Raw genomic sequence first — 576,451 nt, 5'->3', positions numbered from 1 at the left:
GTCATTCTACAAGGAAGTAAAAGCAAAAGTCAGTCTGAATGAAGGGAGATCCCAGGTTTTTATGGCAAGAGAAGCATGACATCTGAGGAGAGGGCTGTCTGCAGAATGGCAACAAGGATGAAGGGGGGGACGGACCAGAAACCAAGTCTGATGAGGAAAGATTGAAAGAACTGGGTATGTTTAGCCTTGAAAAGGCTGAGGCAGTGGAGGCTGGTTGCTCTGCTATCAGTGGGGTGGTGAATCCACTCTGAGTGTCAATCAGAACTCTAAAGGAGCTATCCAAGCTGCTCTGCACTGACACAAGAGCCACCAGCCTCCACTGGATTGAGGGGATGGGGGATAGGACAGCATTCTTCAAGTACCTAAAGGATTGTCACACAGAAGAGGGACACAACCTGTTCTCTATCATGTTCAGGCCATGAAATAGTAGGCTTAAGTTATGGGAAGGGAAATTTTGGATGAACATCAGGACAAACATTCTTAATGGTCAAAGCAGTTAACTGGACCAACTGCCTAGGGAGGTGGTTGGCAGTCCTTCCAGACTTCTAGCCAGCCTAAAAGGTTTTCTGGGAGGGTGGCTCCCAAAAAATAGAGGGGCAGTTTATCTGGCCCACAGGCCTTTTTAAGACAAAACTATGCACTTCTTATTTAACCCTTATTTTTTTCAGCCATACTGCAAGTTATATACATTCAATTTTTTCACTAAGAACCTTCAGCATTTGTTACACTTCTTGCCACCAATGAACAAAAAAGTAAAAAAAAAAAAGAGAGGGGAATCAAGAATATCAAGAATAAGCTACAACAGGAGTATTCCTATTATAGAATCATAGAGTTGGAAGGGGCCATTTAGGCCATCGTCCAACCCCCTGCTAACTCCAGGAATCTAGTTTAAAGCTAGATGGCTGCCCAGTCTTTGCTTGAATACCCCTAGTGATGAGAGCCCACCATCTCCCAAGGCACTTGGCTCCATGGCCTGACTGGTTTGACCATTTTCTGATTTTCAACTGAAATCTGCTTCCCTGTAACTTAAGCTCATTATTTCATGTCTCACAGCCTTGAATGACAGAGAACAGATTGCAGCTGTCTTCTGTGTGACAATCCTTTGTGTGCTTGAAAAGTTCAATCATATACCCCCCCAACCCCCGGTCTTTTTAAGGCTAAACATTCTTTTTTTCTTCAGTCTTTCCTCATAGGATTTCCATGGTCTCCTCCCCTTCCTGCCTTTTTGCCCTCTCTGCATTCCATTTCCAAGAGCAGAGACATAGCCACTGTGGCAAAAACTGCACCAGCTACAAGAGGGTAGGGGGAGAGGGCAGGGAGTGTGGTTTCTGGGAACTGAGGTGGGAGCCCTCAGTTCAAACAATCCTATAGCCCTCTAGACAGTACCTAGTGGCCATAGGATTGTGCCCTTAATTTCTAATCCCTTAATCATAGAATCATAGAATAGCAGAGTTGGAAGGGGCATACAGGCCATTGAGTCCAACCCCCTGCTCAATGCAGGAATCCACCCTAAAGCATCCCCTACAGATGCTTGTCCAGCAGCCTCTTGAAGGCCTCGAGTGTGGGAGAGCCCACAACCTCCCTAGGTAACTGATTCCATTGTCGTACTGCTCTAACAGTCAGGAAGTTTTTTCTGATGTCCAGCTGGAATCTGGCTTCCTTTAACTTGAGCCCGTTATTCCGTGTCCTGCACTCTGGGAGGATCAAGAAGAGATCCTGGCCCTCCTCTGTGTGACAACCTTTTAAGTATTTGAAGAGTGCTATCATGTCTCCCCTCAATCTTCTCTTCTCCAGGCTAAACATGCCCAGTTCTTTCAGTCTCTCTTCATAGGGCTTTGTTTCCAGACTCCTGATCATCCTGGTTGCCCTCCTCTGAACACGCTCCAGCTTGTCTGCATCCTTCTTGAATTGTGGAGCCCAGAACTGGACGCAACACTCTAGATGAAGCCTAACCAGGGCCAAATAGAGAGGAACCAGTACCTCATGTGATTTAATGCAACCCAAAATAGCATTTGCCTTTCTTGCAGCCATATTGCACTGTTGGCTTATATTCAGCTTGTGATCTACAACAATTCCAAGATCCTTCTCTGTAGTATTGCTGAGCCAAGTATCCCCCATCTTGTAACTGTGCATTTGGTTTCTATTTCCTAGATGTAGAACTTGGTATTTATCCCTATTAAATTTCATTCTGTTGTTTTCAGCCAAGCACTCCAGCCTATCAATATCACAGTGTATTAGCTATCCTACCCAATTTTGTGTCATCTGCAAATCTGATAAGCGTTCCCTGCACCTCCTCGTCCAAATCTATATAAATAAAAATGTAAATGTTCGTTTGAAACAGACGTTATATCTCCGAAAGTTCTTCACCGATTGCTTTGAAATTTTGACACAACGTTGCATTCGAATACGCGAGCGTTGTTATGTAACTATGTTCTATACGGGGTCAAAGGTTTGTCTTAAAATCGAAGAAATAGGCCTCCTCAAAACCAGTCCTGCTGATCATTGTGACATCGCCAACCAGTAGGCCAATCCGCTGCCTCTGCCTCCTCTCACATTTGCATATTCTCTCAGAATTGGCTGAGTGAATATAGATGTCACACCTGTGACAGTTACACGTTCTGAAGAAAGGTAACTGCCAGGACTTTCCACTAACCTCCTCACCGTAAAAACATCCTTTTTAAAAAACCTAACAATCTGCTTTACTTCATCCAAATAATGCCTCGCAGAAGATCACACTTAGGTCGTCGTACTCGCAGAGCGGAAGCACTGCAACGAGAAATTGCAAATCAGACTGAGGAAGAACGGGCATCAGCAAACAAGAAAAAAAAGAAAAAGAATGCCTCAAATACGTGCCAAGGAACCAGCCAAGCAACATTCAGCCAGACTTGAGGATGCACGGTTGCGAGCACGGCAATCGCGTTCTACAGCTTCAGATCTGCTTTGTTCTCAACAGAATGAACGCGACAGGCTGAGAGTGGCTGAAAGACGTCAACGAGAAACAGCACATCAGCGTCAAACACGACTCTGTGGTAAACAATCACACGATTACAATCGCCTTGCATTCCGGTACAACCCAGCTGATGATTATAGTTTGAGGCGGCATGTTCTCATCGGCACTGTGACTGAAGTGTGTCCTTATTGCAAGGCTCTTAAATTTAATGGAGAAACAAAAGGAATGTGTTGCGCTGCTGGAAAAATTAAACTGCCTCAACTTGGAGAACCACCAGAGCCATTACAAACTTTGCTTGCCGGATATACCGCAGAATCAAAGCATTTCCTATCTAACATCAGGAAATACAACTCATGCTTCCAAATGACGTCGTTCGGTGCAGAAATCATCACAGCTCCATTTATGCCAACTTTCAAAGTCAAACAACAAATTTATCATAAAGCCGGCTCCTTCCTTCCGTTTCAAGATAGTCAACATGAATTCCTACAAATGTATTTCATTGGTGATGGCAATGATGAATTGAATGCACGCTGCGGAATTTATACCGGCATAAAAAGGTCCATCATTTCAAAACTGCAACAGCTACTTCACGAAAAAAACAATTTAGTACATTTGTTCAAAACAGCAATTGACATGATGCCATCTGATACACACAAGATTGTTATTCATGCTGACAAAACGCCTGCTGGAGAACATGTGCGAAGATTCAATGCTCCAACTATAGACGAAGTGGCAATTGTTATAGTCGGAGATCAATCTTGACAGGACCTTTCAAAGGTGAAGATGTCCTCATTCCTCGTATTCCTATGATTCCAACAGATATGCCATTTCAATTTAAGAGATTGCAATTCCCCATTTGATTGGCGTTTGCAATCACCATCAACAAAGCTCAGGGCCAATCTTTAGAATTGTGCGGTTTAGATCTAGATACAGATTGCTTCTCACATGGACAATTATATGTTGCGTGTTCTAGAGTCGGCAAACCAGACAATCTCTATATCTACACAGACAATGAAACAACTAAAAATATTGTATATCCACAAGCATTGTGAAATTAAACATATTAGAAACATCCGCTTTGTCTTTTCTTTCTTTTCAATTTAACCAGACTGAGCCACAGCAATGCGTGGCAGGGTACAGCTAGTCATTAATAAAAATGTTGAAGAGCACTGGGCCCAGGACTGAGCCCTGCGGTACCCCACTCGTTGCCTCTCCCAGTTTGAGAAGTTTCCATTGATAACAAAGGTTCCATTGATAACAATGGTTCCATTCCTTTGTTGCCCCTCTCTGAACCCATTCCAATTTATCTGAATTCTTCTTAAAGTGTGGCATCTAGAAATGAACACAGTATTCAAGGTGAGGCCTGACTTGTGCAGAGTGGAGTGGAATTATCGTCTCAACTATAAGATTGCATTTGCCTTTTTTGCAACCCCATCACAGTGTTTACTCACATTCAGCTTGCAATTGATTACACCAAGACCTTTTTTACACCTACTCTTGCCAAGCGAGATCTGTGCATTTTATTTCTTTTTCCTACATGAATAACTTTGCCCTCATCTCTGTTAAACTTCATTCTGTTATTTAATGCCTAGTCTTCTAACATACCAAGAACATTTTGAATTTTGTTTGTCTAAGTCAAAAAGGTACAGATGCTATTATTTGGGGGCAGTGCCGTGGTGGAATCTGCTTACATATTCCTAATAGTACATGTAATTGATGGCATACCTAAGATGAAGGAATATTTTGACTTATGCGAACAGTTGTGTATATTTTTAAGAAAAGGTATGTTGCTCATCATTAAAAAGTCACTTCTTTAAAACACCTATTGGTTCATTGATGGACTGGATACTTGGATTCAGTTACAGTTATACATTCAGCCCCCATCCATCTCTACCATTCAATGATTTTACCTTGTGCATTTATCATGTCACACCTAGATCTGAATCAGAGCTGGACACAGTATGAGTACTCTGCTTGGATCAGTTCACCCATCTGTGGCACCATCATTACACAGCAGTCTCCCCCTGCCCAATTTGATGAACACTAACATACTGGGTATTAATATTCAGGTAAGAAAATTTGTGATTATCAAGAGGTCTTTTGGACATGGAAACAACTCTCTTTTCTTGGTCATCGGGATAAGGAATCCATACGAGTGAGTTCAAATACACATACATATATACACTCTGGTACAAGCTGAGCTGGTCGTCACTAGGTCTGAACATATTATTATTAGCTTGGAGGCCCCACAGAGGCATTTAAGCTGCATCACGTTCAGCACACAGCTTGTATTATACCCAAAAATGGCTTGGTGAGGCTGAAGAAGTTGGCTGCAATTCCCAGGAGAACATTTCTCTTTGCTTAAAAGAGAAATGTGGTGAATTGAATAGGCAATTCAGAACAAAGATCATCATGATTATATTAGAATTATAAACTGCCTGCAAATGAAAGAGTTTTTGAAGAGGGAAAAGGAAACTGGGGAAATATTAAAAATCCACAACCAACAGACAATGTGGGATAGTGGATTGAATTTGGACTACAAACACCTGAGCAGCCTGAAATATGTAGCTTCACATCTAACTTGTATACTTCAAACAAGAATATAAGCTGACACCAGAAACATGGGGAAATGTGCATTCACTTTCTCTGACATGTAAATTTCTGAATAAAGCCATGTTTTATCTTTACCTTCTGAAGTCTATCTGTATTGTGTGCCTTTCACAAGGGGAGAGGCCTATGATGTGAGCCACAGCAGCCCAGGACTTTAGAATGTCCTTCAAACAAGAAGCCTGTAGGTTATCAAATAATAAATCATCATGTGAACCTGCTCCAAATTATGAAATCTAACATGAACAAAGAATTTCCTGGTGCTGGAAGGTCAGTGTAGAACTGAGCAGATGAAATAAAGCGAGGTCTTGGGAAGAGATTGGTGACGGTTAAGAATGATTCCTACTCTATGAATGGTGGAGACACTGTATATGATATATATTACACTGTCTGAAACCTGAGTGTCATTGCTGGTTGTTATTGTTGGTGCTTTGAAATGCAAGCAGGCAGTGGAAACTCAGACAGCCTTCCAGAAACAATTTCAGGAGCTTCATGACATAGATGTGCAATTTCCAAGGGGCAGGGAAATACCCTCTGCTCCCCATGGCAGCTGCCTTTAGACCAATCAGAGTGCCACCTGACCAAATATCATCCATTAATTATAGAGGGAGAGTTGGTAACTCAAGAGGGGGAAACTGGGTGCCAGGGAACAGGAGCAGCACATAATACAGCTAGTGACAATGTGGGTGCTTGCACGTGTAAGATCTTCACTTTACCTTCCCATCTCTCTTACTCAAGAGTTTAATTTGAGTCAGGACTCATTTCTAGAATCAGTTTTCTCTCCAGGGTTCCTTTCTAAGAGTAATTGGAGTGCTTCTGATCATGCACAATCAGAGTACATCGCATATTGGAAACCACACTTCCTAGACAGATTCAAGGCACAGCATCTTCCAGTGTAGAAATTAAACTCTGTTCTTGTTCACTGTAGCTTTGGTAGTATGAGCTGTTGAAGAAGGCAGCAATAGGAACGGGGTGAAGCCAGATTAGTATTCTCTTGGTATGGAGGACAGAGAAAGTAAGGATAAATGCTGAATGCTTTAAAAAAATAAATCAATCAAAATTCTTTTAGCAAGCAAACCAAATTCTGCACCAAGAAAAATCATTCTATTAAATGAGTAAATTATGTAGTTTTTCTTAACTATCCATTAGTTATTCACCTTCTGTGAGCTATGAGAGATTCAAGGGACTATGAAGACTAAAGCCAAAAACTTTTACCAATAGATCAGCTCAGCTATTCTCTACCTTCTGATATTTTACAAGGATGATGGGAGTTATAGTCCAGAGGTTCCCTCCCCCTGCTTTAACTGGTGACACCAGGGAATGAAATTGGGACTTTGTATATGTGAAACATGATCTGCACCCATTAGTGAACATATTGTGAACCACTTAAGAGATTTCTGCTTAGAGACTTTAGGATACTAAGTGGTATAAAAATAGTATGTATAAATAAAAAAGGAACACTTTTGGGAAAATTGTTAAGACTTGAGAAATCTTTATTCAGATCCAAGGATGGACTTGGGCTAACTCATCAATAAAATAAGAATAGGGACCCATCCTCCAGGATTACAAGGATAAACAAAATAAAGGTTAAGAGTTTGAGAACAATGCACTATGGAACAAACATGTAGGGCTGCCCTCACTAACCTGTAGTCAAACACAACTGGAGGGCACCAGCTTGGGCTGGAAGAACACATTGCTCATAGATCTATAACAAAGCAATTCTTGACTTTAAAAAAAAAAAACAATCAGAAAATGTTTGAGAAGTAGAAGTCTCTGCAGGACAATTGTGATAAATAGCAGGACTCTCTCCAAGTGGCTAAAGGTGTAACCCAGAATCATTAAAATCAATGGGTATTTTACCAATGGCTTCAATGAGATGAGACTGAATCCTTACTTTGGACGTGCACCTGTTATTCCAGATTGCCCTTTGAGCTTTTGAAACCCAGATCTCATGATGCCAGATGGGAATTTTGTTGACCGATGCTCTGAGAAAGATTAAGTTTCTGGCAGTACCCGCTGCTTCTGCATTAATGGAACATTTCATTGCTCTTTTGGTTACCCAATGGAGGACCAGATTCTTAGGCCTTTGCCAGCTGCTTGTAGAACAGATCCAAAGAGATCCAAGCCCCCCACCCCACCCCCTAACAGTAGTGCAACAAAGCCTAGGTCAGGTCTAGTCAAAAGATCCATGAAAAAATCAGGGCAAGAATATCTTAAGGCTTACAAACAGAGAACTACCTATTTAAAATATCTCCCCCCCCCCCCGTACCTGTTTTCCCCCCAACAACCTTGTTTTGGAAACATTGTGACAAAAAGTAGATTTTCTAAGATTCTCCCCAAAATTGTATTTATATTCCAGCATTGTGCAAAAGGCAATTCCCTTTCTGACTGGAGTGAATGTGGCTCATTGGGAAGGACACAACTTGCAATTCCTGGATCTGGTATTCCATAATCCTTGCCATATAAATGCATAATCTGGTAAACACAGGACTCTGCACCTTGAAAATGCAAGTTTCATTTAAAATGTTTAAAAGGAACACCTGAAGGTTGCACCAACAGGCTTAAAATTGCATAGACATTGCCTAGGGGAATCTCAGAAGCCAGAGGGGTAGATGACCAGGTATTCTATGGTCAGGACTTCAGTGTTCTGCACAGCCCCATGACCCTCCAGCCAGCTAGCAGAATTTATATAAAAATAAGCAAATTTACTAAGCACATATTTATGCAGGTTACACCTGCTTTTCTAGGCACAAGTGTACAGAAGATAGCTGCAGATTTTTTATATTTGTAGTCCAGTTATATGCAGCCTTGGGCATTTCCTCAACCAAATATACACAGCAGTGTCATACATGCTATGAGCTAGTTGGCACCACAACTATTCCTCTCTTGATCTGCCTAGTCTTTTTCTGATGCTACAGATACATTTCTAAGTGTAAACAATTGTTATATTGCTCTTTGTTCAAGAGATCGAAGGATAACTTGCATGGAAGGTTCAAGGTAGCCTCCCAAGCAGGCATTAAATAGCCCAAGGTATGCTATTCTTTAGCAATAAAATACAAACATGGACCCTGAGGATATATTTTATACATTTCTTAGATCATCCTAAATCCATCTTCATTAACACAAAGCATTCAGATTTTATCCTCTTACTGAAAATATAACATATCCCTGTGCATCTGTGATGCCTTTGGTTTTAAAATGGAGCATTCTGGTTTAATATCAGTTCACTGTAGAGACAGGTATCACATAATGCTTCCTACTCTTTTCTAAGGAAAAGTAATTACTGTATCCTAGTAGGAATTAACACAAGCCATGTTACCTGCTGCCAGTTAGCTTGATATCTAATCCTCTCTTAATTTGCCGAGTCCTTTTTTGATAGCACAGATATATTTTTGGAGTAAACGGGGAAATGAGGCATTTTACTAATTAACCTAAAAAGTCACACTATTAAAAAGCAGTTAGGTATTAAATACATAGTGTGCAGGAAAGGTATTCCTTTCCATCATAACCTAATCAAGAAAATAAACCCAAGTACATTATAGCCCATTTCCAATCATATCTAGTGAGGATTCAGTCCCAAAGAACTTCGTTGAACTAAGTTCCATGCAAGGGGACATAGGATTACAAACCTGCATGACCAATATGGGAAATACAAAAACTCAGAATAACTTGAATTATATCAACACACTGGGAAACGTATTTGACCAAAACAGATTTCCCAAATTCACCCTGGTGTTGACTGTTGACAATAGTATAATAATTGGAATGACAAGGGTGTGTTTGTGTTTTAAATACAAGATCTAGGCACATTTGTCAACAATGAAACGGAAATCTATGGATTTGAAATAGCTCGACATCTGGAAGCATCTGACATCAGGTACATAAATTCAGTCAACTCAGCATCTTCTGCATGCTTCAAAGAAATGTGTCCCAATGTTATGTAGCCCAATCTAGCATGATTGTCAGAGTTAAAGATTGGCATGAAGTATGGACACAAATGTATGCTATGCCCTTGAACCATGATTCTCAAAGTAAAACCTTGCTGAAGTGCAGCGTAATTGTTCTCCCGTGTATAGGAAGTGAAATACTGCCCCTTGGTGCCAAAAGCTTTTGTGAGGACATTCTTCTGTGTATGTGTAATGTCTATTGCAACCCTCACCCTCCTTCCAAGAGATTACTTTCAGTGAAAGAGGCTCCAGATTCATTTGGCTTATTTTTTATTCAAGTTACAAAACAGAAGCAGTTGGTAAAGTCCACTCAAGGCAGGGATGGAAAAACAAGGCTGTTATAAAACTGGGAGCCGCTATAAGAGCAAAAGCAGTCCATGAAGAGAGAGAAGAGTTAAGACACTCTTGGAGTGGCCTGGCCAGCCATCAGCAAAGAAAAAAGGGGGAAAGGGAAAATAGGTTTCTGCCCAAAGCAGCAGCAGGTGCCGAGGCTAAGGGATCTGGCAAAGGACCAGAAGCCACCTGCTCCCAGTCTTGTTGTGCCACTGACAAACAGCCTGGATGATTCCCCACCCCAAACTCCCTCCCCCTTCTTTTTGTTTGCTTCTTTCATTTACAGGGCAGGGGATAGGCTGCCTTTGCAGACTGCTTAATGGCTCCTCAGCTGTGGCAGACGCCAACAAACGTGGGCAGGTTCAAACGGATGGACTGGATGCACTTAGCCTGGTAGCAGGGGAAGAAGAAGAAGATGATAATAATAATAAAAGAGCATGAGAGCCCTTGCGTTTTGCAGCCATTATGCTTTCCAGCACCAGCCAGCAAGGCTGAAATACCTGCAGCCTTTCTCGGCTGCCTGAAATAGCTCTTGGTCCCTATCTGTTTTGCTCACCCCTAGGATTAACCCTATACTAACCAGAGGCATTGGCTGCAACGAAGTGGAAGGCTTGCTGGTTCTAAGCCATGGCACCCATACAACAAGCTTTTCTCCCCTGGCACAGGTTGAATATTAAAGGAATGTCTCAGTGGCATTCTGGATCTTACTGACTAGGAAGTTAGTGGAGGTGGATCCACAGAACATTTGACACTGGTTCAAATACAGTCACAGAGGCAGGGACTGTTCTACTGCATGGCCAAAGGAATACAGTCCAGGAAATCACTGCCTTGTGACATATCAGGAACAATCCCTTATGAAGGCGAGGATATACTATCTTACTGCCCCCACTTAATCCCCCTCAGAGTTAAAACTCCAAGGGCCCCAGCCACAATGGCTCAGCTTATCAAAAAGAATGGATCAGGCAGGGCGTTCCTCTTAGGAAAGCGCAATTCCCAGTCAGGAAGAGGGAAGCAGGCTTCCTCTGCTTAGAGCCAGATGTAGCTCAAAAGGTACTCCTAAGAGGGTCAAATGACCAGACCAACCTTTATTGAACTTACATGTAAACACTGAACAACAAGAAACTGAGGAACACTTCCCAAGCCTGCCACACTGAACCAGATAGGGAGAGATGCTGTCAGCAGCACCACTGCTCAGCTTGGTGCTCAAGTGAACATCACGACAAAGCCCACACCCTAAAAGAGGGCTTCTCTGTCCCAACTGTGTTTGCTGGTGTCATAATCCTCAGAGGCATGGTGAGAAGTTGCTATAGAAAGGGCCTGCAGTCTAGGTGGCTATTGACAGTCCAAGGAGCTGCCCACACATGCCTGACAGGATCTGGAAGAGGTCATTGGTTCCTGGCTCTCTGTAAACCTGAGCTGTTTCCTCCTGGGTTCTGCCACCTCCTTGGCTGTCACTGCGGAGGAAGGGGGATGCCCCTGGGGTCGGTGACTTGGCCTTCTTGCAGGTTCTTGACCAGCTGCGCCAGCCAACGCTTGGTGGTTGTGTCGTCTTTCAGAACCTGGGCAAAGGTGGTGTCTTTCAGCTGGTCAGGAAGGCACTGCCTGAGGGCTTCCCGTGCCCTACATCAGGAGACAAGAAAGAGGGGGGCCAACAAATAAACTCACATGGACAAGAGGGGAGCAAGCCCCCCTCCTGAATACATAAGGCTACAACGATTGCCCTTCAAGTCAAAGGCTGAACCAGACACACTTACAGGAGATCACCACCCCACACCCTCTGTATCAACAGTGGAGGTTTGCCAATCCAGCCCATGAGGACTCCTGAGAAGCAATGCCCCCTTACTTTTCATCTCCCCCTCAGCTCAGTCAGTGACACACTTTGTCTCTACATTAGTGTCAATTCATGCTCCTGAGCTGTGTAAAACAAAGGGATGAGACTCACTAAACAGTGCTATGGTAACTCATAGCTTAAAGAATCAGATGTCACTTGAACATGCTACATTCTCCAGAATCTCTGTAAGGCGGCCTGAAGAACCCAGCTGGACTCTAATCTATGATGGCTTAATTTACCCATCATGGTTTATCATGTTGTCTGGTGGGAGGTCTTTTTTATTAACCTACAATGGCCTATTTGGGCAAAATAACCCATTCTGATAATCCAAGGCCTGCAGAGTGAGTTATTTAACCCATCATAGGTTATTGTGTTGTATGGCAGTCACCCTGGGTTATTCTGGCTGGTTACAGAGTTGTGCAGGAAGAACAGTCAAAACAGCTCCCACTCTGCTCTTCACTGGCTTACTGCTTAGGAACGTGTTAAAGCGACCAACACTGTAAAGGAGGTAGGTATGAGGTTTGGTCCCAATCCTGCAAATTCCAGTTGTTATAGGCATCTCCTGCTTTTTGGTGCGCCTAGGATTTTTGCCGCTTTAACAGTTAGCACTGGGTTTTCCTAGTGCATCGGGTGCCTCCTTAGTAGACCAGGCAGGGTATGAGGTTTGGCCCTGATCCTGTAAACCCGCAAGGTTTTCTAGGTATCTCCCCCTTTGGGAGCTTTTGAGATTTTTGCTCATCTCGAATAAATGTTTGATGGTGGGTCGGGTGCATCCTGACTAGTAGAGTGTTTGTGGAGTTTTGTCCTGATGTTGCAGAACCCCAAGGTTTTCTAACCACTTTCCCCTTTCTGGTGCACTTGGGATTTTTCCCTCCTTGGTGAGTTATTATGCAGGGGTTTGATGGTGAATCAGGTGCCTCCTGACTGAGGGAAGCTGCATATGAAGTTTTGTCCCAATCTTGCAAACTTTCAGTGCTTCAGAGGTGAAACAGCGCCACTGCTCGCGCAGGAGGATTGCAACAGGATAAGGGGCAGAGGGGCGAATCAAATTACTCACAGTAGCTTATTAGTCCACTTGTGTGGCGGGGGATAGTTGGCTAATAATAATAATAATAATAATAATAATAATAATAATAATAATAATAATAATATATTTATTACCTGCCTCTCCCTCTGGATCAAGGCAGGGAACATCAAATATAAAAATACTAAAAAATATAAAACTGATTTAAAAAATAAATTACTTTGAGTAGCTTATCAACCTGTCATGGGCTACCGTGATGTCCAAACGCAGCCAATGTGATGGGAGAACCACCATCATATCCTGTTTGATATTTGTTTTGGAGCTATAAAAGGAGTTGGACTTCCGTCCTGGCACTGCAACATGCCACTATTTCTAGTTCCACAGGGCAACACCAATTTCCCACATCCCTACCAAGGGACCCCAAAAAACTTCTAAGATGTCTACCTTGGATTATCAGAAAGGCGAAGGTAACAACGGACCACATGTTTCAGTAGCCTGGCAGAAGGCTCCTTGGAAAGTTGCAGGACCATTTTACCCTAGGTTAAAAACAAGAACAGAGGTTGGAACAAGGAAATTTGTTGAAGCCTAAGCAGTTGTAAATACATTTGGTCACATTCATCCCTCATTAACCTTTATTTAGACTGCAAACCTCTTAGGACAGCAAGCTGGCTTTTATTTATTTTATTCCACAAAGTGCCACATACACTGACTGCACTATAGACATAGAGTAAATTCAAGAGATTTGCCACTTCCTAGACATACCAGTGACAAAGTTGTGAGTTGCTTCCACGATTTGGTGGCAAGAACAAAAGCAGAAGCAACCTTCTCAGACTGCTGCTCTTGCCATAGTCTTCTAACCCAATATGGGAAACAGAAAAAGTGTCCTAGCAATTGGGCCCCCAGTTTAGAATCTGGAAGAGTGCAATCTATTAGTCTCCCAGCACACTAGCTCTCCTTTTTGTAAACAAAGATCAAGAACATTGCCTTGCCTCCCCAGGGGTTGGGCGAAAAGATTGCAAGACACAAAGGGATTATAATTATTTTTATAAAGCAAGCAAGCCCTACACCACAAGTCACTGTGCCAAAACCCAATACTTAATTATTCAGCACATGATTCTAAAGGGAGCCAAGGCTACCTGAACTGCCCACAATTCTAGCGTTAAAAACAAAGCCAGTAAATAGCAATTATTGTCTTCTCACCGTAACCCCTTTTATATTGCAAAGGCTTTATTAAATAGCACTTATGAGCACAAGGAAAAAATGATATAATCTAACTGGACACTGAAACAATGCAATACCTATTAGTGAAAAATTGCAGCTAGCAATCCAAAGCAGCTGAAATATGCTTGTGCCACCAAGAACTGCATACACAGCCGGGGCTGCCTTTGAAGATTTCCGAGCGCAGCATATCTAACAGCTGAAGAAGTTAGCAATTTTAAACCAAACGGCAGTTTGCCTTGCTGGCACTGGGAGTTGCTGCATGAAAAACTTCAAAAGAAAGCACGAGTAGTATGTATACAGTGTTATTTGCATATGCTTCTAATTTTCTTGAATTTTTGCCCTTCTCTAATGATGTGCAGTCATGCAAGCTTTATTCATGATTTCTGATCTGCTCCTCAGGCCTTGGAAACCCACCGCCTCCCCAAAAAGGGGAGTACTTTTCACACAACAACGCTTTTGGCACAATACTGTGACACTGTGGTGTTGCTTTACAATCCTCTGGCACACACTTGTTCCTTGAGATTAGGAGCTAAATGAACCTGACCTTTATTGTACAATTAGATGTTTCTACTACAATGATCCAAATCTACACTCACTACATCTTGCTCTAAAGACCATTTAGTTCCCTCTCAATCTATGTTGAGCTACCAAGTCCTTTGCAAACTGAGAAGCCTACCAATATCATTGCAACATGAGAAAATCGTTCGTAAGTCTGGCAGATGTAAGCCAGTCCCGTATCATCCAATAAGATCTTCTGTAGAATAAAAGTAGCAACCTGAAAGAAAGAAGAGGATATGGTTGAGTAATCGCACAAATGTACAGGGTTGGGATGGGTCTCTACCTCCTGATCACATTACCAAAACTCAGGGTAAAGCCAGATGGCTAAAGGAATTGGTAAGAGAACATTTAAACCTATGGGGTTTCATTGGGTATGTTCAGAGGACGAGCCCCACCTTCTGGAGGAATCCCCCCATTATCTCTATTGGCAGGGTGAGAATGGCAGGGTGGCAGGCAACTCAGCTGATACTGGGAGGAGTAGCTATTCCTTCCAGCATCGGCTAACTCCTTTCACATGGGGTGTGCTGCCCCCATCAGGACAGTGCACACTAAACGAGACTAGGGACTCGAGTACCTTTCTCTGTGCGGAGGCAGGAAACACCTTGCTTCTCCAAGCACATAAAAATGTTGTCCAGCCCATGGGGAGGAACTCCCTCCCCCCCCAACACACAAACACCGTAAGATGGTTCTGCACCCTGATTTACACCTTTGAGAAACAGCTCTAGCCACCATGAAACCAAATAAAACCTCATACAACACAGCGACAAGAACAACAAGGGGCACGGCAATTATCTGCCAATGTTAGCAGAGGCACCTCCATTTTCTAGAGGAAGCTGTAAAGTAGCCATCATACACCAGGCGAAATGTCATGTACCGAGGGCGTTTTCAAGGGTGTCTTCTTGTAACTGTCTTATCTAATTAAAACAATGGCTTCTCGGCTCCAGGCAGAAAGATAGTTTACTGTAACTTACTGTTACAAAGGGATTGTTTAGCACAAGATAAGAAGACTCTAGTGTTACGTTCTGATTGGTTAATATTGCTATGGGGCACTGCCCCTTTCAGGCTTGAATAGCTGTGCTGAATTTCCAATTCTCTGTCTGACTGTTGTTTTCAAAACTCTCAGATCTTGATTATAATCAATAAAGCGCTTTTGAACCCTCTGTCGCTGAAAGTGTGGAGTCGTGCTTGGGGGCTGAATTGGATCTCGTCCCTAAGAGCAAAAGAACTTGTCTAACACCTTGCTTCGAGATAAGGTGGGGCTCGTCCTCTGAACATACCCAAGGAAACCCCATAGGTTTAAATGTTCTCTTACCAATTCCTTTAGCCATCTGGCTTAATTAGCCAAGTCGACAAGAGGAGGAAACCAGTTTCAATTGTGCAGACAAAATTAATAACCTAAAAAAGGCTGACAAATGTCTAAAGTACATCTAGGCTAAACTGACCTAGGGGTGAGTCTTGGAAGATGTCCAGGATCTGCAGGTTTCTCGTAAAACTTATAATGGGACTTCACACAAAAAATAATTGTTACTTTTTCAAACTGGAATTATTTTTAATGTTGTGTTTTTAATATTGTATTTTAAATGTGAGTGTGCGCGTGTGTGTTAACTGCTTAGAGATATTATATTCAGGGGTATATAAATATCACAAATAAATACAGAAATTAATAAATAAATTGGTGCTGGGAGAATAATTTGATTTAAGAATTGTACAGCGCTCAGGTGCTGTGGCAAAAAATGAACATAAAAGCACTCTGGATGAGAAATGGTATAAAAGGAAATGGGCATCCATTATCTTGTTTTTCTTTCAAAGCAGTGTTTTGAAAGGAGGCAGTGAATCATGACAATTTGAAGCAGGTACATCTGCAATCACTCCCTTGAGAGAAACAGCCAACTAACTGTGGAGAACAGGTCTGCTGCATGCACGAACATGATGCACTGGAAAGAAAGAGAAAGCAGCCAAGAAGCTAGAACGCTTCATTATACTAAAAGCAATACCGTTTTGGAAAGTTCACTGCCAGACTCCATGATGCGTAAGCACAAAGGGATAATTTCCGTTGTCAGTAAGAAGTTGATTACTTCTTGCTCATCTGTCTTCACTAGGGCCCCTTTAAAAACACAAGCAAAAACAACCAAGAATAGTTTCATCTAACTTGGCAAAGACCTTACAAAGTAGAAGAATCAACCAGAGCTAACAGAAAAGCAGTAAATGAGAACTTTATAATAAAAAGGGTGATACAAAAACAATGCAATTATGCTCAAATATATTTTTTCAAGTCAGTGCAAATAAATGGGCCTGGCCTTGTCTGGGTAGAAGGTAGAATTACCGTATTTCTTCGATTCTAAGACGCCATCAATTGTAAGACGCACACTAATTTCAGTACCACCAACAGAAAAAAAGCTTTGATTCTAAGAAATAATAAACAACCTGAGATTCTAAGACGCACCCCGTTTTTAGAGATGTTTATATGGAGAAAAAAGTGCGTCTTAGAATCGAAGAAATACGGTAATATAGATGAATGGTAATCTTCCCACTAAAGTTTTGTTCAATAAATCAACCTTTCTGTACAGAAGAGTCTGGAAAAGAAATGGAAGTGATCAGGAGAGTGGAGGGGTGAGCTAACAAGAATCCAGGAGCAAATATAAATGGATTGTATTTACAGAAACAGAAGCCTTTTATTTATTTATTTATTTATTTATTTATTAATTACATTTTTATACCGCCCAATAGCCGAAGCTCTCTGGGCGGTTCACAAAAATTAAAATCCTTTTAATCCTTTCCTCCTCTCTACATGATTTCTTGCCTTTGCTAATTAACTATATGTATATTCCAAGCTATGGAATGTAAGATACTCAGCTTTTTAACCCGTTAGTTTACTAGTTACTCTATAATTTTTTTTAATATTCAGCATTTTCTTCAATCAACTTTGAAAAGACATTCTGATGAATAATTACATCAAATTGCTCAAAAGACAGGAAACAACATAAAAAGAGCAGCGTGCCCTAAGTTATATGGGATCTGTAAAGGCTTTGATGGCTTGTGTCAATGAATTAGGCCTGGAAATTAGCTAAGAACCAGAGCAGCCGATTCTGCCTTGGTTGGATATGTTCCTCTTCCCGATACTTATAAAAGGAAATCGGCAGCATTTTGCACTAGTCTTCAACGGCAATCCAACAGAAAGTACATTATAATAATCAGTTCTTGATGTTACAAATGCTTGGATAGTTGCATGATCAAGCACTATGGAAGACTTCAGGGGGCATACTAAGTATACTTTTAAAATTACATTTTATCGCATACCGCTTGTGCCCATTATAAGCATGTTTAAGTTGCATACTGAACTTGTAAGGCTCACATAATAAATAATCCTTCATTGCAACTCTTTAAGTGCACCAGGATTCCCAACTCTTATCACTTCCGTTTTGCTCTTATTAATTTGAAAAAATAAACCGTTGGACAAGTTGGAAGAAAGAACATGAAGCTTAGCAATGGAACAGAAATTTGTGACTAGCCGCAATCACTCCTGATGATATATTTAATTCCTGGTTAATTTGTTACTTCTGTCATACATCATTCCCAGAAGCCCTGCAGCTAAAACAATATAGGACCATAACTTGGAAGTTCTTTCTAGCACTGACAGTGTTATGTAATTTCATATACATTTGCAATGTTAAAATTCCCTCTTTCACAACATATGGTCTAAGTTGCAGAGAGCTTGTACCAGATCAAGACAGTGCCATTTTCTGAGCTATTAATTGGTGAACCCAAACCATTCCCCATTTCTCAAAAGTGAGACCTTACCATTCCCAGCGTTAGAGTGGATGCTTACCAATTACTCCAAGACTTGTGAGTCGCAAGTATTCAAAGGGACGAGTCTTGCTGACAGTGTGCAAGAATGGATATAAGAAGAGAGGGATGTGAGCAGCAAGGAAGGCTGACCTAGAGAAAGAGGAAAAAAGCACTGGGCAAACAAACAAACACTGAAGAGGCACAATCTTCTAATTAACAGCCTAGAGCTGTTACTGTCTATGCAGACATTAACAACCAATACATTGAGACAGTAAGTATCTATGATACCTTCAGAGTAATATAGGGGGAATATCACAAAGTATCAGCCATAGACTAAGCACGTAGCAGTGCATTTACTCACAATTATAAGCCCTTCTTCAACTGTCTCTCCAATTCTTCCCCACCCCACCCTTACACACACACTGTTTTGTTACCTACTCTTCTCTCATCCACTCCTGGTCAAAGTTTAGACTGCATGCTCCTTGGGGCAGGGATGTCTCTTTTGTTTATTGTAATTGGTAAAGTGTTGTAAACACTGATCAGTAATCAAGGGTTATGCGAGGATTGTTTAACCCTCAAATAGGTCATGATGGCTGGGTTTGAATAACATGCCAAAAAACCGAATTGCACCAATTGGGGGTTACATACTGAAAACAGCACATGCTGCAACTCATCATGTGTTAAATAACCCGTGATGAGGCAGCCATGTCCTGCAAACGAGGTTGATATGCTAGTAATGCCATTGTTTTATCAAAGAAGCCAACTACAGGGCTACAAAGCATGGGTAAGGAAATGCTGGCCCACGAAAACTTCAGTTCCAGCCTGTGGCCTCCAATCCTCAACTGCATGCAACAGTGAAGCTTTAAGTCCTCCTGCTCCCAGCCTAGTTAACACAGGGGGGATGCAATCTATGTCCACTGCGGTTGCATGCCTCCCTTGGCACAGCAATTAGGCTTGAAAAAAAGCCTCCAACTGACTCCAATAAGAGACTTTTTTTCAAGCCTAATTGCTACGTTAGGGCAGGGTGGAGCATGTGTGTGTGTCTGTGAGTGAGTGAGAGAGAGAATGAATAGGTGAGAGGGGCAGCCCCCCACCCACTTTTTGCTTTAGCCCCCATCTACCACTAACATGCAGCTCCCCCAGGAGGTCGGCAATGTGACCCTTGGACTCAAAAAGATTCCCCACACATGCTAAAGAGCAGCAGGCTACAACCCCAATCCTCCTCAGCCAACGGCCATGCTGGCCAGAGATGAGGGATTTGTAAATCAGCATACACGGAGGGCAACAGGTTGTAGAAGGCTGCTGTAGAGTATCGTTCAGGAAATAGTCCACAAAGAATTATTTTGTGGAGGTTAGGAAACTCAATTCTGTTCTTTCCTCTTCCAGCAATCTACATTGTTATGAGACCTCACCTCTAGAAAGAGCAATTATATAATTTATTTTCATAGCGCCGCCTCACCATTTCTGGCATCGAGGCGCTTTACAATAACATATAAAACAATTCCATTAAAACCCTCAACCCACATTAAGCCAATTCCATTAAAACCCTCACCCTCAAGCCATGAAAAGCCCTCAACCCCAATTTAAACCACCCCCTCCCCAGACTCTTGTGAAAATAAAAACGCCTTACAAAGGCATTTGAAGCAATTGAGAGTGAGAGCCTGTCTAATCTCCAGTGGCAGATTATTCCATAACCAGGGGCCAGCCACTGAAAAGGCCCTGGCGCATTCCAATTTGTAGTGGGGGACCATCAGGGCACCCTGCTCCTGAGAGCAAGTCTGCCAATGGTGAGACACATGAGAAAGGCGAGTGCTCAGGTATCCAGGACCCAAGCAATGCAGGGCTTTATACATGATCAACAAGACCGTGTAGCGCACCCTAGCAGCCACCGGCAGCCAATGGACGAGGCTCGCTTGGCACCAACGCTGCTATCTTTCCGGTGCCAGGTTAAGACTTTCTTCTTTGCCCAGGCATATGGTGGCACATCTTAATCACCCACGAGTTTAGTTTTTTAACGGTTTTTAATGCTTTATGTGTGTATGTTCTGTGTTTTAGAATTTTAAATTTTGTATACTCATTTTAATCTTAATTTTAGAATTTCTGTAAACTGCCCAGAGAGCCCTGGCTATGGGAGCAGTATATAAGTGCAATAAATAAATAAAATAAATAATAAATGGAGCTCTTGAAGCACCAAAGTGATAGAAGACCACTTTGGGAGCGCCTTGACCAACCTGGCTGCTGCATTTTGTACAGCCTATAGGCGTTGGATTTGCTTCAAGGGAAGCCCTGTATACAACAGGTTGCAATAGTCCAGTCTGGAAAGAACCAGGGCCTGGACTGCAGTGGTAAGATCAGCCTCTGACAGAAAGGGGCGAACTTGGCGGAGCACACGTAGTTGATGAAAGCAACTCCGAACCACGGCCCCCACCTGTGATGACATAGTTAGGGACTGGTCAAGAATAACACCCAGGTCCTGCGCCTCAGTCACAATCCTTGGTCGGATTCCTGAAATAGGCAGATCTACGAGCTCCTGCCTCAAATCTGCCAGCCGCTGACCTCGGCCAATCATCATCAGCTCAGCCTTCTCTGGGTTAAGCTTTAGTTTACTCCTAGACATCCAGTTACAGATCTCAGCCAGGCGCCAGGACAGAGTAGCAACTGCCTCGCCGAGGTCAGACCCCACGGAGATGTAAAGCCGGGTATCATCAGCATACATATGGTACCTCAGCCCATGGGCTCTAATTAACTCTGCCAGTGGCCTCACATATACATTGAACATGAAAGGTGAGAGGATGGAACCCTGTGGAAGTCCACAGGGGAGGGCTGTGGGGGTAGATGTACAGGTGCCCATGGTAACCACCTGAGCCCTTCCATCCAAGTAGGACTGGAACCAGGCAAGAGCCAGGCCCTCCAGTCCCACCTGGGTCTTCAACCGTCTAATCAACAATTCATGATCCACTGTGTCGAAGGCCACTGAAAGGTCCAATAACAGCAGGATGGACAGATTACCTTTGTCCATCGCTAAAAGATCGTCAAAGACTGCGGCAAGGGCAGTCGCTGTGCTGTGACCTGGTCTAAAACCCGATTGAAAAGGATCTAGAAAATTGGAGTCATGAAAAAACTCTTGAACCTAATCCAATACCACTTTCTCTACCACCTTACCAAGAAAAGGAAGGTTAGAGACCGGTCGGTATAAGAAAACTAGCTTTCCTCCTGGCATTTCAAATGATCATTAAAACTGGCAGCTTGACTGCCTTGTTTAACAAGTCAGCCAAAAACCCTAAAACATATCCTAGGCAGTAATCACTAATTAGATTGGTCCTGCAGACAAGCCCAGTGGAAGTTTTTCCCTTGAAAAACAGCACAGGTGTATTCTAAACTATGCTTAAAGCTCAGCTGGGGAGGATCTACAGTATTGCTTTATAACAGTATTGACAACTTTTGGGGCTTATGACACATTCCATATATCATTTTCAAAATGCTTTCAAAGTGTTATATCCTGCTTGGTGTAAATCAGGCCCCAAATTTCTATGTGGCTTGCCTTGCAGGTCAAGCATCTGCCGATTAAGAAGTCAAAAGCCCCACTGGGTGCATGAAACTAGTTTATTTGTATTATTACATTTATTTTTCCTCTTATAATGAATCCAAAGTGGCTTACATAATCCTCCTTTTCTCCATTTTATTCTCACAATAATCCTGTGAGTTCGGTTAGGCTGAAAGTCAGTGACTGGCCCAAAGTCACCCAGTGAGCTTCACGGCCAAGGTCCAGAACCTGGACCTCCTGAGTCTCAGCCCAGCACTCTAACCACTACACCACACCAGCTCTCTAGCTGGGTAGTTATCTGTATTGTGGCCAGTACCTTTTGAAGTGGAGTCCAGATTAGGAGACAGATATATTTTCAGACAATGTGGATGCTGAAGTATACCTGTCAGATATGGACAGGGATTGGATCAACTCTCTGCATGGAGGCTATTGAACATGTAGTTCTGATGCATATTCTTGATCTGTTATTTGTACAGATAACAACATGCAAATGCTTGCAGGTAAGAGGCTTGATGGCACTCCCTTTTCTCCTATCTGGTTATAAATCCCTCTAGAAAATTAAGCTATGCTTTTCAAGAGAAATATACAGAGCATAAAAACCTGGTTTCCGGATGTGATGCAACACACTGCAGAAGTGCCAGAGCATTGCAGACTCTGTTGGACTGATGAGCTGTCAAAGTTGGCGGATTTATAGATGGGTAGATATTTACAATCTCCTACAGAAAAGAGAAAATAGGAAATGTTTGCGTGATAATTGTTCCACACTTCAGCAGTCCAATTCTCAAGAGTTGTCAAATCCTCCTACTAATTACTTATGACAGATTCATGTCTCACTTTGATAGAATTTCTGCCCACATGCTAACTGCACAGAGCCAGCCAAGCTGAAGGAATGGAATAGATGAACTAACAATACAGATTCCTCAAACATTTACTACAACCCTAATTTTTAAACTGCGAGATGTGCCTGATTGAATGGCCCAAGTTCTTCATTTCCACCTTCAAGTGCTGCTGGTAAACATACTTTTATTGGGCCGGAACAGAAAACATCAAAACTCTGAAGCTGCAAACCTATGCACCCTTATCTGGGAGTAAGTCCAATTGACTTCAATGGGATTTATTTCTGAGTAGGCATATATAGGATTGAGCTGTGAGTAATTCAGAAAGGTACTAAATAAATTGTTCACCAGACAGTCTGGCAGGTTATTTCAGTCAGAAGAGACATTCTTCCTACCTGCAAGAGAGCTGCGATTGTGCCAAAGGAGTGCCAAAGCATTGGGGCAAGATCAGGGACAGACTCCCGCTTTTTACTCAACTCCAGCAGTGCATTCTCACGAGTCTCAGGGCTGGAAAGTTCATTGATCCACTGATAAATCTTCTCCCGATCAACCTGAGCCAGTGCCGTTGGCACAGGCTTTGAAATGAGAGAGGACATTAATTTAAATAAAGATCTTTGGTCGCAGTCAAACAAAAAGAACAAAACCTATGAGTAATTAATATTATTTCATATAAAACTTCACAGGCAAGCAGTAGACACTTCCAAGTAAACACGGATGGGGTGAAGTCTCACTTACTTTAACAGAACTTGTTTCTAGTATTATTAGTATTAGTATTATTACATTTCTATATCACCCAATAGCCAAAGTTCTCCAGGTGGTTTACAAAAGATTAAAATCTTTGAAATATAATATAAAACTTAGTATTAAAAATATACATACAAAAGCAATTAAAAACAATCAACAATATTTATCCAGGGTAAATATGCATGGGCTTACAATCCTAATGTAGACACAGTGGCAGCATCGAGGGGGAATATGTCATAGGAGGTAAACACAAAGCTTCCAACAGGGCTTAATTCAGCTGCCCGTGATAGGTCTGAGTGCATAGTTACAGCAAACACATAAGGACAAACACCATACCACCACCGTTGATGCATGGTAAAAAAAAATCTATTGCCATTTGACTTGATGATACTCTGGGGAAGCATCCAAACCAGCCTGTTCCCAGACCTGAAGTAAATTTGGTCATCTGTACAGGCTCACTACCAGTGTCCAGTGATAGTTCTTGTATCTTGCTTGGGCAACCAACTCTTGCTTTATCACCTGATAGGATAGCCTCTGTCTGCTAGATGGGAGCTAACTTTTGCTTCACTCGAAGATTAACAAGATCTTAGTTAATGAGGGGTAGATGGCAGCAGTCCAAAATAGGAGAAACTGAGGGAATCCCGGGCAGTTGGGAGTCAGATTAAAGCAAACCTCTTTTACATTGTAAAAGAGCCCCAGCCAGCATGGCTAATTCTCATGGATAAGGGAAGTTGAAATCCAAAACATATGGAGGGTACCAGGCTAGAAAAAAGCTGCTTTAGGGGAATGAAAAATGACCACTGAAGAATCTACTCTAATCGCCACATTCAATGGTGAGCAGCAGTCCAGAGCCTTTGCGTACTACTCCACGGCTGATTTGCAGTGAAAGAAATCCTCAGTGCTCAATTCCTAGCTAGCCAACATACCTCCTATTTTGGGGGTCTGCTTTAGAGTTGTTTGGAGACTTTGGCCCAATAATAAACAAATCATGTGGTTTATTTATATGATTTTTTTAAAAAAAAAAACACTTATGTTTACAGTGGCTTATACACACAACACACTCATTAGCTGGCTCCCAGTCAAAAACTCAGGAACAGAAGCTCACAATCTCAGGAACAGAGAAAACAGACAGAAGAAAGACCAAAAATATCTCAAGGTACAACTATGGCAATACACCAGGAAGAATAGTGTCTGAAAATCTACGTCACTTTAGGGCCAACATCTGGGAAGGGGTGGGCTAAGGTAAGATAAGGGAAATAGCAGAAGTCATGGCCCTTTTCCCCATCACTTTTAGAAATACAGATCGTGTTTAAAAAAAGGTTAAGGAATTTTCCCAGGGTAACTGCTACTCTTATTCACAGTGTTGCCTTTGTAAGCTAGACATTTCTAGTTACAAACTGTCACCTACTGTTTCACTTGGCCTTAAAACATGAGAAGGTACTTTGCTAAGCAAATTGCCTTTATAGCTACTTTCAAGAGGTCTCTTTTCATAATTATCTTTCTGGGTAAATGGAAAGTTTATTTTTAGTCATTTTTCCAGTGGTAAAAGCTGTGCTGTATCAAAACACTTACTCTATCCATTAAATATCTACAGTTCAAGAACTTCCAAGTCGGAATTTAATAAAAATAAATGCATTACTGTCTAAACCTGAAAAAAATAAGTTGTCCACAATCTGAAGTAGCAGATACACTTAGTCAAGCTTTGAGTAAAACACAAACAAGAAAATGCCTAAGCATGAGGTCAAACAGGAGTATTCATGATCAGTGGAGCTAGCACATATTCCTTTTTATATCCCTAACCTTCCATCCAATATGAAGTAATAGAAGCACATAAGATAGTTACATTGTGTGTTTTCTTGTCCCCATGCTATAACTGCCCATGAGCAAGGGAAATGAAACATATGACAAAGTTACATCATACTTAGGGGATCATGTGGAACTTGACATAAGGGTGCCATTTTCAGCAGCAGCCCCAAGTACTTTGTCCCATCTAGTTTCACTCAAAGTTTGATGGAATATTTACTATTGGAGATGTTTAGCGGCAAAAAAATGGGTTTGTTTTACAACTGACAGTTCAATCCAGATCAGCTGTCTGGAGAGAGTTATGATAGGGGAGAAGTGCCCCTCTGCCAACAGAGAGGAACTCTGTCGGGGGGGGGGGGTCTGTTTGCAAGCATAGATCTACCACTGGTGGTAGGTCCCAAACAGGAGTGTTGTGGGGATAGCGTTGGAGTCTACATTTCCTCAAAAGGCTTTCAGATTGGAGTAGCTGTAGCCAATTCCCCTTCCCCTCATTGGTTTCAGGGGTTTCCAAAAATTGAACGTCTGCCAGGCTAAAACACTCAGCAAACCTGCCTCTTCATCCTCCATCCTGGCTGGCGTGAACTGGCAGGGTTTTAGAAGTGGCAGATGATCCTCCGCTTCATTCCTCCCCAAACCCACTTAGGATTGCTCTACCCATCAGAGAAGACAAAGTATGTTAGCCTATTAAGATGAATACAGTTATTTACAAATCTCTACTTAGCGGATTCTGAAGTATTATTATTAAAGATATTTTTAGGCTGCCTTTTAGGGCCAAGTCCTCACAAGGTGGCTTTTAGTGCAGAAAACCACAATATACAATTCAAATCCTGCTTAGCGAGTGCTCAAAGTCAACTATCCTGGAAGAAAGCAGATAGGGATGGGGGAGTTGCATTGGATCCCCCCCTACCCTATTCCTGTGTCCATTTTTTGTGCAAGAGTCATATGGAAGTTTCTCAAACACTTTTTAGTCATCACACAAGGAATATAAAGCATTTAAAAGCAGCAAAAACTTTTCAATGCTGACATATACTTTCAGTTAAAAGGCTCCTGTTTGATAAGTAAAGATTTTATATCACTGAAGAATGTAGTACTGTCTCATATCATGTACTTTTAACTCCCAGTGCAGCTTCTGTGTTGGGAAAACTCATACTAGTTTTTCTGCTAGTAAATATTCCTCAAAACCCCTGAATATAATTCCCATTAACTTGTTATTTTGAGAGCAATGTATCTAGGGAGTGTATCATTGGATAGATACTCATAGAAATTCCTCCTTTTCTGCCTAAGCCAGGGGTGGGCAGACTTTACTCCTGGTTTTATTCCCAAATTTCAGCCACCTAATTTAGAGGGGCGGGATCTACACCTGGGTTTATGCTCAAGTTCCAGCCACCTACTTTAGAGTGGGAGCTTTTTGTTATTGTTGTTAAAGAAGCAGGTGCCAGAAACCCTAGCTGATGTACTGGAAATCATTTAAGAATACCAGTAGATCTCAGGCTGCTTTCAAGCCACCTTGACTCAAATTATTGCACCTTCCATCTCCAGAGTCTCCTTTAATCCTTATTCCTCAACACTGAAAATCATACATGGTTTCCTTTTAATCCCTAGATTTCCTATCCCTACTTGTCTCTTATCAACTCACCCATAAACTTTAGGACCATAAGCACTTGTAGCCTAAAAAGCTAGTAATAGCTAAAACAACAGTGGCTCATATCCTTGCTTAATTTCAGCCCTGAAAATTAGATGATATAACCAAAGACGGTTAAATTGAAGTAATAAGAAGGATTGGGCTCCTACTGGTGGCTAGAAGGGGTACCTTTCACTGAAACCCTTATGAAGATGCCACAAGGGGGTGCCTGAATCCCAGGCCATTTATTCTTTTACTACTACTACTTCTATCTAAATTCTTTATAGCTCCATTTGATAACATATTACATATAGCGCTTATGGCCTCCACTGCTAATTAAGTTACAATTTGTTAACAAATATCAGCATGAAAGTTTTACAGTCTCAATGACATTTTAAGGCTGCAATCTTACGCATTCTGGAAATAAAGTCTCATTCAATTCAGTGGGACTTACTTTCACGTAAGCCCGTTTAGGGATGAGCTTCAGAAAAAGGGTTTAAGGAGAAAATCCCTACCATATGGCGGTACATTAACGCAAACATGAAATCCTGGAAGAAGGCACGAACTTGTTAAAACGGCTCCTTGAGAGGCGCTTGGATGAGAGTGAACAAGGCTGCTCACGTCATCACATGGGCTGGACTCAAGTTTATTTGCATAAATCTACATATGCAAATTTAAGACACATATACACACACCAGGCACCAATTCTCAAGCTTTTATCTAAACCACCAGTTTCCCGAGCCGCGTTTTGAAGTATTAGCATCAAGCAACGGGCAATTACGAACCCGCATAGATTAGCATATGCAAAATGCACCCAAGCGACGCCAGGTCCACACAAGCGCATTCGAAGCGAGCCGCCCACCCTGGCGCGCACGGCCTCCCCACACCGCAGGCATGCGGCAGCCTCCGGGTGGGGGAAGGGAGGCGTGCGCGTCAAGGGACGAGCGTTTCCTACGGAGGACAATTTGGCGGGAAAAGAGCACCGCTCCGTTCTCTGACCCCCCTCCCCTAATCTCGTCGACCAATGAGATGAGAGACGGAGCCTTCCATGCTCTTCAGCCGCCCCCCCGCCCCCAGTCGGGAAGTGCCAAGCGGCCTCAGGCCCAGCCTGGCCTTACCGCGGCCGTCGCCAAACTGTGCATGGTCGGAACTTCTTTGCGAAAGCTCAGGAGGCCGCTTCTACTTCAGCCGCCGCCATCATGGATCCAAGCAGAGGCCACCGCCTCTTTCTCCTACTGGCCCTGCCGCTGTCGCTGCTCCTGCCACTGCCGTGACCTCTGACCTCTCTCTGGGCATCAGCGGTAGGCCCGAAGAGACTGGGTAGGCGCATGCGCCGTGAAGAGTTCAAAGCAAGTAGTAAAAAAAAGAGCGCTCCCAAACTGCGCGTGCGCGGAGGTGAGAGTGACGTCACTTTGCCTCGCGCGCTAACTAGTCTCGAGCAAAGTTGCTTCCTTCGTTGTATGTCTACGAAGGGAAAAGCGAGCCAGCCGTCGCTCTGATGACGTAGAGATCTTCCTCTTCTTCCCTTCCCTCGCGCGGTAGTTTTTTTTCCAATGTTTTCCCCCACCCCCGACGTGCGTGTTTGCGTCAGACGGACGGTCGCGCGGCCGATCTGGTTCCCGCCATCTGCCCTTTTCACTAAGTGAAGGGGAGGCCGGGCTGGGTTTTGGTCAAGGCCAGGCCAGGCCGGCGGGTCGTGGGACTAAAGGGCAGACTCTACCCACGAACACAGAGCGAGGGAGAAGGCGGCGGCAACAGCAGCAGCACTGAAACTACGCCAGGCCCAGACCGGTCTGTGGGGAAGGTAGCGGTAAAAAGGAAAGCCGCCGCCATCATTATCCGTGAGTAGCTCTTGGGACTAGATTGGAGGGAGGGAGGGACTGATTTTTGTGTGAGAGAGCGAGGGAGCTCCTCTTCGTACACACATGGGGACGGATGGGCTGAGGAGACGGTGTTAAGAGCGGTGGCTGAGTAGCCGCTGGGAAAGTAGAGGTGGGGCTCCGTGGTGTTTAGGGGGCGCGACGCTCCCCCACGTCCTTGACCTCAGCCTGGTCCCTTCGTCCTCCCGACTCCCTCAGACTCTGTGCGGCTGCTCCAAATGTGCACCTGAACCTCAGCGCGCCCAGGTCCTTTTCTCCAACCGCAGCCCGTTTCCCGCGGGTTAATCTCCCTCCCTCCCAGTCGCATCCCAGATTCCTCAAAGCCTTAGCAACCGCCAGAGTTGCCAACTTACCGCTCTTGCTCTTACACCTTCTTGAGCAGTAGCCTGGCATGGAGAGGGAGCTGTGGGAAAAGCTGCTTCTGCCGGTTGATTCCTCTCTAGGCTGCTCCAAAATATACAGGACCAGTATAAAAGCTAGTAATTCCGCCAGCTAATGCCTTCCTTTCTACTAGTCGTTTTGGCTCTTAAAAGTATGGGGGTTTCTTTGGGAAGAGATTATGCCCATCTCTTCTTTCATATATATGCTAGTATCCTAAGCACAGTTACTATGGTGAGCACAGTGGGGCTTCTGAGTAAACGTGTGGGATCTGTTGTTGGACTCTCTGGTTTTAACTGTTGCCAGTTAGAGGTTTGCAACTAGCAAGCACTTCCTGCATTAGATTTTTGTATCAAGTCAATGTACTAGGTGCTGTACAGTTTGTAGTGGTTTCACAATAAAACATTAACAAATACAACAGAATTGGGAAGAGGTTTTGGTGAAGAAATAGTAAGGATATTAGGGCTTCTCCATCCCCTTCATTTCAGATGGTATTCCTCTCTCTCCCTTTGAACTCATGCCTTTGCAGTGGTAATGCATATTAAAAGTCCACCCTGCAGAGTTAACTGTCCTTTGAGGGACATTGTTTGCCATTTCTTGTATTCCTTAAACTGTGGACTGGAATGCTGTTCTGTTTAAAATACACGTAATTTATTGCATAGGAGATGTAGTGAACTGGGGTGGGGGGGTCTGGTTTCTTTGTCCAGTGGTTTGTATAGGATCTTAAGAGTGAAAGCTGATTGCAAAAAAGCATTTAATTGCAATATGTCCAGATCTGTCCTTTCATCCAGAGTCCTGCACTCTTAGGGCCAAATCCTGTGCAGAATTGGGCACACCTATACCATTGAAACTGGTGAGTGTAATCTAACTCTATATAAGATTGGTGAGTGTAAGTTAATAAAGGCTCGCTAGCATTGAAGCTCTAGGTATAGAAAATATTCGTAGGCTATGAAATTCCAAAATGTTTGCAAAAAATATTTTGGCATGCTTAACCAATACAAATGTTTGGGAATCATGCTAGCAGGCCTCCATGAAATAGCTAGCATTTCACGAAACACCCCCATAGATAAGTTTTTCATTGCCTTCTGGAAAAATAGGATAGACTTGGAATGCTTTTTAACAACTCTTCAAATGTAGACACTAGAACAATGTTATTGGTTCCAGACTCTTCAAATGTTTTCTGGATGATGCTGAAGGTAGGCACTTCTTGGATGTAATTTCATTAACTTCAGATTAAATAAGCAATTGTGATCTGTGGTTGAGTATTGCCCGGTAATGCCCTATAATGGCCTTATTAAATAGCAATCATATTCTAGGTTTGTTAGTGTTTAATACTTTGGACTTCTTAAAGTATTAAGAGAAATGCCTCTTAAATTTAAATGTTTAGACACTTTCCCACCACTCTGCTTTGCTAATATAAGTGAACTTTGCTCTTAGTAGCGCAAATATAAATTATATTGCCCTATCATAAGAACCTTTAGTGCAACACCAAAAGTGTTACCTGGCATGGCAGGTTTTCCAGGTAATCCTGTTGTGCCAGCTAACACTATTTGAGTCGCACTAGAGGTCCCTTATGCTGGCGGATGGCTGGTTGGTCACTTTGTGAACAGAGTGCTGGACTAGATGGACCTTTGGTTTGGTCCAGCATGGCACTTCTAATGTTCTTATGTCCCTTATGCGAGCAGAACATAATTCGTGTTATCAATGGTGTCCAATTGGACACTGCCCTATGTGTTCATATTTAATAGTCCAATTCTGTGCATGCCAGCTCAGAAGTAAATCCCAGTAAATTCAATGAGATTTTAGTAAGTCTTTAGTAAGTCTTTATGGCAAATATGGGCAACCTGTGTCCCTCTAAATGTTGGACTACAATGCCTGTCCTCCCTGAACATTTGTCATGCTTGCTAGGGCTGATGATGGCAGTTGCCATCCAAGATTTGGAGAGCCACAAGTTGCTCACCCTTGATATATAGGGCTGCAACTTTAATCTCATTTTTAAAAATAGTTCTTTCTACCCTCTCTGTAGTCATATGTGTAGTCAGCCTGGATGCTCGTAGTCTTGGCTTTATATTTGATTCCTCGCTCTCCTTTATTCCTCATATTGAGGCAGTAGCTAAATCCTGTCGTTTCTTCCTGTATAATATTGCCAGGATTCGACCATTTTTGTCTGTCTCTTCTGCCAAGACTCTTGTTCACGCACTGGTTATCTCTCGGTTGGACTACTGCAACCTTCTTCTCTCTGGCCTTCCTTCGTCTCACATCAGTCCGCTGGTCTCTGTCCACTACTCTGCCGCCAAGATCATCTTCTTGGCCCACCGCTCTGACCATGTCACTCCACTTCTGAAATCTCTTCATTGGCTTCCAATTCACTCCAGAATCCAATATAAACTTCTCCTGTTGACCTTCAAAGCTTTTCACGGTCTAGCTCCTGCCTATCTCTCCTCTCTCATCTCACACTATTGCCCAGCTCGTGCTCTCTGCTCCTCTGATGCCATGCTTCTCGCCTGCCCAAGGGCCTCTACTTCCCTTACTCGGCTTCATCCTTTTTCTTCTGCTGCCCCTTACGCCTGGAACGCTCTTCCAGAACACTTGAGAACTACCAACTCAATCACAGCTTTTAGAACTCAGCTAAAAACTTTTCTTTTCCCTATAGCTTTTAAATATTGAGTTTGTTCTGACCCTATACTGTCAGCTTCACCCTACCCAGTGCCTGTTTACACTTCCCTGTGCCTGTTTGCATTCTCTTTCCCTCCTTATTGTTTACTACAACTTTATTAGATTGTAAGCCTATGCGGCAAGGCCTTGCTATTTACTGTGTAATCTGTACAGCACCATGTACATTGATGGTGCTATATAAATAAATAAATAATAATAATAATAATAATAATATATTTACCTAAACAGTTACCGCAATTTCACATTTCACTTCATGTGTGTGATGAAGTAGGCTCTTGCCTACTTAGTTAAAGTGCCAGAAAACTCCTGGTTGTTTTTCCACCCATCATGAGACTCTTGCTAGAAATAGTTTTCCTTCCCTGGCGTTATTTTATTTATGTAGATTTGCAGTCCGTCCTAGTTTAAACACCATAGTAAAGTAACATAATAGAATAAAATTTCATTAAACATTAGTAATCTAAGATACAGCTAGCATCTCTGTTATATAGATAACACCAGTTTTAGAAGTTATTTTAATTGATTTTGGTTCAAGTGTGTGCAATTAGGAGTTCAGAAGTGTATTGTTTGGTATCTGGGTATTACAGTACTTGGGTTAAGTGAACTGGCTATCACGTGTGGTAAGTAGATGGCTTCCCTTGTGTTATGTAGTCTTGAATTTAAGATTAATGGCAACATACAATGCTGGGATGGGAGAGAAGGAATGAATAACTTCATGGATTTTATCAAAATGAATTTCTATTTAGAAAACAAACTTAATTCAAGTAGGATTTTGTTTGGATTTTGAGTAAGTAATTTTAAAATTGTAGGAGTTCGGAGCACAGGAGGAAGGGAGAAACCATTATGTCAACAGTGTCCAGTTTGCTGGTAGACAGAAACAGTTGGCTACAACCCATTGAGAAGTTTTAAAGCAACCTTGGCATTTATAAATGTACTTGTTATTGGTTTTAAATGGTTGCTTTGTGTTGAAGCTTATGCTTATTGCATAGCTCCTAACTTAATACATTTCTTTTTTAAAACAGACGTGTTTAAAAGCAAACGTTTTCATGAACAATTTGTATGAAAACATGACTCCACTGAAACTACGGGGGTCTATTCGCATGCGCAGCATTCAAACTGGAACTACAAAATGGAAAGAAGGGTCATTTGAAATTGTGGATAAGGATAGCAAAATGACTCTGGTGGTTCGCTACAATGTTGGAGGAATTCCAAAGATATTTCAGGTACTTCAGAATTGAAAGGCTTTTTTGTTTTTGTATGAATTATGTCTCTGAAGAATTGTCCTGGCTGGCACTTGAGCTTTCCTCAGAGATGCATTCTTATTTCACCTTTACAGAACACTGTTCTACTACACTGTACTCTGAACTATTCAGGTGTGTACTGTTCAATGGACTTGTACAGCAAAGAAGAAATTATGAAAAGATTTAGACCTTAGTAGAAAATAAAAGTTGCATATGTTAAGTATTGGGGTGTTTCTCTGAGTGAGAGCATGGATGATAGATGTTTAATCATAGTCTCTAAATGAATTTCTCCTAGTTGTAGTGTTGAAAATACTTATAGAATCATAGAACAGTAGAGTTGGAAGACGCCTATAAGCCCATCGAGTCCAACCCCCTGCTCAGTGCAGGAATCCACCTTAAAGCACCCCTGACAGACGGTTGTCCATCTGTAGGTTCATTGTAAGATCCCCATGCCTCCGTACAAACTGTTCCTATGATATGCTGCTTCTTATTAAACATGGCAATTTTGTATCCAAGACTATAGTCCTATGCACATCTACCTGAGAGTAAACCCCATTAGACACAGTGACATTTATTTGTGAGTAAACATGCATAGGATTGTGCTGCTCAGCTCTTTGTCTGCTGGTGCACAGCATTTCCTATACTTGTATACAACAACTGCTGTCCTGTCCAGTCCAGAAAGAAATCTAACTATTTTTGTGTTCTGCTTTCTTTGGGAAGTGATACTACAGGCTAACAGAGGATATATTGTGGTTTGGAAGTATTTCATAGATGGAAACTAAAAAAAATCTTTGGTAATCCTTTATTATAATCACTATCCTTAATTGTGTGCTCACTTTGCACAAATGCAGCAAGAATACAGAAACATGAGACTAGGTAATTAATTTTTTAAAAGGCTAAGTAGAAATTGAAGTTTTGGGGTGGAATAGCATATCTTGACTGAAGAATGGAAACGTAATCTAATGTTGCCATGTTATTATGACAAATGTGGGTTTTCTTCAGTTTGCTGGTTCATCCACTTCAGCATAAGCACTTCCCACTGTGATGAGACTACATAATGTCACAGTGTGGTTAGAGCTTATATTTGGACGTGCATTGGACTCATATGAACAGACATAGTCTGCATCAATGGGGAAAATAATAAATTTTTTACCCGCCTCTCCCTCTGGATCAAGGCGGGGTACAACACATGCAAAACACCATTAAATACTTATAATTGATTAAAACATATAAAACTAATACATTATTAAAAAGCAGCACATTAAAAGGCATCTTAAAATTCAACTTTTTAAATTGAATAAATGCTTTTTAAATTATTGTGAGGAAAAAAAGCTCCTTGAACATGTAACTCTTCCTTAAACTAGCCATTATGATGTCCTTTATTTTCTTTCCAGCTAAACCATAATATTAAAAATGTGCTTGTGCGACCAAGTAAAGGGAAATTGTGTTGCTTGATGATAACACTAAAGGATACTAGTTTCTTGACTGTGGATAAAATACCCTCCAAAGATGCAAATGAAATGAAGTTATATCTAGAGGCCATTCAAAACAGGGCTCATGCAGGTTAGTACAAAATAGAGTTAATTTTAATTATAGGTTGTGGGAAGAGGGAATACTTTGAGCGGACCCCAGTACTTGTTTAAAAAATAAGCAGTTTTTGTTTTAAAAAAACAACCACATTTTATGTTTGTGTTTTCAATAAGTGATTCTACTCTTACAGGAGGGGGAAAATCAAATCACAGTAAATATATAAATTTAACAATGTAAAATGAATTTGATGGTATGTTTTTGTTTTAGCCGCGAAATCCTCCCAAGGTTCTGGTAGCTTTGGAGGTGTTCTGGGCAATAGAACCACGCAGAAAGATTCTAACAGGCAATTCCCATACATTGAAAACCAGGTATTTTAATCAGTTTTCTCTACTTCCATTTTTAAAAATCTCCACTTCTCTATCTTTTCTGTGTACAATAAACATTATGGTAGAGTAATTACGAACATTACTATCATGTGTACTTAAATTATTTGAAATAGCAGGAAGGAATAGTGCTACATTATCTGAGCCCCTCATATTGAGTTGGAGGACAGCATATGCCTTATAAATTAGCTGAGAGGGATATGTTTGATCCCTGAGCCCATTACTAATTTTAAACGAGCTAGTGGACAATTCCAAACGTAAATATTTAAGTGCACGTATTTATGCTTATACTTGTGTGTCCCCCACCCTTCCCCAGATGGCAGTAATGGAATGGAGCAGAAGAGAAACCTCTTTTCCTTCTCCCAGCATCCACAGAGAGGTAGCAGCACAGGAAAAATCCTCCTTGCTCACCTTGGCAGCAGTAACATTCGCCTTGGAATATTTGGATTTACTGAGCCATTTGAGCGGTCAAATTGGATTCTAATGGGATCAATATGGTGATATGGTCACAAAGCCAATCTTAACAACCCTAAGGCCTGTCAATAGCTTTTGATCCCAGGCTCCTTTTGCCATCATGCTTCAGAATCCTGGGCATGCTTTTTCTTAGAAACTTTATTTCAGGTAATATGGCCCATAGAGATGAAACAGGAGCTAATCAAGGGGAAAGTGGGCCCAAATTAATGGGAACTTTGGAGAGTTGTGAAAAGCCTGATGAGAAGAAGTAGGCCAAGCTTCCTGGAATCATTGCACTGTTTAGGGTGTGTGTGTCATTCTCCAAGGTGTTATGTGGAAGGCATCCCACAATGGTAAACTCCCCCTGTTGCCCAGGAAAAGCAGGGAAATTCTCCAAGACGTGGACATTCCTCTGAAACACCACACTGAGAGATTGTCTGATACAGCCCTAAAGAAGGCACATGAAGCTTCGGCCTTAGCTCTAAGAGCCTTAGCAGTATCATCTTATTTTGCAAGAGCATCTATCTTGTGGTTAGAAGACATAATAAATAACAAAGACTTAGATCAGACCACTTTATATAGAGGACTAATTAAGCTCTCTAAGTCTTTTGCCTTCTTGACTGATGCCACACAAGATGTGCTGCAGTTCACGGCCCACACCATAGAAGCCAGCAATGTACCTCGCTGTTCCATTTGGCTCAAGCGCAGGAATGTAGATCTTCCATCTAGGGAGAACCTTGCCACTGTCCCCTTCATGGGGGACACACTTTCTGGGGAAAGGGTCTTAAAAGATGTGCTCATAGGAACCAAAGATAATAAGTTATGCCATCATCCTCTTGAAGGGAAGATAAAGAGTCACCTGTCAGGCCTTATGCATCCTTACACACATTCAGGAGCGTTAATCAATCTTCCTTTCGATCCAAAGGCTATGAGATCCCAATGCCAACATGGTCCAGATTCACTTCTGGTCCAGAAATGCCAACTCCTCTAATTCTTCCATTAAACCCTCTTCTACCTTCCAGCCCTCTAAGTCCAGACGACAACAGTTCTGATGCCAGGGAACACATTTTAGGGGACTGCTCAAGCACTTCTTCCCAGCGTGGAAGCGATTGACATCAGATTGCTGGGTTCTATACTCCATTCTCTGTCATTATCACAGAGTTCTAGGATAAAACCCCTCCCCAGTTCATCCCATCACCAACTTCATGATCCACTGCCAAGAAACACATCATGTCCACCACAATACAGCACCTTCTTCAAATACAAGCAATAGAACCAGTATCTCTTCAAGAAAAACACAGCAGCATTTATTCCATCTTCTTTATGGTCCTCAAAAAAAGGACAAAAAGTAGAGAGCAATATTAGACCTCAAACACCTGAACAAATTTGTCAGGTACAGGCAGGTTTTTTTTGGAGACACTTCAAACCATGAGAAGCACTTCGCAAAACAGAATATTTGACATCAATTGACCTCACTAAGGTAGATGTACCTGCAATCCCCATCTTGCCTTCTCACAGAAAATTCCTGCACTTTGCATACCAGAATCATCATTTTCAATGCAAAGCAATGCCATTTAGGTTAACCTTGACACCTTATGTATTCATCAGAATCATGATGTTCCTGGTAGCCGACCTCTGGCTAAAAGGTGTGCATATCCACACATGGGCAACCTCATCTGATCATCTCCAGTCACAAAGCTTCACAGGACCTGAAAATAATGGTCAAATGCCTAGAATGCCATTGATTTGTAATAGAAAGAAAAGCCACCTGACACCCTCTCAGATCCTTTCACATCTAAGAGTGCTAATCAACACCACCAAGGTCTTCATATTCCTCTTCCTGGAAAGAGTCACCAAACTCCAAGTCCAAGTGAGGGCAGTGCAACAACAAAAAAACAACTTAATGGATGCAGCATATCAACTAAGTTTGATCTAACATTTCTTGCATTTTTCACTTTTTAAAGTCTAGTTCTTAAAACACATATGGTAATTCTGCTATTCTTTCTGTAGTATATCTACAGTATGCACACTCATGAGAAGGTTCTTCTGATAATGGCTATATATTTCCAGACACTTGGTGGTTCTGTGGGGAGTACACAAGTCCTCCAGCAATCTTAAAACAGGCAGTTGAGATCCTGTGCATGTAATAACTCCATTGAGGCCTGTGATCATAGCAGCTTGAAATATGGCTTCTGGATAGGTCCCACATAGGAACACAGATGCTTCATACAGATACTTCCCTGTTTAGGGTGGGGAGGCATCCAAGAATGGGGTTAGGTCTTCCTACTTTCCAGGAATGGCAAGCCTTCATGCAGGCCCTGTGGATAGGTCCTCCCTGCCTCGAGCACATAAGTAGAACTTCTGGAGAGATGTTATTCTGGAGCAAGGGGAGGAAGTTAGCAGGACAACCAGACTAGCTGGCACAGTTTGCCCAACAGCTTCGTGCCAAAATCAGGCATCACTTTTCCTCATTTGCAATGTTGTGGCTGGCCACCCCTTACTCTACATCTCATTCTAGCCAGATGAAGCTAACAAAAAACCCTACAACAGATTTTCTAGTACAGCTTTCAACTGCCTCCAGGAGTAGATAGTTTCCTCATCAGCCAAATTGCACAAGCAGTTCTTGTCAAACTCACATATGAGCTGCTCAGGAAGTAAGAGGTCAGGACCAGACAATCCAGGAAAAGAGACAGGCAGAAGTCTCTCTCAGATTCCTCTTCTCACCTTCTCCCAGATCTAGGAGAAAATTAGAACAAGCTAAGCAGTACAGTGCTTCAACCTGTGCCAGAACAACCCACCCCCTCTTCAAATGAGTCTGCAGGGGGAATCTGAACCCAGAGCTGCTGCATCAGGAAAAGCACGCAGCTATACTACCCTGCCACATATCCTTCCAACAATATGAGAGTGATTGTTCGCTCATCAGGTGTGGAGATCTTATAGGTTCTGACAGGGAACAGGGAAAATGGTCTGACCGGGTTTCAATGCAGGACATGACTTACACCTGATTTTTCAATGACGAGGATGTTCTTTCCTAGTTATCTAAAGCTCTGACATCTCTAAGTCTGCAGCCAAATGTACCAGTGCCAATTTGGCTGACTTCCAGAGATGCCTTGATGTTTCCAGAACCAGAACCAATTTTTAGAGAAGTGCCTTCCCTCCTGCTTTTGACACGCTCATTAAATCTGAACGGGCTACTCATTTGCAAGGTAATACAGCCATTAGTATTGTCCAGTGTAACTATTCTCCGCCCCAGCAGTTCATGGAAAATTTAAGGTGACCCAAATGGACACTCTGGGACAGCTCTCCTCTCTGGGACAGAGATGCCTAAAGATGGGGATGATCCCTGAAGAGACCCAGGAGAGAGGCAGACTGACACCTGTCTCAAAAAGGGCCGTTTGGCAGCTGCCCTGCCCTTAAGTCTGTCTCCTCATTCTTTGCCTGTGACCATATCCTGTGGGTAAAGACCTTAGCAACAATAAAGACTTGGATAACTTCACCCTCTACAGGGATTGGTAAAAAATTTCAAGTTCTTTGCCTTCCTGGATGACACTACCCAGGAATGCCATGTTTTTCTCAGCCAGATAGATTGCAACCACCACAAAAGCTCACATATTGCTATGGCTGAAGCACTGTAGCGTGGAAGTCCCTTCAAGGGGTAGTTTGGCAACAGTTTCCTTTAAAGGAGCATACCTCTTTGGCAAAGAGATCCTCAGAAATATTCTAATTGAAACCCAGAAAAAGGTCATGCCCACCTCCAATGAAAAGAAGACCAGAGAGTCTTGTAATGGGGGCTACCCCTTCCATTCCAAGAGTTGCTTTTGTTCCAGAGGATATATAAATCCAAAACCATGGCCTCAAGATGATATGGTACCAACAGTCTTCTAAGAGGGTCATATAACTAGCCTTCGAGTATTCAGAAGCAGTGATTAATACCTTGGTCTCTTCCTGAAAGCCATCTATCTTGCATATCTATGAAATGTCTTGAAAGGTATCTATACCCAATGGTATAGATACATGCATCTGGACTACAGCATGCTTGCCCCTGGGTTTCAAGTCCAACAGGCATCGGCAGTTTTATTGTTCTATCCAAGCTGAGGTGACTTCACCCACACATTAAGCGATTCCTGAGTGGGGTATCCTTACAAAGTTGATACATAGTTCATTGCTTTGGATCCTGGAACCTGCACATTTTCTTAATGACAACAACTAACCTTCAGTTCAAGCCACTAAAATCTGTACTGCTCCTCTTTCTTTCCACAAAAGTTCTGTTTTTCATGGTGATCACATCAGTGAGAAGGATTTTGGAACTTAACAGCTTTCTATCAGAGAGGACCTATGCATTTTTCAAAGGGACACAAGACACCTTATGACAAGATCCCTCTTTAATTCCCAAGGTGAACTCACTGTTTTCTAGAGCTCAGGAACTGGTCCTTCCCTCCTTTTTCCTCTAACCTATCAAAGAGGGCATAAGCTGGACATTTGCAAGGACCTGATATTTATCTCAAACACACAGCAAAATCCCTTTTCATCTTTCATCCTATGGCCATGGGATAAAAAGTATCTAAACCCACTCTTGCCAAAGACCTAAAGCCTGTATTTTTACAGCTCATGAGGTCCAGTACCTCCCCAAGCCATCCCATGCAACAGCTCACTCAACCGGAGTTACAGCCACTTTAGGGGCATTAGCACTAAGCTCCTCTTTGCAGAAATCTGAAGAACTGCGACATTGTCCAATACTTAACTAGAGACTACAAGATAATACCTGTTCCTCTGCAAAACAGCCTTCAGCATTGTGGGTATTACAAAAAGTAGTCTCCTCTCATCTAGGCTCAGCCTATTTTCTGTCCACCCTAGTGTGATGGAGGCATACAAACCATGCCCTAACTTTAGCCTGTGTCAGAAGTATGTAGTATGTGCATAGACAGTTTCAGTCTCCAATCCCATTCTGCCACACTCTCCATGTGGGGAAAAAGTCCCATTCTTCATCTTGAATTATGCTTTTCAGTTCTGCTACCTCTGCTGGGTTCCTTGATTGGTCTTCTGTCTTAGGCTTAGTCATGGACAGCACTAGAAGAGGTGCTATGGTTCACACATAGACAAAGATCTTTGTCATGTGATCCCTACCTTTTCTGGACAGTAGGGAGATTCAACCCATTCTTAGATGCCTCTGTCACACCAAATCAGAAGGAACCTACATGGTAAGTGACCAGGGTTTCAATCTACATGCATCCTTTGCTAGATTGCCCATCTGGCTCTGGCTCTCTAGAATGGGTTTGTGATTTGCAGTATTATATGTTGCCTTGACTTCAACATTCCCTCTTTGATTTCATAGATTCCTTCCAAAAGAGAAAATAAAGATGAAACTCCACTTCGTAAGGTGCTGAGTAGCCCAGTATCAAGTAAGAATTCTCCAGCAACTGGAATGTCTGGCAATAGGGTCAACAGTTCGATGAGTATTGCTGCTTCAACATCTCACAGAACAGAAAACCGGTATGAAAACAAACTTTTAAGGTGCTGCAGTCTTCAGTGTTCTTACATTAAAATATGAATGGCTTTGGAAAATATATTGCTTTTCCAGCTCATTATAATTTATTTTTATGTGTGAATAAACTCTCTGGAAAATGTCCTGTAGCTGAAAATCCGTGAAGAATGTTTAACCTTTGTAGTATGGCTTTTAAAAGTCAGAGTCTTTGAGACTGCCTGAAAATGTCTTAAATATGAGGGAATTGGGCTCCTCCAGTTTCCTTGTGAATTCAAGGAATGTTTTTTTTCCCTCTTCTTGAAACAGTGAAAGGAGGAAAAGGACATCACCAACTTCAGAAATGAATGAAGATTATCCTAAAGAGAATGATTCATCAAGGTATGGTTTTGATAGTTCTTTAATTTTTTTTCTAGTTTGTTTCTTCCTCCCACTTCTAATGTGAAGTTTGTTCCTATTTTCCTAAATCGAAATAATATGGTGATCTTGTAAAAACCCAGTGTTAATACACTTGAAAAATGTAAAGATTCAGGACTGTATAGAACATTGTCTGTATGTAAACTATGTGTATGTTTCAGTATGCTAGTTGTTAAAGTTGATCTGTAGTGTTGCTCTTTGTGGTGATAATTGAATGAGTGACTTTAATCTGATGGACTTGTATTAAAGCATAAGGCAAGCTTTTTAAACAAGGGTATACTATGCCTTTTAAAAAGTGTTGTATAGTATATCTGAAAGTTTTAGGGAACCTATAGGGAGTAGCAAATATAAACCTAGACAATAGCGTACAATGTTGTTTTATATATAACTTCAAATAAATTATCTGTTATTTATCTGCAGCAATAACAAAGCTTTGACTGATCCAGCACGGAAATACTTACATAGCAGCAGGGAAAAGCAGCTGAATTTGAAACAGATTGAGGAGAACAGATCATCAGGTAAGCAACATTGTACTTTTTGACAATCCAGCCCAGTGACTAATTCATCAAACTAAAATAATTATTTAATTGATAATATAAACATTTACCTTTTTTCTTTGTATAATGCAGAGGTGGACATCTGGAGGGGCACAGATTACCCACCCGTGTTATAATCTAATGATCTTGGTACTAGCGTAAGAAATATTAGTAGGACAAAAATTAATATACGAACCATATTTTCAGAGATTAGCTCAAACTGAGAAAGGCAAAATAAGAATTTTATCTCGGAAATTGTTTAAGTGAGAGATTAGGAGGAGGAGCTTCATATCCAGATATAAATGCCTCTGTGAGTGGATTTTTTTTTTGCTTCTCAGCTGGGTTTTCTTCATGAGTCCACCTCAGTGGCAACAAATATGGGGGATAGCTCTCACTGGTGTAACCAACAGACATTCCAATTTTTGGATTTGGGTTGAAGCATTTAGTGGCAAAAATTTACACATTCTGTGTGTACAAGGGTATTTCGTCTCCTTTGAAATGTCAAATATTAGCCAATGTCCTACTGCTGACCTGTTAAGACAGTTTTTACAAAGGTTTATTTCTGTTTCCTTCAAGGGGTTTCACCTTTACAATCTTCCTCATTTTATGGTAGCAGATCCTCTTCAAAGGATTATTCAGCTGGTAATTCTAATCTGGACAGGTAGGTACAGAATGCGTTAAAAAAAGCTCCCCCCCCCCCAACATTTGGTCATCAGAACATTGTGTTCATCAGATTGTGTGTATGTGTTTATCCATGAAAACTTCTTACATCACTATTAAAATAGTGCTTATCAAACTATCCTCCATTTCTAATCTTTCTATGCATAGGGTGGGGGTGAACAAATTTGCCATCTAGGGTATTTTGTACATAGTAAGGGTCTAAACTGAATTATGATGATGATGATGATAATAATATTTTGTCATAATATGCTGATTTGAGTACCTCAAAATAACTTAAGGAAGCCATGTCATATACTATATAAAAGGGTAAATTCATACATGCCAGGTACCCCTTGACTATAATTCCTAGCTGGCCTTGTAACCAAGCCCAAAATGTTGACCTTCAGTTTCCTGTCCCTGCGTCTCCCAGCAGCAGTGTCCAAGGAAGCAACTACTCCACTCTTTCCTGGAGGAAATGTTGATGTGATGCATCCCAGCTTTGATTGCTGTTGTACAGTGCCTCTCCACAGCAAGGAAGCCCCCCACCCATTAGTGCTTTGGGGCAGGAAAGGATGTGGAGGTCCACTTTGGCCCTGCGTAGCATAGGTGCTCCAGGCATCTTTGCCACACAGTAGCCAATCAACCCCTAGCTTTCCTCCCAAGTTTGTAGTTGGGGAGGAGAGGGCGGGGATCATCAGGATGATCCCCACCCACTTCTGCAGCTTCATACTTGGAAAGGAGATTTGTCATTCACATCGTTTGCCCAAGGATAGTAGCTGGCTTGCCATGGTCAGCTAAATTGTTGGAGCCTGGTCTGGGGAATGTTCCTGTCTCACCATCACCATAATAGTCAAGACTCTTGAGTGAAATTACAGTAACATAAATCTTCTTGGCTATGTAGTGTGCCGTAGTACCTAATGATCATATTGATTTATATTTTCAATGCTTCATACAAAAAGAAGTAATCCACCACCACTATGCAAAGATAAAGTAATCCTTAATAGCTTTTTTTTAGATAAATGTGTACAAAACAAAACGTAATGGCTGTTGGTGATGATGCATAAACTTCATGTTGCTGTGGCCAGGAAAAAGTTACAGCGACAAAGCAGCTACTGGTTTTTGCGAAGATTGGCCTTGGCTGAATTGCCTAGTATCTGCCACAGTCTTGTGCTTGTTGAGTATCCAAAGTACTGGTCGAATTTTATTTGTACTCATTGTCCTTATGGCAGGAGATATTTCAGCACTGTGAGCAATGCTAGAAGTATGGACATTTTAAAAGCATGGCATTTATTGCACAATACTGTATTCCAAAGTTGTAATGTTCACATGGGAAATAAGAGAATTTATAGTGGCTTAAAAACCATGCAGATGAAAATAGTTACATTGATTTCTGTTTACTTACAGTTTTATCTTCCATTGTTAAAAATTTCTATTACTGAACGCTAGAAGTGTTTGTGTTGGGTTATTTTTGAATGAAAGCTGTGACTAATAATCTAAGGCTGGGCTTGGGAACCTGTGGCCCTCCAGACATTCCAATTCCCATCAGCTAGCCTGGCCAGGAGATCAGATATGGATCCTTTCTTGCTCTGTAGGAGTGACGATCTGTGTGTGTGTGTGTGTGTGTGTGAGAGAGAGAGAGAGAGAGAGAGAGAGAGAGAGAGAGAGAGAGAGAGAGTGCATGGGAGAGGTTTTAGGAGTTAGGTTTTAGGAGTTTGGGCACCCTATAATAACTTCCTTTGATTCATCCCTATTTCATTTGAAACAAAAACTTGTCATCTTTATTCATGTAATATATGGTAGCTGTGACTGTTTCTGTGTCATTGGTGGCAGTGGTTGACTTCATTATATTTGAAAAATATATTGTTTACCATTTCACCTTATAGATCTAATGTGGTGAATCAGAATCCTTCTGCAAAAAGAAGCTTGGGGTTTCTTTCTCAGCCAGCCCCTCTCTCTGCTAAAAAAATGAGATCTAATCAGGATTACATGGGATGGAACAAGCCACGAGTCCCCCTTTCCAATCACCCACAACAGCAATTGCAAGGGTAATCTTTTATTTCTTCAGTATAGCTCAGTTAAGATTGATTATATAGAAACAAACCCAACTCAGCATTTTTGGCAACCAATTATTTTTCCAGAATGTTATCTCCATTACTTCATTTTCCCAACTTGTTTTTGCCCTTCCTTTTTGTTCTTTACATAAAACTTATAATCTCTCTGAACAAGGGTGGTCACTTAAATGTTCTATAAATAACATGCTACTCATTCAAAAATCAGTATTTAACACTAACAGTTTGTTGTTAGGACAATGAGCAGGGAGGAACTGTTAACTTACATTCTAAGATCATGTGCTGTTAGGATTGCAAATGTTGTTTCATCTTACTGAGACTTTTTTGTTTTCCTTTTCATCTCTTGGTCTGAAAATAATTTTTTTTGTATCAAGGTTTCCTCATATTTAGAATTGTCAGGCAGGATTCTGGGAAAAATGCATTGTTAGCAAAGATCCCCAGTGTGTAGTAAATCCATTAGCTTGGGCCTTTTCTCTTCTTTCCATGTACAGTTTCAAAAGCTGTTCACAAATTAGTTAAACATTTTGTTTAATTTGAAGAGAATTAGTAACATTTTAAAAAGTTAACTTGTTTAGTTTGAACAGCAGCCAATTTTTTCTTCAGGCAGCTTCTGTGGTCATGCTTTTAAAGCTTCCAGATATAACTCCTTAACAAGCTGGGCAAAGCAATCCCCCAAAGGCTGTTTTCTCTCTTTCTAGATTTCTCCCACCCGTTAGTCCTGTAGCTGGCATACTCTCTCCCAGTGCATAGGCACAGGAGGGATTTGGACCTGATTGATCCAGACCCTCCACCCACCCATCCCAACACTCCATCATCAGGGCACAAGTGGCAGTGGTGCAACAAAGGTGGACTTTTCCACAGCCATTGGCAGGAGGGTTTTGAGGGCAGACGCCCCTCTTTGCCCATGGAGAGGAAGATCAGCACAAGTCCACCTAGGGACCATACATTTGCACGCTAAATGTTTTCAGTGTAAAACAGCATTGCAGATGGGTTTGGGTTTTTTAACAAAAGGTCTGATTGAAATCTTTTTTTACTCTCTTGTCCAATATGCCATTATTCAGGAAAGCCTATAGAAAACTTTCCAAGCAGGCAGACTTGTATTCCTAATCATTAGGGAGAAGGAGTGCATGCATATGTGCATGCACAGAGTATAGTTAGGATAACAAATTGCAGCTGTGTTGGAAATGTTCCAATTTGGCTAATGTTGTCTTGTTCTTCACAGATTTACAAACTTAGGAAATACCTGTTACATGAACGCTATTTTACAATCTCTGTTTTCAATTCAGTCATTTGCTAATGATCTTTTGAAACAAAATATCCCATGGAAAAAAGTTCCACTCAATGCACTTATCAGGTGAGCATCAACTTCATTAGTAAAATAAAATGGTCTCCTGGCTACAACTTTAAATGAAACATCCAGATTGAGTACGCTGTTTATAATTGATAGCTGAAATATCTGAATGTTCAGAGTCCTTGTTCCTTTCTATAAAATGTCTTGGTAATTTTAAGCATAAATGAACATGTCAGATTTTAAAATCTTACAGACCAGAACAAAGTCCTCCCAATAAATCAGGTATATAACAGCTATTGTATATTGAACACTAATTTAAGACAAGATGATCTGGTAAAAGTGCAAGGCTTATGAAATTTTCTGTATAGAGAAACTCTAGTTTCAAGCTCTTTATCTCAACACTTTCCCTTGAAAACCACTAAACGTGGGATGACAAATTCAGCTAATTGATATAAATTTGTTTTGTTTTATCATGGTCATGAAATACTGACAATACTGGCAAGTTATGTGTTTTTACTTGATTGAAGGTTGGAAAACTGGGAAGAGGGTGTTTGGGACATTGAGCAATATTTGTTGGGAACAGAGTCTAGGGAAGGATAGTTAGCTATGACGAATGTATGACTTGCTGCCAGCTAGAAGCGCTACAACCTTTTCCTGGCTTTGAGCATTTTGCCAATTGATTACTTGGGCTAAATCCAGTATTACATAAGCAGACTTCTGCTCACACAACAGAAGTTTCCCTTCCCCTTCACCCTCCAGCCCTATGCACATACCCCATTCTGCTCAACTTTCTGAAGCAGACAGGAGGCTGCAGCACGGAGGGGAAACTTGGTTTGTCAATAGTATCCTTTCTGCTGTTGGAAGGACACGATAGGATATTACTAATTCTTCTCAAGATACTTGCTTACTGGCAGCTGAATCTTAAATTAGCTTTATTTAGGGCACGAGTGCACTAGTTATCAATGCCATATTGATTTCTGTGACCCTATTTACCTTATATAAACTTTTTTTAAAAAATGATGCAAGTCTCATATATTCTCATTATATGCATACATTTTCTAATGCTGCTGCTTTTATTAATGCTACATTTCCGCATTTATTGAGGTTCTGAAATGTTCTCTTTCTTTGTAGTGGTATAGTGAGTAAATTTATATATGACATTGCAAAGGGCTTTGCAAGCACTATAAATGGGTGTTTAGAAAAACCAACTAGCCATAAGCATTTTGACTATATGGAGAGGAGTATACCAAAGTTTGTCCCATTCGAACACAACAGACTTGTATGCTAAACAACCCAGGGATACCCTTCCCTGGGTTCTTCTTCATTATGTCTCTGGTTTATTGAAGGAGAAACAGTCCAGAGATGTAACCCAAGTAGTGGGCAAGCAGTCCCAAGCAACCCATCGTTAACAGTGGGTTGTTTAATTGTGTGAACTAGGTAATTGTATAGTACATTCCTACAAAACTCATGCAGTATGTCTTGCTAATAAACATAATTATGTGAGTTAAATTTTAAATACATGTAAAATAGTGGGTGGGAGTATGAATTACTTGCTTTTGAGGGTATTGTGCTGTTGAAACCATGCCAAGTTAATGGAAGAAAACTTTTTTTGGGAATAGCCAATGGGATGGGACTTCACAGATATTTTTAGCATTAAACAATGCTAATTTGCTTTTTAACATTTAAATGTCACCCCATTAATTTTTCTAGACGCTTTACCCATCTGCTTGCTAAAAAAGATGTTTGTAGCCCTGAAGTAAAGAAAGACCTACTCAAAAAGGTGAAAAATGCCATTTCGGCTACTGCAGAGAGATTCTCTGGTTATATGCAAAATGTAAGTGTCATATTTTCAAGCTGGTGTTCTTGCAGCCGGGTTTAAGCATTTTAAAGAATGCTGTAACAAACTATAGTACTATCTTTGCAAAAAGCAGTTGCATAAAAGAGCTTAAAGCAGTCCTGGGCTGTTTAGGAAACTGGTAGTTGATGACATGCGCTGAACAATTTGTTTGTTTATTTATTTATTTATTTATTTATTACATTTATATAGCGCTCCATAGCCTAAGCTCTCTGGGCGGTTTACTTTTGACAAACGGAGACAGATACATTACAAAAAGAGCAGGGCGTCTGAGAGAGCAAAGTCTTTCTGGCAATCACTACTTGATCCTTATTTTGTTGATCCTTTGGCATATGTTTTGATATTCACAGAAGATATTAGAAATATAAAGGTGAAAATATCCTAAATATCTCAAATATACTCTTCTCTTAATCTGGAATACAAGAACCTCATAGTATGAATGAGAATTTAAGTTTTATTGAAACTGTTTTAAAACTTCAACTGCTCTTTAAAACTTCACCAGTTGGGATATTTGTAATTCAAGTGGTATTGTTAGCCTGGCTTCTGGTAGGAATTTAATGTGTGGGAATCAACTTTAATTTACTGAATCCACACTATGTGGTTAGTTTATATAAGGTGCGTTTATATAAATTTGTGAGTGGGACCGTAACGTTGCTATTCTAATGAAGGTACCCATTATTTCAGGATGCCCATGAATTCTTGAGTCAGTGCTTGGATCAGTTGAAGGAGGACATGGAGAAACTGAACAAAACCTGGAAGAGTGAGCCAATTTCTGGTGAAGACAATTCATTAGGACGCCTAGCTGATGACTTATCGGCCACCAGAGTTTATACATGTCCAGTTATTACAAATTTAGAATTTGAAGTTCAGCATTCTATCATATGTAAAATGTAAGTATTTAAACAGCTCTTTCTCTCAGCATTCTCCGGTTTATTCCTTTCCTCCTTTCCCCTGTTATCTCTGCTCCTTCTCACTAAGTTTGGCAATAATAGCACACAAGGCCTTCATTCTCCCAGCAATTCACAAGTGAGAGAATTTGATGCAGATGGACACAATACAGTGAGTAGTGTGCTACCACAGCTAGGAAGTGGTGCCAACTTCTCTATGCAACTTCACCAACGCAGATGAGCATTATCCCATTCCTACCTTTTACTGGCCATATGTCAGAAATGGCAAACAGTGGGTATTTTTTAATTTCTCCAAGGGGCTGCAGATAGTCAAGGAAGAAGCTGTAATTAGCCCATGTGCCTTATCTTGCGCAGACCTAATTGTAAGAATTTTTGAACTGGGAGGAATCCCAATTGTGTCAGTCCACTTACAGAATGACTTTTGATGTAGCAGATGCCTCTGCTAACAGAAGACAAAGGTGGGCAATGGTTGCCAATTCATCCTTCACACTGCAGCCCTCTGCACTCCTACACAGCATGGAAGGTAACATGTGGGCTGAAGGAGGAACTGATGAATATCACTTGCCTTCCTCTTCTCTTAGTGGAAGTGTCTACCAGATCAAAAGCTGTTCTGCGAGCTTAATGATACCATTAGATTCTACCTGTGTCCAGAAATGTCTCCACTAGGAATGCCACTAGAATTTCTGGTTCTTCTGACACCTTACTTGGCCTTGCTAAATCAACATGTACAATTCTGATTCATGGTTGTTACTACTAAAAAATTGCAAATCATACATGTTTTAGAGGTTAATTCCCTAAGCTGAATAAAAAGATATATACAAGAACTTCTCTTTTGAATGCAGGTGTGGTGAAACAGTCACCAAACGGGAACAGTTTAATGACCTTTCCATTGACTTGCCACGAAGAAGAAAACTTCTTCCATCGCGATCAATCCAAGATTCCTTGGATCTCTTTTTCAGGGTATGTCATAACTTTTAGTTTATTTCTTATTAACATTTTTTTCATTTTTTTTTATAATGAAAAGTTTCTGAGCATTGCACTAGTTATGAACTTCTTTTTTCATATGAAGTCATATGGTTGGATGCAAATAACAAATGTATTTAAAAGCTATATAGTTATGAGAAATTGGAGTAAGTCTTGTGTAGGAGTCATTGTTTAATTAGGTGATGTGCTGACACAAGTTGGACAAGCCTCAAAAATCTGCCCTAGCTGGAATTGCTGTTTCTGCAGCAATGCTCTGTTCCATATAATTATGCATTGATATTTGGCGGGGTGTGGTGATGGGTCAAAATGGGTGTCTGAATCTATGCTTAGTCACTGAGGGACCTAGAACAGGGAAGGTTGTCCATCAGGAATGCTAGAAAAGTCTCTCTGGGCCTTGTTATAGAATTGTGGTTACGGGTGGGCAAGCACCCCTTCCACAAATATTGTGGCAGTTAGAAGAGTTTCCTTTCTTTCTTTGAGGAGTAGCATGAAGAATACATGCCAAGGAGAAAGAGCTGCATTCTTATATGCCACTCCTGTTTGTCCTCACACATGTCAAGGTTGTCTTACTGTATGGCTATGCCGATTATTTGAACCTTGTGTTATGAGTTTGAAAGTGTGTGTTCATTCAATTTTTTATCACACTGGTTTTCAAGGTTCAGGGCAATTAATGTACCATCAAGTGACCAGCATCAAAATTCTAACCAATGTCATGTAACATCAGTATTTAGTCACAATAGAAAACTTAAGCTGCAATACTATTCATACTTACCTTGGAGTAAAGCCCATTTAAACAAGAGGAACCTCTGAGTAAGCATGCATAGGATTGCACTGTACATTGAATGATTGCTGGAACAAAGTATTTCTTACCATAGTTCTATGTTGTCATGCTTAGGCATCTCACCTGATAGCAGTTCCCATAAAACTGGGGTCATCAGAGTAGCCACTATAATGGATGTGAAGAATATGACTTTTTTTTATTAAGTGCATTTTCCTTTGCTTTTGTATCTTCCACTTGTATGGTGTTTTTTATCCTTTGAAACATACTGGGTTGTATTTAATGGTGTCCATCCACCAGTGGAATGGACACCACTGGTGGAGTGGCTTCTCATCCAGTGTGCACCCACCACTGTGATTTGGAGGGTTGGTGACTCTAGAGCAGATTTGTGGGGAGGAGAGGAAGGGAAGTCTTATTGCACAAGCAGAAGTCTGTTCACGTGACATTGGATGTAACCCTTTCTGCAATACGAAATCTCTTCTCTGTGTGTGAGAGAAACCTACTTTTAAAACATGTTTTGGTAGATGACAAGCCTTGTACTATATACATTGTTTATATTGTGTCTCTTAGGCAGAGGAGATAGAATATTCTTGTGAGAAGTGTAATGGAAAATCTGCTCTCGTTACACACAAATTCAGTCGGTTTCCCAGGTAGGTATGGGATTGTATGAATATACTAGTAACTTCATGGCATATAGGGGATGACTGACATGAATTGCAGCAAAAAATAGTTTAATATTGAGCTTTAAATGACATCTGTCTTTAGATATAAAACAACGTAATGTCATTCCTAGAGAGTGCAAGCACTCAGCAAACGGTCTGGAGAATGCTCATAGTCTGCCTGTTGGTCTGAAGAGACTTCAGCAAAATTCTCATTCTAGAGAAAAACATAACAAAAAATAAAAACATGGTATACTTCAATGCTACATGGAAAATTACGGGTTGAATCTAGAATTTGCCTCCTGCAGGCATAAGGGCTCCCTCTGTTCATGGGAGGCTTCTGGTCCAACTGAGGAATCCTACTAGCAGGATGGAGGAGGAGGGGCAGTAATCCTTCCCGGTGGAGCGTAGGGAGATCCTCTACAACAGTTGGGGAGGTGGCACTGGGGGCTGCTGAGGGAGGAGGTATCAAGGAAAGTCAGCTTCTCCCCCTGCCTCTACCCATGGGAGCAATCTGTGTGGAACTCTGTTCAGGAAATGTTCCTGTTGACATAAAAGAAACTACATCCAACCATATATAGTTACTAAGGGTGTTTAGCCCTTCTAGACCATATAGGTTTTATTAGCTATTAATAACTGGAAGGGGGACAGTACAGGATCTGTAGCTTGCTTTGGGAGTAGTATTTCTTAACTGGAGGTAGAGAGCACCTCTTTGTATCTATGTAGAAATGTATTTACCAAGTTTCCAATTGTATCTTGAAGGGTCTTGATTCTTCATCTGAAACGGTACAGCTTCAATGTGGCACTCTCCCTCAATCACAAAGTTGGACAGCAAGTGGTTATACCAAGATTTTTAACCCTGCAGTCTCACTGTACAGAAAGCACACGGCCTCCGCTTAATCTGGGGTGGAGCGCACAATCAGCAATGTATGTTATTCCTTTTATTGCAGTAATAATATTCATAGGGAAAATAAATTAATGTACTATTTAAATGTAGATTGCAAAGTTATCTAAAATGAATACCCATTGATAAGTTTATCCTGTCAGATGTCCTGAAAACTAAACTAGATTACCCTTACCTACATGCCTATGAGTATCTTCAAAATACTCCGTGATAGATGGTTTTCTTTAGGAAAAGATTTATTTCCCTTTCATATTGTTTTTTAGCAAACATAATCTTAATAGCTTTGACTAACTTGTGCTATTCTGCAGGTTGAGAATAGGCAATGGAGGGTAGTGGGGGATCCTCCAGGGATGAACTTAACTATGAAGTGAAGAACTTAGAAAAAGGAGTTAGAAATTGCAGCACTTTCCTACTGAGTGCTACAGCAAAACATGTACAGGTTTAAAATGTTTTACATGTTGTAATACCATTGTTAGTCTAATTCAGAGACTTTTTGTCATCGTTTCTTTGGCTATAAACAAGTGTTTTGGATACTCATCAAATGGATCATATGTAGAAGGCCTTTGAGCACCTAGCAATAAACACCTGTGTTGTTGTTGTTGTTTTATTAGCTCGCGGCCATTGAAAGTATCCCAAATGGTGAATTCCTGTTCCGTAAGCACTTCCACACCATGTCGGTGAGTAAAGCTTTTACATAGTTTTGAGAGAAGTGAAAACCTGCAGTAAATAAGTCTCCAAAATTGGTCTGGTTCTATCTTTTGTTGTTGTTCTCATCTTAATTTTATTCTTGTACTAAATTCTTCTACATCCTAACTTTTAAGATAACATTAAGCCAGTGTGGGGATTAATGAGCAGATTGAAGCATTTTGGCCAGTTCTTTACAATTCTGGATTTAGTAATCATATTTTTTCCTTGGTCAAATCAGATTCAAAGAAGTCACATTTTAGTTCAGTAACCTTTTATTAGGGCAGGTGTTTCAAGCTAAGCCTTGTTTCAAATGAAACGGTCCAAGTCTGACGAACTAGTAATGAGATGTGTGCCCCCTCTTTGCCCCTCCTGTTGAATGCCCAGCTTCAGTGAAGCTTAGGATGCAATCCTATGCATGCTTAGAAAAAAGTCCTACAATTCCCACATGCTTAATATGTCTTAATCCACCGTTTCTTATGACACTTAAAATTCAAATTGTGGTTTAAGGGCTGTTTTCAAATCAAGAGAAGATCTTAAAAGATAATTACGGTGCTTGGAAAGCATAATTCAGTTCTACAGTTAAGGCACCATCAAAGAAAAGGCTATTTCTCTGGTAGCCTTCTGCTGAATTTCAGACAATAGGAGAACCTAGGAAAGGGCTTTGCAGCCATGTGGGTTCATGCAGGTGAAGGCAGTGCTTCTGATACCCAGGGTACTAGACCATTTAGAGCTTTGAAGGCCAAAGCCAGCTCCTTGAATTCAGCAAGGAATTATATGGGCAGCCAGTGAAAGTCTTTTTGCTAATATGTTCAGAGTGACTAGACCCAGTTAACAGACTGGCTACTACTAGTTATTGTTTCTGGACTGTCTTCAAAGGCAGCTATAGCCCCACTTATGTAACTCATTGCAATAATCCAGCATGGCCGCTCTGGGAAGTAGGATGCTCGGCTAGATAAGCCTTGAGTCCAGAGCTGGACAACGTGTGAGCCACAGGCTGCATGCAACCTCTGGTCCTTCCCCAAAGTTTTGCAAATATTTTAACTCCCCAAAACCCTGCAGTATCCATAGCAGCTACAGAAAACTCAGACATATTAAGCTTGTTTGCAAGTTAAATTTGGCCCATTGGCACTCTGTGGCTGGAGGAATGAAAATGGTCCCTGAACCTCCTGAAAATTGCCCATCCCTGCTTAATCTGATCCAGTAGGACTCTTTTATGATGGTCTTACGTTACTAAGGATTGTTTATTGTGCACAGGTCACACACTTGGAAGTAGTAGAGTTTTTAATTACATTTATACTGACATATTCTTCACTGCTAGAATTCTGGAGGATGTGGCATTTGTGTATGCAAATTATATGTTTAAAAATAATAAATTTGGAAACGTGTCATATTTTATAGGAGTTTCACTGAAATGGCAGAAGTTTTACCTGCATAAAATGTAACTAAACTAGTTCAAAGCTGCTGAATTACTTATCAAAATTTTTTTTTTAACCCAGTGTCTGACCCAGAATCAACCCAGAGAACTAGAATGGAAAATGTCAATGAACCAGAACGAAATCTAAGTTTGTAATGGTCCTAAAAATATTAATTTGTGCCTTGTGCACTGCATTCTAAAATATGCATTAAGAAATTGTTTTTATTAACTTCCCAAAGGGCCAGTGTCAAGTAGATTATAGTATTTCTCTATGAATTTAAATTATGTTGTCCTCCATAGTTTTTTATGACTTGGGATGGTCTGCCCCTGGAACGCTCACCCCCACTTGGTTGCATGGTCTGCTCCAGTGAGGTGGGCTGCATGAGCCCCTGCCAAGCGCTTGGGAGGCGCAATTTCCAGACTCTTCAGAAATCATGCCCCAATTGGAGCGGGGGAGGGGAGGGAGGGAGAACACTTTCTGGAACCTCCAGAAAGTTTGCAGTTCCCGTGGCCACGCTAATGGTATCTGCCCGGGAAAATTGTGCACTTTCCAGAGCCTCCAGAAAGTGTGCTTTCTTAGGGTGCACCGACACCCAAGCGCATGCAGTCGCTCATGAGCACTCAGACGTACGTATGCCCGGGCGTGTCTGGCTGAATCTGTGAGGGCTGGACGCGAGGGGGTCCATCACCCTTACAGACACAGATGGAAACTCGCACCATACCTAGTCCTCCTGATGTTGTTTATTGCTATGGAAGGTTTCTTCAAGGGTAAAAAATAAAGGTTCTTGTTTACATTTCAGAAAGTACTCATTCAAGTTTAAAGGACCTATTCTAAACTCTGTGGATTCAGACAGTGAAGATGAACCACTGAAACGTCCTGTTGCAAACAGCCAAAAACAGTGTGATTTCCAAACGAGGGAACAACAGCGAGAGGAGCTCGAGAAAGTAAGGATAGTGATTTTGCAGAGGAAAAAGCATACATGCTCTGTTACGCAAATTCCCTGTCCTGCGAAGCTGATCACTGAAGAGACAGGAAGAGAAGAAATAATCTGTACATGCACAGCTTCTAATCAGTAGCCAGTATAAGCCCAATTGAGAGTAAAAAGCATTGTAAAAACGGGCTAACAGCTTTCCAGTAATCTTATTACTAGTACCTTCTAAGCTCTTTTAAACTGCCCAAAACTTACTAACACCCAACGCACGGAGAGGTATGATACAGAAACCATGCATTGGGAAGTTTTATTTCTGTAGTAATATTTCACTGAACATATGACAGAGGTCTGGACGAGCTCTGACAACTTCATAGGATTTGATCAGCCCATGAATTTCTGGTGCTCCCCCATCACATAATCCCCCAATCTTTTTTTTTTTTTTGCAACTTTCATATTACCCCTTCTAGTTTGATAGTTTGATTTTTATGTTTATTCTAGTTCAAGGGTGGGCAGCCTGCGGCCCACCATGGGCCACAGGCTACCACCCTCAAAATCCTAGCAGAATTGGGGTCCCAACACCCGCTTCCCAGCAGAATCACTGGGATTTCAGCAGCGGCCAATGACAGTGGGGGAGGGGTGCTGCTCCTGCAGTGTTTTGGGAGGAGACCAATGTGTCTTCCCACCAAGCCCCAGAAATTGCCTAATGCTGCTCTAGCTGGTTCAGACGCTAGAACATTTCTACACAGAGCTGGCAACATTGCTGGGGATGCACCAATGTGGAGGAAGACAATCTGATCAGGGCCATTCCTAGTAATATACACTTCTCAGCAACCAGTGAGACATCCCTTTTTTTATCTTGAGCTGCTGTGTGTGAAGAAATTTTCAAAAATGTGAACTGGCTCATAGACTGGTACAAATGCAAGAATAGTTCCTAAAAACCATAACTTGGTTAGGACCTGCACTGAAAACATGAGAGGTAGCTTGTACCAAGTGTACACAGCAGTGAGTTGGGTGGTAAGAAATGGAGAGCTGTTCTGGAGACCTAATTGTGTGTCTTCGGTCCTCAAAACCTAACACCTATAGATCTGGTGGTCACAGGCAAATTTGGAACTCAAAGTAGTGGTGCATTGGGTTTGTGTATTTGGAGTGCTTAGCTTACTTTCCCTCCGCAATAGTAACCTGAAGTGGGGAATGTGTTTAATCACGCATACCTAACACATTCTGCCTTTTTATTCACCTGCAGCCTTCAAAGAAAAGTAAAACAGAGAGTGATAAGGCTTCAGAGTCACCAAATGCTGGATTTGATGGCATGAGTGAGGATGAGCTTCTAGCAGCTGTTCTGGAAATTAGTAAGAGGGAAGCATCACTGTCATTGAGCCATGATGAAGACAAGCCCACAAATAGTCCAGATACTGGCTTTGGAGATGATGAGCTGCAGGAGTTGCCAGAAAATATGGAATCTATGGATGTGGAGAAACCCAAAGCAGCTACAGAGTCAGGTGAGAGTAGGAAGATTAACTTTTATAGAAGCTTGGAAATGAGGAAGAAGGTTGGGGAACTAAAACTGCTTGAAACTATCTTTCATTGACTTAATGTTTTTGCATTGTTAAAAGGTCTTGTGTAATTTTAAATATACAATGGAGTCCATGTTGTTGATAATTCTTTCACCTGTAAGGTAGCAGCGCACAATTTTTTTATGAAGATCAGTGTGAAGCAGTGTCAGCTTATGATTGCAGTGAAAAAGAAAAGAAAAAAGAACACAAGTTGGAAAATGAAGCAAAAAATTAACTTTGCTTTCTGTTATATCTAGGAAAAGAAATGCAATTTTTAAAATGGGAATATAAAGTTGTCAAGATGAGAAAGGCAAAAATTTAGGGTGACTTTGCTTCTTACTTTTCCTCTGTGCAACATGTTTCAGGAACATGGCTGCAAATAATCCTTGTTCAGTGTGGATTTTGATGTTTCATAAGTGTACAGTAGACACATTAGACCTTATTTTAGACATTTTTTTTAAAAAAAACCCTATTTTTCTCTGAAACAGCATTCGTCCTAAAATATTCCCAAGCCAGTAGATGTCACTCTGCTCCTGAGATTTGAGTGGCATAAAAAGGACTTCAATGGTGGTCATCAAGAGGACTGCCTCCCACAAATCCTCCCAGAATCCAAATTAAAACGTACATGTGGTGTTTTTGTTTCCATAGGTTTTGCCAACTTCACTGAGATAACTAAAGATTTTGATGAGAATAAGGAAAACAAAACTCCGGAAGGCACTCAGGGGGAGGTCGATTGGCTGCAACAGTATGACATGGAACGAGAAAGAGAAGAACAGGAGCTACAGCAGGCTTTGGCTCAGAGCCTCCAAGAACAAGTAAGAGCCAAAGCATTAGAAATAAAACAGTTAGCTAGGGGTGCCTTCTCTGGTGCTAAAAAAAACCCATAACACTCATATTCAGTGTCTCTGATGGGGAGAAAGAGATGAAGGTCCCCTTTTTAGCTCAGTAAATAACATAGGACTACATGCTAACCTCAAGTTTAGAAGTTCTTATTTTTATGAACAAAGGTTTTTATGGAGAGATATTTAAGCAAAAACACAAATGCATCTTATGCTGGGTTCTCACGATACTCTAAGCCATGATAGTTTATTTTCTGGTGGAACCTATGGTGGAGTCAGTCAGCTTACGCAGAGAGTAACATGCATTTGGTCACATTATGGGAATTTTTGTTCAGGACTATTGTGGTTCACATTGTTTCAGGACTTTTCAAAAGAAAAAACTGCAGAGAGAGCACTCAGTGGTACTAGGGAGTTGCTGTGCTGCATACCAAACTCAAGCAACTTGAACAAACTTAATGAAGGCTTGTTCTTCAGAGAATTTGGGCTGTTATTAGTCATACACCTGCTTGTGCAGGAAATTACGTTTGTTGTAGAAACTTGGATAGTGACAGGAGCAGGGAGCCTATTATAAGAACAGGAAGTGTCTCAGTAAACTAAGTTTGGTTCTCTACTCCAGCAGGAGGCGCGAGAACAAAAAGAAGATGATGACCTTAAACGAGCCACTGAATTGAGTCTACAAGGTGAGCACTTGAAAGGAGTTTTGTTCTATGCCTTGTTCGTTGCATAGTGTGCTCTAGTATTTTGTTATAAAACCAAATTCTGATGATAATCTCTGAAAATGGAGCAGGCACAGTTCATCTCTTGTTCAAAAGTAAGGATGTGTAAAACCCCAATGAAATTGTATTGCTAGTCTTATTAAAACATTTTTGGCTTCCCTTGAAATTCCTCAGATGTTTCCTTAGAGAAACCCCCTAATTCTCTTTCGTGGTCTCTGTGCATCACACATATATAGGCTCTGCGCCTGCGCTGAGCCAACCATCGGAACTTCTAAAGCTGAGAACGTTAATTTAGGCGGGAACCCCTCCCCCACCATTGAGTGCGCATGTGCAGTAGGTTCCCGCCTATCTCCTCAGTTTTTCTTCGACCGCCTTGCTGGCAACACGCTTCGGACTTCGCTCCTATACTTATCTAGTTAATCCTCTTTGAGAACGTTCGTTATACTTTTTTCTTCCTCTTCTTCTTTATCCTTCAAAGTTCCGCTATTCTTTCCTAAAAATAATAATAATAATAATTTTTTACTATTATTTTAAATTTTCTTCCTCTCCCTTGGACCTCTTTCTGCTTCTATCGCGGCGTATGGCACTAAGAGCTCCCTTTCGGAAGTGCGTGAAGTGCCGCAGCAAACTTCCACCGGCAGACGGCCATTCACTCTGCCTTCTATGCCTGGGTGAGGCCCATGGAGTGGATTCCTGCGCCCATTGCATGAGTTTCTCTAAGCAAACTCGAAAAAATCGGTCTGACCGCCTTAAAGCAGTCCTCTGGAAAAACGCGTTACTTGCAGTCGACCAACCGAGACCTATGTCGACGGAACGCTCAATGGGCACGCCCTCACAGAGGCAGGAGATACCAGCTCCTCGGCCAACGGACACAGAAAAACTGCCCCAAAAGCCGAAGACTAAACATCAACAACCTCTTGACAAAGCGAAGGCAAAAAAGAGGAAATCAGATGCTTCGGAACATGAAGCAAAAAAGGCAAAATGATCGGGGGTCGCTCACACATCCCCAACGCCTTCTACCTCGCCACCGCGTCCGCGTCCACCCCCTTCGACACGCTCGATGTCGGGGGCTGATTATAGAGAGGCACAATCGACTCGCGAAAACAGTGTTCCTCGATACCAAAGGGAACCAACTCCAGCCCATAGCCATCGCTCATCTAACCACGATGATCGGCCCCATACATCGAGAGGGAGTCGACAAAACACGGCATCACTTTCGGAGGGAGAAATTCAAGATTCGTCGCCCCCTGGCCCGATAATTGTCATAGACCTACCACAGCAGTCATCGCCTAGGCAACGAGCCTATGGCTCCAACTTGTCGATAGTGTCGAATGCGCCTGGACGTAGTCCTTATGATTCGGAGCACAGATCCCCTATAAGAGATAGGAGTTGGGTCCGCTCCTCAGCATGGTCGATACCGTCAAATCAACAATGCCTTCATGACTTCGACCAAGACTCGCAAGCATCGAGAGCAGACCGATCCTGTTTCTGAACCCCGCGTCGACATGCCACAGCTACCATCTCGGGACTGCAAGACCAACCGCCGCCAGTCCCACGACGTGGTATTTCACTCACTGCCAGGCCAACGGCCATTGCATCAGTGACACCGTCATTCGATGATCGTCCACTACCGCCACCACCAACATCTCGCCCAAACAACAACCTCTCAGATTCAGGGTCAGACAACGATTACCTGTCAGATGCTACATCGATGTCATCACCACGACCTTCGATCCCGTCTCCCGGAGAGGCAGTAGAAACACCAGAAGGTTCGTCCCCGTCGCAGGACACCTTTCACTTCAATGACCAGATCCTTAGAATGGCACAGTCCTTAGGGATCCAAACTCATCAACCTGTGGAGAGAATTGAAGATCCAGTTTTTGACGCGATCTATACTGAGGCAACAGCTCCAGTATCAATTCCGTTCCTACCCACGCTACTGCAAACGGCCAAATTATCCTGGAAATCTCCAGCTACTATGGCCCCCACATCGAAAAAACTTGAATCCCTTTATAAAGTACAGGATAAAGATGTAGGTTTTCTCTTTATCCATCCAAAACCCAACTCCATTATTGTGGAATCGTCACAGGGAAGATCCCAGAGAGCTCATGTCTCCCCTTCAGATAAGGAAGGCAGACGCCTGGATTTAATGGGCCGGAGGATTTATTCCTCAGCGGCATTGGGATTCAAGGTTGCCAACTACCAAGCGACTATGGCACGCTACCAACTCTTTCTCTGGGAGAAGATTGCTTCCCTATGCGACTACCTCCCAGAGGAAAAAAGGGAACTAGCCCATGTCTTTCAAGATGAAGCCATTCGCCTATCGAAACTACAAATAAGCACAACCAGACACCAAGTCGACTGCGACGCAAAGGCGCAAAGGCCATGGTCGCAGCAATCGCCTTACGGCGACACGCTTGGTTGCGCTCAGCCTCAATAACACCCGAAGCGAGATCTCGCATCGAGGACCTGCCGTTTGACGGTGAAGGACTGTTCAACGCAAATACAGACGACACGATGGACTCCATACAGAAGGCAAAGCAAACTGCAAAGAAGATGGGCATGACACAGTTTCAACCCCAACCCTTCAAAACCAGATATTGGAACAGATCCTTTCCACAAAATAAACAGTACTCAGACCGTTTTCACCGTACAACTCAGCAACATCGCCAAAAGAAACAACAATACCCCCGCTTCAAACAATCTCACGGGAAGACGGACACTGCCTCAAAGCAGAGGCTTTGACTCAGAATTTCACACCACTCCAACCAACTCATCATACGACTTCGACCACCGACTCCAACCCTTTGCCAAAAAATGGGAAGATTTTTTGATGTCTTGAGGACATCAGATGCCTGGGTCCTCAAGATCATCCGAGAAGGATACAAAATAGAATTCGAGACACTCCCTCACGTCGGTACCGTAAGAGTAACAAAGCCATCTCAACCCCTGGCAAAGGAAATTGCCACCCTTTTACAGAAGAAGGCAATCACAGAAGTCTATCCAGATGTAAAGAACAGTTTCCTGTCAAGGTATTTTACGGTACCGAAGGCAGACGGAGGTCTCCGCCCCATTCTAGATCTAAGAAATCTCAACCGCACAATCAGAGTCAGAAAATTCCGTATGACCACTCTTCCTACCATCCTTCCACTCCTGCATCGTCACATGTGGTTCGCGTCAATAGACCTAAAGGATGCATATTTTCATATTGCAATCCATCCAACACACCGACGCTTCCTAAGATTCCTCGTCGGGACACAAATGTTCCAATTCCAGGTTCTCCCATTTGGCTTAGCAACGGCCCCAAGAGTTTTTACAAAATGTGTCGCCATCGTCTGCGCTTTTCTAAGGAAGAAGGGTATAGAAATCTACCCTTATCTGGACGATTGGTTAATAACAGCCCATACCCGCTTAGCGCTCCAAAACGCATTAAGAGAGGTAATCCAAACAGTGACAACACTCGGGTTATACATCAACCTCGAGAAATCACAACTCACTCCAACGCAGAAAATAAAATTCATCGGCGCAGTCATCAACTCCAAAACCACCAAAGCTTATCTACCCAGCGACAGAATAGACAAAATAATAGCCCTGGCACACCGAGTATCCAAACCCAACCAAACGACGGCCTTCTATGTTCAACGCCTATTAGGACATATGGCAGCGACTGTATCAGTGGTACGGTGGGCAAGACTGCATATGAGAACTTTGCAACACTGGTTCATCAAGTCTTTCCCAAACATTGTAGACACCAGAAACCTCCATGTCAACATTCCACTAAAGATAAGGACATCCCTCTTATGGTGGCAGAACAGAGGCAATCTCGATCAAGGGATGCCCTTTGCACAGACCTCACCATCCTACACTCTGACAACCGATGCGTCGACACTCGGGTGGGGCGCGCACTGTGCACATCTTCAAACTCAGGGGAAGTGGACCCTTGCAGAACGCAAGATGCATATAAACTTACTAGAAATGATTGCAGTCCAAAAGGCGCTTCTCACATTTCAGGACCTTCTGACAGGTCACCACATACAACTTCTGACAGACAACATGTCAGTCCTATGGCACCTGAACAAGGAAGGGGGAACACACTCGTCATCCCTAATCCACAAAATTCTACAGATCCTCAAATGGTGTATACCGAGGAAAATATCGATAACAGCCATACACATACCGGGACAAGAAAACATCCTCGCCGACGCACTAAGCAGAAAAATAACGACGTCCCACGAGTGGGAGATGGACCAGTCCGTCCTGATCCAACTCTTCCAAAAATGGGGACGACCAGAAATAGACCTATTGCTCCAGAGGAGGCGTAGGGAACAACTCAAAGGGGGATGCATTTCAAATCAAATGGGGCAAACTCCCCTTCTATGCATTTCCCCCAATCCCCTTGATAACTCGTACTCTTCACAAGATAACAGTCGACAAAGCCAAGGGAATACTGATCACACCGTGGTGGCCCAGGCAAGCCTGGTTTGCCCCCCTCCTCAACTTATCGAACAATCAATTCTTCCAACTACCAGTGACAATGCCACTCCTAACTCGACACCAAGGGAAAACACGACACCCAGACCTTCAGTCTCTAAGACTAACGGCATGGAACATCCAATAGTGAATCGACAACTGCCACAGGAGATAACTTCGATCATTGAAGCAGCCAGAAAACCGTCCACTCGAAAGGCTTATGCAGCCAAATGGAACAGTTTCCTCCGCTTCACTACCGAGAATCACTTAGACCCGCATGAGAATTCTATCCATGGAATTCTCATCTTTTTGAATACGCTCTTCCAAAAGGGTCTCTGACTAACATCATTAAAAGTCTATCTGGCCGCAATTTCCGCCAACCACTCCACAATCGATGGATACTCGGCCTTCTCACATCCATCGGTCCGACAATTCCTAAGGGGAGTCAACAATCTAGCTCCACCGCTAAAGGACTTCACCCCACAATGGAGCCTATCGGTAGTCTTGAAGGCCCTTCTCGACGCTCCGTTCGAACCTTTAGCAACAGTAGACTTAAGACTACTCACTTTGAAAGTGGCCTTTCTAGTCGCTATCACAACTGCACGGAGAACTAGCGAACTTACAGCCCTCCGCATCGATCCACCTTTCCTCATATTTCACAACGACAAAGTAGTCCTTCGTACGGACCCATCGTTTCGCCCAAAGATAATCTCTGAATTCCACATCAATCAGGACATAGTCCTGTCAACCTTTTTTCCATTCCCCACTTCACCACTAGAAAGGACGCTACATACCCTCGACGTTTGACGAGCTCTAGCTTTCTATAAAGAGAGAACAGCTCCATACCGAAAGACTAAACAGCTTTTCGTATGCTATGGAGGTCCCAACAAAGGACTTCCAGTATCTATTCAAAGATTTGCCACCTGGGTTGTCCAGGCCATAAAATTAGCATACGAATTGCCAACACCTTCAACTATTGCAACCAATAAAGGCTCACTCCACTAGGGGAATGTCAACATCGACAGCCTTTACTAGAGGAGTCTCGATCCCAGAGATCTGCAGAGCAGCGACATGGTCAAAGCCAGCCACATTTATAACACACTACAGGCTGGATACCAGAGCCAGGAGAGACTCTAACTTTGGCAGAGCCGTCCTGTCAGCGATCCTTCAATAACGATAGCTGACACTGACCCACCTCCTGTAAGTCAGCTTGCTAATCTCCCATATATGTGTGATGCACAGAGACCACGAAAGAGAAAGACAGGTTGCCTACCTGTAACCGTAGTTCTCTGAGTGGTCATCTGTGCATTCACACAACCCCCCCACCATCCCCTCTTCGGTGTCGACTATCCTCGGCATCGATAGAGATACTATCTCCTAGAATCTGGGACCAGCAATTCGGTCTCGGAAACTGAGGAGATAGGCGGGAACCTACTGCACATGCGCACTCGATGGTGGGTGAGGGGTTCCCGCCTAAATTAACGTTCTCAGCTTTAGAAGTTCCGACGGTTGGCTCAGTGAATGCACAGATGACCACTCAGAGAACTACGGTTACAGGTAGGCAACCTGTCTATTCACTTCCAGTTTAATTTCCTACAACATTTCTGTAGTAGCTCCAATTAATCTATCTCGCTGACAGATCAGCCTCTTTCAGCATAAAAAGGGCCTGTTTGAGTCCTCCCCACCCCCAAGCAACCTCAAAACCTGCCCAGGAGAGTTGGGGGAACCAGTAGAGCAGATTTTGGTGGGGCATGGGAGACTGCAGGGGGAGGAAAAGAGGAAAATGTCTCATTGTGTGAGGAGAATGTCACTAGTACCAGAAGTGCCGTTTTCTTAATGTCTTCTATAATGTTTATTATGAAATCTTGTGAAAATTCTGAAGTTTAAGCCTCTGCAAAGTTTACTATTTCTGGCTTCTTGAAGAAAAATTGTGTGTACCTTGCTCAGTCAAGCAAACAGTGTAAGCTGTCATAAAGAGCACTTCTTTCCATGAGTAAACAATGAAGAGACCAGATGCTGCCAGCACTCTGGTTGTCTGCCACTTTTTAACTGGAGCAGCAGCATTTGAGAGCTGCCCCTGTAGCAATTCAACAATGCCTTGGAAGGAAAATGTTGTCCTAAATATATAAGTTGAAAGTACAGATAATGTTTACTGTGGCTCTGGATATATAATAGAAACTTTCCCTTGGCACCTGTTACATTCCTTAACAAAAGGGAGTTGAATATTTTGGATTTACAGTGGCAGAAATATTGACCACTCGACTATATAAAGTTTTGTCATCTTTGCTTCATGCTTATGATCAAAGGTTTTATGCAGTGTCATTTTCATGCTGTTTAGAGTTTAACAGCTCCCTTCTGGACAGTCTTGGCTCTGATGAAGACTCTGGGAATGAGGATTTTCTAGATATGGAATATTCAGAAGCAGAAGCTGAGGAACTGAAGAGAAATGCTGAGGTGATGATTTGGGATATTCTTGCTCCTGTTATTGCTAGATGTGTAAATGCTTAATGGGAACATTCCTGTTAGTACAGTTTGTGCGGTATGGTACATTTGGTCATCTTTCCCTCGATTGCTGCCAAGTGGCGAGTGACAGCGTTAAAGCCATGGAGACTGGTTCAAACCCCTGCCTCAGGGCCGGCCCACTATTTGCTGTTGCTGCCTGAAGCACAACAGCAAATAGTGTGCATGCATGCACACACACTTACACACACACACACACACACACACACACACACACACACACACACACACAGAGTATACAAGCTTGAATAAGTCATTTTCATACCTGAGGCAGAAAATCCAACAAGTACTTCTCCCTCAGAGTATGAGTCTTGGTCTGGCATAAATCCTCCTCACACACAAGATAAAGGTTAACAGCAATAGTGATCTTCTGCAGGGGAAGCGAATGGAGTGATAGGGAAAGAGCTGCTTGATTTACTGGCTAAAATGTCATTCAGCAGACTGTTTATGTTGCAAGTAATATGGGGCTCTTTGGCATGAAGCAATTGTACAAGCACCTGCTAGTATGTTGAAGACCTATTCTGTGTGTGTTTTGCATGATTTGGAAAGGTTGCATTCTGCCTAGATATGTAAAAAAAATTGGAAATTTTGAAACATGGGGGGGGGGTGTGTTTTCCCCCCAGCTCACCCCCAAAACCGAAAATTTAGGGGGAAACTGAAAAATAAACACTTTTTTAGTGCTCTATACAGATCTAAAGTTACGTTGTTGCTTTAGGACAGCCTTCACCAACTTGGTGCCCTCCAGATATTTTGGACTTCAGCTCCCATTAGCCTCAGGCACAGAAATGCTGGGCACTGTAATCCAAAATAACTGGAGGGCACCAGGTTGGGGAGGGCTGCTTTAGGAACATTAAGCAGTCTTTATGTTGCTAAAATGTTATGTATAATCTGGTTTGTTCACAAAATTATCATATTTAAAAACTTTTAAAAGTAAATTCAGTGAATTTGTAATGATTGTCTAAGTAAACTATTTTTAAATTTAATCTACCAAACATGATAATTTTATGAATAAACCAATGTCCTTTTTGGTGTCTGAGTAGAGGGAACATGAACACGTTGTTCCTGAAACTTCTGAATCTTCGTAGAAGTTAGAAGAAGCAGGGAAGATATGGAGGCAGATGAAAAGTAGCATACAGCATCTGTTCCTAGTTATAAGGAAGTTTAAGGCAATTCCTAAACCTGTTCCTGTTTGTGGGGTGTAGCTTAGGGAAATCTGATCAGCTGCATGTCTACGCCATAGGAACCAGGCCACTGAGTTTCTTTTTGTAGGGTTTATTCTTGTGACAGAAGTTAACAGGTTTTATAGCACCATTCCCTACTGGTGAGGTCTAATTAAGAATAAAAAAACACATGGCAGTGAATTCTATAAAGCCAAGTCTTAAAGAAATGTAGGTGGGATAACCTTCAGGCCGTTCTGTTGTATGTGGTCACAGTGGCAGGATAACCTACAGTGTTTTTTTCATGTGTGGGTTTTAGATTAGAACTACATTAATTGATGGTTACAGCATTTAACCTGAACAAGCCCAGAAACATAGGATTCGTGGAACAAAACCCAAACTGTAAAGAATATACATTTTTTTCATATTATGATATAGTGACTGTAATCATGTTGGGAAACTGAGTGTTTCTTGGAGCATCAATAAATGTCTATTAGTAAAGGTATATTAGATCAATAATTTTAATATGGAAGAAGTAACTATGCTGGGAATCTTACAGAGAAGAGTAAAAAAAAAAATCCTCCATGGCTTCATTATTTCCAGACATTTTACATCTCTAGTCTTTATATCAAAGTGTTCTTATTACATAGTTTTTAGAAATCCTTTTTGGTGAGTAAAGGCTTGGTAACAATATATAATCACCCTGTCTTAAATTCTAAAATAAAATATTTCATAATCGAAAGCTGTTCAATATTTCCAATTTTTTAGGAAAAAATGTCCCCCCAAATTTTTGTTTTTCCTCCCAGGCCTTCACATCTCTAATTCCACCATCCCAGAACAACAATTAGGCCTTAAAACCCCTTCAACTCGGCCCAATGGAATCTTTAAAAGCCTAATTGTTGGGAGGAGAGGACACTGCTGGCTGGATAGAGAAGTCCCATAGACTGGAGATTCCTCATCCCTGGGCAACACATATCAAAGTCTGAATTTCCATCCTGAGCCTTAAGAAACTCAGGATGACACATTGACAGTATGCCAGTTCCTAGGATTTTGACAAATGGAATAAAAAGGGCTGGTGCTAGATAGGAGGGTCTTTGAAGAAAATGTTTTAATAAAGAAAGCGTAGCATAAATGGCAAACCAATGCATTAGTGTGTTTTTAGTACACCCCATTTAGGAAATGTATTTTTAACACAATGGAAATTAATATGGGTTTTGCTTTTTCACTTGCCCACTGACAGAATTGTAAAGTAGTCAGAAAGAAAAATGTGCATAAATCCTGTAAACTAAGAAGAAAACTTCACAATTTTATTAATCTGGCATCCACAGGTGACAATGGATATAGGCATAATCTGCAGTTTAGCAGTGGGGATTTTATTGGTCACACATTGGTAAATCATTTAACTTATATTTAATCAGTTACTTTTGTAAGAGCAGATCTTTGTAAAGAAGCTGGATTTCAAAGGATTCCCCCTCCCCCCCCCCCGCCCCCAGGTGTTTGTCATAATATGGCTAGCTTTACCATAAATCCCTAAGCGACCGACCGACCTGCCTAAACGAAGAAAAAACATTCAGAAACAAACCAAAGCTAATAATGCAATTCTCCCCCAGATAGGAGAGCTTCCGAATTCCTATCGTCTCATTAGTGTGGTCAGCCATATTGGAGACACATCTTCCTCAGGTAAGGCAAAGATAATCTTTCTAATAGCTGTACTCTGTATAGAAAAGGCACCTCTCTTGGGGCTTTCTTGGCAATCAAAAACCCTGGGGAAGGGGGGGAATAGTAATACTGCTAGATTTTATTTTATTTTTTTATTTTATGCTGTAGTTTTCTACTGCATTTTATCATGTTGTATTTTATGGTTTTAATTGTTCTGAACTGCCCAGACAGCTCCAGCTATTGGGCGGGATTAAAATGTAATAAATAAATAAATTAAAAATTTCATTTTGTGTGCTTGAAAAATGTAATTTCTTAACTAGAGGATACAGTATAGCAACTTTCCAGTAAGGGATTCCCTAGACAGTATCCGGGGGCAGGGGCATAGGACAGGGCTCTGACCTCATAGCCAGTAAACTACGCTCCCTCCCCCTTGGAGCTGGCACAGAGAGAACTGCGCCAACTACCTCTCCGGGCTCGTCAGTGAGGAGATGGGGAAAGGGGGCAATTCTGGGGGTGGGAAGGGCAGGAGACCCAGGAAGCTGTCTTACACAGCTTCCTATACTTGTCCCAGCCTCCTTCCCTCCTACTCCAAGCTGCTGTGGCTAGATGAGTGAAATCACCTGTTTAGCATAAATGAAGGGCCTCCTTTCTCCAGCCACACTGAATTAGGATACTTGGCAGCCTCCAACTTCACAGGCTGCCAACTAGCACCTTAGGATTACACCCTAAACTTTGCATCTGGAAAGACTATTAAAGGGTTGTAGTAGCATGTAAGAGAAATCAGATTCTTTAACTGAATTTTATTTAAAAATTTAAACTGATCATGTTAAAAATAGCAAAATAGACTTGTTTGCACAGATGATATCATTTCTTAGGTCTTCCAATTTGTATATATTTGGTTTAAAAGTAATAAACTGGCTTGAAAATACTTTTGGTTCTTAATGTAGTCTGGAAATTACAATCTGTTTCTCAGTGTATCCCCCCCTTTCTCTTTATTCCATCATTTTTAAGGTCACTATATTAGTGATGTATACGATATTCGCAAGCAGGCATGGTTCACATATAATGACTTGGAAGTATCCAGAACTCAAGAGGTGTCTGTACAGAGTGACAGAGACCGGAGCGGCTACATCTTCTTTTATATGCACAAGTAAATATTCTTCATGTGTTCTCCCTTGTGGAGCCCGATGCTTTTATTTGCATTTTCTATCAATTTTATTTCCATTCCTCTTAAATTTATTTCCATCCTAAGGGTGGGGAACATCAGCCCTGGGGGCCAAATGCAACCCTCCTGGGATCCCACTCCGGCCCTCTGGGGTTTCCCAGATGACTGCAGCCCCTTTTCCTGACTACTGTTTATTTGGTTGGTTTCCCAGCTTTCCTGCAGATTTTTCCCCATTCTAAAAGGCTAAAATGCCCCTCCTTAGTTAGTAAGAGATTGATTGATTGATTGATTGATTGACAACATTTATATACCACTCAAATATCTAACACAGATTCCAGAGCAGTGAACATAGATATAAATAGTAAAAGAAGGAAGTTTTAAAAAGCAAATTAAAATTATTCAATTTAAAAACAAAGGAGCCAAAAAAAAATGGTGGCTAATCAGCTGGGGAAGGCTTTTTGAAACAGATGGTTTCAGGAGGCGCCAGAAGTAGCCTAGTGCTGGCACCTGTCTGACCTCCAGGGGCAGAGAGTTCCACAGAGAAGGGGCCACTACACTAAAGCCACAGGTCCACATGGAACCACCAGGAGTATGCCCTCCGCCGACCTCAGTGATCAGGCAGGTTGCTAAGAGAGAAGGTGCTCTTTTAGGTATCCTGGTCTCAAGTTTGTTTAGGTCTTTGTACGCTAGTACCAAAACCTTAAACCTGGCCTGGTAGCCAATAGGTAGCCAGTGCTATTCCCTCAGCAAAGGAGTTATATGCTGAAAAGAGGCGGCTCCTGACAACAGCCGAGCTGCTGCGTTCTGCACCAGCACTAGCTTCCAGAACAGTCTTAAGGACAGCCCCAAATAGAGCGCATTGCAGTAATCCAGACTTGAGGTTACGAATGCTTTAAGCTACAATATGTTTGTATTTATTTATTTTTGTCCCCACTTCTTTGCTCTCTGCCTTCCCTACTTTCAGCTTTGCACATCAATGGAATGTAGTCTCCTAGGGCAGCCTTCCCCAACCTGGTGCCTTCTGGATGTTCTGAACTACAACTCCTAGATTTCCTGGCCATTTGCCATGCTGGCTGGGGCTCATGGGAGCTAAAGTACAAAACATCTGGAGATGGTTGAATTCAGCCCTTGGGCTGGAAAAAAAATCTTCCCCAGCTCTAAAAGCTTTTAGTTGTCTACAATGTGTTCCTTTTTTCCTAATTCTTAGCTCTTACATCAGTGGTTCCCAAAGTGGACGGTACTGCCCCTTTGGGGGCTGTGGGATTGCATAGGGGGGCATTAAGAGGCAAGGGAGCAGCAGGGGGGTGCTAAGAGGCAAAGGGGCGGCGGGGGGGGGGGCGCTCAAGGTGGTCTTTTCTGAGAAGCGCCTCTCCAGAAGGTCTTAAAACCCAGGGAAATTTTTATGAGAGAAGGTAGTTTGGTCCCAAGCCATATAGGGGAAGAATCCACACATGTATTAATACCGTTTAAGAAGAGTCCTTTTAACGGTGAATTGAAATGTTTCAAAAGCACCAAAACACTAATGAAGAGACATACCCTGCTTGGTGTGCCCCACTATGCTGCACTATGGAGAGTGGTTCAGAAGCTCCTGGTTGCATTTCCAACATATTTGGTGGAATGTGGTTTTAGTGTAGTCTGCCTACTTCTCTCCAAGTAAAAAAATCGACTCCTGATTACTAAACGTGGTGATTTAAGACTCATGTTAAGTGACTTTAAACCAGACATTGGAAAATTGGTATCACTTCATAAAGTCCATCCATCACATTAAGAATTTAAAGAATAGTGAGGTACTCTACCCTAGTTACTAAATGTGATATCTAATATTCTTGCTAAATGGCTATCAAACTTTGAAAAGATGATATCACTGGATCAAGTTTAATTGAATAAACTAAAAAAAAATGTAATTGGATTTTGAATAAATATTTAAATTAATTGTTACTGTTTTGAATTTTATTGTTATTATCTTCCTTAGTCGGTCGTTGAAAACCGCTATTCTGAATAATGATTTTTATAGGGTAGGGGGCATTGGGCATGAGTTTGTGGAACCAAGGGGGCGGTTATCTGAAAAAGTTTGGGAACCACTGTCTTACATGGACCTGAATTGCTTAAGAGATACAAGATTGCCAGGCTGTACTTCGTAGAATATCTGCAACTGAGGAAATTCCCTTGAATGCCATTGCTTGTCTTGTGTATTCCACACCTTTGCTGCCCCATATATGCACTCCTTGATTGCTGATATGAATGTCTCTCATGTTTCCTAGGGAGATATTCGATGAATTGCTAGAAACAGAAAAAAATATGCAGCTGCCTTCCTCGGAAGTGGGAAAGCCTGTTCGGCAGCCCCTGTGAAGAATATGTCTCTTCCTGAGCACAAAGGATTTTGAACTTTTGCCTGACTTGCAGGAGCCACAAACCCCCAAGAACTCAGGGCATAATTGAGACAAATCCCTTGGAATAGGAGGAATGGATCATTCTACACCTTCCTTTGGACTTCAGCCATGCAGTTAACCTTCTTCTACCCAGAGTTCTCTTCCTTTTTTTTTTAGTTTGTTTTATTTTCTGTTACGATGTTCAAGAAATAATTTTGCCAGAAATGGAGTTAATCAGGCTAAAGGTTTTAACAGCTCCTTCAGAACTTCATCCAAAGGATATTATGAGAGGAGACTGCAAGTTCACCCATTTGCCTATCACATTTGCCTACATATTGGGTGGCTTTCTTCCTCTTTCCAGCACAACAGCAAAATAAGCAATAGCCTGTAACCTGGCATATATTGTATCCATAATATTCACTGGAAAGTGCTGATGATTGGCTAAAGGGAGTAACCTGGGATGGCTGAAACAAATGGACTTGGACACTCACAATTTGTAATGCAGGATCATAAAGATGCAGGAAACAAACTGTTGGTGCTCTGAAACACGTTGCATACATCATCTTCACACAGTTCACTTTCATCTTTGTTTAATAATGAGATATATATATATATATTTTAACTTTAAAAGTTTTTATTCTTTTTGACTGCATTCTTTTCTAAGTACTGCCTTTTGCAGCACAATTTTATTTCTCTGAGTGTGTGTGTGTGTGTGTGTGTGAGTGTATATATATATATTTGCTGTGTTTCACTAAAGACTGTCCTGGTTGGGCTGTGAGAGAGGCAGCTAATAGTAGACGTTCACATCCTGGCATTGGGCAGAGGCCCTTTTCAAGCAGTGCCCCAACCAATGCTAATTAGTAAAAGAAGCGCAGACAGCAGTTCTGTCTCGTGTTTCCTGTGTTTGTGTCAGCCTTCTGACATGAAAAACTGCACGTGCTATAGCAAGGTTGGGGGTGTATTGGGCAAGAGTCATGTGCTGACAGCTTTATTCTAGTTGTGTGAAAAGTGCAGTGAAACGTTGAAAAAAATCAGAAAATTCAAACATGATTATTTGATGTTTGCAAGACATTTCAGGGCAGAAATGTTAGGGTTTAGTTATTTAAAGGGTATTTAGATAACATAAAACTCATTTTATAAGTAATTTTGGCAAAAATGAAAAACACTATCAGATTAATTTGTGCCAGTTTTTTTTTTTTTTTTTAGTGCTGGAAGTTGGTTCCTGTTCTCTCACTTATACTTTTGTGGCAATGAAATTGCAAATAACTGATGTGCTTCTTGGTTTGCTCCTAACTCAGACCTCTCATTTGAAAAGGTGTAAAGAGGCATTGGGACCGTTATGTTTCCCCCCTCTGTTTGCAGCAGCAGGGGGTGGGGGTGGTTATTACCATAGAATTTCCTAAAAAAAATAAAATCCTTGGACTAGTAGACACAAAGCATTGAAAATGAGTACAAAAGCAGGTATTACCTGTTGCAGTAGGATTTCCCTGCAGGGTTCATAGAATTACATGCTGTGTAAGGCAACTCTAGATGACACTTGCTATGTGTAGGATAGTAAAGATGATAACTTGAATTGCCATTCTGGCTGATATATCAAACAAGATAAGGTTCTTCAAAACTATACTCCTCAAACATAGTATGCTAAGTTATTCTGCCACTGTAAGTTTGTACTGTTGACAGTCAAAGTATAAAGGATATTTTTTTCCAGTGAAGAAGAGAGCCTTGATTCTGGTGTAAAGCTAGACATCTGTTGACAGTTCTGAGACAGTGCTCTCCATCTTTCTCCTACCACACTGGGTTACTTCCAGATACTCATACACTCCTTCAAGAAGACAGGAGGGGAAGCATTTTCTCCAATTCCCCCCATCGCCACCCCCGAGTTCCCTGTGCCTTCTGTAAGGCTGCTCTGGAGAGTTGAGGGAGCCTCAAAAGCATTGGAAGTAGCACTGGGGGCTTCAGGAGGAAGGCTGTCAGCTAAAATACCTTCATCCTCCAGTGAGCGCATCTGCTGTATCTTGATCCCTTCTATGAATTGAAGGGTCCGAATCCAACCTATTGGGTTGTATCCAATGGTGTCATTCTAGTGGGAGGGAACCACTGGTGGAATGGATTCCTCCCCTTGCAGCTCCCAAATCTGTTCTGGAGGGTTGGGGGATCCTCTGGAGCAGATTTGAGGTGTCCCAAGACAGTGGGGGAGAAGAGGATAAGGAGGTCCTGTTAAACAAGTGGATTTCCACTCATGTGAACATTGGATACAACCCACTGTAAGTAAGCAGTTATGATGTCTACAGCTCCATGCTATATATACGTGCGGCAAGGACAAAGTTGCTAGTGTATGTACAGTCAAAATATTAGGCTTTGATAACCTAATAAGAAAATGCAGAATGCCCAGGTATAGTTTTACTCCAGCCTTACATTTGCAAAGCTGCTTTGTTTTGCTGAGCAGAGAATGCAATTTGAAATAATATATATTCCTTCTATTGGAGGCATGGCTCTTACTTTGCAAGAACGGGTGTCTGTCAAATAATGATTATATCAAGCAACAAGTCAAGGACTTCTATGTCATCCTTCTAAATAGGATTTTTTCCCACTTAAGTAAAACATGCTGGCAAGGAAGGGACACCTGATGCTCTCTTCCTGGGTATGGATGTTATTTTTTTGCATCTTGGCTTGTATTTCATCATCTGCTCAAAATCTGTAGAAATACAGTTTGGTGTACGAGGATGATTGTATGCTACACTAAATTGATCCCCCTCCCATTTCTATATTGCTTTAAACATGTTGTAATGCCGAAGCTGTGCAAGAGATTACCTTTGTGCAGTGTTTTCCTAGCCATTTAGGATTTCATTTAAAACTAAATATTAAAGTATGTGGGTGATGTGGTTTTTTTTAGCAAGTCTTATAGATCCTCTTGAGAAATCATACAGAAACCTTGAAAATCTCTTGAGAGCTGCAGCTGCTGGTATTTCGAATTCTGTTGTCTGTTAGAATTGGATTTTGTGAGGTTTTGATTTAGAGCAGCCACATGGTATGAAACCTTCTTAGACACCATCTTGAGTATACTATTCCTGATTTCAAAAAGAATAAAGCAACTAAACATGAGTTCAGCCAATAGAAGTTATAGTTTGGTCCATATGTACTTTAGCATATTTTGAATCCGCTTTTCTCCATCGTATTTCTGCTGTATCTATTTTTGAGACAGAAAAATAGCCATATGTGTGTTTGCACTAAGTAACTAAACTCTCCATAACCCCCGCCCCCAAAGAAAAACAAATCTTGTATAAACATGGATTGAGAAAGTAGCTCAGGTAGTTTGCTGAAGAAAACTTCAGAAATAACCAAGCATCTGTTCTTTAATACAAGTTTTCCTTATAAAAAGCTTGGGGTTTATTTATTCATGAGCTTGTAAAGAAAAAAAAAACACTAATTGAATATCTAAGCATGTAATTATAGGGTTTTCAGCACTATTGTTCCACTCAGAGTTACATCTCGGCTTCCGTTTGTTCTCACAGTTGGAATGTGTTTACTTAGCGTTTTATAAGATGGAGGCATAAAACTCAAATCTGTGGAAAGATAGTTGAAGAGGATACAAAGGATTCTGGTGATTTCTCTATACTGGGCTTTTTTTTCTAATGGGAAGTCATCAGCATTAGGGGACAGTATGGTACTCCTTGTTTCATACATAGTTCTAGAGATGCTAGAAGGGTGACACTGCAACCAATCCATGGGTATATTAATTATCTACAATTAAAATAACATTTCACTTGAAATTAATGCACATTTTCAGATGCTTTGAGGAGCTGAGAGGTTCTGGACAAGTGTGCTTTTAAATAGATCTTAACACAGGGAATGAACTGCCTAAGAATGAAAATGGAAGAGGGAGATGTTTACCCTATGCTGTCTGCTTCCAGGGTTAGCCCCTACTTATTTAATCCTGTTTCTTTAATGAGCAAGTCTGAGGAGGGGAGTGAGGTGAGGTGAGAGTTTCTTGGCATGTGCATTGTGGAGGATGCCTTGATTTTTATGTTTGGAGTCACTTTGTGTCCCTTGACACTTAATGTGGAGCAGCACTTTTCTGTGTTCTAGCAGACTTGTTCCTATGTATTCTTTACAATTCTGCCTTTTTTCTTCTTTAAATGATGTGTAGATCGATTTCAGAGAAATTAAACACGCTTTATTAATGCTGATTCGGATTTTTCTTTCTTGAAAGATGCAAGTGACTTGTAACTGAGCCTGCTATTTTCACAGCAGGTTTTATTTCTGTACAGCAGTTGATGCCAAAAAGTTATTGCCTTCTTATTTTTCTGATTCTTAGAAATACATTTCATAATTTTGGAGACACTTGAGTGTTTGGAGTACACTTGCTGGAAATGTACATTATGGAGTGGGATGTGTTTCAAAACTTCATTTTCTGATTTCAGGCCACAAAATGTAAAGTTGTAGCGTAAATGCTCTTGCATTCTTCTTCAGGGAAATGAGAGGCTATTTCTGCCAGTATACAGTGGACACAAACTATTCTTTACAAATTTTATCTCATTGGGATGCACCAGCCTGATGACTAGAGGTTCCAGTTCTGCTTTTGTCTTATGCATGGTTATGGTAACTTGCTCCCTATATATGAGGTTAGCTCTTCACTTTGCGTGAGAATCTGTGTATCTGCCTTGTAAAATACATATGGTAAGTCATGTGAGTTAAATTTAATTAATGGTGGAATCCTGAGGTCTCTGGGAGGGTGTCTCAAGGGCCAAAGGATACTCCCCCTCTCCCTCCATAAACAGACATCCCTTGTTAAGGTTTCCTCTTGGCTACTCTGACAGCACTATGGGCAAAAAAGAGACACATCAGATCCAAAGCTGCCTCATTCCCCAGGCATGATCCTGGAGCTGGCATAGCTATTTTCCCTGCCATTGTAATCAGTGAGAGGAAGACCAAAAAAAAGGCAGATAAGAAAAATAATTTAAAAGGTAAGAAGTATAAACCCGCACCCCACTTTCTGCACTGCCTCTAAGGAAACTTCCAATTCTTCAATTAGCTGTTTTAAAGGACTGCCATTAGTAGCCAGTTTAGTTCTATGTATTGTAAAAGCTTGAGAGGTGGAGCAAACTAGTGGGTCGGGTATGTATGGTAAGCAATTTAAAATTTGAACGATTGTATGGAAATGTAGCTGTTTAACTCAGATAGTTAATCATTTTCCAGTTTTGCAAGGAAGGGCTTTCCCAAAGGGCTGGTAAAACAAAGCTGCAGAAACCTTTAACACTGCGTGTGCCTGATGCAGACTAGTGTCAGTGCAGATGTATTTGGGAGCGGGCTGTGGGGAGACTGAACATGAAAGAGATCTTGGAGTTGTGATGGACAGCTCGATGAAAATGTCAACCCAGTGTGCAGCAGCTGTAAAGAAGGCAAACTCCATGTTAAGCATTATAACAAAAGGAATGGAGAATAAAACTGCTAGTATCATATTGCCATTATACAAATCTATGATGCGACCGCACTTAGAATATTGTGTACAGTTCTGGTCACCACACCTAAAAAAGGATATTGTAGAGCTGGAAAAAGTGCAGAAAAGGGCAACTAAAATGCCTAAGGGGTTGGTGCATCTCCCCTGTGAGGGAAGATTACAACAACTGGGAATGTTGAGCTTGGGGAAAAAGGGCTAAGGGGAGACATGATAGAGGTGTACAAAATTATTCATGGTGTGGGGAATATGGATAGGGAGACATTTTTCCCCTTTCAAAATACTAGAACTTGGGGTCATCCCATGAAGTTGATTGGTGGGAGATCCAGGACAAAAAGGAAGTACTTCTTCACACAGCGCATAGTGAAATTATGGAACCCACTACCACAAGATGTAGTGATGGCCACCAATTTGGATGGCTTTAAAAGGGGGTTAGATAAATTCCTAGGGGAGAAGACTATTAATGGCTACTAGCCCTGATGGTTGTGTGCTATCTCCAGTATTTGAGGCAGAAGCCTGTGTGTACCAGTTGCTGGGGAATGTGTGTGTGGGGGGGGGTGCTGTTGCACCATGTCCGGCTGTGTTGGTCCCTGGTTGACAGCTGGTTGGCCACTGTGTGAACAGAGTGCTGGACTAGATGGACCCATGGTTTGATCCAGCATGTCACTTATGTTCTTATGAGACATGCACACATACCTTGCGAAAGTGCCAAATTTTGCACAAAACATCAAATTCAGAGGAGCTGAGATAAAGGGCAGATGGTATGATCAGCTTCAAGACAGCCTGGCACTGGCCAACCAGAATAGCGCTTTGTGCTTTATTAGAAACTCTCTCTGTATATTAACTTTGTTAGGAGTTATATGTGACATATAGAAAGATAGCAGCAAAGGAATATACTTGACCAGAGGATAAATATATTAAAGTGTTTCTTTATATTGAGTTTGAAGAAAGTAACAACAGAAACATAGTCTGTCCTTTCCTTAATACAGACAACCCACAGAGAAGAGCAGTTAACTGCCAATTTACAACTGCTATAGAACTGAGCAGAAAACCCCCTCCCACTTTATACAGTTAGAATGTTGGTCTAACTTGAATCAGATTATTCATAACGCAATATTTCTAACATGGTTCTCATAGGTAGAGAAAAATAAGACTAGGGTGGGTGGGTAGAGGAAGCTTTAAAGACCGCTCTTTTCTGTTAACTTAGAATAAGATCATCTATAGGGTGTATAAACAAACTCCCTTTCATCCCGGCAAAAAATGCTCGACCACTCTTCTGATACACTCTTGTAATCAAGCTTTGATGTGTTTTTAATTAAAGATTGGCATCCACCTAATTGCAGAAGTAAGTTTACGTTTAGAAGAGTCCTTTTTTCTTCTTGAGAGCCTGTTGCTTCCATGGAGCCAGTGCAGCAAAGTTCTGGCGGGACATTCCAAGGGTGGCATGAAAATCTTCTTCTGACAAGTAGGCCTGTGGGAAGAAAGATGGGCTGGGTTGAGAGCTAGGGCCATAAGCAGAACAGTGAAAACCTTTCTGTCCAGGTTCCCTGAAATATTAGGGGAAAAGCCTAAACAACTGAAATGATGAAGATGAACATACGTTCTGAAACTTGAATGTGCCAGTTTTTGTATCTTTAAAATTGTGTACCTCAGCTTTTGGTCAGTGTCTGCCATAGCAGACGGTAGTATTGGGAAGGGACTGAATGGATCTATAGGAGTCATGGCTTCTCTAAACCTCATCGATGCTTCAGCATATTAGCAAGGTTTTATTCCCACACCCTTGAGGACTAAAGGTTTGTTTGTTTTTACCATTGATTTAGCGTATGTCACCCTGTTCTATACCTGGAATTGTCTGGATTTTGTGGCACAAGATTAACTGTGTGGGGTTCCGTACACAGCCTCAGTTCCCAGTCAGAGGCTCCTACTAAAGAATTCTAGGTTTGTTGAGATGAAACAGTTGTTAACTTTAGCTACTTCGTAGAACCTCACATAGGAGGAAGAGGAATTCTTGAGTTCCAATCATCTAATAGAGTTCTTCACTGCTGAATGTCAATGAGAAACTTGAATGGAGTGGATTCTTGCCTTAATCTCACTTTCTGGGAGACATTGGAAGCAAATACTGCTACTTTAGTACAATTTCCCATATCCCTTGGAAATGCTAATCTATTTCAAGCCCACCTTTTCAGGCATTGCTAACAATTGCTTTACTTGATGTTTGCAAACTTTTGTGCACAGGTCTAGTATCTTTCCTTATAAGTTTGAATTCATCCGGTTTCATTTCTATTCTATACATAGCAGCATTTAACCTCACACAAAATTGGCAAGAGTGACTTTCCTAAGGCAATCTAGTAAACTTAGTAGTGTATTTGGTTTATCTTGGGTTTTCTACATACCAAGTGCTACTGAAAGGACAGAAGTTCCCTGTAAACAGGAAAACTGAATAACCTCTCACCTCCTTCTTGCTGGGATTTACACCCTTGGGTAGCTCCTCCGCAGGGACATTCAACAATTTCTCCAGGGGGTGTATACAGAACGACATGCTGCCCATGGTTGTGTTGGCACTGAAAATCTCTTCTGCATTAATAATTTCCTGAAAGAGAAAAGGGAAGGGTATAGCTCTCAAAGCTGTTCTAAGGATAAACTGTATAGTGTAGGGATGGGTAATAGGCGCCCCACCATGTGGTCCCACCTAGTCCCTCTGACCACCACCAAAACCCCAGCGTTTCTGCAGAGAAACGGCACTTGGGGTTTGTGTTATTATTATTATTATTATTTATTTATTTATATAGCACCATCGATGTACATGGTGCTGTACAGATTACACAGTAAATAGCAAGACCCTGCCGCATAGGCTTACAATCTAATAAAGTTGTAGTAAACAATAAGGAGGGAAAGAGAATGCAAACAGGCACAGGGAAGTGTAAACAGGCACCGGGTAGGGTGAAGCTAACAGTATAGAGTCAGAACAAACTCAATATTTAAAAGCTATAGGGAAAAGAAAAGTTTTTAGCTGAGTTTTAAAAGCTGTGATTGAGTTTGTAGTTCTCAAGTGTTCTGGAAGAGCGTTCCAGGCGTAAGGGGCAGCAGAAGAAAAAGGACGAAGCCGAGTAAGGGAAGTAGAGGCCCTTGGGCAGGCGAGAAGCATGGCATCAGAGGAGCGGAGAGCACGAGCGGGGCAATAGTGTGAGATGAGAGAGGAGAGATAGGCAGGAGCTAGACCGTGAAAAGCTTTGAAGGTCAACAGGAGAAGTTTATATTGGATTCTGGAGTGAATTGGAAGCCAATGAAGATATTTCAGAAGTGGAGTGACATGGTCAGAGCGGCGGGCCAAGAAGATGATCTTGGTGGCAGAGACCAGCGGACTGATGTGAGACGAAGGAAGGCCAGAGAGAAGAAGGTTGCAGTAGTCCAACCGAGAGATAACCAGTGCGTGAACGAGAGTCTTGGCAGAAGAGACAGACAAAAATGTAGAGAAGCACCCTGCTTCTCTACAGAACGGGGCTCCCAACAGCCTGCTCAACAGCTGTCTGGTCTGCAGGGAGCCAGATTTATCTGGGATTCCAATAGCTTCATCTGGCAGTGATGTCTGGTGGCCAAGCATGGTGCAGCGACCAAACCCACTGAAGTTGCCCACCCCTGTTATAGTAGCTATTATAACCAGGTTGCAGGCTGGTAAATTGGCATCGTGGACTGAATAGTTTTAAATCAATAAACACATTTCAGGAGTGTAGATAGGTAGCTCTGTCCCTCTGGGTGGTGCATGCAATGTAAGTGCCAAATTATCTGGGACAGAACTGTGGGTTTGAGGGGATTTGAGACATCATTTGTAGATAGCTAAGGAGTAGGGGATTTGTGTTTCTCTTCAAGGAAGAGGCAGTATTTTCCCAAATGTCCCAGGTGAAAATATTACAGCTTTCTATAATGCATTAAATTGTTAAGTCATAAGAACATAAGCAGTGCCCTGCTGGATCAGACCAAGGGTCCATCTAGTCCAGCACTCTGTTCACACAGTGGCCAACCAGCCGTTGGCCAGGGACCAACAAAGCAGGACATGGTGCAACAGCAGCAGCACCCCATTCATGTTCCCCAGCAACTGGTGCACACAGGCTTACTGCCTCCAATACTGGAGATAGCACACAACCATCAGGGATAGTAGCCATTGATAGCCTTCACCTCCAGGAATTCATCCACCCCCCTTTTAAAGCCATCCAAATTGGTGGCCATCTTGTGGGAGTGAGTTCCATAATTTAACTATGTACTGTGTGAAGAAGTACTCCCTCTTGTTTGTCCTGGATCTCCCACCAATCAGCTTCATGGGATGATCCCGGGTTCTAGTATTTTGAGAGAGGGAGAAAAATGTCTCCCTTTCCACATTCTCCATACCATGCATAATTTTGTACACCTCTGTCATGTCCCCCCCCTTAGCTTCCTTTTTTCCCAAGCTAAACAATCCTTACATACCTTACATTCCTTTCATGGATAGTTGAGGGTGAAAGCCTACCCAGCAGTTACTACCGTAAAGGAACTAGACTTTACTGTTACAGATTTTCTACCTACCTAATGAACCTTAGAACCTATATGATGTTGAAATATGGTAAAGCATACAATTTTCCTTCTCCATTATCCTCTACATGCCACTTCAGCAATACTTACAGAAGTGATATGGCTGAGGCTGTTGTCATCTGCAAGTTCAGCTTTCAGCTCTTCGTATGATTTTTTGTCCTGTGTGAAGACAGACCAAAAGGAGTACCATGCTACCCCAAACTGATGCCAAAGCATTGATTTTACTGTAGGTACTCAAAACTTTCTGAGGACTGAAGAATTAGAGTGGGTTCCATGCAACCCTTAAAGCAGTTTGCTACACTGTCAAATTATGAACAGGTTCAACTGAGTTTAGTACTCCTTTGACTCTTTGGACCTAGTGATATATGTGAACAGACAAACTAGCCTTAACTGTAAACAATTCTGTTCAAGTTGAAAGTTCATGAAGCTTAATTTTGATAAAACCATATAGCAGGCTCTCCAGATGTTGTTAGACTGCAACTTCCATCATCCTTCACTATTGTCTATGTTGGCTGGGGCTGCCGGGAGTTGTAGTCCAACATCATCTGGAAAGCCACACATTCCCCCCCCCCGCCCCCAGCTCTATAGCAAGAAAGTTGAATCAGATGGAGCGTAATGTTTTCTACACATTTGTCTCCAAGTGGATTTCCTCCGTATCAGCATGGGAATAGCTAACCCCTGTTTTGCATGGTGTGGTGTTCACAGCTGCCTTTTGCTTGTCCTGAGACAAAGCACCACTATATTGCTTACTGTCCACTTGAGAGGATCCCACGCTAGGAACCAGCCAGTAAACGTTGGAGGTTCACAGCCTTGTTTCACAATCACAATGGGGGTTTCGAGGTCACGGCCACCTGGGTGAGTCCGCAGGTACTCCTGGGCAGTGACAGCTGCTGCCTTCTTCTCAGCCTCATTTGCATCTTGGCCAATCCAGAAGAAAACCTACAGAAGAAACAACTCTTTATTAATGGAAGCCAGGCTGCTGTTCATGTAACCAGTCATGGAATTTAGAATCATAATGCTGAAAAGGAGTTCATGTGCTATTAAAGTTTCTATGACAGATACATACCTACATTCCCAGAACCCTTGTGAGAGGAGTCTCAATAATTGTTTTCTTTGCTTCCTGTAGTAGTAGAGGCATTTAAAATAACTTTCCTAGTACCCAGCAAGTGCAGTATCCCAAGGCTTCTCCTGGTCTTTTCCCCATTCCTGCCTTTCCCTTCTACCAGCAATAATTAGATCTTGTGAAGAAATGCTAACCAAGAATCCTCTGTTTAAAGCTCCAACACCCAACATAACACATTTGGTAGCCTGTAATGTGCTGCAGTGCTCCTGCTATTTTTGCTATGACAAATAAACACAGCTATCTTTCTAGAAATGAGTCTCCAACAGAGCAGATTCTGAGCTCAAATCCTGGTGTGGTGCTATCGCTTTAGAAAAGATGCCCAAAGCCCTTGCTCTGTGTCAACGTTCTCATGGTATGGTTCAATTTCCATTGCATAGATTTCCCACTGAATCTGCTGACTAGGAGACAGTGGGCTACTTTGACTACAAGGCCCATGCACAACTACCACCCAGTTTGGCTATAAGGCCCTACAGTTATAATTGATTTAATATTGAAGCCAAGACTGTGCTATGTCTCCTTCAAATTGGATTGCACATTCCTGAATGTGCCTGAGAAAGCTTTGTAAGTTTGAAATGTTGGAGAACATAAACTGTTCTTTTGAATGGTTGCTGGAAATGGAACAACTATTTTTTTTCCTTCTGCGGCTTAAATAGTTGGTTAGAGGATGTTTTATCTCATGAGAAGCTCTATAGGTGTAACATGCTGTTTTAAAACATCTCTGTGTTTCATCTACAAGGTAGGTTTATGCAGGATTGTCTATTAGCTGATTTATGCAACTTGCAATAGGTTGGTACACGAGTAAGGGAGTAGTGGGTCACAACCCAAAAGTAGGTCGCAAGATCAGTCCAAATGTGACATGGCAAAGCTGTTGCCGCCATATTGGGCAATTGTGAAAGTGAGTCCCATGTTGCAAGTTGGGAGTCCAAGGTGGGTCTCGGGTCTGGACCAGTTGAAGACCACTGATATAGATAATAAATGAATGTGATTGCTCGTTTGACTAATTTGTTGGTATCCACAGAGTTGGGAGTAGTTGTCAGCATCAAGTCATCGTCAACTCTCTTTGAAAGACGCACACGTGTCGTTCCCTTTCCATGTGCAATGGAAGTTGTAGATAATCTGAGAAGACAATCTGTGCTCTATGAGCTACATGTGGACAATCGACACGAGAATTCTCTTCCAAATCTACGCTAGTATGGTCTTAGCATAATTCTTTTTCTTTCTTTCATGTTAACAACTGGGAAAGAAAAGAAAGTGGGAGGAAGAAATCCAGAATGGACAGAAGACAAAGACAGAGTATGAGAGCCAGTGTGGTGTAGTGGCTAAGGTGTTGGACTGGGAGTCGGGAGATCCAGGTTCTAGTCCCCACTCGGCCATGGAAGCTCACTGGGTGACTTTGGGCCAGTCACAGACTCTCAGCCCAACCTACCTCACAGAGTTGTTGTTGTGTGGATAGAAATGGAGAGGAGGAGGATTATGTATGCCACCTTGGGTTCCTTGGAGGAAAAAAGTTGGGATATAAATGTAATAAATCATCATCATCTTCTGAAGACTTTGCACAAGAATATCACATAGCCGTCCATGTCCAAATATAGTGTCAGTAATTATATCAGATGGGGAGTGGGTGTGCAAACAAATCAGCAATTAAGATTTTTCAGTGTGCAGAATCAATCATGGAAGTAAAGTTCAGTATCTTTTTTTCAAAGGGGGCAGAACATTCATCTGGTAATGTACTTGGGTAGTGGGACAGGAGCAAATGCTTTCTTCTTTCTACTACTCCATCCTTCTGGCTCAGACTCACCTGGTCCCAGGCATCCAGCAAGTACACATCATCATCTTCCAAGTCATCTTGAGTGAAATTTGTGATCTCTGTGGCAAGGAAAGTCCCTGTCTTATTGGAACACTCGAAGAGCCGAGGTGTGATGGACATGTTTTCTTCTTGTAATCTGCATAGAAAGGAGGAAAGGCAGAGCAGGTTCTGCTAAAGCAACTCCAGGCTCAACAACCCCATTGTGTACAAATGCCATGGAGGGGAACCATGAGGGGCTCACTTCCTTACCAAGCCAAATCAGAATGGGGTCCATTTGGAGGGGAGAAGCAGCGGGGTGTGGGTGGGTGTTTGTGTGTGCTTAACTCTCCCATCTGCTACTTTCTCCCAAGAACTCCTTGCCACTTGTCCACTACGAATGATCCCCTCACCAAAGGGCATGGGCATCAATGCAAGTTTTCTTCTAAGCTTAATCACCATGCAAAGGGTGGGGTTGGGGACATTGTAGCATGTGGGGAGGGTGGGCTGGAAAGCCCACCCACCCACCCACCCTGCCTGGCAATTAAGTTTTTAAAAGCCTATTGGCACCAAAGGGGGGAAAAATCCCCAAGTTTAATTGCCATGCCAGTGCGTTAATGTGTCCTAGTGGCCTTGGACACCCACCATTGTCCCCCAGCTTGGACTGCAGATGACAGCGGCCTGCTCTGCTCTGCCCAGCCTTTAACACTGGGGAGAGTGAAGCTTGGTGTGAATGTGCTCAGAGGCTGCTTCCATTGACCCTGAACATGGAGGAGTGCTTAACCCAGGGGATCGCCCTCATTCCTCAGAACCCAGTGTGGTTAAGGATATGGTGTAAGATGAGCAAGTCTCCTTAGGGCACACTTTGTATTACTCCCCCCACCCGTGAGCGTGGAGCTCCTCCTCCTCCTCCTCATTCCATGAAGACATTACCTTTTGCTGTTGGCGTATTGAGACTTCCCGCCCAGCGCAACCCAGAATTCCATCGGCTCCTGGCCCTCGGCAATCACTGCTTTCTCAGTCTTGGAGATCAGGTCAGACACATTCTTGGCCATTTCCCTCTCATCCCCGCTGCATCCCTGTGGGAAAGAACCAGGGCAGGGCAGGTTATGCAAAGAGGCTTCAGAGGGCATCTCCAGCTGTTAGCATAGCAGCTCTGAGGTCCTACCTCTTCCCTGCCCACTTCCTCCTACCTCGAGACTGATGGCGGTCTCCAGCTGCTGTTCCTTCCTCTTAGCAGGAATTAGAGCCAGAAAATTGTGGCACTGAGAAAACCCCTGCTGCCACAGCTGCCTTTATTCTCATCCCTGTCCTCTCAATTGACTAAATCCCACTGTTTCATGCAAAGCAGCCATGGGAATTCCAATGCCCAGAGCCTGCAAGTGCCCTAGCCCCAGTCCACTACTCGTAGGTGTGATACCTACCTTCCCATACCAAAGGTAGCAGCAGCTCTGAGTCTTGAGAACAAAGACATCGTTCGAGTTGAGGGAGGAGGCCCGGGGAGGCACCTCAAAGGCCTTGGTATTGTACTCATTGGTCCCATGAACTTGGAAAAGGCGGGTGGCGGGCGCCGGAGCTGTGTTGCCCGCCCGGGAGGTACCACCCTGGGGAAGGAGGAAAGAAAGGACTCAGAAACCTATGAGAGCCTCAGCTTCAACCCAGGCTCTGGGAGTTTGGAAAGCAGGAGGAGGATAAACCATGAAGAACAGAGGTGCACATTTTCAGAATTTAGTTGATGAAGGGTGTGTAACCCCGAGACCAGGGTTACATTGTGGCCCTCCAGGTCTTAAAGCCTATGGCGACCATTGAGAACAGTGACCCCCCCCCACCTCCTATTTTAGAGCCTTTCTGGGGCAGGTGGGGGATACAAATGACCTGTATTGTACCTGCATTTCCCCACCCACAGCAGGACTTGAAAGGAAGCTGGATAATTTAGATTAGGAACATGATGGAAGGCTTACACACACACCTATCTTCAGCACTATTACTCTGATCAAAATCAGAGCCCCACCACCACCACCACAGCTGCTTTAAAGTGCTGTTTATAAAAAGAGCTTTGGGAGATCCATTTATGGGCCTCCTGCGTTACACCTGTTTTTGGCCCTCAGCATACAGGCTGAAGGCGGCAAAGCAAGGCAAAGTGATCACCACCCAGTCTGTCTCTCTCCCACTTACCGCATATACCACCATGTGCCCTTTGAAAATGGCCATGAGATGGGCAGGCTCCTTGCCCATGGTCACCCGCACCTGAACGGGCTCATCATTAAACTGTTGATCTAGAATGACAGCCTGGTAAGCCGAGGCAGTGATCTCATCCTTGCTGGCGTTGCGGCCCTGGGAAGCAGGAAGAGGACAAGCTGGAGTATTCATTGGAAAGGTGATTTTCTATCCAGGCCTCTAGGAAACATTGCAACTCTTGACTGTGCTATGGATTCTGGAATGCAGCATCCAACAGCAATACCTAGTGCAGCCCTCCTCAGCCTGGTGCCCTCCAGCTGTTTGGGTGCCCATGGTGGTTGGGGCATGCTGGGATTTGTAGTCCAACACAGGGTTGATTAGTGACATCTTCATGAGCCTGAAACCTTAAGCTCCCTTTACCATTTTTTTTTTTTGGTACAAGAATAAGTTTCCAGTCCTCAGATTGTCTAAAGTGTGTAAGTCATTTCTATGCCTCTTTAACAATACGTGGCAGGGTTGTATGTGAGCAGCTTGTTTCTCACCTGTCTCCTCTGCTCATACATCATTTTCCTTTGTCCACTCCTCTCCCTGCGCTCACCTGCCATATGTAGATGATGTAGTGAATCTTATTGTAGACTTGGTACGTGTAGAGGATGAGATAGCAGTCACCACTGTAGAAATGGCCAAGCCAGCGACCCTCCACTGGCACCATTTCCAAATCCTCAATACGCCACACCTGTCAATGCAAGAAGAATAGGAGCAATAGGATGGCAGGAGGCAGTTCTGTGGTAGAGCCAGGAATGAAGCCATGGGGCCTTTTGATCAGCAGGGAGAAGGACATACTCAGAGTTTCCTGGTCCCTCTGAGCTTAGTCTGTTGCAATGCAGAGTATTTTGGGGGTGGCTTGGTCTTGACTAGGCAATAAGAACCACAATTGCTTTACAAAAGGTATCTATAATGCAGCGATGGGAAATGGATCAACACAGTGGCCTGCATCTTTGGACTTTCCTTGGGGCCTTAGCTATGGGAATTGTCATGATGAGTGCTTGCACTTTGGAATTTACCACTACACCATTGGCTGTAAACATTTAAATTATGTGTCGTGGGGGAGGGGTTATAACCAATAATATGGTGCTGGGCAAAGTTAGATGGCTCAGCACTCACAGCCCCTATATGTGGCCAATCATGAGTGTGCAATAAATGGCTCATTTAAAGGAGGCCTTTGTGTCACTCAAATCATGCAACTAGTCCCAAAGCCAGCTGAGAATGGGTTGGCAGGCCCGGTTATTACCTTCACTTCTCCAGAGCCATCATCCACCATCTTGTGCTGAGCAGCCATCTCCGGCCTGGCATGCAGAGTGGTGGCATCGAACTTCACCTGCTCCACTTTGGCTGTTGGAAGGATGACAGGGAGGTAAGTCGGTAGGCTTGGAGTGAAACAGCATGCCTGTGTCTGAGACCAAGCTGTTGCGTCAGGAGTGGGCAGGGACAAGATAAGAGGGTCGATGGAATGGATCAAATGTGCACATGTTACTCCTACAGGAAGGGGACTTAGCCATGAATGGTTCCCATAGCTGAAAAGAGAGGGTGGGCACTTATATGCTTGCAAAACCCAGCAGTGTTCCTTTCTAGAGCTATGTTTGTTCATATGCAACACAAATACCTCTGCAATTCATAAGGGGAAGGGGGACTTTTGCTTTACATAAGAACCTAAGAAGAGCCCTGCTGGATCAGACCAAGGGTCCATCTAGTCCAGCACTCTGTTCACACAGTGGCCACCCAGCCATCGGCCAGGGATGAACAAGCAGGACATGGTGCAACAGCATCCTCCCACCCATGTTCCCCAGCAACTGGTGCACACAGGCTTATTGCCTTGAATACTGGAGATAGCACACAACCATCAGGGCTAGTAGCCATTGATAGCCTTTGCCTCCAGGAATTTATCCAACCCCCTTTTGAAGCCATTCCAGATTGGTGGCCATCACTACATCTTTGCAGAGGATGCTGCAGAAACCCAGGGGGTAGAAGGTGACCCACAAAAACAGTTTCCTCCAACCAACATTCTAGGCCGCCACAATGCTGTGTGTGCAAACCAGAGCGATTTTGGGAGAGCTACTGCTCCTCCACCTCCTAAGATAATAATACTTTTTTTTTTTAAAAAAAAGGCTATGCAGAGGACACCATAGACAAAAATCTTCTTCCCAAAACTGGACAGAGACAATCCACAATAACGTTCTTTGCTGGCTATTCCACTGTGAGGCCCATACCTGTCCGAAGCAACCTTTAGCTATCTTCTCCCCGATGCAGGCAGGCTCTAGCACTTACCTACTTTTCCAATTGAGTTGGTCTTGCCGAGGCCGGTAGTTTGGTTGGCGAGAGTCCACTTCTGAAAGAGCTGCCTGAAGATGGCCGATTCAGAGCCGTCATTCTCAGTCTCCACATTGGTGCTGGGTGGGTAGTTCTTTGCCTTGATGAAACCCTGAGGTGGGAAAGAGGACATGACCACAATAGGATAACCATAAGCAAATCTGTTCATCCGTTGGTTTTTATCTGGAACCATGAACATGAGCAGTGCTCATGTTCATGGTTCCACATAGCCATGCTCCTCTCCAGGATATTCCATTCTCCCTCCCACTCTGGTTTCTCTTCAAAATGACATACAACATTCTTCGGCCACTGAGAACACTCAGTCCTCATTTAGATTTTTTGGAGGGGGGGGGCATACCCTCTCACATTTTTTAAAGTTTGGTTATACTTCAGCAAACCTTCAGGATTCCTGATGTATCTATTTGATTTTCTGCTCCCTTCATAAATATTGTCGTAACTAAACATGTTTCCCCTGTTCTGCCTACCAAGAGCACACAGCCCTTTACAAAAACAGCGCTTTACCTATCTTCTGACTTAAGATATAAAACTAAGTCTGGGAAATTCTGCATTTGAGAGGAACACCATGCTTATCCATGCTGCAAGTCCTTCGTGGAGTAAGCTTAGCTTGCTGTACGTGCTACAGTGGAAATAAAGGTACCTGTAGGCTTATAAAGAGTTAATCTGCTTCTCTAGGATGTCCCAGGTTTGTTGAATGTGTTACAGGAGACCAATCAAATCAAAATCCTTAGTATTTTAAAAAATAACATTGTAAAACAACAACAACACCCTGCCCCCTGTGTGTGTCTGTGTCTAGTGCTAGTCTTTGACGTGTTCCCACCTGAAGCAAAATGTTAAAAACCATGTCAAAATGACTCCTTCCCCATCCTAATTTTGGGCTGGAGTTCATATTTTAAACAAATAACCAGAGGAAGATTTCTTTTCTGCATTTTGCCACCAGATGCAGCTATTTCCCTTTGCTTCGTTGTAAGGACGAGCCTGCGATTAGGAGCAGAGGGTGGTGGAGTCCAGTCCCCCCCCGCCCCCAATAGCACCTATCATTGTTTCTGTTTCATATATGTGATCGCTTGTTTCAAAATCAAGAATGACAACATGCAAGGTTTAGTGACATTCATGTTAGTCAAGGTCTGGAATCCTGGAGCCAAAAGAGCTGAGATCCCTTTTAAAATGCACGAGATGACAGGAAGTGGGGATACTCTCCCAGTTATCTCCAAGGAGCCCTAATATCTCACAAGATACTTTTGCTGCATATGACGCCAGATGTAACATATGACTCTGCCTTATATTGAGTAAGACCATTGGTTCAGCTAACTCAGTATTGTCAACAGTGACTGGCAGCAGCTTTCCAGGGTTTCAGGCAGGAGGTTTTCTAGACCTACCTGAAGATGTTGGGAATTGAACCTGGGACCTTGTGCATGCAAAAGTGGATGCTCTACCACTGAGCTATCGCCCTTCCTATTGATGGGACCCAGCTTTGCTCCCATCCCAAAGACACCCTCAGCCCTGCCCTGCCCTCACTCACCAAGGCCCGTGACATGGATTGCTGCCTCTCGACTTTGCTGGAGAACCTGCCCTTCCACACAAAGATCTTTATGCCGCCCTGGTCCAAGATGTAGCAGTCCTGGCAGGAGGCAAAGTGGGATCCAGGTAAGAAAGCAGCAGGGTGGGGGCAGGATGGCCTTCTCTCACTGGCAGCACTGCCACCAGGCTTTCTCTTAGAGACACCACCCTTTCTGCTTCTCATTTTGGGGTTGGAGTGGCAATGGGGAGGCAGAAGGGATGCAATGGTGTTAGCTGAGCTTCAGAATGATGCCTCATCTCTTCTCCTCCCACCTCCCTCCCGCAGCAAGCTTAAGCCAAATCTACTCCTGCTGGGCTTGTCCTGGTGTGACCAGTTCAGTCATGGAAGCCACTTGCCTCATGCTTCAGGAGGTCCTGGGTAAGGGGTTGGATGGCAACTTCCTGGATGAGTAGGTTCCCTTGCGCATCGGAGACGCTGGGTGGGGAGGGGAGAGACAGAGCAAGATGGCGTCACAGAACTAGCTGCTACACATGAACTATCTTAGAAAGCCTCTATGTATCACACTGTTTTTAAAGGAGGACAGGAGAGCAGGGAAAGAAAGAGAAGGAGAGGTTTTTTTAATCTTCGTGGTTGCAGAGAAATATTTGAAAATAGGGCAGTGTCTGCTGAAACTTTGGAAACAGAGGAACCCATCTGGGGTCTCCCTGTGCAGGGCTCCTGCAGCTCTAACTTTTGTGATTAAGAGGGCATTTCACCAGGTGCTGCATGCATTCAAATGACACCTGCTGAATTTCCCTTTTCTATACAAGTTAAAGATATAGGAGCCCTGTCCTCCTTTCCATATGGTCACCCTATGTCATCAAAAGGGTTTCCTACTGTCAGCAGCCCGTCCATACTGGCATGGGGCCTTTAAGAAAGTTTTATCTGAGCTTAGTTAAGAAGCTCTAATATGAGCAAAGGAGGTTACTCAGTAGCTTCAGGGTACATGGGAAAGGTGAGGCTTGACATTATAATACAAACTAAAGTTTCATAAAAACTGACGCCTCAAGACAGGCAGAATATTAAATAGATCTCATGCAGATGACCAGTTGTAAAATCATTTCCCTCTCCTGACAGACAGGAAATACCCCCGGGGGTGTAGAGCAAAGGAATTAAACGGCTGAATAGGTTTCACAATGCTGCATTGTTAAGAAACCCTTCCACTGGAGTTGCACTCATTCACCTCTTTATATTTTAGTGCTGGCTCTGGAATTAAAATGCTCACACTTTTTGTTTGCAGTCAGGAACTGCAATTCCTAATTCTTAAGAGCTTTTATGCAGCTTTAGTGTTACACTCAAGCAAGTCATGACATCAAAGCCTTTGGTTAAAAAGTATAAAAACGCAAGACTTCTGAGCAGCAAGCGTACCAGTTTTTGGATTGCTCCCTTCTGTGGCTGACGGACTTATAACATCTCTGGAGATCTCACCACTGGATATTAGGGCTCTCTTGGGACCCTCAGATTCCACTGCAGGAGTTCCAACCCCTCTCAATCCCTTCTTCCTCCCCGCTCTCTACGCTCACCCAACCCTTTCTTTTTGCTTCTCAAGTCCATTAGGGACCCTGATTTTCCTGATCCCCACCTCCTCAACCTTTCATCCCAACAAATTTTTTATTATTTATTTATTTTATTATATTTATATACCGCCCCACAGCCAAAGCTCTCTGGGCGGTTTACAACAATTAAAAATAGTAAACATTAAAAGTATACAAAAATTAAAAAAAACATAAAAACAGTGTAAAAACAACAGTTTTTATTTTTAAAACTGTTTTTGTTTTTTTTATAAAAACAAACCCTTCGTACTGCAAACTGAACAGTCAGCATTTCCCACGGCCTTGTTTTAGCCCCAGAGCCAGCCTCTACAGGAACCCAGCTAATTTTCCTACAATCCAAGCTCCACCAAGTCTTACATGGTGGATTGATCTGCCTATGTGCAATGCAATTGCTCTACCAGACATTTCCCCCAACCAGATAAATGCATATTTATATTTATATGCTTGTAGTTAGTCAAAATGTTTCCTATTGCTTGAAGACGCTTGTTTGCAGGTGGATCGCTTTGGGTTGCCCTCGTTGCCAAAGTCACTCTATTGCCAGTGTTATAAAAATCCTTTTGACAAATGTGTGTTTCTCTAGAATGGGCACAAGTTTGCAAACATGTCTAGTAGCAGGAGCCCATTCGCTCCCCACACTTCCCAGTTACTGCTTGCCTAACGGGTGTGTATGCACTGTTCCTGCAGCTGTGTCCTCCACTCTCCACACAAGCTCCTTGCCTAGACTGATCTCAGGTGCCACTGCATGCCAACTGTTACTCACTGGTAGAGCTTCAGAGAGGATTTCTGCTTCTGGTCCACCACGGCATCCGGGATGGCCGGCTGGATGCTCTTCTTTTCCCCCAGTATATAGGTCAGGACCTTCATGAGCCCAGGAGAGGAGTCTTCACTATCACCTTCCACCACACCCACCTGTGCTCGGCCCCCACGCTCCCGGTCACGGATGTCCTTGGCCAGATTCATCCCCTGCGAGGAGCACAAGCCAGTGTCAGAAGGATGTAGGAGGGAGTCTGGACAGCATTGGACCAAAGGGAGAGAACAATGGCTGTGGGACAGTCTGTGTGTGTGTATATATGTGGGAGGGAGAGAGGAGGGCTGGTGCACACTATCAGGGAGGGAAAAGAAGCCACCCTAACTTATTTCCTCGGTCACACCTGGTGAGGGTGTGCAGTGCGGCTGGGTTACAAACCACCTTTGAACACTGGAACAAGCCATGGGTTGTGGTGTGGTTTGTAAACCTACCTTTGCCGGGTTCAGACGACATAACAAACCACACCCAGCAAGTGTAATGTAGCACCCATCCAGCACGCGTTTGCCAGGGGAATAAGCTATAATGACTTATTCTCCTGCACCCTTCCCCACCCCCTGCAATCACGTGAATCTGGTCAGAGAGGGCTGTCCCAGAACGTTTTGCTGCCTTCAACCTCCTCACCACCACTTCATTAATCAAGCTTGCGTAAGAACCAAGGCAAGCCAAATTATTTTGGCACATAAGGCAGATAAGTACCGCTCTGCCTTCCTGAGAATAGAAATAGAACAACAATATTAAATTAAATAGTTAACTATTTGCTGCCCTTTCACCCCAAATCAACCATCTGAAGCAACCCCCTCACTCTGATTAATGGCAAGACTGTCCCTGCATGTAAAATTTGGCATCCCTCATTCACTTGTCAGTCCCCTCCTAGGCCTCATACCAAGTTCAAGACTCTGAGGCCATAAAAAAATTGAACCTTCTGCATTTGCTTTTCATCCCTGCTTCAGAAGGGAGGCAACTGTGGCATAAAGTATATTATGTGAATGAATTTGGAGGAGAAGGGGCAGGTTTCAGTATGGAGACCCCCTGAAAAGTGGGAATGATGGGAGTGCTCTTGTGTGTGTGTGCGTGTATGTGTATAGAAATAAAACGAAGATGTAACTACCACCTGGAGCTGAGGATGAGAGGGGCACTAGCCTGCCAGGTAATCCAGCTGTTTTAACAGGACCCTTCCACCTAAAACCAGATCTGAGTTAGGCTAATTGTGGTAGTAAGGGAAAGGTACTCTGCACATGCTCAAATGCACTCTTGCCCTTCACACTTTCTACAACTTACCTTTAGCACAGAAGAAGATTTGTGGACAAAAGTCCTGAGGAATCTTAAAACAAGATTTGGATGTGATATGGCAGGGATAAATTGTGAAGGGAAGAGGCAACTTCCAACAGGTGAACCAAGTTTACACCACTGCAGAAACCCCCATATTACTTTGTTGTTTTTTCCAAACTCAAATACAGATCTAAAACAATAATTCATTTCAGCATCTTGCAATGCATTACACCCTCCATTCATTGGATGTACTGAAATGAATGACTCCCAGTGACCAGATGAATACATTGAATTTATGAATGGCCACAGGACTGCATTAAACCATGAGTTGCTTGCACAGTGAACCTAATACATTTAATGTAGTCTCAAGGTTATTCAGGAGGCCATTCAGTGTCATTCAATTTTAGTAAGTCCTATTGCTGGGTTATTAAGTGCCTAAATTTGTTCCTGATCCCCCCTCCCAATCTCTATATATCCCCAATTTCATAAAATATGATTCACTTGGATATTTTTTAGATTTGAAATATCACATTCCCACCCACCTCATCATAGAAAGCCCATGTATCAAAATCCTCCTTCCTTCGTCCCTCTCATGTCCACCCAGCTTCCTCATTTCCAGTATCCACACAGCATCCTTCATACCTTCAGCCGTTCCATGCGGTTGCTGGAAGGACCATTCCACTGGATGATGAGTTTCCCCAGATCCAGCAGGAACACATCGCCCAGGTTGAAACTGCTCCAGCTCATCTCCACCTATGCAAGGAAAGCAGCACAGCTGGGAAAAGGCTTTCAGAGTTTCTTTACAGACAGCACAGTTAAGAGCCTCTTGGGTGGTGCTCGGGCACTTCACCAAGGATAGAAGCACAGCATATAAATAATATATACATAATAAAAGTACCTATTGCACTGCTGCAACAGGAGGGTCAAACCTATTGCCGCATCTGCAAACTTGTGTAATGCGTACAAGATCCGAATGCGCTGTTGTGGTTTGTATTCTGGCCCCAGTACTGGGATGGCTTTATGGATTGCCCATCAGTGGTAAATGAATCTCAAAGAGCTCAGTCTCTCATCCCAGCTGTTTTCACAAGGAGCTAAGGCTCCCATTCCCCTCCCGCTTTTGACCTACCTCTCCAGCCACGACGTTCTTCTTGCCCTTGACGTGCAGCAGGCGTTGCACATTGTACGTATTGGTCTCCACCTGCTTCATGCCTGAGGCAACTCCACCCTTCTTGTAGCTGCAGGAAAAGTGCAGGGTCAGGATCTGGCCTCAATAGTCATGACTTCTGCAGAGGAAAAGGTTTACCTCCCCCCCAGCATGCCTTGCTGGAGAAAACGTGGGGAGGGTGGGGAGCCAGAGCATGGCAGCAGGGGGGTAGGAAGAAAAGGTCCTGCTGCATTCCCCACACACAGGGGCCATATCTCAGTGGTAAGAGCGACTGCTTTACATGGAGAAGGTGTCAAGTTTGATCCCTGGTACTGCCACGTAGGGCTGGAAATAACACTGCCAGAGAGCCACTGCCAGTCAGTGTCAACAGTACTGAGTTAGATGGACCAAGGGATCTAGATGGATACTTGGTATAAGGTAGTATCTTATGTTCTCCAGACCCATGATGTTTACACATTTATTTTGGCAACTACACCCTTTCCAGACCCCTAAATGGACAGACTATCTCTATCCTATGCAGCAGCCTCCAGATGTGTTCAAGTACATGTCCCATCACATCCAGCTAGTGCAGTCAATGGTCTTGCTGGTTGGGGATGATGGAAGTTGTAGTCAAACACACCTGGAGGCTGCTATATAGTGTCAACTTTATGCATCCAAAGCAAAAAGGAGTGCCTCCTTCCCCCCACCCCCGTGTGTTCTGAATGAGGTGAGATTGAGGCAGGAAGGGACTCTGGTATCGCTTGCAGGAGCCTGCTCCTGCAAGTGCTGGTCAAGTCTAGCAGTTCCTTCCTGCCCCATCTGCATTCAGAGGGGGGCTGGAAAGGACTCGGTCAGCACTTGACGGAGCCTGCAGGGAATCCCCAGCTTATCTCTGATTTATGATTTGTGCTTGGGGAGGGCAGGAGGTGGGACCTGCAGTGGGTGCTCAACCCTCCAAGGGCCAGATTAGGCTCACTGGCAGAGGTTGCCCTCCCTTGCTTTAAGCAAATAAATCACAATGGATCCAGGGTCTGCCTTCCATGGGCAAAAGAACTCTGCTCATGGAAAAGTGCATCCGCACAGTTTTGGGGGATTCCCCCTATAGCTTACCCCATTGTGCAGGTTCCCAGACCTTTTGTGCAATGTTTTCCAGGATCTGGAAATGCTGCCATGGGCAGAAGGGGTGAGAAAGTCTAGTTCCGCCAGCACAATTGAACACACCTAAATCTGGACCCAGCCCAAGGTGTTGAGCCAGAGACAGCCAAAACCTGCTCAACTTCACTCCCTATCTCCATCAATGAACCTGCTCTAACCTCCCCCTCTAGATCAAGATGGCTCTACCTCTAGGCCCCACCCACATAACAGGATTTATTTATTTTTGATTTCAACAGTTGGCAAACCTGAATTGTTTATAGAAAACACATGGATGGCAGTTGTGTGTTTCTAAATACACAGTGAACATGCACTGCAGAGACCCTGCCAATCGGGACTCTTCAGCATGTGTCTCAGAGTGTTTTACGGCACAGATTGCCAGGTAAGAAGAATGTAACGCATCTCCATGCAGAAAAAAAAAGCCACAACCAGCCTGGCCAGCCATCAGAGGGCGACAAAGAGTCTGACGTACATGACACCGTTTTTGAAGTAGCTCCGGAAGGCCTCGCTCTCGTAGTTCTGGACCTCGCGGTGCTGTACTGCTACTCCACCCAGGTGCTCATCCATCTGGGTAGTGTAGATGGCGGCTGTACCCTGCTCATCCAGAGATGATGAGTTGCCCAGCCAGAAGTGGATATCATAGGTGTAGGTGTTGCCAGTCTTATGTGTCTGAGTGGGAAAAAGAAGCTAATTTTAATTTTATTTATTGCATTTATATCCTGCCTTTTCCCCAAGGAACCCAAGGCAGCATACATAATGCTTCTCCCCTCCATTCTATCTTCACAACAACAACCCTATGAGGTAGGTTGGGCTGAGAGTCTGTGACTGGCCCAAAGTCACCCAGTGGGTTTCCATAGCCGAGTGGGGACTAGAACCCGGATCTCCTGACTCCCAGTCCAACACTTTAGCCACTACACCACACTGGCCCTAATATGCTCACCAGAACCCCAGAGATCTCTCTGTGTCATTCTTTGCTCAGGAAGTGCCACAATGCCAGACCTTTTGATTCACAAACCTAGCTAGCCAGCCTTGCTCACAATCATCCATAACGACCTACCGGAAAAGTACATTGACGGAAAGCTCTACGCGAACACACACAAGGAAGTAAGATCATCATCCTAATAGTCCCCCAGTCCCTAGTCCACGGTGAATTAAATGCAATGGGTAAGTTAGCTAAGTCATATTGCACTCCAAAGCACAACAAAAACATTAAGAAAATGTATGGTGCCACAGTTTAAGGCCAAAAAGTAAACAGAAGTGGTTTGTTGTTATTCTGCTCCCTTGGTAAACCTGCAACATTTATCCCGCTTATATCCCTTATATCATGCAGAGGAGCAAAGCTCTTATATGGAGTTCTACTTTGATCTAATCAGCTTCTTTATCTTGTCATCCATCCATTTCTTATTATCCTGATATCCAAACTGCTTGTCAATATTCATCAATGTTTCAGAATGCATACAATGCAGTAAGACAGGGGCACACAGTGGACAGAGAGAAAGAGAAAGGGAGGGAGAGGGAAGTACAGAGAAGAAGAGGTGGGAATGGCTAGGGTGTGAAGAATTTATTATTTACTGTTAGATCTCTATCCTACCTTTTGGCCAATTACAGCCTTCAAGGCAGCTTCCAACAAGCAGAAATGCAAAAATTGTAATTAAAAAAACATGAAAAACAACAATGTCTGTGTAATCTAAAAGCACTTTTGAATGGTGACAAGTTTTAAAAGCAGATCAGGCACAAAATAAAAAGACAAGTTAGTGTGTGTGTGTGTGTGTGTATATATATATTTCTCATACATTGGGTTGGATTCAAACTTGGTCAAACTTACAGGAAAGCCACTGTAATAAACGTTAGCCAGCACTAACTTGTTACCAGGACTAACTTAGGTCCAGTTGAATTCAGTGTATCTACTGTAAGTTTGACTAAGAGGTTCATCAGACAAACGTTTTATCACATGCTCGCTACTGACCCCTTACAGATATTTGCGGGTCTTTTAGATTATGTCATCCGCCTCCCACTCCCTCCACTCATTTTTCCATCACAAAGTAGACCACTTTTAATCTGACTTTTTTTTATTTTTTTAAAGGAATGCTGTGTGCAGGAAAAGTAGCGTGAAACGGCCCCAGAATGGGCCATGTGATCATTGTTTACTTCTTCTTTCCCCTCAGGGCAGAAGAGGAAGTAATGAGGGACAAATGTGCTGGGGAGGAGAAGCGACGGTAAGGAAACGCAATTTCCCTCTGTGTGATGACGCTCTAGGTCTGGATCCAACCAATTATCTTGTTGCTATCTCTATGACAATCTTGTCAGAAAAGTCAGTTTCTGGGATTGAGGTGATCTTATGAGCTCATGGCAGAAATGAACTTTGAACGGTTGAATTCACAGAACAGTATCTTGTCTACTCTCGTATATCAGCTCTCAACAGATTTAACCCAATTAGAACAGAACTATGATCTGGTCATTTTATTGCATTATCAGCTAATGTGTGCCAATATTAAATCCATGAAATTGTTAATTTAAATAATTATCATTTATTTTGTTTATCCTAATTGCTGGTGGCAACATATTAGGTGGAGAAATAAATCCTTCTCAACTTCTGCCGAACAAAATAAATGTTACTCAGAGAATAGCCTATAGTCACAAAGTGTGGTTTTAATATTGAAGCTATGGAGGCCTGGCTTTGGGTGCTTCCAGATGTGGTGCAATTACCCTGCCTCGTTTACAGAATGTTGCAGAAGGATGTGTGGTTTCCAGGTGACATTGTCAGCCCTGTTCTGACAACACATCAAGCCATGATGGTTAAAATTTTTGAGCTAACCATGTTGGCTTAGCATGTCATGTGAGAGGAATTTTTCCTAACCAAGTTATGATGCAGGAATAGTAGAGAGTTAGTTGAAACTTCCATGGAAGACGGTTGCCAGGTCTGCATCGTACATTATAGGTTCACTTGCATACTTTTGCCCCATGCCATGCACAAACTTGCAGGGAATCAGCCTACCTCTCCTATGATCTCATTCCATTCCATAAACCACTGCCCATATTTGACATGGGACAAGACAAACCTCTCCTGCTCCTTTCTTGGGCTGAAACGCTTTGTTCTTTCCAACTGTCCTGTCCCACCTAACTTAATGATACAAAGCCTCCTCTACCATTCTTAATGCCTTTTACCGAGAGAATGATGTAAGCATCCCCTTCATAGAAGTTCCCATATGTTTTGGGTGGCACAGGCACCATCTCCATGCTCTGGAAAAGAAAGGGAGAAACAAATTAGCTGACGGCATGCAAAGGTTCTCTCAGTCACACACCCTTGCATTGTGAGAGTTCTTCCAGCATTTCTTTCCATTTTTTTCCAGATTTGCTCTACCTGTCTTCTCTCAAGAGCAGGGGTGTCAAACCTCTCTCAGCCTGAGAGTTGAATTCAGTGTCAGGGAATACTCAGGGGCCCCTTTCCAGTGGTGGATGGAGCAAAAATATTGAATATGCACACTTAACAAAAAAATGCAAATAGGATCTGCTGGGTGGACAGTCCTGAGCATTATTTATTTATTTAATTTATTTATTGCATTTCTATACCGCCCAATAGCCGATGCATGCATGAGGCAATACACCCACTCTCTCCTGCATGTGCACTAAACCCCATGGGTTGTTTAAACCATGGGCTGTCATTACATGTGAACCAGGTCTATGTCTGTTTGCCTGCCTCTGCCACTCTCACTCTCTTTCACACACACACACACACACACACACACACACACACACACACACATACTCACCTCTATTCTCCATATCTGAAGTCCAGGTGTGGTTTTGTTCAGAGTCTTGGTGACTTTGGCATTAAGTTCTGGCATGGTGCTCAGCCCTTGGTGGGGAGATCTGACATGGGAAATGGGAAATCAACTATGTCACAACCAATATCTGAAAACCTTGTAGGAGAGATCTAGGCTTCTTCCCCCAACCTATCCTGCCACCAATTTCCATTATTTTACTGTTAAGAAAGACGATTTATTGTACTATTTGCATTCAGTTCGGATCATATTCCCAAATCTGGGCCAAAGGGAAGTATTACAGTGCTTCATGATGCCACGCTCTGCAACTTTGCTACTAGATAGCTTAGATTGAAGGTCTCCTTAAAAAAAGTTAGAGCAGCAATAACTAGCAGCTAATTTTTAGAGAGATTTTCTTAACCATCCTGCCAATGAACGGAGTTCCTGTGATGCCTGCAGTAGAGCCTGATTTGTCTTCCAAAGAGTTTTGGTTGAATCAAACAAACACAGCTCTTGGGTCACCAAAAACATTGTTTGGGTTCACTTCAATAAAAAGCAAAGCCTGATAATAAGTTTTCAGAGCTGGAGGAAGATCAGCCTCACTGAATGAGCAGTGAGGTTATGTATACAGAGAAAGAGAGAGTGTGCATGAGGCCCTGGTGTCATCTGTGCAGTCAGCAATGGATTGCATCAATGCAGAGCAGAAGAGGACATAGGAATTCATAGAATCATAGAATAGCAGAGTTGGAAGGGACCTACAAGGCCATCGAGTCCAACCCCCTGCTCAATGCAGGAATCCACCCTAAAGCATTCCTGACAGATGGTTGTCCAGTTGCCTCTTGAATGCCTCTAGTGTGGGAGAGCCCACAACCTCCCTAGGTAACTGATTCCATTGTCGTACTGCTCTAACAGTCAGGAAGTTTTTGATGCAATTGATTGCATCTGCCTCCTATCTATGGTGCTAAAGAGAGAGAGAGAGCTTATAGGCATGTCTATAGGTATGCTGGGATCTTGGAGGAATGGCCACTGGACATCATACTGGGCACAGAGTTCAGCTTCCCAGTAATCTCATATTTTGGTTGAGCGCACACACGCACGGGTGCTTTCTAAATCTTGAGACTGCAGAGATATACATGCAACATGGTCAATGTGCGGTGAAGTTTTAGAAACCAGAAGTAGCTAAAAAAAGTTTCCAGAGTTTATTGGGTGAGGCTTCAATGTAAGCTCCTTGCTCTTCCTCGAAACTTGCAGAAGTAGAATCCATAATAGTAAAAACAACAGAATGAATTAGACAAAGTAAGAGAAACTGTTTGCGCAATTTTAGCTTTCATCGTTGCAGAATGCATGTTACCTTGGCCCTGAACTTTTCATATTTTGGGGGAAGTGCTGTGTACATGCAGCCTTGCTTCTAGAATCAAATAGGAGGCTGGAACAGGGTTTCTTGGGAAAGCAAGTGCCACAGTGTATTCCGATGTTTAAGCCTACAACTCTCATCATCTCTCACCCTTGGCTATAGGGCTAATGGGAGCTGTAGGCCAAAACAATTGGAGAGCCACAAGTTGCCCAGCCCTAGCTCCCTACCCTTTCATTTCCCCTCCCGCTCATACTCCCATTGATTGATTTCACTTCCAGGTAATGGGTTTTTAATGTTGGAGCTTTAGCCCCTCTAAAACCAATCAACACGATTTACTCAGTTAGCAGGGAGGGGCTACAGCTCAATGGGAGCACACAGAGTAGGGTGTCCACTTATGAACTGCAAGAAAAGAGGAAATTCATCACCAAAACAGAGGATGACAACGTGACTACAATTTGCATATGCTAATGTATATGTATAGATGCACATTTAGAAATCATTATATAATTTAAACAAGAATACAGGACATATAGTGTGAAACGCGGTGACCTGTGCGTGCCTGCCTGTTCAGTCTGCTGGCCAGATGATCACTGTGGATGGCAACAGCCCTTATGGTAGGGTGACCAACTGTCAGGATTTCCCCAGATTTGTCCTGGTTTTTGTTCTTTCCATAGTGTCAGGGGGGATTTTCTATCATTTTCAATAATGTCCTGGAATGACACACCTTCCCCTTTAAGGCTGCCATTAGCATGGCAGGAGGGAATGACATGCTTTCTTGAGGCACATCATTCCCCCACCCTGAGCTCCAATTGAGGTCTTAAAGGGGAAAGTGGGTCATTCGTGGACATTATAGAAAAGGCCCGAATTGGAGTGGATGGTGGTGGTGCAGAATGAAATCCTTTCCCTTCCTCCACTCCAATCGGGTTCTTTAAGGTGGCGGGGGAATAACGTATTTTCTGCAGGACTCAGAAAGCTGCTTCCCCACACACACACTAGGTGTCCTCTTTTTTGGTTTCCCAAATATGGTCACCCTACCTTATGGTACTTTACCTTTAAACCAGAATTGGACAGGACAGCCCTTCAAATAGAGGGCACCTTCAAATTATTATTATTATTTATTTATATAGCACCATCAGTGTACATGGTGCTGTACAGAGTAAAACAGTAAATAGCAAGACCCTGCCGCATAGGCTTACAAACAGAGGAAAGTTCTCTTGCAGCCCTCCAAATAGAGGATTCTTCAACCCTAAGTTGAAGAGTCACAGAGCATCATCACATGGAGGAACATCGTGTTTGCTTACCCTCGCTTCTCCGCCCATGCGTTTGTCCCTCATTACTTCCTCCTTTGAAAGAGGAAGTAAACAACGTGCACGTGGCCCATTCAGTGGGCTGTTTTCATCACACCACTTCTCCTGCACACAGCAGGAGATAGCGGCAAATGGAAAAGAAAATTCTAACAGCTTGTTCTGTCTTTAAAAAGAAGTTGGACCACTGGGGTGTTTTTTTGTTGCGCAAAGAAGGCTAGAAGGGGCAGGAGGCGCTCGGGAAGCAGACAATGTTGTGAGAGGGACCCGGGAAAATCTGTGAGTGCCCAGTAACAAGTGTGCAATAAATGCTCGTCTGATGGAGCTCACAGATTGTAGAGCTGGAAAAGACCTTTAGAGGCACTGCCAGTCTGAGTATAAGTACTGGGCCAAATGAGCCAGTAGCATGACATAGTTGAAAGGGAGTTTCGTATATTTTATTTATTTATTTATTTATTTATTTATTTATTACATTTTTATACCGCCCAATAGCTGAAGCTCTCTGGGCAGTTCACAAAAATTAAAACCACAATAAAACAACCAACAGGTTAAAAGCACAATTACAAAATACAGTATAAAAAGCGCAACCAGGATAAAACCACACAGCAAAATTGATATAAGATTAAAATACAGAGTTAAAACAGTAAAATTTAAATTTAAGTTAAAATTAAGTTAAAATACTAGGAGAATAAAAAGGTCTTCAGCTGGCGACGAAAGCAGTACAGTGTAGGCGCCAGGCGGACCTCTCTGGGGAGCTCATTCCACAACCGGGGTGCCACAGCGGAGAAAGCCCTCCTTCTAGTAGCCACCTGCCTCACTTCCTTTGATTTATTTATTTATTTATTTATTTATACATTTGTATCCTGCTCTATATCATTGGGATCTCAGGGCGGCATACAGATAAAATCAAGCAGTTAAAACAATAAATAATATACACAGCTGAAAATGTATTAAACCATTAACTAGCTAAAAGCAGTAGAAAATTTAAAAGAAATTAAAAACAATTATACCTATGCACAACTTTAGCCCTCAAAGCCAAAACCAAGCTAGCGTTAGTGCCAGTCGGGCCTCCAAGGGGACAGCATTCTACAATCAGGGTGTCACAACAGAGAAAGCGCTCTCACTCTCTCTCGCTCATGTGCCTTGTTAGCTTGTGGTGGGGAGGCAGAGGAAAAAATGGAAACTAAATCTGCATGAAGTGCAACACTCCTCAGTAAGCTTGGCCACTAGATGTTTCTAAGCTGAGGCTGCAGAGCCAAGCGGTTGGTGGGCCTGCACAGTTGGTGCACAGCGGGCTATGGGGGCAATGCTGCGGCACCCCTGCTGTGGAATGAGCTCCCTAAGGAGGTTCGCCCGGCACCTACACTAGACGCCAGGTGAAGACCTTTTTATTCTCTCAGCATTTTAACAGTCTATAAATTTAATTGTAACTTGGCTGTTTTAAATTTGTGTTTTAAATTTGTATTTCTGCACTGCTGCTGGTTGTGCTTTTATATTGTATTTTATATTATTTTTTTAGACTGTTTGTTTTATACTTTGAATGGTTATAATTTTGGTGAACTGCCCAGAGAGCTTCAGCTATTGGGTGGTGTAAAAATGCAATAAATAAATAAATAAATAAATAAATAAATAAATTTGCCTTCTTTTAACCAGAGCACAGCCTCAGAGTGGGTCTTCCTTGAAGACCATGGACAGCTTCACTTGGTTGCTCACGAATCGGATACCTTCTGCAATCAGGATCCCCTGTTCCCATACACCCCTTTTGTCAGCTCTGCAGTAAGGGAAGCTTCTCCTTCCCAAGTATGCCTTTACTGTTTGTGCTAAGCCAGCAACTTTCACTGAACAAGTAAGGTCAAGAGTTGTGTAGGCAGAGCCAGCCTGGTAGATTCTGCTCCCCTCGGCTTATGGAAACCCGCTGTGTGCATCCAAACAGTGTGAGAAGACACCTTAAACCACAGCTTTTACCACGGTAGTTAAGCCAGAAAGTCGGGCCATGTTCAGAAGACACCTTAAACCATGGCTTTAATCACGGTGAATAAAGCTTTTTGCCTTAGACACCATGGTTAAAGCTATGGTTTAAGGAGTTGTCTGAACACAGCCCAACTTTCTGGTTTCACCACTGTGGTTAAAGCCGTGGTTTAAGTTGTCTTCTGAACGAGGCCATTGAAAGATAGGTAAATTCGAGATGGAAACACAAGCAGCTTTTGCAGCTCAGGAGAAATCTTCAGTTGGGGGGCGGGTCCCAGACCTTGCTTTCCCTGTGAAGGTCCAGAACCACTCCTCATCCTTCACATTCTGAAATAATTTCCACACCATGTGTGGGGGGAAGAGTAATTGGAGGGAGGAAGGAGGCTATTTGTTATCACCTACGGCAAGACATCCCTCTGCTATTTAACCCAAGGCTAAAGCAAGGGCAAGCATGGGTCACACCATGCAAGGTTACCCCTCCCTGCCTCCATCAGGCAGGCAGAGTTAGCCAGCATCAGGAGCAGGCTCGAGATCCCCAGACCCAAATGCTTACCTTAGTGTTGGTGTCTGCTTGGTGGGCGCACGGCACCTTGGAGACGGACTGCACCTGAACAGAGTAAGCACCGGGGTGACCTTTGTTCCCTCCTTCCCTCGGCATAGAACACCGGCACCACCTGTCTTTGCCATATAAGGGCAGAAGTGTCTAGGCAGGGAAGAGCAGCATAGTGAGCCAAGGTCCTTCCAGCCAGTACACTGACACATTACCCTTGTAATGCATGTCACTCACTCTCTCTCTGCACCTGAACTGTGACCTTGGGCAGGGAGAAACTGGCACACAGTCATAGTGCCTGTTACCTGTCTTATGGGGAAGGTCTCCTGTACCGCCTGTGTGGCCCACCAAACAACTATTGCAGCCCATCAACCAGGGCAATCCCCCCAAATGTTGCACCCCCAGAAGTGTGTGGTTTATTGAGTGCCATACATGGCTAGTGGTTTGCATCCAACTTCCTAGGTCACCTTCTTATTTCATCTTCTTCCATCTTGGCCTTTATCTTAACTAAGTTTATTTTAATCTTGGTTTTATTATTGTTAGCTGCCCTGAGCGTCATTTTGTCTGGTGGAAAGGTGGGGTATAAATCAATAAAATAGCTAATTCCCTACTTATCTGACTGAAAACAGGAGGTCAGATTTTTAATGATTCCACAAAAGCTCAAGACCCAATTTAACTTGTTGGAAGTGTAACTCAGCTAAAACTTCTGTTATGGCAATGTCCGGTAGTTGCCCCTTTTGGGAGGAGGTTGGTATATGGATAAATTTTGTATTGGACTATTCCTTACTATTTAGTGATGTACGTGCTCTTTTAAACTGTCTCCGTTTCCTGGAAGTCAGAGCCCTTCTGACAGCTAAAAGACTGATATTACAACATTGGAAGGATAAATGCTCACCTCCTATAATTCAATGGATTGAAGACTTTACATTTGAATGGGTGGAGTATAGATACCACCTGTGAATGGATACTTGTTTAGATATTTGGTCTGCTTTTGTTGAAGTTTATATAGTACTTAGGAACATGTATTTCCATGTTTACACATATATTACACACACATTTCATATGTATGCATTGAAATGGGTATATTCAAAGCTATGATGCCACATTTCTATCTTTCTTTTGTTTTTTGTTGAAAGGTTGAAAATGATCTGTGGCCTTTGGCACTAATCTAGGGCTGGCCCTACACAGAGTGAGGGAATTGACTCAGGTGGCAAATGCTATAGGAGGTGGCAGCAAGGTATCGGATGAGAGAGAGCTGTGTGCCATACAGCCAGCCCTGCTCACCCTGCCACCATCACGTGCTGTGGATGACGCTTTCTCATCGCCAGTGTTGAAGAAAGATTCAACTATCAATACAATCAGCTTTTTTGGACATGGAATGGGACAAGTACCATCTTGTCCTTCACCTCAGGTTTCAAACTGTCCTGGGCTGGTCCTGTAGTGTTTTATGTACCCCATTAGAAAAGGAATGGGGAAAGATATCAATTCCTTTCTAAAACCTCACATAGGGAAACATTGTCAGGATAAAGCAGCAACTTTTCATGCCATGCTGGTGGTCAATGAATTCAGGCTGAATGTTGAGGGAAGCAACCTCATTCTTCTTCCAATATTGTCATTCCTGGAATGTTTCTGGTCTGCTGCCACAATTCTCCCAAGATGCGACTGGAGTTAATTTCAACTGTAAAAGGAAGGGGGCATTATTGGGGAAGGCCTTCCCCAACAACATGCAGGTTAGCTAATACCCATAATTATCATTCTTCAGTGCCTCTGCTTGTGCCACATTGGGATTGCATAGGTTGACTTATGAAGGATTGATGGATAAATGGTGTGTGTGAGTGAAAGAGCGAGAGAGAAATACTAGAAGTAGGCCTTGTGACTCCTTCAACCTCTAAATTCTATACAGAACCCCATGGTACAACTCTTGCTGGACTGGTCCACTTCACACTCCAAGTGGGAGATTTTCCCTTAGAAAATTATCCTATGGGGGCAGAGGGGGAGCTCATGCAATATTTTTCAATTTGTGAAGCGGTGTGTGTATGTGTGAGGCATTCAACTATGCAATTTGCTGAATCATGTGATTCTGCATACGTGTAGATCAGCTCTGATATAGAACTTAGTCACACATATGGGGAGTAGCATCTTCCCTTGCTGTCTCCCCTAGCTTTTGGTTCCCATACCCCCAATCATCCTACAGTTCTAACCATATGCTTAACGACCCTCTGTGACATGCATTAAGGGCCAAAGGCCTTCTATTACTCTACTTCTCTATTTATGATTGTGGATAAAGGCTCAGTTTATCTTATCTCCACTGTTGAGCTAGCAGAAATAAACTGCTGTCAAATACAATTCATTGCTCCCACTCACTCCTGTTGCCCATTGACACTGTGCTAACAGGGAGGGACTTGACTCTAAGCAGGAAATAATGATGCAAGCAGAAAACATAGTAAACAGGGAGGCAGTGTCCTCCCCCTCCTCAGCAAAGCTACAGAGTGGCACTGATGTTACAGGCAAAGGGTGCTTCCAATTGGAGGGCATCTAGCACTACTAATGGATATTAGTAGTGCTAGATACCCTTCTCAATGGATATTTTGTGATAAGGAAAAATTTGGGAGAAGCATTGGGAAAACACAGGAAGGTTACAAGATGAAGGCATTTTCATCTAGGCCAGATCTGTATCATATTGCTGTGATCCCATCATGGTGACACTATTTTCCTCTTGGACATTTATACCTCACAGTCCAGACAATGACATCTGTTGCAGCCTTTTGGATAATACATAAGAAAAAGTGGGAAACAATGCTGGAAAAGCAGAATACAGAATATGTAATGTGCCCCAACATTTATCAGTACACTTTAATACCAATAAAAAGCACTAGCCGTAGCTCTAGCCCCAGACTCTCTGCAAAATTCTGTGAATGAGGTTGTGTGACTGCATGAAAAACAGCTTCATCTGGAAGCACCCCAAGCCTCTGAACCCGAATAGGCCTTCCAAAGGAATACCCGCCTGCACAATGCCCCTCCCAGTACAATGGTAACACACAATACTAAACAATAGAGAAACACAACAGCTGGAGCACAGAATTTCCTCAATCATGTGCTCTCCAATCCATACAAATTTCCAGAGGATAGCTGTGTTTGTCTATTGCAGCCTTCCCTAACCTGATGCCCTCCAGATGTTTTGGACTTCAATTCCCATCAACCCCAGCTAGCATGGCTATTGGTCAGGAATTCTGGGCATTGTAGTGCAAAACATTTGGAGGGCACCAAGTCAGGGAAGGCTGGCTCTGTTGCAGCAAAACCAACAAAGAAACTTGTGGCAAGTTCAACACCATCAATTCATTCTGGCATCAATGTGAGTTATCTCCCCAATGTGATAGATACCATCTTCTGTCAGCAATGCCCTAGTGCATTCTACATAGGGCAAACAGTCCACTCTCTGCAAAAAAAGGATAAATGGATACAAATCTGACATCAGAAAAGGCCGTATTCAAAACCAGTGTCAAAACACTTCAGCATCTCAACCCGCTCTGTCCCTGATCTCAAACGGACAGTTGTGGAGTAAAGACATTTTAAAGGAAGATTAGAGAGAAAGACTGCTGGGTTAGAATTTATCAACAGGTATAATTTAATCACCAGAGGCTTGAATCAGGATAAAGGATTATCATCACATTACACTACTTGTTAATTGGCTTACCAGGATATTTGTGTTATCAGTTACAACCAGACTGTGTGAACGACCACTGTTAAGAATGTGGCTGTCACTTTTTGCATTTCATTCTCTTCTGACCTCATTGTTCACAGCAATTCCCCTCCACACACACCCTACCAAAAGTACTGTATATAAACCTGAAACTCTCCACAATACTTCATATGCATCTGACAAAGTGGGCTATAGTCCAAGAAAGCTTATGCCAGAATAAATGTTAGTCTTTAAGGTGCAGCAAGAATCTGGCTGTGTTTGGACAACACTGGTCAGTGGGGGGGGGAGCAGTCAACCCATGGTTGGGGTTTTTGCAGGTACTCCCCACACGACATGGTGCAGTTGAGGCTCGCATTGAGTGGATTCAGTGTCAACCCAGCATTTCATTGACACAGCCTCCACCCTTCTCCCTGCCCTCCCTCAGTCTTCCTCATGTTATCCCAGCAGCCTCTGTGAGTTATGCTGGCTGTAGCAGAGCAGTTTTGGTCACTCTTGCCGCGCAACTCTGTAGCCAGGTGAAAAAATCCACTCAAAGGGTCGCAAACTCCACTGGCTCAGTTTGGACAACACAAACTGAGCCACTAGTCAACTCTGCAGATGGTTGTGTTTCTCCAGTGGTGTTTTTTTTTAATGAAAAACTCAACCATGGGGTGATTTTTGCCCGACAGACAACACAAATACTAACCGTTGACAGCTCAACTAACAGTTGATGACTAAAACCGCTGGTGGCTATTGTGTCATCCAAACTGAGCTTCTGTTGTTTTTGCTACAATCTGTAACCACCATGATGTCTACAAAGGCCATTATTACAGGTGTGGTGGACAGTGCAAAACACAGGCGAGTAGGTGACTGCACACAGGAGAGGGTCAGGATCCCATGAAGGCTTCCCCAACCTAGTCTCTTCAGATGTGCTAGTCTACAACTCCCAGCATCCCCAAGCAACCATTGGGAAAGGCTGCTGAAATGGTTATGTAGAAGAGGAAATTATGGCAGGTGCAGCTTCTCATGCAGAGGTGAGAAAGTTTGCAGCTGTTGATATCCCTCCTTTTCCTCACAACTCTTAAAGGTACAGGAGCCCTGTCCTTTTATTTTATTTTATCTTGCAACTGGCCATCCTACAAGAAAATAAGAAAAATCTGAAAATGAAACACTTAAACAACTTCTTCCTCAAAACAGGAGACATGAAGTATACCCCAAACCAGCTATGGTGCTCTCTTGCTAGCTAGAAACTGGTACACTGCTCATGACATCCTGATTACTGAAAGTGGCCATTTCAACATCTAGCAGCAAGCCTGGCGTCAGGGTTAGGCATCTCTGGGCATCTATTGAGGCCCCACACCCAAGCAGGGGGCCTCCCTGCCAATGCCAAGACCCTCCTAGCCCTGCTGCTCCTCCTCTGTATTGTTCTTCCTGGTTCACCTGCCTTCTTGGACCATGAAAGCAGTGGCCACAGCGAGGAGATAAAGCAGCTTTCTTCACTTGTCTCATGCTATCCCACTGGGCAGTGGTACAAATGAAGCAGAGGTCAAGCGAACAGGCAGCAATGACGGAATTGAGGAGAAGGTGAACCCACTCAGGGAGGGGGTTCTACTAAGGGCATCATGCTCACCCCACCCACCCTGCCACTTCCCAAACCTGGAACTGGCACTGTTAGTAGGCCAAACCTGGAGCATGGAAGTTTTACCTCAAAATAAGAGGGCAGAAGAAAGTCAGCCATAGCTCAGGCAGAACACTGGGAGTTCTGGTTTGAATAAGTGGACCAAACAAACCAGTGATTATGATTTCCCATAGCTATTGCTTTACTAATTAGCAGCCCCGCAGAGCTATTCTGAAGATTGAGGACATGGGTGCCAGAGAGGGCATTTAACTCTTTCTGTAATGTAAATTGCCCCACCCCTATGCTGCTATTAGCATGCCTTTTGACCCTTCCTGCAGAGTTAACAGCTGCTGAGGGGAGGAGCACATTTCCATCAAGGAAAGGGCATGAAAGGAAACACCCTTTCCCAGAGCACAAAGTCCTAATCTTCAAAGCCACCCTCTGGGCCTGTTAATTAGCAAACCAAGCACAGCAGCATGTAGAGCAGAATCTTCTGAAAGAACCACATTGAGAAGAACGTGCTCTGCTAATAACTTCCAGACTTGATTACTACAATGCATTTTACATAGGGCTGCCTTTGAAGACTTTCTCGGAAACTTCGGGTTCGTTTAAAATACAGCTGGTACTAGCAGCCCGCTGCCTTGCTGCTAATCGAGGCAGACCATAAGGAAAATATCAAGCCAATTTTGAAACAGCATGACAAGCTACTGGCCCGCTTCCAAGCATAATTCAAATTGCTGGTGCTTATCTTTAAAAACCTACAACTTGAGATTCAGTTACCTGAAGGAACGCCTACTCCCAAGCGTACCTGCCCAGCTATTAAGATTAAAGGGTCCACTTACATTGGGTGACCATATGGAAAGGAAGACAGGGCTCTTGTATCTTTAACAGTTGAATAGAAAAGGGAATTTCAGTAGATGTCATTTGTATGCATGCAGCACCTGGTAAAATTCCCTCTTCATCACAACAGTTAAAGCAGCAGGAGCCCTGCCCTCTTGATCAGATATTGTATGCTATTTTGGGCTGCATTAATAGAAGTATAGCTTCCAAATAACATGAGGTACTAGTTCCCCACTATTCAGCATTGGTTAGGCCTCATCTTGAGTATTGCGTCCGGTTCTGGGCACCACAATTCAAGAAGAATGCAGACAAGCTGGAGCCTTCAGAGGTGAGCAATGAGGATGATCAGGGGTCTGGAAACCAAGCCCTATGAAGAGAGACTGAAAGAACTGGGCACGTTTAGCCTGGATAAGAGAAGATTGAGGGGAGACATGATAGCACTCTTCAAATACTTGAAAGGTTGTCACACAGAGGAGGGCCAGGATCTCTTCTCGATCATCCCAGAGTGCAGGACACTCTGGAAGGGGCCTTGTAGGTCCCTTCCAACTCTGCTATTCTATGATTCTATGAATGCCTATGTCCTCTTCTGCTCTGCATTGATGCAATCCATTGCTGACTGCACAGATGACACCAGTCTATGATTCATATGGCCCAGTAGGGACGACTTTGATATTATCCTGGAATAAATGGCTGGTATAGACATGGCCTTACTGACTGTAGTCACTGTTGGATAATAGGAACAACTCCACATACTTTCAGACGATAGGGAATGGGGAATGTGTTGCATCAACAGCCACTTGTCTTGTTCATCCCTTTTGTTAATTGATCAATTCCTTCTACCTGCTCCCTCTCTTTTTTCCTTCTTCCTCTTGCCTCTGAAACAAGCGCCATGCAGCCTCTCCAGGAAGGAAGCCTGTTAACCATACCTTATGCCCTTGCTTACTTAAAAAATTCCACACCCAGCTTTAGAGGATGCTTGTAGTTAAACACTGTTAGTTTTCTCTGATGATGTGTATAAAAACACTAATAAAATAAGCTGATTTGAACTTCTTCTAACCTGTGTTTATTGCATCCAATACTAAATGTTGTGTTGCTACACTTTCTCTGCATAAAGCAACTCTGCTGTAAGTCACACCCGATCACCACAACTGTTCATGCACTAAAGCAGCTTTAGTAATGCCAATTACAAAATGCTTGAACTTTTCCTATTTAGGTATCTTCTAGCTCTACCTAGTAAAGCCAAGGCTTAAACCTGAGATATTCTGCATGTATAGCATGTGCTCTACCACTGAGCCCTTCCTCACAGAAAATCAGGCAATCCAGTAGACCAGAGATGGGGTGTTCTTGGACTACAACTCCCATCATTCTCCACCCTTGGTTATGCTGGCAGGGTGGATGGGAGTTGCAGTCCGGCCATCTGTTGCTGGGATCAATCCCTGGGAATACCATGATGGCAGAAAAGGTGGGGCCTGTGAAAAATAGCCTGATCCACACACTCTCTCACCGGCCTCTGAGTCAATGACACTAATAGGATTCTCTTGCTTCTCATGATCCTCTAAGGTCCAGTTAATGTGAACATATTTCTCATGTAATAATAATAAAATTAAAGTAATAAAAACAAAAACAATATAGCTGTGTTTCTCATATAATCATCATGCAGTAGCTCAAGATTATGAAACAGCTAATCACAAATAGTATTTTCATGTGGATGCAAAAATATCTATCATTGAAGACCAGCCTATCAGCCTGCTAATGTATCGGTTTTTGAGATCTTCAGCTGCAAATTGGCCCTTTTATTATTGTTATCAGACTGTAGCACAATACATTCCAAAAATCAGTTGTACTTGGTGGAATAAAAATGTTGTGTTATTTACTGCATGTTAATTTCATCTTTTTGCATTATGTTAATTTTATTTATTTATTTATTACACTTATATACCGCTCCCATAGCCAGGGCTCTCTGGGTGGTTTACAGAAAAACAAATAGCAAACAAATGTGTCTTGTACTTTCTTTGTTCTGCTCATGCTTTTTAGAGTATATCCTGGCCTTAGATTATGGTACCAACCTTTACTGAATAAAGCTCTTTAGCATGTCTAGCTGCATGCTAGACATTGGGGGGCAGAATCATCCAGTGGAGACTCACTGGGAGGGTAATGAAGAAATCCTAATCCCAAAGGCTACCACCAGCCCCAAATGATTTGCTGCACTGCATCGATCCTCCCAGAGTGCAGGACACGGAATAACGGGCTCAAGTTAAAGGAAGCGAGATTCCGGCTGGACATCAGGAAAAACTTCCTGGCTGTTAGAGCAGTGCGACGGTGGAATCAGTTACCTACGAAGGTTGGGGCTCTCCCACACTAGAGGCCTTCAAGAGGCAGCTGGACAACCATCTGTCAGGGATGCTTTAGGGTGGATTCCTGCATTGAGCAGGGGGTTGGACTGGATGGCCTTGTAGGCCCCTTCCAACTCTGCTATTCTATGATTCTATGATTCTATGAACATAGCAGAAAATGCTGGAGCACCACTTTCCAGTTATGTGCTGCTACACGGTTGCACTGGAAAATATTGAAACCAAGAGGGCTGCTTCTGCTTGGGTCGTTCCTGAAGCTTGGCCTGCCAACCACCTCCTTTTCCTGGCAGTCTGGCCTCCTAGTAAACACTTTCACAGCAATGGGATTTAGCGTAATGCTCAGCTGTTGGCTTCTGCCTCCCATTCAATAATCTTTTAAATTCACACTATTTCTCTAGAGCCCTATACAAATGCATATGCTGCACTCTCCATTTTTCCTGTGCATTGTCTTTGGTAAATTGCTGTCCCTATTGGAGGGGGGATGCTTTAAAACAGAGGTGGGGGACCTTTGGCCCTTCAGGCATTGTTGGACTCCAACTCACGCCAGACCCAGCCTGGCCAATAGTCAGGAATGATAGGAATTGTAGTCCCAACTTCTGCAGGGCGCCAGATTCCTCACAGCTGCTTTTTTAAAAATACTGTTAAGTGCACTTGCTTCTCTACTGCCCCACCCCATAACTGCCTATTCGGATAGCAAATGAAGCCAAATTTGTTTTGAGCTGCAGCTCTTCTGTAAAAAGTATGTCCAGAATAAACTTTTATTTATTTATTTAAAAACACACAACCATCGACCACTCAAGGGCCAAAAAACGTTGTTGTTTTAAAAAGAAAAAAAAAGTTCAGTTTTCTGATATGTTCACTTTTATAATTCAGTGCCGGCCAGGCTGCTGCAAGATAAATTTAATGTACAGCAACAAAAGAGCCTTTTGCAAAGAATAATGGTGGGACAGGGCAGTGATAGTTGGTAGTCAGCGCAGGGATGCCGCGAGTACACAAGAGTGCCCTTATCTGCAAAATCAGCCTCTCCATCTGCTGACGTCTGCATCCCAAGCTGCTAGAGATGCAGCTACAGTGGCCAGTACTCCACCGTCCTCACTTTCTGACAGTGCAGCTAACAACCCCCCATCAGTGTAAAGGCAACCCGGTCTTGGAACTTACCTGGTGCAGCAGACGCCAAATGTTTTAATACCCCCAAATCATTTATTCCTTTCTGTAGTTTGTTGCTGGCTGCTGTTGCTATGCCCTAGGTCCCAGTAAGAGCAGCAAAACAGTCCTGAGGGAGGGAGGGGACAGAGCTAGCTGCCTGGGCTTGAATTATCCTTGCTCCGTTAGATAGTCAGCTATGTTTCCCACTCAACACCCCACCACCACCCCCAGTTTTGGCCTCTAATGAGCTGAATTCCAGCAAACATTCTATAAAAGGCGGTGGAGTGGTGACTAGGGAAGGCAGAAGCTCATTAATGGCCAGGGGTGGGTGGGGGAGAGAGACAAGACAACAAAGGATGCAAGCATAACCACGAGGAACGGAGCCAGCCCAGAGACTGAGGAACAAACAAACAAGATGAAGAAGATGGGCCTTTTTGCAGCCCCAGGCTGGAACTAACAGGCCAGGTTCAAAAACACAATGGAAGAAGAGGTGGAGCTGAGCAGCCAGGCGGAGCCATCCGCTCCAGAATGAGGCCGACTTGGTTCCTAATCTCGTCCCTTCAGTGCAGGGACCATAGGGAGCACAATGTTGTCCTCTAGGTGTTGTTGGACTGCAGCCCATCATCGACACTTGCCAGCGGCTATACCAGCTAGGGTTGATGGGAGTTGCAGTCTAACAACATCTGGAAGGACACTCAGTGTTCCCCATCGCTACTTCGGAGGGATGGTGGGGTGGAGAACATGTGTCCCCTCCAGATGTTGCTGGATTGCAACTCCCATCAAAGCAAGGATGCCTTCTCCCCAATCACTGACATGGGAAGAGGTGAAATTCTGCCCTGTCAAGATGCCTACGGTGTGTGTGAATGACAGCTAGCCCTATGTCAAGTTCATCTTCATGATGTGCAGCACCCACCCACAGGCAAGCACACAAGGAAGGATCAACAATTGCTTTAGTAAGTTACTGGTCACTTACCTCAAGGAAAGTTGGGAGATCTTTCATATGGAAGCCTCTGAACCATTTCGACATGGTCAAGGTAAGGCCATGTTGCCTTTTGCAATAGCAATGGAATGGTTTTTAAGCTCGACATGGCAATAACGTGAATTTCAGCTTTCAGAGAACTTTTGTTATTAAAAACCATAATGAAACATGAATTAGAATTATAAATTTGATATAGTGTGTGTGCGCGCACGAGAGGGAGGTGTTTTGTTTTGTTTACTTTGTGTATACAAAGGTAATAGCATGGTAGAAAGCCACTAGGGCATTTGGAGTCCACCTGTATAGGAAAAGAAGGGGCAAGGAGACATGAAGGACGGACACTGGTCTGTGACGGACTGAAGGGCACAGAAATTGCCCTGTGTGCAAACTAACATGGAAAGATTCAGCATTTTGTGCTCCCCCTGTGCAATTCAGTTCCGCTCAGCATCCTTGGGCTTTTTCTACATAAAATCAGACCTTTTCTGTGTTTGCCAAGACACATGGGCTTTGAACCTCTCCTCTCCCCCATCTGGTGGGGCAAATGGACTTGCATCTTTTAACTAATTTTATGTATTATATTTTATTTAATGTTGTTCTCTGCCTCGATCCAGAGGGAGAGGCAGGTAATAAATAAATTTATCATCATCATCATCATCATCCAGGGGATAGGAGAATACCTTCCCACTGCCAAGGTCACTGGCTGCTCTGGCTCCTCATCCTCTTTTGCATCATTACTACAGCTTGCTTGCTTGACAGCCAGAGAACCAGTGAGTAAGCAGGCAGTGGCACCTCCTCAACTTCACCACCATCACCATTGTCTGGGCTGGAGAGAGAGGCAGGTGAGCAAGCAGGTTGCAATAATGAAGAGGAGGAGCAGGTCCAGGGAGCTCTTGCCAGTGGGCCCCTGCTGTGGTGTGGGTCAGCAGCAGGTGCTCAACCATTCCCACCCTTGAGTAAGGGTGTCAAGTCTCTTTCAACCCAAAGGCCAGATTCAATTATAGAACCACTCTCAGGGGAGGGGGTGTATTCCAGTGATGGGCGGAGCTGAAGGCAAAAGGGGCAGGGCCTAAAATATCAGCAAACTGTGCCTTAAAGCTCTTCCTGCCAGTAACTGAGCCTTAAGGGAGGCATTTCAACCTTTAAAAACTACCAAAGCCTGGAAGCCACCAAATGATTGGAGATTGAGGGTGGGGGGGGGGCAGATTGGGGCAAAGGCACAAGCTAAGGCCAGGCAAGAAATGGACTTATATACACAATTCAGGGCTCTGAAAAAGGAGTGTTGCCCCTGGGTTCTTGAAAAGGCACTCCTTGCAGTCCGTTTTGGTGGTCCATTTCCATGTACGTTTACTCAGAAGCAAATGCTGCCAAGTTCCATGATGCTTACTCCCAGGTAAGTGTGAACAGGATTGCAACCTACGAGTTAAAGCAATCCCATGCATGTCTACTTAGAAGCAAGCTCCATTTGGTTCAATGGGTCTTGCTCCCAAGTAAGGATGTAGAGAATTGCAGCCTAAGCCAAGGGCACACGAAGCTTAGGAATTCAGAAGACTGTAGCTTGGTGGTAGGGCACCTACTTTGCATCTAGAAAGTTCCAGGTTCAATCAATGGCATCTCCAGTTGAAAGACTCATGTAGCCGTTCTGGGAAAGTCTTCTGGCCTAAGACCCAGGACCCATCAGAGCAGGCAATACTGGGTTAGATGGACAATTCTCTGATCTGGCATAAAGCTAGTTTCATGTGATCCTATCCCAGGAAGCACATCCCAAACATCCTTGTCTTTCTTGTGTCTTCGAGCACAAAGTGATCAGTGGAGAGATTTAGTAAGTGGATGACACCCCCACCCCACCCACCCCAGCAATTGGATGAAGAGTAACCACGCTCTGGTTACAGCAGCAGAGAGTTAAGAACATAAGAGCAGCCTTGCTGGATCAGACTAAAAGGGTCCATCTAGTCCAGCACTCTGTTCACACAGGAATCCACAAGCAGGACAAGATGTCTGGGAGGCGGCTTTCCTGGTTAATTGCCAGTTCACGGACGGGAATCTGGAAAAGGGACATCTCTTCCCCTCTAAGCGATACAGAACAGATCACAAGCTCTATTTATAAAGGATTGGTTTCTGATGGTGCAGACTTCTTAGTTGCACAAAACTGTTTTCCGTTACCTTGCTGGATGGGAGTCCAGCTAGCTCAAAGGTGTAAATTTTGGAGAAGGTCTTGGAGGCAACACTCCAGTAGTGGATGAAGGTAAATGCAAAGTGGGTGGGGCCAAAATGCACCAAATACTAGCATATTTAAAGTGAAAGCTCTTACTGCCAGTTATTAAGCCTTAAGAGAAGCCTTTCTTTCAGAAGGGAGAATAACTTAAGGGGAAAGGGCCTGGGGAAAGGGACGTGGCCCTCTGGGGAATCCCAGAGGACCAGATTTAGATCTCAGGCAGACTGGATCTGAGGTTCAACCCCCCCCCCAATCTAGCCCAATGAAGCAGCAGGTATCCTTGCTACATGCCTTTAGCATCTGATATCCAAGAGGTAGATTGCCTTTAAACATGGAAGCTTAATTTAGTTGTCATGACCAGTACTCTCAGATAGACCTATTTCTCCATGAATTTCCCCCATCTTTTTCAAATGGAAATGGGGAACCTGTGGCCTTCCAGATATTATTGGACAACAACTCCCATCAGCCCCAGCCAGAATGACCAATGAGCAGGGATGACAGAAGCTGTAGTTCCATATCTGGAGGGCCGCAGGTCTCCCACCTCTGGTTTAAAAAGCCACCTTAAAGCCATCGTGCAAAGGTGAGCAGAGCTATGTAACCCCAGTGCTTGAATAATCCCACTCCAAGAAAAGTTGGACGAATCAAAGAAATTGCCTTACCTGTTTTGAATTTCTTCTTATTGTCCACACTATCAACACAGCAGCAACTGATTATGCTTTATGCTACACAAAAAGGCAGAGACTGTTCTTATGGGTTTGTAATTTTTTTCTTTAAAGATTATTTTACAGTTTGAATCACACGAGAAGGCACTTTTGATCTGTAATTTCTTACTCTCTTGTTCATTGTTAAAAGATCAGCTTGTAGTCAACAGATATACAATGAGAGTCAGTGGGGAGCAACTCCTTCTCCATACACAACTGCTTGGGGGAGACTAGGCTTTAAGGACTAGAAGCTTGCGATGTGAGAACCTAAAGTGGCACCTTCCTCTGCCACCCCAGAAAACACGGGAGGGCATCGTAAGCAACCAGACTTGGCTGCACTGACTAGTTGGAAACTTGGGAGCTCTTTGGAGCATCCAAGTTGGCACAGAGAGGGCATCAACTTTTACTTTCCTTATAAAGTGCTGAGTTTTCCCAATACTGTGTTAGAAAATTCAGGCTTGCATACTGGCACTGAATCTCTGCCCTTCCTCCTCCACTAAGATAAGAAATGAACAGAGGGTGGGAAAAGGCAATTTGATGGAAGAAGGAAGAAATGGGGACAAACTTGCTCCGAGGAAAACTACTCTCGGAAGTTTGCTTGTGACCTCTCAGCAAATATCACTCCTGGGGAAGAGAGCCAAACTCCCCACCCCCATGTGAACAGAAAATGGTGGAGAAGAGATGTATGGATAGAAGCAGAGAGAGGAAGGAAAAGAACAGATGAGAAGGAATCTCTTCCCTCCCAGGGAGCAGCTTTAGATATTCCTTATCTGATGCAGACGTGTGTGGGGCAGAACCCCACAAATTACATGTGGGGACAAGAGTTTGGAAGGATCTCATGTTAAACCTTGGCAAATGACAAGCTATTAACATCGAGGCTGTTGAATATGACATGGGAACGCTTTGTTCCTTTGCCACAGGGGATGTGTTGTATAATCTGAGGGTAGGGGAAGCAGCAAGCATTCGGAGAAGGGGAGTGTGTTCTCCCAGCAGAGGTGTCAACTCATGGGCAAAATCACTCCCCACCACATTTCGTTTTATACCAGAAATAATGACAAACCCACCAGCCACACAAAAATAATTACCATCTCCCAGGAACAATGTTAAAAAATACAGCTATAAAAATCCCCGGATGGTTTTCCCCTGCCGCCCTCCGTTGGTTCCCCCCCCTTTCTTTCCGTTTTCCCTAAAATATATACACGTTATACATATTTATATCATTGAAAATGTGCCCAGTTAGAATTCTTCTTTCTGCATCCTGTAAAAAATAAATCTCCCTGAGTGGGGCGGTGGCATGGGGGCAACTCCCCACACAGAGGGGAGTTTGTCTGAAATGGGAGCAATTTGCCTGTTGGGGTTGATGGATCAGAAGTGGCTTATGGCCTCTGTAAAAAGAGCTCTCCGTACTGCCAGAATGGAACAACTGCCGAATGGTCTGTGCAGAGAACCAGCAGTTTTTCTTACAGCACAATATAAGAGGTGGGGGGTGAGAAGGAAAACCTGGTAGAGTTAGTTGTGTTTAAGATGGTACGAACTTAAACAAACTTAGCTACTCCATTGTAGAATAGTGGGTAGGTGTATTTTCAAGATAGCACAAGGCCCATGTTACAACTGATCAAGGTAGAAAGAGACGGTGTGTGTTTACTCAGAGGTAAGTCCCACTGTTCAATGGAGCTTACTGCCAGGTAAATGCACATCACGGGATTGCAGCCTTAATTCCTCCCCACCCCGGAAGGGTTGCCATGTTAGCCCTGGTGCTAAGGGTCCGCAAGACTCTTCATTTTTAATTTAACTTAACATTGATCTAGGTTAAATTAAAAGGTATTACAGAGTGGCCAGGCATCTATTCCTGCTCTATTTCATTTTTACATGGTTTTACCCTTACTTTCACTTCATTTCTACATTAATCTGAACATTTACAAATAAAAATCCTTTAAAAATGCATGTTTAAATGTGCAGTTTGATACATTTGAACTAATAAGAACTGTGTCATTTGGAGATCTCAAAAATCCAGTGGATAGCTAAGTTTTAATTTACATATTAGCCCAAAATCAGGTTATTTCATATACAAATGTGCAAATACTGAATTCCTCAAGCATCCCTAGCAGTGACTATGGATTTATGGGGTTTTCCATATAGTGCTTGCAGTAAATGCCATAAGTATGCAAACAAGCAGACAGAAAGAAAAAAGAGGGGTTGAAAAATTACACAAAAATCAAAACAAAATCTCTTTTCTTTCTCAATTGTCTTTCCTTTCTCTCACTCTTTCTCCCCTGAACATGGGAGGCTTGAAATTTGAATGGGGAGGGATTCAGGAGGGGGACGTTAGGGCAACATTGTTTTTTTATTCCATCAAAAACAAAATCTTTAAAAACGCAGCATTTAAGAATTATTACTATTTAAAAAAGGATTGTTTTTGTCCAGTGCATGAGTGATCTGCAGTTCTCCTCATTGCAGGATGACACGAGATTTCCTGAATTTTAAAAGCCAAAGCATTATACATTCCTAAAGGATAGATCCAGCACTAGCTGTTAAGTCAGGGGTGGGCAACTTGTGGCCCACAGAATGTTTATGGCCTACAGCTCCCCTCAACCATTGGATTTGCTGGTTAGGCCTGATGGGAATTGTAGGCCAAAACATCTGAAGGGCTGCAAGATGTCCACCCCTGCGTTAAGAGAATACAACCCCATGTTCAAAAGATTTCTAAGCATCCTGCATCATTCCTCAAAAGAGACAGTGTACTGTACTAAATGGACCTTCCATGGTCGGGTCCAGTCTGGCAGCAAAGAGGTACTTAAACTATTCCTGATCCATTGCAGTAGCAGTTTAGTAAGAATTAAGTGTAATGGCATACTGGGTTGCAAAGGATACAATTGCGCCTTGGTAGCATGGTTCAATGAGGTGCTTTGCTCCATAGTATCAACAAGCCACTAAACAAGCCTCCGTTGAGAGCCACGGCCTGCTCCATCCCTAAAGAATTCCATCCTGACATGGGATAAGGCTCTAAAGAACTGCGGCAGCATGTCCTTTCTTTAACAAATAGCCAAGGACAAGAAGTAAAAGGCACAAGGATTTCTTGTATCCAATCCCTCCCCCACCCACCCCCAAAAACATTTAAGGCAAATTCAAGGTGGCACTGGAGAAAACCCCAAGGCAAATCCGTATCTTGCAGAAGTGGACGGGGCAGAGGACCAAGATGATTTCACTCTGGCTCAAGATTCTCTCCTGTTCAAACAGGTTTTCGAAAGGCGCAGGGGTGGGAAGAAACATGGTTAATGGGACAGAAGGGCCAGCTTGATTGGAGCTAAAAACCACCATCGGGAGCCTGATGTGGCTGGGCTGTTGTCAAAGCAGCGGAAACAGAGGCCCCGTCCAACAGCACCCACCACGCACCAGTCCATTCTCTCTTTCCCTCAGTCCTCACAGGTCCGTCACTTCTAAAAGGCACAATTTCCCCCCATGCCTCATTAGTCCGGGAAGGTTACAGAATTCCAACTATAACCCCAAGCTCTGGATCCAAACAAGGCAGGGAGGCGGTGGGGTTTGAAGGCACTACAGCATAAAAGGAAAAAAAAAAGGAGGGGGGGGGGAGAACCACAGTGGCGAAGGAAGTGCCTCCCGCCTCCCCTTTCTCTCCCTGCCTAGCAGCACCCACAATTTCTGGCCACACTCACTGGGAGGGCAGCATTAGGGCAGAGATGAAGGAAAGGCCTCAGAGAAGCCAGAGGCTAGAATAGGGCTACTGCGGAATACAGAGAAGCCACAAGGAGGACAACTTGAATGTGTCATACTTGGGTCCTGTCGGACAGTATCACCACGTTCAGTTATTTAAAAATTAGAACAATTTTTTTTATTGTGCTAGAGATGATAACCTCCCTCTTTAGTACCAATCATCCAACTTTCCTCTCAGACATCTTCAAGTCTGCTGTGAATACTACCACCCCGGCTTCATCTCATCTCAGTCCCACCCCTAAACTAGGGTTTGACATCGGGAAAAGTCTTCCCTAGCTCCAACCAATCACAAAACCAGCTTGGGGTTTTCCTTCCCCCCCACTGATAGGGGAAGGGCTGAGACGGAGTTCTGGGTGGGATCTGAGGCGGTTCTAACCATGGTATTGGTCACTCCCTCACCTTTCAAGGATCCAACAGGCCACTATTGGCAAGATTGACAGAGCTGATTTTTTCTCTGCAAGAAAGAGGAGTGAAACATCTGTTGGCCCTCTGTCATCTTGCCACCTGTTCAGACAGAAAACTGAGTAAAACCAGGGATTCCCTCCGAATTAGGAAAGTGAGAATTCCCCCCCCCCCCAAAAGGGAATATTTCAAGGGAAGAAGAAACAAATCCAACTCAGTATCTATCCCAAGAAGGAACTTGCAAGTAAACTGTCCAATTTAGGAAAGATACAGGCCTCTAAAAGTTCTATCCCCTTTTTGTATCTCTCCAAATCTTTTCAACAACAACCCTCACCCACCCAGTCCCCACTTGAGTTCTGTCCATTCTCTTATGTCTCCAACTTCTCTTGGCTACTTTCCGCTGGGGATCTCCCCAGTCAGTCAGTGACCATCACCAGAAATACAGCAGGGGCAACAATACTGCCCCCTCCCCATTCCCAAGAAATCTAGGACCTTGTAAAGGAGCAGAGGGAGAACTCAAAGCGGTGGCGAAATGCATTGGGTACCTGGGGCTGGTCCTTGTGGGGCACCCCAACCTGTTGATAGGGAATAAGGCAGGGTTCTGACTTCCCCCCCTTGGTTAGAGTGGAAAGGACCACCGTTTTGGTCCCACAGTATAAAGGGGAAAAGTGGGGGAGAAAGGCTGAGGCCCAAAATATAAGGGGGACAAACCGTTAAAACACAGCATTGAGGAAGTTTCCTCTCTGGGGTTCAAGGTCACGTTCGGGCACCGGGGTCTGTCCTGGTGCCCCATGGGAACAAGTGCTGCCCGCTGCCCCACGCAGGGTTTCCTGTGCACTGCACTGCTCGTTGAGGCTGCCAGTGGCTAGGCTGAGGGGGGAGCAGCAGGCTGTCCTGCTCAACAGAAGGAAGCAGCTGAGATGGGCATACACCCCTCCTTCCCCTGCCCAAAGCCCCCCCTGCAGTCACTAGCTGCTAGTCCGGTGCTGCCTTAGCACTGTATACACGTCGTCCACTTTGCTGAGTCTCTCAAAGAAGGGCAAGAGGTCGAGAAGCTCCGTGTCGGCCATGTTGTCAAACCACGAAGCCACAGGCACCTGGCAGGGGGCGAAAGGAGGGAAGAGGTTAGGGAGCTGTTGGTAGTTAAAATATCGGCAGCTCTGACAGAGAATTACTAACAAGAGGTGGCAAGAGGGAAAGGAATTTATTTATTTATTACATTTATATCCCGCTTTTTCCCCTCACACAAGGAACACAAGGCAGCTTACATGGTCCTCCTCTTCTCCATTTTATCCTCATAACAAATCTGCGAGGTAGGTCAGACTGAGGGTCAGTGCCTGGCCCGAAGTTGCCCATGAATACTAGGAACTTGGGTCTCCCAAATCCCAGCCCAACACTCTAACCACTACATCACACTGGCTCTCACTGCATAAAAGGCCACAGATTCTCTCCTTTGGGGAGATGCGGCTTAGGGCCGCCTTCGACATAAACAGCCACTCTTCCCCGAGGTGGGTACATTTCCCAGTCTAAAAAGTTTTTGCATATAGGCACTGGGTGAAAGTTCTCTCTGCAAACCTAAAGCTGGGAACTTGTTGCCCTCCTGATGTTGACAGACTACAACTCCCATCATCCCTGACCACTGGCCATGTTGGCTGAAGCTGATGGGAGTGGGAATCCAGCAACTTCTGGAAGGCTGCAGGTTCACCACCCCTGCTGTTCCATTCTGGAGGAATCCCAACACTAATTCTGTGACAGTGGCAGATGGGACAATTTCAAACATGGATCTGCCCCAAAAACCCAAAAAGGAGGGGAGGGGATTCTTAAGCTCATCTACCCTGTTGCCCCCAGCCCAGGTAATTTTCTCCTCAGTTGAGCTCCTATACCAGCTCCTATTTGCTGGGGAAAACATGTTTCTGGAAAGCATGTAGTACTCCAAGATGCTCAAGGTGAGGTGACTTAAGGAACTCTCCCCTTATCCACCCACCCCTTCCGGTTTACACCATCCCACCTGGGTTCCTTTCTGTGCCAAGTAGAAAACTGTCCCCATTTATCTCGCCCTGCAATCATGCCTTTTCATCCTTCTTCGCCAGGGCGAGTTTTGTGCAGCAAGGTGGAGAAAGTGACCCCCTCAAACAAACAAACAAGCAAGCAAGCAAAAAGCACCACCCACTCTCTACCTCACAAAAACGCAATCAGCAAGCTGCTGGCTGTCCAGCTGCTACCTACAGCATTATCAGGGTGGAAGACATAAGAAGCAGGCGAATTGTCCACAATGATGATACGCGTCAGGTCGCGGCCCAGGCGGCTGAGGTCCTTGACGTAGTTCCCACGGTGGAAGACGCACGACTCGCGGAAGAGGCGGGCGCGGAAGGCGCCCCACTTATCCAGCAGGTCAGCCACGGGATCTGCATACTGGGGGCGGTGGGAAGAAAGAGGTGAACTAAATGGGAAGGGGGAGACTGCTGAGGCATTTCTTGAGGCATTTCCTTCATCTCCCTTCCTCCCCGAGTGTGATATTCAATTTCAGTTTCTCCCTTCCCAGCACATAAGGGTGCTTCTTCCCAGAATTCCTGGACTCTTTCCCTTGCTCTGGTAGGAGACCTTGGATTGGGTTCAAGATAGACTTCATGTCCTTTCCCCGAGTAGACAGGCGGTGTGGGGGGTATGTTTAGTAATAGAGCAGAGACAGATCTGGCTTTCCCCCCGAAATGCTTTATTTCAACTAACTCAACAGACTCACCAGGGTGTCCCCATCTGATGACATAATCTAGTTCTGCTCCTGACCAGGAGGTCTACACTTTCTCCTACAGCTTATGGTAGGGAAGAGAGGGGCACTGGGAGGCAGGATATCTGGCTTATACTTTGAGCTCAGAGTGGAGCAGATGGTTAATTGGATTAGAAACATTGGTGTGCACACGCGTTGGGATACAGGTTCTCCCATTACATAACATGGCTTCCATATTCTTCCCAATTCTTCAGTTTCATAAGAACATAAGAAGAAACATGCTGGATCAGACCAAAGTCCATCTAGTCCTGTTCGCACAGTGGCCAATCAGCTGCCTGTGGGAAGCCCATAGTGGAACATGAGTGCAATAGCATCCTTCCAGTCGTGTTCTCCAGAAACTGGTATACAGACTGCTTCTGAGACTGGAGATATATAACCATCGGGACTAGAAGCCACTGATAGCCTTAATTTATCCAACCCCCTTTTAAAGCCATCCAAATTGGTGACCATTGCTACATCTTGTAGTAGTGAATAAATAGTTAACTTTGTACTGTGTGAAGTTAATTCCTCTTAACTGTCCTGAATCTCCCAACATTTAACTTCATGGGAAGACCCTGGATTTTCCCAAATGGGAGCCCGCTATCTTGATCACTACTCAATGAGGAGGTGGGATCATGAGGGAGAGGAGGAGGAGGAGGAGGAGGAGGGGGATCTCACCTTTGCCAGACTAGCAGTGAAGAGCACACACTCAAAGAGTTCACCCATCCTCCGGAGAAACTCGTCCACATGGGGTCGCTTCAGTACGTACACCTGGGAAAGGAGAATATGGGTTTGCGGTCATGAAGCACACAGATCTGCTGACTAGTCCACATCCTATCTCTTTGGCCACCAAAGAGCTTGACCCCATGGTACCATGTTGTGCAGTTCCTCTCTTAAGCAGGGTTAGGTGGAGAATCAGAAAGCTCCTCACTGAGGGTGATAAGAGAGGCTGGGTGGTAGAACAATGTGCCCAATGAACATAGGGATATAGGAAGATGGCTTATACCAGGTCAGATCATTCCCAGAGGTGTGGAGCCTGCAGCCCATGGCTACATTTCATGTGCTTTGACTGGCAGCAGTTCTCCAGGGGCTCAGAGAGAAGTCTCTCTCATCCCCTGCTTGGTACCTACCTGATCCTTTTCACTGGAGATGCCAGGACTTGCACCTGGGACCTGGTGCATGCATTGCAGTAAAAGAAACCAGAATACAATCAGAAAAGTCAATCTCTGACAAATCAGGTCATGCTGATAGATATATGTAATTTTCAGAATTTAGTGCAGTGGCAGACTTGGTAAAAGCCTGCACAGAATTAAGATGAAGTATTGTGGCGTAAGGAGGAGGAATATATGTGCATAGGCAGATCAGAAATGATGGAGGGGGCAGGTAGCCAATCAAAGGACCTTATGCCTTCTGAACATTTAGGAGCTACTGCTTCTGCTCTACAGTATTCTCTCTAATAATGAGGTCTAGAAACTTGTTGTGTTTTTAAGCAGGAGTCTAGAGAGATTCTCATCTAAAAATGCTCAAGAAAGGCAGTGAGGCAACTAGGTAATTTTAGGCCCTAGACCTAATGGTTTCATGTGGTGTTTTAGATGGATACGTGTATTACTCAGAGGACGGCAACAAGAGAGAGAGGGCCTGTTCTGTGGTGACCCCCAATTGTGGAACAATCTCCCTGATGAGGCCTACCTGGCGCCGACATTGTTATCTTTTCGGTGCCTGGTCAAGACTTTTCTCTTCTCCCAGGCATTTAGCAATACGTAATTAGCCTGGGTTTGGTTTTGTATGTTTTTGTGATTTTAAATTTTTGTACATTGTTTTTAAGTGTTTTTATCCTATGTAAACCATCCAGAAAGCCTCGGCTATGGGGCGGTATACAAATAATAATAATAATAATAATAATAATAATAATAATAATAATAATGATGATGATGATGATGATGATGATGATGTGAAGTAACATTTCTCTTCCCCCACCTCTGCTCCATAACCACCATTCCATGCTTTACAACTGCTTCTACATTCCTGATACACTGCAGCCCTTCTTGACAAAACACCCACCGTATTTGCCAATCCTGATACTCCCCCCCCCGTTTTTTAAACAATACTTTGGCCATGTGCAGTGTCACATTTTAAATTCACTGAAATCATAGTTCTGTGCTAAGCGCATTTACTCGGGAATAAGTACCATTTTGTTATAGAAAAGGGGAATATATGTTTGAAAGCAAAGATAATAAAATGGGCACCTGTAACCATGTACATGCCCAGTCAGCCATACCAACTATAAAATGTTTTGGAAGATAAGAAGAAAGACACAATGCTGCAGCATTGGCATCAGTGGAGCCCAGATGGTGACAGTGGGCCTGTTTGCTCTGTCCTATCCCCTGCCACTCTGGGGGGGTGTCATTTGGGCCCCCGGGGTCTAGCCCTAGCTGTACCACTTTAGACAGGTAGGTTCTGCACTGCAAAGCAGGGCCACAATCATACTAAATTCTCATTATCTTGGCTATAAGTGTGACAAAAATCAGAAGCTCTCCAGAGCCACAGTAGGATGGACACCAATTTGAAAAGGAGGATACAAGACAGATTTTTAAACTAGTTTTCTATGTTTGATAACAGACTGGCAACTGGAGCAAGCTATCCAGAGGGGTCAGGGTGATCAAGAACTAATACAGGCTTGGAGGAACATCTGTGAGGGACAGTTTATGATTAGTGAGCCCAGCCTCTACACAAGAGCCTAGGTTAGATTGGCCCAAGAGGCCCTTGCTAGCCTTGGGAGTCCAACCAGCATCTCATGCATCCCAAGAGAGGCTCCTTGGAGACTTGTCTTTTCATATGGCATCCCGATTCCACCCAGCACATGGTGGCAGACTCATGGGCAAGGCGTCCTTAGCACAAAGGATCAGGAAGAAGTTCCTTTGGTAGGGGCCACAGCTCAGTGGCAGAGCACCTGCTCTGCAAGCAGAAGGTCCCAGGATTGATCCCCGGCATCTCCAAGCAGGGCTAGGAAAGCCCCTGCCTGAAATCCCAGAGACAACCCTGGGCTAGATGGACCCTGGGTCTAAAGCAGCTTCCAACACTTCTACAGCTCAAATTGTAGCACCCAGTGTCCAATCAGAGATGCTGCAAACTCCAAGGTGTGAAACGGTGCAGCTGAGCTTGGTCATCCAAGAAACATCCAAAGTGCATGAGAACTTGTGCCTGGTAGCGATGCTCCTCTTCAGTAGCTGGCACTCACAAGCTTTCCTATCTGTCCCGATTGATGCGGCCGGCTGTCTCCAAGGCCAAGTAATCGAGAACAGGCTGATTGCAGTACCCACAGCCTATCCTGGATTACTTGAACCAAGCCACAGCCTTCACAAGTGCAATGGACATAGAAGAACAGAAAGCAGTGTGGAAGTTCAAGACCACCTCCCACCCCAACCAACCCCTGGCTGGGATGGGCAGAATTGTTCCCTCCATCTCCAGAGTGCTGCATCCTGGGTCTACTCTGGCCATTCAACCTCAGACTGCACCGCTAATACTGCAGGTTGGACCCTCTTCTCCCATTAAGCACTGCCACCACCAGCACTGCCGCAAAAAAGGCTCCCTACCTGGTGCATGACGCCGTCAATCTCCACCGGGATGATGAAGTCTGCATTGTTCACTGGCTGGGGAGGGAGGAAGAGACGCAGAGAGTCAGTAAGTTAGATCTGCTTAACAGGCTTCTCCCCACCTCTGCCTGCTACCATAACCTATTCTCATATTTGGTTACTTTTTGGTTACTTTGGCAACACCTTCATTAGGATTCTGGAATAGGGATCTGAAGGCCTGGGAATAACCCAGAAAAAATGGAGTGGGGTGGGAGAGAATTGGAAAAATGTGTGTGTGTGTGTGTATCTGTTTTGTTCCTGGGATTTTTGAAAAAAATGGGGTTTCTCCCCAAAATGTTTCCAGTTTTTTCCCTGGTTCCTCCGCACCCATCAACCATCCCCAGCCTTTGCATTTCTATTCTGGAACAAGGCCAGCATCAGACTCCTGCCCCATCCTCAAGCAAGCCACTCTCCTCCAGCACTCCTCACTCTCTCCACTACGGCCACCTTCCTCCTCTTTGGCAACTGGCACCAGCATACTCTCAGCAGTTTGAAGTGTTGCTGGATCCTCTCTCACAGAGCTGCACATTGAGCCTTTTACCTGCTGCTCTAAAAGGCCGACGGCAACTGGTCAGCCGCAGCAGCTGAGATGGAGCGCAAAGTCTGTATGGCTCTTTCCGCACAAAGCACAACCAGGGCTCTTAGGTTTTCCAGGAAACAGGGGGAGAAGGCTAGTGTAATGCCACAGAAAGGGCAAAGGCCAAAAAACCCCACAAAAAAACCCCACCCCAGAAATTCCCCGATTTTGCAACACAGACAGCCAAATCCCACAACTAAGGAAAAGAAAATTGTGCAACCTGATTAGATCATGGAAATAAAGGCAGCTAGATATAAAATGCGCCTAAAATGTTATGCAATGCAGGCTGAGCAAGCTGCATGGCCTTCTCATGGAATGGCAAAATCTGCACCCAGCTCCAGGCCAGGAGGGAAAGAACAGCAGATTAGATAGGGGATGGGTTGGAGATTCATCTCTGAATTCCATCCCCAAATTTGAGAGGCATGTGGGGGTAAGTTATTAATGGGGGTGGAGCTGGAAGTGAGAAGTTTTGGATTCTGCCTCTAATTAATTAAAGAACTTCATTTCTGTGTCACCCCATAAGAACATGAGAAAAGCCAGGCTGGATCAGACCAAGGGACATTGAGTCCAGCACTCTGTTCACATAGCAGCCAACCAGCTGTTGACGGGAAATCCACAAGCAGGACATGAGTGCAACAGCACCCTTGCGTCCATGTTCCCGAACAACTGTTCTGATACTGGAGGGAGCATATAGCTATCAGGACTAGTAGCCATCGATAGCCTTCTCCCCCAGGAATTTGTCCAGTTCCCTTTTATAGCCATCTAAATTGATGGCCATCACTACATAACCCGGGTTCTCTGGGCATCACACACTTCTGTCTGGGAAAAGAGGGATAAAATAGGAATTTCTCCTAACTCTCAGATTGTCCATGATTGAATTCAGCAATATATTCAATAAGTACAAGAATAGCCATTTTCTCAAGAAAATGTACACTAAGATTAGCCTAGCAACAGTGGAGACTGAAAATGACCCCCATCCCACCCCATTTGTCTGAAATGGTTAGGACATCACAGCTTACCATCCCTAGTTACTGTGGAAACACTTGCAGCTTACTTCATTGGGTTCTGTCTCTCTGTGTGTGCTTTTTTTGATGGCTCTGTGTTGCCCATCAGTTGCCCAAATCCTGGCAGACTCTTAAGATGAGCAGATTGAAAACTTTTACATGAGAGGAAGTGGGGGGTCTACTTCTCCAGCTACTGAGTAGGACCCTCTTTGTGTGCAACTGTCTCTCCCATATTTCCTGCTCAATCCACAGTCTCCTTTGGCGGGCCACAAAAATCTTGCCTTGGGACACAAAAAATGTCTCTTGCAGGCCACAAAAATCTTGCCTTGAGATAGCAGGCCTTTTGAGAAGGAGTAGATGGTTGCTGCACTAACCTGGGTGGGAGATTGGAGGGGAGGCACTGAGGGGGCACTCTCTCTTTCCCATGCCCCATCTCTAGGGACTATGGGAGGAGGAGTGGGGTGGAGAGCAGAAGGCAAAGAACAGCATCCAGGGAATAGCGTAGGGGCAGGGAACCTGTGGCCCTCCAGATGTTCTTGAATGGCAACTCCCAGCAACCCCAGCCATCAATGGTCAGGAATGATGGGAGCTGAAGTCCAACAACATCTGGAGAGACCCAGGTTGGGGAAGGTTGAAATAGTGGAAAGGCAGTATATACATTCTCTTATAAATATGTTTTATATAAATATATATGTAGGTTGGATCCAAATTTAGTCACTCTTAGAGTAGACCCATTAAAATCAATGGGCCAAGTCAGTCCTGACCAGCTTAATTCCATGGCGTTACTCCAAGTATAACTAAATCTGGATCCAATATATACATACACACAGCTCCCTTTACCTGCCTCAGGTGGGCTCTGGACTTTTGCAGATTCTCATGCCAGCCACTTTATATAGACTAGCTAGCATGAGAATCAGAAAGGTCCAGCGCTCACCTGAGGCAGGTAGTGGGAGCGCTGTGTGTGTGTGTGTTTGGGAAGGACTGACCTTAAAGGAGCTATGTACCAATGTCTCATCCAGGTCGATGACCACACAGATTTTGCTGGCATCTGGAGGCTTGATTTCTGGTAACAGGCATTTGATGGTACCCTGGAGAGAGACACACACATGCATGCAGGATAAAGCATAGAGAGGGCAGGGCAAAGAGACAGGTTGTGAGGGGGAAAGGAAAGGCAGAATCTAGCCTGAAAGACAGTGGGCTGTGGGGTCAAAACATGGGGACATTTCTGCTCTAAACATCCAGGCATTTGAGACAACTGGCTATCGCCCTGAGTGCTCTGGGGAACTGGATACTCTCTTTGTTGAGCCTGTACTGACTCCAAAGTTTCAAGCCAGCCTTAGGAGATGCTGTAGCTGGCTTCAAGGCTTCAATCTCAAGTGCTTTATGGAGCAATAATTAGGAAGGAAGATCACGCCACGCTGGAGGGATTGGGGACTGGAGGATCGTTTTCTTATTCCAAGTTCCCCACTTTGCAAAACTGCATCTGCATGTTCTGCTTTGGGGAGGGGGAGCAGCTGGGTTGGGGTGGATCACACCGGAACACGGGGTGGAGTGGAGGAAGCAAAACCTGCTCCAAAATCAAACCCAGGCATTTGCATTTACACGGCTGGGCACCAGATGTCACTAGCGACAAGGATCAAGAAGCTCTAAAATCCATTCAACTTTCACTACTGGTTGAAAAGAAGCCCTGGGGGGATTAAAGGCTATACAGATCTTCCTGACCTGGCCAGCAACCTAACCTCAGCAGCAACCCCAGGGAATTTGCCACCTTCGTTTCACAACAGGAAGGAAAAAGCAGAACCATCCATTATTGCAGAAGGTGTTGTCTTCCGCCAGCCCAGCGTCCCTAGGCATTAAGCTACAAACCTTGGGAAATGGTAGGAGGAGGGAAAGGCCCAAATATAGCCCTGCAAGTTGGCTTGGCAGATTTTGGGGTGGGGTGGGGAGAATGAGATACAGGACAGAAAAATGGTTTAAATCCATGGCTTCAGATGAAATCGCCTTTCCCTGGTTCTAACCACCTTCACAGAAATTCAGGTAAGATGATGATGAATTTTTATTGCATTTCTATACCACCCCATAGCTAAAGCTTTCTGGCTGGTTTACAAAGATTAAAAACATGAAAATACAGCATACAAAGTTTAAAAATCCTTTACATAAAACAATATACACAAAGACACCATATCTAAAAACAACTTTGAACAGTATACTCACTCCATCCCACAGTGTGCCTTCCAATACAGGACAAAACTCAGGCACTTTAGTGGAGAATTGCCACCTCGCAACCTGAAGACTGGAGACAGACCTTTACCTTTTCCATTGAAGCAGGAGACAAGGCAGCCACATCTCTTCTTGTCCATCCCCCCCCAGTCCTCTCATCTTCCCCCTTCCTTACCTGTGGCACACCTGAGGGCCTGCTGGGCACAGCAGGTGAGGGAAGGGGGCACATGACAGGACCAGTGGGTGAGTAGATACAGACGGGATGGGCTTTGCCTCCCTTGTCTCCTGCCACCAAGGGATATTTGAACCTCACTCCGATGTTCAGGCTGCAAGGTGGAAGCCCCACCAGCACAGAATGCAGGCCCCCCCTTGCTGGAAGCCCAAGAAGGCCATGAACGTGCTCTTAAAAGGTAACTCAGACATATTCAGTCATCTGGAACATGCACTCCAAGCCTCTCCAGCTCCTTGCGAGGTGTGCACAGGCTTCATGCCACATGACTGAGCCCATTAAGGTTTGTAAGAGCTCTCCCCTCGGCAGCCTGGTGTGAACAATTTTGGCACTGACAGAGATTTGCATCCCATCAAGGGGCTCAGGAATGTGGCTGAAATAAAAAAAATGTCATGAGAACAATTGGATGGAGAGAAACAACACAGGGAGAGGGAGAGGGAGAGAGAAAGAAAGAAAGAAACCCCCCCTGCCATCACTAGAGCCCTCAGCGACTTCAGTTGGGTCCAAATCAGTCAGGCATTTGGGCCTACCTTGGTCACCGAACCGTTTTCCTCCACCAGCAGTGGGGCGTTGTTGTTGACGGGGATAGGCTCCGAGTTGTCATGGCAAAGGCAGCAAAAGAGGGACTGGAAGATACTGCGGTTCCTGGGCTTCTTGGAAGGTGATGGGTTTTGAGCACCTGCAAGGAGGGTTGTCGGGTGTGGGAGGGACAGAGAACAGAGGCAAGTGGAAATGAAAAGGAAGAACTCACCTGCTAAATCCTCTTTACCCACCACTTCAATTGCAGAGAGGAATTTTTTTTTGCAGCCCTGTCTCCCACACAGGTGAGATGGGCCACCGTTGCTGCCATGTACTTCCTTGACTCTCCCCTCTGCAAGGTCCAGAGGTGTCCCTTTCCTTGTTCCTTTGCAAGGTTTGGAGGTGCCCATTGCTTCATCGTCGTTTGAAACTTAATATGGCAAAGACTGAATTGCTTGTTTTTCCTCCTAAACCTTCTCCTCATCTCTCATTCTCTCTTACTGTCAATGATGTTACACTTACTCCAGTCAAGGAAGCTCGTAGTCTTGGCTTTATATTTGATTCCTCGCTCTCCTTTATTCCTCATATTGAGGCAGTAGCTAAATCCTGCCGTTTTTTCCTGTATAATATTGCCAGGATTCGATCATTTTTGTCTGTCTCTTCTGCCAAGACGCTTGTTCATGCACTGGTTATTTCTCGGCTGGACTACTGCAACCTACTTCTCTCTGGCCTTCCTTCTTCTCACATCAGTCCGTTGGTTTCTGTCCACCACTCTGCCGCTAAGATCATCTTCTTGGCTCGCTGCTCTGACCATGTTACTCCACTTCTGAAATCTCTTCATTGGCTTCCAATTCACTTCAGAATCCAATATAAACTTCTCCTGTTGACCTACAAAGCTTTTCACTGTCTAGCTCCTTCCTATCTCTCCTCTCTCATCTCACACTATTGCCCCACTCGTGTTCTTCACTCCTCTGATGCCATGTTTCTCACCTGCCCAAGGGTCTCTCCTTCCCTTGCTCGGCTTTGTCCATTTTCTTCTGCTGCCCCTTATGCCTGGAACGCTCTTCCAGAACATTTGAGAACTACAAGTTCAACCTCAGCTTTTAAAGCTCAGCTAAAAACTTTTCTTTTTCCTAAAGCTTTTAAAACCTGATTTTGTTCTGACTTTAATACTGTTAGTTTTACCCTACCCAGTGCCTGTTTACCCTACCCTGTGCCTGTTTGCATTCTCTTCCCCTCCTTATTGTTTTATTATGATTTTATTAGAATGTAAGCCTATGCGGCAGGGTCTCGCTATTTACTGTTTTACTCTGTACAGCACCATGTACATTGATGGTGCTATATAAATAATAATAATAATAATAATAATAATAATAATAATAGAAAGGGATGCAGCAAGCCACCACCTTGCAAAGGCCCCAGCGTCTCATCAGGCGGCACCTAAAACGAGAGCCGTGTGGCCCAAGGTACAGCTGCTTTCCTTTCCTCTTCACATAGGCATGGTTTTAAAGGTGTACATCTGCAGCACTTACATGTACACGCCAAAGCACAATTTGTGCATGAAACGAATGGGTTTTCCACCCGCATGTATGAGAGGGAGACATGGAGCCCTATTGGTTGCGGCTCTCTGTGATAGAGGCACACAGTCAAGAACAGGAAAAGCAGGAAAAGAAAAACAACAACAACAACAACATAAGCATAATGAATAAGTTAACACATCTACACCTGGGGTGTCAAATAGGGTGACCATGTGGAAAGGAGGACTGGGCTCCTGTATCTTTAAGGGTATTTCAGCAGGTGTCATTTGTATGCATGCAGCACCTGGTGAAATTCCCTCTTCATCACAACAGTTAAAGCTGCAGGAGCCCTGCCCTCTTTGTATCTGGTCACTCTAGTATTGCTCCTGCAGCTTTAATGGTTATGATGAAGAGGGAATTTCACCAGGTGCTGCATGCATACAAATGACACCTGTTGAAATTCCCTTTTCTAAGCAACTGTGAAAGATACAGGAGCCCCAACCTCCTTTCCATATGGTCACCCTAGAGCCAAATTCAATTTTGAAGAAGCTCTTGTGGGCTGCATTCCAGCAGTGGGTGTGGCCAAAGACAAAGGGGCAGGGCCAAAATACCAGCCAATTTTAACATAACTCTTACTAAGTAACTAAGCCTAAGGAGAGGCATTTCCACCTTTTAGAATGGGAGGAAAAAGCAAATGGCGAGAGGAAATGGTCATGTCCAGGAGAAGGAGGTAGGGTCATCTGGCGGACCATGGAGAAATGGATCAAGACCCTAGATGGGTTAGATTTGGGCCCACGGAGTCAAGGTTCAACACCCCTGCTATACATCAATAGCTTTCTACCTAATGTTATGGATGTAACTTCAGGCTTCAGCATGTATGCATAATCATTCATTGTTTTTAACTGTGCTGTTTCTTTAACATTGTGCATAAACCACAATGGAAAAAATGGGTGGGGAGGACTGTTTTAAAAATATGTGTGCTGCTACAAGGGAGAAAGAAGGAACCCCGGGGACATCAGCCACAGGTCACCGAAAGCATTCCACAGCAGCGTCATCCAAGCACCTAACTCGGAAAGCTCCCAGGTAGGGCTTTTCCCTGATCTGTTGCCCAGTGGTATACTGCCTTCAGACAAGGAGGCTCCACTTGGCTATCACGGTTAATAGCTGTTGATAGACCCACTCCCTCCCACAGGGGAGAATGGTGAAACAAGGAGATACCAAACATCATTCAACAGCTCTGGCTAGACTGAGGTGGAGAGAGTGAGATTGGGTAGGCCATAGATGAAAAGGCCAGGGATGCGCTTTTCAGGGGTGGAGCCAGTAGAAGGCAGAAGTTCCCAGTACAGTGGACTCTCTCGCTCTGTGTGTGTCTGTGTGTGTGTGATTGGAGGTGGGGCCAGGAGGAGGAGTGAGATAGAATGCTAAGGAACACTGTGAGAGCACGATTGGTGGAAAGAAGACAGTGGTGTATGTGGGAGTGGGACGGAGAGACAAATGGGACAATAGAAGACCCTCTGGGTGTGATAGCTGGGTGGGGGAGAGACAAGGCTAAAAGGCTCTGATCCTAGCTGGCAAAACGAGTCTTCAGGTTTCAAAATACTTGCAAATATTTCCAATGTTCTGGTCTTCCTCAGAACAGAGCCAATGCTCTGCCTTTTATTTAAAAACAACAACAACCATCCCCTCTTCCTATGCATCCTCTCCTATTTCTAGACATATGAGAATTATAAGACACCTCCACCCCATCTTTCTTCTGTCACACACATGCTCCAGGCACTAGGAGAACTGGAAGCTTTTTTCTTTTCTTTAATCATGGACCATCTCCAAGGCTCCAGATTAACTTCACTTTCCCATCTAATCCTTTTGCTGTGAGCAGCTCCTGCACCCTAATCCGGCCCCAGATAATGAGATTCTCGCTACTCTCAGATGCCCTGGATTATAGACGCCAAGGCACTCGGAGGGAGGGGCTGTGAACGAGCAGCGGGGGAAGCCAGACAGACAAAAGGAGGGGGGAATTGGCAGCCCCGCCGCCCCCAGCACCTCTGGTCTAGAGTCACAAACCGCCCCTGTGCAAAACCCAGCTCTGCTGATGACTTTTAAGTCCACTGTTATTCCCGGCTCAGTTCCCTCCTGCTAATCCCAGACAATAAACCCATCTCGGGGGAGCAGCTGGATTTTGCTTCCATGAGATACCCACAAACCACACCTGGAGAGACGCATTACTGTTTCAAGGATAGATGGACAGGACTCAAACCTGAGCAGTGGGAACTAAATTTTCTCCTTGCTCAGCTCCCCCTTTGCCTATCCCACTCTCTGAGCCATGCTGTTTTACAGTGCAATCCTTCACATGTCTACTCAGAAGCAAGTCCCATTGGTCTCAATGAGATTTACTCTCAGGTGTGCATAGGGTGCAGCCTTATTTTCTCCAAGAGCTGTGAAAGCTGGGGGGGGGGGGGACACACAGAGAAAAAAAACAATAGAGGGTGAGGGGACAGCAAAGTTTTTGGGGAAAGACATATTTCCCCCCCATTTTTTTTCCAGGGAGTATTTGGATTTTTGGGGGTGGGGGAACAGTTTGTTTTCCCAGCCCCCCTCCAAGCTTTTACATCTCTATTCTCTGCCTGCCACCACTCCACCCCTACTTACTTACAGCAGCCAATCCCATTCTGAAGGCAACTACAGGGGTTCACATAACAGCATATAGCATCCGAACCACCTTGGTAGGTAAGGCCAAAATCTCATAGCAGCCAACGAAGTAACTTTGGGAGCTCCCAAGTAGGTCTTTCCCAGGTCGTTTGTCCCTGTCATCTGGTGCTCAAGGGTATATTGCCTTCAGACACAGAGATTCCACTTCCTTATCATGGTTAATAGCTGTAGAGGGACCCATTCTCAACGAATTTCTCTAATCTTTTAAAACAAAGCCACCTAAGCTAGTAGCTTTCGCCACATCCTATGGGAATGAATTCCATGAGTTAATTGTGTTTGCTTGATTGTACGCTTATTTATTTGAACTTCACCTTTGACTGGCACAATTGGATGCGAAACACTGGCTCCAACCAGGGCCTTATTCCCATGGGGAAAGGCAGCACTGGTATCTGGTGGGGTGGTTGAACCTGGATAGGCAACCATGATAAAATCAAGGAGTTTCAAGGAGGGATGGGAGGACCAGGGAAGCTTCGGTTCACAGGGATTCTCTAAACTCCCCTCTGTAGCTTGATTCATCTTGCTCGCGTTCTTGTTTCTGACCTGTTTTTCTTCTCTTTTAAATGGGGAAAATTTGCACTTCCATGCACATTTTTCAAAAGTGCGCACTTTCCCCCACTGACTAAAGCATGAAAATGTGTATTTATTTTTGAAAAATGCACATTTTAAAATTCACATTTTTTCAAAATAGGCATTTTTCAAAGGTGATTGCAAGTTTGGGAATTTGTGCACTCCCCCCTCCCCCCCCCCAAATTACATTCTTGTTCCTGTTCAGGACTGGGACCAGGGCTAATTCAAATGATTTGCAAACTGAAATTAAATTATCTACTTCCCCAGTTACAAATAGATGGATCAGCCAGCTACATGGAAACCACAAAGAGGTTCCTTTACACATCTTTACATTGAATTACTACTTCAATAGATATGCAACCACAGTGAGCTGAGCAGAACAAAGCAGACACTCGCTAAAGATTTAATCAGTAACTACAAAGAAGAAGTTAAAAATGGGTGTGAATGCACATACCACTTCAAACTGCAAAGGGAGAGGCTCACATGACTGAGTGTTTCCCTATTTAAAGGGGGGGTTTGAAATCTTTTCTCAAAGACAACTAGATATCAAGGCAAAGGGCTCCAGTCTAGCCTTTTCCCAAACATGCCAATATTCCCTGAGCTAAAACATTTGCTTTTGGTTGGGTTGAGCATTTAGCAATGTCAGCTTCAACCTGCAGTCCGAAAAGGTACACCTCAGTCACGTGTTTACTACCTCAGTGAAGGTCAAACTCTCTGCAGAATTGGCTTGCCACTTATATCCTATAAAGCACTGGGGTGGTTATGTACACAGCAGCCTTGTAAATTAGTCCACAAAAGTTACTAGCCTGTATATATTTTTACTTGCCCGCTGGGAGATGGCAAAAGAAGAATGGAGAGCTTCATTTCTATACTGGGGATAGAAGAAGGAGCTTGCCTGGTCTGGCAGCCCACTTGGATTCTACGCTGGGAGTGGAATAGAGCACTCCATCCATCCTCAGCCAGTCCATTCACTCGCCTGCATGAAATTCTTGATTGCCTGTGGTGACCAGGCGAGTGCTTAAATACAAGACTGGTATAGAGTGTAACATGGATAGGCAGAAGGAAGAAGCAGAATCCCCCCCCCCTCCATCCACACTCTCCTTCCCTCCTGACACCAAGTTTGGGTTACTTTTGAGCAACTTTTCATCATTTCAATCACTCTGAGGCTCCTTAACAAGAAGTAACCCCTGCCAGGAGAAAAATCACTTTTTAAAAAGCGATTTACTGTGAAAAACTAGAGGAAGATTCATCTCCCCCTCTCCACCCCTACTGCACTTTAAATGCCCCCGCCCCTGTAGCAAGCTGCCACTGGGAAATGGCAGGACCCACATTGGGTTTTATTGCCCCCATATCTACTTATGCCCTGAAAACTAGCATTAAGGTGCCGACACAGTTCAGACATCACAACCAACTGTGCTAATCATAGTTAAGAAGCCACACTGTGCTTTGAGCTTCATCAAGCAATCGAGGGCTTAGAGCTGCTTGTCGGCTTTCATTTCCCATCTGCTCAGCACTGTAAGTTCACTCCTGCTTTGGGAGTATGGTCTGGAGTGTGAATCCAGACAGGAAGAGCAAACCACAGTTAGCAGAAACCGTGGTTTGCAAACCAGCTCCAAACCATAATATGATATTCTGGTTTGATGGCCCCTTGCAAATCATAGACTGTTAAGCTGGTGTAGAGTCAGATGCAACTCCAAACCATGATCTTACTTTATGTCTCAACACAGCTGATGCCTTTACAGGGGATCAGTAGGCTGCATTGCCCACTAGGAGCTAAAGTCCTGCCCCCCCCCCCGCCAAATTTGCCTGCAAAACCTGGCAGCACATCAACTTAAAAATAAATAAATGTGATTTTGCTCAATCCCACCATGCCTTGCTCCAAAGCAAAATCACCACCTTTTTTGTCACTGCTGCTGCACTGCCAAATTTGGCAATTCAGTGGCAGGAGTGTGCAGAAGCCACAAAAATGGGCAAGGGGGGGGGCTGCAAGTGGTCCATGGGCCATGTGTTTCCCACTCCTGCTTTACATGAAAAAGACGGGTAAAATAGAAAAATAACAGTGGTAGGAGGAACAGCATCAATCTGTTCTAGTTGCATAAAGTTAATACCAGCTTCCTGCCGTGAGAGTTCTGCATCATGTCAGTTTCCACGTTTGTCTTTGAAAGGTGTTACACAAGTTGCCTTTCAGGACAAATGTCAAAAGACTGAGTGGCGGTATTGGACATGCTGACCCAAAGGTGACAGGTTGTCCCAATGCCAGCGTATTTGCAATCTCAAGAACTGTTTGCTTTTGTCCACCCAGTCACCATCATGGAATTTGGCCTGTTGCATTAAGTACACCATGTTCTTCGATTGGCAGGTGTACATTGTAAATGCACATGGGGGAAATATCCCGCTTCATGTTTAATCCTCATTTCTTACACACACAGAGAGAGAGTTTTTGGTTTGTTTTTTGACTGTCAAGGGTAATAGGAGGAAAACAACATAATCTCATCTGAAATATAATAATAATAATAATAGCAAATAAAAATAAATATGTGAACCAAGGTTTGCAAACCAAGAGGGTGAGAAATGCAGTTTCAGCTAACCACCTATTCAGCCTTAAAACAAAAATACTGAGGCCCAGGGTGCTTAACATGAATACAAAACACCAACTAAACATTTGCTGGGGGCCAAGCATGAATACTGAACAGTGCTGAAGCCCAAATGCAAGGCAATGCATTAGCCACTTGCCAAACACTGCAAAATAGTCACCAAGCCCAAGATCAGCACCTCTGATACCCCATCCTGGATGGTCCTGAAACAAAATCCCAATGGCACATTAGTGATGCAGGAAGAAAAACTGAAATAGACACCTGATAATTCAAAGAATCTCCTGTGAATACTGAACCCCACATCTGATTTCCCCACCCCACCCTACCTCAAACCGATCAAACTTGGAACAGGACGATGTGCATGTACTGAGCATACACTGAGTCTACCTAGGCTGGATAACAAAAGGACTTGAAAGCATCAAATTCGCCATAGAGATGCTACAATAACTAGGGGGCTAGAATGGAGGAGGTGGTGTACCATTCATGGGAGCTTCTATTACGCGCTTCCTTTCTCACTTGAAAATCAGAATGCCAATGCTCTTTGCAGTAAGGGTGCAGAACCTCTTTCAGCCAGAGGGATGAATTCCATTTTGGAGGAGATGGGGGGGGGGCTGCATTCCAGAGGTGAGCAGGGCTGAAGACAAAAGGTGTGGGGTCAAAATACCAGCATATTGTAGCTTAAAGTTCTTACTGCCAGTAACTAAGTGATAAGAGAACCATTTCAACCTTTCTGAACAGGGAAACACTGCACAATCATCAGCAAACCCACAAATGATCTGGGGTTGAAGAAAAGAAGGAGTGGATATCTGGGGAACTTCAGAGGACCAGACTGACGCCTCAGATTTGGCCCCCGGGGTGGAGGCTCTGCACCCCTGCTTTATAGCTTAGCATCATCACAGCACAACATTTTCCTATTTAATGTCCCCAAGAAACCATTCCACCAATAAACTATCCATTGATGTCCATTTCACCAATAAAGCTTCAGCCTTCCCCAAAAAGTGACGTTTCAACTCCTATGGATTGCAGAGCTTTTCTGAGCCCTGCATGAGAAGATCAAGAACCACTCTGAAGTTTCGTCACTCCTCCGGCCAAGAAGCCATTCAAACATTTGAATCAATAACCAAACTCAGTTCAGCATTAAAAAGAGAGAGAGGTGCCAGGAGCAAGAAATCAAAACTGAGGCTCCACCACAGATTTCTTCTCAGAAGAATTACACTGGCAAATTATGTCACCACAGTGAAATATGCAAATCTAAGACAAGTGTTCATTGAGCACAGAATGCAAAGTAGGCGACCACAAAGATTCCCTAGAACACAAAGGCTTATACTTGCTCACCAGCCAGAGTGGGTTTAAAAAAAGGAGGGGGGAAGGAGTCTGTCTTTACAACTTATGCTTTACTTTACAACCGTCCTGCCCATCTTCCTACCCACCAAGCTGAGCAAAGCCCTACCCCATGGCCGGTGGTGCACCTCCTGTACCCCTCGGTCAAGCCTTCTGATTCGCTGCACTTCCTTGGCACCTGGCAAAGCCACTTGCTTGGTGGGCAGATAGGCATTGCATAAGAAGTGTCCTGCTGGATTCGAAAACCCACCTAGTCCATCAATGGTCCATCTGGTCCAGGATCCTGATTTCTACTGTGGTTAGTCAGATGCTTCTGACTCCCTGCACGGAACTCCCTGCTGTTTTTTCTGATTGGTGATAACAGTGGGGATTCCTCCAGGGGAATCTTGGAGGCTCAGTCCCGTCACCTGGAGGAAACCAGGGAGACTTCCCGGGCCAGATTAGGCTCACGAGCTGGAGGTTTCTCTCCCATGTTATAACTGATGGGGTGATGCAGCAAGTCCACACAAGCACTCAGTTGGTCACCAGGCAGTTCCAAGTCTTTTTGCAGGATCCCGTTCGAGTGCAATATTAACATTACGATAGCCATGCCTTTAAAAAAAATGACACGGTCATACCAAGGGTCATGTGATCTGGCACTTTGATGGGAGAAGATATGCCTGCCAAATCTCCTCCTACAATGTAATGTCTAAAGGCAGTCCAAGGCCAAACAGAGAAGAGTCCATCCTCAACAACCCCCTTCCCCAAGCCAGCAAAATATACGCTATTTTCCCTGCCTATACATCTTGCAACATTGACTGTGCATGGATGTGAGCAGCATGAAGACATTTCAAGCTTCACATTCTTATACATGCAAGGAAAGGTTCAGATCCCTGTGTATGGTCAGGGTCTGCACCTTAAATCTGTTATTCAGGAATACAAGGAGATGCATGATACATTACTGACATGCCTGCACTAGGTCTAGTCTGATGCTTTCCTAACAAATGATCCAACTAACAACATGAAATGTGGGTATTCACATGCAGGCGTGCTTATGAAGTAACATGACTCACCAACCCTGTTCAGACAACATGCTAAGCCATGGTGGTTAAGCATTTTGAGCTAAACATTATGGATTACTGTGTCATGTGAACCATTCCTAATCATGGTGGCTACGTAATGATGACTTAAACACACTCACTCACTATTTACTGCATAAGGGTTAGCAGCCTAACCAAGGCTTAGCGTGTTGCCTAAAGATGACCACAATATTCTTCCTCTTCCCGCCCCCCAAAAGGGGGTAGGATCATATGAATCAGGCTGTGACATGGATAGGCCTACATATGGAAGACATGTGTCACACATTACCTGGGTACAGAGGGGAGGGGAGAAGCACATACCCACTTCCCCACCATTTGTATCAAGTGAGATCATTGTCAGATCTCACTGAAGGGAGTGTCTCTTTCATAGTGAGAGCCAGTGTGGCATACTAGTTAGAATGTTGGACTGGGACTATCTGGGTTCTAGTCCCCACTCAGCCATGAAGTTCTCTGGGTGACTTTGTGCCAGGCACTGGTTCTCAGCTTAACCTCCCTCACAGGGATGTTATGAGAATAAAATGGAGAGGAGGAAGGCCATATAAGCCATCGTGGGCTCACTGCAAGAGGGAAAAGGTGGGATAGAAATGTAATATATATAAAATAAAAATAATGAGAAGCAGCTTATTCTAAAACAACCAACCAAACAATCAACTTTCATGAGACCCCAAATCAGTTGCTTGAGGTGGCCACCTTACACTGCCTAATGGTAGGGCCGGCCCTGATGTTTCCCCTACAAAGTGGCATCACCCAAAGAGCCCCCTTGGTCTTTCACCCTCCTCTCCATCCCTGTCCTCCCCTTGACCCTCAGCGTTAATCTATATTGCAGGCCCCCAGAGTCCCTTTACATGGTGGCAGCTTTGAGACCTCACAAGATTTCCCAGGCTAGGAAAGGCATGTGGTCTTCATTCTCATGGGAATATTCCTGTATTCTACGCAAAAGAAGAAACTAGATTTGTGGGCCACAGACCTTCCAGGGTCAAGAACGGCTCTGGCTCCCCAGCCTCCCAACCAATCTAACTGCAGCCCCTATTCTGTCATGGAATGCCAGGAATTCATGCCCCACAGCCAGGATTCCTAGGAAGGCAGAGGGTGGTAGAGAAGCAGTGTGTGTGTGTGTGTGTGTGTGTGTGTGTGTGTGTGTTGTTCCTTGAATGTATAGGGGTTCCCTCCTGTTTGTTACTTATCAAATTTGGAAACGAAAAGAGACACTGACACCCACAACATTCTGGATTACAAGATTATCGTCCACATCCAGCTTGATCTCTTCCTGTCCTTTTTTCGCCAGTGAAAATAACCAGAGGTCGTTACACTAGGCGATACACAGTACCCCCTGTGATGTTTTGGAAACACAAAGGTTGGATTGCTGAGGGATGAGGTGCAGAGGTGCACTGCAAGTCTTGTGGGAATGTGGAGGTTGCAAATGTCCCATGGGACAATCTGTGTACTCCCTTGCTGCTCTACTCACATCTAACAATAGTGTGACTTTGTATTTTAAAGACGGCATTTCAAATATTCAAAAGACTTCATATAAATTCTTTCAGTGACCCTTATAACCTTCACACCAGGAATACAGAACCAAAAGAGCATCCAGGCCTTCATGGGCCATGTGATGTCATTGCGGGCATAACCATACACGCACAATGGCATTTGCTCCCTGGATCCTCCACCCAGGACTTCCCAGTTAGGGAATCCCTGTGTGGAGCAAAGCTGAGCTGATGAGTTCCCTTCACTCCTCTGGCAGAAGGGTCCCATCCAGCTGTACCCGGGATTTGCCTGCCCTGTCTCCTTCTTCTATAGGGAAAAGAGGCAGAGCACATATAGCTAAACTGGGCTGGGTCCCCTTCACTCCTCAGCCACTGGGGCTTCCCTGACTTAGATAACAGCTCATGGGGACTCAAACAAGGATCTAAAATGCTGACTTGCCTGGGAGAATATTTCCTACATGCTGGCTGGGGGTGATGGGAGTTGTAGTACAACACAGCTGGAGCCCACGGGGTTGGGAAAAGTTGTCTTAGAGGGACGATTGTGTGATCTAGGGCTAAGCTATACATTACACGTAACTGCTAGCTACTTCTTTCCTTCTTTGTGTGTGTGCGTGTTTTTGTTCCTTACTCTAAACTTTAAAGTAAGGACAGGGAGTTTAATCCGGATTGTGACCCTAATATGTTAGCTAACAGCATATAACTGTGCTGCTAAGAAAAGCTGCAATCACTGTTTAAATAACAATTACGGACTGTATAGCAGCTATACATCCCTTCATTTTTATTCAAACAACGATTAAAGCAGACTTCCCCAACCTGACACATTCCAGATGTGTTGGATTGAAACTCCTGTAAATCCCAGCCACTATGGTCCAAAACATCTGCAGAGCACCAGGTTGGGGAAGGTTGGCCTAATGATTTTTTTTTTTTTTTTTTTGGCCAATTGGCAAACAGGGAAATGCAAAAGATGAGAACATAAACCCTTCAACCTGCGGTAAGCAAAAAGGACAGTTATAAGATTTGAGCTTAGATAGATAAAATGTCACCCTCAACATTATCATGCAGAAACAGATGGAGCAAGTTGGCATTTCTAGTTATTCCGTATTGGGCCTTGGACAAAAATGGGGGGTGGGGAGGCAGGAAGAGAGGGGGCGTTTGTTTCCCCCTGAAAAGGCACACATGAACTGCACTGCACTTGGTCACTAGGCAGAAAACATCTCCTGCAAGTTAGGCTGAGACAAGGAAACTAGTTTCACTGGTTACTCAATTAAGGGTCCAAAACACTAACTTGCCTAAGGCATTATTTCCTACATGCTGGTTGAGGATGATGGGACGTAAGAACATAAGAAGAGCCATGCTGGATCAGACCAAGGGTTCATCTAGTTCAGCACTCTGGTCACACGGTGGCCAACCAGCTATTGACCATGAATCACAAGTAGGACATGAGTGCAAGAGCACCTTCCCGTCCATGTTCCCCAGCAACTGGTGTACATAGGCTTAGCATCTCTGCTACTGGAGATAGCACATAGCCATAAGGACTAGTATCCATTATAAGAGTTGTAGTGCACCACAGCTGGAAGCCACCAGGTTGGGGAAATCTATTTTAGAGGGAGAATTGTGTGACCTAGGATTAAACTACACGGCACATATAGCTGCTAGCTACATTTTCCTTCCTTCCTCTAAACTTTCAAGTAAGCATAGGGAGCCCAATCTGGATTGGGACCCTATTATGTGGTGTAGGGGGGTTTAACTTGTCGCCCTCACTATCCAGATCAAAGGCCCTGCACCTGTAATTTTCATTGCCATAAAGAGAACTATTTGTAGCCAGTAGCTACATCTTCAAAGAAACATGCAGTTTGGGTTTCAGTGGTTAAGGCAGGCACACGCTCCCTAGGTCTGGCAGCTGTAGAGCAATCAGCTCTGAAGGTAACTGAAGACCATTCATTGTTCTCACCCTAGTTTCTTGCCCTTTTAAGAATACTCCTAACAGGCACCCTCAAGTCTGAAAAAAAAGAATCCACCACAATCAAACCAGACCTGCCGCACAATCCTAAGCATGATTATTCAGGAGCAAGCCCCATTGAACATCTTTTGTAAACTACCCAGAGAGCTTCAGCTATGGGGCGGTATAGAAATGCAATCAATCAATCAATCAATCAATCAATCAAGGCCTTACTCCTCAGGTAAGTACGCACACTGGATTGTAGGCTTAAGCAGTTTTAAGTTTTGTTCCACTCAGTATAGGAAGTTCAGAGTACACTGAATTCTTCCCACCAAATCAGTGGGTCTGTGTTTGACTTGGACTGGATTGCACTCACCATATATATCAGGGGTGGGCAAAAGGTAAGATTGGGATCAACAGGTAGGCCTCTGGGTGATTTGAAGTGGATCAGCAAGGACCCACTTCAACAGCTATAACAAAATGACACACCCACTCAAACTATACTGCTGAACTAAAGAAAGGAGGTGGGGCTGCCCAGCCTTAATATACATAGGCCCTATACAGAAGACACCTTAAACCATGGCTTTAACCATGGTGAACAAAGCAAAAAAGCCTTATTCACTGTGGTTAAAGCCATGGTTTAAGGTGTCTTCTGAATGGGCCCATATTTACCAAAAAAAAAAAAAAAAAAATCTAGTGGTTTTTTAAAAAAAATGAATTGCCCAACCATGAAAGACAATGGCAGTATCTGGATACTCCTCTAGTTCATAGCCTATGTGGGATTTTTGTGGAAGCAAGCAGGGGTGGAAACCTTTCCTACATTATGGTTTTAAGATGCAGAAATGACTGCAGGGGGTGGAAGAGGAGGGACCCACACATGACTTGAACATAAGGACTTTCTGATAAGTTAATATTTATAGTGAGTTGCTTTGGTTACTGTGGGAAAGTGGCATACGAATAAACTAAAATTTAACTTACTTATGTGGTTGTGATCTTTACAACATCTCTATTAGGTAAGTCAGTATTACCCCCTCCCCCACTCCCATATTGCAGATGGGAAGACTGAGGTAGGGAGAAAGAGAAAAAGAGAGAGACAGAGAGGCACCACCCTAGTGGGTTCATGGCAGAGGTGAAATTTGAACTGTGGAATTCCTGATTCATAGCTCAGTCCAAAGTACTGGAGTCCAGAGGTCTACCACAATTCATTCTCTAAGCAGAAGATCACTAGAAGCTGGATCTGCGGGGAGGGGGAGATTACAAAAAGTAATCCAGGGGACTGACAGAACAGTTGATCAGTGAGCTGCTGAAGCAACATGACTTCTTCAGCCTGCTGAAAAGCAGGTTAAAAGAGGTGACTTGATAAGAACGATTCAGCACCTTCTGAAATGGAGGAGAAGAGAGAGAACTGGGCATTGATATATTTTTTCTTAAAATACCTCTCTGGTCAAGCAAGAGGAAACAGAATAGGAATTGAGTGGGAATTTTAAAACATGGGCACTTCCCCTTTGCAATCCACAAAGTCCTTCATAAATGCAAAACAAAATCTTTGGGATGGGCTGCTGCAGACTGGGGCAACCTTCAAGAAGAGTCTCTTTGGCCTGATGAGGCTCCAGTCCCATTCACAAAACGCCGTTGGCTGTCCTGGGAGAGGTCACAATCAGGTTTGGTCCTAGCCTCTCTCCTAATCTCACTACTACAGACTTGGCTCAGCCCTATCGGAAACCGGAGTCGCCTTGGCAGTTCCAGAGTCAAAGACAAGAGACTGCAATCAGGGAGTTTTTGTTAGGTCCTATGTTGTTGTGACATTTAGAAGCAGAGCCAATCCTTCCAAATAGGTAAGAGTCCCTAAAATAAAAGGGCTTTTGGCAAACTCAAGGTAAATTAATACACACACACAACCGCCTGTCACCAGCGATGTTTGCTTTGGAAGCAGTTCTTCCTTTTCGAGCCCGTCGCCTATGAAGTGTTCTCTAGGCCAGGGTAGGCAACCTGCCGGCCTCCCAGTTTTCCGACTACAATTCCCAGCAGCCTCAGTCAGTTTGGCCAACGGGCAGGGATTTTGAGAGTTGTGGTCCAAAATATCTGGAGGGTATCTGCTTTTGACCAGCCTTCTCCAACCTGATGCCCTCCAGATGTTTTGGATTTCAACTCCCAGGCCATTGATCATGCTGGCTGGGGCTGATGGGAGTTGAACTCCAAAACATCTGGGGGGCACCAGTCTCAAGAAGGCTGCTCTGCACTCTTCCGTCCAATAACATGGAAACCTGAATTGTCCATCTAGTCCAATATTGCCAACTCTGACTGGCAGCAGTACTCCAGCAAAGATGTGGGTCTTCCTCATGAACCACTACCCAGGATCCTTTGAGCTGGATACTCCAGGGGTTAAACCTGGGACCTTCTGTATGCAAAGCAGGTGCTCTACTATTGCCCTGCAGTCCCTCCCCTCTCTATTTTTCATTTCCACTCCAGTCTTTTCAGGAAAGGGTCAAAGCTCAGTGATGGAACATGTCTTGGATTTGGATGCAAACGCATCCAGGTCATCTCCTGGCATCCCCAGGTAGGGCTGGGAAAGACCCAGAACTGGCTGTACCATTAGACAGAGTGAAGCAATGGCCTCAGGCAGCAGATTTTGGCAGTCATGAAAAGGCTGAAAATGGTTATTTAATTTATTTGATTATTATTGGAGTTTAACTGCCAGGGATGGGAAAAGGCACTTGTGGGATGTTCTGCCTCAGGTGCCAAAACAATTTGTTTGGGCATGGATACTAGGCACTGTGACTTGGGGTGGGGGAGGCACTATTGTCTGTTCCACCTCAGGCAGCAAAAGGACTTGGCCCAGCCCTGGAAAAACCCTTGCGTGAAACCCTAGAAAGCAGCTGCCAGTCAGTGTCAACAATACTGAGTTAAATGGACCAAAGGCCTGGTTCAGAGTAAATCAGCTTCCTAGCTCTAGTAGCACATGGAGAGTGAGGACTCTCCCAACACTTCTAAACCCCACATGTTCTAGCATGGCCTAGCACAATTTGTGGCTCTCCAAGCCAAACGCTGCCCACCACCCACATATAGGGACTCAAGAAGCCTCCAGTCCAGGTTGCCTGCTCAGAACTTACCATAAGAACATAAGAGCCATGCTGGATCAAAACAGGGTTCCTCCTTTTGAATAGGGGATTGGACTCGATGGCCTTATAGGCCCCTTCCAACTCTACTATTCTATGCTTCTAGGGTTCCAGCTAGTCCAGCACTCTGTTGACACAGTGGCCAATCAGCTGTTGACTAGGGACCCACAAGCAGGACATGGTGCAACAGCACCCTCCCACCCATGTTCCCCAGCAACTGGTCTATATAGGCTTACTGTCTCTGCTACTGGAGGTAGCACATAGCCATCAGGACTAGTAGCCATTGATAGTCTTCTCCTCCAGGAATTTATCCAACCCCCTTTTGAAGCCATCCAAATTGGTGGCCATCACTACATCTTCTGGTGGTAAATTCCATAGCTTAACTATGCGCTGTGTGAAGAATTCCTTCCTTTTATCTGTCCTGAATCTCCCACCAATCCTAGTTTCCCCCACCCTAGTGCCTTCCAGAGGTTTTGGATTTGACTTCCATCAGCTCCAGCCAGCATGGTCAATGGTCAGCAGTCCTGGGAGTAGTCCAAAACATCTGAAAGGCACCAGGTTGGGGAAGGGTGGTCCACACTGACTGGTAGCTGCTTTAAAGGGTTTCAGAAAGGACTGTGTTGCAGACCTACCTGTAGATGCAGAGAACTGGTGGGATGGGATGCATTTGCTTTGACGGTTCTCAGGCAGCGCATGCCTTCCCAGCCACTCCTGCTGAGACATAACTCTCTGCTCTTGTTACCCTTAAGCTCCCACCCGGATTAGTGCTAAAAGGAAGAGAGGTTTCTTCCCATGGCCATCCTAAAACCCATCACAACCAAGACAGGCTTGGTCTGACCCATCAAGCCAAACACACAGCTCTAGCCATTTATTGTCACTGGCCAGGTACACAATTACACTAACCTCCACTAATTTGTGGGGGAAGAGATTCAGGCAGACAAACATAAACAGAATGAGCTACCACACATGATTGTAGGGGCAGCATTTGGCTTGAGGAGTTGCACCTTGTTGGAGATGTCCCTTAGGACATTTCCCAGCTCAGATGTTTGAGTGGCCTACCACAATTACACAAACATGCACAGCCTTAGAAGCTGCCTTATACTGAGAAAAGACCAGTGGTCCATCTAGCCCAGGATTGTTTACACTGGATGGTAGTGGCTCTGTCTCACCTATGTTCAGCCAGAAGGAATGCCAGCTTCCCCTGTACCAGCGTCTTTAAAGACCTGACATGCAGAAATCAAGTGGTGGAGATCAGGCCGGGAAAAGCATACCTGCTCAATTTCTCTATGTCAGGCTGCCGTTAAAAGAAAAAGGAAGAGAGCCAGTTAAAAAGATGGCTAAAGTCAGATGAGTCCACATTTGACACGGCAGTGTGGTGGTGGTGGTAGGGGGAGAGAGAGCAGCATTCCTTGCCTCTTGGCCATTAAAGCATCTGACCTGTGAAATGTCCTGATTTCTTAGGGAAAGCCCTCAAATGTCCTAACCCAGCAAGTAAGCTCCTTCCCTACAGAGCCAATATCTCCAGGAAGCAGTGGGAGAAAATCTAGGCCAGCTAGCAAATCCATAACCCCCCTCCCCTTTGGCCGTCTCCCTTACCCTACACTCTAGAACAATGTTTACAGCTCTCTCAGCACCAAGAGGGGGCACAAGCAATTGCAACTTGACACAGCCACCTCAGCGCAGCTCCTTCACTGTCACACTACAGCAGGGATGGGGAATCTCTGCCCATTGGCTGGTTGTGGCCCTCAAGGGCCCCCTGTCTGCTGCGCAAGCTGTTATCTCTCATCCCAGATCAGAGGGTGTTTAAAGGGAATCAACCTTTAAATATCCTGCAAAGAATCTGTAGTGACTCCAGAGTGTGCACACCTATCTCACCTAGAAAGAAAGGAAAAGGTGGTGCGGGGTGTACACCAAGGAGCAGGAAAACACTGCTTTTACTCCCAAGTCAGGAAGTCTCTGGTTTCCAGCAAGTGAAGAGATCAACCCCAAGTCTCCAGATAGCTGTTTCGTCAGTCAACACATCCAGCCTATGTACCCTATCCAACAGATCTGGCTATGTATCCAAGAGCTCTATACAGATGTTTGTTTACTGACACCTGGCACAATTCTAAGTGCAACACGGACTCCTTCGTAGTTCTTCTGTCCCCAGTAACAAAGCAAATCCCCCATTGCAGCAAACAGCCAATCCACCCACCCTCGCAAAAAAAATCACAGATGCAAACGGCAATTTCAATTTAAAACAAAACAAAACTCTTTCTCAGAAGAGCATCGCCTGACCAGGAGAGAGATATGCACTCAGGATATGGGGAAGGGAGGGTTCATAAAGGACACAGCTTGCATCTCCCTAATAAAACCTGTTGCTGGACTCCCTCAGTCTCCCCCGATAAAAGCACAGGCAGAGAACATGGGATAAGGGCTGTGAAGCTGCACTACCCAGAATATGCATAGAAGGCAGGAGCTTCTTCCTCCACTCTGCCACCCCCGCAAGGAAATAAAGAATCCAATGAGTTACGGTGCCAAGCGAGACTGCTGGGCAGCCTCCAGCCATGGGGTGGGGTTGAATTATTTTGAAAGCATGCACTGATTTTTCAGCAATACACACAGACAACACAGACACGCGTGCAAAGCGATGCACCGGCGCCTCAGCGTCCCGGGGGCAGAGCTGAGCTTGACACGGGTTGGAAAGTGCGTGTGTATTTGCCCAACCACGCACAGGGCGTGTCGCACGCATGTAGATGCGAGTGCCACCGGGGTGCGCAAAAGGAATGGCTGCAGCTCGCCATAGGGGAGAGGGGCATTGATTTGATGCAGAAAATCAACACACGTGCTAGAAGATCGGGTAAACCGCTTTTCTTTTGCTGTCCCCCCCCCCTCTTTTTTTTGCCCCAGGAATTCGAAGCCGGAGAGAAAGCTTTGTGCGTTTGGGAAGGGTACGCACGCGCCCTAAACGCCCCTCTGCCACCCACCCAGCCCTATAGATGCGCTAAGGGAGATCCAACGCTACCTGGATCGGCGATCAAGATCTGTCAAGCGGAAGCGATCCTGCCTTTTTGGAACGAGTGGATCCGAGGGGCCCCTACCGCCTTGAGTGAACGGTGGATCTGAAGGTGCGGGGGGGGGGAGTAAGACGATTCCCTCCCCCTCCCCCGCATTTGACCTCGGGAGGGCTGGCGGATGCGGGCCCCAAAGGCATCTCTGCCCGGCGGCGGCGGTGTATTGGGGGGGGGGGGTAGGCGCGGATCGTTACCTTTCTCCTGCAGGGGAGTATTCACCTCTTCCTTGCTAACCTGGGTGATGATGGACCCGCTGTCCATGAGACCAGAGGTGCGGAGCGCTCTTCTCCCTCCTCCTCCAATTGTATCTCCGCCGCTTTTGGGAGGGGGAATTTTTTCCCCCTTTCCAGGAGTTAACAGGTTTTTTGTTGATGTTTAAAAATAATAATAAAAAAAGAAACGAAAAGAAAACGGAAGGGGGGAAATAAAAGGGTGGGGGAGGGGCGGGGGGAGACGGGGAAAGGGAAAAAAAAAACAAAACAAAAAAGGGGGGAAAAGAAAAAGGCAGTGGCGAAGGAAACTTTGTTACAACATGGAGTTCCCTCTTCACGATTTCTGATACAAACATGGAGCCCAGGCGCGGTTTCAAGCTACCCCTTAAAAGGGCAACGGCTTCGGGCGGCCTGGGATAGCCAGCAGCGGCGGCGTCTTCCTGCGCTATCCAGCGTTACTCGCCACCATCCTTGAGGGAGGAGTTTTTCTCTCTCTCCCCCCACCGCCCCCCGTTTCTTACCTCGGGTCATTTGGAGGGAAACGAACCGGATGGGGAAACGGCGTGAGGAAGCTTGATTTGTGCTTGAGATCTGCCGGGATTAGACCCCAACCCCACCTCCCAAAATAAAAAGCTTTAGAGATTCATCTAGTCGCTGTCTTGCACGACACGCGACGTTCGTCGGCTCCAGAACAGCAGAGAGTAGTGGGTTTCTCCAGGGACCTTCGCCCCCCCCTTGCTGAAAGAGGCATTCCGTTGCCTACCCCTTGAGACAGGGCCGTTTTAAACAGAGGCTGCTCCAAGCCAGGGCTGGTGTCAGGGGTAGCCATCGCTGGGCACCTGCCCAGGGCCACCCTCCTACAGGAGGCCCCACTGCCCGTTCACCTGCGCTCTGGAATCATGCAAATAGGGATCAGAGTGAGGAGATAGAGAACCTTCTGCACATGCCTTATCTCCCAGCTCTGGTCTGGGCGGTGATACAAGCAGAGACCAGAGGCAGAGGGCAAGAGAACAAGCAGCAGGGAAGAACAGAAGAAGGGGCATATTGACCAAGCCCCCTCTGCTCCCCCCTCAAACATGCAGCAAATCATGGCTCCATGTAAACCAAGGGAGGCAAACCATAACTGAGGGAGGAACAGATGAGAACCCCCCTCCCCACCCCGCTCCACGAGCTGAATGACATTATTATTATTATTATTATTATTATTATTATTATTATTATTATTATTATTATTATTATTATTACATTTCTATCTCATCCTTTTCCTCTTGCAAGGAACCAAAGGTGGCTTACATGGTCCTCCTCCTCCTCTCCATTTTATCCTCGTAACAATCCTGGGAGGTCAGTTGGGCTGAGAGTCAGTGGCTCTTTTTACACCTAAGGATTATCCAAGGAAAATGGAGGGATCGTCCCTGCCTGCTCCCGGGATCCCCTGTGTGTCATTTGAATGCACAGGGATGATCCGAGGGGGGAAGGCATGTGTAGAAATGGCCAATGAGTGGCCCAAAGTGACTCTGAGTGGGAACTAGAGCCCAGATCTCCCAAGTCCCAATCCAACATTCTAGCCGCTCCACCATAATGCTTCTCAGGGGGACCTGACACAAGTTATTCTCTCTGGGGGCACTGGGAGCATCTGCCATTGGAGAAGACTCCCGCACGGCAAGGAGTCTTCCCGCACCTGCCCTGTGCCTTCTCCCATTGGGGAGGGGATGCAGAGTAGGCAAAGGTGTTGAACTAAAATCCAACAGCCAGTCCAGTTGGCTTCTGTGCAAAGATCAGCAGTTGTACACCAATCTGTCCTTTACCTCCAGCAGCAAAATGCCTGGGCCAGCTGTGTGGTTCTGGCTTGAGTGAACTGTTCATCTAGTAATTTCTTGCCTCACCTGCTACTTCACATGTTACATTTGTAGGTACCAACAGTATATACCCCCAAAGTAGAGTGGCTATATCCAACAAGCACATGTGTGCATACATGCTGTGCCTCATAGAGGTGCACTCTTCGGGAAGCCACTGAGTTTGCAACTTCGTATTCAGCAAAAAAAATAAAAAAATGTTTCCGGTTTATTGGACTCTACAATGCATTTTTAATAAGGGTTTGTCTAACTTGCATAATTGTTGGAGATGTAATGCACCTAATGCTTCTTTAATTCATATGTTTTGGCAATGCCCAGTAGTTGCCCTCTTTTGGGAGGAGGTTATAATAAGGATAAACTTTGTACTGAAACAATCTTTAATAGGGAACGATGTGCATGTCCTCCTAAACTACCTACTGGGTTCTTGGAAGTTAACACAGGGTCAGCACAAATGGACTTTGAGAGCCCTTATGACAGCTAAAAGACTTATACTATCATGCTGGAAGGATAATTGCTCACCCTACATAGTTCAATGAACTGAGGACTTAAGAATTTTCTCAACATTTGAATGGGTGTTATATAGACCCCACTTACAAGTGGCTAAGTACATGGATATTATTTGGTCTGCTTTCCTTGAAACCTATGTGTAACTCCCCCACTTTTTTTTTAATGAGTGGTATATCTGATGAAAACAACAACAATATTCCTATGTATGTAATATCCCTTTGTTTTTGTTTTTCACAATTTATTTTTGTTCTGTTAAATTCACCTTGGCCCTTTTCAGAAGACATCTTAAACCATGTCTTTAACTGTCGTGAATTAGGCATTTTGCTTTATTCACCATGGTTAAAGCCATGGTTTATGGTGTGTTCTGAACAGGGCCAATAAAAAAGATAAAAGAGTGTTGTTTTTAAAGGACCTTGTGCCATTGCGTTGTTCTTTCATTTACTGAAAAATAAATAAAAGCAACAGAAAAATAAATAAAAATATTCCGTTCTAGCACACTTGGCTATACCAGCACTAGTTTTGTCATGCAGTATTAGCTGATGAAGATGTAGGTTAAAAGAAAGAGTGTTTCCCCCACCCCACTCCACCTCTGATTTGAACATCAGGTCTAGCTGTTTCCTAAGGGTTGCCTTCATTTCCACTTGTGGCACTGTGGCAGGGCTTCAACAAGAAAGCAAAAGTTTCTTTCAAAGGACTGAGCCAAATACAAATACCTCTTACATTTCTCATTCAAAGGAGAACAAATTTCATTGACATGGAGAGTGCCTCGAGGGCTTCTCTTTGAAGTAGGCTTGATACATATGAAGACCTAAGAATGTTGAAACCACATTTAAAAAATTAAACAGCTTAAAAATTAAACAACTTAATTTCTGGGTTTCAAGGTATTTGTTTGTAGAAGCAGGGGGGGCTTTCTAAACAATCATTCCCTTTAATACCAAGTTCAGATGGTTGAGTGCCTATCCATTTGGAAGTAGAACAGGTCAAACCAAAAATAAGGGAGTTCTATATACGTATTGAGGAGAGTCCCTAGTTACACATAAACATAGATGTTTGTAAATTAAAAGAAAAAGAATTTGTCAAAAACACCCAAAACAGCCCTACAAAAGCCTGTGAACATTTAGGCTGTATAGACTGTTGAGATGATAGGAGAGAGAGAGTGACCTGGTTCACATATTGTTTAATCCAAGAATTGCAGGTTAAACAAACCAAAGTTAACCGAAAAATAAATCATGCGTTAACTCTGGCTTGTTTAACCCATAAATAACCCAGAGTTTATGGATTGGAACTTCATGAAACAAAAAACACTTCATAAAAGTGGAAACGGCCTGCACGTTCTGCTTGTTCCCACAATTCCTGGGTTAAACAACTCAGAAATTGCCACCATGACATATGAACCAAGTCAGAGAGAGAATGGAAAACTGGAGATAGCAGCTTATAATAATTATGGTGAGTGGAGGAAATTAGGTTGGGGAGGAACTCCTCTTCCTTCACTATACAACCTGGCTGAAGGGGATAGGAATACACTATAAGTTTTTGTTGAAGGCCCAAATTCTCATTACATCATGCAACAAATTTAGGGGGTGAGGGAATGAAGATACAAGCATTTCTGTTTCAGGGACAGAAGTACAAAATCACGAAGCACAGGCTCACTCCTGCTGTTGCTCTTGCTTGTCAAATATCTGACACTGCTCCAGCAGAGACAGAATACTGGGTGAATGATCAATGATTATTTATTTTCTTTTGGACTGCTTGAGTATCTGACAGTGCAGGAAGAAAAAGGGGGCAGTGCACAGAAAAATGACCATCCCAGTGATCCTGTGGTGAAGTGGTTGTGTGCATCAATTCCGGGATCCAACTTTTAGTATGCTAGAAGCCACACTAAATATGGGTTAGCAGTAGTATGTCAAAAGCAGCAAGGTTGATAGAAGCAGGTTGCATTGTATGAACAGTATCCCAGCTAGCAGCAGGCTGTATATCCCCTGTAGCTGTCATGCACTCAGATGTCCATGAGAACGGGACCTGAGAACAGCACCCAGCCTTTCACATGCTTGTTACTCAGGACAACACTTCAAGCATCTGATGAAATGGACTGTGGTCCACAAATGCCATAACAAATTTGTTAGTCTTAAAATGCCGGAAAACCCTGTTGTTTTGGCTGCAACAGACTTAACACAGCTAACCCCCTAGAAATTATCATTCCTGTGCCTCCAACACATTGAACTAGTTCTGAGGAGTCCTTGGTCTGATCCAGTACTGTTTTTTTCATGGTCCTGGTCCTAATTGTTAAAATGACAAATTCCCAGGAATTTGATGGCATTTGACAGACTCTTTAATGCATCATCTGAATTGTTAATGGTTCTCAGTTATGTTTAATGGGGTGGTGGTATGTTAGTGGATAATTATTTTTAATTTTTTTAAAAAAAATTAGGTTTACATTTTGTTGTAAGTCACCTTGAGTGATTTTTGAGAAAGGTGTCTTAAGAAATCATCATCATCATGTTGGGGTTGTAGTGGACAGCTCGATGAGTATGTCAACCCAATGTGCAGCTGCTGTGAAAAAAGCAAACTCCATGTTAGGCATAATTATGAAAGGAACTAGGAATAAAACTGCCAGTATCATACTGCCTTTATACAAATCTGTGGTGTGAACACACTTAGAATACCATGTACAATTCTGGTCACCACACCTAAAAAAGGATATTATAGAGCTGGAAAAACTACAGAAAAACTACAGAAAAGGGAGCTTCGGCTATTGGGTGGTATAAAAATGCAATAAATAATAATAATAATAATAATAATAATAATAATAATAATAATAACAACAACAACAACTAAAATGATCAAGGGGTTGAAGCATCTCCCCTATGGGGGAAGGTTACAACAATGGGATTGTTGAGTTTGGGGGGGAAAAGGCTAAGGGGAGACATGATAGAGGTGTACAAAACTATGCATGGTGTGGAGAATATGGATAGGGAGACATTTTTCCCCCTCTCTCAAAATACTAGAACCTGGGGTCATCCCGTGAAGCTGATTGGAGGGAGATCCAGAACAAATAAAAGGAAGTACTTCTTCACACAGCACATAGTTAAATTATGGAACTCACTATCACAAGATGTAGTGATGGCCACCAATTTGGATGGCTTTAAAAGGGGATTGGATAAATTCCTGGTGGAGAAGACTATTAATGGCTGCTAGCCCTGATGGTTGTATGCTAACTCCAGTATTCAAGGCAGAAAAAAGGAGGCTAAGGGGAGAAATGATAGGGATGTGCAAAATTATGCATGGTGTGGATAATATTCATAATACTTGAAACTCAATGGGGTTGGATAAATTCCTGGAGGAGAAGGCTATCAATGGCTACTAGTCCTAATGGCTAAGTGCAACCTCCAGCATCGGAGGCAGTAAGACTATATACACCAGTTGCTGGGGTACATGGGCAGAAAGGTGCTCTTGCACTCATGTTTTGCTTGTGGGTTCCTGGTCAACAGCTGGTTGGCCACTGTGTGTGAACAGGATGCTGGACTAGATGGACCCTTGGTCTGATTCAATATGGCTCTTCTTATGTTCTTAATAATAATTGTAGAGACCCCGTATGGCATAGCGTAGCATTAAGAGTGTTCGACTGGGACTTGGGAGATCCACATTCCACATTCCAGTCCCCACTCAGACATGAAGTGTCTGTTCAGACAATATGCTAAGCCATTAGGCTGCTAACCCTTTTGCAGCAAATGGTTAGTGAGTGTGTTCAAACTGTCGTTATGAAGCCACCATGCTTAGGAATGGTTCACATGGCATACTAAGTCATGGTTCACATGGCACGCTATGCCTTAATGTTTAACTCAAAATGCTTAACCACCGTGGGTTAGCATGTTGTCTGAACAGGGTCTGTGTGACTTTGGGCCAGTCTCACAGGGTTGTTGTGAGGATAAAATGGAGAGGAGATGGATCATGTAAATCACCCTGGGTTCCTTACAAGAGGAAAAAAAAGCCGGGATATTATTATTATTGTTGTCGTTATTATTATTATCCCGCCTTTTGCCCAATACTGGGCCTCAGGGCAGTAATAATAATAATAATGATGATGATGATAATGATGATAATGATGATAATAGAGAAGGAGGGGGGATTTAGTCACACTACCGTTAAACGTCACTAAATGCATTCGTGCCTGCGTGTCATTGAGAATGGGGAGAGTAGTGGGTGGGGAAAACAACTTTGCTGGTTCACTCTTCAAATGTATTCTTACATGTGTGTACGCAGGAGAAACGCCTTTTGCCAAGCTCGCTTCCAGCCGGTCCCTTGCTCAACAGAGCCATCGCCCTTTTAAGGGAGAAGAAATTCTTCGCATAAACAAGCTTTTGGGCCTGGAAGCTGAGTGCCCCATACTCGGTTGATTTCGGAGCGGTGGGGGTGGGGAAGCAGAGATGGGGGGGATTCACTGGGTGCCAGGCGGTTAGGGAATATTAGCCTTCCCGTCGCAGCGAGGCTCGGCAATGCATATTGGGGAGGGGGGCAACTCCGGGGCGCAGTTCACAGGGAACCATTAGAAGTTGCTGGGGGGCGGGGGGCAGGGAAGACTTGAAACGGGCAAGGGAGCGTCTTTCAAGAGCGATCCCCAGCCAGGGACGAAACTAATATTTTGGGTGGGGAGGAGCAGCAGCGACAGGGGCGGCGCAGTTGGGATGACCCTGGGCGCGAGAGCAAACTTCCCATCCAGACGATCCCTGTTAAACACGTGAAAGCCTGGCTGGCGCCAATTCCGTACGCCACCGCTTCTTTCTTTCTCGGAAAGGCGCTGCTACGCTTCCCAACCCCACAAAACGATGCTTCGGACCGACGTGATGAGATAGCAAACACCTTTTTCTATCTTAAGAAGCTTTGACGTGTCGGAGTTAGTAAGAAATAGAAACGGGGGTATTTATTTATTTGTATAAGTACTACAGGCGTAACGTCCTTTTATAGAGACACGTCGGAATCTTAACCAAGTTCTCTGTGGTGCCTCAGTAGCGCCGCTGCTGGTGAGGGGGGGGGGGGGTACAGCAAGGCCAGGGCCCCTCTAGGGAGTCATTCTTTTTTTCTGCTTGGCTCGGGGTCGACTTCCTCAGCTCCACGTAAGAGTTGTTTCCACTGTAAGGGATCGAATACAAATTCCTTTCCTTCCCGAGCGCATGGCACGAAGTTCCAGGTGTTTTTGTTTTTTAAATATCTCCCCTCCACTTAAGGGTGATAACGTTTTGAGTTCCTAGTTTCCCTGGCTCATAGGGGGAACTATTAAAAGGCGAGAGACTTATGGGTTGTATCTAGTGTTAGGCTTAGTTAGGGACTTAGATGAACATTGGGCCTGTTCAGAAGACACCTTAAACCCTGCTGGTTAAGGCTTTTGGTTAAGCAGCAGGGTTCAAGGTGTCTTGCATGATGCGTTTTGCTAAACCCTGCTCACTCATTAACCACAGTTGGACCATCTGCAGCAGGGTTAGGGGCTCTAACCCTGGCTTAAAGTGTTGTGCGTGACAGCACAGCTCGTGGTTAGTGCTAACCTCAGAAAACCACAGTTTCACTAACCACAGAGCCTGAAGTGTCGTCTGAACAGGCCTATTATGTGTGTGTGAATTGCATCCTCTAACCTAGGCTGCAACCTTGTGCACACTTGCCTGGGAATAAGTTCCATTGAACTCAATGGGTCTTACTAATGACTAAAAGTGGTCATTTGTAGGATTACACTGTTAGTGGAAGAATGTGCTATTATTATTTTGAACACGATCAAGCAAGGCCTCCCACACTCAGTCCATGGATATCATGAGTTAAGATCCACGTGCTCTTTCTTGCTCCTTGGGACCCAGGGTGGAGGAACCAGGCCCTTGGGTGTGACATAATTATGGCTGTTGTAGATATCCCCGGGAGCTTTGCCACTTTTAATTGCACAGCTGCTTAATTCCAGTGCTGCTCTTCCCAAACCGTTTGCATAATTGCTCCTTGTAGCAGGCAGTTCCGCAGCCTTAACAGTATACCGTGCACATTTTAAGGAGCCATTTTCTTTTATGTATGTTGCTCTCTAAAATCCCACAATTTATTCATGCTGAAAGGGGGGGGGTAAATCAGAGCCAGATCAGCCATTATAGAGAGGATAGCCGTGCCTCTTTCAGAGGACACTCTCATTTGTTGTTGTTTATTTAGCACAATCCAGGTTAAGGGATTTACAATCTAAAAATAGACACGACTTTTCCTCCCCCTCCTCCCCACGATAACCCCTTGAAAATGCTCCAGCCAGGGTCGAGAAACCCTGCTGAATGGGCTGTGTTGTGCTGGTGATTCCCCCAAATCTGGCAGAGGCATCTTCTGTCTGGTTAGGCAAGTCCTGGATCCAACTCAAGTGAAACAACATTGGAAGGGAAACAGAGAAAGATGTTGCGATTGTTTCAGGTATACATACTTTGGTTTAGTAACGCTGGGGTATTAGGACTAGACACGTGTTACCCAGTAGCATCTGTCTCTGGGTAGTCATGAAAAATACAGGAAATATCTACAAAATGTCTCTTAAAATATGCTGCTTTTTAAAATGAACTTGAATACTCCAGGTGTAAGCATTTGAATCTAGTTGAGAATCTTGCCCCACTACCACCACCAGCAGCTCCAAGTGAAAGATGCCCCTAGTTATTTCCGTAGCATTTGGCTTACAGCTACAAAACAAAAATGCCCCTCATAATCACTTGCAAATGCTCTCTTACATTCTCTTTTTCAGGCCTCTGGCATCCTCTTCAAAGTCTGATCATACTCAAAAGATCACATGTGGAGTGATAGTAACTGGCAAATTCCAGTGAAACAAGCCTCTTCCGTGTTCTCATGGCTTGGATAAAGTCTGGGTGGGGAATGTGTGGCACTCCAGATGTTGGTGGACTGCAACTCCCATCAGCCCTAGCCAGCATAACCAATCATGAGGGTTAATGGGAGTTGCAGTCCAGCAACACCTGGGTGTGTGTGTCAGGTTCCCCATCCCTGGGATAAATGACATGTGAACTGCAGCCTTTACAGAAGAGCGCCATGCGTTCATTCTGCAGGTTTGAATCCATGTGGAATACATTAGAGTTCCATGGAATTCACAGCTATATCCTGTTAAGGAAGGTCCTGGAATACCTTTGCCCAATCTGCTCATGCAGACTAGAACTGCTAGAATGTTAAGGTTCCTTGTGAGACTGAAAACAAACAAACAAAGGCAGCTGTGAAGGCAATGAGCAAAAATCCATATAGCTTGATACCTTTATTAGGCCAATCAAAACTCACAATAAATGTGCAAGCTTCTGAGATCTCCAGATCTCTTCATCAAGCAAGATGCTACAAAAAGCAGATGGGTGGTGGATAAGAGGGAGGAAAGGCTGATTGGGTGTTGCAGTCAGGATGCCTGCAAAGTCAGAGTCTTAAGGTGATATGGAGGAGGAGGGTTTGCAGATATTCAGATTGGGCCAGAAGATGTGAAGGTTTCAGTGCCCCCAGGAAAGTAGTAGATAATTGTTGATTCTCAGTCCTAGAGGGATTGACTTGCTGCAGGGGTAAAAGTAACCCAAACCTAAAAGCGATGGGGGTAGGTTGCAGCTCACACATTCAGTGTACGTGGGAATAAATTTGTTGGTCTTTAAAGTGCCAAAAGTCTACAACAGACTAACATGGCTGCCCCTCTGGAAATTGTTGGATTCAGTATAGGTACTTCTTGAGAACTCAAGGGGTAGTATCCAATGTTAGTCCTAGTCATGGCTAAGTTATGTCTCATTCATATCAATGTGTCAACTCTAAGCAGGATGAACATTGGATACTGCCCCATGGTGAACATCCATGTGTGAAAACCAACCTTGACCCAGAGTTCAGAATCACAGATATTGATATAATTTGAACAATTTTTTTTCTGTAGAATTATCTTGTAGGGGAGAGACCATAGCTCGGTGCTAGAGCATCTGCTTTGCATGCAGAAGGTCCCAGGTTCAATCCAGAGGCAGCTCTATATTTGGGGCAAATGGGGTGGTGACCTCCTGCCTGTCACTGCAGCACTTCTGGCAGGGAGATTGCTCCACAATCAGTACATTTGCTCCACTGCTTCTAAGTGCAATATGTGTTTTATCCCAGGGGTCCCCAACCCCCGGGCCACAGACCAGTCCCGGTCTGTGGCCTGCTAGGAACTGGGCCATGCAGGTGAGCTGCTTTCACCCACCCACCCCTACCTCAGTGTACCTGGGCACAGGGTGCCATCTCGCCTGCCCAGCCGAAGCGAAGCTGGGACGCTGGGGTGGGGGTGGGCGGTTTCGGAACGGCACGCCCAGCCGGAAGCCACTCTGGGAGAGCCACCCAGCCGAAGCGAAGCCAGGACACTGGAGTGGGGGGCAGGTGTGGCTTCCCCAAACCATCCCCTCAACCCCTCCCCCTGGTCCATGGAAAAATTATCTCCCACGAAACCAGTCCCTGGTGCCAAAAAGGTTGGGGACTGCTGTTTTATCCTGTACTTCTCTGGCAGTCTCTGCAGAATAGTGATCATCTGCCCTGTCCTCCTCTACCCAACTCTAAGGGGCACCAGCCACCACTGGATAAATTTCTATCATCTCTAGTTAAAAAGGATCAGGATGCAGGTGAAGCATCTCTGCTGGAGGCCTGGAGAACTGCTGCCACTCAGAGTAGAATCATAGAATCATAGAATAGCAGAGTTGGAAGGGGCCTACAAGGCCATCGAGTCCAACCCCCTGCTCAATGCAGGAATCCATCCTAAAGCATCCCTGATTGATGGTTGTCCAGCTGCCTCTTGAATGCCTCTAGTGTGGGAGAGCCCACAACCTCCCTAAGTAACTGGTTCCATTGTGGTACTGCTCTAACAGTCAGGAAGTTTTTCCTGACGTCCAGCTGGAATCTGGCTACCTTTAACTTGAGCCCGTTATTCCATGTCCTGCACTCCGGGAGGATCGAGAAGAGATCCTGGCCCTCCTCTGTGTGACAACCTTTTAAGTATTTGAAGAGTGCTATCATGTCTCCCCTCAATCTTCCCTTCTCCAGGCTAAACATGCCCAGTTCTTTCAGTCTCTCTTCATAGGGCTTTGTTTCCAGACTCCTGATCATCCTGGTTGCCCTCCTCTGAACACGCTCCAGCTTGTCTACGTCCTTCTTGAAGTGTGGTGCCCAGAACTGGATGCAATACTCTAGATGAGGCTTAACCAGGGCCAAATAGAGAGGAACCAGTACCTCACGTGATTTGGAAGCTATACTTCTATTAATGCAGCCCAAAATAGCATTTGCCTTTCTTGCAGCCATTTCGCACTGTTGGCTCATATTCAGCTTGCGATCTACAACAATTACAAGATCCAGTAGGCAAGGGACCAGCAACTGGTGCCCTCCAGATGTTTTGGCCTACCACTCTCAGAAGTCTCAGCAAGCATGGCCAATGGTCAGGGATTATGCGAGTTGTAGACAAGGTGTAGACAACACTAAGGAGAAATACTTGGTACAAGAGCTTCCTTTGTTCCTGTTAAGAGCTGGCGTTTCCCTGCTCTAGCGAATGTGTTTTCATGTTTCATGACTCCCCAAATAATAATAAATCTGTACCAGACACAGCAGGGGTGGGGAATGTCTGGCCCTCCAGACTTTGGTGGACACAAGTTGATCCCATCAGCCCTAGTTAGCATAGCTAATTGTGAGGGATTATGGGAGTTGCAGTCCAACAACAACTGGAGGGCCATTCATTCCCCATCCCAGAGATACATGGTTGGATCCAGATGTGCAGTGCACTCCTATGCACATTTACTAGGAAATAAGTGTCGCTGTGTCCTCTGTCTAGTAAACGTGTTTAGAGTTGCAGCTGGAGTTAGCCACACTTGGGTCCCACTGAAATGAATGTGAAACGTTAGTTGAGACTATCCTAAATCCCGTACGTTTAATTGGGAACAAAGTGTGTCTAACTTAGTCTGGATGCAATGCATAATCTTCTATTGTTATGGTTTAACTTCTCTAGGCATTCATTTAACACAATAATAAAAGTCAGTTTTAAAAACTCTGTACATTTTAGCTGCTAAACAATATACTGTCAGCTGAAGACATTTTGTAATTGCACACAAATCATGGAATTTTTCTCTCTTCCTTCTGGTCATTCTGTCTGATGAAGCTCCAGCAGAGAGCAGAACAATTGTTTAGAGGACCTCATAACATGACCTGACACTTCGTACCTTTAAATTTTGTTCCATTTCTATTTCTCCCATTTCTTCATGAGGTCAGCTGGATCATCTTGCATAATTTCCTCGTTCTTCTATATAGAGTGACAATGCGTCCTGACTTGTTGCAAGCAGCAGATTCCATCAACCAATTCTTTCTTCCCTTTCCAAGGTTACTAAATTTTTTTGGGAATAGATTGATCCCATGTCCTTACAGTTCCTGGCCTTTATTCCTCTCTTTGTCTGGGTCTTGACTTTTCTTACAATGTCTGTATTAATGCCTGCCTGTTTCAGTTTGAATTAGAAGTGTTGTATTGGTGCTGAATGCTTTGAAAAAGCTCAAATACATTAGATAATTGGCAGAACTTTTCTATGTCTGGAAAAATCAAGGTTAGATTATTTCTCCATTCAGTTGAACCATGTGGTAAAGCTTTTTGGGGTGGGGTGGGGTTGATGTTATTACATTTAGCTGTAACTGTGGGGATCACTTATTTTCCATGCTTTCCCTTGGGGGGGAAAACAGTGCATATAGCATCAGAGAGAAAGCTACACCGAACCTTTCTCCCTGATATGCTAGCTTCTTTACATATAGACCTTGTTCAGATGACACACTAAGCCATGATGTTAAGCATTTTGAGCTAAACATTAGGCTTAGCGTGTAGTGTGAACCATTCCTAACCATGGTGATAATGATGGTTTAAACACACTCACTATTTGCTGCAAAGGGGTTAGTGGCCTATCCATGGTTTAGTGTGTCACTGAACAGGCCTACAGAGAGCATGCTTCTTGGGGGGGACATTTAACAATAGGATCGTGCACCTGCTTTACTAGCCCATAGCTGTCTTCTCAAAATATACCAGATTCGTCTAGTTCAGCGTTCTCCAACCTGGCACCCTCCAGGTGTTTTGGACTGTAACTCCCAGCACCTTCAGCCATTTGGGATATATCTGCTGTTGCCACGTCACCTTACACACCACTTGGTATTTTCTTCCATTCTTTGCCTTGCTGTCTTTCCAGCCTCCTGCCATGGAAGGTTAAAAGGACACTCTAAACCTCAGGATGGGTTTCCTGAATAGCTTTAGTAAGAAAAGGGAAGAGGCTAGAGCAGCCTTTGTCAACCTTGTGCACTCTCAGATGTGTTAGACTACACGATTCATCATCCCCAGTCAATATGGTCAATGGTTGGGGAAGGCTGGGCTAGTATTTTGTGATAAGCATATTGAATCTGAGAACCCTCAAATTCTGTGTTATCCAGTAAAAATTGGTGGGGGAGGGGAGATGTTATTCCAGCTTGTGTACATTTTGAGTCTCCTCCCCTTTCCTAGAATTTCAAAATATTTATGTTCAGGCTTTGATATCTCCCTGGTACCTTTTTAACTTGCAGAGAGGCTTCACAGAGGCATGGGGCACGCCCCAAGTTCCTGTAACCACAATTTCCTTCTGCTCTCCTTGTCTCAGAGCTGTTTAGTGAGATTAAACCTGTGCCCATTTGACCAAGTATGGCAGACAGAAGGTTTGGTGCTGAGAGTGGAAAGCTTAGTCCCTGAATGAGACTTCGTTGAAGACACTAATTGGGATAGGAGCATCTCCAGGGGCTGCTAATTCACTTAGACTTGAGCTGGAGTAGTTGAGGGGAGGGCCAAGAGGGATTCACATGTTTCACTTAAGAATTAGCATCATCCTATGCCAGGAAAGGCTAGCAAAGTGGCCAGAGAGAGAAGATCATGGCAGGGCCAAAGTAGACGTGATGTACAAGGGGTGGGCTACAACTCCCATCCCCCTGGCCATTGGCCACATGGATCATGGGAGTTCAACAACATCTGGAGGGTCACAGGTTACTCACTCCCTTGTGAGTGCAACTAATACGCACATCACTTGTTAAGTAAGGGTGCAATCCTATGCATGTATAGACAGAAAAAGTCCTACAATTTGAAGGAACGCCTCCTCCTTATGTACCTGCCCAGACCTTAAGATCATCTACAGGGGCCCTCCTCCATGAGCCCCTGCAAAGGAAGTGAGGCAGGTGGCTACTAGGAGGAGGGCTTTCTCCGCTGTGGCACCCTGGTTGTGGAATGAGCTCCCCAGAGAGGTCCGCCTGGCGCCTACACTGTACTCTTTTCGTCGCCAGCTGAAGACCTTTTTATTCTCTTAGTATTTTAACACTTAATTTTAACTTAAATTTAAATTTTACTGTTCTAACTCTGTATTTTAATCTTATATCAATTTTGCTGCGTGGTTTTATCCTGGTTGTGCTTTTTATACTGTATTTTGTATTTGTGCTTTTAACCTGTTGGTTGTTTTATTATGGTTTTCATTTTTGTGAACCGCCCAGAGAGCTTCAGCTATTGGGCGGTATAAAAATGTAATAAATAAAATAAATACAATTCCCAGCCTTCCGCAGCCAGTACAGCTGGCTGGGGAAGGCTGGGAATTGTAGGGCTTTTTTTCTGTTTAAACATGCATAGGTTTGTATCCTAAATAGCAGGGTGGAGGAAGCCTGATCTGCTGAGGGATTTGGGGGATGCAGTTGGTGGGGCTTCTCTTGAAATGCAAATTATTAGTATTGTTTTAAAGTATTAATTTATTGATTGTTGAAAATGCAGGCTTTGTGTCACAGTGAATGGGATGCTGCATTTGGCAGGAGACGCTTTCCCTGGTTGAAATCCCTGCTCATTTATGACATTTTGATTGCCTTAAGGAAGTCAGTCTCTACCTACCTGTTGTGAAGATGAATAAACTGTAAGGCACTTTGTACACTGGAAATACCCACAGAACCTTTAAACAGCAATGTGGACTAGTAACTTGGTTTTAAATAAAGGGTGCTCCCTGTGAATGTTTGTTTTCAGCAATCCTATTGGCATACAACTCAGTGTTTATGTTTCTGGCTCCAGCAAAGCATTCTAATATTTTTTTTCCCTTTTACAAAAAACTCTTTCTTTGTAAGACACGTCCCACTTATATTGAGATAACCATATTTATTTCCAGTACCTAATTCAGCCTTCCTCAACTTGCAGCCCTTCAGATGTGTTGGACTACAACTCCCATCAGCCCATCCAGCATGGTCCACCAGGTTGGCTGGAGATAATGGGAACTGTAGTCCAACACATCTGGACAGCGCACGTTGGGGAAGGCTGACTTAATGAAAGTGGAAAAAGTGAGGCTGTTAAACTGAATTTAGAACAAGATTAAATCAGTTCACAGGGGCAGAGATAAAAGCTGAGGCAGAGGCTGACAGAGAGGTTCCCTGCGTGCACGTGAGGAGGCTCTGTAGATCAGCCATCTGGTGATGGACAATTATCTTCAGCAGGAAGCAAAAGGGTGAAGATCTCACCAGAAATAAACCAGCACAATCAGCTTTTGTGCCTCTGTTATTCAAAACTAGCAGATGAAAGTTCTTTCCAGCACAGGTCTTAAACTCTGCCACCTGATCATGTCTGGACATACAGCTGTTGGTAGAGCAAGTGTGTTGAACTTCAGGCCAAACCTGGCCTGCACAGGGTCTCAACTCGGCCCTCCGGGGTGGTCCAGATGGCCACATCCTCTTCACTTGGCCACAACCCCCCAATGCTGATAATTTGTTTCCTGGCTTTTGTGTGTTTTTTCCCTCTCTAAAAGGTTGGAATGGCTCTGTTAAGGTTTAGTTATGGGGGTTTAAGTTAAAATAGACTGGTATTTTGGGTCCTGCTCCCTTTTTGTATTCAGCCCTGCCCTCCAGTGGAGTGCAGCCTCCCCTCCCCCGAACTTGAATTCAGCCCTCGGGCTGAAAGAGGGTTTACATCCTTGTTATACCGGGACAGAATGTTTATTCATCAAGGCCAGAACCATCCATGATGATGGACTGCAGCTCTTCAGAGTCTGAAGATTCTTAGGAGGATACCAGAGGTTGACCATGGAACCTTCTGCATGCAAAGTATGTGCTCCACCACTGAATGAATAGGTTCCAATGCTGAAGTCCATCCGTGGCCAGTGGGAGGCAATATCCTGGCACTGCTGCCTCTTGGCAGGTCCAGAGAGGCAGCCGCTTCTGTTCTTGGTAGAGGAGCCATGCGGTGATTCAGTGGCCTCCAACGTATTGGGGAATGGGGGATGTTCCGTCACTGCAGTCCGTAATTGAATCGAGTGTGGGGCCCACGGCCCAGGAAGGTCATTCCGTGTGAGATGAGGCACGTCCAGATCTGAAATGGGGATATAGCCAGAAAAAAACAACCAGAAACAAATGAGGGGTCTTCACAACTACAGCTCCTGCACTTTCCCGCAATAACAACCCCTCTAATTATTCTACCCTCACTCCTGTGCTCCCATCTGCCCCAGGCTAGATCTACAGCAAGCAGGATATGGCACTTTGGAAATAGTTTGAAAACTGTTAATGGAGTGTGTCATGAGCCCCAACAGTTGTCAGTACCGTTATAAGCCGTTATAAAGCAGTCGTGCAGATCCTGCCAATGTTTCCCTCCCCCACAGTTCTTTTGTACCTGCCACATCTTTTCCTACCTTCTAGCACTGCCTTCCCACATCCTGGGACCCCTGCTCCAGATGAGTGGGGCTACAACTCCCATCTGCCCCAACTGGCATGGCTGTTGGTTGGGGATGATGGAAGTTGTAGTCCAAAGCATCTGCAGGCTACCAGGTTTCCTACCTCTGCTGTGTCAGGAATGATGGTAGAGGGGCATTGCTGTGCTTTATAGATATCAGCCCTCTCAAAATGCTGGTCCACCTTCGGTTATCGTCAGGGAAAAGGGAATCAAGAGATGATCCATGGGGGTTTGAGCTGATGCTCCTCGTGGCATGCTGGCAATGCCAGGCCAATATTTGGGAGAATCATAATTATCCTCTTTGGGGACATTGTTGTTGTTGTTTTAAAAGCCAAAGTATCAGACCGATATGGAATCAGACCGAGATAAACTATTGGCCCTGGAATTGTCAACCCTAATTTGGGATGCGTCTCCACAGACCCATCAGTGATCTTCATATTTATTTATTTATTTATTTATTTATTACATTTCTGTACCACCCAATAGGTGAAGCTTCTCATACCAGGTAGAAGACGAAGGCTGCATAGGCAACTATAACAAATGGTATGACAATGTAGTACACCAAATGTTGCAGGCCGATTAGAGTTGTCACCACAAAGTAGATGTTGATTGCACAGACCAATCCAGTGATTAGGATCATGATGATCTTCCCAAGGCTAAGAAGATCAGAGAAGAAGGTTAAGGGGGGGGAGGGAGGAAAGGGTCATGACTATCAAGATTGAAACACCCCCTTCCAACACCCAACAACTGCTTAAATCCACCGCTGCCCCAATCGCACAAAACGTGGACAGCAAAAGCTCCAGGTTAGAAAACAAGAAGAAGGTGGCTCCCTTGTTCTGCATACATCCTTGCAGTGATTCCCCACAGGCACCTTTCTTTCCTTTAGGCCTAACTTCCTGCCCCTTCTGATTTTTATTTTTTAAAAATAATATATTTTTTTAAAAAAATAAACAATAAAAACACAGTATTTGTGTTTTTAGATTGTTGGTTGTTTTACTATTTTCTTCATAGTTTAAATTTTTGTGAACCGCCCAGAGAGCTTTGGCTATTGGGTGGTATAAAAATGTAATAAATAAATAAATAAATAAAGCTGGCATGCTGCGAACTGAAGCGCCAGCCTCCAGCACCATATTTATTTCTAAGAAGGCTCTGGGCCCCATATGGGCATTCTGTTCTTTGTGGGGGCAAGCATGAGATATTCGGCATTTGGTCCTCAGGATTTTGGCCATGCCTCAGATTGTTTTCTGTGAAAATGGGTCAACACCCATTTTCAGCAGAAAACGGTGGATTCAAAAGAGTGTTCTTGTGCTCTGCAACTCCGAGACCAGGACTTCTGCCTAGGACTTAGGTCAGCGGTTCTCAACCTGTGGGTCGGGACCCCTTTGGGGGTCGAATGACCCTTTCACAGGGGTCGCCTAAGACCATCGGAAAACACATATTTCCGATGGTCTTAGGAAACTGTATTGACTGATCTATGTCATGTATCATCTTTTGTATTATTAAAGCTATTGTTATGTATTATTTTCATTAGCAAACCATCCCATGACAATGGATCATGTAGAGAAGAACGAAAATAATTTTATGGTTGGGGGTCACCACAACATGAGGAACTGTATTAAAGGGTCGCGGCATTAGGAAGGTTGAGAACCACTAACTTAGGTTCTTGGGTGTGTAACTTTTCTTTTAGCCTCACCAGTTTGCTTTCTGGGAAATTGGTGTTTTGTGGTTGGCCATGCATAAAATGGCAGCCATTTTAGGAATAGGTGAACCTCCTTCATGGCAGCCATTTTTTGGAAGCACTCACAGGATTGTCTCAAAATTCCAAATGTGTCAACTGACCTAAAAAGGTTGAGAACCCTTGCCTAGACTCACTTTTGATGTCAGAGGCAAGATGGGAGAAAAGTGACTCCAGGGTTCAAAGTTACTCCCCAACTCACACTTTCCTTCTGCTCTTTAAATTGACACCTGCACACACCCGCTTTATAGGTGACTGGGGGAACAGTCTGGTGAAGTGCTTAAGAGTGTCGTTCAAATCTCACCATCAGCCATGAAGCTCACTGAGTGAACGAGGCAATCACCATCTCTCAGCCTAACCTACGTTACAGGATTGTTGAGAGGATAAAAGTTGGGGCAGGGAGGAGCACCGTGCAGTGGAGGCTGGTGGCTGCAATGTCAGTGGGATGGCGAATCCACTCTGGGTTTCAGTCAAAACCAGTTAGAACTCTAAAGGAGCTATCTAAGGTGCGAAGCAAAGTGAGATGGTGACATTGGAGCCACCAGCCTCCACCGGCACCATGTATGCCACCTTGAGCGCCTTGGAAGACATACAAATAGAATAAATGAATAATAAAACAAAATAAACAGGGTACTCCCAGGTGACACTGCTCAGCTCCCTGTGGACTGTGCTACTCTAAATGAAACCCACACAGAAGTAAAGGTCTACTGCTGATGGACTAACACATGCTCATGAGAGGACTGAGAGATTCAAAGGGAATCATTCTAATTATCAGCATTGTAATATCTTATTTATAAAGTGCCTAATATACACTATGCTAGATATCTTACAAATAATTTTTAAAGCCTCTGCACATATGATCACAGTCCCCCCTTTTTTAGTGACAGGAAGAGAAGTCTGGAGGGGAAGTGGGAACAGATTATAGGCACAGCTACATGTTGTGTTCCCAGCACTTGCTGTGTAAGCACAAAATTGGAGAAATTGAACTTTCGTTGACTGTGTTCAGATGTAACAATAAGCCAGAATAGACAAGAATTCTGGCTTATCATTCACAAAGAGTTTTGATTCTGAAAGCTGCCTGATTGCCTCCACCTGGTGGCTTCTACAAGTGAAAGTGGCTAAAGAAGGGATGGAGTACCTGTGGCCTTGCATATGAGTTGGATCCCAAGTCCCATCAGCCCAAGCCAGCATCACTAATTGTCAAGGATGATGGGGTTTATTGTCTAGCAACATCTGCAGGACCAACAGTTCCCCACCCCTTGGCTCAACTAATGAGGAAGCAAAAGCTTCCTGTTACGTCAAGATCTGGACTCCTGGTTTGTTGTTCTAACAAACCAGAATCTGAGGCTGGTTTCCTGTTCTTGGTTTGTTAGAGGACCGATAAGCCAGGCTGCAGACTCTGCCACAATGGCTGCTGCTTCCTTGTAAAATTCTGGTGAATTCAGTCACTCTTGTTGGCAGAAGGAGCCAAGAAGGGGTGACCGAACAGCACACACCTATTCAAATGTCTTGTGTAGTTTTAGTACATTTATCCTAACCTTTTATGTACACATTGTGTGAAAGATAAGCCACAATTCTTAGCAAATCTGGCTTGTCATTACATCTGAACATGGTTAAGAAAAATGAAGTTCTTGATCCTTATATACCCAAATAGGTAGAATGCATGAGGGGAGAATGTACTTAAAGCACCACAAGACTTTTGAGAAGGGTTTCCAGCAATCAGAAAGTAGTGATTCTGTGGATCACAGAGATCCTCACTGCTCTTTAAAGGATCTAATCTTTTCCCCTTGTCTGTACAGATTCTAGTCCACATCTATGTTCCCCTCCATCCCTGCCCTCAAAAAAAAGTAAGCTAATCCTTGCAAATTCCCTTTCTTTCCAAATATTGTAATCGCAATGGGTAACACCTTCCTTTCTTTTGAGAACAGAATCACCCTTCCGTTTCAGTAGAATTTGGACATTTCCTGAGCAGCTCTTGTTTATCAGGAAACCCAAAGGGGAAGTTGAGACGAAGGCAAAAAGGGTCGAGCCAGGCTGGGATGGAAGATGAGCATTAGGGCATCAGTGGGGAATGTGTCGCCCTCCAGATGTTGTTGGGACTGCAACTCCCATCACCCCTCATTAATGGCTAGGGCTGATGGGAATTGTAGTCCAGTAATATTTGGCGGCCCACATGTATCCTATCTTTGGATTATTTATTTATTTATTTAAAACATTTGTATCCCACCCTATATCATTAAGATCTCAGGGTGGCATACAGATAAAAGCATACGGTAGAAAACAATACATATACATAGCTAAAAACAAATTAAACCATGAACCAAGTTAAAACAATATATAATTTAAAAGCAGTAAAAACAATTAAAACAGTAAAAACAATGTGCCATCTTGGTGAATTTAACAATTAAAGGCTTTGTTAAAAAGCCATGTTTTTACTTGGCGTCAAAATGAAATCAGTGTTGGTGCCAGTCGGGCCTCCAAGGGGAGGGCATTCCACAGTCGGGGTGCCACAACAGAGAAAGCCCTCCCCCTTGTTCCATCGTAGCGTATATATTGTGCTGATGGGATGCGGAGAAGGGCTCCTCCAACAGATCTCAAGTCTCGGGCAGGCATATATAAGGAGAGGCGCTTCCTCAAGTATCGAGGTCCCAAGCCGTTTAGGGCTTTAAACATCATTACCAACACCTTGAATTCTGACCGGATGTGTATAGGCAGCCAGTGCAATTCCTTTAAGACTGGGGTTCTGTGGTCTCTGTAAGATGTACCCGCCAGCAGTCTAGCTGCTGCATTTTGCACTAGCTGCAACTTCCGCGTCGTCTTCAAGGGCAGCCCCACGTAGAGTACATTGCAGTAGTCTAATCGGGAAGTTACCAGTGCGTGCACTACTGTGGCTAGGTTGTCCCTGTCCAGGAAAGGCTGTAGCTGGTGGATCAGCTGAAGCTGGCCCCAAGTACTCCGTGCCATGGATTAGGGTAAGTAGGGTGTGTGTGGCAGGTTCAGCAAAATCAATCTAAAAGCAGGGGGAGTATTACAGGGGCCCAGAATCTTTCAAATCAAAGGGTGCAATGGAAGCTTTATCTCCCCACGCCATTCCCTTGCTACGGAAATGTCCCCTCATAAAAACAGGCACTCTGTGGAGTCTCTGTCTAGACAGAGCTACTTACATTCCATTGACAAAATCGTTCATGAGAGGCTGCATGCTGGTGAAGGTGAGAACAGGTATGACAGCAAAAGGTAGCTAGAAACAGGAGGGAAAAACAGCTTGGGTATTAAAAATTTTAAAATTTTAAAATTTTAAAATTTTAATTTTTTTAAAAAAATTAACACTCATCCCCTTCTCCTTTATCATCTCTCCTCCTCTCCCAGAAGCTTCCAAAATATTTTCATTCAAACATTATTTACTAAGGGTGCAATCCTATGCATATTTAGACAGGAAAAAGTCCCACTACTGCCAGTACTCCCCAGCCAGTATGGCTGGCTTGGGAATTATGGGAGTAGTCGGACTTCTTTCTGATTAAACATGTGTAGGATTGTGCCGTAAGGGATATTTGTGAAGAAATCATTGCCCATTAACAGATTCCCGCTCCTTTCCAATCCATGGGATCCCAAAGGTCTCTTGCTTGCCCCACCACACCTCTGCATCCACAGGTGCTACTTTAGCAGGCCAGTAGGACCTGACAAGATCATAGAGTTGGAGGGGATCGTAAATCAGGAATGGGGAACCTCTGGCCTGTGGGCTGAATTTGCCCCACCAAGCCACCTCATATGGCCTGCAGAGGCCTTGGCGGAGGCCCCTCCCCATGCCCAAAGCCCACCCCTTCTGAGAAGGAAGAGCAACTGTGCTGCAGCCTCAAGGAGCCATCCTTGAGGCTGCGGCTCAGTCAGCTTTGCTCATTCCTACCCTTCCCTGATTAGGGAAGGTAAGAGAGGAGCAGAGCTGGCAGCAGACTCCGCTGGGGACCAGCTCCTCCAGGCACCTGCTGAGTCCCATTCTCTGTGCACACACAGAGAGGCACCTCCAGTGAGGTTAGGGGTGGAGGAAGATGTCCATTGAGGGAGAATCCGTGGTCCTCCCTAGGCTGCTTCTTCTACTGTCAAACTGCTCTTACCACCAAGACGTTTCTTTTATTGTTCAACCGAGATCTACTCTCCTGTAATATAAGCCCATTAGTTCTAGTCCTGCCCTTGGAGCAGCAGAAAACAAGCCTGTGCCCTCTTTTATGTCCCAGCCCTTCAGGTTTTTGAAGAGCCTTTCTGGAATCCCTCTCCATTATGGTTGATAGTTTCAAGATAGGTTTTTAGTGAAATATATACAGGAGTTTCAATACATTTATTGAAAACAAATGAGCAATGTCCAGGGGCGGATCTACACAGCGTACTGAAGGCGTTTGCGTGCGCCTGCAGTGCGCCCCGAAAGCGATTGTGTAGATCCTGCCCTGGAAGAGGCGGAGGAAAAGGCGGAGGAGGAGGCGGCTGGGGAATCCGGCCTGGGGAATCCGCCTCCTCCTCCGCCTCTTCCAGGGCAGGATCTACACAATCACTTTCGGGGCGCACTGCAGGCACATGCAAGCGCCTTCAGTACGCTGTGTAGATCTGCCCCAGGTTTCATTTCCTATGGGCGAGGTGACAGTCCCATCTGGCCCTCTGTTCAGTAGGATTAGAAGGAAGTCCCGCCCTGTTTCAAGTCCCCTGGAGGGGAGGATTGGCAGGAAGAGGCCATGTGCCTGGGGTCTTGGTGACCTCCAGTTGTTTTGGATGACAAGTCTCCCATGTCTCAGCCAACATGGTTAATGGTCAGAGCTGGAGCTCAGTGGTAGAGCACCTGTTTTGCATGCAGAAGGTGCCAGGTTTGATTCCGGCATCTCCAGGTAGGACTAAGAAAGAATCCTGCCTGAAGCCCAGGAGAGTTGCTGCCAGTCAGGGCTGGCAACACTGGGCTACATGGATCAAAGGTCTGACAGCTTCCTATGTTCGTATTCTGGGAGTTCTTGTCCGAAATATCGGAAAGATTGCCTAGCCCTGCCCTATGACATATGGAGTGGGGTGGGGATCCACATGGGTCTCTCCAGTTGGTTATGTCTCCTAGAACCAGCTGTGTCCTGCATATAAAGACGGGTGTGTGGGTGTAGGGAATCTCACCAGGATACTCTGCAGCACGTTGAGAAGGTCATTGAGGCCTGTCAAATCTTCCACGTTCCTGAAAGCAGCAACAAAGACAGTGGGGAGGATAGCGAAGGCCCGAGTGAAGACTACTCGGGCAAAGCGGGACCAGCGTAGCTTCAAGAAGCCCTGGGTGGAGACAAGAAAGCAGACACTAGCTTTCCATCAAAGCATAAGGAGTAATTTTTATCAAGGCACCCATCCTGTCTGAAAATCCTACTTGTCACATTGCCCCGCCCTCTGTCAGCCCTCATGTTTGAAGAGGCGCAGAAGGCAGAAGAAGTACAGGGACAGCCTATCAGCATGATCCCAAATGGTCTAGAACAGCGGTTCTCAACCTGTGGGTCGGGACCCCTTTGGGGGTCGAACGACCCTTTCACAGGGGTCGCCTAAGACCATCGGAAAACACATATTTCCGATGGTCTTAGGAAACTGTATTGACTGAACTATGTCATGTATCATCTTTTGTATTATTAAAGCTATTGTTATGTATTATTTTCATTAGCAAACCATCCCATGACAATGGATCATGTAGAGAAGAACGAAAATAATTTTATGGTTGGGGGTCACCACAACATGAGGAACTGTATTAAAGGGTCGCGGCATTAGGAAGGTTGAGAACCACTGGTCTAGAATGAAGCTGCCACCTAGTGGTTAGTGTAACTCACTGCAAAAGGGTGAAAGGGTGAGGATAACAAAAGGATTGGCTGAGGAGGGGAGACTGGGAAGAACCCAAAAGGCCATCGGTTTTGAGTGAAAGAAACCGGACAATGGCACAAGGAACAGCTTCACGCCCACTTCTGCTACAATAAATTTGTTAGACTTTAAAGGTGCTTTAAGAGTCTTTTGTTGTTTTCTCCATCCTTCAAAGAAAAGGTCTGGCAACCAGAAGGATTTGTGTCCAGACCAAGACAAGCTTATGCTAAAATCCTCAGCCTTTCCAGACCTGGAACTCCCCTTTAACCAAAACATACATTTCTTATACTTTTAAAATCATACATCAGTATGCTGGCACTGCTGCTGTTGCCACAACCCATCTTAGATCAAGTTGTAACCCAGCAGTGCGGCCTTCCCCAACACAGTGCCCTCCAGATGTGTTGGACTACAAATATCATCATCTTCAAGCAGTAGCCCATGCTGGACGGGCATGGTGGGAGTTGTAGTCCAACACATCTGCAGGACACCAGGTTGGTGAAAGTTGCAGGAGACAATCAACGCTATCACTCGGAGACCACTGATGATGTTGATGTGAATGTGGAGTCCTGGTTCTTGAAGGAATCAATGGTATCAAGTGGAGGGACCATCGCCTCCACCCCTGTTCCCATCCCAAGTGGGGAAGATGGCCTCCTTTTGAGCAAAAGCATCTACCCTCCCCAACACCCATGCCCCCTGTCCCCAGAAGGGAACCCTACCTTTCATAACAGCCCTTCCCCAATCAGGCACCCTCCAGTTACGTTGGACTAAAATACCCATCATTGTCAGACATCAGGCCATTGGCCATGCTGTGTGGAGATGATGGGAGCTGTAGTCCAGCACTTCTGCCAGCCTGGGGAAGGTTGGCCTATAAGCCTTGGAGTTATTAGTACGTTGAAATAATCCCCAACTAATCTGTGCTTGCTACTCTGCAAGCATCGTGAATTCTTTTAAAGCAGGGATGGGCAAAAGGTAGATCTCCAGATATTTGGGTGTTCAACTCCCAGAAGCCCCTGCCAGCATGGACAATGGTGAGGAATGCTGGGAGCTGAAGTCCAGAACATCTCAACATATTTCTTTATTTGTTGGTTACATTTTTATACCACCTACTAGCTGAAAATCTCTGGACGGTTCACAACAATTAAAACCATAAAATACAATGTTGTAAAATGCCACATACTACAGTATAAAATAAAAACCAAAATGAAATCTACCGGCAGTGCAAAAATTTAAATGACAGTAACAGACGTAACTTTCTGCCCACCCTTGTTTTAAAGCAACAAGTCTGATGTCCATTTCTTTGAGTGAATTTTTGGGCGTGCCCACTTCTAAACCTGAGACAGGGTATGCATTTCCCCCACTTCCGTTCTCTATCATACCTATGGTGCCATTGTTATTTTGTGCTGACCCCGTGCAGCATGTGGAAGAAATCTAATTGTCGTATGATAGACCAGACAAGTCACCCTGGACTGCAATCAGAGTGATTCTTGTAAGAAGACCACATAGAATGGTTTTACTCCCAGATAATATGTATTATATTAGTTATGTAGGGTGACCATATTTTGGAAACCAAAAAGGACAATATGGCTGCCCTCAAGGGTGTGTGGGCACCCCAACATGCCCACCTAAAACTAATAGTGATAGCCTTTGTGTCAGAAAATGAGTCTGATTAAATGTCATGCATATTCATTGAATCTTGGTCTCTCCTCCTTTTTCTCAGTACTTTTTATGGGAATGAGTGCTTTATGTCTTGACACTGGAGGACTAGCGGAGACATAAATAATTTTCTTTGTTACTAATGTTGGTGGTTTCTTCTGTTGTTTTTTAAAATTGTTTTTTGCCTGTTCTTCATAAACTGGCAGAACCAAAGAGGTTCCTTACAGTTCAGGTGTTCCTAACAGTTCAGGAGCTTGGAGCTCCATTTGTTACGCAAAAACTGTTAAAGATACAGTTTAGGGTGGATTCCTGCACTGAGTGAGGGGTTGGACTTGATGGCCTTACAGGCCCCTTTCAACTCTACTATTCTATGATTCTATGACCCATTGCCTTTTTCAAGATGGACAGCACCATTTAGACTTCATAATAAGAGTCCTAGCCCTACGGACGGTGAGACACGGGGTGGGGGGAGTTTTCCAAGACCAGTACTATGAACGCTGCTATCTTTCCAACACCAGGTCAAGACCTTCCTCTTTGCCCAGGCATATAGCTCCGACTATTGGGCGGTATAAAAATGCAATAAATAAATAAATACAAGGAAGTCAAAAGCCCCCCCCCACACACACACATTCAAGGAAGGGGTAGGGGGTTGTGACTTGGGGAGGGCTGCCCCAGGGGGGCTTTGTGACATCACAGACCACCTGTCCAGTCATGCAAAGTATAAAATGGGGCTGGGAGATCACCTCGGGCTCACTTCGGCTGGGGAGTTCAGAGGCAGCTGCGGCCAGAAGGCAAGTCTGACTTGCTAGTCCGACTTGCTAAGCAGGGCGAGGGGAAACTCCTGGCCCACTCACCCCCCACAACGAAGCCAGCTAACAACATTCCATCAGGGGGCGAGACTGTGGGAGAGGTAGGCCCCAAGGGAGGAGGATCCAGCCGACCTTCCCCTTCTTCCCCCTTCCCCTTCGATGGAAAGAGGGGAAGTAGGTGGTGGTGGTTAATAAATAAATAAAACATAAACGGATATAATAAATCTCCTTGAAGCCTCCGATTTATTACAGTGAACAAAGTAGTGTTCACTGTGTTTAAGAATGAAGAGTACATATACAGCATTCCACCATGTTTTAAGGCCGTAATTGGGGGTGGGTCACTCTAGCATCCTATGAAGAGTACATACAGCATTCCACCATGTTTTAAGGCCGCAATGGGGTGTGTGTGTCATTCTAGCATCCTATGAAGAGTACACACAGCATTCCACCATGTTTTAAGGCCGTAATTGGGGTGTGTGTGTGTCATTCTAGCATCCTATGAAGAGTACATACAGCATTCCACCATGTTTTAAGGCCAAAATTGGGGGTGGGGGTCTTACACTAAGGTGAAGCTGTATAGCCAACTAGACGGTAGTTACATACATACTCCATTCAACCAATCAATCATACACATCCAACTAGCACAGTCACACACACACACACACACACACACACACAGAATTATACAGTTATGATCAAGGTTATAAAGCACCTTGTTTTGATCCAGCATTGTTCTTGTCAAGAATCACTAGATGGCAGCATTACGATAGTGGAAAGAATATCATACAACCTGTTTTTCCACATTAGTTTGGGTTTTGCCTTCAGCCTTCTATGGCTGGAATAGCAAAATCCTTCAGGCTAACAAAGTTCAGTAAAACATTAACAAAAGCCAAACTTAAGGAAAATATATACACCTCCAACCAATATTGTTTCATACAAATAATAAAAATGTTGTAACCATCTAGCAATAACACATATATCAATGTATAAAAAACCTGAATATACAGAACCTAAAAACTTGTAACGTAATAGGCCAAACACATTTCGTCATCAGTCTCCATGCTGGCTGGAGAATGTTAGGAATTGTAGGATTTTTCCCCTGTCTAAACATGAATAGGATTGTGTCTTAAATCTCTGTTTTGTAGGGCTGAATATATCCATCATATATATATATATATATATATATATATATATATATATATATATATATGGGTGACCATATGAAAAGGAGGACAGGGCTCCTGTATCTTTAACAGTAATGTAGAAAAGGGAATTTCAGCAGGTGTCAATTGAAGAGGGTGAAATTCCCTCTTCATCACAACAGTTAAAGCTACACTAGCTATAGCAGAGTGGCCAGATACAAAAGACGGCAGGGCTTCTGCAGCTTTAACTGTTGTGATGAAGAAGGAATTTCACCCTCTTCAATTGACACCTGCTGAAATTCCCTTTTCTATATTACTGTTAAAGATACAGGAGCCCTGTCCTCCTTTTCAGATGGTCACTATATATATATATATATGGTCATCCTAGGTAACCTGTGGCCTTGAAATCGTTTTAGAAAAGCAGAGGAGAAAGAGAGTTTATGCTTTCCCCCATCTAAATTGTTCGCTGCTGCTCACTTTTTTTGATGACCAGATTATTGCGTAACTATATGTTTTAATTTTGTATACACTTATATATGTGTCATTGCTATATTGTTACAATATTTGTATTTATTTGTTCTAAACGGCAATTGTTTGGAGGACTTTTGTTGCTGGGACATATTGCTAAGGACTAGTTTTGCTCTATTGTTTATTGCATTTTTTTTTAAACCAATCACTTTATTTTAAGGCAATTTCTAGAAACATGGCTTTTCAATGATCAATCTGGGTCAAAGCCATAAATGATTAGCAATGGTTCAAAACTTCTCTGGCCTTTTTCAATCTGGTACCATTCAGATATTTTACACTGTAATTTCCAGCATTCCTGACCATTAGCCATCCTGGCTGGAGGTGATGGGAGCTGAAGTCCAAAATATCTGAAGGGCCCCAGATTGGGGAAGACTGGCCTATACCTTCAGTGAAGCCCTGTCAAGACTAACCCAAGAGGATCTGGGTCTTGCTTTTGCCTGAGGACTGGAGGTCTGGACATCTCCTATGCTGATGGTGTAATTAGGTTGCCAAGAGCTGTTATAGTTCAATAATCATCTCGTGGTGTCGTTGGTAGCCTTGTGGGCAGATCGATGTGGTTGCAGCTGCAAGGCCAAAAGCTATTGTACTAAGATGTATTTGTAGTGATTGTAGTGAAATATAAAATTGGATTGTATCTTCTTTTCCCTTTTGTGTACTGGATTTCTGTTTCCAAACATGGCCTGATTAACCCTACATTGACCTATGTCAGTGATTATAGCTTACACCTTTTTTTTTAAGGTAAAGATTTTCAGGAATCCAAAATCTACCAAATATCTATAGCTGCGCATAGTACACTGTACTCCCAAACTACAGCCAAAATAGACATTTATTTTAAAACAACAACAACTAGACATTTTGCTATATACCAGATTCACAAAGCATAAAATGTTAATCAGGGGTAGAAAACCTAGTGGCCTCCAGATGTTTTGGACTGCAATTCCCATAGTTCCTGACCATGGCTATACTGGGTGGGACTGTTGGGAGCTGTAGTCCAAAACATCTGGAGGGCACCGGGATATTTATCCCCAGCTTTAAATCTTTGGCATAAAGATTTGAGATAACAAAATTAAATTAACTATTTTTTTTCTTTTTGAGTGACACACAACACAATCATGTCTTCAGACATGTCTGCCATATTCTCTAAGAATGATGATTAACTAATAGGGAAATCTGTCCTGTCCTTTGACCCCCCCCACCCCACCCAACACACAGCACATGTACACAGAGCCTCATGCAGTTTCTCACCTCCATAACAAATTGTCCTGCATATGTTCCCGTCATGGTTGAACTTTGACCAGCTGCAAGGATTCCAATGGCCCAAATGTAGAGAGCAATGGGCCCAAAGTAGCACCCCAGGATTATCCCCTGAGCAGCAAGAGACAGAGATAAATGGTTACACGGGTAGCTAAGCAAGGATATACTCACCCAAGCTGCCCACAATATCAACAACAGCCAGAGGAGGCCCTGGTGCTTACTTAGGAACATAGGAAGCTGCCTTATACTGAGTCAGAACCTTGGAGTGTCATCATATGAGCGTTTTATAGCATGCTTGTTACTGGCCACTCACAAGTTTTTGTGGGTCCTTCTCACGATGCCATTGGCCTTCTGCTCATTTTTCCATCACACACACACAAAAAGACACAGAATATCCATTTTTTTTTGGCTGTAGCGAAACTTGCCACCATTTCCTGCTGTGTGCAGGAGAGGCAGCGCAATAAAAACACCCACTGAATGGGCCATGTTGTTGTTGCTTGCTTCCCTTTCTACCCCCTCCATTGCCTAATATGTCGTCCAAACGTGGCCACTGTCTCCACATCCAGACTACCTTCTACTGAAGCCAGATTTTTCCTATTTTACTCACAATTAAAACCCAAATAGCTTTTCAAAATGGCCTTGACAACTGCTGTCCTGCTCTTAAAAAGCACCTCTTCTGGCTGCATGGGTGATGTACTGTTCACTTTGCGTTCAAAAAGATAGTGACTGGGCCAGCATGGTCGGTCACCTGCTGAGGGTCCCCACGCCAGCAGAGGCCCACTGACAAGAGCCCCCTCTTCCTCCTCCATTTCACCATTGCAACCTGCTAGTTGACCTTCCTCTCTCTCTGGCCCAGACAACAGTGGTGATGAAAAGGAGGAGCAGGAGATGCCACTGCTGACTTGCTCCCTGGCTCTCTTCCAAGCATGAGGAGCAAGGAGAGCAGGAGCAAGAGTAGCTGGTGACAATGGTGATGAGGACGTAGATTCACTGAGGACGTCTTGCCAAAAGGCTCTCAAAAACCTGGAGATGGCACTGGATAGTGATCTCGTTTATGAAGAAGTATTTGTTTTGAGGTATGTTTATTTTTAACCCTCCTCCCGTTTCTCCATCAGGATACCCAGGTGAAAATCCTTGTGGAAGGGTTTCGTTTAGGGTAGCCAAGCCCATGCAAGGAGGTGTTGGGGGAGGGATGTGCAGGGTTTCCAAAATATGGAAGTACAGATACAAGAAAAAATATTCTGATTGTTCAAAAACTGATGGTTTAGAAACACAGAGGAGGTAGGAATGAAATGAAGAGGAGGGGTGGCTTAGAAAGGTCCCACAGGCAGCCTATAGTGCCACTTAACGTGTAGTTCTGTAGTCCAAGGGGGAAGAGTAGCAATAGAGGAAAAAGCGACCATCTACTTGGGGATCCTACAGAGCTAGACTGGCTTTGCACTCACAGCAATGGGGCTGGGCAAGCACGCAGCATTCGGCTGGAAACTTACCCCTTGGAAAATGTCCACAGAGACTGTCTCGTTGTTAACAGGAAAGTTGGGGAAAATGCTGTGGTTGGAAAACATGCTTTGGTTGGCGCAGACGTCATGCTGGAAGAGAAAAATCACATCCATCAGGACTTCAGAAAAGTTGCATCCCTCAGCGTTAGAACCTTGAGGGCAAAATATTGCCACACACCTTACTGCTGCCTCAGAGAGAAATGCCGACTGGGTGTGAGTTCTCAGGATGCATCTACAATGAAATGCCCCTTAGACAGCGAATTGCTTCAGGCCTGTCTTCTATCATCCAAAGCCATGACTCTTGTTCTCAAATGAGACACATACCTGGTGACTCCTAGCTCTCCCACTTATCCACCTTTTGAAGGGAAATTCAGAAGGGGGAATGCTACTGAAACTGTCTGAGTATGTTCCTTAGAATAAAAGACACTGGTCAACTTTATTTATAGTCTATGTTTTGCACTGTTGCATCCACCAAACCCATTAATTAGCCAGCCCACAGGGCCACTCTGAACTTATGTGGGAGACTTTCCTCAAATGACCCTACTCACGCTCAGTGGTTGAACTGTGGGTTAACATGTTGTCCAAACCCAGGACATTTTTCACAGGCTGGCTATGTAGTATGTTAACTATGTAGTGTGGCTTATTTTTTCTTGAACAAACCAGCTTGATAACCCATGGTTTGTTGTGTTGTTCAGGGTGGTTAACAAGCCACCCTGGCTGTGTTCAGACAACATGATAACCCATGGCTCAATAAACAATTCACAGTTCAACAACAACCCACACTCAATCATGTTATATGAACCCAGCTATTGGAGCACAAGGCCATTATGTCTTTACATAATTACTAGAGGGAGGGTTTTCAATACTACTAAGGGCTGGCCTCAAGATATTTTTCTGCCTGGGGCAAAGGACAAGATGGTGCCCTCCTATTTCTAGTACAAAAACCAACCTGACTGTGACATGTATCTTACTTCAACTCTGGCAACAGGACAGTATCCTCCACCAGACTTGGGGGCAACAGGCTAGATTAGGAGACACAGGGCCTACACAGCACTGCCTTCCAACACTGTGCCACCACTCATTGCCCCCCATATCTGCTGACTGAGACTGCCATCTCACTCTACCTAAGGGTAGGGCCATGGCTGTCATGTCACTGTGCTGCATGGGTGCAACTATCAGCCCCTGCAAAATTTCTCTCTTCTTCACAGCTATGTAAAGAAAGCTATGAAAACAGGGATGGGTGGGTCAGTTGTGGCCTTCAGATGTTTTGTCCTACAACTCCCATTACTCCTTAGCCAGCATAGTAAACGGTCAAGAATTATGGGAGTTGTAGTCCAAAACAACTGGAGGGCTACACTTTGCCCACCCCTGTATTAAAGGAAACATAAAGAAACATGGTATTTGTTTTGCCTAGTTTATCCTTCTTTGTCTACTCCACCCCAACTATAGTACAATCAATACAATGAGCTCTGCCTTCAGAAGGTTGATGGGAGAGGATGAGCAAAAACCAAAAGATTGGCCAATCCCTGCTTGGCTAAAGGGAAACTCATCCCTCTTTCTTTCTTCCAAGCCATCCTCCATCACCTCACTAGAAATAATAAAAAATGGTGAAGGGCAGAAAAAGAACCTGCACTGCAAGACATGACAGAAGAGAACCATTGGACCTGAAGTCCTAACTGGTCTCGAGTGAGCAGAGCAACTTGTGGCCCTCTAGATGTTTCAGCCTACAGTTCCCAAGATCCCTCACCACTGGCTGTGCTGGCTAGGGCTGATGGGAGTTGTAGGCCAAAGCATTTGGAGAGCCACAAGGTGGCCACTCCTGGACTGTGGGCCAATGGCTTCATAGTTCTCACCACTTCAGAGTTCTTCTTCTGAAAAAAGGCCTGTGCGAACACGGACATGACAAAGAGGTTTATGAGGAAGGAGACAAAGAGAGCAATGGTTGACTCCGTCAGGTAGTACATGTTGGCCTCTTTCACTGCCTTCTTGTTGGTGCGATCCACCTCTCGGGTCTGTAAGGAAAGGACAAGACACCTCATAGCTCTATCCGTCATATAGAGCACTCCCTAACTCCCCCGGCCTCCGCCACACAAAGATACTGGAGCTAGAGAACATTATGGTGGGGATTGCTCTTGTGGCTACAACGATAGCTTTATCCAAGGCTCCTTTCACGTGAGCTCATACCGTGAGCTTTGTTTGTAAGGAGAAAGGAGGGACCTTTCCTTCAAAGTGAGATCGTGGCATAGATACATCTCCTCCCCATTCCAGCATGATGGGCTGAAAGTCCCTCGTCGGACATTCAAGACCTCCCTTCAGCAGAGGCAAGGCACTTTCCACACAGCTGTTTGCTTATTCCCCTTCTTAAACTCTGGATTGAGATATATTCCAGTACAGGAGAAGGGGAAAAAACAACCTCCCTAACCACAAATTTAAAACCTAATTAAGGGCGGAGCTGCACATTACAAGGCAAACACAGGATCCCAACCAGTGGTGAAGTAGTAAATTTCGAAGTACAGTTGCTCATCATGACAGTCTCCACAGCCACGCCCCTAAGGAGAGTTCAAACATTTCAGGTTTGTTGATCCATATCAACAAACCAGTTCTAGCAGTGTCCATCTCCACCAGAAGCAGGTCTTAATTGTAAAGCCGATGGGTCCTAAATACCCACTCAAGATCAAGCCACCCGAAAATACTTTGCATTGCAACAGGGAACAATATATCATTTCCTCCCAGCTATTGAGCAGCTTGCAGCTAAGCTCGGGGGACAGATGGACAGGAAAGTCTGAGTCTTTCTGTGCCAGACACTGACCTTGACAAGGGAGGAGTGCAAGTAGATGTTATGGGGCATGATGATGGCTCCAACGATACCCACAGCCTGCAGAAGTTCCTCGTGTCCACAGTTCTTGCAAAGGGGGAGGAACATCCCCTTTAGCACCTCCTTCTGGTTGGGTTTCACTACTATATACTGCAGAAGGAAGCAGGACGGAAGATCAGGCAAAGCAGAGGAAGGTGAGACACCCATCCCTTTGCCATGGAACGGGGTTAGATGATCCCCTCCCATACTCCATCTTGCCTCTGTGCAGCTTCAGAATGGCCAGCACTAAAGAAAGGGGAAGGTTCATACCCACTAAGGGAGCCTGGGGTTTTGAATAGGAGAAGGGAAGACAACAGAAGGAAGATCAAGAGGAAGCCTAGCAAGCAGGCGATAGGGCAAGAGAGATGTCTATCGGCACTGGAGGCTGGGAAAGGCATGCATCACAGGGAACGGTTGGAAGAGGAGAAGGATGCTAGAGAACCTGTGATAGCATAATGCACCCATGGTGGGGGTGGCAACAGGGCTGTTCTGGACATGTTGGAAGCGTGCGAGAATGTCTTGCTTTGCAGTTGCATGTCAGAGATGGAAAAACTGTTGCTAAGGTGAGAAATTCTCCTCTGTGTGTGGAGCAAATCCTCAAGCAAATAAGTTCAGTCTTAAATTAGCTCCACTGTTTCAATGCTTCTTTGATATCAGGCACTAAGGGCTTTTCCCAGTGCTTACCGTTTGGGTGCATCATTAACTTATGAAGCACACCGTCACTGGATGTGGCCATTGTCCTAGATGGCTTAAAAAAAATTTTTTTTGAAGGGATGGGCAACTTGTGGCCCTCCAGATGTTTTGGCCTAGAACGCCCATCAGTCCTAGCCAACATAGCCAATGTGAGGGGTCTTCAGAGTTGTAGGCTAAAACATTTGGAGGGCCACAAGTTGCCCATACATGAATTAGACAAATCCACGGTGCATCATTATATCCATGGCTCTTAGCTTCGATACCTTGTCAGGACCTCATCCCTCCATATTTGGAAGCACACCAGACACTGGGAATGGTTTGGCAGTGGGAGAGGGCTGCCGCCTTCACATTCTGCTTATCAGCTTCTTAAAGGCATCTGGTTGCCCACTGTTGGCCACAGGATGTTGGAAATGAACCCTTGGGGGAGCCCTGGCAAGGCTCTTCTTATGTTCCTTTGCTTATGCTCCAAGGGTCAGACTGAAGAGGGCCTGGAGAACAAAGGTGTTGAACCTCTTTCAGCCCAAGGGGACAAATTCCATTTTGGAGAAGCTCTTTCTCTTTCAGGGGCTGCTATCCAGTGGTGGGAGGGACAAAAGGTGAAAGGGGTGGAGTCAAAGGCAATGGAGGCAGGAGCAAAATGCTACTCATACCAGCATATTTTAGCTTAAAGCTTTCAGTGCCAGTAACTAGGCCTGAGGAGAGGCATGTTAACCTTTTAGAATGGGGGGAAATGCACAAAAGGCCTGGAAACCACCAACAGATAGTCAGTTGGGATGTGGGGGGAACAGGAACCACCTAGTGATGTGGGGAAGGGGCAGTAGCCATCTGAGGAATCTGGAGGGGGATAGATTGGGACACCGGGTGGTCTGGATTGGGCCCCTGGACCTGAGGTTCAACACCCCACCTAGAGAAGGATGAGGAAAAGCATCCCTCCTGTGCGATGGGAGGAGTGTGCATGAGTTTACCTCATAGCCAAAGGTCACTGCCATGATTGTAATGAGGAGACCAAAAAAGGCCTCCAGCTTCCTGAGACCTGGGAGGGAAGGACAAAAACAGGAGAAGCTAAGTCACTGCAGGAGACATTGGGATTCAAGGCTGCTTCAAACCCAATTAATATTTAACTTGAGTGCTCTTTATTGTGAAATGTATATAAATATATAGGAGTGGTTCCAAAGAAATGACCTTGCAAGCCTGGAACAGCTCACTGGCTGAGTCTCAGGCAGATGATCTTTTCCCTTCCCCAATACATACCATATTTATCTAAGAAAAGGAAGAAGAAGGTGTCCACAATTGTGATCAAGACTCCACCCCACAAAGGGATCCTGCAAAGGGAAATCACAGACGTCACTGTCTTAATAATGTTATACACACTTACACCTGCATATACCAACACACCCACACACAAAAGCTCTCACATAACCCACATTAGCCAGGTTCGCACGATACAACAACCCCTGAGTGGTGATTATGGCCCTTCCTTGAGGAGTATCCTTTATTTTAGGTTATCATGTATTTACAGCATCACTGTTTTTGTCATGTTGCTTTCACCACTTTGAGATGTGGGGTCAGGCAGAACAAAATCAGTCTAGACAGGGGTAGGCAGCCTGTTTGGGGGCAGGCATAATGACTCCCCACTTTATGATGAAAACCCTCCTTGCAAAATGGCCTGGATAAGAGATTATTACAGCAGAAGGGTGTTCCTATGTCCTAGTGCCCTCCAAATGTTTTGGACTACAAACTCCCGCAATCTCCAATCATTTTTGCTGGGGCATATGGGAGTTGTAGTCCAAAACATGTGGAGGGCATCCCAGGTTGCCTACCCCTGGTCCAAGACATAGGAAACACCCCTCTGCTGTAGTAATCTCTTATCCAGGCCATTTTGCAAGGAGGTTGTTCATTCTAGAGTGGGGAGACATTATGCCTGAGCCCACCCGAAGGAAGAAGAGAAATGGCAGCATTGGTATCACCAGGGTCTCCCAGCTTCTGGAATCAGAGGAGATCTAACGGCTCAATCCAGTGCGATGTGGATTTGGTGGCACTGGAGCAATCAGCAACATCTTTGAGACCTGCCCCTCCTTTTGCCCCCTCACTTGGAGCCACAGAATGACGGGGATCTTACCGTCCAGCTGACAGGAGGTTGAAGGCAATCGCTGTCCCAATCACTTCCTGCATGTCAGAGCCAATGATGGCGATTTCTATCATGATCCAGAGCAGCACACGGGGAAACTACAGAAAACAGAGCCGGAGCCATGTTTCAGGGAAACAAACAAAAAGAGATCACAAACACACACAGAGGAACTGGTGCCATCAGACCCCGCTTCTGTCCCATTTTGAGCAGCACATTCCTTCCCCTGCAGTAATTATGATGAGTTCAGAATACTGGGACTGATTCGCTCCTCAGTGTTCAATACTGAAGAATATTGTTTACTCACAAATACCGTGAGGTGCTAAGATATCCTGGTGGCATTTGATATTGAAATTACTAAGCCACTCTGTCTGATATAACATGGAGTACTGGTGTTCTCTTATTAAGTTTGTATTTCTCCGGACAAAAGCAGTATCAGAGGGATGGCTATAGTGTATCTAATTCTGGTTCCATTCAGGCCGCTGCTTCAATGACAATGAGAGTCTTGTTCTGCAGACCAGTTAGTTTCTGGTATTAACATTTTTTTAAAAAAATAAAAAATAATGAAAATGTGTGTTTGCTTCTGCAAGAAATGACCTTTCCACTTTCTTTTTTGTTCTAAACATCTTTTTTTCAAAGCACCTGTAGTTTGGTCCCAAGAGGAGCATGGAGAAGGAGCAGTAACTTCCACACATCTCATTTTCTGTCTAAGAGGTGGTGTCCCTCAGGTTCAGAGGGAGAGGGAAGCAAGTGGGTGGTAACTGGTTTTAGACCAAGAAAAGTGTGGTGTTATTTAGAAATGGCGGAATGAGACTCTTGTGTAATTGTGCAATTCTGCTATTCCACAGCGCAATCTAGTAGTTGTGTAATGAAACATACAGAAAGGCAGAGAAAGACACCCCCCCGCCCCGGGAAAAAAACACGTGTAAAGCTGATCTTAATCCCACAAAGAATCTGGAAGTAGAAGCCTTGGTAAAGGAATGGGTTAAAAACTTCATGTAGAAAAGGAAGGTAATGAGTCACATGAGAGATAGAGGAAGGTGGCCTGGCAGTCACTGAATGAGCCAGAGTTTCCCCCATTCACAGGAAAGTGAGAAGCTGCAGCTAGTGCTGGCAATTTACTGCTTAATCGCACATTTCACAGTATGAGTTGCACACTCATACTCACCTTGGGATAATAGTAATGGCATATCTCTCCCAGATCCTTGCCTGTAACCACCCCGAGTCGGATGGCCAGCCTTTGGCAGAGCAGCCCCAGGATCGTGGCCCAGAGTAGGACCCAGAGGAGCTGTGGAAGGAACAAGGACATATGGCACATGATATTTATTTGTGTGTGTGTGTGTGTGTGTGTGTGTGTGTGCGTGTGTGCGTGCGTGCGTGCGTGCAAGGGCCAGGGTAAGCCTACTCCAAAAGACTCGCTTAGCCTCAGCCTATAGTGAGGGAATCTTAGGTGCAGGTGGGCTATATGCAGCACAGCTGGGTAGCTACATAGGATGGAGATAATGGGTCCAAAGTTATCAAGGCCTTCTGAATCAAAAGGAGAAGGACCAACGCAGCCTACAGCGATGCAGGCATTCTCCCATCTCCGCTTTCACTTCCGTTGGGGTTGAGTGGCTCTTGGGCAGTAGTAAATTTGGAATGGCAGGCACTCATCATGACAATCCTCAGAGCCACATCCACCAAGGAGAATCCAAAAATGCAGGCAGCTGTGTTGATCCATCTCTGTGTGTGTGTATTATATGTCTTTTGTAAAGTGAATGGGTCTTAATTGCTCATTCAAGACCAAGGCATTCCAAAATACTTTATACAGCAAGAATATATTGTTGCTTAGAAAATCCATTTCCCCTCCCAGCTACTGAGAGGATTGCAACTAAGATCAGAGGGAACAGGGAAGCCTGAGGGGGGTAGCAGTTGATGTCAGCACTCATGTCCTGCTTGTGGGTTTCCACAGGCAGCTGTCTGGCCACTGTGTGAACAGAATGCTGGACTGGATGGACCTTTGGTCTGATCCAGCATGAATCTTCTCATGTTCTTACATTGTCTTGCAGCTAAGACTTGCCCTCCTGTACTTACCTGAAAGCCAGCGATAGCCCCGCACTGTAGGTCTGACTCAATGTTTCCTGGATCCAGGTACGCAATGCTCATGAGGAACCCAGGCCCGGTGAAAGCCCAGAGCTTCCGAAAACTGAAGCCATACTGGAGAGGACAAGTTAGAACAAAGTCAGTAAAAAGCAGTGTGGGGTCATGACCACTTTCCTTTTTATTTTCTCAGTATTTTAACACCTAAATTTAAACTTTGCTGTTTTAATTCTGTATTTTAATCCTATATCAATTTCTGCTGTGTGGTTTTATCCTGGTTGTGCTTTTTATATTGTATTTTGTATTTGGGTTTTTAGATTGTTGGATGTTTTATTATGTTCTTAATGGTTTTAACTGCCCAGAGAGCTTCGGCTACTGGGCGGTATAAAAATGTAATAAAGAAATAAAGAAATGAAATCACTGTTCTAATTATTATTTATTTATTTAGCACCATCAGTGTACATTAATCAATATTTCTTTTTTTTTTTGGTTGTAAACCGCCCAGAGAGCTTTGGCTATTGGGTGGTATAAAAATGCATTAAATAAATAAATTTCTTATATTCTTTTGATGGCTTTCTCAAATACACACACACACACACACACACAAAAACACACACACACACACACATCAAAGCAAGATACAAAATACAACATTTGTAACAGCTAAAACAATTATTCACTATATCCCTCATTGGCTAGACCCTTATTCTGTATCAGGCTTAGGTCACTTGGTTGCAAGATAAGTCCAGCGTTTCTGTTTAGTTTTTACAAACAAGGATGCTTTTCCAGACTTATGTTCATCGCCTATGAAATGGGGATGGTTTATTGTCTCCCTTTAAAGTTGTAAAGCTTGAGCCTACAGTCCTATACCCACTTTGAGGGAAGGCTGTGGCTCAGTGGCAGAGCACCTGGTTTGCATGCAGGAGGTCGCAGGTATCTCCAGGTAGGGCTGGAAAAACTCCTGCCTGAAATCCTGGAGAGCCACTGCCAGTCAGTGTCAACAATACTAGGCTCAGATGTCCCAAAGAGACTGGGACTCAGTATTTATTTATTTATTTATTTATTTATTACATTTTTATACCGCCCAATAGCCGAAGCTCTCTGGGCGGTTCACAAAAATTAAAACCACAATAAAACAATAAAACAGTAAAAGGCAGCTTCCTATGTTCAGGTATCTGGGAGCAAGCCCCATTCAACTGAATGGGACTTTCTTCTGAATAGATGTGCATAGGATTGTACTCTAAGGGTGCAACCCCCTTCAGGGTTGGGCATTTCTTTAAATCCCTTCCGTACAACTCCTATAACTGAGCTGCAAACAAGGCTGGAACATTAAATCTCAAAAAAATGTGCTTAGGAGCTGGCTGATAAAGTCCCAGAGAGCCTGTCTTGCCTTGTGTAATGACTCAGAAAGTCCGTTACAATTGCATTGCATTCAAGCAGCCTCTAAAGACTTGTTGCAGAATCCCTTCCACAGAGGAAGTGAAATGTCTTACTGCAATCTTTCCCCCAACTGCCTGTCCTCCAGAAATTTTGGACATACTACAGCTCCCATCCGTCCCAGCCTCTTTGGGCAATGTTCAGGTACAATGCAGGTTGTAGTCCAAAATATCTATAGGGCAACAGGTTGCCTTCTCCTGCCATTACCAATATAACTCCTATTAGTGCTCATCTCATTCTAGTAGTATTCTGTCCCATCCGATCCCACACAGTGGAAGGAGAATTGTAGACTTGCTGTAGGGGAAAAATAATTTCCCACTTTAAACACACACACACACACACACACACACACACACACACACACACACACACACACACACGGAGATGTGTACTCTGGTGCTAGAGAGCAAGAATACTGCCTTAGGACACAATCCTATGCATGTTTAGATAGATAAAAGTCCCACAGCTCCCAGCATAGCTGGCTTGGGAATGCTGGAAGTTGTAGGACTTTTTTCTGTCTAAACATACATTGGGTTACATCTTAAATCATTGATTAGAGGGCTGGGGATTGTAGGAGCTTTTTTTTTTTATCTAAACATGCACAAGATTGCGCCCTAACAGGATCAAGTAACAGGTCACAAAATGGTGGCCACTTTTTTTTAAAGGGCTATTGTCAGATTGCCAGACACAAGATTAGGCCCTCTAGACCTTTTGGAGTTGCACAGAAGGGAGAAATGCACCTGTTGTGTCTGGCTTTGCATGGGAACATAGCAAGCTGTCTGATCCTGAGTCAGTCTGTTGGCCAGTCTAGCTGAGTATTGTTTACACTGACCTGCAGCAGCTCTCCAAGAGTTTCTCCAGCTCTACCTGGAGATGCTGGGAATTTTACCCAGGAACTTCAGCATGCAAAGCAGATGCTCAACCACTGACCTACAGACCTTTTACCAGTCATGGTACTGCAGGCATAGAAGAAGCCAGACCTGAAAGAACTTTCCCTTCTACGGGGCTTCTAAAGAGTCTTTTGAGGGTCTGCTATGACTCAAACTGTTTCCAACAACCTCCCCCCTCTCACCCAGCTTTACAAATAAACGCTGGGTTTTTCTCATCATCTCCACATACATGCACTGAGGTCCTTTCACACTGCATGGCTATCAGTCAAAGAGGTCATCCTGATATTCCCAGTCCCACAGAACAGGTCACTAACCGAGTGCCCTGTACATCTGATGGCCCTGGTGAATAGTCAAACCACAGGGGAATGAGTGAATTGTCAACCCCCTAGCCTAAGACTTACTCCTCCAACATCTGGAATGACAATCTTCTCATCCAGGTATGTTTGATCTTGGTTTTCCTCCTGATGATTTGCTTCTGGTGAATCGGTGGCACCATATTTAGTTTTCTTTCTGATTTCACTGTCTGTGAAGAGTCAAAGGCAAGGAGTCACTTTTAGAGCTTTTCTACACAAAGCATTTGTTGTGCACTCATCATTCCCTACTCACAGTTGGTTATAGGTTCTTTAGATGCCATCGTAACCCTCGAGGTTCACTTCTGCACTTACTATGAGTTTTTTTAGAGCAGGGAAAATGGGATCTTATTTCTAATGGCAAAAAAAGCACAATTTGCCCTTGTGTATTTGCACCTAGGAACAGCAGGAAAGGAAATGCTCTTTGCATAATACTCAGATCTCAATTCTGCAACAAAACTGAAAGTAGGTACAGCCTGGTGTAGAAAACCCCTGCATAACACATGTGAAATGAGGAAGGAATCTTAAAGAGATACACAAGTGGTTGAAATGATCCTGCAGCTGCAGCATTTTATATAGCAAATTTCAAGTGTTGGATGTGCCTTGCATACATTCTGTCAGTAACCCAACAATTCCGTAAGGCGGACTAATATTCTTATCCTTATATTACATGTGGTGGGACTCAGGACAAATTCTTACATTATTCGTGACATGGGGAAGTCATGACTGACACAAGAGATTTTACAAAATACCTGCTCCTGGTGGAGGTGAAAACTTCTAGAGCTGGTTTGTTCATATGATCAATACAGCTGCCTGCATTTTTGGGCTCTCCTTGGGGGCATGTGGCTAAGGGGACTGTCATGATGAGCGGCTGCACTTCAAAATTTACTACTACACCATAGGTTGTCAGTTTACTGACAGATCTGTTAAGAACAGGAACATCGAGGGTGCTTCTGAATAAATGGCTCTTAGAACTACTAATTAAAAGGCATCGTGCAGCTATCCTATCTTTTCCTCTTTAGCCAATTTTCTGTGATAAGGAAAAAACGAACAAAAAACAACCACCACAAGGAGCAGTGGGAAAACACAGGAGGATTGCAAAGAGAAGATGCCATCATCTGCAACCTTCCATAAAATTATGTGACTGAGGCAGGGTGACGGTGCCGTAAAAGCCTCATCTGGAAGCACCCATAGTATTGCTTTAAACAGAATGGGGAAAACTTCATCAAGGCATAATTCATAAAATCAGAGAAGCATACAATAGGTTTTCAGGTACAGATATAACACTGCTTTTCTTTAAGGCAGTTTTAAACTAGAAAATACCTTTACAAATGTCACAGCCTGCTACAATCTTACCCATGTCGTGTGCTGCACAAGTTCTTGACAAGGAGCTTCTGCACAGCCCCAGTGAGACTGTTCAGATCTAGTTTTAGAAGCCATTTTTCTTTCTTTCGATGAGACTAACAGTCTGGAAAAACCTGCCTGGTGAGTCTTCACTGTATTTTCATTCCCCCATGTGATGAGATGTGATTTGCATATTCAACTACAGAAATGTCCCATCAGTTTATTGCAAGCTCTAAGATGGAAATTACTCCTATCTTGACAGGGTTTGCACCTATCCACATTTTTTACCCAGCAGAAATTGTACATTAGAGGGAAATGAAATGAAGGGATAATAAAAAATAAAAAATGTGTGTGCATGCTATTGAAGTGAAGGATGTTGTTTTAATATTATCACAAAAGTAGAGTCAGGAATTTAACAACAAAATACTAATTATAGTAAATCCTGTTCAGCAAAGGTTTACTTCTCTCTGACAATTTCTTTCAAATTTATTAAGTTATTGTAGAAGATTTTATACCCAGCCCATCCAGTGTCAACACAATGCTTAGGATGATTTGTAAGGTTAAAAACAACAATGAAATCAATCATGATACATTAAGCAACACAACAATACAATAAATCAAAGAAAGAAAAAATGGTATAATAGCAATGGATCTGTGGGCAGGTGAGCACAGCCAGCTGGGTTGGCAAGCCGCCCAAGCAGGTCGGGTGGGCAGGAGGTGAGCAGGTGAGCAGGTGAGCGGGAGCAGCCAGCTGGGCTAGCTGGCCACCAAGCAGGTTGGGTGAGAGTCAGTGGCACAGCCACCATCACCAGAAGAAAAAGAAGCGGGGTGGCAATCATGATGGTTCCCATCATCCCTCACCAGTGGCTATGCTGACTAAGGCTGATGATAGCTTTACTATACTCTCTAAGGCCCTTTCTACACCTAAGGATTATCCCAGGAAAATAGAGGGATCATCCCTGCCTGCTCCTGGGATCCCCTGTGTGTCGTTTGCATGCACAGGGATGATCCCAGGGGGAAAGGGCAGGTGTAGAAACAGACTAATTGTGAACTCATTCTGCAAGTGTGGATCCGTAGCTAGTCAGAATGGCCCCATCCACACACAAGAAAATGGTGGAAAGCTTGGGGGAATCCCAAGGTTTCCAGAAGCACAAAAAATCCTTAGTCGGGGAAAAAGACTACAGCCCAGTGAAGACTGTGAAATCATTGTGGGGACAGAATGGTGGTTGAATGAAGTAGAGAATCAAAATCTGGGGAGGAAAAATGGAGAATGTCCTTGAAAGGGGCCTGGTTATCTAGCTGGAACCTTGAAAAGGACAGCTGCATGCTGCAACATTTTGTTGCAGGTCCCACTTGGAAATAAAAAAACAAGAAAAAAAACACCTGTGGCTTGGAAGTACCTGGGCATGAGCTGAAATAATCAATCAATGTCCAAATAAAAAGGCATTTCATTGAAACATTTAATTCGTAAGCAGGCATTAACAGGCCTGAGAGATTTATAATTAGATTACCAGAATGAGAGAATAAAACAGCCTCTCTGACATTCCGTTAAAGAGAAGGAAGAGGAGACATTAATTGTAGTTTATTTAAGGCAAGGGTAGGCAAACAGGTGCCCTCTGGATGTTTTGGACTACAACTCCCACAATCCTTGTCTATTGGCCATGTTGGCTGGGGCTAATGGGAGCTGTATTCTATAACATCTAGGAGACACCAGGTTGTGTACCCCAGATCTAAGGGCAAGATTCCAGGAGAGGTAATTGTATTTCCTGATGTGTTTAAAGCTACTATACGATGGTGGGTCCTATAGTGTCCAAATTATTTTTATCTACATTAATAAGATGGACACTTACTGCAGCTTTCGCCAAACCTGGTGCCCTCCAGATGGCTTGGACTACAACTCCCAGCATCCCTGACCATCAGCCATACTGAGGATGATGGGAGTTGAAGTCCCAAACATCTGGAGGGCACCAAGTTGGGGAAGGCTGACCTACCAGAAGGGTTGGATGCTGAAAAATATATATATGAAAAATGATAAGCAAAGTAGTCTTCAAGATGTGCCCTCCAAGACCAGCAGGCGATTCCTACTTGGCAGACTGGAAGAGTGGTAGAACAGTAACATATTTTAGTAGAAGTGTAAGCATGCTTTTGGAAGGGTAAAAGTCCCATGGAGCAGTGTTTTGCCCTGTAGCATCTGGCAAGTAAATGCACTCAGAATGTGGGACAGCAGAGTTTTCATAGCATTTCGTAGCACAGTGGGAGTTGTAGTCAAAAAACATCTGGAGGGCACAAGTATGCCTTAGATAAATATACAATTAATTAAATTTCACCCTTCAATTTAACAAATTGGGGAAAAGAGCCCTGAAATGATCAGTATTGGAAAATGTGTCACTTTGTCATCGGTGGGCATTCCTTCTTAAGGTAGCATCCATAAATCATCCAGAATAAACACAGCTGCCAAACATACACTTACCATCACAAACACAGATTAAACTCACTACTCCATAGAGGAGGTAAGCAGAAACACAAAGTTAAGATGAATTAACCCAAAAGATCTTTAAACATTACGTTATTTACACAACCACTTGTGGTTAGGGTTGAAAAAGACGGGATTTCACCACACTTCCAAGTTTCAAGAATGTCTTCGCAATCTTATACTAATCCGTTATTTATTGTGTATTAGTTAACCTGATGTCTTCACATAACTTTTAATTATTGTCGCTGTGTCCTTTCCCTAGCAGAGCTCCTGTGTTTTAAACAGCTGTGGACACACAAAATTTTAAAAGCTACAGATTTCCTGGGCATGGAGATGCAGTGATGAGAAAAAGCTGCACCTAATACATGTCTACTCAGAAGTAAGTCCCACTAAGTCCAATGGGGCTTTCCCTCAGGTATGTAGGTAAAAGACTACAGTCTAAATGTCTACCTGTCACAAAGGTACACAAAAACGATTGCAGCAGTTGTAATACTAATAGCTGTTTCATGAGCAAATGATCTAACCCAGGTGCTGGACTATCCACAGCCAGCACGGTAATTGGGGATGATAGGTGTTGGAGTCCAACACATCTTGGGGGCACCAGATTGGGAAAGGCTGATGTAATACTATCATGGTAATGAATATGTATTTTAAATTTATCCTTCAGTAATGTCAAAGTCACATGGATGCCCAAGAAAAAGGGGAGGGGAATCAGAAAACCCACATCCACACCCGTGAGGAATGGTGTCAAAAGTGATCCCTGCTTTCATTTTTATCACAGAAGAAAGGAGTAATAGCATGAACCCTACCTGATTCCGGTGTTCCCATTTAGAAGTTCTTTCTGTCAAAAGTTATCTTCAGTTCAGATGCAAAACTGGATATCATAAGAGCTGGAGTGCAACAGCCTGCATGCATAGCCCAAAGATCGCAATAAAGGAACAGCCAGTGGTAGGCAAATCTTTGAGAATGAGCTGAGCTTGGTCATTCCAGGAGTTCATAAGGAAGTAAAAGAAGGAAGTGCTCCTTACTGGAGAAAGTAACAGATAACAGTAATTTTATTTTGTCCTTACTAGACAGCTCTGGGTATATTAACTACTCAATGAATAATGTATGCACTTTCAGTTTCAATATGACAACAAGATAACCTTTCGGAACAAGGTTGGGTGGGGTGGGGTGAAGTAGGATACAGAACAGAGGAACGTGGGTGTATTTGGATCTAAATTATAGGGAAAGAGTATTATTGGTTATTTTTCAATACCACCCAATAGTTGAAGGTTTCTGAGCAGTTCACAAAACAAAACTTAGAAACAAAAAATACAAAAACACAATATGACAACTATTAAAAAAACTAATAACATTTAACATAAAATAAAACCAAAGTAAAACAAAGTCAATGCAAAAGCCACAGTGAAGTAAAATGCACTGCGTCATAATGTGTGTGTATGGCAGTTCTTCAATAAAAATCCCTGGGGCAGTTTGCACGAGAATAAAATACAAAATAATAATAATAAAATGAACAGTTAAAGTACAAAAAAATACAAAAATGAATAATAACAATCATGACAATAACAACATTAACAAATGCAGGGAAATAAAAGGCAGCAAGGTCTTAAAAGAGGGAATTCTTAACAAGAATTTCAGTTTCCTGAGTCATGCGGAGGGCATTCTCCACTTCTGATGGGTCTATGGATGCTAGGAAATCCTGCAGTGTTAGTGCAATCCATTTTGAAATGTCTTTTGGTTATGTGTTGTGTAACCATTTGAAGTCCAAAATGCCTCTTATATCCCCACTCCTTTTGGGAACTAAGAAGAAGATGGAATAAAACAACTGTTTTGATCTTTCTTGCTGAGACTGGTTCTATAGGTGGTTGATAGGCTTGATGAAGTTCTGATGCTTGGAAAGCTTATAAGAGCATGGGAAAGCTATAAATGTTTCTCAGGGAAGGTGGGCAAATTCAGAAGAATAGCCCCTGGCTACTAGGAGCTCCATCACACCTACTTCCCCCCTCCCCCGATATGCACCCGTGATTTTGACCTCATTTCATTAGCGCAGCAAGTGGTGGTCACTTTCACGTGCGTGCATTGCTGTGCTATTTCATCTCATGGCTTATTCGTTCTCCCACACCACCGCGCCCCACCTTCCCCCTCCAGTTCATCGATTCTTGTCCTTGATAGATGTTGTGATGGGCCTGGCCTGGCTGCCTCTGATCCATTTTCGGATAACTGTTTCATTATAGCCTATAAAATGGTTTTATTTCTTTTCTTTTTGAGATGGGTGTGTATGTGAAAGTGCAGGAATATGCAGCACGGATGCTTGCCAAATTGGCTTTCATGAGAGCCTTTTCTTTTTATTTTCCCTCTGTACCTGAGAATTGTTCCGTGTCTTTGGTTCTGGATCTAGCGATCCAAAATAAAGAGTTCATTAAAGGGATATGCCCATCAGCAAAGTAAAGGATAAAACCTCTTTCCATAAAAGCAAAAGGGGTAGAGTAATGGAGAATCAGAGAGCTCTCTCTCTCTCTCTCTCTCTCTCTCTCTCTCTGTGTGTGTGTTTATGGGGAGGATGAATGGGTTGAGTTTTTTTTTTAAAAAAATCCTAAAACATCAAGCAATAAGGGGATTGGCTTCACACTTGGCATGCCTAAAGCCTTACTTAGGAAATATCACGCTGCCAAGTTTCATCATTTTCTGAGAAGGCATCAGGGAAGGGGGCCATCAAGGGTTTCTGTGGTGCAGATGGGAAGACCGTCTTAACCCCTGCAGAAGTCGCAGATGTATATATTCCTCTGGTTTAGGTGTGTCCTCCATTATTTGAGGAATTCTAGTCTTTTTAGCTAATGGAGAAGAAGAAATGGAGAGAGAAAATTTTCCTATATGGGAAAACAAAAGTGAAACTAAACCCTAATCTACACCAAGCAGGATATTGCACTATGAAAGTGGTATATAAAGGGCAGGAGCCACACCAAGCAGGATATACCACTATAAAAGTGGTATATGGTATGTGTCAATGGGCCCCAACCATTGTCAGTGCACTTCAGTACCGCTATAAGCAGTAGTGTGGCTCCTGCCTTTTATATACCGCTTTCATACCGCTTTCAAAGTGCAATATCCTGCTTGGTGTAAATTAGGCCTATAGGGTAGGCTGAGCTACGTAGAACTTTATCCAGACCAACTCTGCTCAGTTAGGCAGGGCTGGTCTGGGGGAAATATGACAGCTAATCTCTGAGAGATACATTTTAGATGTAGAGATGAATTTTAGATAATGCGGTGGAGAATGCCCTCCATTTCACTCAGAAAAACATTGCTTAACATTTTTTTTTTTGCTGTTTTAACGTTGTACTAATTTCAATTTTTTAATGTATACCATGCAGAAATCCATTTTTGGATGAAGGCACAATTTATAGATTCTTATAATTAATTAATTATACATACTCTTTGAAATGTATGCACCCTACCTGAACATTTAGGGTGTCATCCCTTTAAGAGAAACGGCTATGACCCAGGAGGCCAGCCCCTTGGGGCACCGACTTTTGGGTGTGGCTGGTGAGAAAACTGGAGGAGTGTGCTGCAGGCTCCCAAGCCTCCTTTTGTGAGAAATGAAATTGATATATTAAGCTTCATCCCACGTACCTGTTTCCCTCAAATTATCCCCTACAGCGCTAAGCTGGCGCCGTTGTTGCTGCTAATCACACCCCGGGCGTCAGCGCTTCTAAGATCCTTTGCAAAGGGTTTAAGGGGGGAAATGTAAAAAAATCATTAAAAATCAATAGATGACCCAATCTGATTCAAATTTGGTATGCTTAAAGTTCTCCTTAATATCTATTACTGTGCCAATTTTGATGTCTTTATCTTTAAAGCTTACACAGATGTAAGCATTTGTTTAAATTTTCTTTAAACATATCAAATCCTGCTCCTGCGCCCCAGTGGCAGTTGGAAAACAACAAATGATTCGCTTGAAAACTACTAGCAAAATACCTCGATTCTTTTCCCTTTATAGCACAGTTAAAGCAGGATGCATGGGAGTACTTCACAGTCAAAGCCGATTATAAACTGGAAAACTTCAGAGTGCTTCACAATAAAAGCAGATTATAAGCTGGAAAACTTTGGAGTCCCTTGCACGCAATTCACAGTGATTGCACAGTATAACGCTGGTGTGATAAAACTCATTACCTACCTCATCAACTGGAAGTTTTTGTTCAAAAAGGTTGGAACAACAAAGTAAGTGTCAGATGGACCTCTCGGTAAAGTGCATTCCCTAACTGGGTTGCCATCACTGAAAAGGCCCTCTCCCTCCCTGATAGCCATAGGTATGCGTCTAAGATTATTTACTGGCCCCCAGCTCTTGATTGACCGAAGTTTAAAGATGCCATTTAAGATATAAGCAAGGTAAAGTGGCCACATTTTCTCCTGGCCTTTATCCTGTGCATTTAACAGCATCCTGACACACACAAATTAAACAAGTGGAGCTTTCCCCATATAATTCCATATCAGGAGAAGTGTTGCTTTCTGCACACTTGCATGCCAGGCTGCTATTAAACACATGGAAGCAGACCCAGTTGAAAATGTGGTGATTGTAAAGTAAATCTATCCTGTGAAGATAGAGAATCCGAGAAACCACAAAGGTGTTTCATTAGTTTAGGACAGCCTTACCCAGCCTGGTCATCCTAGCTGGGGAAGATGGGTCTTAAAGCCCAAAACATCTGGAGGGCAGCAAGTTGAGGAAGTTTTAGAATTAGAACTATGCTGTCCTTCATTAAGTCTGCAGGTTTATGTTCATCTATCTGCAAGTTAGGGTGCAATATCACACACACAAAATAAGGTTGCTACCTTTAATCTGGCAGGGCCCCTTGGCTTACAGCAGCAAATAGATCTTTATCAAGTTAAGCTTTACTAAGTATTTTATTACTTCACAGCCTGGTATGTCCTTAACTTGTGCCAGCTTTCTTATTTCCTCGTAGAAGCACAAACCAAGTTTAAATTCCTCCACCACCACCCCAACAAAAATATCAACAACACGCAGTCCAATACAAACCAGAGCTATGTGCTTGACAACCTCACCTGGCCACGGGTTACTGAATAGTTATGATGGCTCTTTCTACACATAAGGGTTATCCCAGGAAAATGGAGGGATCGTCCCTGCCTGCTCCCGGGATCCCCTGTGTGGCAATTGGATGCACAGGAATGATCCACGGACGATCCAGGGGGAAAAGGCAGGTGTAGAAATGGCCGATGTCTCCAGTAGGAAATCTTGCAGTAAACGCACAACATCCTGGTTCAGATAATTCTGCCAGTGTTCCTGGCATCACAAAACAGCCCAGACCTGTGCAAACAAGCCTGGAACCACTGACAATGCAGAACCATGCATCATAATCTGCTGCATACTCTGTGCTTCAATGCCAAGAATTTGAGGTCGGCATTATAAATCTAAAAGAGTTCGGGGGTGGGGGTGGGGTTTCTGTTTTAATATATTTGATAGGTGTACTCTGCCCTTCCTTCCAAGTGACTCAAAGTAACCTTCCTGACAGCATGAGCTGTCTCCTAGTGAATGGGCTCTCATTCACTAGGAGATTTTAAGCAGAGGCCTGATGGTCACCTAGCAGGGATGGGTTGTAGGTGGATTGCCTGCACCAGCAGGGGTTTGGACTAGATGACCTTTGAGGTGCTCTGGAATTCTATAATTCTATGTATAACATGGGTTTATCTTGTTTTATCATCACATCAAGAAATTAGGCTCACAGGCACCACATCCAAACCTCACAGTGTAGCCACTGCCATTGGCTTCCATCTTATTGGCTGACAGGCTGACATTTAATAAAAATAATATGACTTTATATACCTGTACATCTGTGGTGGTTCTTTAGCATTGGCTTTCGGTCACTCCTCCAGTATGATGATGCCTATGAGAAGCCCAAAAGGTGGCATGGTTTTGGGAGAGAGTGAAGAGTGTGGCTAGGGATGATGGCAGCTGTAGTTCCCATCTGGAGGGCAATAGGTTGGGGAAGACTGCTTTGGACTATGTAACTTTCTCCACTTCTGAATTCTCTGCTGAAGCTAAATTTTTCTCAAAATGATGACTCTGGGCAGAGCATGGGAGTGTGGGGTGGGTCGGCATTTTTTCTGGTTGAGGCCAAAGGCAGTGATGGGCAAGACCACCTCCTTGTCTCTTTCTCTCCCTATCTCTCTCTTCCTCTTTCTCCCTGCTCAGTGGGCTGCCAGGGGAGGGATAGATTGCTCTTGCCCATGGGTGTTGCTATAGAAAGGCTCATCTGCTCTTGTCAGAGATCTGGACAGAACAGTTGCAGAGGGCTTTTGAAATCAGTTGGAGGGCTGCAGGTTGCTCACGCCTGGTGTAAAGCGAAGACTGCAACTAAACAGATGAGGTGTTACAGACAGCCTACTACAAGCAGTGAGAAGTTCTGGAGGAACAGCCTTGCCTGGGTTTGGTTTCCTTTGGAATGCAGTCACTGGAGCCTATTGGCATTTTGTAACATTTGCATTTATTTCATAATATGTATACATGTTGAGCATATATATGTTGAGCATAGATGGAAGCAAAGCTTAAACACTCCCAACAGACAGCCAAGTTCCACTGCACCCATATTAAATCTGCAGGGAGGCAACCAGCACCACCAACATTATTTTAGCTTACAGAGACCAAACACTCAGCTCTTTGAGTCAGACAGAGGTGAAGAGACAAACTGCAGACTGTCTTTTAACCAGGATTATCCAGGATTAACCAGGATTATCACATTTTGTTAGCAAGGGAGAAGGTCTGTTCCCTTCTCTGATTGGTTTTTCCTATTCAGAATATTCACAAAATGATCCTGTATCAAGAAGCAATCATCTAACTATTACTGCAAGCTTTTCACAAAGCCCTGAAGCCTTATTTGTTTTCTTTGTATTTCTCCTGAGTCTGTGTTATTGAACTGTTCTTGCATTATAGCTGCGAGTGTGTTTTAGATTTTAGTACTGTCTGGGCTGGATGCTTTTGTTACTGATGTTTGTTGATTTTTATTAATGTTTGCTGCTTTATTATTGTATGGGATTTTAAGTAAATGCCCCTGGAAGGGTTTTGCCCTTAAGGGTGTCCTAGAAATATTTCAAATTAATAACTGTTTTGCTCCCATGGCAGCACATCACCAGGCTATTGACACTCTTTTGTCAAGTCCAGGGGCCAATCTACACTAGCATTTTATCCCAGAACTGTGATGTCTAGCTCACCTGTGCAGCACATAACATACGCGCCAAATTGTTTCGCCTGCAATTCCCCATTTTTCCAGTGATTGTGCTTTCCTGCACTACCAAGTCAGACCAGTTCCAATCAAACAGCATTATAACTCTTACTGGTGGGAGTGGCTTTAAAGTGGTACAACAGAGGTGTACCACTTTCAGCTCAAGGGCCAAATTCTGTTCCAGAGATTTTCTCAGGAGCTGTATTCCAGTGGTGTCCAGGGCCAAAGGCAAAATGGTGCCAGGCCAAAGGGAATGGGACCCATATACCAAAAGTACCAGCCTATTTTAGCTTGAAGTTCTTACTGCCAGTCACGAAGCCTTAGGAGAGGCATTTCCATCTTTTAGAATGGTGGAGGGAGCAGATGGCTTAGGAACAGAATATTATAAGGTTTTTAAGGAGTTTATAGTTCCGAAATTATTGAAACTTTACAACACTATATTACAAGGAGAGAAGATACCAGAATCATGGGAATACTCATTGATAATATTAATTCCAAAACCAGACAAAGATTTGACTATCCCTGATTCATATAGACTTATTTCATTAATAAATCAAGATGCTAAAAAATTTTCATCTATTTTGGCGAAACGGTTAAATAAATTTATATTAGAATATATAAGAGAAGATCAATGTGGATTTGTGGCGGGGAGACAGATGCATAGTTTAGTGGGAAGAGTTTTAAATGTAATACACGCGATAAAAAAATCAAAGATCAAGGCAGGAATTTTGGCATTGGATAGTTTTAAGGCTTTTGATTGTGTGAGCTGGCAGGCATTAAAGATTATTTTAGATAAAATAGGATTTGGAAATAAATTTAAAACTATAATAGAACAGTTATATTCCCAAAATACAGCGGTAGTGGTGGTAAACGATGGACTCACTGATAAGATACGACTAGCCAGAGGTACAAGACAAGGATGTCCGCTCTAACCTGTTTGTAATGGTTATGGAAGGATTGGCGAACACAATAAGAGATGATGGAGAGATAGAAGGAATTGGAGATGTAAGGAAAATAAAATTGAATATGTTTGCGGATGACACCCTATTGACTATTAAGAATCCAATAAGAAAAATAGATAGAATTAAACAACAATTGAGAGAATTTGAAGAAGCTACAGGATTAAGAATAAATTGGTCCAAATCAGAGAAGATTTTGTTTAATTACACTAAGAAGGAAGAAAAGGAATGGGAACAAAAGGGAATAGAAATGAGAGTTAAGGAACAGATTAGATATTTGGGAATTAAAATTACAAAAAATTTAGATAATTTAGAAAAGGAGAACTTAACGAGGTTAAAAAAAGAGGTATTAGAAAAATTGGAAAAATATAAAAGACTAAATTTATCCTGGTTTGGAAGAATAGCATTAATAAAAATGAAGATTTTAGCAAAGATTAATTTTGTGTTTAGGATGTTACCAATAAAAATTTCAGAAGTTGAGATAAAAAGTTGGCAAAATATTATTAACAAATATTGTAACGGAGATAAGAAAGCGAGGGTAAATAAGAATAAATGGTATTTAAGCCAAAAAAAGGGAGGATTGGGTCTCCCAAATATAAAATTATACTATGTAGCAAACAGGTTAAGACATATTGTAGAAGCAATTATAGGAGTAGGAGATTTAGATTGGATGGAGGATAAAATTACTTGTAATGTAGAGATGAGTTTGGAAAATGTTTTTTTTAAGGAAGGAGGGAGAAAGTGGGTTGATAGTATAGATAATCCACTCCTGAGGTCTCAATGGGAAATTTGGAGTAAAGTTAAAGGGAAGCTGCTTCCGAGCAACTCTCCCTTGTCACCGGTAATAATGTTAAAGAATTTCCCAGAGGAACTGAAGGGAAGATTAAGTAAAATATTAAAAGAGAAAAATAAAATGAAATTAAAGGATTGGTTAAGAGATATAAATACAAGAGAAGATAGGGAAGAGCTGTTAAAGGAGAAAAAATTATCTTGGTTAGAATATAGGCAATTAGAACAGTGGAATAAAAAGTGGATTAAAGAAAATAGAGTTTGTAGAGAAATGACGAAGTTTGAGGAGTTAATAGTTAAAAAGGAAAAATGTAAAGGAGGAAGTTTAGTCTTAAAAGGGTTAATGAGCGAAATATATAAAATATTGTTAGAAAAAGGGCTAATGGATAGTTCAGGAAAAATGGTATGGGAGACAGATTTGAAGGTACAAATAGGGCGACAGAGCTGGGAGGGACTGTGGAAACAAAGAGTGTTGAGAAGTATGTCAGTGAGAATAAAAGAGAATTACTTTAAAATTTTGTGGAGGTGGTACCTAACCCCGATTAGATTGAATAAGATAAATAATCAGCATTCAGCAAATTGTTGGAGAGGTTGTGGGGAAAAAGGAACGTATTTACATATGTGGTGGGAATGCAAATATGTACAAAGATTATGGAAGATGGTGTTTTTTGAAATTGAAGAAATAGTGGGAATGAAAATAGAACAAACACCAAAAATTGCATTACTGTCACTATTTGAAGATTTAAAATGTGGAAAAGAAATTAAAGAATTGATATCGAGTTTGCTGACTGCAGCACGATTGATGGTAGCTAGGAACTGGAAGATTCAGGGGGAATATTCTATTGAAGAATGGTATAGAGAAGTTTGGGATATAGCTATTAATGATAAATTGACTTGTAATATTAAGTGGAGGAAAGGTATAACTAAAATAAATGAGTTTGAAGGAATTTGGAAACAGTTCCTAATATTTGTGTTTTCTAAGGGAAGTGGGAAACCGCCAGCGGAAGAAAGTATGAGATTTTGGAAGCAGGAATAGATCCCGAGGTGGGGGGTGCACTTATATGTTAAGAATGATTATATTGTATGATAGGATAGGTTATAGTTAATATTTACTCAATATATATGTATTCAACATTTATTCAAAATGTATGTAGTATGTTGTGTTGTTGTTTCTTTTTTGTAAGATATTTTAATTTGTGGTAAATAAAATTAATAAATATTAAAAAAAAAGAATGGTGGAGGGAGGGAGGGGGAGGGGAAGAGACCCTCAAAAGCCAGGAAACCACAAACAATTGTCAGTCGGGAGAAAGGGGATGGGGTGTGGCCATCTGGGAAATCTTGGAGGGTCAGGTTGGGAGTCCTCAGTTGGGCCAGATTTGTCCCTGTGGGCATGAGGTTTCCCACCCCTGATCTAGATGGAGGATATCATTCTGGGTAAAAATCATCTTCCATTTCAGGACCAGCCCAAAACATTTTTCGGCCAGAGGTGAAAGAAAAGATGGCGTCTTCCCCATTTCAGAAGTTGACCAGACTGGCAGTTGAATTTTACTTCAACACTAGCAACAAGACACCATATTCCACTGAACCTGAGGGCAGCAGACTAGCTTAGAAGAGCAGGCCAGGCTGCCTGGCACACAAAACTCTGTTTTCCAACATCATGCCACCTCTCTTGGATCCCAAGCATCTGCTGCCTGAGGTGGACACCTCACTGTGTCTAATGGAAGTGATGGCTCCCTCCCACTGACACCAATGGGAGGGAAAATGAGTACACCAGCTCCATGGCTGATGTACTTTTTGATCCTTTCAGAAGAACCAGGGGAACCAGAGAAACTTCCCCTAATCTCCCCTGACATGCCCCCTTTAATTCCCTACTGGTGCAGAAACACTGCTGGTGGCACATGTATGCTAGCAGAGATTTCGGCTGGTGTAGCAGGACCCCTGGGGCTGCATGCTACACACACTTATCCAGAAGTAAGTCCCTTTGAACTTAATGGAGCTTACTTTTTAGTAGATTTGTATAGGATTACACTGGAATATTGCTATTGTAACATAAGGGCTGGGTATTATTTATTTGTAATGAGAACAATCCTATGCCCCCTAGATAGAGTCTGAGGGGACATATGACAGTTTGGATTTCTGAATCCGAGGTCAGAGACATCAGTCTAACCTTGGACATAGGAGTCCAAGCTCTCCTCCACCTCTCCTTCCTTCTTGTGGTCAGCATGGAGAAAGCTACACCAAAGACCTCAGAGAAAAGCGGAAGGGTGGTTCTGTGGGAGGGGAAGGAGGGCTTCCACAACCTCCTTCCCAAAAAAGCTAATCTAGCGAAAGTACAGAGATGGATGAAGGTGAAGATCGCTTCTGCTGTGCCTCCTGCTCTGCTTTGGGTGGCCATAAGCCTCTGGGTTCAGAGGATTACGACCATCCCCATAGGATTGTGCCCTAGTTGGCTTTATATACCATTCTATATCTAATAAGGTTGCTAAGAGGTGAACAATAGTAGCAATAGTAATAGAAGCAACAGCAGTAGTAGCAGTATGTAATACTTAAGAAGCACTTACAATTTTCTAAGTGCTATACAGATATTAAAAGATGAAATAGTCCATGCTCAAAGCCTAAAAATTTAATAGTCATGATACTAAAGGAAAAAAGAATGGGGAGGGAAGAGGAAAGCAAACATTGGAGCAGCTGCTCTTTCACTGGCTGATCTTCCCTGTGCCATTCTTCCTGAGTGGCAGGAGAGGCAGCCTCCCAATGGCCCTTGGTCCCCTAGTCATGGCAACGGCCAGTGTGCCTCCCTTCAGTTCTGCAGTCCCAAGGGCTGGGCGATGACATTAACTACTATGAATAGACATTATGGGTAAGCTACAAACACTGAAGATGCACACAGGCTCAGAAAACATTTAAGAGCTCTTAAATGCTGACTTAACACACAACCCCCCAAACGTAACAGGAGAGGCAATTCCCAGCATGGAATGCACTGTGCAGCAATGGAGAAAGCTTCATGTCAGATACAAGAGCCTGCCTGTCCCTGATAGAAGAAAGTAGCAGCTCTAGTTCATAGACAGGAGAGGGCAGAAATGTCAGAGAGCAAACAGGATGTGGTGCAACTGGAGGCCTTTGCTGAGGGCCGGAAAAGGCACACAGAGGTGAGACATCTCACCCATGCAATAATCTCCAGCACTGAAAAAAATGAACTGGGGTAGCTGCTGTTGTACTGAAATAATATTCCAGTTCCCTCTCTACTGTTCCCTTCCCAGCAGTGCAATGAATAAAGTATACGGTGTTCCTTTTTGTTTTGTTTTTTTGTGGAAGTTAAACATCTATATCTCATTTCATTCTCCCCTTTGCCCTTCTAGGACCAGCATGCTATGTCATCACTTTTCTCTGGATTTGAGCTGTGCTTTGTGGTATGCCTAACAGTTTTTTCTACTTCTTGTTTCATGTGCTTGTTTCTTCAGAGTCTGCTGTAGCTTAGCACATGATATTGTAGTGAGGTAGACACCAGCGTGACTGTTTTGTGCATGAATATATTTTCATCTGGTTCATTACAAAGAAACACATATCCTGGAATTTGCATAAGTTGCTAGAATTTTCTTTTTCATTTGCCGCTATCTCCTGCTGTGTGCAGGAGAAGCAGCGGGATCAAAACGGCCCACTGAATGGACCATGGGCACGTTGTTGACTTCCTATTTCAAAAAAGGAAGTAATGAGGGACATATGTGTGGGCGGAGAAACAATAGTAAGCAAACGTGATTCCCACCTACCCCACCCGTGTGATGAAAAGCTTTGTTTGCTTATTTCTGATCAATTACTTCTTAAAGGCATAAAGAGCAGACTAGGCTGGGTTTTCCCTAGCTACATATTATGTTTGGGATGGGGATGGGGTATCTCCAGAATGAGAAATGTTCTTTCTAGGAGCAAGGTCTGGGAAATTTTAGTGGAGCAGAGGGGGAATTCTCCAGATTTCACCACACTTCGAGACATGATTGATGACTAATATGACTCATCTTCGAGGAAAGCTCAAGTTACTTCCATGTATTCACCTCCACTGGCAAAGCTGCTTCCTTGTTTGGGGAAAAAAACATTTTCCACATTAGGCACTGGGCCAAGTTAAAAGCAACCAGGCCCTGTACTTATTCATCTCTCTTATCAATTTGTTAAGGGTAGGCAACCTGGTGCCTTCTAGATTTTTTAAAGTCCCATAATCTCTGATCATTGGTCATGAAGGCTGAGGTTTATGGGAGTTGTAGTCCAAAATATCAGGAGGTCACCAGGCTGTCTCCGACTGATTACATGTAGGTACACGCACAGAGAGGAATGTTCTGTATGCAGATACAATGAGGAAAACTTCACCTTTGAATTTCTGCTTGTCACACAGCTGTTAAAGGTGCAGAAACCTTCCCTTGCCCCCAAGAAACCTTGGCAACCTTAAAACACACACAAAAATTGAGTACAAGGATGGCTAAAGAAAGCAAGACTGAGTAGCTGTGGAATGGAAGCTGAGGAAATGGTGGGTTGTGGAGAGACATGGTGCTGAAGAAAAGCGAAGTAGAAAGTAGGATTGAGTCAAAAGTCTTATGGCTTCGAGGGACAGGGAGACTGAAAGGCTCTGTGCTATTGGCAGGAGACAGGGACAACCAAGGAGCCTTTGGGGGCTAAAGCACAAGGAGCCAAAGGGGTTACCAGGGTTGGAGGGTTCCTAGCGCTTTCTGCAGTAAGAATAAAAGTGGAAGAAGCAGTGAGAAAACATGAGTGTCTCCCCTCCCACAAAATTCCGTGAAACAGGCAGCATGATGGCATGATAAATGCCACAACTGGAAGCATCCCAGGTTAGGTCTAGTTTCTAACAGGAGTCCTGTACTTTTGGATATGGATTAGAAGAAGACTTCTGGCAACCAGCAGGGGGCTGTCTAAATGCTCAGAAAGCTCCAGGGTGTGTGTGTGGTGGTGTGGCGTCGATTATACGATGCAGCAGCAATTGCACACCCACTCCAGGGCTTTCTGCTGAAGCTGCGGAGAAAAAAAGTCGGGGACTTGCCCCAACTTTTTTTTCTGGAGCAAAGCGAAGATGTGCAAGACGATGTCAAGACAGCCCCTAAGCCTCACTCAGGAGTTGCAGCAGAGGCATGGCTGGGCGGATGGTGACCCTGATTGGTCCCCGTCTGCCTGGGAAGAGGACAGGGGATGTGACTGGTGCTGGAAATCCTGCACTTTCTTTGCAGCATCAAGATTAGCTGCCGCTGCCCCGCAGCAGCAGCAAAAGCACGGAGTTTTGGATCAATTGCAGTGGCAACCCGCCATCATAAAGACAGTCCCCGGAAAAGCTTAAAAAGGTACAGAAAAGGCCAACCAAAACAATCAAGAAAGCATTTGGGGATTTTATGTTTAGAAAACAGGAGAGTAAGGTGGGGGGAAGGAACACATGATATAGGTTTAGAAAACTATGCATGGGGTGTGGAGGAAGTGGATAGGGAGATGTTTTGCTCCCTCTCTCAAAATAATAGAACCTAATGGGGTCATCCAATGAAATTGAATGGTGGACAATTCAGGACAGGCTTCTTTACACAGTGCATGGTTGGTTGAACTATGGAATTTGCTACCACAAATGTAGGCTTTAATGGAAGATTGAGTAAATTCATGGAGGATAAAGTTATCAGTGGCTATTAGTCATGATGGCTTTATTTATGTATTACATTTCTCTATGTTACCTCCAGGATCTGAATTTGAGTTGCTAGGTGGGAAAAACCTCAGGAGAGAGCTGTTGCACTTATGTCCGACTTGTGGGCTTCCTGGAGACATTGGGTTGGCTGGATAGGCCTTTGGCCTGATTCAGCATGAGCGGGTGCTTCTTTCATTCTTATGACAATGCATTCCTGGGAGTGGGAGGGAGCAATAGGAATCAAGATATAATGGGTTGGAGCAAAACCTCTCTTATTGTCAGCCACCATGGGTGCCAGTCATTGGGCAAAAAGAAGGGATATAAATATTTTAAATAAATAAGTATAAATAAACAAGTTTCATGTTTCTTGGACAGGGACTTTATTTTGATTTTGTTTTGGTTTTTGCTCCTGATTTGTTGTAAAGAACCATATGCGTTGATGGTGTTATGACAACATATGAACATGCTCTTAATATAACGATTTTAGTATTGCATTTTTATTATGTTTTGCATCTTTGATTTTTTTTTAACCATTATGCGATTTATTTATTTTTTACCATTTAAGATTGTATTGTAGTGTTCGTTGCTTTAATGTTTGGAAGCGACTTTATTCTAAAGAAAAGTGGTTACAAATAAATAAATAATATCATTATTATGTTGAATTAACTGGCCAATTCTTTGGCTTCAGGCAGGATTCTAGTTATGTGTGACTACGCTAGACTTTTTGTTTACTGTTTATATGTAAACGTGCATATAAATGTATCCTCCTCCTCCTCCTCCTCCTCCTCCTCCTTCTTCTTCTTATTTATTACATTTATATACCGCCCCATAGCCAAAGCTCTCTGGGCGGCTTACAAAAGTTTAAAACAGTGAACATTAAACACAAATATACAAAATTTAAAACCATAAAAAGCATAAAATACAAACAAAAATAGACAATATCCATTTAAAACAACTATTCTGGGGTCAGTTAAAAAACTCAGCATATGCTGTTAAAAGCCTGGGAGCAGAGAAAAGTCTTGACCTGGCAACGAAAAGTTAACAATGTTGGTGCCTCAAACCAAAAATGGTAAAAACATGCCAGGCCCCAGAAGTCATTTCCCCATGTTGTACACATAAAGATTACATAGAAGTTCCACCGAAGTGAATTGGTGGTTTGTTTTTAAAATAACTGTAATTGTGGTTGGGGTGTTAATTTAAAAAATAAAATAAAAAAATCAGTACCATTTTCTCTGTTCAAAAAATATACCCTTGCTTTCAGAGAACCCTGTTTCCCAGAAGGCAAAGTCATGGTTACATATCTTCTTGTTCACATTGTGCTTATTTGTGCAGGATGCGAAAGACTGGCCTCACATGATGTGGAATCATCATCTGTTTTGCTGAATCACCCTTAGAAAGGGGGTTGAGGTTAAGAGATGCAGGAAGCAAAAGTGTTACTTCTCTCTGACAACACCAAGGGCTTGTCTAGACATGCGCTTTTCCCTGCGCTTCAGAGTGGTGGCAGGTGATTTACATGACGCAGCCGTCACTCCGAAGTGATCCAGGGGCAAAGCCCCAAAGCTCCGCTCTAAAAAAGTCGGGCACTTAGTCCGAATTTTAGCTTGGAGTGAGGCTCCATGCCTCTGCGGACCCTTGTTAAGAAAAAATAAATTAAAAAAATTAAAGGGGGGGTTGGATATTCTGCCAGGGAGGGGACCCCGTTCCTCCCCCTCTTGTCCCCCCCCATTTAGCTGTAATGCACCCCTTCTTCTAAGGTTAGGTTTTTTTTAAAATAATAATAATTGGACTGACTTGTTCTTTTTATTTTATTTTTTAAAGCTGTAAATGCGATCCTTCGCATTTACAGCTTTAAAAAACAAAAACAAGTCAGTCCAATTATTATTATTATTATTAAAAACCTTAGAAGAGGGGGCGCAGAGAGGTGTTCCCACAAAGCTTCATCACATCTAGTCAAATGCTCGGCTTCCGTCGCTTCTTCTGTCACCGCTCCCAGGTCACTTCCTGAAAACAGGAAGTAATTAGCCCCATTCAGTCCGGTAGGAGATAGCAGCAACCAGACTTAATGAGGTTTTTTTTGCAGTGCAATAATGGCCAGAATGGGCGGAAGACGGGCGAGAGGCAGACGACGTCATGTGAGTAATTTGCGAGTGCCCAGTAACGAGGGTGCAGTAAAACACTCATTGGATGGAGCTTTAAGAATGTTAAGGAGAGTTTTTGACTGTTTCAGACCGAGGGTGGTTCCAGACGAAGCTTTTCTCGTGTAGTCGTGATGCCTTGTTCACAGAACTATAGGATGGGTCTGTACAACAACATCTTCAATTTGTAGATGTTTTCAATTTTTGTGAACCGCCCAGAGAGCTTCGGCTATTGGGCGGTATAAAAATGTAATAAATAAATAAATAAATAGCCCTCCTTTTATTTACCAGGAAAATAGAATGATTAAGGAAGAAAGGATGGAATAACTGCACACTATGCCTTTTGCTGGTTTGTGACAGGAGCCCTCCATCTAGAAGCAACACGAGGGTCTATGCAGCCTACCATGAGTGGGCAACCAGTTACCTCAGGGAAGCCTGGAAGGAGGGCTCAAAGTCAACAACCCCCTTGCATTGTTTGTTCCCACTTTCTAATATGGGTCCAGGTTACCTGCGGGATCTCCTTCTCCCATACAATCCACCCCATGCACTCAGGTCCTCTGGCGAGAACTTACTTCAGTCAGCCAAAACTAGGCTGACAACTTTTACCCAGAGAACCTTTTCTTCTGTCGCCTCAACACTGTGGAATGGCCTGCTGGAGGAGATTCGTCAACTTAACTCTCTCTCTAAGTTTAAGACAGCTATAAAGACTAGCCTCTTCTGGCAACCAACAATTTAAAGATGTCTTGATTGTTATTTTAATATTGTTTGGTTTTGTATACTCTTAATTAATTTTATGTATTTGATTTATATCGTATTGTTGTACTAATGTTGAAATTATTATTATCATCTGGAAATAAGGCTATAAAAGCCCAAGAGCAGCTTGCTTGTCTGGAATGACTAGGTCAGGGTTCTGATATTGAGGCAAGAGCAAATGGGAGCACATACTTGTTAACTTTGAGGAACAGAGTTCCATCCCCACCCACCCCCTGGTTAATATATGTGTATGTGTATTATATATCAGGGCCAGCCCTACCATAAGGAAAAGTGAAATGGTCACCTCAGGCAGCAGATGGTGAGCAGAGAGAAGTGGTGTGGCATTGGAGAAGAGAGCTCTGTGTACCCTCCAAACTAGCCTGCTGCCCTCAGGTTTAGCGAAAGACTGTTATCAGAGTTGAAGTACAATTCAACTGCCAGACTGGCACTATCACAGCATAGATAGTACAGCCAGTGTTGAGGAAATATTCCCACTTCTAAAGTGTAACATTAAAGGACAACATCTGAAATGGGTTACCAACTATGAGTTTATTACACTAAAAAAAATCCGGTTGTCTCACAGCTGTTTAATCATATTTAATAGTTACTGTAGTCACTGTTTATATAGAACCAAATACCACCAGTAATATTATGGTCATGTATGAGTGTCCTTCAAATAATAGTACCCTATTTCTTCGATTCTAAGACACACTTTCCCCCCCATATAAACATCTCTAAAAATGGGATGCGTCTTAGAATCGTGGGTGTGTCTTAGGGTTTTTTTTTCTGTTGGTGGTACTGAAATTAGTGTGCGTCTTACAATCAATGGTGTCTTACAATCGAATAAATACGGTAAGTTTTGGCATTGAGCTGCCTCGCACCATGTTTTTGTTACACAGACATAATCCCCAAATAGGGAACATATTTTCAATCTCATTACTAAAACGTGGTGTGTTTATTTCATCACAAGTAGAGAAGCCAAAGTAAGTACAGATGGGTGGGATGTTTACATGCTTACACACACACACACTGCTCATCCTCTGCACCGAAAGAGATAAGACTATCATTGATCAGCTCCTGTGAGCAGCTGGACGAAATGCTGCGCTAAAAGGACTTATGTTGTGGGGACAATTAACAACTGTCTGCACAGTTTGTAACAGGGACAAAATATTAAAAGTCCCACTTATCCAAGGCAAATGGGCTTGTACAGCTGTTCCAAACAGCACATTGCTCCTATTCGTGAAGAGTGCATGCCAAGAGAGTGTATCTGGCTCTGTAAAATGTTGATCTTTTCCGGCAGAAAGGTTTGGACCCCTTTTTATTTTGAAAAGATTTTAAGTTACAGTAAATGATGCATTTTTAAAAAAATGCTACAACATCTAATACATGTTTTAAAAAACTAAAATTATGTTAAAAGGAAGCTTGCTATTTACATGTTTCAAAACACCGGGATCCTTAGTACAGATATACCTGGGGGGAAAAGAGGACTTGCCAAAGCGAGGCTCTAATTTTGCAATGTTTTCAACAGATGTGATGAAGTGATGAGTGGTTGCATTCAATGCCCCCAGCCAATGAGCACACTGCACAGCCAGTACCTGCACAGAAGTAGTTTTCTCTAAGCTCGATCCTAGGGATAAGACTATATCTTATCCCCAAGATAAACAAAACACAGTGGCTCAATCCTGATGGAACGACAAACCATGGTTTGTCTTTACAAGAATGAGCCAGTGTGAGCCTCAGGCCTGCACACTCTTGCTTCTTCTCCCCTTTAATGTGAGAGGGGAGGAGATGAAAATTTTCTGGCTGTCGTTTGCAACAAGCCTCAGTTTCTCAGATCCAACCATGGTTTGTCAGTACATCTGAATTGGGGCTAGTGATCCACCTTCCACAGCCATTAGCAGTTCCACAACTCAAAGTATGTATATTTGGATGTTAAAAGGTGCCACATTCCAGAGGTTTTCCGCCACTTCTCCTCTTGTAGCGTCAGCAGTTCAGCCGTGTCCTGAATGGAAATCCTAGCAGTTTCTACTCATAGCAATGCTCCAATATCATTCAAGAGACAGTACAGCCACCGACGGTACAAGAGTAGACATCCACCCCTCCAGACAATGAGCCTCCCAGAAGCTTCCAGAAACAGCTCCCAAAAGATGCAGAGTCATTCCCTGGATCTTTATTATTCCCTTGGACTAATTTAGACATGGTTGCGAAAGGGGCTGGGCTTGTCAGATGACTGAAAAGACCTGCATGGCGGGTTCTGGGCTGAAAAGGGGGCAAAGAACTCGGCGGCAAAGGTGACCACATCATCCGGCTTGCGAAGGAGTAGCAGCTGTAGGAAGTCTGCCAGCAGGGCACTGAGCTCTGGATGGTGCCGCACATAGGTGGCATGGCTTGCTTGGAGCTCCTCCTGAAGGAAAGATTCCCCAAACCCTTTATTAGAAGAGTGGGGTAATACATTGTGGCAAAAATGAGGTGATAGCCAAGCTACCCAGCAAAGAACCATCACGTTTCATCTCTGAATACTTCTGTCCTTTGGGAAGCATAATCCTAGCATACCCAGTGCATACCCAACATTGCTGGGCATCCTTGCCCCATTCTCCATATCCCATCTCACTGGCATTGTTATCACAGCAGTGCCACCCCAATAACTGCCCTCTGGCTATTGCTATGCCTTTCCTCCAGCAACAGACTAGGCACCAAACCACAGACTCATGGGGTTGGATTCACATTTAGCTGCACGTAGGTCCCACCGAAATCAATGGCACAACTTAGACATCGCTTCAGTCAGTGTGGTGTAGTGGATAGAGTGTTGGACTGGGAGTCGGGAGATCTGGGTTCTAGTCCCCACTTGGCCATGGAAGGTCACTGAGTGACTTTGGGCCAGTCACAGACTCTCAGACCAGTCTATTTCATAGGGTTGTTGTTGTGAGGATAAAATGGAGAGGAGGGTTATGTATGCTGCCTTGGGTTCCTTGGAGGAAAAAAAGCGGGATATAAATGTAATAAAAAATAAAAATAAAAATAAATATTTATTTCAGTGGAAGCTGAGTGCAGCTAATTTAGTCTGGATCCAACTGTTTTTCTCTCTGCAATTCTCTATGAAGGTAGCAATCTTAAACGTTTCTGCTAGGCAGTATGTCCCAGTATACCCAGACTTAACAGGTTTCTTCTGTGAAACAGGTACCAATATTTTTTCCCTTTATGGGGCAAACAGAAATTCAGAGAGAGGGATTTAGATTTGGAGAACAGCATTGGAGTAGGGTGAGGGGCTAGCCCTTCCTCTCTCGGTGCAGCTGCTCCTATTCAACTTGCATCCCCACCTCAGTTGCTTTTAAGTAAAAATAAAAATGTTGGGAGATCCAGATATAGATCTCCCACTCTGAGTGTGTTTTGGCCTTTTCCCAACAGTCGCCATATTGGGGGCAAGTCTACAGCTGACAGCTTGTCCGTAATCTTCTAGCCACTCACCTTTCTATCTAAGAACCTGGAATACAGCTCCACGTCCTCTTCCCAGTCGAGGGGGATTTTTTCAAAGACCGGGCGAGGGTCTGGTTCATCTGGGAGGGGATGGAAATTGGGTGAGAGTATTGGGAATATGGGATTTAGGGTCAGCACCAGATAGAACATCAGAGCCTTTATTGAAGAGCAATGCATATACCCCCAATGACCAAATGAAAGAGAAAGAGCTCCTGCCATTTCCCCCAAGTCTGTTGATTCATTCCCAGCTGCTGTCCAGGATGAAGGCCAAGGGAGCACCCCTCAACCACCACCGAAGGTCCCACTCACCACTGAGGGCCATTCCAGACTGCCTGGGGCGGGGAAAGCATGCAAGGACACGGGCCAGGGCAGTCTTCAAGCTCCACTTTACCTGTGTCAATCAGAATGGGCATCTGCAGGATCACCATGGTGGCTGGGGATCCAACCTGGACACGACGTGATAAATGCCTGGGTGGAGGAGGCAAGAAGGAAAACTAGCCAGCTGGACCCTTCCGCATCTGTCTGTGGAACAGCAAGAGAGAGGCAGGAGCCCAACAGGAGTTGTAGTTGCATCCTGAAGGCTCTGTTGCCTTCAGGATGCACTATGCATCCTGATGCACTATGAATGGATCATCATGGGGCATGCCACAACAATCAATGGCTACTAGTCACAATGGCTGTATATTACCTCCAGTACTGGAGGCAGTATTGGGCTTCCTATTGGGGCATCTGGTTGGCCACTGTGGCCTTAGCTACACCTAAGGTTTATCCCGGGATCATCCTGGGGTCATCCCTGTTCATGTAAATGACACACAGGATATCCTGGGAACAGACAGGGACGACCCCGGGATGATCCCTGGATAAACCTTAGGTCTAGCTAAGGCCTCACTGAACAGAATACTGGACTAGAAAGGCCTTTGGTCTGATCCTCCAGACTTCTTCTTAGGTTCTTAGCTATGAGTCGGAACTCCCTTAGCTATGACATAAGTCAACTGGCAAATGTGTGTTGGTGGGTACAAAAGATGCAAAGTATCATTCTTTGCTTTCTCTCTCCCTGTGACTATGGTAGGAAATGGAAGTTTCCCTTTTGTTGGGTATAACAATTTTCCATGCCATTTTGCTTGCCAAGACCTCAGTGCCCTGAGGCACTGAAAGAGGATGTAACCATTTAACCTCTCACCCGCCCTCCCTAGATGTGAGCGACAGTGATAGGGAAAGGGAACAGAGGTCAAACGGATGTGTATGTGTAGTGTTGCATCCTTTCTTGGTGCCTTTAAAGCATTTAATGTTTGTAAACCGGCCAGAGAGCTTCAGCTATGGGGCGGTATATAAAAGTAATAAATAAATAAATAAAATTTAAAGGTACAAGCACTGTCTCCAAGATAATTTGCCAGCCCTACTCCCAGAGTGCTCTGCTGTGGTAGCAGCCATGCAAAGAATTGTGGGAGCTATCATTCACTCAGGGGGAGATACATGGTACCAGAGGAGAGTCTTGGGTTGGAAAACGCCAGAAACCGTACAACATGTAGATATTGTTTGACTACAGTTCCATCATGCCTGACTACTGGAGATGCTGGCTGGGGCCGATGGTGTCCAATCACATTTTGAAGGCCACGGGCATATGGGGCAGATTTGTTCAATATGCATCACAACCAGATGTACAGCAATGTATGCCTGCTTCCGCTCTGAGTATATGGACATTGTAACAACAAATGAAGGAATACAGCACATGTATTTCCTTTTAATTTTAATTTCCCTTTTTTCCCTTTTAATTTTAATTTTATTTCAATTAAGCTTCCTTCCTCTAGTAGTTATATCAATCGACTTTCTTTTCTTTGTATATTATACATATCTATATAATTGTTGGTTTGATATTAAGTGTTAGGGGATTGTTTGTACTCATTTTCTTTTCTGATAAATAAAAAAAATTGGAAAAAATATCTTGAGGGCTATGGATTGAGCATTCCTGTAAACAGAAATCTGGAAATATGATCTAGAAGCATTTGAACACAATATAGGTCCTCCTTTCTCCCCCCACATTTTGTATGTCATTTTATATACAAATGGTAATAACGATCCTTTTATGTATGGTTCTTAAGTTGTAATAAAGGGGGGAGGAGAGAGCACGAAGTAAGTAACTCAAGACATTTTTCCAATAAAAAATGATTTTTAAAAAGTATTGGGAGAAGAAAGCAATAGAAAAGACTGTTAGTGGATATACTAAGGCAGAGGGAGATAATTGCACTATATGCAGGGAATGGGTGAGCGCAATAGACTCTGGAGCTTCCTTACCCGTCTGACAGCAAGTAGAACTGCCAGGTCAGTGGGACCGCATCCACAGGGTGCACGGCTCTCTCGATCACAAACACCTCCACCTCCTCTTTGCCCACTTGCTGCTTCTGGAAACCCAGGGCATTCTGGGAAGGGATTGGTGAATGAGGAAGGGTGTTGAGGCAGCAATGCCTTGGCTGCTACATTCAGCACATTGTTAACTCTATATCAGTTGGGCTGCACCTTTGGGTCCAATCTGGACAAGGACAGTCCATCTACCTTAGCTTGGATATTCAGTCAACTAAGAGCTGGCTATAGATGAATGGACATTCTGGACGGGATCTGGGCTTCATTCCTGGCCAGCACCAGCACTACCCAGTCTTGTATCCCAGCTCTCGGCCCTCCTATCCTGTGGATCAACATATCCTTCCTGTTCACTTTTATTTTCCAACCAATTCCAGTCCTGTGAATTTAGGGAGACTTAAAGAAGGGGTTGGAGTCGGTATTATGGGAAAAGCCAGACAAGTGGTGCAAGAAAGCCACAGGAAACATAGGAAGCTGCCTTATACTGATTCAAATCGTTGGTCCATTGAGCTCAATATTGTCTACACTGACGGGCAGCAGCTCAGCAAAGTTTCGTAAAATCATTGAATCACAGAATAGTAGAGTTGGAAGCGGCCTATAAGTCCATCAAGTCCAACCCCCTGTTCAATGCAGGAATCCACATTAAAGTGTACTTGACAGATGGCTGTCCAGCTGCCTCTTGAATGCCTCTAGTGTAGTGGAGCCCACGACCTCCCTAGGTAATTGGTTCTATTGTTGTACTGCTGTAACAGTCAGGAAGTTTTTCCTGATGTCCAGCCAGAATCTGGCTTCCTGTGACTTCAACCCATTAATCTGTCTTGCATTCTGGGATGATCGAGACGAGATCCTGGCCCTCTTCTGTGTGACAACCTTTCAAGTACTTGAAGACTGCTAGCATGTCTCCCATCAGTCTTCTCTTCTCAGGGCTAAACATTCCCAGTTCTTTCAGTGTCTCCTCATAGGGCTTTGTTTCCAGACCTCTGATCATCCTTGCTGCCCTCCAGGTTATCTGCATCCTTCTTGAAGTGTGGTGCCCAGAACTGGATGCAATATACAAAATGAGGCCAGACCAGTGCCAAATAGAGGGTAGCCAGTACCTCGTGTGATTTGGAGGCTATACTTCTATTAATGCAGCCCAAAATAGCATTTGCTTTTTTTTTGCAGCCACATCAAACTGTTGGGCTCATATTCAGCTTGTGATCTACAACAATTCCAAGATCCTTCACGCTTGTTGAATTGCCGAGCCAAGTATCCCCCATCTTGTAACTCTGCATTTGGTTTCTTTTTCGTTAAGTTTAGAACTTGGCATTTATCCCCATTAAATGTCATTCTGTTGTTTTCAGCCCAGCACTCCACTTTGAAGTTTGTTTCTGTCTTCCAGGGTATTAGCTATCCCACCCAATTCTGTGTCATCTGCATTTGATAAGCATCCCTGCGCCTCCTCATCCAAGCCATTAATAAAAATGTTGAAGAGCACTGGGCCCAGGACTGAGCCCCGCAGTATCCCGCTCATTACCTCCCAACAGTTTGAGAAGGTACCATTGAGTACAATTCTGTACCCAACTGTGGATCTACCTAGTAGTTGTTCCATCTAGCCCACTTTTAGCTAGTTTGCTAATCAGAATGTCATGGACACTTTGTCAAAAGCTTTGCTGACATCAAGATATATTATGTCCACAGCATTTCCACAGTCTACAAGGAGGTTCTGAGTTTATTAAAATTGGCTTTCCTAAAATCCAGAGTACACATATGGTTACACTCAGCTTTTGCTTCCTTTAAAATCAAGAACTCAAGTATGACATGGTCGCTTTCCCCCAGAGTTCATGTAACTACCACATCATCCACCAAGTCATCCCTATTGGTCAGAAACAAGTCAAGGATAGCCAATTCACTAGTTCCTTCCTCCACTTCCCAAACCAACCTGGAGATACTGAGGATTAAACCTGACACTTTTTGCATGCCAAACGTGTGCTTTACCACTGAGCTCTGTCCCTTCCCCATACATTCCCAAATGCCTTTCTTCCCCATTATAATGTGGCCCTTGCACCCACCAGCCAAACTTACATAGGTGGAGGTACAGATGTGCTGGTCAATGTCAAATGAGAGGAAAATGGCATCCTGTGGTACAGCTTGCCGCCTGGCCATCACCCGCAGCATCAAGAGGTTGGCAGATTCTGAGACTAGACCTTCAAGGAGTGCACATTTATATGAAAATGTGTCAACATGGATCTCTTCCTGTGGGAGAGAGGAAAGGGAAGACATCCCTTACCAAATCCCTGCCAGAGAAAACGCCTCGGGGCTTATAAACTCCTAGAACTCTGGACAAACCTAAACATTTCTTTGTGGCAGGATGAGAAGAGGAGACTTTGATCTTGCTGCCACCTGACTGTTATGAGAGCTGGTGCAGCAGAGTGACTAGAACTGTGAGTTGGAAAGTCCTCTGTTTAAATTATGGCTATATATTCACTAAGTGGCATTGGGTCAGCACAGTTCCTTGATCCTAAGTTGCTGCCCAATTCGGCAACATGAGGATAATAATGCTGGCCAACTGTACAGGGCAGTTGTAAGGATAACTGCAAAAAAAGAAGAAGAAGAAGAAGAAGAAGAAAAGAAACTAAAGTGCTTTGAAATGTGCAATGTCAATGATCTCCCAGGGCATGGCTCAGCAGGTCTAGGTCTGGTGAGTCCATGGATGGGAGACCATCTTGGAACCCCTATGTATACTACCTTATTTCCATCATGGAAGAAAGGCGTGATATCATAGAATCATAGAATAGCAGAGTTGGAAGGGGCCTACAAGGCCATCGAGTCCAACCCCCTGCTCAATTTAGGAATCCACCCTAAAGCATCCCTGACAGATGGTTGTCCAGCTGCCTCTTGAATGCCTCTAGTGTGGGAGAGCCCACAACCTCCCTAGGTAACTGATTCCACCGTCGCACTGCTCTAACAGTCAGGAAGTTTTTCCTGATGTTCAGCCAGAATCTGGCTTCCTTTAACTTGAGCCCGTTCTTCCGTGTCCTGCACTCTGGGAGGATCGAGAAGAGATCCTGGCCCTCCTCTGTGTGACAACCTTTTAAGTATTTGAAGAGTGCTATCATGTCTCCCCTCAATCTTCTCTTCTCCAGGCTAAACATGCCCAGTTCTTTCAGTCTCTCTTCATAGGGCTTTGTTTCCAGACCCCTGGTCATCCTGGTTGCCCTCCTCTGAACATGCTCCAGCTTGTCTGCATCCTTCTTGAATTGTGGAGCCCAGAACTGGACACAATACTCTAGATGAGGCCTAACCAGGGCCGAATAGAGAGGAACCAGTACCTCACATGATTTGGAAGCTATACTTCTATTAATGCAGCCCAAAATAGCATTTGCCTTTCTTGCAGCCATATCGCACTGTTGGCTCATATTCAGCTTGCGATCTACCAACAATTCCAAGATCTTTCTCGTTTGTAGTATTGCTGAGCCAAGTGTCCCCATTTTGTAACTGTGCATTTGGTTTTTATTCCCTAAATGTAGAACTTGGCATTTATCCCTATTAAATTTCATTCTGTTGTTTTCAGTCCAGCACTCCAGCCTATCAAGATCACTTTGAAGTTTGTTTCTGTCTTCCAAGGTATTAGCTATCCCACCCAATTTTGTGTCATCTGCAAATTTGATCAGCGTTCCCTGCACCTCCTCGTCCAAATCATTAATAAAAATGTTGAAGAGCACTGGGCCCAGGACTGAGCCCTGCGGCACCCCACTCGTTGCCTCTCCCCAGTTTGAGAAGGTTCCATTGATAAGTACTCTTTGAGTCCGATTCTGTAGCCAACTGTGAATCCACCTAATAGTTGTTCCATCTAGCCCACTTTTAGCTAGTTTGTTAATCAGAATGTCATGTGGTACTTTGTCAAAAGCTTAGCTGAAGTCAAGATATATGACGTCCACAGCATTCCCACAGTCCACAAGGGAGGTTATCCTATCAAAAAATGAGATCAAATTAGTCTGACAGGATTTGTTCCTGACAAATCCATGTTGGCTTCTAGTAATCACTGCATTGATTTCAAGGTGTTTACAGATTGACTTCTTTATAATCTGCTCCAGAATTTTCCCAGGGATGGATGTCAGACTGACTGGTCTGTAGTTCCCAGGTTCCTCCTTTTTGCCCTTTTTGAAGATAGGGACAACGTTAGCCCTCCTCCAGTCATCCGGCACCTCACCCGTCATCCATGATTTTGCAAACATAATAGACAAAGGTTCTGAGAGTTCTTCCGCTAGCTCCTTCATTACTCTAGGATGCAGTTCATCGGGCCCTGGAGATTTAAACTCATTCAATGAAATTAGGTGTTCTTTGACCATTTGTTTATCAATCTCAAACTACAATCCTGCCCCCTCAACTTCTGCTTCACTTTTTCCAGGGGGGTCATAGACCCGCTTTTGGGAGAAGACCGAGGCAAAGTAGGAATTGAGCACTTCAGACTATTCTTTGTTATCAATTTGCCATCCTCATTAAGCAGTTGAACCACCATTTCTTTCATCTGCCTTTTACTACTCACGTATCTGAAGAAAGCCTTTTTATTGCTTTTAGCATCCCTTGCTAATCTCAGCTCATTCACAGCTTTAGCCTTCCTGACACCATTTCGGCACTTCTGCGCCACTTGTCTGTACTCTTCTTTTGTAGCCTGGCCTTCCTTCCACTTCCTATATGTATCCCTTTTTGTTTTCAGGTCATCTCTAAGCTTTTTGTGGAGCCACATTGGTTTCCTCTGTTGTCTTCTATCTTTTCTCCTGGTTGGAATTGTTTGTAACTGTGCCTTTAAAATTTCCTTTTTTAAATACTCCCACCCATCCTGCACTCCTTTTCTCATTAGGCTCCCTTGCCACGGGACCTTACTTATTATAGTTCTGAGTTTATTAAAATCAGCTTTCTTAAAATCCAGAGTACGTGTATGGCTACGCTCGACTTTTGTCTCCTTCATAATCAAGAATTCAAGTATGACGTGGTCACTTTCCCCCAGAGTTCCCGTAACTGCCACTTTATCCACTAAGTCATCCCTATTGGTCAATAACAAGTCAAGGATTGCCGATCCTCTAGTTCCTTCCACCACTTTCTGTAGGAGAAAGTTATCACCCATACATGTCAGGAATTTCTTGGAAGGGCCGCTTTTGGCAGTAATGGTCTCCCAACAGATATCAGGGTAATTGAAGTCCCCCATCACTACTACATCACACTTCCTTGAAACACTGGCAATTTGTTTCTCAAAAGTTTCATCCTCGTCTTCTCCTTGATTGGGTGGTCGGTAGTAGACTCCAATTATCATATTCTTTTTATTCCTTGCCCCATTTATTTTAATCCAGACGCTCTCGACGGGGCTCCCAGTCTCATCCGCCTGTATTTCTGTGCAGGGATAGGTATTTTTAACATATAGTGCAACTCCACCTCCCTTTCTATTTCTTCTGTTCTTTTTGAACAAGTTATATCCTTCAATTGCTATATTCCAGTCATGGGAGTCATCCCACCAAGTTTCAGTTATACCTATCAAGTCGTATTTGCCTTCATGTAATAAGAGTTCAAGTTCATTCTGTTTATACATGTTCATTCTGTTCATTCTGTTTATATCATGTATTTATACATGATATAAATATCATGTATAAATATAATAACATTGCTGTTTATCATGTGAGAGTATCCTTCCCCTACCATTGGCTATACTGTCAGGGGCTGATGGGAAATGAAGTCCAAAACATCTGGAGGTCACCAGCTTGGGGAAGGCTGTGCTATGAGATAGATAGACCATGAGATGGACTATGACACAGCTACTTGTCCAGCGTTACAGCCTCAGTTACAAATAGCAGCACAAGTTACTAAAGATGTCCTTACACCTATCATTAGGGAACAGTCGCTAGGGATGCTTGAGGAATTTGGTCTTTGCAAATTCCGATATGAACTGATGTTGCTCTGCACCACCCAGGCTATCGAGCAGATCAGAACCCATTTCCTGAATATTCCAAAGCTGTTCTCGGCTCAAAAATCGTTTTAAAATACATTTTGAAAGGAAATCTGTTTAAAAATATGTATTTAAATGCAAAATTTGGTTTCTTTTTGAAGAAATGCAGACCAATTGGAAATGGAATGGAACAGATTTTTGGATAAACACGTGCAAATGTGACGTGAAGAGGAAATAGATTGATTTGTCCAAGGCTAAAAGTAGCAGCTACAGAACCCGGTTATGTTACATCCAGTAAAGCATTATGAATTGCCAGTGGGATTTCCTTCAACCTGGAGGAGGAGGGGGGATTGGGGCTGGCTTTCCAGGCCCTTTAGGAGTAGCTCACTTTACTCACATCTCTTTCCACGATGGTTTTGCTCACGAAAAGCTGGCCTTGGCGTTTCACCACATGGGTCCTAGTTTCCACTGGATGCTCCTTAAACTGCGGGAAAGAGTAAGCACAGCCAAGAGTAAGCACAGCCAAGAGCAAGCGTGCCCAGCTCAGGCTGGAGGACTGGGCTTGGAACCGCTCCTCCTGAGCAACTGCTCCAGGTCAGATCCCTCTACGGAGGGATTTTACCTCTCTGGAAAGTCAGACGTCTATGGTCAAATAGAGGTTGGAGACCATTTCCCGTTTTGAAGCCTCCTCGGATCTCTTGAAACCCTGTTTACTTTCATATTGTCCCCCACAGCCAAGCATAAGAAACAGCTTCAGGGAATTAGACTCAAAGTAGAGGACTTCTATGAGCAAGTTAAAAAGCACTGGTCCCAGTACAGATCGTAGGGTTTATACCCTTCCATTGCAACAACAGACCATTTATTCCTACTCTCTTCTTTCTGTTCTTTAAAACCAGTTACTAATCCATGAGGACTCTTTCCCCACATCTCCCCATTTCCTCTCAAAATGTTGTTGTTGGTATGGTTTGCTTAGCGATGAAGCTGAAGGGTTATGTGTTCAGAGTTTCTATGTGAGGGCACGCATATTAGGCCTTGGGTGAGGAGGGTGGGGGATGGATAAAATAATAACAGAAAACAGGTAATAATAATAATAATAATAATAATAATAATAATAATTTCTTATCCGCCTCTCCATTTTGATTGAGGTAGGGAACAACAGTAAATATAAAATGCATAAAACTGAATTAAGAACATAATATACATTGTTAAAATATCCTAAAAACGTCGTGTTATGGGGGGAAATGCTTGCTGGGGTGCTTCCAAACAGAAGGTTTGAAAGTGTCAGGGACTCAGCAGCCACAATACACATCCAAAGTGAATTAACAGTACACACTGGTGATGGCAATGCCAAACCTTTGTGCTGGTGAGCACTTTTCTTTGTGGTAATTTCTGCTCCTCTTTTGGCACGATCATCATTACGAACTGGAAGCACCAGTTGCTGCGGAACGTGGGTGGGAGGGTGCCCTTTCACCCATGTCCTGCTTGTGAGCTCCTGGTTGACAGCTGGTTGGCCACTATGTGAACAGTATGGTGGACGTGGTGTGTGTGCGTCTATATGCTCTATTAACCCCATGGTGGCTGTGCGGTGGCACTGCATTGTTTATGTGATGCAGCTGCCAACTAACAGCCACATCTGGCTTTTACCTCTGAAACTCTGCTTTTTCACTGTGTTGTTTTACCACAACGTTTCCAATTGCTCCAATGTCACCATGTTGTTTCTTTCATCTGTCTTTGGTGGCTACAGTTGGATGTGTGTGTGTGTTCCTAGGGGCAGATCCCAGTGCACAGTAAGCTCGGGAATGCAGGGCAAGGGGCGAGCTTGGCAAGCCGAATGGCTGCTGGCATGGGCATTTTTCCTGGTCAGATATCCCACAATGCTTCCTGCCATCTAGCTTTCTCGATTCCACTTCACAGCAGTGATGCTGCGGGGTTTTGAGGGAATCAGCATACAAAGTGGCAGTGTATAGACACCCTCTAGATGGACCCTTGGTCTAATCCAGCATGGCTCTTCTTATGTTCTTAAGTAGGTTTACATTTACATCCATGATGCAGCATTTCATCTCTTGAAGAAAACTCTTACCAGGTTGCAGATGTTCAGGTGCTTTCTGGGTTCCTGATGACTAATGGGGATGGGGGACGACGACAGAGAAGTAAGGTACTTACCCTCATACTTTCCTTTGTGTGCTGCTCCACAGTCTCTAGTCTCTTTGTTATATATCCTGATACAGAAAAGGAGAAGGAAACAGAATAAACAGTTAAGGCTAGTGTCATCTGCTTGCTCCCTCTTGTATATCACGGCAGGCCAATCCTGTCTGTAAACTCAAGTTGCCCCTCTCTTCCTTATTACTCTTGGAAACATCCCAGTTTCCAGAAAGTAACCCTGAATTTGCCCACATATTCTACTCAATTTGCCAAAAGCTATGGGCCTGTTTGCATGATCATGGCTTATTTTCCTGACCGTGCTTGCCCCGGGGGTGGGGGAGACTGCATAATTACCCCTGCCGGTGCAGGTTGCCAGGTCATGAAAACCTGGTGAGGTGGCTTCTTAAATATGGTGGCTTGTTGAGGTGAGGGCGGCTCACCTCAACTCTAAAACACCCAAAACCCAAGGGCTGTTTTAGAATTGTGGGGTGGCTTGTTAACCACAGCAACAAACCTACATTGCTATCTTTTCAGCACCAGCCAAAGACCTTTCTTTTTTCTCTGGCATTTTAGAGTTTAGATTTTATGGTTGCTTTTATATTTGTTCCTGTGCTGCTTTTAGATTTCTATTACATTTTGTAATCTGCTCAGAAAATATTTGTTATCAAGTGGATTAAAAATGTTACAAACAAACAAAGGTTGACATTCTAAACACATTTTCTAGGTCAGGAGTAATTCCCATTGAGCAAAATGGGATTTACTTCTGAGTAAACATATTATGCTCTTGCCCCTACAGTCAGGCATTAAAAGATTTTAACGGACATATAGTGGAATACTAAGCATTATGTGGAACCAGAGCTGTAACTCTACCTTCTGCTCATTGCAGAATACCAACCTATAGTAATGACTGGCCCTAGTATGGAAACAAGTCTTGTTCAGTCTTTCCTTCACAGAGAATGCCCCTAAAGAATGTGTTATTAGAAAAGCAGTCTGTAACCACCATATATTATTGGTGCCTTTAAGTCCAATTTAATTGAGTTGCACAGAGCACACTGCTCATTTTAATTCAGCACACTGGTTTGAAAAGCAGGGTAAACTCATTCTCTCCATCATGATACACATGCATTTCCCCCCTATACCTTCACAGTCATCTTAGTGTTAAGATTTGGGGTAAGTTGTACTTTTATATATCTAAATTGCTTTATGGAAAACATATAGCAGGGGTGTTGCAACATTTGACCTTCCAGATGTTGTTCAAGTACAACTCCCAGCATCCCTTACCACTGCCCATGCTGGCTGGGGCTGATGGGAGTTGCGCTATAAGAACTTCTGTAGGGCTATGCATTCCCACCCCTGCAATATAAGGATCAGAATAAGGAGGAACAGCACTGAGAATCAAAAGCAATGAATTCATTAGCTTGCTCATTTCCTAATATTACAGTTCCTTCAGTGCATCCATCATGTTTCAAGGTCCCATGCCACTCATTTTAAAACTTGAGGTTCCAAGATTTTACTTGGGCCCATAAATTTGCCCAGTCTTTCCATTCTCTGTACCAGCCTCCTTTGGCCAAATTGCTGATAAGTTACCTGTAATGGAGGTCGTGCAAGGTATGCCATCGATGGTCCCCTTGCTGCTTGCGCGGACCAGGTAACAGTCTTCTTCCTGCCAGCCATCCAGTGAATAGCAGGCCCACTCAACCGAGATGGAGAATGTTCCTACAGTCTGTCCACTCTCGGAAATGGCAACCAATGATTCCTCAAACAGGCAGGGCTTGATCTCTTTTGCTTCTGAGAGATGAGACAGTTGAACTTCATCACTCAGGGGAGACAGAAAGCATTCTACCTGCTCTCACCCAGAATGGAAAAAAAATGTCCCTCAAGCATGGATATCTGTTGTTGTTGCTGGATGCCAAAAAGAAGACTAGCTACATATACCCAAACATAGGGGAGTATTTTGCCAGCTGGGGTAAAACCAACTCTAGCATTTCTGAGCAGAGGACCTAAGATCCACATTAGGATCTCTTTGGAGAAGTTAAATCACCTAGGCTTGGTGCCTCCCAGACAGCATTTATTGCTCCTTCTCTTTCCTGCTTAATGCCTTCCAGCTGAAAGAAGGCCTTTAAGGGGGAGGGGGAGGAAGCAAGGGAGGTGGAAAAAAGGCCTGCTTGTACTCCAACAACAGAAGCTTCATATTCTGACTTTAGGAAATACCTGCATGTCACTCAGTCTGGCAACTCAAAGGGCCTCTTCAGACAACACGCTAAACCAGGATTAGGCCACTAACCCTTTTGCAACAAGTGGTTAGTGAGAGCGTTTAAACTGTGATTATATAGCCACCATGGTTGGGAATGGTTCATACAACACATTAAGCCTTAATATTTAGCTCAAAATGCTTAACCATCATGGTTTAGCATGTTGTTTGAACAGGGCCAAAATCTAAATCATCCAGGGCCGACTAACCATCAGAGAAAATGGATGTGCCCAAATGAAGTTTCTCCAAAAAGTCTTCCAAAGAAATTGGAATTAGCCATTATTTGTCCCCTGTTATTTATTCATTTATTTCAAGCGTGTTTATCCCACCTTTTGGCATGTTCCAGGCCGACACGGTGGTTCACAAATGGATGACGCCAGTCTAGTATAAAGCCTTTAGAACCCATCATCTTTCCTTTCAAAGGCAGGATGGGAGGGTGGATTAACAGGTCTTATGAAAAAATGGTAGTGAAAGATTAGGCAGATGCTAAGACATGAGTATGGATGACTAGGAGCAAAGTTTCATGACAATTAGAAATAGCAATTTGGGGATGGTAGGAAACTAGGCACTTCTTTGGAGCCTCAGAAACATGATTTTGCTTTGGGGGCTAACAGGAAACTTGACTTTTCTTAAAATGGATAGGTTTTTGTCCATTCTGATGTATACTGTTCTTTATGTCTGTTTTAAAACAATAAATAAATAAAATCAGATGCAGAGGGGTGAAGTGGATTTTTCTTGGGACCACAGCACATGGGGAAGGGAGGTTTAACTCCCCCCCCCTCCTAATGAAAATTGCCTCCTCCCTCGCACCTGCTATTAGCCCTGGGAGAAAAGGCTCCCATTGACAACAATGGGAGCATTTTTTCAGGGTTTATAGAAGCATGCGTGTGGGGTGTGTGTGTGTGTGTGTGTGTGTGTGTGTGAAATTGTAGCTGGGGAGGGAAGGTCCTGATGAAGATCCATCCTGATCCCCGCTTGCCTACTATGAATAATAAACAAAATACCCTGACATTTTCCCTAAGAATGCATTTAGGGTCATTTCTGCTTTGGCTCCAGGACTCCTATGTTGCAAAATTCCAAACTACAAATGCTGTCAGTCACACCATCTTCATAAGGAACAGTTCTGAGATGGACACTGTACGAGAGCCCCAGCAAAAGGGGTACCCACCAATGAGGGAGAGGAATTCCACTGCCCCCTTGCTGGCAGCTGGAATTTTCTGTACTGGTGTCTCTTCTATCACATCTTTTGAGGTCTTCTTTTGCATTGTGGAAAGATGAGAACTTCAAGACTTTGAGCCAGATGAATGTGGAAGGGAGGCACAAGTCGTTGGGGGTGGGGGAGGAATTCTGAAAAGAGGACATGGATTATACAAATGAATTTGCAGATATGATCATTAAACCCCTCATGCTACCAATAAAACATGCTCAACTCAGCATTCTCCAAACTGGGGCCCTCCAAATGTTCTGGACTACAGCTCCTGGCATTCCTGACCATTGGCTATGCTGCCTCGGGCTGATGGAAGCTGAAGTCCAAAACATCTGGAAGGCACTAGGTTAAGGAATGTTGGCTTAACTGCTTGTGCAGATGGTAGCCACATCCTGGATGAGGCAAGTGGAATAAATCCAGCTTGCTATCATGTTTGTTAGTGCAATCCTTGTATTCAAGGTTATTACAACTTTACAGATATGTAGAGATGTACATAGCTGGTACAGTCATAACTTGACCCTGATATAAGAACATAAGAAAAGGGTCCATCTACTCCAGCATTCTGTTCACATGGTGGCCAAACGGGTGCCCACAGGAAACCCATTGGCAGGACATGAGTGCAAGAGCATCCTCCAGCCCATATTCCCCAGCAACTGGTTCCATGGGCATACTGCCTCTGATAGTCAAGATAGCATAAAACCATCAGGACTAGTAGCCATTCCTAGCCTTCTCCTCCTATAGGTCTTCCCCTACAATCCTATAGTTGTTAACCTGGGAGTAAGCAGACATACATAGAAATGTGATATGACATTCTTTTGTATATGACAAAAAAATGTACTTTTCTTCAATTCTGTTTGTGGCCCACCTGCTGGCTGCCCACAGCAGGCATGGCACACCCACCCCGGGGCTTTCCTGCGAAGTTGCGAAGAAAATACAACCAGGGACTTACCCGGTCTTTTTCCTTCCAAGCAAGGCGAGTATGGTGCATTCACTGTGTATCCTTGCGCTAGAGGCATGGCTGGGCAGATGGCGACCTCTGATTGGTTGCCATCTGCCCAGGTAGAGGGCAGGGGGTAGGACTGGCTGCTGGAAACCCCGTGGTTTTGTTGCAGCGTTGGGATTAGCCACCGCCACTATGAAGCAACGAAAGTGCGGGGTTTGCTTATCACGATGGCAACTCGCCGCTATATAGGCAGCCCAAGAATATATGGAAAAATGTGAGGCAAAATGCCATGTGCATATTTTCCCTTATATCTGCCCACCCTCCACATTTTTTTTAATAAAGACTACAGACTCACTTTTTTGCAAGTGAAATTAGGAATCTGGAATGGCTAATGCACTAAATGAGCCCTGCGTTCCATGCCAAATATCTGCAAATCCAGGCAATATGATGACCCTAATTCGGTAGTAGTTCGTGTCATGGCATAGCAGGGATGGGTGCTAAAGCTTCTCTATTCCTCCCTGTGAGGTTTTGGCAAATGCTTCCATGAGAATATAAAGACGGATTAGGGATATATTGACATTACAGACTTCAATAGTTATTCCCTCTCCTCAGGGAATCTTGGGTACTGTAGTTCTGTGAGGGGAAAGTCTCTAACAGAGAACTCTCACCAAGCTACAGCTCTAAGGATTCTTTGGGAGAAACCATGACAGTTAAACCAGAATAAAACTGTGTCCTTTCTCTCCTTGATACCTTCACCTCTCCTTTCTCCCATAGACAGTATAACTGATTGGTCAAAATCCTCCACAAGAAATTCGGGAGAAAATAAATATTGTGACAAATGAGCTTTTAGAGCCTTGAACAGAAGTGGGATTATGGAAAAAAGAGAACAGTGCAGCAGCATGCACAAAGATAAACCAGACTCTCACCAAACACAGAATTCAGGCCCAAATAAACAACAAGCAGACAAATTAGGTGCAACAGCATCCTAGCCAAGCCCCAAAAAGAGAATCAACTGGGTTGGCAGAGGGAAAAGAGGGACATCTGAAATCAAGGCAGTTTATAATCCTAAATAAGAAAGATAGGAGAGGATATTTCAAAATGACCAAGCATCACACTGTACTATCCTGCATATAAAAACTACAAGATGCACCAGAGAGGATACCATAAAGCAAATGTGCTTTAAAATGGGTCAAAATGAGCCAAACTTCAATCTCCCTTTGTCCTGAACAAGGAAGCGGAGGTTGTGATTTTCTCTTTTACTTCATCATACAACGAAATCTACATTTGAAAGTGGGCAGTGCAGAGAATGGCTACAATGCCCCCCAAGTTTCCTGCCAATCACATTCCCTCTGTATAATATCCTGATGAAACAGTAACCTTCCCACCTTCCCAATGCATAGCTCAAATGCTGCCCCCCTAACAGCTTAAATCCCAGGCATTCACAGTCCACACAACTGCCACCCCACTCCACCCCCCACACAAGAAGGGGATGAGCCTAGAGGAGACAAAGGGAAGCCACCCCACAGCCCAACATTAGTCTTGAGGCCTCCTACTCCAGACTCACTGTGTTTTCTTTCCTTCTACAGTGAGGCTGCAATGTAGCCACTGGTTTCTATAGCAACAGCCTTTCTCCCAAGCCTCTTAAAGGGACAGGACTCTGTTAGGGTTGTCAGTAATGAGAGCAGCTTTTCCCCTAAGACTGAAGGGAACTGTTAGCTGGGAATTGGGAATAGAAATTTGTCAAACATTTGTCAGAATAAAAAAAGCATAGCTGAGGTGTTTTTTTTAAAACGTTTCTGCAGATCTCACACAAGTAAAGAACATATAGAAAGCTCCTAAGCAGGAGAATAACACATAGTTATCTCTAAAGAATGAGCCCTGTGAACAATCTAATTCTTCCATGTGGTTACAGCATCTTACCAAAGAATTTTAGGAGTAACATATGCCATCCTAAAAATACCTCTTTAGCATTTAGATTTCACAACTCTGTTGCTTTTTGGTTGCATCATAAAAATCCAGCTCCCCTATATTATGATTTCCAGGATTTCAGTAGGAAATCCTTAGATATTTCAGAAGAATTGGGATATCCAAGGTTATTTTCTTTTAATGGAATAATCGGGGGAAAGTGTGGGAGACATGCAGGCGGTTCACAATGTCTTCAAAATGACACGGAAATTTCCATGAGTGGCCAGTCATGAGTGTGTCATAAATTGCTCTTTTAAAGAAGCCCTATATCTGTTGTCCAGATTGTGTGAGATTTGCTAGAGCCAATTAGAAGCACTGTTAAAGCAGACTATTCTTAACAGTACATTGCTGGCCCAGGAACTAGCTCATGTAATTTGGGAGATGGAGAGATTTGCTTCCTTTTGTAATGTTCTCTCTCAGTAACTACCTTTCCCAGAGTTCCTTGTGCATAGATAAAAGCAAGGGAGTGCTGCTGGGAGGGGCAAAGCACCACGATCATGGATCCCTATGTCAGTGGGAGCCAGTGCTGCTGGCATGATTTACAGGACCAACTAAATACCTGTTTCACAAGTATTCTACACATCTTTCTGAGAATTTCCTTGTGAAATGCTGCATCTGGAAAACAAACGAACTTCAAGACTGTTTTTGGAAAAGAGAATGAACTATCCCATTTATCTCATGGGAATGAGATTTACAAAAAACAATGAATTTTCAGTGAAGTGTGCATTGCCTACTTTCAGTAAGCTAGCACTCATCAAAACTGTAGGCACTCTACTATGGGGCAAGAATGGTTGGGGCACCTTGCTATTTTGTCTATTGAGGGTGAACTTGTAATTGACTTTGGGGAAATAATTCATGATTTTTTGATGAAAAAAACCTTTGATCCATTAGAATAAAAAATATCAAAACATAAACAGGATAATACTTTTATTAGCTCCAGTCAAATCATTACAAAATAGTCAGCTAACTTTGGAGGACTTTTCTTCAGGTTGGATGTTACATTAAACAAAAATAGCCAAAAGGGTGTGTGTATTTGGGAGCATAATAGAAAAGCCCCAGTGTAGGCCATGTCCTAATTTTCAGAAATATAGATGATGTAATTTCAGAATTACAATATATATACTATTATTTCCTAACTCATGAGATTATAGGCATGTATTGGGATCATTGGCCTAATTTACACCAAGCAGGATATTGCACTATGAAATTGGTATGAAAGCGGTATATGGTATGTGTCAATGGGCCCCAACAGTTGTCAGTGTACTTCTATACCGCTATAAAGCAGTAGTGTAGCTCCTGCCTTGTATATACTGCTGTCATAGTGCTATATCCTGCTTGGTGTAGATTAGGCCATTTTATCTATGTGGGAGGGGGGCTGTGTTACAAGTTTCTACTGAGCCCCACAAAATGATACTTGAGCCTGCCCATCAAACCAATATGCACTATTGCTAAATAAACAACAATGCAGCTATTCTCATCAGAACTAAGGTGTAGACAGGGGCAGCACTATCATCACAAGGTCCATTTACTCATCCCCCCAAAAACAGAAAGATGAGGAAGCTTGAGACTGTAACTAAAGAGGATGGGGAGAGTGTAGGCTCAGCTGGGATTAAAGAGGTCATGAACAGAAGGCATGATGAATATGGGTCACTGCAGGCTGGAAGAATTGGCCTGTACCGTGCGTGTGTGCATGTGTGTGCATGTGTAAGAGAGAATAAGAGAACAAGAGATGAGCAAAGTGTTAAACCTATTCTGTTCGGTCATTCACTTATTTACACACGTGCTCACACACCAGATATAATACTACTTAAGACAGGAGGGATAGGCAACTTGTGAACCTCCAAATGTTTTGTTCTACAACTCCCATAATCCCTTGCCATTAGCTATGTTATCTATGGCTGATTGGAGCTGTAGGCCAAAATATTTGGAGGGCCCCAAGTTGCCCACACCAAGACATTATAACATTGTAATATATGATACATAGCTTACTCCCGCCCCGCTCCCCACAAGAAATGCTTAATAGACCAATAATTTCTGTGGATGCCGAGGGAAAAAAACACAGGGCAGATTATAAACAACAGCAACTATTTAAAAAGAGAATGAAACAAAATGTGCTGAAAAAGTGGATATGAGCCAGAAAGGAAGGTCAGTGCAGCTGGAATGTATCTTCTGAGAAGAAGCATACAATTTTGCAAGTGTTTTCTTGGGAACAATCATTAATGGTGCCTGACTATTTCCCCCCCACCCCCCACCCAGTGCACCCTGTTTGTCTGCATTCTTTATTAAAGAGATATCAGTGAAAACCCCACCCTCTGAGCAAATATCAGTATGAGGTTTCCATGAAGCAACTCTGTTTCCAAGTTTACTTAATGGGAGCAAACCTGCCGCGCATAGTTTGGTTGAAAAGAAATTGCACCGCAAAACCAAAAACGACAGCATAAACAGTATCTTTTTAAAAAGAGTACACACTTTGCTTGCATATTAACACAAAACAAAACACTTGCTGCACCACCTGGTGGCTTGGGCTAGAACAACACCCAAAGAACAGGTGACGCAAGTCCCAAGTCAATTAAATTTGTGAGATCTTGTTGAACGACTTGTTTGGTTTTGACATTCTCCTCAACAAGCTAACAAATGGCTGCTAAATGAAAAGGATGTCAATGTAAATGGAACTAGAGGAATAATATACTTATACAGCAGGAGTGGGCATTCATGGGTTGGTGGACTATAACTCTCATCATTCCTAACCAGGGTTGCTGGTAGTTGGAGTCCAACAACATCTGGGAGCCACTGGTTCCTATCCCTGCAAGAAAACATGAAACAAATGGGGTTGAGATTTGCTTGGGTCTTGCCTTCCTATTAGGCAGGGTGAGATGTCACCGTCCGTGCTTTAAAGTGTCTCCCACCTCATCCCAGCCCATTTGATAGGAATGTGAAAGGATCCACATAACACATGGGGGCAGCTGAGCTACCCTTTACATCTTGTTAGTCCCCAAGACAGTCAGCAGACCTAAGTCTGAGGAAGTTGGAAGAAGACAAGATGAGAAATTAGCAAGGGAAGAGGAAAGAAGGTTAGAAATAGGAACAACTCAGTATCATCAGCATAGATATCACTAATAGTAACAACCTAGTTTATCCATTAATCGTAGTAAGATGAACCAATACCTTGGTGACCCTCAGGCTTGTGGGGCCCTGAAGCAGTTTTCCCCTCTGTCTCCACTTTCACCCATGGCTAAACCTGCAAAAATATTGGTTTTTTTTTAAATGTTAAGATAAGTTAATAGTCCATGTAGAAGCAGACATAAACAGAATCAATAGGGGAAAGCCCCAACTTGTTTTGAGCAAGAACCAAAGCGTCTTAACCTGGGAGTAAATCAAGTGAACATAATGCAACCCTAAACAAATCTGCCTTCTAAAGCAAGGTTTATCCAACCTTTCTTGCAACTAACGTATTTTTTGGGATGACATGATGAGCTGTGCCAGGGTGGGTGGGGATTAGGGGAAATAGCGGGAGCACAAGCTGCATGTGTGTGGGGTGGGGAAAAGAAGCCGTCATGGCTTCTTTTCCCCCCATTAATGGTGTGAGCCCAGTCAATATCTGGCAAGTGATAGAAAGGATGGCATTTGCACTCCCTTTGTGACATGAAGAATCCTAAATGAATAGATGAGCTGTGCTAACTCCATTGTCTTGTGCCCTGTAGAGCCATTTTGCCCTTGGCTGGACCCGTGGCTGAAATTGAGAGAAGATAAAATATTTCACTCAGCCCATCACATGAGCCTGCCAGGGCTACCTAACCCTGGAAGCCCAGTGAGAGGGGGGCAGCGGGTGTGTGTGTGAGAAATCTGGGAAATCCGTAGGAGGCTTGAACCCCACAGCCCTCCCAAACTTTATGCTCATGCCTTCTACTTAGTGGGTTGGTGAAAGAGGGATGGAAGGATCTGCCAGCCAGGGGCAATTCTGTGGTGACCACAGAGGAGAGGATGCCTCTTCCTCCGTGGCCGCCGGCACGGAGATGAATCAAGATCAGACTCCTTCCTTCACTCATCTGCGCAGAATTCCATGTACACACCTGCATTGAAGTCCTTGTCGCCTGTGGTGATCAGGCAATCTGCTACATACAAGACTGAACTATTGGATGAAGATAAAGAACAAAAAGCATAACCCTCAAGAACCCCAATATTTTTAGAGGAGGAGAAGGCAGAGCAGCAGCTGTAGAGCACATGCTTCGAATGCAGAAGGTTCCAGGTTTGATTCCTAGCATCTCCAGGCAGGGCTGGAAAAATTCCTGCCTGAACTGCTGGAGAGCCGCTGCCAGTCAGTGCCAACAATATTGGGCTAGATAGACCAAGGGTCTCACTTAGTGGCTGAGTTCACATTTAGCACTAACCTATCTTGGGTTGTATTTGGGAGCAACCCACGTGGGTTAGCATGTTGTGTAGGGAGCGTTTTCCCTGCCTACAATTGGTAAATTACTCACCTCCATTACCCATCTTCTGCACAGTGGGTGTAGGACCTGGGGTGGCTTACGTTATCTGTGGGGCGCTCTGTGTATAAATCCCCACGACTGTTGAGATGGCCACCTAGACTGGCGATGCTCTGGCCGGTGTGGCTGAACTCTATGGTAACAATAAAATGCAATGAATAGATTCCAAAATATTTATTATCAATTGCAATGGGAATATATATGGATTATAGCACACATTGAGGGTGCTATAGAGATCACTGCTACTCCTAAAAGGGCATGGCGGAGGGAAAACGGGGAAAGTGTCTCTCATCACATTTGACGTTACTGGCACTATCCAGTAGGTGCCAGAGTTCACATTGTACTTCAGAACTGAAACAAACATATTAATGTGTGTGTGTGTGTGTGTGTGTGTGTGTACATACAGCTAGTATGGGGAAAATATTACATTGTTCTTGTCTGAATGCAATTTCCCATTGTTGTTAAGCTGCCTTGTGGATCCTAATGGGTGAAAAGGAGGGGTATAAATATTAGGAAGTAAGGAAGATTCAGATCCCCCATAACAACTGAATAACTGTGCATCTGGGGGCACATTTGGAATTTTGAGAGTGTTGTTGTAGGGTGCTCTCAGAAAATGGTTGCCATTGGGGGACTTACCCATTCACAAAATGGCTGCCATGATGGGTATGGCAGGTCACAAAACACTCACTGGCCATTAGGCAAACTTCTGAGATGAGCTCCATCAGATGAGCATTTTATTGCGCGCTCGTTGCTGGGCACTCATTGATTTTCGCGGGTCCCTCTCAGATCTGCCTCCTGCCCCTTCTAGCCTTGCACCACAAAAAACACACACCAGTAAGTCTGACTTATTTTTAAAGATGGAAGTTGCCGTTATCTCCTGCTGTGTGCAGAAGCAGCGTGATCAAAACGGCCCACTGAATGGGCCATGTGCACATGTAAAGAGGGACAAACACGCAGGCAGAGAAGCAATGGTAAGCAAATAAGATTTTCCCGTGTGATGACGCTGAAAAGTAACTTCCCCAAGAACCTAAATACAAGGCAGGGCTGGGGCTGAGCCCCAAAACACAAAACCACTTCTTTGTACCCAAATATAAGAGCAATAGTAGTATGTGGACTGTGCCTTGGGAGACAGAGGTTCTATTCCCCACTTGGCCATGAAGCTCACTGGTGACTTCGGGCCTGATTCACCACGTCGGAGATCCCAGTATTACACAATCGGACTAATACAGAAAGAGTTTCACCTAATCCAGTTTGGCGATTGCAGAAATTAAATGCATTTGTTTTAATAATATAACTCTGCGTTCAGGAGGACAGTCACTGTCGGGTGCTTTAAAAAATGACGACAACAATACTATAATAAGCCCCCACGCTTAGCTCACTGACTTCTTTCTCGATGCATACCGACAGATCCCCGCCGGCGTTTACCGTGGAATCCCTAAGGGGGGCACTGCATGCCCAAGCCACGGCGGGCGCGTAGAAAAGAAGCCGCCACCGCCGCTGCTACGCTCCGGCGGCTGCGGGATGAACGGCGTTCCAAGGGGGCGGGTTTAGGCTTCGGTTGCGCGGTCGGTGGGAGGGATGTTTTCAAGGTGGGGGGCGGGTTTGATGCTGGCCGCGCGCTCCCTCCGCAGAGCATGGCTTGGCTGGGCTGGCGGCTGCTGCGGCGGATTCGAGCTCTGCCAGCCGCTCTCGCCGCTTCGTGTCGCTGGGCCCTGAGCAACGTCTTTGGCCGCTTGCCCCAAATGCCCATGGCTTTGGCCGGCCCCCTGCTGTTCCGCATCGGGTGAGCTGGGGAGGGGTGCGGGATGGGGGAGGGTCTTTTCTGCGGTGCGGGGGAGGGTGTTGCGGCTGGGCTGCTTTTTCTGTTCAGGTGGGGGCTGCAAATGGGAAGGTCTTGTCAAGATTCATTCGTGTGTGTGTGTGTAGAGATCTAGATATTTGTTAGGGGCTGGGTGAATGGATGGGTAGGTCCAGCAAGTGTATGATGGAGATCTGTAGAATAAAACTTCCAGGGGTTTCATGTTTTGTCGGAGGGGGGCTGCATCCATCGGGGTGCGATTGGCTGCTTCAATCTACTTTTGTTGAATTGAGTAGGAGGGTTTGTTAAATGGCCTGTGTGTGTGTGTGTGTGTGAGTGAGAGAGAGAGAGAGAGACAGAGAGAGAGGGAGGATCGGTGGGTGTGCGCGCCCGCGCATGGGTAATTCCAATTACGGATTTTTACGCGGTGGGTATTGTATGGCAATGTGCTTCGCTTTGGTACGTGGGGAAGCGGGCTATAGCGTTCCGGGGTTCCTGTAGGGTTTTGGGTCTGGCACAGGAATGAAGCAAGGTGGAACCCCGGGTCTCAAATGCCTTGAACGAGGGATCCCTTGGGCAAGAGTGGGGTAGCCGAGAGAAGGTTTACGGGGTCAAGCTATGAATGAGCCCTGCTTAAGAGGCGGCGCGCATTCGCGTGGTGAACGGGGCCGTCTCGCTGAAGAAGAGAGATTGCGGTGATTGCATGCATTTAATTAGAAGAGTAGCTAAGGAACCTCGGTATGCATACGTGTGTGCACTACAAATGATTGGACCTCCTGCATATTGATGTCGGCGGGTCATTCTAGGGAACTGAGCAATTTGAAGTTTGGATTGATGTAGTCTTCAGAGAACCCCCCCCCCCCGTTCCAAATTAAGTTTGGGGTAGAAGCAATCCCCTTTGGGTATGTAGGTATTAACCCCAAAGAGAATCACTTCTGTACATGGGCGGGAGGGTGCTGTTGCACCCTAGTCCTGCTTGTGGGGTTCCTGGTCAACAGCTGGATGGCCACTATGTGAATGCTGAAATAGATAGACCTTGGTCTGATCCAGCATGGCTCTTTTTGGGTTATTACGTTTTGTTCCCTTGGCTTTTAGCTTCTTGCACAAGACTTGCAGGATATGTAGTTTTGCTCTGCTGCACCCAACTAGTTAGATAAAAAGTTCAAAGTTTTCTTGCCCCTGTTGACTCAGTTGCATTTCAATGGCTTTTCCTCAGAATAATCAGCAGATGGTAACATGTGATGTACATGTGCACGTTCTCTGGAAATCTCCTTGTTGTTTTTATTGCTTCCCCTGAGAATAACAACAATAGTAATTGTTTTCCAGGTCCATACAAAGCTTCACATAAATGCATTTCCCCCTAGCTTCTGGATATGCCCATTTAGTAATGGGGAAGGGTGGTTAGTAGCTCAGTGGTAGAAGACATGGTTTTTGCATACAAAAAGTCCCAAACTCAATCCAATCAGTGTAAACCAGGGGTGTGCAGAAGGTAGATTTGGTACTCAAAACAAAATTCTTGGTCTTAGAATTCTTTTATCTCAAACTTGGAGGCTTATTGCCATCTAATGCTGAATGGAAGGAGCAGCGAAGGCGATATTTGTCTCCTCCCTCCTTCCACTCTACATTTTGGCTAGATGGGCTTTTTCACCCATCTAGGTGGGGCTCTTGGAGCGTGGGGGAAGGAGGTTGGGGAGGCCTGAAGATATGGTCTAAGTCATCCTCTCCAGTCCTCTTCCTGGCCACCAACAAACACCCCTTCCCTCCTCTCTGAGGTCACTTTTGCAACTTAAGAGAGGCAGCTGGCATGGGAGGGGGTGGGGAGCACGGATTGCTGGCTCTGAGGTTGGAGCACTGTCCCTGACCTCTGATCTGGGGAACTGAACTATCCTATGCCACCCTCCTGGACTCTATCTAAGTCCCATAGGATTCCTCCCTAAGTGTATATGTTTTTGTACCAGACTTCCAGTTGGTGGATTTTGAGGTTCTGGTAAAAAAAAACAAAGTAGATCCTGCAAGCCTGAAGTAGTTTTGTTGCTCCTTTTGTTAAACAAATGGGAACTGGTAATCCTTATGTAAAGAATACTGACTTGGTATAAGGTAGCCTTTGATGCTCTTGAAATGCTCTGGTCTGAGCTCTCCTGCCTGCATTCATTCATTCCACACACTATTTAAAATAAATAAATATGTCTTTTTAGAGTTGAATTTCGGGCTGCATGGAGTACAGGGTTGCAGAATGGGCTAGAATCTCAGCACAGTCTGTAAGGATGTAACGCGCAGAGAATGTTATTGGGTGGATTTAAAAATATAATACATAAGAAGAGGAAGGGCAAGAAAGCAGCATTTTAGCCAGAAAGGCATGGTTCATGCTGAAAGGGAAAGCGCAAAGGCAGAGGGAAAGGCACTTGCTTGGTTACATCAGGAAACAAAGTCTGTCCCATGAGCAACAGAAAGAGGAAAAGCTTGCAAAATGCACCACATGGGAGATGAATGTGCATAGGGAGTAGAGGCTTCCTTTTCTTCTAATAATAGGTCTTCAAGCTCCCCACCCCAATTTTCTTTATGTACTTTTTGATAAAAGGCTCATGCATTGAAAGACCCTTGGCAGGCAGGAAGCATTCCTTTAATTCAGGGTAGGGGTGCTCCTGGGAGTATGGGGGCTAATTCCTCCCCCCAGAAGATACTAGGGGATCACACTCCTGCCATGCTGCCAGATTTGTTGCTGAAATGCAGCAGCATGGCAGCAGCATGACGGGGACTAGAAAAAAAAGGGGGGAAGGCCGGGGGTGGTGGTGGTGCATGTGGCCCTTGGGCTGTGTGTTGCCCACCCCTGCTTTAAGAGTTTTTAACAGATAAGGGAAATGATTACAACGTGGACTGCACTGAAGCTCAGGCATTCTTTGTGGCCTCTATATCCAAAGCAGGCACCCTCTCAAAAGATGTTTTTACTAAAGGCAAGGCGGTTGAGGGGGTGGGGATTAGAAATGTGTGACTCAGTAATAACTGGGAACAAAGGCTCAATGTTGGGGAAAGTAATCAGGAAGATTAAAATGCCATATGCAGCATAGGAATGGAGAAGAACATCTTTGGAGAGGTGGTTGACAAAGTAAGTAATTCTTTATTTGCAGTCCACAGACCATTAAAACGTCATTTAAATGCAAGTATAGGAGAAAACATAGACACAGCTGAGGGATAGGACAGGGTCTATAAAATACCATTATAGGGTGAACAGGCTGAGATTTGGTAGAGATGGCCAAATTCAAAGGTTTGGCCAGTTGCACTGTGATTAGCTTGTTGGTACCAACAAGAAGAAGATCCTTTTTTGCCCCTTGGTAGTAGTTACATTGGAAAAAGACATGTGAAATCAACTCCACTTCGATGCTGATTAGGAGAGGAGGTTGAATTCTAAGCAAGAATTTTCTCTCTGCTGCTAGCTAGCTTTTTCCCCACACAGAGCAATAAATCTATAATGTCTTTTGAAAATCAGAAGAAAAGGGCAATAATTAAGTGGCACTTGAATTGTGCTCAGTTAACATCCATGCCTGAATACAGAGTATCAAAGAACTGATGTTTCCAAGCTTTTCTTGTTGCTTAGCTGAAACAATTGGCGAAATGGCTTGGAGGACACTCCTGTCCTGGAATAATCTTGGGTCCTATAGTCAATATCTCTCATGAGTCATGCATATGGTAAGGCAGTCTTGGGTACCTTTTTATACACAAGTACTTAGGGGGGGGGAATCACAGACATCTATAGCTGTGAAGATGCAGTGCAAGGTAATCAGTTAGAAAAAGTACAAATCGGACCTGCAATAAAATGTTGCAGTATAGAGTGCCGCTTTTCAGGATTCTAGCCATTTGCTTCCATCATTCTCCCTCCCTGCTGCCCAGGGTACTTTTGCAAACTTTGCGGTTCAGCCCAAGCCTGCTGAGAATCCCTGTCTTTTGCGTGGATGGTTCCACTTTGGCTACATAAGCAACAGCACTTAACAGCCTGGGCAGGGGAAAATAGAGGGAATGATGTATCTCCCACATTTCCTTCGTGTTTGAAGCACTTCACAGTATCTTAGTAATCTTTTTCGAGATGCTATAAGGCAGGGCAAATTTGGGTGTGGGGATGGGGCACTGGCTGAGAATGACTTGGCTTAGGCCATTCAGTCACTTTTTGTCTGAACTGAGATTTGAATGGAATCCTTGCTGATCTACTGCAGATTATCCAGAGATCTAACAGTAGATCTTGATCTACCTTCTGACCACCCCTGTTTTATAGCATAAAGCATTCATTGCATATGCACGTACAAATGCAAATGCATGTACAAAAGCAGCCCACACACCCATTCCAGTGTAACATTTTGGCTAGCTAGCAATCCTAGTTCCGTAGCAATGTGAATTCTGCATGTTGGCATCTATGTCCTGTTCCTTTTTTCTCAGGAATTGCTTTCTTTTTTTCCTCCCCCAGAGGGATGAGGAGTTGAAAAACTTCAGCCTTGGTGAATGTAGATTCAGGCTGTTCAGCATCCCAGTAAAAAAAGATTTTTCCCTCTCCACAGTTATGGTCATTTCATTAGATTTAACATAGGTTTTAATTAAATTTAACTCCATTTACATCCTTTCTGTTTTCTTGATTTAATTCTGCAGAACCTGGTTAATGAACTTCTGAAATGCAGTGGTTTCATTTTGAGTTCCTTCTTGTGCATCTTGTACTTCCGGTCCTACAGTTTATATACTTGTTAGTTCATTCACATGATCAGGCAGAATGCGTGACCTTTTAGATCATAATGTTCTGTTCAGTGATGAAAAAGAACACTGAACTCTGTTAGTTATGTTTGGAAATAGCTAGAAAAGAATTCCTAGTTTGTTCCAGGAAACCTTGCACAAAGATCAGGTTAAAATGATTTTTTCCCAACTTGAAAGAGACTCTGGGCTCATCTACACCAGCAGGATATTCCACTATGAAAGCAGTATATAAAAGGCAGGAGCCACACTGCTGCTTTATAGAAGTATTGAAGTGCACTGCAGGATCTATGCTACTGCCTTATAGTGGTACTGAAGTACACTAACAAGTGTTGGGGCCCATGACACATCTACACCAAGCAGGATATAACACTATGAAAGCGGTATAAAAGCAGTATATGGTATGTGTCAATGGGCCCCAACAGTTGCCAGTGCACTTCAATACCGTTATAAAGCAGTAGTGTGGCTCCTGCCTTTTATATACCACTTTCATACTGCTTTCATAGTGCAATATCCTGCTTGGTGTAGATGAGCCCTCTGTCACAGAAGTTCTGGCTCCAGGTTTTTGCAGGCCTAGATGCTCTGAAGTGGATCTCTTTCCTTAGTGGGTCCACCTCTTCTTTGCTTCTGTCTCCACCGCCTATTCACTTGCTCTCCCCCTCCCTCTGGATCCAATTTGTGCAACTGCCCAGAGGGAGAGTACAAGTCAAATGATGGATACCTCTCCTCACTCTGGCCAATGCTTGGAGAGGGCAGGTGAACAAGCAGTGACAGCAAGGAGAACAGGAGCAGGGCCAGGAGGCTCCAAGGGTTGACAGCAGTGCTGTGGGCCTTGGCAGGTGCCCAGTGGTGCCTAGCTCTGATGCTGGTCCTGTCATTGCTGCATCTGATAAGTTGATTAGGGAATTCCTTGTTTTGGTGTCTGTTAAAGGATGCCAGTTGGAAAAGCTAAGCCCTTGTGGCTTAATGAAGTTCTTTGGAGTGGCAGGAAAGGGGAGGGATGCCCGCTCTGAGTGCAAGTTCAGTTGACAGTCCCCACATTCGAATAACGTGTGAGGGGATTGTGGATCAGTCGCGGCCAACCCCCAGTGGTGCATTTCACACGCATGAGAAGGGGTTCTGTGTATATACTGACCCAGTCAGGAGCCATCTCTAATGTGGAAAGCTCCTTCTCATGTGGGCTGAACAGTACCTTATGTGGGCCTCTGACCCCCTCCCCTCACTCCTTCAGGATTCCTGCCAATAGCATTAATATGATACTCCTGCTCCCTTATGCACTTTCTGACAACTGAGATCATTGTTGGAGGCGTTTTTCTGTGGTTGCACCTCCACTTGTAGAACTCCCTCCCAAAGGAGATCCACTTGGCTCTTAGTTATTATCCTCTAGGAACCAAGTGAATTCTAGCCTGTTTATATGGGCTTTTGGTGGGCTAAGGGGGCAATCATAGCAGATTGATGCTCTATAAATGGGAGAGGGCCTTCCTAGATCACAGCCCTCCATCTATCCTGTGCCCTGCCCGGCAGACGGGAGGGAGGTAAAAATGCCTCCTATTCCTCGTTTTAGCTGTTTTTATCTAGGGAGGCCTCTGAGAACATCCAGCATGCTGGCTTACCTGGGGGGGCATGGCTAGGAAGGGAGAGGTTTGTGGATCCTGCAAATTCGTGTCTTCTAAGTTCGCTCCCCTCTCTGCCCAGCAGCAGGCCTCCTTCCTCCCCTCTCCAACCCTCTTCTGAGATTGTCACAGTGATGTTAGAAGAGAAGCCCCTGCAGAGCTTACCGTGAGGGGTAGGAGGGGGGGAATCACCATTTGGATTTCCTTTTCTGAGGTTATAGCAGGGTCCATGGCCTTGGGAGAGTAAGTCCACTTTATCCTCTGGTCCCTGGGATTTCGTTCCAGGGCCCGTAGGATTGCTCTGTAAGTAGTTTTGTTCGACTTCCTTTTGGGGACTTTGCTTTGGTCACATGTTAGTCGGTCTTCTGCTAAATGACTGCTGCTTTTATTTTTGTTTACTTATTCCGGCATGTGTTCTGATTTGATGTTTTTATTACGCTGATATTTCATTCTACCTTTAATGAGGTTTGTTCATCTGCCCTGAACACTTGTCATCTATGATCTAAAATGGTGGCATACTGTGCTCTGCCCAATAAATAAATATTAGGTGGCCATTTACACAAGAGTGTTCTTGTAGCATTTGACCACGATCAAATAATAGGTAGTATTTTGATTGGTGACTCAACTCAACCATACTTAATAGAAATGCAAATATGCTGCATGATAGGAAAATATGTCTACCTTTGATGCTGGCCCTGTCAACACTGCATCTGATCAGTTGATTGGGGAATTTGTTGTTCTGGTCCCTGTTAAGGGATGCCAGTTGGAAACCATAAGCACCTGGGGATGCTTTCAGACACCTAGTGCTTCTGCTGGGAAGGCACTATGCAGCTATTCTGTCCTTTCTCCCTTACCAGATTTTCTATGGTAAGAAAAGGTTGGAAGAAGTGGTGGGAAAAGGTGTGAGGGTTAAGAGTGAGTGAGGGAAACAGCTTTTGATATTACTTTAGAGTTCTGACTGAAACCCAGTGGATTCACTGCCCCAGTGACATCGGACCCACCAACCTCCTCTGAATGGAGAATGATGTTGTCTGGACCCCTGTAAAATTTTGCAAATCAGGCCTGCAGTGACACAATAAAAGCCTTCTCTGGTACTATCTGAGCGAGCTCAGGAGAAGATATTGTAACACACTTCCCACGTCTGAGCAGTGAGAAGTCACAGGAGCAACACCCCTGCTTAGGTAAGTTGTCCCAAGCAAGCACTACATTTTCCTTGATCAAGAAGTTCCTTGAAATGCATTGGGAGCTAGTGCTATTTGTGTAGCTTCCCCCCCCCAGCCCAAGATGGTAGGATTCCCCCCCACCCCAGCACTATTTCTGTCAAATTCTCTGCAGCTGCTATTAGCCCATCAGTGATTAGTATACATGCACCTGTATGTTTTCTACCATGGGCCAAAGCTGATTCTGTGTAAATCAGATTGATTTAAATCATGATTTAAATCACTGCTCTGAAGGACTCAATTTTAATGATTTAAGTCACACTTTAAATCACAAGTGAGGAAGATTCTATTTAACCATATATATTTTTAGTAGAAGTACATTATTGTTTAATATAACCTTAATACATATTTAGAGATGTAGGTTTTATTAGAAGGTAAGTACACACTAAGCAACTGTTCTGAATTGTTTTCAGATTAATTTTCATCAGAAATAGGATTATAATTTGGACATTTTAGTATTAAAGCAGAATGAATTTGTTAAGTCATTCAGGAGATTAATCAGCTCCAAATTCAATTCATTGTGATATTTTTTATCATGATGTGCCAGAATCACCACCACCAAATAGGCTTTTAAATTGTACTAATATAAGATTGTTTGTTCTTCTGGTTAGTTTTCTTCAACAAACAACAACATTAACAAAACCTGCACATGGATCAGGTTTTCTTCCATCTCCATAAACTGCTATTACCATATTCATAGAATATAATTAAAAGTTGTATAATTAGTAATTATGATGAATATCTTTGGCCTAGCCTTTTTTTTTTACTAATTGCTTTAAGGACATTTTGAAATCCAATTTAAATTAAAAAGAACACACCCTGATTTAATTCCATTTTTAATTTCTTTTTATCAGCCTTGCCATGGAGCAGATAGCAGTTTTGGGGTAGTGAATTTAGATTGGGGAATCAGCATTGTGTGAGAAGGGTTAAACCCCACCTCTCCCAGCTTCTCTTCCCATATCCAATTTGTGAAGCCCTATGGCGGCTTTTAGGTTTCAATAAAACATCCGGAGAAATAATTGTAAATCATTCCTGTCTTGGCTGACTTGCCCAGGCAAGCTGTCTGTTCTTGCAGTTAATAAAATCCTGGTTTTTAGACATATTATAAACATAATCCAAACCACTAATGTTCTTGCTTCCAAAAATCTTGTCATCAGCTAACAATCCCAAGGGCCCATGTCGCAACCCAGAAAGCCGCAGATACTTTAATACAGCCTTTCCCAGCCCAGTGCCCTCCAGATGTTTTGGACTCCATCATCCCTGTCTATTGGCCATCATGGCTGAGGCTGATGGGAGTTGTGGTTCAAACATCTGGAAGTTAGTAGGACTGGGCAGGTATGCCTTAATATAAAACAACCTCAGGAGCTGCTGTTTTGCAAGGGGTGGTGTGGAAGCTGCTTTTCCCTGCAGGAAGTTACAGATGAGAATTTACAAGGCTAAATAAAATGGTTGCGCTTCAGCCAGCAAGAGGAGGCAGTTGTTAAACATTCCATATTCATGCATCTATGGATGCACAGAATGTACAGCTCAGTCCGAAATCTGTTTACTTGAAAGCAAGTCCTACTGAGTTCCATCCGTCTTGGTTCCTAGTAAGTCAGACAGCACTGTTACTTTCCCAGCCTTCTAAAAAAATAAAAAAAATGTAAAAAAACTTCTAACTCTTATGGTTGTGGTGGAAATCATTTAAATTTATAGATGGCATCTGCTGAACCCCAAAAGTCCTATAGTTGGTCCACTAGTGATCAAAAAGCCAGTTTCAACTGTCTATACCCCACAGAAGCCCACGTCATACATTTTTAAAGGGTGTGTGTATTTATGTATTCATTTGACGCTGTCCTGCCCAATAACACAAAATTCTTTGGATGGATTACATGATAAAAGAATTTAAACTACACAATAAATACAACAACAATAATCAGAATAGGGAATAAAATATATAAAAGTAGCCATTCCAAGGCAAATCTAAACTATGAAATCTAGAATCTGAAATGCTGGGACAAAAGGAGTGTCTTTGCCTGGCACCATAAAGATAGCAGTGTGGGTACCATGTGAGCTTCCTTGGGGAGGGCGTTCCATAAGCAGGGTGCCACAACAAAAAAGGCCTTTTCTCTTGTAGCCACCCCCTAACTTCATTTGACAGGGGCACCTGGATGAGGGCCTCTGAAAATGACATAAGGGTCTCAGCAGATAAATATGGGAGGAGGTTTTCCTTTAGGTAACCTGGCCTAAACCATTTAAGGCTTTAATGAACAACACCAACACTTTGAATTGTGTCTTGAAATGGATTGGAAGTCAGTGCAGCTGACTATGCACTGGTGCCACATCATTGTGTATTTCCAAACCATTTTCAAAGGTTGCTCCACCTACAACACACTGCAGTAATCCAACTGAGAGGTTACCAATGCATGGATAACTGTCACCAGGCTACTTCTGTCCAGATAAGTTCCAACTAGCAAATCAACCTAAGCTGATGAAAGCTAGTATATCAACCCATCCATGCAACCACCTGTGCCTGAAGTGATAATGATGGATCTAGGCACATCACCCAAGCTTCGCACCTGATCTTTCATGGGGAGTGCAACCCCCGTTAGAACAGGTTGGACACTACTTAATCGGGCAGGTGAACCTTCCATAGAAGTTCGGGGTTCTGTAGGGTATACAAATTTGAAACTGACTTTCTGATCACTAGTGGACCAACTATAGGACTTTTGGGGTTCAGCAGATGCCATTTATAAATTTAAAATGATTTCTACCACAACCATGAGAGTTAGAAGTTTTTTTACATTTTTTTTTCCTTTTTATAGAAGTCTGGGAAAGTAACAGTGCTGTCTGACCTACTAGGAACCAAGACGGATGGAACTCAGTAGGACTTGCTTTCAAGTAAACAGATTTTGGATTGATACATTCTGTGCATCCATGGACTGAGCTTCAGTTTATTTGTCCTCATCCAGGCTAATGGATTCCTCCTTCACTGTTAATAAAGAACCAACACTTGAGCTGCAGCTCTGCTAAGTCTGAAACTTTTGCAGTGGTGGAACCCTGGGCTACTAGCAATCTCTCTTTTTTTAAACCAGAAAATAGTTGTTTCTGTATATCTCATCCTGCTGCCAAAGTACACTACCAGCTCCCTGTTATAACTTCAACCCTTCCAACTCATCTTGCTTTAAGTCAATAAGGAGAGTGAGGGGGGAGCCTTTTGATCCTAATCGATGTGTTTGGTCTTTCGGAGATGGAATGCAAATAGCTAAGCCATGAAAGGCATGACATGCAGGAAGAAACCATTCCAGCCTGTTTGAGAGGGGGGTGATGTTTTGAGTGGGACTCACGCAGGACAGTTAAGGCTGAAGAAAAGACACACTTTAGCTTTCCATTAATGCAGTTGACTGGTCATTCCGAGTGGCAGTGTTAGCTGATCAGGATGCTGACTGTGGGTATGTGTTGATGGAGGGATCCCGGCACTAACGATCAAAACACTTTGTGCAGCTATCCCATCTTTTATTCCCTAGTGGATTTTTTTCTGGTTAAAAAAAAAAAAAGATAGATGTGGTGAGGAAATACATGAGGGCTACAAATTGAAAACCACATTGTCTGGACTGCCTATAAAATTCCATGAATGAGGCAGTTGCAGTTTCACAATAAAAAACACATCTGGAAGCATGCTGCTTTAGCTTGTTCAATAGCTGTCAGATGCCAATTCACTACAGAGAACAGACTCCGTGAGAATGGCTAGCATCGTCAGTTCTTGGGTATTTCATTATTCTTAACATCTTATTTTATGTGGGCAAGCGACTCTGAGTTTAACAGTTGGAGAATGTGATCTCCCCAGAGGGAGACCTTTAATTCTCCAAAGGGCTGCAAAAGGTTTTGCTTTAGATTTTGCTCCAGCTTCTTGCTTAAACCTGCCCTTCCATCAGCATGAACTCTGTACCATTAAATATTGCTTCTTCTATCATGTTTGGATGCACCTTTCTTAGAAAGGTGCATCTTTCTTAGACATGTCATCTTTGCCTTGCGTGTCAGGGGTGTGGATTCAGATATATTAGATGGAAAAAGAGACTTCAGTTGGGGTGGGGTGTGATTCTTAGCCAAAGGATTACATTGCCAAAAACCAAACCAACCCTGGTGTGCATTTGAGAGCTTTTGATGTGGTTAAATAGCTACCCCTCCCACTTTTTTAAATCAGAGAGTTTTATATGAATTGCTGGTGCATAAAGCCATTAGGCTGCAACATAGCGTGCATTACTGTAGTTTAGCATGGATGCACCCAGAGTGTGTATAAGCGAAGCCAAGTTTACTTTCACTAGATAGGGACACAGCTGGCAAACCATCTTAAACTTGTAAAAAGGCTCTTTTAGCCACCAATGCCACCTCTGCCTCCTCAGATAGCAGAGTCCAGGATGCCCCAGACCATTTCCCTGGCTCTTCAGGAAGAGTGTAACCCTGTCTAGAAGCACTTGCAAACCTCCATCCTGAGTCTTACCAACTAACAGAACCTCTGAAGTGTCTGGATTAAGTTCTACAGATTGTGCCCTTCAACTCTGTAAAGAGCCTAATGTCATACATCCTATGGCTTTGTTGTCCCCTGGAAATCTCAACATGCTCATACAGTCCAGGCAAGCCACATGAGGCTGAATTGGCCCACCTATAATGTTTAGCTCAAACTGCTCAACCACTGTGACTTAGTGTGTTGTCTGAAAGAGTCAACGTAGAAAGAGCGGCTATGGAAGATTTTGTTTTCCATCCCTTTCTTGTCTCTACAGACCTGGGCTTAGAAAACGAGCAAATTCTGCCAGTGCAGGATCAAATGTTCCACTTGAAGCTGCACTAGTTGATGGAATATAATGGAAACCAGTCAGTGGTTAAAATGTTGGCTGTTACCAGCCTGGTGAAAGCTGCTCTTCCTTCTTTGAGGAGGAGATTTTTGTTTTGGTAGGTTGCACGCATTTGAACGATCCTGTCCTGTATATTTTGTGTGTGTGTGTGTGTGTGATCTCGTTGACTTCTGGTTTTTGCAGCATACATAGTCTGTTTTGTGATACCCCTTGATGGCACTGCGAGTATATGATCTCCGTCACTGCTGCCATCAGGCATAGCTTAAGAGATGGTGATTAAGTGCGCATGTCTGGCTGTCATCAAGGATATGAAACAAGACCACTGAGGTGATAGCCCAGTAAGAACAATGCATCCCTGTGTGTTCACCATGGCTTAAGGTTTATTTACTGGCCTTACCTCTGCACGAATCTGGCCTTAATTTCTGCCATCTGCTCAAGCCTTCGGGGTCCTTCACAGCAGAGACAGAATTCTCCTTTAATAAGGAAGTCTACACTGTCATACTAAATCCAATTTGTTTAGTGAACCTTGTGCTTAATTACCATCATGGCTGTGTTGCTCCTTCCCACCCCATTCAGCTATCTCCCACTGTTTCTGTGTAGGGGGAAAGGACTTGGTTAAGAACATAAGAGGAGTTCATTGGGATGTGGTACCCCCCAACTCAGACAAGTGTGCCAAGGTTTTATTGAAAGTTACTGAAAAAAACAGGAAAATGAATTTGGTCATGCTGTCTCTGTCCTTTGACTAGGATCGCTTGTCAATCAAAATGACAAAGGCAGTTTCTAGGTCAAATCAGTGCTGGAAGCCAGATTGAATTGGATTCTGATAATTGGCACTAGCCAAGCTCCTTGCTGACAAGAAGGGGAGGATTTTAACTGCACAATACTTAGAACAATTGCCTAAAGCGTTTTCCTTTTGCAGTGGCCTAGAAATTGCCTACTTTAGGGTGGTTGTGAGTATTTGCTCTTTCTAGGAGCCTCTTCTACTCTCCCCCTCTGAGACCCAACTGCTCTACTTTAGCTATACTAGAATGACCAGATACAAAAGAAGGCAGGTCTCCTGCAGCTTTACCTGTTGTGACAAAGAGGGAATTTCACCAGGTGCTGCATGGATATAAATGACACCTGCTGAGATTCCCTTTTCTGTAAAACTGTGAAAGATACAGGAGCCCTGTCCTCCTTTCCATATGGTCACCCTACAGCTGACTAGACATCCCAGGGCACATATGGGTGACCAGCAGGCCTCATGTATTCCTCTGCCGCTGTCCCTGTGGCATGCTGAACCTCGGGGAGCTCTACTTACTTTCCCCCACTGCTCAGTCATTGGCTTGTTCTTCCCCACCCCACAATCCCAACATGGCCACTTGGGTTTAGAATAATTAAAGGTGTGTGTTAAAGCCTCCACTCCAGTGATCCTTATGCTTCCTAATCAACATATTCATGCTCTTTACAGCCCAGGGACAACAAACCTGACTGCACAGGGAACCTGGTATGTGTGTGTGTGTGAGATTAAAATGTGTGTCTGCATGTGTTTTGGGTATGAGAGAGAGAGAGAGGAGGGAAGGGAGCCCAGGCTCTTGTCGCTGCCAGCTCTGGCCACATTCACAGCTGGCATGTGTCTCCCAACCCACTGCCTCTTGTGGCCTTTGGGGGTAAAAAGGTTGCATAGGACAGGGGTGGGCAGAAAGTAGATCTTCAGATGTTTTGGACTTCCAGCATTCCTGACCACTGACCATACTGTTAGGGGCTTCTGGGAGTGAAAGACCAAGACCTCTGGAGATCTACATTTTCTCTACTCCTGGTTTAAGGTATGGTATGAAGGCACATGCTGCAGCCAACTCATTGGAACTAAGCATGTTTGGGGCTGGTTAGTAGCTGGATGGGAGATTAGTTGGGAATCCCCACGTACACTGCTTTGAGTTCTGTGATGGAAGAAATGTGGGGTATAAATGTACTTCTTTTTTTTTAAAGGGGCCTGGGTCACTCAAGCAGATGTTAGCCTGTGGCTCTCCAAGCACTTGCCCACAGCCTCTGACTGTAATGACTGAAATCCAGCCAAACAGTGGTGGCAAGTGGAAGCTGTGATAATGCGTGGCAATTGTGTTGTATCTATAGTGGCGTCCAGATCAGAGCAGATACTAGTGATATATTCCGTGAAGTGCTTAGCAAACATGTCACAGTGGGCTGCGGAGGGATCAATACAGTTGTGATTAGTATCTAAATGAAGGAGATTTTTCATCACCTCTGCTGGACGGTTTTTGTGTCTTACAGACACAATGGTGGCAGAAAATCACTTTTCTCTACTGCCAGCCATTACTGCCACAGAGTGGGCTCTGCAATGAATTCTAGGCTAGAGCAGTGTGCAAATGGCCTCCCAAAATTATCCATCCTTTTGCTAGGCAGAGAAATATGCAGATCAATTTTACCAAATTTCTCCAGAGGAAAGGAGAAATTCTCCAACAGTTTCTCACAGATAGGACTTCCCAATGGCAGGGGTTGTAACACAGCATATTTCTTTTTGTTTGTTTTGCTTAGGAACATAGGAAGCTTCTTTATACTGAATCAGACCATTGGTCCATCAAACCTTATTATTATTATTATTATTATTATTATTATTATTATTATTATATATCCCACCTTTTGTCCAATGCTGGACCTCAAGGCGGCGTTACAAAATTTAAAACATATACATTAAAAACCTATAAATGGAAATATACAAAGTTAAAAATATATTAAATATATTCCAATATTAAAACATTTAAACATTTAAAATGAGAGTTTTAGAAGTCCTTGGCACAGACAGAGGTCCTGATTATTCGCCAAAGGCCTGCAGGAACAAAAAAGTCTTTGCCTGCCTCCTACAGCACATCAAGGAGGGAGCCAGTCTAGCTTCCCTGGGAAGAGAGTTCCAGAGCACTGGAGCAGCCACCAAGAAGGCCCTTTCTCGTGTTCCCACCAGGCATCGGCAGCAGTGGCTTTCCAGGGTTTCAGGCAGGATTCTTTCCTCACCCTTCCTGGAGAAGCTGGAGATCGAACCTGTAGGGTGACCATATGAAAAGGAGGACAGGGCTCCTGTATCTTTAACAGTAATGTAGAAAAGGGAATTGCAGCAGGTGTCAATTAAAGAAGGTGAAATTCCGTCTTCATCACAACAGTTAAAGCTACACTAGCTATAGTAGAGTGGCCAGATACAAAAGAGGGCAGGGCTTCTGCAGCTTTAACTGTTGTGATGAAGAGAGAATTTCACCCTCTTCAATTGACACCTGCTAAAATTCCCTTTTCTACATTACTGTTAAAGGTACAGGAGCCCTGTCCTCCTTTTCATATGGTCACCCTAGAACCTGGGACCTTCTACATGCAAAGCATGTGCTCTATCACACTGAGCTATTCCCAATCCCCAACCCCCTTCTCTCTTTTGCAATGCCTCTGCAAGTGGCAACAGCAGTAATATTTTGACAGCCTGCAAAAAAACAACCCAATTTTTTATCCTCCTTGTCTTTCTTTAACAGATTTTTTTTCTGGTTAGACAAAAGATAGAAGAAGCAGTGGGTGGAAGGGAGGGTTTGAAATAGAAGAGGGTGTCACCCTGTAAAACTCTGAGAGACAGGTGATTGCAGAATAAAAGGTTCATTTGAAAGCACCTAGAGTGATAGGCAAGGCATAGCGCAGCCTTCCTGAACCTGGGTGCCCTTAACATCCACAAAAGACATAAGGGAGAGCGTGGCATGGGATATATAAGCCAGGCGAATGGAATGTTGACAAGGGGAAAATCATGGCAACAGTTGCTAGGGGAAATGGATGGTGAGGAGGAGAGCAGTTGAAAAAGAAAGGCAGTTGTGAAAAGGGTTGGGAGGAGAGAGAAGAGGAGGGGAAGGAAGGAGGAGGTAGTGTTGAAATAGAGGAGATATTAGGGAGCGTCTGATGGGGAGCCAAGACAAGAACCTGAGCATATTGGGTAGAGAACAGCTGAGAGAGGCAGGCAGGGGCAGGAGGCCTGCTTACATTAAAGACACTTGGGAAGCAAAGAATTGGGCATAGAAAGTGCAACGGCCTTGTGTGTGCATGCAGCAACTGGACTTGAGCCATAAGAAGGAATAAAGGCATGATCCCAATGTAAAATGAGGCTGGGGAAATGCATTGTTATTTATGGTTACTCATTTGAAATCTAAAGGAACATTGCTAATATGCTGAGGTGTTTGGTTAATTCTCCTCTCAGATCTTTCTTTAAACAAGCTCATGGCTCAGCTGCCACAGATATAAAAGATAGAGCTGTGTGTGTGGAGAGAAGCCAGCATTGCACTTGCTTTCTGCGTGACTAGCTATGTCTCCTCCTTCTCTTACCACTTAAGCCTTCCTGTAAACCAGCCACTGTTCCCTTTAAACAAAACCAGACAAAATCAACTAAGATAAATACATTTCTCAGAAAGATGTGGTCTTTGGAAAAGGAACAAAGCTGCATGTAGCTGTTCCCAGAGATAAAGGCCTTGTGAGTAAATGTGCATCCACTTGATTTGCTGGGGAAGATGGAACCAGCAGAGTTTGTTTTATCACAGCTTTCTCCAACCCAGGGATATTTTGGACTCCCAACTCCTAGTGTTTCTGGTCATTGACTGTGCTGGCTGGGGCTGATAGGAGTTGAAGTCCAAAACATCTGGAGGGTATAAGCTTGGGGAAGGTCCTGGTTTTTAATTTAAAGCTATGTTTAAAAGTGAATTTGCAATAGCTGTTTTGAATTGTGACATGCTTGTATCTTTAACAGTGGTATTGAAAAGGGAATTTCAGCAGGTGTCAGCTGCAGCACCTGGTGAAATTCCATCTTCAGCACAACAGTTTAAGCTGCAGGAGCCCTGCCTAGCATGACCAGATTCAAAAGAGAGCAGGGCTCCTGCAACTTTAACTATTGTGATGAGGAAGGAATTTTACCAGGTGCTGCATGCATACAAATAACACCTGCTGAAATTCCCTTTTTTATACAACTGTGAAAGATACAGGAGCCCTGTCCTCTTTTCCATATGGTCACCCTTCTTGTGTGGCACATTTATTTACAGTGTAAGAGTGAGCATAAATGAAGAGGCTGAATTGTGAAACCTCGACCACAAATTTAATAGGTGGTTTTAGACAAGCTACTATTTACTCAGCCTCGGTTTGCCTCTTCTGCAATGTGGGAATAATATACTGATCTACGATACAGAAGTGTTATAAGGATTATTGAGAGAAATGTACATGAAGAGCTTTGAACAAGGAAATATCACTATATGACCACTAACTTAAATGGCTTAAGAGAGCTTCGGCTATTGGGCGGTATAAAAATGTAATAAATAAATAATAAATTCATAGAAGATGGGTCTGTTAATGGCCAATGGCTACGATAGGTAAGTGGGCCCTCCAAAATCTAGAGCAGGGGTAGGCAGGTGCTAGATTGGGATCTAATTTGAATGATGGATGCTGGGCTCAAAGAGGGGAGGATTTCTGTGATCATGTATTTTGGGTCTTCCCAGAGGCATCTGCCTGGACGTTATGAGAACCAGGAAGCTTGGCTAGGTGGACTCTGATTCACCAGGATAGTTCTTTGTTTTTATTGAAATGCAACATATTGATATTATTTCTCAGGCCCCTCTTACCAGAGCACAGGAAGACCTTTAGATCAGGGATGGGGAGTGTGTGGCCCTCCCGGTGTTGTTGGGCTGCAACTTTCATCGTTCCTCACAGTTGGCTATGCTGGCTATGGCTAGTGGAAGTCACAGCCCACCAGTTTTTATACTGTTGTTTTTATGTTTTTAAATTTTGTATACTTTTAATGTTTAACTGTTTTTAACCTTTGTAAACCGCCCACAGAGCTTCGCCTATGGGGCGGTATATAAATGTAACAAATAAATAAACATCTGGAGGGCCACACATTTCCCACCCCTGATTCAGATAAACTAAAATGCCTTCATATTTGCTGGGTATGAATGGTCTGTGTCATAGATGCCATGATGACTATGCCGCAAGAACCTGGTTTCTTTCGTTGATCTATCCCTTGCTGATTTCTTAAAGTCTGGCATTGGCAACATGAATTTCAAGATCTGGATCAGCCTTCTGATCCAGATCTTGATCGAGTCCATGGGTCTTCACGACATACTTGGGTTTCAATCCCACGCAGCAGGGAGTCTCCCACAACGACTACTCTTCTCTTCTTCTTGGTTGACCTACCTACAGCCTCTAGTGTGGCCTCTCCCACACTAGAGGCCTTCAAGAGGCAGCTGGACAACCATCTGTCAGGGATGCTTTAGGGTATATTCCTGCATTGAGCAGGGGGTTGGACTCGATGGCCTTGTAGGCCCCTTCCAACTCTGCTATTCTATGATTCTGTGATTCTCCAACCTAGTGCCCTCCACATGTTTTGGACTACAACTCTCATCAGCACCAGCCAAAATGACAAATTGTCAGGGATGATGGGCATTTTAGTCAAAAACATCTGGGGAGCCACTCTAGATGGTCACTACATCTTCTGCCTGATCTGGAACGTAGGCATGAATGGTATGGAGTAAGTGGATAGGGAGACATTTTTCTCCCTCTCATAATATTAGAGCATCTAATGAAGCTGATTGGTGAGAGCTTCAGGACAGATAAAAGGGAGTTACACAGCACATAGTAAAACTAAGGAATTCACTACCATAAGATGTAGTAATGGCCACCAATTTGGATGGCTTTATAGAATCATAGAATAGTAGAGTTGGAAGGGGCCTATAAGGCCATTGAGTCCAACCCCCCCGCTCAATGCAGGAATCCACCCTAAAGCATAGCTGACAGATGGTTGTCCAGCTGCCTTTTTAATGCCTCTAGTGTGGGAGAGCCCACAACCTCCCTAGGTAACTGGTTCTATTGTCGTACTGCTCTAACAGTCAGGATGTTTTTCCTAATGTCTAGCCAGAATCTGGCTTCCTGTAACTTTAGCCCGTTATTCCGTGTCCTGCACTCTGGGAGGATCGAGACGAGATCCTGGCCCTGGTCTGTGTGACAACCTTTTAAGTATTTGAAGAATGCTCTCATGTCTCCTCTCAATCTTCTCTTCTCCAGGCTAAACATGCCCAGTTGTTTCAGTCTCTCTTCATAGGGCTTTGTTTCCAAACCCGATCATCCTGGTTGCCCTCCTCTGAACACGCTCCAGCTTGTCTGCATCCTTCTTGAAGTGTGGTGCCCAGAACTGGACGCAATACTCTAGATGAGGCATAACCAGGGCCAAATAGAGAGGAACCAGTATTAGATAAATAAGGCTCTCTGGCTATTAATCCTGATATGTATATACACCAGTTGCTGATGAGGATGCAGTTGCACATGTCCTGCTTGTGCGTTTCCTGTGGGCAGCTAGTTGTTGACCACTGTGTGAATAGAATGCAGGACTAGATGTGGATCCTTGATCTGATCTGGTAAAGCTCTTAATGTTCTTATGTTCATGCAAATTTTGCCTTTTGGTTTGTATTAGCTGGACATAAACAATAACTGACAGTATATGGGGAGTTAGGATTTGTGGAGGCTGATATGCTAGCGGAAGTTACTGTGGACACAGCTTGGAGGCTGCTCTGTCCTTCAGGAAATGGCTGGTGGGAGGGGGGGGGAATTGGCTGGATCTCAAACCGCTGTGAGGGTTTGATTTTCTGAGATAAGCAGCCTGATTACTACGTAGTGCTTGTGATACTGTACACATGCAGTTGCTGATGCACTCTGCTGGCATGCCAGGGAACACCGACCCTGCAATGCACAGGGCTTGTTTTTCCCCATTGGCATTGGTTTTGTTAATGCAGAGGCAGATTCCAGTTATAGGGCCTGAAATTCTGTTCTAAAGAGATTCTCTGCACTCCCATGTCAACAAATGTCTGGCTGGATCAATTTGCACTGATCTCTACCAGTATTCTTCCAGTACTATAGTATAGTGCTGATCCTCAATTCACCATAGTCATGATCTGTTGCCACATTTTGCTGTATCCACCACAAATCATTAGAGAAAATATTGGCATGATCCTGGTTTCAGGCTTTCCCCTGGAAGCTGAAGATGAAAAAGGACCTCTAGGAGTTATGAGACACTTGTGGATGAATTGCCAGGAGCAATTACAGTTTCACTTCTGTGTCAAGAGTTCCCTCCCAAGGGAAACTTTTTATTGCTGGATCCCTTTATGTGAAGGGATTGTGAACCACTGAACAAGTGCCAAAAATGGATCCAGGGCTTAATGTGATCTAGGGCACAAAAGCTGCATTATGTTGTTGCAGGGAACATATGTTCTCCCCGCTCTCTCTTCTCTGCTAACACTTCCATTATGACTTTAAGTGCTGAGATGACTGCTATCCAAGTGTTATTAAGGACCTATTGGACTGTGTTTGTGACATGACCAATGATGAGGGACAATACCTCAATACTGGTGCCATTTTGTGCACCTCTATAAAGGCTTAGGTCTTCCAATCCAAGAGTATTCCCTTATTGTATCACTCTCACACAGTTGTTCTAGGCGCTGGAGCCTTTTTAAACAAATGATGAAAAGAAGTGGTGAACACAAGCAAAGCTGCCTCATACTGCAGCATCCCCATCATTTTATGGACCATTTCCCTTTCTCTCCTTCCCTGCCACTGATTTTTAGAAGGCTCTGAGCTTCTCCTCTATAACACTTCAATGTGTTTCTCACCTTCCTGCAGAGTTTTGTCAATTTGATATCAAAAGAGGGAAACTGAGATGCAGTATGTCAATTTTGCCAGCCTGTTTTTGATAGCAAGTGAAATTGACATAACACCACAGGCAGGCATCATTCCCTATCCTCAACTCGATCATGTCCGGTGCTGATTGGATGGAATGCTGTGAAAATCGAACCGGGGGAAATGCAGATAAGGAGCACATTGTAAGATCGTGTGGGTAGATATAGGCCCTCGGTTCTGAGAGTGGAAAGTGTGTCACTTCTGTGTCAACTACTCTTCAGCCAATCATGTAGCTGCCTTTTAGTCTTCTGTTTTTTGTAATCAAAAGTTTCAGTGGACTCATTCTTTTCACATAACCCTCACAGAATGCTGTGGCGGGGGGGGGGGAGACACTGTTGACACCAGCTCCTTGTAACCATGTTGGAATGATGGAGTGTTGTTTGTTTAGCTTGATGCTTTAATCAGCTGGAATCTCTTAGTGATTCTTGTCTTTTGGCCTGGCTGAGAATGGCTTGTAAAACAGCTTCTCTGGTCTCTTAAGATTTCTCCATTACCTTTGGGTGCTCCTACCATCTGTTCTGAGCATCGTTCTACAAAGTGTGACACTTTCAAATTCCAAATCCTCTTTTTTCTGAAAGGCATGTAATTGAGGTGCTTAAGTGTGTGGGCAGCCCACAATTCCCCTTAGACTAAGGTTGGCTTCCAAAATAGCTGCCTAACAGTTGGCAGCTGGGCACAAAGGATTTCTACTGCAAAATCTAAAAGGCTTACCAGAACTCTTACCCCACCTTTCCCCATCGCGATGCCCTCCAAATGTGTTGTACTACAACTCCCAGAATTCCTAGCCATCGTGCTTTCCAGCTGGCTGGGAATGATGGGAGTTGTCCAGCACACCCAGAGGGTGCCAGCTTAGGGAAGGCTGCTTTATTCTTTCCATTTTTTGTAATTAGCAAGTCTCCGGGTCCCATCGCTGCTGAGTGCCTCATTGGCTCAGAAATAAGTACAGGTTTTGGGGGGGCCTTCAAGATGTCAGGGGGCATAATTGCTACCCCCCAAAAAAACACCCTGTAGATTTTGATGGCCATCTAGTGGCTGGCCCTGCACCTTTCTTGAGTTCTAAACACTCCCCACACATACACCCCAAACCAAAAATATATCAGGGGGAAAACGTAGCAATTGTAGTTGAGTTGGTGGTGTGTGTGCATGTATCTGTGTAGTTTTGGCTGTACAAGGATCAGCACTTACCTCTGAACATGGCTAATAGAAGGAATGATCAATCACTTGGCTTTTGATAGTTTTGAACATTTCATAATAAAATACAAAGAAGGAGAGAGTGGTGGCATATTGCAAATATAAGTCATTAATCTGAAACAGCATTGCCAGCATAGCTGGATAGCTGAGCACTGTGGAGGGGGGCAGGGTATGTCCTGGCTGTGCTAGACTCTCAGAGTTTTGTATTTTTGCGGTAAAACCCCAGCAGTGATGAAATGTCTGTTTGCTTGTCTAAGCATCATCTTGATGAAAGGAATGGCATAAACTGCTATGCAGAAGCCTTTGTTCAGGGACATGTTCTGACACAGCTCCTTGTTTGTCTCTCCTGCCTCTCAGGTATAATCTCTATGCCCATACCCGGCTGGGCTACCTGTTCTACAAGCGTCAAGTGAAGAAAGCACGGGAGCGGTATCCCCAAGGACACTCTGTTCCCCAGCCCGTGGTGTTCAGTGGTGAGTGCCTGGTCATTTCTCCATTGCATTTCTGATGCATCATGTGCACTGCATCATCCAGGAGAGAATTTATTGAATTTTTATTTTGATTAAACTTGAAGGCAATGAATCTTGACTCTGACATATAGTCCAGCTTCCTGAGATAGTCTAAAATGAAATAAAAATCCAAGTATTTGAGATTCAAACAGACTACACACCCCATCTGAATTTAGCAGACTTAGGCTTTTCTGTTTTCTTATTAAACATGTGCAGGATTCTAGAACACCCTGAGTCTGACTTTTTGCAAAAGACATAAATAAGTTTCAGCCTTTGCAAGTGAGATCTTTTTGATCAGCTGAAATTGCAGCAAGCTGAAGTCAGGCATGTGTGTGTATGTTTGTGTGTGTGGTTGATTGCATTTTTTTTAAAAAAAACAACCCACCAGCATTTTGTTTTAAACATATGAGTAATTTTTTTTATCTCGCTTGCACACTTGCGTAAATGAGCTTGTTTATTAACACTCCCCCACCCCATCCCAAAGCATCAAACATGCTTGCTGCTTTGAATTGTATTCTTGCTTGCTGTGTGTTTACTTTTGTGTGTGTTTGTGTTTTCATTTGTTTCCCGGGGATAGTGGCAGGGCGGGGGGAGATTCTTTATAAATTTAAGAGCACCATAGGTTGCAATCTTATGGCCTCTTGGAGGGCATCGCAGGGACCATACAATGGAAAGGATTTCTCTTTCCACCCGTGAACAGGGAGGTCTGTGGACAGACAGGAAGATCCACCCTGTCTCCTTGCTGCATTTCTGGGACCCTTTGCCACCATTGCTGCTTTGATTTCATTGCTCCAATGGTGGTAATGGTAAAAGGTGTATTCCAGGGGCAAATTGTGGGAGGCTGTGGATCTGCTAGATTCAGAGGCCTTCTGCTTCCCCAATACCCCCCTGAATAGGTGGAAAGTAAGCCAGCCCAGGAGCTGATGTACTATTTTCCATCCACCCCCCTCCTTCCACCTTCTATGCTCCCTGCACAAACTTGGCAGAGCTTTGGATTTAGCAGTTCCTCTGCCACAGATTCTCCCTTCCTTCCCCTTGTGGGATTGATCCATTCAGTATTTAGGGCCCTCCTTTGTTCTCTACTTACTTCCCCTTTTAAAAATACACACGAATACCCCCCAGACTCTTCACATCTCTCCCATACAGTGGTAGCAAGTAACAACCAGCATTAAATTTAGGCCTTGTTCTCATAGGGTCTGTAAATCTATAACAGGGCTGTACCATTTCAGACTGCCCTCTATGTAGAAAACTAGTAGGTCAAGGAAAAGTCTAGGTTAGAACCCTTCCCCCTAATATGCTAGTTTTCTGTGTGGAGAGAGGGGCTGAGTTTGGACGACACACTAATCAACAGTTGTTTCCCATTCTGTTCCTATTACCTCCCTGCCCCCCGCCCCCATTTTCGTCCAAACTCAGCCACAATCTTTGTATGGTGTTCAGTTCTGTGAGTGTTCACCTTTGTGTGGTACAGCCCAGACTAAGGTTTATCACCAGAGTGAGAACTAGGAGCTTTTCTGCACGAAGCTGTTAACCTGCTGTATCTACTTACGGTTTTGTCACAGAATTGAGATCCAAGCAGTGCATGAAGAGTGTTTCCGGCTTTTCTGTTACATAACCTCTAGGTGACACTGCAGTATAGCAGAATAGCACAAATATCAAGAGGAAATGGCATTTTCCTCCCCTTTCTTTGAATAATACGTCATTTTCCCAGTTGTAAAAATAACTCGTTGAAAGTGCTGTTTAAAAACAGAAGCGAAACTGGAGGGTCACAACATCATCTAAAGAAGTCTTAAGCAACCATGACTAGGGAATGACGAGCACACAATAAATGCTTTGTGTAGAAAAGCTCTAGGATTTTGGGATGGTGCAGGAATTTCAACCTAAGCTATACACTTAATGTATTTAAACACACACACACACACACATTCCCACACAGAGACACACACCCAAACCCTGTTGGATTGCCTTCTTAGAATACTGCCAAGGGTGGAGGATGCCTTTTAATTGTTAAAGACGAGAACTGCCAGAGCTCAGCTATATGTGGAATTTTGCCCTCTGCCTTGGAAGTATGACCTGCTCTTTGATTAAAGTATTGAAGCAGTGCTCCCCAACTGGGTGCCCTCCAGATGTGTTAGGTGACGACTCAGGTCATTTGGCTATGCCGCCAGGGGATGACTGGAGTTGTAGCCCAACACATCTGTAAGGCACTGGGGTGTGGAAGGCTGGTAAAAGGAAATGCTGCCATTGCTCAGTGGTGATGGGCAAGCACTCTGTACATGCTCAGAGGCATTTTTCTTTACGTTAACATCACTTTGTATCTGCTCCCTTTAAAAAGGGCCATGGGCACAGTTGGTGGAGTGATGCAAAATTACTTTAGTTGAAAGAGGAAGGGAAGAACTTCAATTACCACCAGGAGTTGCAAAAGATATTTTTCTACTTACACCAATGTTCCCACATTTTTGGTGACTGCTCTCTTTCTAGAGGGCAAAAATCTAAACTTTCTCTGGAGTCCTTCCCTTCCCTTCCGCCTTCCAGTAATTTACATTAAGGGGATTGGAAAATACAATTATTATAAGAGACAATGGACAGTAATATTTAATTATGAAATTATAATTGGTTAAAGAAGGCTATCTGCTTTACGTTATATCTCTGTAAAACTACTGGATGGAATATGTGATATACAGTGTAATATATCTAATTTTATTAAATAATTTATTAAAGACATAGCTGGCTTGAAGGCAGCTCTCTAAATATATTGCAATATTGTAATTTTATTTCTTTTTTAAAAAAAATGATTTCATTATTTCAAACTTCATAGCTATACATACCACAAAGTCATTACATAAAATACAAACATAAAATACGCCCAGAAATATAAATCTAATGTTATTTCTAATGTTTTCTAATGTTTTCTGTGACATCAGTTCATATAAACCATTTTTACCCTGACTTTTATTTTAATTTATTTTAATTCATTCAGCATGGCATAACAAAAATATCATTAAGACCCATCAATAATAATAATATAATTTCAGTTGCATCTTCTGGGGTTTGTTGTGCTGACATTCCTGCTTCCTTCTGTGCTCTGTGTTGGGTCATCTCAGGAGTGAAGATTCTGCCCATCCCTGTCCTCTCCAATAACTACAGCTACCTGGTTATTGACACTGGCTCAAACTGCGCTGCAGCTGTGGACCCCTCTGACCCTTTGGCAATACAGGTGAGAGAAACCGACTGTGTCATCTCCCGTTCCTTCTTCCCTTCTTTTATTCTGCAAGTATCCCTGGTAATGTAAATCACACCTATTTAAAAAATTGAAAAGGAAATGGCCTTTCCCACTAATGCAGTCAGCATATCCAAGTGGCCTTCCTCAACCTGGTGCCTTACAGATGTTTTGGACTTCGTTAGCCCCAGCCAGCATGGTCAGTGGTCAGGAATGCTGGGAGTTGTAGTCCAAAACATTTGGAGGGGACTAGCTTGAGAAAGTCTGATGCAAACCATAGCATTGAAGGAATTGAAGGTTTTGATCATCACCTGGTCCAGATACTTTGCACTCACAGAAGAATCCTCAGTAACCGAGTAAACTTATTAGACTAACTCATAGGACCGAGGAATAGTATACACAAGGGTTGGGCAGAAAGCAGATTGGGATATAATAATAATAATAATAATAATAATAATAATAATAATAATAATAATAATAATAATTTATTTATTTCTTACCCACCTCCATTCTGATCGAGGCGGGGAACAGCAGCAAATATAAAATACATAAAACTGTATTAAAACATAATATACATTGTTAAAGCATCCTAAAAACATTCTAAATACATCCTAAAATTCCACTGGATAGGCCTGCCAGAAGAGATCAGCCTTAATTGCTTTCTTAAATGCTAATAGACTGATAAGTTGACGTGTCTCCTCTGGCAGGCCATTCCACAGTCTGGGAGCAGCAGAAGAGAAGGTCCTCTGGGTAACGATGGTAGATCTCTGGTGGGGCATCTATACGACGCCTCTTTGCCTACTGATCCCCCCCAAACTCTGCAGCATCACTACTGCAAAGTGGCAGCAACAGGGTTACTTGGCAGAAGTGAGCACTGGCTATCCAGTCAGGAAATTCTCAGCACCGTTGTCAGACGGCAGTAACGGACATCAAATATTGAGGGACCAAAAACCCTTTTTGTTTTTGTTTTCTGGCAACTGTGCACAACATTGTAGCTGTGAAAGCCTGTAGCTGTGCATCTGCGCTGCTACAGTTCATTGAACTTCTGCACTATACATAAGAACTGCCCTTACTTTCATTCTCCAAACTTTAATATTGCCGTGGCAGCCATTACTAAACACTCACCTGGGGCTTGTTGAGCCCACTCCCTGCCCTGTATTCCCGCATCTACCCTTCACTGGGATCCGCCCCTAACTACACCCACTCTCTTAATCCAAACTGAAGCCACCAATGATAGATGCACAAACAGCCATCGAGACATTGGAGCAACGTAAAAGATCACAGTAAAATGACACATTGGAAAAGTGCAGCTTCACAGGGAATATCACGTTGTGGCTGCGTCATAGAAACAACGGGGCGCAGCTGCACAGCCATGATGAAGTATATAGAGCGTATAGACAAGCCCTGGGTGAATTGAAATAGATCTCTGACTCCCGACTGTTTAACAATAGCAACAACAAGATGACACTCCCCGCTTCTGCCCTAAATTACGCTGTTAGAATGAAGTAAGCTGAGGTAAGGGAGTTGGTAATTAGGAATTATTTTGGTGCGGTAGAACTGTGATCTCCGTTCAGTTCTAGTACTCAGAACGAATTCCTGGGCTCAGAATTCTTTAATTCTAAATGTATTTCTTTTGTATCAGGCTCTGGTTGGTGGGTCACAAGGTTCTAGCAGAAAGACGAAGTTAGACCCTAAGCCTGAAAGTCTGCCCACATCTGGTCTATGCCAGAGGCTGGAAACCTGTGGTCTTCCAGGTGTTCTTGGATTCCAAAGCCCATCTGCCTCAGCCAGCATGCCCAATGGAGTCCACAGGTTGTCCACTCCTGGCTTGTGTTCGTGGAGATGGTAATGGGAGAGCGGGAGCACGCAAAGGCATAAGAGTGCGTTGGATTTGGGTGCACTGCAGGGGAAAGGGCCAGGAGAGAAAAGTATCCCCCGTGCTACTAGTATTGCCCTAGAATCAGCCACGAGTCTGAGGGAAGGAGAAGAGTTTGGATTCCTTAACGCCCCAATATGGCCAGCATTTAGATCACAGATGTGCAAGCTTCTCTCGAGGAAGTGCTGCTAAGACACTGACTGAACATGGCACATGCAGTTCCTTTTCTAAATACACAGTCGGTTTGGTGCATTGAATTCTGTTTGCCTTTGTTCTAGCCTGCCATCCCCACCCAAGGACATATCTGCTTGATTTCCTTCAGCAGGATTGCTGCTTTCAGCGATCTCGCTCAGGAGATTTAAATCTGTGATTGGCTTCACCTCCTCCCTGCAAGCCTACTGTGTACTCTGGAGGCTTTTGACCCCTGCCTCCTTGCAGATGGACAGGAAAGCAATCTGCTAACTAGGAGCTGAGCACTGCCAAGGTCATCCCAAGGTTAGAGCAGCAGCCTCACGTGATGAGCACCATCCCTCCTGCTCGGGGCCTGTTTCTTTTTTTCTCTTCAAAGGCTCCCGTCCGGCTGGCTCTTCCTGTTAGGCTCAAGATGCAGCTGTGCGCTTCTTTCAGCTGCAGCCTGCAGGGGCGTGTGGGGTGGCCGGATGAGACAGCCAGGATGATTGACCCAAGGCAGAGAAAAGGTCAGGTATTCAGATTCAGAACTGGAAGAGGGTGGGCTGTAAACAGTTCCTACACCCCACCCACTCCCTTGGGCCAGGGCTTCCTTTCAGGTGGTTTGTCTAGGCCAGCCTCCTCCCAGTGGGATGGGGAGTGGACAGGGATGATGGGATTTATAATCCACATTTAACATCTGGAGGATACCCTGTTGGGAAAGGCTGGTCTAGTAGCACTGTGATGATTTACTACATCATCATCTTCATCATCATTATTATTATTATTATTATATTATTATGCCTTTTCCCCAGTACTGGGACACTAGGGCTATGCTGATTCCAATGAAATAGTGCTACAGCAGCAAGAGCTACAAATATGCCCATACCTGCAAGGAAATGCCACAAAAGCAAACCAGGAGACACCCTTGCTAAAAAGCAATGTTTGGCTGCAGTACTACTACTAGTAGTAATTTTATTGTTTAGCGCCAGAGGCCACCACAATATACATAAAAAGAAAAACAGTACAATACAATCACATGTTTATATATACTAAATATACATATCTAACAGAATTCCCTCCTAAGCCGTTTGGGATTTGGCACATATAGTCCTTTCTGCCAGTGCAAATTTAGTTACCTGGACAGTGATAAAAACATCAGTGCCAGAAAGAAGAACACATATCTGTTCTGACAGCCATCGTGGAATGATAACGAAAAATTTATGCCTAGGATGGTCGTAGAAAGAACATCTTAATAAGTACTGGGAAACATCCTAAACGTCTCCAGACCCTCAAATACGAAGTCTTGATTGCATGCTTTACAGCAGAGGTGGGGAAATTGTGGTCCTCCAGATGTTGGTGGTCTGCAAACCCACCCACCCCAGCCCTAGCCAGCATAGCCAGTGGTGAGGAATGATGGAAGTCCAACAACATCTGGACCAGTTGCCCATCCCTCAACTACAAGAGGTAACTACTACACAAGCTGACTACAAAGAGCTCTGTTGTCCATTCCAGTAACCTCTATATAGCTGGAGAGAGTGGCTATAGGATAGATGTTCTGGTATTACGTCACTTCATTGGAGAAGATAGTGCTGCCCCATGGCTAAAGGCTTGGCATGTATAGACTGACTTGAAAAGGTGGGCAAAGGAAGGGGGCAAGTCAAGAACACTGACACAGTGTTCTACCTTGAGACCAAGAGCATTTCTACACCAGGCTAAAATCCCACAATTTACCAGGGCTTCTGCTTCTGGATTCCTTTTGGGATTATGATCAGGTCCTTTCCATCTGGTTGTTTCTTCTTCTTCTTCTTCTTCTTCTTCTTCTTCTTCTTCTTCTTCTTCTTCTTCTTCTTCTTCTTCTTCTTCTTCTTCTCCTCCTCCTCCTCCTCCTCCTCCTCCTCCTCCTCCTCCTCCTCCTCCTCCTCCTCCTCCTCCTCCTCCTCCTTCCCCCCCACCCCCTTTGTCAGAAAGTTCTAGATGTTTCATTATAAAGTCATTAGATGGCACTGCACCATTATTTGCAAAAACCTGCCATATTGTCAGCACACCTCCACTTACATAGGGAGGAGGGAAAATGCCAGACTTTCATTGTCATGAGAAACAACACAATAGAGGTAATAAAGAGCAGGAGGTGCCCTGGAAGATAACAACGTCGTATACAGAACCTGCAAACTTCCGTAAGTGGCCAATCACAAGCATGCGATAAATGCCCCGTTTAGAAATGGCCAATGATGCAGTGAGTTATGCTCCTGGGAAAAATGTAGCAACCCCCAATTTAAATTAGAGTTATTGCCAATACTGCCAGAGTCCCATCAACAAGTGTTACCCTGTCCTCCCTCTCCGCTAAGCCCAGTTTCCCCTTATTCACAGCATTGGAGTAGATTCGGCTTCTGAGTCATGAAGGTTGGCTATGTTGCTCCCAATCCTTGTATGCAGGTGGTGGGGAATGAATAATAGAAGTCCAGGCAGTGGGAGATCCACTGTTGAGATTCACATAGGCAAGGGCAAATCTGTCAAGCTTGAGTTCACTCAAGTTCTCTCCCCCCCACCCCACTGTTAAGTTTGTTCTGCCTTCTTCGTTCCGCATAGCATTGTGACATCTTTTTTGTCCTGTAAAAATTTGTAGGTATTTTTGTGTACATTTTTAAAAAAAAACTCATGTAAGCACACTTAAAATATCTGCATGTTTTTCCCCCCGAGTAGTTTTTCCAGTGAATGCAGGTTTTTTTGTTTGTACACATTTTGAAATACGTGACTTTTTGTGCACTTTTTTTGGGAAAGGGACACATCTTTTGTGTGCATTTTTTGTTTTGTGAACGGCATCGCAAACTTCAGAAATGTACTGATTTCAATGGCAAACTGTTCTGTTTCATGTTTAGTTTCGGGAAGTGCGGATTTGGTAAGCTTGCATTGAAATGTGAACCGGACGAGTTTCTTGCCCATCTGTACATTTGCAAGTTTCTGCCCTTCAAACTTGCTTGTGATGCTACCTGCATTAGTCATTCCCAAAGCCAATCTTTCTTGCCTCTAGGATTCAGAGGTCATATCTGAAGGGCCCTCCGTGAGACTGATTTAGCCCCTGAAACAGGAAGCGCTTGCTTTATCTCTCTCCGTTGATCCAGGTGTGCTGTGATCCTGTTTGCTGAGTGCCAGCAGCCTTCCCCAACTTATTGCCTTCCAGGTGTTTTGGACTTCAATTTCCGTCAGCCCCAGCTCACACGGCCAATGGTCAGGAATTCTGGGAGTTCTAGTCCGAAACCGTCCGGAAGGCACTGAATTTGGGTATATGCTCTAAAGCCCATCACCCCCGCGTCTTTGGTGGGCAATCTGCACCTGCTCCTATATTGCTGGGGAGGAGAAACAGAAAGCAATCAACTTGGAGGATTCCTGTGTTTGGGGCTAGCGCTCTTAAGACTGATGCCATTGGGATGCTGCAGGGCAGTGGCCGCTCCTATAAACCTTTCTTTCTCTTGGTTTGCAGTCTGTCATTGAGCAAGAGGGAGTGACGCTGGAGGCCATCCTATGCACTCACAAGCATTGGTAAGTGGGGTGTGTTTGTCCCTCCTTCCCTTTCCCTTGGTGGGCTGCAGGCAAGAGAGTTAGAAGGCCCCCAAACGTGTATGTGCTGAGCAAACTCTTTGCAACCCTCTGTTAGCAAGAGGAGTTAGCAAAAGTTGGGGGCAGGGGGAGAAAATCACCATTGGGCTTCCCTGATCTTCGTCCCCCGTGACCCAGAATGACAACCGGGAGGGCATCATCCCATCCTGTCTTCTTTGGGGATGAACCACTGGCTCTGGGTGCCGAAGTCAGGAAGGCAAGGTGGGGATGGGTAAGAAAGATGAGCTGCCCCTGGCTTTGCAACTCACACACCTCCTCTCACAGGGATCACAGCGGGGGGAACGCAGCACTACTGCGGCGGCACAGCTCCTGCAGAGTCTATGGCAGCAGTCATGATGACATCCCTGAACTGACAAAGTGAGTGACCTTTCGTTTGGAGAAAATGTTCCCCTGCTGAGCCTGGAATTCCTCCCCCCCCCCCCCAATTAGCCGATAACTGTCCAGGAGACTGTACTAACGAGCCTGCAGTTCCTAGGGCGGCGGGGAAGCAAGTGAAGCACATAACAGTTGCCCGTCGTTCCTGAGTCTTTAAGGCAAGCCACTGGGTCATTTGCCCACAGGAAGTATTTGGCAGGTCAGGGACGCCCTCCACCCCCACCCCCACCCCCAGCTTCCTGAATGCTCTGCTAAGGCCTTCTAAGCTGCTTAAATGTTAGTCCTTCCACCCTTGTGACCGTAACCCCGATGTTGTGTTCTAGTCCCCTCTCGGACAAAGAGACTGTCACAGTTGGACGCTTGAACTTCAAGGCCCTCTTCACTCCTGGACACACGGTGGGGCACATGGTTTATGTACTGGATGGGAAACCTTTTGAAGGGCCAGCCTCTCTCTTCTCAGGAGATCTCCTCTTCCTCTCTGGCTGTGGTAAGTCAGCAGCTGAGGGGGTGGGAGTGGGAGAAAGAAAGCTGCTTTTTTCCAGGGGAAACTCCTGCTTCCCACCAGTGGGGGCTAAGATGTGAACCTGCCTCCTCTAAGCCACTTGGGAATGGTAGTTAATGCACGGGTCTTGTGCTCCCAGGGTTTAGTGCAACCTTCCGCCACTTGCAATGCACATGCACTCACACTCACATACAACTCCCCCATCCCTTCACACTCACCCCACTCACCCACCCCACTCACACTCACAGGGTTTGCTGTGTGTGTGTGTGGGGGGTTGCTGTGGGGAGGGAGGAGGCTGAAGCCTGAAGCCTGCCCTCCATCCCACCCACCCTGGCCCAATCTCTACTTTACCAATTGTCTCCTGGGAACTTTTAGGAAGGAAAAAAGGCTCTAGGAATGGGCACTGTGGCTTCTGTCATAGAAGCCCCATTCCTAGAGTCTCCTAGGAAGCAGGCAGGAGCCTTGGTCTACTGCTTCCTAGGAAGCTCTGTGATACTCTAGGAGCGAGACTTCTATGCCAGGAACCATGGAGCCTGTTCCTTTAGCATTTTTTTCCTTTTGGGTGGAGCAGTGCTGCTGCTGTTTCTCCAGCAGCGGTGAATAATGGGGGCCTGGGGGTTACCAGGCAGGGATTGGGGCTGCTTCTCACCCAAAGGCTGCACTTTTTGCACTCCTGCCTTATTCTCCCTTTCTTCTGAAATCAATCCTTGCTCCTATTGTCTAGGTCGGATATTTGAAGGGACGCCAGAAACAATGCTGGCCTCGCTAGACACGGCAGCTGACCTTGCTGAAGACACACTGCTTTGGCCAGGTGGGTACTGCAATGACCCTTCTCTCAGCTTTGAGCCTTTTTCTTTTCCACCCCTCAGTGTCAGGAGCTAGAACGGCACACTTCTAAGGTTATAATGGAGGAGGAGGATAGGGAGTGACTGTAAGTGAAGCAGCCAATAGAGAATACAGTGGGCTCATAGGAATATCTAGCAGAACTTCCCAGCCTTGGAAATCGCCTTATACTGAGTCAGAACTCTTGGTCCATCTAGCCCAGTGTTTTGTCACTGACTGGCAGGGCCCCCCCCACCCCTCCCCATGTTGGAATCCTAAGGCTGAGCATCAGCGTACGTGGCAGCTCCAGTGGGCTGACAGAGAGAGAGAGAGAGAGAACCTGAGGAGCATTAACCTTGACTTCAGTGCAGACCCTATTGATCATCCCTGTTCTTTTTCTAGGGCATGAATATGCTTTAGAGTGCCTAATGTTTGCAAGCCTTCTGGAGCCGAATAACCGTTTCCTGGAGCAGAAGTTACAGTGGGTGAATCAACAGAGGGTTGAGAAGAGAAGCACGGTGAGGCGGCTGTATGTGTTTCTTTGTGTGTGTTTCTCTGTGTGTGTCTGCGTTGTTTCTTTGAGATCAGCAGTTGCCAACTGATACTCAAAAGGAACTGGAAGAGGATGCAGGTAGTTGATGCAGCTTTAAATGTTTTTATGGATGAAAGCGTCAACTAGCTGTGTGTGTTTCCCTCTCTTGTGTGTCCAGTCTCTTCATTCCTCAGAGATTCCCCCTTTGTTTAGTCAGCCTTCCTCCACTGCAGGTGCCATGGCATTCACCCAAAGGCAGCTTCCTGGCTCTTTCTTGCATCTGGAAACACCTGTCTGGGGAGTTTCCTGCAGCCTGTACCTTTCCCCAGGCGTCAGTTTCTGGTTGGGGTTTCAAAGCGGTGCACGGCCCTTCCAGAAACTTTCCGAGTTGGTTGTCTGGTGCTGGGGAAGATGGACCTCCTGCTGTTAGGGCAAGGGGAGTGTGGCAGGTAGTATTGCCTAGCTGGGATCCGGTTGTCTGTGAGACCTTTGGTCTCATAGCACATGCTTGGATGTTGTGCCCTTGTCGTCTCTGTTGGTTGCAGTGTAGTTTCTCTTCCCTTCTATGACCTGTTGATAGCTTGTGTTACGAATACTGCCAGTGCTGTTTGGCATATAGGCCAGGGGGGCAGAGGACGAGGCCTTGCTGATTGCACTGCGATCTGCACATTGCCATCTGGCAGCAATCCAGAAGCAGGCCTTCTCTGTAGTGGCACCCGCCTTCTCTAATCCCCTCCCCTCTGGTATTTGGGAAGAACCAACTGTGGCCTGTTTGGAGTGATTTCTTTACTCAAGCCTTCCCTGAGTGTTTGTGCGGCCCAGTTAGTTTGTTTACTGTGTTTTTAGTTTTGGTTTTAAATATTTTAAACATTTTAACTGATGGCTCTGGTGTTTGCGATGTATTTGATTTTGTAAACCACTTAGAAATATTTTGCGATATGTTAAACAGTATATAAATTGATTAAATAAGTAACTTGGAAGCTGGCCGGGCATGCATGTCCCCTCCATCCAGACTTCTGTGTTGTCCCAGTGTTGCCTTCTCCCACTCCTGACTTAGTCTTTTCCTCTGTGTTGTTCCCTGTGCCCATAAGAGCTCCCTCTTCTCATCAACTTGTTCCTCTCTTTAAGAGAGCAATCCTACGGTCCAGAGGAGACTTTGCCATGTTTGGAGTCCCCCTCCTGCAGCCAGAAACACTCCTACGACCTTGGGCGTTTCAGTTCTCCTTCCCTGCCCCTTCTCAGCCACCATGGAAAGAACTGCACCAGCTGTTTGCCAAGGTCACAAATGTGGCCTCGGAGAGAAGGAAAAGGGGGGCATTCCGGTGGGTGGCGAGGCTTGAGGAGAGGCCAGGCTATGAGAAGCCCTTTGGCTTCTCCAGCCCTGGCACATCTTAAGGAAAAACTTTTAGAAGGATGGAGAGGCAAAGATCACCTCTTGTTGTTCCTCCTGCCCTGCCTGCAAGATTGGAGGCTTCCTTCTAAGGGGAGTTCAATCTGCTGAGTCACTTTTTGATGCATTTCTGCTGCAAAGCCTCACCTCTTTCCACAAGCCCTCACCTATGAAACCTCTCTGCAACCACTTCAATCTCCCCTGCTCCTTCTCCATCAGTTCATTCTGGGCTCCTGCCCCTATATTAATCCACCTGCACAGATGGCCTAGCACTAAGTTGAATTATGTTCTGTGCAGTAATAGTGGCAGGAGCTCCGTTTGGATCTGTGCAGAACATCACAGAGTGGAGGATGCTGTCGTGAAAAATAAGAGCTTTACGTTGTATGTACTGCCTTTGTGTCCTGCAGGAAGCCTCCCAAAGGGCCGAGATCAAGTGCATTCGGCATCAAATTCATAGGAGTCAGTGGGGCCAGATGAAAAGTTGGAAGGGGTCTGATTTGCTTTGTAACCAAAGTCCCATCCCTCCTGTTGTTCCCACCTACCCCCAGAGGAAAGCAGCTAGCTCTCTACAGTTACAAGAGTAGGGTACATGTCGCCCATGGCCCACGACTCACAATACGCCCTTGTCTCTGTTCCCTCTCCTCCTTCAGTGTCCTTCCACCATTGGCGAAGAGAAACAATACAATCCTTTCTTAAGGACCCATTGCCCAGTGGTGCAAGAAGCCATGGGCCTGCAACACCAAAAGGATGAGGACTGGGACATCTTCCGGGCCCGGGTGCTGAAGGAAGTGCGACTGCGGAAGGATGTCTACAAAGCGAACTTGTAATCAGGATGGTGCATTGCTGGAGCAGGGTGTACCCACGTGCAAGGGGCCGAGCAGGGCCTCTGGAAGGAGGAGTCTGGTCCCAAAGTGGGCTCTACCCTACTGAGGAGAGATCTACTGGGATGCTGGCCTTTCCCATGGCATGAAGTGAAGGGCGAAATTGAGGATCAAGCTCGTTGAGCCCTTCCCCTCCCTTTCAGAAAGTCCGGTGTAACAGGAAGAATGGGACCTGCAGCCTTTGAGTAAAGGTGTCGTCTCACGGAGGGTTTAGTGGATTTTTATAAAGTGCAACGTTTGTTGGTGTCTCATATGTGCCCTGTTGTTTTGTAGCCCACCTGCTATGGGGGGGAAGGGGGATGGAGCAGCATAGGGTGAAAAGTGGACAAAATGCTGAAATACGCATCATTATTTTCAAAAAGTGTACTTCTGCTTTATGCGTGCCTGCCTATTCCTAGCTTGGGGGGAATCTCCCAGGCCTTGTGACAGAAGCACAATTCCAACACTTTCTTGAATTGTCCAGGCGACTGGTGCATACATCTCAAAACAAAGGTTCTGTTTGGTCTTCCAACTGCTGCCTAGCAAATGCCTTCCTACTTCCTGGTACCTCCTCTTGGGCAGCTGAGCATTTTTCAAGACTGCCTACATCTGGAGAGAGAGAGAGTGAGGGAGAGAGAGAGGTCCTGTTGTTTTACATATTCAGCATTGCTCCTTCTCTTCTCACTCCTGTTAACATTACTTTTTCAAAACTCTGCAATGGAGCAGATTGGCGTATTCCTAGGAAGTAGGCCAAGCCAGGATTTGTGGTCCATGATCCCGAAAGACAGATTTTCAGGCTTGCGGATCATCTGGCACTTTTCCAACTGCCCAGAGAAGCGTACGCTCTTGTAGGAATGTGTAACGTCCGGGTCAAAAATAGCTCTCCTTCCCACAGGAGTAGGAGAATGGAGCCAGGGAGGCATGCTTCCTCCTCCCTCTGAAAATACGTTGCCCGCCCGTTCCCAAGGGGTGGCCCTTAGCATGGACACACGGCTTCCTTCCAGGAGAGACTGTAAATCAACATTGCGGGGGGCGTTTTAATTGAAGTTTGGCCCTCAGCAGTGTGCCCATATGGTTGGCATTTGTATGCATAATGTAATGTATGTAAGTTTGGCTCCTATTACCCTAGTGTCTGTCAATAAGCAGAGGCTGGGGAAAAAACCCTTTTTACTCATCTGAGATTTTAAAAAATGCAATAGGAAATAGCACTATACAGTTCATTTTTTATTCTGTATTTTTGCTTTTCTTTGGCTTGTGTGTTTTTGGGGTACACTTCACATTTCAGTGTATGTAGTATCTTGGATACTACAAATGTTTGACTGGTGGTTGTGGTTGTTTTGGAAGACTTGTAATACTTGTAAAGAAAGAAATGTTGTTGTGAAATTAGAATAGGGCTACTGTTTCGATTTGCACCTTCAGTTTTGTCAAATGTGGCAGCTTTGTAGCATAAGCAAAACAAAACTGAGAACGAAGGCTTGTGATGGGTGCCTTTACTTTGTTTAACCTCAAGTAGGCGAGAAATGGCTTTCTTTTTTAGAGAGCCTCTAAGAGGTTAGCTGTCACTTTCAACACAACCCTCTTGTGCTGTGAAATGGGCCTACACACAGGCTTTGCTTTACAGGAGGCAAGATGAAGTAGGAGGAGCTGAATATCGGGCCATGGAACCCGTGGCGTTGAGGCTGCAATCGTGCACACACTTACAAGGGATTAAACCCCACTGAACACAGTGGGACTTGCTTTTGAGCAAACTTGCATGGGATTGCACTGTTAAAACACCAAAGCCGAACGTTGGTAGGAGATGCACTTGTCTGCAGGAGGTCAGGCATAGCAACAGGTCCTGGAAAAGTGGCAGCTCCAGTGTCTCAGTGGAATGTGGAATGAAAATCAGATTTGTAGGCCTCACTCAAGACCTGCCCAGTTGCCCCTAGTGGATTGTCCCTTCTAGCAGAGGGACTGAGCAAACAAGAAGCACAGGGTAGCTCTGCTTCCCACTTCTGCCTGGATAGGGCAGGGATGGGGAACCTTTTTCCATAGAGGACCAGATTTCCACCCGAGGAACATCCTGGGGGCTGCAAGCCAGATGTGGGCATGGCCAGAGCCCCAAATAGGCATGGCTACCTCAACCGCACCAGCCATCCACACCTCATTCATTCATTCTTTCCCAGCCCATGGATCACCTGAGGAGGTGGTGGTGGGGATTTCTTGGCTCCCTTTCTTGTTGCTGAGAAGGGATAAGCTCTATGGCCAGCTGCGCATCAGAGATAAGAGCTTTCCCCTACTCTGTGGAGAGGGGACCGGGCCTGTGGCAGAAGCTAGTGGGCCAGAGGTGGAACTCCTACAGGCTGGAGGTTCCACATGGCTGCAGTAGGGACTCCTGACCCTGGTTAGGGTGTTGTCGTTTGAGGGGCAAGGTGTGCAGCCCAGACATATGCATGTTGACTCAGATGTAAGACCCACTGAGTTCAATGGAGCCTCTTCCCAAGTTAGTGTGCATAGGACTGCAGCCTTAATTTGCTCTTAGAATGTTACTTGGAAGAAGATGCTAATGAGCATCACGAAGGTCATTTTTATTAGAAGAAGGGTCATAGACACCTCTGGATTAGGGGTGTGTATGTGTGTTTTCCTCCCTGCTTTTACAAGTGTGGGTCCATAAACTATTTTGCACCATCCTTTTGCATGTGAGGAAGCCTGTAAGTGGCTTTGTTTGCATGGCTTTATCTATTCTCTTAGTGATGGTCACGATCAAAGTTGTTTCCCCCCTTCTCAGGTCTACCCAAAGCCTCTGCTGCCTTGGCCACAGCATGGAACCCTATTTAAGGGATTGTTAATACTTTCATACCAACTTTTCTGAAAGTTTCCAGAGATATGTAGTGGGTACGGAGCAAACATGGCTTATACGAGGGGGTTGTGGGGAGGCTGTAGCTTTCTTTTAAATTGCTCCTTTTTTTTTAAAAGAGCCGCTAGGACAGGGCAGAAAGTGTTTGGGACTTCACTTTCCAGAAGCCCCTGCCAGCATGGCCAATGGTAAGGAATGCTGGTAGCTGGAAGTCTAAAATATCTGGAGATCTGCTTTCTGCCCAGCCCTGCTCTAGGCCACATTGTCCAGTGGACAGAGCTCAGAAGCAACATGACCGCAAAAGGCTTCTAAGTACTTTTTCATACAACTTTTTCATACAACTTTGGACAAGTTCATGGACTTCTTGTGAATATCTCTTTTAACTCCCAATAAAAATGCCTGCATCTGCTCCCTCAGTTATAGACCTGGAGAGCTTTAGGTGGCTGGGGCTGATGGGAGTTGCAGTCCCAAAACATCGGGATGGCACCAGGTTGTCTACCCCTGAGATAGGCAGGCTAGGATGCATTATTCTTTATCTGGGTTCTCTTGTTCTTGGAATCAGTTCACTGTGAACCACTTCAGACACTTGAGCCAGGTGGGGTGTGTCTGTGTTTAGTTAATGTACTTGAAGACAATGTGATCCAATATCCAGCTTATGGCTGAAGGCCCAAAGCTTTTGTAGCATACACTGCAGATTTCGTTTGGATTTTAAAACTCCCAATAAATTGATTGTGGGTGTTTTCTTGAGTTTTATAAATGGTTTGCTTGGTTTCTGGAACGAAATATTTTAAAGATAGTTTTAAAAACGTTGCTGTGGAGAGGATCGGATACCCCCAATGCTGTAGGAAGTGGCAGTGAGCCTGCCAATGCCCACTACTTCAGCTTTGCCCAACCAGCTGTCCTCCAGATGTATCAGGCTGCGGCTTCCATGATTCCCAGCCAGCATGGACATTGGCTGGGGATGATGGGAGTTGCAGTCTGACAGATCTGGGGGGGGTACCAGGTTGGAGAAGGTGGCTCTGCAGTCTCTTTACTATCAAAAGGCCCATCCACACCTCCTAAAAACACACACCACACATGTCAGCCTCTTCCCCCCCCCTTTAATTGCACAACCCTCCAAAACAATGGTCTATCTATCCAATTTTACCACGAAGAGATTCCTTCCTCGCTCCCACCCTCCCTTTTAAAATGTTCAGGAGAGAGGTGTGCTGCAGAAGTGGGAACAGCCTTTCAATATATTTTAAAATCCAAGAAAAAATGGTGTAGGCATTGCAGCAGATAAGAGGGGATAGCTTTGTTAAAAAAAAATTGAGTACTCACATATTTGAATAGTACAGCAGGGAATACTCAGCTGATAAAGATTAAAATAAAAACAAAAGAGTGCACTAAAAGGCGGAGAAGTGGGGAAAGGAGGAGGAGTTGTGTTACATAGATGCTTATGAAACCATTGCACACCAACCCACACAGCTTTTTGAATGGCAATGCTACCACTACACCAAACAAATCCATTTTGCTTTTTTCCCCAACTGCAGAAGTGCTGGGCTCAGGAAAGGTTTATGTATCTCTCACAACAGCTGAGTGGGAACTGCATTAATCTGAGGAAAGACACTTCACTTCTTTATAACAGTAGGGTGACCATATGGAAAGGAGGACAGGGCTCCTGTATCTTTAAGAGTTGCATAGAAAGGGCAATTTCAGCAGGTGTCATTTGTATGCATGCAGCACCTGGTGAAATTCCCTCTTCATTCCAGCAGTTAAAACAGATGTTTCACCTGCTGAATTTCCCTCCAGCCATTCAAGTGCACAAGAGCCTTGTTAAAATAAAAGGGGCTCCCAATAAAGGTAGATCACTACAAATTTCCATTTACTTAGCCAGACCTTCCATTGGAAAGAAGGTGAGAGCTTGCATCCAGCTACATACCCAATAACCCCTTCTGGCAACATCAGAAATGCAAGGATTCTTGAGAAGGCTCCTGTGCCTTCAGCAGTTGCACGGAAAGGAGAATTTTGTCAGGTGAAGCTTTTCCACTCACTTAAGTATGAAGGGGAAAGTTACCCCTGGTGGAATCCTGGCTTCTCAGCAACTCCTTTTGCAGTCTGATCCTGGCAATCTAGGGAGTCCAGGGCCAACATTTAGGTTCTTCCACCACGTTTGCAGTGGGTTCCTCTTCTCTCCATTGCATTTCCCAGGGAACCAGCCAACTTCTAGGCCGGGTTCAGATGACACGCTAATCAATGGTTTCCCATTTTGTTTCTATCCCCCCACCCCCTTGATTAGTGTGTCGTCCAAACCCAGCCCTATACTCCTGTAGAAGGGATTAAGGCGCTCTGCTTGAACTTGAAATAGTTAACAAAAATCCTCCTTAAAGACATTAATGGAGAGAGGCTGCCACCCTGTGGATGCTATGCGCCTCTGCAGCCTTGGAAATTAATCAGATGGAATGAGTCAGCATAGTTAGGGGAAACAGTGAAAGAGACTAGAGGAAGGGCTGAGGTATAGCTTTTCCTGCTCGAAAATGTTAAAGTAGTGTCTAGGATTCACCTTTAATCCCTCCTACTCTGGGTATTTTAAAATCTCAAGCAGGCAGTGGGCTGAGACTACTATTTTGCACAGGAGGTGTGCATCAAGGAAGAGGGATGGAGCGAATAGTCAGAGAAAACTTTCTTCTTTTTGCAGCTGGCTGCAAGAAGCAGCCTTAAAAGAACTGCAAGGGTGTTTCGTTGCTTTGTGGTGGACTGATGATTTATTGATACTAGAATGGTTTTAATTCCGCCCACTCTACTTTTGTGTTTGTAAAGGAAACGACATTCTAAAAACAGAACAGATCTCTGGTATTCTTCCTCTCCCCACCCCCAAGTAAAATTCTCCAGTAACATTTCCTACTATTTGCAGAAATATATAAATCTTACTCATAATTCATTCAGGGCCAAACTGTATATGACATGGGGAATATGTGGATAGGATCTACTGTAGGGTTTTTTAAAGATCAAAGCAGCAGGACAGCCACAGACACCACACCGGGCCCATTGTGTTTAGGATGCCCTTATGTTTTGCCCTGCAGAATTAACAGCAGTTGGGGGTGGGGCGGGATTGGAGAAATGGCATGTCAATAAACGATGAACCCTCCTCTTCTGCAGCATTATGGCCACACTCTGACTCAAGTCCCTCCACAGCTGATTTTAGCTTTAAGAAAATCTGCCAGAGAGATACTGTTCATGGATCTTATTTATGTATTTATTTCCCATCATTCTGGGACCAGGTAAGGCATGAAACAAAAAGGTCAAAACATAAAAACCATTGTCAAAAATATAGTGAAACATTAAAAACAAAATGAAGGGCTTCTCTACACAAGGCATTTATCGGGTGTTTTGTCATTCCCAACTCAGTTGTTTACAGGTTCTTCAGACAATGTTGTGATCGCTTCCATGTCTAACCAGCACGTTCAGTGAGTTTTTAGAGTAGGGGAAATGTGGTATTATGAAAGTGAAAGAAAATGTGATTTCCTCTTGTGTATTTGTGCTATTTCGCTATACCACAGTGCCACCTAGAGGTGGAAAAGCAGGAAATTAAATGCTCCTTGTGTAGTGTTCGGATCTCAGTTCTGTGATGAAACTGAAATTAGATATAGTGGCTTAAGAGCCTTGTGTAGAAAAGCTATAAAGCTAGATCTTCTGCATAGTTTGGCTATTACTGTCATGTTCTTGAAAGTTCTGGTTTGACTCAATAGTTCACTCTTGCAATACCTTTCCCTGTAATTGTCAGAGACACTATTTAGGAAAGTTCTATGAAAAATTAACACTCCAATGGACACAAATCTGACATCGGAAATAGCTATATTCATAAATGAGTGGCACAACACTTCAGCCTTCTAGGACATTCTGTCGCTGACCTTTATGAATATAAGAGGAGCCATGCTGGGTCAGATCAAGAGTCCATCTAGTCAAGCATTCTGTTCACATATTGGTCAACCAACTGTTGACCAGGAACCCACAAGCAGGACATGAGTGCAATAGCACCTTCCCACCCCTGTTCCCCAGCAACTGTGTATATAGGCTAAGTACAGTGCAAAACTTCAAAGGGAGATTAGAACAAGAGACTGCTGAGTCAGTCTGTATCGACAGGCTTAATTCTATGGCCAGTGACTTGAATTGGGACGAAGGACTACATGTGTTAATTGGCTTATCCAGCAAAAGGATGTTTGTGTTATCGGCAACGACTGTATTGTGAGTTACCTGTTAATAATGTGATTGCCACTTTCTGCATTTAATTTCCTTCACTGCCCTCACTGTTTACAAATCTTCCTGCCACCTCCACTTGTACTGTATATAAAACTCTCCATAATCATAGAATAGCAGAGTTGGAAGGGGCCTACAAGGCCATCGAGTCCAACCCCCTGCTCAATGCAGGAATCCACCCTAAAGCATCCCTGACAGATGGTTGTCCAGCTGCCTCTTGAAGGCCTCTAGTGTGGGAGAGCCCACAACCTCCCTAGGTGACTGAGAGCCAGTGTGGTGTAGTGGCTAAAGTGTTGGCCTGGGAGGCAGGAGATCTGGGTTCTAGTCCCCACTCAGCCATGGAAACCCACTGGGTGACTTTGGGCCAGTCAGACTCTCAGACCAACCTACCTCACAGGGTTGTTGTTGTGAGGATAAAATGGAGAGGAGGAGGATTATGTACGCCGCCTTGGGTTCCTTGGAGGAAAAAAGGCAGGATATAAATGCAATAATTAAATGAATAATGCTCCATGGCTCTGATAAAGGAGGTTATTGTTCATAAAAGCTTATGCCCAAATAAATTTGTTAGTCTTTTAAGAGGTCACAGTACTCTTAGTTAGATTAGATTAATAATTCCTGGAGATGCTTGTCATGTAAGGCATCAATAATTTTCTCTGCAAAAGGTATTTAAAGTCTTTTAGAGGAGGAGCATAAAGGGATAAAACAGAATGGTAAATAAATGGCACCACAAGATGCAACCCCATCTACACTTAACTGGGAAGAAGCCCCATTGAAATGTATGGACCTTACTACTGAGTAGACATCATAGGCCCTGTTCAGAGGACACACTAAGCTAAACATGGTTTAGCGTGTTGTGTGAACCATGCCTAACCATAGTGACTACATAACCATGGTTTAAACATGCTCACTAACCATTTGCTGCAAAGGGGTTAGTGGCCTAACCATGGGTTAGCGTGTCATCTGAAAAGGCCCCGGATTACACTGCACAAGGGGTCCAACATTCAGATCCACAGAAGATCTGAACGGGAATCAGGATCCTGAAATCGGCAGAAACAAACTTGGACTACTGGCATGGTGGGTAAAAAGAGAAATTGGGGTAACCGCCCTTAAAACCCTAATGCAAAATGTGATTTGTGTAAGAACCCTTAAAACGTGGGGTCTCTCCCCTCCCACCCCCTTATCAAAATCTGACCACAGGCTCGGGGCCAAAGCAATACAGAAGAGACCCAGAGGACGGGAATTGCAGTTCCTCCGCCTCCTCAAAGGTAAAGTCGACGCAAGTTTCTGCCAGTAGTACTCGTCGCGATGCCGCCTCGTGGGGGCGCCCTCTGCTCATCGTTCGCGCTGGTTCCTCCTCCTCCTCCGACGCGCAATACCTTGGGGCCAGAAGGGGGGAGTCTCCCGGGTGCCTCGTCCCCTCCTTCCTCCGGGCGCCCCGCCCTCACCCCCCCCCCCCCCCACGGGCTGAGACAAGAGAACTGTTGTTAACTTGGCAGTCGGAGTCGCGGCGGCCCAGCGGAGCGGCGAAGTTTATCATTCCAGGAACTCGCTAAGCGAGGGAAATAGCCAGCAGCGAGGTAAGGTTCGGGAAAGCTTGGCTCAGACACGGCGCAGCCAGAAGCGTCGCAGGGGTTCCCTACTCCAAGGGTGGGGACGTGGATCCTCGAAGATGTGATCTTCCTCTTTCTCTCTCTCTCTCTCTCCTGGCTGAATTTCTCGCTCTCTCCGGTGGGTTCGTAGCAGACAGAAACCGCCCCACGCTCTGATGTTCTAAGTTGAGGTTTTAATTCGGACTGAACTCCTTTCCGGGTTTCTGGGCTGCCTCGGTTTTGATCCTGACGCCACGGCAACAAGTCCCACTGGATCCCCGAAACAAACCGAGCGCTCGGCGACTCGCCTCCAAAGACCTGTGCCGGCACCGCCCGGGTTGGCCTCCACAACTATTTTGCCTGGTTGGTGACCTCCACTGAATTTCTACAAGACGGGTCCTGGGGTTTATGCTTGCTTTGCTTGCCTGCCAGCGGGCCCCGCTCCTATCTCCAGTGTAGGGAAGTTGTCTGTGGGTAGTTCCTTGTGCTGAGAAAAAGGGGCGCTCTGTGTAGGCTCAGGGGCACTCCGGTTACTTCTCACAGTCCAGGACTTTAACAACATACTGAAAAGTTCTGCGCCTGAGCACCGGCAGAAAATTAAGCCTAGGTGGCTTCCTCAGAAGAATGGCAGCTTGAATTTCATATTGGTGATCCCCTCCTCCCCAATTGGCCTGGGTAAAAGATCTACAGGTGTTAATACGGGTTGATAGATTGGTGCGGCTTGCCGGCTGCTGCCAGCCTGAATTGAGGCACAGGAGGGAGATGCATGTTAACTAGCTACATAACTTTCCAGGATCTCCTTCCTGCCTATTTTGTTCCCCATGGCTTGTTTGGAATGGGTGCGGTGATTAGACTTATCGCCTGACTCCACATGTGCCCTGTCTGTGTACAGTAAGTGGCGCAGCGTTGGCTGTTCTCTGACTTCCCCCACCCATACAGGCTGGAAAGGGCCTTCTCCATTAATGGCACCCCCCATGATGGAATGCAGTTCCCCAGGGGGCTCACCTGATCTTATTTTGGCTCCAGCTGGAGACCTTCCCCCCCTTTTTAAACAAATTAGTTTTCTTAGGCCTTTTAATTTAATTTGATCCGTTTTATCTTGCCTGACTATGTTTGCTTGCTCGGGATGATGCTTCTAGGGATTTTATCGCTTTTACGGTGCAAATCCTATGCTTGTTTATACTGGAAAAAAGTCCTACAGATCATAGCCAATAGATGTACATAGTTGTATTTACCCTATGTTAACATTATTATTATTATTATTATTATTATTATTATTATTATTTATTTATTTATTTATATAGCACCATCAATGTACATGGTGCTGTACAGATTACACAGTACATGATACACAGTTAAATGCTTATCAATAAACTCAACAACTGTGTACAATTACAAGCAGATATATTAACCTATAACTTGACTGCTGGTTGTAGCTGGGGAATGCTAAGAGTTGGAGGACTTGTTTCTCGTCTAAATGTGCATATGATTTTACCCTGAGTGTATTTTTGTGTATTTTTAACTTGTGAAATTTCAGTTTGGGTATGTGCGCGTTTCCATTTTGTCAGCTTCCCTGGGAAATTTATTGATGGTGGAAAATATAAATCCCTCAAATAAATCAAGGAATAAATTATTAAGACTCCTCCTTCTGGAGCATTATTATTATTATTATTATTATTTATTTATATCCTGCCTTTTGCCCAATGCTGGGCCTCGAGGAGGCATCACAAAATTTAAAACATATACATTAAAAACCTATAAATAGAGATATACAAAAGTTAAAAGTATATTAAACATATTCCAATATTAAAACATTTAAAGATTTAAAATGACAATTTTAAAAAGTCGGAGATGAGAAGAGTTGTTACCATTACTATTATTATTTATTTCATTTCTATACCACCCAATAACTGAAGGTCTCTGGGGGTGGTTCACAATTTAAGTGGGGGAAGGGGCTATCTGGGTTAGGCAACACACAGCAACAGGCAGAAGGAGAAAGCACAGCAATCTCCTGGATGGACCAAAAGGCATTGAGACCAAAGAATCCCTGAGCTCTTGTGAAATTTTGCCGAGCTCTGTAGGGACTGAAGATGAGAAGTTGGGCAGAAATGGAGAAGCTGGCCAGAACTTTGTGAGAGTCATGCTGGTAAAAACACAATGATGTAATGGGTGGGGCCAAGGGCTGGGCAAACGTCATGGTAGGCTGCTGCTGCTGCTGCTGCTGTTATCTCCTTGGGTTTCCCACTTGGTACTTCTGAAAGTACCAACCCACCATTCCCCAGCCAACACATCTGGCTGGGGAATGCTGGGAGTTGTAGGACTTCTGTCTGTCTAAACATGCATATAGGACTCTGCCTTTCTTCCCCTCCATAGCCAGCCTAACCTCAGGCTCTTGTCATTTGCTGAATTCCTTTCCATCCCAGGTTCCTCTTGCTTTTCTAACACTCCATCTCCCCAATTCCGCTTGTCTATTGAGTAAAATTTATAACCTTAAAATTGATATTTTCAGTCCTTGTTCCCAGTCCTATCCCTGGGTCTGCCATTGCTCCTATTGTATTCTGACTGAGGCCGCAATCCAATACACCAGCCTTTCCCCAACCTGGAGCCCTCCAGATGTGTGGGACCACAACTCCCATCATCCCCATTGCAATGCTGGCTGGGGGGGATGAAAGTTGTAGTCCCACACATCTGGAAGGTGCCAGGTTGGGGAAGGCTACTATACTCAGTGCCCAGCAAGTCTGAATTCATTTCTGAGTAGATTATACTCTGACTCTCCTTCCCCACTGCCCACTTTAGAATCAGTTGTTGCCATGCTTATCTTAGAGACAAATAGACAAAAAATTGTTGTGTGTTTTGTATTTCTGGTTGGTTATTAGTCAACTGACTTAATTTGATCAGTCAGAAGAATAAACATGCATACAACCAAAACCTCAACTTAGATTTATTTTCAAGTCCATCACACATTGAACTGTTTCAGGGGACCCACAACTGCTCTGTGGGTCACAGTAATTGACATGCGCACACCTCAGAATTAGATTCTGACTTAAAGGGTTTAGGCTCCAAGCCAATGAAACAATAATCAAATTCTGAAACTTCTTTAAAATGAACCTTCATTTTATTGGTTTTAATGTTGTTGTTAGGGCTGACAGTGCTAAGAATATGGTTGCCAACTAACAAGGAAAAAGCACTGGGCTGCCTTTAACCGCAGCTTGGCCTAGAGAAATCAGCAGATGGAGTTTTTCTTAGCGTGGAGATAATTATCATCATCACACACCGACAGACACATACAAATAGGCCATTGAGAAATAAGAGGGAGGTATCAGTATCCAAGATTTGCAGAAGTAGAAAACTTTTTAGGGAAGCAAACTAACGGAGCAACCCTCCCCCTCCTCCAAACAGACCCATGAGGACTGGGCATGTTTAGTGGTCACAGAACCCTCAGTGTCTGACAGAAAACCAGGAGGGGAAATGGAATGGAATCACTTGGAAGAGGCTATGGCTGGCTGGCTAGAACTCTGAACCAGAGCACTCCATGCTGCAACATTTTGTTGCAGGGCCTCACTTGTCATTTGTTTATATCTCTACACAAAAGCTGCTGTTAAAGGCGCAGATTCAATGATCAATATAAAAGTTGGCAACCCTATTTGGTTAATGCAGGAAGGAAGGAAGGAAGTGTCAGTTGGGAAAACAGTGGTTTCACCTCTAGAAGCTAAATTCTTCCTTCCTGTACACCACACTTATTTCCAGCAACAAATCAACTACCATGAGCAGGGTGCAGAGAACGCAAAAGCCAGCTGGGTGTTGAGAATCCCCTTGAGCTCAGAAACCATGAGCTACCTGGCAAGTTGCTGGGCACCAGCTCAGACTATAGGATCCAATTAGCCCAGTCTTGTCTTCTACTCTATGCTGAGTAGCAGCAGCTCTCCTTTGAACCCAGGATCTTTTGCGTGCCCAGCCAATGCTGTGCCAAGTCCGTCCCCTTCCTCAGACTTTTGCTGTTACTGCCATTTTGTTATGTCTTCTCCCCCAGGGCAGGGAGGGTGTTGTACAACCTTTCCCAAGATGTGGTTCCTGACAACCTGCCCTGCCTTTCCAGCCTAAAGTTTATTAACCTCCCCAAGTCTTTTTGCTCCCTAAGGAGGTTCTCCTATCCAGGCTGCTGATGCAGCTCTTGAGGACTAGTTACCAACATCAGCCTGGGCTTCTGGCTTCTTCTAGGGAAAAGCATGACCTAGCTTTGAAAAAGTAAATTAGCCTTCCCCAATCTGATGCTTTGTGTTGGACTGCAGTTCTCATCATTCAAAGCCAGCATGACCCTGGCTTTCTCCAAACAGGCGCCCTCCAGTTATGTTGGACTACAACTCCCAGCACCCTAGTCAGCAGGCCAGTGGACAGGTTGGGTGGCGATGATGGGTGTTATAGTCCAACCCGTCAGAAGGGCACCAGGTTGGGGAAAGCCAACTTAGATTTTAAGCTAAAGAGCTCTGCTTGCAAATAGCTTAACACAGGGGAAGGAAGTCACCTGGGCAGCTGTGCCCACTGCTCTAAGAGGCAGCACAAGCTGAAGAAATGAAGTTCAAGATTAAGGCTCCAATCCTATATTCTCTTACCTGGGAAAAAATTATAGTGGCACTTGCTTCCGAGTATAAACATGTATAGGCTTGCACGGTTAGCGGCTGAATTAGCCAGAGGCCAGGCCATCACAGAAGCAAAAACACATAAAGCAAGACTAGACGGCATGGTTTTGATAAAAACAATGAAAATCTCTCCAGCCGTCATTCTCTGTTTGAAGCAAGAATTTGTGGAGGGGGCGGGAAGAGAGAACAATTAGACTAGCAGATCAATCCAAACTCCTCAAATGGTGCCTAAGGACTTGAGAGATTTCTGTGGCATGGGGTTACTTTAACTGCCCGGATTTGTTGCTTTCCTGGCATTTGTTCCACCCCCTCTAACACACTGCTGCTTGAGTAGCTGGAGAAGGGAGCAGAGCAAATGAGAAAACATGACTTGACTTTTCCGTTCCGATTTGTTCCAACTTGGCTGGGTGTTGGGGATTCCTTCCCTCAATTGACATCTTTGTTCTTGAGGGAGTCAGATGTGTAGCAGGGGCTACGTGTGATACATATGGGCTGAGATGCGAGATTGTTAAATCCCTTCCCACTCCCAAAAAACATCAGCATGGAACAGTTGAAAAAATGTAACTATTTTTACATTCATGTGGAGCCTCACCCCACATGAAATGTGCTCCCCCCTCCTTTTTTTTTTTTTTTTTAAAGGGTGTTTTGAAAGAGTTTATATAAGTCACACCCTACTCAGAACTTTTTCCTTCAGGGCTAAACCAGGTAGCCTGGGTTACTTAAGAATCAGTGTTGTTGATGATGATGTTCAATGTATATATGTATGTCTCCTAAATAGGAGGTATCAAACTCTGCCCCCACCCCGTCTTTAGTAGCCTCAGACAGTTGGTTGTTCTGTGGCTTTCTCTGTTGAGAACTCTGAGGTTGTGAGTGGGTGAGAATTTGAGTCAAAGCAAAGAGTCTGTCATGGAGAGCAGCTTCATTGGTGCAGTTCATTCTAAGCCAATATTTCAAAAACACCTGGAGGGCACTGGATTGACTACCACTGTTCCACCTGAAGGACCTCCCATCACAGGGAGACATAGACTATGCATTTCCTTCCCACAGAGATAGGATTGGTGCCAACTTTGTTTTCCTTTCTGTGCCAAATTAAAATGTTTCCTTTTGCTGAAGGGTTTTAACATTTTCATATTTTAGAATGTTACAATGTAACATATATTTTTTTAAAAAATCTGAATAGATTGCTGTTTTTTGCTTGGATTGCTGTCTGCAGAGTGGCTGCTTTAATTTGTCATTCAATGTGTAACTGTATGGGTTTTTTATATTTGGTTTGTTTTTAATGTTATGTACACTGCCCTTGTGGATAAAGAGCAGTTTATAAATGTTAGGGGGGTAGAGGAAATAAGTGTCCCTGTTCTTCCTTTTGTTACACCTAAGGCAAGGGATATGAGTTCACCTCTTTTACCTTTTCTCCACAGGGAAGCTGTATTCCACACATATCAGTCAATTTCATGACCCTGTAGGCAGGGCTGAGCATGTGGCTCTTTCCCACATGATTGGCTCCCTCTCTGCTGGCAGGTACCAATTGGATGGATGGAATTAGGCCCATGTGATTGGGCCTGTCCATACCTCTCGTTGTGTGAGTCTCTCTCTGTAGTTCTACTCAGGTCTTCATTTAAATCCGGGATGGGCAACTTCTGTTCCTCCAGATCTTTTGGTCTCCAGCTCCCATCATTCCTCACCATTGGCCATGTTGGCTAGGGCTGATGAGAGTGATAGGGCAAAGCATCTGGAGAGCCACAAGTTGCAAGTCCCTGATTTAGAAATAAATAAGGGGAAGTATTCAAGTACCCTGCTTGGACGGAATCTATGCATGTGCACCTATAGATGCAACCCACGCCCTCAGTTTTTTAGGGCAGAGGTTGCACATGCAGGAGTCTATCTATGTACATGTGGGTGTAGGTGTGAAGGCCCTGTGCAAAACAAGACAGAGGGTGACACCAATCCTCCTCTTTTCCCCACCCCAATGCCACCATGTGTTCACTTCTACTTAAATGAACCCCATGACTGAGTGAGGATTATGCAAAGCAAGAAAATAGTGAAGCCTGTAATAGTACTGTACATAGTTCCTTAACTGGAGGTGGTAAGAGTCATGAGGCCAGTGTTTAGTGTGTGGGCAAGTTAGCATGAAGAGCACAGCAAGAAAAGGGCAACTAAAATGATCAAGGGGCTGGAGCAACTCCCCTATTGAGGAAAGGTTCCAAAGTCTGGGACTATTTAACTTGGACAAACAGTAAGAGACATTATAGAAATGGCCAAATTCTGCATGTTGTTCCCATAATACTAGAACCCAGGGTCATTCTAGGAAGCTGGATGGTGGGGGATTCAGGATAAACAAAAGGAAGGGCTTCTTCATTCAGTGCAAAGTTAAACTGTGGAATTCGCCATCAAAAGATATAGTGATGGCCACCAATTTGGATGGCTTTGAAAGGGGATTTTACAAATTCTTGGAGGAGAAGGCTATTAAGGGTTTCTAGTCCTGACGACTACATGCGACTTCCAGCATCGGGCAGTATGCTCACACACACACTAGTTTCCGGGGAACTTGAGCAGGAAGGTGCTATTGCACCCATATCCACTGGTGGGTTTCCCACAGGCAGCGGGTTGCTGTTATGGAAACAGAATGTTGTATTACATAGGCCTTTGGTCTGATTAAGAGCAGATTTCTCCTGAAAGTCCACAGTAGTGTTTTCTAAACATCTGATAGCTAAAACATATTTTTTTTCTCAGTTAAAATTGAGGGCACATGTCATTCTTTAACCAAAAAGGCTTGCTATTGTGGTATATGAGAATTGCATGGCCTCAGAGCAGTCCCCCCCGCATCACCCCAAAAGTTGTGCATGAGTCACTGTACTGGGCATGCCCCTGAATTAGAATCAAGCAAGCTTAGGGTGATTCCTGAAGAGATGCAACACAGAGCCTCCTCTGAGGATGGGCAGTTCTAGTTCAGGCACACACAGTGCAGAGTAAGGCTTGAATTACCACCACCACCACCCTGCTTCCAGCAGAGACTGACTGGAAGGATGCAAAACAAGAGCAGAGAAGTATCCAGAGGAACAACAGCCAGACTCCTCTTATTGGGTTTTCACGGGAGCCCTGCAGGATTTAATCAAAGGATTTCTCAGGGCACACAGGCACTTCGGTTGTGGCAAACAGTTCAGGAATGCCTGCTGTAGGACAAGGGTGGGGGACCTGTAGATATTGGATTCCAACTTCCATCAGCCCCGGATAGCATGGCCAATCATCAGAGATGATGGGAATTGTATTTTGACAGTAGTTAGACGGCCACATGTTCTGTGTGCTGTTCTAGAAGTTATGAATTGACAGAGGCGAGGAGGTAGAGGAGAAAAGTACATCCTCCTAATTCTCTCTATTTCTGATGGTCAGGCTGAGAGTGCCATAGCTTATGTAGTCAAAATAGGGCCGCCACCCCCTTCCCTCCCCAGCACGGAAGTACCAGCAGACTTGGGGGCACTCTGATGTTTGTAGAAGTACCAAAAACAAAACCCAACTTTGGTGGAAAACCATCCAAAAGTGCTCAATAAAGAATGAGTGTGCTCAGTGGCACCCCCCCAAAAAAACCCTGGGGGTGGGCAGAGGAATGGAATAGAGTATCCTGGGGAAAGGTATGGCAACCTGGTTGACTGGACTCCTGATTGGAAGTACTTCACACTGCAACATTTTGCTGCAGTTTCCACTTGTGTTCATTTATTTTCTGCCTCTGAAATTCTGATCTGCCAGTTTAATATTAACAGGACACCATCTGCTTCTCTCCTATTGAGCCACAGGTTTCAATTGCTTGCTAAAGTATCACTACACACACACACACCTGTGGTGAGTTTTAATAGCCATTAAATTATCACCAGCTCTAGCCGGTTTGTGGAGATTTCAAAGCAGATGACCTGGGTGCGTTTATTCTAAGCACTCATCTGTAAAGAATGAGTTATTTATACAATTGAAAGGAACTGTGTTCTGTTCTTGCAGGGGTACAAACCACATCAAGACTTTCAGAAAACATTTGGCTTTATTAGGAGATCCGCATATATGCCACAGAGCAAAGTGTCACCTCCTTATAATGTAAAAAAAAGAAGTCAACTCCACTTCTTAGTTTTATAAATGAAGGGCTGGCAATTCTTTTTGGGAATTATATATTCAAGGTGTGGTTTGCAAGCCACATGCGAGTATGGGCAGAATACAGTTGAAGACTATTCCTCTCCCCCGCCACAAACTTGTCCTTTGTAAAAAATAAAGAGGGAAAAGATTGCAAATTATTTTTCAATTTAAATTACTGTATTTCAGTAAACGGAATATTGATTATAAAACTGCATTATTTTTTCATTGGCTGCCTTTGGGCCAATAACACAGGACATGGCTGACATAAGTAGGTTGCTTGTAATCAGTCCCTGTGATGGATGCCTTCATATAGCACAGGGTTGGGGAACATGTGGCCTGCCAGACGTTGTTGGATTGCAGCTCCAGCCAGCATGACCAATGGTAAGGGATGATGGGAGCTGTAGTCCAAAACTTCTGGAGACCACCAGGTTGGGTAAGGCTGCATTAGACCAAAATACTTTCCTTCTCGTTAAGCTGCACCTGTTGAATGTCTTCCAGTGTGGCACCTGTTAAAAAGGCATAGATGCCTTTGTAGAATGGCTCCTCAGCATTGTGCAAGAGCAAACAAATCTCTTCTACTTCCTGATGCAACAGTCCCTGCCTCTTTCTGCCAATTAAAGCTGCACCTTTTGGCCATTGTTGACTGAAGGCTTTGCATCTAAGCTAATTCATCACTTCTGTCTGCTTTGCTTGCTTCACACACTCCTGAGCCATCTGGCCCATTTTACAGGTACGGCTGCATTACTGCAGAGCTGTTCATCCTTCAAGGGTTTGGTCCTTCAAGGACTTTGTGTAAGATCAGTCTCTCCCAGCCGTGAAACCACAATAACAGCATCTCAATAATTGTTTTGAAAATGGCAGATTTGATCCTCTGCATTTAACCTCAGATGAGCTAATATGAAATCTCAAAGCTGAGTGAGCCAGTGAGGCAGGAGGAGACAAAGGCCTAATCTACACCAAGCAGGATATTGCACTATGAAAGTGGTATATAGAGGCAGGAGCCACACTACTGCTTTATAGCGGTATTGAAGTGCACTGGCAACTGTTGGGGCCCATTGACACATACCATATACCGCTTTCATAGTGCAATATCCTGCCTGGTGTAGATTAGGCCATAGACTCTAAATTGGCCTTCCCCAACCTGTTGCCTTCCAGATATTTTGGACAACACCTGTCATTATTCCTGACCATTGACCATGCTAGCTATGGCTTATGGGAGTTGTAGTCCAAAGGATCTGGAGGGCACCATTGCTCTAAATCAGTGGTTCCGAATTAGCTAAGAACTGCGGACCCCTTGTTTTTCAAATGCCAAGCCAAGGACCCCCTACTTTTGAAATTTTTGTTATCTCTATGGTAAGTTACCTGTGCGAAGCAATTTTTTGGAGAAAATAAGGGGTAGCCCCTAATAAGCAAAGGATTTTAGGTATACTAAAAAACAGACCATAACATTTGTGATATTTGTGATATTACCACGCAAAAATGACAATGATTTAGTTAGGAATATAAAGACAAATTTAATTTTACTAACCTCTAGTTTACAATTGAACAAATTATGACATGTCTAGCAGCTACTAAACCTAAATGTGATGGGAGAAATCATGCCTCTTTTTGTCTCGAACAATCCCTTCCACATCCAGTTCAATATTTCCTACTTTTAATCTCAAATCTGGATCAACATCAAGCCGATTTCTATGCTTGTTCTTCATATAACAAAATGTCAAAAATGTTTGTTCACAAAGATATGTAGAACAAATGGGAACTAGATGTTTCAAAGCTTTTTCACCTAACTTCTTATAATCAGGAAAAACCGTCACCCAGAATTGGTCCAGTCTATATTCTTTGAAAAATGATTTCAATGAACCATCACAAATCATATCAACAAGTGTATTCTGCTCTTCCGCAGATAGAGTTGTTAGTTGTACATCACCACATTCAAAAGGATTCCTTATCCACGAGTTTTCAGGATTAGGTGCAGGGAAATAATCTCTGAAGCTAGTCACTAAATCACACAGGTGCTTTCGCGCATGATGTCACCGCCGAAGCAAATGGAGCGGGGAGATGGTGTATTTTCTTTTATTAAAATGCGAACCTTGCAGAGCTAATATGTGAATGGTGCCATGGATCCCCTGGGTGGGTTATACGGACCCCCAATTGGGAACCACTTCTCTAAATGAAATTACAAAGTTGGTGGAGGCCCAGGGTTCATGATGCTAGAAGGGCTAGGCTTGGCTTGCTGTTCTGTTCCTTTTTTGTACTTCTTCCTTGTGCAAGTAGTAAACGCTCTGTTCTCTCAGTGCTGCATTCTCTCTCTCTCTCTTTCTCTCCCTCATGTGCACCCTTTTCAGGTCTGCTCTCCCCCTGACTATGTATTTTAACCACCATATCCTGCTGTTTGGGACAGAAACACACACAAACTGCTCGTACGTCTGTACAGTGTGTGACTGCTCAGCCTGGGAACACATAAAGGCATAATAAGAGCAAAGAAAGTTTGCCTTTTTTTCCTTTTGATATTTAATTTCTGAGTCATTACCACCAGCCTCACACAACTGGGTTTGACAAAATCATGGGCTTCAAGTCCAGAAGGTTTGGCATTCAATCAGAATTAAACCTCAGCACTTTGCTTTATAAAAAGGGGAGGCGGCGGAGTATTGAGCACTACAAGTATTCAACTTATTTTATGGGTTCCTTTGCCGAGAAAATGTATTTCACTTCCAGGATGGTTCAGGCTCTGTAGACACTTGCTAAAAATAGTCTGGCTGGGCAGTGAGGTCTTTCCTGCTCTGCCCTGTTCCTCATAAATATGACGTGTTGCATATTCCCTGCGGTAGCTTCAGTCCTAAAGGGAAATAATAAAATAAAATAAAGGTGATGGGAGTCTGGGAATGGAGCAAAATCCTTGCATTGCAGCTCAAAATGCCCAGATAAATGCAAGATGGTTTATGTACACCATGAAAGGAAAGAGTACAGGAAGGAAAAGCACACTTTCCTGGGAGTGTGCAGAGTGTTATGAGAAATCTGTGGGGCTAGCATACATATTACATGTGAAATCCATATTTGGATTGCCTGATGCTTTTGTTTAATGCAGCCATCATCATCACTGTCGTCATGATGTTTGTATTGTTGATATATTTGTTTAATGCAGCCATTTTATTTAGACCAGTGGTGACTGGTGCTTCTTTTAAAGTGTGTGTGTGTGTGGTGGTGGTGACCACCCAGCTGGAGCCTGCTTTCGCTTTCGTTCCCCAGCCCACCCATCCTGCACATTCAAGGTGCTTCCACAGAGCTGTGCTTTCCTTAAAGTCTGTCTCTGTCCCTCTCCTTGTCTACTGCTGCACATACATCCAAGATCTCTCCTCTGTGTAGCTGGCCTAGTTTCTTGTGCACATGGCTTCAGAAAGATTTTTTTTAAAAAAGACTCCAAAGGAGGGTGTGGAGGTAGACCACTCTTCCTATATCTGGGGATTTCCTCTCCAGTTTCCCAAGAATTCATTTCCCTCCAGCAAGCAGGAGGACACAGAGATTTTATTTGCTTATTAGAGGGGCGCTCCTGACTGATGGCCCAACCAATCATGTTGCTTGGTGTGCTTTGTCTGTGCTGACGGTGACTGAACAGTACACCAATTTACTCAGACGGAGCGAGACCTAAACAAACCAAGAAGTCTCCCTGCTGATTCATTCATGGAAAAAATGGAAGTGTTTGTGGTTGGGGATTTGTTTATTTTATTGCTTCATTATTTGTATTTTGTGTTGTGCACAGTTACTGACGTTTCAAGAGAGGGGACCTGCACAAATGCAATATGGAGTCCTAGATTGGAGGGAAGCAAGCAGAACTAGTTAGCTCCATGGCTTTTGATGCCCATTTGGGTTTATTTATTCTGCTGACTTCTGCTACCCATGATTACTTTCTGCATTTTGGGGGGTAGGTTTGTGCTGTAAAAGGAAATACAATGTTGTAAGAGGGGTCTGCAACAAAATCTTGCAGCATGGAGTGCTGCTATTCAGGAGTCCAGCCATGGATATGCTTCCTCGTATTTTTCCATTTCTCCCCCCGCTCCCCACCCCCAAACAGGCAGTGCCATTGTGTACACTCAATCCTCAGTCAGCCCTTTTTGGGGTCCCCTTTATAGTTTTTCTCCCTAATTTTTTTTCCTATTTTTACAAATCTTGGGGTTCCCCCAAGCCTGTTGATGCCACCTCCTTGTTTGGGGTGTGTGATGCCTTTTTGGCTACATAAGCAGCAATACTTACAACTTGAACATCAGAAATAGAGGGACTGATTAATGCTTAAGGGTACAATCCTATGCATGTTTAGATAGAAAAAAAATCCTACAACTCCCATGGCTGGCTGTGGAATGCCAGGAGTTATAGGACTTTTTTCTGTCTAAACTTGCATAGGATTGCGACTTAAGTTTGAATACTTACTGCCAGAAATCTTTGTACAAGGCACCAGTGAGGTCTGAGTACTGCTTCCTCATCCCCTTCTGGGCATAAAACAAAGTAGTAATTAAAGAATGTGTTTCTTTTTTAAGAATCCAGGGCAATCCACAAAGAACTAGGGTTTCTTGTTGCATTGCTTGTGGAGGAGGGAGGTCAGAGTTTTTACTGTGTGTCCTGGAAATCCACAAGCTAGAAAGAATGGCAGCTTGCAATGAATAAAGACTGACAGGATCCCAGTGAACGTGGTCCAAAAAGCTGCCTTCACTTTCGGAATGATTCAGTTTCTGGGCACTGGAGCCTCTTGCTAAAAACAGACTGATGGAACTGTGTGGCCTTTGCTGCTTGGCTGTATTCAGAACACGAAATGCCCTTTATTCCCTGCTCTTGATTTAGCTCTAAAGGGAAGCGTAACATTCTAGAACGAAACTAAGGGACCCATAAGAGTTGCTTTTTAGATGGTTTATTACCCAAAATTCTATGGCCTTTCTTCTTTTGTTTGATTTTTTGTTTATTTTGAAATTAGCTTCAGTGTGTGTGTGTATTTTTAAATTTGCAGATGTAGGCTGCAATCCTATATACATGTATTTGACAGTAAGCCCCACTGAACATAGTAGGACCTCTTTGTGAGCAGAAGACAGATATAGGATTGGGTTCTGTTAAACAGTTAACAAGTCAGAGTAATAGATTCCCTTCCTGCCTCTTCCACACAGTGTGAAGGCCCGGAAAAAACAGAAAAATCTGTGTGTGGGACACACACACACAGGATTTTTCTTGGTAGGGGTTTCTGAGGACTGTTTTTGCTTTTTTCTGAAAAAATTGAACAGCTTTAGTTTATGAAATATTTTCTTTTAGAATTTAAAGCAATGCATATATAGATATAGATATAGATATTCCATGGCCTCAACATTTCCAGAAATTTTACATCTCTAGATGGAGAGTGGGGAGCAGAGTTAAAGCCTCTCCCAGCAATCCCAATCAAAGTTGCTATTAGCAGCAAGGAAAATAATGTCCATGTTGGCTGGAGATGATGGGAATTATAGTTCATCACATCTGAAACACCCTGGGTTGGGTGAAGGCTGAAGATGACCTTAGCCAAAATGTGACCTTACAGTATCCATCTGTTCCATGTCTGTAAAATACTAACCTACTGTGCAAGGCTATTATGAAGATTAGTCGAATATGGTAGGTTAAAAAAAGAAGACGTGTATTTATTAAAACTCCTATATAAAATTACCAATAGTAGAAGAAAAAGATCAAAATATCATGGGACGTTTTCTTGTAGATTTCACATAGTAAGATTTCTTTAAAAGGATAGTTGCTGGTGAAAAATAGGCCCTGTTCAGAAGACGCCTTAAACCACAGCCTTAACCATGGTGAATAAGGCCTTATTCACTGTGCTTAAAGCTGTGGTGTAAGGTGTTTTCTGAACAGCCCCCATAGAATGACTGGGAATTAGTGTATACCTTAGGACAACCTTCCCCAGCCTGGTGCCCTCCAGGTATTTTGGACTACAACTCCAAGCATTCCTGACCATTGGCCCTGCTGAGTGGGGCTGATGGGAGTTGAAGTCCTAAACATCTGGAGAGCACCAGAATGGGGAAGGCTGACCTACTGGATGGCTGGGATGTATAATGAGCCCCACTGACAAAAAGGTTGCAGAAAAATACATTTGAAAAATTATAGGCAAAGTAGTCTTTGAGATGTGCCCTCTAAGACCTGCAGGTGATTCCTACAATTACAAGCATTCCTGACAATTGATTGCCCTTGCTAGCTGGGGCTGATGGGAGATAAAGTCCAAATCATCTGGAGGGAACTAGGTTGGGGAAGGCAGCACTAGGATGAAAAGGGTATTTATATGGTAAGTAGTGCTATCTGGGTTATTGAGCTTATTGATGTCTTCTACAGAAGGCAATGCCAGGAGGATTCAGGGGCGTTCTTCTGCTAAAAGCCTATGATTACAAAATAAGCTGGTGAGTTCAATTGAGTGTCTTTATGCATTTACTTGTGTATACACTTGTTTTTCCTCTGGATGGCATTTAGTTATGCTGGATTAAAAAGAAAATCCTATTAACTTGAAATAATCAATCCAAAAAGTCTGATTTATTATGTTCCTTCAGTGTTGGAGAAACACCCTATATACATATTTATAAAACTGGCAATGATAGCTAATAATAATAATAACACCCAACAACCTTGTTAGTGAAATTGAATGAGCTCCTGCGTGACTTTCAACTTTCCTCCTCCTTTGGGACTATTTCCTTTTTGGGGTTTAGGCTCCTCCCCCCTCTAGCTGCTGCTGTTTCCAGGAAAGAGGTAGGGCCACACCTGATCGCAGTGCAACTGTGACTCAGCAGGTAACCATTAAGCCTTTTAACCACCAGGAATACTGACTTCATTCTTAATTTGTAGGTATGATTCCATTAGCTACAATATTACACTGCTGAGAGCAGCAAACATCAAGGATGCTTGCTGGGCAACAAATACATAGTCTAGCTAGAAGAAAATCAATTCAACCAATTATTCCGACATTATAGGGAAGAAATGTCCGATGAATCAATAGAAAATGTATTTGGGATTGTGCTGGCCAGTGCCAGCTGTAAGTTTTGGGGGGCCTTTGGGCAAGACACCTTCCATGGATCCCCTCCCTTAGCGAGGCTCCCTTCTCACTGCCATTGTCACTAGCTGTTCTTGCTCCTCCTCCTCTTCCTCCTCCTCCTCCTTGCTTGCTTGACAGCCTGAGGGGCAACCCTGCGCCTCCTCCTCCTCACCACCACCACCATTGTCTGGCCCAGAAAAACACGCAGGGGAACAAGCAGGTAGGTTGCCATGGTGAAGAGGAGCAGCAAGTCCAGGGGGCTTTTGCCAGAGGGCTCCCTGCTGGGGTGGGGGCTTTCACCAGGAGCCCAGCCATGCCTACCCTTAATGTCAGTCTTGGTGCTAACATAGTCCTTTACCTAACAGATGAGAATTTTGTGCATACACTCCAACTAACACGATTTACTGGCAAACTCCCTATTTTCTCCTTTCTGCTTACCATAAATTATTATCTCCTGTTTGGAAGGATACTTCTCTAAATGCTGTGAAATAGTCAACTTCTCTTCCGTCCCACCTTTGTAAATGCCAATGCAGGTAAATAGAATACGTAGTTCTGATGCATGTTTGCCACATGACTTGCACCCTTTCTGTCGTAAGTACAACCAGGGCAAACGTTCTAAAGCAGCCTTCCTCAACCTGGGGCGCTCCAAATGTGTTGGACTACAACTCCCAGAATGCCCCAGCCAGCTGGCTGGGGCATTCTGGGAGATGCAGTCCAACACATCTGGAGTGCCCCAGGTTGAGGAAGGCTGTTCTAAAGTGTTAGTAACAATGTCAGTTTGGCTTTTTAGACTCTTGCATTGCCGTTGACCTCTGTGGCTGGTTTTGCTTTGGTTTTATTCTGTGGCCAGTTTAATTTGTTTTAGATACTATTTACGTGTGTTTTATGGTTTTCATCTTGACTTTGTGACCTTCCCAGAGAGCTTTGGTTATTGAGTGGTAAAGAAATGCAGTAAGTAAATAAATACATAAATAAATATAAATAAAGTTTGTTTTAACAACTTAAAACCCATTGGGGCCCCAAAAGTGGCGTATATATTTTTTAAAAGTAAATAATAAAATAGAGAACTCTTTTTCTCTTAGGAACATAGGAAGCTGCTGTATAAGGAGTCTAAGCACTGGTCCATGGAGCCCAGTATTGTCGACACTGACTGGCAGCAGCTCTCCAGGGTTTTAGGCAGGAGTCTTTCCTTCGCCCCATATGGAGATGTCAGGGATCAAAACTGGGACCTTCTGCATGTGCTCTACCACTGAGCTAAAGTCCTTCTCAGTTTGACTGTGGTGTCTGCTTCATAAATCACTCCAGGCAGGCTTAGTAACTGCAGAGTAAAGTTGCTGCAGCAAGTAGAGAACCTTTGGCCATCTGTAATGGCAGGGAGGCAGTGACGGTTGGTGTTTAGAAGCATGGTACCCTTCAGACGATTTTTATTAGTGAACAGCCCCAGTTTTGCACAAATGGGAATAGCCCTTATGTTGATTCAAGTGAAGGCTGCCCTTGGATGAAAAGGCATTTTCCATGATAAGCAGTGTTGTCTAGTTTGTTGAGCTTACTGATGCCTTCTGCCGGAGAGGCTGATGTACAATGTGCAAGACTCTTTTCAGCTGTGAAATACCAATGGCCTGGCTTTCCTCTTAATTCCTCTGTGAATTCAGTGCCTGGGGTCACCATTCCTGGAAAGCAAAGACAATTGCTGATTATTTCATGCAAATGGTGCCAGTGTGGAGCCAGGTGTCTGCAGCCAGAGGGGTGGGAGTCGGGTTGTCTCTCCTCACTGCGCACAGATGTGAGAAGGGCTTTTTTGTTGTTTGTGTGTTTGTGTTTGTTTTTTGAGCCTATCCATTGGGCTCGTTCTGCCTGGAGCAGGATGCCCGTCCGTCTGTGGGAGAAGCTGCGCTTTGTTTCCTGGGAACAATTGCTATTTTGAGAGAATGAACAAGGTCAGTTTGTTTATAGTGGACAAACCTGGAATGCGCAACAATGCTTTTGAAAGGGGTGCGGGTAATGGTGATGCAGAGGGACAATGGAGACTTCAAGACTGCAGGGGGAGCCCTGTTCCATTCCACTTGGCGCTCTGAATGCGTTGCGAAGGCCTCTCCTGGGGTTACGAAAGGTAACTTCGGAACTTCTGCACAGTGTGGGTCCTCCCTGCATCACGAAGTAGTCATGTGAGAAGCCCCAAGTCACATGAGAGGAGTAAATGATGATGTTAGGCCTTCCCACACCAGTCCCTCAGCTTTGGGGAAGGCAGCTGGTGTAGACTCCTCCCATGGTATCAGAAGGTTTTCACATGAGCTGTGGAGTGTGCCCAGGCATTGTGCTGTAGCAGCTCCCATTCCACAAAGATAATGGGGACAAGCAGGCACACTGTCTGTAGTGCTTCCACATCTTCCACTTTACAGTGCAACCAACAATTGGGCTCCTTCATAGATTATGGAGAGTGACATGGGAACCCAGACCTAAACAACCTAGCAAAACTAGGACCTAAACAATCTCACAGTTAGTTCAACAACAAACCATGGGTTAACCAGTGGTTTGGGTTCACATGTCACAGTGCACAACCTATGAAACCGCCGACCCTAGGTTATGTGCTAAAGTGGAAGAGGCTGGCATGCTGCAGGTAGCGTGTCTCCTCGTCTCCGGCAACCCATTGGATTTTAAACTGATGGGTTGTCATTACGTGTAAACCAGGTCATTGAATGCTGGCTTAGTTGCTAGCATAGGCATGAGCAAGGGGTGTGCCCAGGCACACCCTAATATCTTAAACAATAAGTGCTGAATTTAGGGGGGCATTGAGTAGGGATCCAGACAGGGAACCAGACACAGTAGGAACGGTCCTCTGGCTGCCCTCACCTGCAACAGCCCTCCTGCGGTCAAGCAAGCCAAACCCAGAGTAGGGCAGCAGAGTCTACAGTGTTTATTAAATAAATGAATAAAAGAATGGCCTTTATGATTGAGCATTCAATAACTGCCTTTAAAAAAAATCACTGGGTAAACACCCTAATGGAATGTTCTGTGCACGCCTATGGTTGCTAGCCTTGGTTGCCATTCTCGTCCATACTTCAGATCACATGAATCTTCATGGGCTTTTCTTGCCTGTTTGTTATTTCGTTAATCTTTTAAAAAGAAACTTTTTTTTAACAAAGGGAAAAACTGTTCTGGGACGGGGAGTTTCTTTAAGACATCATGGGGTAATTGGTGACTTGGTTTGCATGACATGGCAGGATGTGCGACTGGCGTTTTGAATATGCAATCCTGATGGGGGAGATCAGAGATTGTGGCGTGTTGTGTGAATGCAGCCATCGTGGGCTAGTCAAAGATTAAACAACCCTCACATAATCCTTGATTAGTAGTAGAGTTATGCAAAGATTCGTTAACCATCAAGTAACCCACAATGGCTGGGTTCGCAGGACATACCACAACCCCTGTTTGCCCTGAATGGGAGTTGCATATTCAGATTTGTGGTTGCATGCACTGTGACTCATCCTTGATTAAATAACCCTCGATCAGCCAGCTGTGTTGTGCAAACCAGGTCAAGAAGTGCCATTCAAACTTGCTGAGTCATTTCCCCCTCCCTTGGAGCGTGATGGGAATAAATGTTCATTTCAGCTAAACACAATGGGCTTGCTTTTGGCATGGTCCCACTGCTCTACAAATGTTACATTAGTCTAGAGTTGCGGCTGCAGAGTCCAAAGGCCTGCAAGTGTGAGAGGGGTCAGAAGTGGGGTTCTTTGCTGGCAACTTGCTGGCCTGCCTTGGGAACTTAATCACTTAATCACAGTGCTTCACCAGTTCCCTGGCGTGTTACACATACTTGTCTTCCAAGTATGCACATTTCCCCTAACTTGCACATAGATGCAGAGCATTGGGGCAGTGAACTTGTTTGGCAGATAAAGGGATGCTCTGAATTACTCTTCCAAGTGTTGGCAGCTGTGTTTTGCATTCTGTGACCATGGACAACACCCAGAAGTCTCAGAATCTACAGACCTTTTTAAAATTCTTCCCCAAATTAAATATTTTCTCCAACCAAGACTCAGAATTGCAGACTTTCATGTAGTTTCTTGAGCCACCGTTTAACCATTGAATCCTGCTAAGCAATCTGAGGAGGCTTCTCTCTTGAATCCGCGTGATATTTCTTCTCTCTTTTAGAGCAAACCCCAAAGCATCCCCCACTAAGACCACAGGGGTCCCTAACTTAATTAGCTATTCAACGTAGGGCAGTATTCACCAGCCCAGTGTCCTTTGGATTTCGGACTTCAACCCCCATCAGTCCCAGCCAGGACGGTCAATGGTCAGGAATGCTGGGAGTTATAGTCCAAAACATCTGGAGGGCACCACATTGAGGAAGGCCACAGCACGGCAATGTTGGATATTGACAGTTAATGACTAGTGGTTATTCTGATACGGATGTAATTCCTGTTTGGGTGAAACACTGGATATGGAAGATTTTCAAGAACAAATCTCTCTTCTTCGTACTGCCCTATTTCATTGTTGCTGCCTCATGAGCATTCTCTCGGAGCATAGCATGTTGGGAGGAGGTGTTCCGTGCCGCTCCCTGCGCCTCCAGCAGCCAAATGCTTGAGCCCTGACTCAGAGGGGCGGGGAGCTGGCGTGAAGAGTCAAGAATAGAACAAACGCTGCAAGAAGGGACAACAGTATCGCATGTGGCACCAGTGCACACAGCAGCTGTAAACTGCTTAATAGTTATACAGCCTATTTTCTTCACTCTGTTAAACTAGTTGCCTTACACCATGTACCTAGGTTTGTAAATAAGCATGGAACATATTGTCTGGTATGTTGCACTTATTTTGTGTGTGTGTGTGTGTGGGCTTGAATATCAGATTTCTTGCTTTCATTCCAGATTAAATACATTTTTGCTAGCTTGTACTGGAAGCTGAAAAACTGTCATTGTGTGTGTGTGTGCGCGCGCTAGATTTGTATGACACACAAGGGGAAAAGGTATTTATTTATATCCTGGCTTTCTGTCAAAACTGTAGCATCCAAAGCAGCTAACAACAAAGATTTTTTAGAATTTTTTTATATTCAATTTTTTATTGTGAATTTTTAACAAAACAAAAAACCATAAAATAAAATAAAAATAGACATATGCAATTACATACTTCAAAAGCCTCAGTTTCAAATATCACAACATTCTAAAAGAGAAAGAAAAAAGAAAACGGGAAAATAGCATCAGTTACATGTAAGCGTCCGTGAAGGCAGACCAAATGTCTACGTATAACTCCATTTGTAAATGGCGACTGTATGCTACTCTTTCAAATGTTGCTAATGTAAAGTCTTCAATACATTGCGTTATAGGCAGTATGGTTTTATCTTTCCAATGTTGTAGAATCAGTCTTTTAGTCATCAAAAGGGCACGAAAAAACCATTTACATTGACCATGTGTTATTTTCCAAGAAGCCGGTAAGTAATTTAAGATGACATGTACATCCAAAAGTATTAAAGAGCTTTCTAATACAAAATTTATGTGTCTGATAATTTCCTCCCAAAAGGAGGCGACTATTGGACATTTCCAAAACATATGAACAAAAGAAGCATTAGCTGTGTGACACCTCCAACAATTAGTCAATTTGGACAAACCTTTATTAAACAGATGCTGTGGCGTCCCATAGCCTCAAAACAATATTTTTTGCTGAATAAGACGTAACCAGAGATCCATTGACATATCAGATATTGATGCCAAAACAGTAGTCCATTGATTCGATAAAATAGGACAATGCAGTTCCTTGTTCCGTTGCTGCTGAAGCCCCAGTCTATCATATTATTCACTGATAATAAGCATTTATAAAGATGAATTGTGGGTCGATTTACCTGGTCAGTCTCAATAAGTGCTTCCAGTAACAAGGGAGATTCTGAATCAGTAAAAGCCCTAGGGCCAAATCTAGATTCTAACAAATGTTGCAGTTGCAAATACTGCCATTCAGCTGTGGCAGGTAATTAAATTTATCTCGCAAAGCTGAAAATAATAATAAAAAAACACCTCATCATTTGCACCCAACAATTGACCAGGGTAAAAAGCATTCTGTCTGTCCGAGTCTGCCACAAAAACATTTTCTTTCCCGTTCTTAAGACTGACTTTACAAGCAAATGAAGAAGAAAACCTTTGTTTTGGAAAGGAAATGAAAACAAATGGGTATTTTAAGTGATGATTATATATATATGACCTAATAAAACTAATTTAGCTATGCTGCATTAAATATAAGCAACTGATAAACCCTGGCCAGCAATCAAAGACTAGCTGATCAATTTCAGGTTGAAGATTGATCCTTTGTTTTAATTTTGATGCCAGTGAGAAATGAGTCTGCTGCTTTGGGACTTCGGAATCTCTTCATCTGGCCTTCAAAAAAACACAAAACAACCGCACAGTGTTGCAGGATATTTTATATGCTATTGAATCCCAATTTGCCTTGCTAAGGTTCTTGCCTTGTTGAACTGCCTTCTTCTGGCGCTGATTTCCTTTGTGTAATCGAGGAATATCAATATCCTATCTTTCACGGGAGCCCACTGCAACTCTCCTCTTTGTCTGGCTGTGCGCAGCAGATAATCTTTGGTAGAAGCCCGTAGAAACGGAACAATGACCGGCCCCGCTCTGGAATCACGCATAGAGCCAGGAACATGATATGCACGCTCAATATCAAGTGGGAAATCAGAAGGCAATGCCAGTAACTCATGCAATTCCCCCCCCCCACCATAAACTCAGCCAGATGAAGATCTGTTGGCAGATCTTTAAGGCCAAGAATATGAAGGGTAGCAATACGATCGAAAGCTTCTAGTTGTGCAACCCGTGTAGATAGTATACTATGTGAAGCATTCATGGCAGTTTCATGGGCAGAGATCCAGTCTTCGAGCGCATCCGCTTTAGACTCCATCTTTTGAAGGCGAATGTGAATCAAATCTACAGACCCCTGGAGACTATTTATAGAGTCCTGCAACGGTTTTAGCTGTTCAAGCTGCTTTGACTGAGCAGATAGATGTAAATTCACATTTTTTTATCAAAGCAAGTTCTCCCTCCTCTGCAACTTTACAAACCTTTGAGGGAGGGTGGAATGGTGGCGTAGGTGGTGTCCCAGTGCTTTTCTTCCCCTTCGATGTAGACAGAGCCAGATTTGCCTCCAAAGTACAACAAGTAGATAGAAATGTAGAAAAGTGAAAATAGAACCTTCAAGCAAAGTTAATAGTAAATACCCTGATAACGTGACTTTGTCTTAGAGATTTTCTTAAAGCTGAAATGCAGGAAAGATGCAGCAGAGATCCGATTATGCTGCCATTATTGTATAAAAACAATAATGCACACCAATAACAAGCAAGAAAAAGCTAAGAGCATAAACACTGCTGTAGAAGTAACAACAGCAATTACACCATATTAATATAGTATTATTAATAATAAATAATCATTGTTATTATCAAGTCTGCAGAGTTGTGATATCTCAACATAATCATGTCTTCCTTCCAAAAGGTAGAAAGGATTCTACCTTCCAAAAGGTAGAATCCTTTCACAAAGGATTGGGCCTGTGGAAATGGGTGCTTTATACCATTTGGTCGCTGTCCCATTTTTCTAGAGAGCTGCTCTATAAATTCAATGTTGACCAGTGTAAACTCTTTTCTCTGAGGAAAAAATGGAGGATAGGTCAGGGAGGTGAATAAGACATAGTGGAGTCATCCAACTCTTGGCACATGGAAAAGATACCACCAAGAAGGATGGCTTCCTTACCGACCTATTTGGGCAAAGAGTGTGCACAGGTTGTCCACTTGATGTTGGGCCTTCTTACTCTCAGGCTAGGAGACCAGGGCTGGGGATCAGGCCTTTGCAGAATCAGAAGTTCTTGTCACCAAGTTCATGCCTTCATACATCAGGTCATTAGGACAAATTCCATGAGTGTTAAGATATTCCTATCTGCTTTAATCTTGACTTGATTCTATTGAGGTAACGCCACAGTTTTGCGTCAATCCAGCCCAATACCTGGACAGAAGTCTTGCACCACTCTTGGTATTCCAGGGCAGTTCCTTTTATGCACATCATGTTTCTAGGTGATGAAACAGGAAGTAATCTCTCCTCCATTCCACTTGCCTGGCTGTACTATGCTGTTTCTGCTTTCTTCTGTCCCCTGACCCCAGGCCTTGGACTATACTTTTATGCCTCCATGGGCCTACTTTCAAATACAAGTGGACAGCAGGTGGGGATTTTCCAGTCCCTGGTTTCCTGTTTAACTGGTTTAACAGAAAGAGATGGGATCCTCCTCTGCTTCTGGCACTTTGGGTGTCTGATCCCGTGGGTGGGGTTAGGAGGTTGACCTCTGGGGTTGAGCTCTTTCCTCTACTTCCAGAAAAAACAAGCACTTTGCTTATTATTGATGCAGGGAGAGGGGTGGAATGCAAAGGTATATGATTCTTACTAGCCTTCCCCAGCCTGGTCTCCTCCAGATGTGTTGGACGACAACTCCCATCATTCCCATCAATGGCTAGGCTAGCTAGGGATGGGGGAGTTGTGATCTAACACACCAGTTGGGGGAAGCTATCCCCTGGCTTCTTCTGAAGAATTCCTTGCAGCTCAAGTATTGCTTTCCCCACTTGGTGGCCTCCATTGGCCCTGCTGGCTGGGGCTGATGGGAGTTGAAGTCCAAAACACCTGGAGGTTGGGGAAGGCTGCTCTAGTATTTGCAGTTTTGTAGAGTTCTGCCTTCCTATAAACTTATCAAAAGGCACAATGCCTGCCCTAAACACTGGAAGACGTGTTCTTAGCATATGGGCCTGGCTTGTATGTCTCTTCTTATTGTATACTCATAAACTCTTTGACCCATACTTAGAGTTCTTGATGTCCTTTGCTTTATTTTAAAGAGCCATTCTCTTATTTTGTAATGTCACTTTAAGAAACACTATGTTTTATCAAACTGTTGTTACAGGATAAGGATGACTCTTTTAAATTATCTCCTTTCCATAGGAGATAATGGGCGTACCTTTTGTCAAACACTGTGGCTCCAAAATGCTTTTTGAGTTTTTAAATATCAAAGTGGGGACCCTACTGCAAATGCTGGAGATTTCATTGAATGTTGCTTTACTGTACTGTTTGCAGAAGCATAGCTGAGCATACTTGTAAACCTTAATAGGATTTCTCTCTCTGTTGATAGCCTTCTTTGGTTCCTGTTCCTGTTCTTTTTTTATTGTTTAGTCAATAGGAAACCTGGTGTTTGTACTTTATCCCTCCCTCTGCAGCCCTATAAGGGTTTGATTAGATAAGATCTTTGACACTCCCCATTAAGAGTCATAATACCTTTTCATGTGAACTGAGATATCCCTTTGTCATTCTAGCCAGCCAGGAAATGAAGGTGGAGTGGCTTTTGGAATATTTTCCATGCCCGCACACACACAGGAGATAAAATATGCTGAAAGGAATGGTTTGAATTGGCTGTGACGAATGACCATTGCACAAGCTGCAGTGGTCTGACTGCTGTTACATCCTTTAGTCATTAGTTCCCATTTTCTTTAATGCTATTAATTGTTTCGGCACCACTTCTAGAAACAAATCTAGCTTCTTATATCAGGGTTGGGCAACTTTCCCTTCCTGTAGTGCCATTTCTAGGAACCAGAGTCTAGCCTCTGGGCAACCTTTGCTTCTGTGGAGGGCTGCGTTCTCACGTGAGCAATCTGTCGCGGGCTGCATGCCAGAAGTGGATGGAACCGAAGCCAGCATTGGATAGGGCCAGAGCCAAAACTGGGTGGGAGACCTCTCTTCTCTCTCTGCCACTCCCCTTTTCCCTCCCCCCCTTTTTTTCCCTCCCAATGGAGCAGGCTGCCAGGAAAAGGGCAAGTCTCTCTGGCCAGAGGTCTAAACCGATCGCACACAGAGGGATTTTGAAAATAGAACAGGAACCACCTACAGCTGTAAGAGCACAGGTGACCCACTCTTGTCTTATATCAATGAGGCGGAATAAGTAATTAAGCCAAAATGATGGCCAAGTCCTCTGCAGCCTCTTTTTGAAAGGGCCCAATCTTTCTTTCTGGACCCTGACCACATTCTCTCACCCCCCCCCCCACTAAACATATTCACAGAAAAACAGAAAGAGCTGTCCCCTTTACACCAACTTTTTATTAATGATTAAACTGCTAATCATGACCTTACCTCAGTGTTGTTCTTTAATCCTCTAACTAACTACGAAATAATGTGACTGGTTTGCTTATATCTTGGCAATGCCAGATTTCTCCCCGCACCTTGCTTTCGCTTTCTGTGTCCAGGTTCTCCCTTCAACTCTCCCTGTTCCTTTAGCACAGCCTTCCCCAACCTGGTGCCCTCCAGATGTTTTGGACAACATGGGCAATGGTCAGGAATGCTAGGAGCTGTAGTTTAAAACATATGGAGGGCACCAGGTATGTGAAGGCTGGTTTAGCAAGGGCCCCTTTGTATATCCAGAAGGAATCTTATTCCCTTCACTCTGATCTATTGCTCACAAGTTGTGTTTTTTAGTGTTCATGTAACACTGTGTATGTGAGTGTGTGTGTTGCCTCTGCTTCTGGTAGCTCCCCCTGCCCCTGAAGGGCAGTTAAGAAGGGTGATGTATGCTGTGGCATTGTGTTAAGGTTTCCATTTTCTCCTGTCCCTCCGGGGGTTTCCATGCATTTGCCCTCCTGTGGTTGATCGATCTTATTTGTTTAACTGGACACTTTGTCAAAGCAGTCGTCTCTGATGAAACTCCCTCCCTCCCTTCCCAGAGAACTCGTTCCTGGGTGACTCTATTCCATCAATGAGTCAGAGCTGCATTATTTATCCTTTCCTTCATCATTAGCAATTTTGAATGTCCTTAACTTGTTAGGCTCAAGGCCTTGCCTGTTGTACTCACCCAGGGCCCAATCCTATGGATGTTTATGCAGGGGCATTATGGGAGCTGTAGGACTTCTTTCTATCTAAACATGCATAAGATTACCCCTCCCCCAAAAAAGTTTCCCAACAAGCTGTCTTTTCATCTTTCACCATGAAAACATCTCTAATGGTGCAAAAGAAGGGAAGAAAAAGAAAGTGTGTATGTATGTATGCATGTGTATGTGTGAAAGCTTGACACATTTATCCCCTCGGACATTCTGGAACCAGTCTCTCACTTTTAAGCTTCCATTTTTTTTTAATAGAAACTGGTTACTGCTCCCTCACTTTACAAAAGTATAAGGAAAAACATGTATTCTATCAAATTGCTCAGTAAGACATAAATCTGCTTTTACCCTCCACTTACATTTATTTGTATTTATTTAGAAAGAAAAAGTAACCCCACTCATTCACAGTGGTCAAAGGTGGCTTACAGTATTTTAAAACAATAGAATCCAGCAGAACTAGCAATACAATTAAGCAATAGAAAAGTTAATCTATGATCAAGGTTTTCATCCACTACAAGCTTATCATGGTGGCAGGTCAAAAGTGTACTGGATTATTTATTTTTAAAGTCCTGGCTTGGCAGCAAAAGGCAAGGAGATACGGGTGAGGGGAGTGGACCTCCCAAGAAAGGGAGTTTCGTAATCTAGTTGTGACCAGAAAAGGCCTTAATTCGCATCCCTGTTTGTAATGCCTCCCCAATAGATCATTGGGAACAGGAAGACTGTTATGGGAGGAGATGGTCCCTTATGTATCTTAGGCTCAAACCATTTAGGGCTTTTAGCTAATCACCAGTGCTCGTAATTGTGCTTTAAAATGGTTTGGCAAACATTGCCGTTGTAAAATGTGCATGATATGCTCCCAGTGGTGAGAGCCCACTGACATTCTTGCTGCTGCATTCTGGTTACATGGGAATTTCCAGAGACCTTTCAAAGGCAGGTGCATTTATTTATTACATTTCTATACCGCCCAATAGCCGGAGCTCTCTGGGCGGTTCACAAAATTTAAAAACATTCAAAGTATAAAACAACAGTATAAAACCATAATATAAAATACGATATAAAAGCTCAACCAGATAAAAACAGCAGCAATGCAAAATTACAAATTTAAAACACCAAGTTAAAATTTATTTATAGACTGTTAAAATGCGGGGAGAATAAAAAAGTCTTCACCTGGCGTCTAAAAGCATATAATGTAGGTGCCAAGCGAACCTCCTTAGGGAGCTCATTCCACAGCTGGGGTGCCACAGCAGAGAAGGCCCTCCTCCTGGTAGCCACCTGCCTCACTTCCTTTGGCAGGGGCTCACAGAGAAGGACCCCTGAAGATGACCTTAGGGTCCGGGCAGGTACATACGGGAGGAGGCGTTCCTTCAGATAGCCTGGCCCCAAGCCGTTTAGGGCTTTAAATGTTAATACCAGCACTTTGAATCCGCCCGGACCTGGACCGGCAGCCAATGAAGCTGGAAAAGGACTGGTGTAATGTGGTCTCGTCGGCCAGTCCCTGTTAGTAAGTGTGCTGCCCTGTTTTGTACCAGTTGAAGTTTCCGGACCGTTTTCAAAGGCAGCCCCACGTATAACGCATTGCAGTAATCCAAACGAGAGGTTATCAGAGCATGGATAACTGTAGCTAGGCTATCTCTGTCCAGATAAGGGCGCAGCTGGTATATCAGCCTAAGCTGATAAAAGGTGCATGTAGAGCACACTGCGGTAATCCAATCTGGATGTAACCAAAGCATGTGCCACCATGACCAGGTGAGACCTTCCCTGGAAATGGACTTAGTGGGTGAGTCAGCCTATGCTGGGCAAAAGGGGCCCTGGCCACAGCTGTTGATTGTGATTTGACCAGTTGATGCATAATTCTGACAAAAGCGTGGAGAGGATACTTTAAAATATACATGACCTTCTCAAGGCAGCTCACATAAAGTAATCCCAAGGACAATGTTGTGTTGGCAAGTATTGCTTATTTTTAAAGAAAATATATCATGATTGTAAACAGGTTTTAAAGTTTACATTCAATTGACTGTATTTATGTTTTTATTTGACACATTGTGGGCTCCCAAAGTATCCTTGGGGTCCTACAGTATGGAATTCCTAGCTACGGGGCTTGTTAGAAGTGCAATAAATAATTTGGATTCTTTTCTGCCCTGTTCCCCACCCTCAGTCCATAACTTTGGAACCTTACAGAATTGCGCAATGGCTGGCAGCAAGAATGACTAGCCAAATGTAAATTTGTGAACAGTTTTAACTCGGACATGTTACCACTAACAGCACAATCCTATGCATGTTTAGACAGAAAAAGAGTCCTACAACCCCCAGCATATTTCAGCCAGCCATGCTATTTTTTTAAGCAGTCCTCCTCCCACGTGCTGGAATAAGCAACAGCCCTTAGTTAAAATCCACTCTATGGAGGGGGGAAATAACTGGTTGGAAAGCCGCTAGATGGTTAATGTGTGTAGGGAGTTGGGTTGCTGGTTTGGTTTCACTTTTGCCTACTTAACAGTTGTAAGAAGAAGATACCTGTCAATATTAAATAAAGGTCCTGTTTAAAGCTTGCAGCTGCCTTCAAACTCAAGTGTGGTTGGATAAAATATACTCTGCAACACCATGGAGATAAACTAGAGATAGCCTGGGGATTTTATTGAATGGCGGGATATGAATCCCTATTTTCATGTCTGTACTGTATTGCTGAGTTTGGAGGCTCAAACGCTCCCTGCTCATTGTATTAAGAATAACAGAAACTGGAGAATGTTCTCTCTTACTAGAGCCAAACTATAACAAACTTTGACATGCAAATACAGGGAAGGGTGTAATGCAATTAATGGATATGCGCCAGTCCAGAGGTATAGGGGCTCCAAGTATCTCAAGGTGCCACACAGATTATGAGATACATCCAGGAGTGTTGAGGCAGACAAAAAAAAAAGGGGGGGCATTCCAGAACTAGTCTCTTACTGTTAAGCTTCCATTTTTTTAAAAAAAGAAACTGGTTACTGCTCCCTCACTTTACAGAAGTATAAGGAAAAACATGTATTCTATCAAATCACTCAGGTTCTCCCTTAACTCTTCCTGTTCCTTTAGCACAGCCTTCCCCAACCTGATGCCCTCCAGATGCTTTGGACAACATGTGCAATGGTCAGGAATGCTAGAAGCTATAGTTTAAAACATATGGAGGGCGCCAGGTTGGCGAAGGCCTAGTACTCCTTTGTGCATCCAGAAGGTATAGGGGCTCCAAGTATCTCAAGGTGTGAGATATATCCAGGAGCGTTGAGACAAACAAAAAAAAGGGGGAGGGAAGGGATAGTCTCCCACTACTGAAAAAATAAAATCCAGTAGTTATACGGTTCTGTCACAATCCCTAATTGGAACTTGCAGGCCCCTTGAGAGAAGCCAAGTACAAAATAAAGAGCAACATGGTAGTCTTCCTACTAGTAAAGCTGAAGATCAACGTGATGCTTTAGGTAAAACCAGCAGAATTGGGTACCATTACTTTTGGGGGTTACATACCCTCCAACTACTTGGTGAAGTCCCAGCTTCAGGTGGCAGGACCTCTCTTCCCCCACAGATTCAGGATTCCTCTCCCCCGTGGTTATATATTTCTTTTCAATATATACCTTTATAGTTTTGCCTTGGGTCCCCCTGCTGGCCATTTTTGGAGTGTTCGGAGACGGATATCCAAACAGGCCACAAGGAGTGTGGATTTATGTAAAAGGTGATCTGGTGATGTTCCTTGATGATGGATATTTTTAGCAAAGAAAAGGGCAGAGGCAATAACTAGAACTTTTACCTCTTTGTTTTTCAGTGTTGTGAGCCTTGCTGAGACATCATGTCGCATCCTACTGCTCCCCCAGGCTACGACGATCGGAACCCCCTCTATCCTCCGCCAGCAGGGGGCTACCCTGGATCGTACCCCCAGCCTCCGCCGTATAGTGGTGGATATCCACAGCCCGGGGGCTACCCACAGCCCGGGGGCTACCCACAGCCCGGGGGCTACCCACAGCCCAGAGGCTACCCACAGCCAGTTCCTCCGATGCCTACAGTGCCAATGAACTTTGGTAAACTCTTTAGTTTCCACCCTCCCACTTAAAGGGATACATTCAGGAGTTGGGGTGGGGGCTGACTTTAATTGAAACTGTATAGTGAAACCAATTTTTATACCTGGAAGGCTACAAGAGCAAGCAAAGTTACAGAATGTTGTTGTTGTTTGTTTGTTTGTTTTAATACTTAAAAAGGACTTAACTGGTTTTTAAAGTACTGTATTGATATTATAGCTCACAATCTTATAGACACGATGAAAAGGGAATGGGGAGGGAAGAGGAAAGCAAGCGTTACAGCAAAGTTGTTTTTAGTGGGGCGACAGTGGGAGAGGGGAAAGTAAGCTCCCTAAAGCTACTCCTTCTCTGGCTGATGGATGGGGCCAGGTTGGTCTCCCCTTTGCCATGATCTTCCTGGGAGGCAGGGGTGCAGCTTCCTAGTAGCCCTTGATTTCCTGTCTGGTGGCAAAAGTCAGATTGAACCCCATTTAGAGTAGCAGGGTAAAGATGGGAACACACCTTGCTTGAAAGAAGGTGTGTATATTTGTGTTTGTGTATGTTTTGTCTGATTATCTTGACCCAAGTCTTGCAGAATAGGTTTTATGATCCATCGCTGAGTCCATTTCCTCTCTCACCAATTTTCTGCTTAATTTTGACTGAACTGACCCAAATTCCATCTAATCCAGTCACAGGATCTATGCTTATTTATTGCCCTACTTGCCTTGCAGAACAGAGACCAAACTTTAGCCTGGAGGAAATGGACTCCGTGTAGATAAGCTACTCTGCATTGGTTCAAAGAAAACTAGATTAAAGATCTCTTAATGAGGATTAGTTAACTCTTAATATCCTTTAAACACACTTAGTCAGACTAGTAAAAAGGGAATTTCTCCCACCCTTTCAACATGCACTCACACACATGTGCACACACAGTCACATCTCCTTGGTTGTCTGAATATGGAGCCTGTAGTCGCAGTCAAATCCAGGTCATATTAATGTGAAGGATGTGATCTTCTGTATGTGACATGGTGGAAGAGGGATTGAGAAAGGAGGCTTGAGCTGTGATAGAAAACTCTTTCCCTTAATCTGCTGCTATAGCAGGAGTCTAGTTTGCAAGCAACTAAGGGAGCATGAACCTCTGAACATCCTCTGCCTATTGAGGCAAAGACACATCTAAAGCGGTCTCAGAGCAGGGGCTTCATGCAGCAAGTGGCACGGCAGCTTCAGGAGAATTTGCAGTCAAGGGGATTAGTTTCAGTAGCAGTTACTTGACAATGCTTTGTTGGTGTTGAGATCTAACTAATCTGGGTGATCAGTGTAGAGAGATTGGCTTTTGTGGAAGACATGGACTTGCTAGAGGCAGAGTGAAACTTATGTACACTGATGGTGCTATATAAATAAATAATAATAATAATAGGCCTTTCGGGTATATTGGGAGCCTTTGAAGAGATGGTGGTATGTCTCTTTGTATGTATCTGTGTCCCAGTTTTGAAGCCTACCCCAGGCCAGGAAATATCTCCCGGTTATTTCCCCTTCCCTCCCCAACCCGTTAGAGGAGGTTTAGTTACTGTGTCATGAACTCCCCCCCCCCCCAAGGGTGACACCATTTTGTCTTGTTTTTACAGGCGACAGCTATGTCAGTGACGGCACAGGGGATGGGGCTTTCCACGTGGCAGACTGGGATGATAAGAAAGTCAGGCACACTTTCATCCGCAAGGTAACTGTGCAGTCCCCAGCCAGCGCCTCTGCTTTTAGGGATGGATGTTCCTCTCAGCCGAATTGAGGTTGCTGGCTTGTATAGCGACGCAGTGCATGCTTATGTCAACGGAAGAGGGTCTGTGGCAAGCGATCCTCGCTGCTTCGCAAAGGAGTCTCTGCTTGCGCTGCACCAAGGGGAATATTTATTTATTATATTATTTATTTATTTACAATATTTATATAACGCTCCCCATTCAAAATTTCAGAGCGGTGTACAAGATAAAATAAAATAAAAACAGAACAAAACACTTTAAAAGCAAAATGAAAAGTGAACCATGGCTGGTCATTAAGAAAAGGCTTCCTGGAAAAATGAACGTTTTCAGGAGGCGCCGAAAGCAATACGAAGTTGGCGGCTGCCTGACCTCCAGAGGCAGGGAATTCCGTAGGTGGGTGGGCTACCATGCTGAAGGCTCCTCCCCTGGTGGACTCCAGTTGGAGGATGGGTCTATGTGGAACCACCAGGAGCATGCCCACAGATGACCTCAGTGGTGGTAGGGGAGGGCTCTCTCTCATGTATCCTAGTCCCAAGTTGGGTCAGCCAGTATCAGGGAAAGGAATGTAGAGTGGTTACAGGGAGGCCACTGAGCATCTAGACCTGATAGGTTCAGGTACTCCTATTAGAGAGCAAAAAGTTGCGCAGCAATGTTATTTAGAAGGTAATGCAGCTAGGTGGTTGTTTTTCTTTCGTTTTGTTTTTGTGGCTTTCCTTCTGCTGTGCTCAGTTGGGTGCCTGTGTTTCAAAAGCACAGAATCACAAGAAAGGCTGGCTATTAAGACCACATCGAAATACGTAGGGGGGAGAAGCTGTTCTATGGGAATTCATCCCTTGCTTGGGAGAGCCTGGGAGGTGGGGACAGACACCCATCTCGGTTGGCATCTGGAAGGCACGAAGTCGGGGAAACTAGGACAAGAGCCAAGAATAAGCTCATGAGTGATGCTAAGGAAGCTCCAGTCTGCAGCCAGAGAAGGGGTCCTGCTGTGGGTATGATTACACAAATGTTTGTGTAATACAAAAGGACCCCAAGGACCTCATTGGGGTTCTTTTGTATTATTATTATTGATTATTATTTCCCGCCTAGCTACAAAAAACCCTATATGGCAGTTGAGCAATGTCAACTGCAGGTGAGCAACTGATGGAAAGAATTGCCATGTTCTCTAGCTGGAGAAATGCACGTTGGAGAAAGTGACATGCTTGCATAAAGTCAGTCCTTGGGGAAGAGGTTCTTGTTTTGATGGAGCTCAATTGCACGGCTCGGGCTACCGCCACCATGCACTTTAATCCAGCCCTAATATCTGGAGTTGGGGTGGGCAGTTTCTCAGGGTGCATTTGTGCAGATTCTCACATGCACTGTGTCTTCATTTCCAGGTCTACAGCATTATCTCAGTGCAGCTGCTCCTGACGGTAGCTATCATTGCAATCTTCACCTTTGTGTAAGTCTTTGCTGTGGCACTCCTAGGCCGTGACTGCTTTTCCCTGTAGTCCACCCTTCCCCAAACTGGTGTCCTCCAAGGGTTTTGGACTTCAACTCAACATCAGCCCCAGCCCCTATGGCCAATGTCTGAAATGCTGGGAATTGTAGTCCAAAACAACTGGAGAGCACCAGGTGGGGGGAGGCTACTGTAAAAGGATGACCAAAGATAATGGTACTTGGAGAAATGATGTTTGTTTGGATTTGGTCTTTGGTTCATATAGAAAATCAGAATATTTATTTTCTGCTTCCTCCGGTGGTATGAATCCTGCTAAAGCCAGAGTAGTTAATACTGCTATTGGAGTAAACAGGTGATAATTTAGTTCAATTAAATGTTAACTTGGTCATGGGTAGTAAGGACATTTCAAACAAGTCTGATTTTTTTTTTAGATATATGTTGTCTGACTGTGTGTAGTCTGTTTATATATATATATTTGTACTTATTTTGGGTTTTTACATTTTTTTTCTGAACCACCCAGAGAGCTTTGGCTATTAGGTAGTAGAGAACTATAACAAATGAAATGAAATGGAACTTGGAGAGTCCGGATGTCTTTTGCTCTTGCAAGCTCTGTTTGCATTCCTTTCCAACAGTTACTACTGCTGCTAATAAATGTTGTGGTGCTTCACTATGGAAATACTCCTGACTGGAGTTAGTATCACTGGGGAGATGGAAAACACATTTTTACAACTATTTTGTGGGGGGTTGGTTGTGGTCTCATTTCAGATGTTTACCAAACCATGTACTGCAATCCAGACATGTTCTCCAACTCTGCTTTAGCTGGCTGGAGCTTGACTTCTGTTCTTGATTTATTTATTATTGTTACCATACATGGGAAAATGTTAGTATTTAGCAGTGAGGGAGAGATCAGAATTTGAATTTGAAAGAAACAGCCTTCAAACCAGCATCGTGTCCTGCTTGTGGGTTTCCTGACGACAATTGGTTGGCCACTGTGTGAACAGAATGCTGGACTAGATGGATCCTTGGTTTAATCCAGCAGGGCTCTTCTTATGTTCTTATGTTACGTTGTTGTTGTTGTTGTTGTTGTTGTTGTTGTTGTTGTTATTATTATTATTATTATTATTATTATTATTATTATTATTATTTTATATAGCACCATCAATGTACATGGTGCTGTACAGAGTAAAACAGTAAATAGCAAGACCCTGCCGCATAGGCTTACATTCTAATAAAATCATAATAAAACAAACGGAGGGGAAGAGAATGCAGACAGGCACCGGGTAGGGTAAACAGGCACAGGGTAGGGTAAAACTAACAGTATAAAGTCCAAACAACATCAAGTTATAAAAGCTTTAGGAAAGAGAAAGGTTTTTAGCTGAGCTTTAAAAGCTGCGATTGAGCTTGTAGATCTCAAATGTTCTGGAAGAGCGTTCAGGCGTAAGGGGCGGCAGAAGAAAATGGACGAAGCCGAGCAAGGGAAGTAGAGACCCTTGGGCAGGCGAGAAACATGGCATCAGAGGAGCGAAGAGCACGAGTGGGGCAATAGTGTGAGATGAGAGAGGAGAGATAGGGAGGAGCTAGACCGTGAAAAGCTTTGAAGGTCAACAGGAGAAGTTTATATTGGATTCTGAAGTGAATTGGAAGCCAATGAAGAGATTTCAGAAGTGGAGTAACATGGTCAGAGCGGCGAGCCAGGAAGATGATCTTAGCGGCAGAGTGGTGGACAGAAACCAACGGACTGATGTGAGAAGAAGGAAGGCCGGAGAGAAGTAGGTTGCAGTAGTCCAGCCGAGAGATAACCAGTACATGAACAAGCGTCTTGGCAGAAGAGACAGACAAAAATGATCGAATCCTGGCAATATTATACAGGAAAAAACGGCAGGATTTAGCTACTGCCTCAATATGGGGAATAAAGGAGAGCGAGGAATCAAATATAAAGCCAAGACTACGAGCTTCCTTGACTGGAGTAAGCGTAATATCTAAATTCTAAGTTCTAAATTCAGTTTGGCACAGCTATGATGTACTCCGCCCCTGCTTTCATGATGTGAGAGAAGATACTTATTTTACTACTTGATCTCTCTCAACAGTGAACCAGTGAACCTCTTTGTGCGGAGGAATGTTGCTGTGTACTATACATCTTAGTAAGTATCACCTTTTCTCATACGCTTACAAGGCAGTGCTGCCAAATATGGCTCTGGGTCCAATTTTGGGTTGGGTTACTGTGGTGGTTGCCATATCCCAGCCTTTGTGTGTTTAGTAGATGTTTAGTAAGAGTAGACTCTTAGTAGATGTTACTGAAATTTAAACCTGTCACTCTTGTTTCTTTTCTTCAGTGGTGTATTCCTGGTCACTTACCTGGTGCTGGTGTGTTGTGAAGGCCCACGGTGAGTGTATGTATGTATGTATGTCTACTTAAGGCTTTGTGATCTATCCAGTTGGCTGCTTATAACACCAGGATTTTGAAATAAGTGATAGCCAGACAACAGTAAAACAATACCCAGAACACCCTTTTCTTTTATCTTCCATGGATGGTTTGGAGTCAGGGGCCATAATGTTTCAAGCCAATATAATCGTAGATTTGTTTGTTGCCTCTAGCCCCAGTTATGCTCTGCTAGTGAAAGGGCAGCTGTAGAAAGGAAAGGAGTTCAAATGGATGAATGCCTTGGGGTGAGAGAAGGCCTTGTGAACAAAAATGTAGGCAGTTTATTGTTGTAGGTCTTTTAAAAACAACAACAACACACAACCCCACTGCACCCCCCCCCACACACACACCAAATAAAGGTTTAAATGAAAAGAGGGGGAGATTGTGTTGGAGTGAAATAGAGATAGAAGTGGGTTCAAAGGGATGCTTGTAGGGAAATTTGAGACAGACTGTGGGGAAGAGTTGGTGGACCTATGAGCTGTGAATAACAGGGTTCTTATGTGGGGTGGGAAGTGGTAGAGCAGGGGTAGACAGAAAGTAGGCTCCTGATGTTTTGGAATTAAGCTCCGAGCATTCCTGAGCACTGGCCATGCTGGCAGGGGCTTCTGGGAGTTGAAGTCCAAAACTTCTGGAGATCTACTTCTCCCAGCCTGGTGCTAGAGGATTAAAGGTTATAGCTTGACATGGGGCAATATGAAGCAGGTGCTACAGGGAGGGAGGGCCATTTACCGGCCTTCAGTCTCATCACTTTTTCTCTCTCAAAAAACGAAATGCTTCTATCTGGGGCAGGATTGGAGCAGGACTGAACTGTGCTTCACATGAAAAAAAGCTAGCATATGGGAGGATTTTTTGAAGCACTTGGCTTAACTGGTTGCTTATTCTGAAGTGACACTGCTTAATGTAACTTGCATTCTGCCTTTTTTTAATCTCTTCCAGGAGACGCTTTCCATGGAATCTCATCCTTCTCTTTGTCTTTGTAAGTAAACATTGTTGTGGTTGTGGAGCTTTGTCTGAAAGTAATGGAAGCCGTGTAGATTTCCTCACTGCTGTGCTGGGGGAAGAAATGAATTTTCATTTAAGTCATTAGTTGGTTTCTCTTGCTCTACTTCAAGAGACCTCATGGCTCTCTCTCCTCAGCCTCCTCCCATTCATCCTCTCAATAGTCCTGTGAGGTAAATTAAACCGAGAGATTGGCTCGGGGAGCTTTGTGACTGAACGAATGGCCCTAGTCTGGCACTGGCAGTTTTGAAATGGACACTAAATAGCATAGGGATGAAGTTTGTGTGTTTTTATGGAAACTTTTTAAAAAATTACAGCTAAATGTACAGCTCCAAAAGTTAAAAAAAAAATCCTCTGCAAGGCCATGTATTAGAATCTTTCATGAGTTTCCAAGCAACACTATTTCTATGAGACTTGAACAACACTATTTGAACCTCTTTGTACGTGGTTCAGCTTAGACAAAAGGGTTTCAAACAATCAGTCATTTTCGATGAACACACAGTCTAACCCTATATTTGGAGGCCTCCAATATGATGCCCGTGCCGCCCTGGAGATAGATGGACATATACAGGATACCGGAGATTGTGGTGATGTTGTGAGGGGCAATGATCAACTGGTGACTTCAGTTTCTATTTTTCTTCTAGACGCTGGCCATGGGATTCATGACAGGCACCATTGCTAGGTAAGAAAGTACAAAAGTAACTGTGTCTTTGTAATCCTGTTTTTGTTTTTGTTTTTGTTTCACTCCTGTCTGGTAAGTAAGCTTCTTGTTAGAGAATGTTTACTCAGTGGGAGTCTTTCCTAAAGCTGTACTAAGAAAGAAAAAAAAGTGAGAATGTCCAACAAATGAAATTTAACAATGATTGATTAGCACATGCCTAGAAAAACCAACAGACCCCATTTTTGTTGGGCAAACATTCCATTTTTCTAGCAAGCCTCCTTTTAATACAGATTTTTCTGAACAAATGCCACCTTTCGGTGGGTACTTCCTGACCTTCTAAAGTCTAGGAGTCCCAGGTCCGATTCCCAGCTTCTCTAGGTAGGACAAGGAAAGGAATCCTGCCTGAAACTCTGGAGAGCTGCTGCCAGTCCGTATTGACAATACTGGGCTAGATGAACCAATGCCTGACTCAGTATAAGGCGCCTTCCTATGTTACTGTACTATTATACAATATTCCACAGCATCTTCTATAGTGGAAGAATCTCTAATTGAGATTCCAGACCTGCAGTTGGCCACTAACCTTGTAGTTATATAGTAATAATGACCTTAGTAACTAGTTTTACGGGGGTTGGGGAGGCACTTTGAGGAAGGTTGTGGGCCAAAGCTGTGCAACTTCCCATATATGGGCAGGTCCCATAAGCCCAGCTGCTCCTCCCTCCACATCATCCTCAGCCAGCATGGCCAGTGGTCAGGGATTGTGAGAGTTGTAGTCTGAAATATCTGGTGGGCATCAGGTTACCTACCCCTGGGCTATAGCATACCAGTTTTTGATTAGCTATGCTACAAGTACATTTGTATTAATATATAGTCTTAGAATCCAAGGAGAGGGAAAATATCTCAGTTGTCATAATGCACTGGAACATGCTGTCATCTCTTGCTTACTAGGATTTATTTATCTGGATGTTCTTAATTATACTATGTACCTGCCATTAGCATTTATTTCTGAAAATGTAGCAGTGTCTAATAACAGATACTTGTTAAGTGCAGCATTTAAGTAGAAAGGCAGGACAACTTGGGCTATAATCATAAGCATAATTACTTGGAAGTATTTTCAGTTGATAGTAGCGAGACATGTTTTACAATACATGTAGAGCCAAAGTATTAAATCAAACTAATATTCTGGCCATAGCTAGATGGGGCGAAATCCTAGGGCGATCCCCGGGATTGTCCCTGTGCGTCCACATGACGCACAGGGGATCCTGGAATCAGGAAGGGATGATCCCTCCCTTGCCCTGGGATAGAGCCCTACACTTTGGGCCTGGTTTTTCCATGGTCCCTTTTCCATGTGGCCAGGTGCTGCAGTTTGTTCTGGCTCCTCTCGGTTCCTCGTTAGGAGCCGGGACCCGCACAGGGGGCGCAGAGCTCCTCAGGAGCTCTGTGCCCATTGGGGATGGGGTGCAGGGAGTGCGGAAAATGATTATTTAAAAAAAAAAACACCTACCGCCTGCGCATGAGCTTGTGCGGTGCTGCCTCTTTAAAAATAAAAAAAAATGGCAGGCACAACATCTCTCCCTCTGAGGTCATCGCGCGCCGCGTGTAAACAGAGGGGGGATCTCACGGTAAAAACATCGCAATATCTTCACCCCTCCGTCATGCAATAACAGGTAGGTTTAGTTAAGGCCTCTTTCTCCAAATGGCTACCAAAACAACATTAATTCTGTTCTATTGTGACTTGCTCATTGTTTGCATTTGATTGGTACTTGGTATATAAATTACCCTGAATGTAGGTCTTATGTATGCACTGAATTGTGTCATTTGCTATTTAATTGCTCATTTGTCAACATAATGCCAAACCCCACCAGTACAATAATGGGTTAACTCTCTGTTTGCAGCATGTACCAAACAAAGGCTGTTCTACTTGCCATGTTAATCACAGCTATCGTCTCCATCGTTGTCACCGTCTTCTGCTTCCAGACAAAGGTGAGGTGTGCTCTTTCATTGAGAAAATGTCAGTAGTTAGCAGACACTTGGCTCCACTTCTTCCAACATATCTGAAGTTCCTTGATTCTATTCAACAACTGAGGTTTGAGGAAGCAGAGCTTTCTGCATAAGTTGTGCTGTCTATAATCATTGTGAAGACTCCCTTTAGAACAGCCTTCCCCAGCCTAGCACCCTCCTGCTGCATCTGGACTACTACTTCCATCCTCCCCAGTGGTTGTTAAAGGGACAGATTGTTTAGGTCTTACGACATTCTTCGTAGTCACCATTGGAGACTGGCATTTATTCCGAAAACTTGGGTTTTGTTGTTTTATACATTTCTAATCTGTATGGCTCTGAAATAAGCTCTATTTATTTATAATTGTACAGAAAAGAACCCAGAACATTCAGAGAGAGGAAAAGTAGCTAAAAGGGAAGAATCGGGGGTTGAGAAGAGGAGGTGGTGATCTGGTGTGGTGGTGGGACATATCTCTGCAGTCTATGCCTAGGCAATTGTAAGAAATGGGAAGATCTTAAAACCCATATTAGCTGTCCAAATGATCTGATGGGTATCTATGTGTTATTGCTACAGATATATACTAAGTTCATACATTAATTGCGTCCACCGTTCATTGGTGGATTTAAAGTGGCTATAGAGACAAGCTTGTGAATGCTGTGCTTGACGAAATCTCAGAAGCTGTGTGAGTGAAAAAGACCGAGAGGCAAAAAACAATAACTATACAGGCTGAAAATTTGAATAATTTATACAAGCTGAAGAAAATTAAATACTTCACTTTCCTTAGATATGTTGCACTACTACTGCTATCATCCAACCTTGTTGGATATGATTGGAATTAGAGTTGGTACATATGGAAGGCACCAACTTGAAGAAGGTGGTTTATATCTCTGGCATCAATTTGTGGGTTTCTGGCATCAATTTGTGGGTCTCCCAAGTCTTGGTCATGATGCTGGCATTTCCTGAACCAGATCTGTGCTCTCCAGACAGTAGTAGAAGCACAGCCTCAGAATAGGATATGTGCCCTATTCCTCCTACTTTTCTTTTAATTAACACATTTTCATACCAGCAGCTGGATTGCTATGGAATAGGTTTCTGTTTGTGCTGAAAACTGTGGCTTCGAATGAGTGTGTTAATGTGTTGGGGGCTCAGACTCCACCTCTACCTTGTACAAAGCCATGGTGGTGGGGCATATCTCTGCAGTCAAGTTACTTGTCCTTTGCCATGTCTCCGACAGCAGCCATTTTGTAATGATGCCCAGGACAAGTTTCTCAATGGACAAATGTGCCCAGAGCCCAACAACGTTGCGTGCCCCTGCTCTAGACTTTCCAGAATTTTATTTTATAATATGTATAACAAAATACACATTAAATATCAATATGGTAACATAGAGGAATATGCATTGTATTGTGTAGAACTGATCAGAATTGCGTCTTGTATGTGTGACTAGTTTTGTATGTATGTGTTGTGAGATAACTATGAGTAATGCAATATATTTTTGGAAATGGAGGGAGGCTGCCATGAATGGGTTGGTCAACTGCTGCTAGCTTAACTTAGCAGGGATATCTCCATCGAAGTGTTACTGGTATCAGTGGTAGACCTGGTTACATTGAGAAAAATGAGAATAGTGGTATGACCAAGTCTGAAACTCAGGATGAGGTTGTTGGCATCATGAGGGTTCTAAAAGGCCAGGTTTCATCAGTTTGGGAGGGAGATCCTGGGAGAATGATAAACCTACAATACCTGCTTAGGTTGGCTTTGCCCAACATTTAAATATGAACCTTTAATATTGACTGTTACATTGAGAGGAACCTAGGATTTATTATGTAATCAATGTGTTTGCTACTATCTTCAGGGCCATTTTAGTGATTACAATTTGTGTGTATTTAGGAATGTTTGTGATCTGCCAAATCTTAGCTAAAGCTTGTTATTCCTTTTGACTGTTTGAGCAATAAAATGTATTCTTTGATACCATAATTGTGTTATCTGGCTTGAGGGAAGTTTCAGGGACTACTACCTATACATTAATTTTTGAAGTCGAAAACACTTGGTAAAGATTTGCCAATCTATCACTGAGTGGGGTCAGTCCTTTAAAGCCATTGTATTCTGTCTTGATCTGGTGAATCTCAGATACACCTGTTCAAGTTTGGGAAACAAGCTAGTGAGATAGCGTGAGAAGCACTTACTTGTGTTAGAAAAATGTGTGTGAAATAAAATGAGTCTCATTGCTTCCCCAGATAGTTATTTGTTGTGTGTTACATCTGAAGACAAAAAGATGTAAGACTGAAGTGTGGAATCTCCCCAGCAATTCCTTTAAAATATTTTTTTTCTTGCCTTTTAACTGTGTGTGTTCCATATTACAGAGTTGGAATGGCTAGGCAGTCTCTTGCTGGGCAAACTGAGAATGGGTGACCCATTATCTGCATCTTCCCCCATCATATGTCTTACTCTTGTTGGCAGGTGGATTTCACATCCTGCGCTGGCTTGTTCTGTGTCCTGGGCATTGTCGTGATGGTGACTGGGATCATCACAGCCATTGTCCTGTCCTTCAAATATGTAAGCAACAGTAGAAACTTTATGGGGCTTGGGGATCAATGCAATGGTTTCTCTGGATCTGACACTTGAACCTGTCCTTACAGATCCAAATAATAGGTCATGTTTGTAATTGAATCTTATCAATGCATATTGATGTGAATTCCCCCAAGGTTGATTTGATTTCAGTCAAATTGATTGGTTAGTTTTCTTCTTCAACAAACAACATTATTTACAAAACATGCACCTGGATTTTTGAATGGTTAATTATTTCAGTTTTTAGATAAATGTAACGTTCTTCAAAAAACACAATTTAGGCAATTTCAACCAAGTCAACATGAGAAACTTAATATATTGGGGAGTAGAATAGGACCGATCAGGTTTTCTCCCATCTCCATAAACTGCTATTAATTGTATTCATAGAATATAATTAAAAGTTGTATAATTAATAATTGTGATAAATATCTTTGACCTAGGCCCTTTTTTTTACTAATTGTTTTAAGAAAATTTTGAAATCAATTTAAATCAAACATTTTTTAAAAAATATATTTTTAAAACATTGTTATTTATTTATATTATTTATATTATTTATTTATTTATTTATTTATTTATTTCATTTATATACCGCCCCATAGCCCAAGCTCTCTGGGCGGTTTACAAAAGTTAAAAACAGTAAACATTAAAAAGTGTACAAAATTTAAAAACCATCAGAAACATAAAAACAACAGTTTAAAAACAACAACCTTTTTATCAACCTTGATTCCACCCTTCTATTGGTAAATCATTGTATTTGCCTTAGTGTCTACCTTGGTAGATGCTCAGTTATGATTTGGAGTCTGTGAATGATCAACATCCTGCCAACCTTTGATTTGGAAATGTTTGTTCCCCCCATCCCTCTAAATGATGCTCACCTTTTTATTCCTATGTGCTGCTCCTATCTGTGTTGTATGATGCGGTCAAGTGAAACTATCATTAAGTTTAAATTGACACACTTAGTTTGCAGAGAAGCAACTTATGGGCTCTCATTTCTTGCAGGTCTATTGGCTCCACATGCTGTATGCAGCCATTGGTGCAATCGTCTTCACCCTGGTGAGTTGTCTTCTTTATACATCATTGCTGGTCAAGAGAGCTTGTGGTTAAGCTGCTCATTGAGATTTATTGCCTGTCCTTTCACAAGGACCCTTTAAGCTGCATCACCTCCTTACCAGCCAAAAGGCCCATGGCTGTAAGATTAGAAGCCTTCTATGAAAGCAGTGTACTTGTTTTTGAAAGAGAGTGGTTCATTATGATTTGTCATTGTCAGAGCGTATACCTATAGGACAGTGCTATGGCTGCTGCATATGTGGCACAATCTCTGCAGTCATGGGGATTAGTCTTATTACCTGGAGGTAGTTTTCAGTTACCTTAAGTGACTGGGTAAATTGCTCATAGAGTGGTAGTGAAGTGGATCTTTCTATATAAAAAAAGTTGTGTACAGCAAAGTAAGGCTTGTTTTATGACAGCATGGAGAGGGATACAAGTTGATGACTAGGAAAGGTGGAGGAGATGGGGATTCTTGACCATGGAGTGAAACAGTATGTTAAGATGCAGAATTCAATCTGGGATATTTTGCTAACTATCCCGTCTTATAACTCCAATGATAGATTGATACAAAAGGGTCTAATATTCCAGATTTCAATGACATGACACATTCTATGTTTATTTCAGTGTCATAACATGCCTAGCTTCAGGGGAATAATATTCACAAGTGCACAAGGCAATCAGTGGTTTGAACCCTAAGTTAAGTTAACTTAGGGCGCAATCCTATGCTTGTTTAGATAGGAAAAAGTCCTACAACTCCTAGCATTCCCCAGCCAGTATAGAAGGAAAGTTTCCTTCCTTACCACATACCACTTTTCACAGAGAAAACCGTTTCGGAAGAAGTTTTCCAGGGGTCACAGGTACCTGCAAGAGGAAAGAAGGGGTGGGAAACTTTCCTCCTGTTAATTTTCATTATTATTATTATTATTATTATTATTAGTAGTAGTAGTAGTAGTAGTAGTAGTAATAGTAGTAGCAGAAGCTCTCTGGGTGGTTTACATAAGATTAAGACACTTAAAACAATATACAAAAATTAAAAACCACAAAAACATACAATAAGTGAATTTATTTGAAGATCCAAGCCATTTTAATTATTATTATTATTACAATACTTGCTGTCTTTCAATTAATTTAACTATTGGTTGAACTGGAAATCTTTAACTTGGAATGTTGTTGTTATTGTTATTATTAATTATTTAATTTCTATACTGCCTCGTAGCCGAAGCTCTCTGGGCAATTTACAACAATTCATAAAACACAAAATGCAACATAATGTTCTTATCTGCTTATGGTCCTACTATCAGCTTTGGCTGATACACCAGCTGTGCCCCTTCCTAGAGTTGGAAGACCTAAAGACGGTAGTGCACGCGCTGGTAACTTCGAGCCTCGACTTCTGCAATGCGCTCTACATAGGGCTACCTTTGTGCCTAGTCTGGAAACTTTCAACTAGTGCAAAACATGGCAGCCAGGTTGGTCACTGGTACATCTAGGGGTGACCATATTACACCAGCTTTAAAATCATTACACTGGCTGCCAATTCGTTTCTTGGTGAAGTATAAAGTGTTGGTTATTACCTTTAAAGCCCTACATGGTTTGGGTCCAGGTTACCTGCGGGATCGCCTTCTCCCATACAATCCGCCCCGCACACTCAGGTCCTCTGGGAAGAATTTACCTCAGCCAGCAAAAACTAGATTAACAACTGTTACCCAGAGGACTTTCTCTGCTGCCACTCCCAGACTGTGGAATGGCCTGCTGGGAGAGATCTGCCAACTCAATAGCTTTTCTGCATATAAAAAAGCAATAAAGACTGATCTCTTCCGGCAGGCCTACCCAGTCAAATTTTAAGATGTCTAGCTGGCTGTTATTTTAATATCATATTAGTTTTGATATGTTTTAATCAGTTTTATGTATTTTATAATATTTTGTATTTCATGTTGTTCCCCGCCTTGATCCAGAGGGGAGGCAGGAAATAAATAAATAAATAAATAAATAAAAATAATAATTAAAATGGTGGGAGATGAAGTGTAAGATAACCTCAGGGTTATCTTACACATACCATGAAAATCAACACCAACACCTGCTAATGCCATTTGGACATCCTTCAGGGAACAGAGTGTTATCGTGGCTTCCTATAGCATATGCATGTTGGTATGTCTTTCTGTCTCATGTGAACCCCTCGGAGCCTAGATCGTTTTGAGTTCACATGCCCTGGAAGAGCAGGAAGGATGCTTATATTACTAGAAAGTTTCTTGAAATGTGTGACTAACTGCTTCCTTATGGATTTCTACAGTTTCTTGCATATGACACCCAGTTGGTGCTGGGCAATAGGAAACACACCATCAGCCCTGAGGAATACGTCTATGGAGCGCTCAAGATTTACACGGACATCGTCTACATCTTCACCTTCCTCTTGCAAATTGTGGGAAGCAGAGATTAAGAGATGGAGTCCCTGCTCATCTCTCTGGACTTTTGGCAACCTTCCCTAGAACTTTAGGGGAGCATGACTTTCTGAATTTAGTGTTCGGCTGCATTGGTCTCACTTCTGGTGCATGTATAGAAGCTACTAGGAGATCCACATAGCGGACAGAGATACAGATTCAAGTGGGAGACCTTATATTGTACACAATGTAGATACTGATCCTAACCTGCAAGATGCCTTTTGTTTCTCTATTTCCACCTGGGGAGCCCCCCCTTCTTGTATCTAGTGCCCTGGGTACATGAATATGTAGTGTGTATGTTACCACTTCGGTGGGATGTATCCTACTCCTTTCAACTTATCTCTTATTTGTATTTTTGTCAGCATACTTACCCAAAATGTAGATTGCACTTCCAATTAGGAAATCCAAAGCTCCATTACATAGCTGCAAATAAATATATATATATTTTTGAATTAAGATCTCCCATATTTATGTGTGTTGGAATGATGTCTGTTACAGTGCTTGCGTTGTAATACTAACAAAGTGATCCCATACATATCTTCTCAGAAGTAAGCCACACCAAGTGCAATGGGGCTTGTTCTCAGGTAAGTGGGTACAGGATGGCAGCCTAAGGGTAGTATCCAATGCGGTCCTTCCAAGGGAGGCCCAAGATGGCTGGAGGCGGCAGTGTGCATGCAGGCGGCACTGGAAGTCGTGATGTAGCATTTCTAGAGGGAAGTGTTGTATTACACCCCTATGTAAGCACTACATTGTGGCCACCAGCAGTAAGGGGCTACTTGCCTACTGCTGAGGCTGTGCATGTGCCACTGCTGGCCACCTGGGCAGCCTGCGGAAGGCCCATTGGATACTACCCTTAGGCTAAAACCTTATGCACACTTACCTGTGAGTAATTCAGTGGGCTTATTTCCAAGTAAACATGGCTAGGATTATACGCCCACTTATCCAGGACTAAATCTCTTTGAAATCATTGTTGACTTCTGTGTAAACATTTATTTAAAATCTTTTCATCCTACTTTTTATATTCCAAGAAATTAAGGTAGCTTGCAATAAAATAATTAGAACTCTACCATCCATCTACAAATGATACAAATGACAACAGCCAAGTAATAAAAGCAACAATAACATTGAGAGATGAAACACAAATGATGTATTTTATAAAGCACCATCCGTGTGAGTGGCATTTTACAGAGTATGGATTGTTGCCCTCAGAGTTTTTGCATCTACAGTTTGCCTGTATGTATACAGGGGCATACTGCCTGATCATCTCCTTTGAAGCTTATGCAAATATGAATCAATGCAAATATGAATGCAAATATGAATCAAGGAACTGGGATTTAACTAGCTTTGCACCCTAAAATAGCCTTTGGACTGGCTTCAGTCTTATCTGTACCTGATTGCAACCTCAAACTCAATGCATGATTTGGGTCACGATTTGAGGCACCTGAAGCACTTAAAAGTCTGTCTAGCCACTAATAGCCTTTTCCTCCATGGATTTGTCCAATTCCTCTTTAAAGCCAACTAAATTGGTGTGGTCATCACTAGATCTTATGGTAGCAAATTTCATATAGTGAAATTGTACACTGTGTGAAGACGTACTTCATTTTTATCTGTCTTTCACCAGATGATCCTGTGTTTTATTGTGAGGGAGAAAAACTTCCCCCTATTCATTTGCTCAACACCATGCATAATTTTATAAACCTTTGTCTCCCTTTACATGCCCTTTTTCTAAGCTACCCCTCCACATACACACACAATACACTCTACCTTTCTTCAGTTGCCCCAAGCCCCTGATCATTTTGGTTGCTCCTTTTCCAGCTCTACGATGTTTTCGAGATGTGGCAACCAGCAATGCACGCACAATATTCCCAAGGCACTCATGCCATAGTTTTGTACAAAGGCATCCTGATATTGGCAGTTTGATTTTAGATCCCTTTCCGAGTGATCTCTAAGATGGAATTCCCCCCTTTTCGAGTGTTACGGGTTGTTTACACAATGGGGAGAGACCATTTTCACCGCGGATAAGCGTCTCCTGTTATCCCTGACCGATGGCTGTCTGGGACTGATAGGAGTTGTAGTCTGTTTTCTCTATGAAGAGGTAAGTCTTCCTGGTTTGTTTTTAATAGAAACAACTTTATTGAGAAATAAAGAGTTCAGTTACTGTGCTGCATGGAGCTCTTTCCTTCTCTGGAGCTGGCCATACCTTGTCTCCTAACTAGTCTGAACCAGTTCCTTGTTAACACAACTAATTACACAAGAAGTCTTGCAGAGAGACAGTGCACTATTCCCATACAGTCCAAAATATCTGAAGGACCTACCCCAGGTTGACACTATTTCCGCCATTTGGGATCATGGCCTTTTTGCCTTCAAAAGCTGCGACACAGCGCCGAAATACCTTCCCATGATACCTTGTGTTGTGCTCCAGCGGTGCTAGCTGCTACATAATTTTAGGAGAAGGCCTGTGGGCCAGGAGGGAATCTGTTGCTACATATTTGGATGTTGGCGTCCCCCCTCCCCATCCCGGTGATGCTTTTCCTTCGAGGCCCCGCTGAGCGCTCAATGGATGGAGAGATTGCAGCGTTTTCAGCTCGCCTCTTGGGGGCGCTCCCGCTTCATCCCATAATCGGTTTCCAGACAATAGGAAGGTGGTGGAAAGCCCCGCGGTCTTCCCACCCCCATTCCGCCCATTCCTCGTCACTTCTCGGAACTTCCCCGCCTTTATCAAAGAACTGTTGCGGCTTTCATTGAAAAAAAGAAAGAAAAGAAAACAAGATCGGCAGAGTTCGGCAACGAGAGAAAAGAGAGCCACAGCCTGGTAAGGACGCAGGGAATCGGTTCAAGGAGTTGGGCACACGCAGGAACAAAGGGCTGCTACTATGCAGGAGGGGATCATTTCGGTTTAGATGGAGACATCTCTAAAGTAGGTCTGGATCTTGAATCCGGATTCAATTCTTGTGTTGGGACTGGGGTGGCAAAATCTCACATAAATCCTACTTAGTGTAGACTCTGTTGAAATAAACGGAACTTGAGTTAGTCATGGCCAATTTAAGTCCCATTCATTTCAGTGGGTTTATTCTAAGTAGGGCTTACTTGGGTTTTGCCCAGGAACTGCCTGGGGGTTATATTCAGATTTGAACCTGAGGGTAGTAACTTCCCAGTTTATTTCAAAGACAATCCTGGCACTCAGTGGGCAAAAGGACCACGACCTTGTGCTGGCGGAGGCTCCTCCAATCAGACCTCCCCAAGATCTCACACTGCTCTGATAACATTTTAACACCATACCTGCGAGATGGGCCGATTTGTTCGCTTCCGCCACACCATACCCTGTCTGCCCTCTTAGTGGTAGACTGATCGACTAGGGTTGCTAGTGGCTGTTGGGCATGAATGCCAAGCGAGATTTCAGATTCAAATTCCTGCGTAGATTTCCCAGTGTAATTTACTTTGGAGAGTTGAACTCAAATGAGTGAGACTACTCCATCCCTGCAAAATACTTGCTTCTGAATTCCTTGGAGGAGAGAGCAGGGCAGGATCTACACTACTGCTTTATAATGGATTATAACAGTAGTGACAACTGTTGGGGCCTAGGACACACTACATACGGTATATACCGTTCTCAAACCGTTTTCAAAGTGTCATATTTATTTATTTATTACATTTCTATACCGCCCAATAGCCGGAGCTCTCTGGGCGGTTCACAAAAATATCTTGCTTGGTGTAGATCTGGCATACATGTCAGCTCCCTGTTCTTTCTCACAACAACCTTGTTAGGTAGGTTGGGCTGAAAGCCAGCGATTGGCCTAGGCCCTAAAGGCAGGGATGAGCAACTTGACGCCCTCCCGATGTTTAGGCCTACAAGTCCCTCACCATTGCCTCTGATGGTTAAGGCCAGAGGGCAGGATTTAAACTTGTTGTGGCCCTAAACTATAACATGAGTGAGGCCCTTCCCTCTTCAACAAATAATAAAAAAATTAAATGCAAAATACGAGCTGTACAATTAAATGGAATTTGATAGTCATGTAATATAGGTATTAAACATGCAAGTTATATGTGTGCAAATTCTATAGGAGTTTGTCAAACACATAACACAATTAAACAATATAATATAAGGTTATAATTTATAAATTAGTTGTAAAGCACAATGTAATTATTCCTTGCACATTTTCTTTGTTTTTTTGGTAAGAACAATACATGTAAATAAAAAATTTAAACCATTTATAACAAAAGTTATATTAATGAAGTATAAATTTAGAAAAAGCACATTCAAAACATTTTTACGCGATTTAATACTTGCGATCAGAGGCAATGTTGTAAACGTTTTTTTCTTTCTAACGCGAAGCCCCTCATAATGTGAGGCCCTAAGCTGTAGCTCGTTTAGCTTGTACAGAAATCCGGCCCTGGTTAGGGCTGATGAGAATTGGAAGACCAAAAGATCTGGAGGCCCCCTAGTGAGCTCCATAGCTGGGTTGGGATTTGTATCCTGGGCCAGATCTACACCAAGCAGGGTATGACACTTGCAAAATGGTTTGAAAACTATATGGAGTGTATTCTGGGCCCCAACAGTTGTCACTATTGTTATAAACCGTTTGAAAGCACTAGTGTAGATCCTGCCTTAGTATGATACTCTAACCATCGCACCAAGTGCCCATTAACGTTTGGGGCCAGAATGTACTTGTACCCTGATCTTGCAGGACTGTGGATTTGTTTTATCTTGTTGTTTTGATTCATTCACGGAGCAGTGAGCAGCATCCAATAAATATTGCCCTACTCATTTCACTTGGCACTTTGTGTTGTGTAAGCCTCTCCATTGGGGGCTGAGGTCAAAGCCCACACCCAAGTTCTGTAGAATGGGGATGTTTTTGTGACCCAGACTTCACCCTGTGCCCATGTCCAGTGGCTTTCTTAACTTTGGTTCCTTTAGTCAGTTATACAAAAAGAAGTGCAAGCAAGGAAACATAAAAATTCTAACCTCCCACTCAGTACATTTCTGCTTTCACTTTTCCCCATATAGAGTTAGAAGCATCCAGATATGGGTACGAAGACAAAGGAGTCATAACTTATCGTGCATGTTGGAACAGAATGAAGACATAGTGCAAAAGTGAGCTAGCAGGGGAGGTACAGAAAACTGGGGATTATTGAAAGTATTGAGCAGGAAAATAAGCTGTGTACATTGATTTGACTTACTGGCCACTCTAGCTGAGTATTAAGTGCAAGATTGAAATGTGGGTGAGATAGTGCATCTTGTTGATTTCTCAGACAAATGGGTAGGAATAAAACCTTTATATCTCGAGAAGGGTTGCTCCTATGAAAAGATTGTTACTGAGTTTTTTGTAGCAAATTTTATGCCCTTTAATTTTGTACTAAGACATCTTTTCTGTCAGATTACAAATAATAGACTTATTGTGCGAAAACTGGATTTTGGGTGCCATTTTCCAAGGTGGCTGCTGTTACGATGATTTGCTGAGATGCCTCTATATCTAATTTTAATCTACATGGTCGTAAATACCACCATACCAAAGTTCACAGTTGTATCACAATGTGCACGATTTGGCCAGAAATTGTCATTAAGCCGCTCTACTATAGGAGAAGAAACCATGTTGGCTGAGGCAGAGTGACAGGCAGCTGAGCCAGCCAGCATTTAACTGTTTCTTTCACCAGCATCCAGGCTGTGTCACATCATTTCTTGCTCCACTCAGGAGCTTGCACTGCTGGTCCTCAACCCTCCTCTGCTTCGTCCTATCATGCCCCTGGGTTCTTGATGCCACACAGCTCCAATGCAACCACTCAGGGTATTGAGGTCGCAGGCACTTCCTGGAAGTGTGGCTGGCTGGGACGCTTGCACCGCTGTTGGCACTTGTCATCTTGTGGCACTCACCATCTTGTGAGCTCGACAGGCTGAGCAGTCAGATTGAGGTCCTGCCACAAGGACTTGGTAGAAAAGCCTAAGCACTGCACAGCATCCAGAAATCCTGGTTGGTGATAGTGGGAGGAGGAGGAGGAGGAGGAAGGGTCAGGCTGAGCAGAACAAGCTCCTAAGCAGGAGGGGGAGTGATGTGGCACAGCCTAGATGGGGTGGAAGAGACAGCATGGAGTCTACGACCCTCACCCTTGTGACCTCCTAATGGGGCATGGGTCTTTGTTTCTCAGGCCAGGTCCCTCTGCCCTCTCCTAGATATGGCCCTGTTCTCAGATGCCCCAATCGAATGCTAAAGAGCACCCAACTGTTGTAATGTAGCAATAGAAAATGTGCAGTTCATTATACAAAAGCTAGACATGTGCAAAGGTGGCACTAATAGACCCATATACAAAAGCAGGAGAAAATACTATAGAACAGGGCTTTTCATACATAAATATAGAGCCTTGTTTTTTTCTCTCTAACCATGTAAGTATAATGAAGTATGTGGTAATGTGCTCCAATTCAGCAATCTCTAAGGATGTATCCACTTTGGTTATGTGAGTAAGCACAGTTCTTTAAGGGTGACTATACCTTTAAACAGGACTGGCTATAGGAGCACTCACTTTGGGAAAATGTACTCACCTGGCTTGTCCAGATAGCAGGCAGCAGTAGCCATTTATCGTTCACTGCCCTAAGGTAAGATTATTGGGTTAAAACAAACCTAATCCAATTTTATTTTTGCAAAAATGTTTGGTATTACTACTTCATGTCGGGGTAAACATCTTTCAATAAATGAAAAAAAAAGTGAACAGAAAAAGGGAAATAGGAAGAAAGTTTGTGTCACCCAACCAATATTTTATCTTTAGCGGCAACTTGGCTTCACACTGTTTTAAAGAACATGTGGTAGCCCCTTTTTGTGAAGTGTCCTGCATGTACCCAGGCAAATTTTGGGGTCCAGTCTGCCACTCCTCCATTATAGGCTTTCTCCTTATTCCTCTGTGTGGGCTTCTTTGATCCTGTGCCATGTCCAGGTTTTGAGAGCCATTAGGCAAGACACGCTCAATTGGTCCCCACCTTCATTGGCCCTGTTCAGAAGACACCTTAAACTATGGCTTTAACCCCAGTGGTTAAGCCAGAAAGCCAGGCCGTGTTCAGAAGACACCTTAAACCATGGCTTTAACCATAGTTAATAAAGCAAAAATCTTTATTCACCATGGTTAAAACCATGGTTTAAGGTGTCTTCTGAACATGGCCTGGCTTTCTGGCTTAACCACCATGGTTAAAGCCATGGTTTATGATGTCTTCTGAACGGGCCCATTGAGTCTACCTTTTTATCAGCATTGACTCTTTTCAGACAACACGCTAAACCATGCTGCTTAACCACAAAATGGTTAACGGAATGCATTAACCTTAATCAGTTGCTATTGCTCCTCATCCTCTTTCTCATCATTGCAGAGAGAGCCATTGAACAAGTAGGCAGTGGCATCTACTGCTTCTCACCATTGCTGTTGCCTGGGCCGCCAGAGCAAGAGGCAAGTGAGCAAGCAGATTGCAATGTTGAAGAAGAGGAGCAGCTCCAGAGGGCTCACCTGTGGCCCCTGTTGGAGTGTGGGCCTTGGGCAGGTGCCCAAACAGGCCTACCCTTGACATTAGCCCTGCTGGGACCCTTGCACACCACACTCTGGTGGCTTAGTTGAGGTGTTCTCCTGTGCACAGTGTAAGTCCCTGTGGAATTCCTGGAGCATGGCCCATTTTGGCAGGGGACCAAAAAGTGAGTTCTCTCTGAATGGACTGGGAAAGTTCTGAGGAAATTCAGGGGAGCTGTTTGAGGAGATTGAGAGAGGAAAGAGGCTGAGGCAGCAACGGAGTAAAAACAACTCTCTAGACAAGGCAGTGGAGGAGAGAGCAGCACCCAGTGATCCTCCAGCAGCAACTTCCTTTTCTTGCAGAGTTGTGGTGGTTTTGTTATTGTTCGATATTTATATCCAGTCTCCAAACTGACTTGCCATCAACATTAAAACACTCACGAATGAAAAAACGTAAAGAAAAATATTTACAACAATGAAATAATTTAAAAAAACCAAAAATGAAAGCTAAGAATCTGAAAAGGCAGCAACAGCATATGAATTCTGCACAAAAAGCTGTCCATCTAAAAGTGAGCAGTGATGAAGCCAGGCAGGCCATTATTTTCACAAATAAACTACATATACGTATGTATATATATATCTCACAAATAAACTATATATAAACTAAATGTAACAAATTACTACATGAACAATAAAAATAAGAAGTAACCACAGATATCACACAAATTTTAATATCCAGGTTAAATTGAGCATTCCGAAAGTCAATAAAAGGAAGCAAGTTTTCTGAAAAATTGCAACTCCTGTGCTCTTAATTGGTTAAAATATTTATATACTACTTCCCATTTTAAAATTTCTGAAGTGGTTTATAGTAAATGATAAAACAATACATCATTATGATAACACAATAATATTTAGACTAGCTCATACACAGAGGATGCAGTTCACAACGTGTTCTCTCTCTCTGTATGTATATATGTAGTGAGAAACAGCTCTCTGCAGGATCTAGCAGAATGTGACATATATATAGTTAAGCATTCAAAGAAGAGACTGGTGAGATTTTACCTCCTTGTTTTCCAGGTGCTGTTAACCACACTGAGGCATAATGACGGAACCGAGGCCTCCTCCCCCGTATGATGACAAAATGACGGAACTCAGGCCTCCTCCCCCATATGATGAAAGCACATCTGGTGCTGAAGGTGCGAGAGCATGTTCAAGTACACTCTAGTTTCTGTGAGGGAAGGAACCTTTCCTTTTCATCAAACCTAGGTGAGGCAGTGGCTGTTCTGAACCAGTGCCTGGGCATGGTAATGGACTGGATGAGGGCTAATAAACTGAGACTCAATCCAGACAAGATTGAGCAGGTGGTTCATCTGTCCGGCGAGGTGATGTTTGCCCTGTCCTGGATTGGGTTGCACTCTCCCTAAAGGATCGGGTCCGTAGTTTGGGGGTGCTCTTGGATCCAGAACTGTCACTTGAGGCACAGGTGAGCTCAGTGGCAAAGAGCACCTTTTATCAGCTTAGGCTGATATACCAACTGCACCCTTATCTGGACAGAGATAGCCTAGCTACAGTTAACCATGTTCTGATAACCTCTCGTTTGGATTACTGCAATGCGTTATACGTGGGGCTGCCTTTGAAAACGGTCCGGAAACTTCAACTGGTACAAAACAGGGCAGCACGGTTACTAACAGGGACTGGCCGACGAGACCACATCACGCCAGTCCTTTTCCAGCTTCATTGGCTGCCAGTCCAGGTCCGGGCCGGATTCAAAGTGCTGGTATTAACATTTAAAGCCCTAAACGGCTTGGGGCCAGGCTATCTGAAGGAACGCCTCCTCCCATATGTACCTGCCCGGACCCTAAGGTCATCTTCAGGGGTGCTTCTCTGCGAGCCCCTGCCAAAGGAAGTGAGGCAGGTGGCTACCAGGAGGAGGGCCTTCTCTGCTGTGGCACCCCGGCTGTGGAATGAGCTCCCTAAGGAGGTTCGCTTGGCACCTACATTATATGCTTTTAGACGCCAGGTGAAGACCTTTTTATTCTCCCAGCTTTTTAACAGTCTATAAATAAATTTTAACTTGGTGTTTTAAATTTGTAATTTTGCATTGCTGCTGTTTTTATCTGGTTGAGCTTTTATATTGTATTTTATATTATGGTTTTATACTGTTGTTTTATACTTTGAATGTTTTTAATTTTTGTGAACCGCCCAGAGAGCTCCAGCTATTGGGCGGTATAGAAATGTAATTAATTAATAAATAAAATAAAAATAAATTTGGCAGAGGAAAATCTTGCATGGGGTTGAGAGATAGGAGAAACTGTATTGGCAGGTAGGAAAGCTGAGAGTTTGGAGGGTGAGGAGGGGACCCAGTACTAGGTAAGCTAAAGGCCAAACTAGATATGACACTATATATGTATTTAATGTACATGGCTATTTAACCGGAAATACCCCCAGGGAGGGTAAGTTAATTATTATTGGGACTGCAGCAGGAAAACAAGGAGGGAGAGTTTAACCATTTCCAGGTCTGTTGTGGTCCTGACAAAAATTGCTCCTCTGAAGCTGCTGTTTTCATTGGGAAGAAAGCTCCCATTGGTGCCAATGCAGAGAGGGAAGCCAGAGGTGGGGTGTTTGAAGGAAAGGTGGGTGGTGGAGAAACCTGTCAGAAAGGGGGATGGGGGATCCTTGCATTGGGCCTAGGAAAGGCGTTTTTGGGATTGGAGTGTAGGGGGTTAAATACAGGACTGTTGGTAAGGCAGAAGAGGCTAAGGTCTGAGAGAGGAGGGGGCTGAGAGTCAGGGTAGCTAAAGAAGGCACTGGGGTGAAGATGAAGAACTGGAAGGAATGATTGGCAGTGGTAAGAAAAAGAAGAAAACCCCCAACAAAAGGGACAGGGGGACCCATGCAGGACCCTGGGGATGGAAACGGATGTATGCAGTTGACGGGAAGGGGTAGACAAGACAACCCCCAAAGTGGAGACTATGAATCAGGAGACCAAAGAGTCATTTTAGGATGATACAGATTTTCATGTAGTATCATTTATTATTGCTGTTGTTTTTATATTGTTTTGAACCCTGCTTTAAAACACACACACAAAGCAAAGTTAAAAGCAAGAATACAAATTACATTAAGAAATAAACAAATGAAGGAGAACTTAGTGGAGCAAATCTGCTCTCTGGCTCGCATGGAGCGGTCAGATGGATAGAGGAGGCTCTCCTCTTCAGACAGTCACCCTCCACCAGTACCCCACAGAGGAGACGGCAGGGCTGAAGCGCTCTGAATTCGCACGCATTGCTGTTAGCCCCATTCAAGTGTTCAAAAACGGTTATAATTTAACTAATCCAGATCGTTGATTGTAAGTTTCTATTCATTAATGTTGCTCTTTCTCATCTAGTCTTGACAGATGACAGGAGTTGTATAGAGGAAGGTGGCTTCCGCATTGCTTACTGGGTTGAAAAGAACGTCCGTCAAGCTTTCATTCGCAAGGTAAGCCTGAAGAGAAGACTACAGAATCCTGTCTGAATAGGGTTGCGGATGAAGTGTGATGTTCTGGTGCTTAATGAGATGAAGTAATGGGTCCACCTTTAAAAATTCCTTTCACATGGGGGTAGCTCTCTCACAACATCACCAAACAAGAGGAACCCAATTACGAAAAGCCAGTGTGGTGTAATGGCAAAAGTGTTGGACTGGGACTCTGAAGATCCAGGTTCTAGTCCCCACTCAGCCATGGAAACCCATTGGGTGACTTTGGACCAGTCACAGACTCTCAGCCTCACTGCTTTGTGAGGATAAAGTGGAGAAGGAGAGGAACATGTCAGTTGCCCTGGGTTCCTTGCAAGAGCAGGGGAAAGGCAGAATATAAATGTATATTTTTACTATGCTCAGCAGGATATAAATGCCAAGTAAAATAAACAAACAAATAAATAAAATAACAAAATTTAGCAAACAATGAAAATGTATGCAAATACGTGCATTGTCTTTAAGTTGGATGCAAACAGCAACATATTACCTTGCATTCACACCTGCCCTTACCCCCATCTCCTTTGTCTTCTCATCCAGGTCTATAGCATCATCACTTTCCAAATACTGTTGACTGTGGGCATTATTGCAATCTTCACCTTTGTGTAAGTCTTCTTGTGCAACTGTCGGCCACCCATTTGGATGGCTTTAAAAGGGGATTGGACGAACTCCTGGAGGAGAAGGCTGACAATGGCTACTAGTTCTCATGGTTATATGCTAGCTGCACGATCAGAGGCAGTATGCCTATTTACACCAGTTGCTGGGGAACATTTATTTATTTATTTATTACATTTTTAAACCGCCCAATAGCCGAAGCTCTCTGGGTGGTTTACATGGGTAGGAGGGTGCTACTGGGCAATTATAGATTTATTGTCATTCTGATTTGTATACTATATAGACATTGTATACTTTGTTCATTCATTTTGTTAAATTTGTTCATTGTTATACAGCCTTTGACTGTTTCTTCATTCTTCGTTTGAATGCATCATCCTTGTTTACGGTTACTTTTTTAGGTCCTTTCCTCTTGCTTGTTCCACTTTGTGAGGGCTTCTCCCTTTTCTTTGCACTGTTGTGCGTGCACAGTGCATTGCAGCAGAATTGTAGAAACCACTTGTCCCCTAACCCCCTGCTTTTTTCTGGGGTTGCTTTTGCTGGAAATCTACACATGGGGGTGGCAAATTCATAATTGAATCATGGAAATCTGGGTGCATCTGTTTCAGTAGCAGCATACGAAAAGTACATGGTTTTGTGTATACCACTTGAAACCCTCTAAATGTAAATGATTTTAAAATACTCACAAATAAATGAATAGTTACTTAGGTTACAATGTTTGGAGAGGATGTCTGCGTGTTTAGAGAGGAAAGAAAGTCCTACAACTCCCACCACTCCCAGCAGACATGTGTGGGCTTGGAAAAGAACTGGAAAATTTCAGTGGGGAGAAGCATTCCCCTCCCCTCGAGGACCTTTCCTCACCCCCCACCCCAAAATTAGAAAAATTGAACAGCTTTGGATTATGAAATATTTTCATCTAGAATTTAAGACAAAGTTTTTATATATTTTTACCCAGCTTTTACTCCCCCTCCCCATGACTTCTAAAAACGATGTAATAAGGACACTTTTATAGAAAGACTAGAGATGTAAAATGTGTGGAGTTAATAAAGCCATGGGAAACATGCTTTTTTTAATCCTCTCTGTAAGATTTTCACCACATTTCTTTCATTTCTTATTAAAATTATTGATCTAAAGTATATTTTGCTGATAGATATTTATGCTCAGTTTCCCAACATGTGAGTAGAGTCGTCAATTTGCATTACTGGCAGTAAATGTGCTTTCAGAATCCTGAGTTTCTGATGCTGTAACAGTCATTTAAAGTACTTCAAATCTATTCAGAAAATACAAATTTACTCATTGAGTTTACTTTTAATTTTTTAAAATATAATAATTTTATGAGCAAACTAGGTTATGCATAAAAATAAATCTAGGAACAGAAAGGCTGCTTTCTGGTGCCTTCCAGATGTTTTGGACTACAGTGCCCAGCATTCTGACCTCTGGCCATGCTGTCTGAGGCTCAGAGGAGCTGAAATCCAAAATATCTGGAGGGCACCAGGTTGACTTAAAGCAACAAAGTGAGTTCAGATCTGTAAAAAGAGCACAAAAGATAAGTATTGCTTATTTTTCAATTTCCCCAAATTTCTGTGTCTACCCCCCACCCCGGGGGGAAAAACCCAGTTTTTTTCTTCTTCTATAGCCTCAAAATTTCCGGGAATTTTACCTCTGTCTCTAAACATGCATAGAATTGTGCCCTTAGTTTGTTAGTTGTTCTCATGGTTAGAGCTGGAGAGGAGCCCTGAGTGGTAGCCAAAGTTCAAGTCAAAGGTGTGAACATGGTGTGAATGATTTCTGTTCACCAAATTCTAGTGGGGAAAGCAGGATTGTGTGTTAGATTTCCGACAATGATTGTGGTGGTGATGTTGATGACCTTCGCAAGACTGTTAGTGGACATGGCACCTTCTGCGTGACTTGGCCCAAAGTAGGCTGGCACCCTGATAATACTTGATCTCATGTCTTCCTTCCTCCGCAGAGCCCCTGTGAATGGTTATGTGAAAAATCATATCGAACTGTACTATGTATCTTAGTAAGTATCCTTCTCTATACTGACACAGGTTGAAATACCACTCTTGACCCGTTGCCAGGACAGATTGCTCTACTGGATGGCTAAGCTGTGTCATGTAAAGCTCTTTGACTTATTTCTGCTCTCTCTTCCATCATTATCGTTCCATTAGGGTTTCATAGTTGTGTTGTGTACAGAGTGTCTTTGGTAGCATGGTGTAACCTTCCCCAAAGGAAGCATCTTCTGCCTTGGAAACCCAGAGCCTGGTAACTCTGATGAAACTTGGATAGATAGATAGATAGATAGATAGATAGATAGATAGATAGATAGATAATCAGTTCTTGGGTGTTGCCCAGTTATAACTGTCTCCCTTCATGGGGCATGTCTAGACGGGGTGATAGCCCGGGTTATCGCCCTACCCTTCAATTTCAATTTTTCACGTGGTCTCAGGATGATCCCGAGACAGTGGGATATGTGGCCTGCCATCGTGGTTTTGTCCCGGCTCTACGTGAGTAAACACGAGGAGCCAGGGCATGGAGCTCCTCAGGAGCTCTGTGGCCATCGGGGGTGGGGTGGGAGGAGCGCGAGTTTTTTTTAAAAAAACGTACAGTTTGCCCGGGCGTGCTCCTGCGCTCCTCTCTGATTAAAAAAACAAACAAAATGGCAGCTGTGACATCCTCTTCCTCCTGGGATGTTGCGCGTCGCGTGTAGACGAGGGGAACGATCTCGCGATCATCCCCCTCAACCCCCCTGGTATGAGGAGGCAATGAGGGACCTTCACTGTGAAGGATTTCCCAAATTTAGAAAGCTGTTTATTATTTACAGTTGCCAACCAGCCAGTTTAAATAGGCAATAATGGTCTTTTCCCTCCCATCCTCAGCATTGTATTCTTCATTACCTACTTGGTGCTGGTCTTTTGGAGGACCATCCAGTAAGTATCTGTTGGTTTCTTTTGTATTTTCACAAAATGGTGGGTGCAGTTTTTGCTGGGAATCCTGGGAGGGAGGGAGGGAACAGGTGGCATTCTGACAGTGTGGAGGTGCGGCTTTGCAAGACAACTGACGATGGGATTTCCTGCCATTTTTTTCTCTGCCAGTAGGTTGGAGCTAGGGGCATTAATACGAAAGAGAGAGAGAGAGACACTGATAAAAATAGTGCCTGCTTTTGGTGCCAGGCACCCCTCTTCATTCAAAATGGTTGAAGCTGAAGAATAGTTTTAGGTCCAAATCAAAATTAAACCAAGGAGGGACAAGGGGGTTAAATCAGGTAAGGCATGGGAAGGAACAGGTCTGTGTTCTCTAGAATGACTTTATTGTGGCCATGGGGGTGGTGCGGTGTTAACTTCCCATCTTCTTGGGTTGAGGCTGTGGATCCAGAGGAGGGACTGGGAGTGGGAGATGGGATTGCCCTCATAGGCAGCCCTGGATGTTCCTACTACTCTAGAAGCGCTGGTGCAAGGAACCTGTTTTGCCCATACCTGCCCAGCCCAAGGAGGTTGTGTTGCCTTTCTCTGACTCAGAGGATTCCAGCCCAGAAGCCCCAGTGGAACCATGATCTTCCCTGATCTGTCAGAGTCAACAGCTGATAAAGCAGTCTAGGCCCCTTCAATTGAGGCTCCTCTCACCAAAGGTGGACCACCCACCCAGATCAAGCTGTAGCTCTGCCTAAGGCTCACTCTAAGCTTGGCTGCTGCTGAACCAATGTTTCAGCCTGGCTCTTAGGAGTCTCCGGCCCAAGCTACACATAGCTATGTCCAGGTTGCTAGTTCAATCCTGAACCGTTGCCTTGCTGGAACCTGGACTTCTCCCTTCTTTGCTTCACCTTGTCCTGCTCTGCTCTACTTTGCAGGAACTAGAACTTGCTATTGTGTGGAACAGAACATTTCTTTATTACTTTTATTTAAATTACTTATATACCATATATAAGTTCTGTAAGCGGTTTACATAAGGAATATGCACAATACAATATAAAAGCCAGTAAAAAAAGATAAATATATTAAAAACATTACAGAAATAATAAAAGTGCAATTACACGTTAGGGAAAGCCTGAGCGAACAAGTGCATCTTCAAGAAGCATCTAACATTCGCCATGGTTTCTGCCTCTTGGACCACATGCGGGGGAGCATTTCAGAGGGTGGGTGCCACTACCAAGAAGTCTGACCATAGACTCTGACTCTTCTTCATGCTCTTTTTCAGGAGACGCTTTCCATGGAACATAATCCTTATGACGATTTTTGTAAGTAGAACTGCGGTGCTGATTTGGGCTGAATATGTTGGAATGATATGAAGTTCCCAATATGGGGAGATGCATGGTGGTGGAAGAAGGGTCTGGCATGGACATTAAGTAGCAATGACGTATTTGGCTTGCCACAAGCCTTCAAGCAACATTAATTGTTTAAATTGGTCTTATGTATAAAGAAAACACTTGCAGGAAAATGGCCACATCCTCAGAAAATGTGTTACCTCCTTATGTTTGGGTAGTTTGCTGAGAATATTGTATTTGTCTTCCCTCATCTGGCTGTCAGGCCAAACGGGTACATTTTACCTTGCCCTCCTCTTTTTCCTTCGTATAGAGGAGCAATTCACACAAAATACAGGTGATAGAAAGGACATTTGGGGTGCTTCCCAATGAGGTTTTTAATCACGCTATCACCCTGCTTCAAACAAAATTTTACAGAGGGTCAGCCCATCCCCCGTAAACAGTCCCTTCCATCTTCTTCCTTAGCACAACAAATTCTATTAAGGAGGGAACAACAAAATGGCTGCCTGCCTAATGGATAGCACTAGGAGTTGTTCATTGGGAAGCACCTCAGGTTTTAGCATAAGCAAGATGTAGAAGCTTTTTACACCCTTCCCTTGTAGAAAGAGTTCTGTTTCTTTATGTTGGGCATGGAGAAGTTCTCTAAATCCCAAGGAGCATATTTCCATTACATCGTTTATAGCCAAATTCATTAGACACACGTGAAACTGCCAGCCAATCATAGAGTCCATTCCCCTCATTACTCAAGGCGTTGACTCCATCATTTCCACCCACATTTAATTGTACAGAGTTTCTTAATGATTGAAGCAGGATCCTGAACTGTTATGAATGTTCAGTTCTTCTGAGAATGTTTTAACATTCCTATACCAAAGGGGAAGCATAACAGCTTCAACTTATACTTTGGGAAAAGAAAGCTGAATTTTGTGTCGTCCACTTCACCAATGCAATATTTGCAATAGCGGTAGATCACATGAGTCATCAAGTGATAACTTGTGAGATGTCAGGTGGGACACATTCATGAGCGAAGCAGCCCTTGTTTATCAAGTCTATCCGGCATTTCCCACCTTACAGTTCCATTGGTGTGACCTTTTATTTCATGAAACTAGCTGCATTTTGCCAGGGTAGCAGGATAGCTCTTTCCTGCCACAGATCATGTAGTAGCAAGAGAAGACATTCTGGGCTTTCTTCCTTTGTTGTTTATCCTCGTCATGATTTCATAATAGCTGTAACAAGTTGGAATAGGGGCTGCGGTGGAGTAACATAGAAGGGTCCGCCTTCCAGGCATTACAGATCTAGGAGATCTAGAGACATTGCTTAGGTGAAGCTCTGTTAATTGTTTCTTTTTTCTCTAGACCATGGCCATGGGATACATGCTGGGCACCATTGCCAGGTACTACATAAAGTGGATTTGCTCTTGTGATTGCAACTGCGTGTCCCGTCCCGTCCCCCTCAACTGCCAGCTGTTTGCACTGTTGCCACCAATGGAAGTTTCCCTCCTGCAGCTGATAGTGGCTTTAAGAGGTGTTTTTTTTATCAGAACCATGGCAAAGTGAGAAGGGTTAATGACCCTCCACATGTTTGATGGTCCTGATCCTGTTCGACACCCCCCCCCCCCGCTTTTATTTTCAGTGGGCAAATTAGACTTATCAAATGCAATTGGACATTTAACATTGTGTCTGGTTTAACCGACAAAAGTCAGTTTCTCCATGGATTGGGTCTCTAGCTGAATTGTTTTTATATATAAGAATGTATATCCCACACTTGGGCAGAGCAATCCAACACCAGCAGGAGAGGGAGGATACATGGCAGAGGAAGTGCTAAATTTAAAGCCCTGCTGAATTTATGCAAAAGGTGGCTGGAGTGTGTGTGGGGGAATTATCCCAGCTCTAGGGCTGGTCTCACTCCCTCCCCTCCCCCCATTCGAGAGTCATGTCAGGAGAAGAGGAAGGCTTTGGATCTGTTTTCAGATGGGAGATCTGCAAAATTCTATGAGCCCCTAAAGTACCCTCCCTGGGACCATAGGACTGCACCCTTAAAGCCACATCTAATGTGGCCCTTTAGTCTATGCTGGCTGGGTGGGGAATTACGTGTATAAACATGTACTGCATGCATAATTCCCCAGCTCAATCCAAAAGGCACACATCTAGTTTGAAGAACCTGAAATCCTGTTGATTGGCACAGGACAAGAGCTGTAATGAATCTCACCCCTGTTCCCTCTTGCCTGCCAAACAGATGATTTACAGGATTTAGACTTTAAAAAAGAAGCTTGCATGCATGCAGTTGCCCACGTTCTCTGGATCAGAGCCAGAGGGTTATTTTTGAGTATTATCAAGCATTCTAACTCGGCCCATGACACTTGCAAACAAAATCAAGATTGTGCCGATTCCAGCTAGACTAAACAGTGGGTACAAATAGATCTTACCTCCGGATGCTTAAGGCACGACCTGTTTCACCCTTTGCATTTAATCAGTAATCCCTGAAGTTGTGTCTGGAGAACTTTGCATATCAAAAATGTGGAAATATTTGAATATACTGAATAGTATTTTTATTTAACTTATTTCTATAGCAACTTATAAAGCAATGTCTGATATGGAGAGTTGGTTGATAAAAGTATGAGAGGTACCAGAAGGGAATACAGCAACAAGTTATGTAATATTAAGACAGCAATCTTGAACAAACTTACTAGGGAATTTGTCCCCTTGAACATGGCAGGACATATTTCTGAGTTAAACATGCATAGAATTGCACTATTCAAGTGGATTCTATTCAAATTTATGTTCATTTTTGTTTTGGAGGGAAGAAAATTATGGGTATATATATATATATTTGACAATGCAATGGTGGAAGGTGATTTGGGGGTGGGGGGTTATAAATAAGCCTGGAATTATGTTTTACGTTCTCCCCCCCCCCCCCCCCGTTGATCTTTTCTCTGGATTTTATATAATAGTAAAACTGTTACAACAATCTAATGTAATCCCAAACAAAGTTCTTAACCCTTTGTTTGCAGCATGCACAATACCAGGGTTGTAATCCTTGCCATGACAATCACAGCAATTATAACCATCGTTGTCACTATTTTCTCCTTCCAGACAAAGGTGAGGTGGCCTGTTCTTTCAGTATAATTTAATAGTTTCTTATGGTGTCCTATTCCTCATATTCTTTCTGTAAAGCACAACTGATTCCTTAATCTAACTTCCCTTTAATTCATGTGACTTCCCCAATCATTTTATCCCCACTGTTGGGGTGGAAGGAGTTTTAAATTCATCTAACTCTAGCTCCAGAATTTTTCTAGACTTAAAACATATGTGGCTTATGTTTATAGTGATACATAATGGCCCCAGTTAGAAGACACTTTAAACCATGGCTCTAACCATGGTGAATAAAGCAAAAAGCCATATTCACTGTGATTAAAGCCATGGTTTAAGGTGTCTTCTGAACACGGTGTGGCTTTCTGGCTTAACCACTGTGGTTAAGGCCATGGTTTAAGGTGTCTTCTGAATGGGCCCTATGTAGGCCTTTCTAGATGTGGCCCAAAACAAAAATGATCTTTTAGCCCTATCACACTGGCAGAGCACTATTCTGTCCCTATGTTATGGGTGGGGAGGTGGTGCAGGTAGACTTGATGTGTGTGATGGGGTGGAATTACCCTACACTGGAAGGATTTCCTATTTGCAAGGTTGTTTTGTTTCCCTTTTCTCTCCCTCTCTGTTTTTTTGGTATGTGTGATCCAACACAGGAGAAAGTGAGTTTGCGTCCTAGAACTGAAAAGTTAAACAAGGGGGAAAGAGTCATAAAGGGCTCCACTCTTAAAGGTGGCCTAGAAATAATCTTAAATAAGTTAGCAAGGCAGGTCTGCTATTGAGTGGGCTGTTTTCCCTGTGTTCAGGTTTTATTAATGTAGAACAAGATTCTAATCCATAATTTTTATTGTACAGGGGTGGGGTGGGGGAAGCACTTAGTTTAAGAGGAAATAAGGAGAAAATATTTAAAAATAGTTTTTAAATGTTTTCAAATTAGGGCTGGCACGGATGGAGGGAGGAGTAATGTGTCCTTATTGCTAATAAGTGTCTGGCATTCATGCAATCACATTCCCCAATGAATAATATGGTACTGCAACTGTTGTTCTAACTGGGAGAAAGGAAGTGGTTTCCCCAGCCACCAAAAGCAGTGGATGAGAAGGGTGTTCGCTCTGCAGTGGAAAGTGTAGTTATCTTAACTAAGCATGTTTGGATCCCATCCTCACAATACAAGCATGATTTTTAAGAGCGTTGTCTGGTTCCCCCACAGTTGCATGAGCAGGGCATGTTGCTAGGGCAAAAACATGCTGTGTGGGAAAGGCCACTTAGCTGAAATTCCTGGTCATGTAACACAATGTATACCTGGCCCAAATGATACGTGGTCCTTCATATCATGACTTTGGCCTAACAGCCATAGACCTCCTGGGACTGTACCACTTTAGAACTGAAGCTGGCAATTTGAGGTCTGAATGTTCTTCTATATGAAGATGGTCTGTGCGTGTAGAAAACTGGCACATGCAGCGGTTGCTCAGCTAAATGCCTTTGCCTTACATGCTAGCTTTCCATGGAGAGGCACATGGAAGCAATCAGCCATGCATTCCAAAAGAATCTGGTACCGGGAGTGCTTGGCTGATGGGTTGCAGAGCTTCTGATCCATTCACGTTTGGGCAATAAAATGAAATGATGGGAAATGACTGGGCAAGAAGATATTGGAGCTTGCTCTATAATGTGTCATTCTCATTGGCAGGTGGATCTGACGACCTGGACTGGCTTTTTCTGTATCCTGGCCATTGTGGTCATGGTGACGGGCATCTTCACTACCGTTGTCCTGACCTGCAATTACGTAAGGGGCTGGAGCAAGGGTTAGGGTTGGCATATGTGGGATCAGCCCTGGCCACAAAGTTGGGAGGTGGTGAATGATGCATGCCCCCGCTGGGTTTCCCTTTTCTAAGGACTTCATCCCTTCTTTTGGGCTGAGGCCCGTTTTGAAGTTCAGGTTAATCATCTGCTGCTGCTGCCTTAAAAAGCCCTTTAGTTCATAGGATATTCTCTGTATGATAATGTCAGGAGGGATCCTGCTAAGCAACCACTTAAACTTCTCCTTGTAAAGGTTTAACTCGTTTGTTCTTGCCTTCTTTTCTTGCAGGTATACTGGCTGGACATGCTTTATTCGGCCCTGTGTGCCATTGCCTTCACCCTGGTTAGTAAAACGTTAGATCCTGTTGTATGAATTATTAAGATACCTGTTCCTAAGACAATGTGTGTGTGTGCAGCATTTTGACAATTCATGGGGTTATCTCCAACGTTAGCCCAACTTAAAGTAGACCCATTGAAATGAATGGCCCTTAAGTTAGACTGCCATTGGATACAACTCTTGGTGTGCTACAGAAAGTATGATTACGCAAGGCAACAATTCAGCATTGTACTGATGGATTACCACCTGTTAGAAGCTGGCACCCAACAGGCATCCAGACTAACTACTCTATGGCAATTTAAGCTAAAGGGACACAAAAGCAGTGACAGTACTGGAGGGTGAATTTTGCCCAACTTCTTTAGATGCATAGCCTATACTGCTATGTTGTTGTTGTTTTTTAAAAAAATTCTCACTTCTCAGTCAAAAATGGCTTGGGTGACAGTACTATACAGTTTATCTTCATAGCAAATAGATGTGGGCTAAATCCAAGGAGAGCTGCTTTGGGAGATGCTTGCAAAGTGTCTGGTGTTTATACAGGATCAGACCTTTGGTCCATCTAACCCAGTATTGTCAACACTGACTGGCAGCAGCTCTCCTGGGTTTCAGGCAGTATTCTGACTAATCCTAACTGGAGTTGCCAAGGATCGAACCTGGGACCTTCTGCATGAAAAACAGGTGCTCTGTCACTGAGCTGCAGTCCTTCCCCATTAGTGTCAGAACATGAAGAGCCTTGGCTTTGGAATTACCAATATGTTCAACCATGCAAATGAAATTGGGATTTTTTTTAATGATCTGCTTTTTTTAATACATCTGCTTTGATGTATTCCAATAAACTGAAAAAGTCTACAAATGACATTGGAAATAAGTGAGGAAACTAGTCATTGTTTGCTGGGTAAAATGTCTGCTGTGATGAGATAAATTCTTGAAATGCCCCCTCCTTATGAAATAGGCAGAGTGGCAACAAGTGAGTCTTTTTAGTGGTGGCTCCTTGAGACTTTCCCTAGAACAGGGGTGGGCAGATGGTAGATCAAGATCTACTGTTAGATCTCTAGGTGATTTGCATTAAATTGGCAAGAGTTCCTGATTCCCAGTTCCCTAAAATAGCAACTGCTAAAAGGCCTTCCCTCCTGAAATAAGTTGCTGAAAAGTAACACTTTGAGGTGGAGGCAAGGAGGAGCCAGGAAGTGGATATCTGTGTGATTGGGCTTGTGAGCTTGGGTTCCTGGAGAAGGCTATCAATGGCTACTAGTCCTGATGGCTATGTGCTACCTCCAGTATCGGAGGCAGTAAGCCTGTTTACACCAGTTGTTGGGGAACATGGGTGGTAGGATGCTGTTGCATCTATGGCCTTAGCTAGACCTACCTGTTATTGTACAACGGAGGGGTGAAGATCTCGTGATGTTTTTATTGCAAGATCCCCCCTCTGTTTACATGTTGCGCGCGACGACCGCTGAGGGAGAGGTGTCACGCCCGCCATTTTGTTTTTATTTTTAAAGGGGAAGATGTGCACGAGCGCTCGTGCACAGAAGGTAGGTGTTTTTTTAAAAAACTTATTTTCCCTGCTCACCCCACCCCCGATGGGCGCAGTGCTCCTGAGGAGCTCTGCTCCCTGTGCGCGGGTCCCAGTACCTTGTGAGGAACCGCAAGGAGCTGGGACAAACCGTGGTGTCCGGCCACACGTTCTGCATTCTCGGGCTCAGCCCGAGAACATGGAAAAACCAGGCCTAAAGGGTAGGGCGAGATCCTGGGGCAAGGGAGGGATCATCCCTCCCTGATCCCGAGATCCCCTGTGCGTCATGTGGACACAAAGGGATGATCCCGGGGATCGCCCCGGGATTTCGCCCCGTCTAGCTATGGCCTATGGCCTGCTTGTGGGTTCCTGGTTGACAACTGGTTGGCCACTGTGCAAACAGAGTGCTGAACTAGATGGACCCTTGGTCTGATCCAGCAGGGCCCTTCTTATGTTCTTATGTCTGGTACTGATCACAAATTCCTGCGCTAGGCATATGGTCCAAAGCATCCTGCTCTTTCTTCCTTATAGCATACATCAGCCCGACTGAGTGACTATTTTGTAGCTGGCTTCAGTTGGAAGATATCAGGGTTCAAGTAAAAAAACAAAGTAGATTCCGCAAGCTTGAAGTCTGCCCACTTTTGCCCTAGGGGTATCCCAGCTGGCATAGAGGGTAATATTTTTTTGCACCAGGCAAACTTTGTTCACTCAGGCCTTTTAACATTTTTTAGGCTGCAACCCTATGCATATTTAGACAGAAGTCCTACAACTCCCAGCATCAACCAGCCAGCTGAGCTGCATCCTTAATTTTTTAAACACATGTAATATCGTTGCATTTCCAAATATTTTAAAAGTTTCATACAAAGGTGATTTATTCTTTACTTTGACAGTGTTTAATTTATTTTCTTTTTATCCCAATTGGGATTATTGTCACTCTCTATGGGTGTGGTGTGGTTGTTCTTTATGCTGGTGTTGCATGTTGAATAACAGATTTGAAGCCAAAACATCCCTCTGTTCTGGTCAGTGAAAAGTTATTCTGAAGCAAAAGGCACAGAAGCCAGCGGATAATGTAAACAGGACATTAAGGAAGCTATATTAAGCAGCCACATTTTGAGTGGATGTGAAGCCGTTGAGAAATTAAGTGGGACTTGTCAAAATCACTAGAGTGATGCTTGGCTGTACCCAGACTATAATATGTACACACAGAAAGGAAGCATTAGATGATTTTTTTTTGGAACCACGTGACTAATTGCTTCTTTTGTGATTTCCTACAGTTCCTGGCTTATGATACCCAGTTGCTTCTGGGGAACAAGAGGTTTGCAATCAGTCCTGAGGATTACATTTTTGGAGCTATCCAGATCTACGTAGATGTAATCTACATCTTCCTCGCATTCTTACGGCTTGGGAGAAGAAGTTAGGGACTGGGCTCCTGAACCAAAGGCCAGAATTATTCCTTGGCAACTTCTGAAGACATTATTTTCTGAACAGAAGATTATTTGCCTTTCTCCCCATTGCCAGCGCATGGATCTGTTCTTTGCAGGGATCCTATTGTAATGAGTATGGATTGTATAAAAGATTTCTGTCTGTCCATGCTCTCAATAATGTCCTACATATATGAAAAATAGTATACTACATGAAAAGTCTTTTACCTACTGAACTGCATGGCCACTATCCAGATATAGCTGTGCTTAAAATTCCACTGGAATCAATGAGATAAGTTAGCCACAGTGCATGTTAAGCTCAGATGGTTTCAGTGGGACTTAAGTGCAATTAATTTTTCTGGATCAGGGCCTACACTTTTGCATTGTTTAGCACCATGCATCTCAGAAATATACTGTGTCTTGCAGTAAAAGCCAAATAAATATAGAGGTTTCAATAAGCTGATCATCTGTTCTTGTGGGATGACATAATAAACAATACAACTGAATAGCATTGTGGAGTATTATACCACCACCTTGCCTAGGGCTCCAAGATACCTGGAGACAGTCCTGGGGCGTTGTAGTCCAACACATCCATAAGGTGCCAGATTGGGGATGGTTGTATTAAGCACACAAGGAGGCCTTGACTCATCCACTGTCTTCCATAACCAGAGCTCTATTCAAGGCCTATGTAGGCCAGCACGCTGTTTCCTACTGTGGCTGTCTCTGTGTGGGAACCCCTCACACAAGACATGAGTGCGGTAGTTCTCTGCTGCAGTTGTTCTCCAGTGACTGCTATTCGTCCTGGAGGTAACATATAGCTATCATGTGACTGGTAGCCACAAATTTAGCTTTAAAACTAATCCCGTTTTAAAGCCATCTAAGTTAGTGGCCATTACTACATCCTGCCTCAGAGAATTCCATAGTAACTGTTGTGTGACAAGTTATTGTTTTGCCTTTCCTGAATCTCACCATTCAGCTTCTTGGATGATGCATTCTAGTATCATGAGAGAGAGAGAACCCAAGCATGCCTCCTCTTACTTGCTTTTCCCTCTAAGCTAAAAAAGCACCCGACATTAAAACTGTTCCTTGTATGAGAGTTGCTCCAACCCCACTGATCAGCACTCAGAACTGTGCACCGTATTCCAAGTGTGATCATACCATAGTTTTGTATGAATACATGATAGTAGTAGTTTTATTTTTGAGCCCTTTCCAAGTGATCCCTCGCATGGAATTTGATTTTTTCATACTTGCCACATGTTAACATCAACTGTTTCATTGATTTATCGACCGCAGCTCCAGGATCTCTTTTCCCAGTCAGTCACTGCCAACTCTCAACCCCCATCAGTCAATATGTAGTTGTGTGCCTCCCCACTCCCAACCCCCAATACACAGAATTTTACAGTTATCACATTTGCCATTTTCTTGCCCATTCAGTTTGGGGAAATCTCTTTTAAGCTCTTCAGAATTTCTTTCTCATTCAGAATAATTTGGTAACATCTGCAAATGTGATCACTACGCTGCTCACCCCATCTCCAGATTGGACCTAGGCAAAGATGGTCAAATGGTCAAATCCTTTTGTGCATTGCCCTTGGGGGAGGTGAAAAGAGGGATACAATTGGAATGGCTCATAGCAATAGGAACATGCCTGATTTTAGAAGAGGACCAATGGGTAAATGTTCACAGATCAAACTTGGTTGACAATTTCATGATCTGGATTTCCTTGTTCATGCTGCTTCCCTACCCGCCTAGAGTAAAAGTTATAGGCAACCATGAAGATGCAGGACACATAGGAATCCTGATCCAGCCACCAATTGTGCATTATTTTGTGTATGTACAAGCCCTATGGGCTGGATGTGGGTGCCATGTACAGCCATTTCCCAATAGTCTTCTTGGACCTGTTTGTGCATACAGAAGTCTCAACTCTGCATTGCATATGTGAAGGGGATGGAATCTATGCATAGAAAAATATCACATAATCCCTTCATTTCTTATAAAATAAATACATCCACTGCACTGAATAGCAATGACTAAGAAGCACCATTTTTAAGCCCCCATTTTATTTGCTCCCATCACAAAATCAACAGGTGATAAAAAGTTCCACTTCTTAAAAAAAAACTCATAAAAGAGACACAACTAATCATTATCAGACAAAAATGTACATTCAAATAAAATCCCAATATTTGGGGAAGACACTGAAAAGTTGCACATAGCCATGCTATTTAATGATTCCCTAAATGTGATGTCTAGTCAGTTACATGTGTGGACTATGGAGAAATTTGTTCCTTTTACGTTATATCACACCCTATTGATATGGCTAGGTTGTCCTAGCTATTAGGAAAGTTATTGGAAGCTGTTTAAGTGGTGATAGTGCCAAATGTTACCTTAAGTGAAATGAACATTTTTTACAGGCATGTAAGGACAGCAGAAGGCACTTTGTGTGGAAGTGATGTAACAATATATCTGATTATCAACAGTGGTTACAAACAGCAGTTGCTCATTGTAGCAATCTATCCCTACGTATGATCCGATTCTCTAAAAAGGGCCATGCAATAATTTTACCACCAGTTTTTAGGAAACTAAATATTGTGGTGGATGTCTCACAAAGCTCAGTGACATCAATGGCTTTAGCACTTCTAACTCTGTTGGCTTATGGGGTCAATCCATTCACAACACACTCAAATCTGTATAGAAAAACAGGCTTACATGGATTCCTTCCAAGCATCTCCAATGAATCAGCTTTCATAAGTTTTCAAGTATTCAATGCATTATTTTTATGACAATTTGTCAAGTTGGGAATGATGTGACTTGGCCTCACGTGCGGCCAGTCTTACTGTAAAGAAATGTGATGAGAACTGAAAACTATTGACTACTCACAACCTTTTGTACCACCTATAGAGAAGATATGTTTATGCTACTGCTGTTGAGCTAAAGGCTTGCTTCCACTAGGGCTGCACCACTTGCATAAGTGCAGCAGCCCTGTTGGCTACTGCCTCCTGTATCTATCTGTAATTATTATCTCTAACGTCCAGGAGTACACAATCTCAGTGGCAACATCTGATCTCTCCAGGGTCTCCCAGGCCATGCCTTCCTGACCCTACCCCTTCCCCCCCCCCCAAATCACCAATCATTTGGCAGCTTGGCAGCTATTGTGTTTTCCCCCCATTTAAAAAGCCATTCAAATGCCTCTCTTAAGGCTCAGTTACTTTATTTGCCCCCTAGGCTTAGTTACTTAGTTGTTTTTCACCCACCCCTTCTACCCAGGAGATCTTCCCAAAAATGGAAGTCAGTCCTTGGGCCAAAAGAGGTTCTGCATCCCTGCTCTCATCTCTCATTTACCCAGACCTATCAGATCCCTTTCTGGTCTGGAAGTATAGCAAGCTGTGCCTCTTCGCCTTCTATTAGGATATATCCAATGCTGAAGGGTACTGATTATGAAGGATTTATTGATAACCTCTGCTAAATTTCATGCAAAGGTAACATGAAAAATCAGTTCACTATATATACTGTACAGCCCTGTATCGTGCCCCAGGTAGGTACAGGGAATTCACCAGGATATCTGTGAATGGCTGAAGCCAATAACTGCATGGTAGGAGTACAGAGTGCCAGCAACTTTGCACCCCAGGGCTAGTTTTTCGTTTCTATAAGTTCTTCTGTTGCTAGTGATGTTGCCCTGTATCGTTCTCTTTTATACTCTCCCTTGTTGGATGCATGGATCTTTTGATGGATTTTCAGCTGCTTCAGACGGTTCTTGTCCACTTCTCGCTTAGTGAGGAGGAAAAGGATGATGCCACAAGGGAAACCAATGGCCCTGGGAAGATGAAAATAATATTTAAGCTAAAACATACATGGAATTCCAGTTGCAGAAGGCACAGAGATGTAAGCAGGCAACTAGATGCTGCCAGACAAATTTTGGTCTGGGCCAAATCATGTCTTCCTGCCATTCTTGCATATGATCCTAATATCTTCCTTACCCTTTCCAATTTGGCCTATGTATGTAATGCAAGGCTTCCTTAGTCCTTCTGTCAAATAGGATTACCCAACATCATAGCCTGTAAGTGTGACAGTAAATTAGGGGTCCTAGGAAGATTGTAAACAAAATGGATAATGCAACGCTCACCAAGCAATGCCAACTGCCTTCATGGGGTTCTTGGCCTTCTTTGTGGGGATATATTCTGCTTCACAGACCTGTTCACTAGGCTGTGACTTTGAGGGCAATTCTCCAAAAGCCCTGCGGCTACTATGAAACGATCTGACCGACGTTTTGAAAGACACAATTAAGCCTGCAGCTCGGCTCACAGTGGCAGAAAGAAGGCCTGCAAAGGGGACATACTACAATCATGAAATTGCACTTTTAATAAAAGAGTTTCATCTAGATTTATCAAGATTTTGCTGGGCTCTGAACTCACAACTATTAAAATACACATCCTTCCAATAAGTAAGCACTGAGTAACTGTAATTTTCACCCTTCTTTAGCTTATGTACACAACATTGTGCTTAACAGCCTGACCCTATGCATGTGTTCTCAAAGGTAGGCTTCATACCCAATGGGACTTATTCCCAAGTAAACATGCATAGCAGATTTATTTATTTTTTACAGATATCATTTGCCTTTTCCTCCAAAAAGTCCCAAGGCAGCAGAAATGGTCCTCCTCTTCACTTTATCCTCAGAATAACCCTGTGAAGTTAGGCTGAGAGTCAGTGACTGGCCCAAGCCACCCAGTGAGTTTCATGGCCTAGCGGGGTCTCTCCAGTCCAACACTCTAACCACTACAATGAAGTAACTAATCCATCATATCTGTGTTCATGAGCATATTGCAAAATGTCTTTTAACATGCCTGCCCCTTAAGATACCTGTGTCATAACTAATTGTGGCCAGAAGATAAAACATAGTATCAGGTAGGGTGACCAGATGAAAATGCGAAGAGATTTAAAAAAAACACAAATCACATAGAAGTTTCAGTGCATGGATAATGTATAAGTTACTTGTTGTTTCTTACAAATATACATTAAGTAGATCATTATAGCAGAAAAGAGGTCAGGGCATTTTAGAAGGCAAAGTTCTTCTTGGCACACAAGCACTGCTACTTGCCAATACATGCCAAAATGTGATTTCCTACTTCTATATAACTGTTACAGGCACAGGAACACTGTCTGTCTCTGCTTCTGTTTATCTAATGAGGAGGAACAACCCACAGGGCAGAGCGTCTCACCACAAGCCTACAAATAAACTCCTTTTTGGATTTCCAGACAAAGGACTTGGAAGAAAGCAGCATTAAAGGACGTGCGTGCAGTGACAATCGGGATCTAGTGTGGGGTACTGGAGTGTTAGACCTTGTCTGGGGATATCACTGTATACATCCCCACGCAGCCATGAAGCTCACTTGGTGCCTTTGAACCAGTCACTCTCTCTCAGTCTAACCTAAGTCGCAGGACTGTTGTGAGGAAAGAAAAAGAGTAGGGGAAAGTCATACATGCTGCTAGTCTGGGCTGCAATCCCACAACATTCCCTCGCCCGGGCCTGCAGTTGCCCCACCCGAGGGCCATTTAAATCAGCAGCCACCGTGATCCCTTTTTCCTCCCCGAAGTCTCATCATCCACTCCCCACCAAGATCCATTTCAAAGCCTCCCCACAGTCACCCTTACCGGGCACACGAAGGCAGGCAGCCGCCATCTTGGGGAAAGGCGCATATTCCTTCCTGGTGCACGCTGGGTAGTGAGTCCACGGAAAGGTGCAAGCCTAGAACTACGACTCCCATGACTCTCATAAGACATAAGGGCGCAACTCGGAACATGAAAGTGGAGAATGAGGAAGGCAGTGTTGATGGCTCCCATTGGCTAGCCTTTTCTAATTCCCTCCGGTAATTGGTGCTGAAGACGGCGACTCCTCCCCTCACCAAGGGAGGCGGGGGCAAAGAGGAGCGTGGCTAGCAAGATCGGTGGAGGCGGTCGCGGGTGGGCTGGAGCCAGCATGGCGGAGCCCGGGGACGGGGCGAGTCTGGAGGCGGCCCCGGAGGGGTCAGAGGCGTTCTTGCTCATGGCGGGCGGAGAGGGGGACGCGGAGGAGATCGTGGAAGTGGTGGACCTTGGGGCGCCTGGACCTGGTAAGCGGTGGGGAGAGAGTGTGGCTGGGGCAGGACCCCGGAGACCAGAGCTGTGTGATTGAGGGGGGCTCCGCTCAGGGGGAAGAGAGGCACCGGGAACCAGGAGGTCTAATGGGGTGGTTTGTTTAAAAAGAGTCTTCAGTACAGAGAGCAAGGGGGCAGGTTCCTGCCCCGAGGAACGTACAGTCGAAAACTCAACATGGAGTTGAGGAGGAGAAGGGGCAGGTTCTGATAAGGGCAGCTGGGACAGACACTGGGAATTGAATTAATTTCAAGTGTTTTTATCCTCCTCTTCAGTCAAAAGGTTCTCATTGTGCTTTAAAAGTGTTAAGAATTAGACAGCTCCTGCCCTCAGGCGTCCAATCTAAAAAAAACCCGGAAAACACAAGGAAAGGGATCAGGAGGGATGGAGGGTGGGGAAGCATGATGGTGAGACTCGATTCAGCTGCTCAGGTGGATGGGAATATACCTGTTGAACTCAGGTTTGCACTACATCTCTTGTCCTTCTGGGCTGGCCTCTTCCTCTTTTCTTTCTTCTCCGTTGCAGTTTCTCTTCTCTTGAGGGCTAGCCTAATCTCTTCCTTGGCCCATCCCCTCAGGCCAAGATGTTTCCTCAGCTGCCTTTCTGGTGACAGGTCAGGTGGGGGAGGGAGGGGCCACCACTGGGAACTAGGTCTTCCCCTGAGGGGATGGGCGAAGGAGACATAACTTGGTGAGCTGCCACCATCTAGCTCCCCCCACCCCAAAATTAGGATGGAGGTGGTGGTGTCTGCAACTTGTCTTATTGTTGTGTGAATCTTTGACCTGTGGTTTTGGCCAAAGGTGAGCAGACTGACCAGCTGCCTCCTCCTGTTTATTTATCTATTACAGTGCTTTTATCCTGCCCTTTAGCAAAAAAGAAGGCTTTCAAGGCAGCTTACAAAATAATTCTTAAGACAGCCCCTGCCCATAGGCTCACACTCTTAAAAAACAAACAAAAAACAAAAGGAAAGGGGATTGGGAGGGAGGAGGGGGGAAAAAAAGCAAAATTAGGCACCAGATTCTTAGTTGGAAATTTCAGAAGGTCATGGACACAGTGGAAGGGCTTCCACTTCTTCTCCCTCTAATTTCCTCATACAGATCTGGGCACGATGGAGGCATGCCTGACTGCTGCTTCCTTTCTCTCTGATGGCCTCATCAGCCACAGTTGGTAGCAGGAGGGAGGGGGGCTCGGAGCTGGAGCCAGGCACGATGGAGAGGTACCTGGCTGCTGCTTCCTTTCCCTCTGTTCTCAACTCTGTGTTGCAGCAGTGTGGCACATTTGCTTTACAATGTTGAGCAGCTTTTCAAAACAATCTGTTTTTTTCTCTCTCTGCAGATGATCTGGCCGACGAAATGGAAGATGTGGATTTAGATGAAGAGGAGGGTGCTTGGGAGGCAGTGGAGGAAGATGAGGGGGTGGAGGAAGGCATGGAGGCCCCAGATGACAGTGAGGTGACATTCTCTAAGCACACAGGTGAGCTACCACAGGCATGAGAGTGGGCCTCCTACTCCATTGTCTACTTTCCCATGTTCATGCCTTCCCACTTGGCAGCTGTTAGGGATTCTATGTTGATTTTTGAGGGCTGGTAAGGCTGGGGAGTTGGGGGTGGATTCAGATGACCTCCTCGTGTATTGAAAGAAAGGATAGTTGCAGTGCTGTACTAGCTCTGCTCCCTACTATTGATGTGCGTTGCACCACACACATACACCGTCCACACATTCAGCCAGTGCATGAAGTCTATGTGTGCACATCATATATGCCCTTACTCTGACCCCCCTCCCCCATGTGTTCTTCATATGCATGAGTGGTCATCTGAACATTTTTTTTATAAGTAAAGTAAACTTGGTTGACAAAGGATTAATCCAGCCATGCAGTTAGCCTCTCATCTGTTCATTAGTGGCTTTATGGACCTGGTCCTGGAAACTTAAAGCCAGGATTGGTAATGTGAATTGTCCCTGCTGAATTTTCCAAGCTGGCAATGCAGCACTGTGCCATGTCTTCTTTTTGCCTTAGTAAAAGTTGTCCTTTAGCAGAGAAGAGGGTGAGACCGTTTGTGCAGCAGTACAATAGCGTTGCGTTATAGTAGCTACTGAGAAGGGCTGTACCAGCTGACTCACCTTTTCTTCTCTCAGAGTTGTGCTGGACTTTATAAGGTTGGGATGACCAACTTGTGGTCCTCTAGGCATTTTGGCCTGCAACTCCTGTCAGCACTAGCAAGCACAGCTAGTGGTGAGGAAGGAGAGGAGTTTTCGGCCAAAACATTTGGAGGGCCAAAGGTTGCCCACCCTTGTAATAAGGCAAAAGGGAGAGGGTTGCACATACAGGATGTTTCCAGCTCTAGCTTTCAAGAACCAAGACTAGGTCTTGGGATAGCACAAGACGGGAGAGGTCCAAAGCCTTCTCAGGTCTTCTGGGTTTGTCTTATTTGGTGGCTCCCCATATAACCAACCATGACTGCATGTGTGGGTCGCCTTGGCTTCCGTTGTTATCATTGTTCTGTCTGTTCTCCATAGCATCCGTTTTTTGTGTCGGCCTCGATCCCAAGACCAACACGCTAGCAGTGACGGGGGGTGAAGATGACAAGGCCTTTGTGTGGCGCCTCAATGATGGCGAGCTCGTCTTTGAATGCTCAGGTGAGGTATCCCAAATGAGGCCCTCCCTGCTGGGGAATGACTTCCAATCCTCCTTCCCATAGTTGGCTTGTACTGTGTTGCCATGGTGAGCAAAAACCCAAAAAACAAGAGTTTGAAAATAGATATTTCTCTCTACTTTGGATAGTCCCAGAGATTATCCATACCTGAAATTCTTCAGCATGTGATTTGCATAGGAAGAATGGAGGCCATTTCCCATATTTTTGAGGGCACTGAATATTCTCCCCTCCCCTCCTGACGTTCCAAAGTATTGCTGTAGATGGCCACAGGCGGGTGACTCCACATGACCAAAAGCGTAGTCCAGAGTGGTCTTCTTCTGTTACAAAAAGAAATACAATTTGGTTCATTAGGTTGAGGCGGGGGTGGGATGGTATTATGAACAGTAATGCTAATGCAATCCTTGTTACTAATAAGAATATTTATATGGTGCTTTAGGTTGTTCAGAGTGCTTCATTGACATTATCTTGATGTTGTCTGTACAACAAATTTGTAAGGAGATCAGTATTAGCTTGATATTGCAGGTGTGTGGGGAAGAGGGGTGGATTTGAGGCTGAGAGACAAGGGCTTTTCTAAGACTTCCAAATGAATTTCATGCCAGAGGTGAGATTTCAGCTAGGCACTTCCTGGTGTACACTGCAGTCTCTTTGGCTGCAATCCGGTACCCACTTATCTGTACTAAGCCATTGATTCATTTCTGAATACTCATGTGTAGGATTACATTCAAAGACTATGTAAGGTGGAAGGTAGGATGGGATGAGAGGGCTGAGCTAGAAATATTGGCCAGAAATGGCAGTACTAAGACTCAAATAATAGCTCTGATCTCCTGAATCCTTGTGGGACCTTTGGTACTCTTAGGGCACAATCCTATGCAGTTTTAGACAGAAATAAGTCCTACAACTTCCAGCATCCCTCAACAAGCATATCTAGCTGGGGGATGCTAGGAGTTGTAGGATGTATTTCTGTCTAAATATGCATAGGATTGTGCCCTTAAGTGTTTAAAATATATCTGGCACCAAAGCATGATCTTCTTCTTTTCGCTCTCCCTAGGTCACAAAGACTCTGTCACTTGTGCTGGTTTCAGCCATGACTCTACGTTCGTAGCCACGGGTGACATGAGTGGACTGATCAAAGTCTGGCGGGTGGACACCAAAGAGGAGATCTGGTCTTTTGAAGTGGGTGACTTGGAGGTGAGAAATGGGGCCTTCAAGTTCCAGGGCAAAAGCTTTGTCATGAGAAAATAAGGCTGGTTTTCCCCACCGAGGGCAAAGTGAATGCACAGAAGAAGGAAATAATTAGCAACGGGGAGTGGAGTGAAACCTAATGTAACTGGGAAGGGTAACAATTGAACATTTTGGGACTTGACTGATTCCTTCTAACTAGCTATGTTGACAGATTGTTCTGCTCTCGCTCTCTGCAAATGTTCTGAATTATGTGTTAGACGTCGAAGAGGTGAATGACGACACCTGAGGTGCTGTGGTTTTAGTTTGCCTTTTTGTGCTTTTAAGAAGTAAGGACATAAGAGTCATGATGGATCAGACCAAGGGTCCATCCAGTCCAGCCCTCTGTTCACGTAGTGGGCAACCTGCTGTTGACCAGGGACCCACAAGCAGGACATGGGTGCAATAGCATTCTCCCACCCATGTTCCCCAGCAACTGGTGTACATAGGCTTACTGCCTCTGATACTGCACTTATTGCCTCTGCATTTCTTTGCAGTCACAGAGGCTCTTAAAAGACTTAGACAAATCTATGGAGAATCCATCACAGTTGTTAGCTATGATAGGTACACCTTGAATCTCTAAATTTCAGAGCAACATGCTGGACCTTTGGCCAGCAAGACAGTCCTTAGAAATGATGACTCGAATGAGTTTACAGGCCCACATAGGGGTAAATGAGGGATAACTGTACATAATGAAGACCCAAAAGGGGTCCATGGGTATAGCTTCCTTACCTAGAAATGTTCCTCCAACTTATTTTTTGAGGGGAAGAAGGTGTTTGTTTGTTTTAACCATCCAGAGAGTTTCTGTTATTGGGCAGTATAGAAATGCAGTGAATAAGTAAATTAAAACTGTGATGCCGTGGCTGACCTTGCGATATCTTGTGGCTTGTTTGACTCTGTCCACTGGCTTATTTTGTAGTTCATTGCCTCTTGGCTTGATCCTGTTAATGCTATGTGATTTTGCTGATTGGTTCCTAGTGATAAGCCCTAGAAGTAATTCACAGAAGTGATTTATTCTGAAGGAAATGCACAGCATGATGGGCCTGTAGTTATATTCATGAGTTTCCAACTAGAAGCATTTCTAACATTGCTGTGCATGATAATCAGATCTAGGATAAGCTGATGTTTCAGGGCAAGCGATGGTGCTGTGATCATTGCAAGGTTGGTAGCTTTGCTCGTTCAGCATTCCTTATCGTAGCACTGTGACACAGGCGCACCAGTGTTCCCAATTCCACCTGGAGGTGCCATGACGTGACAGTTACCCAACTGACGATGTAGGTTGCGATCCAGAGCAAGGCCCTTGGAATTTGGTAGGCCGTGCTTGAGAGAGAGTGTGAAGGTAGTGGCTAAGAGTGGGAGCTATGAGGCTGGAAGTCTCCAAATGAAACCTCACCTCGGCCACAAGTGTCCTAGGTGATCATAGGCAAGCTGAAGATCTCTTAACCTGCTAAGTATTAGTCCATCATAATGTGTTCCAACTTCAGCTGATGGAGCAGTCAACATTGCGTGAGCAAGAACTTGTTTAAAATGGATACTTGGCCTGGCAAAAACAGCCAGCCCCTTCCTAGTTTGGTTTCACCTGTTGCTTTCTCTCCCTTTCCTTCCCCTGAACCCAGTGGATGGAGTGGCACCCTCAGTCCCACGTCCTCCTGGCGGGCACAGCCGACGGCAACTCCTGGATGTGGAAGATCCCTAGCGGAGAGTGCAAGACCTTCCAAGGGTCAAACTGCCCAGCTACTTGTGGCTACGTCCTCCCCGATGGTGAGTGATGAGGCCCGTGTTCTGGGGCTGGGTTTGTAGAGTTTGCCACAGGGTGGGGCTGCCCAAATTACAGGAGAGACACTGTGAAACTTGACTCTTCTGAGCCAATCCTCCGTTACCCTTAAGCACAGAGGAACAGCAAGAAGTGGTTGTATTGGGAAGGGCTTTGGGGGGCTTGTTTTAAAATCCAGGCTAGGAGCCTGCCTGGATATCCTAGAACATGACTCTCACTAAGGTGTTCAATGCAGGAAAGAGAGCTGTCGTCGGTTATGAAGATGGGACAGTGCGCATCTGGGATCTCAAGCAGGGCAACTCACTTCATGTCCTAAAAGGTACTAGATAGCTTATTCTCTCTCCTTAGAGTTGGAAGGGACCTCTGGGGTCATCCAGTTCAATCCCCTACTGGTGCAGGAGACCCACTGCTATGGCATCCCAGATAGCTGGCCGGCCAGCCTCTGCTTAAAATTCTCTGTTTTTGTTTACTGTCAAGAAGCAGGAGTGGAGGTTTGAGAGCTGGTTGAGGAGCAGGGTAGGCTTCATCGAACGATCTGTCTTAGCACTTGGTTCAGAGGGATTGTAGAGGCAGGAAATGGCCTTTTCAGGGAGTACGAATGGCTTCCAAGGAACGTACAGAATCCCAAGGCATTTATTGGGCTGGCCAGTTAAAATGTGCCTCACTGGACAATCTGTAGGATTTCATCTCTGTGCAGCTCGGCCTGTTGGCACCCTTTGCCTTTGGCTGAGGAGCCTCACTCAGGCTGCAACAAAACTGGGACAGTTTGGCTTGAGTTCGCAGCAGGACATTATGGGCTGGCATTCCTTGGGTGGCCTTGAGATACTGCTATTCACGGGTAACAGGGCCTTGGCAAAGAAGGGAGGGGGAGAGCTCAGCATTTGCTTTGGCACCCTAGAGTTTGATTGTGCGATCTTTGCTCTTAACAACCTCCAGGTCAGGATGGGCACCAAGGCCCGTTGACTTGCGTGGCCAGCAACAAGGATGGCAGCCTGGTCCTGACGGGCTCCGTTGACTGCCAGGCTAAGCTAGTGAGCTCTGCTACTGGGAAGGTGAGTGCCTTTTTCTCTCCATCCTAGGATGAACGTACCTGTGTGTGTTGGTTCCAGTGAGCGGCCAGCTTTGCCCATCTAGCTAAGGGAGGATTGGGGGTTTCCTATTGGTTACAGGCCTCGCTGCTCTCCTGGGCAGCTCCTGTGTCTGGCTAATTGCATTTTTTAAAAAATCACCTTTTTATTCCACTCTTCTTCCAAGGAGATCAGGGTTCTTCTCCTCCCCACTTCATCCTCCCCCGGCTCCCCGTGAAGTAGAGTTGTGCAGAGAGATGGCTACTGGCTAGGGTCACCAAGGGGGCTCCATGGTTGAGTGGGGATTCGAACCTTGGTCCCCAACACTAGGCTGAGTTGTAAACATTACACCAGCCATCCCTAACCTGGTGCCCTCCAGATGTCTTGGACTTCAGTTCCCATCAGCCCCAGCCAGCATGCCCAATGGTTAGGAATTCTGGGGCTTGTATTCCAAAACATCTGGAGGGCACCAGGTTGGGGAAGGCTGCATTACAGCATGCTGCCTTGGCAGCTGATGGGTTGAGAAGTCAGACCACTGTGTGCTTCAATTCCTAGAAACAGAGATCTTCTTTTTCTATGCATACCATGTGCAACCTCTCTCTTTTATGTCTTACACTATCTTTGGGTTAGTGGCAGCTTTTATTGGTCAGGTTCTGATACTCTCATTTACATCCTTCATCCTGGAGAGGGGAGCCTGGTTCTAGTGAGCAAGATGAAGCTTCTGCCGTAGCTGGAGCTATAGAGGGGAGTGGATGAACCTCCCACCCACCCTGGTCCCAAAGTTTGGCTGAAGCTTGGGATTTATTTTGGCTCTGCATTTGCTGGGTGCAGCACAGAGCCACAACAAGCCTTCTCCTCCTGCCTTTAGTGTTAAGCTGGAAGGGAGAGAAGGTGTCACATTATGTGCCCTCTGTGCCTGATGGAGAGCAAAGCCTCCTCCGCGCCACTGTGCTCCAGCATTGAAGTAGGGCGGTGGCAATGTCCTCTCCTGCCTCGTGTTGTGGGAGATCTGGAGGTGGGGGCGCATTGTCTTGCCTCTGTGCCTGATGGGTGCTCAGAGCCTGGAGTCCCATCAGGTGAAGAGGCCAAGCGATGCCTCTCCCTCCTGCGCCCCCCCCCCCCCCCCTGGTCCTCCAGCTCCAAACTGCAGGGCTCTACAATTTTGGTGTGGCCTTCTTGGCCAAGCCCCAAATTGTAGCTGCCCGCCCCCTACTGGCCAGACAGATGCTCTGCTGCCTAAAGGCACACAAAATGATTTAAGGCAGCTGAGCTTGACAGTTTCATCTCTCTTGGGTCTTTCCCAGAGGGGAGAGGGAGGGCAGACCAATGGACTCCACTGCCTAAAGGCTTGGGAAGTGTCTTTAGTCAGCAGACCCCAGTTTCATTTTTGCCTGTTGATAGCCTCCCTCCTGTTCTGTGGTCGGGGGTAATGGTTTCGATCTTGACCATGGGAGAGGAGGCGTCACTGGGTGTCTCTCCCTGCAGGTTGTGTCCGTGTTCAAGGCAGAGAGCGTGGTCCCCAAGCCTTCAGCAGGAGAAGCTGAGGAGGCTGAATCCAACTCGGTTGAATCCCTGGGCTTCTGCAATGTGTGAGTATTTGGGGGATGGAGGGGAGGTGTTGCTGTGGGCTTACTGTAGACGGCTGGCGTTGAGAGTCGAGGACATAACAAGCAGGAACTTAGTTCAGCAATCGCCCATGAATTCAGCCCAGCGAACCACACAGCAGTGTCTCCAGCAGTGTTGAGTTTTCAGGTATGGCTACCTGCCTGGCTTGCCCTAGCGCTTTTCCTCCAGCTGCGGCTGTTCCTTTTGGAAATGGCCCCAAACAATGGCTGTGTCAAAGACAGGGAGTTTCTAGTCCTAATGAAGATAGACTTGAAAGTGGAATGTAGGGCCTGGTGAGTTCCCAGAAGCTGGTAGACTGGTTAGATTGTTTTCATACTGTTGTTTGTTTTCTACGTTGAATTGTTTTCATGGTTTTAATTTTTGTCAACCACCCAGAGAGCTTCAGCTATTGGGCGATATAGAAATACGATGAATAAATAAAACAGATTTCAGGATGCAGTGGCGTATTTTTCCTATATGCTAGATTAGGTTTCAGTTGTCCCATTATGTTCATGGTAATATGTTGCTTCTCTTAGCATTTGGGTCCCTATACTTCCCAAGATCCAGAAGCCGGAGAGAGGCGGAGTTGTTCTTCCTGCAGTCAGGAAGGGACAGGGCTCCAGTATCTTGCATAGGTCTTGGCTATGATCAGCATCATTGCAGAATAAACAGTAAAATTTATGGAAATTTATTTGTCTTATGCATACAGGTGACAATTCAACTTTTTACCAATTAAGAGATGAGTTATTTTGATACAGTTTTTTTGTTAAGTATGAGTATGTTGCTTTTCTTAAAAAACAACAACACCAAGTGTATCTTCAGTCATAGTAGCTAGAAACTTGCTTTTGAACAATTAGAATTCGTTGCAGCTGCGGAACGTGATTCCTGAGCGTTTTTATGGATGCTTCTGCGAACATCCTATTGTGTGTTCTGGCTCTCATTGAGGCGACGGCTCTCATGTGAACCCATCCGGGTAACCTGCACTGGGGTTGGGAGATCCTGCCCTGTTGAGAATGATGGCCTGGCTTCCCTAGCGATTGACAATAAAACCTCCTCCTCTCCCACTTTGCTGTTGCAGGATGCCGTTGGCAGCTGTTGGCTATTTGGATGGGACCTTGGCTATTTATGACCTTGCCACGCAGACTCTGAGACACAAGTGCCAGCATGAGGTAATGGGGACGATCCCTCGAGGAATTGCCAGGCCTGCTGTACAGAATTGTATTGGCATGAGCCATACTGGAGGCAGTGGGCTTTTTCCAGGAACAGTCTAGGGATGGGAGAGTGCACAGAGTGCCGGGCCCTGGACTTCTAGTGGGAGCTCCAGACAGCTGTTCAACCTCCTTGTAACCAGCTGAGACATGTGAAGCTAGCATGGTACTTCAGACGCCTGTTCCAGGCTAAGAGTCTCGAAAAAGGAACTAATTGAAAAGTCTGCAAGTGCCGGTGCTTTTTTCTCCTGCTTCTAGATAAAAGGGTAAAAACCATGACACTGGTTTTGATGGATAGCCACTTTGGTGAATATGGGTTTTGCGGGAGAGGGGGATGTAGCTCTCTTGCTATGATTCAGGGACTAGTAGGAGAGCAAATATTTCTTAGCACCTCTGTAATCCAACCTTCTATTTAAGCAGTTGCCTGCTCGCCATTGGCGACAAGGAATTGCTTGCAGGCAAGTGAGAAAGCTGGCGGTGGAGGGATGGGATGTTCCTCTTCTGCACCCAGCATAAAAACCCAATGGGCTGCTAGAGGAGAGAAATCCTCACCTCGTCACCCAGGAGATAGACACAGCAGGCTGCTGGAGGAGGGATAGACCTTTCTTTCCCCCCCCTCTCTCTCTCTCTCTCTCTGCCAGTCCCCAGCAGGCTAGTAAATGTGTGGGCTTATTTACAAGGCTGCTCTAATCCCTTCTACTGTGACCTTCTTTCCTGCAATTGGCATCACTCTGCCATCCCATCTTCATTGTGACGTTGCATTGTGGTAATAGGCCAGGCTCGGTACCCAGTCACATCTGTCTATAAATGAGGGGTTGGGAAATCTCTTTGAGCCTGTGGGCAAAACTGCAAAATTGGTGCAGTCTCTGGAAGGATCACATTTCATCTGTGAGAGGGGTCCAAGGCAGACCGGGTGTGCAGAAATGTGATTTCTTACCATTTTAAAGTCTACTCAGAAGTAAGCATGACTAAACCACTTTCTAACAGCATCCCAACTATCAAACTTTTGCATGTCTACTCACAAGTAAGCAGGTCTGCCTGCCTGCAAAATGCACACCTCCATTTTATGCACCAGGTCGATTCTTTGCAGGGTATTGAAAGCTTAATTGTCTTGAAATCCCTCTTACCTCCTATCAGTGATTGGAGATAAGAGCAAAAGGAGCCTGTGTGCCGGATGGCGAACCCTTAAGGCCGGATCCGGCCATAGGCAGAGGTTCTCCATCCCTGATTTAGATATAGTGAATAGATTTCTTTCTTTCAACATGGGTCGGTGGGATGGGGGGACCTGTGGGGAGTATGGTGGGCCTGGCTCCGTGCTGAGAAGGTGGGAATGCCGCCGACTCTGATAGCACTCTTTCCGCTTGCCTTTGCAGTCAGGGATCGTGCAGCTCCTGTGGGAGGAGAGCTCCCCTGTGGTCTACACCTGCAGCCTGGATGGGGCTGTGTGCCTTTGGGATGCCCGATCAGGCAAGCTGATCAGTGAGTACCGGGGCCACACGGCAGAAATCCTGGACTTCGCTTTGAACAAGTGAGTGCCTGGAGCGAGGGCCGTGTTAGGCAGGGAGATGCCGGGCGGGCCGAGGCTTTGCCGAGAGGGAGAGAGACCGAAAAATGCACAAGGCTGGGGGAGCCTGGCTGTGGGTCAGGATAAGTGGGGCGTTAGTAACTCGTGTCGGGACCCTTGGGTCTGGAGGGGCCTGCAAGAAGCTGGGAGCAGGTCTGGTGGCTTCTGTGAATAGGGTCGCTGGGGGTGGGAAAGCGTGTTCTTTCCCAAGGGTTGCTCTGCCGGGTTGCGTGGCGTCCTTTCCTTCCTCCCTGCTTACTCCTTTACATTTGGAGGTGTAGCTCAGTCGGTGGTTCTCACAAAGCAGGGGTGGGCAACTGGTGGCCCTCCAGGCGTTTTAGTCTGCAGCCCCCATCAGCGCCAGCCAGAATAATCAGTGGCGAGGAATCATGGGAGTTGCAGCCGAAACGTTTGGAGGGTCCGCTTTGCCATCAAGGCTGGAGGTACAATAAAAGGGTGGCCTTGTGTGGTTTGGCAAGGGGACGTGATGGGCTTGGCCTGGGGTTCGTCCTTGGGCAGCCGTGGGCACTGAAGCGGTGTTTTCTCTTCCTGTCGCTCCCTTCGCTTTCTGTTAAAATGGGGATCTTTAATATCTGCCCCACATGGGGGTCATGAAGATGGGTGGAAAGAGAGCTTGTGATATTTTGCACACTTACTTGGGAGTAAACACCCCCCATATAAGGTGGGGTACAAATCTTTTAAATAACTAAGCAAACCAAACAAGCTCATTTCTCGTCTTGTCGCCTTTTTCTCGCAGAGATGCTTCCATCGTGGTCACCACTTCCGGCGATCACCAGGCCAAGGTGTTCTGCGTGCAGCGCCCTGACCGCTAACGGCGCTTCCCCCGGGCAGCAACTGGCGCTGTGAAGGAACGGGCCCATGTGGATGCAGGCGGCCGCACCAGCCGGACTGTGGTGGGGTGGGCACAGTGAGGGTAAACGCATCTAAGGGGGGCATCTAACCTTTTTTGGGGGGGGGATCATTGTTTTGTTTTAAGGGGAACGCTTTGCCACCCTATCCCCTGATCGCTCCAGGGCTAATTTCTGGGATTTTGTATGAGAAGATTTTAATTATTACACATGCCCTGGTGCTTTGTAGAGTTACAAAGCTGTGAGAACGCAGGAGGTCCGATCTGGGGATGGATCCTTGGCATGTCAAGTGTCGGGGAAGGTGTGCCACACCTCAGAAGAACCTCTACCTTTTTTCCAGGCTCAGGTATGGCTTCCCCTTGCCTCGCTTCTTTGAAGAAGTGTGCAGAAGAGGCCCCGTCTTCCATGCCCTCTCCCCATAAGCTGGGAAGGGTGGACTGCGTCACTGCTTCTGAAAGAATGAGGAAGCATGTCCTTTCCCTCATGGAAACTGCGGCCCGTGGTGTTTGGACAAGCAAATCCTGTGGCTGGGCAGTGAGAAATCACTGCTGGCTTGAATTCTGATGCTCGCGATTTGTCTGGGGAACATAATGTCTTGGGAGGCTGAATAGGCCAGCCTGGGCTTGATCGTTCCACCTGTTAGAAACAACGACACCGTGACTTATTGAAACAATCGGTCCCACCTTTGCTATCGGAAGACACCATGATGAAATAAGAAAGAAAGGTTACCATCTTCGCAAGGGCCTGCTTTGGTTTTTTGGCCTAGTTGACTGTGGTCAAATGGGCAGTCGGTTGAGCAGCGTCCCGGCCAAGGCTAGCCTTTGACGGATGCCTGCCCATGTCCCTGCCAAGGTGGAAAGTGGAACTGAATGCACGTCAAGGGGACAGGAAGCCACTCCTGTCCCTCTACTAACCAGCTGAGTCAGAGGCCCTTGTTTTACAGTGCGCAAAGATTCTTGATTACAGTAGGGGCGGGCAGCTTGTAGACCAAACAACTGGAAGTCCACAACTCCCATCAGCCCTCACCACTGGCTCTGCTTGGCAGGGCTCATGGGAGTTGTAGGCCAAAATCCCTGGAGGGCCACAAGTTGGCCACCCTGTCTTATAGGATAGCAGGCCTTTCCTTGTTAGCAGCCAAATGTCTGACTACAGATGCAGCTGTTCTGCACGTGGTTTGATGCTGTGATGGGGGGCTGCCTTTGTGCCAGGGCTTGTGCCTCATGTGCTGACAGACTGAGCAAGGAGGAAGGGCTCTGAATTAGGCCCTGCATTTTTGCCAGCTATGGTCAAATTCCTTCCGTGCTGTCCTGTGCTGAGAGGGACAGGATAGAAAGGAAGGGGTGTGTGTGTCTCCTAAGAGAACTATAAGAGGGAGGGGTTCATCAGGTGTAGTTTACTCAGCTTCTGCCCCATAACCACTCATGTCCAGGAGGCTTTTTCAGGGTCATTCTTCACCAACTCCTGGGCGAAGGCATTCCAGAGAAGTGGAGTGTGCCACGGGAGAGCGTGTGTCATGCACCACACTCCCCACTGTTCTGGATGATGAGTCGCTCTTTGTGTATTATGATCGCAACCCACTGGCAACCCCAAGCCAGCCAAGCCTTGCATGGCGTTATCTGTTCAGAGGACCAGCTGGGGGAGGATTTTCGCAACAGTTGGGATGGAAGGATAATCGGGTATTCATAACAAGGTGCCGTGTATCTATTTAGGATCTATCCGGTAGATTCTCTTAGGATAAGAGGAAGAAAAGCTGGAGTGAAGCTTGGTTCAGAGAGCCTGTCCCAGTCCCACTAGCATCTAATTTGAGTGCTCTCTCAGTGCCCCTTGAGTTGTTCAAATGTTGTCTGGAAAATATGCTCTCTGCCCAACTCCTGCCCTTTGTTCTCCCTGGAGGGTTTGTTTGGATTTTGATACTTAGTAGGGCCTTCAGTCTTATCCTCCAGTTGAAATCAGAGTTAACCAATGATGGGAATGGTGCGTTCTGACTAGTGCTGTTGACGCAGACTAAATTCCAGCAGCAAATTGCTGCTTTTCCCCATTACGCCAATTACATTAGTGTACAAGTATTGGTTTACACTAGGGCAACATCAGTAATGCCAGCAGGAGCGCACTGTTGGATCCTCCCCTAGTTCTGTGCTGGCCTGCTGAGCCTTTGTTTGATGAAAAATAGCCATGATTTAAATAGCACCTCTTCCTTCTGCTCCCCCCCCCCCAAGGTTGGGAACCTGCTCAAACTTTCCCACACAGGAAGCTCTTTAATTTCCCCACATCTCTCTTCTGGTGCTATCATCTTCCCATTTGCCCCAGTAATCTGGAAAAGATGTGCACATTGATCTTGAAGGTGTCCGTCAAGTGTGTTTCAATTTGTTTCTTGTTTTCAGGCCCAGTTTTAGTGGAATCAGCCCAATAATTCTGCCTTCAGTATCTGTCATCTGGCATGGGAGGGCCGGGTTGCTGTTTGCACACAACCTCCTGAACCAGCCTTCCCTCCTGAGTGGTTTCTGTCAGGGAGATCTCTTTTCTCTCGGATTTTGGTTCCCCCCACCCCACGCCTGATTGTCCAGTAGACTTTGACGGCCTATGCTTGAAGGGGCCTCCTGCCCTTTGTTGACGTAGGGGAATTTGTAGGGTGGTGGAAATATCTCTAATTCCCTTCCTCCTTCCACGCCCGTTCTTCACCGTTGATTGGAAAAGCAGATGGATGCTTCTCTCATGGAGTTAAGAGTGCTTCGGCGATTTGATGGAAGGAGTGCTAGTGTTACCCAGCCTGCTTTCTCAGCCCAGCTCACCCTTCTTATTAAGCATAGGCTCACTTCCCCTTGTCCTTCCTGAACCAGTCGCCAGATGATAGACCGAAGTCTCATGAAATCAGAGTGCCATGTCACAAGTAGGACTGGGCAAATCTGTCCGTTTCAGTTTCACTCAGCTTCGCACTTTCCCCCAACCTGGAGTTCATTTTGTGTTTCTCCTAATATATGCAGTTTGTACGCACTTTTGCCTAATTTGCGTTTCTGACAAGTCATTTCCCATAACACAATGTGTTTTTTGTACATGGCTTTCATTGATGTATGCATTGTCATGCACACTTTCCTCTAGTATATGCATTTTTGTCTGCAGAGTTTTGATTGGAAAACTGCAATGAGAAATTTGGAAGGGTATAAATATTGAAGTATAGCTGTGTTTTAGTTCATGTATTGGTTTGAGAGGGGGGAAATAGGTAAGCTTGCAGAAGAATTTCTTCCCCTATCCCTAGTCATGACTGTAGTTTTAGAGAAACTGCTACAGCGTTTGGTACAGTGTGGCCTTGCTCCTGCTGTGCCATAAAATCCTGAATATGGCTTGCCCTCCTAGGCCTGTGCCTCCCTGCAAAGGGTCTCAAGGCGTTGTTTGCATTTTTCTTAGGGAAATCTGCAACGTAACCGACCCTTACACTAGGCCCATCACAAGCACCACCACTTGAAAACCTGAGGGAGGGTTAATTAAAACCTTTCCCCTAGCTATGAGGGAAACAGGTTTAATTCAGGATCTGCTCTAAATATACTGTGGGTATAATCTGGTGTGGGTGTTTCATAATTGTAAGGCAGGTAAATAATGCCAAGCTGACACGTGGTATTTGGTAGCTAACAAAATAATAAGTGTATTGTTCTTTAAAAGCTTTAAATGAAAATATAATACTTTCAATCCTGCCTAATCTAAACTCTCCACACATCAACCACCTCACTGTCTTCACACCAATCCTAAATCCCTAGAATCCAAACACCTCAATAAACAACTCTCTCACTCAATCCTCAAACTCACACCTCACAAACTCCCAACACTCTCCTTATATACTCCTTCCCCTGCATCTATTACATCATAAACCACACCCACTCAGTTCTAACATTCCGTACTTTCCAGACATACTAATTCAGACATATACTGTATAATCAGTTGTGGGATAACGCCACAAAATCCTCTTCCTTTAGCTTAATATTTACCATACCTCAGGTCATAGTGGTGGGAGATCCTATCATTCAGAGTTGCTTTCTTGGCCCCATGAGGGGCACAAATGCTCCATAAGTGTAAATGCGAGCCCTTAGAAATGACCTATAATATTTGGAAACGACATGTGGTATGGGCCTTCAGGGATTCTACCACTTCAAAATTCAGGCGGGAGATCCTATATTCCACTGGATATTGGAATATATGGTGTGTGGAGTGGAAGCCCCACCCCATGCAGTCGCAACTCCTGTCTCTCTCAACCCTTAAGCATGTCGAAGAGAAGGCTAGGTTAGAATTCATTTTTTGAATAACAGCTTTCCATGGGGAAGCAGATGTTGATATATTAATGCATTCAATCCCCAGCGTCTACGTTTTCCAACCCAGCGGCCTTTAGATGTGTTGGACTGCAATTCCCATCATGCCCAGCCAACATGCTTCTTTACATTTTAATGGTAGCTTTGGTTCAAGTGAAATGTTTTGAGACCAGTGCAGGAATAGTCAAGGGTGGGAAGGCGGAATCTCCCAAGTGGCTGCATTTCCTAGGAGTGGGCTTAAATCTGTTTGTTTTGTTTTTCGTGGCCAATTGACCTGCTTTCTCCTGGGTGTGCTCGAAGCTCTGTTATGTTAGATGACCAGATTGCCTGCTCCAGAAAACAGGCATCCTGCTTGTGTGGGCATCCTCCGCCATCAACGGTAAAGGAACAGCTAACTGTGTCACAAGGATAAATCAGGGATACCATGAGGACCTGGCTGATGTCTTGTGGGGACTCATGTTGAGAATGCTGTGAGATGGGTCTGTGCCCCAGCTCAGCTAAGGTATTAAAACAATCTCCGATCCCCCATCTGTAAAATAATAATGCAGCCCTCCCTACCTCACAGGGGTGTTGTGAGGATTGGTGATGATAAAGTGCTATCTAAAATTAATGCTATTTCCTTGGGTGTTTCTGTTTTTAGTTTGATTTCAGAAGCAAGGGCCAAGCAGTGAGCATCCAATTTCTGGTCTCCATCACCTGTGATGGAGGTAGAAGTTGCAATTTGATCCTGCTCAGGCTGGGCTACATCCTGAGCTGGGAGGCAATGAAGAGAATACATATCTGTTCCTTGTGCAGCAAGGCAGGAGAGAAGCTGTTCTCATGGGCTGCAGCAAACAAAGCAAAACCTTCTCTTTAGCACTGGGGTGGGGAAATGGTGGTCCACCAGATGTTGTTGGACTGCAACTTCCATCATCCCTGACTATTAGCCATGCTGGCTGGGGCTGATGGGAGTTGGAGTCAGACAGTGTATGGATGGCTACAGGTTCTCCACCATTGCTTAGCTGCTCATTTCAGCAACTAAAGCACGGGTCCCTTGCATTTTTGGGTCAGTCAACACATTTGGAATTTTGAGAGGGTACTGTCACAAAATGGCTGCTCTGAGGGGCAGGGAGCCAGTCACAGAAGATTCCTTTCTTAGAAGGCAAAGAGGTGAGACTAAAAGAAAAGCAACTTGCTCAGGAACTGCAGAGGTGGGGACTGTGAGCTCCAAAGCACAAAACCACTCTTTTGGACCCAAATAAAGTTGGCACAAGAAGACAGCACTTATACTTTGCAGCATGCCAGCCTCCCACTTAAAATGTTCATTTTTAAAATAAATCTTAAATAAAATTAGGAAGGGCAGGGAGCCTGGTAGGTGCCAAGAGAGGTGTATGTGGGCTCATAGGTGCCTGTGGGCATCATGTTGGAGACCCAAGGCTTAAGAGCATCTTCAGTGACCCAACACATGTCTTGGCTGCATTGATGCAGAGTGATTGATCTTGCCATCTATGCGTGCGTCAGAAATTTGTAGATATATTGCTGACTATTACCATGCGTCATGACTGAATTCCAAAATATCAGTTCTTCGTTGGAGTGTGTGTGTGTGTGTGTTTATTTGGGGAAGTGTCTTGTGTTCTTTTATGAATGATAGCTGTTGCTTTCTTTCTAACTCTATGGAAATACCAAAAATACCAAATGGAAGTTCCTTATTTGCTTTCTCCAAACTATTCTCTTTTTTGTGTCTTTGACAAGTGGAAGAGCCTTAAGCTATGATCAAGAGAACTACACAGTGGTTTTAAAATTTTGTTTACATTTCCATGAGTTGGTCTATGGAATTCATTACCCCAAGTTGTAGTGATAGCCAGCAATTTGGATGGCTTTAAAAGAGGGTTGGATTCCTGGAGGAGAAGGCTATCAATGGCTACTAGTCCTGATGGCTATGTGCTACCTCCATTGGCAGAGGCAGTAAGCCTATATACAAAAGTTGCTGGGGAACATGGGTGGGAGGGTGCTGTTGCACCATGTCCTGCTTTTGGGTCCTGGTCAACAGGTGGTTGGCCACTCTGTGAGCACAGTGCTGGACTACATGGGCCCTTGGTCTGACCCAGCATGGCTCTTGTGTTCTTATTTGATGAACTTTCAAACGTACAGTAGATGCGCCCCACCTCCCCCCGTATAGCCCCTTCAGCCACCTGAAAATGCTACATGGAAGGTTGGGGGAACCTGCTAGATGGCATGAACTGTGGTGCAGAGATAAAGGGGGGGGGATCCACCTCAAACTGGGCAAAGGTGCTTTCCGTGAGTGGATTCATTCCATCCATGGAAGGCAGATCCTAGATGCAATCTCGCATCTGTAAAAGAAAGGTTTAAGTACCAGGAGGTATGTCTGGAATCTACTTAGCATCACCAAGAGTCTACTACTGAGAGTCGTCTTATTAATTGTGGGCAATGATACAAAAGGACTTATCTGAAAGTGTCTTATGTGGCTACTGAAGAAGAATCGGCCAGCGCCATCCCTTTTTAATGATGGTATTATTTGTGTGTGTATGAAGCCTGAGTGTCTCTTAATTGTAGCTGTGCTTAGTTGCGTCTCATAATGTATGTTGCTGTAGGGCAACTTCAAAGATGAATTTTGTTCCCTTCCTAGAATTGAAGCCCCAAATATTTATCCTATTCCTGTTATCTTACAAATGTAAACAGTGAGTAGTCTTGGGAAAATGTTGCCCTTTATCTAGCAGTCCAGAACTGAACTTTAAATAGTTATGAAATGAAATTGGAGGGCCAGTGTGTGACGTCATCCGGTCCACCATCAGTGCCAGTGTCGATGTCAGGGGTGAGAGACACATGGGAATTAGTGAGTTAACCTGAGTGGCGGCAAATGTTCTCAGTAACTGAGCCTTCCGCAACTGAGACATTTAAACTCACAACTTAGGTTAATAGTTTTTGAAATGCAAGTGCTGTTGCTTGTTTGTGTTTGATGCTGTTGTCAGATACACAGGAAATCCGAGAAAGGGAATGTTTAGGCACTGCTGCACTTATTTTTATCAAGAACATGCTATAATTAAACAAGTCTAGTTCTTCATGCCTAGAGAGCTTCTGGAACTTGCTTCAGCATATTAATGTATAACCCAAACACTTTGGAGAATGTCCTTGAAAGAACAGAAATGGTGGACTATAAGCGTCATCACACAGGGGAATATCTCATTTCCTTCCCGTTGCTTCTCTGCCTGTGCTTCTGTCCCTCAATATGCCCTCTTTTGAAAGAGGAAGTCAACAATGTGCACGTGGCCCATTCAGTGGGATGTTTTGAACCTGCTTCTTCTGCACACAGCAGGAGATAGTGGCAAGTTCCTTTAAAAAAAAAACTTGGATTAAAAGGGGTCTTTTTTGCTGCAGAAAGAGCAGGAGGTGGATGTCGTCTAAAGGGTGTATGCATATCCATAAGTGGGCAGTAGCGAGTGTGGGGTAAAACGCTCGTCTGATGAACCTCTATAGCAGGTAAAATGCCAACAGTGCTTGTTGTGGAGTTGTGCAAAGGACGTCTGACATTAGCTCTGCGTCAAACTCCCAGCTTCCTCCAAGCTGTAGTCCAGACAACCCCAGAACCTACATGGGGTTCTGGGTTCATGACCATTTAAGTGATTCTTGGACTGCTCCTTTAACCAGAGTATCTGTACCAGAGATTTTACTAGCTTTGATGTGGCCCTCCCAGATCAGAAGTAGGCAAACTGGTGCCCTCCTGGTGTTTTGGTGTGCATCTCCCAGAAGCATGGCCAATAGCCAGGGAGTATTGAGTTTACTCTAAAACATTTTGAAGACACCCAAGTTGCCTATCTCTGTGCTAGGAGGACTGCATTGAAGCTGGTAAAATGGTTGAATTCTGTGGCGTATTCCTGAACTAGTGGGCAATCTTTTCCATAGTGAAGTGGTTAAAAGTGAAGGCAGACACAGAAGGACTGAAGCACACACAAAACGTTCTCCAGAGGAGAGCTTCAGTTTTGCTGTCGCTATCGGCATAATTGCAAGCGCAAAGAAATGTGTGTGAGATAAATTATGGCAGATCTCACAACTGTACGAATTTCCTGTAATCTATGGGAGAGTGTACTATGGTGGTGCTCTGGGCCGTTTCGTGCTTGTCTTGTACTGAAGGGCAGCTGGGTGTTTTCATCATTTTCCCTCAGGGGAGGCGAAGCATTTGGAGCTTTTCATTTAGAACTGCCTCCCCCAATGTAGCCCCCTTTTGGACTACAACTCCCACCATCCCTGACCACTGGCCATGCGGGCTAGAGCTGGTGGGAGTTGTAGTCAACACATTTGGAGGATGCCACATTGTGGAAGGCTGATAGACCTCTAAAGAGGGACATGATAGAGATGTATACAATTGCTATTGGTTGAAGGACTTTTCCCGCCCGCCCTCATAGGCAGGGTCACTTAAATCAAGTGATTGGCAGTAAAACCCTCCTTCACAAAGCATGTAATTTCCTTATGGAATTCACTTCTGCAAGATGTGGTCGCAGGCAGCAGTTACTACTGCTGGCTTAGATAGTTTTAAAGTGGGATTAGAGCTGGGATGGACACAATTCATGCTTGTAGAATCTACTCCCCACCCCGCTTTCCTTCACTAGAATGCCAAAATGACTAACTAGAGCTTGGTGCAAAAGACTTATTCAGAAGGAATTTATTTTGAGTGCAAGAACTGAGCAGAGAGCATCATCCTTCCATGTGGACAAATCCACTCCTGATTGCCCAGAATCTTTCCTAATTTCAGCAATATAATTTAGAAATGGGCATGTTTAGCCTGGAGAAGAGAAGGCTGAGGGGAGACATGATAGCACTCTTCAAATACTTTGAAGGTTGTCACACAGAGGAGGGCCAGGATCTCTTCTCAATCATCCCAGAGTGCAGGACACGGAATAACGGGCTCAAGTTACAGGAAGCCAGATTCTGGCTGGCTATCAGGAAAAACTTCCTGACTGTTAGAGCAGTACAACAATGAAACCAATTCCCTAGGGAGGTTGTGGGCTCTCCCACACTAGAGACATTCAAGAGGCAGCTGGACAGCCATCTGTCAGGGATTCTTTAAGGTGGATTCCTGCACTGAGCAGGGGGTTGGACTCGATGGCCTTGTAGGCCCCTTCCAACTCTGCTATTCTATGATTCTACTGTAAATCATATAGAGATTTAGCTGTAGAACCAGATCTACTTCTGCCCATTCCTGGATTTGACCAATTAGGATAAGTGGTTATTATATTAACTATGTGTTGGATCTAGGTTTGAACTGAATCAATGATGCTTGCAGAAGTGGACTTTGCCTTCTCTTTCCCACAGCAGCCCATCCAGCCCCCTGAAAGGCTGCACAGAGAGTCAGGAGACCCTGAATGGGGTGAGATGTGTTGGGGCAGAGAGGGTGCCAGTGGGTTGTAAGGCAAGAGTCTTACACTCCCTCTCCTGTTGTAGTGGAGGGAAGCGTGTTGTAGAATGGTTTCAGAGTAGACTGAATGAAGGCAGGGAGTTAGTGGGTCAGGATTGAGAGCTGGTTTGTAGGGACTTACTTATTCAGACCAGTGCTGTGCTGCCTCTTCTCTGACTTCTTCCGTTAAGTGCTGCGAACACAGCAGAGTAAATCATTGTAAATGCAAGGCGGTGGCTGAACTTTTTAAAGGCATCCCAGCCCTCTCCCTGTGTCATCTGTTCTTTTAATTGATTTGTTATTGTAACATTTCAACAAAACCACAAAAAGGAAGAAAAAAACCAAAACCCTGTATCTCCAGCATCATCAGAGCAGAAGGATCTTCTAACTGGTCAGATCCCCCTCCTACTGCCCCCAGTTTCAACTTAGAACTTTTATATTGTCATATTTGTGGTTATTAACAAAAAGCAGAGCTCTAGGCTGGGAAGGGAGAAGCCATGACTCTATGCAAACCGCTTGCTGTCATGGAATGGCATTAGAGTGGAGACTCTGGAAGCAACCTGGGCTGCTCGCGTTACGGTCAAACTACTGAGGAGGTCATAGTCACAGTTCTTTGGTCCATACTGGTGCATCCTGTTAACTAATAGTTTGAGTTCTGAGACGTTTGTCCTGGGTTGGATGTGGGAGGGAGGGAGAAGGGGACCACAGTGGAAGAAAAACGGAGTAGCAGTTATGGCTGGGAATGGAGTTGGAGATAATCAACAAAGGGTTCTTTGGAAATACTGGAATTTCTTTCTTGGGGAGGAAGGGCCAGACCCAAAGCCTGCCTCCCACTCTTGTCACTTAATATAGATGATGGTTGCTCCTAACCTACGGAATTGAGCTGTGGTTTATTACGATGGCATGATGAGGCATAACTCTTGTGCCTGTGACTAACAGAAATCCACACCGCAATGTTACTTCTGTTTGCCGTCCTCCTTTCTACATGTTGCACCCTCCAGTCCCTTCCTTTTGATAGAAATCCACAGCTGAGCTCTGAATTTCACAGTAAAAACCAGTGTCCTTCACGTCTCAGAAGTGTGACAGCATAGTTGAAGCCCTCTCTTGGAGGCTGTTTGCTTCTTCATGGGATGTTTATGAGTTCTTATCTGTCAAATGGTGGCGGGTATGAGATCATCACCTCATTATAATTAATCCTTGATGGAGCAAACACCAGGGCAGATGCCGCTACTGCCTGTGCATCCCAAATCGCTGTCAGTGAACATTGGTAGGGTGTGCTTGTTGGAATGTGGTGAAAGATGCACCATGGGAAAGTTGTTTGTTTCGCCCACATGGACGCAGCACCCAATGTTCAAGTAAAGGTAGGAGAGTGTCGTGGTGTGTGTGTGTGTAAGTATACGTATGTGTGTTTGTGATGATATAAATAATGCAGTCTAATCAACCATCTTTAATATAATAATCCATATCAAAACATGAAATCAAAGTAAAACCTATCAAGTCAGTTGAAAACCAAATATAACACATTTTCATATCAAAAAGTCTCACGTTCAGCCAATTCTAGAAAGGCTTAGTTTAATGAAAACTGAAGACTACAGTTGAATCTGAATTTAGTCGTTCTTCGAGTAAACTGACTGAAATCAATGGGATTTAAGTTAATCATGACTAACTTAATCCTTATTGATTTCAAAGGATCTACTCTAAGTGTGACTAAACTTGGATCCAGCCTCCTGTTTTTGATTTCTGCCTTCAGTGTTAGCTGTTATACAACATACGCACACCCAATTCATTGTTTTCCAATACATATTCATGAAGCGCCAACCATATATCTTCCTCCGCAGAAAATACAGTTCTTCAAATTAGCCTTCAAAACATTGTAACTGAAAGACATAAGGAATCTCTTGAATTGATTCTAAAGGTACTAAAAATGATAGTCTGATGGATTAATTCCCCAATTCCAAGGAAAATGGTCACTTAAAGGGATCCAACGTGGCAGTGGAATGGGATGCAACATGGAAAGTCAAGGATCTATAGGATCCTAACTTTCCTTGGTTCCCCAGATCTCAACCCATCTTCTGTCTGCACCTCTCCCCACCCCACAAATTGCTTCTCCCCAGCCATTTTTTCCTGGGGGGAGGTTAGATCTCAGAGCACCAATGGAAGTCAGGTGGCGAAAGAGAAATATTTTCTGGAGACAGCATGAGTGGGCAAAGAGTTCAGCACTCTCTCTGGACTACCCATGGTTCACTTTAAATACCCCCTCCTTATTGCCTGGAGAATTGGTATGACTTGCACTATAATACGGGTTGGGCTGTTGCAATATCTTGTGCAGTGGTGTTGAACCTCAGGCCCGTGGGCCAAATCTGGCCTGCCTGGAATCCCCAGAGGACCAGGTCCTCTTCCCTTTCCCCCTCACTGCCAATCATTTGCTGCTGTCCCAAGTTTTGGGTGATATTTTTCCCATTGTAAAGCTTAAAATGTCTCCCCTAAGGCTATTATGGACAGTAAGAGCTTTAAGCTGAAATATGATGGTACTTGTGGCCCCACCTTTTGCCTTCATCCTCTCCTACCACAGGCATAACTCTTGACAATTTGGCTTGTCAAGCCCACCCCCTGCCTTGCGTTCCCACGCTTACTGTGCACTTGGATCTGCCCCTAGCAATGCCCATTTGCTTAACCCAAACCGAAGCCACCACTGACAGACAAATAAAAAATGTGGTGACCTTGGAGCAACTGAAAAAGTCTCGGTAAAATGACATCACAAAAAAGCACAGTATCTGGGAGGAAAGCCCAATCTGGCTGCAAGTTGGCTGCCACATCATATAAACAATGCAGTGCCACTATACAGCCACGACAGAGGGATACAGGGCATATAGACAAGCCCCTGAACTGTGTGCGCTAATGCCAAAGTCTTTTCTGGATAGTTCCCATGTCGGGTGACTGCTGGTCCTGCTGAGCATTGACTTTAGAGAGGCAAGCGGTCTTGGGTGCTGCCTCTTTCTACATACAATTTCTGCTTGCTGGGGTTTGTGTCTTCACATCGAGGCAGAGCCTCGGATTTCTGGACTCACATCCGTGCTATTAATATGCCTTATCAATGGGACAGGAAATCCCTTCCTCTCGAGGAAACCTAAGGTTGCAAAAACATACACTTTTGATTTCTCCTGAAACTTGCTTGTTAATTCAGGGTGCTCAGCTTCTCAAAGAAGTAGTGAAGGTACTTCTTCAGCTGCATTGCCTTTAGAAGGCTAGCAGTGTACTATCTTCTTAATTACACAGCCACCCTTTTTTGCACCACCCAACAACAGTAACAGCAGACCCATTCATTTCTCACAGACTGATGGCTCAGTGTAGCCAACAATCACTACTTTTAAACCCCACTGATGTCAGTGGTAGAGAGTTAAGCTTATGCTCAGTAAAGGTTATGGTTATTGAGATGCTGCCTAGATGACTAAAGACAAGCACAGCAATCCAGATGTTGAGGATTCTGTTGCATCAAGCAACACTGAATTCAGATAGGTTGGTTTGTTCTGGTTTATTCACCATATCTAATATTAGGGTAACAGATTCTATTTGTGACCAACCAACATAGAAGAAATGCTTTTCTTGGGCAGTCCATAGTCCACTTGGTGCCCCCAACTGGGGGAAAGAAATTAATTGGTTCTTTAGACCGCCTTTCCCCAGCCTGTCACCCCCTATGATGTTTTTGACTACAACTGTCAGCATTCCTGAGCACTGGCCATGGTGGCTGGGGCTGATGGGAGTTGAAGTTCAAAACAGCTGGAGGGCACCAGGTTGGGGAAGGTTGCTTTGGACCAGGGGTATTGAACTTCAGGCTCAGTGGACCAAATTCAGCCCACCTGGCATCCCAATCTGGTCCTCTGGGGTTGCCCAGAAGGCCACACCCTTCTCCACATCACCACGTGGTTCCCACTCCCCACCACCACTGTTGCCTAGTGTTTGATGGTTTACCGGCTTTCACACAATTTCTTCCCCCTTCTAAAAAAAAATGCCCCTCTTAAAGCTTGATTAATGGCAGTAAGAGTTTTAGGGTAAAATGTGCTGGTATTTTGCCCCCACCCCCTTTCCCTTTAGCTCCTCCCACCACTAGAATGCAGCCCCTGAAAGACCTATGGGTATATAGGAAGGAAGTGACTTATTATTATCACACTCCCTTTCAAGGGTCTGCATTAACCCCCTGATATCCAGTTTTGTGTCCTGGCTCTGCTTGCTGCTTGTCACATTTTGATGACTCTGTACTGGAAAAGCCTCAGGCTGGAGCGCCATGTGGGTCTCCCTCTATGGTGTGAAGATTTCCATGGGGCAGATCCGTTTTTGGTTCAGCTTGCCCTTGTTTGCACGCCTGTCCTTTGCAGCAGCGTCTGCAGACGTTGGTTGCCGTGTCTCTCCAAAATTGTGTGTACTGGTGGTTGATAAGACTGAGGATGATGGGTACTGCAGCTGCACTGCCAGTGCCTATGCAGGTGACAATAGCGAGAACGAGGGGTTTGATGCTACTGTGTATAGACACCAGTGAGATATTCAAGCAAGTGATGTACGGCACCCAGCAGACCAGGAAGATGAGGGACACGCTGGCGATACTCTTGGCATGCCTCAGTTCCAGTTGTTGCTCCAGTTCTGAAGGGGCCTGGCCTTGATTCACAGAATGAAGGAGTTTTGTGATGTTCTTCAGCTGCCTTTGGGCGACACACAGCATCCGGATGCACATGAACGCCATGGCAAGGATGATAGGAATGAGAAGCCCATAGGTCTCTAGATAGAGGTAAGGCATGGGGAAGACAACTCTGAAGGAACAGTTCACTCTGGACTCCCACCGGTACCAAGCCAGGGGCAGGGAAGCAAAGATCAATGGAGTGGCCCAGGCTAGGACTATGTAAAGACCAGCCTGGCGATGCACCCAGGAATTATGGTAGTGCAGTGGGTGGATGATACACACATACTTGGCATAATGCATCACCAACAGGTTGGCTAAAAAAGAGAGGAAAAGAAAGTTGGGCACCACGTAGCTGAAGAAGCAAAGGAGGTTGCTTAGCTCCTTCTGAAAGGGGAGCTCAGGAATAAATGGAAGAGCTGCCCCAGCCAGAAGATCAGCAAACAGTAGGCTCAAGAAGAACCAGTTGGTGGTACCGTGGAGCTTGCGGTTGAAGAGGATCCCAATGATGATGAAGATGTTGGCCAAAATGATGAAGACTGATAGAGGCTGAGAGAACCAGCGGATGGGGAGCACCTGTTCTGACTCGTTCCCTAATTGTTTATCTTGCAAGGATTCCCCCATCCTTTGGGCTTTCTGCAATGGGCTTCCTAAAGGAAACGAGAAAATAGTATTCAGCCTTGTGGTGCAACAAAACCAAGGGGATGTTGGCTCAGCCATTACATTTCTGCTCCCAACAACTGTGGCTGCAGTGGGTGTAAAGATTTCACTGACATTTGTAGTATTTATTGTTGCTGAGGAATTATTCCAAAATCAAACCAGAGTAATCACAATGGGGCAGAACAACACATCTTATTATAATCTAAAAATATATATACAGTTGTCAAAAGGATAAATACTCCATAACCCAGAAATTAAAATTTACTCCATAAATAAATATGAGTTGAATCCCATTGTGTTTTTCCACTGATAAAACCAGGAGCGGGTGATCCCCACCCACAGTCCCCCGCAAGCCCTCAAAATCTGCTCTGGAGGGCTGGGAAACAAACAGATTTTGGGGTGTTGCAGGGGGGGGGGAGAGGAAGGAAGAGGCAAAGCTCCCAGTTAAATCCCTGGCTTCTGCAGGTAGGGCTAGGAAAGAATCCTGCCTGGAACCCTGGAGAGCAGCTGCCAGTCAGTGTGGACAATACTGGGCTAGATGGATCGATGGTTTGATTCAGTAAGAGGCAGCTTCCTATGAAGAAAGTCCCATTGTGCTAGCAGATTTCCACTAGTGTGACATTGATTGTCCTAACTGCTGAAAACCAGCGATGTGTTTATGGTAAAATTCATCAAATGTTTAAAAACAACAACAACCTCTGAAGTCAGTGATAATTTCCAGTATATACTTTTATCATAGCTTCTCATAATGGAAGATGGACAGTATTGCAAATCCCCATTCCAAACATCATCATAATCACATACTGTAACTTTCACAGGTCTCTTACAGTGCAGTCTTTTTTATGTCTCTTCAGAAGTAAGCTCCATTTATTTACTCGCAGGTGTGTATTGGATTGCAACCTTAGAAGCTCCAGAATGGAATCCTGGGTCTGTTGAAAGAGGCGAAAAGAAATAGATTCGGAAGTGCTGGGTTGATCTGTATCTCCTTTAACATATAATGGAGCTTCTGCTAATGAGAGCAAATTATGAACAGATTGATATGGTAGGAACTGGCCCTTCAGGTATCTTGGCCCCAAACCATTTAGGGCAGGATTTGGGAATTTGTGACCCTCCAGATGTTGGACTCCAACTCCCATCATCCTTGGCCAGCATGGTCATGTATGATGGGACCTGTAGTCCAAGAACATCTGAAGGGCTGTGGGTTTCCCACCCCTTTAGGGCCATGTACATCAAAAACAGCACCTTGAATTGTGCTTAGAAATGAACTGGAAGCTAGTGAAGTTGTTCTGAGACCAGTGCAATTTTCAAATCCTGCTAGAAGTCACATATCGGGTCAGGCTGCCTAGTAAGAAGAGGTTTGTATAAACTTCACTATCTGACTCTGCAAGCTTGTGATATCTGAGCAATCTTTACAAAGAGGCCAAAAGCACTGTCATGACCCTTATCTGATCTGCTAGGCTTTTCCTATGTTATGTTAGGAAATGAGTAAGATGCCATGACTTCATTCACTCTGTCCTTCCGGCCCCCTGAGGTCTGTTATGAACTTCATGGCCCATTTGGCCTTTGCTGTCCTTCCACATGTCCAGCTGCTCCCAAGTGACTTTTGGGGTCAGGGCATTGGGAAATGCATGGAGAGTTTCTAGACAAGATCGGGAAACCCCCAAAGTTAGAACTATTATTTTTTGTCTTGGGAGATGAAGTCTTTTCTGAACTCTGAGAGTTTCCAGATGAGACTTTTAACATACCATTGCCCTGCCTCAGTCACGGAATTTCACAGGGGATCTTGACATGATCTGCTTCTCATAAACGGCTTGTGTTTCCCCACTGCTTCTTCCATCCTTTTTCTAACTGGAGAAAATCCGCTAAGGAGGAGAAGATGGAATAGCTGCACAGCACCTTTGGATAGGTAGCAGGGCCGGCCCTATCATTAGGCAAAGTGAGGCTGCTGATGGCAGATGCTGGGGGGTGCATGTGGCTTTAACTGCACCAATGGAGGTGAACTTTTGAGGGTCCCCCTTTAAATCACATGGGGCCATACCCAGGGCCAGTCTTATGGGTGGACAAGCTGGGTGATCTCCCAGGGCTCTGAGCTGAGGGGGGCACCAAGCAGAGCTCAGTGGCTGTGTTATTTGAATGTACTGTTGGCAGTGAGCTAAGGTGTCAAGAAGCAAGTCTCTGTAACTCCCCACACACACAAAGCTTCTACAGGTTGTTTGGGTACTAACTACAAAAATGACCTTCCTTCAATTAGCTTTGTTTGTTTTTCCGTTTCCACTTTGATGTCATTTGTGCTAGAGTAAAAATCAGTAGAACACAGCTTTACTTTGAGGCAAGGTTACTGAGCACTTAGCACTTCAACTACTGAAAACACAATAAATAAGCACTATATAACTAATAGGAAAATAAAAACGTAAGTTGTAAGAGGTCAGCTGGATAAGTTTTTAATTTTTTAAATAATGTTTATTATGTTTAAAGATAAAACAATAGATATTCTAGAATAAAGAATGCTTACCAAAAGATAGGAACTGCTACAAAACAAAACGGAAACATTCTAAATAAAAGCTGTGATCTTTCTGCTGTGTTGCATAGCGCACTGCCACGGCTCACAAGGTGGCTTTTCGAACTTTGGCTTGTGCAAACTCTAGCACAGCAGCTGAGAGATCAAGGTTTGGAGCAATGTCATTCTCGATGGATAGCGCATCTGCACCAGGCCCCATATATCCTCTGGGTGGACCGGCAAAGTTGACTGGGGGACAGGGCCTTGCGTAGGGCACTATTTATCCTAGGGCCGGCCCTGGCCTTACTCCTGCCTGCCCTGGCCTCACCAGGGGCTGTATCCTTGTTCCCCACTGCAACGGCACTGCCAAATCTGCAGCTGAAATTTGGATGGGGCACTAGCAGAAAAAAGTGAGGCAATTTTCTGTTAAAAAAGGTCCCCACACCCTGCATGCGTTCTTTTTTACAGAAAAATTGCCAATTTTTTTAAAAAATCATTACTACAGCAAATTTGGTGGCAGCTGTATTGGTAGTGCACTAAGAACATAAGAAGAGCCATGCTGGATGAGATCGAGGGTCCATCTAGCACAGCACTCTGTTCACACAGTGGCCAACTGGCTGTCGACCAGGGACCCAGAAGCAGGACACGATGCAATTGCACCCTCCTGCCCATGTTCCCCAGCAATTGGAGGCTGCAAAAAACACCAGCGAGTACTTGATGCCCACCTCTGCCCAAAGCTACTCTGCTGCCCTCACTTCTGGTGTAGGACACTGCCAAGTCACATGGCTTTGGTACATGGAGCTACGGTCCTTCGCTTCAGTCTGTAAAACTTCTTAAACTGGCCCTGGTAGATCCTGCTACAAGCTGTCCTGCCTGAAGCACCCTGAACAGTGCAGCAATAGGTCAGTTGATGGCCAGCAATTGCTAGAAAACAATGAAGAAGGAAGAATCTCATGAAACTGGAGGGAGGGGTGGAGGCATATGCGCACAGCATCACCCCTGGTTGCAGCTACTCTACAGACAACAGCTGCTACAACAAGGAGCAGGAATGCTATGTTAATAAGCTCATAAAGACGAGGCATCAGGCACTTAGAGGGAGACTCTTACCATCTGGCTGTGTATAACAGAAGTCAATTAAGTGATTATAGTGACATAATTGCCAGCAGAAGCCGTCCCTATTGAGAGGCCCTGTAACCTTGGTCAAAAACATAATGGAACACAAGAAGAGCAGAGCTCATTGGTGGAGATGCTTCTAGGGCAATCAGTATGAGAAAAGTAAAAAAAAATCCTCCTCTTCAGTGACAGCCTCTCTGCAGGGTTAGACCTCTCGTGCTGTTAAAACAGAGTTGTGTAAGTTGGCTAATTGTTGGTGTAACAGAGCTAATGCTTATTTTAACCATATCATTTGGCAATGTCCAATAGTTGCCTCTTTTGGGGGGGAGGTTATTATATGGATACACTTTGTATTGAAATACACTTTCATATTTACTGATGTACATTTCCTTTTAAATTATATACATGCTTCCTGGACATGGTCATCGCAAGTGGATCTTCTGTACTCTATTGACAGCTAAAAGACTGATATTACAAAATTGGAAGGATAACTGCTCACCTCCTATAATGCAATGGATTGAAGACCTTACAACGCTTTCAATATGTAATTTATTTATTTTTGGCTTGCTTGCTTGGGATATCTTTAAAGCTGATAAGTGAGATATTTTAAGTTCTTGTGTAACCAGGGCCAGCGTCAAGGGTAGCTATCTCTGGGTACCTGCCAAGGGTCCACATGCCAGCAGGGTCCCACTGGCAAGAGCCCCCTGGAGTTACTCCCCTTCTTCACCATTGCAGCCTGCTTCTTCCCCTGCCTCTCACTCTGGCCTTGACAACAGTAGTGGGGAGAAGGAGCAGCAGAAGACACCATGGCCCGCTTGCTCACTGGCTCTCTGCCTGCCAAACAAGCAAGTGGTAGCAATGATGTGAAAGAGAATGAGGAGCAATGGCAGGTGGAGACAATGGCAGTAAGAATGTAGACTCAGAGCTCCATCACCAGTTACTTCCTCTTTTCAAAAGAGGAAGTACACAACGACCACGAGGCCCATTGTGTCCACCGTTCTAATGGTGCTGCTTCTCCTGCACACAGCAGGAGGGAGCAGCAACTTCCGAGTTTAAAAATACATCAGACTTAATGAGGGTTTTTTGTTGTTGCACAAGGAAGGCCAGAAGGCACGTGGGAGGCAGATGATGTCATGTGAGGGACCTGAGCAAACTCCGTGAGTGCCCAGTAACGAGCGTGCAATAAAATGCTCATTGGACAGAGCTTTCACTCAGGGTGTCTTGCCCAAGGGTCCTCCAAAACATAGTGCTGGCAATGTTACATAAAATTGCATTTGCTTAATTACAGGTGTTTGTGTCCCCATCAATAGATGGAGAAAGAAAGAACAATGAAGTTTCAGTAAAAGGCACCAGACATGCACATAAATTTTGCACAATTCTATAAATCTGGGACGAGTATATTATATAGGGATGTTTTATTTCTAGGGAAGTGTGTGCGCCTGGTCCTTCTGGTACTCTGAGAACAGAAAAGTATCTACATATATGGAAATGTGCAGAGCTTTTGGTTCTTTGAGCAGCAACGGACACGTGGGGTGGGATGAGAATTGTATTGTCATGTCTCACCACCACCAGTATCTGCGTGAAATGGCCTTAGAACCGTGAGAAAATTCTATTTCTGAACGACCAAACTTTCTGAACCGCTAGATATTTGTTATAGTGAGCAGTCAGACACCTCATTTGCTCTTAATGCAGCAAAATAAAGTTTTCAAAAGTCCTCTGAGTGTGAAAGCAAATGGGTGGCAAAAGTGTTTTTAAACACAACACACATAAATATAGGAATGTAGTGCAAACCTAAACATGCCTACTCAGAAGTAAGTTCAATGGAACTTATTCCCAGGTAAGTGTGTATAGGACTTACCTATACTGTCCTTCTCAGTCCCAGGCCTGAGCGCTTCTCTCTACGAAGCCATGGGGTGTCTGCCTAGGAAACCTTGGAACTTGGAAGGATGGCTAATGTGTTGTAGAATTCCACAACAGTTGTCTTTGATAACTGTTTGTATCTTTCATAGCGAAAGAATGTTGTTTCACCAATAGTTAAAAGTTAATGCAACCCTTTACCCACTTACCTGGGACTAAGCTCCATTGAACTCAGTGGAAATTATCGTAAGTAGGTGTGAATAGGATTGTGCTGTAAGTCTCTCCAGGATGGGTTTCCTGGGGGCTTTGCTTCACATGCTTGTGTGAATGGACTCAGCTGACTAATACAGCTTCCTTCCCTTCCTCCCCATCAGAATTAAAGATCCAGGAACCAGACAGGCACGAACTAACCTTGTGTGAGTTTTTCATCCACCCCTAGGCAGAGCTCCTGTGGACACCATTCCCCATGGCAGCCAAAGATGTGGTGAGAACAAGCACCTGTCAGACTCCTCTGGGATGCCACCCTGGAGCAACGGCTGGCCCATCTTCAGCTGCTGTGGCACAGCACCATCTCCTTGACCCACCCCAGAAGGTATCGAGCAGGCAGGCAGCAAAAAAAGAGTGTCCTGGCTGAGGAGTGGAAGACTGCTGAGGCGGCTGTCAAACCACCCTGACGGTCTCCCTCCTCGCCTGTGCAGTACAGTCTCGCCCCTGTTGAGCTGCTGCCAAGTCCAGCCCAGTTGAGCTCTGTGTCCTCAGGAGCTCAGCTGCCTCCTAGTGGCCCTGGGCTGTGCCAGAAGATGTAGCGCTGCCGGAGGCCAAGGTGCTGAGAGATGGAAGGGCCTTTGTTAGCACGGGGGAATTCAGCTCTTGCCTGTGAAAAAGCACAATCTAGGGAAATTATTTCCAGAGGAGTCGCTGCATTGGTCTGTTGCAGCAAAAGCAACAAAGAGTCTCTTGGCACCTTACAGGCCTAGCTAACTGAGTCGCATGGTCAATGCCATAGAATTTCTGGATAGAAGAGAAATGAGGGCTAGACTGTGTTACTAGATATATCTTGTACTATAGTTCTCTGGCCAGTCCTAACAGATCTTCCTGAATTATTCCTTCTGCTTATCTCAAGAAGTCTGACTTCTCCTTGGAGTCATTCTGCTCCAACTGCCAGTTTCTTTGCAGAATGGAAGGCAGGCATACCTCGGCTTTTGCCACCTGGCAGGGGACGAAGGGCCACTGAAAGGCTGCACCCCCTGCTGCCCAGGCAGGGCATCATGGCAAGTGAGAGAACAACTGGGCCTCTTCCATTGGCCAATACAGGAGCAGCTGCTCCAGCACTTGCTTTCGTCTTCCTTCCCTATTCCTTTTTCCTTTTATATCTTGTCTAATTGTGAAACTTCAGTCAGAAAACGTCTGATCTTTTAATATCTCGACAGTGCATAGAATCTATTGTGGCTTGTGCCCTTATGAGATGGATGAGGGAGCAGGGGGAGAGGGGTCAGATGTCTGTCACTATCTCTGACCTCAGAGCAGGGAATCCCCACTATCCTATGGCTCCAAAAGCCTAGGGGCTGTAGGATCACTCCCTTAGGCATTTCAGTAAGTAAGTAAATAAATAAAGTGTCCATTCAGTGCATGTGAAAATGTTTTGTGTGTTTCCTCCCTGCTCTGTGCCACCCCAGCTGGCCTTTTACGACTGTAGTCCTCCTCCAGGTTTTTGCTATTGCTGTATCTTAAACATTTTTATAGTTTTTATTTATTGATTATACTGGCCTTGAATACGATTCAGTGTTTGCAATCTGCTGTTGGGGAATCTAGGCAAAAAAACACCCTACTGATGGAAGTATAAAAATAAAAATGGCAGTGGGAGAAGTGTTTCCAAACTGCTTCCAAAATAAATGGTTCTGAGTTGGTCAGAGATGGATGTTGACAAGGTGAAAAAGAAACCAAAAATGCTGAGAACAAAAGCAATTGCTTAAAAAAATCAGATTTTTTATTTTTTATTTTCCCTGCCTAAAACGACTTTCCTTATGAAAAACATTTTCCTTGTTAATTAAAAAAAAAATCACCCAAGATCTGTATTCCATGTTGGAGAAGCTCTTGGGTGTGTGTGTGCATCCCACTGCTGGGCAGGGCTAAAGGCAAAAGGGGGCAGGGCTAAAAACACCAGAATGTTTTAGCTTAAAGCTCTTTCTGACATTGGCTAAGGGCTTCTTTAAATGAGCAATTTATAGCAGGCTGGTGACTGGCCACTCGCGGAAGTTTGCAGGTCATTTTGATGACGTGAACCTCCTGCATGTCTCCGCTCCTTCCCCTGGTTATTCCATTTTTAAAAACAAAAAAACCCTTGGATAGCCCAATCCTTCTGAAATATCTTGGGATTTCTTACCGTGTGCAGCCGAAGTTGTGCTACAAAACACCCACTAGAGGGCACTGTCCCATTCAAGTATATGAGCAGGAGAAGTTTTCAATTACAGACCAGGTGGTCGCCCCTCTCCTCCCATGTAATTCAGCTCATTGCAATTGTGGAAGAGAAGCAGGAAGCAAAGCCCAGGCAAGCAAAAGTGATTTCCCTTTAATCTAAGAAGCTCTAAGCCTTAGTAGAGGCACTTTGAGTATTTAAAAAAGGCAGGGGGAAGGGGTGTGGTGCCAGAGGAAAGAAGCATGGCCATCTGGGAAACCTGAAGGGCCAAATTAGAATCCCTGGGCTGAGGGTCTCCACTCCTAGATAAAGGTATGAGAGCAATTTTCCATCCGTCCTTCCTCTAGAAAAAATGGAGGGTTGCAAATTTGTGTACCAAGAGCTTTGAATTGTGTCCCTACTGCTGGAGTTGCTGTGTGTGTGTGACTTGATAAGGGTACTACATTTGTGTGATTCCAAATGCTATGCTAGATGCTCTTCAGAATATAAGAGTAGCAATGCTTTTCCCTTGAAAAGAGGGGGGAAGGCCAATCCAGGTTTTTAATCTTTTCAACAACAGGCTTCCTCCTTCTTAAATGTATGTGAGCTTTCAAAATGGAGGCTTACATTCTGCTGTTCACCCAATGGACATCTGCCTCCTTCTCTCAGAGGCTTAAGTAATGCCACACTCCCTTCTTGAAAAGCACCAGTTTGCCTTGTATGGTCAAACAATGACTTTTGTTTCTTAAAGAGACCCAAAGGGTTGGGCTAGCTCCTTCCTGACATGACTTGGGACTGGGGGAGGGGACCGCTAATGATACCAGATGTTCAGGAACGGCCCGGACAAGACAGGAATTTTGTTTTGTTCAGTATCCAAGAAAGAGTTCTTCTGGCTGTAAAATGTCCTGTATAAAAAATATGTGGCGCATATTTTGCAGACTCTCAGTTCCCCCCCTCCCTGTCAAGATTGCTTTTACAAGGAAAATCAACCTGCCCTGTCCCCCAGTTTGTTCTGCCAATTTCTATGGATCTCAGGACTTAAGTTCTGGGAGATTCAGGACAGATAAAATGAAGCATTTCTTCACACAGCACATGGTTAAACTATGGCATTCACTGTCACAAGATGTAGGTCCCCTTTAAATGAGTGATTTATTACATGCTCATGATTGGCCACTCATGGGTGTTTTCGGGTTGATTTCATGACATCGTCAACAACCGGGATGTTTCCTGTGGAATCCTGTAGAAATCCCAGGATAAAAAGAAAACCATTTTAAAAGTGGTAATAGCTGGGAAGCAGCAGGATCTTCCGCCACTAGATGGTGCTGCCTCAATATAACTCAGTGGAACTGAATGGAGGGGAAGTATTCAATTCAAACACCTTGTTACCCCTCATCTCCCATGTAATGCAGCTCATAACAATCACGCCAAAGAATCAGGAAGCAGGAAAGCCCTGGGTAAACAACACAATTTCCATTAATGTAGAGATGCTTGTAGTGATGGCCACCAATTTGAATGACTTTAAAAAGGATCTGGATAAATTCTTGGAGGAGAAGACTATCAATGGCTATTAGTCCAGATGGCTATATGCTACCTCTAGTAGCAGGGGCGGTAAGCCTATATACACCAGTTGCTGGGGAACATAGGTAGTAGAGTTTTGTTGCACTTATGTTTTTCTCATGGGTTCCCGGTCGACAGCTGGTTGGCCACTGTGTGAACAGAGTGCTGGACTAGATAGATCCTTGGTCTGATCCAGCAGGGCTCTTCTTATGTAGTGAAAAGGCTAGGAAGCTTTGCATGGCAAAGAAGTCACCTTAGAGAAGGGATGGGTAACATGTGTCCCTCATGATGTTTTGGCCTACAACTCCCATCATTCCTCCCCATTGGCTCTGCTAGTTAAGACTGATGGGAATTGTATGCAAAAACATCTGGAGGGCCACAAGTTGCTCACCCCTGCCTTAGGGGCAGATTAATTTACCATGGCCTCGGCTTTCATAGACGGTCTTCCAGAGTGAACCAGGGTTAGTCTTCTAAATCATCATAGCTTTTTTAGCCTCTCTCCTTCCCCACCACCATACAGACTAAGGCAGCCTGTCCTGAACAGGTGCCCTCCATATTGTGGGCAACAACTCCAGTGTTCATCACCATCGACCAAGTTGGCTGGGGTGGATGGGAGTTGAAACCTCTGGAGGGTTTCAGGTTGGGGAAGAGCGGATGAAGACCAAAGGCTCAAAAGAGTTTAACAGCCATTCTCCCTCCAAGGTACTCAAGGATTTGTAGTTCTGTGAGGGGATTTAAGGATGTGTAGCAGAATTCTGAGTACTCCTTCCCACACAGCAGACTAGTTCCCAGGATTCTTTGGAGGAAGCCATGACACTTTAAAACTTGGTGTAAAATTAATGTAAGTGTGTAATATAGAAATGCCTTTAACTTCTAGTTTGGGAATGAAGACTGGTGTTGACACTGGCCAAAAAATCTTGCCCAGGAGAGCTACTTTCTAATACAAAGAATTGCCCATCCTTGCTGGACTGGAACATAGTAATCTACTTGATACCAGCTTCCCTTCTGCCATGACTGAACCTTATGTTAAATAGGTAAAGATAAGAATCACCTAAAGCAAGGGTGGACAACTCATGGCCCTCCAGATGCTTTGGCTTCCAATTCCCATCTTTCTCCATAAAGGTGGGAATTGTCTGTCTTTCTCCACAAAAGTAAAAGCCTGGATTCCCACAAATCGAGGATGTAGGAGCTGTTAATCATGTGAGTGGTGGTGGTCTACCTCGGATGTATATAGAGAAAGGGTGTCCTTGAGCCTGCCTTCCCTTTCAGGGCTGGAAGTACAGGTATACCATTTGTCACACAGCTTTTCCCAAGCTTGGGACCCCAAATGTTCTTAGACAATTCCCATCATCCTCAGCCAGCATGGCCAATGATCAAAGATGGTGTGAGTTACAGTCCAACAAAATCTGGCGACCCAAGGTTGAGAAAGGCTGCCCTAGAGCATGGTAAAGAGACAGAACCAATGTCCTCTAGCATGGAACTTGGATTTTATATATGCTGTTATTTGGGCTGCAGCAGAACGAACACTGACACAGCTAGCTGGACATTTGTTCCCTTCAGCCCCTTCATCGTAAATGCTCCAGGTCCCCTCCATAAGGCACAAATCCCATCTTTAACTTGAAATCTCCATTCCCCTCCAGTCTATGAATTTGGCATGCTTGGCACTGTTCTTTGTACATGTTATCTGTGGAGATCAGAACCTCCCGCTTCCATGCAAGCAAAGAATAAACCTATGACGCACGGGCATGAAAAGAAGACAGCACCAGGAGATCAAGAACTGATTGTGTGGAGCTGTTGTTAGAACTTATGCAAGGAAATGGCACTGGGGACAAAATGTCTGGAAGTTCCGATATGAAATGTTTAAAGGAATGCACCACCCACAGTACCCTACCAGCAATGGCTGATGCTGAGCCATCTGTGATGGCTTGGAGAGCAGATACCACAGATGGGCAGGAAAGAAAGCAAAGACCGACAAAGTAGCTCAACCTGGGTTAGAGGTGCTTTTTTTAAAACAATCATTTATTTTTAGGCCTCCAAGCCTGATTGGCCCTTTGGCTTGTTCTGTTACAGCTACTTCTCCGAGAAGTGACTGGCCTCAGAAAGGACCTTCCCATCCTTGGTCTCAATGGTTTTGATCAGCAGCGGCCTCTTCAGCGAGCTGTGGCTGGTGAAGGAAGTCCGGGCGGCCCCGTTGTAGGAGGGTAGCGCCATCTCCTGTGTCAGGAGCCCAGCTGCATAAGCAATGGATGGGTTTAGAAATCTGGGTCAAGAAATCAGAGAAGGATGGCTTTAAGGAAGAGGCCTTCTGATTGGCTCCCCAAAGTGATTCAAGAAAGAAGAGGAGGGGACTAAGAAATCCATCCAAGTTAAGCAGGAGATAGTTATTAGCCAGGAGCCAGGAGACTAACTGGCTATTTGCACCAAGCAAGTGATTTAGATGAATTTTCTAGAGCCCAAACACAAGAGCACCAGATCTGATAGGGAGACGTTTTACACAAACAGAGACACTTCGATGGAACAAAGGTATTAATCACAAACATCCACAAAAAGGTCTAGAGCAGGCTGGAGCGCTCCAGATGTGTTGGACTGCAACTCCCATCATTCCCAGACAGCATTGGGAAGGCTGGTCTAGAATGTATACTGCTCTTCACATGTCATTTCTAAAGGACAGTGCAGAGAAATGTGCACTTACCCGGGGGGTGGGGGAGAGAGAGAAACAGAAGGAGGAGGAGAATTGGTTGAAAAGGACTGCCATTTTGCAGCAACTTTGCAATGGAGAATTATGTGGAATGTAATCTTGGGCATGGGTTTAGCACTCTTGTGCCAGTTCTGGGACTTAGACAGTTCCATGTAGAAAGAAAGAAGCAGCAAAGGGCACTAGCAAGAACTGAATTCTTCTGCAATATGCAGGGGTGCCATGGCAGATGTGCATGATGGAAAACATCCCCTTAATGTACACCGACATACCATTATACAGCATTTATCAGTACTGTTGAGTGCTAATCAGTACTATAAAGTGCTAAACACCATTGCATGTTGAAGGATCAAATGCTGTAATCAGTTGTTGGTTGCCTGTTATCAAATATTTAAATCAAATGTCTTTGAGCATCTAATATAGGTAACGGACATGAAATAAATATTTTCTAAAAATAAATAAATGCAGGTATGTGTGATTAGCAAAGGAGAAGTCTGAGGAAAATTTGGGGGAGACAATTTGTTTTTGCTCTTCTCGGGATATGCTGAGATGCATGGCGAAGAGACCCAGGAAATGGAGGAAGGCTCAGAGGGAACCACTGTGGAAAGAATGTTACCAGAAATGTCCAGAAGAGGAGGTTTCAGAGGTTGATGGATTTTCCAGTGTAACTGGGTTTTATAACAGACAGAGCCCTGTGCACCAATCAAAGCAAGAAATAGACTCACCCAGTTTGTCAATTGCACTGAACTGATGACTTGGAGTCTGACCAACCATCCTGAGAAGAGAAAAGCATCATGTAGAGTTTGGAATACGTGTATGTGTGTGTATAGATGAATTCAAAGCAGTGGCTCACCCATTAACTTGATATAGCCAGAGTTTCAAAGCCCCTTTCAGAGTTCAATACCCTCCTGAGATCTCACACTTCCAACTACCTGCAAACCACTCTTTCAAATTCAGGTGCCTTTTCTTGTCTCTTTTGCACTTGTTCTATTCATATAAATTGCAGCCCGAAATGTGATAATATAGGAGGGTCATGCCCCCCCCCCCCAAGTAATTGCCCTTCCCAGTTTCCCTAGATCAGGACTATGCAAACCTGGTGCCCTCCAGATATTTTAGACTACAATTCTCATCAGGCACAGCCAGACAGGCCAATAGTTGGGGATTATGGGAGTTGCAGTCCCAGACATTGAGTGGGGGTTGGGGCAACTGATTGCCTGCTCCTATTCTTGTTGGCTAGGCACAGAGCAACTAATTCACAAAAACCCCAGAACCAATGCATGGCGAGGTCAAACAGGTTTAGAACCTTGCTTACCGGTTTTCTTCTCCTTCCAGCAGCTTCCTGTAGGTGGCGATTTCCATATCGAGGGCCAGTTTGATGTTCATCAGTTCTTGATATTCTCGCACCTTGTTGGCCATTTCATGCTTGGCCCGTTTCAGTGCTTCTTCCAAGTCTTGGATGCTGCCCTTGGCACTTTGCACAGCCTGCTCCCCTTGCTCTTCAGCCAATGCTACAGCATTCTCCAGATTGGCTCGCTGGGCAGAAGGAGAGAGAAGCTGTGAGCTGAGCACTTTTGTCACCCTCATCCTGGAGGGAAGCCATGTGGACAGAACATAGCAGCTAATAGGAGGCAGCTGGGGCAAAGGCCTACCTTGTGCTGAAGCGTGATGGGAAAGACCCTGGCTGTTTTTGAGCTACAGAGTGGCTCCAATATGCCTGTAGCTGCTCTTTCCTTTTCCCCAACTGCCATTTTGAATGGAAGAGTTTGGGGAAGGTTTGAAGAAAATGGGTCTGCCCCCTACTCCTCAGTTTTGGGACATGATTCCTTCAGCTCTTCCTATTTAGGAAGCTGCTAAATACCCCTGAAGAGAAGGCAGTGTTTTGGAAAGAGCTGAAGGCCTTCTAGGCCTCAGGTTCCATCTAGTGGTCTATATGGAGTGGAGATAGTTTTGGCAGCCTGTCTCCACAAATACCTCTTTCTCTGCCTCCTGCAGGTGATACACTTCTTTTAGAATATAAATTAAAACCAGGCGAGTGAGACTAGAAGCTACTTGTGAACTATGACCAAAAAGGGAGTACGCAGAGTGAGTTATGGGTCCATGCTGACTATTTAGCACAGGGGTGGGCAACTTTTTTCTGCTAAGGACAGCATTTCCTTGTGGGTAATCTGTCAGGGGCCACATGTTAGTGATGAGCAGTGTCAAAGCCAGCAGGGCCAGAGCCAAAAGTGGGTGGGTCACCTCCCTTTCTCTTTCTGCCACCCCTTTTCTCTCTTCCTCCCTCCTCCTTTCCTCTCCTCTTCCTTCCTACTGAGCAAAATGCCTGGGAAGAAGCAGATTGTTCTTGTTAGAGGTCTGAAGTGCTCAGACACATAGGGCTTTTGAAATTAGGCTGAAGGCCCCAGGTTGCCCAGCCATAGTACAGTATCCCCCCCATTATTAGACACTTCCAGCTTTCACCAATATTTTCGAGAAGACTTTTTTGTCTGTCTAGACACAGGTAGCTCACCTGGTTTTTCAAGGCCTCGATCTCCCCATTAACACGCTGGGCATAGCGGTTCATCTCAGCAATTTGCCCCTTGACACCTTTCAGCTCCTCATGGTGCTTCTGGGTCTGCCTTGCCATGTCATCGAACTGGAAGGTCAGGAAGAGAATCAGGAGACCTTGCAGTCAATGGTGTCACCAGCTTACCATACAACAGCGGTACAAGATGCAAGCACCATCACAAAGAATACCAGTGTAAGACGCATCTGATGAATTGGACAGTGTCCACAAAAACCAAGGCCATAATAGAGGTGGTTGTTTTTGCTGTAGCAGGTTAACATGGCTAGCCCTTTGGAAAAGGTTTCAGTTGTGATGTTGTCAGACCCATTAGGACAGGCCCACCAGCCATATCTGGCCCCCAGGGCCTCTCAAATTTTAATTAAAATGTGGAAAATATATAGCTTTCACATTAGGGGTACCCTATCTATTGTCTTTAAAAATTGTAAAGAAGCTCTTGTTTAGAGGTGTAGTTAACAAGAAACTGAGATGTCAAGCACATGTCAAGCTTCCACAACTGGTTAGGTTCTGTGATGGTAGGGAGAAAGCTAATGACACCAAGAGCGTATTATGAAATATATAGTGGAATAGCCATATTAGTATTGACAGATTGATATTTTGAAGATATATTATTAATTTTTTTCAGAGCTATTGACATTATTATGTAATAAATGGCCTACAACTTCCATCAGCCCTAGCCAGTATAGCCAGTGGGGAGGGGTCTTGGGAGCTGTAGGCCAAAACTTCTACAGCAATCCTATAGTCCCTGGGAGAGCATTCCAGGGGCCATAGAATATTGCAGAGTTCCTCCTGTAAGGTTGCAATACTGTAACCCGTTTACCTGTGCTCTTTAGTATTTCTTTCTTTATTTAATTTATATCCTGCCTTTCCTCCTCCTTAAGGAACCCAAGGTGGCATACATAATCCTTCTTCTCTCCATTTAATCCTAACAACAACAGCCCTGTGAGGTAGGTTGGGCAGAGTGACTGGCCCAAAGTCACCCAGTGAGTTTTCATCACCAAGTGGGAACTAGAACCTGGATCTCCCATTTCCCAGTCCAACACTCTAGCCACTACATCACACTGGCTCTCCAGTATTTTTTTTAGTAGTATTTATTTTTGAGTAGATATGTGTAGGATTGTACCATTACTTCTATATCTGTGGAGTTTTGGGTACACGTATTAATCCATAAAATTTAGAAACTTTTCTAAAGTCTGAACACATTGTTTTGTTTTGTAAGAAGACATGTTAATAATTTGATTTAAAGGTTTAAGAATCAGACATATAGATCTTTCACATTTAAAAATTACATCTTTGCTGTTTATGCCTGTGTATAGTGATGAATCCAAAGGAGAGCAAGCAGAACTCCACTCCTGCACATGTTTTTCCTGGCTCCTTCTCGCCACTACATCCCCCTGTGCCACCCTAAAAGCTGCTTCTGAGGGCCAAGGGACCCCCTGGAATGGCTTAGGATGGAGCATGGGGTGCATCGCAGAAGAAAGGAATTAGTAGAATTGGTAGAGCCTGCTTTCCAGAGGCAGAATTTCCTTTTCTGCTGGAACAAGATACCTTTGAATCTGAGCCATATGGTTCAGCCATGCTTGAGTGCAGGCAGTTCATCACCATGAGCATTTTACAGCTAGGCAATGCCGGGCTCAGATTGTACTGCAGTATTCACGTCTGGCTCTCAAACTGCTATTGGGAGGATAGCTTTGCCTCTGAAATTCTAGAAGTTGGCCCAACTTTACCAGGGTATTAGAGCAGCTTTGCCCAAATAGATCTCTATACTTTTCTGCTTTTCAGTGGCCTTGCTAATCCTGTATAGACTTTTCTAGAGCCCACTGAATTCCTTTCCTTTATTTCCAGGATCTGATTGTCTTGTTTATTTGGACTTGAAAGGAAACTGCATATTTCAGTCTTGTTCCTGTTAATGTTAGCAGGTTAGATTTTTCAGTTTTGTATCCCAGAGTCGGTCATCAGAAAGGGAGCAAAACAGGGGACCTGACACCAGTGTTCAAGCATGCACCTATGCTTGCATATGTATGTGCACCCGCACTGACACACTCATGGAATGCGCTGCCATGAGATGAAGGCGGGGTGATAGAAATGCACCCCTCTCACCTTGTTCTTGTACCATTGTTCAGCCTCATCCCGGCTTTTGGCAGCCATAGCTTGATACTGCTCCTTCACCTCATCAATGATGTGCTTCATCTCCAAGTCCCGGTTGTTGTCCATCTCCACAGTGACCATTGTATTTTGGATCTGAGATTGCAGCTCTCGGATCTCCTGGATGGGAGTGTGGAAAGAATAGTTGTAAGTGAAGTTGGATCTACAGGCTAGTTCAGTTGAGAAACATGATAACGGAGCAGGACCTGACAGAAATACAAATGAGGAATCAAAAATCCCTTCCTGCTCCCCCACTCACTCCTAGCACCGTCTGTAGCAAACACTATGGCGTTACACCCCACAAGTCAGTTCCCAAATGTATGTCTGCAATTTGTAAGTCTGTGGTTTTTAATGTTGGCCTGAGTGGGTAGAGTTAGAATGTCTGAGGAGAGGGGAGGAGTGATATATAAGGGAATGACTGAGGGGATTGTGGGGGACTTGTTAGGTACTCTTAGAGTTTTTAGCTCTCTGTGCTTTAGCTCTCTGTGCTTAGAGTACTTAAGTTCTGGGAAATTTAAGGTTCAGTGTAGAGAGTGGTGTCTTTGGAGTGTGGTGTGCACATAGTTGATGTATATTAATCAATATAGATAATAAAGAAAGCTCAAGAGTGATTGTGTGAGAGAAAGGAACGCGCGTATGTGAATGAGTGAAAGGATTGGATGAAAGGTTAAAAAAAAAGGTTTTTAAATGTTTAAAACAAAGCTTGTGAACTTTTAAAAATAATTTTTAATTATTTTGTTTTTAACTACCACAAAAATCCTACGTGTCTGTTTGGCATTTATCATCTGAAGTTTACACATTTAACACCCACTCTGTCAATAATTCCCCTCAGCACATATAACTCACAGCACATTATTTTATTATTGAAATCCTTCTCCATTTAAACCCCTTTCTCCACATAGTTTGGAGGAAGGTGGTTTTTGTCCCTTGCCTCAGGCGTATCAAGCGGTGGTGCTTGGCTTGAGCAGGGAGTCGCTGCAGCCAGGCTTGGTGTTCAGAGCCTGTGTCGTGGCAAACACCCCCATCCCTTTTGCCCCACCTGGCACCCACCTCTTCAAAGAGTTGCTTGAGGTATTTGAGTTCATTGCAGATGCCCTCCAGCTTCGATTCAACGTCCACTTTCTGCAAGTAGATGTCATCCAGGTCCTGTCATGGGAGAGAAGCGGTCAGTGGACTCTGTGCTGGGGCCAGAATGGGATTCCCCATGCAATGTCTGCCACCTTGCTTGAGGGCACAATCCCATGCATGTTCAGACAGAAAAAAGTCCTACAACTCCCAGCATTCTCCAGCCAGCCATTCTGTCTAAACATGCATAAGATGGTGCATTGAATCTCAGTAGCCTAGGGCCATAGAACCTCTTTCAGAACCACTGAGCTATGTTCCTCTCCTATTCCCCATTGAAACCGAGAATAATTCAGATTTATGTCTAGTCAGCAGTTGTGTTAGATGGAAAAGGAGAAATGTAAATATGGGAAGTAAGAGATATGAAGATGGAGAAGCAAATGATGGCTGGAGGCAGCTTGAACTTCTGCTCCAGCAGGAGGAATGTCTGATCAATAGACTACCGGGAAGTTGCAGGGGAGAGAAAGACAACTTTGGACTGGTCATTGCAGGAACTCTATGCCCCACCAATTCTTTTAGGTAACACTCTTTTCACCTCCAAGACCCACCTTCTTGGTCACCACAAATTCATTTTCCAGTTGGTTACGCCGGTTGATTTCATCTTCATACCTACAAGGTTAGAGAGAGGAGATGCTGTCTGTAAGGTGCAATGGGGGAACACCTTACAAATAATAGCCTGATCGGCAAATAGGGTAATGAGACCCACTGTCTATGTACCATTTATCCAACCGCCTTCTTCCCAGGCTTCTCCAGCCTTCACAATGTCTGCAGCATCTGCTTGTTATTTTCTGGTTTGTTGTGCACATAACTTCTCCACTTGGAAGCTCCACACCACCAGGTATGATGCCCATAAGCGTCCATATATGGCAGTACTACTTTCTTACATCAATTTTTTAAAAAGTAAATATTAAAAAAAATCCATTAGGAGGGGCCTAGAAATTGTTGACAGTCATTTAGTGGCTACACCATGGAGTATCAGAAATCAGCTAAGGTAAGATAGGAGTAAGAGGTACTACATACACCTTTGGCTCCAACTGAAGGGCTTAGGATGGCCACAAAGGATATTATGACTTTGAGTATTTAGAGGAACCACTTAAGGAAGATTTCCCTAACCTGATGGCCTCCAAATGTTTTGGACTACAATTCCCAGCATTCCTGACCATTGGCCCTGCTGGCTGGGCTGATGGGAGTTGAAGGGCAAAATATCTGGAGGTTGGTGTATGCTGACCTATGTCCTTGGCTGCCATAGCATCCAAGTGCTTCATCCTCATATTCCCACTGAACTCTTTCACCATCTAATGCATGGCTGAACCACAGCTAGATACTGGCCTGGGAAATAACCCTAGTTCTTAAATCTTATGAATGGTTTTATGGTTAGACAGCAGTACTTGAATTGCAAGGGAGCAAGATAAGACTCGTCCCCTATCTTTTGTGATGTTAACCCCTTTGCTTCTGTTTTTAGAAGGCTATGAGGCTATGATCCTGCTAAAATGGGATGGGTCAGGAGATGGGGGTGAGTCAATTTCATTAAGGCTCCCCCTACTTTTTCTCCCCTAAGAATGGCCTCTTCTTCAGTTGGCAGGGGGCTCTGAGCAAGTCACACAATGATCTCTTGATGGTGACTGCAGTTGTGTCTCTGCCTGTAAGATGCAGTTTTTAAAGAGGAGGCAAGCTTCATAAATGCCACAAATGCTTCTTTTCTGCTGTGAAGAGGTTCATACAACCATTTCATATGCTCTTGGAGTATTTGTAGCTTCTCATGTATAAAGGAGCCCCTCAGCAGCATTGGGGGTGGGCAATTTCGATCAGGAAAATCATATGGGAGAAATCTCCCCTCGTCCAGAGCCACAGCCCTGATCTGATTCCTCCCTCCCACCACTCAGAAAAGAGAGAGAGAGAGATGTGATAATAGATCTCGCACTGTCTCATCTAATTCCCCCTCCAGAAACTCACCTGTTCTTCAGTTCCTCCAGAAGCGCCTGGGTGTGGTCCAGCTCATTTTGCAACTTCATCTTGTCCTGATTCAGGGCATCAATTTGCTGCTTAAGGGGCTGGCTGTGGGCTGCCACAATCTGCCCCACGTTGGATTTGTACTGGTCTTTGCCCTTCAGAAGCTTCAGCTGTGTCTCCAGCACTTTATTCTGCTGCTCAAGCTTACGCACCTTGGAGGGTGGAGAAGAACAAGATAAATGATAAAAAAGGGGGAAACTAAGGCAAGGAGGAGGTCCTAGGAAGCTTTGTTCAGGCCGCAGGATCCCATCCTGTTTGAATGCTTTCCGGTGGCCTTTTGGCAGTGTTGTTAGTGGAAGAGGGATGCAGCTCTGGGACATTTTTCAGAGCAGGAGCAAAGACATCAGCTGCAAGATGACCATAGTAATGACTCCCTCTTTGTTCTGGATAACATGGCTTTTCAGCTTTTGCTCTTGTTTGTGACAGATGAACATAGAGAAAATTCTCTGAGGGTTCATCCCCTCCAGCTACTATTTAAAGCAACTGAATTTGACTTCTGTTGACTTCCTTTTGTCTAGTACAGTGGGGGGGGGGCAACATACAGCCCCCATCCTCTGGTATGGCCCCAACTGCTCCATTCAGGTGTGTAGTTCATTTTCTTAATGATGTCAAAAGGAGGAGATGCCTCAAGAGAAGAAAGTGGTGACTCACCTGGCATTTGCCATAATTTGAAATGAACATTAGTCATGGTAAGGCTGGCCTTGTGGTCACAGGTGCATAAAAAGGATTGATAGAATACCATCTGTGTTCTAACCCTAATTCATAATGTTTATCTTGCCAGGTGGTTTGTGGTTGTCGAAACACTTGAGAATGGATTCTCGCATTCCCCCACCCACCCCGGCTCTCTCTCTCATTCAATCTGTGATTGGGTTTTATGGAGCTCTTCCCCTGGGTGCAGTCCTTGCCCCTAGTCTCTCACTTGGAAGCAGGAAACTTTTCAGGGATTGGATCCAGATTCCATCACACTTAAGAGTAAACCCAGTGAAAACAAAGGGACAAGTTGGTCATGACTAACAAGTCCTATTGTTTTCAGTGGGTCTACTCCATGTTTGACTAAATCTGGATCCAACCCTAGGACACTTGGTTGGTGCGGAGATCAATATACTTCTCCCACCTCTTCTGAACCAAGATTTTAGATCAAAGGAGAGTGTGTGGAGTATTCTTCAGTCAAGCCTTTTACTGAAAGCTGGAGCTTTAGCATTTGATGCAAGAGGGGCATAAAACCTCTTTATTTAATTCTGCACTTTTAAGCAGAAGTGGGTTTGGGGCCATCATTCAACTGTCTTGCATCACTTATACTTTAACTGAAATATACAATCCATTGGCCATAGCCAAGATCTCAAAAACCAGGAGATTAGTTGTAGGGTGTCCACACCCACCCAAAGGGGTTGTTTCACAAACCATGCTTAGGGCTGTCCCTGAAGCAGTTTAGGAAAGCTGCTTTATACCTTAGAAAAATGCTGAATTAATTATATCAGTCCTTCCTAACCAGGTGCCTTCCAGATGTGCTGGATTACAACCCCCATAATCCACAATCAGCATGGTTGGCTGAGGGATGATTGGAGTGGTAGCCTAAAACATCGGAGAGCTGATTTGCATGGTGGGGTTTTGTGTTAATCCAATGTAAAGACTAGACGACAAACCCTCAGATACGGCCATTGCTATGCAGACCACAATGGCGGGGAAGCAAATGGCTGCAAGTTCCCAACAGAAGTGCATCATGTGTGTAGGATAATCAGTAACAAAGAAGACAGGGCTTCTGCATTTGTAATTGTTAGGCAGAACAGGGAATGCTGGCAAACTCGTTATACAGGGATAAAAGATTCCCTCTTCTACACAATTATTCATGTTAAACACATGCAGCATTTACAGCTTTCACTTCCCTGTAGGAATGATGTTTCATATAAAGCATCCCTCACTGGTGTGGAAATCCTACATTACCTGAAATAATGGTAAAGCTTTTTCCTGGACTGCACTCCTGCAGGGGGAGAAGGGTCGCACATGTTTGAACACTCCCCCATTAAAGGACTCTTGCACATAGGAGATGAGCATGTTCAGTAACTCCATACAGAGGGAGGTGTTTTGAGTAGGGCTGTGCATGGACCCCCCTGATCCGCTCCCCCTCAATCCGCTCCGCACCCGATCATCAAATCCCGGATCTGGCCCGCTCCACGTCAATCCGCCTATGGGCCACTCTGCTGCGGAGCTCCGGCTCTGAATCGGAGCTCCACAGCGGCGCCAGGTAAGACCCCCTCCCTCCTCTCCCTTACCTGCATTGCGACAGATGCAGGTAAGGGGGAGGAGGGAGGGGGCCTTAACTGGCACTAGCACCGCCACCACAGTCCGTGCGATGGCGGCGGAGCAAGGTAAGGGGACAGGGTCTTACCTGAGTCTGTCGCGTTCCGGCAGCGGCTTCACCTGAGGCTGAGGCTCAAGCCAGTTGCAGCCTGGTCTTCCGATTTGAGCCTCAGTTGAAGCTGCTGCTGGACCATGACAGAGGCAGATAAGCCCCCCTCCCTCCGCCCCCTTACCTGGCTCTGCCGCCGTTGCCGCACGGACTGTGGCAGCGTCAGTTAAGCCCCCTACTTACCTTTTTTTTTGGAGCTCCAGATCGAAGCGAAGGATCTGCTTAGTCTCGATCCTCTTCGCCTCGATCCGCAGCCCCCCCGACCCACTTTGTCTTCACCTTTGTCGGAGGCGAATCAGGCCGCCTCGCTATTGCTTCTACACTCCGATGCAAAGCAGAGCACAGCCCTAGTTTTGAGTTTTCTTCTAATGAGGTGTGTTTGAACACACAGTAGTCCACCTGTTTAAGTAAAGCTTTATAATCCAAGGGGGTGTCTATATGCCCTATTAATCCTGTAATGGCTGCAAGTTGGCGCTGCATTGTTTATGATACAACTGCCAACTTGCAGCCACTTTTAAATTCACTTTTTAAAAAATTGGTGTACATTTTCAAAATGAAGTGTTTTGTTGGTTTGTTTAATAAATAAAGCATTTTTTTAATTTTTTTTTGTATCGGAAGGAATCCATTCCTGGTCAGCCACTGTGTGAACAGAATTCTGAATGAGATGGTATGATCCAGCATAGCTCTTCTCAATCTTGTTATGTAAAGGAACATTTTCTTTTCCCTCCATTATTGTGTACTAAATACTGAACATTTTTGTGGGGGAGAATTCATATTGGATTTAAACAATTAATTTATAAAGTGCATATGTGGAGACTCCTTTGAGAACTTTAGTGTACTCCTGTTGAGATCCACTTTTATCTTAGTACCTGCACACTCACAGTTTAAAATTCACAATTACATCAGATCTTGTTTTACTTCCTGGTCTCAGGATAAATAAAGAGCTCAAGCTTTCATTTAAGTAAACAATTACTTTACAACCATTCCCCAAGTCACTGGGAGATTGAAAAGTGTGATTAAGATTACAAAATCCACTCCCCATCTTGATTTTGGAAAATTGGAGAAACCTTTCACATATACCCATCCCTTTATAATTTGGGACTGCTAATAGCTAAACTATGGAATTTGCTGCCATGAGATGATGCGATTGCCACCAATTTGTATGGTTTTAAGGGGGGGGATGTTAGTGAAATTCATGGAGAACATGGCCATCAGAGTTCCCTAGACATAATGGTTACATGCTACCTCCAGTATCAGAGGCAGTATATCTATGTACTTCACCAGTTGAAGGGGAACATGGGTGGGAGGGTGCTACTGTGATCATGTCCTACTTGTGGGCTTTACATAGGCAGTTGGTTGGCCACTGTGTGAACAGATTTCTTAAGACATTTTGTCTGATCCAACATGATGTTCTTGTATTCACAGCCATGAACATCAGGTAGCTTAATATCCCAAGTACCTACTTCTTCCATGAACTTATACTGAAAGGGTGGAAAAATCCATCTAGAGACTTTATCCATCTTGATCTTGATTGTGAATATGACAATCATGTTAGTGAGAACTAGTCAGTGTTAAGTGAGTTTGAGTATGCATCTATCTCCATTCCCTATATATAAGCAGAGCACCATTTGTCCACACAGAATCTCCCAGATCCAATTCCTGGAATCTACCTTTTGTGGTAGATCTGAGAAACAGGCCTTAGGAACATTGGGGAGGGGGAACCCTTTTACAAAATCAGACCATTGGTCTGTCTTACACAGTAGTGTTTACACTGGATGGCAGCAACAATTCATGGTTTCAGGCAGGAGTTTTTCCAGCCCTGCCCAGAGATGCCAAGAATTGAACCTGGGACCTTTTGCATGCAAAGCAGGTGCTCTACCAGTGATCCACAGCTCTTCCCTCCAATTACTAGGTAAGCTACTTAATTTGGCTTCAATTGACATTTATTTACCCATCCTACCACCTAAAATTATCTCTTGGTTTATTAATCTTAAAACTATTTAGTTTCTCTCTGCTTCTGCTTTCCACCTATCAAGGAACCTGTGTATTTTGCCTAAGAATGGGAAAAGATTCAGGTGGCAGCTGGATTTTAAATAATTTCAGAAGGGGATCAAACATTGTATGTTTCTTCATCTGATAAAACACAGTTTGACTGTCTGCTACCTCCTCCCACGTTCCACCTTAAGGCCATGACTAAAAACAGACACAATTGTGTCAATATCAGCCAGCTTTTTCTCTCCGCCACACTTAATTGTTATCTAGCCCAGTGGTGGGGAACCTCAGGCTCATGATCCAAAGTTGGCCCCCTGGGTTCCCCTGAGGACTATCCCCCCCTTCCCCTGACCATGTACCTTATTTCCAAACGCTAATCATGCTGTGGCTTTTCTGCATTTTTCTTCCATTCTAAATGGTTGAAATGCCTCTCCTAAGGCAGTAAGAGCTTTAAGCTAAAATATCCAGGTTTTTTAAAAAACATTTTGTCCCCTCTTCCCCCGTCCCCCTTGACTCCATGCCATTCACCTCCAGCTCTACCAGCCACTGGAATACAGCCCCAGAGTTCTCCAAAATTCAATTTGGCCCTTGGGGTGAAAGATTATTATTATTATTATTATTATTATTATTATTATTATTATTATTATTTATTTATTTATATAGCACCATCAATGTACATGGTGCTGTACAGATTACACAGTAAATAGCAAGACCCTGCCGCATAGGCTTACAATCTAATAAAGTTGTAGTAAACAATAAGGAGGGAAAGAGAATGCAAACAGGCACAGGGAAGTGTAAACAGGCACTGGGTAGGGTGAAGCTAAACAGTATAGAGTCAGAACAAACTCAATATTTAAAAGCTATAGGGAACAGAAAAGTTTTTAGCTGAGTTTTAAAAGCTGTGATTGAGTTTGTAGTTCTCAAGTGTTCTGGAAGAGGTTCCCCACCCCTGATCCAGCTAGATGAACTGTTTTGGAGAACTTGAAAGTTTGCACATGCTTTTGTGACATTTTGGTTGGCCTAATTAAAGTTGTCCCAATATAGGTTTGCATTGTTATTATTGTGGGTTTTAGCCTCTGCTGCTTTTACTTGATTGTTGCTTCCCCCCTTTTATAATAACTAGCAGAGAGAGAGAGAGAGAGAGATTTTAATAGAAATAATTTGCCTCTAAATAGTATATGCATTGGGGAACAGTGTGAAAGACACTGTGTGTTCTGAACTTCACCTGCCACTCTGCTGCAACAATAGAAATGATTATCAATAAAAAATTATTAACAAAAACTATTATCAATAACCTATCAAAACTGTGCCTTGCACAGATGTAGCAATACTACTAATTAAAAACAACAACACAGGTGTTTAAAATAAAGATCCATGACTGCAAAAACATGAAGCTACTTTGTCTCAAACTTTTACAAATGATTCCTTCTCTTAGGATTATCCGCACAAGCATTGCCTACACCACCCTACCTCAAACTGGTGCTCTGCAGATGTTTTGGATAACACGTTCCATCATTCCCATTGGCCATGCTGTCTGGGGATGATGAGATCTGTAGTCCCATCACATCTGGAGGGCACCAAGTTAGGCAAGGCTGGCATAGGCGTAGACGCAGGCTACACAAGTGTATTTTCTCTTCCTCCCTCCCTCTCATACACATAGTGGGGCTTTGATTCCAGTGGGGCTGTGAATCCATTCTGGGTTTTAGTCAGAACCAGCTAGAACTCTAAAGGAGCTATTCAAAGCGCAGAACCCTATCCCCAAAATAGGTTCAGGACCTTGGGGTTCTGGCTGGTTCTGACTGAAACCCAGAGTGCATTCACAGTCCTACAGAAACCAGAGCCACCAGCCTCCACTACACGCACACGCGCATCCGAGGCTGCACCTTGTCGATGAAGGAGGCGAACTGGTTGTTGAGCCCCTTAATCTGCTCCTTTTCCTCGGTGCGGAGCTGGTGCAGCTTCGGGTCGATCTCCAAACTGGGCAGCGAGGAGAGCAGGAAAGCGGGCGAGGCAGAAAGGGAAGAGCCGCTGGATCCTCGGAAGAGCCCAGGCTGGAAGCTCCCCGGGCTGGCCCGGTACAAAGAGCTTCGAGCAGGGAGGGAGCCGTGCGAGCGGCTGCTGAAGCTCAGGCTGGGCGCCGGGCGATGGTAACTGATGCTCATGGTGCGAGGAGCGCCTGACGATCTCCAAAGCCGAGGGAGGGAGGAGGAAACAGGCGCTCGGGCGCGTCGCCCGGGCTTAATACCGGCGGGGGAGATTCAGAGCGCCCGCCCCCTCGCACGCCTTATTGGCACCCACCCCGTTTTCACCTGACGTGGAGCCGCGATGGCATATTTTCCTATTCCTGTGCTCCTATTATTCCCCCCTAGCACCTTTCGAACTTATTTGCATAGCCCTGCCCCTACAACCCCGCCCTTGTCCAATGGCCGGCTGAGTGCATAGACGAGCTCCTGGCTATTTGCATAGCTCCCCTCCGGCTTTGACTCTGATCCTCAGTATTCGTTCATAAGGCAATGTCGAGACCCGGCGAAAGTCCTTCTGGTTGGCTTTCTTCAGTGGAGGCTGGTGGCTCCTATTTCGTTGGGGTTGTGAAACCCAACGAGTTTGAGTCAGAACCAGCCAGAACTCTAAAGCAGCTATCCAAGGTGCGGAACCCATTTTGGGGATAGGGTTCCGCACTTTGGATACCTCCTTTAGAGTTCTGATTGGTTCTGACTTAAACTCAGGATGGATTCACATTCCCACCGAAATTGGAGCCACCAGCCTCCACTGGCTTTCTTTCATATATATGTCTTGCTTTTTTTTTTTTTAACGTGAGAATAATACGTGGTTCAAGTCAATGGCCGGGAAGTTGAGACTACTACTTGTTTAAGTTTGAGGGAAAGAATCCCATTCTCGGGCAAACAAAAGAGGCGTGTGCCAACGTGAGCGCTCTTTCATTGGCCGGCCTCTCTCCCTGCATGCAAATTAAGAGAATTCGCGGTTGCGACTCGGCCAATGGGAAGCCCAGGATCTTTCCCATTGGATAGCCTCTTACCTGGACATGCAAACGAGAACCCAGATAGATATAAGCGGGCAGTCGGTACCAAGCGGGCCAGGTGGCGTGATGGCTTTTTCCTTTTCTCGACCCCGCAGTGGCTCCCTGTCGGGCTCGGCGCGCGTCTTCGCCGGCTCCTCGGCTGGCTCCGTGCGCGGCAACTCCAGCGGGTCAGACTCCTGGTTCTCGTTGTCTCGACTGCACGCGGCGCTCCCGGCGTCTCGAGCTAGCGCAGATGGGATTCCCATCTTGCTGGGCCCGGGCCGGCAGCAGGAGGCGCTGCAGGGCTTGAACGAGCGACTGGCCGGCTACCTGCAGCGGGTGCGGGGGCTGGAGGCGGCCAACCGAGCCCTGGAGGAAGAGATCGCCGCCATCCGGGCGCGCAGGGCTGGGGCAGGCGGCCATAAAGATTGGGAAGCCTGCGAGCGGCCCTTAGCGGAGCTGCGCAAGCAGGTGAGAGGGCGCAGCAAGTGGGAATGGGCGCAGCTAGGACCACCCGGAGAGCGGGAGCTGCAGAAGCAAATTCCATTCTATTTCTGTCGTCATGACAGTGCTATGAAGGGCGCTTAAGATGCAAAACTGCACGTGCTCAGAGTGGTTTAAAACAAAAAACCAGGGTTAGTGAATTCTGAGCTGCTTAATCTGCTCCTTTTCCTTGGTGGGGAGCTGCTTTAGCTTTATTGTTACTGGTTTTTAAAACTGATTTTCTCTAACAGATCAGGAATATGGAAGCAGTTATAAAGCATGGAATAGTAGTTGAAAGTGGGTGGGGAAAGAAATGTTGGCAGACTGCTTCACAACTGAAATAATATGCATGGCCATTTCAAGGTGTCCCCTATAAGTCCAGTAGGTCCAGGATCTAAAACGACCCAACTGCACCACTGGATGGGTGGAAAGCATGGGTGAAAGTGGAGGGATGAAAGACCTGAGCAAAGCCATAGCATGAGGGTGGGCAAAAGGCAGACAGGGACGTGATGTGAATTGGAACAAGTGCAAAAGGAGGACACTCCTTAGCAGCTGGGCTCAGCAAGAGGATGAATTGGACCTGAAAGTCCAACATAATTTCCAGGTAGGATCTTGTACATATTATCCTTCACAAATTAATTCATATAAGCCAGGACCAATTGTGCCACAAGCTGAATGTAGTATCGAAGCAAAGCCACAGCAAGTAAGGCCACAACACTCCAGTGAACCCACCAACACTTGGCAATATGCTCAGTTGAACAACCTGGAGGGACTTCTACCTAAGCCTTCATAGTGTTGAGCTGCACAGGCGTGAGAAATGCAGCTGTGTTTGGCAAGTGAGCTAGGTGACAGGGGAAGCAAGAGATCAACAGGTATGAGAGGAAGGTGAAGGTGTTGGTGAAAGGAACCAGGAGCTGGGAGTCAGTGGGCAAGGGGGCACATTGTAGGATTTTGCACTGATCAGTTGGTCAGGAAGTTGATGGAGGAGAGATATGGGGAGAGGAGATGAGCTGCTCTAAGGAAGACAGTCAGCAGCTGTTCATCTTTCCACAACCTGGTGTCCTCCAGGTGTTTTGGACCCACCCCATCAGCTCTGGCCACTATGGCCAATGCTCAGGAATGCTGGGGGTGATGGGAATTGTAGCCTGAAACATGTGGAGGGAGGCAGGTTGGGGAAGGATGTTTTTAAAAGTCAGGTGTGTGTGTGTGTGACAGTTCAAAGCAATTGCTTGGGTTTACCATTCTGAGGCTGAGAGATATGCGCGAGAGGGCCAAACTAGACATGAGACTAACAGCATCACTGGGAAGCACATTGGGGTTCAACATTTTCTATTAATAGGTGCCCTCCCCCAATTTTATCAGTATCACAGTGCGCAGGTAGAAGTTTAATCCTTCCCTCCCCAGTTGGGATCCTGATAAAAATTGCTCCCCCTCCTATTATAGCCATGCCACGTTTTGGAGGGTGGCTAATAGCAGCATGAGTGGTCAGGATCATGGCTGCAGAGGGAAACATTAAACCTCTCCTCCCTGTGCACTATGATCTGGATCAAAATAATTTCCATTTTCAGGCCTGCTATTAATTAAAACCCCAAACATACTTCTCCAATTATACATTCAGTGTCAAGTCTAGTTTGGCTCCAAAGTCTGAAAAATGACAGGCTGAATGTTGAAGAGCTGCCTTGGCAGGATCTACACTTCTGCTTTATAGTCATAACCATTATAAACCGTTATAAGCAGTAGTGTAGATCCTGCCTAGGATATAAATATACTGTTGTTTTATACTTTGAATGTTTTTAATTTTTGTGAACCGCCCAGAGAGCTCCGGCTATTGGGTGGTATAGAAATGTAATAAATAAACAAATAAACAAAACAAAACAATATTTATAGGGCAGGGGTAGGAAATTTGTAAGTCTAAACATCTGGAGGGCCACAACTCTCATCAGCCCTAACCAGCCTAGCCAATGGTGGAAGGACCGTGTTTCAGTGGGAGAGCACCTGCTTCACATGCAGAAGGTGCCTAGTTTGACCCTTGTCAGCTCTAGGTAGGGCTAGAGAAACACTTGCCTGAAACCCCAGAGAGCCACTGCCAGTCAGTGTCAGCAATATCAGGGTAGGTGGACCAATGGTTGGACTCTGTATAAGGCAGATTCCTGTGTTCCTTTGCATTAATGGGATGATGGGAGGTGTGGGCCAAAACAGCTGGAGGGCCACAAGTTGCCCACCCTTGATACAGGGCATCTTGGGTATTCTTTCTTTAACGTAGCTGGGCTTTCAAAAGCTGGTGGAAAAAGAATTTGTCTCCTGGATCTCTTGGTTGTTTCCAGATCGTGTTAACAGTCAATAGGCATTGTGCAACTATTCCATCTCGTCTTCCTTACTGGATTTTTTTTCCTGGTAAGAAAAAAGAAAGCAAAGACAGTGTGAAAACAGGGAAAGGTTACAAACTAAAGAAGACATCAGCTGGACACCCACCCACCCAAACAGTAAAATTCTGTGAATTTAGTAGTGTGAGCGCACAACCGAAGCCTCGTCTGGAAGCATCCCTGATCTCACCCGCTTGCAAGGCCAGGGTCTAGGGTAGGCATGATTGGTTATCTGCCGATAGCCCGCACCTCCAGCAGGGGCCCACTGACAAGAGCCCCTGGAGTTGCTGCTGCTCTTCACCATTGCAACCTGCTTGTTCACCGGCCTCACGCCAGACAACAGCGGTGGTAAGAAGACGAAGCAGGAGTTGCCACTGCTTACTTACGCAATGTCTCATCACCTTTCAAGCAGGCAAGTAAGTGGCAGCAATAAGGAGGAAGAGGATCAGGAGCAGTAACAGCGGGTGACAACAGCAGTGAGAAAGAAGACTCAATAAACCAGGGAGCCCCTTGCAGGTGTCTTGGCCGAGGGCCTTCCAAAACCTGAAGCCAGCACTGACTGCTTGGGCTGTCTGAGCAACTTTTATTCTCATGCTGGTTTCCTCACTTGTACCAGACACAGATGCATTCTGGACTGTTGCATGACCACAGCTGTCTTCCCGTGTCTTTTATCTAGGCAGGCTGGATGAGTGGAGAGATAGTTTCTGATGAGCAAACACTCAAAAGGTGATCTGGAATAGTGATGCCACCTGTATCCTTTTTAGGGGGAAATAACAGGGCAATGACTGAGGGCGCAGGGAAGTGGATGAGATTAAAAGTCTTCTCTGCTCCCTCAGAAAGCAAATAAACCCAGCACCTTCCCCTTCCCCATGCTCAGGTGACTTTGTGATGTCCTTCCTTTCTCTGGACAGCTTTATAAACAGAGCCTAGTTAAGGAAACACCAGCTATTTCCCCCTTCCATTATTTGTTGTCTGTGAACAAACAATTCCCTTCCAGATGGACTTCTTCCTTGTACAGTTTGTTTGCCTGTCCAAACAATGAGCAAAGGGGGCAGGACACACCCAAATTCTAGGGCAGCAAAAACTTGCTTGCAAAACCACATAATCCTCCCCTTTGAAACAACTGCCCCTCCTCAAATAAAGTACATCTGGATTAACCTCGAAGCTCTAATGGTTTTTCTGCTGCAGACTCCTATTTAAGAGGTGGCTGATGGAAATCCAAACCCTTGCCTTGGTGGGTGCGGTCTGTATATTGATATCCCTGGGTTACCTGCTTGCCCACCTGGTGGGGTATGCATTTCTGCTCAGCTGGTTTTCAGATATGTAGCATCTAACCTGGCAAGATTACTTCCTGGCATGTTTTCAATCATATATGGAGTTTGCCAAAGCTAATTAGTGACCCACAGTTCATGAGCCTCTTATTATTAGTCCAAAGTAGCCATTCTACCTGGAGAACACTTGATTGGATGAAAATAAAGATTTGTAAAAGTTTGCTCCACTTTCCAGACAAATATTGGATTTCATTCATTCATCCATTACATTTCTCATGCTCCCCCATAGACAAAGCTCTCTGGGTGGTTCACAAAAATAAAAACCCCTATTAAAATACATTATACAACATATAAAATCATTCACCTAAGGAAAACAGCATACACAGCAAGACGATTTAAAACCATGAACCAAGACCTGATCAAAAGATTTGTTATATGTTGCCAAATGCCTGCACCATGTACATTGATGGTGCTATATAAATAAATAAATAATAATAATAATAATAATCTGGTGCTGAAAAGACGGTAATGTTGGCACTAGGTGGGCCTTGTCAGAGAAATCATTCCATAAATGAGGGGCCACCACTGAGAAGGCCCTCTATCTTGTTGCCACCCTCTGGGCCTCCCTTGGAGGGGGCTCCTGGAGGAAGGCCTTGGATGCAAAGTGTAATGTATGGGTTAGTTCATGCCAGGAGAGTGTAGTGTTTGGGTCAGTAGTGAAAGTTTTGGTTCATGCTGGGATAGTGTACTGCATGGGTCAGTTCATGTTGGGAGAGGTGTTTCATCAGGATTTGATCTAGACTCAGTCACCCTTAGAGTAGACAATTGAAATCAAGGGGACTTATTGGTCATAGCTAACTTAAGTCCCATTGATTTCAGTTGGTCTACTCTACTGGTGTCTGAATCTGGATCCAGCCCATTGTCTCCCACAAGATCTCCCCCACCCTATTCCAGGTTCTTACCAGACTGGCAGCTGAATCTTAGTTCAACACTGGCAACAGGGCAGTATCCTCCATCACGCCTGGCTAATGGCAGGCCGCATGGCACACACAGCTCTGTCCTCTTAACACCTTGCCACTGCCCTTTGCCCCACAGCATCCCCTGCCTGAGGTGGGCACCTCACTCTGTCTAATGGTAGGGCTGGCTCTGTTTCTTCAGCTTCCTTTTTCTCATTTATTGCCTACTCTGTACCCTTCCTTCAGCCACTTTGTCTTTGGGCTTTCTGCCCTTACTTTACCCACTTTCTGAGGCCTTTTCCCAGTTCTCAGCCTACCTGCCACACAAAATTCCTCTTCCTAAGGCCTGTGAAAGATTTTAATCCCAGCTAAACTATTGACTTTCCCTCCCCTTACAGAAACTAGATTGCAGACATCTTTGTTGCCTGTGGTGTTGGAATGTTCATGGGCAACATTCTGTGCCAACATTCAGCCAACAGGTCTAAAATGCTTTGCTGACACAAGTACATTTTAAAATAGATTGCTTATTTTTTGCTACAAGGCTGGTGTTTCAAGTTTGGCCACCTAGAACGGCATGTTTGATTTAGTGCCCCATGGAACATGATCCAACTGAGTTGCTTTCAGCTGTGTGTGTGGGGAAAGCTTATTGATGTACTATATGATTGAACAAGAACACTGACATAAATGCTCAGAGTCATTCAGAATGTCATTCCCAGCAAGTTACTCATCAACCTGATGGCATCTCATAAATGGCCCTCATTGGTCAGTACAGAACAAACAGTGCAGCCATTAGTTCCGAATCCTAGCTTTTATTTTGCAGTAATCCAATACAGTATCTCAGAGAACCCATCAGTTGAAACAAATATATTGGTTTGCTATGCAAATATTTTAGGTTATTACTGAATCTGCAACCCATTGTTCAGTTCCAAGGACTGGCTGGTTCCAACAGGAATTGGGAAGATGGAATTGATGAGGTAGTATTAATGGAGTCTGGTGTCTCCTTGGTGTGGCTGTAAATCCACTCTTGAGTTTCAGTCAGAACCAGCTAAAGGAGCTATCCAGGGTGCTGAATCTGGTTTGGAGATAGGGTTCAGCACCTTGGAAAACTCCTTTAGAGTTCGAACTGAAACCCGGAGTAGATTTGCAACCCCACTGAAATCAGAGACACCAGAATGTAAGGGATAGTATGAAAGGGCAAAGTCATGACAATCAATTAAATCAAGCTCTATATCTTGTATTTCATTTTCTGAAAAACAAAACAAAAAACTTGAAGCGCAGGCACCCGACATTACAGTCCCTGTAGGGCATGAGGAGAGTTCAGAAAGGCAGGCAGCTGGGTTGATCCAGCCAAGAAACCCGTTCTAGCAGGTTTCCCCCTCCACCAGGAGCAGATCTTTTGTAAAGCTAATGGGTCTTATTTGATCATTCAAGACCAAGCCCCAGCAAAATATTTTGCATTACAACAGGGAACAATATGTTGTTGGTGGAAAAGTTAACCCCCTCCCTGCCCTGCTACTGTGCAAGTTGCAGCTGAGTTCTGAGGGAACAGGGAATTGTAAGATGAGTTATAAGAACAGGGAGAGTTGTAAGATGAGTTCAGCATCCCTGCTAATGACAAGGTGCCAGTGCTGCATTCCTGTAAGCTCTGGGCTCACTACACCCCAAGCAGCTACAGGGAGACTGAGGGGTCGCCTGTTTAGCTGTGCCCTCAAGGTCATATTGTTCCTCCTGAGGTAACTTATGCAGCTGGGAGTCTTTTCCAGCTGCGGAGGCTTCCCAGGCAATTTATAACCTTGATTGTCCACAGTTTTTAAGCTTTTCAGTTTAAAGGCATAATCTTATGCATGTTTAGACAGGAACAAAGTCCTACAAATCCCAGCATTCTCCAGCCAGCCATGTTGGCTGGGGAATGCTAGGTGTTGTAGAACTTTGTTCCTGTCCAAACCTGCATAGGATTGCATCCTTTCGTTACTTCCTTCGGAGTAAGTCCTATGGAACACAGTGGGACTAAGTTTTGCATTGTACACACATGACTGATACACAAATGTCTTTTCCATGATAGGTCGAAGATCTCAACATGGAGAATGTCAGGCTGCTTCTGCAAATTGATAATGCCAGACTAGCAGCGGATGACTACAACCATAAGTAAGTTGTTTTGCTTCCAGCTCTGGTGGAGGCTGCACTATAAAGGCTTCCCTGCAGTGTCAGTGAATTATCCTACCTCAGACACTTAAATGTAAGAAGACATCTCACAGAATCAAAGAATCATAGAAAAGTAGAGTTGGAAGGGGCCTATAAGGCCATCGAGTCCAACCCCCCCCCTCGTTCAATGATGGAATCCACCCTAAAGCATCCCTGACAGATGGTTGTCCAGCTGCCTCTTGAATGCCTCTAGTGTGGGAGAGGCCACAACCTCCCTAGGTAACTGGTTCCATTGTCTGGGGTGGGAAAATAATTCCCATTCTGTATGCCAAAGAAGGCTTAAAAACTAAACTCAGGATCCCTTTAACATTGGTTTTTTCTCACAGGTTCAAACTGAAGCATGCTCACATACTATGCAATTAATTTAACACTCCTCAGTGTTAACTGGCTATTACATGTCCGGCGTATGTTACTTTTTGAGGAAGAGTTTTATCAGGCTTGTTCACTTTCTGAAGTTTTTGCACTGATTTTAATATTTGGATCAAAACTTAGATTCCAGAGGATTTCACTACTGGTTGATCCATTCATTCATGTTTCTAGTCCTCATGTTTGCATTGTTTGTAAAAGACATCCATGCCATTGGGGAGACTAGGCTAGCTTCCTCTCTGATGTCCTTCTACAGGCAGGCAAAGGCATTTTTATTCAGACAGTTCTCTGGCATTTAATCTGGGTTGCTGTTGAAGGGTGTTTTTTTAATTGGTTGGGTGTTGTTGTTGCTTTTTATTGATGTGCTTAAATTGCATTTCTATTTTTATTTGAATGCTACTATTGTTGGCCTCGTTGAGTGCCTTTTCTGGGAGAAAGGTGGGATAGAAATTTAATAAATAAATAATAAAATGGATAAATGCAGGTAGACCCTTTGTGCCAGAGGCATAACTCTCTGTCTGTTCCTCCGTTCTCACCCTCCTACTCTAAGACCTCTGCTGCACTTTAATTACTTATATAAAAATTCAGATATGCTTTTTTATTTTATTTTTTTAGGAAAAAGCATGTATATTTTCTTTGGGTACAACACCAAGCAACACTGGTTTAATGCTTAAACACACAAACTCACATGCTCACTAAATAGAACTTGGTTGAAACTTTTGTAGCAAAACTAATTTCAGTATGGAGGAGCAACTGAAAACACACAATGTATTTCCAACATCTGAACTTTGAAATGGGGATGATTCAACAAATTGGAGATCTGATGTTGCCGCAAAATTAAACAGTTTATTCAGCATCCTGAAATGTTGCAATTTCATTAACTGAAATGTTTAATAGATGTCAAGATCTGGCATAGAAAATATTCAATTTATAGTCCAGCTTGTGAATATACTGCATTAAAAACATACAGGCACACTCTACAAGAAAAGCAGAATTCTTTGACCTTTGTAAACATTGCAAATTTGCATTGCTTTTTCAGATATGCAAATCCCTCATTGGGCCACTGGCCACTGAATATCTTAATCCGTATCTAGTTTATGAGATTGCCTAATGCATAACAAACACATCTTTAGGGCTAGAAACTGTACTGTAATCAAAAATTGTGTTTCTCAGGCTGCTGAACTCTCTGGCAAATATCCAACCCTATATTTGTATGGTACGGAAACACAATGTAGAATGAATGTATGAAGTCAGAACTTTGAGTCATTCTCATGAAGAAACCTGGAGATAAGTAATTGACTATTCCCATTTTTGAAAGGGAGAACTTTGAAAGTGACTGGCATTCCTCCCAAGGCCGTACAGTGATGCTAGGGCTGATCTGGAATTTGAAGGCAAGTGTCATAAGCCTTTTATCCAATGGGGTTATGGCAATTGCTCCAGAAAGCTGGACATCAACTGAACTAACCAAACTCATATTTTAATAGTCATCATGCAGACAAATGCTTTAGTTATGGGATTGCAAAGGAAGAAACCACTAATGAGAACATAACTGGCAAGCCATGACTAATTCTAATTCTAATTTTAAAAAGACTGGCTTCTTTTCATTTCCAGTACTTGATTGCTCAAATATCTCCAAGTGTTGATTTTCACTTAACTTTAATTTTTTTTAAAAAAATAGTGATATACCACTCTTCATAAACAAATTCAGAGGTGGGGTACAAAATTCATCAAAACAAGAATGGAACTGAAATACAAATCCACAATAAAACCAAAAAGTCTCACTAAGCTAGACATTAAAATCAGCAAATGCTTGGTTAAACAATTGAACTTTTAACTGGTGCAGAAGCATCATCAGGGTTGGCACCTGCCATATTGCAAGCGGAAGTGAATTCCAAAGGCAGGGTGCCACAACCGAAAAGTCCCTCAGCCCTGGTTGCCGTCAAATGGACATGGGCAGTTGACAGGCCTACTAGGAGGCCTTTACATGTAAATCTCAATAAATGGGCAGGTTGATATGGGAGAAATTTATTTATTTATTGCATTGTTATACCACCCAATAGCCGAAGCTCTCTGGGCAGTTCACAAAACTTAAAACCATTCAAAGTATAAAACAAACAGTATAAAAGCATGATATAAAATATCACCTTCACACAGGATTGTGCCCATGCAATTGCACAATTACGCAGATGTCTCCTCTGTTTTGGAGAAAAAAAAGTCAACCCAGACAGTCCCTCTTTACTTTCGGGACAACTCACTGGCATGTGGCCCCAGAAGTGGAAAACTCCGTGATCGTCCCTCCCCACTCCCCAAAGGGCTGCAGGTGTAGATGATCCCAGAGAATCAACTCTGAGTCCTGAGCGCTCCTTTCCAAGAACGCACGTTTTAGCCCTGGATCCTCGTCTTCCAATTTTACTCTCCTTCCCTTTTTCTAGGCTGGAAGCAGAGCAGGCTGTATGTGACAGTGTGCAGAAGGACACCCATGGGTTGCGCAAAATGATAGATGACACCAACTTCCTACGTTTGAAGCTGGAAGGGGACCTGGAGTCCTTCAGAGAGGAACTGGCTCACTTACGCAAAAGCCACAAGGAGGTAACAGGCACCCATGAAGGAAACACACTGTGGGAATGTTCGAGTTCGTGCCGTTTTCTCATATTACGCAGGAGCATTGTTCAAGCACGCAAATCTCTTTTCTGCTGCAGGCTTTGGGATTTCGTTAACTGTTGATGGGAGACTTCAAGGCCCGTTCTCCCTTTGTATGCTTTTTAAAAACTCTTTAAACTAGACTTGGACTGGACAGTCCTTCCAATAGAAGATACCTTCAAATAGAGAACTGTCCTCTGATGGCCCTTCAAATACAGAACAGTCCTCTATACAAGCAGGACACATGGCTATCCTAACCCCAACTGTAGGACTGCCCCTCTCATTCCCTTCTGTTGATAATTTGCAGTGCAATCCTACGTTTGTTTAGAAGTCCTATTGAATTGAAAAGAACTTACTCTCACATCAGTGTGTATACTAGCCATCCCCAACATGGCTCCTTCCAAAATGGTTGGAGAACAGCTGGCTGGGGATGATAAGACTTGTAGTCCAATAAATCTAAAGGCTGCTACATTGGGGAAAGATGGTAAATACGTTTGCAGCCTTGACTTGATTGTTGATCTTAACATTTTCTGGTCACAGGATCTGGAATTATGGGGATGGGGTGGGGTGGCAGAAAATGCACAGACCTCTATTAACTTATTCTATTTGTGGCTGTTCCATTCAGATCCTTCCTGGTGCCTGAGGGTTTTTCTAAGTAGACATGTCTCTTCATGTCTCCCCTTAATTCCCATGAGGGCTGAAAACTGACTTTCTAAAAGGAAGGAGATTGCTCCTAGAAAGTTGTAGATGGCACAAGGAAGACTGCCATACTGCCTGAGTGTGGCAAGTCAGATTTGTAGGTACCGTCTGTTCATGCTTATCTGAACATGGGCCACATGGACCTTTAGCTTATCTGATACTGGGCCACATGGCCCTTTAGCTTTCATCCAGCTGATCGATTTCTGTCAACACAAAACAAGGTGGTGCCCCGTGCCTACCTGAGAACTTCTATCTGACTCTCCTTTATCCAGCACCTTCTCTAGCAACATCAACACACATGGCATTTTTATCAAATAAAAGAGGATGGCTTCCTTGCCCCAAGTTGCTTACAATCTGAAATTTGAGGAGAGAGGAAAGGGAGGCACTGATGAAATATGCGTATACTTAGGTTCAGTTACAGTGGGAGTATGGGACTAAGGGATTATGCCAGAGGCTTAATGGGAAGCTATCTTAACCACTACAAACAGAAGGTGTTAACCTCTTTGAGCCCAAGGGCCAGATTCCATTTCAGGGAAATTCTTGGAGGCCACAATGCAGTGGTAGGTGCGGCCAAAGGCAAAGGGGCAGGGCCAAAAGTACCAGCATACTTTAGCTTAAATCACTTACTGGCAGTACCTAAGCCTTAGGAGAAGCATTTCAAACCTTTAGTGGGAAAAATACCATGCAAAACCCAGAAAACCACTCGAAATGATTGGCAGTCGGGGAGGGGGGAAGGGAAGGGCCAGGTGAAGGCGCAGAGCCACCTGAGGAACCCTTAAGGGCCAGATTTAGATGCCAGCTGGGGCAGATTTGGCCTGTGGTCCAACACCCCTACTCTACGACGCAACAGGCAATCTCTCCTTTTTGGCTGCCTACAGGAAGTGGAGGCGCTCAATGCTCTGATCGCCAACTCTGACGTCACAGTGCAGGTGGACAATCCACAGAAGAACCATCTGAGTGAGACTATTGCTGACATCCGCAACCAGTATGAGAAAGTGGCTGAGCAGAACCATGCCGATGCAGAGAACTGGTACAAAACCAAGGTGAGAAACGGAGGGAACCAGGGAACATGGTAGGGAGAGAGCATGGAGATCACCCTTAACCCCCCTAACGTTTTTCTCCACACTGTTGTCACCCACTTTTGTAGTTTGACTCCATGTCCCAAGAAGCCACCATAAACACCCAAGCTCTGGAAGAGTCCAAGAGTGAGTTGACAGAGCTTCGCCGGCAGATGCAAGGCCTGGAGATTGAACGCCAGACTCTCCAGAAAATGGTGAGTGTTGGGGGCAGGGCACTCTCTTTCCCTCCTGACTCCCAGGGTAGTCCGCGAGCGCTGTTTTGACAGGGCAGAGCTTTTCATCCTGGAATAATAAAGCTGACTATGTGCAGCCTGCCTTCCATGTCCCTGAGAGAAACCTTGAGAGGAACACAGTTGTGGAGATCCAGGAGGAAGAGGAGGTGGAGTGACAGGCAGTACTGTAATCAGCTACAATGTGCTGGGTAACAGAGCAGTGCATGTCTGAGCTATACTGCTGCCCTCAGGTGGGATGGAGTACCCCACTGCCCCATCCCCAGTGTTGAAGTCAGGTTCAATTGATTAGGTCCTGTATGTGGGATGGGTGGGTGTGTCAACTTCATCTTGGGCCAGCCTGCATTTCTGCTTTATTGAAAATGTAGGTGCAGGATCTGCCTCCCTGCCACCATGCACAAAGGGGATATCACTCTTGTCATGTAAGATGTTAATAGCTCAGTGTGATAAAGCACCCGCTTTGCATGCAGAAGGTTTGATCTCCGGCTTCTCCAGGTAGGGTAGGGCAGGGTGTCCATATGGAAAGGAGGACAGGGCTCCTGTATCTTTAATAGTTGTATAGAAAAGGGAGTTTCAGCAGGCATCATTTGTAGGCATGCAGCACCTGGTGACACTCCCTTTTCATCACAACCATTAAAGCTGCAGGAGCCCTGCCCTCTTTTGTACCTGGGTGAGGTAGGGTGAGGAAAGAATCCCACCTGAAAACCCTGAGAGCTGCTGCCAGTCAGTGTTGACCAGACTAGGGGCTGTGATTCTAAGCTCTCTCTCTGAGATGCAAGAAAATAAAGAGTTCTGCGCAAAGCTTCATTCAGCAAATAAACTTCTCTTCACACTTGAAGGGAGTGAGAATGTTAGGAGCTTTCCTCTAAGCTTAATTAGGCTAACTAGCTAGGCAGTTGCTCTTTCAAGGAAAAGGGAGAGTTTCCCACACAGTCTAAGAGCTACTTTAGTTCAGGGAGGATCTTTCTGGAGAGGTTTTTGGTTAGTGGCTAGCTTAGCAGACTGCCTCTCACTTGTTCGCAACTCCGCTTGTTTGACTTTGCAGTGGACTCCGAAGTCCTCTCCCCCTCTGACAGACACTGAATTCCCAGGGACTGGGGGAAGATGGGCCCTGAGTAGTTAGCATTCTGTTCGATAAGCTTCTAGGAAGATTCTTCTTTGATTCCTGGAGAATTTCCTCCCCCACTTCTTGTCTTAGTAAATTTCTAATCTTGCTGCTTCTACTTCTTCCTTCCTCCCCCTCCTCCTTCTGAGTCTGATTGATTTCCTGAAGCCCCTTTCCTCACACTAGGAAGAACAAGCTTGATCTGGGCTAGATGAACCAATGGTCTGAGTCAGCATAATGCAGCTTCCTAAATTTTGGCTATCAAATTTTGTGCATTGCATAAATGCAAACTATTCTGTGATACAGGTAGACACCCTGGAGAACACCTTGAAAAGCACAGGCGCTCACTATCGCAATGAAATGGCCAATCTCAACCGTGTCATTGCCAAGCTGCAAGAGGATTTGGCTGCCTGCCGGGCTGACCTGGAGAGGCAGGCCCGGGACTACGAGGCACTTCTGGACATCAAGACCAAGCTTGAGAATGAGATTGAGCACTACCGCAACTTGATTGAGGGCGCAACTATCAGGTAACAAGGGGTTGGGCCTTCCAGTTTCACATACTCACACTTCTCAGGCACAGTACTCTTTTGGAGGGATTGAGCATCCTAAAGTTCTTCTACTGGTTTGGCCACTAAGCTTATGGTCAAGAAGAAGCTTCAGCCAATTCTGGCTCTCTGATGAGGATTCCTGCATGATCCATCCATGTTTGTCTCATTCACATTTGATAGTTTTAGAAGTGTACTTCAACTAAAAAAACAAATGCCTCAGAAACCTACAATTGCTAACTTGCTAGTCATTTTTGCTGGCTGGTTATTATCCACCCCAGTCAAAATTCTTAGTGATGGATGTATGCATCTATAGGACAGATTTCTCTAGCAGTGTTTGCATCTGGAAATCAATGGCCTTGCTTGGATGATCAAACTTTGGCTTTATAAGCCAGGTTGTGCATGAGCTACCTGCACCTGCACCTGCACCTAGCCCTTTTGCTCCTGCTTCACTCCTCCCTTCATGTGAGTGGGGCAACAAAGCAGGAAACCTCCGTTAACCATAGCTTTCCATTACATCTGAACTGGGAAAGTATGATTCATGGATTTGAGCCATGATTTAAAGTTGGCTTGTGTATCCTGGCTTGTTTGGAAATTATTAATGATAGTTTCTGGTTCAGATGTAACAGCAAAATGTAACTACGGCGTCCTAGCTTGCTTATTTGAAGGGAGGTATAATACTAGGATTTGAATGAAACCAATCTGTAATTTTCCCCATTGTGGATGACTACAGGGCAGGAGCTACCTTCAGGTTAGGCATACCGAAAGTTACAAAATTAACTGTAGCTGGCTTTCTTTAGACATTTGTGATTTGCCCTTCTTCCCTAGGTCAGTGTTCTCTGAAAGCTATAATATAGGATAGTATCCCCCAACCTGGTGCCCTCCAGATATTTTGGAGAACTTCCATCATCTCTAACCATTGGCTATACTGGCTGGGGCTTATGGGAGCTGTAGTCCAAAACACCTGGAGGGCACCAGGTTGGGGAAAACAATTATAGGTTTTGGTAACTCAGCCTCCTATCCAAGATTTAGAAATCCACAACTCATGCATAAAGCTGTAACCAGTACAAGGGTGAGCTAGCAGCCTTTGGCCTGACTGTTGTTCTGTGGTTTTCAGTAGGCCACTCAACTTTGTTTTATTATGAATGAAAGAGCTCATTGATTAGGCAACTAGTTTGTACCAGAGATTTTCAGGTATAGATACTGAGTAAGATTTTTATCTTTGAAAAAGCATAGAGAGGGGAAGAACCCTCCCCAGGTGCTTATTTTTCCTGTCAACGTAGCAGTGATGGGAACTCCTGCCCTCCAGTGAGATTTTGCTTCTGAAACAAATCATAAAAGATGCAGAGTCCTTGCCAGATCCAGGCCTAGCAGCCCCGTTTTGTCAAACAGGAATGAAAAGGGGCGCCGACAGACCATCCAAGTTCCTTGAGTTGGTGCACTGACCTTTGGATAGCATCCTGCTTGGGCAGAGATAAAGCAGCTGGTGAGAATTATGGCTGTAAAAGCTGATCCACTGGGTGCTGCAGTACAGGTGTAAGCAAATCTGTAGCTGGAAGCACAGGTGGTAAGCAAATTGTCCTCAGGCTGAGCACACAAATACCTGCCATGTTTTGTATTTTCAGAGGGGAGTTGCTGAGCTCAGGGAAAGCAGGTAAGTGTAACGTAGCAGTTGAGAGACATAGTGTAGAGCTACCTGCTTCTGCCTGCAAACTGCTTGCCATTCTGACTTCCCACCTCACAATTCAGACAGACCCTCCCAAGTTTTTTTGCTATTGTTCTACCAAGAGGCTTCATCTGAAAGTGACTTGGTTTGAACATGGTTGAACTGAGTTACTTCCACAGGGATGCCAAGCATATGTTGTCCCAAGCCAGGTGGCAGAACTCTGGTCAGTCTTCAGGAAGTCAGTGTTAAGCATCAGAGGGCGATGTTGCACACACAAAGCCTTAATGAAATAAACTAATGCATGAAACCTAGCTCTGTTCCTCATTGACAAAGAGCAGTTGCAGCCTCAATAGGAGGAATCTAGAAGTGTCAAGCCCTGACGTGTTTTTTTTTTTAAATGCAAGTTTTGAGACCACTACTTCAAAAGTAAAAATGTGCATTATATTTATCGCTCACTTTTCAAGGGAGCATCCACAGAATTTGCAGGTGGCCACTCATTCAGGCACCGGCCAGGTCTAGGCCTGCTTAGCTTCATTAAAGTTGCTGCAAGTCTTGAGACCATCACTATATGGAGACTGTTTCTTACACTTCGATCCCAGACCAGTGCTCTACAGTTTATTATTCCTTTTCTGTGGTTCTCTGAACTGCTCCATATGGCCATTCCAGCCACCTAAATTGTGTGTGAGGACAGAACTATGTGTTGCTTCCAGTTGTGATGGGTTTTTTTTAAGAGATCCATCTTATTCAATGCAGCTGCTAAAGTTGTAATTTGAAAGTGAAGATTATTTGTGCAGCAGCAAACAGGTTTCTTGGCCTTTTCTACCACTGTGCCACTTCCCCACTGAAAATCCCACAGCTACTGAGAAAAATATATGGGTACTCACCTCTTTCCCAGTGGGGTAAGAGCAGCTGGGGAGCACCTTTTGTGCAGGAAAATAGCACAGTAGCGAAAGCGTGTTAAATGTGAAAATCAGTAGTGCACATCCAAAACTAAATACCCATTAATCATGATTACTAAGATAAATCACTCATTTCATGAGTCAGTGTGTATTTCCAACTTGTATCAGCCCTTTGTTTAGTGAAGGAGTTGCTTACTTTGGGGCTATTTGCAAACTGCATGCATTTTTGTTTCGACCCTGCTAAAAAGTTGCAAGCCAACCTTGCTCTGCTGCTGCTTTTTTAAAGAGACATCTGATCTGGTCTTGCTCGTCCAACTTGGTTCTACTCTCTAACCAGTTAACATTTTTTTTTTGCAGACACCAGGAGACAGACAATTAAGAAGGTGGTAGTCACCACACAAGAAATTGTGGATGGGCAAGTGGTGGCACAGAAATCTGAAGAAGTGATTCACTAGACTCTTCCAATTGTGTGATGTGTATTTTGCTAAGCCTTGTAACAACAGTATCTCCTGCTGTTGAATAAAACAATATTTAGCTACTCCGGACATCCTGTCATGAAATTTGCTTGCACAGCTTAGTCAGGATCTAAATTAAAAAGGCACACTGAAGCCAGAGATTGAAGCTTGCATAAACTGCATCTATATCGCTCTAGAGTAATCAGGTGCTGTTGGACATCTTCTTCCCCAGTCTACTTAAGACTCAGGCCTGAGCCCCATATAGCAGCAATGGGGAACAGAGAAATGCAGCTCTAATAATTTGCGAAGAGAAAAAGAAATGGCAAGGGACTCAGAAATTCAGAGATTGATTGTTGCCTCCCCACTACACTGGAAGTATTTTCAGCAAGAGCCTGTGTAAGTCATTAAATATCTAACACTACAGTAAGACGTCTTCTCTAATCCCCATACTTCTCCCTAGCTGATTTAACTGCTTGAACTTTAGCTGCAAAGAGGCCTGCTATATGGCCTAGCAATCTGGATGTGGCAGAAATTCCTCAGAGATTGCATTTCATACACCCATCACCTTTCATAGGAGTTACAGCTCTAGTACTGCATCAGCTGAGGATTCTCTAGTCAGCCGATTACTGGGAAATCCCACTAGAGTTGTCTCCTGCCTCTAAGGACCAAGCTAGATGTTTCTGGCACTGCATGATCAGCCCCACATTTGCTAAAATGGGGAAGAGCAGGAAGAAAACCTACAGGCTTAACCCCTTCCATGCCCAGCACTTCTATGTGGATAGTAGTGTAAGTGCTACATGAAACAAAATTGGCATGATGCTAGGGAAAGGGGTTGCAATCTAAACCAAAGCATTCCTATTTTTAAATGTACTTGTGTCATTTTACTCTTTTTTCAAACTAGTGAATTGTGTTTCAAATTAATGTTTTTCTGTCTCATAAGTAAGCCCACCAAACATCAACCTGATAACAGATGTCAGATGCTACTGAAAAAGCTCTGCCGGATATCTGAATGGATGGACACACACACACACACACACACTCATTCTTTCCCATATGCCTTTTCTGATATAGTGTGATCATAAAACAAATACATCCTAAAAATGAATACTCATCATTCACGATTGGTAAGATAGAAAGATCTCCTTTATTAATGAACCCCAACAATATTTCTTCAGATACAGGAGTTGTGAACTCAAAAAACTCAGAAGAAAAACAAGTTAATATTGCATTATTCTCATAAGAAATACTGCAACTCATTACCGGTAAACATATTGCAAAGCAAAACAGCTTGAAAAGGGAAAGGGGGAAAAAAGGGAAAGAAAGTAAAGTTGATCAAAATGGAATTAAGATTTGTTTTTGTTTTTTTGTTTGAACTATTAAGTCCTTGCAAGCACAGCTCGATTCCGCAGATCACTTCCCAAACTTGTGTAGAAAACATAACCCGATTGGATTTATTTCCTTAAGAGCCCAGAGAGGTGCAACGTTAAAAAGCTACGATTATCAGGTAGCAAGTGCTCCGGCCTTCTGCCACAGTTGTCCGACTCCACCTCGCCCCAGGCGTTAACGGGATGCAAATGTCTTCCCCCTGGCAAGAATTCAGAAGGCATCATTAGAGTGTTTCTGGTACCCTGTAGCCACATAATCATACCTTACAATCTCCGGACTTCTGAACCCAACTTATTGCCCTTTTAGGATAATGGGCCATCGCCTCCTTGGTTTATACCTCTGATGCCCTAAATCTTAATCCTATACTTCAGACTGAAGTAAGCTAATGTATTTGTGTTGTGGGTTAATTCAACATAACTGCATTTCCCCCCTCAGGTTAGGAAAAGCTGCACACACATATCAGGGAAAAGGGCTACAGAGAAAACAATGAAAGCAGCGTCTTACGTACACTGTGTACTCAGAAACAGAAGCTGATACCAGAATACAAAACAGATACTGTGTTAGTTGAGAAGTTCAATCATGGTATTTTTTTTCCACTTGTATGTTGCTGGTCTCATCCTAGCACAGCCTTCTCCAACCAGGTGCCATCCTCCAGATGGTTTGGACAATAATATCCTGCATTCCTGACCACTGGCCATGCTTGTTGGGGCTGATGGGATATCTGGAGGGCAGTGGGCTATGGAAGGCTAGTGTCCATTTGGTTCCAGAAAGGAGAAAAAGGCTATGCAAGGTGGTAGCAGATAAGTTGTCATTCAAAGTGTGACCTTAAATTAGAAGTTGCCACCATGGGAACTCCAGGTAACGTAAATCCTCTTTAACTAGTCATTACCCTAGTTGAGCAATCCATAAGGGCTAACGTAAACTGGCCAGTCTAACGCCCTGATAGGAAATATCCTCTAATCATGAAGAATTCTCAGCCAAAGATAGACCAGCAGGATAAAGTACCATCTGGGTACTCCCTCATGGATTCCTTTGTTTGAGTAATCTCCACCGAATAAGAACCTTGGAAGCCTGGGCTTTGTAGTGATAGATTACCCAGCTCTGACTAAATCAAGAAGCCAGGAGCTTGGAGTTTCTATTCAGTCATGGTCTTTGTTCTAGCTGCATCCTGACAACATCTTGAGTCATCCTGCTGTGTCTCAGCTGAACATGTAATGACCCTTGAGTCTGACCACTCAATATGACTTTTTGATTGTGGGACCCAATGTGGACAAATATTCTGCCACACTCCACATTTCTACCTGGAGCTCGCTTAGCTTGCAGCCCATTCCTCATGAACCGGCCCTAGCACTCTCCCTCTCCTCTTCTGGTGCTGAACGCATGTTTCCTGGGCCAAATTTTTTCTCTTTTCCCTTAGGTACTATCTCACTGTCTACTAGGACTAGATATCTTTGTTGTCTTGCATACCCAGACCAAGCTCACCTCGTGTGAAACACTGCTTTCTGCTCACAGCCATTTCAGTGGGGTCACCCACCCGCATTGGGAACATGGCTTCTTGTCATAGTAAGGAGTAGGGGAAAGGGATCTCCACTTGAGTAGGCAGCCACTTTCATAGGGCTGTGGATCTCGGTGGTTTACCTTCTTGGTTCTATGGGGTAGCAGTGCCTCACAAGGGGGCCATGGGCTATTAAGATTGTAAATGTTGGGTGTATTTTTCACTACAGAAAGTAGAGAACTACGGCCACTGTGCTGAGGTACACCTTGAACCAAATGCAGACTCCAAATTTAGCCAGCTCCCCCAAAGCTCTCTTACCTATCTCTGTGTGATGTTTTCCTCAGATTAGTTAGGATTTAAGGAGACCCCTAGTTCTCAGGACCTCCATTCCAAATTCTATATTTAAACTGCGTTCCACACCCTTGCTGGGGCTCTGTAATAACAGCTTAGCCAGACATTTGGTCTCCCCATCATTGCCTCCGTCAGCCCAGCCCAATTGGGACTTAAGGCCACAAAATGTGTGGTCTGAGGTGATTAATCCAAAACATGCACATAAAGGCTTAAAAAACAAGAATAACTTGTACCCACAGAGGGTTTCCAAGTGATCAAGTCCAACCAAAAAGTGAAGTTACTTATGTTTCCCAGACTCTGAAACAAGATTCCTTTCTCTACCCTTTCTTCCTCTTTCCCAAACTTGCTCATATTCTCCATTCTACCCCCTTTGGCACTAAAACTTCAGGTTCTTCCTGTTGTACTTCATCCAAGTTGTGCCTCACCATTTGCATAACCCTCCCTCCACTCCTTATTTGGCAAACCATAACGTTCTGCCTCTGTCTCCTCTTTCTCTATCATTATTAGGAACAGTCTGCCCATCCAGCACTAGGGAGTTGGTATAGTAACCAGTCATTCTTCTTTCCATTAATTTTTGTGCTTTTTTTTTTTGAGTTTGAGGTTTTTTTATTATTATTATTATTATTATTATTATTTTAATAAAAATAAAAATAAAGCCCAACTGATCTACAACAAAGGAAGTACTACAAGCCCTCTTGGTACCATAGATCCTGAATGGTCCCGCTAGTCCTTAAAACTGGTGCAAGAGATTTCCCACATGCTCTTAATTGCTTGTTAAGACTCAAACCTCTGTCACTCTGAGAAGCAAACAAGCTCATCTCAGGATTTACCAGCCTTACTTTTATTCCCTGAGGAGCCACAGAAGTAAACATCCTGAACCCAAAGTCCTTCAACATAGGGGGGGGGGGGAGATTGCTGCCTCCATAGAATCAAGACCCCAAAGTTGAACTGCTAACTTCAGCTCCTCAAGATAAACACACAATATGTTGGGTTACAGTAAACCAAGGAGACACAAGGATGGTCAGATAAAAGAGGAACACATAAATTAAAGATGCCGTTTTCCGCCTACACATGTATTCCTAGCTCAATGATGTAAAAACCAACCATTAAGGGCTGGAGTCCCTTTCTTGATAAGCTTGCTGAAATGGTCGTGTTCCAGATGTGTGATCATGAGTTTACTTATAATACATTTGTCATCCTTCTCCTCTGAAGTTTGCCACATTACCTCCTTTTGTCTCCTGGTCAATTGGGTTGGGGGAAAAATTCAGTACAAGACCCTCTTCCTAACTAGTTTCAGTCCAGCTTCACCATACCCCTTTTCACTACATGAAACAAGTTAGGCAATTACTTCACCCCTGCCTTTTATGTGTAGACTAGTTGCTACTTGGGAAGGAGGAAGCCTTGCCAGATAATGACTGAATTTCTTGTAACAATTTCCAGAGGGTTAGTTGTGTCACACAGAGGAGGGCCAGAATCTCTTCTCGATCCTTCCAGAGTGCAGGACACGGAATAACGGGCTCAAGTTAAAGGAAGCCAGATTCCAGCTGGACATCAGGAAAAACTTCCTAACTGTTAGAGCAGTACAACAATGGAATCAGTTACCTAGGAAGGTTGTGGGCTCTCCCACACTAGAGGCCTTCAAGAGGCAGCTGGACAACCATCTGTCAGGTATGCTTTAGGGTGGATTCCTGCATTGAGCAGGGGGTTGGACTCGATGGCCTTGTAGGCCCCTTTCAACTCTGCTATTCTATGATTCTGCAGCAAACCCCACAAAGAGCCTTGTGTGGAATCTTGAAGACCAGCACCTTTTTATGGCATGAGCTTTCATGAACTGCAGTCCACAAAAGCTTATGTCATAATAAATGCGTTAGTCATTAAGGTACTACAGGACTCTGTTGAATTAATTCAACTGGTCCACCTAATGCTTTGGGGGAAAGAGGGATGCATATGTGGAGTTTGATGAACAGTTAAAGTCATCACATCTTTATTATTCATCCTCATAAATTTCAAGGCTAAATGCTTTACTGAGAGTACTTGCGTATTTGCATAAAGTACAATCTACTCTCTATCTGTGAGGCAGCAATACTAAATAATTCACGTTCTTCTGTTCCTCTCCAAGTCTGTACTATTCCAAATAATGGACAAGACAGGACACAAGCAGCAGAGGCAAAAAAGTTGTTCCTTTGATACTCACGTGATTGTTTTCATTTCCTTCTTTTCTGCATCTGGCCGGGCACGATTCAGCACTTTGAGGAAGTCTGATGTTTTTGCCCTCATGCGCGTGTGAATGTAAGCCTGTATGTTATTTTTTTAAAAAACAAACACACACACAAAAGGAAGTTGAAGGGCACTTTAAAATTTCAACTTCATCTATCCAGTCTAAAATTACAATGGACATCAACAATCTGCATATAATGGCTTGCAAAGGGTCTGTGCACAGATGGCCAAAAATCAAAAGCAAAGCCTGCGACAACCCAAGTGTGGTTCTTGGCTCAGCCTGCCACTCTCTTTTCACCTTTTGCCAAACTGGAAATGCAAGAAGAAAAGGGAAGCATCTATTTCAAAGGAAACCATTGGATCACTCAACTCCTTGCCCTTTTCTCAATGGTAAGAGCAACAGAGGGGTGATGGTGGGATTACCTGGAGAGGAATCATAACCAACTGCTCTCTCCTCACTGAATTGCAAGGTTGAACACAGGTAGGCATTATTATTTTTTGCACAACCTGATGTCCCAAGGTGTGGACGATGGTGCAGCCTGCACTACATTCTATAATCTGTAACAGTTTATATGCCAATTAATATTATGTAGGTTTGAGACGGGAAAAGCCTTTATTGAATAAACACAAACTTTTGTGTGACTATCTGGATGCAAGCTTCATGCTATCTTGTCTTTCTGGCCAACCAGGCTTAGTCATTTGGGAAAGCGACAAAGATAGCACTTGAAAACAAACACTCTCCTGAAGCACTGCCTCATAGATATAATGGCAAGAATTTTGTAGGCAGCAATAAGGAAATAATTTAGGCATATAAATGAGGAATTCTGCGCATTAAATCTTCAAGACTGAGAGACATTGTGGTGTTGTAATTAGAGTGTAGGACTGGGACTCAGGAGATCTGGGTTCTAGTCTCCACTCAGCCATGAAGCTCAGTGGGTGACTGTGACGGCCACTGACTCTCAGCCAAACCTCATAGGTTGTTTTGAAGAGAGGAGGAGGATTATGCTGCCTTAGGCTCCTTGGAGGAAACACAGCATGTAAATGTAACAAATAAATTAAATATCCAGATAGAGTATAATTTTCCCAAACTACATCAGACTGTGAATCAGTAAGGCCCTTTACTTGTACCCTTTTCATTTACCTTGGAGCATTTGATATGATAGTGCAGGTAATCCCGGAATGTGTGGATCAAATTGATGGTGTTGTCTCTGGCAGCAGCATTGGTATGGCGTGGGAACAGCACTGCAAAAGATAACAAAGTGCTTATTTGCTATCAAGCATTACAAAGTTACATAGATACCCTTATTCCTGGGCCAGACACCCATTTGCAAGACCAACAGCATCTGCAGTATTAATATACAACACATTTGCACAAAGGGGTTTTAATGGAGTCTTTCCCCCACACTACACATAAAGGTTAAGCCTGCCTGAATGTGATGCCTTGGGAGAATTGTCTTTGGAAGCAATGTCTCTCTACAATACTAATACGGGAACTCAACCCAGTATTTAATAGATAAGAACTTGAGAGCCCTGCTGGATCAGACTAAAGGCCTATCTAGTCCAGCACTCTATTTCCATAGTGGCCAACCAGATGCCTATGGGAAGCCCACAAGTAGGATATAAGCTCAATAGAATCCTTCTGCTTGTGTTTCCCGGCAACTGGCATTCATATGGGAGGATACTTACAGCCATCGATAAATTCATGCAAGATAAATCTGTCTAATCCCCTTACAAAGCTGTCCAAATTGGTGGCTATCACTACATCTTGTGGTAGTGAATTCCAGTTTAACTATGCGATGTGTGATGAAGTACTTCCTTTAATCTGCCCAGAAACTCCTAGATTGCTCCATCCACTCAATTGCTAGTCTCAGTTGAGGACTTTCCTCAACACTCCTTGGTACAATTTTTCAGAAATCAGCTAGATAAACCATACCCAAGAAGCACAGTGGTTTCCTGCAAAAAGATGTAGTATGAAGCCTTTCATTATCTAGGGACAGAATACAGTTGTCACTGATCCAAAGCCAGGACACAGTATCCAAAAGGATCTATTCAGAAATATCTATTTGCAAATTGCGTGTGTTGAATTGCCTGTTGGCTAAAAGACTGACGAGGTTCACATGACAGGGCAACAAATCATGAATTAAGCCACGATTCAGGGGAACACGCACTGTATGCAAGCTCCTTTTGGTTTCTGTGAAAAATCAATGAGCCTGATAGAAGATTGTGGGTGTGATGTGCAAACTCAGAGCAATGAGTTGTTTATAAGCTAAACAACACAGCAATTTACTCAGGAGTTATTGTTGGGTTAACTGCTGGGTTATTTAGCTCCTAAATGACCCCTACATCTGGGTTCACACATCCTGCTGTCAAACTCCAACTGGGCTAACTGGAGGTTATTTAAAGTAAATGGAAGTAGTTCACGCACAGGGTGCAACCCAAGGTATCCAACCATGATGTGCAAACAGGCCCTCTGTAATTGCCTTCTCTGTTTCCAAGATTCATCACAAACAACTCTTGGCAATGGATCTTCTTTAGTATGATCTGCTGAAGTGAGGGAGCAACCTGGGAGAAGGTAATCACCAGATGGAGTTTCTTATCCTTGTGTTATAGTGGAAAGAGGAGATACTTTCAAGAGAAAGCAGGATTTATTAGTGATCCACAGCCAAGTGCTGCTAAAACTCTGAAAATTACTAGAACACTAAAGAAGCAAATGCAGAAAATGTCAAATACTGCTTTTTAAAAATTCTGTACCACAAGTAGAGGGAAGAAATCTTGTTGCTTCCTCTGCCACCCAAGAAATATTATAATATATGTTTATTACATTTTATTATGTTGATTCTTTTGGACAGTCTCAAATGTGACATTTATAGCCTGTGCTGGAACCAAATGTTGTGGCTCAAGAACTCCAACAAGCCACACTGCTCTGAAAGCCTACAGCAACTTATGCCATATACCCAAAGGGCATGAATACACAATACAGCCAACAGTGTGTCATGCACTTTACAGAACTACACCCACTGTCTCGGTAGGTAAAAATGAGAGAAGCTCAGTCCCCCATAATGGTTAGCATGTGTCTCTTCAGTGATGAGCAGCCTTTTTCAATAACTGCTAGTCCAAATGCATATTTTTATATCGCATAATATAGCTCTCCCCAGCACTTACAGCTGCTGATATACAGCCTAGCTGGGAAATCATTAAAAAGTGGCTTCAGAAATTATTTGCGAGTCTAAACATTGAAAGAATTGGGACATCTAGATTTTCTAATAGCTTTACCATACTAAATAAACAAAAAAAGCCAAAACGAAACCCCAGCATGAGGAAGAGAAACAGTTATCCAAGCTTACGCCACCCTTCCTTCACAAGACTTTAATAGCCCTGCACTTTCAGACAATGAAAACCAACTTTCTGGAAAGGAAAATCCCCAGAAAACAGAGATTCTATATCTGTGGATGCCAGTTAGTTGATGATACCATACATGCTATACTAAAAATTGTATGATACTTCAAGGGAAAAATATTTGAAGTTTAGTCTGTAGCCATTCATAGTAATATGAATAAAATCAAATATCTGCTGTCTACCACAGATAAGCCTGATATGTTTAATACAACCAAATCTGCAGTGAAAGCCTCCAAACTCAGGCAAGTCCATGAGGCTAATTGTTTGCCTCTTGTGGATGAACTATGTGTGTTTGATTTGTTTGCCTGTGCTTTTCCTTTTTGGGAAGTGATCCAAATAAATACTTTTGTACCTCTCACCTCATCTTTCAGGACCAAGGCATTAATCCTCTGGACAGCCAATTTATGATGCATTGGAAACGTCGCAGAGGGCTACAGCTTATTTGCATGTTAGAGGCATGCCATCATATTATTTGGGTGAATATGATGGATGGAGATGTAAATCAGGCAAATTTACTCCGCTCTTTTTAACTTGAGTCCTTGAACTACCTCTTTAAAGATATTGAAATGGGCTAGAAATGAGGAATGACAAACCACAAACGAGGTTGAATACTTCAGTTTACTTGACTTCTGGATTCTGAGTTTATGCCATAAACAGTCATCTTTTCCCACATAGCTACATGGGCTTAAACCATTTTTCTTTCCTTAAAAGCTAGCCTAAATTTATTCAATTGATTTAAGAATTTATATCCCACCTTTGATTACTGCTGTTCTCAGCCAACTTTGCAATATTAAAATAAATCAAAGTAAATGATAAAATCCAATGTATTATCATTAAAACAGTAGAACAAAACCATAAGAATGGCAGAGTAAAAAACAATTCTATGTTTTAAAAGGCCTAGGATCTTCTCCTGACACTGAAAAGACTCAAGACCAGAAAAGCCTCCCTGGGAAGAGCATTCAATAAGCAGCATTCCACAACCAAGAAGGCTCTGCCCTCAGTCAATACATGCCTATCATTAAAAGGAGAATGTCTGGAGATTACCGCGGCATAACTTAACGTGGGAGAAGGCAATCTAAGTGCTGCACTTTGAATTGTGCTTACAAACCAAACAATAGCCATGAAGTTGCTTAAGAACAGGTGAAATATGTTCCCTTCAGCAAGTCCTTAACAATCTAATACCAATTAAGTTCAAAAAGTTTTCAAAGACAGCTCTGCATACAACACTTTCTAGTATTGTACGTGGATGTTGATGGAACATGGATAACAGTGCACTGGCTTTCTCTGTCCAGGAGGGGTTATACCAGCCACAACTGGTGGAAGGTAATTTCACAGATGCCACTTAGAACTTGCCACGTCTTGGATACTTAACAGCACCCCCACATTGTGAATCTGATCCTAAAGGTGGAATGCAACTCCATCCAGAACAGGTTGAATAGCACTTCACAGATTCAAACCACCCACTAACAATGCTGCCATCTCATCTGGATTAAGCTTCAGTTATGACAGCTCAAAGAATCTTCTGGGCTCAGGTTTCTTTAGAAGTGGGCTCATAACAGCCTCCTTTAGGACAGACACAAACCAATACCTATCACAAGGCATTAACTATCTCTTGAACCCAGCTGGTAAAGCCTCTCCTGTTAGATTTTATAAATATAAGCCAAGCAGGGCAAGTGTCAGGCAAATGGGTGGTAGGTTGTTCTCCAAGCACCTCATTGACTCTTCAGAACTCAGTAACTGAAACTAATCCAGTGAAATGGGGCTAGAAGGTGCTCTGGATACAACTTCTAACTGCACTGCAGAATTAGAGACACCCAACAAAACATGCTGGGGTGGGGTGGGGGTGGGCTGCTCATCACCTACCAAAGAAGAGCAATTTCCATTGCTCTGCTGGCTCCTGAACTATATAATCAGTGGCTTACATTGTCAAAAGGTAGGGATTCAAGACAAGTAGGATTTCTTGTGGGAAATAGCTTTAATCTTGGTCAGCCACCAGATCCTTACCCAGGTAAGAACAGCACCCACTTACCAAAGGTGATGTATCCAATGTTGTCTCCTACTGCTGCATCCGTATCTTTTAGCTCCAAGGGGGGCTCCCTGTGGCTGAAGAGCACTTGGGGGGCTGTGTGGCTGGCACGGCGACCCTCCTTAAACTCCTGGAAAAGGACAGGGCAAGTCTTAATATTAATCAGAAACTTAAGAAACTCTCTGGGTAATGTAAATGCAACTTATTTTTGAGTAAATGTATTTAAGATCATATTATGTGTTCTGTCTTGTGTTCCTGAATTCTTCACTGTCCTCAACATTACCTCTCAATTTAACTTAGGAAAATACACAGTCAGGTGTTGATCAGTTTGTTACAAGAAGAGAAGTTTTGTGGACCTAATATGAAATATAACACATTAGAAGAGGAGATGCAAGCTAATGCAATTTGATGGAAACTCCTGTGGCTTTGAAGAAGCAATCTTTTATATTCTTCACAGAGGAGAGTACATGCAGAATCAGTATTATCAAAGTTTAATTCATATTAAGCATTTCTGGCATCAATTATTGTTACTTTCTATTTGTAGTTCTCCTTGCATCCACCCTAATGCCACCCCACTTGGTTTTAAACATCATCTTCAATTTTCTCTGCCCATCATTCATATCATGCTATTCCTCTCTCTCTCCACTAAGTTCCTTTCCCATTTTAACGTTCTTGTACTTGCCAAACAGCACCATGCTCTTGTTCACATCTTTCTCCTTTCACTATGCTCCCAATTCCTTTACTCTACTGACACTAATCTGAGGCTCAAGTCTTCCTAGTAATTTATTTATTTATTTATTACATTTCTATACCGCCCAATAGCCGGAGCTCTCTGGGCGGTTCACAAAAATTAAAACCATTCAAAGTATAAAACAACAGTATAAAACCATAATATAAAATACAATATAAAAGCTCAACCAGATAAAAACAGCAGCAATGCAAAATTACAAATTTAAAACCATGTTATTTAAAATTTATAGATTGTTAAAATGTTGGGAGAATAAAAAGTATTTATTGTAGTAATGAAGTTAGTCTTCCCAATTTTCAGGTTGTACAGAGGTGAAGTTAGAGAAATGCACTTTATCTGCTCAAGGGCTGTTTCATCTGTTTTTACTTCTTATAATCTAGCACTGAACCAAGGGCATTCCCATGGCATCAGGATTTCTTATAACTGCTTTCTCATTTGTTCTGTTTTTATTTTTCTCTTTACATGCACAGTCTTTAGCAGACCGTTGAATCTGCAAGTAGGTCCACCTCACCTTTTAATCACTGTATAGAGCATAGAATATTTATGATGATTTATAAATATAAAGAGGTAGAGGCTGGGACTAGATTAGGAGATACAATGTCACAACTGGTAACATGATTCTGATAGTGAAGTTCCATACCCTTGTCCTATAGTCATTTAGACTGCGTACCTGCAGGAAGAGTTCTCTGTACAACACCTTGTGATTGTAGGCACCTAGTATAGTATTCTCAATAGCAGCAACTGCACCAGCACTGTCAATTTTACAGGTGGAATGCTTCACTTCAAAGGCAATAGCCCAATGGTACTCCTGGGATAAATATGGCAGTCATATTCTCCTAGAACTCTACAGAATGTGTACTACCATACCTGCATGAACACCTTTCCAATCACTACGTCGTCATCATCCTTAAATACCGTGCTGAAAACCACTGTGACACGGTCTTTCTTTGATTCAACATACCTAGAAAGGAGACAAAACATTGACTGCTTAGGAGTTCCAAATCTTCTACGTGGGAAACCCATAGGGATATAAGATTTAAAAAAACAAGGGTGATTCACTAATCAACCAGCAGTCTTGATTCTGCTCACAAGAGCTATTTTATGGAGCTTATTTAGAAATCAACTACCAGAGCACAATCTCTCTCTTCACTTTGCTCCCCCTCTCTCAAATGTAGGGGCAAAGTCAAAGTTTATCACACGGCATCAGCTCCACTGTGGATAAGACTGATGATCTCCAACTGTCCAAAGCAGAAGCATGCAACTGTGCATCTGAAATGGCACTCACATGGAATTTCTGCCTGCAGCAACTTATGTATATTGCTGCACTTGCCAATGGTGACTGTCCCTCAGTCCCTTTTGCCCAGCACATAGTGCTGGGCCAAGACAGTTTGCTATCTGAAGTGGAGGCAAAATGGCTGCCCCCTCCCACTGGGGCCAGTACCTAAGAGGTCTTGCTATACGTTTAGAAATCAATTCCTGCCTTCATCTATCCTCTCATCCATATGCTACTACCTGAAACAGGCCACTTCATCCCACTGCTCGGCATAGTCAGCCCTTTTAGCAGAGAATCCCTTCCCCATATTTCTCTGTGAACTGCAGAAAAATTAAGGGGAAAGAGGCATTTTTTCCTCTGCCTTCACTTTGGGGTTTTGAAGGCAGCAGCAGTTTTACACTTCTGCCCTTGGCAAAAACAGAGTGGGAAGGGTGCAGAAACCACCTCTCCGTTCCCCCAGAATCTTCCAAACATGCCCTCTTCAAGACCCACTTCTCTTTTCTGGAGGAGTAAGCACAAATAGCAGCTGGCTATTATGCCAAGGCAAAGTTTGCGGACACCTGTGTACAAATGGCTCCGGAGATCTGCTCTGTTAGCACAAGCCTAAATCAAATATTGTAGTAGCGTGGGGATTCCCTGAATCTGTGGGTCAAGCTTGCCACATGGACATGAAAGTCTTGCCACATGGACAGACCCACCCCATAAGATGCAATTTAAAGCTACCATGCGGTAGCTATTTTGTGTACATTACCACAAATCTCTGAAACTTTCAAATGTAACTCTGATCTGTACAACGAAAACACAATGTAGATGACAGATCAAGTCAGTGACATCTTTCACCTCCATGGATGACTACACATCCTTATGAGTAACATTACTGATACATACAGGACACCTGTATATCATTGATCTGCATCATGTATTTGCAAAATAGAGCCTTCAAGCACAACCAAGTATTAACACTTATTTATGGACAAGCAGATCAAAATTTGCTACTCATCAGTCTATATCTAAATGTGTTTTTGGCTGATAGACAGCTGTACATAGCTGAACATGGAACGTTTTGGGCATCTTTAAAATCTCAGGGTTTGGGAAACAGATTTCAAGATATGGGAGATGAGAAGACCAGCTGTTTCTTACAAAGTCTCATCATCCCGGTAATGGATGACAGCTCTCTTCTCTCCATCCTTTCCTTCCTCCTGGAACTTGAAATATTTCTCGAAGACTGAGGCAAAGCAGTTGCGTTTCAGCATGCCAGCTTGGTGTACAATGGAGTCTTTGGCAGCAGGAAGGTTCTCCAAATCATACAGCAAAGAGACATTGTAACCTAGAACAGGTGAATAAGAGAGTACTCACAGCATTCCCCACCCTCTGGTCAGATTTAAGTATATCACATTTTGGAGAAAGCAATACATTATTGATCAGTTATTCTTCCCAACTCTCAAATGGGAAAGATTCAAATCAGGTGTCTGAAACATTAAACATGCCTTCCTCCCCCACACGAGGCAACCATTTCTATTCCTTTCCCCAACTCTGAGAGAAACTGTTCCAACCCCTGTATTTTGTAACAAATGAGTGGGAAGCAGTACTGTCACAGGTAACCATGGTTTTCCAGAGCTTCTGAGTGCCTGTCAGTCTCTTTACACAGAACAAAGAATCCCTAACTAGAGGAGCGGGGGCTTGCTTGGGGGCGGACCCAAAATCATAGCTTGCGCTGCTGAGAAATACAGCTCTGATGTTCTCAGCTCTTCGTGTAGAACATGAAGGGTGGGCTTTTTTTAAAAAAAAAAAATAGCACAGTGACAAGGAGTTCCCAACTGCGAGCTGGCTTGAAAATGTGGAGCATAATTTCTCTTTCTGACAAGCTGAGAATAATTATATTGTAACTGCAAACTGAACAAGTATCAAGGCACAAATTATGCCAAGGCTTACCAGGCTCTGGAGTTACCAAGTAGTTTCCATATACTCTCTTCAACAACTAGAAAGGAGACAGAGGAAAGTGTTGTGAGCTTCGATATGTATTCCCGTCTGGTCTCAGCAGCACTTTCCTGCCTTTCACATCTGCATTGCTCTTAAAAGCGCTGTTACAGTAGTCCCTTCTGATGCGTACTCAGCTGACAGTAAAATAGTAGCCTTATTCAGGTATTCTATACTTGCCATTACCTCTCCTGCTGGACCTGTTCCATATGCTGATGCTATGAAAAAAAAATGGGTGTAGCCAGGTGTGGACTTTTGAGTGAAAGGACTTATGAGCTCTGCTCAGTTCTGGTTCCTGGGCTCAGAATTCTTACATTCTAAGTGTATGCCTTCTTCACCAGGTTCCAGTCGATGGATCTCAGGGTTGTAGTAAAAAAGATCTTGCAAGCCTGAAATCTGCCTACCCTGCCCTAGATTCTAGGGGTTCTTCCTTTCAGCGCACAGCAAATTTTCCCTTTCCTCCATTTATGGTTGCATTTTGTTAGGCCAGGAGGAGAACTGGGTGAACTATTCAGTACATTCCCAACATCAATTCCATCAAATGCTCCCAAGCCAGTCAGCCAGCCAGGCTGAGGCAATACACTGATGTTCAGTCACGCAATTAAGTATCAGCAGTGGGAGGAGGGGATAAAAAGGAAGTAAAGTTGCTCTGTGGAAACAGATGAGGCAGCGCTTTGGAAGGGGGCATTCCAGGCATTAGCTGCTCCATGCTCTTTTGGGGTAACTGGGATGTTTATTTAAAGTGGCTCTGATTTCTCCCTAGCTTTCTAAGCAAGTAAAATAAAAGATTCAGGGCAGAATCCAAGAAGGCACTTACGCCTCCAATTCTCTAGAGTCCTGTTGATTCTGTTGGGCAACTCGTGAGTCCTGCTGATTCTGTTGCCTGAGCAGGACCCACTGCCTGTGCAATAGCAATTTAACTCCTCCCAGGGGAAGCCCTGCAACAAGCGGAAACACTTGCGTCCAGTTCTGGGCTCCACAATTCAAGAAGGACGCAGACAAGCTGGAGCGTGTTCAGAGGAGGGCAACCAGGATGATCAGGGGTCTGGAAACAAAGCCCTATGAAGAGAGACTGAAGGAATTGGGCATGTTTAGCCTGGAGAAGAGAAGATTGAGGGGAGACATGATAGCACTCTTCAAATACTTAAAAGGTTGTCACACAGAGGAGGGCCAGGATCTCTTCTCGATCCTCCCAGAGTGCAGGACACGGAATAATGGACTCAAGTTAAAGGAAGCCAGATTCCGGCTGGACATCAGGAAAAACTTCCTGACTGTTAGAGCAGTGCGACAATGGAATCAGTTACCCAGGGAGGTTGTGGGCTCTCCCACACTAGAGGCCTTCAAGAGGCAGCTGGACAAGCATCTGTCGGGGATGCTTTAGGGTGGATTCCTGCATTGAGCAGGGGGTTGGGCTCGATGGCCTTGTAAGCCCCTTCCAACTCTGCTATTCTATGATTCTATGAACTGGGGCAAGTCAGCAGAGCTCCCTTACACAAACACTGCCAACTTGCTCCCTTCAAGAAACTAGCACTTCTGCTCATTTCCAGTTGCCCCAGAAATGCTAAATCTTCCCCCGTAAGTGGTGGGTCTTGCTTGCAGACAGTAATTGGTGGAGCATAAGGGAAATTGGGAGAGACATGAGCATCCTGTTGGATTCCACCCAGAGACTGAACTACAGATTAAAAATGTGCTTTTGTAAATAACACACTGATGGGCATTTTGTAGCTGGCATAGTTCCAGCCATTATTGCAAGACTAAATATCCTCCTGAATCCAAAGCCCCACTCTGGGTGAGTAGGAGTATTGAAATAAATAAGCAGGGAAAGAGTTAATGCCCTCCCCAACACACACACACACACACACATACACATACACACACACTTTCTGCTCAGAAGCAAATCCTTCCAAAACTGCTTTTTCATGAGCAATGCACCCGTCAGGGTTTTAAAATATGTGCAATATCTAGGTTGTCCCTTAGTTCTGAAGTTTTCATAGACTTTTTATGACACAGCTCTTCTCAGATGCCCCTATAAGTGATTCAAGCAATTTTCTGAAATGTTTTCTACATATGCCCCATACTAATTGCAGGATCTGCTCTTCCTAAGCAGTGCAGCATGAGCCCTGTTTAGTTGTGCAACATTTGAAAACCATTTCAGGAACTGAGTCACACTTTCTGCTGAGAGATTCAACCACAAGAAACAGAAGAATGGCTCTTTCTACCATAAATGGCTCTCTGCAAGAAACCTATACTTGCCACTTCACACGTCAGTTGCAGAAGTAGAGAGGGAGCCCTTGCAGCCTGAAATAGACTCAAGCAGACCTAGAATAGGAGAGGTTCTGCTTTGAAAGTGTTCTTAGAGTAAAGTCACACTTACTGCTTCTAAAGTGATCTGCCCTGACAACCCCGTCAAGGTTTCAATGGGAAAGCACAAGCACTTTAACAGGAGTGTTCCAGTCAACACAAGAAGAGAAGCCCAGGCCAGCGAGCTCGTGCCATCAGCTCCTGAAGAATCCTTCAAGCAGTCTGAGAGAACTATATTCTGTTTCTGGTTTTGGGTAACATTTTTGTTTGTTTTCTATTTTAAAAATCATAAACCGCCTTGGCAGAAACGCAGTATATAAATATTTCAAACGAACGAACAAACAGTATAGGGACTCGAATTAGCTACCCTGGTTTAATTTTTACTTGCTTGGACCAGGGCTTCATTCATTGAAATTTGGATGCAGAATTTTGTTTGTTCCTTCAGAACTGTGTTGGCTCTACTGTTTCTAGGAATATGGCATTATAGAACCCTATGGCAGTTTACAACCAAGCCCTATTACCAAATCACAAGTAAAACACCTTTATTATAATACAACGAAGCCAGCAAACAACAATAACCAGTGTTGAACTGATACTTCTCAGTATCCTCCAACTTTTCAACAATTCCCCGAGTTTCCAGCTAGTTACTGGCTCCCCACTTTTCACAGTTCCTTTTTGGAGCAGTTACTGTGCTTCAGCAGATGTGCATAAATCTCCAACAGTTTTAAAAAACACCTTGAGAGGGCAGGTGCATGGGACAGAGTGAATGGGGATGGGGGACAAGTGTAAGTACTGCTGGGCAACCCATTTGCTCTGTCCCATTCAGCCACCATTCAAAGTTTTTTTTAATTGTCAGGAATATTTGTGCAAATTTAAAGGCTGAAAAGAAAATGGAGACGAAATTTGCACACCTGCAGTAACTGCTCCAAATCAGAGCCATGGAAAGGGGCGGGGCAGTTATTAACTCCCATTTCTAGACCAGCTGGAGATTCAGGGAAGTGTTGTAAGGGTGACACTAAGAAGCATCAGTTCAAGAGCTAAAAGTGAGGGGATTCCAACTCCAAGGGGGAGACATTGTCCCCATCTCTTTTGGTGCATTTACTCCATTTGCATTTCCCCCTCATTTTCAGTGCTTCTGATATATGCTACTGGGTCCTTCCTTTCTCGAAGTATTATTTCTCCCCTGGTCCTTTGCAACGGTGTGCAAATTAGCCTATATGCAGTCTCACCTTTTCAATTATTATTATTATTATTATTATTAGCATTTTTATACCGCCCAATAGCCAAAGTTCCCTGGGCGGTTGAATGTTTCCTACTCTACTTTCCCAGCTCCCTTTGAAAGCAGAAACATACAAGGAAATTGACCAGGCAAGACTACACATATGGGCCAGCAAAATCTGCACTTTTGTAAAATATCAAAATCATAAAATAATAACAACAACAACAACAGCCACATTTGTGCAACTTTGAGGCATTGAATTTTTGTCTAAAACAGGTGGTGAACGAAATGCTCTGACAATGTGTAGCAATCAGAGTGGAGAGGGGCCAGGACAAGGAGATGAGACAAGTGGCGCAACAAAGGAGATGGGATAGGTGCGAGGACTAGATTGGAGGACTGAGGGGAAAACAAGTTGTACTGAGCCACTGTACGCCCAATCGTCTGTTGGGAGTCTCCAGGTTAAGTGAACCAGGCTATGCCTCCCTATTTGGACAGAATTTCTCAACTCCATGCAGTCACAAAGAACATATTACTCCAAGTATTCATTGTTCTCACAACAGGAGGGAGAGAGAGAATTTAAGATCTCAATGCATCAGGAAGAGGAAAATTATAGGTAATTATTTTCAGAGTACCTGGGTCCAAGCAATTTAGGTCTACTTAGGTCAAAGCCAGCTTTTTGACTTGCGGCCATAACGTCTATCCTCAGTGATGGTGTTTAGCAATGCCAACTTTTATTAACTTCAATTAAAGTTCAAGTGCTGAATTGTGCCCCGAATCATGTTCTATGCAGATGACTACTTGGCTCAGCCTAGTCTATCATACTGCTGGTCTGGGTGCAATCAGTTTACAATGTTAAAGCATTTGGCTCTTCTTGAAATTTTTATTATATCAAGGAGGCAGAGGAAGCAGCAAAGTCCATGAGAGTCCTTGAGAATAAAACAAGGTAATGAACAGGATCTCTTTTAGCAGATAAGGTAGACTGATGACTAGCTTATAAGATAGTTATGAAGAGATAATCAGGGCAGAAGAGACACCCCCATTAGAATATAAGATACAGACTATAGAATATATCCATTCTTACCTCATCAGCACCATGTTCCTGGAGCTCTTTGTAAAATTTCAACGCAATACTGACCATAACCTTTGTTTTATCAGCATTAGGGTTGGAAATATGGTAAAGGACTCCATCGAAGTCTAGGAAAGAATCATTTGAGAGATGAGGGGCACTTGCATATTTTCAACCTACCTTTTAAAAACTTTCTAAAATAGAATATACACACTACATAATGCTTATGTGGCTTTTGAGATACTACTACAGAGCCTATAAACTAACCACAGTAAACAAAACTGCGGCTATGTAAAAAGCCAGAAGCATTTGAATAACAATTGTATCATGACAGGGCTGAACAAGTCTGACAACTTTGGTTTCTCTATGTTTTTCATTTTTTCAATCATAACTTTGTTTTGTCCTGTTTCTGCATCAGTATGCAACTTTTTTTTTTAAAAAAAAGTCTGTATGAAAATGCGTATGCAATTTTGTGTGCATTTCTCATGATACACATATTTTTTGTACACAATTTCCCCGCGTATAGGGCATTTTCTGCAATATTTTCTCTAACATGAATTGGGTGTGCATTTCCCCCTACTATATGCATTTTGTATGCTTTTTTGATTGGAGTATAGCTTAACAGTATTGGCTTATGTATTGATTTGCAGAGTGCAAATTAGGTCGGTTAAAATGAGAACTGAACAAATCTCTTGCCCATCTCGAACTATGGTTAGAATATCTCAGATGACACCTGGGCCTACAGATTTCTATTAGAACCAAGCTAGAGCAGAAGAGCTCAAGAATATGTGTGAAAGATAAAATGTCAAAACCATAGGAACTACTATTGGGTGCTTCGCCAAATCAATAGCATTTTTTTACAATGTTTCTATGAGTCACTTCACTGAGGCAGCAATGCATAACATTCAATTTGAAGACTCCAGCACAAGTGTGGTGCCAGAACTAGCATTCATACTCAGTCCCACTGGTAAAACAATGGTTATCAACGGCGCTTGCCAAAGCTTTGCAATAACCTGAGAGATAATGACCTTCTCACCAAGGCCACCAAGTGAGGCCAAGTTTGAATAGAACTCAGAAACCAACCAATTTCTACGAGTTGCAGACATGCTTTTTGCTGAAATACCTGACCAGCTGTGAAATATGAATAGGGTTATATTAATGGCTTACAGACCCTATCCTTAAAAGCACACTCCTTAGCAGAACAAACTAAATTGAGAAGGCTATGAAATTATTATTATTATTATTATTATTTATTTATATAGCATCTGAAAGCATCTGACTGGCTGCCGTCACTAATATATCAATTCTAGCAGAATGGTCAGTAAATGCCTCAACATTAAATATTAAAATCCCAGAAAAAGAGTTTTGTTTATGCAATAAATATGTCTGCACAGTCACTGTTAACAGAATGGACAGAGTGCTCACTGATGAGGACAAGCCACATAAAATGCAAAGATTTGCACTTTATTTTACTCTCAATTCTTTATCCCAAGTAGTTTAGAACAGTGGAACTTACCTGCAAATGTTACTTCTACAGCCTCTGGCTTATTTCTGGAAAAGCAAAAGCAAAAATGCCAACAGTTACAATAAGATGAAGCCCTTGCAAAAGTTTACAGGAGCTGGGGTACACCTAATCACAAAAGGTCAAATGGTAGCTTTTGATCTATATGCTTTCTAGCACATCCACAGAAGCAGATCTACTGGCATCACTGATGTGGGTAAGTATTTCTCTCATCACTGCATCACATTCATGAGTACCTGGTCTGAACATCAGCATGTAAATATGGTTTATCATGTCTACAGTTGGGATCAGGTTGGTATAACATGTAAGCGAAATACCTGGATTTTAGTTTATGCAAAGTATGATCAACCCTGAGGTGGAGGAAAGCTCTTCCATGGATTGACTCTTTCTCTCCATTTGCCCCACAGAAACCACAAACTATAAAAAAATGTCTGGATGCAGCAAATGACAAGTGTAGTTTCTGAACTACATCCTTTGTTTCTGGTATGCACAGGTAAATGGGACACCCAGAATTTTAACCAAGATTCCTTGTTCTTCCTGGATTTTATTAAGTGAAAAATTACAGCTAAATCTCTTAAACTATGTCTGTGTACTGAGTGAACTGTCAACCCCAAAGGCATTTTTTCTTGCACCTTTTTCAGTTTTGAAAATCTCCTCTTAATTCATGCCAGCAATAGAACAATGTCAAGTCTCAGTGTTTTTAACAATTTAAGATACTCTAGAAAGCGCTACGCAGTAAGAGTGAAGAATCAGGAGCACAACAAAAAGCAAAACAAAATAAATAAAAGTAATGCTTCTTATGTCTGAAATTATCTCCAGTTACCTGCAGACCATTCTTTTCATTTCTGCCTACCAAGTCGAGTTTGAGAGACTATAGTCCTTACTACTTTAGGAATTAGCCCCCATTTAACCTTCAATCCTGTATAGGGAGCAATTCCCACATGCTTTCAAATTAATATCTATTCATTGGCTATCAACACAGACCAGAAAATGAATACTATTGTAATCACAAAACATCACCACACAGCTAAGTCTGACTGACAGTTGGGGATTGGGATATTAAAGGCATTTTACTAGCTGCCTTCTGCCCCACCCACCCACTTTATTAGTTCAGTGAGGAAAAAAAGGAACCTCTCTTCCTTGAGTGCTTACAAAGGTTAGGTGAACATAAAATGCATCCATGCAGATAATTAAGGCAGCAAAACTAGTCAACTCCAAGCATTCTAGAACTTTTCTGAAACCAGGAAAGTCAGATTTTGTGATAACTGGGAAAACAGAAGGCAAGTTAGTTTAGCTATATATGCTATACTCTTAAGGTATTTAAGGAGAAACAGAAAAGAGGCAAACAGGAGAACTAATGGAAAACGTGGGTCAATAAGAACAAAGATAAGGCAAGGAGTTGTGGAAAGTACAAAGGCCCTCTTCCCCAACAAACAATGTGAGACCTACTGAAATCTTCTTATTCAATGACATCAACACTCACTGACCACACACTTATAAACTTCTTAGCTGGCAAGCTGTAAGCACCATGCCTCCTCCTTCACAAGGAGAACTCTCTTGTTTGCATTCCTTTTTGCCTACATCTCTCCCTTGTCTCTCCAGGCAGTTTCTCAGGTAATGGATACTGGAGGGAACACACACACCCGAATTTCCTTCCCTGTATGTCCCTCTCTATGATTTTACCAAGGAAGGTCCAAGTAGTCTATTGCAGAAGAAGGGGGAGGAGGGACACTGCCAGCTGGAGGGTCAGATTCAGTCTAGCGGTCAACAGTTACTGACTCCTTAGCTAAGGCAGCTCTTTGCTCCACTATGCAGAATAGCAGTTGATGTGTCCAGTACAAATTGGCTAAACTGACTCACAGAATAATTAACTAACATGTCAGGTCCTTCTCAAATATTCTTCCCACAGCATGCCTCATTTTTAGTGAGGTTTTTATGCTTTCCATTTATTTTGCCAGACTTTGAAATCATAGTCAAAGCCATTTTGGCCATTCTTCTGTATGTGATTTTCTGCTAGGCTATGCGTCTTGAAGTATACAACATACAGAGGGGTCCTCTCGGGTGCATGCTTGCAATAAACAATGTGACACAACTTCTACCTGAAAAAGTTTCAGTGGCCAAACAAATTTGCATATGCTTCTTTCATATGAAAGATTCCACTTTTGCTAGAACCAGGATGTGTTATACACAGCACTTTCTTAGTATCAAGGCAAGGAAAAATCTGAGATTTCATTCTATGCATTCATAATGGCTAAATCCAGAACACCGGATACTGTGCCTAAAAAATAGTTCCATACTTAGGTGGTGCATTGTAGAATAGACACAGCTTTGGGTATCCAAATCTTTGTTTTGGTTACATCTTTAGTGAGCTATGCCCATCTGAGAGCTTCATAAAATTATTAGGTGAATTATTTGTTAACAAAGCAAACTCTGAATACTTTTCTACACTGACAGTTCAACTCATCTTTTGTATTTATCATCTGTTAGCAGTATTAAGGACATAAATTATTATAATCATACTTGTTCTTCCATTCAACAGGGCGAAATATATTTGAAGTCTATCACACCAAGCTGGTAATCCTAGGACAGTTTATTATTTACTTTCCTGTATATTTTTGGCTGCTTCTTTCCCTTAAGGCCACTGGGATAGGCTTGAATGTCCTCAATGTATTATGAAAGGAACAGGTTAAAACTGCTTCGTGCTCACCACCACACTACACAATATAAAGCTGCAAAATATGGAAGGCCAGAAAAAAACTTTATGGACAAAGTGCAGCTCAGACATCTTGATGCTCCTAATGGACAACTGAGTATGCCTGAGGTTTCCGAGATGATCCACAAACGCACACGCAACTGGAAAAGACCTGATAATCCAAGCTGAGAAACCAGGGACTGGTTTAGATATTGTGGTGGCTGTTACACAACCTGCACAGCAGAAAATTCTGGACCACTTATGTGAACAATAAAGCATCACAGCCCTGAGGCAAAGGACTAATACTAGAGATGTAAAATTTCCAGAAATTTTGAAGCCATGGAAGAAAACCGGTTTCCCCCCTTTTTTTTGTCCAGAAAAAACCCCGGAAATTTTCAGAAAAATTGAAATAATGCAGTATTAACACTTTTTACAGATTGAAAGTCACTTTGTTACTTTAGGAACATAAAATGTAATTATGTCCAAGTTGGTTTGACATAAAATTATTACATTTGGTAAATTAAAATTACAATGTATTCAAACAATTATTACCAATTTAATTTACTTTTTTTAAAAAAAATTTGTAACAAATGGAGCTACAAGCTCCTGAACTGTAAGGAACCTCTTTGGTTCTGCCAGTTTATGAGGAGCAGGCAAAAAACAATTTAAAAAACAACAGAAGAAACCACCAACATTAGGAACAAAGAAAATTATTTATGTTTCCGCTAGTCCTCCAGTGTCAAGCACCCATTTCCATAAAAAGAACTGAGAAAAAGGGGGAAACCAAGGTTCAATGAATATGCATAAAATTTAATCAGACTCATTTTCTGAGCTATAGCTATCACTATTAGTTAGTTTCAGTCTCGGCTTCAATGGCAGTGCTGCCCCCTAGAGGCAGAAATGCATCTTGCTCTTGCATTTGAGAGTTGTAGTCTCAGTTTGCAACCTAGGACTTGCTCGTTCTTGGTGCACAGACATTGTAATAATCTGATACTGCAGTTTTTAGAAATCATTTGGAGAAGTAAATATCTGAACACCTTGTCTTAAACATTTTATTCATCATGTTAAAATAAAACATCCCGTAATCCATTTTTTCTTCTTTCCCCCCGAATTCTTCTGTTTTTTTCCCGGGCCTTCACATCTCTACTAATAACATTAGACAATTATATGATGCTGTTCATCAGTAAGTATCATCAGCACCATACACACATAACTGGGTCCATTTGCTACTACTGATGGTTCTCTTCTCAATCTGACTTTAAGTAGCCAAACTACCTAACAGGGCTGCACATATGCTCAAATATGCAAACAAAGCTTTGCTTTCTTCTACACTGATTAATAAAGGTTTCTTTTTATCCTCTTTCTTTATGAGCTTCCTACAGTGCAAGCCACCTGAAACATGAGGACACAGGAAACTTTTCTTTTCAATGCATTCTGCCTTAAGGAGCAAACAAAAAAGTCTCACAAACCAAAAATACCACCCAGCAGTCAGCTCCCTTCCTGTTACTGACTCTAAATGCAAGACAGACCTGTTTTTGACAAGCTCATCTGAACTTCCAAGCTAAAAACGGCAGCAGTTGCAGCCAAAGGCAGCTGTCTGTTTTCCCCATTAACATTAATGGGCACTGAGTCCAGGCCATTCAAATCCTCTCTGAATCTGATTCCAAGGACATCAACCTAATGCTAGAGATGATGAGAACAGGTTTTGGCTGGTCTAATTTCTTCCTGCAGCCCTCTGTCTCCCACCAACCAATGATAGTTGCATATCATTTTTAAATGAAGCTGCTACACTTTTTGGACTGCCAATCAGACTTTGGTCCCCAAAGCCACTGATAAGAAAGACTGGTAGCTAGCATGGACCTAAGCCAGTACATGCTTAAAGCCAATGTCAAATCCCAATCTGATAGCATTTCCTCAATTTTCGTTCAGACACAAAGCAAATGCCTCAGACTAACAGTAAATTAGTACAATGAGAAAAAAAAGATAATTATGTGTCTTGTGTAGAACTTGCTTCTCATCTGCTACATTAGACAGAAGTGGGGGGGGCTGTGCGCGCGCACACACGAGGGCATACAAGGGGAAAGGCAGCCTAATTAGGAGATCACTCTTCACAATTAATGTGGCCTGAATAATAAAGGAAATTGAGGATTCCAGGCCAATCTAATCTCCCATTCCCACAGAACAAACAAAAAGAGTCATTTAAAAGCTTACAGCTTGCAATGCGCATGGGATCAGTTCATGTTCTACAGAGACTACACTGCTTTGGTGAATTGCAGGACAGGATGTACTAATAAATATAGATTATGGTGGAATCTGGTAGTAGAGCTGTGCCAAAAATATAACACCAGAACAGGAAATTACAACATTAAAGACAACTGTCTCATGGGGTCATTCACAGCCACAAATTTCAGTAGTACCTCATTTAAAAATCCCTCACATTGCGCTGAAGAAATGAGAGATAATGGCTCAGGCATATATGGAATTTACATACTGCAATCCTACACATGATTACTTGAAAGCAGTAGAATTTTCTTTAGGCATGCTTGGGTTCAAGAATGATAAACATGCTGGCCCTGACAAAGCTTATGCAGATCCGCATCAAACACACAGCAAGCATGAAATGGTAAATCATCATTGTATAGTGTCAGTCTAGCTGTCCTGAGCACTGTAATTTTTAGTGGAAGGATACAAATTCTCTTACATAATCTATTTATAGTCCATCTCTTCTAATACTGTGCCACTACTTCATCCACTCTAACTTTGTACAGTGGTTCCGGTATCCCTTTTTATTTTTAATACAGCAGTTTTGATATCTTAGATTAAAGGCTTGACAGAAGCAATGTATTAAAGTGAACCAGGCAACCACAGGAGATCCAGTAGTTGCTATATGAAGCCAGATACACAATTTTAACATTTACCAACTGATTTGAAGTTGATACCAACGGCTTCTGTACATGTTCCATTTTTCAACACAGTTTAAACTCATTGTCAAAAAAACCCTGATGTGTCCCCCCCCCCGACAATTGCAGAACCAATCACTTTGCTGACAATGCGCTCTGTTATGGCATTATATAAATAAACAGGAGAATGGACTAGCTACTAATAAGTAGTGAGTTTGAAAAATATGTATCTGGCCAGTTTTGGGAGACTTTTTAGAACTATCTTGTGGACTAACTAATTATGTCTGTCTATAGCCAATATTTATTTATTTATTGCATTTATATACCGCATATAGCTGAAGCTCTCTGGGCGGTAATGATTTCTGATCAGTTTCTGCCTGGTGGATTTGGAAAATTCACTGAACAATTCAAGTGGTTGATGCTTTCAAATATAAAGCTATTTATAGCAAAATCATCTACAATTTGGACCCTAAGGAACACTGATTCTACTAGGCTTACTGAGTAAGCCTAGGCTTACTGAGCCTTACTTATTTGAAGCTGAATATCTGAAAACTGTCTGAGATAGCTTTACAGATTACCATAAAATATTAAAGGCCACAAATCATTACCATGGTTAAATTTCATTCTATATGCCTCTTCCACCATAATCTGGGAAAGGATAACAAACTTACTTTATACAAATGCTAGAAACCAAAGCCAAACAGTTAAAGCAAACTGCAGGGTGTGACTTAGCACAGCATAAGCTGTGTGGGCATAATGCTCGCAGATCAATACACCCACCAACACTGATAGCTGGGAATGCATAGCATTCTGAGCTGTTTGAAAGGTCTGGTTTTACCACTTTCTTTTTAACGAACACTTCACTTGATGTACCAGAACACCCCTAGGAAAAGCCAAGCTAGTATTTTCACTAATATGAAATCAAAAGAAACTAGATCTGAAAGATGATGCTGGAGCTAAACTGTTCGGAGAAATATCTTGCTCTTAGTTCTAAGAGTCCAGCTCAAAGAGTGTAAATAGGTTCAAATCAAGTACACATACATCACAATCTATAGGATCTATATGCAAATAGAAGCACACTTCAGTGAGCTTATCCCTAGCTAAAAGGGTAATCATATATAAATGAATGTTCTGTGCACATTTCTCTAGTCTGCTGCAACAGTGTGTGCATTCCTTTAAAAATATGATTCCATAACAAGCTATTGGGGGAGGAGTCACTCTATTCCTTTCCCCCATCAAATAGCTAATCACAGGTATCTCGGCTTTTTTAAAAATAAAGACTGTGCATGCAACTTCTTTTATCATAGCACTCACATATTCATCTGACCATCCTACCTTGCTTTATCTGATATTCTCTAAGCAGATGTTTTTGCTGCTTCATCAATTAGAAAGAGAAACAGCAATGGCATATGAACCAGTTCAAATAACAATGAATGACAGAGCTACAAAAATAGCATAGAACTCTCAAATGCAAGCCCGGTATCATAACCATTAGATCCCACTACTTCCAACATGTTTAAATCCATCTACTATTAATGCAACAAAACAACCCATTTCTTCTACATTCATGCTTGTCATTCTGAAACTGTAAGAAATATCTTAATATTGCAAGGATCGATAGAAGTCAATAAAATATATCCTGATTTTTAAAAAATACATACAGTGATCTGTTTTCAAAGGAGCAGCACTCTAGATTGCGGGACTATGGGCTGATGAGTATTAATAAATTCAGAGAGCAAAGCTCTTCCTACTCACCCATTTTATATATGATAAGAGCTGACTCAGCTTGAAACAAATAGCTGAACACTCATTTCAGATCTTTGTCTCAACTCTGAGCTTGTCTGGACATGGAGGCCATGAGCTTAAAAAATGCAGAAGCTACAACTTCCTCTCTGTTGTACACCTAAGGTACAGAACTGTATCTTACTACAGTTCTAAAGGGGGCATTTTATTATGTTACCTAATGCATAAGCAGTTCAATAGGTTAGTGCAAGGGTCACTTAACACATCAAAAATTTAATGTATATGTAAGGTGTGAATGCAGCACACATGTTTGCAAATGTGTATGCCACTATGTAAGGGACAATGGATAAACTTAATAAGATAAAATAGATGAGCTGCCCTGAACTTCTTGGAGTAAGAGCAAAATAAAAAACTAAGTGCACTTAGCAGGGAACTGTAATTGTACGCTCAGCAGGGACTTTCAGCAACTTTGTGGCAAACGTAGGCTTGCTTCTGTATAATGCATAAAAGCACCCTGAGATACTACGTCTTCCCCAAAGTGTTGGGATACAAACACTGAAATCTGTATGGTAATTCAATATTTGCCTATAACTATAGCATCAATGCTAAAAATGTGGATGCCTACAAATGTTAAGCAACCTATGATAAGAAACACACCACAGGACATTTTACCATGTGGGATTGATGAACATGTGAATATGCAGCATCACTACCTACACACACAGAACTAGGTGGTGATACCTACTGCCTTCCACATGTCATTACACAATATTATCATGGTGCTTTGTGTTTCAGTGTGCAAACAAGGGCTATGCAACAATGATTGGTAAAGTTATGAGGTTGAATCTGGACAAATCAGCTACATTAGACAAGCGATACATATCCTTTAAAAGTTCTGACAAGAAATCCTCCTCAGTGTAACCTGCTAAAAATACCAGAATGTAGATTATGTCCCAGTTTCCAACAAATGCTGGCACCAGCTATTTCCAGTAAATCCAGGCAGTTGCTATTTTCTAGGATTTTTTTTTTAAAGAATGCTGAAGGAAGTGGACCTTAATCTGATCCTGCAAGACCCTTTTGTTCCTAAGCAAGGGTAAATAACAGGGATGGCAAGTTTAGGGTTCACCAACACTGCACCCAAACACACACTGTAGACAAATATATCAAAATAGTCATGTGGTTCTGCATGCTCAAATAATCACTTATCCAGCCTATTTTGAAAAATTTCTCCAAAAGGAAATTTCATAATCTAAATTAATCCTTTACCCTAAATGTCTCGCTTCACCCTTCTCTCAGAAACCACTAAGAACACTTCCTAACTGCTTTGGAACAATTTCACACATATCTGAGCCACGTACTGTACATATAAACTAAAGAACACACCCTGATTTGAAACAAGGGTGTGCTAGTTAGCAGCCAGTGAAAGGAACACTTCCTGGTGAGTAGCAACAGGAAGGGTAAGAGCAGAGCCCGAGGAAGTGGCAAGTGTGGTGAGATCAGCATAGTGACTTCTATGCAGTGGGCCTGCAGTTACACTGGTGCAAGCATACACTTAAAACGCTACTACCAAAATATGTCCACCTTTAGGAACAAGGATCACACCCCAATCCACCCCAAGAAACTACAGGATGTCCATACATCTACTGGGGAGAGTGGATACAAAACACTCCCAAATTAGGATGATAGTTCAACGTACCATTAATTCCGCGTTTCTTTCTCCGCCTTTGCCCCCACCCTTCTCCAAACCTGCATTTTATAACATCTTGCGAGATGAGGAGATCTGGAGATCTCGAAACCTTGCACATTTTTTGAGTTATTTTGAATAAGGATTTGACATTTTCTTGCAGGCAACACGGATACCTTTGTGGGGGTGGGATTTTAGGAGTCACTTTTAAGTGGCCAGATCTTTCCCGGTGGACAGAGAGGCCTGCGGCTGAGGCTATGAGGAAGCCTTTCACTCACACCTAGCTAAGGGTATCTCTCCAACTTGGTACAAGTCACCATGCAGGCAAGCAATTAAAAAAGAGAGAGGGAGGAGGACGGAGTGTATGGGGGGGGGGAGGTAGGCCCAGAGCCACCACACCTCTGTCGCCAGGCAACCTTGCCCACCTTCTACCCTGTCGGTACGGAGGCAGCCCGTGGGCCCGTTCAGGGCGAGAACCCCGTCCCGCCTGCCGTCCCCCCTCCTCCGCCCCGGCCATTCCCGCTGCCACTCCCACTCCCTCACCCGGCGGCCGCGCCCTCGAACTTCAGCGCGAGCGTCTCCTCAATGATGCGGTTGTTGACCTCCAGCAGGATCATGGCGACGGCTGCAGGCGGGACGAGGTGAGAAAGGGTACGGAAGCCGGGCGGGGAAGGAGGAGGAGCAGGAGGGGGGCAGGGGAGGGGAAAAAAAACCACCTAGCTGAGAAGCGCGCTGCACCGGGGACCCGCCCGACTCCAGCCGCTTCCGCCACAGGGTCCCCACCCACCTTCGCCGAGCCGGCACTGTGCGTCACTTCCTGGCTGGGGAAGGGCGGAGGTGGAGCGCCTCAAGCGCATGCGCGCTTAGTCTTCCAACCGCAGAAAGCTTGGGGAATGGAATCGCTTAGTTTCGCTCTTGCTGCTCTGTCTTTGGCTGGGCTGCGCGCGCATGTCAGTTAGCAGTAGGCCTGTTGCTTGAAGGGTGGGCTCCTATTGGCTCGCGTCTCCTGTGGCGTCGCACGTGCCGCGGGATGATCCTCTCCGCTGAGCATATGCCTGGCCTACGGGCACGTGCGCCTTGTTCTTCTGGCACTCTGCGGCGCGTAGATACGCGGCGCTACTTCTTGCATGTGGATGTGTGCACGGTGAATCATACATGCGTGAACAATGTATCATTTGAATTCTCTATAATTGATTACTTCGCGCTTGGTGGGGGGAGGTTGGAAACGCCCTGTGCTAATCCGAGAGTGTTTTCACTGAAGGTGTGTGAGGTGTAAATTATACAGAAAACAAGACTCCCCCTCTCCTTTTTCATCTGTGAAGCTTTTCGCCAGCAGTTAGGGTAGCCCCCCCCCCCCCATTCCTCCCTTCACAATCACCATACATGTCTGCTCAGAAATAATTTCCATTGAATTCAATGGGGCTTACTCCCATGTTAGTGGATATAGGATTGCCGCCTTAGTATGGGAATTCAGGAAGAGGCACACTATACAATTTTGTCTCCTTTCCTTTCGAGTTTTGCTCCTGCTTTAATCAGTCTTGGATCAGACTTGCGCTTACAAATAAAAAGTCACAAACAAAAATGAAATACCCATAACTAATAGCTCAGAGCAAGTTTTGATAGCAATTGTACAGAGAAAATCCAATTTAAATGTTTAAAATTCTATTTTGGGGATTTTTCAAAGTATCCTTTTTTAAACCACTCTGCTATATTGTCTTTCTGTTTTAACTAACTCCTCTGTCTTGATTGGTCCAACGCTAGCACCATATAAGCAGAGAACAATTCTATCTAGACTGTGTTTTTACACATGTGACTGGAGTCAGAAAAATGGAAAACTCAGCAAGAACAGAAGAAGAGCTCTGCTGGATCAGAGCAAGGGTTCATCTAGTCCAGCACTCTGTTCACACAGTGGAGAAATAGTTATTGACCAAAAACCCACAAGCAGGACATGGGTGCAACAGCACCCTACCACCCATGTTCCCAAGCAACTGGTATACATAGTCATATTACCTCTGATACTGGCAGTAGCATATAGCCATCAGAACTAGTAGCCATTGATAGTCTTCCCCAGAAATTTGTCTAGCTCCCTTTTAAAGCCATCCAAATTGATGACCGTCACTACGTCTTCTAGTAACAAATTCCATAGTTTAACTATGTGCTGTGTGTAGGATTACTTCTTTTTATCTATTCTGAATCTCCCACCAATGAGCCTCATGGGATGATTCTGGGTTATAATATTAAAAGAGAGGGAGAAAAATGTCCCCCTATCCACATTCTCCACACCATGCATAATTTTGTGCACCTCTATTACTTGGTTTTCCCCCCAGCTAAACAATCCCAGATGTAACTTTGCCTGATAAAGGAGATGCTCAGCCTCTTGACCATTTTGTTGCTCTTTTCTGCACTTTTTCGATCTCTACAATATGTTTTTTAGGTGTGACCAAAGCTGTAGACAGTATTCTAAGTGTGGTCGCACTATAGATTTGTATAAAGGCAGTTTTATTCTCAGTTCCTTTCCTAATGATTCCTATGACTTTTTTTTTACAGCAACTGTGAACTGGGTTGACATTTTCGTTGAGCTGTCCACCACAACTCCATGATGTCTTCCTTGGCCTGTTACTGCTAGCTCAGATCCCATCAAGTTATAAAGTTCATCACTTTACACTTGCTTACATTGAACTGCATTTGCCATTTGGATGCCCATTCTCCCATTTTGGAGAGATCTTTTTGGAATGCCTCACAATCCCATTTTGTTTTAACCACCCTATATAATTTGGTGTCGGAAAACATGGCTCACTCCTATTTCCAGATCATTTATGAATAAATTGAAAAACATTGGTCCTAATACAAATCCCTGTGGGATGCTACTATTTAACATCCCTCCACTGGTAGAATTTACCATTTATTCCTACTCTCTGCTTTCTGTTCATTAACCAGTTACTTATTCCATAAGACTGCTAAATTTGCTATGGACCCTTTGGTGAGGGATTTTGCCTTTTGGAAGTCCAGGTAAACAATGTCCACTGGATCACCCCTGTCTACATGTTTACTGACCCTCTCAAACTCTAAAAGATTAGAGAGACAACTTTTCTTTGTGGGAGCCATGTTGATTCTTTTTCATCAGAGCTTGTTCTTCTATATACTTACTAATTTTCTTTCAACCAAATTATCAGGAACAGATGTTAAGCTAACCAGCCTGTAATTTCCAAGAGCCGCCTTTCATCCCTTCTTAAAAATTGGTGTTACATGTGCTATTTTTCAATTGGTGTGACATGGGCTATTTTGGCACAGAAGCTGATTTTAGGGACTTATTTTGATTAGAAGATCAGCAATTTCACATTTGAGTGCTTTAGGAACTCTACAATGGATACCATCTGTGCCTGATAATTCATGTACTTTTATTTTTTTCAATAAGGTTGAGAACTTTATGTTTTGTCACCCTCTGCTTGCCTCAATTCCTCAGACTACCTTCCTGAAAACATCAGTTCTGGCACAGGTATCTGTCCTATATCTTCTTCAGTGAAGACAGCTGAGAAGAATTCATTCAGCTTTGCTGCAAGCCCCTTGTTCTCCCTTAACTCCATTATCATCTAATAGCCCAGCTGCCTCCCTAGCTGATATATTTAATGAATTTATTTTTGTTGGCCTTGATATTGTTAGTGAAATGCTGTTCAAAATACTTTTTGTATTTGTTTTTGTCTATTTGCATCACCTTTGTGCAAGCTTGTGCTCCCTTTTGTTTTCCTTATTTGGGCAAGGCTTCCATTTTCTGAACGAAGCCTTCTTTTTGCTAATAGCTTCCTTGACACTAATTGTTAACCATGCTGGTGACCTCTTGGACATGGTGCTACCTTTCCTAACCGGTGGAATACATTTTAGCTGATCTTCTTTTTTTGTGGTTTTGAGTAATCTCCAAGCATTTTGATAGGAATTAACCTTCTTGACTCCCCCTTTCAACTTCCTTTTCAAAGTTCTCTCATTTTAGAGAAGTTTCCTCTTTTGAAAAGGTGGTGGTTGGGCTGCACAGAGTCATTTTCACATGCTGAAATGAATGCCCATGTTTGATTGGTAGGTAACTTCATTTTTATGAGACTGTAAATGTATTATATCAATGATTTCTATGTTTGATTATTTCAAAGTAGGTAATTCCTGCAAAATTCCGAATATCTGTTTGTGTGGAGGGGAAAATATTATTTTTCTGTGTTCTGATATAAACTTAAGGCACTATGGAACTTAAATAAGAGCGTGCTTTCTGGGTTAAAGCTTATTGCTGATGTGGCCTTTTTACAAGAAACCCTTTTGATGGTTGTAGTTGAACATTTGTTGAGAAAAGATTGGGTTGTTGAGGTTTATGTAACATATTTTGACATGGTTTAAATCTTGAGCCAGAGTTACCACAGACTTTCTTGATTTCAGCAGTGTCATTTAGGTCGGGACAATTCTGTTGCTGTTATTGGAAGTCCGAAATTGTTGCTAGACACCCAGAGATCTACCAGTAGATGTAAATTTACTTTCTGCCCACTCCTGCTCCAAAATAGACATGGGGAACCTCTGGCTCATGGGCCAAGTCTGGCCCACAGGGGTTTCCCAATCTGGCCTGCTTGCCTCTTCCCTGGGCCCTATCACCAATCCCCAGGCAAGGGAAAGCAGCTGATTGAGATAAGAGCTTTCTGTTGCACAATGAGAAAGGGGTTCTTATAAGGATGCTGATTGGAAATGAGCATTTTTTCCTATTTGGGGAGAGGGGCAGTTCACTGCTTTTCTATGATGTGTTTGAATAGGATGAATGGAGTGTGTGTCTGTGTGAATGGGGTGAGTGTGTGTATGAATGGAGTAAATGTGTGTGTGAGAGAGAGGGTCCTGGCAAGCGGGGCAGTCTCCACAAATTGCTGGCCTGCATGCTTGCCCAGTGCCAATGCAGTACTTGGGCTGAAAAAGGTTCCCCATCCTTGTTCATTTGGTTTCTTAACAGATTTTATACAGATTTTACATTGTTGCTCAAACTAAATTTCAATTGGCTGCCATTTTGTAAATTTTAAACTTTGGTTTCCTGGAGGAGAAGGCTATCAATGGCTACTAGCCCTGATGGTTATGAGCTACCTCCAGTATCCAAGGCAGTAAGCCTGTGTGCACCAGTTGCTGGAGAACATGGCTGGGGGTGCTGTTGCACCATGTCCCACTTTGTTGGTCCCTAGTCAACAGCTGGTTGGCCACTGTAGGAACAGAGTACTGGACTAGATGGACCGTCAGTCTGATCCAGCATGGCACTTCTTAAGTTCTTAAAAAATCTTTGGAAGAAAAGTTAGACCTAGTATTTTGGCTGCCACCCTTCGTTTCAGGGCCAATGCTAAAGCGTATCCCTTAAGTATAGACAGATTTGGATTCAGCAGGTAAAAAAGCAAACAAATAGCTTCAAGACTTTGGAACTTTCCCTCACTAATAAGTTCTGGAATGCCATTGCCAAATAACATCATCTTATCCTCCATTAGAAAAGCACAAATGATTCATTTTAATATCTACGTGTAAGAGATGGGCCAGAACTGTTGAAATGCAGGCATGCTTAGCCAGGTGCTGGTTATACCAATGTCAGCACAGCAATGAACCACTGAGAGCTTGTAGTATTGTCACAGTTTTTCAGTCGTAATTTTTAATAACAACATGCTTTACTACTCCATATTTGGGAGACATCCAACAAAGATCTATTTCTCATCTTTTATAAATGAGTGCATGAGGAAGAGTAAATCTGGCTCAGGATGCTATAAAGTGGAGTTACACACAAATACCTCTACCACCACCAAAAATACGCTCCCTAGAACAGATGGAGGCCCTTTTCCATATGTACTAGTAGCTGTGTTTGTCTCACGAGAAGAGGATTGTCCTACCTTTTCTTATTGTTGCATGACTTGAGTTAAATACCTTTTCTTGGCAATCTGACAGTTAAAAACCACACTTATTTACATTGAGGAGGATTGGGTGGAGCAGAATGGAGAGACAGGATGTAAATATTTTTGGCAGAGTCAATAGACCCCTGCGAAGTCAGCAGGGGCCAAACATACCCTCCAAATCCATACCTCTTTCTACGTTACCCCGCCTGAGTCTGAAGATGATTCAATCCATGTTCAGTTAAATTCTATGCATACCTACTCAGAAATAAGTCCTGACTGAGTTCATCAAAACTTACTCCCAGGTAAGTGTGTATAGGATTGCAGCATTAATGAATATACATATTACAGACTTCCAATGGTGTGTGATGGCTAAAGCATATTTAAATCTGTATGCATGACGTAAACATGTTGCAAAGAGTTGTAATTAACCTTGGCTCTCCGATACATGTTCTTTATTGCCACCCTAGTTGATTTAATGGTAACTTGACAGGTAAAGACCACAATTATTTACAATAAGGAGAATTGGGTGGGGCAGGGTGGAGGAGTTAAGAAAGATGTATATGTAAGGCAAACATTACAGTACCCAACACTTAATACGTACCCATTAAAACTGTAATGTTTGCATTTGTTTTTTAAAATTTCTTTTTTCCCCACCCCAGGCTTGCTAGAACAGAGTTCCCAGCATCTAGCGAGCACCAAAATAATCTCAAAGTCTGCTTCTTTCAACTATCTAGGCAGAGTAGAGAAGTAGGGGAAAAGGTGGTGACTCTGTAGTCCAGAGTTCTGTAAGGCTTAAAAAAAGGTCTGCCTCCTAGTGGCCAGAGAAGATCATCCAGAATTTGAACAGTAGTGGAAGCAAAGGCAATGGCAGCATTACCACAACCTGGATATGCACATGATGCTTCCCTCAGTGCTCACACAAACAGCTGAAAATAATGGTGAAAACCGGATGGAATCCAATCTCATGCTAGCAGAGGTCCGCTCACCTGAATGGACATCCTCCCTCTCTCCTCTTGCTTCCCATGCCCCTGGAAGATCTGCTTTCAAGGGTCCCTCAACCTCCTTCAGCAGGTCTTTAGCGTGTGCAAGTGGCTGCAGGGGGTAGTGGGAATGGCTGCACTCCTGGTTCGGCTAACAGAAGCAGGTCCACCAGTAGAACAACTTCATTGGATTTCACCCATTGTTATTTTCGCTATTCTGTGCCAATGCCTCAAAAGGATTTTTTTAAAGTTTTATTTTCAAAATCAGAAATGTTTGACCACTTTCCACAATAACAAGATGACTATTACTGTAATTTCTTGCTATTTCTTTCCCATTTCATCTAATAGTCCAATAAGTGCAACGTTTCTATAGTAATAGTGAGTTGTACTGTAATCCTCAGAACACACTTCCAAGTAAACAGATGTAGGATTGCACTGTTAACTTCTTTTGGCAAGATGTAAATGAGTGTATGAGAATGGGTGTAAACATATTGATGTAGCCTGCTAATCCTTTGTTAAAAGTTTTCTTTTCATGTGTGAAGTTCAACCTCCTAATGAATTTAGCATCTGTTACCGGATCTTTGCTTCCGGGTTATTGTATTGGAATGTGTTCTACAAAGCTGGAGCCAAAAGGCATCAACAGCTTCATTGTATCAAAATCTTGTGGCTAGGTGTTTCTACCTCAACCATGCAAACATTTGACTTCCAGAGCATAGCATTTTTAAAACTACAATTTTAGCTGATTGATTCGGTAATCCGAAGGTGTATGGATTGTTCTCCATGGGTAAATGCAGATAGATTGGTAAGCCCCACTAAGTACATGTGGAAGCATTTAGCTACCATTACTAGCAGCCTTCAGCTTGGTTCTTTTTACTGGAGTGGTCCTGAAATCAGAATTAATGCAATACCTCCACTTGCTTATAGTGAAATAAATGGACACCATGATCTTCACTCGTCAATGTAACTTAACTGCTTTTTAGTTTCTTTTAAGCATTGCAACACATTTTTGTTTGGGTCAGCTTTTTGTAGTCGGGGTAAGCTAGTTGTGATGTTAGCTGTGATATAAATTTATTAGTAATTGACTAGTGTACCTGCATTTGCTGACAATGTTCCCTTGTTCTCCTTGCCTTCCCCATGTTGGAAATCACACTCTGGAATAGACCACTCTGGAATAGAGATAAGCAGAATTAGCAGCGGCTCTCAGCGTAGGAGGCAGCAAAGACACAAATGAGGCTAAGGATTCTTTGCTTGGTTAAAACAAAGCCTTCTACTGGCAGTTGAATAACTTAGTTACAGCAGCATACACATTCATACTCACAGACGATCATAACGTTTTACACAGCAGCAGCATTACAGATGGAGAGAGAAAAATTGAGAAACACAGACATTTCTATAGAGTAAAAACTGTACAGTCAGGGAACCACTAATTGATTAATTGAAAAACATCTCCAGCCAATAATTCAATAATTGTCCAGCTGAGACCTTAACATTTAGAAAATACATTTCTGCTGACTTCTTCATTTTCTTCAGGTCTCCAGGCACTTGAAAAACAGTGGTAAAAGTAAGACTAGATCCAATCCAGGATCCAACACCCCATTCTTTCATCCCTTTTCTTTGCTATTCTGCTACCCTTGCCTCCCCCTTCCTTCACTTCCACACTTTGTTTCCTCCATTGTTGCACAGTAGATGGTGAACTGCATTGTGAACTGTTTCCCACTCCCTTTTAGTTTTGCTATGTTACTCTGCAAAGTAAAACAGTGACAACATGCTAGTTAGTTTCAATGCCTAATTCAAATTGCTGGTATGTACTTTCAAAGTCCTAAGCAGCTGGCAAGTCTGGCTGAGTCGGTGCATGCTGCACTGTGCCATCAATGCCTGTAGGTAGGCCATGAGGGAACCAGCTGGCTGACTCACTGATGGTGAGCACAGTCATTGCTATTGGCGAAAGGGCCGGAGCTGTGACCTCCTGCTCCCGATGGTGCCTATTGACTGAGGCAGCCAGTCCTAGGCACTCTCCCTTCATGCCCAGGATGGCAAGCCACTTCCAGATGATGGCTGCCAAAGCCAGGTCTATCTTCCCTCCTGCCCAAGGCATGCTGGGAGTTGTAGGTGCCAGCCTAGCTCCCTGAATAACATGTTAATCTTAGAACACCATCTGATGCAAAAGACCACACCTGTGTTTACATGGCTTCTTCCATGGGCTGTTTTTGGGGTTTAGTTTTACTCTGCAAAAGGGATGTCTTGGTACCCATCTGACACTGCTTGGCACCTGGGTTAAAAGTTTTGTTTCTTTGATAGCTATGATTTCACTTCCTTGTTACTGTCATTTGGAACTGTGGTGCTGATAAAACTGACAGATACACATAATGCTTGGAGAGTTTTACAGTGCAGTCCTGGGCATATCTACTTTGGAAGTGAAAGCCATTAAGTTCAATAGGGCTTACTTCCAAGTAACTATGCATAGGCTTGTATCCTTAGTTCACAATAAAGAGCGCAACTGAAATATTTGTGTTTTTTTGAACTGGAGGCATGCACAGCATCTCGAATTAGAAAGGGTATGGATAATGAATATAGACTACGTTCAGGTTCATTTTGTAAAGATGAATCTAATTTATGTTTGTGATTGCAATATTCCTTTTAATTTTTATAAATCTGGAGTGCAGAACTTCAGAGTGGCCAGGGGCTGAATCTGGCTTCCTTGGGATCCCATTCTGGCCCTCTGAGGCCCCTGTCAGGCTCGGGCAACCAGCAGCAGTGGTTTCTTTCTTTCTTTTTAATAAAAATCAGCTACGCAAGGAAAAACTATGTGACAAATGTTACACCTAGTACTGTCACTTAGCTCCCTGACTAACATGTTAATCTTTGAACACCATCTGAGGTGTTGGGAGACAACTGGAGAGTGAGCTTTCTTAGTTGTGACTCCCTGCTTATGGATTTCTTTTTCCCAGGCAGGCTGGCCTAGTGACTGCATTAATGGCTTTCCAGTGCCAAGTTAATCCCCCCCCCCCCAAGGCCCTTTAACTTGATGAGATTTTCATGCTGCATCTCCCCCCCCTTCCCAGTTATAACTAAACCACAGCATTCCAAGTCAGTTGCAGGAATTACTAAATAAAGTTTATGATTTTTATGTAAAAGCCGAACTATGCTATACATACCATTGAAACAGAAGAGTGAATGGAGGAATGACTGATAGCTGAGGCTAGAATGGAATGGTGGATGGGGTGAGTGGCAGTTGGAGAAGGTCAAAGACAGTAAGAGGTCAGGAAATTGGGAGCTGAGTTAGGATTGAGAGATAGTGACCTGGCTTGCTAACCCATACTTTATTTAAAATCAGCCACTATACATGACAGTATTATGCCTCCCAGCAAGCTTTTAACAGTTTGCAGGTGCCCGTGTCCTCTGAGACATCCTCTTGTTGCCAATGCTGCTCCTCGATAGAGCGTTGAGGAGTAGCATCTCCAAGGAGGGGAGGTAAGCAGCTGTCAGTGGATGCACCCAGCTCTGGCCAATCCTGCTGGGACTGCCTTAGCCTGCACTTCTCACCCACCAAGTGCTCCATCAGGAGTCTGTAGTGAAGGTCCGCGGCTGGGCCAGGCACTTCCCCCCTTTGTTGGGTCAGTTTCTGGACACGCACAGAGTGCCTCCCCTCCCTCTTAAGTATAACACTGGTGTGATGAAACTCCTAAACCAGATGTAGTGGCTGTCATAAGATTGCCTTGTTAATCTTCCATGCTTGAAATGCTTCCTGGAATCTATCTTCGCCATGCAACAGGCCTTGGCTCTTTTTTCCTCTTTTTTTTTTTAAGGCTTTACAGACGATTGCTAAACTCTGGCATAGGTAGGGAGAGTGGCAGAAGTGTGGAGGGAAAGGCACCGTAGACCGATAGCAAAGGAGGAAGCAAACTCCGGTGCTCAGGACAGAAGTAAATTTATGTTCTATGCGTTTCGGAGGGATTACCTCCTTCTGCAGGAGCTATAAAACAAACAAATTAACCATAAGAGTAGTATCTTGTAGTATCTTAAACAACTTTAAAAATAATTTTAAAATATTTAAAATAATCATGAATTACCACTTCTTATACATTGTTTCCATGTTTTTTCTCCTATCAAATTTCTTAACAGAAGTGAAAACATTCCCTTTTGTTTCACTTTCAACATGAATCATTATGTTTGTGGGTAGTGGGAGAATAATGATTCGTGTTGTTTAAGGCTTTGCAAACCAAAACCTTAAAGGTGGCCCAGTAGTATATAATCAGCCAGTGCAATTCTCTTAGCATAGGTGTAATATGATGGCAATAAGCGACTCCTGTGACCAGCATGGCTATGCACTAACTGCAGCTAACAGGCCAACCTGGGTTGGATCTACACTAGTGCGTATTACGTTTTTTCCTACCAATGGAAACATTTTAATTTGTTTCATTTTTAAACGTAATGGGCACACTCCAGTAATGTCATGTTACTAACCTTTTGCTTTCATTGATTAGAGCAGGACACACTGTTTGTTTTAACATTGTAGATTGTACTTCCTCTTCGTGGCTGGTCTTTTTGCTCCGCCCACTTCCTGATATCCTGGCTTCGCCTTCCACCACCCCCGTTGATTTTTTATGATTTTGTAAATGGAAGTTAAATAAATGCTTACACTTGTGTCAGTTTTAAAGCTAAAGAGTTCAAAATTGGCACAGTAATAGCTATCAGGGAGAGCTTTCAGCACACCAAATTTTAATCAGATTGGGTCATCCATTGATTTGTTATGATTTTTTAAATTTCCTCCCTCGAGCTTATAGTTTTAGGCGCTGAAAGGAAGCATCCACACTCCCAGCAAAGCGATTGGCTGACCATCAAGGCTTGAAAATTTAGTAAGACAAAACAATAACAATGTAAGGGGGCACATAAGAAGACTTGCAACGCTATTTAAATGTAACAATGGAAAAATACAACGAAAGAAGGAAGGTAAATACATTGATGATAAAACGTTATAAACATAGCAGCATGTGACCCAATAAGTTATCACAACCCTTCCTTAGCGTTTTAAACCATTAGTGTAGATCCCACCCTGGAGGACAGCCCTACATAAAAGGCATTGCAGGAATCCAATTGTGAGGTTACCAATACATGGACCATGTGGTCAAAATATCCTTGTCCAGCGTTGGTCACAGCTGTCTTATCTGCCAGAGCTGGTAAAAGGCATTCCTAGCTATCAAAGGGACTAATGCCTCCAGTGACAGTGCTGGATCAAGGAGAATCCCCAAATTACGTACTTGCTCCTTTAGGGAGGGTTCAATCTCAGCTAAAACTGGTGCCTGACCTAATTCCCAGACATGGGAACCACTCACACTCAGAGCCTTCATATTGCCAAGATTCAGACTGAGTATAGGCCTTCATCGAGTCCACCACTGCATCCAGACACTGATCCAATGTTTATACAGTCGCCCCTGATTCAGATGTTACAGAGATATAGTAGAGGGTATCATCACCTTGTTCCAAATCCACTAATGACTGCTCCCAATGGCTTAGTGTTAAATAGCACAAGGGATAAAATAGTGCCCTGCAGTACCCACAGCCTAAGTGCTATGAGCACTCGCAAAAGTGCTCTCTGAGAACAGTGACTCCAATATCCATTTTACAAAGTCAGTTCAGGAGGATTCTCTGGACTGCTGAATGACCCAGTAACAGAATAGCACTCCTGCCATCCCTCTCCTGGTAAAGCTCATCCATGTATGTAATATATGTTCATCCTTCTGAATTGTGCCTCCTAACTCTTTGACAGGCAGGGGCATAACTGGCCATTACCAGTTATGATTTTAAGATAACCAATTTCTGGGAGGGAATTTTTGATACACCACACCAGTTCAGGTTCAAGGGAATGGAATGCAAAAAGATCACATCTGTGTTTACATGGCTTCTTCCATGGGCTGTTTTGGGGGTTTGGTTTTGCTCTGCAAAAGAGATGGCTTGGTTCCCATCCGATACTGCTTGGCACCTGGGTTAAAAGTTTCTTTTCTTCAATAGCTATGATTTCACTTCCTTGTTGTAATTTGGAATGGTGGTGCTAATAAAACTGAGATATACACATAACGCTTGGAGAGTTTTACAGTGTAGACCTGTGCATATCTACTTTGGAAGTGAAAGCCATTAAGTTCAATAGAGCTTACTCCCAGGTAAGTGTGTATAGGCTTGTATCCTTAGTTCACAATACAGAGAGCAACTGAAATGTTTGTGTGTTTTTGAACTGGAGGCATGCACAGCATCTGAAATTGAATTAGAAAGGGTATGGATAATGAATATATAGACTACTTTCAGGTTAATTTTGTAAAGGTGAATCTAATTTGTGTTTGTGATTGCAATATTCCTTTTATTTTTTTATAATCTGGAGTGCAGAACCTCAGAGTGGCCAGGGGCCAAATCTGGCTTCCTTGGGATCCCATTCTGGCCCTCTGAAGTTCCTCAGATCACAACACTGCTTTCCTGACCACCAATCGTTCGGTGGTTTTCCAGCTTTTGTGCAGTTCTCTTCCCACTTCCCAATTCTAAAAGTTGAAATGTTTCCCCAAAAGCTTAGTTTAAAAGCTTTAAGTTAAAACATGTATATATTTTATTACATTTCTATACCACCCAATAGCCAAAGCTGTCTGAGTGGTCTATAAAAACCATAAAATACAACACAATAAATACAATGTAAATCTTTGAAATAAAGTATAAAATAAGAATGATACCCAAATAGAACCTAGCAAAGATTTAAAAAGACAGGACCAGATTTAAAACAGAAACTGAAAAACTGAAACGCCTGAGAAAATGGAAAAGAGCACAATGTAGGTGCCAGGCAAGCTTCCCTGGGAAGCTCATTGCACAACTTGGGTGCCACAATAGAAAAGCCCTTCTTCTAAGTAGCCACCCACCTCACTTCCTTTGGTAGGGGCTCCCAGACGAGGATGATCTTAAGATCAGGCAGGTGTATACGGGAGGGGATGATCCTTCAGGTAACCCAGCCCCAAGCTGTTTAGGGCTTTGAACTGGGCCTGGAAATAGACTGGCAGCTGGTGCAGATTTTCCTTTAGCCCCACCCCCTTTTCCTGAAGCCCCACCCATCCCTGGAATGTGGCCCCCAAGAGCTTCTCCAAAATGGTATTCGGCCCTTGGGCTGAAAGAGGTTCAACATCCCTGTTATAAATGAAAATTATTTGAAAATATTCATAGTGGGGTGGTACCACTTTGTTTTCTGATTAATCCCACTGGCGATACATTTCTGGTTCTCTCCATCCATGTAATCTTAGTCTGCATCTCCTTTACCTGGCATTAATTCTTTGGTATCTCCACCCAGCTCGAAAGTCCAACAAGGTTAGTCATTCCCAAGCACTGTGGGAATGGTAGGTAACAGGGTAAGGTAATTCCAAGTGTGACTATGGAAGGATCAATGAGCTAAGGTCCCTGTCAGGCTGAGGCAAACAGTAGCAGTGATTTCTCCCCCCCCTTTTAAATAAAAATCAGCTATGTGAGGAAAAACTACATGACAAATGTTACATCTAGTGTAGCCCTTAGTTTCTGTAGTGGGGAGAATAGGCCGGTCCTACTGTTAGGCAGAGTGAGGTGGCTGCATCAGGAAGCAGATGTTGGGGGTGTTGAGAATGGCAATGACTTCTTGGAGGACAGAATTGTGTTCACCACGCGGGATGTCTGGGCCCCTAAGCTAGCTTGGTGTCCTCAGGTGCAGTGGAAGATGTCCTGTTGCCAGTGTAGAATTGCCTGGTCTGTTGATGAAATGGGAATGGGGTGCCATCTTGCCTTTTGCCTCAGGCAGGAAAATGCCTTGGGCTGGTGCTGGTGGGAAAGATAGCATTCAAAATACGTAGATGGCTAGCTTTTCTTTTTGATTTGCTGAACTTCATCTGCCTATGTTCATATCCAGCACCCCAGGAGGCAATGGTGGTATGCTCATATCTGGTGATTAAGATATAAAAACACAATTCCATCTCAATATGTAGCATTTTATAGGGCACTTTTATTAGCTGAGATTCTTTCTGATCTGTAGTAAAACAGTTCTGTCAACATATCATCAGTTACATATAAAATACCAATATGTCAAAAAAGGAGGGAGACACCCCCAGTGCTAACAGGAGTGGCCAAGACAATATTTGCTTTGTGTGTGTTTTAAAAACATGTACAGAAAAGCAAATCTAGTTTTATGGGAGCAGAAATATGCTTCTGGCTATAAGAATTTATCTGTAAACCAAACCTGACCAGGGGTGGGTGGGGGTGACCTCCTTGGCTAGCAATTGAACCCAAGCCTGCAGTGATGAGGGTAGTAAATATAGTCTAACAAGCCACTGGGGAGAAAAGTCATGGAGGAAGCTAGGGCTGTGCACGGACCCCCCAAACTGCCTTGTGGCCTGATCCGGAACTTTCGGATCTGGCCGATCCACTTTGGGTTGATCCAACCCTCCCCTGTGCCACGGAGCTGAGCGAGATCCAGAGGGGCGGATTGAGATTTTGCCTCACTTCCCTACTTACCTCTGTGGCTGATGGCAGAGGCAGGTAAGTGGGGCAAATGGGGGCTGAATAAGTCCCCCTCCCCCCTGCCCCCTTACCTGGCTCCACCGCTGTCACCGCATGGACTGTGGAGGTGGAGCCAGGTAAGCCCCCCTCCCCACCAGCACTTACCTCCCTCTGTCGCAGTCCGGCACAGGCTTCAACTGAGGCCCAGGCCTCAGTTGAAGCCTGTGCCGGACTGTGCCAGAGGCAGGTAAGCCCCCCTCCCCCTGCCCCCTTACCTGGCTCCCCTGCTGTCACTGCACGGACTGCGGTGCTGCTGCTGCCGCCAGTTGAGTCCCTCCTTACCTGCATTCAGAGCTCTGGATGGAGGCGAACCGCTTTGCCTCGATCCGCAGCTTCCCCGACCCAATTCGGATCCGCCTTTGGCAGAGGCAGATCTGGTCACTCCGCTCTGGATTCATGATCCGAATCGGAGCAGAGCACAGCCCTATAGGAAACTTTGCAGTCCAGCTTCTCAGTATTTAGGGCAACACCACCCAATAGACAGTAGAGTCAAGGTTGGAGCATCACTCCTCTCACCAGGCAAATGCAGGGCCTGACATGGTCACCTCACTCTGCCTAATGATAGGGCCAGCCCTGGGCAAAATACTTCACTGACTGGAAAGCACCAAACATCCTGCCAACAGGGATAGGTCCAGGGCTTACCCAGGCTTCTATTCTTCCCCTCAATGGGCCTAGCAAACATTAAGTTGGCACTCTGTCATTCCAGATATCCCACTGTTCAGAGCTCCAAAAAACATCTCTCTCTAAAATAAGGGTGGGCAACTTGTGGTCCTCCAGATGTTTTGGCCTGTAACTCCCATGATCCCTCATCACTGGCTATGCTCGCTAGGTCTGATGGGAGTTGAAGCCCAAAACAACTGGAGGGCCACAAGTTGACCATGCCTCCTCTAAAGGATGTGTCTGGGGAAGCAGAATTCACAGAGGATTGCTCTGTCACTGGCCAGGAGCCACGGTTCCTACAATAACCACAAACAGTCTGGGCAGGCAGACATTGAGATGTGAAAAGTTCATGCATAATCTTTGCAGAAAAACCAGTGAAGAAACTACTTGTGGCACCTTCAAAGCTAAGAGATTTATTGTGGCATAAACTTTCGTGGGCTAGAGGGGACATGCACACAAACATATACAGGTGTGGAGCAGGGGGAAAGGATAAACACTGGGACGAAATGCTCACTACAAAATGCAAAATGTTCAGTCTGTGACCAATTCTGTTTATGAAAAACTTAAATGCATATTAGATTGTAAGCCTATGCGGCAGGGTCTTGCTATTTACTGTGTAATCTGTACAGCACCATGTACATTGATGGTGCTATATAAATAAATTATAATAATTATAATAATAATAAGGTAGAATTGGCACAGGTTGTACGGAAATGTATTGTTAACCTGCTTAATTTGATTTAGTGCTGGTTTTAGCTATAAATGCTCAGAAGCAAGAGTAGCAAACTCCCTCTACCACATAAAGATATGTGTGCAAAAAATCAATACTGCTATCAACACTGGTACAAGCTTTCCTCACGCTTTGCAACCGGATTCTGTTTTCAGCAGAAATGGCGGGAAAGGACAGCAATGTTTTCCCCCCATTGTTGTGCTTTACTGCCATTTTGTGTAACCTGCACAAATACAGGTCAGGTTTCTCTCCTTTGCCACTCATTGCAATTTGTTCTTCTTTCCTTCTTCTCCATTCTGAAGTAAACAATCTGAGTTTAGCTGCTTAATTTTGTAAAATCACTAAATGTCAATCTCTAAATTGCTAAGCCCTAAATTTGCTCTAAATTTGCTAAAGTGCTATAGCCAGGTGAAAGACGCACCCCTGGGCATGTCCATCAAACCGGATTTAAACTGGAAGAATGAGGCACACAGCCGGTGAACCACATGGAAGCTGCATTAAGGGGGCGGTGGGGGGGGGGCACAGGAAAGGACTAAAAGTACTCTGCAAAAATGTGCCTTTCCCCAAGGGAATCTGTGGAGTTGCTGTGAATTGGCCACATATAATGTGCTACAACTGACACCCAACTGCTCCCCCCTGCATTAAATCAGGTATGTAGTTTGAGAAATCTGGGGCCAATGTTTCTGTTCTAAAGATAAGCAACACTTCCCTCTACTGGAAAGCTATAGAAAGAACAGCTAGAATGAATGTTTAGCGATTTCTTGCATTTTGCTTAGGCAGTTATGATAGTAAAGGATTGTTTGGTGACATTTTCCCATTGCCTGCTCTGTTCCTGTAAGTGATTCTAACTCTGATGTTGCTTTATAGCCATGTTCTGAGATGCGGAGAAGAACAATTCCAGAGGAAACACTTCAAAAAGGTGTATTCAGTTCCACATATAGTCTCATGTTCTCTATGCCAGCATAGAATACATAAATAATGTATTTGGAACAACTCTAGTTTAAAATGGATAATCCTTTGAAACACACAGAGCTCTTTCTTCAACACAGGTATTCAGAAAAATATAGCAAATAGATCATGTCAGAATACATAAACAATACGTTTTGTCATGTCTTGTAATTTTGAGAGCAGGTGAAGGGTTGATTTGCCCTACATCCTCTTGTTATCATGTCCTTCAATGGCAGCCCTTGAACCCCTTCGCATTTATGAGCAGTGTCCTACAGAACACCCCTTCGTTTCTCCGTGCTGCTGCTTATAGTTATGGAAGTCCACCCTTGCCTTTCCAATTGTTGCACTAAAATGTTTCTGTGCATGCAGAAAGATGACCCACTTCTGGCGTCTCCAATGTCACCCATGTGCTCATGGATACCTATCTCGGTGCCTGGCAGGCTCCCTGGCCCTCTCTAGTTTTTATTTTTTTAAAAGATGTAAAAAAGTATATGGATATTTTAATTGGGAGGTTGGCATGTTGCAAAAGAAATGGTGTCTCTGCATCATCATCTTTATTTTGGTTCAAAACAGTGTTTTTGTGTTTTGGAACTCATCCTCACCTTTGCCTTGTACTTAATTTTTGGGCAAATCTTTTATTTTAGGGCCTGTTCAGACATGCATGGAGGGTGGGTGGGTGGGTAGGGGAACGATTTAACATTTATAGCTAAAACAAACACTAAATCATTCCTTCCCATTAACACACAAATACTTCTCCAATTCTGTGCACTGCGCAGGAGTGGTTTAAGGCAGAATCGGAGGTGTGTGTGTATGTGTGTGCATTCAATGGAGCTCGTTTATTGCCGGGACTTGGTTCCCTTACTCAGGAGTAAATCCCATTGATTTCAACTGCATTTACATCTAAAATCTGATGCATCCTTACCTCCTGAGTAATTCCTGTTGAACAGAGAGAGACTTACTTCTGAGTAAACAAAAGTAAGACTTCAGAAGTAGGCATAGGGTTGCTGAGCACTTCTTTCCAATTTGCTGTTTTAGCCTTTTTTTAAAAAAAAAAAGCTGAGTGACCACACTATTAAAAGCCAGTTCTGTGTTTACTCAGAAGTAAATCTCTCTCTGTTCAATGGGGTTTACTCCCTCTTTTGTGTATGCTCCTTCCCAGTGGTGACAGCAGCTGAATTCAGTGCTGCTTCTGGGTAAGCTTGCATGCTCGTGACTGCAAGGAGGAGGCTTATTTGATTGCTATCTATAAAGCAAATGGATCACTATTTTGGCAGGTGTGGGACCCCCAATCCAGATCAGGACCATAGTGGGTTAAAGTAGGGTGACCATATGAAAAGGAGAACAGGGCTCCTGTATCATTAACAGTTGTACATAAAAGAGAATTTCAGCAAGTGTCATTTGTATGCATGTAACACCTGGTGAAATTCCCTCTTCATCACAACAGGTAAAGCTGCAGGAGCCCTGCCCTCTTGTCCAGATACAAAAGATAGCAGGGCTTCTGAATTCCAGGGCCTATCTACATGGGGTATTTACTCTAGTCCTGCTGCAGCCCAAAGACATTCATGGCAGATAATGCATGGCCATCTGCGAGTGGGCTGTTTCTTGCTGTAAAATCCAGGGTTTTGGAAACTGGGTTTCTGACTGATTTTCTCATTGCAGAGTGGTTTGGTGTGTGTGTGACTGGAATTCCAGGCAGAAGAGAGGCGTCTGCCAAACATGTCTACTTGAAACTAAATCGTCCTCCATTGCACCTCACTGAGCCTGGCGGTGTGGGGAGCAAGCCTCCATTCATCCAGTGCCCCACACCTACACAGTTGATGACATTCATTTCTATTTGTGGGACTCCACCCACCCAACCCTGAGAGAATGCAGTTTCAGGTACCTCTTGCCCCATGCAAGCGGGTTTTGTTTTAATCTATGAACTGCTTTACTGACGACCGTTTACCCTGGGTGGAGCTAACCTGATTTCATGAAAATGTGGATTTAAATGGAATCACCTCAAAAACCATTGCCATGTAAATTCATCCTGGTTCATTCATACATTTACTGATTTAAATCATTTTTGTCAAAAAGGAGCAACCTATAAAACAAGACTGGCTCTGTCTGTAGGGTTGCAGTCTAAAAAGACACAGCACACAAGGAAAAATGGATGGGAAGGAAAGGGGGAAAACCACATATTTCAGCAGGGCTAATGGTCCTGCTTCCCTGTTCCTCTCCCCATACTTGCAGAGTCTTCCACGTGATCACTTCCAGGAGCATAGAAAGCCATTGCTGGGTTGATCGCCTGGATATAGCATCACATGTTGCTTCTGCGTGGGTTGTGTGCCTACTGCAGACAACCCAGCTCCAAAGTGTTACACACATTCTGTGAATCAGGGCAGCTATGGATACAGGATGGCCAGGTGTCCTACTTTACAGAGGATAGTCCTCTGTTTTGGAGAGCTTAGAGAATAGTCCTCTATTTGAAGTTTGTCCAATTCAACTCTGGTTGAAAGTCAAAGAACAGTAAAAAGCAGAGGCCTTGAAGTTATCCACCCACAGTTAGCAACTGGACAGCAAACTTCGTCACAGTCTTCTCCACCATGGTGAGATGTCTTTCACGTCTATTTAAATTATAGGTATTATTTCTAAATTTGGACTTATACCCATGCATTTACCTATGCAAATGTAATAAATAAAATTTGCATGACTTTTATATCCTGCCTTCCTTTGTTCTTGCAAAGAATCCAAGATGGCTTACATAGTCCTCTTCCTCCTCTCCATTTTATCCTCACAACAACCCTGTGAGGTAGGTTAGGCTGAGACTCAGTGACTGGCCCAAAGTCACCCAGTGTGCTTCCTGGTTGAGTGGAGACTAGAACTCGGATCTCCACATTCCAGTCTATCATTCTAACCACTAAACCACACTAGCTCTTGTTTGTCCTTGTCTTTGTTGATATTTGTTGGAAGATGGACTGCTGGCAAGGGATAAGTTGCACCTCACAAGGGCTGGAAAGAATGTGTTCGGCCACAGCATGACGAACTTGATCAGGAGGGCTTTAAACTGAATCTTACGGGGGCGGGAGACGTAAACTTCGAGGCAACAATGGATGAAGGCCCATGCACCACAGTACAGAGAACAGTTCCAATAGTGCCCCCAAATAGTGTCCACAACAATGTAGGAACAAAGCCAGACTATAAAACACATGATCTTCGATGTCTATATACTAATGCCCAGAGTATGAGAAACAAACAGAACGAACTTGAACTTTTATTACATGAAGGCAAATTCAGATAGGTATAACTGAAACTTGGTGGGATGACTCCTATGACTGGAATATAGCAACTGAAGGATATAACTTGTTCAAAAAGAACAGAAGAAATAGAAAGGGAGGCGGAGTTGCACTATATGTTAAAAATACCTATCCCTGCACAGAATTACAGGCGGATCAGACTGGGAGCCCCATCGAGAGCATCTGGATTAAAATAAATGGGGCAAGGAATAAAAAGAGCATGATTATTGGAGTCTACTACCGACCACCCAATCGAGGAGAAGATGAGGACGAAACTTTTGAGAAACAAATTGCCAGTGTTTCAAGGAAGTGTGATGTAGTAGTGATGGGGGACTTCAATTACCTGATACCTGTTGGGAGACAAATACTGACAAAAGCTGTTCTTCCAAGAAATTCCTGACATGTGTGGGTGATAACTTTCTCCTACAGAAAGTGGAGGAAGGAACTAGAGGATCGGCAATCCTTGACTTGATATTGACCAATAGGGATGACTTAGTGGATAAAGAGCCAGTTACAGGAACTCTGGGGGAAAGTGACCACGTCATACTTGAATTCTTGATTACAAAGAAGACAAAGTTGAGTGTAGCCATACACATACTCTGGATTTTAGGAAAGCTGATTTTAATAAACTCAGAACTATGATAAGTAAGGTCCCGTGGCAAGTGAACCCAATGAGAAAAGAAGTGCAGGATGGGTGGGAGTATTTAAAAAAGAAATTTTAAAGGCACAGGTACAAACAATTCCAACAAGGAGAAAAGATAAAAGACAAGAGAAGAAACCAATGTGGCTCCACAAAAAGCTTAGAGATGACCTGAAAACAAAAAAGGATACATATAGGAAGTGAAAGGAAGGCCAGGTTACAAAAGAAGAGTACAGAAAGGTGGCACAGAAATGCTGAAATGGCGTCAGGAAGGCTAAAGCTGAGAATGAGCTGAGATTAGCGAGGGATGCTAAAAGCAATAAAAAGGCTTTCTTCAGATACGTGAGTAGTAAAAGATAGAGGAAAGAAATGGTGGTTCAACTGCTTAATGACGATGGCAAATTGATAACAGATGACAAAGAAAAGGCTGAAGTGCTCAATTCCTACTTTGCCTCCATCTTCTCCCAAAAGCGGGTCTATGACCCCCCTGGAAAAAGTGAAGCAGAAGTTGAGGGGGCAGGATTACAGTTTGAGATTGATAAACAAATGGTCAAAGAACACCTAATTTCCTTGAATGAGTTCAAATCTCCATGGCCCGATGAACTGCATCCTAGAGTAATGAAGGAGCTAGTGGAAGAACTCTCAGAACCTTTGTCTATTATCTTTGCAAAATCATGGAAGACGGGTGAGGTGCCGGACAACTGGAGGAGGGCTAACGTCCCTATCTTCAAAAAGGGCAAAAAGGAGGAACCTGGGAACTACAGACCAGTCAGTCTGACATCCATCCCTGGGAAAATTCTGGAGCAGATTATAAAGAAGTCAATCTGTAAACACCTTGAAATCAATGCGGTGATCACTAGAAGCCAACATGAATTTGTCAAGAACAAGTCCTGTCAGACAAATTGAATCTCATTTTTTGATAAGGTAACCTCCCTTGTGGACCGTGGGAATGCGGTGGACATCATATATCTTGACTTCAGCAAAGCTTTTGACAAAGTACCACATGACATTCTGATTAACAAACTAGCTAAAAGTGGGCTAGATGGAACAACTATTAGGTGGATTCACAGTTGGCTACAGAATCAGACTCAAAGAGTACTTATCAATGGAACCTTCTCAAACTGGGGAGAGGCAACGAGTGGGGTACCGCAGGGCTCAGTCCTGGGCCCAGTGCTTTTCAACATTTTTATTAATGATTTGGACGAGGAGGTGCAGGAAACGCTTATCAAATTTGCAGATGACACAAAATTGGGTGGGATAGCTAATACCCTGGAAGACAGAAACAAACTTCAAAGTGATCTTGATAGGCTGGAGTGCTCGGCTGAAAACAACAGGATGAAATTTAATAGGGATAAATGCCAAGTTCTACATCTAGGAAATAGAAACCAAAGGCACAGTTACAAGATGGGGGAGACTTGGCTCAGCAATACTACAAACGAGAAGGATCTTGGAATTGTTGTAGATCGCAAGCTGAATATGAGCCAACAGTGCGATACGGCTGCAAGAAAGGCAAATGCTATTTTGGGCTGCATTAATAGAAGTATAGCTTCCAAATCACGTGAGGTACTGGTTCCTCTCTATTCGGCCCTGGTTAGGCCTCATCTAGACTATTGCGTCCAGTTCTGGGCTCCACAATTCAAGAAGGATGCAGACAAGCTGGAGCGTGTTCAGAGGAGGGCAACCAGGATGATCAGGGGTCTAGAAACAAAGCCCTATGAAGAGAGACTGAAAGAACTGGGCATGTTTAGCCTGGAGAAGAGAAGATTGAGGGGAGGCATGATAGCACTCTTCAAATACTTAAAATGTTGTCACACAGAGAAGGGCCAGGATCTCTTCTTGATCATCCTAGAGTGCAGGACACGGAATAATGGGTTCAAGTTACAGGAAGCCAGATTCTGGCTGGACATCATGAAAAACTTCCTGACTGTTAGAGCAGTGCGACAATGGAATCAGTTACCTAGGGAGGTTGTGGGCTCTCCTACACTACCTTCAAGAGGCAGCTGGACAGCATCTGTCAGGGATGCTTTAGGGTGGATTCCTGCATTGAGCAGGGGGTGGACTCGATGGCCTTGTAGGTCCCTTCCAACTCTGCTATTCTATGATTCTATGAATACCTCTTTTTTTGGCAATACGTAAATGGCCACTCTAATACAAAAACAGCACTTCCATGTGCTCCTGGCTAGGCTACAACTAAAACAATTGCCTCTCCTGTTTCCAAGGTCATTTCAGTGGTGGGAGATGGGGAAAAACAACAGACCGATATACATATGAGCTGGCCATTGATGCTCATGAACCAAGGCAGTCTGTAATCGTGGGTACTCCTAGTTGAGACCCACTTTTGGGGGCCTGTACTAGAGCCTTTAGCTTCCTGTTACGTTATTCTTTATTCAGTTCTTCCAAACTTGGTATGTAATTGATGCAAAAATTTATATTAATCCTACTCTTCTACAGGCTGTGCCTGAACTAATCACTTGGAAAGCTCCATCCGACAAGCGTTTTATTGCACGCTCGTTACTGGGCTCTAATGGAGTTTGCTTAGGTCCCTCACATGATGTCTGCCTCCCACATGCCTTCTACCCTTTCTGGCTTGCCTTGAGCGACCCCCCCCAAAAAACACACACACCCTCTTTAAGTCTGATGTTTTTTTAAACTCGGAATTGCTGCTCTCTCCTGCTGTGTGCAGAAGAAGCAGCGCCATTAGAACAGCGGACTTTTGAAAAGAGGAAGTAACTGAGGAACAAAAACACGAAGGTAGGGAGTGTGTTAACCCCCAGTGTGATGGAGCTTTTTAGTGAGGACTATCCTACAATGGAGCTATTCTATCTCTGATTGCCAGTAGTCCCTTTCCCTCCATAGAAAACAAAGCTGTTTGTGTGCTTCACCCACACATCCTATTGGCCTTCTGATTCCCAACTTCATTGGGGAATCTATAAGCACTAGAGGGGGCTGACAGCGGTCACTTGCTGACCTGCTTACTGTGTGAGTAGTTTCCTGTTGTCATCTTCCTCCACCAGCCCGAGATTAACACAAAAGAGGCACTGTTGTTCTTTCCTGTGCACTGTGGAGGGAAGTTTTGCATGAGCCACTTCCTCCAAGGAAAGTTACATCTTCAGCATCACATTTTTGTGCTGCCCGGGGGATTCTCCAGAGCAGGCAGGTAAGTGGATGGATGACCCCTGACCAAGGATAGCCTGAGACATTTTGCTGCCTGAGGTGAAGGACAAGATGGTGCCCTCTTCCCATTCCACTTGCAGAAGCCAGCTGGACTGACAGTTGAATCTTATGTTGACCCTGGGGTTGGCATAGCATCCTCTACCATACCTGAGGCAGCAGGCTAGTTTAGGGCCCCCAAGACAGGTTGTGTGGCCTACATAGCTCTGTCCTCCAACAGGAGGAAGCAGCTGGGGAGTTTGAGAGGAACCACCAACAGGCTGCCACCACTGCCCCCTCCCCAGCACCTTGCCTGAGGGTGATACCCCCAGTCTGCCTAATGGCAAGGCTGAGCCTGGCTTCCTTTACAAAAGAGCGAGGTTGAGGATAAGAATAATGGAGTAAGGTATTTGGATCAATGGATTAATATAAACAACTTTGTATTCCAGAGTGCTAATGCTGTAAATGTACTCCCTCTGCACCTCCAAGTACAATTGTCAAAAAACACAGAAGATGAAAGTTAAGCTGCTACAAAGTTTTGATGGAGTTATTGCTGGGCATTGCAAAGATTCCTCTAGGTTGCATTTTGGTAGGAGTTAGAACATTCTCAGAACAGGTTTCACTTTGCCTTGTATTGCAATGCAGTCTACATATTCAATAGGGCGTTAAGTCTGATAGTAAGTGAATGTGTGAGCATAAGTGGTATGGTGGAGTAAGGTGTAGGGCAGAGGAGGAAGGCACCAACCCATTGGGTTCTCTGCCATCGCTGCCACTTGTCTTTCTGGCAACAGACCTGAGTTGCCAGAATGTTATTTCTGTGTCCTACTTGGAGGCAGGACTCAGAAATAACCTTTGAGAGCTGGCAGGGGTGAGGTGCACTGCGTGACATGTGCATGAAGAGCCAAAAGCACCAGATTCCCCAGGCAGGCCTTTTTCTTTAGTGCTCTCTTCTTGACTCTCTCCATCTGGGCATCTCCAGCAGGACTCTCTTCACTTTCAACCCTATTATCGGGATTATAGGGGCCACAGCGTTTGGCATCAGGTCTTGAATTAGATGATTGAAGTGTGAATCTAAGAAGAATCAGGCAATCATTGTATACTACTGACAGATAATCCTCCTAACATCAGGGATCTACTCGCTGCATTTTTAACTTCCCTTAAACATGCTTAGGAATCGTGAGAACTCAAAATGTCCTTCCATAACACAGTCAAAAACAGGTTTATGATTCTTATGCATTGCCTTTATTTTAATGAAGTTGTTAATGTATCTCTTTTGGCTTCATGCTTTGCACAGGCCCAGAGCAAGACTTCCAGGATGACAGAACTTGCATTTGCTTTCTCTGATTTGGATATATATTTCGAACCAGAAAATGCTAGTGATTATCCTACCTATGACCCTAATAGTGTACTATTAGACTGCACAAGTGTGAGTGTGACAATTGGGTTCAAGTATGCGGCGGCATTCCTCTATGGCCTGGTATGCCTTCTGAGCCTGCTGGGTAACTCCCTGGTGGTGCTGGTGATCACCTACAACAAGGCAAACCGTTCCGTTACTGACGTCTACCTTCTGAACCTTGCTATTGCCGATCTCCTCTTTGCACTCAGCTTGCCAATGTTGGCAGTTTACCAAGTTCATGAGTGGATCTTTGGCACTGCCATGTGCAAACTCATCTCAGCACTGAAGGAAGTCAACTTCTACAGCGGCATCCTTCTGTTGGCTTTTATCAGCATTGATCGCTACCTGGCCATAGTTTACGCAACTCGGGCAGTCACTGAGAAGAGGCACTGGGTCAAATTTGTCTGCGTTGGCATCTGGCTGTTCTCTTTCCTCCTTTCCCTCCCTGTAATCTGCTTCCGTGAGGCTTTCCTGCATTCATCTAAAATGTTTTGTTATGAGAATATTAATGGAAGCCAAACTTCGTACTGGAGGGTGATATTGAGAATCCTGCCACAAACATTTGGCTTCATCATCCCATTGATCATCATGCTCTTTTGCTATGGTGTGACAGTACACCGGCTCCTCCAGACCAAGAACAGCCAAAAAAAGAAGGCCATGAAAGTCATCTTGGTCGTGGTGTTGGTCTTCCTGATCTGTTGGCTGCCCTACCATATCTCCCTGCTTGCTGATACCTTGCTGAGGACTGGAGTTATTGAGGACACCTGTGGCCACCGTGATGCCATTGATGGAGCACTTTCAGGTACCGAGATCCTGGGATATGCTCACAGCTGTATAAACCCCATCATATATGCCTTTATAGGACAGAAGTTCCGGAACAGCTTCCTGAAGATCTTGGTCACCCATCGTATTGTCAGCAAAGAAATCCTGATTCGGTATAGGAAGGGGTCCACCTCATCTATCTCTGGCAACACTTCGATAACACTTTAATTGTCCTATTGGAGAAAGGGAAAACACAGTCACTAAAGGGATGGTCTAGCTTGTCATACACTGAAGGTCTTGGTGGGCAACAATAATTAGACTAAGGTGATTACACTAGTAATCATTACTCAATCCAGACAAGACGGAGGTACTGTTAGCAGGTGGTTCATCTGTCCGGCGAGGTGATGTTTGCCCTGTCCCGGACGGGGTTGCACTCCCCCTGAAGGATTGGGTCCGTAGTTTGGGGGTGCTCTTGGATCCAGAACTGTCACTTGAGGCACAGGTGAGCTCAGTGGCAAAGAGCACCTTTTATCAGCTTAGGCTGATATACCAGCTGTGCCCTTATCTGGACAGAGATAGCCTAGCTACAGTTATCCATGCTCTGATAACCTCTCATTTGGATTACTGCAATGCATTATACGTGGGGCTGCCTTTGAAAATGGTCCGGAAGCTTCAGCTGGTACAAAACAGGGCAGCCCGTTTACTAACAGGGACTGGCCAACGAGACCACATCACGCCAGTCCTTTTCCAGCTTCATTGGCTGCCAGTCCAGGTCCGGGCTCGATTCAAAGTGCTGATATTAACATTTAAAGCCCTAAACGGCTTGGGGCCAGGTTATCTGAAGGAATGCCTCCTCCCATATGTACCTGCCCGGACCCTAAGGTCATCCTCAAGGGTCCTTCTCCATGAGCCCCTGCCAAAGGCAGGTGGCTACCAGGAGGAGGGCCTTCTCTGCTGTGGCACCCCGGCTGTGGAATGAGCTCCCTTAGGAGGTTCTCTTGGCACCTACATTATATGCTTTTAGACCCCAGGTGAAGACCTTTTTATTCTCCCAGCATTTTAACAGTCTATAAATAAATTTTAACTTGGTGTTTTAAATTTGTAATTTTGTATTTCTGCTGTTTTCTTTCTGGTTGAGCTTTTATATTGTATTTTATATTATGGTTTTATACTGTTGTTTTATACTTTGAATGTTTTTAATTTTTGTGAACCGCCCAGAGAGCTCTGGCTATTGGGCGGTATAGAAATGTAATAAATAAAATAAATATAAATAAATAAATACATTGTGATGCTTCAAAGACATTAACTACCAGTAGTAGTAAGATGATTCCTGCCTGCTTCTTACAAAAGCAAATATTATGCTCCACCCAGAAGGGTTTCCCCATCCAAATGGTGTGAACAAGTTCATGCCAAGTTCTGTACATCAAGAAACATAATTGTCAAACAACAGAATGTGTCTTTTCAACTAAAAAGATTTGCCAATTTATGACCAACACAGAGAATATAGAGTATCTCATGAACAATACCTAAACGATGACCTGCCCATCTTCATCTTTCCTGTCTAAAGTAGACTCTTGTGTCAGATGTTTGGGTGGAGGTAGCTATCAAATGTAATGATTCCTTCTTTACTGTTTATTTTTTTCAATTTTAAATGCATCTGTATCTTTTATATTTGCGGCAGGGTCTTGCTATTTACTGTTTTACTCTGTACAGCACCATGTACATTGATGGTGCTATATAAATAAATAAATAATAATAATAATAAAAGGAAAAAGTTTGTATATCATAGTGAAAATGTGATTTTGCTGTAAGCTTATCTATACCACTGTAATTAAGTCAATGCACTTGTTTTTTTTGGTACAAGAATTTTTTCCACCGTGCTGGACTTTAAAAAAAAGTATGCTTGCATGGCCATTAGTTGAGTGGCTGGATACACTCATCTGATTCTCCCAGTCTGTATGTGTCCAAACAGGTTCTGCCTGGGCTGGTGATTTTCCACACATTCACTGGTCAGACAGGGACAATTGAGGGCCCACGATGATCTCTCCAGTCTGCACTGCTTTTGATGCCAGGAAGTCACAGGGAGAAACTTATCTGTTTTTCTCTCATGGACACTGGCTATGTTGTAGGTAGCTGGGCCAAATCCAATGGCCTGGCAGATGCTATGGAGACTTGTGTTCTCTACCAGGTACTAAGTGAGGTGATTTCTCTTATTAGATGAGATGTTTGCTTAATAAGACTTCTGCATTTTCTATTGCATATCCCTTCTGTTTTCTGTATGTAGAATAGGTCTGGGCAGAATGTACATCAGAATCTACTGGTGATTTACAGGCGTGATTTGCTGTAGATTAGGAGTCAGAAACTTCTGCTAATGTTTTAGCAATAGCAAAATGTTCAGTCCTTCTGATTTAGACTACACTACCCTAAGGATTTTACTCCAATGCTGACAATAGGGCACCATTTTCTGTTGCTCCTGAGTATTAGTTGAGAGGCCTCAGGACAAGTTGTAAGGCCTTGACTCTAATGCCTTGACATGACTTTCCACCCCTCACCACCTGTCATCTGAGGTGTCTCACTCCACCTAATGGTAGGACCAATGCTGGGGCTTCCAGGTGGAGGGTTCCTAGTGCTAGCAATCAGATGGTGTTGTGCAGCTCTTCTGTCTTTTTCTCATTTATGGATTTTCTGCATTAAGAGAAAAGACAGGAGAAGCAGTCCATCCACAAAATGGATGCATTAGAAAGAACAGACATACTGCATCAGTCCAAAGGTCCATCTAGCCAAGTGTTCTGTTGACACAATGGCCAACTCCCTACCTATGGGAAGCCCATAAGCAGGACATCCCCCTTCCTCTTCTCTCATCTCAGGTCAACACCATCTCTCCTCACACCAGCCCTAGTCCCCCCATTTTCTCCTCTCTCTTTATTGAATCATAGAATAGTAGAGTTGGAAGTGGCCTATGGCCATTGAGTAAGTCCAACCCCCTGCTCAATGCAGGAATCCACCTTTATGCAGAGGCTGTCAAAGCCACACCTAAGCCTTAGCTGTGAGCCCTTAGTGACTGCAGCTGAGAAGGTCCTACTTGTGAGCCTCCTACATGCAAGTAGACATTTTCTCACAAGGATGCCTCTGGCTCAGTCTAGCACTCTTTCTGAGCTCCTATTTTCTCATGTGGCATCTCTTCTGAAGACTTGGGGGTTTCTCTGCCTCCACCTCTGAGGCAGCATCGTCCTCCACAGGTGATGCTTTCATGGTAGTCACCCCTGAGGGCCCAGGCTCCTCCTAATCTACTGGCAGATCCTGGGCATTACTGGTGGCGGGTGGTTCCTGGTCCTCCAGCTCTTCCTCTGAGGAGGAGTCTTCCAGTGGGGGCTTGATGTGGGGTCATCCCCAGCTCTTCCCACTATCCATGCTGTCATCCCTAAGCCTCTCACCACTCACTTATCAGTGAGCAGCAAGCTCTCCTTTTTGGGGGGAGCTTGCAGCCAGGAGCACTTCAAAGTGAAGTGCTGGTATCAGCAATTGGGGTCCAGAGACATTCAGGGGAATAAAGATGGTGGCTGGCTGGAGTAGCACTGGTGCCAGAGGACGGAAGGGGGGGGGGAATGCCATCCCAAACAAGCTCAACCCAACCCCTCTTCCCACTGCTGGTCTCCTGTCATTACTTGAAGGAAAGGCACTTTTCACATATAGAAGTGCATTCATATATTCTCATCTCTGCAGCTCTTCTACAGTTGAGCTACAGCTCTTGAGCCAACAAAGGCTGCACATTTTAAAGCTGACAAAGGCCTCCTCTAAATGAGTGCTTTATTGCTCGCGTGTGTTTGGCCATTCATGAATGCTTTTAGATCTTTTAAATGACATTGTGAAGAACCAGGACATCTCCATGGCATCCGTTGGAAATTCTGTCATGAAAACCATTTTTAAAGTGGTAAATCTGGAAAACAGGTGGGATATCTTGCCAACAGATGGCACTGTCTCAATGGAAGTGAACAGAGCACGCTTAGAGGAGAAGTATGCAATTCAAACGTCGTTGCCCCTCTCTATCCATGCACCCTTGATTTGTAGTCATCCTTCTGCCCTTGAGTTCCTCCATACACCCCACCTCCATTTTTCACACCAACCTTAATGTGCTTTCACCACCCACAGGAGGAGAGGATGAGGCAGCAGCATTGCTACTTAATCCCATAGCCACCCCTCTCTCTCCTTCACCTTGTTTGCAATCCCCGTTGATCTGGTCAAAAGAACTCATTTAATTTTTATTGTGCCATGCACTCCCTAGCTTGGTCTCACATTATATTGCAAAATGTGGCAGGGAGGCGGGGCTGCAGAAGGGTTTCTTTCCATACATATTATGCACACAACCTGATAGGAAACTTGTGAGCCTCAATAAAACAAAACCCTCCTTCATAGAATTTAAAAATTAAAATAAATGAGCTGAGTTATAGTTGTAGTTCTATTTGGGCAGAGTCTTAACAAGAAAAATATCCTTTGCATTTATTTTTGTAGAGATGGAGACACTTGAAGTTCGAAAGTTCGGTGCCAGTAGGATCACAGATTCATGACTGTACTTCTGAAAGTTTGAATCTGGAATATTAATATTGATTTTAGGAAAATGGAATGCATTTGTCCCAGATGATAAAGCAAATGGGTTTTTAATACATTTTCTAGGGGGGATACACACAAAAGGGGTCAATATCAGGGGGTAGCATTAAGTGACATAACCACTGTCACAGAAAATCAACTTCAGCTTGGGAACCAGATACGTTAGGTTCCAAATTCTTTGCATAGCCCATTAGATTTGATACAAAATGTTTCCAGTTAGGGAGAAAGGCACAAAGCCTATTGCAAACATTCATGTACAACACAATCCAAAGGAAATAGAAACTATATTACTGACCACATGTGGGTTTTGGTGGGATCTGAGGGGGCAGAAATATTCTCGAACCAGATTTTTTACAGATCAGGATGTGAAAAAATATAGCATCATGGTGTCCCCCCTCCTTACCTAATGGTTCCTTTCTGAATGCTTTTTAACTGTGAAAAAATGGGTGGCATTTCTTCACTGAATATTCATATACTACAGCAGAGAGTAGGTTTTATCTTCCCCTTGCGGCCTGTGAGGGTGGGGTTCCTCCCTCAGTATGTGTGTTTGTTGCCGACTAAGAAGTTGGTGTGTTCTATTATAGTCATCTTAATAAAGATGGTATCTGATGCGGCTACCTCACTCTGCCTAACGACAGGGCCAGCCCTGGGCAAAAGACTGGAAAGCACCAAATACTCCCAACAGGGATAGATTCAGGGCTTAATCAGGCTTCTGTTCTTCCCCTCAGTCGGCCTAGCAAACATTAAGTTGACACTCTGTCATACTGGATATCCCAAGCAGACTGTTCAGAGCTCCAAAAAACATCTTTCTCTAAAGCAGGCAACTTGTGGCCCTCCAGATGTATGGCTAATAACTCCCATGAACCCTCACCATTGGCTATGCTAGCTAGGCCCAATGGGGACTGTAGGCCAAAACATCTTGCCCATGCCTCCTCTAAAGGATGGGTCTGGGGAGAAGAAGTTACAGAGGACACGCCTGTCACTGGCTAGGAGCCATGATTGCTGCAGCAACCACAAACAGCCTGGGCAGGCTGACAATGAGATGTGAAAAGATCATACATAATTTTTGCAGAAAAACCAACAATGAGACTTGTGGCATCTACAAAACTAAGAGATTTATTGTGGCATAAGCTTTCTTGGTCTAGAGGGGATACACACACGTACGGATAGAGGTACAGAGTGGGGGGGAAGGATAACCAGTGTGAGCAAATGGTCATCATGAAATGCAGAATCTTCAGCCTGTGACCATTCCATTTCTGAAAAACTTAAATGCACACATAGAATTGGTACAGGTTCTACAAAAACGTGTTAAGAGAACCTTTCTCTTTAGTTTTATTTAGTGCTGTTTTAGCTATAAATGCTCTGAAGTAAGAATAGCAAACTCCAGAGAGATAGAGATAGAGACAGAGACAGAGACAGAGATAGATAGAGTAACCACAAGGCAAGGCTATACGGTTATACTTGAAAAGTGACTTTGTTTTCTTTGGTGAGCCTCAAGAAGCCCCAAGATCCTTTCATCAGCTTAAAATTCCAAAAAATCATTATGATTAGCCACACTACTTTCATAGAATCATAGAATCATAGAATAGCAGAGTTGGAAGGGTCTTACAGGGCCATCTAGTCCAACCCCTTGCTCAATGCAGGAATCCACCCTAAAGCATCCCTGACAGATGGTTGTCCAGCTGCCTCTTGAATGCCTCTAGTGTGGTGCATCATGCTTCACCTTTCCGTTTTGAAGTTGAGCAATTCTTCCCTCTTCTGGGAAGCTGTAGGAAGAGCAGTGAGAGGTTTTATTGGAACATTTCCTGCATGCTGCTCAGGCAGCTATGATGGCCAAGGCTAGAACTGTGACGTCTTTCCATTGCTTGCTCTTTTGCTGGCAAAGGGATGCTGCCATTATTTCATGGGAAGGGGCAGCTAACAGTGCAAGCATCTTTTACTTGGCATCATGTTCAGCTCCTTTTAGAGCAGAGGACTCTATAAAGGCCACTATTGCCAGGTATTCAAGAAGCAGCTGTGCTTCCATATGAGTTTCATTATGTATTAGAGCTTGGAGCTTGTCAGATCTACAAAATGTAGACTGGAATCACAACATGCTGCAGCATACCTAGGCCCAGAAGAACCACAGCCATTGTGTGAACAGAATGCTGGATTAGATAAAACCTTGGTCTGATCCAGCATGGCTCTTCTTATCTTCTTAGAAGGAGAGTCTCCTGCTGCACTGATAGCTATGTAAGTAGTTTCCTGTTGTCTTCTTCCTCCACCAGCCTCTGAAGTAACACAAAAGAGGCACTAATGTTCTTTCCTGTGCACTGTGGGGGGACATTTCTGCAACGGCCACTTCCTCCTAGAATAGTCGAAACTTCAGCATCACATTTGTGCTGTCCGGGGGATTCTCCAGAGCAGGCAGGTAAGTGGATGGATGACCCCTGACTAAGGATGGCCGAAGACATTGAGGTGAAGGGCAAGATGGTGCCCTCTCTCCATTCCACTTACAGAAATCAGCTGGACTGGCAGCTGAATCTTACTTCAACCATGGGGATAGGATAGCATCCTCCACCATACCTGTTGGGATAGTTTAGGGTGGCTAGAACAGGTAGTGCGGCCTTCAAAGCTCTGCCCTCCAACAGAAGGAAGTAGCTGGGGAGTTCAGGAGGAATGACCAACATGCTGCCGCTTTTGGCCTCCAGCACCCAATGCCTGAGGCGACTGCCTAAAGCAAGGCTGACCTTCACCCTGGCTCCCTTTACACAAGAACACGGTTGAGGATGAGGATACGAATAATACCCTAAATGTTAAATGGATGAATATAAACAACTTAGTATTCTAGAGTGCTGAAGTTGTAATTGTTCTCCCTCTGCACCTCCAAGTACAAGAAGAAAGGTAAGCTGCTACAACATTTTGATGGAGTGGTCATTACTGAGCATTACAAAGATTTCCCTGGGTTGCATCTCGCTAAGAGTTAGAATGTCCACAGAAGAGGCTTCACTTTGGATTATATAGCAATGCAGTCTGTCCGCATGTTCAATCTTAGAAGTAGTAGTTTGTATACTATACTACATGATACATGTTAATAATCTTGATTAGATATCCTGGTGTATATGTTATTGTGCTGATAATTTATCATGAAGTTGAGAAGCAAAATGTCAAATTTGGATAATAATCACAATCATGCACACACATGCACACAAAGATGTCTAATGAAATGGGTCATTTGTCATGCAAAGTGATACACCTGTCACTGGGGTGCAGCCATCTCTCAGATGGGGTAGCTATTTATGTATCCAATAATCCAAACTCTGGTGCTGATATGGAATGGCTTCAGAGGTGGAAAAACTGTTTAGAGAGGGATCCTGCAGTTTTGGATTGAGAACCTCTGCCCCCCCAGATGTTGTTGGACTCCAAGTCCTAGCAGCCCCAACCATCATGGTCAATGCTAGGGATGATGGGAACTATAGTACAACATTGGGAGGACCACAGGTTCCCACCCCTGCTGCAATTGGTGATGAAACTAGAAGATATCACTAATGCAGTTTCCTCAGTGTGGATGGTACCTACCTTAAAAAAGAAGGTCCCTGCCCTCAAAGAGTTTACAATTTAAATATTGACTGGGAAAGACAAAGGAAGGCAAAGGGATTTTGCCATTATTTCATGGGAACGGGCAGCTAACAGTGCAAGCATCCTTTGCTTGGCATGAATGTGCAGCTACTTTTAGAGCAGAGAACCCTTTATAAAGGCCGTCATTGCCAGGTATTCAAGAAGCAGCTGTGCCTCCATATGAGTTTCATTATGGATTTTGTAGGGCTCGAAGATTATCAGATCTACACAATGTAGACTGAAATCACAACATGCTGCAGCATACCTAGGCTCAGAAGAACCACGGTGATGCACACAGCTCTCTCTTGTTACTCTGTGACTACGTGTAATGTCAGGGCCGGCGCCAGACTATATTGCACCCTAGGCAGGCGCGTTCTGAAGCCTCCACTCTGCCCCCCCCGCTCGCTCACTCACCGCCCCCTCACTCGCCTGCCCACCCGCTCGCTCACTCACTGCTCCCCCCGCCCACCCGCCTGCTCGCCCGCCGCCCCCGCCCGCCGCTCCGGCTCCCCCCTCGCTCACACGCTCCGGCTCCCCCCATTGCTCACCCGCCGCCCCCGTTCGCTCGCTCACTCACCGCTACGGCTCCCTCCTTGCTCGCCCACTCACTGCCCGCCCCCTCCTGCTCCCAGCTTTGAAGCCAGGACGCTGGGGTTGGGAGGCGGGGCAGAGGCTTTGAAGCGGCGCGCCTGGAAGTGGCTTCCTGGCACGCCATACTGAAGCCTCCGCCTCCAACCCCAGCATCCTGGCTTCGAAGGAGCCAGGACGCTGGGGTTGGGTGGAGGCTGGGGTGGCAGCTTTGGAACAGCACACCCGGAAGCCACTCTAGGAGAGCAGCTTCCGGGTACGCTGTTCGGGACCCTCGTTCGCTTGGCGCTCTAGGTGGCCGCCTGAGTTGCCTCTATGGCAGCACCGGGCCTGTGTAATGTATGTGCTGGTAACAGAACAAAATAGAGTTTATGGTGTCAGTGGTGCAAAATAGCACATAATCACAGGATTTCTGTAAAGGGCTGTGTGTGCTTCTACACTAGGCATTTACTTTGGAATTGCCTTTCTTCATTCAGCCACTTTTATGCGGCATTCACTTAATCAAATTGTCGTCATCCTCCTCTTCTTTTCCCATGAGTCACCCATCTTTTTTTAGATGGCAGAAAATCTGAGTTTTGCATGTAAAAACAATGGAATAGTGATGCAACCTGCCCCCCTCCAAGTATAAATCTAAGGTGACCATATGAAAAGGAGGACAGGGCTCCTGTATCTTTAACAGTTGCATAGAAAAGGGAATTTCAGCAGGTGTCATTTGTATATATGGAGAACCTGGTGAAATCTCCTCTTTATCACAACAGTTAAAGCTGCAGGAGCTATACTAGAGTGACCAGATTTAAAAGAGGGCAGGGCACCTGCAGCTTTAACTGTTGTGATGAAGAGGGAATTTCACCAGGTTCTCCATATATGCAAATGACACCTGCTGAAATTCCCTTTTCAATACCATTGTTAAGGATACAGGAGCCCTGTCCTCCTTTTCATAGGGTCACCCTAATAGATCCTAATAGGTGTAGTTTTGAGGTAGGCAATGATTGTATTGCTTCACTACTCATCACACCCAGTATCAGTGGTTGGCATGCTGGAGCTCTTACTCAGACCCACGTGCATTGGCAGGGCCTTCGTGGGCTTACACCTTGCTTGGGCTCATTCCCAGTGCCCATCACCACTTGGGCTTCCTAAATGTGGCATAAAGGCAGCCAGCCGCTTCCCCCTTTTGTGTGTGCTCCCTTGTTAGTGGACCCCCAAGTGGTGACAGCAGCCCAATTCTGTGCTGCTTCTGGGTAAGCTTGCGTGCTTATAAGTGCAGGGCTCTTGCAGCTTTAATGGTTGTCATGAAGAGGGAATTTTGGGTTGCTTCCTCCCTGCTGGAGGTCTAGATGTATTTAGAATCATCTGTGGGTTCAATGCAGCAGCAGCAGGATGTCGGATCCTCACCCCATCCACCACCTCTGATTCTAGAACAGTGGCTGGTTTGGCTTCCATTTTTAAACTTTTCTTACAAATAACCCCCCTCTCCTCCCTCTGTGCTCCCCTCCAACTCGACATGGGCTTCAGGATTTGAGGAGGGGAAGTCTTGGTCTCAAAGGTGGGCAGGTGGGCAGCCTGACTTAGCCCCCCTTCCCCAGTCGGTCCCTTGATCACAGCCTCGGTCATATTCCCTCTGCACGTGCATGGAATTGAAATAACGACACCTTTGTTAGTTTACTTCTGTGTTTTTAAATTTAATTTGGTTTTTTTTAGGGTTTTGTTTTTTACTGAAATTTGCGCCCCACATAACTAGCCGTGCTATATGGACAGGGTCAGACCAACCTTGCTTGCTTGCTTGCTTGCTTAAATGTGATGACGAAAAACAGACTTCCTGTCCTGCAAACTCTGGGAAGCCAATGATGAACTTCTTGCTCAAAACATATCATTCAACTCTAAATCCACCCCACCGGCTGCAGCACCCCCTCCTTTGCGCTCTCTCTTGCTAGGTGTTGCCATTTACAGCCTTTCTTTCCAGCGGCAGCTTACTAACAGTTTTTCTACATGTGGCATTTATTCTGTACTTGTGATTCCTTAATCATGGTTGTTTAACGGGTTCTTGAAATTATGTTGTGGCGCTCCAGTTTCTCTTCAGTTTTAAAGAGCGATTTCCTGGTGCTTTTTTTTTTTTTGAGTGGTGAAAATAGGGTATTATTTCTGAAGTGAAAGAAAAGGTCGTGCCCTACTTGTGTATTTGCACTATTCCGCTATAGCACAGCACCACCCAAAAGGTTATGTAGCAGAAAAGGAAATGCTCTTTGAGCAGTGCTGAGGGGCTCATCTACACCAAGCAGGATCTTGCACTATGAAAGCGGTATATAAAAGGCAGGAGCCACACTGCTGCTTTATAGCGGTATTGAAGTGCACTGACAACTGTTGGGGCCCATTGACACATACCATATACCGCTTCCATAGTGTTATATCCTGCTTGGTGTAGATGTGTCATGGGGCACAACACTTGTCAGTGCACTTCAGTTCCACTATAAAGCCGTAATGCGGCACCTGCCTTTTATATACCGCTTTCATAGTGGGATATCCTGCTTGGTGTAGATGAGCCCCTCAATTCTGCGACAAAATCAAAAGTAGATACAGTGGATTAACAGCCTCCTGTAGAAAAGCCCTTAGTCTCTAAATCTGTATTGGATTCACCATCGATACCACCACTAACTTACAAATAATATGAAGGATAAGTTTAGGGAAAATATCTCGTCTTTATTTGCTTTATTTTCTTTACATGCAAAGTAGTCAATCTAGTTTTTGAATAGCCATGGAAAGGCAAGATTTTGGAGTGACCTCTGCAGCACTGGATATTTCCCAGCCCTAAATCGGGGAGGAGATGTCAGCATGGAGGAAAAAGTCACGTGTGAACCAGCCAGTGCTCACTTCACAGCAACATTTTGTGTAGCCTTGCAGACTGTAGAAATGAGACTTATGTTGCTGACCTCGTGAAGCAAAGATGCTGTAACTACATTTTGGGAAAGAGGTGTCTTCACACTTCCTGCTACAAGGAGAGCAAAGCAACTGAGCTGACACAGATTTCCCAACATAGCTGTAAGGCGAGGGCTGCTTCACCCATGAAGATTTATCTATACACTGACAAATCCTCTCTACAGGCAAAGAAGAAAAACTAAATACAAAAATGACAAGTGCGTCTCATAGATGTTTAGAAGCCATGATGGAACAATCAGCTAGGGTGACCCTATGGAAAGGAGGACAGGACTCCTGTAACTTTAACAGGGGCATAGAAAAGGGAATCTCATCAGGTGCCATTTGTATGCATGCAGCACCTCATAAAGTTCCCTCTTCATCACACCAGTATGAGCTGCAGGAGCCCTGCTCTCTTTTGTATCTGGTCATGCTAGGCAGGGCTCCTGCAGCTTTAACTGTTGTGATGAAGAGGGAATTTCACCACGTGCTGCATGCATACAAATGACACCTGCTGAAATTCCCTTTTCTATGCAACTGTTAAAAGATACAGGAGTCCTGTCTGCCTTTTCATATGGTCACCCTAATTCAATAAGCACTTGATCTGTTTTCACACTTGATAGTGTACAGGATACACAGATGTACATCTCTCAGATGGAGGGGGCACCCCTTGTGACACCATTATATGTGTACTGAGAGATACGTATATAATGGTGTCACAAGGGGTGTCCCCTCCATTGGGGGGATATGTCACTTCTCACAGCTTTCATTGCAAAAGGACAATCTAACCATACCAATACAGCAAGTACAGACTTTAAGTACAGATCATTCAAGTCCATTATTGCAGGATTAGAGTAACTTATTTCAGAATATGACGTAATGCTCCCAGAGCAATACTGATAAATACTGTAGCTGCAGGGCCAGGATGAATGCCTGTGGGCAATACAGGTAAGTATCTGCAGGATCAAGATGAATTCTCATGGAATAAGGTATGTGGTTGCAGAGTGAATGCCAATAGAGCAACACATGTAGGTTTGATCCATTTAAAATAGGTTTGATCCATTTATGATTTGCATGTATTCCCTTGATTTTAATTTTGTTCATGTATCTCTTTTGGCTTCGTGTCTATACAGGTCCACAGCAAGACCTCCAGCATGACAGAACTTATATCTTCTTTCTCTGATTTGGATATTGCTGACAAGATAGAAAGTTATAGTGATTATCCTACCTACGACCCTAATAGTGAAACATCATTTCGTTGCAGTGAGAGTGTGGCAATTGGGTTCAAGTATGCGGCGGCATTCCTCTATGGCCTGGTATGCCTTCTGAGCCTGCTGGGTAACTCCCTGGTGGTGCTGGTGATCACCTACAACAAGGCGAACCGTTCCATTACTGACGTCTACCTTCTGAACCTCGCCATTGCCGATCTCCTCTTTGCACTCAGCTTGCCAATGTGGGCAGTTTACCAAGTTCATGAGTGGATCTTTGGCACTGCCATGTGCAAACTCATCTCAGCACTGAAGGAAGTCAACTTCTACAGTGGCATCCTCCTGTTGGCTTTTATCAGCATTGATCGCTACCTGGCCATAGTTTACGCTACTCGGGCAGTCACTGAGAAGAGGCACTGGGTCAAATTTGTCTGCGTTGGCATCTGGCTGTTCTCTTTCCTCTTCTCCCTCCCTGTAATCTGCTTCCGTAAAGCTTTCCTAAGTTCATCTAAAATGGTTTGTTATGAGAATATAGAGGGAGGTCAAACTTCGGACTGGAGGGTGATATTGAGAATTCTTCCACAAACTTTTGGCTTCATCGTCCCATTGATCATCATGCTCTTTTGCTATGGTGTGACAGTACACCGGCTTTCCCAGACCAAGAACAGCCAAAAAAAGAAGGCCATGAAAGTCATCTTGGTCGTGGTGTTGGTCTTCCTGATCTGTTGGCTGCCCTACCATATCTCCCTGCTTGCTGATACCTTAATGAGGAGTGGAGTTATTGAGGACACCTGTGTCCGCAGTGATGTCATTAATAAAGTTATGTTTGGTACTGAGATCCTGGGATTTGCTCACAGCTGTATAAACCCCATCATATATGCCTTTATAGGACAGAAGTTCCGGAACAGCTTCCTGAAGATCTTGGTCACCCAAGGTATCATCAGCAATAACACCCTGACTCGATATAGGAAGGGATCTTCCTTCTCATCTACCTCTGGCAACACCTCCATGACCCTGTAGTCATCATCCAGGAGGGAGGGAAGGAAGACACAATCACTAAGCAGTGTTCCAGCTATTCTTATACTGAAGGTCTTAGTGGGCAAGAAGATTCAGACTAAGGTGATCACAATGTAGCTGCTAATTGTACAAAGTTCCTGTCTGCTTCTCACAAAGGCAAACATGATTGTCCTCCACCCAGAAGGGTTCCCCATGCAAACGACCTGAACAAGTTCACGTCAAGTCCTGCACATCAAGAAACATTATTGCCAAACAACAAGAGAAGGTGTATTTTCAACCAGAAGACTGCCAATTTTTGTCCAACACAGAGCCAAAATAGAGTGTCTTATGAATGATATCCAAAGGATGACCTGTCCATCTCCATCCTTTCTGGCTAAAGTAGAATCTTGTGACAGAATTTTGGGTGGAGGTAGCTGTCATTTTCATTTAAACGTAACTAAAAAATCCAGTATAGAGGGAGCTAGCAAATGTAATAATTTCCCCTCTACTCTATATTCTTTTTGTTTTAGATGCATCTCTGTGTTCAATATTTTAAACGGAATGTGTTTGTGTATAATAATGAAAATACGGTTTTGTGGTAAACTTACCTGTGCAACTCTGACTAAGGGTTCATACACATGGGTGCTTTGCTCCTGGAATGCTTCAGAGTAGCGGCATGTGATCTACATGATGCAGCTGCCACTTCAAATCAATCCAGGGGCAAAGCCCCAAAGCTCCGCACTAAAGAAGTCGGGGATTTACCCCGACTTTTTTAGATTGGAGCAAGGCTCCGCGCCTCTGCGGAGCCTTGTTAAGGAAAAATAAATAACATTTAAAGGGGTGGTGGTGGTGGTAGAAATCCCGCCAGGGAGGGATCATCCCATTCCTCCCCCCCTTGTTCCCCCACAGTTAGCTGTAAATGTGATCCTTCGTATTTACATCTAACAACAACAACAAAACCCCCATGTCAGTCCCATTTTCCCATTAAAATCCCCACTAACCAGCACGGATGCTCCCCGGCTCCCCTGGGCCAGCCTCGTGAGCACTTGGGTGGGCGGGTGCGATGAGGCTGGCACCTGGAAACCCTAAACTGTGCTCCTTCCCATGTAGATATTGGGAAGGAGTGTCAATGTAGCTGCGCCCGGCTCGCACTGCCAGGCGCAGCATTATTGAAGTCATTTGAACCTTCAACCCACATACCAGTTTCTCTTGAATTATCCCCTACAGTGCTAAGCTGTCACCGTTGTTGTTGTTGTTGCTACCAGGTGGCTAGATCCTTTGCATACCAGGAAATGGGTTTAAGGGGGGAAATGTAAAAAAATCATAAAAAATCAATGGGTGACCCAATCAGATTCAAATTTGGTATGCTTAAAGCTCTCCTTAATATCTATTACTGTGCCAATTTTGATGTCTTTATCTTTAAAGCTTTTGCAGATGTAAGCACTTGTTTAATTTTTCTTCAAATCCTGCTCCTGCACCCCAATGGCCGCTTGGAAAACAACAAATGATACGCTCAAAAACTAGTAGCAAAATATTGCACTTCTTTTGGCTAAGAAGTGCAATTAAAGCAGGACGCACGGGAGTACTTCACAATAAAAACAGATTATAAGCTGGAAACCTTCGGAGTCCTTTGCACGCAATTCGCCGTGATTGCACAGTATAACGCTGGTGTGATAAAGCTCATAGACAAGGGCTAAGTCAGTATGTGTGTCTGTGTGTATTTGTGTGTGTATGGTACAAGGAATTCTTTCCACTATGCTGGACTTTAAGAAAAAGTTATGTTTCCATGGCCTTTAGTTGAGGAGCTGGATACACTCATCTGATTCTCACAGCCTGGGCTGGTGATTTCCCACACATCCACTGGTCAGACAGGGACAATTGAGGGCCCACTGTGATCGCAGGGAGAAACTTATCTGTTTTTCTCTCATGGACACTGGCTATGTTGTGTGTAGCTGGGCCAAATCCGATGGCCTGGCAGATGCTATGGAGACTTGTGTTGTCTCCCAGGTACTAAGTGAGGTGATTTCTCTTATTAGACAAGACGTTCGCTTAATAAAGGCTTCTGCGTTTGGTATTGCATATCTCTTCTGTTTTCTATATTTAAAGGACAAGGGTAGGAAGAAGGAAGATGAGCATCGACTGGTGATCCACAAGGGCTTCTGACTCCTTATGCTTTAACAAGAGTAACAAGTTTTGTCCCTTTAAATTAGACTGCACTGCCCTAAGGAAGGAAGTTTAAGGGGAAATCAGGCATGTATCTTTGGGTGCTTCCCAGAGCTGGCCAAGGCCTTTTGCTGCCTGAGCTAAAGGACAAAATGGCTCCTCCCCCCATTCTATGTACAAAAGTTGGCCAGATTGGCAGTGGATTTTTACTTCAATGCTGACAACAGGGCAGGATCTACACTACTGCTTTAAAATGGTTTGTAACAGAAGTCACAACCGTTGAGGCTCAGTCAGGACACACTCCCTATACAGTTTTCAAAATGTTTTCAAAGTGTTATATCCTGCTTAGTGTAGATCTGGCCCAGGGCTAGTTTAGGGGGCTCAGAACAAGTGGTGTGGCACAAAGAGGACAGTGGTCTAACACCTCGCCATGACTCCCCACCTCTCAGCATCTGCCACCTGAGCTGGCTGTCTCACTCTGCCCAATGGTAGAGCCAGCCCTGGGGCTCCCCGACAGAGGGCTCCTAGTACTAGCAATCTTTTTTCTCCTTTATGGATCTTCTGCGTTAAAGGAAAAGATGGGGAAAGCGGCAAGAATAGGGTGACCATATGAAAAGGAGGACAGGGCTCCTGTATCTTTAACAGTTATATAGACAAGAGAATGTCATTTGTATATATGGGGAACCTGGTGAAATGTCCTCTTCATCACCACAGTTAAAGCTGCAGGTGCCCTGCCCTCTTTTAAATCTGGTCACTCTAGTATAGCTCTTGCAGCTTTAACTGTTGTGATGAAGAGGGAATTTCCATATATACAAATGACATCTGCTGAAATTCCCTTTTCTGTGCAACTGTTAAAGATACAGGAGCAGAAGCAGCTACTACCTAAGGCTGTAAAAGAATTTCCAAGCATTCTGTACTCAAGACTGGCACACGTCATTTACAGGATGCCAAAGCAGCTGTTACCCAACTGGCTTTTGCAAGAGTCCCCACATCTTTGTCACCTACTGTAAACTGCTGGCGTCAGCCTTGCAGCACAGCTGAAAGATGTACCCTGGGAAGGTGATGCTATAGAGTTCACACCAGAATCCTTAGAACAACAGCGTTTAGAAGAGCCTCTGAGCTTCCCCATTTCACTCTGCAGGCATGCAGGCATTCCGTGGCCCAAGAGCCCACCTAGGGTTGCCAGGTGACCAGAAAAAAAAAATGACATACTCTGCTCTTGTGCCTTTAATAGCAGCTTGAAAATGGAAGAAACTGGCAGGTGAAACTTTTCACAACATGTAGATAAACATTGCTCCCTACTAATATCTGCAGATCAAGATGGTGTTAAAATCATGACTAGTAAAAAAAGAAGAGAAAAAAAGTTTGCATCCCAACATAGCCGTGGGGCCATAGAAACTGTCAGTATAGAGAAAGCAGCATCTTTTTCTGTCTGGTGGTTATTGGTCTTTCTTTCTACAAAAAGGACCATTGATCACCGTAACTGGAGTGAGTACATATTCAGGAGGCCAGACATTCATGTTGTTAAAAAAAGAAGAGCTGCAAAACTATTCTCAGCAGTGTGTTTTTCTGCCTCACTATCCTGAATATATCCAGATCTTTATTTCAGCGAAACATGTTCAATTGTTTGTGCCTTTTTGGTTGTTGGTGACCACAATTGGTTGCTTTCCTCTGATCCTCTCCAGTTTGGGAACGTATTTGAAGTGGGGCAACAAACCTATCATGTTGGCTTTTTTGAGGGGGAAACAACCCTCAAATAACCCAACAGCCCACGGGTTATTTGAGGCTGTTTTCCCCTCCAACAAGTCATGTTGCCCGGGTTTGGACGACATGACAAGCCATGCTTGGGCAGGTAATTAGGCTAATAGTGCCTGGCATGTGCTGGCCCACACTGCTAATTTAATCAAGCCACGCTTGCTTAAATAAACCACGGTATCTTCTTTTGATTGTGCAAACTGGGGCCGGATCTACACTACTGCTTTAAAGCGCTTTATAACAGTTTTATAGCGCTTTATAACTGTTATAAAGCGCTTTAAAGCAGTAGTGTAGATCCTGCCTGGGTCACAGCCTTCCCCTTGCTTCTTTAGACCAGATACTCCTAATTTCCCCCTCCCTTGCTTAAGAGATGTGAGCAGAATAGTCTTCTGCAATAGCAGCAGGAAGCCTGCAGAGGGGAACAAACAGTTGGCTAAGAGAGAGCTTGCCCATTGTCCCACCTCCTTGCTTAATTGCACTTTTTCTCAGAAGAGAAAGAGCTGGATAAAGGATGCAAGGAATACACATTCTTTCTCCCCCCTTCCCTTCAGCAATTATCTAGCGTGAGCGGCTATTATTATTATTATTATTATTATTATTATTATTATTATTATTTGCATTTGTATACCGCCCCATAGCCGAAGCTCTCTGGGTGGTTCACATAAGATTAAAACACTTAAAAACAATATACAAAGATTAAAAACCACAAAAACAAGCAAAATACACATACATTTAAAAACACTATAACAACTTTAAAAACAATGAGCCAAAAAACAGACCCACGATCATTACGTATTGCTTTGAGGCAATCTGTTTGAGTCTAGATTGCTATTTGCTTTGTTCTTTTGACCAGCTCCAACTCCTCTTCCTTCCCTCTGTACCTTGAACTGCCATGGCCCTCCAGTTGGACTACAATTCCCATCAACCCTATTGGCCATACTGGCTAATCCAATAACATCAGGAGGGCTACAGCTTCCCCATCCCGGCATCCCTGCTTTAACAGTGGCTTGTCCTACAGATGTTAAGGGCTAATGTTTCTTCTTCTTCTATGGGGAAAACTCATATATACATACATAAATCCAGAGTAGTCCCTCCATGTAACAACAAGAAGGCATATGTTGTCATCCTTGCAGCAGCCATTTCGTCAGGCCATAGCAGTGGGAGAGAAGGAATGCAGGGCTATTCCATCACTTCTGCTGGAAGACCAGCTGCCCTCTTCTCTTTCACCCATTCCATCAGGCAACTGAAATGTTTCCATCCCAGATGGTTGTTTCAAGAACTGAAACCAGAAGACCTGGTTTCAGGTCTTCTTTTTCCCCTCCTCCATCCCTATCTCTTTTTCCTTATGTGCTGTGTCTTTTATATTGCAAGCCCAAGCACAGGGCCTATCTTATTAAACTTTGTAAGCCACTCTGAGGCTCTTTTCAGCTGAAGTGGGGGCAGGGGGAAAACATTTTAAATAAAATAAAATAAATAAAGGGACACATCTAGACTGACCCTATTTTAAACAGGGTGCAGCTTACTCAGTTGACTATTGGATACTCCATGGGAGCTGATACCCTTTAACTTTCTATTCCCACCAAGAAGTCAGAGAAATTTCAATCCTCATTGATTTCAATGGGGAGGAGATTAGCATGTGCTTAGCAGTGAGACCTAAAACAGCTTCACTGATTTGTGCCCATAGCTTTACATTATCTTCTGCAATCCAATAGGTGGGTTTCTTTCTTTTCCCCAATCCTTCCTTGTTTATTGTTTATTCACAGGAAACACCAACTGATTTCAATGGAGCTTATTTGCAGGTATGTGGGGCTTTAAGATTTCAAATGACCAGTGAAACCAGCCTGTTTAAAATGCCAAATGCTGTTGCCTGGGAAGTGGGAATCATGGTTCAAAACGGACTATGGGAATCGTGGCTATGGCTGCCAAGTGGCATATCTACTACTGCCATCTTTTGCAATTGGAAGTGTTTCCTCTTTTCTGCCCCATTGCCCAGAAAGAAGGCGTCCATTGTCCTTTTGGGGTGGGAGTGAGGGGGGCGGGGGCAGCAGAATGTTAGCAATGATTGACAGCACAATCTTCATTCATGGTAATGAGGGATGGGACAAAAGGTCCCATATCTTAGGAATAGCAGTTGAGACAGATGCCTGGGGTATTAGGAAAGTGAGTTTGTGTGTGAAACAACAGCATCTGGAGCTCACATGGAGCAATCTTCCTAGGGCTTAGAGCTCAGTTACTGCATTTTTCTCTCACAGTGCAGTAATATATGCTGGAAGTGTCAGCATTATTTGAGCGGTTTTGATCTGAAGCTCCCCATTATTTGGATTGGGGGTCCTCCACACCTCTCATAAACCACACACTTGTTTATTGGAATGTCTGATTGTTTAAGGCTCTGTTCTCACTAGGACGGCGAAAGGCATGTAAAGCAGCAGAAGCTTTCAGTGGCTTGACACAACAGTTGGTGCCCATGCTGTTTAATGTGCTTTTACACTATTTAACGTGGTGCTGGCTGACCTCCATTTGGTTTGTAATGAGCCAACATGTATATTACTGGCTGATTTTTTTACTGGTGCTTGGATACTGGAAATCATATCTGACATCTGCATGAAAATGACATTATTGTGGATTATGATGCTGGACAGCTCATCCCTACCATTAGGTACATTGAAGCAACTTCCCCAGGTGGCAGATGCTGGCGGAGGGGCAGCAGTGGTAGCCCCCGCAGCTGTTCCTCCTGAGAATCTTGGCCATTCCTCTCTCTTCGGGGACAGAGTTTTGCATGCCACACAGCCTGTTTGGCACTCTCTAAACTAGCCAGCTGTTCTCAGATTGTAAGCCTATGCGGCAGGGTCTTGCTATTTACTGTGTTATCTGTACAGCACCATGTACATCGATGGTGCTATATAAATAAATAAATAATAATAATAATAATAATAATAATAGGTGTGGTAGAGGATACTATCCCATGCTATCCCAATGCCAGTCAACTGCCAGTCCAGTTGGTTTCCGTAAATGAAAAGGTAGGTGTGTGTGTGTGTGTGTGTGCCTTTTTGTCCTTTGCCTAGGCAGAAAAATGTCTTGGACCGGCTCTAGTGCCAGATCTATTGGGCTCCCTATGGTGATTTCTTGCATGGAGTTCTGCTCAGCTTGTAGATCGCAAGCTGAATATGAGCCAACAGTGCGATATGGCTGCAAGAAAGGCAAATGCTATTTTGGGCTGCATTAATAGAAGTATAGCTTCCAAATCACGTGAGGTACTGGTTCCTCTCTATTCGGCCCTAGTTAGGCCTCATCCAGAGTATTGCGTCCAGTTCTGGGTTCCATGATTCAAGAAGGACGCAGACAAGCTGGAGCGTGTTCAGAGGAGGGCAACCAGGATGATCAGGGGTCTGGAAACAAAGCCCTATGAAGAGAGATTGAAAGAACTGGGCATGTTTAGCCTGGAGAAGAGAAGATTGAGGGGAGACATGATAACACTCTTCAAGTACTTAAAAGGTTGTCACACAGAGGAGGGCCAGGATCTCTTCTCGATCCTCCCAGAGTGCAGGACACGGAATAACGGGCTCAAGTTAAAGGAAGCCAGATTCTAGCTGGACATCAGGAAAAACTTCCTGACTGTTAGAGCAGTACAACAATGGAATCAGTTACCTAGGGAGGTTGTGGGCTCTCCCACACTAGAGGCCTTCAAGAGGCAGCTGGACAAGCATCTGTCAGGGATGCTTTAGGGTGGATTCCTGCATTGAGCAGGGGGTTGGACTCAATGGCCTTGTAGGCCCCTTCCAACTCTGCGATTCTATGATTCTATGATTGTTTCTCATGTCTCTTCTCCTCCTAGATTAGTGGCTGATCCAGGCCAAAGAATAGGAGCAAAGAGGCCAGACCCCTTCCCAGCTCCCTCTGACTTGTTTCTTCTCATGTCCAGGTTCTCACTCAGAACTGGCTGTGGGTGGAACCCCCAGGCTGACTTATTGCTTGTTCTGGAAGGGAAGCCTGGGAAAGACATGGGAAGGGGGATCTATATATGAGCAGCTATCGCCAAAAGGTGCCTTTTATCTACTAGACGGGCATGCATAAGTAGTGGGTCAACTGGTGGTTGTCCAAAGACTGGATCTGGCCCCTAGCCACCAGCTGTCTGCTGCCAACCTAGATCCTTCCTCTTTATTTTATGCTTTTTAGTTCTTGGGATAATTGCACTGTTGTGCATAGTCCCTCTGCTGAATTATATTTTGTTATCTCTAGAGTGGTAAGTTCAACACTCTGTTTTCTACAGTGGCCAGCTAGGAACCCTGCAACCAGGACATGAAGGCAATACCCTTCTTTTGCCATTGCTTCCAACAACTGGTATTCAGGGGTATGCTTCTTCTGGAGCTGGAGGTCCCATTGATTAATCATGGCTAATTACCATGTGAGTTTCAGGCTTTGTGATGCTGCTGACCTGACAGCAGTAGGGAGGAGACCTTGCGGAAATGGGATGGTGACGAAGGGTTGTGCAGTGTTTGCTCAGAAGTAAGCCTCAATGAGATTTACTCCCAGGTGAGTGTGTATAAGATCGCTGCCCTGGTCTGCAGGAACCTGCAGCACAATAGGCAACAACCTTGATGGGTGTTTCATTGACTGGATTCAGACAACACAATAACCCATGGTGGTTTAAATAGTCGACGGTTGGTTATGTATGGGTTGGTTATCGTGTTGTGTGAAGGGAGTTTTTTAACCAACGGTTGGTTATTTGGATGAAATAACCAATGCAAAATAACCAACGCTGTGCAGAGTTGGCTATTTGAACTACCATTGGTTATCGTGCTGTGTGGAGGGCACTGTTGGTTATTTCCTCAGACACAGAGTCGCAAGGCAAGAGCAGTCAAAGCGATGGCTGCTGCTCTAGCCCAGCTGGCAGGATAGTTTTTTGTCAGCGATGACTGATGGGATACTAGCAGAAGGACTGAGGAGGGAGAGAGAGCAGGGGATAAGTGAGTCAACTCAGCATGGACTAATAGTCAACTCAACGCTGATCCTAATCCACACCATGGTTGATTATTATCATGTTATGTGGTTTACGGCACAATCTCATGAATGTTTAAATGGAAAAAAGTCCTTGAACTTCCAGCATTCCCCAGGAAGCCATTGTGCCGCCCTGTGATTTGGTAATGAAGGGTGGTATTTAAATATTAATATTGACAATAATAATAAATCTGCCACTTCCAAGTGCCTTTTGTGGCTAACAAGAGGAAGCTTTTTTTAAAAAAACCTTTCCACATATAGCAGGCTGTCCTCCTTGACATGTTTTTATTTATTTGTTTGAGCAAAGTGAAGCCCTGGTTAAATACATTTGACATTTTCTGCTTGTTTATATGAAATTAAGGAGACAAATCAGTAAAACTTAGCATTTGCACCGAAGACATAATGCTACATGTTAAATTTGATCCAAATGGTGGCTCAAAATTCTTTGATCTCCCAAACTTTTTCCTGTACCTTGCTAAATTAAAAGAGAAAAAGAACATTTAATCTCAGTATCTTTTTCACAGAAGCTGACATGTATGCAAAATAGAGAACCATGAATTTCTTTGCTAATTTAGAGAAGCAGAAGACTATAAATCTTCTATGAAAAAGGAAGGGAAAGAACCAAAAGAAAACAACTTAAATGATTTTCAATCAATTTAATTTCTTTAAATACCCACCCCATAAATAATCATTTTTTCATAGCAATTACATGATTCAGTTATGAATCCCAGTCACCAATAGTGATCTCTCCACTCCTTCAGAATAAAAGTTAAAAAAAAGTACAGGCAATTAGTGGCATAATAGCTGTCATCCGTTGACAGGGGGACTGTTCCCCTCTCATAATTCTCTACCCTCTTTACCCCAATAATCTTCCCAGATGCCTCAGAGTTCCCAGCAGCTACAAACAGTGAAGTCACTCCTGATCACATCCTATCTTTGCCAACTTGCATACATGACGCTCAAATTCTGCAGTGAAAGTAATCAGTAGGGGGCAATACAAAACTCTGCAAAGAAAGTAATCAGTAGGGGGCAATCACATATTGGCACTCCAGAGCATCTCCACCAACAGGGCTTAGGGCTAGCTGATTGCTTTCCACACATCATACTGGATAGAAAGTACTTTCCCTCCATAACCAACTGCTTGTTAAATCAAAGCATTGTTATGCCTTAAGTGGGACATTGATGGAACGTTTAACTGCAGTGACTGTAGGCAAATGGAGAGACTTGGCTGGATCTGGAAACCTGGCTGGATGCATGTTTCATTGGAATATCAGGGCTTGTCGATACACTGTACATACTCCATCATGGCTGCGTAGTTGTGCCCCACTGTTTATATGACGCAGCCACATCGTATTATTCCCTGCGAAGCTGAGTATTTTCAATGTCCTGTTTTACCTGTTTTTACTTTGCTCTGATGTCATCACAGTTGTTTGTGCATGTGTCAGTGGTGGCTTCAGTTTGGGTTAAGAGAGTGGGCATAGTTAGGGGCAGGGTAGGCATGAGAATACAGGGCAGCTGGCAAGCTCCAGGTGAGTGTTTAGTAAGGACACTTATTATACGTGATTCATAAATTTAATGATCTGTAGTTGCGCAGAGGCACAGCTGCAAGTTTACTGCACATTATAGCCATGGGACAACGGCGCTGCGAATTTTCTTGGCTGGATAGCCCATGCTCACTCCTGCCATATAACGCTATCGTTGCTGCTTTGATGCTGTGGTTTTTGGGGGGAATCAATAGTAAAAGTGGTGCCGTATAGACACCCACCCCCAGGTAAAGCAGCCCTTTAGCTAATAGTGTTGGGTCTAGAAAACATTAGAGATGCCCCTGTCCTACTCAAATGTCCTTCATATTCAAGTTCATCTCCTAGTTAGGATGGAATTCTTAAACGATTCCTCATTAGCATTGCAACATTCCTAGCAGCCACCTTGTGTTTCTGTTCTTCTGGATTAACTGCAAAGATGCCCAAATGATGTCAGTTCCATTCCCAGACCATGCCCAGGGAGGGAGGTGTTTATTGGACTTGCAGTGCCAGGGCCACGGAGTGGCATGTGCTGACTGGATGAGACCGGGGATCAGGGGCCATTTTTCTTCTGGTAGCATAGCAAGCAGCAGCGCTCTTTGTGTCCACTGCTGACAGAACAAGCATGACAGACAGTGCTCCGGCATAACCTGAGGCAGAGAGAGAGTGAGTGAGAGAGAAATATACAGGTGACCAATTCGTTAATGACGTCTGATATACTTATCACACGCCCAACATGTTCCCATCTGATCTAAAGGAAGTTTCACACTCATGACTGCTAATCAGGCTGAAGCTCGTCAGTTCTGTTGCCTATTTGCTCTAACTCACGTGATGGCAAAAGAAACTAAGGATGCAATCCTACAACTCCCTACAAAATCCTACAAAAGTCCTGTAACTCCCAGTATGCCCTAGCCAGTATAGACAGTGGCCTCCCTAAGAGCACAATCCTAAGCATGTTTACTTATTTGCTCTGTTATATTCAGTGGGATTTACTCCCTTCTAAATGTACATAAGATTCCAGTACAAGTCACACTGGGCTCTGTGGGGCTTTTTCCAAATAAGCATGCATCGGATCAGGCTGCATAACAGGAGACATTCCTCAGAGCGAGTGCAAGAGTGTTTTAAGAAGCGATGCTAAGAATGCTTTTAATGATCTGCAGTGCATTACTTCAAAATGTTACCTATGTGGTACAATAAGAGGAAGAAGATCACCATTTGAAAATCACATCAAGTCAAGGTGCCTGTCCCCGGATTCAGTTTACAGATGCAGGGGGAAGGATGATTTACCATAGGTGTCTCTTGTGAGGTTTCTTATTTTAAGCAGCCTCACACCACAATCCATTTCCAGCATCCAGAAACAGCATAGGCAATTCCCCTCCATCCCAACACCCGCAGCATAACAACAACAACAACAACAACAACAACAACAACAACAACAAAATGCTCATGATCCCACCCAGTCTGTGGGTTGTATCCAATGCTAGTCTAACTTAAGTCTCATTAATTTCAGTGCGTCTGCTCTACGTAGGACTAACATTGGATACAACCCACGGGAATTCATCCATAAGAACTTAGGCACAAATTGTGGCTCAGTGATCTGTTGTGGAAGCTGCTTCATCCAAAAATCAAAACTTGCTTCCCTACATTATTTGCAAAGAACTGAATGTGTTGCCTTGCGTCAGGGGTAGGCAGCCTGATGCCCTCCAGATGTTTTGGACTGCAATTCCAATAAACCCCAGCCAGCATGGCCAATGGCCAGGGACTATGGAAATTGTAGTCCCAAACATCTGGAAGGCATCAGGTTGGCTACCCCTGCTTTAGATCTGCACTGTCTGGTGTTCAGCATGACATGCTGTTATTCTCTAATGCAGCCTTCCCCAACCTAGTGCCCGCCAGATGTATTGGACAGGAACTCATATCCTGCCCAGCCAGCATTGCCAATGTCACATTGGCTGGGGATGCAGTAAGTTCGAGTCCAGCACATCTGGAGGGTATCATGTTGGGGAAGGCTGTTTTAGTATTTGGTGATTCTGTCCCAGTTAAACTGGGTGGAGGATGTCAGCTTCCCTCATCCTTCCCTACAAAGCAGGAGATTCATAATATGTCACAAGATATTTTTTTGTGTTCACCCAGATTTCAAGCTCCATCACATTGGGGGTTAACACGCTCCCTACCTTTGCTTCTCCGCCTGTGTTTTCATTCCTCAGTTACTTCCTCCTTCAAAAGAGGAAGTACAGAACGAGCACAAGGCCCACTGAGTCTGCTGTTCTAATGCCGCTGCTTCTCCTGCACACAGCAGGAGAGAGCAGTGATTCTGAGTTTAAAAAAAACATTGGACTTAATGAGGGCATTTTTTTGTCACGCAAGGAAGGCCAGAAGGGTCGAAAGGCACATGGGAGGCAGATGTCATGTGAGGGAGCTGAGCAAACTCCGTGAGTGCCCAGTAACAAGTGTGCAATAAAACGCTTGTGGGATGGAGCTTTTCCGGTATCAGCAACAATCCAAGGAGATTGCACGTCCAAAGAAACCAAAGGTATTATCAGAGCTCTCTCTGTAGTTTCCCCAGCCACCACTTCCAAAAGCTGACAAAAATAATATTGTTTCGGAAGTAGCTTGTCTCATCGATGGAAGCTGGAAAGTGATTAACGCTACAGCAGCAGCCCTGACTGCACACACAGTTGGTTTTCATGTACATTAGCAGCTTCCATCTAACAAGGCATTCAGTTGTCTTCAGCAATAACTGAAGTGAGAAAAGAGTTCCTGAGTATGCTGGGGCTCTCCCTCTCCTTACTTTTAATTCATGCAGCCCTTGGGTTTCCCACTTGACCCTATGAACAAGGGCCTTTTTTCAGTAACAGGGGAGGGTGGCCAATGAAAGGCAACATAATTTGAACCCTGCTAAAATCCCATGCTTGAGACACAGTGATTACAGGATAAAAGGAACCCAGCCTGTGCCTCCTCATGAGATATTTCCCACTTCGGTTCAGCTCTTAACACCCTCCCCTCTTCTGAAAACCTCAATGTCTTATTTTAAGTCTGGACTTCCCTTTTCTGCAGCTGCTGTTTACTGGCAAAGAGCCTCCAACTAACCTTCCCAGCTGTAGAATTAGCGCAGTGCAGCAGCAACAACAGCTGGACCAAAATAGGAAAGACGTTGAAGATCCCCGATCAGATCATCCATCTCTTTAAATAGAAGAAGCTATGCACCTCCCCACCCCCCACCCCGCAACAACAAATACGACTATAAGCACTGGAAGTGGGGAGGGGTTAACATTTCCCCCTGGCTTGGTTTTCCAGGGGGGGGGGTCTTTGTGGCCTATTTACCCCATCATGGCTGCACACTGGTGCTGTGTTGTTTATATGATGCAGTCGCCAACTTGCAGCCACACCAGGCTTTCCCCCCAAAATGGTGCTTTTTTGCAGTGATGATTTACCGTGATTTTCTTAGTTGCTCCAACATCATCACATTGTTTTCTGTCTGTCGGTGGTGGCCTTGGTTTGGGTTGAACCAGTGGGCATTACTAGGGGTGGATCCAAGTCCAGGGTAAGTGTGGGAACACAGTGCAGGGGGGGCAGGGGGGGTTGCTGAGCCAAATGGTCATTACCACTGTAGTTTTTCTGGCAGATAGCCTTTACTCCCTCCTGCCATCAAAATGTATCATTCCTGCCTTGCAGCAACAACGCTGTGGGGTTTTCAGGGAATCTGCTACCAAGTGGCATTGTATAGTCAACTCCCACCCCACCTGATGTAAATTTTGCCACCTATCCAGCCACAAAGCTATTTGCCCCATTAGAGAAAACATTCCAGTAACTTCCCATCAGGAAAAATGTCTGAGTTATTGACAGTGTCATCCTATACATATCTACTCAGGACCAAAACAGCCATGAGTTTAAATCCATATCTAGCAGTCTTTTTTCTCTCTTCACGTTGACTCTAGAGAAGGCATGGGACTCCCCAATTTGCACTGGGACCATAGCGGTGGGCAAGAAAGGTTAAAGTCCCCTTGCCCCAGTTTGGGTTCTGATCTAGATCAGGCACCCTGCACCTACTCTAGAATAAAAATGCAAAAAAAGATGGCGCTGCTAAATACGGATTCAAAGAAATGTCTTTTTTTGGCCTTGAAAGTGGAGTCCTGTTGATTTTAGTGGGATACTTTGAGATAAGTGGGATTGCAGCCTAAGGGAGCGTCTATACGATGCTACCTTGCAGCCAATTCCCTCAAAGCCCACAGCATCGCTGCTGCGAGGTGAGTGCAATAAATAAAGATGGCAGGAGTTTTTCTACATGGCCAGAAAAACTGTGGCACTGTGGCCATTTGGCTAATCAAGCCCACTACCTGCCCTGCATTCCTGTACTTCGCTGGACTTCGTTCTGACCCAGCAGTGCCGTATAGACCACCGCCCCCAGATGAAGCTTTTACTGAGCAATCACACCTCTACCTTGAGGTCTTCACATGCAGAGGGGCATTCTGGACGTGGTGTGTTCAGTCATTTGATGCTGTGATATGTCATTTCCTTTGGGCGTCAGGCTGACAACAGAGAATAGCAACCTGCTCCCCAGATGGTATTGGCTTCCCAGCTGATTCTCTCTTCCCATATGCAGCAGAATCCAATGTAAGGGGGGAAAGGGAGGAGTTTTCTCCCTGAAATGGAAGCCCTGGCAATTGTTCTGATCCCGTTGCCCCATTTCTCCATATTTATTTATTTATTTATATCCTGCCCTATATCATTAAGATCTCAGGGCGGCGTACAGATAAAAACATACAGTATAAAACAGAAAATATACACAGCTAAAAACACATTAAATCATGAACTAAGTTAAAACAATATATAATTTAAAAGCAGTAAAACAATTAAAACAGTTAGAACAATGTGCCATCTTAGTGAATTTAACCATTAAAGGCTTTGTTAAAATCACCGTTGGCACCAGTCGGGCCTCCAAGGGGAGGGCATTCCACAGTCAGGGTGCCACGACAGAGAAAGCCCTCTCCCTTGTCCCATCATAGTGAATGTGTTGTGCTGGTGGGATATGGAGAAGGGCTCCTCCAACAGATCTCAAGTCTCAGGCAGGCATATATAAGGAAAGGCGCTCCCTCAAATGCACCTGCTCCTCCAAACCAACAAACACCTGGACACATTACCTGCACTGGTATCGGCGTGACATGAGCCTAAAATCCTTTTTGCACTGGACACACCCACCAGGGTTCTGAGGAGCTGACCACACAGCTGGGGAGGCAATGCCTTCTGTTTTTTGCCACAGGGCATCCTTCTCTCTAGAGGAGGGGGAGGAGGAGGAGGTCAGAGAGCAAAGGAAGAGCATTGTTTTCTTAGTCCTACAAGCAGCTAACAATCACTAGTCTGAGTCAAAGTGCAAACTCTTTAGAATAACCAGGTTCTGATGATCATGGGGAAAAGAAGACTTTGTGGGTGGTCCCCCACCTCCCCCCACTGTGTGTGCCGTATGTGCCCATTGTTTACATAATTACCCATCCTGCAGCATGGTTTGCCATGTTGTGTCAACCCGGTGTGGGCTGGCAGCCTGGCTTCAAACCCACCCGACAACCCATGAAGTTGCAGTAGAGGTTGTTGCGTGGATGCAAAGCCGCCCCCGCTGTGCTGTGTGCCGGGTTTGGATGACAAGGAAGGTGACTGTACATTTCCTCTAAGCGACATTTTATTTCCCAATTTATATTTAGTTTCTTGCAATGCCTAATTGGAAAGTTTTCTCTGTGATTGAATTGACGACATCTCCTTTTTCTGCAGCTTACTTGATTCCATTGCTTCTTGAAATCACCATCAAGTGATATTAGGGCTGAACAATTGCTCTTTATCTTCGCCGTGGTCAATTCTGAGAGGTTTGAAACGTTAGAGGACTGCTGGCCTCTGTTCTTTGGTAATGTTTGCAGCACACATTTGACAACCTTGTGCTGAGCCAGCGGGCACAAGCAGCTGGTTCCAGGTTAAGCTGTCACCTTTCACAGTTGCTCAGTGCCCTTTTTCTACAACTTCCACGAGCTGCTACCAGTGTTGGGAGCCTTTTTATTAGCAGGGACAATAATAACATCATCTGGCATCCTCCTCAGGCTTCCCTGTTCTCTCTAAGCTTAGCTCACAATAATCCTCATAGTAGCTGGGAGTGGGGGTGCAGGGCGGGGTGGGGTGGATTTTCTCAGGAGCAGTATATTGTTGTGAGCTAGCCCTGTTGTAACAAACACAGTCTTGGTCTTGAATGGGCAATTAAGACCCATTTGCTTTACAAAAGACCTGCTGCTGGTGGAGATGAAAACTGTTAGAGCTGGATCAATGCAGGTGTCAGCCTCTTTGAACACTCTTTGGGGGTGTGGCTATGGGGACTGCCATGATGAGTGGCTGCACTTGCAAATTTACCACTACGCCACTGGCCATTACTTCAGATACATCTGAAGAGCCTACGAGAGGAATAAGGGAGATGGGTTAGTAGCAATGTAAGATAGAGTCCTGCTGAGTCTATCTTATCTAGTGTGCTTTGAACTTTGAGGTGGTGGTGGTCCATCTCCAAGTAGGAGTTTTTGAAGCCAGCAACATGGGAGAACAATACTCCCTTTCTCCCCTGTTCCTCTTGGACTCCCTTTACTCACCGTAGTAATTCCAGCAGCTTTCCTTTCATATTGCAGATGAGTTCCCCCTGTTCCGACAACTCCCCTTTGTACTTCTTCTCCATTTCCTTTGAGTCTTGGTGGCTTTTCTCCAGCAAAAGTTGCAATTGCTCTTTTTCCTGCTGAGACCTAAGCAGGAGGGAGGGGAACTATTTAAGCCCTTCTACACACAGTACATTGCTGACACATTTCATTTTTTATAGCACTAACTGTCCTGGCTTCTTCCAAAGAATTCTGGGAATTGCAGTTGTGTATAGTGCTATTAGAATTACCTCCTCTTCACCACCACCAAACTATAAACCCCCAAGTTTACAAGGAAGAGGAAATTATTGTTAAACCGGTTCAAGCATGTAGCACTAGATATCTCTTTTTTGTGTGTGAACCGCCCAGAGAGCTTCGGCTATTGGGCGGTATAAAAATGTAATAAATAAATAAATAAATAAATAAATAAATAAATAAATAAATCTCTGACTTGTGGGGTTCCTCCTAGTGCTCTAGGCTACCTGGTGCTCATCACCATGATCTTTGGGCACAGTGCATCAGGATCAATCCCATTACAACTGGTCAAACAGTGACTATACAGAAAGAGTCAACAGTAACTATATAGAAAGAGTCAAGTGCCCCTTCTTTCACCCGCACTCACTGGCACACTGTCCTGGGATGTTATCCCGCTCTTCATGGTGGCTCTGATTTCGGTGGGGCTGTGCATCCATTCTGAGTTTCTGGCAGAACCAGCCAGAATGCTAAAGGAGCTATCAAAGGTGCTGAACACTACCCCAAACTAGGTTCAGCACCTCAGAAAGCTTCGTTAGCATTCTGGCCAGTTCTGACAGAAACCCAGGATGGATTTACAACCTCACTGAAATTGGAGCCACCAGCCTCCACTGAAAATAGGCTTTTTTTTTTTTTTTTTAGCAATTTTGATCCTGACTCTTTTTCCTTTGGCCCCACCCGTTTTCCTTTGGCCCTACCCATCACTGGAATGCAGCCCCTGAAAGCCTCTCCAAAACTGAATTAGCAACGCATCTCTAGGATTTGAGACAGGAGAGCTTCCCAGCTCTACCTGGAGTTGCTGGGGGTTGAATCTGGGAGTCTTCTGCACACCAAGCACTTGTTCTACTGCTGAGCTGCAGCCCTTTCCCTAAACATAACACTAAATGTAATAGATTCATGTCCTCACCGGCTCAGCTGCTCCATGAGGCGTTTGGTTGTTCTCTCCTTGGCCACCAGCATTTGCTTCGCCTGCTGAACATCCCCTGTCATTTTGTTGAGGTGCATAGTTAGACACTGCGGGAAGTCAGGAAAAGGGGTGGGGGGAAGTACAGCAGAAAATCAGTGGCTTGCAGTCAGAGAAGACCATGCACTGTCCCTTATCAAGGCCTGCAATCCTGCAGTTCTTCAAGGCTTTGGCAGCAAAATACAGCGCTGTGAGAGCATTCTTCCAGAAAATGCCACTGGTTTCACAGTGCCAAACTCCAGGACCACTTAGCTGCCTTTTGCCCTGTACAAGTTCCCCATCCCTCCTGTAGGCCTGGTATAGAAAACCCTGAAGAATGTAAGAAGAGCCTCGCTGGATCAGGCCAAAGGTCCCTCTAGTCCAGCATCCTGCTTCAGAGAAGCCCCCAAGAATGAAAGCCATAGCTCTCTGATGTCGTTTGCCCTTAAATAACTGGCATGTAGAAGCACACTCCCTCTGAACCAGATGGTCCCGCTGAACAGCCATGGCTAATAGGTACTGGAAGTCCTATCCCACATTTCCTTCCCTGCACCTTTCCTGGCTCTACAATATCTTTCCTGAGCTGTTGCAACCAGAACTATACTCAGTATTGCAAATGTAGCCAGCTCTACTGCAGATTTATAGAAGCAGCCTCCCCCTCCAGACGTTTTGGACTACAGCTCCCATCACCCCTGACTATCAGACACACAGGTGGGGGTGATGGGAGTGGTAGTGCAAAACATCTAGAGGGACCCAGGTTGATTGGCAGAGGCTGATATAATAGAGGAGTTATGATACAATTTAGTTCTTAATGATTCCTGGTAGATGTTAAGCTCCGTGAGCAAATCTTGGCCTCTTGTTGTCTGTAAAGCACCATGTTTTTATCTATTGTTTTATTGTTTGTATTTTATGTTTTTAATTTATTGTACCCAGAGAACTTGGGATATTGGTGGTTTAAAAGTGCAGTCAATCAATCAATCAATCAATCAATGCACATTGTAAATTATAAATTATAATCTGAGCATACGTGGTTGGAATTATTGTTGCCCCAGTGTGCACCACTTTACTTGTATTGAACCATATTTGCCGTTTTGTTGCCTGTTCACTCAGTTTGGGGAAATCCTTTAGGAGCTCGTGACAGATGTTTTGGGTTTTCACTTTTCTGAAGAACTCGGTGCCATCTGCCAACTTGGCTCCCTCCCTGTTCACCCTTGACCGTGGGTCATTCCTGATTAAGTTAAATGGCACCGGTCCCACTGCAGATACTTAAGAGACCTTGGCTTACTTCCAGGGAGCATATGATTGCAGCCTCATGTAAAGAAACTCATTATCATGAGTCCTGATCTATGCAAGCCTGCAGAGCAACCCAATGGGGGAAGAGGAGGGAGAAGAACTGGTGGATGAGCCACCGCTTCCTATGTCCTGCTGGGCCTGTGCTGGCAGGGCAGAAGGTGGCAACGATGGACAGCTTTTTTCCTTTTATTTTTTGGACTTCTTTTTTTTTTTTAAAAAAATGTCCTCTTCCTATTACTCTGAATGGGAGGGAAATAAAGTGCTCCAGCTCCAGCTCCAGACCTGGCATAGTTGGCCTTTTCCCCAGGGATCATAGAATCATAGAATCATAGAATAGCAGAGTTGGAAGGGGCCTACAAGGCCATCGAGTCCAACCCCCTGCTCAATGCAGGAATCCACCCTAAAGCATCCCTGACAGATCGTTGTCCAGCTGCCTCTTGAATGCCTCTAGTGTGGGAGAGCCCACAACCTCCCTAAGTAGCTGATTCCACTGTCGCACTGCTCTAACAGTCAGGAAGTTTTTCCTGATGTCCAGCCGGAATCTGGCTTCCTTTAACTTGAGCCCGTTATTCCGTGTCCTGCACTCTGGGAGAATCGAGAAGAGATCCTGGCCCTCCTCTGTGTGACAACCTTTTAAGTATTTGAAGAGTGCTATCATGTCTCCCCTCAATCTTCTCTTCTCCAGGCTAAACATGCCCAGTTCTTTCAATCTCTCTTCATAGGGCTTTGTTTCTAGACCTCTGATCATCCTCGTTGCCCTCTTCTGAACACGCTCCAGCTTGTCTGCGTCCTTCTTGAATTGTGGAGCCCAGAACTGGACGCAATACTCTAGATGAGGCCTAACCAGGGCCGAATAGAGAGGAACCAGTACCTCACGTGATTTGGAAGCTATACTTCTATTAATGCAGCCCAAAATAGCATTTGCCTTTCTTGCAGCCATATCGCACTGTTGGCTCATATTCAGCTTGTGATCTACACCAATTCCAAGAGCTTTCTCATTTGTAGTATTGCTGAGCCAAGTGTCCCCATGCCTCCAAATGATGCACAGGGGATCCCAGGAGCAGGGAGGGATGATCCCTCCATTTGCCCAGGATAACTGAGACCGCAGTTAACCCAGTTTAACCTGCGGTCCCGGGACAATCCAGAGGACCGTGGGAGGTGTGGGCACCTGCACCAGCTTCTTCCCTCCTCCCCACAAGCAGTGGGGGTCAGCAGAGGGAAGGAGCTGAGATAGGGGGAAGTCCAGGACCATTGGGGGTGGGGTGGGGAGCAGGGTCAGGGCTTTTTTTTGGGTACGTACTTTTGCGCTGGAGTGCAAGTGTGCTCCGGCTTCTGGTTTGTTTGTTTTTTAAAAAATAATTGGCGGGCGTGGCGGGCGCGACGTCCCTCCTCTCATCTGGGACATCGTGCTTCCGTGAAGACACACAGAGACAATCCTGGAAGCAGCTAAATCCGGGATTGCCCCCAACCCTCCCTCTATACCCTTACATGTAGAAAGACCCATAGTTCCCTCTACCCCATTCCTGAGGCATATTAGGGGAATGGAAGGGCTTTGAATCCAGGGAAGGATCTACACTACTGCTTTAAAGCACTTTATAACAGTTATAAAGCGCTTTAACTGCTTTAAAGCACTATAAAACTGTTATAAAGCGCTTTAAAGCAGTAGTGTAGATCCGGCCCAGTAGATCCAAAACCGCCCCCTGATCTGCCTCTGGATTTTTTAGTAACATAGAAAGCTGCCTAATGCTGAGTTAGACCATTGGTCCTTCCAGCCCAGTATTGTTCACTGATGAGAAGCAGCTCTCCAGGTTTTCAGCTCTCCTCCCCACAGCTCGACCTGGAAAAGCCAGAAAGTGAACCTGCAACCTTTTGCATGGAATGCATGTGCTCTACCAGTGAACTACACCTCCTCCAGATTTTTTGTCTTCTCTGCCATTGGAGTGAGAAAACATTATGGTGGGCCTTCCCACCATTGTACAGAGGAGACTTCCTTCTCCACTCAAAGGCTCCCTGCTCTGGGAAGTTCTGCTAAATTCCATGGCCTCTGGGATGTCCTCTCAAGAACCCCAGGATAGCAGCTTCAATTTTGTTTTATTTATTTATTGCATTTCTATACCGCCCAACAGCTGAAGCTCTCTGGGCAGTTCACAAAAGTTAAAAGTTTAAGTGTTTGATTCTGTTTAGATGTGATAGCAAACCTAACTGTTTTTTAAAGTATTATTTTTGTAATATTCTTTTGCTCTTGACTCCTACATTGTTTCTTCCTCAAGGTGATGCTACAGAAATATGAAGCTTTTGATTTAAGAGTTTGATTTAATCTTCCCAAATTAAAATTAGGAGATTTAAATTTGAAGGGGAAAATATATCCAAATGTTACCTTCAGTTTCCAGGATTGGGCATTGAAACTCAACCTTTGAGAATTAAGGTACAATACTTGACTAAAATCTGAGTTATATAACAAAAGGTGGATTTACTCTAAATTAGAATCCAATTTCTGGAATATGAAACTCAAATGTCAAAGTTAGATTTTTACATTCAAAATGTATGAAATTGAATTCAGATTGTGCATATCAAAATTAATTTTGATGCTTATCTAGGCCAATACTTGGTCTAAGGTATTTAATTTAATTTAAGGCATCCTTAAAATGCCTTCCTTCACAAAACTGCTGTTTGCTTCCCACTCAAATCCCCCTTCTCCCTGCTGGAGGAGCTTAAATGTGTCCCATGAGTCTTTTCTTCCAGATCCAGAATCTACGAGGAGAATTATGGCTGCCCTTAGAGTCATAAAATATCTCCATTATTGCATCTCTATGTCCTTAGGTTAGTCTTATAGTAAAAACAAAACAACCTCTCCACCTTCTACCTCTGAGGTGGATCTTTGCTCTGCAATCTCTGTGCATAAAGAAAGACTCGACCTTTCTAGTTCTGACTCATCATACATGTTTTTCTACAAATAAAAACTACTGTAATTGCCATGGCTTCCTTCCTGGGAATCAGCGTTTTGTAGGGGGTGGGCAGGATGGGATAGCGATATCTAACAAAGAAGATGATCTCAAAAGGTTCTAATAGCCAGGGCTCCTTCGGAAGTGACATGACAGTTCCTTCCATTTTGGGTTCATGGCATACACCTGCTCTAGATCTTTTTCCACTAGAGAACATGAATGCTAGTTTCAGAAGGTATCTGCATATGGAGCTGTGCTCAGGATCAGCTGTACCTTATTTTCCCAGCTATCATATCTCATCGAGCAAAACATGGAACAACAGGCTCTTACCTTCCCTGGAGCGTCAGTTCTATGCTTGGCGCTGGTCCCCTTCTTGATGGGTCTTTCCCAATCTCGCAGCACATCAGCTTGGAAGACCTCTTTGCCCATCTGCTGTGACCTTGACACTCCATGGTCATTTCCTTCAGCGATGCTGCCACTCTCTTTGCCTAGGCCCTTGCCTTCCTCGTAAGCTAGATCTAGCACAGTGACAGAAGGAGCACCTTCCTCTATGGGGCATTCCCAGCACTGTTCTAACTCTTCACTCAGCTTCTTTGCTACGTTAGTGGCTTGTGTTTTTTCCTGCTCCAGTTGCTCCACTCGGTTTCTCAGCTGCAGACGCTCCTCTCTTAAGGCTGAGGCTACCATTTCACTTTCCTTTTGCCAGGCTTTTTGTATTGCTTGGCTAGTGGCCTTCAAATCCCCCAGTTCATCTCTAATCTGTGTGGTCTCTCGGGCCTTTTCTTCCAGGGCTGCAGCTGTGCTCTCTGCTTGTTTGGCCATGTCCTCTTTTTCTCTGAGGGCTTGTTGCAGAGTGGCTTGGAGCTGCTGTCTCTCCTCCTGCAGTGTGGCCACCTCCTTTTCAAAAGCTCCCTGTTGGCTCCTCAGTTCCAGCAAAGTTCTTTCAAACCTGCTCTGCCCTTCAGCAACTTGGGCTTGAAGCTGAAACTTCTCGCTGGACATTTCTGCAAACTGAGCTTGTAATGTAGTGTTTCTTTCCAGCGCTTCCTGTAGCTGGGCTGATTGGTCCTTGAGGTCTCTTTGCAAGCCCTGCACAGCTTCTTCCCTGTCCCTCAGAGTCTTCTCCTGCTCCTCCAGAGTTTTCCGGAGAGTAATAATGTGCCCTTGATATATCGACAGCTCCTTCTGAAGGCCCTCAATTTCTAGTTTTGTAAACACCAGGCTTTGCTCCTGAGACACCAGAGTTTCCATATGTTTCTCCTTCTCCTTCTCAAGAACTTTTATCTCAGCAAGGTTCCTCTCTAATTTTTCTCTCAGGAGACCCCTCTCCAACATGGATGGATGTTCTTCCCTGCAACTTGTTTCTTCAGACTGCCCCTCAGTTGTTTCCATCAGGCGCTGTTGGCTGTTCAGGGCTGATACTTGTGTTTCCCACCTCTCCAGACTCCCTTCACAGACCTTCAGTTTCTCCTGCAACCCCTGATATCGAGAGATCAGCTGTTGGTGCCTCAGTTCTTGGACCTCAATGTTGGCCAGATGCTTTCTCCTCTCTGCCTCTTGAGAACTCAGTCTTTGTTCTGCCTTTTCCAGAGATCTCTCGGCAGCGTCTTTCTTGGCCCATGCCTCCCGGCATTCACTGGTCAGGTTGGCAACCTTGTGTTCTGCCTGTCCGAGGGCCTTTACAACCTTGGCCAACTCCTGCTGCTGTTTTTCCTGCTCAGCCATTTTCTCCTTGTGTTGTTCCTCATGTTTTGCCAGCTCCTCTTTCAGAGCCCGATTCTCCTCTGAAAGGGCTTGCCTCAGAGATGTGCTCTCCTCTTGCTGCTGGGACAACTTTAGCTGCAAAGTGCCAAGCTCCCACATCAACGTTCTCAAATCCTTCTGCTTGCCGCCACCACTTTCAGCCTCCGCCTGTTGAGGCCTCTCCATCTTTCCACAGAGGCAGTGTTCAGGCTGAGGAAGCAGGGAATATAGATCCTGGCTGGAAGAGATGTTGCCTGGCTGCTCTTTACTCAGCTTCTCCACTCTGACTTCTAATTCACCATCCGCCTTCTGCACCTCCTTGCCAGAAGCTGGATGCTGGGCACCCCTTTCCATAAAGGGATGTAGCTTTAGGAGGGAACCCATCTGCAGCAGGCTGTTCTTCCTGCTTCTCCAGGCCCCAACCCATTTCTCCACTGAATGTTCCAGCCCAGGCCTGAGTGGACCATCAGCAGTTGACTCTTCAACTTCTTGGTCCTTGGTTCTTTTTGAGGTCTCAGGACCTTGGGTGGCTTCTTGGTGGCTCCCACAATCTCTATTTGAATTCCCAACCTACGGTCAACAATGACATAAATGGTTTGGTACAGAGTGATGTTGCTTCTCCCAGTACATGGGAGAAGCACTGGGTCACAATAACTCAAAACTTGGCACATGCTCATGAACCACAGCTAGTCCTGGAAAAGCTTATTACTCACAGCCACAAAACCAGGTGTGTGGTTGATGTTGGATTCCAACTTCCATTAGCCCCAGACAGTATGGCCATTGGCCAGCAATGATGAGAGCTGTAGTCTAACAACATCTGGAGAGCCACAGGTTCCCCAGTAAAACAACAGCAGATAACTGCTGGGTTTAATTCCTAATATACTTGTGTGCTAACAAGTTTTGAGAGATTTCTCTTTGTCAAGAGCAATTAAATTCTTCAAAGCTTTTAAATGATATTTGGAACTCTCTGGTTATAACTCACTATTGAGACAGCTTGTCATATGGGTGGTGGGAAGTGTTCCATTTGATCATATGTGGGAAGCTTTCCTGCCTTCACCCTTGAAAGAAAGAGTGTGACTGACAGGCATATGTGCAGATCTTGGGATACCAACATGGGGAACATGTTGGGTCAAGCCAGCTTAATCACATATTAGAACAGATAGGGAACCTATTTTAGCCTGAGGGCTACAATTGCACCAGGGAAGGACTTTGTGGGCTGCATACAAGCAGTAGGTGGGGCCACAGCTCAAAGTGGGCAGGGCCATAGCCACTTTCATTCTCCCTGCCCCCCTTCACAGGCACACACTTCATTCACACACACACACACACACACACACACACACACACACACCATTTATATATACACACACATCATTTATACCCACACATACACTATGTTCATACTCCTTACATTCAGGCACCACTCACTCACGCATACTCAGCAATGTGCCGTGGTGGGGGAAATTGCAGAGAAGAGAGGTTTAAACTTTCTCTCAGCATGATCTCTCCCCCACGGCATCGCTCAGCCCTGGTGAACTGCCGCCTCATGGCAGTTCCAGCACCTTGAGACAGTGGCTGCCCAGTGAGCTGCTTTACTCAGCCCACAGCTTTCTTCACAGGAAAGTTGAAGGGCAAGTGACGCCTCCTCAAGGCACCAGGAGCTCCTTAGAGCAGCAGCTCAGTTAGGAGATACCTTCACTTGGTCCTCACTTTTTCTGATGGGACAGGCAAGGTCTGAGTGGAGCCACAGGGAACCGCCATCACAACCAATCTTGAGTCAGCAATGCTCCAGTGAGCCAGCTTCACTCGGACTTTGTCTTTCCTGATGGGAAAGCCTCAGGATACACCAGTGATCTAAAGCCATTGCTGGGGTCTTCTGGCGTGGAGTTTCTTGCTATGCAAAAAGATAGGCAAGGAGGTGGGGATTATGTACCTCAGAGGATGTTTTCTCCACCTGGGTGTGTGTAATGGCTGGGATGGAACACCGTGGCAAAGCCCTAGAAGAGACAAACATACAGGGAGACATGATAGAGGAGTTCAAAATTATGCATGGTGTGGAGAAAGTGGATTCTGTTCTAGTCCATAAGAGTCAACCCATGAAGCTGATTGGTGGGAGATTCAGGACAGATAAATTTATTATTTTATTTATTTATTTATTACATTTTTATACCGTCCAATAGCCGAAGCTCTCTGGGCGGTTCACAAAAATAAAAAGAAGGACTTCTTCACACAGCATATAATTCAGCTATGGAATTTGCGATCAAAAGTGCATTGATGCCACCATCTTAGCTGACTTTAAAAGGGGATTAGACAAATTCATGGAAGATAAGACTATCAACGGCTATTAGTCATGATGGTTGTATATTACCTCGAGTATCAGAGGCAGTATGGCTATGTACATCAGCTGCTGGGGAACATGACTGGGAGGGTGCTGCTGTTGCACTCATGTCCTGCTTGTGGACTCCCTGCTGGTCACTGTGTCATCAGCATACTGGACTAGCTAGGCCTTTGGTCTGATTCAGCATGGCTCTTCTTATTTTCTATTATGATCTGCAAGCATACTTGTGACATCTGAATTTCTTCTCCCACTTCATGTGTGTTTCATAAAATTCCTGGGGGGAGGAATTGTCTCTCAAGGCAATCCACCTGGACACAGTTTCCTGGAGGGAGATATCCACATTGGGGCAGTGGTTTGAGCTTGCATTATCAGTGGGAATGGTATTGGGAGGGAGGGAGTGGAGGGGATGGAGGAAGGGAGGTACCCAAGGGTGCTCTGAGCCATGAAGGAGAAAGGGGAGGTCATGGGAATGGAAGAGGGGAATCTGGGGACAGGCAGGGGATGGGATGCACTTCCACAGAGATGGACAGGAGGTGGTGAAAGCTACAGGGAGCTTGAGAACTAGCTTGAGAACTAGCAGCGTAAAGGGGAACTCACAAATGGGGCACCAACGGACAGACCCATGATGACGGGAAAATGAGAAGAGTGATGAGTGGCAGTGTGTGTATTCACTAATTACAGAGAAGCTTCTTTTGTCCTAAGATAGCAGAAGAGCTAAAGCCAACTCTGATAGGCTTGCAGGTTTCCAGCACTCCTGGCCCAATTTAAAATTAAATACATCTCCGGCAGTAGTCATTGGGAGGGGATAGCACACGACTACTCACTCAGAGACCATCGGCCACGCAGCATCCAGATCTGCCCGGCGGAGTGCCAGGTGGAAGGCGATGTCTTCCAGTTCATACAGGGAGCCCAAGATGTCCAGCCAAAGGTCCCGGGCTAGGAAGGGGCTTCGTGCATAGTACCACTCACTGCAAGGAGATAAACATAGCACAGGGGCTGATGAAGTTCTTAGGCAAATGGACAGGGCCAAAATACCAGAAACATTGAAATATTTTAGCTTAAAACTCTTACTGCCAGTAACTAACCATTAGGAGTGGCATTCTATATGAGTAAACACATATAGAACTGTGTGGTCACTCAGAAGCTTGTTTTTTTAAAGTCTAAAACAGCAAACTGGAAAGAAGTGCTCTGCAACCCTATGCTTAATTCTGAGGTCTTACTTCTGTTTACTTGGCCCATGGGCTCCCTCCTGCTTCCTACAAACAGCCTCCCTTCCTTGGAGTTTGTTTAATATGATTTTAGGGGGAAGTACAGCACTGTTGTTTTTAATGTAATTGTGCAGCTTCAGGCTGCTATACTATTGTATTTGTCAGAAATAAAGAAATATTTTTTTAAAATAAAAAAATTAACTGCAGGGGAAAGGAGAACGTAGGGGGCAGGGCAGGAGATTTCGCTGGCATAGTAGCTCCACGTGAAAAGATACAGGAGCTGAAATAGTGCAACAAAGCACAGATATGAAAGTGCCCAGCGCTCAACTTGCTAAGGAAAAGGAGGGGGAAATCACAGATGAAACCTGGATAAAAAAGTAGTTGTGATGGAGTTCTATACCAAGCAGAATATTGCACTATGAAAGTGGTATGAAAGCAGTATATAAGAGGCAGGAGCCACACTACTGCTTTATAGCAGTATTGAAGTGCACTGACAACTGTTGGGGCCCATTGACACAGACCATATACTGCTTTCATACCGCTATTCCCTGCTTGGTGTATCTCCTGCCTTTTATATACCACTTTCATACCACTTTCTGGAAATGCCCCAGAGATTGGCAAGTGGCATAAGAGGGGGCCACTAGGTCCAGGATCGACTCATCAGGGTAGGGAAGGCACAACAGTGTTGGAATATTTTGTTTAGGATAGCAGGATATGGCTTTGCAGTCTTCCCTTTGTCTCTGACCCAACATGGCTCTTGACAGTGCACTGGGAAATGTTCTGTCATCTCCTACATGGCCCATAACAGCCCTTGACTTGCTCTTTTGCTGTTTCTGTACAACGGTTTGTGGCCCTGTCCCCTGACTCTAATACCAGGCTTGCCCCGTGCGTCTGGTGGCACCTCTCTTCAATCACGGCTCAGGCTGACAGATTTCTCCATGCCTCTGGCTCCTTATGCCAACTTCTCCATTGTTCCGCCCCTTCCCTTCGCACCGTGATCTTGAATTTGCGAACATCTCCTACATCTCAAGTCTTCTCTCCCTCCCTCCCTCTCTCTGCTAAGACACTTTCTTCCCCCAGCTCAGAGCATCCTTACCTGGTGATCTGTGGTTCCATGAAGCAAAGCTGCAAAGTCTCAGCCAGCTGCTGATGGACCAGGCAATAACGAATGAAAGCACGGCCCTTCCCCACGGCTGTTTTCAGCTGTTGGGACAAACAGGTTCTCACTCTGATGCACTTTGAAAGGTGAGGAAATCCTCTAAAGTTTGCTACAGAATTCTTTATTCACCCCATCTCTAGCCCAGCTGCCCCCACTTGCTGCCAGTGCAAGGATTCTTCTTTAATGATGCCTTAATCCAGCCTTCATCACCCTCGTGTCTTCCAGATGTTTTTGACTACAATTCCCATCAGCTCCAGCCAGCCTGGTCAATGTCAGGAATGCTGGGCATTGTAGTCCAAAACATCTGAAGGGCACCAGATGGGGGAAGGCTGCACTAGCCTTTGTGCAAGCCAGTCATCCCCAGTACAGACCACATCAGCATACATATGAAGTTAGGATTATTTCGCTCCACACTGTGCTCAGATATAAGGTCAACCAGCCTTACTTTGTCCAGGGAGGCGATGTGTTGCATTCCTGCATGTACTCCGCTGTGCAGCCTTGTCAGGACTCGGCTCAGAAAGTCCCAATAATCTTTTCTCTGCCCAAAGAGGTTCCTCTTGTCTTTCAAATCATACTGGGAAGATCATACGGGGAGGGGAGGAGAAGGGTATTGTCCATTTGTATGGGTTCTGCTGTAAACTGTCCAGACTGTTGTGATTATCATGGAATAGCAGAATACACCCCCAAATAGCTAAATAAATGAGTTTGGCCCTTGGTTCCCCCCCCAATAAATGGACTGGGATTACAAGGCAGAAAAGTTAAAACAACAACAACACCCACCCAGCAACTCTGGCCTCCCTGTTGTTCAGCACACAGATTAAAATGGCATATGCTTGAGCAGTATCCTGATTTGTTACAGATAGGGCCTTTTAGCTACTGCACAGAAACTGTGGGTGCTTCACATGTGATAAAATTAGTGGGTACACCCACTGACACTGCATTTCTCATGTTGCACCCTTTAACCTAGCGTGAGGAACCTTTTTCTCCCTTGGGGGTAATCTGTTTGGGAACCATGGTGGAGGAGCCTGTGGTAAAAGTCTGTGGTGGGCTAGGCCAGAGTCAAAAGTTAGCAGGACTAGCCATTTCCTCTCTCTTTCTGACACTCAATTCTCTCTGTCTCTCTTTATCTTTCTAACACCCTCTCTCTCTCACCCCTCTCTCTGTGACACCCCTCCCCCCTCTCTGACACCCCTTCTCTCTCTCTCTCTCTCTTTTGTAGGCCCTTTCTGCAACATACCTGTGTAGAGGAAGGGAGGGGGGAGGATCTCAATACTCTGATTGTGATATCATCCCTTTAGTCCACACACGGGCGCGACATCCCAGGAAGAAAGAGGGTGTCGCGCCTGCCATTAAAAAAAATGTGTTTTTTTAAAGGAGATGAGCGCATGCACACTCTAATTAAAACATAAGTTTAAAAAAACCTTGTGAAATACAATCATGCCGTTGTTGTTGTTAAACTGAATTGACAACCAAAGCCTTGGTTGAATCAGGTTCCATATACCTGCAACAGGAACTCCAGCTGGGCACAGAACTGTTGCAGTTCCCTACTACCATCTGTCACTGGTAACCCCTGTTCCTGGTAGTTTTTGTGTAACTCCATTATAGTATCTAGAAAAATATTTATATATGAATGCAATTAGTCATATTCCAAATCATGAAATGCCCCAGCCCTGCCGCAGAGTCACTCTTTATAATGAGTGGGGTGTGCAGAAAGTTTTGTAGCCAAAATAGCTGCACCGAGAAACAAGAGGGAGATATCTGCATGTCCTCAGATTCCAGGACTGTAAACAAAAAGAGGGGGCAACTCTCCAACAAACAAACAAACAAACAAACAAACAAACAAACATTTAAAAGCTGCTCATGATGTGTCCGCTTGCATGGCGCAAAGGGGAGGGGGAAGGAGCCCAGAATGAAAGCCATTGCCTGGAGTAAAGCCATTATCTGAATCTCATGCAGTGCTCAGGACACAGACACAGCCATTCTCTTCCTGATAACCTCCACAAGTGTCTCCATCCCTGAAAGCCAGGGAATTTGGGGAATGGAGGAAGGAAGAGGGACCATGGGACTAAAGAGCTGGTGGGGGAGAAATTGGAAGGCAGGGACACTCTTTCCTACTGCAACATTTTGTTGCCGCTCCTACTTGTTCTGTAATAAAGGCCAGCTAAGGTCAAGCCACCATGGCTATGAACACCAAAAGACTAGACAGAGAGCTCCTTCTGTGGTCACTGCTACTCGCAGGCGATTGCAGTTCCAGCTACTAAGGAGATGCTCATCTGCCGAATCAATTCTCTTCCATCACACACAGAGAGAATTCCCACCAGACCCGCCCACCAGACCCCAGCCCTTACCAGTCCCTCCCACAAGTGCCCAGCAGCTGTCCTTCCCTTCATCGAGTCTCCATTTTCTGTAAAAATGGCAATCTGTGTTTTCCTTATATCATATCTTACGCAAATGACAGCCATAAAGCAGTCATTTATGCAACATTACAGGCATAAATGGACCATTTACTCCTGTAATGTTGTGTAAATGGCTGCTTTAAAGCCGCCATTTGCATAAGATTTGATTTATGAAAAATCATGAGTTGCCATTTTTACACAAAATGGCGACTTGCTGAAGGGAAGGACGGCTGCCAGGCACTCACAGCAAGGACTGGGGATTCACACGGCTTAGCTAGTGGGGGATGGTGGCTCGCCGAGCAGTGTCCAGGTATCTGGGCGCAGGGGAGTCCACCAGATTCATGGACCCAGTCAGGCACTTGTACCATCCCTACTTGTATATAGTAATGTGTTTTGCTTGTTTCATCATTACAAAGTTTTGTTTTAATGCTGTTTGGGAGATAAATATAAGTTTTGCGATACCACTTTGTTATATGGCTTGTGGGGTGTTTCAGGGATCACAACTCATATCAGTTAATTCTTGAAACCCATAGCATGCATCTGTGGCTGAGTAGGGTCTGTCCATACAGCCACAGGTGAGTCACAGACACACCTGTTCAGGTAAGAGAAACAACCTAGTTGGATGGAGCAGAAATGCTTCTCCCATCTCAGGCATATATAGTCCAGGATTCTCTTCTCACAGTGGCCAAGCAGATGCCTCTATGGGAAGCCCACAAACAGGGCGTGAGTGCAATAGCTCATAAATAGAGCATATAGTGCATGTATCACTCATCAGTTATTCACAATTCCAGCCTCAGAGGAATCAAACCAGGGAGCTTCGGCTATTGGGTGGTATAAAAATGCAAATAATAATAATAATAATAATAATAATAATAATAATAATAATAATAAACCAGAAAGAAAGCTCAGAACTATATGTGAATAAGAATACTTTCTAGAGCAGGGATGGGAAACCTGTGGCTTTTCAGATGTTGTTGGACTGTAACTCCCTACATCCCTCACTATTGGCTATGCTAGTAGGAGTGATGGGAGTTGCAGTTCAACAATACCTGGAGGGCTACCCCTCCCCCTCCCCCTAAGGCCTTTCTCTCTCTTCAGGAGGCATGGCTGTGCTTATGGATGGCTCTTAAGGGGAAGGATGCGGGAATGGCTTTCTCTGCTATCATCAACAGTACTTTATAGAAGGGCAGCTGGTAATGGAGAAACCAGCTGCAAAAATGGATATAATATAATATAATATAATATAATATAATATAATATAATATAATATAATATAATACATGGTCCATAGAGGGGATACTTGAGAAATAGGTCCATCCTCAAAACACACCTCCAATAATGCTGCAGTTGTAATAAGGGATGAGGGAGGCCAGAGAAGGTATCCCCATGAACTTACTCTTTAAGTCCTTGATCACACGAAGGAGCTCTCTGTCACTTGCCATGGCTCTGCCTCACCTTGCCTGCAAAGGAAATGATAATTCATTAAGGGGAGGGGAGTAGCATCAGTCTTTAGGCTGCTCTTGTTTCTATCTGTTCATTTTTGCCCTGGGACTCTCTCTCTCCCCCCACTTCTCCCATAGAGTCCCTATCTATCCAATATAGAAATGTAAAGCAGGAGGAAACTTCATCAGAGGTGGCATAGTGGTTAGAGTGTGGGCCAGGGACTTGGGAGATCCAGGTTCTAGCCCCCACTCAGCCAGGTGGGATATAATTGTAATAATACATTAATATAAGTCATACATGCACTCCCATCAGTGCCTCCCCCACCTCCATTTTTATATTTCTCTTCTTGGATAACATCACGGGGGAGGGGAAAGCAGAGCAGTTGCTCTCCTCCCTCCAATTCCCTCCAGATGTTGAGGGTCACTGGTGTTGCTCAGTGATGATTATGAGGCTCAGGGAGCTACCAGAGACAGTGAAACACAAGCGAGCACAAGGGCATGAGATTCTGTGAGACACTCATCTGTTCCATAGCAAAGGTGTGGGATGGTATTACTAAGTTGCTTATCTACCAGGGTCATGCCAAAGAAAAGTGACATTGTGCTGTACAATTACACAGAAGGAAAGAAGGCAGGCAGGCAGGCAGGCAGGCAGGCATTCAAACCACAGTATGTTCTTGTTGGGGAAATGTGTTCCCCCTAACTAGAACATTTGTTGCAATAGTTGAGTGTCATGTGAAAAGTGGTAGCATGAGCATCACAGACCAGTTCTGGGCACCACACTTCAAGAAGGATGCAGACAAGCTGGAGCATGTTCAGAGGAGGGCAACCAGGATGATCAGGGGTCTGGAAACAAAGCCCTATGAAGAGAGACTGAAAGAAATGGGCCTGTTTAGCCTTGAGAAAAGAAGACTGAGGGGAGACACTATAGCGATCTTCAAATACTTGAAAGGTTGTCACACAGAGGAGGGCCAGGATCTCTTCTTGATTATCCTAGAGTGCAGGACACGAAATAATGGGTTCAAGTGACAGGAAGCCAGATTCTAGCTGGACATCAGGAAAAACTTCCTGACTGTTAGAGCAGTAAGACAATGGAACCAATTCCCTTGGGAGGTTGTAGGCTCTCCCACACTACCTTCAAGAGGCAGCTGGACAGCATCTGTCAGGGATGCTTTAAGGTGGATTCCTGCATTGAGCAGGGGGTTGGACTAAATGGCCTTATAGGCCCCTTCCAACTCTACTACTCTATGATTCTATGACCCTCATTGGACATTGCTTGTAACATTGCTAAGGAGAAGTGCCCCAATCCTTCTCTCATGTGCCCCTACCATTTTGCTGATGACTGACACTCAATAGTGACTAGTACTGCTGTAATGCGAAAGGAAAATACTGGGCAGGGTCTTTTTTCCACCTAGAAAGGACCCAAGACTCTGAGCAATTATTCCTTCCCTAAATACACAAGGAACAAAAACAGTTAGTCACAAGTGACCAGCACTCGTCAGGCCAGGACTTTCTTTTATTTATTTATTTATTTATTACATTTTTATATTGCCCAATAGCCGAAGCTAGGCACTGCTGTAGCTGGCCCACAATAGAGCCATTTATCCACACCCTGCCCTTCTTTTGATGCTTCCTCCATACATGCCCCATTTCTCAGTCTTCTTCTGCAAGCACCTCTCAACTCATAGCATCATTTTTGGTCTCCTTCCAATCCCAATTTCCCATCCAGTCCACCCCCTAGGTGAAGTTGCTGCACTATAGCTTTGGAATCCTTGTGCAGAGCCTCAATCCTTCTCCTTCTCCTTTTCCTTCTCCTCCTCCTCCTACTTCCAGAACTCATGCAAGGGCACGGTGGAAGAAGGCAAACACTACTCTCAACCTACTTTTGCACCCTTCCCTTTCTTCTCACAGCAGTACCATAAGCCACTTGATCCAGGGCCCATTCAATGTTTGAAGGTGAAGTTGGCAAAGTACCCTCTGGTAGGTTCCTATCTCATGATGTGTGGCTTACACAACAGAAGCAGCATCCATTTAAATTTGCCACAATGCCCCAGAGTGAAGCTGCACCAGGGAGATGTAGAGACAGTCACGAAGTTGGATGGCTTCAAAAGGGGATTTAGAGAAATTCAGGGAGGAGAAGGCAATGGCTACTAGTCCTGACGGCTATATGCTCCCTCCAGTATCAGAGGCAGCCAGCTGCAAGGGAACCACCCTGTCTTTCAGAGGCAGTGAGCTGCTGGGTAGCCACCAGTGGGAGGTTGCTATTGCACTCATGTCTCCCTCCCTCCCTCCCAATCCCTTTCCTTGTGTTCCTGTGTCTTTTTAGAGGGCAGGGACTGCCTGATTGTTGATTCTTGTAAGCCACTCTGGAACTCTTTTGACTGATGAGCAAGATAGAAAAACTTTGAATGAATGAATGAACGAATGATAAAACCAAGATTAAACCACACTGTTAATTAAAGCAATCGTAAAAACAAATAAATGGAAAACAATTAAAAACACGACAACAACAGCAACTACAGTAGCAGTATTTCTAGCATTAAAACACACACACCCTTCAGTAGCAGAGCCACTTATATGCCAAAGTGTTACCTGAATCAAAATGTATTTTTCCTGTTGGTTGAGGGACAACAGAGAAGGGCCCTTCCTAGCCTCTCATGGCAGGGAGTTCCGGAGCCTGGGAGCAGCCACTAAGAAGACCCTCTCTTGTGTCCCCACTGAATGGGCAGAGCCAAGAGATCATAAAACACGAGCAGGCTCATGTGGGAGAATGTGGGTCTTTCAGGTAGCCCAATCCCAAGCTGTATAGAGGGTCATACAACCAGCACTTTGAATTGTGCCAGAAAGAGACCAGTAGCCAGTGAAGCTGTTACAACAAGAGAGTCACATGCTCTCCCTATCACTGGCCCCAGTCAACAGTCTGGCCGCGGCATTCTAGACCAGCGGAAATTTCCAACAGTTTTCAAAGGGAGGGGACACACAGCAATCCTCCTCAACTGGGGCAACAATTGCACTTGAAAGAAAGAAATCTTCTGCCATCCAGCAGCACTGCTCAGTTTGCCTGAGATTTGCCAGCTGCACTAGGAACTGCTACCACCTGCCCTCTCCAAAACAGTGCAGTGCTGAACAAGTCTGAATTCTCATATATTTGCATGCAAGAGTTGACATTCATACAGAGGCCCTTGTTCTTCATACATATATGGGGATTTTTGCACACCTCTCAACACTCTACTGGGCCGAAGACCTGCCCCTTCCTGCATGCATGGGTCCCTGTAGCCTGCACACTTTGTGGTGGGGAGAGCCTCCCCCCTCCCACATAGATACACCTCTTGGACTTTTTCCCTACATGCAATCTAAAATGTAATGTCCAGGAAACCTGAAGGTCTGTGTGAATTTTTCTGCAGCCAGTCCTTGAGGCCGAGGCCCTAAAAGGACATTATTACAGGTGATATTGTTTCATGCATATGAATCTTGCCTTCATATGGCCTGGGGAGAGATGTGAACACTTGAGAGTGGGGGGGGGGACTGCATTATGGGGAATGGAAAAATTCAGACACCCTCCCCTCAATATGGAAAAAACCCAGGGGAAACTGTGTTTGTCTTCTTTTTAGTAGTTCTTTCTGGTTTCTGGTTTTCTCGCCTCCCCAGCCTTCACATCTCTAGGCTTGAAGCTACTGGCTTCTCTTGTAGTTTTGTCTGGTTTGCTTGACCTCCTTAGACAAGATCCCACCACTGGGCTCTGCTTCTGTGTCCTTCTGTGTACCCGAGGAGTACTGTAACACAGCACATACCTTGTCTGAGAGGCTGGATCTCAGCTGTGCCCTTCTCAAATCTGGCCCCGGAGACCTCGTGCCTCTCTGGTTTCATCAGTTTGGAGTGAGGCTGATGGATCTATGAGCAGCCTGACATGAGCAGTTCCCTCTTTCCTCTGGGAGTCATTGCTTCCCAAAGGCAGCGTATGACATTCTGCCAGAGGAGGAAAAAACCCCTGGATACCAGGAAGGGCAGCAGTGACTGAGGGCAACCCCTTAGTTATTCAGTGCATGTCCTGTCCACATGTTAGTCCTTGTGGCTTAGACCTGCAAGACCAGATTCAAATGCAATAGAATGAGATCTGGCCTCAACAGGTAACCTTATGGGGAGGGGGAGGGGGAGGGCAAAGGGTCATACTGCTGATCTCTGCACATATGCTCACATGCACACACTCCTTTCTTTCTTTCTTTCTTTCTTTCTTTCTTTCTTTCTTTCTTTCTTTCTTTCTTTCTTTCTTTCTTTCTTTCTTTCTTTCTTCCTGGATGATTTGCATACCCTAGGGCTGGAGAGGGGGAGCATTCAGCCTTGCACAAAGTTGCAGGGCGGCTGAAACTGACTAGTCCGGGGGAAGGTTCTTATCAGTTTCACTGCAGGACGACTGAAGTCCCAAGGGGCGGGGCGAGGGGCGCAGGTGAAACTGACCAGAAGCTCCCCTCCAATTTTGTCTTGAGACTCGCCAGCTTCAGCTCTCCGCAGATTGGGTGCTGGAGTTTGGGCCGCAGCAGAGCACGGGCATGAGAGGGTCCGGTGGGGTGCAGGGGAAGAAGTGCCGTGCCTCTCGGACAGAGGGGGGCGGGCAGGAAGTGTGCCACTGGCCTTGCTCTAGTTAGAGACTCACCCGCATGACTTCACTGTCCGATCTTTGACCCAGGTGGATGGTGAAGGGCAAGCGTCTCCTCTCCTCCTCTTTCACCCCCGATCCTGCCCCTGCAAAGCGAAAGCAGGAAGCATCTCGGAGGGAAACCCCGTTGACTGAAGGCAGTCGGGTGCCCGTTCCTCTTATTACGGTGGCGGCAGCTGAGCTACAGCTTCCTACCCCAAGAGGAAGGGCGAAGTCAAGAACCGCATACCAGTGAGCCGGGTGGGTCTGGCAACATTCGTACTCTGCAGAGAGTGAAGTTGACGGCAACGTAGGTGGGTGCGAGGACAGGACGCAACAGATGTACCACAGACACCAGTGAAGGCTGGTGGCTCCGATTTCGGTGGGGCTGTGAATCCGTTCTGGGTGTCAGTCTGGACCAGCCAGAGCTCTAAAGGTATTGAATCCCCTTTGCGGATCGGGTTCAACACTTTGGATAGCTCCCCTCGAGTTCTGGCTAGTTCTGACTGAAACCCAGAATGGATTCACAGCTCCACTGAAATCGGAGCCACCAGCCTTCACTAACAGCCGCCCACATTCTTCCTGCCTTGGAGGACTCCAAAGCTTCTGGGTTTTGTTATGAACATTTGCCCTTTCCCTTGTTGTCATTGGGAGATGGCAACAAGGGAGAGGGTCTTTTCAGCAGCGCCCCCCAGTTGTGGAATGTTCTCCCCAGTGAGGCACACCAGACACCATCATTGTCATCTTTTCAGCACCAGGTCAAGATTTCCCTCTAATCCCAGGCATTTGAAGGCATATCATGCATCAGCTGTTTTGACAGTCTGCACTGATGTTGTAGTTGTTTTATTTTGTTTTGGTATTTTTTGTAAATGGAAATAGTTTTTATCTATTTTATATATGGTATGTTTTAATATGTTTTTGTAAGTCACCTTGGGTCTTTTTTTAAAGAGAAAAGGCAACTACGAAATGCAGTAAATTATATGTATAGGAAGGATAATATTAGTGGGGATAGGTCAGACGGTGTGGTCAGTGAATTAGAGCTAGACATCCTGAAGAGTGAGGTTGAATGGGCTTTAAGAAGCATTGCTAATAACATGGCAGCAGGAGATGACAGTATCCCAGCTGAACTGTTTAAAATACTGCAAGATGATGCTGTCAAGGTGATGCATGCCATATGCCAGCAAATTTGGAAAACACAAGAATGGCCATCAGACTGGAAAAAAATCAACTTATATCCCCATACCAAAAAAGGGAAACATTAACGAATGTTCAAACTATCAGACAGTGGCACTTATTTCATATGCCAGCAAGGTAATGCTCAAGATCCTGCAAGGTAGACTCCAGCAATTCATGGAGCGAGAATTGCCAGATGTACAAGCTGGGTTTAGAAAAGGCAGAGGAACTAGAGACCAAATTGCCAATATCCGCTGGATAATGGAGAAAGCCAGGGAGTTCCAGAAAAACATCTATTTCTGTTTTATTGACTATTCTAAAGCCTTTGACTGTGTGGATCATAACAAACTGTGGCAAGTTCTTGGTGGTATGGGGATACCAAGTCATCTTGTCTGCCTCCTGAGGAATCTGTATAACGAACAAGTAGCAACGGTAAGAACAGACCACGGAACAACAGACTGGTTTAAGATTGGGAAAGGAGTACGGCAGGGTTGTATACTCTCACCTTACCTATTCAACTTGTATGCAGAACACATCATGCGATGTGCTGGGCTTGACGAATCCAAGGCTGGAGTTAAAATCGTAGGAAGAAACATTAACAATCTCAGATATGCAGATGACACCACTTTGATGGCTGAAAGCTAGGAGGAGCTGAGGAGCCTTATGACAAAAGTGAAAGAAGAAAGTGCAAAAGCTGGGTTGCAGTTAAACCTAAAAAAAACCAAGATTATGGCAACCAGCTTGATTGATAACTGGCAAATAGAGGGAGAAAATGTGGAGGCAGTGACAGACTTTGTATTTCTGGGCGCAAAGATTACTGCAGACGCTGACTGCAGCCATGAAATCAGAAGACATTTACTTCTTGGGAGGAGAGCAATGACAAATCTTGATAAAATAGTTAAGAGCAGAGACACCACACTGACAACAAAGGTCCGTATAGTTAAAGCAATGGTATTCCCCGTAGTAACCTATGGCTGCGAGAGCGAAGGAAGATAGATGCTTTTGAACTGTGGTGTTGGAGGAAAATTCTGAGAGTGCCTTGGACTGCAAGAAGATCAAACCAGTCCATACTCCAGGAAATAAAGCCAGACTGCTCACTTGAGGGAATGGTATTAAAGGCAAAACTGAAGTACTTTGGCCACATAATGAGAAGACAGGATACCCTGGAGAAGAGGCTGATGCTAGGGAAAGTGGAAGGCAAAAGGAAGAGGGGCCGACCAAGGGCAAGATGGATGGATGATATTCTGGAGGTGACAGACTTGACCTTGGGGGAGCTAGGGGTGGCAACAGCCAACAGAAAGCTCTGGCGTGGGCTGGTCCATGAAGTCACAAAGAGTTGGAAGCGACTGAATGGATAAACAACAAATAAGAAACAACAAAACATAATTAGAACTGCACAGTACAAATTCTGTTTTATTCTATATATGTCTATATCAGCCTTCCCCAATCTGGTGCCCTCTATATGCTTTGGATTTTGACTCCCATCAGCCCCAGCCAGCCTGACCAATGATTAGGAATGCTGGGAGTTGTAGTCCAAACATCTGGAGGGTACTGATAACATTGCTCCTGTTGTTTAACAATGGGGACTTTCAGAATGAATTTCTTTATGCATACACATGTGTTACATGCAAAAGTAGCTGTGTTGGCTATTTAAAAACATTCAAAGTCCATATTAGTATCATACGTTTATTATTAGGTCAGCCAAAAGAGCACAAAAATGTGCAGGTTGTTGAGATCTTGTCATCAGACAGCATGTCACAAAAACTGATGAAGTTCGGAAAAGCTTGCACATAAAGTGACTTATGGTATGCTAGCCCCATCTAAAGGACACAGAGGGAAATAGGAAAAATATATTTCATAAACAGAAAGCTGGAATCAGACTGCAGAGCCAATGATCCTTCCTGCTCTAACACCTCACAATAGTAATAAAAAAAATCCAGGCCTCCATTAAGGGCTATTTCACACATTGCAGAGGCAATTTGTCACTGAATTTGTCCCGGAGTAGCATAAGACCCAATATGGCATTGTAGTTAGATAGTTCGACAAAGTTCAAGAAAATCCAGGTTCAAATTCCCATGGGCCAATCACTATCTTTCAGACTAACATACCTTGCAGGGCTGCTGTGTGGATAAAATGGCATGGGCAGGCCTTGTTCACTTCTCTAAATGTCATGAACAAAATGATCCTGGCTCCCTGACAAATATTGGTGGGGTGCTTCCAGATAGATGTCTCCTAGCACTATCAAGGCATTGTGGAGCTATTCCTTCTTTCTCTCCTTGATGGATAGTTTAAGTGGTAGGGAAACAGAGGAGGGTTACAAATGGATCTTGTCATCATCTGGGAACCCACCCACCCTTAATTCAGTGAATGATGCAGGTTGTTGCACAAGAAAAGCCTCATCTGGAAGCATCTCTGGCAAGAAACACATGTGGTATCTCCACATTTTTACAGTTGTGGATGAATACTTAAAATGTCTTAGGAGTGTACCTAAAACTGTAGAATGTGAAATGATCCCCTGAGTTTTCTTCACAGGACCATGTTGTCTACCCTGCCCTAGCTACATCAAGCCTTCCACGAGAATGAATAGAGAAAGATATATTGAGTTGAATATCATTTTGGAAAATAATCATACTGTGTGGAAACAGAGATGGCCACAAGTATATGCAGTCGATCAATTTCCAATGAGATATTCAACTCATGTCAATGATTATGATCAACACTGCAGCAAAGCTGAATGATGATGATACTACTTAGGTTGTCCCTCACTTTTCTGAATTTGGTCTATAGATGCTTCCTCTTTCCCATTTTTGTGCTGAGCAGCATCTGATCATGTGAACTTCCTATCTGTGGCAAGAAAGGCTACAGCTCAAACATAGGTTTTACTGCTTCATTGTGATCTATGCCCTGGTGTATGGGCTCACAGCACCGGGCTCAGACCATTGTTTTTCTAAAGCAACAGCGAGTAGCTACTGTTTCAAGCTTGCCCTACCAGCCAGATGTACTGTGTGTGGTGTGGAATCATATCCCAGGATATCCAGCATGCCTTTAGTCCAAGGGTATTGAAACTCTTTCAGCCTGAGAGCTGAATTCAATTTTGAAGAAGCTCTCGGGGCTGCATTCTAGTGGTGGGCAATTCCAAAGGAATACAGGATGAGACCAAAATGCCAAGAATACCAGCATATTTTTTTAGCGTAAAGCTCCTACTGCCAGTAACTAAAGCCTTAGCAGCTTTCAACTAGGGCTGTGCACTGCTTAGGTTCTGGTTCTGAATCCTGAGCCGAAGCAGATGACTCCCTTGACGTGACCCATACGGCTGTGTGTGCTCACACTGGGTCCAGGTAAGGGGTCGGGGCCCGCATGGCTCAGCACCACCCAAGCAGCTGCCCCTGCTCAACCCCCACCATGCATGCCCCCTGCCCCTTACTTAGACCCACCGTGAATGCCTGCAGCCATACAGGCCTCCGAATCAGCCTCTGAAATGAGTAGGGCTCCGAATCGGCCTCTGAAGTGGGTTGATGCCCTACTTGAAACCGTTTAGAATTGGTGGGGGGGATGTGCAAAAGCTGGGAAACCACCCAATGATAGGCAGTTGAGGGATAAGGGTGGGACAAGGGAAGGGGTGTGGCTACTTGGGGAAACTTAGAGTACCAGATTAGTTGGTCTAAGGTTTGTCACCTCTGATTTAGGCTCAGGATGGTTTGCCCCATTCCTCGCTTCACAGATCATCAGTGCAGCCAAGTTGCCTTTTACTACTTGGCCAGTGTATTTGTAAAGAGGACTGTTTACAAGGCAGGGCCTAAAACACCCCACTGTTTGAGCTTTATAGCACCACCACCTCACCTCCTTGTTCCTTGACAAGTGAAAATGTGTCACACAGCGGAAGCTGCCAGTAAATATCAGGAATGGGACAATGCCTGCTTGCTGCAAAGCTGGGGATTTTGCACAGTGACAAGGGCTCCATTGAACATCTCTCCCTCCCTGTAGAAGGGAATGGTCTATTGGGAAAGCACCACCCCCGATAAATGTGCTTCCGGCCCAATCTGGCTACAGCTAGGAATGCTTTATTAATAATTGACTTGCCTAGATGGTTCTTCTTCTTTCTTTTCTTTTTTTTTGCAGTTCCTCTTTCAGACAAATATTTCCAGCCCGCTTGCTGGAGTCACCTCCAGCTGCCTGTGTGGCAGAGGAGAAAGTTTGCACACACTTGTTTGTTTGCTGGTTTTCGCGGGTAAAAGGCTTACGAGGTCGAATGATCACATCACAGGAAGCGGCATAAATGTGGCTGCTTTCCAGGTAGGCGCAATGTAGTAGGAGGGGAGGGACTGTAGCTCAGTGGGTGGTGGGGCTGCTTTGCATGCAGGAGGCCCAGGTTCAATCCTTGGCCTCTCCAGTTAAAAGGACCAGGGAGCAGCTGATGGGAAAGTCAATCCCCAGGCCAGCCAGAACAGATAATATTGATCTAGAGTAGCTTTTCCCAACCTGGATTCCTCCATATGTTTTGGACAACACCCCCCATCATCCCTGGCCATTGTTGGCTAGGGCTGATGGGAGTTATGGTCTGAAACATTTGGAAAAACCAGGTTTGGTGACGGCTGAGCTAGCCAAACAAATAATCTGATTGGCCATTACATAGGCAGCATCCTTTGTTCCTATGAGTGTAGGATAACCACTGGAGGTGGACACATGGCCCAGATTCATGAACAGCCACTGGGTACCCCATTTACCACCAAGAACATAAATAAAGCCAGGCAGGGGCACTAGGTTTTCAGTATTGGGGAGTACATGAACATTTCAGTGAGAGGTAGAGAAAGATCTGCAGCAAAGGCTTGTTCATGGATACATTCAAGGCTTAATTGCAATAAAAGAGAGCATATCTTAAAAACATTCACTTTATATCTCATGACAATTCCTGTGGAATAATCACATATGTCCTGAAAGTGGGGAAAGGGCAACTCTACCCTACCACTCCCAATTCCCCCTCAATGTCATCCCTTATAGTAGGCCCACAAAATAAATTTTACACCAGTGGTGTATCTCAAGGTCTGTTCCATGGCCATAGCACTCCTTCCATAGACCAGTGTACCTGAAGCCTACTTTAGAGAACCAACGTTTAGTACTTCACACACGCACATCCCAAAATTCACAAAAATAACATACACAAAAAGGTTCAGATCAGCCATAGGGAGTTCTCCTTTAAGAAATGATGCATTCCATGTTAGAAATAATGCACCATCCTTTGTCTTCACTAGGGCTGTATGAGAATTCAGTTATGATTTGTTTGTGACCAGAACTTGCCCCATTCACTCTCCTGAAGATAAATGCATTTTTGCTTGCAGAAGATCTTACATTGTGATGCTGGTTCTAAAAATGTGCACTTTTAAAATGTGTGTTTAGGGGAAAAATATGTTTTTCATGATTTAGTCAATGGGGGAAAGTGGGCATATGGGTGCACATTTTTAAAAAAATGCATATCCAAGTGTGCCCTTTTCCAGTTTGATTAACAACAAAAAACTCACAAAGGGAGCGAAAATGAGGTGGACCAAGCCTTGAGGTGGAACTCAGGGAATCACACCAATTCTCTCATCCCTAGTCCTAATATCCCATCATTTAAAAAATAGCCTCAAGATTTTCAAAGGTTGCCTCACTGTTTGTTAAGGTACACATGAGGTTGGTTCATGTGTCTCCTTGGTCAAACCTCCTGGTTGGAATACCCAGCTGCTGCCACACTGCTTCTTTGTGAGTCTTGTTAAAATGGCCTCTGTCTTAACTTCAGATATTCTTACCCACTGTCGGATTTTTATCCCTTGCATCAGCATTTCATAATGATGAGAACTAGAAGCTTCACCAGATTAAAGTTGTGGTTTCGAGGTGTCTTCCTGCATTCAGTGGACCCCAAACAAGTGCTTTGAGTCTGCCTGCCTGTGGCATACATATTGATAGCAGCTTTCCCCCAGCTGTGTTGGACTACAACTCTGATCAGTCCAGCCAACAATAGGTGAGCTGGCTGTGGAAGATGGGAGTTGTACTCCAACAGATTAAGAGGGTCCCAGGTTGAGCAATGTTGAACTATAGGATTGGTAGAACTACCAAAACATTTAATCAAATGATTGCTAACATGTATGCCTCACTGTCATGCAAACACTGTGAATAATTTAATTAGCGACAAATACCTTTCTTTAAAAGGCATTGATTCCTTGAGCTCTGATTGCTAAGTAGCCATTAGTATCTCTCTCAAATCAAAAATGGCATTGCTACTTGACACTCACACAAAGGCTTTCAGTAGTTCATTCATTTTTAATGCTTTGGCAGCCTCTGTCCACAAATCCTGAGTGAGGGGCTAGAACCACATGTTAAAATAAAATGAATTTCACCATGCACCCCCACCCTTAACATTGCAGGAGGACATGATAGATGGGAGTTCTGTTTTTCAAAATACCTACTTTGCTTCCATCCTCTATTTTCTGAGGCTGTTGGTTTTATGGTTGGAATGGCAGCTGGCCATTCTCCTCTGCAATAAAGGGACCCTTTAAAAGTTGTATTTTTAAAGTATAGACCATGTAGTGCTCTCAGAATGATAGTTTCTTACAGCATTTTGGCAGTTATAGGCACAAGAACCAACTGGGGATTACATAAAATCTCATGTTAATGAAAATTTCCACACACACGCACACACACACACACGCACGCTTTGAGGGGGGAGCAATTTCCATGTTTAAGACAGCAAGGTTTCCTTTTCAATACCCCAGAGAGCCCTGAATTAGGATACTTTTTTTCGATTGCCCTTGAGCATTACATTTTAATTAAAGAGGAATCAAGGAACTTGTCTTAGATAATTCTGCCTGATTGGTCAGCCACTAAACATGCCTCAATATGTGCAATTGTTCTGCTTGCTTCACAGAATTTTACAGTGGTGGTTCAGATGTCATTGCCTTCCATTTGTAAACCTCCTGTGTTCTCCTACCACTTCTCCCACCTTTTTTCTTATTGCAGAAAATCCATTCAGGAGGGAAAGAAGGAATAGCAGCACAATGTCTTATGATTGGTAGTGCTAGGAGCCTTCCATCTGGAAGCACCCAGGAAGTGAAATATTCCATTAAGAATGGCAAGGATTTCTAGTTTCCTCCAAGAATCATGTCTTCTTCTCCCCCCGCCCCCTCCCTATCTTGACTACAGATTGTAGAGCTGGTGGGTATGTCTTAAGTCCCAGATCTGGTCTTCTGAGGCCTGGTTGCTTGTTTTCCATATGGCGCTGTCCAGCCAAGGAGTGTTCCTGAAACCACTTGTAGGGCTGGGAAAAAGTTTCCAGCCCCCAAACCATCTGATTCTGTATCATGCTTCAGTGGTAAATCTCCTCCTCTAGAAACTTAGAATGTTAGTGCTAGTTCAGAAAATTTGACATTTATAGGGAACTAGTAGATATTCATTGTTCTTCCTGTAATATTTTTAAATGGATTGCCTGCTACTGATATCTAATCACTCCATCTTTTGTAGAAGTGCTGCCACACTGGCACTTTTGTCTATTTATTTGTTTGTTATGTTTTTAATCTTCCCAATAACTAAGTTCTCTGGGTGGACAGCAAACAAGTCAAAGAATAAAACACAAATGAAAGTTAAAAATATGCAATAAAAACAGTTTAAAAATAAAACACTATATAAACACTTAAATAGTATACAACATTTAAAGTTGTCAATTCTTATGAAAAATCCTTTCTAAAAAAACAAAGCTAGATCCACCCTTTGAAATATTATTACATGGAACACCAATACTGTTGCAAGCTTTCTTTTCTGTGATTATACGACCTTCCCTCTTGCTGGAACTTAGCAGGTCTGGGTCAGGTCAGTGCCTAGATGGGGAACCACCTGGGAACCTATTGTATATACCACCTTGGGTTCCATGAGGGAAGGATGGTCTGGCTGGGTTTATACTTGATTTGCCAGTTTTATAACCCACCTGTAATCATAACAAAGAGACTTGGATGGCATTTTAATGACCAACCAATTGGGTTGATAATATGGACACGCTTGCATTAGTGAACCACTTGACATATGCAGTATTATATATATAAAAAGAAAACCTGTATTCCTATTCAAGCCACAAGAGAGAGTTGAATCTCTCGATGAACTGCAGTTCAGCTGTCTGTCTTTGAAATTCTATGACTACATCTGTGGAACCTGTAATCAAAGGGTCAAAATGCATGACATGGTTAACTGCATAGTGTGTAGCTGAGCCATACCTTTCTTTTTACTCTGGAATAGGTGCATATAACCCCCATTCAGATTGAGCACACCACACACTACACACCATTGCTGGGGGGCGGATTAAAGCCCTACCAAAGCCATTTGTTTCTCGAAATCCCCTGCCTCAAAATCCTTGTCAGTAGGATCCAAACTATTCCAAGACTAGTTGTATGGAGGGAAGCAGTTCTGAGGAACACCACATAAGGAATAAATGTAGGCTATTTTCTGTTACAATTGTACAAGCTGCAATGTTCACATAAATCCCTTTATTATACAATCCAGTCTCCTGCTTACAAAGTCTGCAACAGCAAAAATGACAGCACCCTCTTTTCAACTCCCATGAAGTGACTTGCCCAAAGTTACCAACTGAGCTTCATGATGGACCAGATTGAAGGTCAGAGTCCAACACTCTAGTCACTATTTCTAAATGGCTGGAGTTTGGTTATCCAGGTTTTGTGGCTTTCATGCTGTATTTTCTTTTTTCAGCTGATGGCCAGTTCTCAGATCACCTCTAATCAACCTCACATATTCAGAAATGTATGGATGAGATCTGCTGGAAGGTCACACCCCAACAAATTTACACTTATGCAGGTACATATGTATTCTCTCTCTCTCTCTCTCTCTCTCTCACACACACACACACACACACACACACACACACACTCACTCTCTCTCTCTCTCTCTCTCACACACACACACACACACACACATACACACACACACATACACACACATCTTGCCAATGTTAGGATTAGTGCAGAAAAAGTCAGATGTAATAAACTGCAGATCAGAACATTGCATTTAATTAACTGCTCCTGTTAATGTTTAAATGGGAGGAAATATCTCAATACAGCTCACCATTTAGGGCAATTTGTTTCCTATGGTAACTCTGACATCATCTTTCTCTCTCATGCATGTGCGCATACACACAGAATAATCATTGTCATTGTGGCAGAAGATATACACCAAACATAAATAGTGGGGAGGAGGCTGACCAAAAACTCCCTGTGCAAACGTCAGTGTGAAAGTTGCTATTTTTGGCACTGATGTCAAAAGGGAGACATATTCTGCTAGGGGGAAGTGATAATTCTGCTGCTTATCACTGGGAACTAAGGAGAAATGCATTGAAGCAGGCTGGGGAGAGTGGGGAGGCGTATGGGTGGAGAACTGGTGGTGGAGAACTGGGGGTGGGGAGAGAAGCTGGAAGTAGAAGAGAGAAAAGGAATATCCAGGTGGGTCTGATGCGATGGGGAGGGGTGACCACTTCTAAACACATAACTGCAAGGCTGTTCATCATTTGTTCTCCCTTGATTCCACTGCTGGCAAACCATTATATAGCAGCTGCCCTCAACTCTGGTTGCTGGACACAGAGTTACAAAATAAGGGCTCTCCAGAGCTTTTGTGTTCTGAAATAGCAGGCATCCATGATGTTCTGTAGCTCGTGATATTTTGGATTAAAGGACAATCTCTTGAATTAAGCAACATCTGGTAGCATCAATCTTCCATTTGGGATTCAGCAAGAGATACAATTTAATTAATGTCAACTGATTTATTTATTTTTAAATATAGGCAGCTACATCCAGAAGTATTGGCTATAAGGCTGCTTCCAGATGGAGGGGTCCAAGTAGTAACAATCAGAAGACACTGTGCAGCTATTCTTAATTTTTTTCCTTAATAGATTTTCCATGGTAAGAAAACGAAGAAGGAAGAAGCAGTGGGGAAACACAGGGGTCAATAGTGGAAGATAACAATTTCTGGATCCCATGTTCAAGAGATAAATTGTAAGTTTGAAAAGCATGGATTACCATGGAAAGCTAAAGGAAATGAGAATTTTACCTCTATTTCCTTCAACAGATTTAGCCCCAGGTAGGGAGTTTTAGAAGAGATGGGATATAACTGGAGGTGAAGCAGTCAATGTTGTTAAAATGCAGGAAGTGGGGAAAAAGGTTTTTAGGGTGTGTCCAGACAGAGGGCTCCTAATGCTACAGACGAGAAGGCATTATGTAGCTATTACATCATTTCTTTCTTAATTGTTTATCTGAAGTAAGGGATAAGATGGAAGAAATGGTGAGAAAACACAGGAGGGTTACAAGCTGAAGACAACATTATTTGCAATCTCCACCCCACCCCATAACATTCAGTGAAGGAGGCACCAACAAAGCTTCTTTTGGACACACCCTTAAAGAAGACATGGAGGAGAGAAGGGCAGGAGAAAAAGTCCTAATGAGGTTGTAGATTTGCTCTCCAAAGTCGGTCCAGACAGTGCTTAGTGATGGGATGATTTAAGGTGGCTGGCTCTGCACTCATTTCCAAGGGCAGAGATCACTTCTCATTTTAGTAACATCCCTCGATTTACAGCCCTGCCCAAAGCAATTGCTTCTCACTGGCATGATGTGCACAGATCCATTAATAAAAACAGATGTGGTATTTCCCCCACTCCACCCTGTCCACACACTTACACATGGCTGTCTCCATGTTCATAGAGTAAATAACCCAGCACACACATCCAGAGCCATCCATTGCTTTGATGAATTCTCCTTCCTCTGTGCAGAGGGTGGACTAGATGCCCTTCACGACTGGAAACTTCCGCTCCCTCTCAGCCTATGATTCATCATCCCAGACGCTTTCTCCCTTGTCTCATCTTATTAGTATAATTCAAGGGTAGATTCACCATGTCTCTGGCAAGGCCTTTGCTCAGCCACTCCCTTGCTCCTCTTTTCGATTTATACACAGTCACCCAAGGAGGTAGGCGCAGCCGGGCAGAAGTCTTTGCTCTCTCAAAGCATGGTTTGAAAACAAACAAACAAACAAACAGATAAAGTGACCACTTATAAAATAAATAAATAAAGAGTAAACTCATCACCAAAAAAAGGGGGACAAAAGAAGACAGCAATTTGTATAAAATTTGTGTATGCTAATTCATATGTATATATGCAAATCATTATTATAATTTAAATAGAAATGCAGCACATATTGTGGAAGATTGTGACCAGAAGACCTGTGCACAGGCCTGTGGTCCAGTTGCTAACTGGTAATAGGGAATCGTTCTTATGGTACTTTACCTTTAAACCAGAATTGGACAGGACGGACCGTCAATCAGAGGAGTCTCCCTGTAAAAGAGCCACATAGCCTGGTGGAGTGGTGCTAATTTAGGAGAGGGTCTCATACTGCAGCATTGCCTGGTGGATGCATAGAAAGCCTCAGCAGGGGGTAGGGGATTCTGTTGACTCCTTTATCACATGTGTTTCAGTGCTCGAAAGAGCTCATGACCCCTTCACTGCATAGATGATGTGTGCTCCTAGACACACTGCTTGCATTCTGAGAGTTGGATCTCCCAACCAATCCCCATTCCCATGCCCTTTGGTGGCTGTTGACTCCTGATTTCAATTAGTTGAGATATGGCAGGAATGTACCCCTCCTCCCAGGAGGGAACTGACCTGGGCATTCACCCTATGAAGTAAATGGATGGTATAATGGTGAGTGTTGGGGGTGGTGTTGCCGGTGCGGGGGGGGGGGGGGGGGAAAGAGAAGGCATGAGGTCAGAGTCCATATGAGTTAGACTAACTCCCTCCCCTGGCTGCATTCTTGGTAGAAAAGGCCCTGCCTCCAGACATTTGAAGGTCATTAAGACTGGATCAGTGGATCAGGACTTCATTGCATATTTGGCAATTGTCCCCCATTTCATTTCTACCAGGGGGTACTTTGGTAGCGACATCAGTGAAGCCAGTGATGGCTCCAGGTTTCTGAGGGGCCTTGGGTAAGACATCCCATATGGGGCCCCTCCCTCAGTGAGTCTACCTTCTCACTGCCATTGTCTCCACCTGCCATTGCTCCTCATTCTCTTTCACATCATTGCTACCACTTGCTTGCTTGGCAGGCAGAGAGCCAGTAAGCAAGCGGGCCATGGTGTCTTCTGCTGCTCCTTCTCCCCACCACCATTGTCAAGGCCAGAGTGAGAGGCAGGGGAAGAAGCAGGCTACAATGGTGAAAAAGGGGAGTAACTCGGCTCTTGCCAGTGGACCCTTGGCAGGTGCCCAACCATGCCTAACTTTGGTGCCAGCCCTGAGTGAAGCAACAAAGAATATGCATGGGGGTGGGATTGCACCCACTGGCCTCCGTCCCTTTCTACAATTAATTGCCATATGTGTTGAGGTCCTCCTGTCTGCACAGGGTCCAACCACAGGTGCATAGGCTTTGAGAGCAGAATCTGTACACACCAAAAATAAATAGAGGGTATGCATTGCACAAACAAACCTATGTGCATTGGGGTGCACACACATAGGCCTCTGTGCAGAGGGGAACTTACAATGCATGGCAAGGAGTTGGGGCAATGGGGTAGGGACAATCTTGATTCTTCCCTCCCCACTTACACAGTTGTCATTTACAACACCTGCCCTTTTCTTTTATTACAGAGCAAGTACTAACCACAACAAATGCATGTCTGAAAGAGTTGACACAAATGGAAAGAGAGGTCTAGTTTGCAGTAACATCAACTGAGCCTGCCCAAGTATGCTCTCAACTGGAATCTACATAATGGGGCTAAGCCCAGGTCAGGGCCCAAAAGTTCACATAGCTCCAGATGATGTAAGACTTTTGCCATTCAAAGTGATTACAGGGAGAACTGGGGAATGTGTTTTTCATGTGATTCATGGTTATTCATTCTATGCCTACTCAAAAATCATTATCTAAATAGTGAGGGGTGTGTGTGTGTGTGTGTGTAACTTATATTTCATTCAGTGTATTTTAGCTACATAGGATATGCAAGTCTGTTATAAATCTAGCAAAGGGATAAAAAAACCAACTGGTGCCCTCCAGATATTTTGGATTACAAATCCCATAACACTGACCATTGACCATGCTGACCAGGGCATATGTGAATTATAGTCCAAAACATTTGAAGGGCACAAAGTTGCTTACTGCTGGTTTAGAGTGAAAGACAGGCTCTTGTGAAAACCATAGCCTTTTGCTCTGGGGTGCCCCTGATTAAAAGCCAGCCTTGTATAAGCTGCCCTCATTCCCACAACTGCCTGTGGGGGTTTCCTGTAGGCAGATGGTTGCCACTGTGTGAACAGAATGCTGGACAAGATGGACTCTTGATCTGATCCAGCAGGGCTCTTCTTATGTTTTTAATGTTCTTAACCTGGTGCCCTCCAGATGTGTTCAACTCCGAGCTAGGATGGTCAATGGCCATGGGGATGATGGGAATATAGTCCAACACATCTGGAAGGCAGCAACTTGGGGAAGGCTAAGTTCCCTATCTGTGCCATCCGTCATGAATGACAGGGTAGTCATCTTCCCCTGATGGAAAAGGCTCACAGAATTTTGACCTTGTGTACGGTAAAAAATTATTTATTTATTTATAACGTTTATATCCCACCGTTTTTCCTCCAAGGAACCCAAAGCAGCATACATAATCCTCCTCCTCTCCATGTTACTCTCACAACACCAACACTGTGGCCACAGCTAGACCTAAGGTTTATCCTGGGATCATCCAGGGTTCGCCCCTGCCTGAGCACTGGATCCCCTGTGTGTCACCTAGATGAACAGGTTTGACCCCTGGATGATCCAGGGATAAACCTTAGGTCTAGCTGTGGCCTGTGAGGTAGGTTGGGCTGAGAGTCTGTGACTGGCCCAAAGTCACCCAGTGGGTTTCCATGGCTGAGTGGGGACTAGAACCCAGATCTCCTGACTCCCAGTCCAACACCTTAGCCAATACACCACACTGGCTCATTGTTGACTCATAGTTGCAACCCCAGCTTGTTCCTTTTCTAGATTTGCTTTTGTTTTGTTTTGTCCCATTCCTCTGTCTTCTCAATCCCAGGTTTTAAGGCTTAAAATTTAATCAGTAGGCTGGAGTATCTCTACCTGTAAGTAAATCCATCTGAAAGGAGATGTTTCTGCCTGCCATTTGAAATGACAGGTTAGAATGCCGTAGGTGCCAAAAGATGCTGTTTCCAAATTTACTTGCAAATACTTTTACTTATAGATAAGCATGCCAGCCTTCTGCTTGAAATGGCAGGGTGGAACTCCTAGTTACAAATAGATTTCTTAATGGGCATATGCTTCTGCCTGTCATTTCAAGTTTGAAGGGGGCAATATTTTCTTCATGGTGTCTGTTCTGATGTGGTGAGGGACTTTACAACAAGTCAGCAACTTTCCCAGTGTAAAATGCAGAAAAGGAGCACAGATTGGGGACAAATAAAATGCAGGCTGCCCTGGCTCTTTCCATTATGACTGGGACACACCCTGGAGCAGACAGTTTACTGAAAAAGAGCTTGCTTTCTTGTCTTTTTCTGGCAACCAGCAACTGGATGGCAGTGGAGGCTGTTGGCTCCGTTTTTAATGGAGCTGTGAATCCATTTGGGGTTTCAATCAGAACCAACAAGGACTCTAAAGGAGCTATCCAAGGTGCTGAACCCCTTCCCCCCAAATGGGCTGAGCACCTTAGGTAGCTCCTTTAGAGTTTTGGCTGATTCAGACTAAAACCCAAAATGCATTCATAGCCCCACCGAAATCAGAGCTACCAGCCTCCACTGGTGGATGGTCATCCACGAAGTACTCCCTTTCCCTTTAAAATCTCTGGTGAGAATAGTGAAATAACACACCCACGTAAAAGGAAATTATCTCTGCTTGTAAACATACCTCTTTTCATTTTCTAATTTATTTCTCACCATGGAGACTATGGGGAATTCTCTTAATGGAGCGGTGCAATTCCATACAATGTAATAAAAATAAAATCAACTCCACTCATCATTTGCAAATGCAGAAGGAATGAAAGAAGGATATACTGGTTCTATGTCTAGCATAAGGAGCTGAGGTTCAAGTCACTTCTCAGCCACTAAGCTGACGGAGTGATATTTGGGCAAAGGGCTCTGGCTCTCAGCCTAAATTGGTGTGTGTGTGTGTGTTTTAAAAACCAAGTCTAGCAATATTATGAATGTATTTAGCCAGGCTGTTTGCATGTGGCCTGCCCTCTTGTTCTCTAATTAGAGCTTTGCATTGTAATGGCCATAAGTCATTAATAAAATACATCTTGATTGGCAAGAAAAAAATAATAACGATAGATTATAACTCATTCTAGTCCCTTGGGATAAATCGGAATGGAAATCTAAATAAAGAAGAGGTAGTGGAGAAACTTGCTTCTCTTCAAGCCTAGTACTATTTTCAGTTCATTTATATGAAGTTGCTTTATACTGGGTTTGCCTACCGGTACATCTAGGTTTGTGTATTGTCTGCTCTGGCTGGGGGGGGGGGGGGGGGGCTTTTGGCGTTTTGGATGAGGCCTTTTCCCAGTTACCGGAGATCCTTTCCTTGCTACTGGAGATCTTTTGGCTGAGGATGTGATGTAGTGAACTTTTGCTGTTATGCATGTAATACATGTGCTTTACTGCTGAGCTGAGGACACCCCAGATTTCTTTTTAAAACAATACCACCCTTAAAAGTGGTCTAACAATAATTTTAAATAGAAGAGCCCCCTTTAAATTTCTTCCCATTTGTCTGGGATTTGAACCTGGCAACACCGTCCACACTCAATCTAAGGATCATGCCCTAGACTAGCCTTCCCCAACCTGGGACCCTCCAGGGCAGGATCTACACTACTGCTTTATAATAGTTTATAATGGTTTGACAACTGTTCGGGCCTAGGACACATTCTGTATACCGTTTCCAAAACATTTTTAAAGTGTCATATCCTGCTTGGTGTAGATTTAGGTGTTTTGGATGACAGGTCCCAAACTGCCCAACAATAGGTCATGCTGGCAGGGGCTGATGGGAGCTGAAGTCCAAAACACCCAGAGGGCACCAGGTTGGGGAAGGCTGAACGAAACAGCAATAATTGCTGGTTCTGAAGAATTGGAGGATGCACTGTGGGGAACACTGTGGACGGTACAGCGAGCAATTGCAGTTCCCATCAAAGAGGAAAATGAGTGGCGGCTGGTACATCAGGTCTTCTCTGTTCAGTACGTACAATAATTGTGGGTTCCCATTAGGAGTGCTGATGGTGCATGTGAGATGAACATTACAGACACCCTTGCCTTAGCAATATGGGCAGGCACACACCGAAACGATAGAAACTAGGTCTTGCCCACCCCACCCCCCCTTGACATGGGAGGGAGGCAGACTGGAATTTCAGAGTTTCCTTTCTCTCCCTGTGCCCTTCCTTCTCCTACCTGCCTGCTCCAATGTCAGGGCGTCCTGCTCTGCCCTCTTCTGCCGTGTCCCTCGTTCTCCCCACCCCCTTCTCTGTCCGGCACAGTTTCTCTTTGTTGCTTTCAGCGGAGAGCCGTCTCGTGTGCCAGTTTCCATGATCCCTGTCTCTGTCTCTGGGCGTATCTCTCTCCTCTGTTTCTGGGACGCTGTCGCTGGGCTAGAAAACGGGTCTCCTTCGCCTGGGGGTCCGCCTGTCCGTCTCCTCACCCAGTCGCTCCTCTCTCTCGGCACGGTGCCACCTGCGTCTCCCAACTCCCCGGGCAGCGAGCTGTGGGCTGCCCTCTCCTCTTGGCCCCTCCCTTGGGGGCATGTTTGGGGGCTTCGTCCTTTCGTTCCCCTCGCATGGCCCTTCGGGGAGAGGGAGGGAGGGAGGGAGAGAGGAAAAGAGAGGCACAGGAGCAGGGAGCAGCAGTGGGAAAAGGCACCTGGATCCAACCTCAGGCAGCCAACAGGGAAGGGGAGGAGGAGGAGGAGCAGCGAGGGTGGCGGGGAGGTGAGCTGGGCAGCCTCTTCCACGCGCAAAGAACTCCCTCTCCCCCCTGGAAGTGCTCGGCCGGTAGTTTGGGCACCGGGTGTGCTTGTGCGTGGAATGCCCTGAATTGCCCTTCTCTGGAGGTCTGGAGCCCAGTGGGACAGGGCGCTCCTTCGCTGCCCGACTCGCCTCCACGCCGAGACGGCGGCTGGCGCGTGGGAGCCTGGTTGGATGGGATGCACCGTGAGCCTGGTGTGTTGCGAGGAGAGCCCTCGGCCCGCGCCGTCGGGGCCCCTGAGGCATGCGGGGAAAGGGGCGGCCGAGAAGACGAAGCTGCAGCGGCAAAGGGTGAGTGAGGGAAGGAGGGAGTCGGAAGGAAGGAAGAATTACGCCCCTCAAGGGGACAAGCGGGGAGCAGGGAGGGGAAGAAGCGGTGGGCATGGCCGGGGGAGACGTCAGGAGTGTCATGTGGAGGGGCTGAAGGGAGGCAATTCCTGGCAGGCCAGGGGAAGGGAGGGGAAGGAAGGTGAGAGGGACGGGAGGAGCAGGACCATGAGAGGGGGTAGGAGAGAGAGACCGGGGTGGGTGGGGTGGGTGGGGAGTGTCTCTGAGGGGGCAGCAGAGAAGGCAACAATACACATTTCAGGAGCAGGAATGGGAATAATGCTGGGCGGGGTGGTGGTGGATTTTCAGATAGGCATGCGGAATAAAGGAAGATAAAGGAAGGGAGAAGTTCCTCAGCTGAAGTGAACTTGGTCAAACTTGCTCACAACCAGCACCAAGTGCGCTTTTTTGGCCCACGCGGCCTACTGGGGATTTAGCAGTGGTCTGCCTGGACCGCTGTTTCGGACAACCTGCTGATCGTGAACTAGCTCTTTGTGACATTTTCTGTGACATGGTGAAAAGTGTATTGAGGCCATGTGATAATGGAAAAGAGATGCCTGATCAGGTTAAGGGAATATACTGTTGAAGTCTGCAAACCGTTCAGAAATTTTCAGGGGTAGGACTGTCAGTCCTGTGAGCAGCCTGTGAGCCTTTGGAATGCCTCCCTCTCCCCACAGGAGGTGGCTTTGCTCCCCCCTCCCGCCACCAATATCTTTTCAAAGTCAGCTTAAGACTTTTATTTTCCATCCCACCTTTGATAGCTACGCGGCTGTTGTTTCAGGTCTGCTGCATCTGTATTTATCTTATTTGAGTTGGTTTCAGATTGTTTGAACCTTTAAGGGCTTGGGGTGGTGGTGGTGGTAGGTTCTTTTCTTTCTTTTCTTGTACAACATGTTGAAATGTTAATGAAAAAGTGGTATCTAATTTTAAAATAAATGCATACAAACAAATGGCTTTTAGTGACCCCAGCTAGCCAAACTGTAATTCACTAAGCCAGTCTAGCTTTTGACACTCATTCACAACGGTAAATGGAGATGGAGAAGGTGAAAAGGTAAAGGGTTGTATGAATTGACCCTTACCTTTCCCTGTCACCAGATGTCAGCCCTCTTCGTACCTGCAGCACAAACAAAGGCAACAGCCACATCAGGGCAGTTCTGGAATTTGAGCAAATATTAACTGTGGAATCTGCACGGTGGCAGAGGCCATGTGGTAAGGCTCCTTTCAAATTAAAAGGGAGAGTGGGATAGTTCAAAAGATGATACGGCAGTTTGGATTGGTGAGCAGATGTAGGAGTGATGTTTCTTTGGCAGAAGATGAGTGCTGGAATCATAGACTTTTCTACATGAAGGATTTGTTGTGGTCTTGTCATTCCCTACTCATGGTTATTTACGGGTTCTTTAGATGATGAGGTGAACTTCCAGCTTCACTTTTGTTTGTAAACAGCACTTTCCGTGTGTGTGTGTGTGCTTAGATCATGGAAAATGTGGTATTATTTCAGCTGGCAAAAGAAAGTGTGGTTTCCTCTTGTGTATTTGTGCTATTCTGCTATAACACAGGGCCACCTAGAGGTTATGTAGGAGAAAAGCAGCCTTGTGTAATAAAACCCAGTGAGTTGTAGAGGAGTAGGCCATCTTGTCCACCCACCCCTCCATATGATGAAAGCCAAGCCATTACATCCTCTGGTTATATTGCTCCTGCTTCTCATGATGCAGTATCAAAATAGTCAGAAAGAAGAAGGGAAATAATTGCTCAGCCCACCTATTGTTGGTAGGAGCAATGGGATTAAACCACAGAGAAGTATATTCAAGCGAAATATTAGGAGAAATGCCCCATCTAAAGCAGCTGTCAATCTGCCTTGACATGTTATGATTTATCAAAGACCAGAGGTCTTCCAAGAAAGCCTGTACAGGTATCTATCAGTCCCAGGTGATTGAAATACATGATTATCCAGTCTTGGGGCAAAAGGTCAGAAATTCCAAGGATGATGCAGTGCACCACTGCCAGTTTCAATCTCTTTCAAAATGAGAATAGCAATCACTCACTGTTCCTATTCCTGAAGCCAGCATTTAGGAGGAAAAAAGAGCCCAGAATAGAATGAACCTTTAAGAAAAAACACCCAAGACTTGAGACCCACTTTATGCAGGATACCAGAGGGTGGTTGGGCCTCACACACATACCGTGTTGGCAAACCCAGCACACTGGCAGGAAACCAGTGCCCAGAACAGAGGCAGAAAAGGAGCCTCTCGCTATTTTTGCCCCCCCCCCCAAGGTCTATACTTAAGTTTAGGTGGTGCAATATGGGTCAGGCTATTTGGGGATAGCGTTTTCTTTCCTTTTGCTTTGGAAGAAACCCATTTCTTCCTCCCCAGAGCTATGAAGGGGCCAAATGATCACCATGCAAATGTCTAAGAGAGAGGGAGGGAGAGAGAGGATGAATGTGTTTTATAGGTATTTTGGTGCCAGGAAAGATACTGGGGAAAGCTGCAAGCACTTAAGTTGCCCTGCAGTAATAGTAATCTGCATTCAATCAGAACACCTGGTAGTTTTCAAGCTGTGGAACACCCTCACCGTACACATAGAGAGAGAGATGGGGGGGGGGGGGGAGAAGAGAGTTTCCTTGGAATCTGTAAACAACAGGGAACTAGTAACCAACTTCAGCATGTCCGTTTCTTTGAACATAAGACGAGCTATGCTGATCAGACCAGATGAAGAGTCCACCTAGTCCAGCATTCTGTTGACACAGTGGCCACCCACCTGCCTATGGCATTGTAGGGTGACCATATGAAAAGGAGGACAGGGCTCCTGTATCTTTAACAGTTGCATTGAAAAGGGAATTTCAGCAGGTGTCATTTGTATATATGGAGAACCTGGTGAAATTCCCTCTTCATCACCACAGTTAAAGCTGCAGGAGTCCTGTCCTCTTTTAAACCTGGTCACTCTAGTATAGCTCCTGCAGCTTTAACTGTGGTGATGAAGAGGGAATTTCACCAGGTTCTCCATATATACAAATGACACCTGCTGAAATTCCCTTTTCTATGCAACTGTTAAAGTTACAGGAGCCCTGTCCTCCTCCTTCTCCTCCTGTCCTCCTCCTTCTGCTTTTAAACATGCTACAGTCTCTCCTATTCTCAAGAAATCTACTCTTGATGTGCTTTCTCTGTTTAACTACCGACCTGTCTCTTTGTTGCCTTTTGTTTCAAAGATCCTGGAGCGTGTGGTCTACTCTCGTTGTCTTGATTTTCTTTCTAGTAACTCTGCTCTGGATCCTTTTCAATCTGGATTCCGTCCTGTGCATTCCACTGAAACAGCCCTTACTAAGATTACCAATGATCTTCTTATTGCCAAGTCTAAAGGCCTTTATTCAGTTCTTATTCTCTTTGATCTTACTGCAGCCTTTGACACGGTTGATCATGATCTTCTTTTGGATTCCCTTCATGACCTCGGATTTTGTGGCTCCGTCTATAACTGGTTTGCCTCCTATCTAGCGGGTCACTCTTTCAACGTGTTGGCTAATGGCAGCTCGTCTTCTTCTTTTCCCCTTTCAGTAGGGGTTCCGCAAGGCTCGGTGCTTGGCCCGTTGTTGTTTTCTTTATACATGTTGCCCTTGGGTAATCTTATTCAATCTCATGGCCTCCAATATCATCTGTATGCCGATGATAGACAATTATATCTTTCATCTCCGGATCTTTCTCCTGATGTTCACGATCGTATCTCGGCATGTCTTTCAGATATCTCAGCTTGGTTGCTTCATCATCGTTTGAAACTTAATATGGCAAATACGAATTGCTTGTTTTTCCTCCTAAACCTTCTCCTCATCTCTCATTCTCTCTTACTGTCAATGATGTTACACTTACTCCAGTCAAAGAAGCTCGTAGTCTTGGCTTTATATTTGATTCCTCGCTCTCCTTTATTCCTCATATTGAGGCAGTAGCTAAATCCTGTCGTTTTTTCCTGTATAATATTGCCAGGATTCGATCATTTTTGTCTGTCTCTTCTGCCAAGACTCTTGTTCATGCACTGGTTATTTCTCGGTTGGACTACTGCAACCTTCTTCTCATTGGCCTTCCTTCTTCTCACATCAGTTCGTTGGTTTCTGTTCACCACTCTGCTGCTAAGATCATCTTCTTGGCTCGCCGCCCTGACCATGTTACTCCACTTCTGAAATCTCTTCATTGGCTTCCAATTCACTCCAGAATCCAATATAAACTTCTCCTGTTGACCTACAAAGCTTTTCACTGTCTAGCTCCTTCCTATCTTTCCTCTCTCATCTCACACTATTGCCTCGCTCGTGCTCTTCGCTCCTCTGATGCCATGTTTCTCACCTGCCCAAGGGTCTCTACTTCCCTTGCTCGGCTTCGTCCATTTTCTTCTGCTGCCCCTTACGCTTGGAACGCTCTTCCAGAACATTTGAGAACTACAAGTTCAACCGCAGCTTTTAAAGCTCAGCTAAAAACTTTTCTTTTTTCTAAAGCTTTTAAAACTTGATTTTGTTCTGACTTTTATACTGTTAGTTTTACTTTACCCTGTGCCTGTTTGGTGCATTCTCTTCCCCTTCTTATTGTTTTATTATGATTTTATTAGAATGTAAGCCTATGCGGCAGGGTTTTGCTATTTTATTGTTTTACTCTGTACAGCACCATGTACATTGATGGTGCTATATAAATAAATAAATAAATAAATAAATAAATAAATAAATAATAATAATAATATGGTCACCCTAGCCTATGGGAATCCCATAAGCAGGTCATGAGAACAACAGCATCCTCCCACTCATATTCCCCCTCAACTGGTGTGTGTAGGCATACTGCCTCTGATACTGGTGGTAGCATATAGCCATCAGGACTAGTAGCCATTGATAGCCTTCTGCTTCAGGAATTTATCTACCCGAATTCCATACTTTAGCTATGTGCTGTGTGAAGAAGTACTTCATTTTATGTGCCCTGAATCTCCCACCAATCACCTTCATGGGATGACCCCAGGTTCTAGTATTATGAGAGAGGGAGAAAAATGTCTCCCTTTCCACATTCTCCACACCATACATGATATCATGCTTTCTCTGAAATAGAGGCCCACAGGGAAGTGCAGGGCGTGTTTTCTGGTGCACTGCCAATTCATGCAGGCCATGAACTGGGACCAGTGTGGGAAGTGAACTAATTCTGCACCCTAGAAAAACTTTCCCCAACCTGGTGCCTTTCAGATGTGTTTGGGCTACAACCAGAGGTAGCTCAATATTTAGGCAAATGGGACAGTGACCCCACCTCCTACCCACCCACTTGTGGCAGAGAGTTCCCTCCACAATGAGGTACATTTGCTTGCATGTATGCTGTGCAGCTTCCAAATGCCATACATGAACTTCTCCTGTCTTCCTCCAGCCCACCAGCTCCAATGGCCACCAGATGCCATTCTCTACAGCATCCATCATCCCCAGACAGCATGGCCACTGCCAATACTGAAAGGAGTCCCTAATGCAGATCATTTGAAAATCACTGCCCAAGGTGAAGGCCACTGAATTGGGGGCAATTAATTCTAACACACACATACACACTTTTTGAAGAAGCACTTTCCCCCTGACTAGGAGTGTCATCAGATGAGCATTTTATTGCACACTCGTTACTGGACACTCATGGTTCTTCATGGGTCCTTTTGATGACACTGTCTGTCTCCTGTGCGTCTCCCCAGAGAACATTCCTTTAGGGTTACATGGAAATGAGAGGTGTTAATTCTATGGGGCTTTGACAAGTCATGCAAGTAGCAAGTTCTTGGCAGCCTTTTGCTGCCTCATCCTTCTCCTTGAATAAGCTGTCCACAGTTGTGGGGGAGAGGGACAGAACAAGATCACCTGGGGAAACGACGTATGAGTCATTAGCAGGCAAACATGTGCCCGCACACTTGTCATTTCACTTATCACCATATCATAAGCAGGCCGCCTCTGCATGAGAATGGAAATCTGCATGCAGGTGGCCCGTTACGCTCTCAGATACCCAGTGCAAAAACAAGAGCAGGCATTTCCCCCCAAGTTCTTCCCACGGTTTGCCAATCGACATGCTGCCCTATACAAAGAAGCTCATGCTGCAGTTGGGGTAACAGCGTGGCTAGAATCTGCCCAGGCCAGCCCCTTCCTACTCTCATGCCAGCATCAGATTGGATCCAATGAAGTGGATCTGTGCAACTTCTGCTCATTGGATGGTCCCTTCCCAGTTCATGCCAACGCTGCTCTTGGGCTCGTCTCCAGAGGATTACAGCAAACTGGCTGATATTTGAAACGGAAGAGGGCTGAAGATGCCCCTTTCTAGTCATTCCGAATTGATTCACTTTGCCATTTTTTAAATCCCAGAAGCAAACATGATGTGGCATTCATTTGGCTTGAACAGAACTAAAAATTGAAATCTTTTACTGCTTCTTATGCCTTTGCTATGGGTTGGGTTCTTTTAATACAAGTGTGGTGTATGCGTGTATCAGGATGCTTTTTCTTTGGGCGATATAACTGTGGGCCAAACTAAGCATGAATGCAATTAACTTGCATGCTTTTTGTTATATGAATAGCAGCTTCAGGGCTGTGGAGTGGGTGTAGTTGGGTGTTTAACCCTTTACCTGTCTACCACAGGATCACCTCTCTGAAGCTGCTGTTTGCATTTCAAAGGAAGCTTGCATATTGAGTCCAATGGGAGCTAAGCTTGAAATGCAAATAGTAGCTTAGGAGAGGTGGGCTTTGTAAGGCTACGGCACAGAGAGAAAGAGTTAAACTCCCTCTTCCCCATGGTCCCTGAGGCTACTGAAGTTTCCACTGGGCTGCTATTTACAATTTTTAAAAATGTATTAATGTCAGGTTTGGCTTGGCCCTTCGAGAGGGATTTTCTGAACTGTAATCAATAAATCCACAGGTAAAAGGGCTGGGAACAGCCCATAGAAAACCTGTGAAAGCCATTAACAGTACTGAGTTGAATGGACCATTGTCCTTAAGCAGCGGGGAGGGGGGGGGAGAACTGGTGGCCCTCCAGATGTTGTTAGATTTCAAGTCCCATCAGTCCCAGCCTGCATGACCAATGGTCAAGGATGATGGTACTTGCAGACTAACAACATCTGGAGGGCCACAAGTTCCCCATCCTTGCCTAGGGGCTTTTCTTGCAACTTGTGCCTCTTATGAATGCTATTAATTAATGTGGAACAGAAAAGAGATTTGCAAATTGAAAGTACTTTCTAGCAAAGGGGGATTTTATGGGTAGCATGAAATGTTAGTCCTACAAAGAGTAGACTTGCTGAATTGAATGGGACACTCTCATTCATTTCAATAGATCTGTTTGGAGTAGGACTAATACTGGCTGCTACCCTATGTTTGCAAACTTATACATGCCTCATGCATGAAAATATGTTAGTTAGGGTGACCAACTGTCAGGATTTCCCCAGATTTGTCTGGTTTTTGTTCTTTCCATGGTGTCAGGGGGGATTTTCTATAATTTTCAATAATGTCCTGGAATGACACACCTTCCTCTTTAAGGCTGCCATTAGCATGGCAGGAGGGAGTGACATGCTTTCTTGAGGCACATCATTCCCCCACCCTGAGCTCCAATTGAGGTCTTAAAGGGGAAAGTGGGTCATTCGTGGACATTATAGAAAAGGCCTCAATTGGAGTGGATGGTGGTGGTGCAGAATGAAATCCTTTCCCCTCCTCCACTCCAATCGGGTTCTTTAAGGTGGCGGGGGAATAACGTACTTTCTGCAGGACTCAGAAAGCTGCTTCCCCACACACACACTAGGTGTCCTCTTTTTTGGTTTCCCAAATATGGTCACCCTAAGTTAGTACTTAGTTGTACTTAGGAGAGTGAGGCAGGCAGGCGAATGGACCCCCTCCCTTGCTGCACACCACACAGCCATCGAGCATCAGCTGCCCTGTGAGAAGGATCTTGTTGATACTGTTCATTATGATAGAAAAACAATGTATGTTGACATTTACTTGCAAGCCACCTTAGTAATAATGTACAGGACATCCTGAAAGTTGGGATATAAGTCATTGTAAATCATGGCCATTATCCCTGCCTCCTAGCACTCTAGACTGCTTCAAATGAGCTTTGTGTTCATAAAGAAGGACAAGATCCTTCCTGCTGGCTTGGCATTTCTTTTCTTTGGCCCTAGAACAGCCTCTTTTCAGGTCCAGATTATAAGGGAGCTTTTGTGTGCAGCCAGATTAGCCAAGGTATTTACATTAGGGTTGAAAGCATTAACTGATAAGAATTCTCATTCTTACCCAGAGCAGCTGAGATCAAGAATAACTCTGGATGATGATGATTTATTCTGAGCCAGTAAAAACCAGAACAAAAGAGATCACCTTTATTTGTGCTAGACCAAGAATCTGGTTTGAGTTTCACGCAAGACCTGTAATATGCGAAGTAAATCTTTGAGCATGTCCAGAGTGCCTTCTCCCTTCACTAACAAGTAAGCACAGCCTGTCCACACAATCATAGAATTAAGGAGCACAATGATGCCTCCTCTCTGTCTCTCACACCATCGCTCCACAGGCAGATGGCTCGGCTTCAGGGCAGGTTTGAGTCTCAGCGTCTTTCTTTTTGTTTTAGAAACTATGTGCTAGATATCCTGGCCAGAGCATGCCAACATGTCTGTCTGCACGCACTGCCTGCCACATTTTTCCATGAGGCGTCATTGGCTTGTTATGAGATTAATTTCACTGGCTTCTGATTAATCTCAGGCTGAAGATAATCCTTTGTTAGTGACATCTCGTTCAGTTGCTGTGGAAATCATTAGGATCCCCTTTCACTAATGGGAGAGGGGCTTGAGAAGAGGGGGAAAGAGGTGTGGAGGAGTTGGCAGTACTAGGGTGACCATATGGAAAGGAGGACAGGGCGCCTGTATCTTTAAGAGTTGTATCGTAAAGGGAATTTCAGCAGGTGTCATTTGTGTGCATGAAGCACCTGGTAACATTCCCTCTTCATCACAACAGTTAAAACTGCAGGAGCCCTGCCCTCTTTTGTATCTGGTCAAGAAATCAGGGCTCCTGCAGCTTTAACTGTTGTGATGAAGAGGGAATTCCACAAGGTGCTGCATGCATACAAATGACGCCTGCTGAAATGCCCTTTTCTATGTAACTGTTAAAGATACAAGAGCTCTGTCCTCCTTTTCATATGGTCACCCTAGGCAGTACCTTTGGTATTTGGTAACCCAAGGACCACTGGGCCTCCAATATATAGCTTGTTTCCAGATGAGGGATAAAATAAAACCAAAGTCAGTGACATGGCTCTTTTTCAGAAAACCCCCCCCCCCCCCAACCTCAGTGTCCAGGCCAAAGAATGCCACGTCACTTTTCCATTTCTGTCCACCTGCTCAGATTCCTCAGTTTCAGACAGATCTCCTTTCTTTTCTGTCCTAAAATGTGGTGTCAGTGTTACGCTGCTGTGTCTTTCATTCCAGCAGCAAGAGAGGAAAGGAGTCAGGAAGTGGGGTTCTTTTTCCTTTGGCTCATCTGTACTCACCTCTCTCCAGGGTTGGCAACCGAGCAGCCCAGCTCGGTTTACCTCCTCTCTACTATAGGCTTCTCTACAGTAGTAAAAAGAGCAGTGCACGACTACAGCCCTGAATAGGATTGCCAACTGTCTCATTTTATTGCTATACTCCTTCTTATTTATTTCATTTCTATACCGCCCAATAGCCGAAGCTTCCTGGGTGGTTTACAACAATTCGTAAAATAATAAAATAAAATATAAAAAGGTAACAGTTTAAAAGGCATAGAAGAGATGGCTTAACAGATCATCAAAATGCCACAGTCAGTATAAAAAGCAATATAGCCTAAATGAAAGCTCACCGAAACAAAACCATCTTTACCATATAGCAGAAAATAGAAAGGGCAAAATGCCCAGATGTTCTTCCCATGGAAGAAAATTCCACAGCGAGGGTGAGGCCACAGAAAAAAGCCCTATCCACTTTTGCACCAACTTGGGTTGGTATACAAAGAAGGGCCTCTTCATCAGAACTTAGGGTGCAGCATGATGGTACTGGATAAAGCAGGCCTTTAGGTACCGTGAACCAAACTATTTAGACACCCTGCACACAAAACAACATTTAAATAATAAATTTGTGCAGCACTTTAAAAATAAAAGAGATGGGCCAGATCTACACCAAGCAGGATATGACACTTTGAATCCAGCTTGAAAACTGTATATGGAGTGTGTCCTGGACCTCAACAGTTGTCACTACTGTTATAAACCATTTTAAAGCAGTAGTGGAGATCCTACCTTGGTTGGCTTACCAGGAGAGAAGAGTTAGATAGTTGAACAAACCAACACTGGGTTCTCTGGTATGTCATTTTAATTAGTTATATGTATTTTATTGTGTTTGTATTTGTGCTGTACCCCGCCTTGATCCAGAGGGAGAGGCGGGTAACATATTATTATTATTATTATTATTATTATTATTATTATTATTATTGTTGTTGTTGTTGTTGTTGTGAGGTTGAAAGCCAGTGTGGTGTAGTGGTTATAGTGTTGGACTGGGACTCGAGAGATCCAGGTTCTAGCCCCCACTCAGCCATGAAGCTCACTGGGTGACTTTGAGCCAGTCACTGACACTCAGCTTAACCCACCTCACAAAGTTGTTGTGAGCATAATATGGAGAGGAGGGGGATTATGTGAGCCACCTTGGCTTCCTTACGAGAGGAAAAAAGTCAGGTTATAAATGTAATAAATAAATAAACATAGAAGGAATCTGGACTCACCGCTGCAGAAGGAAAATCTACTGTGAACTCTGCATTAATGTTATCATTGTACACTATGAGCAGCAAATATTTGTACTTTTAATTATACGTTCAGGCCTATTACACAAAATAAACATGTGTGCCTTGTTCCTGTGAATAAGCACACTGCATACTTAGTGATACACATTCTTGGTCTACCAATTCCCATAGTTACCAAACAAAAAAGACATCACAAGGGTTAGTAGAGTCTGGTGGCTCCATTTTAGTGGAGCTGTGAATCCATTATGGGTTTCAGTCAGAACCAGCCAGAACTCTAAAGGAGCTACCCAAGATGCTGTGCCCTATCTCCAAAATGGGTTCAGCACCTTGAACAGCTCCTTTAGAGTACTGGCTGGTTCTGACTGAAGCCAGGATTACATTAGCAGTCCCACTGAAATCAGACCCCCCACCTCCACTGCTAAGGGGGGTAGTCAGGTAGAAGCTAGAGAGCAGCGGTACATTGTTCCCGGTCAGCACTGCACTTGGACTTCCCTCCCAGCACCTCCCGGTGCAATGAGAGGATGCCCCAGAGGCCTCTGCAACATTACAGAGGCTGCTTCTCATTGCCTTCTGGGAGAGAAGCAGCAGCTTGTGCACTGCACAGAACCATGTAAGGTCCTTCTTCTGACCCTGCATGAAATGACAGGGATACTCATGCAAGAAGGAAGTAATTAGGGTGGCCATGTGTCCTCCTTTACAAAGGATCATCCTGTCAGAGGACCTTCCTCTATTGAAAGGCTGCCCAGTCCAGGTCTTGTTTAAAGATAAAGGACCACCAGGGACAGCAGGGGCTTCAATGTTGCCCATCCATAGTGAGCACCTGGACTGCAGGCTGAGCAGACACATGGGTCACAATTTCCCCTACTGTGATGAAAATGTATTACATATTTTACTTAAAGCACAGTAATTATTTCTAAATGAAAATTTATTCACATTTTATGCAAACCAGAGGCCTCCTTTTCGTTGATGAGTTCCTTCTTTTTTGCTGAAGCCTAAACAGCCACTCTGTTGGGTGAACAGGCATGCGGAGCTTTGCAGCACAGGAGGCATCACTTCCCACCTAGCAAACAGCTGGTGCAAAATGGAAGGGGGACTGAGATGCCTTTGTGATGATGTTGCAGATGCTTCAGGAGCATCCTGTTGCTGCACCATGGGCCCTGGGAGGGAAGCCCAAGGTAGGCATAGTGGGGCTGGGAAGGAAGCTAGAGAGAGCATATTCTAAAATATAAGCTTTGCTTCAGATTTAACATTCTTTCAAGAATTAGATCTAGAGTGGATATCGCACTTATAAAGCAATGGTGAACCATGAACCATTATTTCTGACAGGCTCCATATGAATGCTCCTCCCTTTTGTCCCAGGGGACTAAAACCTGTCATCCATCCCATCCTATAATGCACTCTGCCCACACAACAAAAATCTATTCAGCAGCACACTGCTTCATCTCTTGGTTGTCACTGCCTACCTCATTCCTTTTCAGATGGGTTCCTGGTTGGGGAAAAAAAGCTGCAATTTTCTCCCACAACATTTCTAGAATTTTTCCTCCATGCACCAAACACACTCTTCTAGCACTGTTATGGATTCAGGCAACCCACCTAGGGAGATCATGACTGAATCATTCTCTTGAGGGGTGCAGGCTATTTTATATCCATAGCATCCTTTGTTTAGTTTTTAAACACGTCTGTGGTTTTATTCTGGTTGTGCTTTTTATATTGTATTTTGTATTTGTGTTTTAAATTTGTTGCTTGTTTTAATGCTCTTCATGGTTTTAATTTGTGTGAACTTCCCAGAGAGCTTCGGCTATTGGCAGTATAAAAATGTAAAAATAAATAAATAAATAAATAAATAAATATCAGGTATGGGCTGCCTACCCCAGGGTGGAACTGCATGTTTTACTAGCAAATACACGTTGCAAAGCCAGAAATAACAGTTGCTAGATCTAGGGTGACCCTATGAAAAGGAGGACAGGGCTCCTGCATCTTTAACAGTTGTATAGAAAAGAGAATTTCAGCAGGTGTAATTTGTGTGCATGCAGCACCTGGTGAACCGCCCAGAGAGCTTTGACTATTGGGAGATATATAAATGCAAAATAATAAATAAATAAATAAATTCATCACAACAGTTAAAGGTACAGGAGCACTGCCCTCTTTTGTATCTGGTCAAGAGGGCAGGGCTCCTGCAGCTTTAGCTGTTATGATGAAGAGGGATTTTCACCAGGTTCTCCATATATACAAATGACACCTGCTGAAATTCCCTTTTCTATACAACTGTTAAAGACACCAGAGCCCTGTCCTTCTTTCCATATGGTCACCCTATTAGATCCAAATTAAAATGGTAGCAGCTTCATTGTCAGATGTAATTGGTAAATGACAGTCCTAGTAACAAATGCTGCAAAATTATTGGATGTGTCTTAAATCAATATTAGAATGAAGTGCTTAATAGCCACATATATCAGACATTCACTGATTTAATGGTCATATTTTAATTCAATAAAGGGAGGGCTTGGAATCTCTTAACATAATCTTCAATGCCCCATAAAACTACAATTCCCAGGATTCTTAGGGGGTAAATCATGATGATTAAAATGGTATAAAACTATTTTTAAGTTTGTAGTGTAGATAGAGTTAGAAGTTCCAGCTCTCGCCAAGTTGAAAACTCTCTTGGTTTTTGAAGCTTTTTTACAGAGCGTTTTACAGAGTCTATGCTACCCTGAGAATGCAAAACTTTTTTTAAAAAATCATATATAAACTAAAACTGATTTTTGGGATTCTAGTTTCTATGTTAGAAATCTTGTTGTATGCTCTACAGCAGAGTAATTGCAATCATACTGATTTCCAGAAACTTCAGGTATTCTGGAAATAATCTTTTAATTTAGGCAGGAAGGTGCAAACTGGTGGCAAAGGAACATGATCAATCATTTTAGCCTGGAAGGGGATTAACCATTGGCATAGGCTGCTTAACTAGTCTCTATCACTGGTAGTCCGCTTTCAATGACAAATCATTTTTCTTGCAGGCGGGGGAGCATTTTCTTGCCTCCGTCTCTATGTGTCATTTTAAAAATGAGGTGGTGGGAAGGGAAGAGTGTTGTCATATTGACTTTTCCCTTTGGGTGTGAAAATGTCTGCGGTTGGCAGCTCTGACTGCCCAGTCTCTGCCTAACCACTTTGCAGCTTTCATGGCTTCCTTGCCCACGTGTATGCGCTGAAAGAGTCGTGTGGGCCAGCGTCACAGAGTGAGACAATCTACATCCATTTCACACCACACAGGGGTGCTCTCTGTATGGAAGATTGCCAGTGTAAGAGGCCTCTCTCATGCTCCTCGCTGTGCATGCAGTTTCACTCATTCTGCATCCACTT

General features: G+C 44.1%; 18 protein-coding genes across 30 annotated transcripts; 8 read left to right on the top strand and 10 right to left on the bottom strand.

Moving 5' to 3' along the window:
* Positions 1–9,757: 9,757 nt before the first annotated feature.
* Positions 9,758–28,161, bottom strand: CNOT9 (CCR4-NOT transcription complex subunit 9). 2 transcript variants are annotated; one of them, XM_063116755.1, is made up of 8 exons: positions 27,924–28,161; positions 23,033–23,212; positions 22,402–22,517; positions 18,298–18,407; positions 16,466–16,575; positions 14,590–14,688; positions 13,137–13,228; positions 9,758–11,457 (listed from the first exon to the last, which is right to left on the bottom strand). In XM_063116755.1, the coding sequence occupies exons 1-8, from the start codon at positions 27,945–27,947 to the stop codon at positions 11,289–11,291; spliced, it is 900 nt and encodes a 299-aa protein (XP_062972825.1). In that variant the 5' UTR covers positions 27,948–28,161; the 3' UTR covers positions 9,758–11,288. The 2 variants fall into 2 exon arrangements, with proteins under 2 accessions (XP_062972825.1, XP_062972826.1); XM_063116756.1 differs by having other exon boundaries at positions 11,372–11,452; positions 13,129–13,228.
* Positions 28,162–28,354: 193 nt separating this feature from the next.
* Positions 28,355–75,546, top strand: USP37 (ubiquitin specific peptidase 37). 2 transcript variants are annotated; one of them, XM_063116753.1, is made up of 24 exons: positions 28,355–28,646; positions 32,759–32,959; positions 34,372–34,540; positions 34,775–34,875; positions 40,676–40,833; positions 41,132–41,203; positions 41,660–41,757; positions 42,352–42,436; positions 44,319–44,480; positions 45,727–45,858; positions 47,506–47,629; positions 48,335–48,540; positions 49,401–49,518; positions 50,891–50,970; positions 51,742–51,906; positions 52,495–52,560; positions 54,785–54,929; positions 56,160–56,415; positions 57,118–57,284; positions 57,928–57,988; positions 64,833–64,948; positions 67,782–67,851; positions 68,842–68,980; positions 71,257–75,546. In XM_063116753.1, the coding sequence occupies exons 2-24, from the start codon at positions 32,783–32,785 to the stop codon at positions 71,342–71,344; spliced, it is 2,955 nt and encodes a 984-aa protein (XP_062972823.1). In that variant the 5' UTR covers positions 28,355–28,646; positions 32,759–32,782; the 3' UTR covers positions 71,345–75,546. The 2 variants fall into 2 exon arrangements, with proteins under 2 accessions (XP_062972823.1, XP_062972821.1); XM_063116751.1 differs by having other exon boundaries at positions 57,925–57,988.
* Positions 75,547–78,066: 2,520 nt separating this feature from the next.
* Positions 78,067–114,983, bottom strand: VIL1 (villin 1). Its single transcript, XM_063116754.1, has 21 exons — positions 114,922–114,983; positions 105,279–105,428; positions 100,109–100,208; positions 99,504–99,578; positions 96,811–97,007; positions 95,169–95,277; positions 94,685–94,795; positions 92,726–92,928; positions 90,769–90,847; positions 90,374–90,472; positions 88,792–88,945; positions 87,758–87,858; positions 87,065–87,202; positions 86,464–86,622; positions 85,713–85,892; positions 85,222–85,367; positions 84,304–84,448; positions 82,133–82,321; positions 81,473–81,541; positions 79,272–79,409; positions 78,067–78,290 (listed from the first exon to the last, which is right to left on the bottom strand). Exons 2-21 carry the CDS (start codon positions 105,410–105,412, stop codon positions 78,177–78,179), a joined length of 2,640 nt encoding a protein of 879 aa, XP_062972824.1. The 5' UTR covers positions 105,413–105,428; positions 114,922–114,983; the 3' UTR covers positions 78,067–78,176.
* A 3,858-nt stretch (positions 114,984–118,841) lies between these two features.
* On the bottom strand, positions 118,842–154,165 carry CTDSP1 (CTD small phosphatase 1). Of its 2 annotated transcripts, none has more exons than XM_063116750.1 (7): positions 154,007–154,165; positions 133,889–134,037; positions 131,896–131,997; positions 129,290–129,346; positions 126,375–126,467; positions 125,159–125,344; positions 118,842–124,029 (listed from the first exon to the last, which is right to left on the bottom strand). In XM_063116750.1, the coding sequence occupies exons 1-7, from the start codon at positions 154,014–154,016 to the stop codon at positions 123,901–123,903; spliced, it is 726 nt and encodes a 241-aa protein (XP_062972820.1). In that variant the 5' UTR covers positions 154,017–154,165; the 3' UTR covers positions 118,842–123,900. The 2 variants fall into 2 exon arrangements, with proteins under 2 accessions (XP_062972820.1, XP_062972819.1); XM_063116749.1 differs by lacking the exon at positions 154,007–154,165 and adding an exon at positions 153,468–153,648.
* A 14,464-nt stretch (positions 154,166–168,629) lies between these two features.
* On the bottom strand, positions 168,630–204,373 carry SLC11A1 (solute carrier family 11 member 1). 2 transcript variants are annotated; one of them, XM_063116746.1, is made up of 16 exons: positions 204,332–204,373; positions 200,083–200,300; positions 195,508–195,629; positions 192,774–192,896; positions 191,869–191,988; positions 190,695–190,801; positions 189,827–189,897; positions 189,541–189,608; positions 187,838–187,993; positions 186,882–187,040; positions 185,020–185,118; positions 183,521–183,640; positions 177,427–177,576; positions 175,452–175,525; positions 171,055–171,208; positions 168,630–170,195 (listed from the first exon to the last, which is right to left on the bottom strand). In XM_063116746.1, exons 2-16 carry the CDS (start codon positions 200,099–200,101, stop codon positions 170,115–170,117), a joined length of 1,623 nt encoding a protein of 540 aa, XP_062972816.1. In that variant the 5' UTR covers positions 200,102–200,300; positions 204,332–204,373; the 3' UTR covers positions 168,630–170,114. The 2 variants fall into 2 exon arrangements, with proteins under 2 accessions (XP_062972816.1, XP_062972817.1); XM_063116747.1 differs by lacking the exon at positions 187,838–187,993.
* A 13,366-nt stretch (positions 204,374–217,739) lies between these two features.
* CATIP (ciliogenesis associated TTC17 interacting protein) lies at positions 217,740–243,056 on the bottom strand. 7 transcript variants are annotated; one of them, XM_063116740.1, is made up of 13 exons: positions 242,946–243,053; positions 241,539–241,677; positions 240,226–240,298; positions 236,660–236,794; positions 234,114–234,292; positions 232,282–232,482; positions 230,716–230,771; positions 228,950–229,036; positions 224,697–224,867; positions 222,570–222,694; positions 220,669–220,745; positions 220,269–220,357; positions 217,740–219,207 (listed from the first exon to the last, which is right to left on the bottom strand). In XM_063116740.1, exons 5-13 carry the CDS (start codon positions 234,208–234,210, stop codon positions 218,995–218,997), a joined length of 1,116 nt encoding a protein of 371 aa, XP_062972810.1. In that variant the 5' UTR covers positions 234,211–234,292; positions 236,660–236,794; positions 240,226–240,298; positions 241,539–241,677; positions 242,946–243,053; the 3' UTR covers positions 217,740–218,994. The 7 variants fall into 7 exon arrangements, with proteins under 7 accessions (XP_062972810.1, XP_062972811.1, XP_062972809.1 ...); XM_063116741.1 differs by lacking the exon at positions 236,660–236,794 and having other exon boundaries at positions 242,970–243,056; XM_063116739.1 differs by lacking the exon at positions 236,660–236,794.
* Positions 243,057–243,147: 91 nt separating this feature from the next.
* Positions 243,148–283,109, top strand: LOC134392422 (probable hydrolase PNKD). The gene is made up of 9 exons (XM_063116748.1): positions 243,148–243,327; positions 266,005–266,120; positions 269,258–269,370; positions 274,899–274,957; positions 275,300–275,392; positions 275,734–275,897; positions 276,637–276,723; positions 277,137–277,252; positions 279,307–283,109. Exons 1-9 carry the CDS (start codon positions 243,179–243,181, stop codon positions 279,481–279,483), a joined length of 1,074 nt encoding a protein of 357 aa, XP_062972818.1. The 5' UTR covers positions 243,148–243,178; the 3' UTR covers positions 279,484–283,109.
* A 4,932-nt stretch (positions 283,110–288,041) lies between these two features.
* Positions 288,042–334,614, top strand: LOC134392419 (protein lifeguard 3-like). Of its 3 annotated transcripts, XM_063116735.1 has the most exons (13): positions 288,042–288,165; positions 288,329–288,540; positions 318,623–318,875; positions 320,477–320,568; positions 321,976–322,040; positions 324,125–324,178; positions 324,371–324,421; positions 325,396–325,435; positions 326,103–326,140; positions 328,012–328,099; positions 330,573–330,668; positions 331,680–331,733; positions 334,015–334,614. In XM_063116735.1, exons 3-13 carry the CDS (start codon positions 318,647–318,649, stop codon positions 334,159–334,161), a joined length of 954 nt encoding a protein of 317 aa, XP_062972805.1. In that variant the 5' UTR covers positions 288,042–288,165; positions 288,329–288,540; positions 318,623–318,646; the 3' UTR covers positions 334,162–334,614. The 3 variants fall into 3 exon arrangements, with proteins under 3 accessions (XP_062972805.1, XP_062972806.1, XP_062972807.1); XM_063116736.1 differs by lacking the exon at positions 288,329–288,540; XM_063116737.1 differs by lacking the exons at positions 288,042–288,165; positions 288,329–288,540 and adding an exon at positions 303,314–303,334.
* A 2,293-nt stretch (positions 334,615–336,907) lies between these two features.
* Positions 336,908–358,616, top strand: LOC134393610 (protein lifeguard 3-like). The gene is made up of 12 exons (XM_063118668.1): positions 336,908–336,974; positions 342,716–342,834; positions 345,024–345,115; positions 345,689–345,753; positions 347,730–347,783; positions 348,640–348,690; positions 349,955–349,994; positions 351,371–351,408; positions 353,026–353,113; positions 354,783–354,878; positions 355,182–355,235; positions 358,014–358,616. The coding sequence occupies exons 2-12, from the start codon at positions 342,741–342,743 to the stop codon at positions 358,155–358,157; spliced, it is 816 nt and encodes a 271-aa protein (XP_062974738.1). The 5' UTR covers positions 336,908–336,974; positions 342,716–342,740; the 3' UTR covers positions 358,158–358,616.
* A 1,581-nt stretch (positions 358,617–360,197) lies between these two features.
* On the bottom strand, positions 360,198–363,872 carry PNKD (PNKD metallo-beta-lactamase domain containing). The gene is made up of 3 exons (XM_063116734.1): positions 363,804–363,872; positions 362,278–362,473; positions 360,198–361,968 (listed from the first exon to the last, which is right to left on the bottom strand). Exons 1-3 carry the CDS (start codon positions 363,829–363,831, stop codon positions 361,785–361,787), a joined length of 408 nt encoding a protein of 135 aa, XP_062972804.1. The 5' UTR covers positions 363,832–363,872; the 3' UTR covers positions 360,198–361,784.
* A 229-nt stretch (positions 363,873–364,101) lies between these two features.
* AAMP (angio associated migratory cell protein) lies at positions 364,102–381,139 on the top strand. Its single transcript, XM_063116733.1, has 11 exons — positions 364,102–364,261; positions 365,619–365,756; positions 366,797–366,916; positions 367,982–368,121; positions 369,768–369,912; positions 370,161–370,244; positions 370,862–370,977; positions 372,478–372,581; positions 373,676–373,766; positions 375,179–375,333; positions 376,127–381,139. Exons 1-11 carry the CDS (start codon positions 364,129–364,131, stop codon positions 376,200–376,202), a joined length of 1,302 nt encoding a protein of 433 aa, XP_062972803.1. The 5' UTR covers positions 364,102–364,128; the 3' UTR covers positions 376,203–381,139.
* A 9,050-nt stretch (positions 381,140–390,189) lies between these two features.
* On the bottom strand, positions 390,190–397,242 carry GPBAR1 (G protein-coupled bile acid receptor 1). Its single transcript, XM_063118328.1, has 2 exons — positions 397,130–397,242; positions 390,190–391,241 (listed from the first exon to the last, which is right to left on the bottom strand). Exon 2 carries the CDS (start codon positions 391,213–391,215, stop codon positions 390,190–390,192), a length of 1,026 nt encoding a protein of 341 aa, XP_062974398.1. The 5' UTR covers positions 391,216–391,241; positions 397,130–397,242.
* Positions 397,243–402,740: 5,498 nt separating this feature from the next.
* Positions 402,741–417,763, bottom strand: LOC134393609 (keratin, type II cytoskeletal 8-like). The gene is made up of 9 exons (XM_063118667.1): positions 417,485–417,763; positions 411,146–411,354; positions 409,741–409,801; positions 409,121–409,216; positions 408,026–408,190; positions 405,872–405,997; positions 404,678–404,898; positions 404,091–404,140; positions 402,741–402,901 (listed from the first exon to the last, which is right to left on the bottom strand). Exons 1-9 carry the CDS (start codon positions 417,761–417,763, stop codon positions 402,741–402,743), a joined length of 1,368 nt encoding a protein of 455 aa, XP_062974737.1.
* Positions 417,764–418,707: 944 nt separating this feature from the next.
* On the top strand, positions 418,708–435,579 carry LOC134393297 (keratin, type I cytoskeletal 18-like). Its single transcript, XM_063118327.1, has 8 exons — positions 418,708–419,091; positions 425,756–425,838; positions 428,694–428,850; positions 430,479–430,643; positions 430,748–430,873; positions 432,321–432,541; positions 434,185–434,213; positions 435,482–435,579. Exons 1-8 carry the CDS (start codon positions 418,708–418,710, stop codon positions 435,577–435,579), a joined length of 1,263 nt encoding a protein of 420 aa, XP_062974397.1.
* Positions 435,580–436,704: 1,125 nt separating this feature from the next.
* Positions 436,705–466,339, bottom strand: ARPC2 (actin related protein 2/3 complex subunit 2). Its single transcript, XM_063116732.1, has 10 exons — positions 466,119–466,339; positions 456,551–456,585; positions 455,050–455,162; positions 450,404–450,449; positions 449,612–449,798; positions 448,066–448,159; positions 446,454–446,580; positions 442,170–442,270; positions 441,006–441,106; positions 436,705–437,164 (listed from the first exon to the last, which is right to left on the bottom strand). Exons 1-10 carry the CDS (start codon positions 466,190–466,192, stop codon positions 437,140–437,142), a joined length of 903 nt encoding a protein of 300 aa, XP_062972802.1. The 5' UTR covers positions 466,193–466,339; the 3' UTR covers positions 436,705–437,139.
* A 25,366-nt stretch (positions 466,340–491,705) lies between these two features.
* LOC134393295 (C-X-C chemokine receptor type 1-like) lies at positions 491,706–492,797 on the top strand. Its single transcript, XM_063118326.1, has one exon. It carries the CDS (start codon positions 491,706–491,708, stop codon positions 492,774–492,776), a length of 1,071 nt encoding a protein of 356 aa, XP_062974396.1. The 3' UTR covers positions 492,777–492,797.
* A 12,602-nt stretch (positions 492,798–505,399) lies between these two features.
* Positions 505,400–506,550, top strand: LOC134393294 (C-X-C chemokine receptor type 1-like). The gene has a single exon (XM_063118325.1). It carries the CDS (start codon positions 505,400–505,402, stop codon positions 506,471–506,473), a length of 1,074 nt encoding a protein of 357 aa, XP_062974395.1. The 3' UTR covers positions 506,474–506,550.
* A 16,741-nt stretch (positions 506,551–523,291) lies between these two features.
* RUFY4 (RUN and FYVE domain containing 4) lies at positions 523,292–540,884 on the bottom strand. The gene is made up of 11 exons (XM_063118324.1): positions 540,863–540,884; positions 539,209–539,272; positions 536,918–537,024; positions 535,862–535,990; positions 535,354–535,460; positions 533,874–534,017; positions 532,645–532,708; positions 529,299–531,281; positions 524,698–524,804; positions 523,500–523,646; positions 523,292–523,310 (listed from the first exon to the last, which is right to left on the bottom strand). Exons 2-11 carry the CDS (start codon positions 539,252–539,254, stop codon positions 523,292–523,294), a joined length of 2,853 nt encoding a protein of 950 aa, XP_062974394.1. The 5' UTR covers positions 539,255–539,272; positions 540,863–540,884.
* Positions 540,885–576,451: the final 35,567 nt, after the last annotated feature.

Source organism: Elgaria multicarinata, chromosome 2 (assembly GCF_023053635.1).
Source record: "Elgaria multicarinata webbii isolate HBS135686 ecotype San Diego chromosome 2, rElgMul1.1.pri, whole genome shotgun sequence".
Lineage (NCBI taxonomy): Eukaryota > Metazoa > Chordata > Lepidosauria > Squamata > Anguidae > Elgaria > Elgaria multicarinata.
The sequence above is the reverse complement of the archived record's forward strand: the minus strand, read 5'-3'. Positions and strand labels throughout refer to the sequence as shown.

Bases quoted from the DNA above. Each gene is read 5' to 3' on its own strand.
- CNOT9 (XM_063116755.1), bottom strand. From the start codon at position 27,947: ATGCACAGTTTGGCGACGGCCGCG. The intron at 16,576-18,297 runs GTAAGCATCCAC...GTGTTTTTAAAG, and splicing joins CACAAGTCTTGGAGTAATTG to GGGCCCTAGTGAAGACAGAT. The intron at 14,689-16,465 runs GTATTGCTTTTA...TCTTTCTTTCAG, and splicing joins GCAGTGAACTTTCCAAAACG to GTTGCTACTTTTATTCTACA.
- LOC134393609 (XM_063118667.1), bottom strand. From the start codon at position 417,763: ATGAGCATCAGTTACCATCGCCCGGCGCCCAGCCTGAGCTTCAGCAGC. The intron at 409,217-409,740 runs GTGGGTCTTGGA...CTCCCATGACAG, and splicing joins AATTTGTGGTGACCAAGAAG to GACCTGGATGACATCTACTT. The intron at 404,899-405,871 runs GTGAGCTACCTG...CCTTCTGCCCAG, and splicing joins TCGAGGCCTTGAAAAACCAG to CGAGCCAATCTGGAGAATGC.
- USP37 (XM_063116751.1), top strand. From the start codon at position 32,783: ATGAACAATTTGTATGAAAACATGACTCCACTGAAACTACGGGGGTCT. The intron at 32,960-34,371 runs GTACTTCAGAAT...TTTTCTTTCCAG, and splicing joins GAATTCCAAAGATATTTCAG to CTAAACCATAATATTAAAAA. The intron at 44,481-45,726 runs GTAATCTTTTAT...TGTTCTTCACAG, and splicing joins CCACAACAGCAATTGCAAGG to ATTTACAAACTTAGGAAATA.
- CATIP (XM_063116741.1), bottom strand. From the start codon at position 234,210: ATGCAAAAGAAGACCTCAAAAGATGTGATAGAAGAGACACCAGTACAG. The intron at 224,868-228,949 runs GTGAGTAAAGTG...TCTCTCCCACAG, and splicing joins AAACCATCGTGGAAAGAGAT to GAAGAGATCCATGTTGACAC. The intron at 220,358-220,668 runs GTAAAGTGGAGC...ATCCCCTCCCAG, and splicing joins GCCCATTCTGATTGACACAG to ATGAACCAGACCCTCGCCCG.
- RUFY4 (XM_063118324.1), bottom strand. From the start codon at position 539,254: ATGGCAAGTGACAGAGAGCTCCTTCGTGTGATCAAGGACTTAAAGA. The intron at 535,461-535,861 runs GTAAGGCTGGTT...TTGTCCCAACAG, and splicing joins ACATCGCCTCCCTGGACAAA to CTGAAAACAGCCGTGGGGAA. The intron at 523,647-524,697 runs GTGAGGACATGA...CCTCCTGCTTAG, and splicing joins CTCATGGAGCAGCTGAGCCG to GTCTCAGCAGGAAAAAGAGC.
- LOC134393295 (XM_063118326.1), top strand. From the start codon at position 491,706: ATGACAGAACTTGCATTTGCTTTCTCTGATTTGGATATATATTTCGAA.
- LOC134393610 (XM_063118668.1), top strand. From the start codon at position 342,741: ATGACGGAACCGAGGCCTCCTCCCCCGTATGATGACAAAATGACGGAA. The intron at 354,879-355,181 runs GTAAGGGGCTGG...CTTTTCTTGCAG, and splicing joins TTGTCCTGACCTGCAATTAC to GTATACTGGCTGGACATGCT. The intron at 355,236-358,013 runs GTTAGTAAAACG...GATTTCCTACAG, and splicing joins GTGCCATTGCCTTCACCCTG to TTCCTGGCTTATGATACCCA.
- SLC11A1 (XM_063116746.1), bottom strand. The intron at 189,898-190,694 runs GTAAGATCCCCG...TTCCCTTTGCAG, and splicing joins AACCTCCTGTCAGCTGGACG to GATCCCTTTGTGGGGTGGAG. The intron at 185,119-186,881 runs GTGAGAACTATG...TTTCTCTTCCAG, and splicing joins AGAAGAAGAACTCTGAAGTG to CATGACGTCTGCGCCAACCA.
- PNKD (XM_063116734.1), bottom strand. From the start codon at position 363,831: ATGGCGGCTGCCTGCCTTCGTGTGCCCG. The intron at 362,474-363,803 runs GTAAGGGTGACT...TCCCCTTTGCAG, and splicing joins TGCCTGCCTTCGTGTGCCCG to GCCTTCTTTCTGCCACTGTG. The intron at 361,969-362,277 runs GTGAGCGTTGCA...TCATCTTCCCAG, and splicing joins AAGGCAGTTGGCATTGCTTG to GGCCATTGGTTTCCCTTGTG.
- ARPC2 (XM_063116732.1), bottom strand. From the start codon at position 466,192: ATGATCCTGCTGGAGGTCAACAACCGCATCATTGAGGAGACGCTCGCG. The intron at 455,163-456,550 runs GTAAGTTCCACT...ATTCTTTCCTAG, and splicing joins TGTAGAAGTAACATTTGCAG to ACTTCGATGGAGTCCTTTAC. The intron at 448,160-449,611 runs GTAAGAAACAGC...TCTCCTTTCTAG, and splicing joins TACCGGGATGATGAGACTTT to GTATGTTGAATCAAAGAAAG.
- LOC134393294 (XM_063118325.1), top strand. From the start codon at position 505,400: ATGACAGAACTTATATCTTCTTTCTCTGATTTGGATATTGCTGACAAG.
- AAMP (XM_063116733.1), top strand. From the start codon at position 364,129: ATGGCGGAGCCCGGGGACGGGGCGAGTCTGGAGGCGGCCCCGGAGGGG. The intron at 364,262-365,618 runs GTAAGCGGTGGG...CTCTCTCTGCAG, and splicing joins CCTTGGGGCGCCTGGACCTG to ATGATCTGGCCGACGAAATG. The intron at 366,917-367,981 runs GTGAGGTATCCC...CGCTCTCCCTAG, and splicing joins GCTCGTCTTTGAATGCTCAG to GTCACAAAGACTCTGTCACT.
- GPBAR1 (XM_063118328.1), bottom strand. From the start codon at position 391,215: ATGGGGGAATCCTTGCAAGATAAACAATTAGGGAACGAGTCAGAACAG.
- LOC134392419 (XM_063116736.1), top strand. From the start codon at position 318,647: ATGTCGCATCCTACTGCTCCCCCAGGCTACGACGATCGGAACCCCCTC. The intron at 322,041-324,124 runs GTAAGTCTTTGC...CTCTCTCAACAG, and splicing joins ATTGCAATCTTCACCTTTGT to TGAACCAGTGAACCTCTTTG. The intron at 325,436-326,102 runs GTAAGTAAACAT...TTTTTCTTCTAG, and splicing joins TCATCCTTCTCTTTGTCTTT to ACGCTGGCCATGGGATTCAT.
- CTDSP1 (XM_063116749.1), bottom strand. From the start codon at position 153,534: ATGGACAGCGGGTCCATCATCACCCAGGTTAGCAAGGAAGAGGTGAAT. The intron at 129,347-131,895 runs GTCAGTCCTTCC...CTCCCTCCCCAG, and splicing joins TGGTACATAGCTCCTTTAAG to CCAGTGAACAATGCAGACTT. The intron at 125,345-126,374 runs GTGAGATCCCCC...CACCGCCCCCAG, and splicing joins TCACTGCTAGTCTGGCAAAG to TATGCAGATCCCGTGGCTGA.
- VIL1 (XM_063116754.1), bottom strand. From the start codon at position 105,412: ATGGCAAAGACAGGTGGTGCCGGTGTTCTATGCCGAGGGAAGGAGGGA. The intron at 100,209-105,278 runs GTAAGCATTTGG...TTCCCATGTCAG, and splicing joins AAGCAGACACCAACACTAAG to ATCTCCCCACCAAGGGCTGA. The intron at 99,579-100,108 runs GTGAGTATGTGT...TTTCTTTTCCAG, and splicing joins TTCAGATATGGAGAATAGAG to AGCATGGAGATGGTGCCTGT.
- LOC134392422 (XM_063116748.1), top strand. From the start codon at position 243,179: ATGGCTTGGCTGGGCTGGCGGCTGCTGCGGCGGATTCGAGCTCTGCCA. The intron at 275,393-275,733 runs GTGAGTGACCTT...GTTGTGTTCTAG, and splicing joins GACATCCCTGAACTGACAAA to TCCCCTCTCGGACAAAGAGA. The intron at 276,724-277,136 runs GTGGGTACTGCA...TTCTTTTTCTAG, and splicing joins AGACACACTGCTTTGGCCAG to GGCATGAATATGCTTTAGAG.
- LOC134393297 (XM_063118327.1), top strand. From the start codon at position 418,708: ATGGCTTTTTCCTTTTCTCGACCCCGCAGTGGCTCCCTGTCGGGCTCG. The intron at 430,874-432,320 runs GTGAGTGTTGGG...TCTGTGATACAG, and splicing joins GCCAGACTCTCCAGAAAATG to GTAGACACCCTGGAGAACAC. The intron at 434,214-435,481 runs GTAAGTGTAACG...TTTTTTTTGCAG, and splicing joins GCTGAGCTCAGGGAAAGCAG to ACACCAGGAGACAGACAATT.